At 36.4% G+C, this 576,716-nt stretch overlaps 2 protein-coding genes across 2 annotated transcripts; both read right to left on the minus strand.

The window, feature by feature from the left end:
- Positions 1-672: 672 nt before the first annotated feature.
- Positions 673-309,181, minus strand: PCLO (piccolo presynaptic cytomatrix protein). Its single transcript, XM_056516399.1, has 26 exons — positions 308,940-309,181; positions 301,533-302,784; positions 289,422-290,819; positions 174,817-176,037; positions 164,399-169,463; positions 162,014-164,025; positions 133,890-136,098; positions 128,689-128,825; positions 121,105-121,186; positions 108,431-108,556; positions 81,584-81,692; positions 80,896-80,963; positions 78,257-78,468; positions 73,365-73,415; positions 72,423-72,553; positions 71,941-71,967; positions 68,490-68,583; positions 62,379-62,450; positions 59,626-59,806; positions 58,234-58,428; positions 56,799-56,981; positions 45,589-45,730; positions 42,307-42,374; positions 10,863-10,997; positions 10,102-10,247; positions 673-5,672 (listed from the first exon to the last, which is right to left on the minus strand). Exons 1-26 carry the CDS (start codon positions 309,179-309,181, stop codon positions 5,532-5,534), a joined length of 15,699 nt encoding a protein of 5,232 aa, XP_056372374.1. The 3' UTR covers positions 673-5,531.
- Positions 309,182-392,161: 82,980 nt separating this feature from the next.
- Positions 392,162-520,439, minus strand: SEMA3E (semaphorin 3E). Its single transcript, XM_056482270.1, has 17 exons — positions 519,865-520,439; positions 453,203-453,363; positions 445,995-446,054; positions 441,279-441,398; positions 426,583-426,676; positions 420,289-420,408; positions 419,772-419,914; positions 417,938-418,052; positions 417,538-417,607; positions 415,992-416,136; positions 411,207-411,429; positions 408,510-408,601; positions 407,288-407,329; positions 404,005-404,171; positions 398,414-398,481; positions 396,812-396,951; positions 392,162-395,230 (listed from the first exon to the last, which is right to left on the minus strand). Exons 1-17 carry the CDS (start codon positions 519,977-519,979, stop codon positions 394,778-394,780), a joined length of 2,328 nt encoding a protein of 775 aa, XP_056338245.1. The 5' UTR covers positions 519,980-520,439; the 3' UTR covers positions 392,162-394,777.
- Between the last annotated feature and the right edge of the window lie 56,277 nt (positions 520,440-576,716).

Consider the following 576,716-nt stretch of genomic DNA (forward strand, 5'->3'; position numbering starts at 1 on the left):
CTATGCAAATATAGTGAATATAGATCTAAACATGGCTCAAAAATACAGTCTCAGTGGGAGAACATTGTTATACTAGTCAGGTAAAATTTGGTACCAAAAAATGATTGCTTAAAGAAAATTATTTCTCACTTATAATAAAGTCTAGAATATATTGTTCCTGGAAACCTTCTTTCTGCTGGAGGAAAGAGCCAGAGAAATTACTTCCAGGATTTATCAGATACTTTCTTATGATGTCTCCATCAGGAGCTTACAAGGATACAGAGTTAGGCTACATTTTTAATTCACCTTTTATTCACATTGAGGAGACAAACCCCTGGATATTCCTAAACTGTGCTGATGTATGCACATATATTTTTTGCCCATATAGGATGCCAGAGATGAAACTGTATGAAGATATCAACAAGCTGAATGTGATTCTGGTTCTGACTTGTTTGGAAGGAAGTTCTGATGAATGAACCATTCTTTATTTCAAAATGAATTGTGGGAAATGAGTTTTATCTGGGAGGTCTGCTAATGAAGAAATAGGACAGAAGAGTACAGGCTGTATGCACAGCAGCATCATAAAGCCACAATGGTCAAAAAATGGGAAATATTAACCAGGGAAATAAGTCTTCATGTTATTTAGGAAAAAAGAACCAAACCAGATATTTTAAATATTTATTTGTCAGACTGGGATAACAGCCTTTATAGAGCACAATTTGCATAAGTTCTCAAGATACATCCTGTATACAATCACAAAACCATGGCATGGATTTATACATAAAGTGAAAACCGGGACAGATTTACAAGCATTTTTATACAATCTCATACTGCTTTTGTTTCAGTTTTTACAACTTTTAGAACAAGTCTGTTTTGTTTTCATTTTCCTGATGATTCTGGAAGCAAAATGAAAATTAAAAGAAATTCAAAATGAAATGAATAACAACAAACCACCACCTATGCATGCAACATTCACTGTGGAAACATTACATTTGCCCAAGGACTATTCTTCTTTTTTTTGTTGTTTTGCAGGGTTTTTTGGTGTTTTTTGGATTTTTTTAAACATTGTGTCTGCTGTACACGTTGTCTGTAGCATGACAGCACACATGTTAGTCAGCCATTGTTGAGCACCTGAGCACATCACTGAACATCTATAAGATACAATCAAATAAGGACACACTCACATGCTTGGATGTCAAATGGGATTAATAATTTAAACTCAGTTTGTTTTACAAAAATGTATATTTATTTACAGGGTAACAAATTAATAAATTGACTCTCGTCAAATCATGTAGTTTTAATTATGGATATCTATATATGTTATAATTTTGAGCTCATCAATATATTTGCTTATCTTTTTATTTTTTTTCAAAATAATAAAACAGAACATATAGAAAACATTAAAATGTTTCTTATGGTTTAAAGAGAGAGTATCCGGTTTCACCTATTCTTCCTATTTCCTTCTAAAGGCAATATGTATTTATAAAGAGCAATTCATCCTGCATGCCAGGTGCACTGAAAATTCACAGGGCATGTAGGACTAGTGTTTAAATATAATGTAGGTGGATACTTATGCTAAATTTCCTCTCTGTTTAATTACCTTTATAAGTTACACTCACACAAATTTTCTCTGCTATTCACATAGATATGTACATATCTAGATATATACTCAAATAATGAATCTGGGACATTCAAAATTGTAGCAATGAAAATAAACTAGTTAAAAATAGTGTCAGTTATGATTCAAATAATAATTTAAAAAAATACTATTAACATCTTTATGATATCTTCATGAAACTAAATCCTAATTAAATAATCTCTATTGGGCTCACACTAGCTTACAATATAATAGATGTATTCTTTCTCTTCATCATCATTCTCTAAGTATGAATCAATATCAGCTGGTTACCAGCTACCATATCCCACAACGTAGCCATGCAAACATCCAGCATCCAGAAAAAGAACTTAAATATTTCCTAGGTCTTGATTAAAGCCAGTTCAAGACAGCAGATTGGTTGTTACTGACTTAAATTGGTTTTTGTTTCTTCCATACAGGATCCATGTGATGTAAAACTGTGAGTAATAATAAAGAATTAGCACTCATTGCCCCTGGATACTATCCCTTTAAAGTGTAATGATAAAGAACTAGCTTAACATTCATCATAGAAACTCTCATGTCTGCTTTTAAACTGGAAAAAAAAGTGGCTGTTTGCTGCTCATTTTATGTATACTAATAACAATGATAATGTTATAAATCCCTGTCATTTGTAAACACACACACACTGTGCTTTTGCTCATTTTTCAGTTTGTTTCCACTCTACAAGGCTTGAACTAAGAAGCAGCTTCAATTTCTGTTGTCTCAGTGGATTAATGAATTTAAAGAGTTAAAATGCCTCTGCTATTGCCTCCCTGCAATATGTATCTTCAAAGCGATCATAGAAATGTGTGAACTCATTAATAATCAATCACTCAGAAATGATAAAAGCTGTTGCCACGTCTAAGCACATTTGGCCAGATAAAAGAAACAAAACTTAATGAGAGAAAAGTAAAAAAAAAAAACCTGAGATATATACAAAAACTGTAAAAAAATACTAATAGTACTTGTTTGATTGGTTTTTTAAAAAAACCACTGTCACGAGAGTTTTTCCTGACTTCATCCATAAAACAAACAAACGAACAACAAAAAAAGAAACTATGCATTCAAACATGAATCTGTGTTGCATAGAGTGATTTCAGTACAACCTAGAAATTTGGTCAAACAGAGGAACTTGGCACACTTTGGTGGCGTTCTCTGGGCTCTGGACATCGCTGCCTCGGAACGCCGAGCGTGTGACACTGGCCCAGCCCGGGTGACACCCCAGAGCCCGTCCCTGCTGCAGCTGGCCAAGGCAGTGCCAGCTCCTCACTAACTCTGCTCTCTGATTCATGACAGGAGTCCAGAACTGCCATTTCTACATGCACAAACATTTTGAGTGTTGTTCAGAGAACCGAAGATGCTTGAATTAAACCAGTTGCCCACAGCTGATTAGCCTCAAAGGCAGCTGTTTCCCACCACTCAACAAAAGGATTCAATAAAATCTCAGCCACATCTGTGTGTGTGAGAGCAAAGCACACCTGTCCACTGTCTCAATTACAGATGATGCCAGTAAGGCAGCCAGAGACTGCCCTTCCTCTCAGAAATCTCCATAGCAACTACCAGTGCGACTTGCTGCCTTTGGAGCACATCTTAGCAAGAACAAAATCACCAGCAGTTTGCACAAAATTGCACACCTCATGGCTTGCACCTCACACAGACTTTTTTTTTTTTTTTTTTTTTTCTGGAGGTTCTTTTTCAAAGTACAAACACAGTATAGTCATCAGGATTGCAAGATAACCCACCAAGAGAGCAACACATATGCCAAATGTATCCACGGAGGATTTTTTGTTTCAGAAGGGGATTTTTTTCTTTGAAGTATTTTCTTATAAAAACATATACAACATCAAAACATAGAATTTTTACAATAACTCCAGAGGACTGTTCTTAAAATATATGAGAGGTAGGGTATACATATACTGGTGAAAGCATAAAATTCAACATTAAAGCACACATCCTACTTCCACTGTCAGTAATGTTGTGTTTTTAAGATAGCTAATAGAATTTTGGTAAAATTGCTCTGCTTGCAAGTTAAGCAGGCTACCAGCAGGTTATGAACAACAGGAGTTTCCTTGATGTGTGTAGCATTAATATAATTTTTATGTTTCTTCTCATATTCCTGTTCCACGCTGATATTGTAAGTTGATAAACATAAACCAAAAATTGTATGTGGGAAGTGTCACCAGATTAAACGGTGTAGCTTTTTCACAGTCAATTCAGTTGCCTAATAACCTAAGCTTTATTTTTCTTTTTTTTTTTGTTAAGCTTATAATATTTTCCAGAAGAATATTTTCAGTTGGTCTTGCACAACCTGTGGAAGTAAACTGCATATATTCAGAAAATATAAGACAATGCACATCAAATAATATAATGAAAATTGGAAAGTCTTTTCTGGGCCAGAAAAATAAATGTCTGACATGAAGAAATTTGGTCATTTTCTTTTTAAGTATGCAAAGATGGTGAGATCATATTTCCAGGGAAACTAATTTTTCTTGAAGCTGTGAAATATTAAATGACTTCTGAGTAACATGGGAGTTAGTACCATTGATTCTTGGGTTTTAATGAACGTGTTATACTTCTAGGAATGGGAGAAAAAGCTCTCCTTTCTTCAAACATGGTACAAGGGAAAATACAGCAACCAGCCTAAGCCACGCCAGGCAGTAGTTTCTTCCCAAGTGAGCTAACTGCTTGGCTTCAAAGCCCTGAAAGAGGGACTTTATGCTTGGAGGTGCTGACACAGACTTAAAAGTTGCAATTACCTTCTTATTTACTTCTTTCCTATCTGAGAAGCTGTTGAGTGGAGTATACTCAGACATTCACCTGAGATAGCAAGAGGATATTCTTCATTCTGATGCAGCAGCATCCAGTCAGGAGCTGCCCTGCTGTGCCCTCCCCTTGGATTCCAAGTGTGTCACTAGTGTTGATACAGAGCCCTGCATTGAGAGGGCCACTGGTGGCCTGGTCCAAAGTGCCCACAAAATAGCCTATAATTCATTGTCACTCTACAGTTTCAGAACAAGACTGGTTGCTGAAAACCATGAGGACTAGTTGGAATAACTGCATTAGTCCTAGTGCTTAAGTCTCTTCATTCTCAAACTGATTTAGGCCTTCAGACTCAAAGGGTGGGGTGAAATACAGTGTCACTGACGTTGAAACAGCATTTTATCTTTCTGATGTAGTGTGATTTAAAACCTGCCCTTTCTCTTTAAAACCACATCCCAAGTTATAGACCGTTTATATAATTTTATTCATCACATTCTAGGAGAGTGGTATTAACACACAGAAACAAATGAAACAATCAGATCTGATTCTCCACAGCATAGTTTTTGAAGGAAAAAGAAAGAAGGAAAAAAGTAATGTTAAATAACATTATCACTCTTGCAAACGCCTTGCCGTTTGTGTCAAGTGGCATAATCTCACTAAAGCAAATTATCAGAGATCCTAAGGTGCAGAGGAGCAAGTTTTGCACTTTTAATAAGTGAGATTTGGAAAGTCAGTCACCCTAGGTGCTTTTGCATAAAATGATCTCCTTCTGTTTGCACAGAATCCAGGCTGTGCTTCCCATCACAGCACCTGCAGCTGCAGCCGAGCTCGCGTCAGCACCTGCCTCCAGCCTCCGTCATTGCCTGCACAGTTACTCTCTTCACAGAGTCCAACAACGTGAGCCCTCCGTCAGTCTTCCTTTCAAACAGCCTCACTTTCACTTCTGGGCCCAGATTTTCTTCTCCTTTTGCTGTGTTCTGCAGCAAAAATAAGTGTACTAGCCCTCATTTAAGTGTGCTTTGTAGCCCAGAGACTGCTCCTTTCTACTTTGTATTCTGAAAGACTAGCTAAACACAATGATATCAAACTATATTCTTGAAGTGATGCTGTTTAGAGCAGACTCTGCATGTTTTGTGCCCTAAGCAGACAGCTCTGCTCAGTGTGTTTGTGTGGAGCTGACCAACAGTTTGTGCCAGTTTACTATTCTTTTCCTTAGATCCACTTTGTCAAGCCAGATATAAGCTTCCCCAATCAGTGTCTTTTTCATAAACTTCCCTCCATTGGAGACAAGCAGAATCTGCAAAAATAGGAATGATAATCATCATCATCATTATCATCATCATCAATGTGCACAGTCACATACAACTAGCAAAACATGAAGCATGTTGAGATGTTGAGAATGTTGAGCTCAAATATGCTACACAGAGGAAAAGAAACACTGATCATCACTTTTTATATAGAGTCACCTTTCCCTTCACAGAAAGCCCTGTGAAAATTGCATCTTCTCCTGCTTCTGTTTCCTGATCATGAGACATAACAATTAGAAGATGACAATCTTGAATGTTAATGAGCAATTTGTTCACCTGCTGGCTACCAAAGGTGAGCATAAGATCAAGTTTATGGTACAAGATAAATCTTTGTGCAAGTGAAGCAGCAGCTCTTGTTAAGACTCGGTAATTCTGATGCAGACTGGGTGTACAAGGGTCTCAGTGAAATGTTATCCAACCACATATTCCAGCTAAAGAGGCTTGTGCCATGCAAGCAATACACTTCTCTGAAGGACTTGTCTCATGCTGTGTATCTATGCATGTTTCTTACAAAATGCATTTGTTAATATGTATAATTCATGGCATGATTTTTAGTTACACATTCAGAAAAAAATTAGCCTTTCTTAATTTTTAAATAAGTGAATAAACAAGTACAATGTGGGGTGGATTTTTTAACTTATAAGTTTTTCAAAAACCAAGAAATGATCAAGATTTGTATTTCCATGGCAGGGTTAGCAGCAGGTTTGTAATATTCACAGTTACCTCAACAAGCAACAAGCAAAGGAAATAACTGATAATGGGAGGAGGGTGTCACTCTCCATGAACCAGCAGGAGAGAAAAAAGGGCATTTTGTTCTTTATTTTCAAAGATGTATGCTCGAAGAAAAATGACAGAACACAACAGTTTTGTTCTCTGCTGAAACCACATGGCAGTAGAAATGTAACAGATCTGTAGAAGAACTAGAATTTCCTGTAATCATGAATGACACCGTTTTTGAAAATTTTCCATTCTGATTTGAAAAGCAACATAAAAAATGCAAACATTGCAAATAAAATTTAAAATAAATTTAAAAAGGGAAGAAACTTGCAAATGTTTTCCTGAATAGGCTTCCTACTTTCTTGTCTGGTTTTGATATCAATTGCCAACCTGGACAGCTTAGATACCTGATGGCTACTAGTGAACGGGTTTGAGAAGGGAAAACTCTTAGGTACTGAACTAATAGGAAACTCCTTTCATCAGAAAACATGTCCTTGAGGAAAATAGGCAGCCTGCCTCCTCTGATGATGGCTTTTTAGGTCCCTAATTTCAGTTTTTTGCTGAAGAATGGACTGCCCAGAAGCTGGAAAGCCAAACCAGAACATCTGTGAAATTTGTTCTTCTGGGTTTTTCTGATTAGCCTCGCATAGGACATTTTGTATTTCTAACTGCAGTGAGCCAGGAGCCAGAAGCTTAGTGCTTTCCAGAAGGGTCCCAGGTGAGTTGCCAAGGAACAGAGACTTGATGAAAAAACTGCCAGGGGCTGAGGAACGTGCTTGTCTGAAAACTGTCAAAATGGTTTCCACAGAATGTTTTCATTCTGAAACAATCAACAGTTTTGGGACAGAAAAAAATTTATCCAATTTTTCATTAGTTCTGTCTTTCCCCCTTCTCCTACCAGATGGAACCCTAGGATCTATCTTCTTTAGCTTTTATGTCTCTGACCCTTGCTTTATCTGTGTTCCAGGCCTTAAATTCTAGTCTTGTTATCCTGGATCAGCCAGTCTTAGTTTCTAAGCCCCAGGGTTTGTTTTTCTTATTTATTCCCAATACTCTGTTTGGTAATCAGTACCAAACAATTCAAGCTTTTCTTAATTTTGGTTTGTTTTTGTTTTGTTGGGTTTTTTTTGTTTTTTTTTTTTTTTTTTTCACTCTCAACAGCCTATGGTCCCATTTTTATATTCACAGCTCTTGCCACTGATTTTTAGACTGCAGCCCCTTATCTTAATTTCTGCCTCTGGTTGGTTCTCATAGCTCTATACATGTACCTTTTATTATTATCATGTTTGATCTCATCTTACTAGCTCTCTCTGATATTATTTTCTCCCATCATCTTCCAGTTCCATTTTTGTTCTATAAATTCTGGGTTTGTTGCACTTCCCTCTCCCCTAAATCTCTTTGTCCATCTCTTTGGCCCTAAATGTTCATTACTCAAATTCAGCATTTAAATCTTCCAGGTTCATGCTTTTTCACAGGAGCAAATCGACTGTTGAGCTTGAAGAACACATAAAAACAGATGCACTGAGTCAGATTAAAGCTGTCTACAGACAAATATTTTGTTTCCAAAAGTGCAGAGGGCAGTGTATAAGGCAGAATATAAGAACAAAGCAATTAAGTAGTTACACTCTCTAAAAATACCTACTAAGATATGTGGACCATTGGCTTCCTGACTCACAGGCAGTAAATTTGTATTTAACAGAATTTGATGTCTTTCATCTGTAAATTTCTCCTGTAAAATATTTAGCACTCACAATACATGAAGACAATACATTTTACAGTTCAAACTCCAATTTTCATGAAGCAGAAAAGCTTTTTGTTTTAAACTTTTTCCTTGATACTTTTACAGGATACTTTTATGACCTTCATTCTCTTTCTTGGCTCTGGTTTGCAGCACCAGCATATATCATAGAATCATAGAATTGTAGAATATGCAGAGTTAAAGACATCAATCAGGATCATTGACTCAAATTCCTGGCCCTGTGCAGGGTACCCCACGAATCACACCATGTGCCTTACAGTGCTGTCCAAATGTTTTTTGAACTGTCAGGCTTGGTGTCATGATTACTTCCCTGGGGAACTTGTTCCAGTGCCCAACTACCCTCTGGGTAAAAACCTTTCTCCTGATGTACAACCTGAACCTTCCTGACTCTGCTTCAGGCTGTTCCCTTGAGTCCTGTCACTGGTGACAGCAGTGAACAGATCAGTGCCTGCCCTTCTGTTTCCCCTCAGGAGCATGATGAAGAACACAACGAGGTCTCCCCTCAGTCTCCTCTTGTCTTTATATCACAGAGTTCCAGAGGAAATATTGTCAAGTCTCATGTTCTTATGGATATGTCACTCACTATTTCTCTCCTTAAACAGATTATTTTTCCATAGGACTCTGTGAATTCTTCTTTACTGGTCTACCCCGTATGGTTTCCTTTTCAAACCACCACTGCATGCAAATTTTTTATGGGAGCTCTTAAACTTTATCAAGACTTTATTGATCATTTTGGCTCTTCCCAGAAAATGTCAATTATTAAATAGCCTTGTATTTAGTCTATTGAAACAATAAGATGTTAGGACATCTAAACACAGGAACAACAGTATCTGTTCTGGGGGCCTTGTTTTGTAAGTAACATCCATTATGACTGTATTGCTAGTGATACAAGCAATAACAGGCACTAAAATAATCCAGACTACCTTTAGTCACCACAATGTAGCTATATTATTCAGGTTGGTCTGACAGATTTAAAGGTTCCTTGAATGGATGCTGATCTGCCCAACAATGCTTTCCACTGGCTTTTAAGGCTGGCATGCAGATACCCCTTGAATTGCTTATCCCCTCCACTGACTGGAGAAAGCCTGAATATATAATGGCTTATACTTGTTATCTCCTAATGTGAAAATAAATGAAGGTAGATAAATTGAACCCAACCTGTCTGAAAAAAAGCAAGTCTGACCATATGACCAGATCTGCCTAAGCAACTAAAACACAGAAGAGGAACAATTCCTGAACCAGTTTCATGCATCATTTGATGTGCCACAGACTGACAAAATTCAACTCCATTACTCATGTACCAGAGAATATCTGGTTTGGCATAACCAGTAATTCTCAGCATCTGAGATTATGACTGCTGTGTCAAATTCTAGGCACCACAACTTTTAAAGAAGTTGGAGAAATTGAGAGAATGATAAAATGATTAGGCATTTAGGCAAAAGGAGATATCAAAGAAATTTGGTTGCCTTGGCCTGGATAAGCAGAGAGGACAGATAACAGCCTTTCAATGTAAACCCTATTTTTTAAATGAAAAAGAAGGCAAATCAGTTTTCCTCTGTACTTTGTGAGGATACTTAAGGATAAGTGAGCTTAATGTAAAAATATTACATATTTCATTTTGACATTGCACTAAACTTTCTAAATACATAGAAAATTATTCTTGGAAGGCATGTATAACTTCACTCTCTGGGGGATTTTAAGAACAGATCAAGTCTAAAATTTTCAGGCCTGATCTATAAATACCCTTCTTCAGTGTGGTGTGATGGAGTAATCCATCTTTTAGTATCTCCTCTAGCCTGATATTTCCATTATTATATAACTTTGTTACTTTCTTTGTAGTTTTCTCTTTTCAGAAAACAACTGGGGTAGAAGATTGAGCTCAAATGCCCCTAGCACAGCACAGACAACATCCAAAATTAGTATTTAATAAAATGCAGAATTACCTGAAGAGAATGCCCAGCAGGACTCAAGCTAAATCTAAATGTTTCATTGAACGAAGGCTCTCGGTCATGCCTGCATACCCTGGTTTTCTTCTTAATTACTCTCTTTTGGGTAGAGATATTGACAACATACAGCTTCACATACAGGTCTGGGGAAGAATAATTCAATGAGTTAAATACAGAAGCTTTTAAATAATCACTGTTGTTAATGATTTCAACAGAGGGGAATTTTTGTGAAAAAAATTATATTTTCCAAAGTCATATTCTGTTCTCATTCACATGGTGTAGAAATGAACCCATCCCACTAAACCCAAAGGAATTACTTTGTGTTTCTAATACTGGCATGAAAGGAAAAAAATACCTTGATATCTTTATCTATGTAAGAAAATGTAATTATGAACATGAGGTTTTTGTTTTTAAAAAGCTTTTTCACAAAAATATAATCCTCTACTAGTTATTACTGTTCTTTGAAAACCTAGGGATTTATAATTTTTACTAATATTAAAAATTGATTAATTTTTAAAAATAAAAAGTAAACTAAAAAGAGGATTAACTTCTGAGAGTTAATTTTCTTCTGCAAAATGTTTTTCTTTCATTAAAGTTGCTCATAGGAGAAAAGAAGCACTTCAAAAAGAATCCTGTAGGATATGTCATCCTGACTAAGAAGCAATTTTCTTTTCCATTTTAGTGATGATGTTAAATGACTTAAGATACAACCTACTTAATGTTTTCAAAGTATCATGAAGCTGTTTTCTTAATGATACCTGGAAGATGATCTGGAGATTTAAATTTGTATGTGATATTTCTGCACTGAAGGATTTCTACTATCAGTTGTTCTCCATCTGTCTTCATTTCCTTCTTTAATGCAATCTTGATTTCACCCATAACCTGTGTTTTACCTGCAAAAGCAGAAAAAGCAACCCTCATTAATGTAAAATGAAACTGAATGTATCTTTCTAACTTGGAGAGAAGTAAACTTTTATGGTTTGGGGTTTTTTAGCTGTTGTTTTGGTTTGGGTTTGGTTTGAGTTTTTTGTTGGTTTTTTTGTGTTTTGGTTTGTTTTTTTGTTTTTGTTTGTTTGTTTGTTTGCTTGCTTAATTTAATTTCGATTTTGTTTTTTTAGTTGTTTTTTCCCCCTTATAGTTTCTTTAGCTATACTTATAGCTCATAGTTTTAAGTAAGGATGATGTATAGCTTGGATGAGTAAATGGTAGGTACATGCCATACACCTGTATAACTAGATTATATGCTTCAGAATGTATTTGCCTCAGTGAAGCTTTTTTCCCAAGAACAGAAATTTCTCTAGGAATCATTACCAGTCACATAACGGTCACTGAAAATCACCTTTTCAGAAACATTTACTACAAAGCTCTGAAGTTATCTTGTTATAAAAAGAAAAAAAAAGTAAGAAAAGAAGAAAGAGAACTTTCAAGAGAGTGTTAAAAGTCAGATATTCAAAGGCAATGAAGTAAGACTGGTGAAGTCAGCATTTAATTTCACCTTCCTACATACATGGAGCAATATCATTCACACAGTTTCAAGGGAAGTGCTTAGACTGACCTTGAAAAGTAAAGGTAATTTCTCTGCTTATGTGGGTAGAAATACAGGCCCATTATTTCAACATTTTATGGATTTCTCTCCAAGTCAGTTCAGAGATGGAGAGAAGGCACAGAAGGAAATGCAGACAAAGCTATTTTGCCTTTTCTCTGCCTGTCCTCCCACAAGCCAGGCAGAGTGGAGCAGGGCTGTATCTTCTAAATGCGTAGGGGGGTGGGAGCAGAGCATCCTCAGCTCAATTCTCTCTATACTAACATCATGTCATAGTGGAGGTTGTGCTTCTGTATCTATTGTCCTGCTACTGAAAATATCATTTCACCTTTCTCTTCTCTTTTGACATTAGTTCAAAAGAAATGAAACCGTAAAGCCACTGGGATGTAGTTTTTGGTGCCAGCAGGATTTAACACTTCACTGGAAATTCCAGAAGCTTGTGCCAAGATGTTGTAAGGTGCAAAGTAGCTCTGCAGAAAGTAAACAATTATGATACATCTGGAGAAGGTTCTCAATTAAAGAGTGTTGAGTTGCCAAGTGGCATGTAAAGATTACTTCTTGTATCACAAATGTATAAACAAATTTTAATAACACCCTCTAAAAATGACAGCTTCTGTTTCACAGATATCAATTCTATTTTTTTCTACTTAAAATAGCTTGAGAGATCATGAGAAAAAGTGTAATAACAAAACTCTAATTTGCATTGGAGCTCTATTTGCATTGGTTGTTAGAAATTAATCTTAAATGCTTTAGTGCCTCCTTTTTCATTTAAGTGTGCATTAAACTTAGGATGAGATGAGGTGGTTTGCCTGCCATTTGTGATGCTGTGAGCCAGATAAAAGAATATATGCTTCCAGCAAATAATATTTGAATATTCCAACACTATTTCTCAGCATCTGGAAATTTTCCATGGTCTATTCTACAGCATCAGATACTTTTTAGGACAAGCAATCCTGCTTCACTATTTAAGCATCGTGAGGAAAACAATAGCCTACAGCTGCAAACACATGAAGGATCTGAGTTTTCTTGTGCTTCCATACTAATTTTCATTTCTCCCACAGCATGAGGGAAGGAGCCTTAACAGCAGCCTTATGAAACTTTGCACTAAAATGAATCACGACTTCCAAACCCACCAGAGTTTTGTAGACTCAGAGGGGATTCCTATTCCTCCTATTGTTTAGCTTTTCCCCCTTTCTCATATATATTCATTACATCTTTCCTTTGTTGGGTGTGCAAAAATAGAGCAGATGTGCCTTGTTTGGTAGAGTTGATTCTTTTAAGGAAAATGAGAGATATAGTGATGAAGGGAATGGTTAATAGTGAACCATCTAAGAGCTGGTGAGAGTTCACAGTGGGCTGAGCTAAATATGAATGTGTCACATGTTCAGTGTGACAGAAATAAACTTCCTCAGGGTGTCATGGGATTGGATAACCCCAAGAGTTGCTTTAGTATGAATAAATTAAAATACACAGCACCCAATAACAACCTTTTGCCTTCTTATACAAGTTTAGAAAGCATCAGTCATAAGTGATGTGAGAATGGGACTGATGCAGGTACTTTGGTACATTGGATGATGATAAATGCTACAATACAACTCTGAAAAGGCAATGTTGGATATCTTTTTAGGGAAGTTCTAATATGGTTTCCCAAGGAAGTGAAAATCAATTTTTAACTTGAGTAGTAACGTTTTCCTGAATAAAAATTATTTTCAGATGAAAGAGGTGCAAAGCAGGATTATCACGGTGGTAAGGAAGCATATAGAAAAGCACTAAAAAAATTACTGTCTAATTTAGCTCAGGAAACAAGGAGTGAAAAAGAGACGTTCTACAACCATACGCTAGAGTAAAAATTGAAAAGGGTAAGAGATATTTAAACTGAATTAGTGTGATATTTTACCTGTTTCATATGTATCAAATGCACATTTACTGATATACCACAAGAGGACCACAGCCATGCACAGCATTATTGTGCTCACTTTTGCAACATACCAACTGCATGCAACCAATTCTTAAATATCTATACATAGGATTAAAAAATCTGTGGTGTTGTTTTTTTTTAATGACTGCACACCTTTTTTAGGGGACCATATTTATTATTAATTCATTAACAATTAAAAAAGGTAATTATTAACAAAATTGCTGCAAGGCATTTGAGAAGTCAAGGACTTTAAATTTGCTGTGGTTATGGCAACACCAAAGCTGTTGTTCTAGTAGAACTGTCACATTCTGCATTGTGAAAGGTTAATTAGTTTTGCTATTAGTTTTAATTGACTGCTGTTGTAAATCACAGGATGTGTCATCTGCAGTGTTGTTGTCAGTTCCAGAGATTGATAAGTATGGATTGTGCTCCCATTCCTTTTTAATCAAATGCCTGCTGTCAAACAGAATTACCCAAGACAGAAGCAAGTAGTTGCCTTCCATCATTCTGTGTTATCAAGGCTAATTCAGCAATGCATTAAGCAAGCAAGTAAATCTCACTGCAGAATTGCAGGGATTTTATTCAGTTCAATTGTGCAAATGTAAAGTTCTGAGATAACTTGCACTTTTATCTTAGAATAAGTTGAATTGCTTTCTGATATTGACTGTATTTTCACATAGATGGATAATGTATGAGTAGGTTAAACGTGGAAATTTAAATATAAGATGCTTAAATGCTGCTACTTGATAAACATCATACTTGAGTAATTTCCTGAATGGATGCCAGATGGCCAGAAAACAGAACCAGGAAAATACATAAACTGACATTTTGTTTCATAATTGTGTATAAAATGGTATGGGCTCTCCTATTCCAGAAAAGTGACTGGGGGGTACTAGAGCAGTGGAATTAAACATAAAATACAAGGGGGAAAATATTATCAAGCAGATCAAATAACCCTATGTAGCTGTAGATCTTAAATAAAATCTTATATTCAGTTCTGTTAGGATATGTTTGTAATATTTAGACAGTTATATAATAGCATGTAATGAAATCTAAGTAATCCAAGATTCTAATCCAAGTCTTGATAACTTCAATTTAAAAAGGACAAAATAACAGTTTTAAAATATGGGACATGATTAAAGACAACACAAAAACACGGGTTCACCAGACCCATGTTCCTTAGTAGCTTTCTGTGATCTTAGCTCTAAATCTCAGAGATCTAACTCTCAGAGATGGAGTTAATAGCACCTCTTAGAGTTGTTTGGATCCAGTAACTGGGATTAGGTTTCCTGTGAAGAGAGACACTTTGATCGTGCAAACATAGACAGGACTTTGGAGTGTAGTCCCAGGAGAAAACACAAAGCCTTAGGAAGGCTGATGAGGACCTTGCCACTGTCAAGAATGTCTCCACAGTAACCCATGAAGCTTGTACAGATATATTTTTCTGTCTAACACAGTGCTGTTGTACCAAGAAATAGGTTTCTGCTGGATTCCTTAAATGCTATTTTAAGAAACAGAAATTCGTCCTCCAGCAGACAGCTGTGCTTCAGAAAAACAAGATAACATGATCTTATTGCAATAAATAATTCAGTATTACTGCAAATACTAGGCTATATATATATATATATATATATATATATTATATATAATTCAGTATTAGAGCTAAACAACTCCAACTGAAGGTAAAGCAAATGTATTTAGTACAATTTTAAACGTACATATATCAAGATTTTAAAATACCAGCCAAAACCTTTATAAGCAAATCTTTCTCTCTCTCTCTTTTTTTTTTTTTTTAACCATCACACAAGTTACTTGCAGTACCAGCTGCTTGTATTTTGCACACATATTTCTTTCTCTATGAAAATTGCCACAGTTTTCTCTTGTAGGCTGGTTTTATATTCAATTTTTTCCTGCGGTAAGAAAAATCAGGGTTCCTCCTGTCTCACCTACTACTTCCTCCTGTCACAGTGCTTTAAATATGTGTTGGGATTACTACCATGGGTCCATCTCAATAAATATGAGGTTGAATATGCTCTGAAATTTGTTGCTCCTCTTGCAATGCAGTCCTCAGTTTGCTCTTCACAGTGAAATCAACAGCTCATGAGAAAAAATGAATCTCAGGGAAAGGTTGTATTTATCTGCCTCTGCTCTGAAGAGGAGCCACAGGTTCTAAGGGTGCCTAATGTGTTCAGAGTCTTCTCTAATCTGCGCCTGGAAAGGCTATGTGGTGTTATAAAAGAAGGGCTCGGTGTTTGATTTATTCTGTCCCTTACCTGACACAGGAGGGACACTGCAGGCAGCCGTTCTTGAGGCTGCAAGCTCAGCTCCACTCCTCTGGGAACAGGGATGCTCTGTGGTGGGAGCAGACAGGAGCCCAAGGAGCTCCTCTCTTTTCTCCTTCCCTCTCCTTCCCTTGCATTGTGGATTGCTGAGGACAGGCTATCAGTTATGAGATGAGCAAAGGTCTTTCATTAATATCTCCCAGTGCCCTTGGATGTGATGCACATGCAATTGTATAATGGGGGAGAGGAGCAGAACTCAGGAACTTTGCTTGCAGCAAACACAATTTACAATTTACAATTTACAATTTTGAGGGTGGCTGTGTCTGGGGCTCAGGCACATGAAGCCAACAGCTTTATGTTGTGATTGTCAGACCTAGCAGGCTCACTGCCGAGAGAAATTTAAGTATACTTGTGCAGAAATTTAGCCTGTGTGTCCCAAATCCTTATTTTAGGTAAAAAAACATGTCATACAAAATATATTTTGAAAACAGAGAAAGTTCTTTGCCTATTGAAATGTGGAATGTTTTCCAGAAAAAAATATAAACTCTGTTCCATTTATTGGTCATTCTGTGTGTGCCTCCCTTTCATAGGTTTTATTTATCTTTTTTGAAAAAAAAAAAAAAAAAAAACCAAAACAAACAAACAAACAAGAAAAAAAAAAAAAGAAAATTTTTGAAAACTCAGTTTTGACTGTGCATTAATACCATATGTAAAACCTCTTGAACTAAAGTGATGTGATGTGTGGGAAAATAACACTGATAATAAAATACACTAAAATAAACTAACACTTCACAATATGCTCAAATATGAAAAATAAAGATATGTTCTTGTACCAATCCACTTTCAACCAGCTCTATTTCTGTTGTGTGACTGTCTAAAATGTTGTAGGAAAAGTGAGGCAGTGGGAAGAGTATGATGAAGGAATGATGTTGGAGGAGGTGAATCTGAGGAAAAAATTTCACTTGTATCAGAAGTTGCTCAAGCCAGTAAACTAAATTAGAGTATAGGGGATCAGAGGCTTCTCCAGTAAGATTTCCTTTCCAATAATCTGGCCAGACTTGTCCCTATACCATAGAGATATTTGGAATAAATGAGGGAAAATAATGAGATCTGTAAATATCAAATCTAGATGATCAGAAACTACTCCACAGGTTAATTTCAACAATGAAGATGAACACAGAATACCTGTATACATTTGACTTATAGTAGCTACACAGAGAAAGAAAATGAAATAAGGGAATTCAAGATATTTACACAACTAACTCATAGTACATCCTGCTAGATTATCTCTTATTTATATCTTCAACTCCCGTGGAAGGGAATTCTTGTGTTCTAAACTGATAATTCTATCAACACCCTCACTGCAATTCCATCAAATGCCAGATTTTCCCAAAATTTATTTCTGATTTAGAACAGGAAACTAATGACAGGGTAATCATAAGGAAGTATTTATGTCTAATGCAAACTCCCTGAATTTTGTAGGCAGTAGGGATAATAATTTTTTAAGCTTTTGATTTTTGGATGGATAAATGCCTTTGGAGGTGCCTGCATTTTTTTTAAAGTATTAGTTGAGAGGTGAGTTAATGGCTTTCATTTAGAAAACAGGTTTTTAGCCAATGAAACGAGACTAAAAGTATCAAAATTAAAATGTTAAGCTCCATAATTTTCCATAACTTTAGAACAAGCTAAAACTTGATGGAAAGCTAAAATGATGGTTGAAATTGTTCTTGTGGTTTTACTTGAACTTCAAAGATAGGTGCATTCTGTATCTGAAAGTGAAAACTGTGCCATCTCAGAAGGAAAAACTCTCTTCAGCCACCTTTGTTTCCTTTCATCCTCACCATAAATCACTGCCCAAGTCTAAATATCTATTCATAGTCCTCATAATTTTAGCATCTTACATAATGAGACATATCAGACGCTGCAGATTCAGCTGCATAAAAGATGGCTTACCACTGCACATCTGAAATTTTGATGATGAAAGGCACACTTTGCCCTGGCTTTTTGTATAAAAAAAGAGTTCATACAGGGAGAAGAAGAAAACTGATGTTGTACATACAGAGCAACCTAAACCTTGAATATTGAAACTTATTCTACTGCAGCTTTACCAAGGTAAAGAGAGAAAAAAATTGCAAACTGCCTGTAAAAGTCTGAATTTGGCTTACCCAGTTCAGTAAAGTATTTGCACAATGCTACAATAATCTTTGTATAGCACAGCATCAATATTTTGTTAAAGTAGGATGACTGAGTCTGCAGTTTTTTTCCATGTCAGTATGAGAACACAAAATGAGTCTCACCTATACAAAAACTGGGAGGATTTTGCTAGATTTGCTGAGGTTCTCATTTAAAAATGTCAGATTTTAAGCTACTTTCCCTCTCTCATGGTAAAGACATTTTTATCTTTTTCTAGTTTTATACACAACAATTTGAGAGTTCAATAACATAGGCTGAAATGACAAAATCCCTTCTGAGACAGCCTTCACTTTCTGTGTCAAAACAATGAAAAATTTTTTTTACACCTTCTCACTCTGAATATACATAGGAAGATGTGAATATCACAACAGATTTATTTATCCATTGTGTTCACTTTATTTTGAGAAATTAGATATTCTGGCTTGAAACAGTGGAAATCCTAGGAAATGGATTAAAGTCCATTTGTCTTATGTCACAATATGATGAAAGTGTAGTGGAAATAATATAAGAACTTTAAGGGGAGAAAAATTAGTCATATGGATGGTAGCAAGAGATAATGGAAAATGTCCTTAAAGAGATAATAAAGAGAATAAAATAATTATAAATATAATTCAAAATTCTTATGTAATATAATATCAGGAAAGGAAAAACTAGATTACCATGTAGGTTTTGCATTTATTGTATTTACTTTTGGGAATCCAAAGAGAGACAAATAATTTGAACAGAATGTTTTGTACTTGGGATGTAAGCAAATATTCACCAACCTGAATTAAAATACATGGAATGCCTGGAAAAAGTTTTAAGAACAATGTATTTCGTCAAAAAAAACCAGCTAAAAATGAAAGTAATGAAACTAAAGTGCTTGCAGGTTGCATTTGCAAAAAAAATTAGTTTTCTGTTAGGAAACTTTTTGACCAGTCAAAAGTGGGCAGAATGACATGAAAAGAAAGATTATTTATATAATGTCTGCTGAACTGGTGGGTCAGGTAGAAGCAAAAACAGTCATATTGCATTTGAGTGTAAACCAAGAACGTGTTGCATAACAGGAACACTCAGAAACTTCCCTATTTGCTTTGGCAGAGGGTTGTTTAAGTAGTGAGTTTACATTCCTTGTAGTGTTTTGGGCATATAGTCTAGTGAAAAAAAGAATCTTCAAAGGTGGATCAATAAAATTCGATGCATGTTTTAAAAGAATTTATTTCATTGGAAAAATTAATAGAAAACTAGTTCAAAGGTAAAACTCTAACTTCAGGAGTAGATGTTACCTAAGTGTCTAATACAGGCTTAGTTTTATTAGTCAGGCTGAAGTTTTTAAAAGTGATAATCAAATTGGAAAAAATACCACTGTTTTCTGACTTAAAAGTGCAAATACTAGTATATTTTGGTATTTTCCCTTTGTCATAAAGCTGTCCTATCACAAGGATGTGCACACAGTGAACAGGACTTTGTGTAAGAAGCACATATGATGTGGCTTCGTTTGGAGAGTGACTCATTGAACATTTACTGCACAGACAATAAGCACTGAGCCTGCACTGTTAGTGCAGTGGAACAAGCTGTTTCATTTCACAGCTTGGCCAAGTCATTTATAGCCCACAAAAAAAAATTACTTAACACATGGTGGCATATGTAACTCTATAAGGCTTTCTTTGAGAAGGAGGTGGAAGATGGCATTTGTGTACACAAATACATCCATACACACAGCCAAGATAACACAATATGTTAGCACTCTTTTGTGCTGTAAACCTAGTAGGCACATTATCATGATAGCTGCAGATGAAAATTTTTGGTAGGATCGTGCCTATTCACTCCTCACATCATGATTTCCAGATTCCCCCTCAGATTTATACTGCAGCTCTGAGGCAGTTTCAGTGAAATATGCTTAAAGTCTTGCTCATACCTCCCTGGAGCTACACACTGGAGAGCAGAGCCGTGTGTGCTGCACAGCTTGGGTACCAGAGCAAAAGCTTCTGCACTGACTGTTCATGTGGAAGACAGGTATGCTCTTATCTTAATAGATTTCCTTCTGTGTACTTGGGTTACCTGGTGCAGTGGTAGCAGCCCACTGTTGAGATGATCTTTCTCTCTCATTAAATAAGGATGATTACTGAAATTATTGTTGCTAATAGGAAGAATATGAGACGTTGCCTGTTCTCTGTGACAGCAAGAGCTGTAATAATTCTAACAAAGCTCATTGTGACTAATGCACAAAAGAAAACCAAATCTGTCTTCCAGGACCATCAGAGTATTTTGGGGCTGGCTGTAGAGAACCTAGGAAATTTTAGCATTGGAATGAATACTTGTAATCACTACTGGGATTCTACCACCTGCATAATCTGTCCAACAGAGGAATGGAATTTGATCCTTTCCATTAATCAGGATAAATACAGAATCAGCTCGTCAAAACTAAAAAAAAAAACAACTCTGTTAATCCAAATTTTGCTCAGGAGGGATGAACAGAAATGTTCTTCAGAGTATTCCATAGCATTATGCAGAATTCAGAGTTCTATAGTCTGTGGAGAACTGATGCCTGAAAGCACCTTACAGTAATGTGGACATAATTCCTAGAGTTGCCAGTCTGGAGAAATATCAATTTACCTTTTGGCTCCTGCCTGGAGTCTTCTATCAAATTCCCCCTTTTTTTTTCTTTTATTTTTTTTTTTTCTCCCTAGTTTTTGACCTTCCACCAGAAATCTTTAGACTAATGTACCTGTTTTTCATTGGAATGCATGCTTTACATTTTCCCTCTCATTCAGCACTCAGCAGTGCCATTATTCTTTATCTCATGCAATGCTGATTCCCTCAAGCTGCTATAACAGACATATCCTACAGTTGGTATTTCACTGCACTGTTGAACAGATGTGTATGGCTAAACTCCACAGAGATATGTTTGAATAAAAAATATTATATAAAAAGCTAGAGCAGAAGAAAAAGTACAGGGAGAGTACAGCACTTATGCAAATCCACTCAGAGATTTGTGATGAAGACTGAAATGGTGGAAAAAAAAAGAGAAAGGGAAAATGTGTTCCTATTTAGAGGGTTCATGAACTGGTAAGAAACCAGTTAATTATATGTAACACATATAATTATATGGAATTATATGTAATACAAAAAACAATGGCAAAGCTCAAAATTTTAAGACCATGTTCCAGGTGAACAAAATGATATTTCAGAAGAGGTCATAATCTTTTGTAGAGGTGAAAATGTCACAAATGTTTCTGAGTTTCTGAACCTTGGTGGGAAATGGGAGAGAGAGTAGAAGTCCTCTCACAAAGAAAGGTGAGCTGGAAATTATGGATTTTAGTAAAACAGAAGGACCTAATATTTAGTCATGGGAGAATATGACAAATTGGAGCAGAGATGCAAGGGGAAATGATTTATAGTGAAAGACTGAAAATTTTCAATATGATCACCTAAAATATTTTTCAAGACTTTTTAGTGAAAAAAAAGCCAGAGACTGATCCTTCTCAGATGCTGGGACCTCTCCCTGGCACCACACAGAAAAGAGGTAATGCCATTTTGGAATTAGGAGCCCCACATATGATTTCTTGGCCTTCACCTGGATTTTATATCAATTCCAACTGCAACTGGAAAACTTTTCTGATGAAAGTTTTCACAAAATTATGTGCACCAGAAAAGGTGAATAAGAAAGCACACATCTGTTGGTGTTTATATCTGTCTGGCTTAGAAATTTTCTGAAGTTGCTGAAGCATACCCCATTTATCTGTAGATTAAAAAAAAACCCAACTATTTTGTAACTAATTGAAAATCCTTTTCTGCTCTGGGCAGTATGCATACAATAGAACTTTTATAATCAGCTGATTTTTTAAAATTATGAATAGAAAGGAGTATCTCATAGTGAGCTAATGCTCTGACATCTCCTGTAGGTTTACTTTCTGGCAATTGAAAAAGTTGTTTTGAGAGTTAATGCTTCATAGACTTTAAAGCACTGAGGCCAATCCTCATGATTTTTTCAAGAACCTCCAAGATTTAATACTGCTCTTTTGAAGATGACTGTTGAAGTCTTTCCCATAATTTACATTTAAAAATCAAAGCTGTGCATATGGAAATTGAAAGTTGGGTGTTGCAAGACCTCACAAAAAGAAAGTGCAGCATTGATTCTTTGCATAATGTTATTTAAAACTAATCTGTTGAGTTTTGAAATGTGAACTACCTGGGATATGGGAAATAAACCAAGCTATTACTGTTGTATACTCATTATTAATTTATAACAAAGTATAGCATTGCATTTACAATCATCATCCATGAATATGATTCCAATACCTGAAGGAACTGCACAGGTTTTCTTTACAATTTCAAACAATTTAGAACAGAAAGTAAAGTAGGGGGGGAGAGGTGTTTTAAACTAAAAATGAAGACAGATTTTGGAAACAAGAACATATATTTTCCTTCATTTTTTACTTATTCAGAAATAATTTCATATTGTAAGAGAGAAGGTTGAATAAAAATGTGATACACAGATTTATTAAAACTCCAGGTTTACATGAACTAAAGAAAGATACTGAGGATTAACCACAAAAGGAGCCTTGATGAAGTAAAGAATATTTAAAAACTCTACAGCATTGCCATTTTAGAAACCCTAAAGAGACACAATATGACTGCTGAATATCTGCTTGGAATTGGCTCAAACCCAAGAAAAGACACTTTCCCTTGGGGTAATGCTCATGAAGAATGACTTGCCAAGCTGGTGCCTGCCTGTGGTCAGAGACCACATCAGCTGAGACACTCAGCATCACCAGAGAGAACCTGGCAAAGAACAGTGAAGGACCACATCAAACTCCTCCTTCCTCATCACATGGAAGGACCAGGGTCAGGTTGCAATTTCAGTGTTATTCATGAGCAGCATTATGTCCAACAAATTGTTTCTCCATCTGTCAGGAAAAATAGTGTGATGTATATTCTCTCACAGAGTGTAAGTCTCTTAATTCTAGGTCATACAAAATATAACAGCTGTATGAAATCCCAGAAATAATTTTAAATTATAAAAGGACGTGTAAAGTAACAAATGATTGAGGACTGAGAAAAAAAAGGGTTCAAAGAATGATTCAGTAGTTCTCATTAGCATTTGACATTATTTAGTGATTTGAACAGCTTTTTACTGAGTTTCCAATGAAAGTAAAAAATCACTGAGTAAATAAGCATAAAAATAAAGGCAGAAATATTTAAATATGCAAAGATTGAGTTAGAAATATAGACTAGCTCAGGAACATTAATAAAGTCACTAAAGATCAATTAAGATTTTGATCCACTGCTGGAAGGAAATGTTTTCCTAAAATTTATGTGCCAGCTTTCTCACATTCAAACTATGATATCTGGATTTATCATGTAAAATTGACCTGTGTTTTTTTCCCTGAGAGCAGGATCAAGTTGTCCATCTGATTTGTAAATTATGACATATTCATACTCATATGGATTTCAATGGACTTATGGATTGGTGGTAGTGCTAATTATTTCTGTGTTGTGATTATTGTTGTGAAATACAGGATTTCACGCCAAAGAAGTTGAAGACCTTGTTTTATCTTTGAAGCTGTTTCAGCCCAATTTTACCCTCTCCTGACAACACAAGTGTCCCCTTGAGGTTTCACAATGAAAACTTTGTGGATCCATTGCTGAGCCACAAGTCTCTGAGTTCTGTTATATTCATGTTCACTCAGTGTTGCAGTCACAAGGTCTCACCATTGGTAACTCTTCCAAAGAGAGGGAAGCTTTATTTATCAGTCAAATCTATACATCTGCTATCTTCACATCTGAAATTTGAGCATGTGTATTCATTGTAATTCAGCTGAGTGCCAATTTAACTTCTCTGCACATTTTCATTCCTCTTTCCCAACATAATTTGGCTGCAGGAAAGAATGCAGACGTGTAAGTCCATGATTCTGACCACGGACATCATCCTGATGTGGGAGACTGCCAGCTTGCTACTGAAAACGCTCACAAGACATTTAATTATTCTGTGCAAGGCACTCAACTTCCAATTTTTAAGTATAATCCTTACAATACAATTCAGTAGAACATTAACAACCTCCTACATTAAATAGAGTTTAGCCTAAGGTGTATGTCATGCTGTAAGCAAATGGGCACAATTTCCAACAAAAAAAATCAAAATTTCTATCTCTTACCTTTTATGATAAATACTTTCAGCATTGCACTATTTCTTCTTCTTATAATTTTTGGGTCTATCACTTATTTATAATAATGCTAGTGGTTCCTAAATCCTAATCATACTAAATTTTAGAAAGGATAGTGCTCTGTATTATATATTTATGCATTTACAATAATTATTTGCACAAAATATAATGAATTATTAATAATTCTTATTAATCAATTATAAGTAGTTCTAATCTGAAAGGTGAGGCAACTACAGTTAAAGAGAGTAATTGAAACTAAATGTACATTTGTAATCTTCATTACTTTTCTAAACTATCTCAGAGAAGCTTATATAGGCAACAAAATAAGGAGTTTTCAAGCTTCATGCTGAATTTACTTTCTTTTTCTGTGTGACATATAAACTCTAGCAAAGGAGTATTTTTTATCAAGAATACTTCAAGAAACATAAGGCAAGTCTGCTACCCTGCTGAGCAGTTGCTTTCTGATTTTGAAAGCTGTTTGTTATGCTTTGAAAACAGGGACTGGTAAAGGCAGAATTAACTCCTCTACTGTCAAAAGACAAAACTGGTGCAACTGGCACTGACAAAAAAAAAAAATTGCTGAGTTTTCCTCAGTGATTTACCATAATACCGTCATCCTTCCTCTCAGAAAAAGAATGTGAAAAATAAACAACCTGGATTGGGTTGTTTTGTTTTTTTAATAACTCCTTATTTACAAATCCTGTGAACAGATATTCCAGGTCTCATGGGCATTAGGGAAAGAAAAAAATACATTAATTGTAGGCAGTTGCAGAAGGGAACATCAAGCAATAGAACCTAATTACCTGGGAGGAATTCAACCAGCTCAGTGGTTATGAAAAATACTATGGAGTTTTTAATAAACAGTTGAAGCAGATTGCTGTTTTAAACTCTTCCTGATGAGATGTTCCCTTAAAGAAAATTATACCATCCTCAGCACCAGTCTAGCTGAAAACGTTGTTACCTGTAAGTAATCACTGATACTTAAAAAGTCATAAACAAGCCCTGGGGCTGAAAGGGCTCTCTCCACACCCCTGCTCACTGACTTTATCTCCTGTAGCTGTACTGAATCAGCCCTGTGATAGAGTGTTTGTACAGCTGCCTGGTGAGCTCGTTGGCAGAATGATCCTACTCACTGTAACCTCACCCCCTCCCTGCCCCACCCCAGCGTATTGATTTTGGGTTAGTCACCTAACCTGAACCAGCACACCCCTTGTGGCACCGTGAAGGGCCAGGTGAGGTTCAGGGAAAGGAAAAATGGCACTTTACAGCAGTAATTCTGGTTTAAAGTGTGCTTTATGAAGCAATTGTAAACTGATAGAATGATTCACAGAGGAAAGGACTGCTGGAGCACTCCAGCCCAACCTCTTACTCACAGTGTTAACTTCCACATTAGATAAGACTGAACAGAGCTTTTTTGGTAGAGTTTTGAAATTGCTTCTTATTTTCCCTTTATTCAGTTGGAATTTCCTTTACTTCAGTTTGTGAATGTTATCTATTTCCTATTTCTGACTGCTGATCTCTGAGAATCCTGGCTCCATGTTCATACTAACAAGCACCCAGTAGAAGGGAAGAATCCTTTCCTATGACCTGCTCATTGTTAATTTTGCAGCCCAGTATGCAAGCAATATTGATCACAAAGACATTTTCTAAATTAACATTATTTAAAGAAAAAATATTGCTTTCATTGTACAAATTACCTTCTTGGAAAAAAATCTGATTTGAAGAGTGTTTTAACCTCTGTTTTGTGCCGAATAGAGTGGACACTGCACATTTTGCCATGAGAACATGAAAAAAAATCTATTGCTTTGTGGGGAAAAGACATTGTCTTCAATGCTCAGAGTTTCAGCATGTTTAAATTGCTTTGGGCATCAATTGCGTATTTTTAGTTTTCCTCATTTTAAAGAAGTCTAGAGAATATTGAATCTGTTCTGTGGCCCTTGCATTATTTCCCAACTGTTTGAAAACAAAAATCTCTTTTCATAGCCCATCCATTTTACTGTCAACAGTAAAGAAAAGCTGCCTCAGGAAAAGAGCTTTAAATATATCTGTGATGCTATCAACAAGTTAGCACTGCTGCATGAAAGCAAGTCCAGTTCATCCCAGATTTTGCTGCAGGAGATAGAAGTCAGTAGTGCCTAGCATGAATGCAAGCTGAGTTCTTCATAGCTCATTTTTGCTGGAGGGAGCAGGAGAGCTCAGATGCATTGGATATATCTTTCTGTCTGATCATGTATGTCTCAGTGTGCTCTATATAAGCTGAAGGCTGGTTGTGAATCCCAAAGTTTTATAGTGCTGGGAATGAGTGTGCTGGACTCAGCTGAGTGTGGAGTTTGTCTAAAGACAGCTTGGCAATTCTTAGGAGTGAGAAGCCTGGGAACACCTGAGAGCTCAAGGATACTTCAATCCCTTGTTACTCCTCACTAGAAAAATCTAAATTAATGCTTTTCCTCATTCTTGTTTTGGCAGACATATGCCAGATTTCCTCACAGGCTGCCCACTCCCCCAAACTTTCAGTGTCTGTGCTGCCAAACAGGCCCATGGTGTGGAGCATTAGAATTATTTTATGCCCTCTGATAAGTTCCTACATCACCTTTGTCCCCTATTCTAGGGGGTCCCACAGTTTGTTATCTTCCACCTTCCAAGCTGGTGAAGGATCCTTTATTCCTTCCATTAAACAACAGTGATTTAAAAGTCTAAATGGTGGGTTTTGAGCCCTGAAGAAATCACTGAAGTATTAGAGAGTGAGCTTTCCTGAACTGTTGATATTATATAGATTGAACTCTCAGTGATGATAAATATTAGGGACACTGTCTAAAAAAAAGAGGAAGTTATTTATTCTATGTATTGTGTTTTAATATGATCTACTTGTTTTCTCTGTTGTGATTGTCCCCTCTAGATTATAACAGATTTTAAGTCTGCTATGATTCTTGGTGAATTGCAGTGAAGTGAACAGGGATAGACCCATTTTCTCTCCACAGAGGTACAGGATTCAGAGAGGAGCACATCTGGACTCTTTAGGCACCCAGAGCTTCTTGCCAGGCTTGCCACAGCTCAACAAGGGAAACTGCTGTCTGCTAATATCTTTTGTGGGTGAAATTATTTTAGCAAAAGCAATCAACTCCTCTGAGGGACAAAACCAGTTAGGAGACAATCATCTCTATAGTGCTGGATTCTTTTTTTTTTTTTTTTTTTTTTTTTGGCTTTTTCCAGAAAGATTTGAAAGGTGGAAAGAAGAGATGACTACTATGGGGATTTCCTCAAGAGGAACCAGAAGAGAAACCTATTTTATTGCTAAATTAATCTCTAATCTTGCAAAATTCCTTTTACCTTGTTCAAAAACCAACCAAGCAACACAAACTAACAAATAAAACCCAACAAACAAACAAAGAAAAGCCCCATCAGACTAGTTATAAACACTGAATTTGGATAACTGAAAATAATAAATTATATAAATACAGTTAAAATAGAATTAGTACTTGCTATCTAAAGATGCACAAAATTGGTAGATTTTTTTACCTGTTTCAGTGCTCAACTTTAAATAATCTTTATTCTCTATAAAAATTATATCTATGATTTCAAAATACTTATGTTGTATCTGAGTAAACTGTAAACTAAAAACTTCTCCCCTATTCTATTTTTCATGCCCTAATTAGAGCCTTTTCTAACAACTAAAACTAAAAAAACAAACTGACACCATCTTTTGCTTCTTGCTGGTTCAAGATAATTATGGAACCTAACACTCCAAATGGTAATTGAACTTAGTGTTGAGCACAGCTGGAGTTTTAGAATTTCAGACCAAATTCAATTAGCATTTTTGTCAAATAAAGTTAAATGTGCTTAAAAGTTACTTCTAGATGCATTTAGATGTTTTACAATGACTGTCACCTAACATCTGTTGGAGTTAGACATTGCTGCTAGGATTCATCTGTGTGAGAGTCAATTTCCTTATCTGAGGGATTGCTCTTCTAGAATTAGTTTGTCCTATTTGCAAATAGATCTCTAAAAAAGGTTAGATGAATTGTGCCTTCAGGATGGTTATTTAATTCAACTGATTATAAAATTTTTATTTAAGTGGCTGATCCTCCCATAACTCCCATGATTAAATTTCTCATTGCATTACCTATTTTGGAGGTCCCAGCTGTAAAAATATATTGAATTAGATTTTTTTCATATACAATAGACAAAACTCTAAGTTTTAAATTAGATAATTAACATAGAAACAGAATGAGTAAGAGACTGAAATAAAACTTTTACTGTTCAGAGAAATGCCCAAACTACTTAAGCAGATACTGTTTGCAAAATCTAAAAGATCAGATCATAATTTTCCTTATCCTATATTTAAGATTCAAAAGAAATTTGCAATGAAATCAATAATCCTCAAACTATTGTAAATTTTTATAATAAAGACCATTAAATTAATAGAATGTGAAATTCGATTGTAAAACTGAATATTAATAAGATTTGTTGCCTTTTTATATCAGAGTCCCTATGCAACACAAGTCTTATCTATTTTTATTATCCATTGCAGTTAAAAACAGTGATGTCATTCTCCAGATAATAAAAGCTAATGAAACAAATGCAGTATTGTGAATAATGAAGAACCCCACAGACACAGATGAAGCATTTAATTCAGAACCCAGGTTTGTTTTTTATTTCCAAACAGGTATGTAAAAAAACTATTATGTCATAATGTATGTGTGTCTATATGTAAGTATACATCTTTGTGAGATTCAGTAATTTATTCTGTGTACAAATACCTATATATACATGCACACATGTTGTCAGGACTTAAAGAAATATCTCAGGACTTAGTGAAATATCTCAAGACACTGTCAGGGAAGGAAGTTTCCATAAGATAAAGCACCACAAGAGGCAGAGATGGCAAACAGGAAGGCATTAATTCCAGGCCTAAACTGAGGTGAAGGTTTGGAATTAGCACACTGGACAAAACCCCACTGTGATTTGGGAACTTGCAGTAGGTGAAGAAGGCAACAACAGGAAGAGGCTGAGGCAGATCTGGGTGACCTAACTGGACAAAAACTCCCACCATGGGAAAGCATGAGGAAGGAAGCAAGTCCTTATACACCTGCCAGCCCAAGCTGTGGGAAGAGCACCTTGGTTCTGTGCATAGCTGGGAGTCAGACTGCACAAAAGTGATGCCTCCAGAAGAGCACTCCAGGGACCCCCCAGCAGGAACACCAGAGGAGGAAGGGCAGGAATGATGCCACAGCTCCCATGTGGTGGTGACTACATTTCTGCTTAATCTTTCTTCTCTCTCTGCCCTCTCTACCACACATCTACTCTTAAATAGAATTCATACTCCTGACACTGGCATACAGTCTGATTGGCACCTTAATTTGGGCAGAAGCATCTTTTGATAATCAGACCCTAACACATGTATGCACATATGTTAATTTGTCCAGATGTAAGCATATATACCATTGAAGGAGACTTAATCCTAGGAATCTACCTTGCCTCAGCACAAAGTATTGCTTGTTGAACCAATCAACTCTAAATATTTGGGCTCAAATTTCAGTTTATGAAGATAGAGTTATGTAAGTCAAACTGCTGATACCAGTTTTGACCCTAGCATGTAGCATTATACAAATTTTCTGCTTGAAATGGTACATAGATCCTACCTTCCCTTTCACAATTTCTTTCAATGAAAAAGGACAAAAAGAAACAAAAATACCACTAGCATCAGTACAGAAACCAACTAGAAGAGCAAAAAAAATTACATAGTTCGGATACTTCTCTGAAGACAAGATGTGCTATCTGACTTACAAAAAGTTTGTGTTACAAAGGATTCCTTACATTTATGTAAGCAACTTTTTGAGTTCTGTTTATTTAAAGTAAATACAGTACAGTGAATCAGCCCTGTGATAACCTGGGGAGTTAAAGAAAAATATGTTGCTACTCCAAATAACAGAGTAAAAGTTGTTGAGTCTTAGCTCAGCTTTGCTCAGAGGACAGATTTCCCACCTTCAGGAATCATTTGCAGAATTTTACTTGCTCAGTCATCTAAATGCTTCAACTGTAATTTTTCTGCACTCTCCAGAACCATTCCTGCATTTTCACTTTGTTTCTCACTGTGTGATCTCTCTTCTCTCATGCCAATATTAGGCAACTGAAATTTCAGTGACTTTCATGAAGTACACCTAGATCTAGACTATTAAACATTATTCATCCAGCCCACTACTTCTATTTGTCTGTGTATGTCATCTATGTCATGACCACTTAAAAATATTACATACTTCATACAGTAGTGAAGCAACATTACCTGTGCATTGCAATGAAATATATTAATTTATTTCAAACTTTATTACAGAACTCAAATGGGGCAATACTGAATTCCAATGGTAAAACTCCCTTAAACTCACTGAAGGCAGTCTCTCCTGCCACAAGTGTCACTTGAATTCCAAAACCTGTCTGGACATGTGAGGGGAGATCAATGGAATGTTGTTTACCAGACTTCAGTAAGGCTTTTGATGCTATCTCCCATGATATCCTCTTAGACAAAGTCAGAAGAGAAGGCTGGACCAGAATGGTGAGATGGATGGAGAACTGGCTGAACAGCAGAGCTCAGGGGGTTTTGGTCAGTGGCACAGAGACCTGGATGAAAAACCTGCAACAAGTGATATCCCACAGGGGTTTTGATACTGGGTCCAGTCTTGATCAACTTATTCATCAATGACTTAGATTAAGGGGTAGATGCTTCCCAGCAAGTTTGCTGGTGACACAAGGCTGGGAGGAGTGGCCAATACCCCAGAGGGCTGTGCAGCCCTTCAGAGGGACCTTGACAGGCTGGAGGATTGCAGAGAAAAACCTTCTGGAATTCAACAAAGGCAAATGCAGGGAGGAGAACAGATTAGACCTGCTGGAAGGCAGCTCTGCAGAGAAGGACCTGGGAGTGCTGGTGGACAATAAGCTCTGCATGTCCTTTCTGTGTGCCCTTGAGCCAAGGCCAGTGGAAGAGCATTGCCAGCAGGCTGAGGGAGGTGATCCTGCCCATCTACTCAGACCTAGTGAGGCCACATATGCTGTGCTGTCCAGCTCTGGGCCCCTCAGTGCAAGAGAGACATGGAGATCCTGGAGCAGGTCCATCAAAGGGCTATAAAAATATTTCCTCTTAGGAGGAAAAGCTGAGAGAATTTGGCTTATCCAGTTTTGAGAAGAGATGACTGAGAGAAGACCTTGCCAACATCTTTCAGTGTCTGAAGGGATGGTGATAAGAGGACCAAGCTCTGTTCAGGGTCCCAAGCAATAGGACAAGAGCAACGGGCAGAAACTCATCCACAGCAAGTTCCACCTGAATATGAGGAAGTATTTCTTTATTTTGTGGGTGACCAAGCAGTAGAACAGATTTCCCAGAGAGAGTGTGGAGTCTCTTTCACTAGAAATATTGAAAGGCCATCAGAACAAATGGAAGGACAGGATGAGCAGTGTGCATTATCTAAAGTTTTGAGATAGAAGCACCAACTTTTCCACCAATTTCAAAATTATGCAGAAACCTTGAAGTTCCTCTGCTAACCATCAAAGGTAACTTGGTACCAGAAAACAAGTGTTTATACAGGGCTTAAAGCACTTCAGTCAGCTGAGAATGTATTGGAAATGTAATTTTGCCATTAAAAGGGATTGCATTATAAAGATAGGTTATTCATTCAAATGATTCATTAGGAATCTCAATTTTATTCTTCCCTTTCTAAATTTTGTTGGGATTGTTTTAATTAAACCGTTAAAATGTCATCAAAACTTGCAATTTCTTCAGAAAATCTACTCAGATAATTTTTTTTTTTTACTTTCTTATGAAACAAATCTGCTATGGTGTAACTTGGATTATTAACATAAAAATAATCATGTAGATAAATCTTAAAAATGCATCAAAAATATCTGATTTATTTTTTTATTTTAATCTGTGATCATAAAAAACATAATATCCCTAAGAAAGAACTTTCTGCTCAAAATTACAGCAGAAATTGGAATAATTATTACCTTTTGTCAATGCTTTACATATATATCCACAGATTCAATTGATCCCAGAGAGGAGTAGGGAAAAAAAGGATGTGTTTGTTGATTGTATGTGTGTTCTTTCTCTCAGGATTTGCATCACTTCCTATTATATCCATTTTTCAAGCTGTCGTCAATTTAGAATCTTTAGCCAGTGGCAGAAAATTGTACTTGAAACAAATTACTCAGCTTTGTTCAACAAGAAAACTGCAATATTTAATTTTGGAATTTGATTCAGAACAACTAACCTGAGGGCAGTAGATGCTGCCAATAAAGAGGGAAATGATTTGTCATATTATAGCTGGATGTAGCTGTGATATCAGAGTGTTTTTTTCCCTTGTAATATAAGAAGGCACATATGCAAAATAATGAAGCATTTATGGAAAAATTATGTCCTTTGTTACCTTTCCTCCTTGATAGATCTGTATTTGCATACAAGAATGTAGATTCAACAAGACAATTTCAAGAGTCTAGGGGATAAAGCAGTGTACAATGACACATTAGTTGCTGGGTTTTTTTTCTGGAGAATGACAAATGTTAGAAAAACTGGCTTTGCCTCACTCATGCTGCCTTTCTGGTTGCTGGTGGGAAACAGTGTATTTTGGCATTGTCTCCACTACTGAAGACAAATTGTAAAAATCTATTTTTCATGCTGCAGGATTTTTCCAAGTATCGCCATTTTCTGAAGGTAAGCTGAGTGTCTTCAATATGTCATTTTCTTTCTATAATGTATATCTGGAATAGCTCCTTTAATCAGTGGAACAACATCTAGGTAAGGTGTGGTTGCTAGGAGAGGTGAAGAGCATCTCCTAGGATCTGCTTCCTAAATTCTGTTTAACTATTGATATGAAAGCTCTTTTTGTGTCCAAAATGTTCACCAACGGTAAAAAAAACAATCTCACGTTATTTTTCTTGTACTGTTTTTCTAACACTGTTTAGATTTCTTTCTTTGGAAATGGCAGCTTTCATGTATAGATTTATCACGAGCTTTAAAAACCTGTTGTTACACTGATAACTTCTGAATCATAACAATCTGTATGACAGTTTTATGGGAATTTAGATAACTTTGCTTTGTGGATGTGTTTGAAAAGGATACACCAAGTAGGAAGGAAGATATGTGGCATAGATATTGTGTAGGCTTCACTTCTTCAAACATAAAAATGACAGGGAAAATTTATCTCTATAAAATCAGAGACTTGCATACTGCTTTTTAATGTAAACAAAACCCAAAATAGTCTTAAAACCAACATATAAGCAATGAGATAAGGTGTCTTTTTTGATAGCCTCACAAATGTCCAGGGACAGGGTGGAAAGATCCCCTTTTATCTCTTTTGCTTGCCAAGAAAAAGGAATCCTTCAGACGATCAGACTAGTCAGAAGGGCATAGCTTATAGAAAAGGCAAATAATTGCACTCAGGTCAGTGAGAATCCAATTCCTTCAAGAACATAACAATGTGTTCCATGAATAGGAATGTGTTTCTAAAAAGCTAAACTCTCAGCTAAGCACAGCCAAGGCAATCAGGAGGCTGGTGAATAGTGCTGTAGATATTGGATGAGTAGCAGGAGGAAACAGCAAGGATCCAAAGCATACTCAGCAGGCATTGATGCAAGTTACACATGGGACTAGTAAATCACCCAAACTGACTAATTATCATAGGCAGCATGCTAGCAGGCTTCTGAAAACAATGTGGACTTCTAGGTCCTACAGCAGTGTGAACCATGAAGGCAGGTTTATGCATCAATATTTGACCCAGCTGATCTCCAGAAGATCTGTGCATTTTCCAAGGCATGCAAATTCAGTTATCACATGTTGTTATCACATCACAGTCAGAGTGAAAAGCCAATATGGCAGACAAAAAAAACCCAAAAAACCCTAAAGAAATATTTAAAAAGAAGGTATGACAGAAGAAAACATTCCAAAGGGTGTTTTCAAAAATGGATAGCATTAACACATATGCAAACCCAGAACCATTTAGCAACACTAATATTATCTGATATGAGCAACCTAAACATTAAGTAAGGAAACTAAAATAAATGCTTCAAATTTTCAGTATATTTTGGTTCTTAACCAAAGGAAAAGTACTTGCTGATTTGGAATGCCAGATTTGATTAAGAATCTGTGGGATACCCATAACTTTCTGGAACAGCAGCTGGATTGAGGCAGAAAAAGAGAGTATTTAAAACAGCAGAATGCACCTATGTTTGAAGACCATGAATCCTTTTGCAGATAAGGATAAAAAAGTCTTTCATCAACTTCTACACACAGAGTACATTACTTTGAGCCACTAGATTTGTCTAGTCTCCTGCCCATTTGATTCCCTCCCAGTCGTAGCCTAGTAACGTCAGAATAAATAATGCACAAAAGGGAAGACCAACATATAATAGACTAAAATAATTGCAAATGCCTTTACAGGACAAACTGTTAGGAATTCTTTATGAGAAATACACACACCAAAGCCTTCCCTTAACAGACAAGCCATTATTCACATACTGCAGCAATGGATAACATTGCAGTTCATTGCAACCCCAAGAAGTCACCAAAAGAAGCTTTCTGAAAGCTCCAAGAAGCTTTATGTTAACAGAAATGCATTTAAGAGCCAGGCCAATAAAAGTGATGAATAATATTAAGCAAACAAATTGGCTTTTCAGGTGATTACTGAAGTATCACTTCAAAGGGGTGATATTTTCGTTTTCAGAAGAAATACTTGTGCTTTTAAGCTTTTTTGTTGTTTCATTTGTCTTCTTAGTAATTTTTAAAAAATTTAAACATATCCCATGGGAAAAGCAGAATTTTTAAAAATAAAACTTAAAAAATAATTTTTTTTAGAATTATATTGAGACATAATTTAAGGGCTGATAGCCTTTTATTCAAAGTTCATACAGAACTCAAAACTACAGAAACTCTAGACCAGCTGTTAGTTAAGCACATCTCCCTGGATTATTTACTTTTAATTGATGATATTTTACAGTGACAGTTCAGGAAAAGGCTGATTTGTAACACTGTAAATCAATATTGTTTGTGATGTGTATAGAAGAATGCAGAACTTGTTTTTTTTTTTTTTCCTCTATATTTTTTTGTCTCTGGCTGCAAACTTTCTTCTTATTTAAATTCTCTCTGCTTCTTTTTAGGAAAACCAGCTGGATTATACTGGCAAATACCTCAGGAAGGCAGAACTAATTGCTCCAATTATTACTGGAGTGCCAGGTGGGAAATTAGAATATGGGGCCAATTGGGGATAGGTGAAAAATACTTCTTAGATTTTAGAGAGAAAGGTGATAATTCTTAGGTTTATAGGGCTGCTGTTGTTTATCTTGACTCAGTTTTTAAAGTGTGGGGTTTAGACATTAGTAGTAAGGCCTAGCTTAATGGAACAGGCATAAAATATAGACTTCATTTTAAGAAACAAGAGAGGATAAGGACTACTGTCAGTGCATAGGCCTGATTCATTGCTGAAGGATCCCTTATGACAGAAAAGTATATCTGATCTTGTAGATTTTTAAAATCAACATATGTCAGGCTATCTGCAAGTGCTTTCAGTACTTGCTTTCTATTCCCTTATGTTCTTTTTTTTCCTTTGCAATGTAGCAGCTGTTCATGTGAGAAATTACCCTTGCTGGTATTTTCTGCTTTAAATTTTGTTGGCATTGGTTAAAATCATGCAGTTGAGTAGTAGATGGCAGACCCTTGGTAGAAGGTAATGGCAGAAAGCAAGGTTTTGATTTTATATTAAAGACAGTTTAAACAAAGTCAGGTTGAATTTTAGCCTTTTTATTTATTGAGATAGCAGAGAAGTTTGGCAATTCTTCTTTCAATTAGATATCTTCCTGGGAAAGGATCACATTTTAATCAGTAATATTTTATTTCACAAAAAGACCTCTTCTACTTGTAAATCAGAAGGGCAATAGGACTATAAAAGCAGATATTACAGCCACTAAAAATGGGGTTTTAAAAAGAGATTAACAGGTTTATATTGCTCTTGAGGAAAGACAATGTGAATGTTCAGCAATTTCTTTTGCTATGTACATGACATGCACTCAAAACCAAAAAATGCAATTCAACCACTGTTCAAGTCAGTGCTGGTAATATTTCAATTGTCTGTATTTCTCTTTAAATCCATGGATCAATATCCACTACAATCAAGTCAACAGTCTCATACTGGTCAGTACAAGACTCTATTGTTTCAAAAAATACCTGCAAGTCCAGACTTTTTCCAGGTTCTCATATATTTTGGTATATGTTAGGATTAAATGCCCAAAACTCCAGAATTATTTGAGTTGTTGGGAAGACCACAAACATCAAAGATAGTATTTGACCTAAATGGACGATGCTTCCTTGGTTTTGAGATACCAGTCTAAAAAATATTAAAATAATTGGATCAAGCCTTGCTCCATAAACACAGAACTACTCTCTGCTATGGTGAAAGTGACTGCTTCTGACTTGGTCATTTATTGCTGATCTGTATAGTGTTAGTTATACTGCTTGGAGTCAGGAATCATGTTACAGAAGATAAAAAATTTCAGTCTAGTTCAGTTTTGCTAAATTTAACAAAAAATAAATCTGTGCTTTATGATTTGTTTATTATTTGTTGGTAAATTGAAGACTACTCCAGCATGTGAATTCACAATTCCTCTGTCTATTCAGTCACTTCCTGAAAGAAATATAGAAATGAGCATTTGTATGCTATGTAGTGATACTTGCAATTTCCTTGGAAATAGCAGTTCTCAGATTCTTGCTATCCAATACTGTACATGTGATATTCTGATGTTGCTTCAGTAGTTGAAACAATCCAAAGGTAAGAAACTAAAAGAAAGTGGAATTTTCCTGGCACAGAGTTACTGACTTATCTATTCAAAACAAAACACTGAATGAAGTGTGTGAAATGTGGGTGCCTGATGCTGCAATCAAAGGTACAGAAGAAATCACTGTTGGAGGATGGAAATGTTATTACTTCTGTAACTATCAAACACCTGAGTGGACAGCAGTTCCCAGAACACCACTCACAGCAAGCAGGCATGTTTGCAGTTTGTCTGTTGAACCTTCAAAAATCTTTGTCAACTCTTTCATAGCAATGAGTCAAAGAACAGTTTTGGTTTGAAGGGATCTTTAAAGATCACCTAGACCAGGTTGCTCAAACCCCAGCCAACCTGTCCTTGAACATTTCCAGGGTTGGGGCATTTGTCACTTCTCTGGGAAATCTGATCCAGTGCCTCTTATATTCAATCAAAATCTACTCTCAGTTTAAAAGCATTGTCACTGTAGACCCTGGTAAAATGTTTTTTTCCTTTTTAATAAGTCCCCTTTATCTATTTCAAGGCCACAGCAAGGTCTCCCCAGAGTCTTCCTTTCACCAGGCTGGACAGCCCCAGCTCTCTCAGCCTGTCACCATAGGAGAGGTGTTCTGTCTCTGATCATTCTAATCCAAGAAAGTTTCTCACCTGCAGTGAACCTCCAACTTTTGGCCTGGACAAACCAGACATCAAAGTATAGATTTATGCATATACAAAAGCATTTGGAAATCTCAGTAACTGTATCATAATTATCTGTTAATAACTTTTTTTCATCTGCCTTTTTTCTCCTCTTATAAATTTCTGGTTGAAGGTCCAATATTAGGGCATTTTTCTCTGAACATCCTCTAAGGACTAATTTTATATTTCTGATCTTTTGACCTTTGGATTTAAAAGAAATCGAACATTTACAAATTAAATAATTCCGAGTCAGAGGGTCATGCACCTTTCCAGAATCTTATTAGAATGTCTCCCTATAATGTTTAAAGGTTACTGTGGTATTTCAACCTTTTTTTTCTCATAAATAAAGATTAGACTGACTTAATTATTGAAATACAGAGATAAGAAATCAAACTATTTAAAACTGAATTTCTTAGTTTATAATTTTGGCTGATGAACCACAAAGCTCAAAAATCAAGGGAAAAAGGGTGTTTTTTGTCTTAGATTACTCTGAATAGATGAAATTAAACCCAGAGTTCTCAAAAATTTGCCCATTAAAGTATGATCACAGAGCATGTTTAGGGCTTGTTGTTGTGTTTTCTTTTTGGGTTTTTTTTCTCTTTAATCTATAACTTAGGCAAATTACTTGCATTAAAAAAAGAAAAAAAAAAAAAAAAAAAAAAAAAAAAAAAAAAAGGAAAAATCCTGCAAGAGTTCACTAAAGGTCATACTAAATGACAGCATATCTCTATCATATCATTTTTTAGAAATTCAGTAAGTATGTGTGCACCTTTAGATTTCAAAATAAAAATCTATTCCTTCTCTTGGCTTATGGAAGCATAACTACTGCAGCTTTTCTAGAACATTCTGAAAATTTCTGTTCAGGTTGAATCATCTGTAGAGGGAGTCAGTTTATTACTTAGAGAACTTTGTTTAATTACACTCAAAGTATGGGGCTCAAAGGACCGCTGGAATGGTCATAAAGTAAACCTTTGAGACATGGCTGAACAGTGAACAGAAATTTTTGATATTCATGGACTGGAGATTTATAAAAAAGAAAAAAAGATAAAAAGAAAACCACTCTTTTGGAAGATGTGAGTGAGGTGCTGCATTGCTCCTATAGAAATTTTACAATTTTCTGACTGAAAATCCTCACAACAATAAGGCCAGCCACAGAGGATGACAGAAGCACTGTGAGTACTCATTCACCCAAAAAACCCTGAAATACTCCTAAAAGAGTCTTTGCTTGAGGTGAACCTCCCTGCTTGAGGATTGAGGAATGATTGGGGAATGATACTTTTCATGCATACAGAATCTTCAAAAGGATAAGATACAACATTTCTATGACGCTGCTATTTATACCTATATATCCCTCTTCTACTAGAAATAATGGCAGCTTGGGATTACCTAGGAAATTCACAGTTCTAAAATATAAGGAAATAATTTACCCCATATATTTTTTAAATGGATAAATGGTTGGTAGGTGGAAAATACCATCTGGAGCCTATTGGCTGAGCAACTTCATAGACAGATATACCAATCATGATCTACAACTGAATCAATATATTAATCATGTGCTTTTAATTGTTAGCTTCAATCCTTACATGGATGCAATTGGGCTTTTTATAATGTCTGTAATACTCTAACCATGTCATAAAAATCTTTGAACAAGGTATATTGCACTTTCTGAAACAAATGCAGAAGTTGGCTTTCATAACTTAATGGATATCACAATATGTACAATAAGATTTACTGAAGCTTAAGAAGATGAAATATTTCATCTTCTCAGGGCAGAATGCCCAGAGTAAGATAGCATGCAACAATGCATATCATAAAAATAACTAATACAGTGTCCAAGAACAAAACTCTGATTTTTTTTATATATTATTAAGTAGTACAAAAATACAGAATATGAGAAGAAAATATGTTCAGAGGAACAAAGATTATCATAGACAAAATCACAGTTGTTTATATTGACCATTTGGTTATGTTAGCAAAGTAAAGACTACTGTTTTCCAGAATTTACCTATAGCTATACTGATATATGTCAATAGCACAAAAACTGTTCTCAATAAAGCATTAACACAATTAATGTTGGGCTAACAATCACAAAATGAGCATTTTTTTTCCCTGGAGATTTCACTTATGTAAATGCCCAAATTTTGCTGTCATACCCCATGAGCTCAACTCAAACCCTGTTGCTACAGTTTGGATTCACCTGTATAGAAACCAATTCTATTTTTCATTTGAGGGTCCTACCTTGCTTTGCCTGCAGCTACTGATCTTAAAGATCCTCTAAGTCCCTTGCCATATTTGTCAGCCCATGTAAATGACTTGGATGACTAAAACATTTCAGTAGATCTGCATGTTCAATCAACTAAATTTATTCTTCACCATTTTAAAGAGACTAACCCAAGGCTGCTTTTTACAGAAGTTATGTCCTAAGAATATGTGAAAATGTTAAAATAAGAGTACCAGTGTTAAAAAGTTTTAACTGTAACTCCAAGTCATTATTTGCAAATAAAAATCCAAATGCCAGCTGTGGGAGATCTCTACAGTTAATGAAAAGTGGGAATGCATGTTTGCTTCCTCTTAACTTCAGAGCTCATCTGGTCTACAACACAGGTAAGTGAACTACAGAAAAGGCCTGATTTTAAGATTTTGATTATCTTTTATTCTTCTATAAAAAGAATGCCACAATAAATCTGTAATACTGAAGTAATTCTCAGTTAATCTGGAGTTCCTCTAAATTCTGAACTCCTTCTCCAAAAGATAATTACATTTACATGCTGAAACTCAAATGCTCTTGAATTGTTTTCCAGCTTTAAGTTTAATTTATCCTTTGACACTGATTTTTCTCCTCTTAGTCCGCTAGAAATCAAACACTAAAATCCAGGCTGACTGCACCAGCCTCTCTCAGTGCCAAAAATCCCTCAATAAGAACCAGCCATTTTATCACACTTGGAGCTGTAACACTTAGAGTTCCCAAGGTAGCAGAGGTGAATTGCACTGTAAGTGAAAATAAGGGAATTGCAGCTCTTGAGTGATTTGTAAAGACAAGGAGAAAGATAACTTTGCAAAGGTAATTTCAGACCAAATGTTATATACATGTCTTTCAGAATATTTCAAAAGGTGTTTTGGGTATTGTTTGTTTGGTTTTTTTTTTTTTTTGTTTGTTTGTTTGTTTGTTTGTTTGGGTTTTGTGGTTAATTAATAATTCCAATAAGAAATGAAAATAATTTGTATTCATAGGCTCTGAAATTTAGGATCCAAGACATAACCTAAGGGGCAACTTATGATGAAGAAAACAGCGAAAAGTTATTACTTTACAATTATAAATCTGTATGAAACTCATCATGACAAAACAAAAATGAAAAATTCCCAACTTCCCATTTTCATCCCACCATGTTTCCTTAAATAAATCAGATTTTTTTTCAAAGGCTAAAATATACTATTGAGAAATTGAATTTTGATAGGAAGATCATCAAATTATTTGATATTTGATAAAGCAGATTATTAAGCTTTTTTTAATGCATACTGTGTATGGAAATATTTAGTAAAATGCATATACACTGGTAAGAATTCTTACTTTGGAAAAGAGAACTTTACAGGTCTACCTGTAAATTCTAATTTGATTTCTCCAGCTCTGTGGAACATTAGACTGTTTTACCCCAAATATGGAAACAGCAATTATTTCCCCATGTATATAGATTCTAGAAACCTGAAAAAATGTTGATTTTTTCAAATGACTAAACTTCAGATCAATTTATCAATTATATGTATAAATTTCAATTTATGAATTAATTGATACTCAAATCTGCATCTAAATGACAAAGGTTCTTATTTTAATAATAAAATGCAAGTCATGATAATGAAGTTTTATATTTGAGGTCAACATAAACATACACTTGAAAGAATATGCCTTATATGTAAAGGGAAATAGAATTTTCATATGTCCTTCAGTTCAAAACACTTCATTTCCACATGGTTTTCCATTATTATCCACATGGTTTTCCATTATTACACATGAAAAAGATAATCACATTCCCTATGAAATTTTGAAAGTCATTCTGTCACACGCTTTCCAGATTCAATATTATGTCTTCTTTCTCAGCACCACATTAATACCAAAACAGAATCACTCAGAATTTCCCAATCAAATAAAGTTTCATTATAGTGCATCTGCATTAAGTGCAGCAGTCAAGCTTTCTCAGCTAATATTTTTATTTAAAATTAAAGTTTTATGTAAACACTGATATCAATGATTGCTTTATGAAGTAAATATTCTGAAATGTTATAAAAATAGAGCCTGATAGGCATTAGACATACTCTTCGAATCCACTGTGTTGAGTCAGCTCCATACTTTGTATTTTTTATTTGAAAAACAATGAACATCAGAAGACAGATATTATTATATATTATGCATTGTAATCTAACTATTTAATTACTTTAAATAAACAGGCAAGACACCATTCTCATTTAAACTGAAGACTCATTACATTGGCCTTCTGTGTGAAGGGCCCCCAGAGAAAATGAAGGTCAGGATTTTAATCTACAATACAAAGAGAGCACAGACTAATTTTTCACAGCATAACAAGTAAAGGAGATAGGCACATCCCTCCTACAAACATGAGGTACCACTGTAGAGCTGTTTGTATTTCTTTTTACCTTCTGAATCGGTTACTCCTACTCCCGACTGCTTTACTGGTTCTTGTCCATTCTGGCTCATCTTCCCTCTGTTAAAAGATATGGGGGTGAATAAAACCATGTAAAGATGAGAGCTAAGACAATGATATACCTAAACCAACAAGGCTCAGTTCTTTCAAGGATATTATCTTTTTCCTTTTGAAGGCAGCTGCAATCACATCTTGCTGAGCCTGTGCATTCTTACAGAAAGGGTCCATCAGGTGCTATGACCTGCCCCACCCCAGTCTGGGGCTGCACATCTTCTCACTTTATCTTGTTACAGTCAACAGTGAAATATATAATAAACAGTCACAAAAGTTGGTATCTACAATGCCATTACTTCAAAGGTAAGGTATACTTGTGGTTGTTATCTTGTTAAATCATTTCTTTACTTTACAGTTTAGATTTAGCATAAGAAACAATTCTGAAAACTTAATGTTAATCTTGAAGTTGAGTGAGTGGAATGAATCATGCTCTAGAGTTCTCTATTTTCCTGCATTTTATGTAGAAAGAACATGCATTGGAATCTTAATGTCTATTTTTACACTATGAAAGTTTGGTAAAATATAAGCTATCTTTAAATATACTTGTTGCAAGCTCTAAGGCATGATTACAATCACTCTCAAACATTTGTGCTTCTAGGGTTTGTTTTTTTTTGCCTTAAGGACTGATTGCTGTGATGGGGACTATAAGGCATTATCTTTATTGCATGTGATTCCTTGGGGTTAAAGGGTCAGCACTGCTTTCTGCCTGTGAGCCAGCTTCATGTCTGACATTGTCTAAATTCATGGGGAGCTAAAAAATTAGTATAAAATCATATTTTTTCAAGTGATTTTATATTCAGTTTTAACTAAAAACTATTATTTTCTTCTTCTGTAGGCAATGATTCATAAATCATTACAAATATGATACAAAAATTAATTGTTCTGAGTGGTATATTCCTTATACATAATTCAATTATTTTTCACCTTTACGTTCAAAATTAATTTTATTTTATGGCCAATGTACTGCTATAAAGGGCTACACAACAGAAAGGTAGAGAGAATCTGGTCTTTATCAGAGATAAGAACATGAGTAGTTTTCAAGAATATTACAATTGGATAATAGAGTGTTTCAAAAAATCAAAATTGGAAAGAATTTACGAGATCTATTCAGATTTATGCAACTGCATAAAATCATTAATTTCTCCTGATAGTTACAGCTACTTAATATTGACAAGTATTCTAATTAGTTACCTCATCAAAAACTTCCCATGGTGTCACTATTTATGTATTTTATTTTGCTGCAAGATGAATTGTTCCTATAGTTAAAAGTACTTGGACTAAAACAAAAAGTTTAAAATTCTGCGTATCCAACAATTTCTTTTGATAGACCAGAAACTAATTCTAAGCAGAGAGCTTTAACCAAAAGGTTTTTAAATGCCAAGATCCTTAAAAATATTTAGCCTACTTAATACTTCACACCCAAATTTCAAGCTGATCTTCTGAATTTGCTGAATTAAAGGTCAAAGTCCCTGAAGTAATTATCAAGCCAGTGTGAATGCAAATGATGAGTAGAATTTCAATTATACATCTGTTCAGATAAATAAGAATTTTTATACAGAATTCAAAATGGAAACATTCTCTATTTTAAATTTTCTCTCCATGAATGATCTGATGGTAAACAGTTATTTTGTCATTCATTTTCCTTATATTGCTATGTAAAGCTCTGGAGACTGACATGAAAAATGAAGCAGGTCCTGTCTGTATAAATTTCTTATGTAATTTTAAAGATTCTTTCTAATATCAGCATATAAATAACAGTTTAAAATGCCATTATAAAAAAAGATAGTATAGCCTTACAAAAAATGAGATATGGATATATTTTATTTAATTAAGCATAATTCATGAAAACATATTTCTAAAAGAGAAAATCTGAAGCTGTGGAGAATTCCTCCTGCTTCTCAGTAGAAGTGGGGCTGATTTCAGGCTTAAGAGACCAATGAATCTGTCAGCCAAACAGCAATTAACTGTAGGTACTGTCATACTGCTAGTCAAAACACAGTAAATGATGTTATTTGGAATCAAATTTGGCAAATGTGAACTGAAAATTTCTAATGAGAGCTCCATCTTGTGTTATGCAGGAAGATTTTACACATCTTTGCTTTTCTCACTAGGAATAGCAAGCCAATATTTTTCTTTTTCTCTTGATCTTGTCAAAGACAATTTTTTTTTTCCCTTTTTAGCCTAGAAAAGTCCAAATACAAATCAAACAATTGGCACCCTATAACTAAACTCACAAAATCCTCCTAGATTCTGAAGGTGAGATTGAAGTCAAAGATTTATCTCTATTTTCCCTTTAGTTTCTAACAAGATGTAGACAAATACCATTGGGATTTGAAAATGATAAATGCTCAAAAATATCACAGTTCTAGATAATTTTCACTTCAAGTTTTTCTAGGAAGCTTATGTCTTTTGTGACTAATAGTTCACAACTTCAAGGGAAAAGCAAAATTTTTTTGTTCTAGAGAAAATATTGAACAAATATTGCAGACAGTGAATGAACAATGACTACCAACTAATATTTTGAGAACAGTGAATCTATACATTTTTTTACAGGTCAGAATCATTAATTTGATCAGAAGTTACTTTGTTCAATTAGGGAATATAAATTAAATTGCTAAATGATTGTGTATGATGACAGAGGAGGTGAAAAAATCCTGGCAAAACGCTTCTCTGTGGAATACTTAATTGGGTAAAAAATTTGAAAAATTAAATCATTTTATAGGATCATTACATTGATAGTAGCTTGATAATTCCTACTGGGACTTTGTGCCAAAAAGCTTTTTCCAGCCTGAGAAATTCTACTGAAACTCCTAAAACCATGGTAAAAGTTGGGCTGTATCCAGAATATAAATTCCCTTTACACTAGTAACACCTCTTTAGAGAGGGAGGAAAATCTGAAAACTTAAACTAAGCTTTCTCTATAGTTGTACTTTAAAAAAATAAGCCAAGCCCATCTCTACACACTTTCATCAAAGGCTGAGACCAGCACATCTCCTATACAACAGGAAGAAATTCATGAGGTTGAGGCAGAGGTTTGGTTGGTTATTAGCAATTCAATGCTCAACAAAGCAGAATAAGTGTGAACTCTGGGGAATTCTCCCCAGTTAGCTGCTATTCTACTGCATAAATCTGCAGAGGAAACTGCATACAAGATGACTGGCAAGTGAAAGTGCTATAAATTGTGCATGGAGGATAGAGAATATTAAGAGAAAAGCCTTACATTCTTGGGATGGGAAATAGGTTATTCTCTCCCGTGGCACTGCTGCTGCCGTCGCTGTCCATGCTGTATCCACTGCCAAAACTACTGGCAGATGAGCCAGTGGAGACAGAACTTTCTGCAGCTCGGTGATTAGCAGACCTTGCTGTACAGGGCAGGAACATGTGGTTAATAAAAACTTGTAAGACATCAGTACCACTGGCATTAAGAAAAAAATGTAATTTATCAAAATCACATGCTGCAAACACTTTCACTTTTATATTTTACCGTCAAATATTGCTTTATCATATTTTGCACACGGAATTTGTTTCCAGATAGAATAAAGTGTTCACTTTACACTGCCATTTTTTTTTTTTTTCTCCAGTCATGTTAATAGTTCAAATCAACAGCCTGAAGGGAAAAAAAAAGAATGGTATGGAATGATTAACACTGCTTTTCTGATTAAAGTGACAGAAAACCAGTTATTCACCTGGAACATTTCATATGATAATCTTCAAAAGCCCCCATGAGCCTTCCTCATATTCCTTGTGAAATGTTTTTTGCATTTGGTGATTTTGAGAAGAGTTTGCAAATATGTATAAGCAGTCTATAGTCCCAGAGAACATTCCCATCCCTCTTCAGACATAGCACAGCTATGCATTATATTTCTCAACTGCTCCTACCCATCTGGATCTCTCTTACTACATGCACAGAATTTTAATGAACAGATTTTGATGGGAGATGCCTTAATCTAATTTAATACCATGTGGTCTTAGTACAGCATATGTTAGTTTTGCTTCAGATTGACTTACTTTGTGTTTTGGACATTACTGCACTACATGAAAAAAATCATCCAGTATTTGGCATTTAGCAAGTTGAGAAATATAAAAGAAAAAGGACACAGTGACATTACATAGTAATTAATACAGGAACAATAGAGTAGCTATTCTCATATTGAATAACACAATTGTCTGGGAATGTTCATACAGATTTGGGGATTCTTTTTTTGCTAAATGTCCTCTAATACATCTGCTATTGTCATGTTTCATCTATTTCAACCTATTGAGCATATATAGAAAATAGAAAATACTGTTTTGCAAAGTTCTTTTTCTGTGAAGTCTTAATGAGGTTTTCTGTTATTTTGCTGAAGTGTGAAACTCCTATGTAAGTAGTTAAAAGTGATTATTCTTTAATAATAAATTAGTCAAGTATCTAACTGGAAATTTAATAGGAGCCAGAGCCCCAACAGTGTCTTTCTTTAAACTGGCAATCAATATTTTTTATGTCTGACTAACTGAATAATATTTTTGGGGAAGAATGCTGCATGCTGCCTGATGTGGAATCAGAAAGCTGAATGTAACTTCTCAAACATAATGCAAAAGCAGGTGAGTAATTTTAACTAGAAGTAATAAATGAAGCAATTCTCTTATCAATCCTTGGGCGAACTCTTTTTCTCCACAGGGAATCTTCACTGGTAAACCAAGTTGTCACATACCTTTTTTTTTCTTTTCTACTCTATTAATTTCCATTGTTCCACTATTGCCCACAGCCACAAGTGGAATTTATCAGTCTACATTTTTTTCAGATAAAATTATTCTGTAGCTCTATTCCATGATTTTATGCATTGATCATAGGCTGCCTTCTTGGATGTAAATACAAAGGAAAAAATTTACAATCGTAGTTTTATTAGCAGATATTCTCAATATCTCACCTGCAGGAGAATCACCCATGTTTTTCCAGAGAAACAGCCAGCTGGGGTGGCTGTGTGCAGTGGCTGCTCTACCACTTTCAGCTGGTGGTGCTGTGAGTGAGTTCCTGTGCCTGTGGTGACATGCCAGCAAAATGCTGCTGAGAAATGCTGGGCAAGAGTGATGTTTGAGAGAGACAAGAGGTCAAACACTCTCTTATGGTGTATTGCTGCCAGTTGCCTGTATTCAACAGCCTCACAACTGTGGATCTCTCATGTCTGTCCCAAACTAATTAATTACTTCAGTTCTTGTGTTTGCATGACCTGCATGTTTCCCAAAGTTTTCTGTTTGGAATTCTGAGGGCTCCTTTAGGTTGGGTTGTTTTGTTGCCTTTCTTTTATGCCATGGCATGACAAATGCCTCACAAGTGAGGACAAATGGGAGATCAACACATCTGCAAAACCCACAGAAGCCAAAGCAGTATTGTGCCAGCACAGAAGAGAATCATCAGTTCTTCCCTTGGGCGTGAATTTGCTTAGTGTAGCATGTATCTCCACCATAACATATGTGGCCTGAAAGGATCTTTCATATCTAGGCTCTATTTTTTATATTTTTTACTGACTTTGCTGCAAAAACCAGTGTCTGAAGTAATTTCCTGTGTCTTTGCTGGTGGGTTTCTAAAACCAGGAAGAACCTAGAATTTAGTTCAATCCAGAAAAACTTGAATTAAGCCTTAAGAAACGGATTAGAAGGTTTGCTTCATCTATTTATAATCAACCCAAAGCTGTTTCTTTTGAAACAGCTGTATCCTGATTGCACATTCAGTATGCTGTATTTTTAGATTTTCTACTGTTTTCACTAATTCATGTAATTTTCCATATCAATGTTTTTTTTTCCCCATAAGATCACTTCACTTGGTGAATGGTTATAATGGATCCAAGTTTAGATTCATGACTGGATTTTGAAAATTCTAAAGTTTAGTGCTATTCTTGTTTTTTTCCTGTCTGCTCTATGAAAGTAATGAATCACAGTGTCAGTTTGTGACAAGAAATGAAGTCCACAAATAGTTTTACAGCTGGTTTCGTGACAAATTCAGAATCTGGATACAGAGATCATCTCATAACTTGTGAGACACCCACATTTTCTACATGTCAGGATTTTTACAGATACATCTAGACCTTTAAGTTTCTGCTGGTTATATATGAAATTTTGGAGTTGAGATAGTGTGGCAATGCTTGCTGTCATGTAATATTTTCCCTAAGAGTTAGTATAACTATGGTTATATTTCTACTCTATATGACAGAACTTTTTCCATGCTTTTATGTTCAAGAAACCAGTCTGCACACTCACTTGCAGCCATACCCTTTCACTTTGAATACATGCAAACAGTCTTCAAAACTTTGACAGGAAAGTCAGAGTTCACTGCCTTGCTCCTCTAGAATTACCAGCCTACATAAGTTTTGTGAAGTTCTGAAAGTGTCAAAACAATTTCCACCTTACTTGGTCAATTGGATTTATATCCACATAAAGGACCGACAACTATTGCATTATATTTGGTTTTAATTTTACTTTTAATTATGGTATTAGGGCAGGTTAATTTTGAGTTACAGAGCTTCTGCTTACAGCTGCCTATGCTAGAAAATTATTTAGTCCTCAGGTTTTGACATCAAAGATCTGGCAGGAGGTGCTTTGGTCTGTATCATTTGAACAGTTTCATATGGATTCACTTAGGTCCAAAGGTTAGATATTGCCATCTGGTATCACACAGGTTCCTGAAGCTACAAGGTCTTGCTTTACTGAAATCTATATTTATCTGAATAGGAGCTCAGGTGAAGGCAATTTCCATCATTTGAATATTAACTATCCAGAGTGTGGAACAGCCATGTTTCATTGCTTCCTTGCCCTTTGTTGTCACAAATTATTCCCTGGGCTCTTGAGCAGCACCTCTAACTCTCCACCCCTCCCCAAAACAACCCCAAACACAACCAACCCAATAAGCCACTCTTAGAAACTCTTTGAAAGCTTAAAAAACTCCTAAAATACTTGTCATAGGCAAGGTCTTGCTGCCAATTACATATGATTCTTAAAGCCTTATATTTTTAGATAAATGACTCTTCAGGACTCAGCAGATGGAAGAGACAAAGCTTAACTGAAGGTCATTATGCACCTTCATTTGACCTCCCTCTGCAAAAAGGAGAGGAGATAGCCCTTCACCCCCTCCAGCCCTTTTTCTGTAAACTCTTTGCATAGTTTATCAGGTGCTTGGCACTTTCTATGGACTGCAATATTGTATTATCTGGGCTGCCCAGCCATTGAACTACGAAGAATAGAAATATGAAATTAAACTTTAAAACTCTAATATGAGCTGCTTTCTCTGAAATAGGGCACAGATTTTCCTATTATGCCAAGCTATTGTTGTGGTTTGATTTCATTTTCATCTGTTAATCCTATTTTGGCTGGTAGTTCCCTTGATGAGATGAAATGTTCTCTACTTGGAAAGGGTGTTAATGGGTACATATGTCACATTTAGTAGTTTGAAATGTGGTGTTAATGCTGCCTCTGAGTGATTCTGTTAAACTGCCTGTTTTACAGGCTCTGGCATGAGAAGAAGTTTCAGTTCAATGATTCTACTGAATAATATATAAATGAGTTTTTATATATAAATATATAAAAAGTCCTCAACTGCTTACAGTAAGTATTTCAGATTCCAAGAAAGTGGATGATAATTTTATACCTGGTGTAGGACCAGGGTTTCCCAAGAAAAAATTTAATGGTTAGATAGGTACCTTTGTGGTTACCTTAGTACTCTGTGTGGTTTACAGGCAGGAAAAATTCAACACGATGGTGCTTTGATATATATTCCCTTATGCCTTCTTGGAAAAGAATTGCTGATTCAATAACACTGTCACCACCTTTCAGCTCCATATTTTCATTTCTATATTTTTTTAAATTATTGGCATGGCAAAAAATGTGCATTTGTTTATGCTTTGGCTTATGGACCCAGATAGAAAATAAACTTTTAGAACCAAGGAAAATGTGTAAGTCATGCCTTAGTAGGAAGAAAATATCATATTAAAATCAGTAAGAGAGGAAAGTTTGGAAAGCATATGATTTCACTAAATCTCTCAGAAATGTCTGTATTCAACAGACAACAGAGAAGATGCTTTGTTAAAAACTAATATGGGGAAGATAGATCATTCACACAGGAACTATCAGTCAGCAGGAAAATGGAAACAATCCAGCACTCTCAGCCACTCCAGCCATTCTTCTACAGTGAATGGATTTTTTTTAAGACTTAAATTTTAAAAAGTTGACTATACAGTTATGTGTTTCATATGGAAAGAACAGATTCAACCAGCACTTTCTCCTCATGAATAGATTGTAGATGTTCCACTTTTCCAGTTTCTGTCTAGAAACAGAAATATTCAGACAAAATGAATTGGGAATGACGGTTCTGTTTGTGAACCAAACAGGAGGAGGGAAAAATGCCTTCAAGTATGGATTCAGGATTAAGTTGCAATTGGCCTTGAAGTAGTTGAAAAGAATTGTTCTTTCAACTATCCATCTTCTGAGAAACTCTGAGTGACAAAAACCCTGGAAGCATCATGCTGAGTCTTCTCAAAGAGATGCAAACCCATGGCAGAAGGTGAAAGCACTGATCTGCTGGGTGCAATTTTCTGATGAGCAACAGACTGAGCATCTCACACAGTGTCTGTTGGCTGAAGCTTAGCTGCCCTTCACTCCCAGTAGCCTTGTGTTTCAAGTGCTTCAACCTCAAAGTGCCCCAAATGCCAATTTTCCTGTTTTTATTAGGTGTTTGCTAGCATTAAAACCAAAAACTGCTCCAGCTTGCTCTGTTAGGCTCTACAGGGTAAAATTGTTGTTGGGACTGCTTGTTGCATCTTTTGTGAACTGGCAGAATGGGGAAACAACTGGTGAGCAAACACGTCTACCTCAGGTCATCCCAGATAGTTTATTTTCCTAATGCTTCATCTTACTGAACAGGACTTTGAGCCATGTCTCACCACAGCCACAGCTGAATATTAGACATGGATTCGACTGCACACTGAGCAGGGATATTTTGTGAAATGTCAAGACAACCCTTAACACAGAAATTTACCGTTTGAACTGAGTAACAGAAGAACAACACACTTCTTAAACTGTGCTGAAGTAATCTCTTTTCCCAGAAAAGCAATTCAGATGAAATAACTTTCCATGCACTCTGTAGGGTTAGTCTACCGTACAGAATTTTGGAAAATAACTTTTGAAATAAGAGTTATCAAATGAGGAATATGAGCAATTTTCTGAAATTACATGTCATCTTAAAATGGTGGAAGAGTAAATAGCAGGAATAACCAAAGCAAAGTGGGCCAGCTATTAGATTGAAGCAAGGTTGAAAAGACAGAATCAGATTACTGCTATCTGCAGAGAGTGGGGACAAACTGTTCTTGCTTTGATAATGATTCTTGGAAATGCAGTATTTGTAGCAATATGTATTTGTAGCAAAATTTGTAGCAATAGGGCCCATTTAACTTGGAAATTAAGAAACTAGTGACATGAGTCACTAAACAGCTTTGGGCTATAAATTATTTCAGTGTGAAGAAAATATCCTAAAATAATGTAGGAAATTAAAACATGGCACTGCCTATTAAATGTGTGAAAATGGATATAGACCAAAAGGCATCCCAAATAAGCAGGTATTTGAAATCACAATTATATCCAATTCAGAAGATTTATATAACCTAGGAATCAATTTCCTTTCACTCCATTGTTGCTAAAGTCAGTAAATAGAACTTGGGATAAGGAAAATTCATGTCAGTTTTAATTTCTTGCAGCTAAGTGGCTGGAAAATACACAGTGCTGGCTCAGACTTGTATCATGGGTTGTACAGTGAGGACAATGTCTTGATGCATTCATCACATCACATTTCTGTGTAGCTTTAACCTCTTATGTTGACACTTAAGTGACTGTGTGTCAAACTTATTGGTTCAAGGCAGTTTTAAGCAGGTGTGCTACCTTTTGAACTAAAGTGTTTTAAACTGGCATTCTTTGAGATGTATAAATTGATAGGCTTAATAGGGTACAATTCTAAAAATGCTGATGTAAAGTTTTGCTACTGCAGGTATTCTAGCTACCAGTATTAGCTCTGAGAGTAGATCACCCCCTGACCAGAAAAACCACTTGGCACACAGCTGTTTGGAAATGCTGTTGTGTCATGATGGAAAATGTATACATAAAAGATGAAATGTTCTCTATGGAATGCTATGGTGCTGCATTTTCTCCCTTCCTGCTCACCCCCACCTCCCCCCTGTCATTTTCAGGGACAAAAAAAAACCAAAACCAAGTACGTGTGTCAGAGGATGTTTTAAGGAAATATGATTTTTAGTTGCTAGAGGTTTGATCTTGAAAAAACTTTTCCATTATTGAAAATTAGACAGAAATTTCTGTAGAATTATTATGTTGGCATTACCTTAAATTACAGATATGTTTGGATCTTTGTCCAAAACACATGGCAATTTCTCTGGATCTTTAACATTTGCTAACTAATTCAGGTCAAAAATATAGCAGTGCTTTTATCTTGACAGGTTGCTTGTATATTTGGTTGGGTTAATGTGAGTCGAATGGAAGAGGATTTGCCTATGGCATCCATCAACAAATGATATACAAGCAATAGCATATTGACTTGTAGGTCCTCTTTCATTTATTTTTTCATTGGAAAGAATAAAAAATTTATAGGGCTACAATGATGTTGAGATTTAAATTTACTGAGCTATTTACTATTTAAATATTAATTCACTGTTCTTCAAAGATGCTAGGAAGATTCAGAATAAATTTCTAGAAATTCTCTTATTTGGTCATAAAATAATAGAGTTTTTGTTCACTGCTGGATATTATAATGTAATAAAGGAATTGATTTTTCATTGTACAATTATTGTCCTTTAGGGGAAAATGTGGCATCTTTTTCTGTGCAAATAAGGACAAACCCATCGAATTTTACCCATTAAACTACATCCCTTTATAGAGCACAGGTCCTTATAAAAGTGTATAATTTTAAAAAAAATTAGCAGTTATGTAGATAAATGCTGACTATATGATGCATAATATCTTTTGGATTTTTGCTCTGAACTTATTTCCCTGAAAGCTACAATTTCTACTGTGGTGAGGTAGAGGTGGTGCACCTCTCTTGTCTTTCTTATTCACTTTATTGTAAGGTATTAAAACTAAAGCATTTTACTCATTCCTTTAAATTTATAAGCTAGATTTGAAAATACTTTTTTTTTGTGCAAAATCAGTAAAAATTATATTCCAACTACTCTTTCATACCCATGTATCTAGGTAATCATCAGAACATCTCCAAGTCTTCAAGTATCTGAAGAACTCTAAAATAATTTATTCAAAACACAACTGATCTACCAAGAAAATTCCACACAATGAGAAAATCCTTCTGTGGGATAAATTACAGACTGAAAAGGTGGTGGAGTGATTCACACTGTGTCTAAAACTGACTCATCTGGTGGATAAACTCTAACACGCAGATTTATGTTGAAGGGATTGTACTTAATTTTATGTTAATGTATAATTGGAAATGATTCATATATTGCACAAAACCTAAATCTAATTAACTCAAGCCTAGGCACTGCTCTCTTCTTCTGACTTGGATCCCTTGCAACTTCTGGCTTCAAAGAGCTGGCTCTGAAATGTTATTGTTCCTCTCTGAGGGATGTGATTGGAAAGTGTAGCATGCAGTTGGATTTTTTGCAGATGACACTCTTATCTCTCATGGGCAATGACAAAATTATACTTCAGGGTTTATTTTTATTTAACTGCTGTAGCTGAATGTTGGATTTTACAAAGGTCCTGAACCAATGTTTTTTGTTGCATCTTCACATTGATTTAAAATCAGATTGATTTAAATACAGTTTTTACTCTATAAAAGGAATACAGAAACTATTCAGCTCAACAGAAAACTGATGAAAGACCTTTATATTCACAAAATTTGCTATTTATACTATAGGTGCTGGTTTTGTTTATAATTTCCTTTTTACTTCTCAACAGACACAGAATTAACTGACAAAATAAACCCAATAGAAAAAGAAGAAGAAGAAGAAAGATTTCTCTGAGACACTCTCAGAATGACTGAGGATTCTTGCTTTGTTTGGTTTGTTGTTTTTTCTAGAGCCAGTTCAATTCAAGAGAAAAAAATGAAGCTATTTAGAGAGTAGAAAAAAGGAGGATACTCTTTCTGAGGGTTATCTTAGGCATAGAAGGACTTCACAGCATAGAATCATTTCCATCACCATTGTAAACTTGTTCTGAAAAAACCCAAACAACTCTTCTGAAAGGTGTTGTTTAATATAAGCACAGAGAAATAGCTGTGGTTAAAGAATAATAATAATGTTGTGGATGTAGTGGCTTCCTTAGTAAAGGGATTTGAGGAACAGTAACAAAAAACTAACTTGCATAGGCTACTATTCTAGCCATTAAAACTGGTTCCTAATGTGTTCTTTTCTAGGTACCAATAAGTAGGCTATAATGGAGGTGGGTACCACAAACATGCAACATCCCTTTAGGAAAGGACTTAGAAACTGTTGATGCCCTAAAATTCATAGTTCACAATGCAGGGAAGGTCTTTCCTTCCTTTATCATCTCTTCATCCCACAGAGAAGTCCATAAGTTGGAAGCTGTTTTGAGTATCTTTGGTGCTTTTTCCATTTGAGGTTATAGACTCATCTCATTTTGCTTTCATACTCCACAAAACTGTGCAGTGAAATCATCCTGCTTTTCATTCCTGTTAAAAGTCATGAGAGTCATCAACCTCAAAATGGTAACTGCTAGCTCACCTTATATGAATAAATATGGACAAACTATCCTTGGTACAATAAAAAGAAGCCAAAACATCTCACAGGTCGGAAACCAGACTTGTAAACATTGTGTAGGTGACCACGCATTGTGTTCTGTGTTCACTTGTCAGAAGTAGAAAGACAAAAGTACTACATCTCTTCATAACAATTCTAACCTTTTTAATATATTATTGTGGACTCGGTATTATTATGTGGACATTTATTACTTATAATGTGGAATCTTATTCCCTTAACTCTATGATACTTCCAATATTGCTGAGCCATGTACATATCAGTACATAGTCTTTTTGCAATTTTAAAAGTAAGTAAGATGGAATAACAGTTTGCTAGCATGGGTACTTGAAGCCAACACACTCTCTATGTTTTTATTATAAAGTGTATCTGAACCTTAATTCAACCTTATATCACAAGCAAAATGTTTTGCAATACAGTCTATGTGAAAAGGCATCACCACAGGGCTACGAGCCTGCAATCAAACTCGACAGACACAACATCTCAAAAGATCATGAGAGTCATTTAGACTTCAATGGTCTGTCCCCAGGAGTGGTGTGCAGCTTTCAGACACGATGCCTGAGCTCATACCTTGACATTCTCTGGTTCTGCCTGAGCTGTAGAGTAATTGTGTGTGTGTGTGTGTGTGTGTGTGTGTGTGTGTGTGTTTGTGTAAATACATAGGTTTATGGAAGAATTCTAAAGGATCTCCTAGGAAAAGCTTGTCATTTCTAAATAGGTTTGAAAAGATCTGTTACTTTTGCCCTATTAATTAGTCATTTTAACATCACACTAGTTGTCTGAATGCCTTTAGAATATATTGTCTGAAGTACCAGTACCAGTACCTCTTTCTCTCCTGTACCCCTCTCAGCCAACTTGTATTGTCTAATGTGTGCAATGGTGTTGACAGAAAAACCTTCAATGAATCTTGAGAGCTTAGGAAGGGATTACAGCACAAGAGAACATCTGGGAGTTCAGTTAGAACATTTATTTAGATTATCCCTCAGATTCCATGGAAATAAACAAGATGCTCCAGAAGTCAAAAGAACAGTGGCAATTTGAACTGATTGAGATTTTGGCTCTTTATTTGTGATGAGGGAATAAATTGGTGGTATGTAATATTACAGGTGCCTACAAGTAGAAAATAATTTTTAAAGACGCTTAGAGGAAAATTATCAAGAGATTGAGCTATACATGGATTAAAACTCCTTTCCTTTCCACTGGTGGTTTGAAAAATTATCTATGCTAATTACTGTTGACATGATAATTGTGTTGGAAGAGGAAACAGGAATTGTTATTGTCCCAATTACATTTTCAGAAACAAAATGTGCAGTTAGGTTTTTGTCACAGTACAAGTAATGTCCAATCATGCTTAAGCAGACCAGCTTGGATGCATGCTTTTTATTAGGCAACAACATGAGCAAAGCTATACTACTTTTCAACAGAATTCCAAGTACTCCAGTGGAATGGAAGTGCACACATTAGTTGTTTCATAATGCTTCTTAGCACAGTTTTTCATTATGGATTTATGCGCTGATAGGTGGAAAAATCAAGCAGAGTTCTTGATTCATGTTAACATTTACAGCACTTAATGGAGGGGTAAAATAAAAAATTGAATATCGCAATGAATTAGTTGACATGGCAAGAAGAATTTGGGATGTAGTTGGTTTCTTAACCATGTCTTTCTGCTCACCTCCTTCAGGCTTGACAGGTCCATCAGACATCACTTTCCTGAGGGCTAGTTGGCTTTGGTCTTTGTTGTCATTGGCTGGTGGAGGCAGATTGTCAGACTGAGTTCTTTGAATAGGGAGGACTCCTGCTATGCTGTGTCTGTGCTGCTTCCTGGCATGATTAGACTGACCGCTTTTATGTGCTGCTGTGGCAGTGTGGGTGAAATGGAAACCCAGAGTATGTATCCTCAGATGGAACCAGCTTAAATGTTATTCATGCAAACAGAAGTGGGTTTTTTTTCTGTATTTAAGTAAGTAGTGTTTTCAAACACCAAAGAGACACCACATGCACAGCATTACAGAGTACCAAAACTGGCTGTTTCTGTATTAATGACAGTGAAGACAAGGGAAATAATTTTCCCCCAGTTTTGCATTATACCATGGTGAGTTTATGGCATATCAACAAATCCAAAAGACAAACACAATGACTTCACAGTCAGAGAGATTTAATTAACCATCAACTAAACCCTCAGCTAGCAATTGGATGATACTGGTCTGAATTATACTCTGGAGAGTAATCCTTTTGAATGGAATAGTTTTATTCATTAGCCTGTTTGAAGTTGTCAGATGAAATCTATCTTGACCCTTAATCAATCCATGGTAAAAATTACTTGAAAAATTGAACTGTGACACCTGACTTAGCTCTCAACTCCCTTTGAATTTGCTAACTTGACATAATTGTTGAAATCTGATGTTGCTACTGGCTCTGTGTGTTTAATGGTTTTGCACTTATTGTGTTTAATGTTTTTATTGTATTTCTGTCCTGCTCATCACTAACACAATCTTATCTAAGATATAAAGAAGGTCACCTTATATTTCCTTTCAAAAAAAAATAAAATAGATATTTACAGTCATGTTTCAAAAATAGAAATCTCAGCCATGTAGTTAAAAAAAAAGTTTCTTTAACTTCAAATCTTATTTTGTGTGTATAGTACTGTCCTTCATGATTACTACTTATAGATATGTCCTGTTATTAATGTGGTCTCAGTCTTATGTGCAATTTGAAGAGCTGGCAGTTGCATCTCTGCAGGTTTTGATTATTTCATTGGTAGGTATTTAGTGACATCAAAACACAATGGACTTTTCTGTGAGTCATGCACAACCATGGAACATCATGGACCATGTGTGAAGGGACTGATGGAGAAACAGCCAGTTTCACTGCAGTCTTTATAAAATAAATAAATAAATAAATAAAAGACTTCTAAATACAAGAGTATATTGTAATTATATGTATTCACACACAGGCACACAAAGAAAGACATTGAACAGAGTGAGCACAGTGTGCCAAGAACATAAAAAAAAAAAAAAAAATTAGCCGGAAAAGGGAAGGACAGCAGGGAAAAAGGCAACAGATGAACATTAAGCTGCCATGCTGAGGAATTTATTTGCGTCTTTTACTTGGTTGAAGGCGAAGCTGCTGCACAGCTGCCTCAGCCGCGGCGATGGCTGCCCCAGCGTCCTCAAGGTGGCTTTGGGTGACGCTGGTTTTGCTTTGGCTGCGAGATGGACCGTGCGAGCGGAGATGCCCTTCAGAAGAAGACTTGGAGCTCCCTGGGCTGCTGTGGGATTTCTCAATGGTGGGCACCTGCATGTCTACCAGGAAAATGAAGAAGTACAACTCTTGCATTTATTAAAAACAAGCAATTCCATTCTCTTTCTCTTGACTGGTCTTTCTAGATGAATTCCAGAACAATGAAGAAAGATTAAGCTGTGCCTTTCCATTTAAAGTATCAGGATATATCATGATTAGGAAACTCTTACAAAACATTGTTTTCTACTTCCCCGCTGTTACCTGGCCCAGAGACTAATTTATTTAGTATTAGTTTTTTGTCACCTGTGAATTAGACCTCCTGTGCTGGTTCAAACTGGTGGAATGATGGCATAGTGTTTTCTACTTTCTATTCCCTAGTATGTCAAGGCTAAGCAGCATCACCTGCACCAGTACCAAACACTTAATGAATGTAAGTAATTTTATCCTGAATAATGCCGTCAGGAAAATCACAGCCTAACTTACAATATCTTCTATACTTACCTCTAATTCAGACAGACATCTTGTATAGACAGTCCCTGGCAAAATGTTACATAGAGAAATAGAGAGGAGATGGAGCAGAGCCTTGTCCCTCTGGGACTCTCATCTGGTTTGTAGATGGAATGTTTTTTTGCTTTGATAGGACACATAATTTGTTTTAAGGGAGCACCTGTCCACTGACTACTTAGTATAAAAAAAAGAATTAGAGATAAATTTCTTGGAGCAGGAGACACTGAGATCAATTCTTCTTTTGTAAACATTAGTATATTTCTAATGTATCAGCTTCGCTGATTTCCAGTACAACTGAGATGTGCTGCAATCCATTTTCATTGACTGGAAATGTATATGCACTATTGCAGCTTAATTGTTGTTCTAAAAAACATTAACGTGGCATTTTCAGAAGAAAAAAATTCCATATTATATTTAAGGAACATGAAAAATAGAAAGCTAAATATGTACTGAGTTTGCTCAAAGCTACCAAGAAAATTAAAAGGGCACAGGATCTATAGCAGATGAGCAAAACACAGAGTCTGTATGCTGCTGTTTTAAGGGCATAATTACACAGTAAGCTGGCTGGCAAGATTGACACAATTCAAGCCTTGTTTCCAACTAATTAATCACAGAGATAAATGCATTTTTAATAAAAATGTATACAAATTTCATACCATTATCTTTATTTTTCTATTAGAACTTACACATAGCAAAAGTTTATACATCATCTGGGAAAATATTTCATATCAGGTGCACCAAGTCATTCCTACCCTTGGAGGGGTCCGGGAAGATTCCATGACTTCTGCTCTTGATGACAGATGGTTTTGGAGATTGCTGGCTACTCTTTTCAGAATGAGATTTCCCATGATCTATGTTTTCACTCTGTTCTTTAAGAGGATACCACCGAGGAGTGTTGTCAAGCTGAGAGATGCTGGATAACTCAATCAACACCTACAAATAAATCAAAGTATAATATGGCCTGTATCTGACCAGCATACAGCAGAAGAGACTGGAGTTGTGCTGCCAGAAGTTGCAATCAGGTGCAAGAGTGAAGGGTATAAGGCTGTGTGCTGACAGATTCGGGACTCTGAGCATGCTGGGACCCCAAACCCAGATCCAGTAGCATATTGATGTGTCTGAGCCAATGTGTCTTCTCACCAGGACCTCAGTAAGGACTATGAGCTGAGTCCTTTGACTATGGCATAGCTCCACACAAAAAGGACTGGGCAGTTTACAGGGCAGCTTGTGAGCACTAGCTTGGCAGCTACAGTAAAAAGACATTAAAAAGACATCCAGCCATTCTGCCTCTGTACATATTCTAATAGGATAACCAAGCAGTATAAATTTCTCCCTTTTATCAGTGCTTTTAAAAGGGGGGAAATTTCATATTTGCTTTTATTAAGGTCTTCAATATGAGACTCATGCTTCTTGAGTGCTTAAAGAATCCACATATGCAGAAGTAGCACCAAAAAGAGAAAAACAGGGTTACCCTTTCACTTCACTAAAATAATAGAATTCAACAGACCATTTAGGCATCTAAACATTACTGAGGAAAAAATAGGAAGAGCAATGATAATGTGGGAATGAATAAAACTGGCTAAAAAAAGCCACAACCACTGTAGATGAAATCTGCTCTAAGCCACCTTTATTGTTAGCAGGACTACTGTGAAATTTCTTTAAAAAAATAGAAGTAAAACAAAAAGAGCATTGACACCTATAAAGTCCTTTCTTTCCTTAATAAGCTTGCAGTTGAGAGGGACAAGGGATGCAAAGTACTGAAATTCATCACAGAGTCTTGAAGGAAGGAAGGTCAAATATAGCTTTATGTCTGGCTCTAAAGTGACAGGGTTAAAACTAATGTCAAGTAGGGAAGTTGTAAAATTGATAAACAAATAAACTGTGCAACTACTTCAGGGAACAATGTTTTGTCACTTTATTACAAGACCCTGAATTAAAGAAAGCCTCTTTGAGTTTAGAAATGGGGAAGTCTCCTAACAACTGATGATTTCTAGGTTAAAAACCTTTTTTCTTTCCTTTTTTCCTTTTAGTTTTATAGGCTGTCTATGGTCTAGCTTGGTCTTTCTGGTTAGACTTATAATTAATCTTAGCAGATGAACTATTTAGCATGCTTCTTGCTGTGGTTTTTAGTCAAGTTTTAAAAATGACTGGGAAAAGAGCATAGCTGAGGATTGCTGCCAATAGGCAGTGAAAGCTGGGGGCTCTTTGTAGAAGAAGAGTTTCACTTTCCATGGAAATGGACCATGATGTGCCACTTTTCTTGAGGGGCACACAAGTGCTGCTGGCTCTATTCAAACAATTCTGTAGAGCACAATTTGGATATCCCACATCTGATGTTATGGTGCAGGATTCCTCTGGACATCCTGATGCTGAGATATGCTGTCTTTTCTGTTGTTTGTTTCCCTGAATAACTGCTTTCACAATTAATTAAAAAAAAAAAAAAAAAAAAAAGGTAGTTCTAGAAGTTGGTGAAAATTTTAGGAGGAAGGGTTTAAATCTTCATGTAGAGCATCCCTTTTCTAAATGTCATAACAACAAGGATGTCAATATTCAGCAAAGCCCTGCATTTGGACAAACATGCTGAACTCAACAAGACTATGAGCACAGATTGCAGGAAATAAGTAATCATGTAGCAGCTTCCTATACATTTATTTTAGTAATTGTTCAAATAGTGACACTGATTGCTCAGTTTAATAGTTACACAAAGGAGAACTGGAGCTGAACTGTGTGGCTTTTTTGCAGAATTCAAATGTAGAATGAGCCTGGATACTCTCAGTTACTCTGCATGAGTGATTGATTTTCCTGTGCTTCTGTTTTAAATTAAAATCTTTATTTGTAATTACATCTTTAATTATTTTTATATCACAGTTATTGCTGGTAATTCTGTATTATATGTGCATCGTTTGTTTATTTGTTTTTTAAAGAGAAAGCTTTCTTCCCATGAGCACTCATCTTATTTATTATTAACTACCAGTTTTGATTTTGCCTTCAGTCATACTTTGGTAATGATATTACTATTTCAGAATGTTAAAAATTAGACTGATCAGCAAGACTAAATTGCTCATACTTGAACATACTTTTGCATGTGTTAAAAAATGTCTTGATGGAAGGATTAAATTTTTTAATCATTTACAAAGACTAATACCTCCTCAGGCTTCCTATGCTATGGTAAAATAAAGTCAGACAGCTCCCAGTCACAACAAGAATTTCCCCTGGAGTCACTGTGAAACTAGTTACTATCTCACACTCAAAAGAGTATTCACTTTCAGCAAATTAACAATTTATTGGGTCCTAAATTAGCTTGTCCCCAGTTAATCAAGATAAAAGGGATATATCTTTCACGTCTAAATTAAAGAAATCATGACCATTTGTTGTGAAGACAACAGTGAAACTGGGATGTAAAAAAAAATTTTACTCAACACATGTACCATACCTTGAAAAATCCCAGTCTCCAAATAACAGCCTGCAGTTATTACTAGCAGAGAGGAAGAAATAATATACTTACTTCACCAAGGAAGTCATTTGAGGAGAATCTATCATAATCCCAGACAGTCACTTCCAGTGTTTTCTTTTTCAGCTGCAATTCAAGTAAAAGGAAAATTAACCTCATAAACTTCAGATCAAGTCTTTATGGAGGTTTCTATACATTATTTTCTCAATATAACCTTTTTCATAGTGACAGGTAGGCAATTTTCACCCTCTCATCAACCTTGTTGTGAGAAAAACAATTTGGTGCTCTTATTTGTTATCAAGCTAGATGGACTTGTGCTTGGCCCTATTTTGGGAATTCCCACAAGTTGTTTTGGGTAGAATTTATGTCCACTACAAGAGTCAAACCGATTTTTAAAGCTCCATTTTTCTGCTCCTGCAGCTTTTCTCATCATCGGATCTGCTGAACTCAGACATCTGCCTGAAGTGCATTTGAGTGTGAATTTCAAATGTATTATATCAAACACCCTATTTACATAACCTCACATGTGAAGACCAGGCTTTAATGCCTGCAGAATTCAGTGTAGTCAGTGAGAGTCTGCAAGGGATACAGACATGTGGACAAGTTGTACTGCTGGGGATTAATGACAGATGTCAAAACCCATTATCTGCAGATCTTGTTAAGCATAAGAGCTGTGTCAAGCACTCTTCTATAGGCCACAGTAAGAAAAAAGTAATCTTTTTATATGACAAGAGAGCACAAGACAGAGAAACTGTTGACCAAAGAAGATGACCTTACTGTGAAGACTGACCTGAGTGTTTTTCCAGGGTCCTCTGAGGACATGTAGGGGCAGGATTGATTACTGATTTTGTGTGCTGGGGCAAAAGTCTATAAGGTGGCTGGAAAGGCAGTAATAAATTCACGTGGCTTGAAAGAGAGAAGGACAAAATCCTGCAGGTTGTAGGGTGTCTGCAAAGTCAGGCTGAGAAGTTATAAATGAAGAATGCAAGCATTACAGAGGAAAAGAGGACTCTTCACATACTTGAATAAAATAATTCAGAAGAAGAATTGTTATATAATAGTTGAGGTCATCATCCTAACAGACGCAACCTGTCACTCACTACTTTATTAATTGGCTGCTGGGCACAGAGGGACAGCAAAGGATCAAGTCATTGCTCAAAATGATAAGCTATACCAATTATTGTACATACTGCATATACTTGCAATGAAAGCACTCTTGGCTATTTACAGAGCCACAGAATATTCTGAGTTGGGAGTGACTCACAAGGATCATTGAGTGCAGCTCTTAAGTGGGTGGTCTGTACATCCATTGGAGGTATTAGCACCATAATCTCATCAATCTCCCTCCACTGCCCATTGATTTAATACAGCAACAGACTAAGACAGTTCCTAATAACCTGCAATTGCCTTTAAGTGATAATTTCATCTCATTATTATGTATTCAGAATATCATCTGCTCCCAGCCAACTTTAGAAGAATGCACAGCTATGCAAAGCCAATGTCTAGGAAAACAAAACTTAAATTATCCTATCCTGGAAAACCCACACAAAGGGGAATTAAACTATTTTTAGCATCAACAATGTACCCTATAAGCAGACAACAGCACGACTTAAAACCTAAGATTTTTTTTTAAATATTTGAGAGCAATTCTTTAATCTTTCTGTTTTATTCTTACATGATTATGCAATATTCTTCTTAAATATTCTTTTAAAAGGTAGAGTGCAAAAATGGAAGTAAAATTTGAACAAAAAGATCATTTTCTGGACATGGCTTACAGAATATTTCTAAAGCTGATTTCCTTGGCTGAACAAAATACCTTTTCTTTGCTGTTTCAAGACAGTATTGAAACTGCTACATGAAGAATAACCTGAAAAAGTGAGCTGAGCACCCATTGGTCCATGATGTTTTTGGCTTCCTAGATGATACCATTTTCTGCTAAGTCCTATATTAAATATATGTATTTTTACTATTTTAAAAAGGGATAGCACAAATACTTTTCAGAAATTTATTGTCACAGTTGTTGCTATTTTGAGAGGAGATTTCTTCTTTATGACTGTTCAAGGACAGAGAGAAGAATATATAAATCCAGGAAACGGGAAAATAAATCCCTAAGGTTTGAAGAATTTTTGGTAGAGAGGGGAAAATAGACAAGATTTTCAAGTAACTGCTCCCATACTTTTCTAGCTTCTTTGCAACAGTGTGATAATAAGACTATGATGAACACTTACAGTACTCTATACTTTGCAAAATCTATTTTAAGTTTTTTAATTTAATAAAGCTTTCATAAAATATTATGACAATGAAAAACCATGGAAAGACCTTTATTAGGCAGAGTGCACGAAATGAGTTTCAAAGCAGAGGAAAATTTGCTTATCTGAAGATATATCTATGTTCCACAATGGTGGCAAAGTGCACTAAATGGCTGCAGATTTTAAAAGCAGCCATTTCATCATCCAACCAAGGTAACTGCCTTACATCAGTCAGTTTTAGGTTGTGAATCCTGAAGCTCAGATGCTCACCAGGAGTACAACAGGCAGCAATACTGAAATGGGCTGGAGGAACCCTCTGTGTGCCTGACCATGGCTTTCTGCAAGGGGGGAATGTACCAACAGGAAAATGAGTGCCACTAAAAGAAGGAACACAGTTTCCACATATTGCAAACTTCATCTGAGTTCCAAACATACTCTGAAAGAAGTGTTACCAAACAATTACTAATTTCAGTCTTAGCATTGTGGGGGAAAAAAAAAAAAAAATAAAATAAATAAAAATCCACCTAGAAGCACATCACTGCATGGGAACTCCAGTTAGCTGTCCATAGACAGCCATATTTCAAAGAAACTGAAGGAATTTGTAGAAACAGCCAATGTGAAAAATATTGTCTCTTATGGAAGCCAGAACCAACCCCACAGGTACAGAAGGGCTGGTTTCTCATTTTAAGTGTCTGGCTGTTATGGATATTGTCTGCCTGTGCAGCTAAATATGCACAACTGAAAATATTTGCCATATATTCCTTGAAAATTTTGTACCAGGACTTGCATTAGGAAAGAAATAATTTAAATACAGCTTGTTTTCCCACTATGCTAAAATTATATTAATACAATTACATCAGGAATAATATAAAATTTTGTTATTTCAGTCAGGATGTTTGATGAGTAGAAATGAATGTATGAGGTAATCCATTACAGTTATTTTTGTTTACATTCCCATTTAACATTTTATTGTTCTCTTCTCTATATTGATGTAATTTGGAGGAGGACAAAATTACTTTTTATAGATCACTTAAGATTTTATTTTCTTTTGCTCTACATATTAAGTAAGACTTATATACCAACACATTACTGATTCATACAAAAGATTTCCATACTTTTGGAAATAAGACATAGGCTTCCACGTCACTCAAGGATCTTGAAAATACTACTCTTTCTAAATATATTACATCCAAATTGCAAACATAAGTTACAGCAAAACTATTTGTTTTATGGAGTTATTTCATATAAGTAAATATTTTTATTTGTTTTATGGCAAATAAGAAATTGAGGCAAAGAAAGCCACACCTAACAGTGTGGTCATAGAGTATGCTGATGGCCTCCCCAGCAACAGAACTCACATCTTTCATCATCTTCTCCTTAAATTATTCTAATGCTTTCTTTCTTGATCTGAGTAGGTATTGGGCTTGAGTTAGCAAATACTGCACAGCATTTGTAATATTTGTGCACTCAGTCTTCCTTCAAATTGTAATTATTTCCACTTTATTACTTAACAAAACCCTTAAATTACTAAATATTCACAGTTTAATTTATTTTTTCTCCAGCTGTCAAAGTAAAAATTGCTATAAATGTGATAAAACTAATCATTCTGACCTTGAAAAAGTCTGTTTCATTTCAAAGAGTGATCTATTTCCCATAATTATTTTCACTTTAAATTCTGCTAGTTTATGAAAGAGAAAAGAAAAATAAAAAATTGTACAAGCAGCTAAAGTCTAGACAGTGACGTTAAAAGAACTATATTAGGAAATATTTAATAATACTTATTTGCTGTCTGCAAGTAACACATGCTTTGATGGAGAGAAAAAAAGCATGGGGAGAAGGAAATGTTTCTTTGAAGAAATACTGGGTATAAAAATTCATGAATTTATGTTTGAATGTGACTGCTAACCCTGTGTAACAATGTGTGATGCAGTTTTACTTGTTGGGTGAATAGAACACACATTCTCAGTCTAATGCAATTATTGTCTTGTATTTCTATTTATATCTGTAACTATTTTGAAAGATAGATCTGTGAGGGTTATGAGTACAAATGATGGTCTCTTACATGGTGAGAGTTCTTCAGATTGTAGAGTATACTTATCATCAACATTGAATTATTTGGGATTTAAAAGTATGCTTCACTGTAGATTTTCTAACCCAGAGCATGGAATTTTGCAGGACAAAAGTCACACACAGGGTATCTTAGCAGTAGATACAAGCCATGGAAAGGTGTGGAAGGAAAGAGTGTTCTCTGCACACAGTTCTGTGTGCCAAGATGTCAAAATAGAAAAGATATGTGGTGCTCAAATTAAGTTTACACACTTGAAACCATAAACACTGCATGACAGTCTCAGAGGAAGGGAAAAGGAGGGGATTTGCAAATGGAAAGCAGAAATGCAGAGCATTAAACATGCAAACTAAAGGCAAATTTCATCAAATAATGGTCCAAAAACTGGCATCAAAGATATAAGATTTTTCTCTCATTAAAATCAGTGTCAGAGAAATCTTTGATTCATATCATTATCCATTTGCACAGCACCAAACAGCCATTGAATTTACAACACCCCAGGACTCAATAACAGCTCTGTGAAAAGTCACAGCAGAACCCCCAAGCAAATTATGAATCTTTCTGAGATGAGAAGCTGAGTTTGGAAATATTGTAAAGACTTACAAACCTTTTTGCCAAATCAAGAAGACTTAGGGTTTATATTGCAGCTAGCCAAACATCAGTGTTTTTTTTTCCTGATGTTTTAATTGTCAAATAGCTACCATTTATAAAAGCCTGCATGAAACAGTGAGAAAACCCCATCAAACCACTACCTACAGCTCTGAAGTAAATCTGAGCTACTGCCTATTGAGTTCACATGTGTTGATTACATGAGAAACAAGGCAAGTCCCTCTGTGGGAAGGATCTTGTCCCATGCAAAAATGAATATCTTAATCTACATTCATCTCAAGGAATGAGAAGAGATAAAAATGAAATTTTAAATTGGGAAGATTGTACTGAGGTCTTGGGGTTGTGATGGAGAAGAGTATTAAAAGCATTGGGAAATCTATTCACTGGAGAGCCTGGTTATTCTGGGATTTTTAAAGAGTACTGAAAGATTAAATGGCATTGTAAAGTGAAGTTGAAAGTACTAAGAACAAAACAGAAAGAAAGTCAAAAAGATTTAGGACTGCTTGTAAATCCAGTACTCAATAAAACATTTTCATAATTTAAAAAAAAATGAACGGATCATTATTTTTCCCATTTAATCTTTTTCAAGTTGGTAAAATGTCCTTTATGAGCAGAGACAGAGGAGTAGAGGACTCAATCACTTCACACTGCTTCAGAAGCACAGTTGGAGTTAGGAAGCCACCAAGAAAGAAAGGAGACTGCAGACATCCTTCCCAGATGTGAGTTAAATCTTTCTATGACAAGGAATTAAAACATCTCCTAATTTTTTATGTGATTCATATTTCAAGATATTGATATAAATTGCTGATAAATTAAAATGCATATCTATATTTTATAAATATTTTTTAAAAATTATAGAAAATTTGCATTGTGCCAGCTTGCATGGCTTTTGGAACAAAGAGCAACTGTGATTTCTGCATCTACTTCAGAAACTTATGTCTTAATTTATTCCCTTATTAATTTATTCCATGATAACTTTTTAAATTGTCACATCTGTACTTACACCGTGATTATGAGTGCAATCCCCACAAACTACCATTTTAGTGAGTAGAAGGGCAAGAAAGGAGCATTTCCTTAATAAACTATCAGAGTCAAGGAAATTCCGAATTTCTCCTAAATCTGGCAAGACCTTACAGGGGGTCAGAGAATTGCCAGCAGCACTGCTCCCTTCACAGTGAGCACTGCAGACCATGCAAACAATAAAGCAGCAAACAGCACAGAAGAGCAGCACCAGTCACGCACCTGCTCCATGGAGATATTTTTATAAATGACTGTCTGATTCCACTCAGGATTCAAGCTCTTCTGTATGTACTTAGTTCTCCTCTTGTACTCAGCACTGAGTTTGAACAAAAGAACAAAACATTACATTAGTAATCTTTTGTTTCTTTCAGCTCTAATACAAAAAACAACCAAAGCACCCACAAACCAAAAACTAGACAAAGAAAAGAGCTCTATCTTCCATTTCTGCAACAATTCAGGGTTATGAGAGGACAATGACAGCCTTTGGGATGTTTTCTTTGGTATGCTTTTATGAGACAGTCTTTTAAAACATCTCCTGACTCTTCAGCAGGCTTGCTCTGCCTAAAACCATTTCAAGATAAAGCATCAGTCAGCACATGCACATAGACTTTGTCCTATTATTGTAGGTATTGGGTGCTGATTCTAAACTGAGGTGATGCATTGATTCCTATTCCAAGACCATCCCATTAGCACTTTAAAGTAGCACAAATTGATGATATTTATAGTTGCAATCTTTAATTACAGGAATCCCATCTCACAAACACATTTAATGAATGCCATAAAGTAACTAGTATTCTGTTAATGATTGAAATGTTAATTTCTTATTGATCTTGTTCTCTGCCTATCCCTCTAACTGTACTGGAAATAAACATAAAAAGTGCATCAGGATCATGATTTGATTTTTTTTTTTTTTTTTTTTTTTGGTCAATAGCCTAGAACAAAGATTTGGCTGCATAATCTGTTTTTTAAAAGATTCACTAATGCTTTATATTGTACTTTACATTTCCTGAGTACAGAGAAAGCAATACACTAATCTTAAACAGAATATGGATTCATCTAGATCTATGAGCTTTGATGTTAGATTTGCTTTCATTCCAATTTTAATTTAACATAAATTTTAGTGGACAACTCAAAAAGGCTGAGTAGGAGAACATGAGAATCTTTTAATATCTTGAAAAACCCACAAGATTTAAAGTAAAGTAACTCTTTTTGTCAATCTGCAAGTCTATACCTGCTACATCTATTACTAAATGTTCCCAGGACTGTTCTCCTGTAGTAAGACAAAATGGCACAAAAAAATTTGCATATGTCATATTAGACTCTTTCATGGTTCCCCTACAATAACTTTTGGAAGCACTCTTCTCACTTGTGATTTAACTGTTTTGGTTCACACTGTGGCGTGGTCCCAGACCTAATGTGCAAATTCCTCTCATATGAGATTGACTGAGAAGGATCCCTCAGGAGCACATTTAATCAGCCAGTCACTAATGATGTCCCATACCTGGTACCAGGCTGGAGCAGTTCTGATTTATGGTCATAAGAAAGATAGAAATGCTTTATTGGAGCACATATGTCAATACTGGGACTTCAGCACCAGCAGTTTTACTCTTAAATTCTGCTTTGCAGTGATCCCATCTAATTAATCTGGATTGCACAGTGGCTTTATTCTCCAAAATGAGGTGGCTGCTTCCAAGCTGCCTACTACCCTGATATCTCAAAGTGAAAGGGATCTGTAGCTATTTTTCCTCTCATTTTTTTCTTTAGTCATTCTAGGTATTTCCACTTATTTTCTTGGAAATCTTGCTATCCCTCTCTTACAGTTTATCGAAAAATGTGAAGGTTTTTGGGACCTGTGAAACAAAGTATCTGTTCACTTCTCCTTTTGAGAAGAAAGCAGCAGCTCTTCAGAGCTCAGTGAGTTCTATCAGCCATAGCACAGAATGGCAAAGGTGATTTAAAATCTACAGTATATTAAAAAGAAACTCACACAAAGCTATTTCTTTACATATATTGGAAAGAAAACTGAAATACAAAATCTGAATCAATTTCAAAATGAGATTTTGATGGCAAATAGTATTAAGTAATGCACTTAAAATTTTAAAGCACCTCAGTAGCCTTCTTTTCCCACTCTCTGGTATGAGAAAAGCATTCTCTGCCTAGAACATCCTGTTTAGATGTCCTATGACCTACTGGTTTTAAGGAACTGATATACTTTCATTTCTTGAAGAAGAAGTGGGAAAGAATCCTTTGAGCCAAGAAAAAGACACCAACATTCCCTTTCCTTAGATCTACTTTTGCAACAGTAGAATTTCATCACCTTTTCAAAGTTTCTGATTCTTTTTTGAAGTGTGTGAGAAAGTGATGCATGTAATATTGAGTTCCAGAGTTTGAAAAAGATGCAATTGTTGTTAACATGGCAGCTCTGGAATATTTCCAGTAAAGTCCATGGAATATTTGGATGCAAATGAAAGGGTGAGCTGAGCCCACATCCATCTAATCTATGGTCTGTATCTGTTGCAGAGGCAAGCAGAAAACCTTGTCCTCTTCTAGGGAAGTGCAGAACCAGGCTAAGCTGGATGGCAGATGAAGCTTTCTAGGCCTCTGAAGAGAAGGATGCACCCCCAATGCACCTTCCCCTCAACAATTAACAGATAAACAGTTGAAGATGCTTTAATAAAATGCATTCATTAAACCACTCACTGTTAGGTCACTTAATATGAAATTAGTTTCATTTGAAATTCAAGGAGTCTATTGTGTGAAAATACACAAACTGCATATCTCTTTTATCTGTATTTTCTCTCTGAATCCTTAATTATAATTAATTATAATTTATTAATATATAATACAATATATTAAGTACAATGAAAAAAGCATAATAGAATAACTGTTTTTAAAAGTGCAATAGAATACACATATGAAATGTGTAATTTTAACACATTCATGAAACAATTTTAGTAATCAAAAAAGAGACAGATGATAGGAATCTCTTTATTGGAATTAATATGCTTACTTGTTTAGTCAGGCTATTACTTTTAAACAAACTTAAAATTAGTGTTGGAATATTTCCTGTGTGCTTGGCCTGGGCCGATATTAGCTTATCTTCAGAACTGAGCTTTTCCTTATGTTTCCAGAACAAACAGAGCACTCCTAATTTCAATAATAAAATTTTAAGTTTGTTTACCACAAATAACCACTTATGCAGTCAAGCAGATTTAATTGTCCATCTGGGCAGATATCTAGAATTATACCTGGCTTTAGTATCTATACACTGTGCAAGGTAAATAGAGAAAAATATTCTATTTCTTTACCAAACAGAGACTGTTCCTCTTGGCAGTATTACAGTTAAAAATCTTGATACAAGTTCACAGTTATTTTTCAACTTTCAGTGAGTGAGAATGAAGTCTTAGATATCTCTGAACTAAATTCTTCCAGACTTCAAAAGACATTTTGCTTGTCATCAGAGTTTGGCCTTAGAATAAGGCTGCACCAGAGAGCATTAACTACTTGTTTCCAGCTCCTGGAAATGACCTAATTAGTAAATGAAAAACAAAACCATACCACAGTTTCATGCCATCAGAACTCAGGAGAAATCTGTAGTTCCATGTACAGGCTCATTGTCTCTTTCATGCACACAGAAAATGAAAGAATAAAGTTGGAAGATAGTACACTCTACCTGGCATTTTGGACAACCATGACTTGTCTGAGCATCCAGAATTTACAGAGTTAGGAACACAGAGGAAGCAGTGTAAGAGAAAATGAGAACAGAGATAGAAGAAAACATGAATAATGGGTAGGTTCTAGTATCAGAATCTTAACATGCAGCTTTCTGTATTACAGAAAGTATTGCATCTATTTAGTATATTTCCATTAAGACTTTTGGGTTTTTAAGTATTTTTACATGTATTGTAATTTTAAAAAGGAAACACACAAAAAAATCCCCATATATCTACAGGAATGATCATACAGCTCCTATTGTCATTAGCAAAGTATGTAGAGTCTCCTGGGAATAGGATCTGACTCTGTATTAAAAATCCACCATTTTTCTGGTGTTGCACCTGGATTTTCTCTAGCAATAACTCTTAGTTCTGTTTATCAATGACATATAGCAAACCTAAACTGAAAGAAAGTTCAGGTTAAAATTTGTCCTACACTTACCCTCTCCCTGGAAGAAGATAAACTTTAACAAAGGGGTCCGAATAGCCATTGTTGTCTCTGGGTGCAAGGTTTCTTGCCTGAAGGATGTGGATGATAAGGTTGCCAAGGTGTTTGTCATAGTTGATTTGAAGCTAGTGAATGCATTAAAACACAGTAGGGTTATTTGTTACTTTTATTTTCTGAGTGATTCAATATCTCCTAAAGCCTTTAAATGAAACGAGTTTTAGACCTCTATGGTCCCTCCAAATAAACACATTTCAGAAGTTTCTGTCTCTGTCTCTGTCTCTCCTGACTAGAATGAGATGCTAGAGCATCACATTGGAGCTTGAAAAAAGGGAAACTCCCATATTCCAGTCAGGAAAAAGCAAAGGAAATTTGAACCCTTGATATTATTCTGATCAATAGCCAGTTTATTGAGTGTTAATTACACACATCCTATCTACCTGGAGGCCAAGTCTGACAAGGATGTTATAATACTGTGGAAAGACTCTTAGTATTAATAAAAAAGAAAGAGATTAATCAAGGGGGAAAATATTTCCCAGAAATCTATAAGAAGTTAGACTTCAGTTGCTCTGCTGTGCTCTTTTTGAGTGTTTTAAAAAGCTAAAGTCAATTTACATAAGGGATAACCATAAACTTAGTATGGCATGGAAATAAATACACTGAACTATAAGAAACCCACAGCATTAAGAATTAGATTGAATTTAACTATCCTTTTAGTCCCTTTGGGAACAGCAGCATTTTCCATTCTTCTGGTTGTATTTAATAATACAGTGTTAAAGATGGATGCAAAAATCAAGCACTGATTTACGTTAGTGACATTTTAAGGGATTGGAGTTGAATAAGATCTAAATTGATGGAGATAGTTTTCTGCAAAATTATTTCACAGCAAAAGATAGACAGTATAAACAGCAATTTACACAGCAAAACCTACATATTTACCTGTATTTCTCCAGTGATTGGATGGGAAGCAGACTTTGTAGTTTCTGTGGGCTGCCAGATTAAAAACACATAGAATTTCAAAGTTAACTTTTTAAACAGGTGTGGTTTATACTGCTGTATTGCTACAAATTTTTAAAAACATTTTCCAGTTGTTACAGTCAAAACTAATGGTTGTGTATTTCAACACCACTTAAAGTCAAGCCCAGCCATTTTGATCAGCCTTTATGCAGGTACAGAATAAAACAACTTCAACACCAAATCTTTACAGTCTGAGCAGATAAGGAGGCATGGGGAGAAAAAACACACAGCATTAACCCTGTCTAACAAACATGAATGCTGCCAAGAGAAAGGACCATGCTGTATATTTCTGTCAATATGAGAAAGGCAGAGAGAGGCAAAAGTTCCTCTAATTTAAATTGAGTTTAGGTGAAAGTGGGTAGAAAGAGTGGAAATGGTACTAAAACTAAGTGATGTATGTAAATGGATTACACAATTTGAAAACCACCTCATATAAAGTCCTTTACTTTTTTCTGTGTTTTCTTACAGCCAATTCAGCTACAACATTTAATCTTCAAATTCCTCCCCACACTTTTGGTGACTTGAAATTTGAATTTTCTGTCCTCACTTTCCTCTCTCCTTTATCATAAAACTTGTCTAGATTTTTGAAAAAATCAATAAATGTTTCTCTCTGCCTTTTCTTTTTCCTCCTGTTTGTTGGTAGAAAATAATATCACCACTTGATTAGAATCCTAAACTCACAAAAATATTTTGTTCTTTAAACATTGGTGGCCTTGAGCCACTCTGGAACAACCTCTAATCTGTAAGCCATCAGTCAAGCAAAAAAGCTTGTAGGATTTAAATATTTCTGCATTCTCTCCATATCTTCTTCCTTGGTGGCAGCAGAAAACAAAAGGTGCAAACAAGGACAAAATTACTCTTCTCTGGAGACTGATCTGGAAGCCATAATTTTCTATTCCTCCAGATGTGAGCAGCTGCCTGATGTTATTCCATATAATTTGTATTTCTATCACTTTCTGAGAAGGGTAAAACCCACCTGCCTCTTTTGTGCTGCCCTACACTCCAAGAAAGCCCTTCAAGGCTCTTTTATGATGTTGGACATCAACTGCTTTAAATTAGGCCAATGAAGTGCCCACATTTCCTGCACCACAGCATGAAGTTAAGGTGACTCACTACCCTTTGCAGGCTTGTATTGAAGAAACATTCTCTCTGTCAGTCAGATCCACAGATGAGAAATAACCAGAAAAATCCCAACTAAACACTAGCACAATGAAAACACAGGAGAAAACTAGCCCAAATCTGCCTGTTATATGGAGATATTCACTGTCTTGTGTTGCCTTATTCTTGTTTGGTTTACTGCTTTACCTTGCCTTTCAGATTGTGTTTCCTTGTGAACACAAGCTTTACCAGGAAAAAAAACAAAACAAAAAAATAAAAGCAAAAACAAAAACAAAAACAACAAAAAAAAACAAAACCCAAAAATTATTTGTATGTAAATGCATTTGCATCTGAAAAATAATTCTCATGAAAAATTTTATAATCAGCTTCTGTTGGCACCTTACAAAGCTTTAAGAGAAGTTTAATCCATCCTAAAATAAATCACCAGTATTCTATAAAATGTTCTGAATCTGAAATGAAATTTTAGATTGATAGCAAAATAATTCTAAAACTTGTTAGGTCCGTGACAAGCCTATTCAGAGAGTGAATTTCACTTCTTTTACCAAAGACAGGGAGATGCCTGAGCATCATGCAATCTTTCAAAATAGGGCATAAATGGCTTATATTTCTCCTACTTTACCTCTACAAATGGATTTTATTATACTTAGTAGTTCTGATCTCTGGCTATACTAGCACTGATAATACTGACAACATTAAAATTAACATGGAGCTACAAAATCACTACCAGATAGTCTAAATGCTTTCATTTTAGTTTGTTCACTCTCAATGTCGTGTAATATGGAATGCATGAGTATGGACAATGTAGCAGGAGGTCATAGAGAAGGGAATGGGCATGATGAATTTGCATTGAGACTTCCAAAGGTGGTTAAGATGTAGTTTGTAAAGTGGAGTCTTTAAAAATAAATGTGCACTTTGTGTTGAATCTTTGTATCATTTACAAGACTGTGATTCAATACATTAAATATTCTGTTTTCTCTGATGTCAGCAGATCTAAAACTGATCACTAAGAATTGTCTATGTATTTTAAAAAAACATTAATAATTTAGGCTGAAAGAGACCTCTCAAGGCTATCTGGTCTAACCCCCAGCTCAGAGCTGGGCCAGCTTTGAAGCTGGTTCTGTATTGAGAGGAAGAGATGCAAATAACTATCTTTCTTTATCATGGCCTCAGTGAGGATTAATTTATAAAGACAAAAAGTATTACACAGTTGACTTTTAGGAGCTAAAGGATCTTTGGATTTAGAAGAAAAAGCAACCCATTTATCATATTAAATGTTTCTATAGGTCATTTATATCTTGGATGTAATCTTCACCACAGAATGATTGTGCATTTACACTATGGAAGATACAGGTTCTGCACAAGATATTGTCAGCTCAAGGCTTCCAAGGGTTAAATCTCTCCTGTGATGGCTAATCTAATTTCAGTCTAATTGCTTTTTATACTCCTACATTCACTCACACAGCCTGTGTAAGGGATGGTGTTTTGCAAGGCCATCACACCTCAAGCAGGTTGTGATGACCATGAGTTGAAACTGGTTAATGCCAGGGTTTGATGCACTAAGCACTATCACCTTCTGTAGTAACATTAAATATGAGAAAATTGGCACTGCAGAATATGGGAGAGACTGCAACATTTCTAGAGTGTATATTCTATTCAAAAATCTTTTAAAAAGTACTTGCTAAAAATAAAAGCAGTTGCAACAACAAGATCTAGGCAGTTTGGATATTTAGTCTGTCATGATACTTTGGCATGGCTGCAGCCTGCCTAGAAATGCTGTCAGCCCAAGGCAAAGAGCAGCTCCAGAAAGAATAAGCTTTCTCTTCTAACAGAGCTCAACACCATTATAAATTTGGCCTGAAGTCAATGAACAGAAACTATGCAAGTCAACAAGAGCTGTGCTTGTTCTGAAAGAAATGCCTCTCAACATGATTTTCACAAATAAGCAAAGAATGTTTAAAATATTTACCTGACTAGTTCTGACTTTTGCATCTCCTACATAAAGACATTAGTTCTAATACTTTTTGTTTAATCTTCATAAGCCTACAGCTGAATTTTCATAAAAGAATCCTAAATCCTTTGTGAAGCAGGAAATTAAAGTTATGCATCTATCTTTAGGTGACTTGCTACAGTGTCAAAGCTGGGAACCCAATCTCCTCAAGTGGGCAGAATGGGGCACTTCTCCAGGATATACTACATAGCAAGGACTTATGGATCTCCACACACTGTGAATTTAGGAGTGTGATTCATGTCACCAAATGTGAGACCTTCATTTCAGTATAGATGGTGGCATGTGCACTAAGAGCCCTGCTCTCTGCATGCAGTGCCTGCACTTTGATGGCAGGTTTCACCCAGCCTTAGGAACTGTACTTCAGTACTATTCTCAGTGGCAAAAATCATGCACATGGCAAACTATTTCATATGTAAATGTATACAATATCCAGAGTATGCAGTAGTAAATCTAACTATTGACCTAAGGACTAAGCAACTCTGCCACATCCCTGAAGTTAGAGCCAGTAAATACTGGTATATGAATTTAGCTTTGCCATCACAGACCTGAATTAGTTTGCAGAAAGTCTGTGGGCATTGTGGCAACACAGAATTACTATCCAAACTAAACTGATCAATCAGTTTGTACTAAATTGCTGGATGAAAAAGATTTTTGTGTTTCCTCTCACGTGAAAGTTATGTTGGCTTATCGAAGAACAGTCTGAAATGAGCAGACACTATTTGCTGGTTCTGGTTTGTGCAGTACATAACTCATCTGTTCAAATTGGAGGCATAGGTCCATAAGCCAAAAATTACAAACACAACTATAATATAGTAGGAACCTGACAGTCTCAAAAAGGAATAAAGGTGCAGAGTAATAAATGTTTAGAAAGCACTTTGTTTTATAAAGTGAAGCATTGTAAGTGTGTCATAAGGTGGATATTCAGGATAGCAATCAGCACTCTTGCAAATTGCTTAAGCAAATGCAGTCTTCACAGAACTGAGTTTCACTTCAAGTCTTGACTTTTTTGACACAAAATGAAAAAATATGACAGATGACTTTATGATCTAGTTCTCAGTTTCGACTGTGAAAAAATGCTACTAAATTCCCACTCTTCCCTTTTTAGGTGTGTGATGCACAAGAAGAACTTCAGCTGAGGAATGGACAGGATGTGGCAAAGAAAATGAGAAATTATGCTTGGCAAGTTCACAGGAATTAGCTAGTGACAAAACACATTTTAATGCTAAATTTTGTTTTCAATCTTTCCCTGGATTTCAGAGACTTGCTATTGCTATGATTATTCATAGCTTGTAGTACTTTAAGAAACAGTTTAGTACAGAGAGGGAAATTATGGTCTTGGCACTATCAGCTTCTTTAGTGAAAATAGTACCTCACTACCATGTAGGATGCACTTAAAAAACAAGAGCAACAAAGACTGTAAAGGACAGCTATTTTGTTTAAATAATATTAAGTTAAAAAAAAAAAAAATTAAGAGAGGGCTAAATCTCCTGGATAAATCATGTAATATTTATTTACATCCAGATTTAATATCTTAACATTGTTATCCAGGAAATGAGTTTTCCAAGATGTGCTGGGATTTCGAGTTTTCCAAGATGTGCTGGGATTTCTTGCTACACTAAAGAAGGTAAACAGGCAGTCCCTTCCTGTCATCAAAATGTTTTTGCTCCATAACTTGGAAACTTCTTACCTTGCTGCTGTGCCGCTTTTTGCTCACTGAGGGAGAACCAGGCTGACCAGGGCTAGGAACAGCACTGGAGGTGGCAGAAGTGGTTCCAGAGTGGACATGAGATCCCTTTTCCACTCCTGAAGAAGCAACCAGAGGCGACTGCTGTAGAGAAACCTTCTGGAGCTCTGCAGCCAGCTGCTTGGGATCAACCCCTGGGGACTTCGCTTTATCTACTGGATTAAAACAAGAGAGCTTGGTTTTGATAATTGCCAGCACACCCAAATCCAGCTTGCCATGGTACAGGGACAGCATACAATCCTTACAAGTTTTCATGTCATCTGCTTGTATATTGAAGATGCAAAAGGCATGCTATGAAAAATAGACATTTCTCCTAAAGTACCAACATCCTAATTCCAATCTTTCTGTGCTAGTGTTACTTGCTAGTGCTCTTTACCTAGGAAGGTTTCTGAGGAGGTACTTCTAGGGGAAGAAGAACAGGTTTTGTTGATCCTGTTGAATCAAACTGGAGAAAATTACAGTTTTAAAGACTGGCCTGTGCTATCATTCATTTTTTAAAACTGGTCCAGTTTCACTAAGTATCTGGTCTTTCTTGTAAAAGGTTTAAATCTCATTTCAACTTCTTTAAAATCAACTCAACATTGAACAGAACTGTTCCTGAGATAATTTATACAAAAATAAAGAGGAAAAAGCCTCAAAAATTTACTACCACAAATTAATCAAAGAAGAAAAATGTAAACAAATGAAGGCTAGAAGCCCTGATTCATCTTTCCTTATTACTCACGCCTTTGTGAGGCGTCTGTAGTAGGAGTCTGATTGCCCTCCCTGCTGCCCAGGAATGAGTGGGAGGAATTTACCCTTTGGAGATAGCAATTTCTATTTAACACAGAAAAGTCAAGCAATATATATGCTTTGATATATGCTAGACTGAATAGAATTAAAAGGATGCTAGGCACATCTTGGTTCTCAGGTTCTCAGAAGTATGAGAGGTTTAAAACAAACTTTAGCCTTATCCTCCCTGCTTGGGTAATTCATTTTTCTTTCGAGAAAATGGAGATTGCTCCTTTCTAAAGCACAGTCTGCCAAACCTCAGAGGTAATGGCAAGAACTCTACAGAGCTCCAACTTAGAAACCACTAGAATACTGCCAGACTAGATGGAAGCATGCCTGCACGAATGGAACAATTTTCTTTTATTTCTGTTTCTTCTCATTTTGAGTTTTCTTTATTAATATAAAACTGTTTTAGTCTAGCTTTTGTCCATTCCAAAACTGACATCAGTGTGTTTCAAATGCTTTTGGGGTTTTGATCTCCCCACAAATCAAAAAAATATGGGTAGTTCTGCTTCAAAGCTCTGTCATACTTAGTCTTTGTTTTCAATGATTATCGATAACACCAATTTTCAACTAAAGGTAAGTTGATGGTATATTAATAGCTAGGAATGTTACATTATTAGAAAATGGAGGATTCAATATGGATAATTTAGGTGCTGATTGATAAAAGAGCAGCCACCAAAACACAGAACCCAGTGTAGATCCACAGAGGGAAGCAATCTTAATCTGCACTGAGCTTGTTGAGGGGCTGCATTACTAATAAGATTGTGGATGTTGATTCAAAGTTAGCTTAGATATGACTGATACAATGAATGAAGCCTGCAGTTGTGGTATTGATTGAACAGCAGTAAATCCCCCCAAAAGCATTGTCATCTTAAAACTCATAACAATACTGACTGCTTGCTATTGCATCTCTGTATCCAGTAAATATTGTTTTTCCATCACTTATAGCAGGCCACAAGCCTTGTATTAAGCTAACAGGTATTTTCATCGAGGTATTTTCCAACACTGACAATTGTATGGTTCTATGAACATAGGCCTTAGGACCTGTGTGCTATCTGGACTAATGACTGGATTGGTACGACCTAAATTTGTCTGAGTTACACTTCACCTTGTAAAGTGGTGTGGTATAGTGCCCATTCTTAATTATTTTGATACAGAAAGGCACAGCTGTAATTGCACTGTACAGACTGAAGTATTTACGACTCCAGATTAATAATGCAGTTTATAGGTGCAGAGGCCTGGGGTGACAGCAGAGCGCTGCAAAGTTTGGACACAGGATGGCAGATGAGGCCTTGGGGACACCAGCAACTCACTGGCCAGGTACTGACACAGGTGCAAACCCTGTAAAGTAAACTTTAGGGACAACAGAAGGAAAGAGGACAACAACATATCACATGTAAGGTTTACAGCACTCACAGGAACTTTCCCTCTGGGCAGCTGCTCTGCCCCCAGCCTGTAGGGCTGCCTGTGGTTGCTGTGACCCAGGTGCAGGACCTGACATTTTAAATTGATGAATCTCATGCAATTTGCCTCAGCCCAGCAATCCAGCCTGCCCAGATTCCTCTGCAGAGCCTTCCTATCCTCCAGCAGATCAACACTCCTGCCCCAGTGGGTGTCTGCAAACTCATTGGGGGTGCATTGAAATCCCCTCATCTTGCCTTTTCATATAAAGTGTGCCCCCCTTTCTATCCATGGCAGTATTTGGGATGCAACACCAGAGCTTACAGTACTAATGTTCTAGCTTATATCACATCCAATTTTCAGTTGCTTTCCAGCCCTCCAATATCAAAGCACTTCTTGTCTCTCACCTGCCCTCACTGGCTCATGCAGCTCCAGGTGCTGGGGATTCTCAGAGTCCGAGAGCATGTTCAGGTCCCTAAAGAGAGCAATTAGAAGCCTGAGACAAAAGAAACTCTTTCCTCATACCCTCATTATTGTATTAAGTAGATAAATGAATAGTGGTTCATGACAGAAAGCAGCTCCCAAGCATGGTCCCTTCTTAGCTGATATATATTTGCAATGCTGTTAAAGAGCTGGGAAGAAAAGCTTCTTTTAAGGTGAAATCTTTAATGGATTTAATGCAAGTGTATGCATTTCTCATGATGCTTAAATGACTTTCATCTAAAGGATACAGATTTCACTAAAAGTTATTACTAAATTACCTTATTTTTCTAACACCAGTAAATTCAGTGAACTGTATGTTTGTCATGAGAGGAGATTGTGGCCTGACAATGGAGTTATCATTGTTTATAAATGGATAATTACTAGCATCTAATTCAGTTTGTGTCTCCTTACTTTAAGAGAAAAACAGAACAAAAAGATCTCCCACAGTCACAGTGAACTCTTGCTGATCATTACATTGATGTTTTGTGCTAACAAAGGTTCCACCTTAACAATTGTAAATTAAAACAAAAACAAAAAAAAAAAATTAAAAGAAAACCAAAAGCCATGAAAAGCCAAAAAGAAATGGAAACAGAAAGATGGGGAAAAACTCACAGTCTTACACATATTTCTGCTTCCCCACTCTGTTGAATAATAATGCTCTGGACCTCTTCATAAGTTTTCCCAGTCAAGGGGATGCCATTCCATTCCAGCACCTGCATTCCTAAGAAAGCAAAACAGCAAGAGGTCAAGGGTTCAGATTTTGACAAAGGCATCAGTTAGATCCTTCTTGCCTTGCTTTGACAGGACAATTTGATGTGACATTCAGTGAATGTTGTTCAAATGGCACAAGACATTAGCAAAGCCTTTCACTTCACACACATTAGACTGTTGAATGTTATTGTCCCTTCAGCTATAACTTACCTGCTGAAACAAGACAGGAGATAAATTCTCTCTGATTCAAAGTATACATGCACTCTCCACAGTCTGGGTTGCATGACATGGAAAATTTTTTCCAATATCAAAAACATGCACACCTACCAGCATGGCAAGAAACCAAAACATTCTATGTATCAGACATTTCCTGCCCAGCCATGGTCTTGGAAGATAACTGTTTCCTACAGTGACAAATTGCTGCTAAGAAGCTGAGCCTCAAAATGGGATTAATTTGTGAATGTAATGAGATAATTCAAATACATTTTCTTTGTCACTTACAAAAAAATGAAAGCTCTTGGATTAACCAATTTTAATGAAAAAAATATGCCTCCACATTTCAAATATCAGCCTGGTAGTATTCAGGTTTAAATTTCTCTTCCATATCTTTTCTCATAAAAAATTGACAAAACAGATGAACATAATTCATTGTGGAGGATATAAACAGAATTATATTAATCAGGTTGAAAGATACTGAATACTGATCTAATCTGCTCTGTCTTCCAAGTGTCCCAGGACTGAGTCAGGAGACTCAGTATGGTTCAATGTATCTGTATAAGGAAGTTTTATGCCCAGTATTTGCAGAGTCGATCCCTCTACAAATCATGTGAGGTATATTCTGATGAGAAATCTTTTGGTTAAGGTGAAGTGCTACACAAAATAAACCCTAGATTCGTATCTGGGACTTAACAACTGATGTTCTGAGAATTCATATTTTGAATTAGACATAAGGATGACTCCAAGCAGATTAACTTCTCACCAATGCACAAGTGTCAAAATCCAAGCCTCTGTCTCTAGTGGGAAAAAATTGGTTAATGGTACAAGATGCTGAATTATTAATAGTCCACTAAAAGCAATGCATTAGAAAACATCTGAAAACCACACCACTCACACAGCAAAGAAAACCACACTTAGCTTGCTACCACTTACACAGATAAAACCAAGTCTTCACCTGGGTCATATTTTAATCTCAAAATCCTGTGCTGTTGCATATGACAAATGAGAAAAATAATGAAGTGAAGTGTGGAGATAAATTAATATAAAAAGCATGCTGTTGAATAAAATAAAATGAAAAATTTTCATGGAATAAAGCAGACCAAATTATTTGACAATGAAAGAATATGAGAAATAAATATAAATATTTATATTCCAAACTTTTTCATAGGATTCCATGAATTAGGAGTTGAAATATTAGAATTGCTCATAACTGTTTTCAGACAGAATTTATCATTTTTGTTTGTAGAAGTTTACAGAAAAACAAACTGTGAAGAATGAATAAAAAGTGATGCTCAGAAGGCAGTAAAGCCAGCTGCCTAATGTCAAAATAGTTTTGACTTTTCCTAAAATTTAGCCCCTTTCATTTACCAGCTATGATTCAAAAACACAATCTTGCTTGTTAAAGCAGATCTGATTTCAAACTCAGTTCCTCTGGAATAAAGCAACAGTAATTATGAGCAAATTCATTTCCCCCTGATTTTCAGTCACACAAATACAACATCTTGAGCTTGGCCTTTAGGCTTCTAGAAAGGAAGGAACTGGAGTTATCTTTGTATTTTTTTTAATGTGTGCCCTCATAATGGTATCGTGGCATAGGATGTAATGTATGACATTATGAACCTCATGATTAAGACAAGTGAAACCACCACTTCCATGTAGTGGCAAGGAACAACAACAAAAGTTGAAATATTTAGATATTTGAGAGAGCAGTTAACACCCTTTTATCAACAAAATACTATCAGCTTCTTGAGCTACTGTCCTGGGTTCATCACAGCCTGCTGGTGTAGCTTCAGAAAAAAATTTACCAAGGGAGCAGTAAGGCTATCATCAATAACCCACCTTAATTTAAAAGACTAGCAGGAAGAGCTTAGCTGAGTGCCACTGCAGTGCCAGGATTTTTCTAACCAAGTCTGATTTCCCCTGGTGAGGGTTTCAACAGTGTGAGCATCAGCACTGCAGTCACACACTTGGTCAGAAGGGCCACAAACACATGAACAAAGCAAAAAACTGGAAGGAAATGGAATTTCAACAGCCTTAGCTAACACAAAGATTCATTTAGGCTGTCAGAACAAGGATAATTTCTTTTTATTGTGTGCCTTGTGGATCCATTAATGTTTAAAATCAGGGAATTTAAACACAACTGAACTGATCAGACTGATAGCCCTGGGCTCTTAGACAAAAAAAATGTAGGCAAGAAGCTGATTTCTCTTTTCTCAACATGTAACTGCTACACGCATTTTGTTAAAAAAAAAAAAAAAAAAAAAAAAAGTAACACTACCAAAAAAAAAAAAAAAAACTTTAGAAGGAATGCAAGTCTAACAAAAACAGAAAAAAAAATATTAGAAGTCACAAGAGACTTGGGATAAATTTCTTTTTCCTAAAACCAATCACATTCTGTTGCTGGTCTTTTGCAGTCAGAATATGATAGCCACATTTTCAAAAAAAATTAGGAAAATGAAAATACTTGCATTGCTCCAGAAACTCTGCTGACTGAGGAAGTACTAGTAATTGCCCTGATAATCAAATACATAATTTCTTCTAGCATCTTTCTTTCATTATTATTTTATTGCATGAGCAACAACTTATTTTTAGCAATATCTGCTCCCCACACTCTCAATAAGTATATCTTTCATTCCATCACCTGGGTGATAAATCTGTACTGTTTAACTGAACATGGTTGTAGATGTAACATTTCTACTGATAAAACAGCACCAAAACAAATTATAAAATATGCAGATAGAATAGGTCTTTGTATCAGCATTTTTGTCAACTGGAAAGCACAATATTTATCTCAGTTTTCACCCATCATACATGATTTCTAATATTTTCTCTCCTCTTCAGACTCATCTTTCATAGATAAGCTAGCTGCATGATTAAAGTTGAAATTGAAAGGAATCTGAAAATCATCCAAGGATTTGATTTCTCTAAATATGAGTCTTGACATAGTTGATTCAAATACAGAAATATTAAACTAAACCACTGAACATCTCTTGAATCTTATTCCCCTGTGTTAAGTAATGTACACTACTATAAAGTTAATCTCAGTCATTTTGAATACACTATTATACTGCAGCCTCCCTTATTCAGTATACTCAAGGCACCCAAGAAGTGGAAAAACTGTTGTTTGCTGTGTCATTAAGAGCTTGTAATTATTTCCAACTCTACTTGTGTATAAAACCTATTAGTTTTCCATTCATTTTAAGTCTCAGAACTGCTGCCCTATTGGAATTTAAAAATATCTAAATGTTACAGTCTTAGAATACAACCTCTGATTTGGTTGCACCATAGTCATACCCACAGATTGCTGGGGTTAATTCTCTGCTTCTTCATAGTTTGCATTGTTTACTCTTATGCATAATAAACCTGTCAGTTTGAATTGCATTTTTCACAGATCTAATGCTCACAGAGGAAAATGAAATAGGGCTCTAGAGACTAGCAACTTCAATCAGTAAAATGTGAATATTAGTATCTTTCTATATCATGTAAGAATTAAAATTCAGAAACATTACTTTGAAATCCCAGAAAGTGCTATAAAAGTTAAATGTGCACTCAGAATACTAGAAACAATATAAACTTGCAGTCTGACATTCAACACAAAATTACTTTATGGCCTATACTCTCCAGTTATTTTTCTTTTATTTCTAAGCCTTTTTGATGGTTCCAGATAGGTTGATGAAAGTCAATGTATTAATGTGTTTACCCAAACTCCTGAGCATGAATCACACCAAAATCATTATTTTCTGTTGACACCTTAACTTCCTCTTCCATTTGTCATTCACACTCAGGATTAATACTTTCCACTTATTACAATAATTATTATATAGACAACACTCATGATTCTTAAAAATGGATATGTTGTTCATCTAGTAGAAATTATATAATGGACCCCCCTATGCCTCATGGCTGCTATACTTCTATAAAATTACATTTATAAAAGTATGGCCAGAGCAAATCAACCTTGTATTTGAGGTGTACTTGGAATTTTTTTGGCAGCTATACACACCACCACTGCCTTCAGATTTAGATATGTACTGCCCCATGATTCCATAGATCATTCTTCATTCTGAACTATGCTAGAGCAACAAGTGGTCTGCTTGTATTTGTGTGACCAAACTGAAGTTCTGGCAAGGTAAATGAAGCTTAGATTTACTGTTTATGAAAATGATATAAATTATAAGTTTATAGTGCTTTCACCATTACTATATACTCAAAGATTAGTTTACATTCGAGTTGCAGACAGATGATCAGTTATATCACGCTGAACAAACTGTTGTGCTGCACTGAAATTATTCAGTGTTTTAGACAAACAAGTGGTTTTTTTTGCAGCAGAGTATTCACTGAAGCTGCAGAGCAGAGTGCATTTACTTTGTTTTCAGTAACATTTTATAAAAGATTATAATGATTTTTGCCACAGAAACGAGTTTCCTGTAAAATGCTCTAACTGACTTGAAAGTCTTAAACATTTTGTTATTAGGCTGTGCTGAAAAAAAACCAGCAAACCTCTCTACTTTTAAAATAAGTTCACTATGAAATCAGATTTTTAAAAATTATGTAATAATATATGGTAGAATGAAAAAGTCTGTTAATTCCAACTCACCCTAAGATTCACCTAAAGGTCAGTGAACAACAAGGCTGCAGGAATTTATTTTTGCTGTCTCTTTAATTAATGGTAAATAGCTAAAACCATTATTTTCCTGGGAGTTTATAGCCAGATATGAATGTAGACTAGTATATTCCTGCCTGCATTATATATTTATATTTGTGGATTCTAAATTCAGGGAGGTTTATTTCATTTTCCATTTCTGAGGAATAATTTATTCTTCTTTACACAAATGCAGTTCTGTTACTCTTACTTCTCTCAGTTACATCTGTAAAGGGAGTGATAGCTGGGTTTGAAATTTTCCTTTGCAGAGGCAAGAATCACATCATGAGATGCAAACAAACAGTTCTTGTGGATGTTACAGTTAATGTCTAAAGAATCATTCTCTCTTTATTAGTTACTTTCTATTCTGCCTAAGAATATGAATCATGACAGTAAACATGTCAAACAAAGTCTATATAAAACACTGTTCTATTGCCATCATGAGACTTCTCTCAAAGATTTTTCAATGCTCTTGGGAGGCTGAGGTCACTTGGTTTGAGCTGCCTACAGAAGAGGTGACTGAGGGGAGACCCAGCCATGGTCTAAAGCTTCCTCACAAGGGGAAGTGGAGGGGCAGGTACTGGTCTCTCTGGTGACCAGTGATAGCAAATGGCATGAGGCTCTGTCAGAGGAGTTAGGCTGGATATTAGGAAAAGGAACAGGCTTCTCATGGAAGTGTTTAGAGCAGCAAGATTGCCAGGAGCACTTGGACAAGGCTCTGAGACACATGGTGTGAGACTTTGGACTGCCCTGGGCAGGGGCAGGAATTGGACTTGATCATCCTTTTGGGCCCTTCCAGCTCAGGATGTTCAGTGATTATATTCTATGATTCCATGAATGAAATATGAGTGGGAATTTAAGTATGTAGAACTTCCAGAAGAATTTTGCTGGAAGAAAAGAGTGATTCATGGCACAGAGGTTAGCATGTCATCAAGATCCTAACTCATTAAAATGCAGTTTCACAGGAGACTTTGCTCAGGTAAGGTAAAGCAGCTTTAAAAAGACAAGGCAGAACCAAACTTTAGCAAAGCACTGACTAAATCAAAGTGCAGCCTGAAACTATAAAAAGACTGGCAGGAAGATAAAGAACAGGGCAAGATAAGAGATAAGGAGGAAAGGACAAAGAGTAACCCAGAAATATTTTCCAGTTTCTCACAAGGGTATGAAGCAGAGAAACAAAAGATAACTATCAGCTTCTGGAAGTGTGCAAAAGGAACATCTCTGAGACCATCACACAGCTGTCAACTTACAAACCCAGAGGGTGAAAGGAGACTCTGTAGTTGGCATCCCTTACATCTACATCACCACTTACATCTACAGGTCCTGGTGCTTGGGAGAGAATGGGAATATTTGAAAAGTACAACAGAGAAAGAAGTAATGCCAAAGGAAAGTTGCTCTCAAATGAGGACCCCCAACATGCTGAGTCTCTGTTGGCTTCCTGAAGAGGGTCTCCTCTCACAGATCTGAGAGTCTAACCCCTGCTCAGTGAATTCCAGGCTGGTCTCCATCAATGTCACCACTTAGAGACTACAGAGGCCAATTCAGAAAATAATGGAATTAGTAGGATATAATTGATTTAAATACTGAAAATGTGCTAGGAATGAGCAAAGGCCATGGTTAGAAGAGAAAGTTTTTGTGACTCACAGTGAGCAAACACCACTGTTCAAGCAAAAAGTCAAGTCTTAATGAGAATGGCTGAAAACCTTAAAATGCCAGTCTGTCACATGGAATAGAGTGAGGTCTTCACTTGATGTGTTCTAATAGGAGTCACTCTGTTGATAATCATCCTCTGTACCCTGGGAAAATTTTACAGTTCTGACACTGTGTGATTATTCAAATATAAAGTAGAATTTACCCACTATTATCTCTTTTGTGAGAGTCATGTAACCTGAAAGCTAAAGAAAGAATACAAGTTTCTGACCAAAGCTATGCAGTTCTCAACTCCTGTATGTACCTATTTTTCATATAATGCATATGATTCTCCTTTAAAAAAAAACTTTTTTGGAAATTATGCTCTTCATAATACAAAATAAGGTAAATCCATGATATTATCTCTGAATCAACTTATTTGAGTTCTAAATCAAATTGAGCTAAATTTTTCTGTCATTGGAATGACTTTATTTAAATGAGTATGTTCTATGTTTCTCTTGTAGAAGCTAAATGTATGTTTGTACAAATTCCTGACACATACATGTCCATGGCTGTAGAGAGTATGCAGAAAAGATGTGCTTCATTATTGGCTGGTTTCAACAGACCACAAGTAAAAGCACAAGTGAAAACGCATTAAATTATCTTTTTTCATTCTTCATCTAATTTTGAACAGATTCAGAACAATAAAGAAAGGAGCATGGGAAGCAGTATGTATGTCTGCAGGGAACCACTGTCATGACACAGGCATACAGCTGCTTTGTTTTACCTTCTTTTGGGCTTAGAGTCAATGTACCAATTTTTGGCTGTACAAAGGTTCGTTTTGCCTCAGTAGCTGTCTAGGAATTTTGAGTAGTTAATGAATGAAGAGAGGCAGTTTCCTCTTAGGATGGCTCATCTCAGCTGGCACCTGTTTAGAGTGAGATGAATCACATCTCTACAGTATCCATAGAAAAAGAGCTCATAATACAAGGTGAGGTAAGATATTTACTTTTCAGACACCCAAAAATATGTGTATTGATTCCTTCCTTTGTCATCTAAAGTAATAAATCTGTCCTAGAAAACAAAAAAGAACTTTCTTTTTCTCAGTTAACAAACCGACAGCTGTACCTTATCAATGAGAAGAAGGAACTGAGAGAGGGTGAACCTCAGGTGAAGGGAATTAATGGGGCACCATCAGAGACTGAGCTGTTAGCTCTGCCTCTGCTTCAACCAGCCAGGTGAGCAGCACAAGCATCTTAGTCTCTTTGTGCCTCAGTTTCTTTATGTGTTAAAAGGCACAGATAATGTTATGATACATTAAAAGAAAATGTTATTGTGCATTAACTTTGAGATGTCCAAGTGACAGGTGCTATTAGTATAGCTAAGTGCATCAAAAATCTTACTAACAATAGAGTTGTATGAAGTAGTACTTGTGAAGCAGTAAGGGCTGAGTATTAACCCTTCAACTTTTGTATCCCCATAACTCATTCATATTTAGTGGTAAATGTTAGGATTATCCAACTTTAAGTACGGGTTCCATATGTGCTAGAAATAATGAGAGACACTAATAATTACCTGTTAGAATTATCATTTTAATAGAAAATTGAAAAACTGCAGGATTTCAGTTTTCAATAATTACTTGTTCTTCCAACTTTAATGATAAATGTAGGCACAAAGCTCATTTTTAGGAACATCTGATTAACAAAATTAATGATAGTCCAATTTTGGTGCTGGATTCAGAACAAAAAAGTCCCCTCATGATTTTTGGCTCAGCCAAGATTGGAAATCCCAGAGTAACCTTTCCTGGGAGCTCAAGCATTGTCTTGCACAATCTGAGTTAGGAGCTAAGAATCAAAAAAAAATCTGATTTGGTTAAATGTGGTTTGTGAGCAGATTTTATGAGTAGAATCAGAGAGATCTAATCAATCTAGGTGTGAAAACTTGTGCATGGTCATATTTAAGAGTGCAGTTCAGCTGGCTGTACTGGTTTTGATATGATAGAGTCATCTTGTCCCACCTCACTGCAGGGGAGTGAGAGAGAGGCTGCATGGGGTGTAGCTGCCTAGGAGGGTAAAACCCCACTTATAGAACTGCAACACAAATTAGAGAAAGGAAAATGAGCCCCTGAAATCACTGTCATACATCTCAGTGAGAATGGTCCATGATACACAACTAAAATTATCTTAAAAATAATAGTATAAAATAATTAAATTTAATTTCAAATTAAATAATTTAAAATAATTATTATTCTTCTCACTACCTTAGGATGTAATCCTGTTGATGTTTACACATCTTCAACATACTTGTTACTGTCAGATTAATTTTTTGTTAACATCTTTTTATACAAATTTGATCTGCAGTACTTGATCAAAGAAGTAGCATTATTCTTACAAATAAGTTCATTGTAATAAATGTAGAATTCATGCATGACGAATAAGCATTGCAAATAAACGATGTGGGATTACACCTATAGTTTTGTCATTCTCTGTGGGGTTCTTTAAAAGACATTTGAATGCACTATTACTGAAACTATTCTGTACATGCAAAATCAGATGGTGATTACCTGGCAGCTATATATCTAATCAACTTTTATGAATACTCACATGCATACTGATTAGCAGCAGCTGCTATTTCTCCTCATTATCTACAGTAAAACAAATGATCTCTTACCAGCCAATCCCTGGGTATTTATGTGTTTCTTACAATCACAATTAATGTACTGAATTCACTCTGTAAGCACCCAAAGACATGCAAAACAAACTCATGATACCACGTTCCTTGGCTGGTAGCTGTAGTTGTCGAAATTAAATTTATGCCACTCCAGGGAAAGCAGTTTCCTCACGGGAGAAGTCACTGTTACCCCAAGCACAGAAAACACAAGGATGCCCAGAAATCCTGGGCTTGCAGCTGGTGACAGCTGAAAGGAGGACAGGGCTGGCAGTTCAGGGCTCACTTTCTGCCTTCTGAAGGCACACAGGAGCTTTTCTGCTGAAGCAACAGCTTCAAAACTCATGAGGAATAAGACAGCCTATGAGATGTGACTTATGGTTTGGAAGTGGGTCGAAAGATGAGAGCTGGGCTTGGTGGAACTGTGGCAGGTGCAGGTAGGAAAGGTGCTGGAAGGATGTGTCCCCAGCCCAAGTGCTCTGTGACATTGGTGGGGTGCAGGTACTCGACCCACTGCTCCTGCTGCTGCACAGCAACCAGAAACTGCTGCCCAAGCCCCTTGTCCTGTAACAACAGCAGCAAAAAGCCTGTCTACTTTGATGCTTTCACAGTCTCCACTTAGCAATTAGCCCTAAGATAAACTTTTCCCCTATTTCTTCAAACACATTAAAACCACATTTAAACACCGAACTGTTACCAAATTCCCAGCACAGCATCCTCACATTGACTTCATTGGATATTGCAGCAGCTCATTCTCCTTCAAATATATGCTCAAATGAGATATCATGCATTATTTTTTAAATGGCCAGATATAAATATGTTAAACTGATATTTCATCTGTAGAGTCAAGCACAAATGGATATTATGGGTCAACAAGGACAAAGGAGTTTGATCACTTCACTGCTTAATCTTTTAAGGCTTCTTTTATTTCACCAAAGCTATCAAACATGTCCAAGTCTTTTTCCCAGGTGTCAAATATTAAAATTATTAGTGTCAAACAGTGTACAAGAGTAAAATCCTCTCTGGTTTTTTTTATACATAAAACCACTAAATATTCTTTCCCAGGCAAAAGGAGGAAAAATAGCTGCTGTGTTTAAGAGAATAAAAATTACATATTTTCTTTATTCTACAGAAAATTTAAGTAAAAGGAGCCTCCACTCAATGCTGAGCAACGGCATATGTGAAATATTGGGAATAATTTATGCAACAATAGGTAAAAATAAGGCAAAAATATATGCAAGAAGTAAAAAATGCCAACTGAAACAGAAGATCCCCCAAACACACTGAAGACAATAAAAGTGTGAGTCACAAATGATATAGTATCCTTTAGAGATTAAAGTCTTTGAGCAATTCTTCTTTAGTGAAAAGTATCCAAGGAAATGCTAAATTGCCTATGAACTCATCCATTTCAAAGATATTTCTTTATCTTCACCAAAAATAATAATTGCTTTCTCTAAAAGTAACAAAACAGATTTGTCTAATAATAAATACTGTATTGAGTTATTGAATCATAATATCATCAAGTGGTTTGGGTGGGAAGGGACCTTTAAGATAACTTAGCTCTCAACCCCCTGCCATGGGCATGGACACCTTCCACTGGGCAGGGTTGCTCCAAGCCCCATGCAAACTGACTTGGATATATATAAAATAAATTTTAAAGACAATAATAAAAGTCCATCCCTTTCCCCCAGTTCATTCCAGTGAATAGAAGCAATAGAAAAACAATTTCCAATTTTTTCCTTCTTTGTCCTTTTCATGGAGGACTCCTAATTGTACTATCTCTCTTCACAGGCAAAAGAAAATAACCAAACCCATAATGAATCCTGAAAATCCATAAATGTAAACTGCAGAGGAAAATTGGTTTCATTTAGAGATGCATCTTTTCAAAGTATGTAGTTTCAAAAATTGGAATTCATCAAACTGATCATGATTTTACTTGTACTACTGAATTCAGTGACAGCTGAGAACAAAGTATGATGTTTAAATTACAATTCTAACACTAATGCTCATGTTCCAGCTAGGGGTGGTGCTACTGGAGGAGATATTGCATCTTGCAGCATATATAAACATAATACATCTATACAGATATCACAGATAGATATGTTTAATTTATGATATTTGGGGCTCATCTGATCAAAGAGATATGCTCTTATGTTTTCTTACCTCTTTTGCTTCCTGAAGTACATGACATGCAAACAGGTCATCACCAATAGCTTTTCCAGGAATAACAATTGTTTGCAGCATTACTCATTATGGCAGTCATTGTAATGTCTATAGCTCAACTCCTTTTGGCTAATATACTCTGCAAGTGTATACATGCTGATATAAACCCCTTGGGCTAAATATTTTGTTGGCATGGCCATGATTTCTACTGAAAGAGGTAGCTATGTCCATGCAGCTGTAGCAGTAAACTTGCTTTAGGATGGTCTAGAATAATCTATGTGACTGACAGAATAGCTTGTTAAATTTCACTAATAAACAGATCAGAACACTTAGGTGCAGTAATTTAGTTTTATGTGTTGCTATATTGCTGCAATTGAGAAATGTGTGAGATGACCCCAGTTCATAAATTAAACAAGCAAATACAGAAATCTTTGTATTACCCATGGGGCTTATTAAGTCTTCACCTTTAAACAATGCATATTGCATCCAAAGATATGTGACTAAGGATACTGAATGAGAAATTCTTCATATGAAGCATTAACAAATATAGGTAGATCCCTTTCCAGAAGCCTTGCAAAAGCATTCCTGTAAAACACATTCAGAATTCAAGAGCTGGTGGTTGTCCATTAGGTGGCACCAAATTTTTCCATATCTATGGGCAATGTAGGCAACAGAGAAGTGTTTATCTGCTGTAGCTGTCAGGTGCTCTCCTAGCTTGTCTCCATTCAGGGGCAGAACCTCTGAGGCAGCATTGCAGCCCATCCATGTGCACCACTGAAGGGTGTTCATCCACACAGAGCAGTGTGTGCTTCCTGCTCATCTGCTGCAAAGCTTTTATCATATCTACCAGTCTGCCTGCATCATATTCATCAAGGATCACTGTCATGCTTGAGGTTATTTTCAGTTCCTTCTTTGGATCTTCACTCCTTCCGAAACAGTGGAAGTGTTTTTCTTGTCTCATGCTTTCTACAGCTATTTAATCAGAAGAAAGCCTTGCTTTGCAACTAATCAGTCAGCTTCTACTGGGAATTGCAGAGGTATTGCTATCACTGAGATAGGCTGATACTTCTAAGAATACTACAGTCATCTGCGAATAAGATGATGAAAGATTTATCTTTCCTTTAGTACTGTCTAAGACTAAAACTGTTTTTACTTCCTCGTTAGCACCAGTCATGAAAGTACTTTCCTAGAATTTTGATTCCTTTTATCCTTTCTTTCACACACTCAGGAACTCTCAGTTCTTTCTATTCAGTTACTTCAGACCCATCTGAAAAGTATAATCAGTTAATGTAATACATAACTGCTTTAGTTAGACATAAGCCAATGCTTATTTCTACTTAGCTGTTCCAAAACTGTCTGTATGAGCAGAAAATGTATGAATTACATGGATTGATTCCACTTCACCCACACTATGACAGAACTCATTTAGCAAGCATAGAGCTCACACCATGAGGAGCATTGCCTGGAATGACTCATTTCCTTTTACTGTCATCTTAAAGGTTAATTTCATGGGGTGCTGTTCAGCACATTATCTAGTAACTAAGAAATAATGAAACCTGTTCATTGGGGTGACTGGTCAGCACTTGCAAATGGCCCTGTCATTGCACATGGGCAGGTAAATGGCTCTCATCTTCCCCATGAAAATAGATTCTGATATTGAACACATATCATGAATATAAATGATGAACATGGGAGTTTGTTTTTCACCACACTGCTTTCCTGTTTTCACCTTTCCTTTCCTCTAAGCAGATCATCCTAATGCCCTTTTTTCCTCCTTCCTGCTCTTTTTCACCTTGTGCCTGCCATGAAGTGCAGCCTGTCCCATATTTACTGTGCATTTGTATAGCAGGCTGACTGCACATGGGCAGTACACAAGTTCACAGGCCTGGGTTAAAGCAACTTGGGTGCTGCTGTGCAGTACAGCAGCTGTTGGCAGTCTTCTGGCTTTGATGAGAAGTGCTTAGAAAGAGGAGTTGCCTCTGAAAGTTGAACCCTTTAGAACATAGAACAGAGCTTGTGGGCAGTACCAAAACTAACCCTGCTTGTCTGGGTATCTTAAAAGCTGTTCCAGACATTATTTCTCCTGACATGAGCTGTTTTGGAATGGGGAGGAAGTAGAAAGTTAACAGATGAGCAAGAAGAGATTCTGAGTCTTTTCCCTGTATCTCTAATTTCAGTTTCTTTTAGTAGATGTGTATCACTGCATCTCTACTCTGTCCTTTCTGGCCTCTTAGCAATAAATTTATTAAAAGAAAATAAAAACAAATCAAATCAACAGAAAATCTTTACTGTTCCAAAGACTAAGGATCCACTCTGGTACATGCACTACTACAGGATGATTGTTCTTTATCATCAAATTATCTGCATCTTCTTTAAGGCCTTATGGACTTTTAAAGATTTAATACTTCTTGGTTAATAGCACGCCCTTTTGGTTTGGCAGCAATGAGTCTCCAGGGAAAGGTCCCTTACAGTCAAAATTCATAAGTATATGCATAATATTACATAGCTAACTGGATTTTCAGTGGAATTCTTCTTGGCACTTAGAAACAGACTGTCCTGGTTCAGAGATGTAGCCTCATTATTCTGTATCTTTGTACAAACTTCACTAAAATTGCGAATAACATTTTTCTTTACTTCTATAGTATCAGAAGGCAGACATTTTTCTCCCATCTTTTCCATTTGAAGTCTTACTATTACTCAAAAAATCCAATTTAAGATCAGAATGAAAGTAATGAGTTATACACATTTTGTTTTGGCCGACATCCAAAGAGAAGAAATATTAACATGTTATAAACATAGGAATAAGGTATTTACTTGACATAAAAGGTTTGTGACATAGCAATACATTAATGAACAATCCCTTTTGTTAAAGTCCTTGTAATACAACAAAAAAAAAGAAAAATCAGTTGGAATGAGGATCACAGTGCTATGAGTGGAGAATTTCATGGTTTCATTGGAAATAACTCTTAAGAAAGCTCCTCTTTCAAAACTACATGGTTTGGCAATAATTCCAGGGGAAAATGAGATCAAGAAAAAGTAAATGTGTTGCAGTTCCGCATTCTATTAAGACAAAAAAAGTACAGTTTTCCCAGACAGTACCTAAATTACCACACTAAATACCAACTTTTTTAAAAATGGACTTCAATAGTAAGGACCACTTAAGATACAGCTCTGCTTAGAAGCAGAAGTATCTGAGCAACTCAACATCATCTGTGTTGGGGAAGGCCCAGAACTGAGTTTCTTGTTCCCTTGGCAGGTACTGAACCACTGCATTTTCACATAAAAACAGTCAGGATCAGGTACACCACATATATGATGACTTGGAAGTAGTCTACATGTTTCAAATGCAGTGTGAGCCACTCCATAGATGCTGTGTCCTTCCAGAGACTTCAGCAGAGCTCAGACCCAGGAGAACACAGCTGCTACCTGCCCATTTCTGCCAGACACCAAGGCTGGATACCTGAAAACTCTTTGCCTTCAAGTGTTTTACATTTTATATTCTAGTTTGATTCTGTGAAACAAAATGTCAGTACATGCTGACCTAAAAATGCTCATTCTACCAAATATCATTCATGAAATCTGATCTCCACTATGCAGAGGAAATAGCTATACAATAAGATTATTGTCATCTTACTGAATTGAATGTAACTGTCTGCAAAACCTTGCATTTTCTATTCAATTAGATCCACCACAGCCACCCAAATAATGACTAATTCAGTTTTTCCAGAAGTTATAATATTTAAGAACCTAAAAAAACAGTTTGAAAAGTTGCCTAGAATATAATGATGTACCTACTAAGGCAATTTCATAAGTTTTCAAATTGACCATAAAATCCAAAGATCTTAATAGAAGTCCACTTGTTGCTGTATTTAGAGAGACATCAATCAGTTCTATGTCTATTTTCTATCTGAATGACTTCATTACAATCAAGGAAAAATAATATAGATCCTAATGAGTTCTGGTTCAAACACTGTAGGGTCTGTACAGGAAAAAAAAGCCCCACAACACATCTTCTTAATTTTCAGGCAACAATTTTTTTTTTTTCAATTAGAAATAGTTCAAATGGGTCTTTTATCAGTTACTTTCACCAAGGCTTAAAGGAATCCCCAAAATTTTTTAATTTTTTAACAGAGGTTTTTTTTATTTTCAAAAAGGTTTTTATTTTGTTGGAATGTGGAGCAGAAATAAGAATTTAAAACTCAATTTCTGCTTGATGAAATGTTTTCAAGCTTTAGTCAATAATAAGTTAGATAATTTCCAATTCAAAATCTTCAACTTCAGTTGAATTTTAAGTTGAATTTTTAGAGTACAAGTACAGTTAATGTAGCTTTTTTCAGATTTTCATACAGAAATGTGGAGTCATATTTACTTAATTTTACATGGTAATCCTAAAACATTAGAATTATAAACCTGGATAAAGACTAATAATTTTTAATCAACAGTTTTCTCTGTTTAATGTCAAATTATACAATCACCTGGTTATTTTTTCTCAGAAAAACCTGAATATTTGCATCCAAGATTTTCCAAGTCATACCTTATGTATGATCTAATTAGATTTTTTGAATACAACATGCTACAAGAAACTTGAAATAAAGTCTTTATGCAATTTTTTGGGAGTGCTCATACTGTTTTCTCTTTCCTTAAGCTGACATCTAAAGCTTTTTCTGTATTAATTTACATATTTCTATTTTTTAATGTACTATATTGCAAAACTAATAGCATAAAATTATTGTTTTGTTCTTTGAGTTCCTTTAACCTTTCAATTGAATAAGAAATTAAAGTGTCAAATCAGATTAGGTCAGAGCAAAGTATAATGCAGTTCAGCATCTCCTCTGAGCACAGTTGATACCAGACGCTTCAGAAGTTGTTTAGAAAACCTTGGAAATCTGGGATAATTTGATTTCACAACTATATTTTTTACCTAACTATCTGAAGAGATTGGTTGATTTAATTTAAGTAATTTAGGAAATATTTTGTTTATCTATTTCCTCTTCCTGTGTACTCAATACTTGGAGAAAAGAGAGGCTTTGTCTAGGTGCCCATGTCACTTTTTAAACCACTGCAGTGAAGCTCTGTGACAAACCATTGATGTCCAAGCCATCTAAAAGACAGACAATGTTCTACTGTGAGAAAACCCACTTCTATCAGTTCATCTTTTTTAACAATAAATTATTAACCACTGTTCATAATGATTCTTATGGTCTTGGAAAAGTTTCCGCACACCAATCTAGGAAGTACTTTGAAATAACAAGTGACTTAAGAAATCCTGCTTGCTGCAGTACCCAGTTTCACAGGCAGAAAAATGTGCTGTGTGTAATCCTCGTGCTGCTGAGAACTGTGGCTTGCAAACAACCCAGAGCCCACCCCTGAGAGTCACTGCCAGGGGATATCTGTTCACCTGACTTTCAGCAAAACAAAGAAAAAAGTTGGGTCAATTCACCCTGGGCCCTGATTCTTTGCTCTGTTTTGCATCAATATAGCATTCCAGAGTGGCCAGACTGCCTAATATTCCTGGAGATCCAGATTTGAGGAATGGGCTTGAAGGTTAAAATTGCTACATGTAAACACAAAATGTTTTAATACACTTTGGAACCCAGTGTCAGGAAAAAATGTCCATAAGGACATGGCTTTATTTAACTTGTACTTCAAGATGACCCTCACTTTCATTTCACTAGATTTTTTTTCACTACAATCACATCAAACTGCTGGTCTGCAAGTTTGAGCCCACAGTAATCTGCACAATAGGAAATGGAATTGGAGTATTTTTAGCTTCCCAGTTCACTGGGAAGTCACTATCAAACCACACAGTTCAGTGGTTATGCAAAAGGCTTTTTCACACTGCAGTAAGATGTTTTTCTGGAATGCCTGTGTGTGTGAGCCCAAATAGATAATGTCCTTTAAAAATATCAGACGAAAATGTCATGATTTTGTTTCATGAGATGTGGCCCAGCATGCCAAAGGTAAGCCTGTAGCATCTGAATTTTAAGTTCTTAGTGAGACAGTTCACCTAAAAGAAATACCTAAGCTCTCTACACAGGGAATGGAGACAGGAGGGTGCGTTTGATGACTGCCACTGGTGAGACAAATTAGCCTCAGTTTAGGCACTGAAGGATTTACACTTGTCTGGTTTCTTTGTAAATCTGCTGTACAGAAACTCGTCCTTGAAAAAAGAAGACAAGAACCAAAGCAATAGAGGCACATATCTTTGATGCTCCAGGCTGAAATTCAAGTCCCTCTCATCAGTCTCAGCAGCATCTTTGCTATGCAGAGGGGGCAGGCACAGTGTTTGTGTGTCTCAGCTTGTGCTATAACATGATCTAGAGAATGCCTCTTACAATCCCAGACAGACTGCCTGTGTTTGACTAAAGATGCAGATTTTTTCCCTGAATATCTTTGAAGCAGTAACTAAACCCATCTTCTCTCCAGCATTGCCCAAACCAGAAAAGTCACAGACCTCCTGCCACCTCTGTCAGTGTGCATTGGGAGTACTGACACTGGAAACACACCTGCATTCTCTGAGAAAAACACATCCACTTGGTTTTAATATATTATCTTAAAAATAGTGAAAGAAGGAATTAAACTCTTCTTCAGAGACAAATGAGACTTAGAAGTACTCACAGTGTCAGAATATAGCAGAAGCAGAGTAAGTATTCAAGAGTAGGATGGAAAAACTGGGAGCACATGGATGGATGGTATCTGCCAATGTCAGAGGCAGAATCACAAAGCACCTGTGATGTGTGTGATCCCAGAGGACAGCAGAAAGTTGCACAGTGCCAGCAGGAGCCAAGAAAGCTTTGTGGGTAGCCAGATGACAATGCTGCCTGCTGCTGTACCTGCTGTGCTCAGAGGAGCAGGACTCCAGAAATATTCTCTGGAAGCATGGAGGGTTCTTTCCAAGAACTACCTAGATATTCTTTCTAACAGGAGTTGTTCATCAAGGTCCTGAAAAGTATCTTCTGCCAAAAGCTGTGCATCTGAAAATTGCTAATTGCATAGCTCCACACAAGTACTTTAAAATAGCTAGTAGTTGTTGCATAAAGGCAATATCTTATAAAAGAAAGGCTTTATAAAATCAGGTGTTACTCTGCTGGCCTGTAAGTTCCCCTAATAAACAATCAGAAGAATGAGAAGTAGTTAGCATAACAAACTATTCTTGTAATTGCAAAGAAAAACAGTTTGCACCTATAAAAAACAAGAAATCTGTCCTGTGGGAATCAGTGAACAAGATATATAAACTATCTAGGAATAGAAAGATTTGATGAACATGTAAAATGCCATTTACTAGCCAATGAATTGAGTGGCAAGAAAGTTATGAACCAAGTAGAATTATACAAGGTGTCTTGAAAACTGTATAAAAATGGGCTGTAACATGAAAGATTGGCTTTTCTTCAGGAAGAAAGTGAGTTCTGTCTGTTTACATTGGGACAAGTATTAGTTTCTAATATGATCTAAGTGGCATGTTATTGAAAGCTGCTTATGACAGCAAAGAAATTTACCAGTGATCTTCAACAATTTGTATTATAAACCACCTGACTAATGCTTTTCTCATGACTTTTGTGGTGGTTCTTCACTTCCTTAGCTCTGGAATAACTAGTGACTGTATTTGCCTCTTCCCTCTGATTGAAGCATCCAGGTTATTTTTCTTGTTTCCATAAATCAGACTTATTTGTTTAAGACTTTAAAAAAAACCCCTCTCTATAGGGATGTTTTGATAAAATTATTTCTTTGTCATTAAGGATCTAAGTCATTGTGTAATTTGTCTAATATGCCTTTTCTAGCAAAATTTATTTTTATCAATAGATTGTTCAAGTTATTTTCAGAGTTGTTGATCATAAAGAAGGCATAGTAGTTTAGGTGGTACATAACAAAACTAAATGCAGGAGTGAAAAAAACAGTAGCTGGTGTTATTCAAGGGGCCATATTTTTTACTGGTTATAATATGTTTACATTTAATGCTTCTTTCCCATAGCTTTACAAAATTTATAAGTATACATTAAGTTTTTCCTTCTGCTTTAGATTAAGTAAAAAAAAGACTTCCTAGATGCAAATTACTCTCTAATATCTCTTTTAAGTGATGACTTTTGTTGCAGAAAAATTAAATATACAGAAATTGCATTCTGGTCAGAAAAATTCATTTTACCTGGTTTATCTCATTGAAACTGATATTTTAAGTATACAGGATGTTTTCTAATCAATTATCCTTGTAAAACCCCAGTTATATCATTCTGACACCGTAAGATTAAACTAAAACTTGTGAACTACATGTTCTATATTTTCTGAAGCAGGGAAAAGTGCTATTTTCTAAGTGTGTTTCAACCACCACAACAGAGACTCAGTAAATAAAGTTGTGCAAAGTGTTACAGTAACCGGCTCAGTAAATTTCCAAGTCACTTCTATTGTACAATTATTTATCTTTCACTTCTTTCTGTAAGTGTCACACAAGTACTGAAACAATTCTCATTCCTTCTCATCATCCTTATTTCTTTCTCATATCTTAGCCAAAGGCCAAACAAAACTCTCAGAATAACTCATATTAAGAATGGAATTGAGACCACTGTCAGTGAGACAGCATAGGGAGCAGCTGAATCAGTGTGATGAAGATTTCTGCCTTTCTTTTTTTCATTCTAACAGACATTAGGTTAATTCCAACATGTTAAGCAATACACTTTGGCAGAGTGTTCCTTCTACTAATTTCATTTCCTTTAAAAAATTAATTTAAGCCCTTTTATTGTTATCTATGAAAAAGAAGTACAATGCAGAACAAAATACATGGTTGTATTTTGGAGCATAACTATGTAACATAAGATTTACAGCTGAAGTGGGGTATTTAGGGCTTTTTTTTTAGATTCAGGGCAATGCTTACAACCAAAGAATGGCACTGCCTGTTATTTTGTGCACATTATCTTTGATAAAGGCAGTTTCTGCTGGGACAGAGAAACCTGAGCCTGTAGCCCAGAGAATATGTTGAGAGCAAGATCTCCTCTTCTGACCCAGCAGAATAAGCATGGACAGCAAAATAAATCATGAAGGCTAACACTTAAAGAACAGGGTAAAGTTAATGTTTTTTTTCTCCAATGCAGTAATAAATTAAAGCAGCCAAACTGCACAATGGAAGTGCAGGATGGAAAGATTATTACTGTTCATTTAAGACTGATCCACAGTTCTTTTGAGAATGTTTCCTTTTCTTGTGTTCCTTTTAATTTTGTTTCATCATTTTCCAACTTCATCGTGCTATCTATTTTCTGGCAGAAGTGTAATTATCAGAGGGACACAAGAAGGGATGCTGGCTCTTCACTATCTTTTCTTCGTGGGGACTGGAAAATCTCTTTTCATTGTGATGTCCCAATCAGTGTTTCCAGTTTTAGCTGTCTAAACAGCAAGCAGTGCTAACTACAGTATTTTAAAACTCAGGAAGACCTGGTGCCTATTACACTTCCCACCAATAAATGACCAGCCAGTGACTGATGAAAGATCAGCCAGAGTTGCACTTGTGCCCATTTATAAGAGGGAAGTGTCACAAGAGTAGAAAGCAGGATAGTGACTTGCTGCTTCTGTTCTGCTTTTCCAGCTATTTAGGTGCCCATGACCATTCCAGTCACACTGCATTTTCCAAGCAAGATGCAAAGCACGTTGAGAAATGATGAGATAGCTGTGATAAGATGGACATCCATTATACCTGTACTGCCTTTGCAAGACACCTGAAACAGACTGGCCTTGTTTTTCAGCACTTGGTTCTATTCAAAGTAGCCCAAAAATCTGTCACACAACTGGTAGAAAAACTGTTAACATTTTCTTTATAATCCTTTCATGGACTGGTCAGTAATCCAGTTGCATCCTGCTGAAAGAAATCATGTGTTTCCAGTGCCACTAAATAACACACTTTAAGATGACAAGGACTTAAAAATTTTAAAAGCTATAATTGAAAATTTATGATCTGAAAACATATGAAGGGACATATTCCCAGGGCATGCTGAAGTGAAACATTCTGGAAGCCACCCAGTTGGCACCTTTAACTGAAGGAATGAGAAAGCTACCTGTATTCAAAGATATCAGTGACCAGAACTCAAGAAAATCTTTAAAGACTGTACAGTGATCCTAATATTCCAATAGCCTTTACCCAATATTGATTATGGCCACATTCATCTCATTTATACTAGACAGCCAAAGTGGAGTTAATCATCTCTCCACATTAGCCATCTCCTCCTTAGTTTGTTCATTATCCTTATTTACATTCTCCTCAGAGGAAGAACTGTAGACAGTATAAATACTCTTTTTCTCCATGTAATGCAGTCTTCTTTGTGCATGAGGGATTGCTTAAACACCATGAACATGTTGGCTGTCTTTCAGCTTTCGTTTGCAGCCTTCCACAGATTCAAAATTGATACCAAGGACTCTCATATTTCTTAGTCTCTCATATTTAATTCTTGTTTCTGAGTGGTCAACGTATTGATATTTTGTAGTGGATTTTCACCTAACAATGCAGCTGTTCTCTTTATCATCATACACAAGTCCTTATGCCTTTATCATAAATTTCTTTTGATTAACTGCCTGTTCTGGAAATAATGAAGAGCTGTGCTAACCATACTGGACACATACAGATAAGAGTGCCACTGGACACTGATTTTTTCTTCTCTGCCTTTGAAGAATCTCTCAGTATACATTCTTCCATTAAGAAGCCTGATGTTTGAGCTGAATTAGGGTCAGAAGCCAAAGATCACACCATGGGTGGGAGCTGTAGAGCATTCTGGTTAAGGCAGGCTTCTGACAGGGCTTCTGGGTCTGCCTCCTCCTTCTGTGAACTGAAGGTGAGGAGCTGGGCTGCTCTCTGATGGAGGGTATCCAAATAGTTCTTTTCTCCTTTTCCCTATCATACTTTGCTTTGGGTGGAAATCATTTCCCACTGGTCTAGATGAGGCCCTCTTTTGCCAATAACAACATGTTGTTTGGCACACCCTGTTCATCTCATACATCAGTTTGGTGTGGAAAGTGGCTTGGTGACAAGCAGTGAATATGTTCTCTCTACTGGCACCAGATTTGTGCCAAAGTATTCTTGTTGACACTCTGGTTGTTGGTGGAAGAGGTCATAATCTGTACCATCCCATGAAAGTCCAAAGGAAGTCTCCAAGTCTCAACCTGAGGAATGATTCCAGTGTTACTTGATCCCATACTAGGGCATTAGAGAGAGTGAATTCTGTATCAAGTGTCTTCTTACTGAAGAAAATTGTGACAATTGAATGTATAAGACTATAAAATTTTATTTGTGAGGGGAAAAGAAACATGAATAAAGAGAGATCAGAGGAAATAGGGAGACCTCAATTTCCTTTCCTGAAGGCATCTTAAAGTTCTGAGATTGCAGATTTCTAAAGATGAAAGAGATCTCTGGCATTCCCAAAGATCCATTAATTGAAAATACCGGGCCATGTGGTCTGGGAAACTTTCAGCACAATTAAAGGCAATCAATAAATTTAGAAATCTGACCATCTCATTCTAAGCAGGTGAAACAAAGTCTAAAAGTATTGAGTACATTTAAGAAGTTATTGTCAATATTTAGGCTTTGATACTGAAGACATTGGATGTGCTTTTACCTACTCTCGAAGGCAGGTGGCTCTGAGACGGTCTCACAGTGTTTTCATGACCAATGTTTCCTGCATCCTGAGAAGAGTAATTAATAATCTAGGTCAAAAAAAGTGCTAAAGGACTGGGCTGAGGGGAGGGCACCATTAACTAAGATCACATCTAAGATGGAGCTCTACAACAGCAGGGAAGTTTCTCTGCTCAGACCTACCTAACAGCTGTAACAACTGTCATTATACTTCACTATCTGTATGTCTATCAGGTAGTTTTCCTTTTAGGAAGTTCTGTTTCACTGTTTTTGATTATGAGAGTTTTTGTCTTCATTATATATGATTTTCCTGTTTTTAAGCTTGGGAAGATATAATTTAAATGATTCATACATATTAAAAATAGACATGCACACATAAGGGCCCAGGACAGGTTAACAGAAGTCTGAATAGTGTCAGGGTTGCTGAGTGAGACATAAGCAAAGGCAGTAAGATCACCACACATCAAGTTCACCATTAGTTTTTTTACCACGCTGGTTTACCAGAATTTCTAGGAGACTGGAAATTCAGGGAATATCTTCATCTCAGTGAACATCAGTTGACCTAACCATTGCAACACAGCTGATTGAAAACTTAGAGTAAAGACACCTGTTCATCAGTTCCCAGGCTCTCCTGGGACAGTCTATCAAAATGGTCCAATAAGAAAACTGGGATGCTGAGTGCATCCAGCAAATTTGTAAGAATAGGTAACACACACAAACATTTTATTTCTGCTCGTTCCTCTATGTTCTTCTGTTTCTGAAAAACTCTGGCTGAAATGCCACTCGTGGTGGATTCACCAGGTGGAATGTAACTGAACTGTTTCTATCAACACGAGGGGGAGCACAGACACATCTATCAAATTGACACAGTCCTTGCACTTGAAGAGCTCAGTGCAATGAGTCTTCCACCTCCAGCTTTTGCTACACCAATGAGTGATGAATCAGAGATATTTTTGACATTTGAAAGCAATTCAAGGTGAGAGAACTGAGAAAACTGGTATTTGCCAGTCAGAACTATAAATAAATTTTTCAGCACTAAGACTCCTCCAAAGCTTTTTAAATAGGCTAAAATTTTCTGTTATTCCCTAAGGATAGGAATGCTATCTCTGTGGCATTTCTTTATATGCAGTCATACAGAGAGCAGGTAGGAGTTTGTCTTCCTCCATAACCAAAATAAATCCATCCTTGTTTCTTATGCTATTGCTAGGATTTTCAGACCCAACCCAGTGTTTTAACAATTAGAGGAATTAATTAAGTTGATGGGATTTTTCACAGTAATTCATGTTCTTAGAAAGGCTAATAAGTCAAGACATTAACTTGTAATGACATTAGTATATGTTTACTTGATGACTCAGTTTACACTCTAACTTGTAGTCACACAGCATTTTATCAGGAAAAGTGACTCATGATTACTGGAAAAAAAAAAAAAAAGTAATTGCATTTACAGATAACGACATACAAAGTTTTCTTTATGTTTTCCCTCTGTGGTGTGAGAGACAGAATATAACTTGAAAAAGGAAAGAAGGCCAGCCTCTATTTTCAGATAGAAGTAGCTCATGTTGGTAAGATTAGCAGTCTGGCTGGATTTACACAGATCAATATGAAAATGATTGAAGACCTCAGTGGATTTTAGCTCTTCTGAAGGGCAGAGGTTAAATGGGCACCAGCCATATTTCCACTAAGCCAACCACAACTCACAGTGAAGTAGAAAATATTCTTTGTTGATCTCTGATAGGCATCTAAAATAACATAAAAAGTAAACTAGATATAAAGGCCAGACCTAAAGGTAAATGACAATGAGAGGAAATGTTTGTCTTGTATGTCATAGTCAAAGTGCATTCTGCAGGAAACATTTTTTCTCTCTGAGAGAACATTAAACATATCAATACTTAAACATATTCTGAGATATTGTGTGGACAAATTCTATAGATGAAATATAGAGATTTTGATGGAGTCGATTTATGCCAACTTATCCAAGTCTAGGATGCTCTTATAAAGGCTGAATCAGAAACAACTGAACATATGATGGGAGAATGAAACAAAGGAAAAAATATTAATCTGTCATATTAATCTTCCCATAAAATAAGAATAAACCTTCAAAATGCATTATGCGAACAGATTAAAAAGTAAATATCTATGTTAGATTTCTCCTGTAGTTATTGTAAATCCAAGATGTTCTTGATCACTGCTGAAATGAATCTATATGGTGAGTAAAGAGCTGTTTTGAACTTCAATTTCCAGAAAAATTCCTGGCAAAATAAACAAAAAGACCACAGAAAATTCCAATCTGTAACTGCTCATTCTCTTCCTTCAAATGTCCAGTCTTGGGGAAATGTTGAATAACCACATTTTCCTCTTTACTTGCTCAGTACTGAAACAATGCATGCGTGATCTAGCACAGTTATGAAAGACTTATTTATTTGTATGGAGGGAGCCAAAACAAATACTTGCTTCAAAACACATAAAATTTAGGTCAATTCCTTCATCATTCATGCACAAAAAAAACCCACTATTCTATCATTTGATGAGTGAGATACTACCCATTAAAAATTAATGTCAGAATCAACTCTATAGGTCAAAATTAAATATATTTAATTTTAATTTCCATATAATTTTCATTGACATTGGGGTTTTTGTGCCTTTTTTTTTTTTTGGTTGTATATCATTAAAATATTGGCAAAAAAAACACCAAGGATGTAAAAAGCTGTGGGGTGAATGCAGTTGACACTGTTTTGTAATATCTACAAAAAATTTCAACTATTCCTTCTAAGTATATTCTTTAATCAATTTACTCAGCTTTTATGCCTGAAAAGTGCTTTTAATAATGACTTTGTAATAATTACTTTTTTTGCTTGTTTACCATTCAGAAAACTTATGTGAATTGAATTCCACCTGGAAGAACTATTCTTCCTACTTATCTTATTTTGTTATTTTTTCCTGTGTACATGTTTTTATTTAAGAAAAAAAAATAATTAGTTGAATGAATTAGAAACAAATGTACTCTATTTTTGTCCATGGATGGATTGACACTTCAGGTGCATACAGATACAAAAAAGGGAACTAGAAAATAGCTATAAAAAGAGAAAGTTATAAAAGTAAGGTGGCATTCATGTCATCACAAAAATAAATTATTAGACAGAATGATCGCATTGCAATAATCCTAGAAAATGTATAGATAATGAAGTCAAATTCATTCCACCTAGATTTGGTAGCCTAAAGGATGATGTGAAGTTTAATGCAGCTTTCTTAAAGCTAATTAAAGGAGGAAGACACTTTCAGTTATTGAAACAGAGGTCTAAGTTAGATGAAACAGCTTCTTTTCTGTGGATACCTCTTTTTCTCTCTTGCCTGTTGGGGCAGGGTGGATGGTTACCTTAAATTGAACAATTAAAGTTAGGTATGACTTAAGAGAGCTAGGAAAAAAAGTTAGAGCATTTAACTGGGAGACAACTGGATCTGTTTTACCTATGCAACTAAGAAATATAAGTAATTTCAAACATGAATACTTAGATGATCAAGGCAGGTTCAAGATCTTCAAAAACCATGTCCATGGTACGTGCTGATGATATGTCACCATACAGACAGAATGCTGACACATATTACTGAAGACATGTCCTAATAGTGCTCATTGTGACACCTCTTTTTGGCCATAGAAGTCATAAAATCACTTTCTATCAGGTCTTTTCTGCTTTAAGCATCATGGAGGTTTAGCTCTCATTCCTTGCACAAGATTGCATCCATTGCACAAGAGAAAATTTATGTTATAAATAATTGTGACAAACTCCCAGCAGTCCCATGGCTCCATTTTTTAAGAATGCATTTATCTTACCTTCTATAAGCTTCCCTGTCTGCTCTGCATTGCCCCCAGGCAAGATCTTGGCAATGTAAGCTCCAATTTCCCCACTGCTGCCTGGAATTTCTTTCCCACCTACGACTCGGATTCCCAGTCCATTTCCTGTGATCAAAAGAAAGAGAAAACTTTAAACAGAAATGAAGTAATGAATAATTCACTGGAAAGAAAGGAAGAGAACAAGTCATCAAAGTTTGCAGAAAATGTCCCAAATAGCTTCTGTCTGTGGCTGGAAAATCAGGGTTAACTGCAGACACATCTGATGCTCTTCTAAAGACTTAACTTTGGGAAGATCTTCTTGAGCAGCTACTGCATGACTGACATAACACAAACTACTGAGTCAATAAAAATTCCAATGAAGCTAATTCTATCTTCTACTGACAATATTTTTCCAGTATTAATAAATTGAATCAAATTACTAGAAATCCATGTGAAGTGTGCATTCAAATGATATCTTATCGTATGCCTCTAACATGCATGCAATTTAGCCAAGAAATTATAATATCTGAGCTTTTAGAATCACATAATTATGGAGATATTGACAGAGATCCTTGAGCTTGATCTTCTGAGCAGCAAAGCACATACACTTACATACTCAGCAGAATCTATTATTTTTCTTAAATATTTGCTTTTAATTGACATCTTTCACATCAAAGGATGTGCAAATTAATGGTGGGAAAAGCATACAGTAATTATTTGTAAAGCATCATTAAATCACATATTTTCTTGCTTTTAAAAATGTACAGAGACAAAAACATTTTCATCACTCATTATTGTGGCTGGAGAGAAGCAGATCACTGACCTCCCTCATGTACAAAATAATGAGAGTGAAAACGAAAGGTTAAAGCATAAAGTAATAAAATAAAGTAATCTTATGCATTGCCAATTTTTAATGTTATTTTGCTTAAAAAAACAAACAAACAAACAAACAAAATTTCCTGTACTAGTTAATCAATTTTTTCACGTTGAAGGACATTCTATATGGGATGATTCACACCTTGGCCTAGGAATTAAAAGGCTGATTTACCCACCTTTATTTTAATGGCTAAATAATTATTCTTCAATTTATTGATTTCATAAGCCAAACCTGCTGAATGATTAGATTTACCAGCTGTAAAAAGGTCACCACACCACCTCTTTGCAAAGCTTTATCTTTTTAGATTAAAGCTTTTCCTCATAATGCTTTTAGTGTTTCGTAAATCAGCCCTGAGTTTGTTTCAGTGCAAGGATTGCCACATTGTGTTTCTGACCAAAAAGTTTCCACCAGTTTTTCTATCCCAGTTTAGCTAAACCTATATACTTTTTGACTCAGCTTTCCTCATAATTAGAAATTTTCCAATTTTTTTTTTTTTATTTTTTTTTTTTTTTTTTTTGAGGAGAGCGATTTTTCAGTGTAATTGGAACAAACTGCATTAATATTTGAAGATAATTTCCTTATTTCAGTGCAAATTTGAAATTTTGCTCTGGTAAGTAAAGTTTATGTTTCCTAACTTGATAGTGATAGCAAAACCACCACTCTGAGGATGAGTCTAAATGTCCTTTAAAAAATTAGACAATATAGTTTTTAAAAAATAAATACCTCATTGCATAAAATGAATGCATACACCTATAAAACCATTTAAGCATAAGTGCATCCTGAAAATTTAAAAATTCAGGGTGGGCTGCTGTGCACAGAGAACTGATCAAGCGGTATGGAAAGAGTCATTAATATGTTTATAGGTATGAAGCTCACAATTGGGACTATTAAGTTCAGCAAATCCAAGAAATAACTATTGTTCTTATACAGCACACACAATCAAGGACCCAGTATCTTAACTCACACAGTAACACATGGAATTTTCAATATATCTGTAGGACTGGCTGCTTTTCATCACAGAGGGGAGGAATTCCTAGGAGTCAGGATTTTACCATGATTCACAGGATTAGTATTTCTACCTCTCACAGCTTATTTGTGACAGAATGGTAGAGAAGTTTTTTGTCATAAAAATGAGTGTATACTTCATTTTGGAGGCATTCACATGGATACCTACCCTAGGGAACTGAAAATCTTGGCTGATATATTTATTTGGTTTTTGGAAGGTTTTGTCCATATTACTCCTAATAAAAGAGAGTACTTGCCATGCTAATATATGATGATATTTTATTCCTAGACACTTTGAAGGGAATTGTAGTTTTATGTTTGCAGGTTTTAGAATCAAATGCATGAGTGACATTGTGCATAAAGTAGAGGCATGCTTGCTAAGGGACAACCATGCGAGTTGGTGAGTGTGTGAATGTGTGTGTGTTTGTTGCAAAAACACTACTAGAAAAATATGCAAATTGAAATTTAAATTTAAATTAAGGTTGATTACAAAACCTTCATTCCTGGTAGTTAGAATGAATGGGCTGCTTTTCACCCAATGAGCTCTCAGTGCTCTGTTCTACCTGAAAAAGAAATATTGCTTGGGTCTTGCTGCGTTTTCTTGTGTAAAAATGGGATTTCAAGCCTATTTATATTTTATCAATTGAAAATACTGAGCTTACTACTTCTGTTTGAAATGACATTGCCCAGTTTGTAACCTTGAATGCAGATAGCTTAAAAATACCCATCATATGCTTTCTCAGATCTCTTTTCCTCTTGTTTTTGTTGGGAGTTTTTTTGGATTTTTTTTAATCTTAATTTCCATCTTTCAGGCTATTTTATTTCTCATTCAGATTTTCAGATTAATGAACTTCTGTTTTTTTTAGAAGACACAGGTCCAGCAAACCATCAGAAACCAAATCACTGTAATTTGAATAAGAGAAGGTACCTTTCTGAACTATGAGTATTGATTTCCATGGAAAATATATTCAGGGAAACATCTCTTCAAAGGGAATTTTCCACCTAGAAATCCCATCCTTTTTAGGATGCTTCAAAGTGAGAAGGCTGGTTATTAATTAAAATTGTTTTTACTGATCTCCCAAGGCTGTGATCCTACTCTCCCATCTAATCTCAACTAAAGCTTTAGGATAGAGCATGCTAAGCTAAATAAAAACACCCCAAAACCCTATTCCACCTAAACCAAAATACATAATGAAGTGTATAATAAAATATATAATGCTAAACTTTGACTAGGTTGATCATGCAAGTAAATTGCTTTAATATTTTGATAAACAATCAAAAAAATGAATACTAAATCACTACAGTTAGCTTGTAAGCCAGTGATTTAGACATCTGAATACATGAACAATCAGAATTTGAAGCTTTAGTCACCTGCCCAGTGGATGATGGGAAGTGCTGGATGTAGTTTTTCTGGATTTTAATATGCCTTTTGATGCTGGCTCTCACAGCATCCTTATGGATGAGCTGTCCAGCTGTGGGATGAGTGGGTTCACATTGTTCTTGGTGAAGAACTGGCTGAAGGGCAGAGGTGAAAGCATTGTAGTGAATGGAATGACATCTGGCTGGGGACTGGACACCAGAAGTGCTCCTCAGGGAACAATTCTACAGCCAGATTTGTTCAATATATGTGTCAAATATTTACTCCTGGATGCAGAAGTTGAATGCACCACTAGCACGTTTGCTCATGACAAAAACTGTGAGGTGCTGTTGGCTCCCTTGAAGAAGAAGAGGCCTTTCAGAGAAATCTAGATAGATTGGAGCATTGGGCTATGATTAATGGGATGAAATTTAGCGGGTGGAAATGTTGGATCCTGGACCTATGACACCTGGCACAAATATAAGTGGGGAGAGCAGTGGCTGTAGATCAGAGAGGGATCTGGGGGTGCTGCTCAGCACAGCTCCATGTGAGTCAGCAGTGCCAGCCACGGGGACAAACCCTGTCCTGGCACCAAACACAGCATCACCAGACAGTCAAAAGAGCTGACTGTGCCCAGCACTGGTTCAGCCTCACCTTGAGTACCATGTACAGGTCTGGGCCCCACAATTTGGAAAGGACTGTCAAGGTCCCTGAATATGTCTGAAGGAGAGCAACACGGCTGGTGAAAGGGCTGGAAGGAATGTTCTGTGAGGAGAGTCAGAGGGCTTTGGGTTTGTCCAGCTTGGGAAGAGGCTGTGAGAGTCAACCCCATTGCTCTCTAAAGCTTCCAGAGGAGGGGAAATGGAGAGGGAAGTGCTGAGCTCTTCTCCCTGGTCTCCAGTAACAGACCTTGTGGGAATAGTTCAAAGCTGTAGCAGTAGAGGTTTAGACTGAGAAGGTGGCCAAAGACTGGAACAGGCTTCTGTGAGAGGCCAATTCTCCATGCCTGTCAGGGTTTAAGAGGCTGCTGAACAATGCCTTTAACTTCTTTAACTTTTCTTTCACCCTCAATTGGTCAGTAGCTAATTATAAAGTTTTTGTAAGTACCTTCTGAGTGAATTATTTTTTACTGCATTGTGTTCTATTCTATTCTATTCTATTCTATTCTATTCTATTCTATTCTATTCTATTCTATTCATTCCATTCCATTCCATTCCATTCCATTCCATTCCATTCCATTCCATTCCATTCCATTCCATTCCATTCCATTCCATTCCATTCCATGCTAACAAAGACTTCAAGTACTTAATACCTGCAGAGTTATATTTGTGAGAAATCCATATTTGAAGGAAAAATATTGAATGGCCTTTTTTGCTTTTTGGCAATTAACCAACTCTGTGGCATTCAAAAGGACATTTCACTTGTCATTTCACATCCTTCCAGACATCATAAACTGTTTCAGTGATAGAGATTCATTAAATGTATACATACACACATACATACATATATAAGATGTATATACACTTATATATATATATATTTATAATATATAATCAGTAACCAACAACCTCACACTAATAAATTCTGTTGCTGGTGACCTGGTAAGCATTACTGTAAATGCATTTTCAAAATTCATCACTCTTTTTCCCTCATTTCCACCAGTCCAGAGGTACTTTCTATCCCTTTAGATACATTTATTCTGAACTTCTGTAGCTCAGTGTGTCTCAGACACAATGAAATCCTATCTCCTTGTATTCTTCATTGTGTCACAGTAGCAACATGGCAGAAAGACTGTAATTTACTTTGCTGGAATATGCTGACTATAACCTGAGATCTGCAATTACAATTTAGTCTTTTTTGTCCTTATGGAGATAATAAAGATCAGGCTGCTGCCAATTTGTTGCTGTTGCTCTCAGGTCACAGGGAAGACCATGAAATTTTACCATCTTTTCACTGGTCTTTTTTTTCTAGATTTCCTGGAACCATTTCAGCATACAAGCAATTATTAGACTTGCCTTTTCAAACAAATGCTGATAACCCCTTACATAAGTTAAAGGCTAAAGGAAAGAAAGAAAAAAAAGACCAGCGAAAAACTGAACAACCCAAAGCCCAGTAGGATTTGCTAATATTGATGGTCCTGATTGTACACAAAAGTGAAAATTAGTTTTCCAGAGATGTTTTCTCTCATGAAAGTAAATAGCATTCCAGCAGCAAATGCAAGGACTGATTATGTCTAATCATCATGTAGATCCTATGCAGTAGCAACAACTTCAACACATGCAGGAGAATGCTGGCAGAAGCTCTGTGCAAATATTGTTCATGTGTTAAGCAAATACTTCCTCTGGGATAATTTTTGAAAGTATGAAACCATTTGTCTGTCTGATTATATGAACAAGGAAAGTAATTAGAATGCACAACAGATTTTCAGTAATCACACGTGTGTGTGAGAATTGGCATAGGAAATTGTAAGTCAACAGCAATCTGACTTTTGTCACAGTTAGAAATAGAGCTACATGAATTGTAAGAGACTTTTAAGTGACTGAACTTTAAGAAAGATATTAAAAAAAGCTATTGATTTTGATTTCTAAAAGCCTTAAAGGGCCATCTTAAGCCTTCAAGATGGTAGCTGAACCTCACTATTTCTGTAAACCCATGGTAATTTTAACACTTGGATATTGTGTGCTTTGAAGTTGAAACTACACAGAAGAAAAATGGGAAAAATTGAAATGGACTTAAACTGCAAAATGCAGTGCTACAACACCTGTTCTGAGTAGGCTGAAATGGGAGATATGTTTAAATCTCAAAATAGAGATTAAGTGTTGTGCGTCAGATCCAGGAGCCATTGCACAGACTTATCCAAATATGTTTTTCATTACTTTCTAATAATATTAAAAATCCCCCAAACCAGAACAAAACCATAATGGTGGATTACAGCAAGGAAGCACAAGGGTGATCTTTTTTGGTTAAGGTCCAATGATAGCAAATGCATGAGAAGAAAACATGCAAATGAGACCTTAGGCATGAAAGAGTTTGTAATGTGCCAACGTACCATGTTATAGCAATGAGAACATATCCATCAAATTAAACAATATGAATCCTTTCAACACTATTTGGCTGTGAATGGAGACAGAACATACCTTCCTCCTGTGTTCATTTATCTCCTTATTCCTCCTCCAGCCTTATCTAGACCAGACATATGCTAGGGTACTGGATGGCCCTTATCTGCCAGAATAATTTTACACCCTGTTCCATTGTCTGTGTGGAACAGAAAGCTCAAACACCTTAAGAACATCAATGACTTCTCTTGGAGAGGTCACAGTTAAAAGTACCAAGAAATGCAAGCTATTTATTTAGACACTTTAGTTGTGATAAAGCAATCTCTAAAATTTGAAGAGACAGAGAGGGAAGAAACATGACAAGGCAAACCAAAACAAGTTAACACAGGAACTTAAAAACAGCAGGAAAAATTATGTGTATAATAAAACTGAGCCTAAATTTTTATTTGCATTGTTATTCTTATGCAATTCTCTGGAATACATAACATGATGACCCATATCAGAGGTTGGTTGTCTATATAGGTACATTTTTAAGAGTGTCTTCAGGAGAATTGTTTTGGTGCTTCTAACAAAATTAGCTTAAATGAAGTTGTTTCCTAGAAACATATCTACTCAGCTATTGCATTACTTGGCCATTGGCAATTAAGGCATAAAATACACATGAAGTCAAATCACGAGCTGATGAAATTCAAATATATTGCAGTTTTTTTAATAGCACAGCATTGATTTACATCAGCTGCAAATCTGCTTCATGCTGATGTGCACACTGGTTATCATCCTGAAGGATCATAAAGTGTTTCATGAATTAGCATCTTGAAGCATTTACCACATCTACTTGAAAACACGATAAAAGTCTCTTCTTTTTGGACAATCTGTCACATCATAATCTATGGTGCCATCTATGGTAGACTGCAGTTTTAAATCTTTAAAATCCCTTGTAGGTACTGAGTTTCATCTGTGTATACTGATAGACATCAATGGCTCAATAGATGCCACTGACAGCTGAACCTCCATGGAAATCTGGGGGCTTGACTGAACTCTAACGTTCAGAGTTGCAGTGATCTGTTTGTGCAGCCTTTTCTGTGTGACAGCTATGACAGCACATGGAACCTTTATAGCCAGCAGACACATTGCCCTCTCAATTACATCCACTCAGGATCTTCAACAAGTGTTGAAACTGAAAAATGCACGGACAACTCTGCTGCCAAAAAGATTTAATGGAAAGTATTTTAAATACACACGCTAGTGTTTTTCAAATTAAAATAATTTGGAGACGAGACATAAATATGGAATATTTAAATTAAAGTAATTTGGAGACAAGAGACATAGATATGGTCTGTATGGCTACAAAGTGTTTCTAACACACAAGAATTTGTTTGTTTTCATCTAGACAAGTTTAATGGTACTGAGTTCTTTCAAAAATTTATATTTAGATAAAACCACACATCTCTCCTTTTATTTCAAATCCTCTCATCATTTACTACCATGTGACTTCCCAGGAAAATCTCTAATGTAGCCTGACTGCATCAGCTCAGTTCCTTTCTGTTTATGGGTTTTACTTTCTGTGCCATGTCTCTGATGAGGAGTGAGTGTCTGAGCGAATGATGGCCATTAATTAGAGATTAAGCCCTTCCCCAGTGACAAGGGAATATTAGAGGAGGGCATTGCTTTTTTGTGCAAAGTATTATCTCAGTTCTTCACAACATTAAATGAAACAAGTTGGATAAGTAATCCTCTGAGAGTACAAGGACAGGAGGTGGGTTGCAGTTCTCACTCTGACTTCTCACATTGAACATAGACTGTGGCTATATTTAACATGTTTTAATTGATTACTAATCACATATTCATTGCACTTTAGCATTTTGCTGTAAGAACTAATTTTGCTAAACTTGCAGGTGAAAGTGTCCTAAAGGGGTTGCTTATTTAGAGACTGACTGTAGCAGTGTGGCCTCTATAGGAGAACCCTGAATTCCTGTCATCTCCATGTGGACAAGCACTGCAGAGCTGGCACACTCAGAAGTGTAGTACTGTTTGCAGGAATTAGCAATCCCCATGGAGAGTGTGAGGCATGTCTGATGTGTGTACAGCATTACAGCTATCCTGTAATTCTACCTGCAGTTTCACTGACATCACTGCTGAGGTGGAGATGAGGGATGAATCCTCTGCCCACCATCTAATTCACTTCTTTGCTCCACTATAAAGTTTGCAGAATTTTGTGAATCATTTCTCTGCCTTTTTTTTTTTTTTTTTTTTTTTTTACCAGTATTGAAGAGGATATTCCCCAACATGGACAGTCTTGCTTGTCAAAATTTTTTTCTTTATTTTTCCTGGAAACACAGAACATCTCTTCTTTGAAAAGAATTACTTCTGACTCAGCCTAGGTGAGGTAAAGGAGTAAAAATTACCTTTGACTGAGTGCACTCATTGTTCCTATAGACCTACTGAGATGTGTCTGCCTTGTTGGATTTCCTCCCCAAGTGTTCCTAAACAGTTTCCTGATCAGGAATAACACAATGTAAGTTATCTTTGTAACATTTCCAAAGGTATAGCCAGTGCTTTCATTACCTTCAGTGGTCATATTCTTAATTAACTTTTTCAAATATAATGATGGGGTAATAAAAAACAGAAGAGAAAATTCTGGCAGTATAAAACAGTGCTTATGCTGCTCTGCTAAAGGACCTAAAAGGAACAAGGGACTCTCAGACAAAACAAACAGTGAATTTCTGGAGCATTAGATACTGCTACATTATAATTCACTGATCACTGCTGTTATTGCTTTGGCGCCTTAGCATAACCACAATGTCAATTCTTCTTCTTTTGTTTTTCTTAATTGCAAATTATTAATCAGTCTTTGAAAAGTAAATTCTTGAAAATTCTTTCACACCACTCAGCACTGTCTGAGGACGGGACATTGCATATCTCAAACAGTAGATCTGTATGCTACAAATTATGGCATATAATGAAGAAACAAGAACCTTCAAGAGACCAGCCAGTGAGCACATATATATTTATTTTTCATTCAGCACTACTATTCTCTATCACAATTTTGGCTCAGGTCCTCAATCCTCAAACACCTCATTCACATGCCAAAATTCACATTATATGCTTCTGTATGCAAAATTATGCCAATTATGTAAGAGGCATCAAAGGCATCTGTTCCTCATAGTCAGTCTTCATTAATCAAGAAAGCAAATAAACATGTGCACATAATATGTACTAAAAAAGCCTGAATTTTAAAATATTTGAGACTAGTCTTATTATTGATATTCATAAAGTGACAATTTTTGGATTCATAATCAGGCAGTAACATACTCTGGGAAGATTATGGTGAGACCTGTGGAATTCAACTTATAATGGTGATGTCAGGATGAAATCTTGTCCTACAATTACAGCTGCTGTGGTAGAGTTGGTTATCTGGGCTAACCCAGCACAATGAATCATTAATGCCCAGGCTGGCCTAAGAACTCCAGTGAGACGAGATAATCAGCTGAAGCACTGGCCAGTTTCCCAGCAGAGCAGCTGGTCAACAGTTACAGGAACTCTCCAAGTGGGAATTTTGTACAGTTTTAGGACATTTCCCTATGTAACTCCTGCTGTGCACACTCAAGATGCACTAAATTTACACTGAAGGTGTGCTCATGAATCTCCTGAGGAGAATCTGTCAGTCTCAGGCATCTCCCCAGGCATCTTCTGCTTCAGAACTGACCAAACTGCAAATAGATAATTTAAAACATAAGTATAAACTGCTCTTGCATGGGCAGCAATGATCACATAGGAGAGGCTTTTGTGCATAGCCAAGACAGAGGATGTTTTGTACATTCTGTGAGGAAACCAGAGACAATGGATGATGCATCTGCTGTTGTGGTCACCCAGGATCACAGGCCAGCTTGTAAGAATGCAGCAACACAAAAAAAAAAGTTCAGCTGAAGATGCTACTGAGAGGGTGGTTTCATTATCTTTCTCTTGGAAAGATCTGACTCCCCATGTGAGCTTTACTGAGGATTGTGTTTTTGAACAGACACACTTCCTGTGTTTATGCAACAAATATAAATGCAGACAAAGTGAGTCAACACCTCATTTTGGTACTTTTGATAAGAAAGAAGGGCAGGGAGAAAGGGAGAGCAAAAAGAGACAAAGGGACAAAGAAAAGCAAACAAAGAAAAAGAAACCAGCTGAGGAAGAAATCAGATAAGGAGTCTATACGAATACCCAAAAGTCTTGTAGTGAGATAACTGTGATGATATAAAAGTATATATTTTTAAATTTTCCAATTTTTGCTGCATAATAGACTTCAGTGTCTTCCTTTGGTTCATAGTCATTGTCTGGTTAATAAATACAGAAGTTTAGTATTAGTTTGCAGATAATGTTCAATAAAATTTAATTATTTTTAAAGCCATGTGCCTGCCTCTGGTAAAAGTCATTTGGAAAGTTGAAGGCTAAGCATAATGTACTGCACATTTGAAGAGAGTTTTCATGTACTTAAGTCATTCAGACACTCGAGAGAAGGGAAGGCAAGGGAGGTGCATAGTCAAGGAGTTAAGGTACTTCAAAGATGTATAAGAGTGAAAACTACAATTAAAACATGTGGTCCTGTTTCAAGGCCACCCTATTCTACCTTTGGCTCTTTTCTGTACAATTTGCATTTGGGCCTTTTTATATTTGTAGGGAAATCTATGTATGCACCATACAGAAATGCATCTGTGCAGGTGTCCAGGCATGTATCTGGACCAGAGCACAGAAGTATGACTGCAGCTTGTGGACAGAGCCAAGCTTGCTTCCTCCAGTTAGAACTTAAGCACAATATTATACAGCTATAGCAGCAAGCAATCCCAGTGTGGGCTATATAGCCTTAGCAGGACCCTGAGTAAATTTTTGATCCTGTGTGACCTCATTTGTGCATAGGCATGAGATGTCAATATCTCCACCTTGGGTTTGCCCATCACTGCTCACAAGGCATTTTCCCTGAGGCACAATGTGTTGCTGTTATTGCCAGCAGGAGAGTCAGTCAAGAATTTGGAACAGTCATTTCCCACTGCATAAGGGTAATTAATTTTACATAGGAGAGCAGACTTCAGCAACACTAAATCACGAGCTTTACAGCTGTGTGGTTGTAATTCCTCTTATTTCTGAGTAAGAGAGCAGCTTGGATCACAGCATTACTCATCAGCCCGCAGGGCAAAGATCCCTGCAAGGATGCCAAGGAGTTCCTGTGCACTGGGAGGGCCTGGAGCAGCACAGGCTGACACACAGCAGAGCTGGCAGCTCCTTTCAGACTGGGCTGCGTGGGTGGAGGGTCTTTCTGCAGCCTGAAATCATCAGTGGGTGTTACACTGACTAACAAGAAAATACCTCATAATGCATACAGAACATTCATTTAACACCCTAAATATGAGGTGGGTACTGAGGATGGAAATTATCAAGACTTTACTGCCAGAAACCCTGTGAAAACAATATTTAGCAATTCAAGTAAGTTCATGCCACTTTCTGCTTAATGCTTGAGGGAGCACCAGGGTTGGCAGTCAGTAATTACTTCTGTGCAGAAACAGAGTTTGACACACACTGTTAGAATTTTTTAAGCAAGTTAAAAGAAAGTCTGATGGTTTCACAACAACACTGCTTAAAGTATCTAGCCCTGAAAGAATAAAACCAGTGTATTGAAATAACTTTGAGTTCCATATCAGTACTAGATATGAGAAAGGGTGTAATTCTAGAAGCTCAGACAGAGACCTTACCTGTGCCAGGACCTGTAGCTGGCAGCCTTTTACAGCTTGACACATGAAAATATCACACTGCCTTGCAGTTCTCAGCCTGGGAGGTGAATGAATATCACCTCTGCAACTTTCATCTCCTTGGCAAGCAGACTCTGACTTACATGAACATTTGTGTCAGTGTCAGGGAAAGAGAATGAATCTGAAGTCCTATGATAAATGTATCCATGTGAAGATATCACAGAAAAATGGGATCTGATTGTTCTGCTACCCCTCCCTGTGAGGGTAGTGGGGCAGGGGGCCAGGGTAGAGTTCCAGAACAGAAAGAATAAAATTCTCAGTTCTGTACATGTTGAACACCTACACAAGCTTATTTTATAAGGACACATGCAGAGAATATAGAGTTACATAAAAAGCAACAGCAAAACAGACTGTTCATATGGATAACACAACAGATTTTCCTCTGTTTTTAATGTCTGTACAGCTTATGTATCTTGAACAGATGTCGTGACCTTTTTTATGCACTGCTGCTTTCTGTTATAGCCAATGAGCAAGATTTAAAATGACCACTGAATTTCCTGCTGCATAGACATAGGAACTATTTTTAATACTGGAAATCTTTTGTATAATTAATGCTAATCAAATTAATTATGGTAGAGGGTTTTTTTTACCTGAAACAGTGTGATCCTTTGGGTCTCTGAGTAGTTTGAGCCTTGTATGAGGGAAAATGTACTGCAGGGGCTTCCCATTTATCTGAGGAAAACAAATATGCATGTCATAAAAAGATAAACCAACAACAATTGCATCAATATTTTCAGACAGTTGAAACAGAAACAAACAAACAAACTTATTTCATCCAGGGAAATATCACAAATTCTCAATTAAAAAACTCTCCCAAGTTTGAAGACATTTTTCAGACCGCAAATTCCTTCTGTGAGGTAATGAATATTTGCTACCATAACTCCAGATGTCAAATATCATATTAGTTCTGATTTTTCTGAGTGACTAGAAAATGGTCACTCTATTCTGTAGCTTCTTTTAACCTTAATCCTTTATTCAAGCAGTGTTTATGAGAAGAAAGAAACAAAACATGATTCCTGTATTTTTCATAACATTCTTTTCTTAGACAAGTAAACAAAATGTTAGTTTAATGTGTTACATCCACGAATTACTGCTTTAGTTTCAGCAAAACTACATGGTCCAATGTACCTCTTGTCTTCAAACTCCAAAATCCATTTGAAAGGCCCATACTAAAGCTCATAGGACTACATTCTGTATGAAAATGTGCAGCATTTCCCTGGGCTGATCCTAGACCACGTCACAGCTGAAAGCAATGCACCCTACAACACACTCCAAAGAGTCAGTTTGCTGTTGGAATGATCCCACCTGCCCATGGTTTGGGCACAGGAGGGGCCAAGCTGCAGGGGCTGACCCACCTTCCAGGGATGGTCACCACACCAAACACCTCTGCAGAGTGCTGGCTGCAACACTGCCCTCACAGCCATCACAGCCCTCCTTGGCTGCAGTTTTGGTCTTTTGTAGCAAAGATGAACCCATCACTTCCCTGCCTCAGCACGTGGGCTCCAAGCCTGGGCAATGCACCTGGACCAAGAGGAGGGAGCTCGACTGTGCCTGGCCCAGGTGGGACCCCAGGGAGCCAAGGGGACAACACTACTCAGCATGGCAATGCAGCAGCTTGAGCCTTTCAGCAGCCTGCTGCCAGGAGTTTATTACTGGTATTTATACTTAAGCAGCATTTAAAGGGATTAAGCTCCTCCTGAGCCAAGCACTTCAAGCCTAGTTCTGCCCTGGAGAGTTTATGAAGTTAATGGATAGCACACATAAATGATGGGAGGGGAAACAGAGAGGTCAAGGGACTTGCTTAGCTCAGTCCCACAGTAAGCAGAAGAGTTTATGCATCTGTTGTCATAAGTCAGTTACTTATCCAGTGAATGATGTTGCATCTAGAGGACTCAAATCCTCCCATATCACAGTGAGAGCAATATTGACTGTAATTAATGTCAGACATAAAGGACATCATGGACTTGGTAGTAGACAAGTACTCCAGAATAAATCAGAACATGAGATCAGGCAGACATTTGAATTTATCATGGGATTTTGTCAGAATATAGAGTCCAATATTACCAGGAGTCTTCCACACTCATTAATGGATAGGGAGAGTGTTCTGTTCACTGTCAGAAATTCAGCAAGTTTTATATAACAATAAAAGTGAAGCATTTGTCATAAAATTGTATAAAATCTGAAAGAATGCATCTAATTTTATTTTGAATTAAATAAAAAATATGAAATATTGCTGTTTACAAGAAGTATATTTGAATAGATCCTTAGCTGGGATCCATTTTGGTGGGAGCAATTCAATTTAACAGAGGAAAACTTCAATTCATATTGTTTTACTTGCTCTATCTTCTTTCATTTTTAAAATAATAAAAAAAAAAAAATCCAGAAATATTCAATGCCATATTGTACATGACTGCTAACAAATATATCAGAAAATATAGGCTGTCTCCTTCTTTAGCCTGTTGCTTCCTCATTACTTTCAGAATTTTATGAGAAGAATAAATCTCTGTGATTCACGTAGGTCTAAATAAAAGTATTGAATTTTATTAGTGTCCAGGGTAGTATATTATTATTTTATTGTTGGTGGGAATCAGTACTTAAATGGAACAAGTCATTAAACTTTTACTTTCACACCAGTACATTTCTGAAAGTGGCAGAACAAACAGGGAAAAACTGTGGTTGCTGTAAACCGATAATAGCGAGAACAATTACATTGTTCTTGATGTTTTGCTTTAATCATTAGTGAGCATGTTTATCTGCAAATTACTAGAATATCTGAAAACCTGTAATACACACATTATTCTGATATGTATCTGAAAATTTATCTGAAAATTTACTAGAATATTTCAAAACCTGTAGAATACAAATTGTTTTGTCTTTCCAGTTGTTCACATCTTGCTTCCACTAAAGTTGGTTTTCCTTCACCTGAATATATGCTAGGAATCCCTTCTAGCTGACTCTTCCCCCAGTTTCCTCAGGGAAGACACAAAAGTGTGACAGTGGAAATCTAAACTGGTGCAGAGGGGCCATCCTTCCACTGTACAGCTGCAAGAGTGGAGAACATGTAAATCCACAAGCCCAGATTTAGGTCACAGGGCAAATTTGACTTGATCCCACTTATCTTTTACAAACCCCAGAGATTTCTGCCATCTGTCCCTGTCATGAAGAACCTTCCTCATCTTTTGGGAGCATTCAGCACACTTGATTTGCAGTTCAGAATTGGCATATCATCCTCTTCCTCAGGAAATATAAGCCCTGGTCATGTGCTTCATGTTATTAGTCAGCTCAAAGGCCCTCCAAAAATGGAATGAATGGGAAGTAATTGTGCAGAGAATTTCTAAGACTAATACAGAAGATGGATTTAAAAATGCATTCAATTTCCTGTTGTCTTTAGGTGTTTTGTCTGATAATCAAACACTATGAAAGCCTCACAAAAGGCAATATTATAAGCTAAACATGATAATCAAGAAGAAAAATTTCCCCTTCCACTGGTGTTAGACAGGTCCTGATAAGGTGACTCTCAGCAGCTACAGTTGGTTGTTGTTCTCTGGGAAATACCATTTTCAAGGGAAACTTTACCTGAAGTAGTTATCCAGATGGAGGATGCTCAAGGTGGTGAATGAGGCAGTATCTATCCTAATTTTTGAATTCCACAGCACTTGCATGAGCACACACAGCCTGTGCAAGCTGGTACCAAGAATTTCTCCAGCTGTGATAATTCTGCCCCTTTGAACCTCTAAATTCCATCTGTGCAGAGCACAAATGTCGAGTTCTCTAGAAATCCTCAAGGTAGAAAGTTCTTTCTGCTGATAGATGCCCAATGATGGAGATAATTTGGAAAAGATGCACTGAATAAAAACTTAAAAAATACAATGTTCCTGCTCATTAATAAATTGCAAAGTCAGTTGCATATTCTTCTGCAATTAGGTAAATTCAACAGTGACCTTTGTTCCAGAAATCATTCTGGCATGCAGAGAGAAAAACATTTCTGAGTGACTAAGAAATGAGGCACTGCCAGAGAAATTCCTTTGTGAATACAGTGAGGAGGTGGCTAACAATCAACTCTTTAAATTAAATATTTTAACAATAACACTAAAGTTGGAAATGTCCCATTTCTCATCACATTTCCAGATAATTTCAATCACAAAATGCTCCCCTCCACCCAAGTTTTTAGCAGAAAACAGTTTACTACAATTGAAAAGAAATTCTCCTAGCTAGCTGGAAAACAATCAAAACTAAGTAGATGTACTTCAAAAATATGGAACAAAAGTTTTCAGGTAGCTTTATGCATCTGCATCACAAATGGCATTTTCTCATTTTAGCCCAAATGCTCACCTTACGACCAAGTTTTTCATAATTTCTAAATATCCAAGTGCCCCTAAAAAGGCTTGATTTAAATTTCAAAAGAATGGTAGTGAGCCATGAATGAAGAGAAAAGCATATAATTCTTTAGGGTGTTTAGAAATAGGGGATTGCATTCAAAAGGTTTCATGTCTAGGACCCTTGCCTTCTTTTTGTGATTAGAAAGCTGTTGCCTAAGTGAACTGACAGCAATATACTGGTATTATGATGAATTTAGGATTTTATTATTAGCTTAGGTCTTAAAAAGACCCACCTATGATGACTGGAAGTATTTAAAACCCCTCACTGAAAAACTACTTATAGCTTCTTAATATACTCTCATTATCATGAACTTTTACTGCTCTGGCTCCTCCTCCTACTGCTCTTTCCCAAACTATTTGTAAAAGCCAGTTTAGTTAGAATATGCAAATAATATTCACAGAAAATAATATGAAAAAAAACTTTTGATATCTGAAGGTTTAAAGAAGTTGCTGGTGAACTGGCAGTGACTAAGGACACTTTTGAGGTCGACAGTGATCAGTCGGGAATCTACAATAGATTATGTATTGATCAGGTTTTGCCCTCCTCAGGGAAGCAGTCCAGAATCAATACATTGGGAAATGGCTATTAAGATATTCAACTGAACTGCAATTTAATGTGATTTCAGAATACTAAATAGCACCACAGAAGTTGCTATAGAAACAAATGTATTTTAATATTTATAATACAGAGTGTGAGCTTAATCTGCTAGGTTATAAGAAATCCATGGAAGTGTGGAGGTTCAGGGTTGTCACTCTACTGCATTCTTGCTTCAAAAGGTCAGGGTTGTGCTTTATTTATTCCCTTTGGTTGTACAGACTCTGTGGGATGGAATCAAGCAGTTCTGATTTAATTTAGTAAGAAAATTGATTCACACGTGTGAATCAAAATCTTCTGGAATATACATGCTGTAGTGGTCATTAAAATATTTTAATTTTTTGACACAGAAGATTATAAAAATAGCAAATTTAGAGCCAATAAGTGTATTTGGAAACACTGATACATTACAAGCATTAATACAGTAATGTAGCAGTAGCAGTGTTATTGATGCAAATTATTCTTTCTGTGGTTAGTTTGAGCTCGTCAAGGGATATTAAGGAAGTTGTAATGGATTAATTCCTGTGCTAACCAGGAAACTTCCCTCATAACTGATTTCAGAAAATCACCTGCAGCAAAGGAAGCTCTGGGTGAGGGTGGATATGTTCTCTGGATGGAGAATGACTTGCCATTTTTGTCTCTAGAGTACATTATACTTGGACACTACGTGTTTCTGTGAAGGACTGAGGTGTGGATACAAGAGACAGACAGCATGGCACAATGAATTCAGTAACCCTTTTGTAACACTCAGGGCTAAAAAAGCCCTTATAGGGAGTGGTTACTTTGCCTCATCACTCTCATTGGGCTGATATGGTTTATTTGCCTTCATTGCTTGAAAATATAATGCTAAAAAAGAGAGATGCTAATACTGATTTACTTTCTTCTATTGCTAAGTATTTCACAACTCAGTGTGGAGCTAATGAAACTTTTAAAAAATATCTCTGGCCCTTTTTATCTTGTCACAAAGAAATTTAATTTCTAGATGTGTCTGAAAAGATATTTGTTTCTAAGTTGGCTTAAACAAATGTTCAGAGAATACACTTGATGTACACAAGCTCTGACTAACATTTTGGTTGGGTAGATGATGTGGAGTTGGTGAGACCTGGCATTTCTCCCTTCTGCAGAGTCATTGATACTATTTTTTACTGGTGTGTTATAGCTAACCTGGATGGAAACAGAAGAAGGAACTGTTGAGAAGTTTCTCCACACACATCACTTCTCTTCTACTGAAGCTTTATGTGGCATCAGACAGAATTATTTAGAACATGTTCACTCTCCAATTTACACCCCATATTTCACAAAACCTTAGAAAATGTGTTTGGCAAGATTTTAATGTTCTATCTATATTTCCATACAAGCATGGGGATATTGCAACAGCTCGAGGGAGAAAAAAAATACGTATTTTCTTCCTGGAAATATCCAGGAAAACAAGAACTCTTAGGCCTTTTAACCTTCCTGCTGAAACATTTTGAACAAAAATTTTTAACCAGTCCTAGTGTAGTGTTATTTATATGAGAGAAAGATGCAAATATCAGATCTCTGTGACTAAGACCTTGCCTTGGAACTGTTTTCCAGGAAAAAAGTTCTGGAGCTCTAGAAGCTAAGTATCTCTTACTAATCACCTCCTTATCACAAAGCTCAGGGTTAGCAGTAATTCTTTTGGAGAAACCTGATTTTCAAGGAATATTTTCAATTTTACCTCAGGAAGTTAGAGTGGCAAAATACAATTATGTATGCTTAGAATAATAAATTTTCCTCATGAGGATTAAAGTGCTCAGAGAAACAGTTTTTTAAACTATTGCCAGTGATATCAAGAGCTGTTAAAACTCAAAAACATCCTTTATCTTGCAATTCAGTTGATTCGTAGAATCATAGATCTATTTGAATAGATTGCTATAAGAATTATATCATGCAAAGCCCTTTTTCTCAACAAGAAATTAGTAGGCTCAGAACAACCTAGGATGTAGATCTCAGTATATGCTAGGGATAGAAAGGAGGGAAAAAATAAATCACAGCTTGTATTGTGAGACATTTCAACATTTACGTCGAAAAATCTACATTGTTACTTCATAAAACCTACATTTGATCGTCAAATGTCAGTGAAAATGATCACCAGCATAAAACTTCAAAGGCTGCATGACAGTGGGATATTCCTGTTTTGTATGTAAGTGAGCAATTAATGTGAGCAATATAAGCTATTAAGTATCACAAAGGGGCCATGCAATACCTTCTCTCAGAATCACAGGATTTTTAATGTTGGAAAAGACATCTGAGATGATCAAGTCCAGCTGTCAGCCCAGCACCACCACCATGTTCACCACAAACCGTGTCCTCAAGTGCCATATCCAGATGTTTCTTGGACACTCCCAGGGATGATAACTCTACCATTTCCCTGGGCAGCCTCATCCAATGCTTTCCTACCCTTTCCATGAAGATATTTTTCCTAATAGCTAAGCTAAACCTCCCCTGGAGCAATTTGAGGTTATTTCCTCTTGTCTTGAGCAAATGAACTCATTGTATTGGATCTCATGTAAAAATGTTATCTCAGTCAAAACATAAGAATATATACAGGTATAACCTAAATCAATCAGTAAAAATGACAACTGAAACAAGCAATTGAAGACCTTAGAGATTTGAAATACATAAAGTTTTTTAATAAATAGTGGAAATGGCATGGTACTCTAAGGTAAACTAGATTTCAAAGTTGGCAAACATGAAAAGCAGACTATGGTATTTTTCTTTCTCTCTCTAATAAATAAAATATTCTAAATATTAGATTGATAAAGTCTTGCTGATTTATTCAATAATTAATCACAAATTGCTGGAATTATACTTACCAACTGAAAGTAGAAAAAATGTCAACAGGATAAAGGAATAATTTCTACTAATAGAAGGGATTTGGATGTAGATGGAAGGGAAAATTAGACTAATTGTTTGCTTATTTTTTTTTTTTTTTTTCACCAATAGGAATACTTAAGGTAGAGATATTTTCAGTTATATTTCAAAAGCCAAAAGACAACCTGCAAAATTAATGCTGAATTGTAGAGGAAAGTTAATCAAATGTTGATGGTGAATACATGTTCAACAGCACTATAGCTGGATTTTGAGTAATCCCGTAGGTCCTATGGGAACCGCTGGACCCTATGATTAAATTATCAATCATTTATAAAACTAGAGGCACATCTTATTTGACAGCTTACTTGATCTTGGTGTTGACTTAGTGGTCGAGAGTGTGGCAACTTCTCTGGCAGCCTTCTGTCGAGGATGTGTCCATTCTCCAAACGAGGCTCTCTGGGCTTGTCAAACCAATCTGTTTCTTCCCGACGGAGGTGATAGGCTTTGAAAACCAAGGACAGGTCAAATGCTCTGGTCCAGTGCTGGGCAAGGGCAAGAATGTGCATTGTGCATAGCAAACATGCAGAGTGGTTACTAATTGGCCATGCAGCTAAAGCAAAGTTAGAGGTGAGACTTGAGACATTGAACTTGAGAATTATTTAGGTGTTAGACAGCAAAGAGAAGATTCTGTTTATGTCAGAACTGTGGATATCAACTACAGAAGAAATCCACCACGTGCTATAGCCACTTCTTCCTTCTGGCAGCTAAGAAATACACTGCAGATTTTGCATATCTCAAAATGTTTGTTGAGAAAAATTTAGTAATATTAGTTATTTTGAAGCAGACTAGGAAAAAAACCACAAACAAACTCAGAAAATCCAAATCAAAACCCAAAATAACCAACCCTCAAAGTGCAAAGTCCAGTAATTCCCAAATTTCTGAACTGAACATTGTTCAAAATATTTTGGAAATAATCTAGAACTACATATAAGAAAATTAAAATCTCTTTATGAAATTGATATCAAACCAAATCATAGAAGATAGAAAACCAATCTATCTAACTGAAATTCTAAGCAGAAATATTACAGGTGTTCTCATTTTTAATTCCATCCCCCGATTTTGCAGTATGAACCTTTGTGTATGGATTTTTAATGTTTATTCTGCAAAAATTTCTACAAGACTAATATTCTGTTTGCAAATGTATTAGGCATCATTTGGGTCAAATAGCATCATTTCACTGAAATCAGTCTTGCAAATGCTTATATTTATGCTTACTGATTATTGGGTCAACGGACATAGGTGTCACTCCATTTGGATCAGAATCATGTCCTGTTTTCTTCTATGTTGCCAATCACTGAAACCAATGCATTCAGGTAATGCAATGTAGAATGTAAGGCAAATTTGAATTTTATGCTTTATTAAGCAAGGTAAATTTGGAAATCAAAGGAAAGCAATCTTTGTTTCAGCAAAACAACAAGGAATTGCAAGCCTTAAATAAGATCAGTTTTTGCTATAGTAACAAGAGTGAATGCACATGATACAGAAAAGAATTTAAAAAGAAAAACGGTAGTAGTAATATCTTTCTTATTTAGTTGTGAAAGTAAACATTATCTATTTGATTTAAGAAATAATTTTTAAAAATAATGGGAAAAAAGGAATCTGTGGGTTTTTTCACTAATAATTTCTTTAAATCTTCCAAAAAGAGGAATAATATATATGCATGATTTTTTTAAAAAGAATATGGTGTATGTGGCAAAACCAACATTCTATATTGTACTAAGCCTTCAGAAAATTTTTAATCTTTATTCAGATATTATGCAGTCTCTTCCTTCATTACTGTGCACAAACTTATCTAACATCAAATGGTTTATTTAATCTTATTTAGATAAGCATATATGAATTACCAAAAACATTATTAGAAGTTGATGCTTATCTAGCTCCTGATTAGCTATTGATTAACTGCTGTCAATAAACTATTATGATCTAGCATGCCAATATTTAATGCTTTTATGCTGGTTGACCAGTACCTGCACAAAGAAGGGTCATTCATACTCATCCTGAGAGAAATTCTTTCTGAAGCTTGCATGAAGAACTTCATACATATTCCTGACCCCAGATGTTAATGCTGGCTATCATAAACTGTGTCATCATCTGAGCAGATGAAAGAATGATTTTTTTTTTTTCCTCCTGCCTCAGTTGAAATAACTTCTCCTGAAATACTTCAATACTTCTCTTGAAAATGCAGAATTCCATACATTCAGCCTTCTTTTTTTTTTTTCATACTGCGATGAATGTGTATTTTATTGAAGTTTAAGAAGTTATAAATGTACGTGCATACAGACACACACACACCACACTCATGTGCACACACACACACCACACTCACGTGTACATACACACCCCATTGGTCTTGGCTTGCACATCTGGGATTTGTCACAGCTGGAAACCTGACAACAGTCAAGATGAACCACTTGCAGTCTTAGAGAAGTGATCCTTTTATTCTAAGGCTAACAGAATGCAGCCAGATGATTCCACCCAAACAGATTCCAGGCTGTGGGATCCAAGAAACCCAAACAGAGAAGTAACAGTGATCACTCTAAATCCAACAGATGAAAAAAGGAATAGGCTGTGTTGCTATCTTGATGTCTTGATATTTCAATTTTAAACTTCTAAACTCTGTTGAAGAATTGCCAAATTAGCATATAAAAGAAAAATAACACTTGAGGTGAGAAAAGGTACATTTTTTTCCTTCTGAACAGCAAGAGCTATTAATATTAATGAAATTGAGTACTAGCTTCAGTGTTCTTGAAAATTAGTATCTTCAGCATACTTAATAATGTGTGGAAAGTGGCAGCTGTGGGATTGACAGAGATCTATTTTCTGGATCTGAGTTTTCATGATACTGGGAACCCCGAGAAAATTTCAGGTGTTTCAAGATCTCAAAATGCTGTTTATTTTCAATGGGCAGCTCTAGATGTTGTGCTCTTTTGACTAAGGCTACTTTTTAAACCTGTTTGAAGTTTGGAATTCCAGTGTAAGCACTACTTATGTCCTGAAGCATGGTTTTAAGATTTGTTACAGCATGTACTTAGTGAAAAATAGAAGGTTTGGACTCAAAGTCCTATTTTCATTCTCTTGTAGCATTTGTTATGGGATATCACTTATAGAAAATGAACAGAAAGTCAAGCATGTCTCTGAGTTTGAACCAAAGAAAAATAATTAAAATTTGACATTTTAACTTAATTTTTTTAATTCTCTTAAGATGATAAATCAAGCTGTAGCACAGGAAGAGTTTTCCTAAGACAGTGCTTAAGACTGATTTCTTTTAATGAAATCTTATCAAGACCATGCAGCAGTTGCTTAAAATAAAGAGAAGTTGCAAAGCAAATTGTGCTAAAAGTTTGGATGAACCATGCCAGAATAGCTGTCCACTGTCAGGGAATCAGATCACTACAGAGAAGAGTGTGGCTCTAAAAATGAAGGCCATAAATTTCTGTAGAAATGTAATTGCTTCTTTTGAACACTTTTTATCTTACATCCAAATTATATGAATTATTTTCAGTACAGTTACTTGCTATTAGATTGCATATTTGAAACTAATGTCATGAAGTGTTTTGGTTTCCCAAGAAATAGGCTATTTGTGAAGACAAAATTTGATAGAAATTAAAAAAAGACTGCTGAAAGGGGAAGCCCTGAGTGACATATCAATCTAATACAGAATATGTGAATTGAATTATAATACTGCTGAAAGGGTCTAACTCATCAGAGACTGAGTTAAAACTGAAATGTGTTCAACTTGAAGTGTTGCATGTGTGTGTTCTACAAATATATATGAGAAATATAAGGCATTGCAGGGCAGATATATAATTCCCTATGAGCTGTGCATGTGAGATAGAATTGCACCAAATTGGATTTTTTTGGTCCAGGTTGGTTCTCCTTAAGTTTTCAGGAGGAAAAGTCCTGTGTCTTTCTCAATGTGACTCTAGAATGACCTGTAAAGGTCACAAGCTGAGAGGAGACAAGATAGCATCTGCTTATTTAGGAAGAATGATACGAGTTGCAACTTGGGGAGTTCCTCTCAACTGCTTGCAGATTTAATTATAGGACTCAGTGTGCTAAGAATTGAAGGACAATAAAAAGAGTTAAACTTCTGATCAATATCAAAAAAGCTGATGACCCTGAGTCTCTCCTGAAACATGTAGTTCATGAGGGTGTTATAAATAAATATCTAAGAAATACGAAGAAAAGCTTACAGAACAAATCCCTTAGTAAGAAGTATGAGAAAGGCAAATAGATCATTTTTTCCTAATGCTTATGATAGATTCAGCATGTGTAAAAAACCAATAATGCAATAATGAACGGAGGTTAGTAGAAATGTGAAAAATAAACCATACTACTTCATAATCATGCAAATGTGTCTTTTGAGACAATCATTGCCATTTACAGACAATAGAGCGCATGCAAAGTCTCTTTTATTGTGCAGTAAATACACATAAGAAAAAGTTAAGGGAGTGCATACAATTTTGAACATAATCATTTCATTTGCCTTCAAACTGTCTTTATGATTTTTAAACAATTTTGAATATATTAAGTCTGAACTGACTCAAAACTGATACATAATTTGCAATTATTAAGTACTCAACATCAGCTTTAACATCCTGCTGTACTTATTCAGAAGCAGCATTTTTAATTGCACTATTTATAATACATCAGAAAGGTTCCTTTCATGAACTTCAGTGAGATGAACTCTTGTGCTTATTTGGCAGACGTGTATGGGGTGCATATAAAACCAGCTACACTGCATAACCCATCAACAGAAGTAAAATACTTTATGTAAGTTTATTGAAGGATGAGATTGTCTTGCACCATTCAAATGACAGATTATCTTACATAATCACAATTCTGAATGCACAGAAGTCCACATGACAGGATGCTTTCAACAAATCATATGTAGAATGTTATTTTGCTATCATGTTAAGCTCTATATGGTTCTAACATATAATATGTACTTCATGAACAGACTATTTCTATATAAACATGGATCTAAATTGGTGCATCGGGAGATGGAATTATCATTTTTCGAGTTCTATCATGAAATTTCATGCACATAAAATTACTGGAGATTTTTAGAGATTTGGGAGATTATTTCCAAATCCCAACAAAAACTATTGCAAATAAGTTCAATGATTCACAGTCACTGGAGAGAGCTGCACATAAAGACTGATGGCAGAGTCTGTATTGTACATGGAATGTTCTACACAGTATCATTGAAAAGTAGACATAAACAAGTAAAAAGGAAAATGCACAAGCAAACCAAAAGGAAAGCAAATCAACAACAATATAGTAGCATGCTATAGTAGCTTAACACCATCCAGAAACTGTTAGGGTAAAATGAAAAATATCAAATAAGACAAAACAAATCAACCCCCAAAAATGTACATACACAGAAGATGCACCAAGGAACAGAAAAGGAACAAGTCTTTGAAGTGTAACAAAAATCAGACACATGCATAGAAATGAGGATTTGCGTTGTGATAGTAAGATACCAGTCTGAGGCCTAATTTACCTTCACTGTCTGACATGGCATGCTGGAAGTCATCCATGATGAAGGCTATATCTCGATCATAGCCCCGAGTCCGTGACTCCTCCCTCATATGCTGCTGCACCTCAGGTAGTGAATGGCTCGATCCAAACTGGTCCCTGGTGTCTGCAGAGATTGGTGGCAAGGGTCCAGCTGCTGCTCTTGCCATTCCCATTGGCTGTCCAACAGGACTTAGTGGGCTCTCCTCCTCTGAGTTCTGCGCTACTATTGGGATCCTTCCCCTGCTTTGGCTAATAGGTAGACTGGTGGGTTTAGTTCTTCCAGAAGGTGCTGCATGGCTAAAGGAAACATCTAAAGGTTCAGCTTCTTGGGCTTTCAGTCTTAAAGAAGAGCTGGAAGAATCCCTTTTCAATGACAAATCGAGCCCATACACTGAGGAGGGCCTAGATGAGGGCCTAGACCTACTACCACTGCTATAAGACTTGTCTGCTTCATCTTGTAGTGCAGATCTCATTGCTGGACCCAGTGCAGTCCCAAGGCCCGCTCCAATGGATGACGTCAGTGGTGGCCCCATGTACTTCTGCTGGTCACTGATGTTTTTTCTAAGGCCATAAGTGATATCATCCTGAAGAAGCCTTGCCCTAGTAGTAATTCCCCCAAGTGTTGAAGTGCTAGAGGTCATATAGCTTGAATAGTCAGGCTCAAGGTCTCTGCTTTCTTGGATAGGTGAAAACTTTGTTAGTTTGGGGTCTATCAAGGCTTTCTTGTGTTTTGACTGCTTCTGGTAAAGGAGGGCTGCTGGGAGCTGCTTAGCAGCCTGTTTCTCAAGAGTAAGCCTACCTATGCTGTATTTCTCAGATTTTGGAAAATGCCTGTAGCTGCCCTCTCCATGGTAATATTGTGACAGGCCAGCCAGATGATCGAGACTTTCTGCACCTCTACGGAACTCTTGCTTTATCTGGTGTTTCAGCAGTTTGAGCTCATAAGGGTCCTCCATTGGGTCTTCATCAGCTTTAACATAGGAATGTAACCTAGAGGAAGTCTGCAGTGGTGCTAGGAAGTCTGACACTTCTTGTGCTCTCCTGGCCTCAGTTGTGTGAAGAAGCCGATCTGTTTTGGTCAGATCTTTCTCATGGAGGCTAAAACTGGAACCAAGAGCTCCTGTTCCTTTAGTAAGTTCTCCTATATCATCAATCAGTACATAATTTCGGGGTGTATGGTGGTGGTCTATATCTGCATAGAACGAGTCTGCAGATATGCTTGATATAGGGCTGCTTGCTATGCTGTTTCTCTCATCTAGTCCTATCCTTAAGTCCAAGGTAGAGTATTTACTGCCCAGCTGGGAAACTGCATAACTATTGTCAGTTGAAACTGGTGCTATCATGAGAGGCTGATTGCGAATTACATCGTAGTTTGTTGTTATCTTAGGCTCCAGATATAATGTGGTCTGTCTTGGCTTTGGCTGTATCACCATCATCTGTGATGGGAGTTGGTATGATGGTTGTTGAGATGGTGGAGGTTGAGCCTGGGGGGTATAGGACATAGTAGCTCCTGTTTGGAATGCTGTCTGGGTCTGATAAGGTGAAACCTGCTGGTGATACAAAGGCTGCTGTTGCTGGTAATGTGACTGTTGTGTGAACTGAGTTGGTGCTTGAGTTGGCAAGGCAGGAGATGAATATTGATATTGAGCATATGGGCTTGTAGCAGGGGCAAACTGTGTTTCTGGCTGGGTTTGTGGTGGCATAAACTGGTTAAATTCTGTCTGGGGTGCGGTACGTGGTCTTTCCAAGCCATGCTGAGTTTCTATTCTGCTTGACCTGGTATTATTAACTTCACTGTCTGACATATAATCACGTTCTTCTGCTACTCCTTGGAGATAGGCACGCTCTCTCTTTTCTCTTTCTTTCAGTAGGGCTTCTTTCCTCCTATTAATGCCCATTTCCAAGTATCTCAGCTTGGCATCTATTTCTTTTTCCTCCTCATCTAGCTCTGCTTGCTTCTTCCTAAGCTTGGCTGATTCACGTTCGACCAGATCCAATTCCCTGTCTATATCCTGAAGGATTTTGGCTCTGGCCATAGTGGTGGTCCTACAAATCCTCCTGCGTGAAACTGATCCCACAGAAGTATATGGGGACTGAGTTCCTGCTGTTGCTTCCTCTGGAGGTGGATTGGGCAGAGTCCTCTTCACCTTCTTTTGAGTGCTGGAGGGAGTCATGCTTGAAGAACCTTTTGACTGCAATAGAAGAAACAAGACTGAATCACTATTCTGGAGAGAAATGAATCACAAGTTATTTAAATTTTTTCAGGATATGGCTTTTTAACTTAACCACATGCTTTCCTTAAGACAGAGGAAATTTTTTATCTGTGATTAAGCAGCAGAATATAGAAAGGAAAGTCTGCAAAAAGTGAGCAATCTAACGCAAAAAAGAAGGGTGACACTCACTAGGACTTTATTTAGCCTAAGATTAAAAAATCTACCTTATATTCTTAAAATGGAATCAATGGTAATTTAAAAGTTTTTTATTTAAAAAAAAAAAATTAATGCTTATACATAAACATATTCAATGAATATGTGTGTATATATATATATATATACCTCCCTTTTATATAACAATTAATTTAATAAAAATCTGTATAATTATAAATGTACTTATATACACATTCCTATTTAAATTTATATATAATCTGTAAAGTCGAATAAATGAGTCTGAGCCAGACACTGAATGCATACTTATATGCTATAACTTGTAATGAAATCCAGACAATAAAGCAGAACTTTCTAGTGACAAGACAGTAAGTTCTTACATGATCTTGTAATTTTTGCCTCATATGATGCCATATATATTTATTAAGAGGATTTTTCTGTCCCTTAAAAAACTGGTATAAACTTTCTTCAGTTCACTTAAGACTTTCATAAATAAAATTTGTTCCAGTCAGAAAGCTACAGCTTAAAACTTTAAAAATTTCAGCCGTATAAAATTATAGCAATTTAATTCTGTCCAGATGTCCAGACTTCCCCACAGTTAATGGTTCTCCATCTTGATGTAGAGCTATCTACCTTAGGCTGATAAGCAATTTGTTTTGAGGTGTCAGTCTCTCTTCATCAGCTAGGAAATTAGACAGTGCAACTGGTTAGATGCAATTCAATTTACACCCTAAAGTACTAAGGTTTTTGATTTTTTTTTGTTTGAAGTTTAGGACCCCATGCAATATATACAGATTAAAAAACAGGACCTGAATGATTTTGAAATTTATCCTATCTCCTTAATAGCTTCTTACAAATTTTCCCTTAGCAAGGGAAAATAGATTGATCTATACACATACACTAAAACAAAAGAAAAATCAGCTCAGCTATTACAGAATGCAGACATGTTAAAACCAACATATGGAAACATTTTACCCCAGTTTAATAAGGGAAGAATAAAAACAATATTGATCAAGTTGACTCTCCTGCCTCTGCAGGCAAGGACAGAATTTTAATTAGGATTAACTGCTTTTAATTAAAAATGGCATTTCTTTTGAAATAGATGCTACTTCATTGAGATAAGATATAAATAATCTTATGTAGGAGTTTCTCAGTTTATTTTAATATGGCATCAACAAACTGTACAAGTTTTTAAGATGTGTTGACAATTCTCTTTTGCAGGTGCTCTGTTACCTAGCTTTAAAAAAATTATAATAACCAACACATCGTTTGTCATGAATCTTTAAGGAAACATTCACCACCTTTTCAAGTGCCATTTAAGCTCTTTTATTTTCATCATCTAAAGTCTATCAACTTTTTCATGTTTCAGATTTCAATAAAAGCAATTTAATATTTTCAGCTTCCCATGGCCATTTCACAAACCCATGTTGTGCCAACAAATCTAAGGAGCTAATATTTTCTTGCTCAGTGTGCACTTATAAGCAAAGACAAATTAATAATCTACAGTAGGTCTAGTTGGCTAATGTTTAATGTTGTAAAATCAGTGTAATACCACTGTTATTTCCCCCTCCTGAACTGAAATAGGAATCACAGATGGTGAAGCAGTCACAGATGGTCACTGGTATTGGGAAGTGCTATTAATAAAACAGTCATTAAAAGGTCTACAATACTTTATGGAATTAATATTTTCAGATAATAGGTTGTTGATGTATAAATCTAAGTGAGAGATTACTATGCATTTTAACAAAAAACATTTTTTTTTAGATATCTCAGTATATGAAGAATCTTAGACTAACAGATATTATAGGAAGATGTTATACTTGCTTTTGAAAAACTATTGATACCTCTTGTTTTTAGCTAATATTCTCACAAAAGGAAGACTTAATTACTTTTACTTGAGATTTATACTGGGACAAGAAAAAGAAAATTAGTATTGTGATAAGATGTGCTCCTGTTCTTGTTACTGGATATTTCCATCATCATGTTTTTCCATGCATCATGCTAGCAATGCTCCCTGGGGATTTTCTTAGTAGATTGAAGGGAAGTTCAACTGTAGTATTTTGACAGAGAACTTTAAAGCAGCTGTTATTAGTTTTTGCATTTCCTTTGAATTTGTTAAATAGCATGAAAAAAAAAAAAAAGCAAGCTAGGGCTGATCTTTGCCAAATTCTAATCTCTTTATCACAAAGAATTGGGAGTGGAAAGGAGTAATTGTGCTGTCTAGTCCTGTATTTTTGGTCACTGTCTCACATTTATAAGGTTATGCTCATTTTACATTTAAAGTACCCAAATGAAAGATGTGGCAGAAACCTTCATGAGATCACTCTGGAGCCACATAAATCTATCAAATACAAGCAGGCATTCTTAGACCTTACAATCACTGCTTAAAGGTTAAGTTAGATGTCAGACAGATGACCTTAGCAAGCTCTCTGACTGAATAAACAATTAAGTTTCTACTACATTTTACCATGTTTTCCATCTTAATTCTAGTGAGTTTACTTTTAGCTAACAATTAGCATCCTCCCTAATTTTTAAAAATATTTTTTTGTCTAGTAAATGATCACTCTAAATGTTGAGTGTAGCTTCTGAAAACTAGAAGTAAATTATTGTATTTTTATTTTACCTCGATGCTCATATAAATTTCATTACTTTATAGCTGACCCTTGTATAATTTTACACTAGTCTGGGATATCCCTTCAGGGCGGACTCAGTGGCAATCAGATCTGCTTCTGAGGCAAAGTTGTCCTTGTTAAAACAAGGCCAAAGCTCTTGCTTGAAATAAAGTTACAGAGATGTTCTCCCCAACATAACAAATTAAAGAACTGAGGAACAAACTATCTTCCCCTTCCACCACCCTCCTTAAGCCTAACAAAATTTGAAATAAACATAGGAGAAAGTCTTTTCAGTCTTGCAGTTCAGTGACAAGATAACATCACAGTAAGGAAGTCAAAAGAGCTGAAGGTTACATGCAAACAGATTTAGCAAAACCTTGCTTTTCTGCCTTGCCAATACATATTAGTCTTGACGTGAGTTATCGCCTGAGTTTGAATTTAGAGGTCATGCAGACAAAGGCTTGTGAACTCTGTTAAATTGTGTGGTGACTTTGGAATAACTCCTTTGCAATGACCATCCTGTTCCTTAGGAATCTTTCTAAAAATACCTTTTTCTACCTATTTTTGTCTCTTTTAATTTGGTGTCATTGTTGACAAAGCCAGTGAGACTCTGACCTGCTACAAGAATCAGTCAAGTACTAGGAAATACTAATCTGTTCTGCTGCTTTTTATCTGTTTTACAGAGATTGGTTACTCTGGGGACTGAATGGCTCAGGATACCTGTGATGAATTTCTACCTCTAAACACTGTGTTTGATTCTGGCTAAGCAATCTTTCTGGTCCTCTTCTCAAATGAGTTTTTGAACATTGTATGCTGCTCTCCATTCAGGTAGCCATGTTTGGATATTTGCTTATAAGCTCAGCTTTCACACTTGAGCATATAATTCTTGCATACCTCTTGCATGTTTTGAATTTTATTAGTAAAAATGTAATCCTTATTCATTCCTCTTTTAAATTTTTCTGTGATCACTTAACACCAACTTCTTCTTTGGTCCTCTTTAGAGCTGACAAAAGACACCTGCACTTATATAAATATTTTTTGTATAAATAGGGAAAATCATGAAAGAAATGCATATAATATGTATACATATATGTATACATATTCATACTTGTTCTACTTAGGCTGGGATGTGTTACTCAGTATTACAGCACATGCTCTTCATTGTCAGAAATTTATCAGAACAGTCAGAAATTTTGGCAATTCATTATTTTAAACATTTAATTTACTACAAAGAATCCACGAAAATCCATTATCACTCATTAAGGACTTCTCGGTAATTTAACAGTATCTTTAAAATTGCTTGCAAATGAGACCCAACTTCTAAAGATACTAACATAATAAAGTAGTATTAGATTACTTCATTTTAAGTATGGAATCCTTAACTACTTCTTATAGGTGCAGAAGTCCTGAACAATGTTTTGTAACTTGTCCTGTGCAAAGAAAGTTTCTCATGTAGGTTTTTTGGACACTTCTGGAGTTAGTATCTATTATGTGGTAAATGGTGATGAGAAAGGAACATCTTTTTAACCCCTGGTTAACAAACATTAGACCAAGAATATTGAGAAGCTTCTCTCCACTGGCTAAGGCTGACAAAGGGACACTTCTACAGCATGAAGAACCACAGAAGGTGGGAACCCTCCAGTGAAGCCATCAGGTTAGGGGAAGCAGGCGGGTTGTGTATGGTAAGGAAAATTTATAGAAACACGTATTTAATAAAAGCTGGTCTCATCAGCAATGCTGAGAATGGAGTAACACATGCTCTGAACAATTTCTAACCAATAGTAAAACCTTATCAACCAGCACTGCCTTGGCTTGTGTGCCATTGTTGGCAAGAATAGTAGAAGATTAATTTGATGAGCTGAATTTGGCCTTGTATTGGGGAGTGAAATTCTCTGCTTCATGAGTAATATACCAGAGTTTTCCTTCAATGTAACTCTTGTCTTTTTCTTTTCTGCAAGTATGTTGCTCTGGGGACTGAGCAGTCAGGCAGAAAACTAGTTTCTAAATCACTACACAGCAGCACAGAGATGCCAGTCAGTCTGATTTTTTTTTTTTTTTTTTTTTTTTTTTCCCTTTGGAGGCCTTTAAAGATAAATTTCTATTAACACCACTACACAATTTTTAGAAATAGTCTATTCCAAAACAATAAATATTTTTCAGTTTTTTTTGCTTTCCTTCATGTCAGTTAGAGTCATTCGTTCCTCAGATAAACACTTTTGTACTTTCCATCCTCTTACTCCTTTCATTTTCTCTGTGAAATTGTTTGAAATTGCCATTTTCACTTCAAATGCAAGGGGGACAGCAGAGTGCACTTCCTAACAGCTGATGTGATGTGAGATATCATCCTATCCTCAGTTAAACACATAAAAGCCCATATGCTTCTTTTGATCTTGAGGGGAGAAGGAGAAATTCAAAGGAAATTTGATATGCAAACTGCAGACAGATGTGGCCCTTACACTGTGATTTTCAAAGGGTTCTAAATCTACATTTCATCTACATTATGAGAGCAGATGTAATAGTTGTTCCTAGCTGTTTGCACAGAAGACTTTTACACATACTAACTGATTTGTGATTCAATTGGAACAGGACTGACAAATTTGCTAATAAAGGGTAATGGGGAAATTCCCTTCTCAATTCCTAAAAATTAGAAGTAACAGTTTAAATCAGCAGTAATACATCACTGAAAAATCAGTTTGTAAGAAAAAATGAAATCCATTGTTTAGAAAGTTTGATTTAAATAGTGTAATTGGAACAACATTCCATGTATGTGCATTCAAAGGATTTTAGAAAACATACACATTATTCACAAGCTTACATTTTAATTCCCTTACTTTACATCTATAGATCATATCTATATTGTTTGCTTTTTCTGCTCACTGAAGACAGTCTTTTTTCCCAGTTTCCAGAGTATAATTCTTTTGTTACACTACTTTTTGTAATTTTTTTTCTTTCATAGCTTAAGTCTTATGCAAAAGGGAAACATTTCTGGTTAACTCACAGTAACACTACCTTCAAAACTCATTATTTTCTTTTTTACTCCTAATTTCTTTTCCCCCTCTGCTATCCTTTGCTATTTATGTTTGCAACCATATCACTTGTCTTTGCAAGGTGTACTGGGTAACAGTTTATGTGAGAGTATTTTCCTCATCATTCAATTTCTGAGAAAGAAGAGAAGAAAAATAAGGAAAAGGAACAGAAAGGGGGGAAGGACAGAAGGGGGAAAGCCTGTCCTCAAACCAGAGGAACACGGTCAGAATTTATTTTCTAAATGACAAATACAGATTTCATTCTTTGCTATGAAAGGCTCGAAAACATTTCAGGAAATATAGAGCTGCTATGCAGGCAATACCCACTGATGCTTCCTAAATGCTTGTCCTTATATGCTTTGTACATATCTTTGTACTTTGTACTAAGATATGTTAAATATTCTCAAGTATTTTATTTATCTATCAGTATACTAAAATCTATTGATTTAAAATCTATTGCAACCCTTGTTGCAATACTGTGTTTTCAGTAGCAACTCCAGCTCATACTCTGAGAGCTAAAGTACTACAGCCCAACTCCAGGGCCAAAGCCTAATGAAGAATTTAAAACAACTCCCTCTGTCTATGAATTAAAATCTATCTTCACTTGCAAATTACTTTTAAAAATATATCCAATTTTTGTTTAAAATAGGAAAGGAACATAATTAATGGATTTTTCTATACACTGTCTTCCACATGACTCAGGAAAATATCTGAAAATAATTGTTAAGCATTTTTTACTTTGACAACCCAAAATATTATTATATAAATGGAAAAACAGAGGACAAAGAGTCTATGTAAGGGTCCATGTATTGAATAACAATAACTGGAACAAGAGAAAGATTCACTATATGATGAAATAAAAATAGCAAAACTAGAATTCCTCTGAGGTAGGTAATTAACATGATTAAGACAAAGCTGTAACTTCATGGTGACTATGTACTATACCATAACATTGTACATTATACTACAACATAATTAGTGGTTTTTTATCAGTCATCACTTCTTTTTCTCCCCTCAGTTTAAAAAGAATTTTACATAAATACAGAACCAAAAATATTCAGAACTTCTCTCCCTTATCAAAAGTTATCAAAATATAACTATCAAAAGTTATCCAAAGTTCTGTGACGTGGATGGACAATTTGGTGCCTATTATAGATTAAGATAAAAATATTGTTTGCACATGATAAGCCCTGTATCCAACACAACACATTTTTGGATTTAGCTAAGTAATAACAAAGAACTGTACCTTAGTAATGTGTTTCAATACAGAGGCAATGCAATTCTGCCACTGGTAATTGAAACAAGCTATATTAAAGGATATTGTACCAAAATATTAACTGTTAGCTTTGGGATTTGTTGAGTGCAAAGCTACTTGTGGCAGAAGAGATAGGCATCAGTCAACTTCACTTTCAAATAAAAAAATCCCTGGAATAAGTCATTCTGCATGTAATGCAATAGCCTTAGCATGGGTTCATTCACTAATAGTAATCAATAATACACCATTTCTCATCATGTAACACACAAATCATTATGTGTCATACCCTTCAGTCAGAATAATACATTTTATTTGAAACTCAGATCTCATCTATGGAAAATTTTACAGGATTATAGAGAATATTTTCCCAGTAAATGAGAATATACTTTAATTTCTTTTCCTTTGCAATTTAACTGGGAGTCCTGGCCAGAAAATACTCATGAGAAAAATTCAGAACAGTTTATACTTATCAGTATGATATGCATATGCTGAATTAGCACCATCTGTTTTCAACAGATATGAGGCTCCTTTGCAAATTTCCAGTGACAATTTCAAAAAAGAAAAAAAAAAAAGAAACAAAAAAACCACCCTAACAATCAACACTAAAGCCCCCTTTATCTTTGAAAGAAAGGCAATATCTACCTTGTTTCACAAGGAAAAAAAAACAGACAAAAATAGTGTGAGAAAATCTTGGCTTTTTCTGCCTCTCCTTCACTACAGACTTCCTCCACAGGATGGTAGCTGATGAGACACCACATGGTGTGCCACAGCCCTTGTTTGTTCACAAGAGTGAGGATCATCTGCCCAAGCACAGGAATCATGTGCAGAGAATCTGAGCTAGTTCTCCAGACTACTGAGCTGAAAGTGCAATTTTTCTTCAGCTCAGTCCATAATCACACCTGTTTCTTTTGACAGCTGTGGAAAGAGCTGCATGCAACACAGATCCCACCTGTAAATGTCTCAAGAGAGGAGGTCTTTACCACTCACAACTAGAGCAGTTTCAATTCCTGCTTTGGGCTCCTCATGCAATATTCACTTGAAGCAGAGTTTTAAACCTTTTGTTTTCTGCAGGAATCTCGCCACCTCCTTAATTCTTCAGAAATTACACTTCACAGCAATGAAAGGTTTTGTGTTAGGCTCAGTTTGATGATTCAGGCAATATTTGTTTTATTCTGTACTCATGATGCTTTACTTCCCCAGTCTAAGATTAAAGGTGGCAGAGTGAGCAGAGCCCTGATTAACCACCTTCTCTAAAATGAGGTTCATTTATATGAAATGTGGGGAACAATGGCCATGTAGCTGCTGCTGTAAAGCACAGATTAGACAAACCCACTGAGTGCCCACCTGCCTAATTCAGGCCTTTCTACAGCCATCACAGCTAAGCCTTCTTTTTGTCTTTTCTGCTCAGCCCTGGCTTCATCCATACTGCTGTGCACCTGCAGAATGGTCTGCATCAAATTTCCCCCCCTCCTTCCAAAAGCACCTTAAAATTATCAATACAACATATTCAGTTGGTGGAAAGCATATTTCTTACTCAGTTCTGGTACTATATACCATGGTCCCAATATTGCACACTGTTATACTAGAATAGAAGCTAAAAGAAGTTTGGGAAGCTCTCCTTGATTGCTGACACTTGTTTTCCAGGCTTCAATCCATTCCAAGAGCTCACCAGCTTTCAGGTCACGTAGTAGACTCTGCACTAACCCCTCTGCCTCAACTGGACAAGCTGATTTCTCCTTCAATTAATGTAGTGAGTATATTTCACTCTCTTCTCTGCAACTTCTCAGTGTCTCCCTTAAACTTGCTTCTGCCTGAAACTTTTCTTTCCTCTCTCCCTCCATCCCTCATTTGCTGAAGCATAAAAAATCCCCCTAAAATACACTCAGTTGATCCCAGGGCAGGTGTAATCCTCACACCTTTTAAAGAAATGTAGTTGAACCTGACAGCAAACACACAGAGTAGATCATCTGCCACAGATGGCTAAACTTAGGAGGTGTGAAAATCACTCACAGTATGTCCGGATTTTCCATTACACTTTTTCTACAGTGAGAACATGTACTAGCCAGACCACACAAAACTCCATATTCCCATTCTTATTCTCATATAAAAATGGCATTTCCAGTTGGATACAAATCTATTTCCAAGTGGCATAAATTAAACAAAACCAAACAAACCTCTCCTCCCAACTCACCTCTAACCATCAAAAAGACAATTTTTAAAGAAAGCATTAACACTTGAAGAAACACAAACAGAAATCTGCAATTATGCAAAACAGAGTATCTTTTAATGGAAGAAAAATCAGCTTTCACTGTGTTATATGTTTAAAGAGATACCAAAGTGAAACAGATTACCTGTCTTTTTTTTTTTATTCTTTTTTTAGTATATTGAAATATAGAAAACCATTTTTTCAGAGTTTAATTTTTTTGTTGTTTGTTTGTTTACTTCTACATGCATTCTACTCTCTATGGATACTGCACCAGATTTAATCCATGGAGCTGGGAAAGAGAAGTGTCAAATATTCATCATTTATATTTAAAACTAGATTTGACACCAACTCCATGGCTTTACCAAAGAAATCCCGACAAGGCACTCAGCTTGCTCTTGATTAGCTCAACTGAATAAAAATGAATTTTTAGAACAGCCTCTTTCTCCTTTTTAAAGGCATACATGGGGATAATATTTATATTTGATTATTTTACTAGTTATTAAATATAATTTCTATTACGAGCACTGTAATCTATATTCATTTTCAGAGGAGGAAGTATTCCACTCCTGGATAAATTGCATCAGATGACAACCTTGTATGCAATGTGATATTTAATGCAACTGTGTAGGGCAGAGGAAGAAGAAAGCAGTAACCTTTAATGAATTTTCTTCCTACTATTTTAATAGCAATTACATTATTTTAGAATCACGACCTTCCTGTTCCCATTTCTGCTTATTGTGACAAGCAGGACAGGAAGACAGAAAGTTAGCAAAGACTACTTTTAAACACTAATGAAGCTAAAAATAAAGATAAGGCAGCAGAAAAATCAGTAATGTGAAAGACATGCCATTTGCAGTTTCTAAACCTACATAATGTAACACAAAAAAAAAAAAAAAGCAGCAAAATGAGAGGCAGAATTTAATGCAACAGCAATATTTTGAGACACAAAATAAAAATGAAAAGTTTTACTTGGCCTGGAATCTAGGATATATTTTTCCTGCACATACAAAAGGAAAAAGGCTCTTTTCTTCCACCTCATTTTCAGATCTCCTATTATTATTCTTGTTCCAAACCATTCTTGGTCCACTGCTACCATAAATAATTTCAAAAAACCAGACAAAAAATAGCTCTGATTGATTATATGCATATGGACTGCACAAATCACCCTGAACATGCAATATAACTTTTATCATTACAGAAACACAGGAAATAATCATTAAAAGATGTCAATAGCATAACAACGGACTTGGGTTGGTTTTTTCTCTCTTTTTTATGTATTTTAGTCACTGTTTTAAAATTCCTAGCAAACCCAGAGTTTATAAACAAAAGAAAATTAATGAAACCCTGAAATGCATGTAATCATCCAAATGCATATTCTAGACCAGTGGAAGAGCAAGAGCTAAAAAATTAGTCCAAGCCATTGAAAACTAATGGCTGCTGAATATATTAGTGGTATCTTCACAAAGTATCAGGCTTTACACTCATGTAATTGATATTTTTTGGGACCAGAGATGTTAACAGAAAGTCAAATGATTGTTCTGAAGTCTCAAATAGTTTGATGCTCATGGAAACCTATAGCAGCCTGAGGCACAGAGTGATGATACATCCCCTTACAGATAAGAAATGACAGTATTTATGTTGAGAGCAGAACTGTTGTGTGTGAGTGTGATTTGTTTGTTTCTGTCTTGAAAAAGACAGAAATAACTAATGGTTTTTAGCTGGTGAGGATGTCAGAAGAAAATGTTTTTGGAGACACAGATCCAGCACTAAAATAATTTAAGAAAACAGTATTACTCAAAAACAAGAACAAGTGAGGGCTGTAGAGTATCAAGATAAACATGACAAGAACACTTATTAGTTAGTATTTAGTTAGAAAACAAGAAAAAATGTCTAACCACGAAAATGATTCTTCTAAACATTCATTGCCCAATGCAACCACAGATAATTTTAGCTAGGATGGAAAGACAAGAACACAAACTTCAAACAGCTTAATTCTGAAAGTCACCATCCAGTAACAGGCCATAAAGGCACGTTTAATAGCATCATTTTTACACATCAACACTAAGCACTGAATGAATGTTGAAACATTTTTTCTTTATCTGCTCTGCTCTCTTTCTGGAAAACACAAAATCACTTTATATCAGCTGACAATCTCATTTTTTACTGAAAATATATGACTTAGTCAGTGTTATGGGGGAAGGGCTGAATTAGATGGATTTTGATCTCAAAGTGTGTTACAGATTCAATCATCATGAAACTGTTGAACTGCATGTGAAGAAACCAAAACACTTGAAACGTTCAACTTGTCCTTAAGTCTATTCTTCCTTCAGGATAACCAGCTCAGGAGAAATTCTAAAGCACAAATTTCAATTTCTCATTCTCAGTTGCCCACTAGATTTCCAAACTGCGTTTAAACGTTGAATATTCTGAACTGCAGGAAAAGTATTTGTAACATGCTTTTTTAAAAATGCCTTGAAGTTTAATACTAAATTATTGGTAATCCTATACTTTCAGCAGAAAACTCACAACTGATGACAAAGACTTTCAGAAATAAAGATCAGAAATACACAAAATATTTGAAAGCATTTACATATTTCTCCCCATTACATAATTACAAAATGTTTAGGACATTGAAGTTAATTAAATGTTAGTTTATTGAAGTGTTAGTTTATTGAAGTGTTAGTTTATTGTGTTTAGTTAACTGAAGTTAAAACATACTTTATTTCAAATTTCTACTTTTTTGTGAGAAGGACACCTTCCTTGATTCACCTTACTTCTTAATTTATTACTAATTTTTCTGTGTAATATAGCATATCAACATGGTTAAGATACACAATAAGAACAAGAATAAAAAATTTCATGCAAAAATGAGATTTCCAGATTCTCAGCTACTATATTGATATCTCCAGCTCAGTGCACACATTCAGAACTTTTCTATATATTGAATTTCTGAGCTTTGAAGCAAATGGAGCTGATTATCACTGTCTGTCACTTTCCCCATTCTACCATTTACTTTATTGACTGTATTATCCATACTTCCAGAACAAGTCAGACAGAAAATCTTTCTCCATTAATAAAATCGTTTTTAGTTCTTGTTGTTTATAAAATATTTGCAGGAGGAATGGGTAGTAGAGGAAATAACAACCCATGGTTGTCTGGTTTGAGTTTTGATGGGGTATTGTTTTACTTGGTTTTTTTTGGTTTTTTTTTGTTTGTTTGTTTGTTTTTGGTTTTTTTTTTTTTTGGTTGTTGTTTTTTTCTAATCAATGAGATAGGAAAAAATGTGTTTCAAGAGAATCTTTATCTATTTTTTTAACTTAAAAATGACCAGGCTCTTTTTTTCTTTCTCTCCATAGGCAGCTGAAAAACTATCACTGTATTTTTTTTCTCTCCTATACAAAACCCTTTTCTTTCTTCCTGTGCAAACTTTAAACTTCTTCAACATAAAATTCAGATTCAAAGGTTAATTTCTACTAGAAAATTTCCAGCAGTAATATTTCAATAATTTAAATGAATAATTTCCTTCCTGCTCCCCACATTCTGTCAATTTAGGGGACATTTTTCAAAATAATCAGAACTGAGAAATTTTGTTTTAAAGAAAGTGCAAAAAGTTCCTCATATTTGAAACAGTGAAATTTCCAATTCAAGGAAGAAAAAAAGGAATATTTCCTCAGGGCACGATCCACAGCTGACTGAATTAATTGAGTGAATTGTTAACTTCAGAGAATTTCATATGAGCCATCAGATTAGAGATTCTACAACACAAACACAAGCTTCTGTGTTTTCAAAAGTCAGTGGAAATGCTCATATCTGAACATCATAGTAGATCCATCATAATAGATCACAAAGAATTCAGCAGTAATGATGTAAATATTGTTTTAATCTTCCCAAATATAGCAAAATATTACAACATTAAGATAGTAAAATTAATGTTCTAAGAAATATTTTAAAAATCACATTAATGAGTGCCAACTAGAATTTGGAATTCTGATGTAATTTACAAGTGTTTTGGCAGTGCTACATCACTTATCCTTCAATTTTAGCTTCTTATTATATTTGTATAAAACATAGAAATATTTTTATGTTATATTTTCTAAAGAAGTACTTCAGAGACAGGTTTTACAGAATACTATCATTGGACTTTGGGGAATTTTTTTTCAAGTCTAGTTACCCATAACATGGGGAAAAAGAGATGTTTTCCAGTCTATGAGTTAAGAATCTAAAATGCATTTATGGAAGACTTTCTATGTATAATGATGACACACATTGAGATATTAATATCTTAGAATGTATATATCACCTATGAACTACATGCACCCAAAAAACACCAGGTCTTTTTACGAAACAATGATTTCTTAAAGCTAAAGTGTATTTTTAAAAATCTAGGAAAAAAGGATGAAGTGCTAGCAGAAAAAACCCCCAACAATCCAAAACCCCAAACCCAGCAATTTCCCAAATTACTCTAACCTAATTACAGGGTTTGAGAGGTTAATGGGGGGGCATAGACTAGTGTTTCCTGAACTGTACTGTCTACTTCTTTATAAAGCTGCATAGGAAGTGCTTTAGGAAATGTAATTCTTTTTCACTGACTTTTGAAGTGAAGCAGCACAGAAGTTTGAGTGTGTCTGCTCTCGAGCTAATGAGAACAACAATGTTAACTGAATGAGAAGGACTCAGATAGGAGAGTCCCCCAACTCTTCCTACCCTGTTTTATATCCACAAAAAGCATTAAAAATATCATTTAGAGATTCCAGTGTAAGCCCAGTAAGTAAGACGGTCAGGGCTTGAGGGTGAGTGTCTATTCAAAGAACAGAGGTAAAGGGAACTGAGCTTGAAAAAAACACCTATTTGCTGTGTTCAACTCTGAAATGAAGCAGTACTGAGAGGACAGACTCTTCTAAGGGATGCACAATGAAGGACAACAGGCACAAGTTGCACAAGGGAAGTGCAGAACTCTTCAACAGGAGAGCAGTGAATTCTCAGAACAGAACATACTGAGGGGCAGTAAAATCTCCATCCTTAGAGATTTTCAACATTCAACTTGGCAAGTCCTGTAGACACCTGACCTAACTTAGAAATAAGCCTAGCTTTGAGGTCAAGGTGGGACTGTATGACCTCCACAGCACCTTTCCAACCTGATTTTTTGGTGATCTGTGTTGACTGAAGAGTTTAGATAGGAAATGTTTTCAAAATATTATACAGATACCAACATCTTGATGGATATACTGTTACAGTGGTGTGTGAGGAGTGTAAGATTAGGGACTTCAACATTTAATTAAATCAAAACTTTGATGTTCCATAACTGCAGATTGTCTGAGATAAAAATAACCTCCAGAAAAGCCATTTGCTTTTTGACATATATGCATGTGTGTCTGTGTGTGTGTCTCTTTTTGTACACATATGGTAAAAATGCTACTTCTGTAACATTGTCAAAACTTCTTGTTTTCCATGAGTTTTTGGGCCAAATGATGAATAAACAGGAAGAAAAGAGAAAATGTGTTCCTCTTCCTAGGTTATCATTCCTCAGACAAGCAATGCTCAAACAGGCTGTAAGAACATAAGGACTCAGAGCAGCCTACACCATCCCTGTCGCTTTTAAATGCCTAAAGAATCCTTTTACTGCCTAAAGAAATAGCTGAAGGCATTACAATGAAATTCTCTGTACTACAGTGTGCCTGATCAAATGGGCAAAGGACAAACTCACTCGTTCCATTCCATTCTTCCTAGAAGACCACAATATTTCTGCTGTTGGTTATAACTTAGGAATAATAAAATAAGCATCAATATGATGTATGTGATTAATCTAGACATAACTTTTCTAAAAAAAAGACAGCAATTGCTTCTAACACCAACTCAGACAAGAAGCATAATTTCATTTCACTGTTGCCTCCTTACATAGTATATATACAGCAAAAACACAGCTATGAAGGAATTGCAGAAAATATGTTCCACCAACTAATGAAGTAAATATTACCTTCAAACTCCATTATGACTTCCTGAGTCCTATGTCATCATGTTTTAATAATGTTATAATAATGTGTGTTTTAATAATGCTATACAGTAGATGAAAAAAACAAAGAGCCAGTCTTGAAATAATCTTCCCTACATTAAACTTAAATTTTAGGTGGGTATATCTCAATTTGATTCACTCCATCCATCACCCTTCCTGACTATCTTTTCACCTCTGGCAACTGCTGACTGTCTAAATCAAGGAATTATCCAGATTTAGAGAAATCAAACCTGTTAAACTTCTCATCCCACACACACACTAAAGAAATCCTCAGCATATAATCCTCCTTCAGACCTTTCTCCATACTAGTTATTAGATTTCAAACCCTGCCTTCACTCTTAGTTAAGGGCTGGCCCATTTAGCCTGTTTGGCCATAATGCCCCAGGGAAAAGCCTTGCCAGGCAGTATAAGAGCACCAGCACACTTGATGCCTGAGCTGGATTTGGCATCAGCAAACAGCTTGCAAAGTAAGTAAGGTGAGATAATCAAAGCTGTATTTTGATAGGAACCACTCAGATTGGATGAGAGAGAGAGTGTCAAAGGAAGACCAGCAGGGAAACAGAAGTAGGGTTTAGCAAGGAGATTAGTGGGAAGATATGGACAGATGGAGAATGTGAACAGAAATTGAACTAAGACCTGAATTCATGATGTACAAAATGCATGAAGTTCTGAAGGAGAGCCAAAAGGCAGGCTTCCTCTGCAGTCTCACACCAAGGGAGACATTTCAGGCTCTGCATCCAAATTTCACAGGGATTTCTAAGCCATATCTTGTGATAGACTAACCCCTGCATTTAGAGTTCCTAAAGAGTTGACTTAGGAGTGCAGCACTAACCACCCTGGCTACTGTTGATTCCTCTATCATATCTTCATTTTAAATGCAGGGACTGCAAGCACTTACCATGCCATTATGGATTCCACTCCCTGAGCTGAACATTGCAGCAAGTAAATCACTTTTTGACAGAGTTCAGCTCTTTCTTGGTAATAAAACTGAAAATTATTCTCAGAAATTGAACTGAAAAGATAAGCACAAATGAAAAACTTGCTCTCTCCAAATGAGCTTTGAGAACTGTTTACAGGATAGCTTCTGAAATTCTGAATTGGCATCAGCAGAGCCAACCTTGTCCTGTAAATAAGAAGTTTTTCTGAACTGTCATTCCCATCTGTCAGCAGCCATTCATCTTAAAAGCATGCTGAAGAGACCAGAAACTAGTGGAAAGACTTCTTATAAAGATGTTTCAGTGAATTAAATTAGTTTTTTTGATTAATTTTTAATTATTTTTCTTTAATTGAGCTTTAGCACCTTGAAAGCAATTTATAAACCTAAATTTAACTAATCATAACTTTTTCTGTGCAAAATTGATAACAGGAATCTAGTACATAATTAGGAAATTCACTGTTTTGAGAGGAAAAATAAGGAGGAAATAAGAACTCAGAAGACTCAGAAGACAAGCTTTTTGAGTGACCAGTTTCAGTCATCTAAAACCTTACTGTAGTCATTTGAGAAATCAGTGGGATTAATCTTATTTTAAAGTAAAACCATAAAATAAGTGGATTAACTACTGTTCCATTGGAATACTTCTACCTGCAGATTATAACAAGAAAATACAGTGACCAGATCAGGTGGGATTTTTCACCACCAATATCAAATGTTAAACATTTTATTTCTAGTCCTTCACACCTTAGCTATGTTGTGTCAAGAACAACGAAGCCAAGAGACTTCCTGGCTTCACAAGAGAAATGGAAAGAGAAAAGTAAAACAGGGAGTAAATGCCACTTCAGCTTAGGAAAGGAAGGAACAAAACAGGGAACATTTAGGCTATTTGATTATGGCTGTCTCATCTGCCCATCTTTTAAATGAAGACTGCATCACTGCAGGCACTCATATTATAGAAAGGGCCATAAATGTATCTGAGTGGTTTGTTTACTCAGCACTCTCTATGGATGCACAAATGCTGTATTGATACAAACTGAAAACAAAGATGTGCATGATATTGTGTAAGAAGAGCCAAGAACACTAAAAGAAAGTTGTGATTAAGTTTAGAATTTAATTTTTAAATATAATTCTATTACTCATAGTGCTCAAGATATTCTTGGCTTGGAAAGGAAATCAGTCATATAGGCTATATCCCTTTATGCTATTCCAAAATTCAGACGTAACACAGTTTCACTAAAATAAATCAGTTCTAAGGCATCTATGCTATTGCAGTTATAAAGTTCATATCTGCTAAATATCCCAGGCCACAGATTGAGATAATCCATCCTGTGCCTCTACTGGATGTGAAGAGTGATTTATATTTGTCCTATTTAAAATAATGTTTAACACAGTGAAAGACATCTTGTCCAGCTTTGGTCTTCTTCCTACATCCTCACAGCCAGATCCTTCAGACATCTAACCAACATTGTCTAAATATTTTATCCTTTCTCTTATGCTCAACTTTGAAACATCTCATCCTCTAACTCTTCAGTGGTGCTGAGCTAAACTGAAGTCTCACCAGCCAATGACCAGGGTAGAAAATCTGCAAAACATATCCTACACCACTTGCCAGTATTTTCCAAAAACACCACTAACTTTCACACAAGCACTTGGTATTTTTAACTCATATTAAGTCTGAACAGTTGCTACTACACTGGACTATTTTCACTGCTTCTATTGCCTAATCAGCAATATTCCTGTTTTGGTTTTGTTTTGTTTTGTTTTCTTCTGTACCTCTAGTGTCTGTATCATTATTGAAATTTTGGAACATTGCTCTGAATTGCAATTCTGCTTTCAAAAGTAATTGTGTTCCCTATATCAATCTAAAAACACTATATGAGTAATTTCTTCATACTTTAAATTGCAATTGAGTTATTAAAGAGTAAAATCTAGAATATGATCCTGTTTGATATACTTAAAACTGCTTTCTTGTTTGACAGTGACCATATTGACCTAAGATATTCACTTCCAGCTGGCAGATTCAAAGAAAATTTCCATTTAAAAATCTCCATTGAAAAAAAAAATAGCTTAGCAGTAATTTTGTGTTGGAGTAAGAAGTGCAGCAGAAGGGACAACATTTAAAATATTTAATAATTAAATTTGATCTTGAAGCAATAATATGCAAAACCATATGTCTACCTTAACAAATTATTTTTAATATGGAATCACTGTCTCAGAAAAGCAATGCCTGATTAGAAGGATACTGAGGATCAGAACCAAAGTAAAGTTAGTTCTAACACAGGCAAGCCTTATTAATTTAAAAAGTAAGAAACAAGCAAGCAAACAAACTTTTAGATACTATTAGCATACATTGCATTTTGAAACACTGATAGCACACAAGAGGATTTGGTCTAGCCAGTATTTCTACAGATAGGAAGAAAACGTTCAGAGATCTGGTATGAATTTATTAAGCTAATAATGCTGTGAAGAGTATTACAACACAAACACAGCTAGCTTAAAGATTACTGGGCTACCTTCACATCATCCTTTCCTTATTTTTATTTTTTGGGATAACTATATGGGGTATATCTAGCTCAGCAAATACTTTTCTTATTTTTCCTAAGAGAATAATGTAGAATTTTGAAATTTTTAGTATCTCATAAGCTAAAAATAAGTTAGGAATTATTATAAATAAGATAGCCTTCTTCAGTAGAAAACTCAGTAGAAAGCTCTGTCCTAAGTGTAAAAAAAGCCTCAAACAAGCTCAAATCCCAGTAGGGAAAACCAGTCCACACCAATGACTGGCTTCTTTTAGACAAAATCACAGAACAGCAGATAATTTACATCAGCTAATCTGATCTACTGGTCAGTTTTTACTGCACCAAACAACTTGCTAATGAAGCACAGACAGCACTTTCTTTCTAACAAAGATTTTATAGACACTGTTCTTCTGCTCTTTTAGAGAACATACATTTATTTTACCAGTATAACTTTCAGAGCTTCAGTCAAAGATGCTCATAAAACTGTAGACAGAATAAAATGTAGGAAGCCAGAATTATCAGGAGAACATGTGAAAGAAATTTTTATTTCACTCAGACAATTCCACTGGTAGAACTTTTACCCTCCTATTCATGTTAGCTACAGTAATCAGTGGCTTGAGAGGAGATGAAGATCTGAAGCAAAACAGAGCTAAAGTAGGTCAAAATTTGCTCCTGGGTACATGCCCCCCTGTTTATCTTCTGTGTCTGCTAGGTTCCACTGTAAAAATTTATACCCAGTATTTATTACTTTAAAACAAGGAACATGATATTTACCCATTTCCACACCAAATATTCCAAGTATTCTTAAAACAGATAACTATGGTAACTAAGTCAGGCAGAAATGAATATAAAGACAATGTTGTTCCTCTGTTTTTCTTTGTCATTATGGAGGATAAGAGACTGAGGGATGGGATTTGTGGCCAGGGATGGTTTCTTAATGTCTATATAAGAGCTGGCTTGAGAGGAAGATGGATAAGCTGAAAGCAGGTGAGAAAAGCCCAAGAGACATAAAACCAAGTCTCTTTGTCAACTTTGCCATAAATCTCATCCTTTATAAAAGATTGTTAAGGAAAAAGGGTGAACACTTTAATAATTTTCTATTATGCATGAATGTCCCTTGGTTGAATAGAGGAAGGTGTGAAACCAATGAATACAAATGTATCAGGCAGAAAAGACTGACCCAGTTAATGTGCTTTAGAAAGTAATGTTAATATGACATGTTGCCCAAATGTGGGGTATTCTGTCTCTTTGGAAGACCTGACACATGGAAAAAAGATGCTTCACTTCAGTCACATAAATGTTATTCCAAAGGATTTAAAATACTTTATGGGAAACAGTAACTTGAAATGTTAATGGTCTCTAAATTGTAAATAATTCAGACCACTGGTGGAAAAAAATAATCTTAAATCTAGCTAAAACCACATGGTTAAAGGAAAAGACAGATAAGTCCTATTTCATTAGGATAGGATTTTGAGAATTGTTTCTAAATGTGACAGAGATTTTCTTTGTAACTCAGTTCCCAGCAAATTTGTTTGAAGCACACAAAAAACTCCCATGTGACAATATTCAAGCACAAAAGGGAATTGGTAGGGAATATCTACACCTTCTCTGGAATGTTAACCTGAATTCAGTCTCAAGATTTCCCATCCATAAGCAATGAAGCAGCATTATTCAGCCTAGTGACTTGGCCTGTTGCTAAGTGCATTAACACACATCAGACATTCCTGCATGTTCAGTTCACAAAGTGCATGAAAGTCATATGAGTGATGCAAATTAGACTTCTCCTAGATCATTCTTTAGGACTGGTTTATGCACACTCAAAATGAAGAAACAGTTGCCACTGTCTGGAGAATTTTCATTAAACCCCAGACCAGCGATGTCACTTAGAAGCAAAGGTAAAAAACCTTTGCACTTTAAATTTAGATACTACCAAAGATGGCTCCTCACTCAACACCCATCTGTACTGAAACCCAAATAGAAGCTGTTTCTGAAGAATGTAATTCCTCCTTTATATGAAGTATAGTTTTTACAGAAATCAAAAGTTATTCCCTTTTTCTGGGCTGAATCACAGAACTAAAATGGAAAATTAAAGTCACTTTTGAAGTACAATGATGTGACCACCTATGTCTCAGACCAAAAATCACCTCTGAATATTTCAAAGTAACTAAAAAATTATAACAAAGTGCCTTTTAGCTGGAATTAAGCTCAGATAACAAGAAATCAAGGGAAACACCTGTGTCTTGTGCTTCAACTGTAGAAGAATTATGTTACCTGAAATTCTGACATGACATTGAGAAATAAACCTACTCCCTGCTTCTGAGGAACCTAAGCAAATAAAAATATCCACCTTCAAATTAGGTAATTATCCCTATCTTTTTCTCTCTATTCATTGTCCAGGAAGAACAATCCTTGCTAAACTACAATTCTGGTGATCAGCTTAGTCCTGAATAAACAAGCAAAACATCATGGATATGATTGATGGAATTCTACTGGGAACAGCTACCTTGTTTTCCCTTTTCAGTGGTCAGATGTACAGCATGTCTGACAGTGTAAAGGTCAGTTGTGGATGTCCCATCTCCCTGGAAACATTTAAGGCCAAGTGGGATGGGGATGGGAGCGACCTGGGGTAGTGAAAGGTGTCCCTGGTGGCAGGGGAAGTTGGAACTAGATGAATTTTAAAGTTCCTTCCAACACACACCATTCTTTGATTCTGTGAAATCAATCTACTTTTAAAGTTGAAAAATTCAGAATATCACAGAAGATGATATACATTATTGTGTTAATAAAGCCATCTAAAAGAAATTCCACCCTTAAAATCAGTATAATTCTGCTCTTAATATAGCAATGGAAGAAATCTTGCATTTCTTATGCAAATAAAGACACATTTTGGGGGGATTTTGCTTGAAATAATTACTTTCTTTTTTTACTGCATTATGAAGACTTGATTTTATTTTGCCTTTCAAGTATGGTATATCACACCAGATAAAAATGTCAAGAAAAGTCTCTCTTAATAAACATATTGATAGGATTTACTCTAAGTGTTAAAGCTGAAATGTACAGTTTCTACCCAAAAGCTGACAGGCTGTTGACAGATGTGTCTTTGCATTAGTTTCACGAATACAAACACTTCTGCTGAGTCCATGCATTGCTTAGCTGTAGATGTTTTATGTGTGTGACAGGCCATGTGCAAGATCCTCTGCAATTTGCCTCAGTTTAGCTGAGCAGACACTTTGCATCCAAAGGCAGAAGGAAGACAACTCCCACCCTTGATTACACACATGCAATCTGTACAAGTGCCAAAGAGGACTGTGACTGGCATTTGACTTCATTCTGTGGTGCACTGGTGTAAAGCTGATTCTTTATTATGTTAGACAGGTACTCACAATGTTTTTGTTGCTGCTGAATGGATGAATTGCAACCTTCACTTCCAGACTCTATTGACAGTTGCTGGTGCTCTTATGGAAACCACTCCTATGGCTGCTCACTCTACTGAACCCCACTGTGCTGGACTACCCGACAGTCTAATAAAATCAGAGCTGGGGATCTCACTGCCACAGGGAGAGCAGGGACACAAAGCTCACAGAACAGCAAAGCTGGGCATCTTTGCAAAATGTCAACTCCAATGGGTGGCTTTCACAACCTTTTCTTGTGCTGAAAAGATACAATTCCTAATTTTTTCTTGTCATGGCTATACTTGATTACTAATATGTATCACAAATGGACAGCACATAAGAACTACAAATGGGGATATAGTGGCAAGAAATACTTTGGATTAATAGGAAGTCACCATCTTTATTCTTTCTAGTGTTCACAATAGAGACAATGACTATGACAGAAAAGCAAGTGCCATTATAATGTAACCACACAGCTTGTTGTCAAAAAATTTAATGTGCCACCAATGAAAGTGATGTTGCCTGGATTTTCTCATTATGTGATTAGCTACCAGGTTACTTTTCAGCCTTTCACTTATACTAGATTAGATAAAATGTTACAACAATTTCCTTTACAAGCTGCATTAAAGAAGAAAATTATATTTAAAGCAACATTTCTAAGACATAGAGAGATAATTTAAACATCTTAGTCATAGTCTCCATAATATCTTTCCCTGAAATGTTGTTAAAAAAACATTTTCCATTGGAAGAAGTGCATGACTGATGAAAGGGCACTGTCTGAAGGACAAGTTATCATTTAATTGTAAACCTTAGACAGAAAAAAGTTTTATTCTTACTCTTCTAGTCCCATCAATTGTGTAAGGATCAATTTTTTTTCTCAATTGTCATGAAAAAAAGCACCAGTGAATCATATACATGAATACATGAACACCCTTTTCACCTGCAATGTTTATGAATGCAGACAAAGACATAACTCTGATTCATGAACTATTAAAAAAAGTGATGGGATATCCATTCATGCAAAAAGTATTCATATACATATTCCATTTCCTTAAGGTAGTGAAAGATCAATCTTTCATTTTCATTTTATTCTTTTATGTTCAGCTCTAGTAAATTCTCTTTTTCAGAGTGAGCAGTTTTATAAGTTCTTCTGTACTGAACTTCACTCTGTTGAATGACATAACTGTCCCCTTCTACCTTCCCATTTTTTTAACTAGAAAATTAGGAACTCTACAGTCAGGAGACAGAAAAGTGTACACAGAGAACTAACAAAGATTTTAGCTGTTGTAGCAATGTATATATACAGAATGAATAAAAAATAGTCCCAGAGCCAAAAATATTTCAAAGTTAAGGCAGCATCTTACTATCACACTTAGAAGGATAGTCCAAAAGTGATCCTGTATTTAAACTTAATTATAACAACACTGTGTGGCTCTAACCATCAAGATGTACAGTTGAAAAAATGTCAACAAGGTTTACACTTTGCTGATGACACTGTGTGCATGCTTTCATGGAACTTTTGAATGTGATAAAACGTACAAAACACATCACTGTCCAGTCTTTACTGTGCTTCAAGATGATACAGACCCACGGTATAACAAATGGACATGCTGGTGGGAATATTGTAAGTCTTGTGGAAATTAGGCAATTTAGATTTTGTACTGTAGAACTCTCCTTCATAACATAACTGGACTGATTAATTGAGAACTGAAACTGATATAGAAACTGCAAAACCAATTTATGCCCCTATTTCCAGATGCTGATTAAGTCAGTTAATTACATTCCTCAAGGATCACTGTAAATATTTTATTTCTTGTTGGGTATGTGCCTTTCCCTCCTTTAAATTTCATGTACCTGATCTCAGCATAAGCTAATTGAACCTCAGACACATAATGAAAATCCTATCAGAAAAATCCTATAAGAAATTTAATGCTTAACATAATACTGAAGCTGAAGTTAGCCATGATGGTCATGGGAAGTTTACAGAGAAGCTTCCTCACCCTCTGCTGCATGGCCAAGTTAGTGCAGTCCACTTTATATCAATGGAAGTTTTTAAAATTTCCTTGTGCTTGTCTATTGGCACCTTACCTTCCATAAAAACGCCCCACTCCTTTATTTAGGCTGCAGCTACTTTGAGACATGGGCTATTTGCTGCCTGATAGCTGCCCATTAGTGAAAACCATATAGCTTATTGCTGCTTTGGTTCAAGGCAAAACTGTAGGGAACAGGTTGGTACAAGAAGAAGCAATGGTGTACAAGCTCTTTGCTTTCATGTCTCATTAAAGAATAATGTGTTGCAACTCTACTGTAAAGACCCTTCAACAAGGATTTGCTTATAGAAATCATCATCCATCATAGAAGGATACAATTTATATCAAATATGTATATATGTACCTGTGAAATAAGTGAACTTAATATCTGTTCTCAGAAATAGTTTTACTATACTTTTGCAATTATATAATATTTTACAATATTACACCTACTCTCCAATATTAAATAGAACCTAACACTTTCTTACAATCCATGAGCACTTCAAGATGCTGTTCCTAATCCTCTACATGAAGCTTTAGTGTTCATGCTAGTTTCCCCCACTGTGCTTATCATTCATTAGTGAATGATGTTTATATGGAGTGCCAATGCCATAACTATAGCTTTCCCTTCAAAATTCCAAGTACTTTTTCCAAGCAGTGACAGCATGGGAAGCATTTAATACTGCACAAATACATGAAGCTGCAGGAACTACTTACAGTGGGAGCCTTGGAGGGTATAACCAGATAATGTTGCATTTCAAAGCCACCACAAATTATCAAACAGAGAGGACAAATCTTCTTTATCCTATCCAGTCTGTACTAATCACTTGTATTCGCAGATAACTGAACATGAAAGATAAATATTGCTGAATGGCAACTCTTCCAGACTTCAGAAAAGATACTGAAACATCAACTGACAGAAGGGAATGGTCTCAGATAAAAGGAAAGCCAAGAATATATCATATTATAGAGGTACTTTTTTTTGCCAAATATATAATATTTTAAAGATTGATATTCATAAATATCAATTGGATTCCCAAATATGAAAGCAAGTAAGCAATGAAATGAAAATTTTGATTCTACTGATGCCATCCTCTTCTGACCCCTATAAGAAACAGCCCTCAAAACTTGCATAACTTCCTGCTAATCCTCCTTATCCAAAACAAACAAATTAAAAATAGATTTTTGATATGAGACCTTTCGGTCTGGGAAAGATTAGAGATGTACACACTGGGACACAAGATTATCCCCAGAATCACACATGGCAAAGAAACCTCATGAGGTTCAAAAAGGACAGCTAACTAAGGCAATTATAAATCTGGTGTTATCTGCCTCAAAAAAGGTACATGCAGTAATTTCAGGGTAAATGCTTGAAACTGGAGACTGTGCCACAAGAGCTGGATGTTGTATGATTAGAAAGGAAATGCTTTCAGTATTCTGAAGCATTGTCAGTAACTCCCATACTGGCCATGAATTGCCATATAAAACACGAAGTGTTGTGTTCCTTCCTAAATATTCGTAGGATTGAAATATGTGCTTCTCTGTTTCCTGGCAAAGCAGTGAAGGAAATAACCATTGCTTTAGTCAGCAGATATTCCTCTGGACTTTTCAGCAAGGTGAGAAAAAGACTACATACACAAGTATTGGAAATGAGTGTGTCTGTCCTCATGCTGTACTGATAACTGTAGAATTGCATATTATATATTAAAAAAAAAAAAAAGCAAGCAAATACTTCTTACCATAAAACCCTCAGTGTACTGAAATTGAGCTCTGGAACTGTCTTCTGCTGTGGGACTCAGGGGCTTAGGATCAGACATAGAGCGTTGCATCATCTTTGCTGCCTTTGGGCTTGATGGAGGAACCTTGGCCATGTCAGCATGCAGCATCTTCTGAGGGCTGATGTCATCAGTCATGGGTTTTTCATAAGGTACAAATGCTGACTCTATAACTTTGCTTGGTGAAACGGGTGAAATGGGTGAATAGAGAACTTTGGGAGATTTGGGAGGGGAAGGGACTACCTGTAATGTGGAGTCTGGACGAAGGTGGGATGAGTATCCTATCTCTAATGGTGTTGGGCGTTTTTTATCTTTCTGAGGAGATGAAGCTGACAGATATTGGGGACTTTGAGTGTCTGATGCTGTCTCTGTTTGACATCCCAGACTTTCTCCTTTATATGTCTTTTCTGGAGCTGAAATATGTTTTATGATCTCAACCTTAGCATCCCATCGGGCCCTGATTGAAGGTGTTCTTATTGTTCCTACAGGTTCTGTTTGCACAGAAATCTCTGCCACTGTCTGAACTGCAATACTAGATACCTTGGAGAATGGTTTAGCTTTGTCTGCCTCAGTGGTGCTCTCGCTGTATTTGCCTAGCCGAGGCTTCCTTCTGGATCTGCTGGAAAGATCCCATTCATCTTGATCTTCATCATCTGTCTGAACACTTGTATCAACACTCTTCTTAGCTCTCCGTCTCCTGTTGGTGTAACCTCTGTCTGCTCCATCTTCATCATCAGTTTGCACTCCACTGTCCACTATTTTTTTGAAACACCGGGGCTCTTCTTCCAGGGTCTCCTCAAGCTCCTCGTAGGGACCACGTAATTTTGGCATAGAACTTCTCTTTTTCAATTGCTTCTCCTCTCTAACATCAATATCCTTAAGAGACATTTCTGAAACTGAGCTTAGGATACCAGACCTGGGTATGTATTGTGTAATGCCATCAGACTGAACTGTATACCATGCTTGACTTTGTGGAATTTCAATACCCAGCACTCCTGAAGCTGTAGTAGTTGTGTCATCAGTAGGCCAAAATTGGCCATTTTCTGTGCTTGCATACTGTCCTTCCAAAAGCGTTTGATCTGTGGTAGTTTGTGGTGAGCCATTTCCTGCAGGATCATAACCATACTGATATATTTGACGAAGTTTTTGCTCCTCTAACTGTTGGTGGAGCTGCTGTTGAAGTTGTTGGAATTGTTCAAGCTGCAACTGCTGCTGGGCTAATGTCTCTTGTCTCATCATAAACTGAGCTTGTCGTTCCTCCTCCTGCTGAAATAAGAGATGATGTTTCATGGATTGCAGCTCTTCAAGCTTTTTTTGCACCATAAACTTTTCTTGTTCCCTAAATCTTTGAATTTCCTGACGTTCCCATTCCAGCTCTTCTGCAAAGCGCTGCTGCTTAATTTTCTCAAGCTCAAGAAGTTCCCGTTCCAAATCAAGCTGCTGCTGCTTGCCTTCTTCAGGGGCAATGAGAAGGGCAACTTCATCATCAATTACATCTGTATAAACTTCAGATGCTGTAGTTAAAGCAGGTATCAAGCTGGTTGGCTCGGTGGTAATAGTTTCTATAGAATGAGGTGGTAACCCTGTCTCCATACCCGCGGCAGTAATTGCTTTATCTTTTTCAGCTGCCACAGTTGTCAAGAAACTATATGATCTTGGGAGTGGTTGACTCTGTTGCAATGTTGATAAAGAGGGCACTGAGTCAATTGTTTGGAGAGTAGGTAGATCTCTGACACTTGTACTGAAAATAGAACCGGGTTGTGTGGTGATGGCAAATGTGGATGGGATTGGAGTTGCTACTGAAGAATAAACAACACCATTGGATGATCTTAAAACACTTCCAACGCCAAACTGGGAACCCACAGAAGACACCATTCTTGCTTGGGAATACTGTGGTGCACTGAGCCCGAGGCCAGAAAGCTGCCGAGTCTCTGGATATGGACCTGTAGTCTTGCTTGAGTAATCCATAACCTCACCTGAAATTACAGGGCAAAGTTACAGTCCAGTCCCACAAAAGAATGCTGCTTTGCGGATTCTGAAAGTCATCCCATCTTGATGAAATAAATGGGAAGGGGGAACCGCATGCAAATCTTCAGGTTAATGATCTACTTTAGATGTGAAGGAAACAGCATTTCTGAACATGCAGGCACATGCAGGCACCTCTGTGCAAACACATACGTAAAATGAAGAAATGAAAAACACGTGTAATCCGGAATAATTTGTCACACTGTCCAAAAGAAAACAAAACAACAGAAGGAGGGGAAAAACAATAAAAAAATTATCCTGAAATGAGATGAGGAACATCAAAATTATATTTCAAAGAAAGATCTGCCGCTGTGTCATACTGACCTGTAGTTACTCTTCCAGAAGTAAGATCTACTGCTGTATCAGTTGCCCCAACTCGATAATCAAAACTATTCTTGCTTCTGTATGCAAACAGTCCAGCTTCTGATAAATTTGTGTCAGACATAGATGGTTTCATACCTCCAATTCCTCGGTAGCCATATGACCCTGAACGATCATACTGATAATGGTCATCTCTGTAGCCAAAGCGATCTTCAGGAAGAGTAGTGGAAGGTTGCTGTGCTGTACAGCTCCTACCAAACGGCAATTTATAAACCATATCACAGCAGACAGCTCTTCTCCCTGCAGTCAGATCTACAGGCTTTTCATCATCTTCTATTACTGTTGTTATCATACCTGAAGTAGTTTCATCCATTGTTACTACTGCTCTGTGGGATTTTGCAGTGCTAAGGTCAACTGCTCCACTCTCTGCTGGCTCCTGAGAAGTGGAGAGATCAGTCCAACCATTTGTAACACCAACAGGTGGCACAGTAACAGGCTTTGTAGTAGCCCATGTCACTGCCTGTGATGAAGTACCTAGTGATAAATTTATGGGCACTTCATCTCTACCTGCAGAAAAGGCCTGGCTGCCTGCTACTCTGAATGCAGGCTCAAAATGTTTTGCTGTTGTTAGTTGAAGCGGCGTTGTCATCGCATGTCCCAGATCCACAAGGCTGTCTGTGCTGGTGGTGTAGCTCACAGTGGCAGTGCAGGTCATCACAGTCACAGCCTCAGTGACTACAGGCAGAGAAGTCTCAGCAACACACGCAGTGCTAAGATTTATTATGGATGGCTGGACAGTGCTTACTGGCCGTCCACCTGTGTCACTAGCTGGCATTTGCCTTCTTACATCCATGGAAACAGCAGAGAGATCCATGCAGCTGTCTCTCATTTCAATGTCCATCTTAGTCAAAGTGCGAAGATCTATAACATCGCCCAAAGGATGGAATCTTCCATTCTCCCTGTATCTGGGCTGGTCTACAATATGTAGAGGCTCTGGGGGTATGGTAATAGCAACACTACCTAAACCATAACCAGGCACTGGACCCTTGATCACAGACATTGTGGTCTTGGTTATGTCTGTTGTTACTACTTCTGATTTTGAACTAGGTATTTTTTCAGAAGTTGCTTGTGTTGTCACAGGAATAGCTTGCAGTGTACCTGAAATATACATACTCTGACCTGCCATATTTTGAATATCCATAGTTTTCATGGATGTGGTAAAAACTGGTTGCATAAGTTGGGGAATTTGTTCTTTAGAAGGTGCTTCTAAAGGCCAGCTTGTAACAGCCTGGCTAGTTATAGCTTCAGTGGGAGTTCCAGGCTCAGATGGCAATGTGATGACAACATAGGTTTCCTGTGAGGGTTTTGTCAACCTTGGTGAAGATTTATTAGAGTGTGGAGACAAAGGGGATGTGGGAGATGGTATTTTGTATTCAGCTGTGGATACCAAATTCAGAGTCATACTTGAAGTCAATGCCAAGCTTACTGGTTTGGGCTGTGTTTCTGCTGGCTTATGAACAGCTATTGGGAGTGGAGGAACTGCTGGTTTAGGAGCAATTGGAGGTTTAGTTGCTTCAGGGGGCCTGTGACTGAAAACAAGCCCTGCTGGGATGGAGGATGGTTTGGGTGGTACAGGAGGTGGTGTTGGGGTATATGTTTTTGTGATAGGTACCACGTGATCCTTTAATACAGCAGTGGACTCTAGTGTTGGAACACTTGTGACTGACGGTACCACTGAGGGAGCTGCTGCTGCTGGAGCCTTAATCTGTGACTTCTTTTTGGGATAAATGGCTGGCTTGGGTAAAATAGGTGGTGGTGGTAATGGTGGTGGAGGAGGTGGTGGAGGAGGAGGAGGTGGGGGTGGAGAAGGATGTGCAGGAGAATCCAAAGAAGAGCTTCTAAAAACAGAGAATACTTTGGCTGAAACAGCAGGAGCTGAGGAAGGCACAGAGACCATGCTGGTCTTACTTACAACACTGGGAGGGAGTACAGAATATGTTTCAGATGCAGGCTCTGTAACTGGTACTGGTGCTATACATATAGGTGGTTGCTCAGACGCAGCGTTAGTCAAATCAATCCTTGTCATATCAACACCCAATTCTTTGTGTGACTCTTCATGATGAATTTTGACACTGCCAGCCTCTACTATGCTTATAATTTTTCTAGCTGCTTCCTTCTCTGCTTTAGAGGTATCAAAGGTAATGGTATCAGCTGCATATTCCTTGGTTTTTGTAACTGTAGTTGCCCCTACTAAAGGTACAGTTTCAGGCAAACAAACTGTAGTTTGCTCCACACTCTCTGCATCTGATTCAAGAGATGGTTTTTTAGTGGCTCCGGCAATAGATTCATAAGGCATGCTCACCTCAGAGTACTCTTTTGCAGATGTTAAGGGAACCTGTGTTACTACCCTGACACCTTCAGAATCCGCTGGCTTACTTACACCTTCTGCTGGACCTACAAAACCTGTGGTTGTGCTATCTATAGGTGAGGAACTATCTGTGGTACAGACTGAAGATGTAGATGATGTTAAGGAAGCTGTATCAGAAGGTAAAACTGATGCAGCACCTTCTGATGTTTCAGAGTATGTCAATATTGATGTTTCATGAGAAATTATTTCTTGAATTTCTCTGGCATAGTCTGTCAAGTATTCATCTTCAATTTCCTCTGCAGTGAAATGCTGTGTTATTTTAACATCTGGAATAGAAAGTGTTGTGCTACTGACAGGTGATACATCTGAGATTGCTGAAGTAGTGCTTGATGTTAAAGAAGTACTATCCACTATTTCTCCACCACCAGACACCTTTGTATCAGATGTGGGAATGAAATCTGAAGCTGGTTGTGTTGGACTAGACCCTGGAGTTAGCTGCATTTGCTGTCTTTTCATAAGCTCTTCATAAGCAGCTTCTGCATCTAACAAATGTTTTTCCTCAATGGTGGAAGTTACAGTGCTGTCTAATACAACTATTTCATGACTTTCTGGGATAATGTAAGAACTAGAAACAATATCTTCTTGAGGCACAAGAGTATGTAAAGTCTCAACACTATAGTAGTCTTTCTCTAGATCACTAATTTTCTGTGGTTCATCATAGACCTGTTCTGAAGCTCTTGTTTTTTTCTCTTTTCCTCTCTGTTGTATATATTCACTGCTCTCATCTTGTCTCATAACAAGATTAGTATCAATAGTTCCATTGTAAGTATCCTCTACTAAAGATTCATAAATGTAATCCTCTATTAGCATTCCACCATATAAAGACTCTTTTTCAAATACTTCATCTTTTTCATTTGACATTTGAAAAGATTTTGACTTATGCATCATCTCCTCATATACCTCTTCGGCACTTTTCAGTGTCTTTTGACCAGTCTCTTCTTTTGGGAGTCCAGTTGGTTGTTCATCTGTTGGTGAATATAGAGAGACAGCAGTAGGCAATTTGTAAACTTTTTGCACTTCTATTATTTTTTCTGGGCTGATTTCAAAACCTTCAGGTTCTGACTCAATGCTGGGTGAATATTCAGAACAAGACGATCTGTGCAGCTCTTCCATTTCTGCAGCCTGTCGTAATTCTTCTGTTGGAGAAGCATCTTCAATGGGAGAAAGATTACTTGGTGGAGTCTTTGGACGTTCCCTTCGTCTCTGGGCTCTCAGTTCATCCTTATCCTTTTTAGATTTTTTGCTCGAACTTTTTCTTTGTTGCTGTTCTAATTCACGTTGTTTCTCTTGTTCCTTTAGCAGTTCTTCCTCTTCCCGTAGTTCTTCTTCTTCTGAAGAATCTTCAATAGTGGGCAGAAGAGGACCATGTGTCCGATGCCTTGCTTTGCGCTGTTGTTTGCTCTCCCCTCCCAGTTTTTTGTGACTAGGACTACTGTCACTGTCTTCATCAAGTGATGACACTGAAGTAGGAGAGGTACCTGGTGTGAAACTAGAAGCATGTAAACTAGAAGATCCTTCTCCTCTAGATCTATCTTCTGGTGAATCTGTAAGACTCTCCATCTCTAGCTCAGGCTCTTCATCAAAATATAATATACCTTTCTGTTGTTCAGATACTTCAGAATATTTGTTTGTTATTGTACTGTTCAGTTCTATTGTTTTGAAACGTCGAAGGCCTCCTCCCCCAGAAACTGCAAGTTCTTCACTGTCTTGACTTTTACTTTCCCTGTATTTTGGCTCTGGGCTTTCATCAAAAGTCTCATCATCATCATCGTGCCATGAATGTCTTCTTCCTGCATCCTCATCATAGCCTGCACTACTTTTCCGTGCCATTCTTCTGTGCTTTCCAGCTGTTCCTTTGGCTTTGCTTTTCACTTCTTCTTTCTTTTGGCTTTCAGCTGCACTGATCTCTTTGAGTTGATTTCTAATGAATTCATCATCTTCAGAACCTGAAGCATCTTCATCAGCACTCATCTCTATAATCTGTTTTCTAATGAAGTCTTCCTCATCACCTGATCCCTGACTGTCATCTCGTTTGTACTCATCACTGCTTGAAGAACCAACACTAGTTCTTCTTTTTCTCCTTGGAACAGGTGAGTTTTCACTCTCACTGCTGTCTTCCACAGAGTCATAGCGTTGCTGTCTTCTTGCTGATATGTCATCTCCTTCACGTTCTTCCTTGTAGTCTGCCTGGGAGGAAGCAGTTCCTTTGCCCTCTTCTACAATGGTTCCTTCACCTTCTTTGCTAGCTTTTAAGTCTTCCTCATCTGAACTGTAAGATTCTGGAGTGACGGACAAAGGCTTTGGTTTAAGTTGATCCTTTGTCTGTTCACCGTATGTCTCAGAAAGCTCTTTGCCTTTTGAAGATTTTTCATCCGAAAGAGTGCTTGCCTGAGCTTCTAAAATTGAGAGTACAGTACTTTCCAATTTAGCTAGATCTGAGGGGCTTGGTGGACTTTCTTGTGAGATAGTGTCTTTTTTATTAGATTCCTTGAGTAAATCCTTTTCATCAGTGGGGATATGACTTGGAATTTCACCAAGTGAACTTGATATCCCGTCAGAAGAATACCCGGTGTCGCTCAGACCTTGTGGACTTTTCTGTTGCTGAGAGCTTGATGTGTCTGATTTTTCATCCTCCTTTTCCTAAAAAAATAAATACATAATGCGTGTGTATATATTTATATAGAAATTCTTAATGCCTCCTGGCAACTATAAAATGTGATTTTTTTTTTCCTAAAGGATGAGTTCACGCCTCAGATGAAGACTGAACACTAATTTTGCTATTCAAAGCTATTAGAAAAATACAAAACCGTTTCTCAAATTTTGTTTTTTTGCATTGACTCTAACTATGCTTTGCATGGCTGTCCACACTGGCAATTGATTTTACTAGTTTTAGGTTGAACTTCTATTTTTCAACAAAAAATTTAATTGTTTTAACACTTACTAATAATAACTTGCCATTTGATCACATATGTATGGGACAAGTTGCCTAAGGGTTTATTTATTTGAAGATTTTATTTGCAATGTTTCAAAGTTGTCTACATGGTTTTGATACAAAGTAATATAGCTTGACAAATGTCTGCAGAATTTCTAGAGCCTGCTCCTTTCTCTGCCCATTCAACATTTTATAATTGTCTATAAATATGTCACTCTTCTCAAATATTGCACTCATGGTTTAATTTTGTTGATTGAAGTACTACACACTGTGACATGCAACAGAATACGTAGAACACTGAAGCATGATTTAATGACATTTGGAATGTCCCCACATATTGGAATGTCCCCGACAGCTGGGCACTGTACAAATATTTTTTGAGTACCTCATAAAAAAGAAATATCTTGGTATATTGGTAGTGCAGAGTAAGCTGCTGGTGGGGCAGTGTAATTGCAGGGAGGAAAGCATGATGGTCAGCCATTGATCAAAGGAAGGAAACAAGGCAGGCATTCCTGAGTGTGTCAGAACCAACGCTTTCCTTCTCACCCCTTATTGAACATCCTCAGTCATCCTACCTTCCAGAACCTTCTACCTCATTCTGACTGACAAGCATTTTTATCTCCTTCTATAAATAACAAAAATACTAAAAATATCCTGCAGTAAGTAATTCTGCACCAGTTTCACTCCTGCTTCTTGCAGCTGTGAAATGCTCTGCACCTAGTGAAAGTACATTGTTCAGTTAAAACACAGTACACTCTCCAAAATACAGGTCACTTTAGCTCTACTCTGGGCTGACAATTTTAGGAAGCTGTCCCCACATCCACTGGCAATTTGAGAACAAGCATCCCAAAGTCTCACGATTTTAATAATGCAATGCGATCTTAATTTTTGTTAGGGCTATCAATAATAGAAGTAGGTAGTATCTAACAGCTTTGCTAATCTAAGTCAGTGATTTCTGAAGTATAGAAAACCACTTATTTAAATCAACTTCATTGGTAACATAATTATTTGAAACGTAGTTAAAAAAAAGCAGAATAAATCAACTAGGAAAATCATCATGAATGCTATTTATAATTTAAAGTTACATTTACACTCATGCTAAGTTTCTATCAACTACAAGTATTTTCAAAGTTTATTCACACTGAAGTTACATTTAGGGTCAAAATATAAAAACCCAAATATTTTTTTTAGTCAGTCATATTATGTTTTAAACCCAGCTAGATTTAGATTTAATTTATATTTAGATTATGTGTTCTTACTTTTTGATATATCACTTTGAAAACAATCCTACATTCAAACACTAATATTTATATTGGTATTAAAGTATTTATATTATTATTATAGCAATATACTAATTAACATTTTATTAATTAATCATTCACAGGAGTGATTTATTATATGGTTTGCAAAATCAGACTACATTGAATATAATCTACATTTGTTCTTACCAACATTATAACCAATATGGCAGATTCAAATATCTGATGTCATAGCAAAATCCATTGCAAATAAAAATCCAGTGTGAAAAAAACCCAAAACATTTCTAAGGACTTCTTGAATGATAAGGCTGTGATTAATACATAAACATGGAGAAACCTGCATTACTTAAAACAACTTTGGAAAGGCATCACCATTTGAAGGCCACAGCTCTCAATATTCTGAAAAATCGACTCTAGGATATTCTCCAGCCCTTAAGGACAGAATAATGTACGGTTTTTACAAAAAAGTCAGCTATGAATCATAATTAAACATTTCAGGTTTGGTATGTTAAATTTACATTTCTGTACCCTTTATTAAATAAAGAAATTGTTTAAGGGGAATTTATTTTGCTATGTTTAAAAAAAATATATATCATTAAAACCAAGTGATTTTTCCCTCTATAAATAGCACACCCGTCACTAAAACTTCACCTCTGACATTTGATTGTTATTTTTTCATTTATGACCAGTATGTTCATACTTATGAAGGCATACCCAACAAAACTCACTATGATCAATTTAGATGAGCTACTAAAAAATGCAAACACTGATCAAGCTCAAAAGGTTTCCCAGGAGCTGATGGACAGAATATATCCATGAGTGAACCTCTCAGGCCTTGGTTCCCCAAGATACAGTTGGTTGAAAAGCAGAGACAGAAGGCACAGAAAAAGGGAGAGAACGACTGGTCATGGAACAGTTTCAGCCATTCTCCTTGCAGCTGAGTCCAATGTCTAATACCTACTGTGAGCAAACCAGAGGAGATGGCAATGAATATTGCTGTTGCCCACCCTGATGTTAAACCTCAGTATATGACATAAATGACTGCTAAGAATAGCAGCAAACTGAATATGAGAAAGTCTGCTCTTTGTACAGCAAGGAGAAGAAAAAGATCTACAATAAGGGCAGAATTAGTTTCTAACTAGAAATAAAAGGCATGAGAAAAATCCAACTTTTTTTTTAAGGTTATCAACATATGAATATATTTTCTAAGATTTTTATTTTTAACATTGCCTGCACCATGGTACATGCAAACATTATCCTGCATATCATGTTTTGAGATCAATATGCATGTAACTTATAATAAGCAATACTTACAACAAAAGCCACTGGGTTTTTTTTCCTATTACATGGAATCTGAGATTTAGGATATTGTCACTAACTACATCTATTCTTAAAGGTGTGCTAACTTATTATCTGCAGTGTTAGTCATCACATCCACAAAGACAGCATCATTGTTAAACTTGAAAACATATCATAAACATAAGATTTTAGATTAATAACAAAATGTTGCAGAAACAATGTTGATAAGGATCATATGTATATTTCACAACTCTTTGAGAATGAAAAAAATGCACTTATATAAAAAAAATACACTTTTTTTTCCATTGTAAATTAGGAAGTACTGTGGTACATGTCAAATTGGTTTTTCTGAGTATTTCAATGGCATTTCCTCTGAGTTTGTCGTCTGTGTGTTTTTAATATTGAACGAATTTAGCTCTAATACAGACATTGATGAGAGAAAATTCTTGAGAAATGAGGAAGAAGATGACTTATAAAAGCAGCAGTCTGGATAAGACTTTAAAAAGAACAAATGCAACCCCTTTAACTAATGTCAAAAATTATCAAATGTCAATTGTCTGTGCTATGCTAATGACATTTCTGTGATGCCAGAGTCAATCCATTATACAACTACTTTGTATTAGAAGTTTTAACTTTACAAATATAATTTGTTCATAATCTTCTCACTTTTAATATTCTTATTTGAAAATATAAAACTTAGGGTTCAAAAAACGTCTGGCTGTGGTACTTGTGGAAATGTTTTGGTGTTGAAGGTTGTAGTGCTGAGCTAATAATCTTTAAGGTCCTTTCCAATGCAAACCATTCTATGATTCTATGATTTTTTTCATGGATTACTCTATTGTTTGTACTGAATCAGAACTTTAGCCTTTTCATGTCTTCAGGGACTTATTGGGGTATTGCTGCTTTTTTTATGGTTTTGTTTTCTCAGGCTTTTTTGGTTTTTTGTGGGTTTTTTTGTTTGTTTGTTTGGTTGGTTGGTTTTGGGTTTTTGTTTTGTTTTGTTTTGTTTTTTGGAGTGAAAATAGGGTAGAAATAATTGCTTATCTTTTATTGGAAAGCTAGAAGAGTCAGTAACCACCATTTCCACAGAATTAAATATAAAATGACAGCAGTCTGTCAAGTGCAGAAATGTTTTCAGTTGCATCCCTAATTAAAAATACACCTACCTGAAATCCTCCACATGATTCTACTCTGAAATACATGTAAATTATATTCTCCAATGTCTACATATTGTCTTTTACCTGGTGAAATGGAAGCAATGTGTGATATCTAAATTGGTATCACCACTTCCACTTTTATCAAATGCTGTCTTGGGAAGAGCTGTGTCTAGCAATGTTTGATGAGCAGTACAGACAACATTGAAGTACTTCAATAAAGAAAAATTAAAAATAAATCAGAGTTAATTTTACTAAGCATTAGCTAGGTGAGACACCTTCTTGATTTATAATGCTGAATAATTTGAAATAAGATTTTCCCAGATCTCCTTTTCATTTGGCCCAAAAGGTAGAATTTCTGGCTACATTACTCTAAGTATAATTCAAGGATTCCCTCAGTACAATCATACACCATAACTCTTGATATGATCAAGAGCAGTAAACAGAACATGTAATAGGAAGTTTATTTCAGAAAGGAAACTTGGTTTATAAAAATCCTATTTTCCAAAGCAAAATTTCTGAATTAGAATATATTTCTATCCAGATATCTTAATACATAAAACAAAAATCAACCAAACCCTTGACCATTTGACTTGGATTATTTGAAAACATAATTCTGGCAAATGTTAACCACTTATCCCTAAGTCTACTCCTACTTTCATAACATACTACTTTCAAAATGTAATAATCAGCATCTGATTGGTGGTGCTGATACAAAACCCCTAATTTTTCATTTCTCAACAAATTCTCCATGTTATTCTCTTCAGCTGATAAAGTGCCTTGAATAGAGACCTCTAGTACATGCTACCATAAACTCACCCACTCTTCTGACTTGAGAGCCCACAAGAACTGTATCTGAATGTACTTGTCTATATGAGATAAATCAATTAAATAGTAAAAAGAAGCAAAGATTGCATACTTTCATGTACCATGTTCAGGCATCACAAAATATTCCTGAAATTTATATTATATTTTGGTATTTCAAAGCATTGTACACCTTACTCTCTTAGATTATTCCCTTTTGGGACTGAGAACTATGAAAACACTCCAATTTCAATAATTAATCTTCAAAGTCAGAAGAGTCTAGAGAGCAAAGTAAATAAATCTGAATTATTGGAAAACTTATTAAACAGGAACTTTGCCTAAGTTTCAAATGTTTAATTGCTTGAGACTTAAAATTAGGCAAGTTTCAATCTTGAAATGTGCACGTAGAACTGGTGAAACTTTCACTCAATGGAAGTAATTGATTTTATAATTTAGAATCATAACAATAAAGTAGGAAGGAGAGGGTCTGTAAGGATCAGATTCCAAGCTGGAGAAAGGGAAGGGGAAGGGAGAAAAACACTTACTACTTTTTCTCGCACTGCTTCCACGTGGTCGGTTCCTGGCAAAGGTGCTGTTTGAGCAGGAATTTCTTCTTCCTGAGCTTTTTCAGCTTTCAAAACCTCTTGTGAAATCCCAGTTGTCAAATCCTCTTTCTTAACATCTTCTTGCTCCTTAACCTGCAGTTCCTTATAAGGTGCTTCAACTTCTGCTTTCTGTTCAGCAACATGGTCTTTAATCTCAGCTGTAATTTCTTCCTTTTTGTCTTCTGGATGTGATGCACCCTTTTCTGGGATCACAGTTTCTTTACCTTCTTCCAATGTACTTAGGGGTTTCTTTTGGTCTGCAGTTGTTGTTGCAGGAATTTTGTCTGCTGAAGGTGTCTTTGACAGTTTCCCTCGCAGAAATTTTGTTTCTTCTTTTTGACCTTCCTCTTGGATTTTATCCACTGATGAAGTTTTCTTAATTTTTTCATGTTGAAGTTTTATATCTTTCTGAATTCCATGTTGGATTTTATCAACTGAAGCTGCCTTTGGCAATTTTCCCTCCTGAAGTTTTGTATCTTCCCTCTGAGGTGCAGGTTGGATTTTGTCAGCTGACAGTGCCTTTGCCATTTTCATCTGTTGGAGTTTTGGGTCTTCTTTCTGAATTCCCTGTAGAATTTTGTCAGCTGAGGGCATCTTTGCCAATTTCGCCTCTTGAGGTTTTATGTCTTCCTTCTGAACTCTATGCAAAATTTTATCAGCTGAGGATGTTTTTGCCAGCTTTGCTTCTTGCAGTTTTTCATCCTCCTTCTGAACTTCATGCAAAACTCTGTCATAGGAGGCTGTCTTTGTCAGCTTTGTTTGCTGAATCCTTGGGTCTTCCTTCTGAGAAGCATGCTGGATTTTATCAGCTGAGGGTGCCTTGACAAGTTTTCCCTGCTTAGGTTTTGCATCTTCCTTTTGAATTCCTTGTTGGATTTTATCAGCTGACAGTGTTTTTTCCAGTCTCCCCTGCTGAAGTTTTGGAGCTTCCTTCTGGACGCCTGGCTCTTCCTTCGGCTTTGCTGCTGCAGGAGTGGGAGGTGTGGAAGTTTTCTGAGGGGAATGTGAGGCAGCAGGCAGAGGCCGTTTTTGAGGAGGAGCAGCTGCTTTGGATGTTGGCTGTGAAGGGCCTGTTTTTGGAAGTGGCACCTTGCCCATATCTCCAAGCTGTCCTGACATTGCCCTTTGGGTCTGGCAGTTTAAGCACAGCCATTCCTGCACCTGTGATACAACAAACACATGAAGTTACTTATTTGAAAAAAAAATAAAAAATAAAATCACACAGTGTTTCCAGCTGATACAGTTGAATTCTTTCAATCTGAATGCTATGCATACTGATAAGTTATTTCTTTTCTTTCCTGCTCTTGCAGGAAGATCCATAGCACCATTCCAGAAATGGAGTTTATCAGGTTCCAGAAAGCCAAGATGAAGAAATATAAGAAGACACTGGGAAAATTAACAGCAACAACCTTTTTCCAAAGTATTGATGACCTATATGTGCAAAGTTTGCTTACATATTTCTAACATATATTTCTTCCTAAAGCTTCTATCAATAGTTCCCTATAATTTTGCAAGCCTGAGAAAAAGGGGACCAACTGGAACTTATGACTCTGTACTTCTCTTAGGAAATCTCCTCTTGAGGTTTTGTATAGGTATCTGTGTAAATTTATTATGGCTGTAACTCAACAGGAAGATCACCTCTCTGCTCACTTTACTGCTAAATCCCTCCTGCACACTGGCTCCTTTTACTTTTCTTCCCAGAAAATCAGAAAAAGGACAAGTGCCTCTATCTGTGCAAAAGATCTCGTTGCAGTTGCCTAGCTACTATATGAGAGGAGTAATCACACTGTTTCCAGTGGGATTTAGTTTATAGTTCCTTTAAAACAGCAAAAGAAAATTTTAAGCTCAGAAAGGCACTGAAAGGAAAGAAAAAGCCAGACTTTTCTGAATACTAGAATAGCTAATGTAGGTTTATTTCACTAGTGCAAAATGAGCTTTGCTGCTAGATAAGTGGTGTACACTGTACAATAAAATCTACATTTAAAAATAGCTGATCAGCTATTTTTATAACTGTTATATAAATTACAAGAAATACAGATGATATGACAAAAATTTGAAGTAAGAACAGCTCACATGGGTTTGTTTTATGGGAATGCAACTAAGGAGAGGCTATTTAATGTATAAAATTGTCTGAGAAATTTTGTTTCAGGCATAAGCAAAGCAAGAATGCAAGCATTATTATTCAGGTCATCAAACCATTGTCTTGTGTATTTATTATTCTACTTTTATAGAAATGACCAAACAAGTGAGCATCCTAGTAATTCGCACAAAAATATTTAATAATAATACCTGATAATATTACCTCAATAAATGCAGTTTATCAGCTGAATCAACTGTCTCCCCTAACACTTCTATATCCCTTGCAAATCAAAACTGTATCAGACTATAAAATATCATTTAGGTTTAGTTTTTCTGCTGAAAAAAAGCATTTAAACTTATTCTCCAGGATCTATTATCCTCCTCCTTAGGACTTAAAGTGTTCCAACTACACATTATTTGTTTTGGAAGCACTAATTTAGAAATATAAATTATTTTTTTTTTTTATGAATGTGGAAAATAAAACTCATTTTTCCTGCAAATATTTTATTTAGATGGGATTATCTAGAATTCTTACTATAGTTTCCTCTCTTTTCATAGAAAATAGTATTGGAAACTATAAATATGTTGTGTACTGTCTTTTATAAACTCAAAATAAAAGCAATGCTCCAGGAAATCATGATATTATTATTAGAAGTCTGCTATGGACTAAACATACTAGATAACATTTAGCATAAAAAGACTACTGATGAAAAGATCCAATTTCATAATAGCTTTGATTGTTTTATCATATAGTTTGTAAGATCAATATTAAAATTTGGCAAAATAATTATCATAGTTATTTCTTTAAATTTTTTGGAGGGCCAGAAAGATTTTAAACCCACAAAAAGGGGGCAGATTTTGCTTTATGCATTAGGCCAATTCCTATACTCATTTCCCAATGAAATAATGCAGAAATAATGCCATTGTTATTTGTGCTAATATAGCTTCAGTCAGCACAGGGTATGAGAATAAGACAGTACTTAAACAAATTAATCTTCTCAGAATCTAGCCTTAGCCATCTTTAATTATATAAAAACAAAATTAAGTGTCTTCTGCCAAGAAATATACCATGGTTCAAAAAATTACTGCTATATAGATATTCTTTATGAGCATGTTAATTTATACTTTAAATTCACGCTTTTTTGGCAATACCATTGTTTCACCTATTTTATTTTTATTTCCTTATATCCATAGGGTCTCTATGTTTGTTTCTTTCCTGTCCACATTTGGTGGTGTATCTACACCTGGCTCTACTCCCAGCTCTGCTGATTATGCAGATTCCACCTAGTACCTCTCAGCAGCAGCCTACTCACTGCTCACACACTTGCTCCTTCCCAGGTTCATCATCACTTCCCTTTCCCTCATTTAAATCCTTCACAGACCCAGTTCTTTGAGTGCCTGCAAGAACTTTAGCAACTTTAGTAACAGCATTAAGTGTTTAAGACCCAAAACAGCCACCCAGGCACTGTTTCCACTACTTGCTGTCTCTATTTAGTGTCTTTTCCCTGGGGTAAATTTCTGCAACTCAGGGACAATGCTTTGTGCTGAGCATATAGTAAAACTCATGAAAATAATGACAATTAACATGAGGGAAGGAATTTGATGTTTGCATAAATTTTGTCAAAAGATGGAACTCCCAGACTTGCCCCTCTGCCGTAACAATGAATCTGATAGTAGGGAAATAACCTGGAATTGTCCAGATATTTAGTGATTTAAAGAACCTTGTCATTGTCCTCATGGACTTTTTCTATATCTGCATCTATTTACCACTTTATTTTTCAGTGCTGCTACATAAGCATTGTATATACTACTCCCAAAGCTATGTGTTTCATATAATGGTTTTTCATTATCATGCAGATATTTGGTCACAAAAGAGCCTAAAAAAATCATCTTATAGCAGCCTCTAGCTGCTGATTCTCTGTCAGAATGCTTTTCTGTAAAATCAAATTTTGTACCATGAAGTCATATGCCTCAGTCTTAGACTTGTCTTTTCCTCAGTTAACCTCATGTCCTGAATGCAAGATTTTCCCTAAGGCTATCTCTTCAGTTAGCCTGTCAACCCAAATTTATTAGGACTTGGGAAATGGACATCATCTTCTTTTAACAGTCTTCACTAGATAAATCTTCTTAGTTCTTTACCAAATTCTTCACACCCTTTGGTTCCTGAATTGGCTGTAGACATTATGATTGGCTCTACAAGTGATACAAGTGCTTTAATACCAAGGATCCACACCTCTCTCCCAATGTTTTACATCCCAGTATTGCTGGACAGAACAGAGTAGCTCTGTCACAGTGCTCTCCTCACTCAGTTTTGTAATTAAAACATGCCATTATGAAAAGGGCATACATCTAACATTCATTGTGAATGTCTTTTTTTCAGTGATCAGGCAAGAGCTCTGCCGTGCTTGTTACAGAATGGTCCTTTCTGCAAAAAAAAATCCATACAAACTGAGGACTTGGATCTTCTACCTCTAGAAGGACTATTCAAATTTCTAGACCTACATGCAAAAAAGTTCCCACCTATGCTGCATAGATTGATAGAGAAACAAAAATATTCAGAGCATAATCACAAAATTAGACTGTAGATCTGGAAGAAACAAAAAATACAAAAATAAAATACTAAAACCTCACATTTTCTCTATCCAAACAGTGTTAGGCAGGCAGGAGGTAACTGTCTAAATGAAGCCAATTTGGCAGTGACAGGGTCCACAGTGGAGCCTCTATGGCATCCAGAATTAGAAAAAATGCAGAGAGGTTTTCACAGATACAGTGTCTGTGGAGATCACAGGCAGTTTTCCAGGCTCATTCTCCTGAATTTACACATAAATTTTGTCTAAAATGTCACTTAGGAACTTAAACTTATTTTTGGATTCTACCCCAAGTGGAGAAATGATGTGCAAACAAATGCTTAGTCAGATGGCTGATTTTTGGAGAAAAGGTTAGAAAAACGTGGCTAATTTAACCAAGGGAAATGAATCTCACAAATATGACTTATATGGAAGGAAAGGTATATTGGCTGCAAACCAAATGGGTATTAGTTGTCCATGGACAAATTTAGCTTTAAAATTAGCTTTAAAATTCACCTTCCTTGCCAGTAGTGATTTGAAGTTTTGAATATGATACAATAGGAGTGTGGTACAGAGAAACACAGTTAACTTCAATACATGATGTGTTTGCCAACAAAATCACTCAATGATTCATGAAAGTCTACCAATTTTATAAACTGCATTTCTGTAATAATAATCAAAAGCAGAATACATTATATCATTAGCATTAAATAGATTCATAGAATTTAATTGACTTTAAATATCAAGGTGTCTTTCAGCCACAAAAGAGAGATAACAGAAATCTCCAAAAACTGGTTCAGATTAATTTAAAGCATCACATTAGAAAAAACAACTGTATAAATCCCTGCAGAATAATGTATTTTGTCAACAGGAGGAGGAAGGAATCACCTTTTCAGTTTAAGAATGTTTTTTTATTAAATTTGCTTAAGTTGCAACTAAGATGAGACTGTTTTCTGAACAATGCAAAACAAAATACCATCTTTTATCTTTTTCTCAGATAAAGAGTTTCAGTATGTGGTTGAGGAAAACTAAGTAATCTCAGCCTGTCATTATTGCTATTAATTTATATGTTTGCTTACAAGCTGTCACAACTATGAAATAAGTTATTTTCAATTATCTCTTTTTCTTACACAACAAGTGATAAAGAAAGAGAATAATGCAGCAGACTACCAGAAAAGTAGAGAGGAATTGGTGTTTCTCCCACGTGTCAAGAATTACCTGCTCCTTAATTTAATAGGATTGGGACTGCTGCATATTTCAGTCAATTATGTACAGATGAAATACAGAGTATGACAACACAAAGATGACCTACTTCTTCAAGTGATGACAATTCTGAAATGTGTACACCCTTACCTTACTTCAAGATGCATCTTAGCACCTACAGAAAAAGCTCAAGTTTTGTGTTTTTTCAGCAACTGCTCTGCTTTATGGGAATTTTTATTTTAGCAATTAAATTTAATAGACAATGGTATTTTTATGTGTATAGTATCTGTGTATACTTTAATTTCCCTTAGTTATTTTGCTGAAATCCGTTAGAGGCTTAAAATTATGCTGTCAATTCACAAAAATGTATCCCTAGTGAGTATATACACCATCAGAGATGCAAAAGAACCAAAAACTGTGGAAAAATTCCTGCATTTTTATTGAGGAGGGGTGAACATCACTGTATTTGTTTTTACTCTGCATCTAACTGCACTGTAATATGTTTGTTGCTTTTTTCATGCATCATTAGAACAAGATGACTGAATGTCCTCCTTTGTATTGGCAGGTTTAGCTGTAGGGGTGCTGGTGCAAAACAAAGGCATGATCCTTCCTCCTCAGTCTTACACAGAGAAATTCCCTTCGAGCAATTTAGTACTCCTGGTGACCACTTCTTCTGTTACCATGGCAAAAACAACCTCAGTGAAGGAAAAAGCAATAAAGTGGATATAGGCATCATTCAAATGCCAACTTTATTTAACATTTAAGTTTCTTTTTAATATTGACTTTTACAGTGGAGTACACATGGAAATCAGCTCTCTATCCTTAAATAACAATGACTATAAAATTGTCTGATTAAGTGGTCTTCTAATCTACTAAGTCCATGTCAGAGTGGTAACTGCATTATTTTGGTATCTTATTTCACTCAAAAAAGCCACTGCAGATAGAGAATTTGTGGGCAAGATAAGAAGATAATGGTTACATTCATAAACATATTTCAGTGCATATCTGACAACCAGTCAGATAAAAATTGTTGCAGTGACATTCTCTTTCACAGGTTCTTTTAAGAAAATTCCCAGTTAGATGACTAAATCAATTTCTGTTTGCTTGCATATGTGACAAATGACCACACTGTAGTGCATTAATGAATAGCAGCATGTGACCTCTATTAATGCTATTTTCAACTTGCTTTGAGAGAATTGTAGTTCTTAAAGATTTCTGTAGATCCTATAGACCAAAGAAATCCAAAGTTGTGTTAGTGTCTGAAGTAATAATTTTATGGTAAAAATACAGTTTTATTAAATAGTTATTAAATAGTTATTATATAAACCAGTTCAGTCACAGCTCTAAAATTGTCAGGCTATTGTAATCCTTCTTGGCTATATGTAGATGTTGAGAAGTCTCACTATGCTCCTTTGTAGCCTTTATCACAACAGTCTCAAAGAATAACTGTTTTCTGTGCCTCCTTGCAGCTGAACCACCATTCCCCACAATCTGGTCAGCAGAGCACGTGAGTATTCCCATCCCACCATTGCTATTATTTGTTCTGAACTGACAAAATGTCTAGTGTCACAGATGGCACCAAAACAACAAACACCACCATCCCCTGAAGAGTTTGTGGACTATTCAATTCTGTGTTCAATGCTGACCTTTTACAGACAGTCTAGAGAAAATTGTTTTTGTTCAAAAAATAGATCTTAGCAATGGAACTAGCTTCTGTAGCAAAAAAGGAGAACTGTTATTTTTATTACATCTCACAATATGTATTTAGCTATAAAGTACAAATGAAATCTTTCTATCTGAACCTTAGTGGATCATATATACAAACACCTTAACCATTTTTTGTAAAAACTTTTTATTTTAGTCATCCCCAATAGAAATACAGAGACAACTGATACACATTGCTTTGAAAATTCATTTTGCATTTTATTTGCTCTTGCAAATCAGATAATCCTAAAACTAACATGTGCAGTTCACCCAAAAAATATGCTGTGAAACACCAAAAATCTCTGCTAAGATAGATTGAAATGTGTCTTTTGTCCCCATTTTACCTATTAATGCATGAATTTTTTAATGAAGAGGGATCTGTAGGCTTCAAGTGAAATGCTATCAACAGAGATGTAAGTCCTGAAAGAATAAAAGGTGATTTTAAATTATTATTTTTTAAAACTCCTAGGTCTATCCAGTCTCATCTAACCTAAATTTTAAATATTTGACTGAGGAAATAAAGTTATGACCCTGGCTACTCAGATTCACTCAGCAGGCTATGGGATGTTCTCTCCAGGTATGAACAGTGTTGGTGGTCTGACTGTTGTATCTGTTCCTGATTAGGGAGAGAGCCTGCAGCAAACTGTGCTCCACACAGACCTCACTCCAAGGATGAAGGTGAGATTGGCTCCTTTAGGTGCCCAAAAATGAGGGGGGCAGACAAAGATACAAGCAGACAAATAAAATAGGGGATAATTCAGCGTCAAGGAAACACACTACTCTCGATGAAGAGAACACCAGTCCAGCAGAAAGGGAAGATTCCTTACCAGGCTTTGGAAAATTATATTAATTATTAGCTACAGATACAGTAAGAAGTTTGCATGTAACCATTTTCTGATACAGTGGCAGCTGTCATAGCAGTAAAGAGATAAAAGAAGTAAACAAAAGAAATGGATATGACATCTGTGCAGAATGACCATGGCTTTGTGTCTTATGGCACGTGCTGAGAAGCACACAAACCTTGCAGCACCTTCTTGAGCTCTTCCCAATGGACATTTCTCCTAAACACTCAAAATGAGGAGGTGAAAACCATACTGACCTCCCTGCTGTGGGCAGTATGCAGACTTTGCATGAGAACAGAAATTGTCACTGCCTGGATTCACAACACATGGGCAGAATAACACTTTATCACACTTTATTAGTGGCCATTGCCACTGATAAGAGGCAAATTCCCAAGACTTGTGGCAACACAGCACAAAGTCTAGGGAAAGGCAAGGGGAGAGTGAGGTGCAGGTGCAAAAGGGAAAAAACAAGGTTTTTAGTCTCTTGGCTTCATATTCCTTTGAGGTTGATCAGCTCTCAGGGAGACTGTGGTGACACGTTTTAAGTGGCAATAATCTTTTCTGTATGTCCTGCCCATTGTTTTGACCTTGCACTTTCCTGCCTACAATTTTGCCTTTGTGCCAGCCCATGATAGAAAATATTGGAAATATTTTCTTAAAAAGGAATATGCCGTTTAGCCAGGAAGAAAATCCTGTCAAAAACTGTAACTCAGAAAAAGGAGCTTGCTGTGCTCTCCCATAGTTTGGTAAATATGTACGAGAACTATAAACAAAATACTTTTCTTGGAAACTTCAGACCAATATTCATAAAAAATTCTTCTCAATATTTTGTACAGAAACATAAGTGCAATCTGTTTCAAAGTATAACATACTGTGATGCTACAGCATGACTTAAAGCAGATGTTTTCTTGGTGTTTAATGTGCAAATAAAACCTATATACTCCAGCAATCACACATAATAAGCTTGAGTTTACTTTCAAGAGAAACCATAAAATTATGCAAAGAAAATACCAAATAATCTAAACTCATGTAAATCTTCCCAAAACAAAAGTACTGCTAACTCAATATAACTATTAAATATAAGAGGAAAAGACAGTTCTTAACTGCTAAAGAAATGCTACAAAACTGGAAAAAAACAAAAGCAAAAACCAAACCAAACCAAAGCAACAACAACAACAAAACAAACAAACAAACAAAAAACAAAACCACAAAAAACTCAACCCTGTGAAATCTGGGGACTTTATTTTTCTGTCTCATTAGTGTTAATAAATTTTTCATAGTTCCTTGGAAGTAAGGGCAAGGCACCAAAATATTGAACTGTAGTAGGAATACTCAATTTCCCAGTGGACTTGCAATGCAAGTAATAGATACATTATGATTGAAAATTATTTATTTTGTCCTTCTAAAATGAAAATTTTCACATGTCTCAAAATACACACTGTACTACAAAGTGGGAAGGAAACCCCTACACATGCAGTAAAAAATAAAGTGGCTCCAAAATTACCTCCTTGCATTCCTTAGTTGCACTTTCACTTCTTTTTGCTATCTTCAGAAGGAAAAAAATTCTCTCAAATCAACTAGTCAGCTCAGGTCTAATACTAATTACATAATTACTTAGTTTAGCTTATTCAGAATTTCTCCTTGATAAGAAGACAGAGGATCCCTCCATACATCTTCAAAACTATTTCATGGAAAGGACAAATCTATAATTTTACACTCATGTATGAATGAATGATACATAGACATCCACACACATGTATGCAGTACACAGGAAGCCAAACAAACTTATATTCATAGAGTTTTATGTTCAGAAAGGGCAATTATTTTCAACAGATTTGATTCTTTAATGCCAAAATCGTTCTAGTTTCACAAAGTTTTCTATTCTCAACCTTTCAGCATTTTTAGAAAGATAACCAAATTTATGGGGGGAACTTCTCTAACTTCAAAGATTATTGTTCCAATAAATTGTCTATTTGTCTATCCGTTGAATTTTTTTTTTTTTTTTTTTGTTGGGTTTTAGATGGCATAAAAATACAAAAAGAAAAAACCAGATAAAATATGAATTTTAAATATATTTTTAAAGAACCATATTAAAACTTCAAAAATAAAATCTCTAAAGAAAGTAATGCAAGACCAAGATTCATGTGATACAGGCTTAGCACTTTCCCACACCATGTAGCTGAACTGTAAATGGGTGTTATACTCACAGTCCCTTTTGGCAAAAAATATCACAGTTACTTTGTCATGAAAATAGCTTTTGTTTTAAACTACATAACACTTTACAAAAATGATGCTAAAAATATCATAAATACAGATCTAATGGGAAATAACACATTTTCTGTTTGCATTGATTGTATTCTTCTTCTTCCTATACATAGTGTATTCATACTTAATAGTTTTGTACCTTATGTCAGGTTTGACAAACCTTATTCTTGTGGTAATATCTGTATCATTCTCACAATGATAGCAGAAACTGCATGGAAGCTTAACTTTTATCTTGAAAGCATGGCCTGTCTTGAACCATGTTTTAAAACAGGTATTTGATGCTAAAGTGTTCCTAGTAAATCTTTTAGATAAATTGAAAATTGTTAAAGAGTTTTAGAAATATTTGAAAATACTTTTAATACAAAGTGTTACTGGGTTCTAAAGTTAACTGTTCTTATTACACTGTCATTTCAGAAGCACACAGTTCTCTTACCTTACTTCAAAACCCAGAATATTAACATCTGTCACAAAAATAAACAAAAAATTTAATTCTCCAAACCTGGACTAAATTCTATATTTTTATCCCTTATTAAAAAACTCAAAATGGCAAAAATAACCCTTAACAAAAATAGCAAATAAAGAAATAAGATCAACATTCATCTGAAATTTTATGTTGACAAATGTGTTGCTGTTATTCAAAACAGAATGATCTTATTTTCTCATTAAAAGTCAATTATCAAGTCTTAATTAATTTTGAAGCATTTGCTCAATCCTTGAAACACTCTTTTAAAGAACCTGTTTATATCATAAATAACATGATCTAATCCTCATTCTTCCAGGATGAGTGACACCAATGTCAGCTTCTAATTAATTTAATTGTACGTTCTCTTATAAGTCAAGAACAAACATCTGGAAATAAAAATGACAAAGAGTTCAATAGCAGTCCCAGTGGTTTGATGAAAAGTGAAAAGTAAAAAACCCAAAAACACAAAATGAAAAAAACTCCCAAAAAACCCACCCCAAAGCCCAAAACTTCCTCCTTATCTTTCTAGGCTATGAAAGCCCCCACATGGCAATGGAACCCTGATGATTAAAATGAAGTAAGGCTCTCACCCAGGCAGCAGTTCCACTTTTCTGTGCAACAATCCTGAGAAAAATGTTACAACCACTTCTATTGTTATTTTATTCTTCTTCAGAGACAGACCCAGAGTTTTCTGCTACTTACAAGCTCACCACTCATGGCAGGATACTCCTATAAGGAATGGTCAAAAAACTAATGAAACAGCATTTTGCAGAAAAAAAAAGTCCCAAAACAAAACAGTGGAATGGATTTTGTTGGTGATCTCTAAATTTCCTTGTTTCCCTAAAATTATCACAATTTCCACAAGAAAACTCCCAAAAAGAATGAAGAAAACCCCAAAAAATAATTAAGAAAACCAAACAAACAAATTGAACAACCAAACCCATTAAAAAAAAAAAGAAATAATAAAAATCCCCAAACCAAAAGAAAAAAACCACAACAGCCTTTTGGTAAAATTATTCAAAATAATTTTTTAGTTCTTGGTTTTGTGGCACTTGAACAATTTAGCTACTTCATTCTCATCTTAATTCATAATTTATAAAGCCAGGATATAATTTTTTAATTATTCTAAAGATATATATCTTTAGAAAAGAAACTTACTCGTAGCTTTGTAAACTATATAGCTTAAATTAGGAATTTGCATTTACATTCTATTTTTTTAATAATATATATCATGTAAGCCAATTAAAAAAAAAACAAAACAAACTTTTAGTAAAATATGTATCTGCCTGAGTAAAAACAACAAAAAATCAATTATACTATAATTTGATATAAATTTTAAACAACCTCAGAAAGAAAGAGCCTTTGTCAATATGGGTTATGGAGAGCTGCAGATATAAAAGCCAGAAGAGTGTATTACAGAGATCATAACTCCAGATGTATGGCAAGAGAATTCAAATTGCATCCTAAAACATAACAGAAATTATCATATCTGTATTATAGTCCATGTAATCAATTCCCAAGCTTTTGACACCAGAATAATATGCAGTCTGCTTGTAAAATGAACCATTTATGGGGCTCTCTTCAAAAAAACATCTCTAGGCAATGAAGTGGAAAGTTCACATCTGTCTTCAAGGGCAGATCTAGAAGCAGTTTCCAGTGTGCAGAAGTGAATTTTTTTGTACATAAAAACAGTTAAAATTATGTCCTGCAATAATATACATTTAATATTAACCCAGTACTTCAGAAATAATTTTTTTTTCTTTAAAGATGGAACTTGGATGAAACCATTTTAATTATTCTGCAGAAAAGAACTAAGCGGACTTTTTTTTTTCCCCCACTGAAAAATCTTGAGTTTCTACTTCTATGTTTTCAGATATGATGTAGTTTAAATTTAGAATTGTGCAAGCCAATTAAAAAAATTTAATTGCAACAGAATAGTGTTTAGATTACTGGTATCTGAAAGCAAAAGTAAAAAAAAATGCAAATACTAATTCAGCTGACTGTTGATTCCATAGTGATTTCTGGGAAGTGAAATCATATCCAAAATGCCTATCTACATTAATAAAATTCATCATAAGATTTTTATAAGAGATCTTATTGTTGATTTAACATTTACCTCTGTAACCAATCTGACAGATTCATTTTATCTTGCTTCATTTATTTATTAAGATTTTCCTTCAATCTCCCTGATTATGCTACGTTGGCATTTAGAAAAAGCATTATCCTTTAATGCTTCATTAGCTACTTCTCCATTATAGTTAAAAATGTACATTACAACAGCAATATATTATAGTAAGTGTGCATCTCACTCAGATACCATCAGTTCTTTTCAGTTCTCTCTTTCAAATAGAGTTTTGCCCAATAAATTCTTCATGGGACATTGCCTTTTACAGAACTAATTTGCAGATTATGCATAATATTGCCAAAACATTCCTTAGAAATGACTTACAGGAATAGTATTGCTGCCAATAATAATTAATGAATTTAATTGACAATGTTGATCATGGAAGTAGGAAAACAAAGCCATAAATTGAGTATTTTATGACAAAAGTTTATCTAGGAAATTGTAGCATAAACTGTGCTGAACACATGAAGACAGAGAAGAAACAAGCCTGGCTTTGTTTGGTTTTATGTAAAGGCACTCCCTGAATTAAATCAACAAACCACATAAACTAATTTAAAAAGCAGACACACTAATAAAAGTAGGAAACAGTTTAAGAGTTTAACAAAAACTAAAAAAAAACCAGAAAAAGACAATAATTATAAAAGTTGTGGAAAACAGACTGTTCCACAGTGCAAGGCCTGACAGGATGAATGCATCATGAAAAGGAAACCCAGCTGGAGGAAGAAGCACAGCAAAACACAAAGGACTTGGGTGGCTACAAGTTTACAAAAAACACATTTTACTCTCATGCCATCAATAATGATCCTGCTCAGAAAAAATTATGACTTTACAAAGAGGAAATGAGTGCTGCTCTATTTAACATGGTTTGGTAACCACGTTATGTTATATAACAGCAGTAAGTATGGTAAAAGCACACTTATATAAAAATGCCTCTCTGTAGGACTGGCTAATTTGCCTTTAGTGCTTCCCCTGAAACCTGATGAAGTCTCTAGGAACTTGTATGTTTCCTAGTTTGATTTGAAAAACATGTCATTGTTGATCTAGTGTAAAAGGATTCTGTCTGCAAAAGCAGGGCTTGAAAAATTATCATGCAATCACAGGAGCCCATATACTTTTTAAGAGCTTATTTTTGATATTAATCTGTTTTAATCAATATGTCAGAAAATGAAACCTTTTTGTCAAAAGGGCTATCCAGAACATGAATGCTTGATAGAGTCTTTTGTGCCACCAATTAGAAAATTAACTCACCAAGTTTCCAGAATTTCTGGAGATAAGAAAAAATGTCATACTCAGTCTTAATAAAAAGACTATAAATAGATAAAAGACATAAAGGAAATTCTAGAAATTATTAAAAGTCATATTGCAGCATTTTACACTCAAGCTACTTTTCTTAAATCCCACTCAATAATGTGAATGAAGTTTATATTTGCTCTCTCAAACCACCTACAACTCTCCTCAAGCTGACCCAGACTGAGTCTACTTGGTTTCAACTCTCCATGCATAGCTGGAAAGTGTCATAATGTTACATTTTTTTCAAATTATGAAAGGTATAAAATATTTCTATAATGTCTTGTGAAAAAACTGCGCGGCCACATTACATTTTTATAATCTCCACATATTTTTAATGAGCCACTTAGAAACAGCTAAGGGAATAAAAAAATCACTGTAGAATGAGCAGACTAAAAGAACCTGGAAAATACCATTTGAGGGCAATAGAAAGATCACATTTTAGGAAGCTGAGAGAAGTGGCACATATTTCATGCTACTTTCTGTTCTCATTACAGCTTAACGATTTTCACAAAAAAATAGATTGTGTTATTTTTTGTTTTCATTACAATCTATGTGACAAGAAGGCATTATGAGTTTGCCATTTTCTACCCCTTTTACAATCATTTTTACAAGAATAAATTATACCAGTATTCATGGCTGACAGTTTATCACTCTGAGCACAGATCCACTAGGGAGGTAAGCAGTATCTGTTTTTAATTTCACATTTATCTGGTGAGATTTACAAGTGTCCTCAGTAAAACTGAGACCTTTGCCAATTTATGCATATGTCATGTCAGATAAAAGTAAACATGAGGCTAATATACAGATTTCAGATGACAAAAAAACCCAGTGAATCTGGTGCCACAACAGGTGAGGTACAAATAAATATTTTTATCTTTTCTCTAGCTTTTCTGTCTGATTTAGATTATTTACTATAAGATCAGTTTCAACAGACCTCTGTTATGTTTTCTAAACTATTATTCCTTTTCTAGACGCCACCATTCTTTCTTCTGTCCTACACAGATCATGACAAGGTGCATTTAGACAGTTTGCTCATTTCATTCAAAACATTAAAAAACTGTTAATTTGCTTCAATGCACATCAATATTTACCATTGAAAAAAAAAAAAATCCAATTAATCCCAACAAGTAACTTGAGATTATGTCTTTCCCATAAAACACTTCTGAACTGTTAAAGATTCATTGTGATTTAAGGTAGTCCTGTTGAAGTTCATCCTAAACAGATGACTTAAAATTAAGATATAAAATGTTTTCAAGGCAATCAAATTTTTCCTGTGCAAAACCTGTGAACAAAGAAAGATTATTTAAACTGCAGAAGGATTAACTATTCCTTGAATATAGCAGACTCCAACTAAAGTTAACCATATCTGTTTAGCCCACCGTGGCTGAAGAGAATATGTGACATGCTTTGTGTGGGTGTATGTATGTTTGTTTACCTGCAAATTTAAAGTTCCTAGGTGTGTAGTCTAGTAGTATTCACCACCTAACCTTGACAGAAAAATGAAATATTATAATTTAATACCTACACTCACCATAATTTAATTGGAATCAATTTAATTTTATAAATAGTTTATTTGGCAGATCACACTTTAGTACTTAATAAAAAAGATCATGGAAAAAAAAATAAAGTGCTAGAAGGACAACTTTTCTGGCTGCTCAGCATATCTCCTGGAAAATACAAAAAAGAACAAAGAAGCACAGAACTGTAAATCTATGTCCCTCTCTTCAAGTGTACAAATACCATCTGAGATAAAAGAGAATGGATGTCAGTGGGACATTAATCCTACCTGACTTGAAATACCTGACAATATACCTGAGCTAGGTACAACTAATTTAAAAAGGGTATGAAAGGATCATGTTTCTCACGAACACAAGTCATTGTCTTATTTATTCGCCTTAAAATTTAGTACAACACAGGCCTAAAACATTTTGAGAGAGAAAATTAGATGTTAAATATGTACCCTGCTTAGCCATTACAGCATTTCCTCCCAAGGTGTGAGTTGTGCTGTTTTGGGCCATCAGTCTCCCTAATGGGCAGGGCCCCATGGGCACCTCTTAAAACAAAACAAACGATGTTTGTTCTGTAAAACTGAGTTCAGGTGGCACAGCAGAGCCCCTGTCTGTAAGTCTTTGTGACCCCTTTCCCCTAAAAGCAATTTAGCCCAAACCAGAATGACTCCATCCAGACTGGCTGTGGTAGAATTTTGAAGCTATTATGCAAATTTTGACCATCAACTGACCTGTATTATTTTAAGTTGTGTGCTAAAAACATTCAAGGAAACATGCTGATCAAAAGTATAAGCAGTTTCAGTCTATAACTTGTTTCATAACTCATGATTAGTTTACTAATAGTTTATATTGCTCATGGTCTCATTATATCCATTGTGTTGAGCAAGAACATAATTTCAATACAGCAGTAACACTTTTTTTGCACTACTCCATTAAATATTTCAATGTATTCAGGACAAGTCTATGTTTTAGAAGAGACTAAAGGGAATTGTTATATCTGACCAGCTTAAGCACTGTAGCTGAAAATAAAAATGGACAGATTCTTCCTTCTAACTAAGAATAGAGTTTAATTCTGAATAAACACTATGAATGAATTCACTCATATTTAATTTGATACAAATTAATGATAACCTCTAAAATAGCATAGCATAGATTATTTGCATTGCAGATCAACTCTTAAAATGTAATTTGGCCATTACTACAATTTGCAAATTGGTACTTAATTTTAAATTCTTACACTTTTATGTTGTTCAATCTTGCTTAATTCTGCAATTTACTCTTAAGAACAACTTTTTGCAATGAATTACAATCTAATTTTATTTCTTTTCCATAATTCTCTGACTCCATTTTCATTGAAGAGCTGTGATAATCTTTATTAAGTTAATTATTTTAAACATCTGTACTGAAAAGGATCAGAATGTTGCAATTGGCTCTTACTGTAATAACCACTATTTGAAATCAGGATTCAGATTTTTTTTTACTCTGTCTCTAGCATTTGTAAATTTAAACCAAATTCAGGAATACAAAATTATGAGAGAAGTACCAAACATACAAGACAAACCATATTGCTTATTTGCTTAGTTTAGCTCTCTAATACCTGATAGTATAGAAGAAATTCTAGACTTAACTTACACAATTGGACTTTCTATCAGAAATTCTGCTGTTCAGGAAAAAAAACCCAAAACAATCCATACCAATCAGCCAATCTGCCCCTTCCCCAACAAAAAAACAAACAAAAAAACCCCAAAAAAATCCCAAAACCAACCCACAATGAAGAACAATAAAGGTGATAATCTTGGCTACCTGTTTGAATATATATACAATAGGTAGAGGAAATCTTCAGTAATATCTACATCTAATTTGGAAACTGTTGACTATAAACTGTGAAAAATCCAATAAAGAGCAATTAAACACTTGACAGTGGCAATTACTGTATATGAGAGCCTAAAAGCAAAGGGAGAATGAGGAACTGAATAAATAAATCAAAAGTTTCTTAATTTCCAACTACAGATAATTTTTTTTTCCATTTTCTATTGATTCATTTTACTACCTCAAATTTTCTTGAAAAAATTGAGGCAAACAATATTTTAGAATCTCTTTCTCAGAAGCATTCATATATTATTGCAAGCCCACAAGCCTTCAACCCAAGAACAGATTTGTAACATAAGCCACTTCTCTAGATGGAAATTTTTTTTTTTTTATTTTATTTTTATTCACTCTTCTAGTATAGTAGCCTTCTTGACAACATGCTGTTTGTCAGGTTAGTCATGGCTCATTGAGATGAAGTTCACTGAGAAGATCAGAGGTCACTGAAGAGCAAAGAGTCAAACGTATTTTTTAACAGAACTGATTCTGACTGAAGGTAAATTCAAATCAGCTTTACAAGTACACTCAGAGACACACAGGCATTAGCTTGTACTTTATGTGGCTTTAAAAGAGATATAGCTTTGGTCATAAACTTTAAAAATATGCTTAAAACTATAATAAAAATGGCCAAATGTGCTATTCTACATTATACTGTTCCCTTGTAGTGTATACCTTTAAGAGTATATCACTGTTTTTTTCTAAATAGAACAATACATGTAGAAAACATTGGAATATTTACCTTTGTTAATCTGTCTGCAAACAGCAGTGTGACTGTACAATTCCTACTACAAATCAGAGCTAAACTAGTATATTCTCATAGCACAAATCCTGCAGAATCCAGTAACACTCACAGCATCCATAATCAAAGGTGTATCAGGCTGAATAGAAAGTGTGATTAGGCATCTCTGAAAACAGTTTGCACAGTGCAGTGTCTTACTGAGAGAGTGCACTGAGTTTTTTATGTCTGATGTGATACAAAATGCAATTTCCCAGTAATTCATAGGAACAGAACACTTAGCTTCAACAGGAAACACTCCAGAGAAATAACTGGATTCTAGGGAGAGATTAAGGTTTAGCATCTCCTGTGTTATTGTTCAGACAAGTTAAGGTTTTGCAGGATTTCACTGTTTTAGCCATCTGCTGATATGCTTTTAATGAAGCCTGAAAGAGTCATTCAAACATATTTCTTGCTGTTGAGAGAGGGTCAGAGGAAATCTGTTCAGACTACAGAAATTTCTAATTCACTTCTGCAAGAGGTAAATTAAATCTAAGGTTTCTTTGAGGTACAGCAGGACTGGAATCACTGCCCTATTCATGGAGATGCACATGGCTTGAGCCACTCTGTCACACATTCCCACCTGAACCATTTAAATGTTATATCATAAAATGCTTACTCATTGACATGAACAGTATTCTAAATGGGTAAAAAAAGGAATATGATAAACATGTCTTTAGTTCTATGGTCTGAAAGAGACATACAGTCTGTGTGATACATTTTTAATAAATAGTTCTTTCACAACTTGCTCTAAATGATCAAGAAATGACTGCATATTAATGCAGCTTTCAGATATCAAAGAGCTAAATTTTTAGTTTTGAATGTAAATAGAATTTTTAAACTCATTTTTACCATGTTAATTACATATGAAAATTAGAATCCTGAAAAAAAATAAAATTAGTCTACCCCAGACTTTGTGGAAATTTGAAGAATAAACCTTTACTTGAATCAGGTAGAGATTAAATATGAAACTGTCTCTTCTAAAGCATTCCAGAATATCTAACCTGGGAATATTTTGCAAAAGTCTAGAGATTAAGGTAATAAAGGCTTCTTGCCCAGTTTCAAATGAATCTTTCTTCAATGTTTTTGTCATGTCTAAGATTTGAAATCTTTTTGTTCCCATGAAGTAATTTTTATAATTACTGCCAAACTGTAATCTTACTTTCTTCTTCTAACTTGCCAGCATTCAGAAAATATTAACTCACTTCCACTCTAGAGAATTTATTTGATGTTTATTTAAGCATTTAATTTAATTCAGCAGCATTTCCCTTAAAGTCTTCAAAGTTTCTCACTGACATGCACAGAACGAAGGAAGAAGAAAAAAGTGAGAGGAAAAGATAAGTGCACCAAGAACTTCCATTTCCAGAAGGGTGTTATGAAAGGCACGGATTAATCTTATGTGTCTGAAGTGACAGCCAATGTGCAAAGAAATGATTACTTAACACTGATAAAAACTGTCAACCAACAGGACATTTAAGAAATATTTTTGTGGTGCTCAGAGATTAACTGACAAACTGCTGCATAAGGATAGGAAATGTGTAGGTTTATGTAAAGAAACAGCTTTTTTTTTTTTTTTTTTTTTTTTTTTAAACACTGTTTTGAGTGATTCTTTTTGAGGAAAATTACTTTGAATTAAATAATGTTAATGTAATTTCTTCATATTGCCAGAATGTGAAAAAGCCACATATGTAGAAGTGCAAGACACCACCTTCTACTGAGAAGTCTTTTCACTTAAAAATGTGCACTAACATTCCAAAATACAAAAAGGAACTGGAAGATATGAGCCAGTATCTGACAGAAGACTAATGCAGTACAAGTTGAGACTTCAAATTATTTTTAAGATCTTAAATGAAAATCTTAATAATGTTGAATTAAAAGGTTCAAATATCACTCAAAACAAGAACAAACAGCCCACAGAAATGATCCTAGAAACAATGACATAAAGTAAGTGAATAGAAAATAAGATCTAAAATGCAGTCTCACAGATCTTATTATTCTTTGGTGCAAAACATAGTTACATGTCTACATCAACTTCTATTTATGAAGCTGTAGTGAAAAACTTGCTAGCAACATCCTGTTATAGAAGAAAACTCCTATAAGTATTTATATATAAGGATTCACACACATAAATGAACACAGTCATGATATGATGCTTAATGAAGAAGCTCTCATTACATAAGCTCATGTAACTACCAGCATGTGCACTTTCAGCCCACTGCAGTACAAGCTAAAACACAATAGTTCCTTGTGATTACACTACTCCTACCAATGTTTAGTCAAATACATTTTAATACGAAGTAAGGATAAGCTGAGAATATTGTTATAAGCAATGAAGCTACTGCTTGCTGAACTTAGCTTCCAATGTAGGCATACCACATGACTATATGTTCATTCCCACTCTGAGTGAATTTTAAAACATGTTACAGTCATATATTCAGTCAGATTTTTAACAAATTGCCTTATCATGAGTTTATGCTGTTATGATGACATAAGTGAACTCATTAAAATCTCATACTAATTTCTTTGCAGTCATTTAACAGCAGATATTCAATATAGAATCATAGAAATGTTCAAGTTGAAAAATACCTTTAAGGTCATGGAATCCAACTGTTAAACCAGCACTGCCAAGTCCACCACTAAATTATGTCCTCAAATGTCACATTTAAATGTCACATTTTAAATACCTCCAGGCATGGTGACTCCAACGCTTCCCTGGACAGCCTGTTCCAATGTGTGACATCCCTTTTGGTGAAGGAATTTTTGGTGACACCCAATCTAAGCCTTCCATACTGCAACTTGGGGCTGCTTCTTGTCATTTTATCACTTGTCACTTGGGAGGAGACCAACCCCATTACACTAAACCTCCTTTTCAAGGTGTCATAGAGAGTGACAAGGTTCCTTTTGAGCCTCCTTTTCTCCAGGTCAAACATGCCCAGATCCCTCAACTGCTCCTCATTAGACTTTTGTTCCAGAACATTCTCCAGCTCTGTTCCCTTCTCTGAACTCTCTGCAGCACCTCAATGTCTTTCTTGTAGTGAGGGGCCAAAACTGACCCCAGGATCTGAGATGTGACCTCACCAGAGCTGAGTACAGGAACACAATCACTGCCCTGGTCCTGCTGGCCACTCTGGTGCTGATACAGCCAGGATGTCACTGGCCTTCTTGGCCACCTGGGCACATGCTGGCTTGTGTTCAGATGGCTCTCAACCAGCATCCCCAGGTCTTTTTCCACAAGTCACTTCTCGGTCACTCATCCCCAAGCCTGGAATATTGCATGGAGTTCCTGTCACCCAAGGCCAGGACCTGGCACTTCACTGTGTTAAACCTCAATATCACTGATGCTAGCCCATCTATCCAGCTTTTCCAGATCCCTCCAGAGCCCTCCTACCCTCCAGCATACCAATATTCTCACCCATCTTGGTGTCATTTGTGAATTTACTGAGGATGCACTCATCAAATAGGGTGGGTACTTGAGTACATGGATAGGTGCCAGAGCTCAGCTGATGTTTGGCCTTTCAGGCTGCTACAATTCAACTCATGTGTTTGAGCGCATTTTAGAACTTACTCTAAAATAACTTTATCCTTTACCAAGCAATTAGTTTGAATAACTCTTCCTGTAAAGGAAATGGCCAAGAAAAAAATTAAAATCAAATATGAGAAATATGGTATAATGGATCAAAAACACTGTTCTGTGATGGAATTGTGACCAAAAAACTGCATGTTGATGATCAAGACTTAGTTATCAAGCTCCTTGAGGTACAAATGTCTTAATTAAGATAGCTACTGAGCCTAGGGGACTTAGGACCAATACAAACTTTCTTGAACCAACAGACTTACTGGCTGATATAATGAGTCATAAAACTGTTTCAAAAACAACAGCAAGGTGATCCTGTATTTGGAAAAGGATGTGATCTCATGAAACATATCTGTTGCAATTAAATTTTTCAACATATACAAGCAACAGAAAGGTCCATTTTGTACTAACATAGGGGTTTTTTTGGCATTTCAGTATCAACAGATGTCATGAGGTGAGGAAGCATGTGGCACCAATGTGGCAATCCTATCTCAGAGCAGAGATAGCCTGCAGAAGAGCTTTTGTAAATGTCTAAACCCACACTCCCTTGGCACCTCTTATCTAATGTAATGGCCTGACCAACTTCTAAGTAGGAATCGTGCCATGATAACAGATGGATAAAAGTGTAGGCAGCAATAGGAGCATGTACCAGCATCCAGTATATTTACTGAGACTTGGAAACCTATCCAGGAATGACTCAAGTGACTGAAATAAAAGTCTATGGTCAGAATGGTTTGCCAATGGCAATTCATCTCTTGCCTCAGTTAACATTTCAAAGTACATTCATTCTGCCCTTTCTAAGTTAGGGATAACATAGTAGGAAAATAGGCTTTCCAGTAAATATAAATCATATTTTCAGTCTTATCTGACTTGAGAGTGTTGCATTCTGCTGGCAGATCTGGGACTGTTGCTGTAGCTACCCCACATAAGGCTGGGACAGCCTTGGAGATCTTTATTTACAAGACTCCTTAGGGTGAGTAGTGCTGTTTTATCAGCACTTTAGTCATCATATTAATTGCTGAGCTGGCCCCTACTGTGCTGCAGATGAGGAAGGAAGGTTGCTATTTTCAGAATTCTCTGAAGAGGTATTTGTGCCCTGTGACAAAGTGGTTTTCCACCCCATTATGTAAAAGCTTTTCAGACTAGCAGGAGGAAGCCTCTAATAGCTCTTGAGAGACACAACTGGCTGGATTGTCAATAGTGTAAAGGGTTTTCTACTCAGTTTTTCACATTCTGGTTACAGGAAACTGCTGCAGGAAACCTTCCTGACTCTTGCATCCAAGCTTTCAACATTAAATCAAATAGGACTGTATCTAGAGAAAGATCAATCAATTAAACCAAAAAGGACCCATGCAAAAAAAAAAAAAAAAACTCCTCAGCAGTGTCTGCTCAGAGGGCAGGCAGCTGTGATGTTATCTCTGCACAAGGAAAGTGCTTGCTTTTTTCTGCCAAGTGCAGATCACTATTCCATTACATGAAGGAGACCAGGGAACTGGTCTCCTTCCATAGTGATCACACTGGCAGCAGTATATGAAAAAACAAAATGAACTCTCCCTCAAAATACGACTCACAGAAATTAAATTTGTGTGTACCTCAGCATACAGTGCAGCTGAAATTCAGTTTCTAACAAACCTGAACCAGAACCCTACGACAATATAAAAAGGAGCTGCATGGGACAGAGGAAGGAAGAGCAAGAGTTATGAAAACTCTTGTACCAAGTAGTGTTCTCAAGAAGTATATAGGACATTTATTAAACAAACTTGCCTTCCAGAAAGCTTTTAGGCTGCAGCACAGGCTCACTGATTCTTGTAACAATAAAGATATGACACATGGCATGATACAACCAAATAACACATTTTAGTGTCAAGTCTAAAATGCCCTCCTGCAAACTTGAAAAAAGCTCCTGTCTTCTAGTACTTGAGGGGGGGCGGGGGGGTGGGGAGGGCAAGAAAACAAAACAAAACAAAAAAGAACAAAAAACTCACAAAACAAAAACAAAAGCATTATAAGCTCCTGTCTGTTAGTACTTAAATGAGAGACTTCATTTAAATGAGACTGTAATACCTTTTATGATGTAAAGCTCATTTCTCTGACAAGGGGTAGTGCACACATAAAATAAATAGAATATATACATTGTATTTATTATCTATACATGGAAATCAGTTGTTTTCAAAATAATATTAGCATAATATTTTGGTGCTTTTCCAAGTGTTAGACTGATTTATTTTGAAGAATGTAATTTTGATGATGCATGTGTTAGGTTAACAGTTGTACTTGATCTTAAAGGTTTTTTCCAACCTAAATAATTCTGTGAGTCTATAATATTTTCCCATATAAAATTAGTCACCACATTAAGTGATATTATTTCAGAATATTTCAATTCAGAACCGTAAGGAGCACTACCACTACCTGTGAAGTATCATTATAAGTGAACACATCATTTTAGAGACACAGACACTTGACACCAGGTGATGAACCAGGTATCAAGCCTTACAACTTTCTAGAAAAGCTACATATTTACTACAGATTGGAAAAGAGGGAGACTAGGACCAGAGGGAGTACCTGTGTGAAAATTAGGAATGCCTCTGCTTTTCAGGGTGTTTCAAAGAATCACAGAATGTTCTGAGTCAGAAGAGATCAAGGATCATTGAGTCCAGCTCTTAAGTGATCCCATACTGGGATCAAAACCACGGCCTCACTTGGCAAATTCAGGCTGATTTAACAGAAATTCCTTTACTCTCTGGAAAGTTTTAGAGAATCCAGATTCACCAAGAGTGTCTGCCATGAACAGCAGTTTGCCATGTTTGTGCAGTTGATCTGTGTCTGCAGGACAATAGCCCCCACCAGGTGTTACAAGCCCATCTGTTAGCTGAAAGACTGCTGTGAGATCCAGTCCTGACATCAGGGTATGTACAAGGGGGATGTGGCAGGGAAGGACAGCAACAAGCTTGTGTGGCGTAAGGGGCTCTGGGTCCTGAGAGAGCTGCTAGTGCAGTGAAACACATGCAAAAAAAGTGAATTTGGAGTTCCTTATAACGCAGGACTATTTATGAAAAGGTATTCTGTTACTTGAATAAAGCAATATATTGGTAAAATCAACAAAGTCTTGAAATGCTCCTTTCTTTCTAGTGATTACATCATAAAGTAGAAAATTCAAAACCAAGCACATTTGTTTTGAGTACAGTATGTTGGTCTGATGCCAACAAGAAAAAACCTTTTCAAATCCTGGCATTGTTTCACTTTCCTGACTCCGGGGTTCTTCCCTAGATGTTTAATCTGATAGTGGCTCAGTGAATGCTTTCTTCCATTTACCTGATGACAGCTTCAGAAAACTAGTGCCTGTGTCCTGAAGGGATCTCAAATGATGCTCTGAGAACACAGAAAATTACTAATCTCTGTATTTAGGCTCAGGCAGTTTTTGAGACCTGCAAAGGCAAGCAGCCCAGCAAGCACCTTGATGTGTTCTGCAGTATGTCATAGAATACATGCTGTGAGCGATATTTAGTCATATGTGACATGGATAGTAAGCCCCCTCCTCATGAACTTTTTTTGCATTTGCCAGTTTCTGAAACACAGACAAGGTTGATGCATTAAAACCAAATTCATTTGACTCAAGATCCTGAGGAATAAGGCAGGCATAGGTTATGCCATCAGCAGGAAAAATCTTGAAAATTTTGATTCATATGCTCTAGACACTTGATCAGTCATTGACTACATTGTCACAGTCACAGGATTATGGCAGATGGAAGCTAATCTAGATCACCTAGTCTAGACAAGCTTTTCCAGACATTTATCATTCATATTCTTCACAGACCTTCGGCTCACACAAGGGTGAGACACCTGGCCATTAGACAATTGCTAAAACAAATATCATACTGGCCTTCACTGTCCCATGAGTCTGAAGCCTATAGCCTTTCCCTGGTTATGGCAAAACCACTATTTGCTGGGCAATCAAGCATAGCTCTCTCCTGCTTCCATTCTGAAATGACCAGAGATGTAATTATTTGGGAATTAAAAGAAAAATTGCTCTAACATTTATTCTATCCAGCTAAAATACTTTTAAAAGGTCTCTCATTTCACTGTTTTGTATTAACTCAGTCATTTCCCAAGGATGAAGAGGATGTTGCACATCTCCATGCTGGATCTCTGAAGAAATAGAGGGAGACACAGAGCTCTGGAGTCACCAAATATGGGTGTTCAATACTATCACAAATAGTGGGCTGTAAAAATTTCAGTTTTGAATGTAAAAATGGGCAGACCCAGATTGTAGTCTCTGTTCTTCCTAAATATGTCACGACTGGACGTAAAGAAAGGCATTATTAGGCAAAGAGAGAGGGTCTAGGTCTGGGCTCATATCCATATGCATTGAATGGAGATTATTGATGCAGCTGAAGCTGAGTCCTGTGTACTGAGTCCTTCTGCCCACATCACCTCTTTACAAGACATTGATCAGTACTGGAAGGCCAGCAGAGCTCTACCACGGGCCCTTAGGACCACAAGAGAATCTGCTGTGTGACACAATACCCATTTCCAGCTAGAGAGCAGGGACAGTACCTAATGCCCTTCATCACACATTCTCCTCCTGCTTTCCAATTTGTGAGGAACCAGCTCCACAGGGTCATCACAATTCCCTTTCACTGCCACACAACCCACTCTAGGAACTGAGTGCACGTGTCAAGCTCTAACCTCAATCATCCTTTCACAGATACTTCTCAGTCAGCTGGGGCTAAATGGTTGAGATACTTTAAAAATCAGAGCTAGGCTATAAATAAACTGAAGTATTAGCACAGGCTTCTCTAATTCATTTCCAGCATCAATAAACATATGCATAAACTCTGAAGACTTGTACTAAATGCCTCAGGATTGCAGCAATAATTACTTCTGGTTTAAATCAGGCATGTTGCAAACACAGGGTTTGGAGGGAAGAAAATGTGTCAAATTTAGGGAAAAGGGAGTGATTGGGATTGTTTCCACAAGAACTCCCTACTTAATTTTAAAACAAAGATTGCCATTAAATGTGAATACATGCTAACCCTTAGTGGAAGGAAAAAGGAAATAACTTTCATTATCTGTGATGGTACAAGATACTGATATTGATTTGGTCATATATTTATAAGCTATTTATTAGCTATTCAATTGCCTGCAGTGTTCCTACCAGAAAGGATATAGACATGAAGTTCAATGTTCCAGTGATAATTTTTCAAGAAGGAATACTTTCTACACATGGAAAAAAAAATAAGAAAATTGGATAAATTAAATAAAATGGTTATGAGACTGCAATTCACTGGATTAGGTCATTATATTCTTTTTTTCCATATTGGGAGAAAAAAAGAACCCACACGCAAAATAAGGAAACTATGAAGGAAAAGAAATAACAAATCCAACAACATACTGTATCAGATCATCTTATTAACTTGAAAAGCTAAATTTGAAGAAACTCAAACTGTGGTTGCACTGCCTACAAACCACTTGGCTACAGCTAACAATTGTAATAAAGCAAGAAACTACAGAATCGTAAAATAATAGAATAATTCATGTTGGGAAAGACCTTTTAAGTTCATGAAGTCCAAGTGGTAATCTAGCACCAGTGGCAAGTCATCAGGGAGACCTCTAAATTTTTGTTGGCTTATGTTTGGCTCTTTCCTGACAGCAGATGGGATTAAGATCACTTTGCTCCTGTGACTTTGATTTGCTTTTAAGAGGCCATTTCTGTACCCTTAAATTTAGCCCTCTGGATACTAAAGCATATGCTGCACTGCCCACAAGACATAATTAATCTAAAATACACCCAGCTCCTAATCAGTGTTCACTTAGTCTTTCACTAGACAGAAATTATTATTGGATATTACATACAATTTTGAGAAAAATACTGCTTCTGAAGAGGACCAGATGTTCTTTTCTACAGCTACTGCTTCAGTTTCACTGACTACAAATACCATACACTCCCAAGGAAACATTTTAAAACCTAGTATGAAAGGGCTAGAAAAATATATATGGTATATATGTCAGAGGTAAATGAAGAGAGTAAAAACTACCTTGTGACCTCCTCTGGACCTCTGCAATAAATTTACTTCTGTTTAACTTCAGATCAAGAAAAGGTAGAAGCATATCCTGACATACACATCCCTTTTCTTGTGCTTAGAATACAGGGTAAAATTCCTAGGAACCAGCACTGTTCTTCATGTTTTCCATATGTATGAGCATTATCTAGTATGGCAGAACAGCCATATGTGTTACTGCATGTAAACAGAATGGAAAAAAGAAAAGATGATAGTTTCTGATTATTTTTTCTAGGTTCTGTCAATAAAAACAAAAAAAAAAAACATTGTTTATATCAAATAAATAAATCTATGCATAAACAAAAAATACACATATATATTTACATATACAAGCATCAGCACCTACATATAGCTCTATCATTTCTTAACCACAATAGGGAATACAAATTAAGGATAACATTAAATATGCTTGTATTTATTTCTTGAATCACAACAGCATGAGGACAATTTGCCCCTGTAGCTAAGCAAATGTAAACTTAGAGAAGCACTTCTTGAACAATCAGCTTTCACAAAGAATTACCCCAAGTGTTTTCTACAATAAGAAGCCTTCCCAATTCTTTTGAGTCTTGTGTGGCTTTGTCAGTGATGAAATTGCCCCCACATTCAGAAGTTACTCAGGTCCAAGGTTTTCTTATTTTATTTTAAATAAGAAAGTGATAAAGCCCTGAATATCACTTGTACTATTTTCCACACCTGTGTGAATCTATTTGAGTTTTGCCTTTGATTCTACAATATCTAACATGACAGGGGAGCTGGGAACAAAGAAATTAGTTGGGTTTCTATCACAGACTAAACTGAAATACTTAACTGGATTGCAAACTAACTGTTCATATTCTAAAAATGTGATGCTTTGTGGTTTCCTGTTTATTTCAAATAATTTGCTGCAAAATTTATTAGCTCAAGTTAAATGTTATTTCAGTGCATTTATTAGATGTATTCAGCTAAAAGGCATTAGAATGTTACACTATTCAGTGCTTGCATCTTTTCATATTTTGGCTCAAAATTTGCAGACAGATGTGTAATCTACAGTGGATCCACTCATAATCTTTAGCAGAGAAGTGTTTTTCAGCAGTTCTGAAACCCCTGATTTTAACATTCTGCACTGGTTCTGCTATTTGCACTACCTTTTACTAGTCTATACCTTTCTTAAAGCAGATTTGCACAAAAGAGGCACACAAAATTCTAGCTGAGATCTTAATAGCAGTGAATGCAGATGAAATAACAGCCTTCTTATAAAATGTCTTTTAATCTAGTGAAGAGATTTGTCTCCTTTGAAACCATATCACACTGTTAATTTACATGGAACTTGTGTACATTGTAGCCTCTGCCTTACTGATGCAGGGGTTTTTTGTCATGTATTTGTGATATTTCCTCCTAAAATTAGAGTTTTGTTCTTGTCTTTCTAGATTTATCTGTATTAGGAATTTTAACTATAGTCTTCACATTATTTGCAATTCCTTTTAGCCTTACTCCACGTTCAGTTTCACACCTGTACCCTCTCTATCAACGTCAATAAGGAAAATACTGGGATCCATTGAAAGTATCCCTCCCAGGCTATGAATTATGCTGCTGCTGCTTCTTCAGTCCTGTGGAATTTTCCCTGTCCTCTGCAGAGTCTCACAATAGTCACATATAGGTAAAAACTGTTTTGGATGGATCTCTTACCAAATGTTTCACCATCACCCACTAAATGGAAATATTCATATTTTCTTAATTGTTTCTAACCTAGTCCAGGCTTATTCATACTGAAAATTAGTGTGTTTGTATTACTGCATGGTTTTTTGATGTTGTTGTCTGGGGGATTTTTGGGTGGTTTGTTTTTGTTTTTTTTTTTTTTTTTTTTTTAGGTAATGTGATTAAGCTTCTGTTCGCCACAGTTGTACAAAGAACAAAGAGAATTAATGTGCCACAGATTGCTCAATATACGTCAGGCAACAATGAAAGAACTTTTAAGCCATTAAAATAAAGCCATTAAATAAATTAATCACAAAGGTTTGCAATTCCATATTACTCCATTTCTGTGATTTCCATGAAGGCTGATGCTCTTTATTCCCCACTCCTTTCCCAAAAGAATGCATCATTAAAAGCCTCTTGATCACAGTCTCTGGTTTCACCTGGATTTATCTGGCAAAAATACCAGCACAAAAAGACTCTGCCTTCTCATATATTTACTCAAAATTTTCTGAAAACAGATGTGAACTTGACTAAGGAACTAATATGGCAAAAAATCAAGCATTTCTCAGGCTTAGCTTTTATAGGATTGAGGGAACTTTTATCTCATGGACACACAGATAGTTGGACATTACAATTCAAAGAGTGGATATGGGACAGAAATGAGCAAGAGGGAAGAAATGTCACTTAAATCACTGTAAATAACTCTGTCATTGAATACAAACCCCTTCCTTAGCTTAGCAGTTCAGTATTTAAAACATGGTATTTAAAAGAACTGGACTTGATTTTGCCAGATTCCCTTCAGAGTCAGGGGAGAAAACCAGGCATTTCTAGGTCACCAGATTTATCAGTGGAAAAAGGCACTTACATAGAGGGTTTAATGAATATACCTTTAAAAGTACCTTTTGCTTTCTATTTATATCATGATTCACCTGACAAAAAGTGGCTTTGCAGTATAACCTTAAATCAATGTGATATTTGTATGCATGTAGTTCTAGAACTTTCCTAAGCTTACACATTTTTCTTCATCATTTTGGGGTTTTAAAATTTTTTCTGAAGTATTGTATTATTAAAATGATCTTTGTTTTTTTTAATCACTGGCTAAATTATTTCAAAACCTCACCAATTTATTCCATTATTCAGTTATTAACAGTACTTTAACAGAACAATTTGCTATTTATGAAATCAAATTTGTGCCAAACTACTGCATATAAACTTAAGGCATTTAAGATAATTAAATTCCAAGCATTCAGCATGGTTCAGTTCACTGGCCTCAGTGACTATTCAAATAATAGATTTCAGTGTATATGAATTAAAAAAAAAAATCATGGCTAAATCAGAGAACAGAGCACTGATTTTCAAATCTGAAATTATTTCAAAAGCCTTTACCTAGCTACAGAACAAATTTCAAGTTTTCAGGATTGTACCCAAGCCCATAGACAGAATAAAATATTATGGCCTTCCCCCCCCACCCCCCCCCCAATCATTAGAAAATTATTATTCATGCTTTTTTCAATAAGAAAATCCTGTAGTTGCTATTCTTGGAAGTCTTAGAAAATAGAAAGGTAGCAACAAGCATAGCTGCTAAAAAAATAAAATCAGTTCATTACTGTCCTTTAAAAATCTAAATTTCCTACAAGGAAATTTTAAACTACACTGCTTTAACTAGGAATAGAAAAAAATTTTTTTTTTCCAAGTTAACTTATTTCTCTCTATTTAAGTGTATTTCACTTCATATTACTTTTTCAGTCAGAGCCTGCCTGACTTAGCAAGAGTTGAGCATGAGAATTTCAGTTTCATGATGCATGCATTTATATTCCATCTCTTTGGCCCATATTGTGGAAACTGATATAAGTGTAATTCTTCACGCAACATAGTTTTTAAATTTATTTTTATTCTGTTGTGTCAACAGCTTTATTTTTAGTTTAACTTGCCACCAAATAGTCACACTTGATCTAATGCAGTCTCTTGCATAAATTCTAATTAATTCAGATGACTCCTTCCTAACCTCGATGAGCTGGTCCCATGGGATGACCTTCCTTCATAATGCCAGTGCTTACCACAGCTTCTCCTGAAAATCCCATGTACCTTACAGGAGATACATTCCAAGAGGAGAGTATAATGCAGAGCTAATTTGCAAACTATTAGCAACTTCTTTGTCAAGGTTGAATGAAACCTGAGAATAAAAGGAAAGTGCTAATAATCTGAATACCAAAATGAGACAGGATTCAGGGACCAAGTCATCTTTGTCTCTAGTTTCTGGAGTTCATACTAATGATTGTGTGAATTCCAGGTTTTACAAGACATGTATTCTTTGATACTAATAGCACCCATATTACCTTCCCTTATCCAACACAGCATACCCCACTATAAAAAGTACCCAGGAAGTCTGAGATCCTCCTCTTTTTCCTCTAAGGATTTCAACCCAGTAGAATAACTGCAACATCATACAAAATTGATTAATTGTTGTCAGAGTTATTTTTGTACTACACACATATATTACTTCTCCATGTAATGCATATACTTTTCTATGTTCAGTACTTTATGTACCATTTTGTCACATGTAAGACATAGCACAGCATATTGTTTTGAGTAAAATGCACAGTAGAGGAGATTAATAAATGTTACGTAGATATCAAGGTTGTTGATGATCTTTTATTATAACTAACTGTTACAATGATGTAAACTTAATGTCCAAACCAACACTCACTTCCATAAGAAACAAGATTTTTCTGGTTATTCTTAATGCATCTAAGGAAAGAAGAGAAATTTTCCAAAATCTAATAAATATAAATAAATTATGTTCTTTTTCACTAATTCATCATGTTTTCCTATGAGGAGGGAAAGGGTGAACTTTATGAATCTGAGCCTTAGACTTTGAGTTTCTAGGTTTTGGAAAATGACATGTAAGTCACCTAGGTATCATTAATATATTTTATCTATCCTAGTCTCATTGACACACATCCATTCAATGCCTTAAATATTTTCAGAAACAGAAGCAGGAAAAAATTTGATTTCTCCTTGGGATAGGTAGCAGAAAAATATATGAAAGCAGCATGTATTAAAGTAGAGGGTTTGAGCTATATTGCAAAAATACATTATTGCCAGAAGAGGATTAAGGAAAACAAACAGGAACAAGAAAACACATTTAAATTTTGTGTTTATGTGCTTATGAACACTGCAGGGATTCACAGGTAGCAACTAATTGGAATGCAACATGATGTTTTCATAAACTGCAATCAGAATAAATAGAATTTATAAAGCAGCACCTTCCCTGTGCCATTCCTGACTCATGAGACTTATTAAAGATAATTTTCTGTTGGTGATGGAGCCTGGACCAAGAGTGATAGATCAAGGGTCCCTTTTCATTAAAGGAGCTTGCTGAATGTTTGTAAAGTTCATCTGTGTCATGATTTTTCTAAAGTTTATGAATGGAACCGATTTGTCAAATGCTAAACAGTCAAATGTTAAATCCCCCATAATGAAACAGACACAAGCTTTTCTGCCAACTCAAAGCACTTCCAGACCTCTGTGAGGTAAAGGCAAAAACAAAAATATCTATGAACAAGATCATGAGTAAATATAGATCAACAGGGTCCAATTAAAGAGAAAACAAAACATTAATACTCTAATCTGGATTTTAGGAAATCTTTTGCATTTGCATTCATAAAAACTACTGCAGAGAAACATAAACATATTTCTTAAATAACTAAAAAGATATGAAATAATATACAAATTTTGGAATCCAAGTTTAAAGTGATATAAATAAAAGCTGCTGGTCTGTGAATAACAAATCTCTTTTTTTGAAGACAACAATAAAGGAACATGAGAAAGTAAAAAAAATAGGGATCCATCTGTCTAACAGATTTTATATTTTGGATGAATTGAAATTACCAATCTTCAGATTTTATTCTGAGCTTACTCCTCATGTGCAGTTGGCAATTCATTTTGGCTGATGTATAGAAGAAGCTGAAGCAGATTTTAGAACATTTTTTTTCAGCTGTGGGAATGAACAACGCTGTGTTGTGTGTACCAATGGCTCTCAGATTTTTTTACACTGATACTTTAATCACTGAACATGTTCTGTCAATAACTAAATCTCTCTGTTGAATTTAAACACTGCAAGCAGTGCAAAGAGGGAAAAGATACAGATCCTCTCTGTCCACAATGTCTCCAATTGCAGGCTGGAAGCTTTGGTTCAGAGACATGGAGATGTGCAGGGCTCATCCTTCATGGACCAGACCAGCTGGGTGGAGGGAATCACTGCCTGCCTCTGTTCTGCACAAAACTGCACAAGCCACAGCACAGCTCCTGCCTGCCTGGGACTTGGAGATCTGAGCAGTGTGGTTTGTTTATATCTGTTTGCTCATAGCTTGCTTACTGTCATTTTCTGAGAAGGATGGTGCTAAGATCATATTGTTCCATATTATGAATCATAGACAAGCATATGACCATTTATTTTCCTGCTGTTCATATTTGTTTTGTTTCATGAGTAGGCAGAATAAGGACATTTACAGGCATACTTCAGCAGAGACTGGAGGACACATCAGGGAAAAATGCTGTGTTCACACATTAAAGCTCATCACCAGCTTATTGGGCACCATAGCACTCAGCTTTACATGTTTTTAATATTCTATATGGAACAATAAGACAGCAAGACATTTGGAGCAGAGAGAAGATAGTTACCTTTATTTGTCTAGCAAAATTACAATTATGTTCAGAAAATATTTATGTCCTCTAGGATGCAGAAGAGAAATTAATTGTCTCCCACACTTGGAAAACTTAGAAGTTTCCAATGTATTGTGGTGAAGCTTTGCTAGGTACCTGTAATATCTTACAGATAAAATATTTGCTGACACTTTGTTTGTGATTTTTTTTTTGCACTCTTTGCCCTATGGAGGTCATGAGAGACTAAAATGAGATTAAACCTCCATGGACTACTGGTAAACACTTCTGAAAGTCCTTAGCTGATAGTAAGAAGTACTGTGCATGTGTCAGCTGTACAGAAGTTTCTCTGACCACTCATGACTGCATGGCATTGCTAGAAGAAACACCAACACTGTGGGAGATAAAGAGAAACAAAGAGCTCTGGATTAATTAAGAAAATAAATTCAGGGTAAGATCACATGTACAGACTGCTGTGTTAATACATATTTGCAGATAATCTGTATCTCTAAAGAACATCAAAAATCACACAGGATTTTTGTTGGGAGATCCTCATCAATAGAGTCCAGAAAGAAAATCAGTTTTTATAGGATGGTAGTATCCATCCTAAAATGGGTTAAAGAGTTTCCCAAAGTTTTCTGACCCATGTCAACTAGATCTTTGGCTATACCATGAACTTAAGAGATCTTTCCCATGTGTGTATGAAACAGATCTATTTTTAGGTGAACATTCTAAACTGATATCTAAGATTGCATATCTGAATCTGGCCATTGAACTGACCTCATCCTATTCACCAATCTGGTAAGATCACAACAGGGAAATGATGCATCCAACAGGTTCTTTGTCTCTGCAGAAATTGGCTTGCTTCCTGCTGTTTTCACAGTACACAGGGACTCAGAAAGTATAAATAAATAAAAAATTAAAAAAAAAAAAACAAAAACACAAAACCAGAAAACAAACAAACAAACAACACTAAACCCCCCAAACAATTAAAAAAAAAAAAAAATCAGCAAAGCACTGCATTTTAATGCCTAATGAGAATTGACCAATTTCAGCAATAAAGCCAACAAAAAGTTTGCAAAATAAAAAAGCTCTCTGAAGCAAATTTTCCAGGGTAGCCAGTTGGAAGAATGCTTTCAGTTTATTTCTTCCTTATTAATATTACTAGTCACAAGATGGATGAAAAGGAGAAATGGTTTGTAACCATGAATCCATGAACAGAATAAATGTCAAGGTTTTATAGAACATCTGTCTCAGATCAGCATCTCATGATAAAGAACAGCATCAGTGACCACTGCTCAGATTTCAAATAGGATGGGCAGGGCACTGGCCTGGGTTAACTGACCTAGCTAAGGACATGGCATAAATTAATGGCCAAAGTGGAATAAAACCATTCCACCTTTGGTTTAGCACTCCAATGAACAAAGCTACTATCCAGGATCCTCTGACTGAATTCAATACTGACCCTTCCTGAAGCAAGACCTCAGCTGGGAAAAATAACTGAAAAAAGGAGAAAATGCTAAATGCATGAAGGTCAATGGAAGGCTGAACAGCACCTTTTGCTTTTGCCTGGGAAACACAGAACAGAAGTCAAAAACATAATTAAATTTTCTTCTTAATACTTGCCTAACAATGACAAATTTAGTCCCTTTCATTTTCAAATTCCTTTTCAAGCATTAACTAACTAGTAAAACATGAAGATCAGTGTTCTAAGTAACAACCATGGGATGAAAATAAAAAAAAAAAAATAAAAAAAAAAGACACCTTTTCCTGCAGTCATCACATCTGACAAATAGAGGTTAATTTTAAGCACAAAACTGCCTAAGGATTACAAATTACCAGGTACCAGTGATCAAACACTTTGCTCTACTGGATCATAGCAATTACTGGGAAAATATGGAGAGAAGACTTTTCACAGACAGTTCATATGCATTCTAAATGGTGTTTGTCCCTACTTGTTCCCTACCTCCTCAGTAACATTTAGTCACAATAATTTATCATGTAATTGGTTTAGTACAGATTGTCAGCTACTTAGAGGAAAAAGGCATTTTACAGGTGACTGATACAGTATTAAAAATTTCATAAAATCATAAGGTCTAGAAGACTGTAAAAACAATTACATGAACATAATCTATTGAAATTTATATTTTAATGTATATTCACAAAGTCCAAAGACAGAACACACCCACAAGGAAGCAAGGGGTTTTTAGCCTTGTTTTACATATAGCAAAGAAAATTTTAGAAATAAGAATTAAGTCACACATTATAGCAAAACAGATATTAAAATTTATTTGAAATGTATTTTTAAAATAAATCCTTTAGTGAAAAGGCTACAGAAACAAGTTCTATAATTTCTTTTTCTCAGTAAAAAAATAACGACTTATTGTTACATTTTATTGATAAAATCTTTCAGTGCCCTCCAATATCAATTACATATTTCTTTGCTAATTAAAATTTGAAATGCAACATAGTTTACAACAATTGAAGACCAGAATTGTTACTACCATCATGCTTTCATCACATAACACAAGCATTTAAAAGTAGTTTCAAATTAATTATTCACGTTTGTTCTTCTGGTTTGATCTTCGTGCTCCAGTACAAGATGTATTAAAATATACATTATGTTCACACAGTGAGTAATTCTTTTGTATTATCATCTGTGCCACTTCACTAAAATTCTAAAAACTTATCAGTTTTCTGACATGGTTTAATTTGATTGCTTTCCCATTTTAGCAACTGATTAGAACATTGTGGATACAGAACTGTGGATCAGAATTTATTGTGCCAAAATTATATTGAAAATGCTCATTAAGAAATGGACTGCTTTTCTGACTCGCCCCTAAAATTATTTCAACTCCACTCTACTTTTAGCAATAATTTTGGTGCCTACTTTAAGCACATGAAACCTGAGGTTCACATCCAATACACATTGCAATTTGGCACTGTCTCACTTGGCTGACCTGTTAGCTTCTTATGACCACCCAGCTCTATCTTCTGAAAATGCTTTGTAAGAAAATGCAAGTAAATTTAATAGCAACCACTTCAAAAACGCTGCCATACTAAGATGAAGCTTTAAAGTGTTGTAATTCTGGGAGTTTAAGAGAGAGACAAAGGACTCAAGTGGTGAGAAATAAATAATCAGACTTTACTGGCACTTCTTTTTAGGTCATTAAAATCAGTCCTAGCTCCATAAACGCCATGTCCTTCAGCTGCAGATATTACACAGCCAAAATGTGGGCAGTAACTCATAAAGCACAAAAACATTTGAGTTATTGCCTGTATAATCCTGCATTTATGACTTCATAGAATTCTACAAAGTAAATGGACGCCTGTTGATATTCCAGGATGAGTCCAAAGAAAAGAATGGACAAGAGGCAATGGCCAAAGTTTAAGTGCAGGAATTTCAATTTAATTATAAGCAAAAATCTTTTCACTGTGAGTTTTGTTGAACACTGGCACAAGTTGCCCAGAGAAGTTGTGGAGGCTCATTCCTTGGAGCTATTCAAAACTTTAATGGACATGGCCCAGAGCAACCTGCTTTAGTGATGCTGCTTCAGCAGAAGGATTGGGCACAATGACCTCCAGAGAGCTCTTCCAGCCTCAGCATCTCTCAGATTCTGTGTGAGAAAGTGTCTAACATCCAAAAAAAACCACAAACAAACAAAAAAACCCCCACTGAATCTAGCAGTCTCTTCTGCAATAAATGTTGGGTGTTTTTCAAACATAGGTTCATAAGGGGAATTAAAGGGAAGCACTCACAAAAAATTAATTACTTACAGGAATTAATTCTTGGCAGGATGAAGATAGGTTTGGGATTTCTAGAAGGATATTGAAAATGGGATATTAACTTATAAAATAACTTCTCTCAAGACAACCTGCAATGCCAAAAATGGAACAAATTAATAAGAAAACCATTCTGCAAAAAGGAATTGGTCCCTTGTAACAGTGTAAATAAAAAATAACTTCAGACAGGTCAGGTAAGATATACAAATGTGAAACTGGGTTAGTGTCAAGGATCTTTCGGCACTGCACAAAGCTTCTTATTGCCACCCAATTCAGGGCCCAATCTACTATGTGGATCCATCAAAACTCTGAAGAATGACTTCTCTCTAAGAAAATGACACTGAGACAGTGGGATCAGCTCAGGCAGTTGGTTTCCAGCTGGTGGATTGAAACACATGTGCAATAAAAGGGAGAAGGCCAAATGCATGCCCCTAAAGACAGGATGCTCCCAGAAGAACCAGCCTTCCAGCATCCCTCTGCAGAAACAGCTAAGGGATCACTGATGCTGAGTGACAGGAAGATAAAGTTTTTCTGTTGTTGTAGTTTACTGCTTAGAGGTGTCTGTCCCTTTTGCTAGATGGGAAATGAGAATTGACTGGAGATTCCCCATTACATGACTGATTCAGTCCACCACGTTAGTAATTTGGATTAAAGAAAGAATACTTGAATTGATAAAGCACTGAAAGAAAAGTAGAGAACTCAGTTGTGTACTCTACAAGATATGCTTCATGTTTCTATGCAGATTTCAGTTTAGCTCTCAGTTATTTAGCAAATGGAAGTCTTGAAAAAACCCATGATGTAAGTAACAGCTATGAGAACACTGAAAAGCTGAGGGCTAAATTATATAAAAGTTGGCTATACCAGGAAACAGTAGGTCTTTATGTCACTCAAGTACTTTTTATGACTTATATCTTGAGATTTGAGATACGTGGACACCTTCTCTGCTTGTGGAATTGTAACTGATGCAAGGCATATACAGTGTGTGCCTCTCTTGACAAGGGCCAAAATTTCCAACTGCGAGGCATTCATAGGAAAATGTCAGGTTATTCATGACTGAGTAAATGCATGCTCCAAGAGGAAGGTTATGTATTGTTACTTTTTCTGGTGTCTCACATACCACCTCCCCAACCTCCCCAATTCTTTGTCAGAAATATATCATGATTAAGAAGCAAATTAATTTTCTTAGATCACAGGATTAACCAAAACACATTGTATCAGATAGCCTCACCAAACACAGCAGGTTGGACTAAATTAAAATTTAATTTTAAAAGGTCTTGCCAATATAAGTGGATTGAGGTTTACACCTAACACATGAAGCCACTGTTTCTCACACACAATTTTCAGGTGAGATGTGAGAGTATGACAAGTAACTTTGCAGTACTAAAAATACAACATCTTGGCAGAAGTGACAGATTCCATCCTGGAATCCATGATTTAATAAAATAGCTTGCACTTCCTTGTATTAATGTTCCAAGGGGGATAGAGTGCCATAACATAAATCCATTTCTCATATAGTCAACATCACTCCCTACCAAGAACATTTCTTCTTTCAAGCTGACATCTTCTGTATTTGGGAACATCAAAAGCGACAGCAGAAAGCATTTGCAAGACTGCATTTCCTCAATAAGCTTTCTACAGACTTTATTCTGAAGCACAACAAGTCTGCATAAATCTCTTGTTCGATTCAACTCAACAACCTATTTTGCAGTTCTGCTGGTTTAAATGTGTGACTCATTCAGCAGCAACAGAACAGTTCAGATCCTACCAAAATGAGAATCAGCAGAATCAAGATTTTTATTTTATTTTATTTTATTTTATTTTATTTTATTTTATTTTATTTTATTTTATTTTATTTTATTTTATTTTATTTTATTTTATTTTATTTTATTTTTATTTTTTCCACTTCAAAACTAAAAGGCACCCTTACTGTCAAATCTATCTTTACATTCCACATCTCCCCACCCTGCCAAAAAGTAATATTTCTCTGAGGCTGAGATCAACTTTAGACATCACAGTTAATCAAGACAGCAATAAAGAGGATTAATATAATTTCTGTCATAGAGGTGAAGTTATCTCGGATCATGGACATCTGGGTAAACTTCAACTCATGCACATACTTTCTAAACACTTTATCAAAGCTCCAGAGGCTTTGACCATATCAAATTAAGGAGAGCTAAAAGTGTCTTCAGGCACAATAATTCAACACTTGATATCATTTAAATGTTAGACAGACCACTAGTCTTGGTTCCCTATCAAGTAAATAGCACCATCCCAAGAAATCTCCAATGAGTGGGAATTTGCCTGGGCCAGGTATGGATGTGACCACTTAACTTTATTGGGTGAAACAGTTCAGTTCTAGGGGAGTGTATCATTTTCTGCAAGCAGGTCTCAGCACCCTCTGGAGATACTCAAATCACCTGTATAAATGTAGCTGAAGAACTGACTCTTAATTTATTCTTAACCTTGATGAAGTTGTGAGGACTTCTGCCCCAGAAGATAAGAGGCTATGATTTTAGGTAGAGGCTTGCCAGGTTGGGTAGCTCCATCCTACACCGCTGTGCTGAGACCCCATCATCCTCAGCCCAGTCTGCTGCCACTGCTCCTGTGCACTCTTGGTGTCCCCTCATACTTCTGGATCAGCTGTGGCTCATCTCCTGCAGCACAGAGCATGAAACAGGTAGTGGTGGTCCACTGTAGCAAAAGGAATGTCCCATAAAAATGAACATTCCATCCCCCACCCACCCCAGAGGCAAACACTAAGGATGTCCAAGTCTCATCTGAGGATGTGCACTCCACGTGCCTGGACTGAGCCCTGGTGATTTGGCTTCAATAGTAGAGACATGGGTCAGCCTTCACCCCTGTCCTGTGGCCAGATGAGAAACATTCAGGCACCAGATTACTCAAAGCCTGAAGGCTCCACACACAGCAGCTTTCTGCTCAGCAAAACCAGATCACTCACAGCTCCCCACCCTGATAATGCACTGTGAAACCAACTCAGACTCTTCCAAGACACTCAGATACTGTGTTCAGCACTGTGTAGAGTTTTTACATCAATAAAATTAATTTAGTCAATAACATAGAATGAAGCCACTTGACACCAATGTCAAGGAAACTTCTTACGAATGACTAGATTTTGCAAATTAGAAAGGAAGAAACTCATTAAAACATGGATATCACAAGTTGTGCTGCATTTATTTGACAAGTCATAGCTCAGTAATCTAGCAGATTACTAAATGCAATCAAGCTTTAGTAGTGTGAGACCTCACTAAAGTATCTGCTATTAAGTCCTTACTGAGGTCTTTAAAAGACAGACAAGATTTTTTCTTTCCCTCGTCTCTTTTTTTGGGGAGATCATAAATTAAGCTGCTTAATGAAGTGCAGAGAATCACTGTTTTACTGAACATAACTGTAACACAATATTTACATATAATTAATTTATCTCTGACTTTCCCATCCATAAGGAAGCTCAAAATGCAGGTGAAAAGGATGAAGACAAAGAAAAACAGAAAGAAAATTTTGATTTCTTTTCTATTTTTTATGGTAAAATGGAGGGAATACTTTGGAAAAATACCCAAAAGTTGTTTGCTGGCTGCACAGTGATCACAGTGTTGCTAAATATGGTTCCCAACAGCAGGCAGAGAAGTTAAAACTGTGCAACAAATCTGTACAACAGTGCACAGGGGGAGCCCAGCTGACAAAGAAGCAATGTAGCCAGGCCTGGATCAAGCCAGCATGTTCAGCTGGCCAATTCCTTTGTCATTCTAGTCACTCATCCCTATTTAGAAAATTAGTAGGAGAAGAATGTTTTTTGTCATTTCAGTATCTTCTATGCCATCTGATCCACCTGATAATCAGAATCAAAAAAAGTACCTCATGAGCATCCCCAACTCCAATTATTAATGAAGAAAAGCAGAAGTTGAATTAAAACTTCTGAATATCAATAATGAATACTAAAACAAATACTTCTCTTATTTACATTCTTGTTTTCCCATCATTAAACTGTGATTAGAAATCACATGAATAATACAAATAAGAAGGTTGCATTGAGTCTCTTGACCTTGGAAGCCAGATTCTCCTGAAGCTTCCCAGAACTTGCAAAATATCTTTAGGAACCCCCAGAAATGTTGTTGTCCCAAATGTTTTTAGTGACTATCGTTCCTGATTCTCTATTGAAAGCTAGTAGTAAATTAAAGTTCTTTTTCCCCTTTACACCATAAATACAGAAAACAAATCAAAATCTATATGTTTAAAGAGCTTGATATTAAGGCATAAAACTCATCCCATCAGACCTTGTAAGAATTTTCTTTCACAGCAGGCCATGCAAAATTCTAATTAATTTAATAAAATGTGTGTTAGGCATTGAATTTTCTTTTCCTAAAGAGGTTGTTCCACATCTGTATAAAATCTCATTAAAAACTAAGTTTTCTTGTCAGTAAGTTAAAAACATATCTCATGATTCAATGACACATTTATGATCTACAGGTCAGAATTATGGGAAGGGTGGATGTCTCATTGAATTTTCAGGGACTTAAAAGGAAAATAAAACCATATTTGCTCTTAAATGAGCATCGCTTCTCAGGGTGGAGGCAACATCAAGAGGAGATTCTTTGATCTCTGAGACATTCATTGATCTCTGTCTCTGACACTGGGAGAGTTTTTAACAGAATGAAACAGAAGAAAAATTACATGAACCTAAACTTGAGAATAATCAGTAGTCAGATATATTTGAGCATGTCTCTAAGCACAGTAGCTATCCTACTAGTGTTATATTTTCAATAGAACATATTGTTTCTATTTGCCATAAGTGGTGTCAGTGCTGTTGGAAGTCAGTAGTCCATTCCTCAGTCAATCAATTGTAAGCAGGGGAACTGATCCACTCATTAGTATCTCAATAACCCAGCCATAGGAATAAAGACCTCCAAAATGCTTCAATGTATTTCTCCATTCATCTGCAAGGCATAGTTTAAAAGTCAGTAAATAGGATATTAGTTTTGAAGCTATGCATCTGAGTAGCAAGTATTAAACACTCTTCATTGCATTTGCCATGATGGCAGGAAGGCCATCTGTGTAGATGAAGAAAATGCCTTCACAGCAACTATTCCTGTGCTTCATCTTCCTGTCAAATCTCTCTTCCAGGATGCTCCATTACCTTTCCTTGCCCTTCTTTTTGCTTCTCCTGGCCAGTTCTTTGTCCTTCCTTTAGCTTGTGAGAAGGGGAGCACCCAACAGCAGCAATGCTGTTCTGCAGCTGGGCAGAGAAGGGCAGCTCCTGCACTCCTTGGTCCATGTCCAAATATACATCATGGAGAAGGGAGAAGGAATCAGAGAGAAGAAAACTCTCTCAAAGAGAGAGAGAAGTGAGTGGAGCTGCCACTGAGCTATTTTACATCTGCTCCCCCTGGCCTAGCGTTGGGAAAGGTGCAGGCTCACGACAAGAAAAGCAAACCACAACTCCTCCACCTCCCAAAGCAACACTGATCCATTGCTGCAGGCAATAGGCTGCCCAAAAAAGAAAAATTTAAGGCCTGTACTTCCCTGAATTAACTTGTAATTGCTTTTATCCTAATAAAAAAAGAAATGTAAACAAGAGAAATATCTGGCACAATAAAGACTTTCTGCAAAAGATGAACACTAACTCTCCATCTGTTGATGTTTAGCTTAACAGGAATATGAAGGCTTTTTGTGGTGCTAGTTTTGTTTTTGTGCACATGTGCACAGAGATTTATTTCTAGCCCTACACAGCTGAAGGTAGAATATTCACTACATGAATTCCCAAGATAGTTCCAGAAACACAGAAGAACAGGTCAGCACACTATTGTTGTACAGAATACTTCATAGAGCACAAATTAAAATATGGTTGGAAAAAATAAACTTTTTTTAGAAAGGTTCTCCCATCTAAAGGCATGAAGATTGAATAGGAGGCTATGAACTGGTTATTTCTAGTTTCCATCTGATTCTTGAATTTTGCAGACATAAGCAGTATAATAAAGGAGAGGATGAGACAATAGTGTAAGCTTCTAAAAACACATTGTTTTTTCTTGTCTTAAATTATCCAGAAATCTAAATATAATAATGTATGGATTCCCTTAATTGTAATTAACAGGGCAGAGGTTGTGATTCACAAGGATATAATTACTGCATTTTACCAGAACACAAATGAGAACAACTTGGAAAGAACAGAAGAAAAGAAATATCACAAACAAATCGGATTTAAAAGAATGTAGAGTACTATTGCAGCTCAACAAAAAATGAGATTGCTATTTATAAATCACTCAATTGCTTGGGAAAGTCCAGTTCACACTCACACTAATTAAATTATGTCTTAGTGAAAAAATGCAAAAAGTCATCTGAAATTAAATTATCTTAAAAGATTAAAGTTACAAAAGCAATGACAGTACTTAGACCACAACTGCAAACTGCCAAAGGCACATAATGTTCCAAAGCAATGCAGAAAAGAGAAACATGTCAGAAGCATTTATTTTTTAATTCTGTACAAGCAAGCCAAATTGGAAGTCAAGATATCTTCAGTTTACCCTAGCACACGGTGTTCATAACCCTCTATTTTCACTCAAATACTATAAAAGACTACTACTCAGTGAATTAGGCTGTTTCAGATAAATTAGCAAAGAAATCAAGTATTAAAATTAGACTCACTTTTCAGCTGGAAGGCTGCAACTGGACACCATAATGTGTTCTGTAAGCACTATTCCACTTTTCAATAATTAAATATTCATTGGACTACAGATATAGACTGACTGTTTTGGCAAGCTTAAGGGTGCAGAGATAGGAGATGAAAGCTCATACCTTTGCTTCAAATAAAGCTTAAGAGATACTGGAAGGTGGGATTCCCTCTGTCCTGGGGAATGGCTAAGTGCTTGCTATTTGGAACTATAAAGTGAGGCAACACTGTTATTTCAGCTCCTGAGAGCAAATCAGCTCTTTCTCCTGAGGATATGGATCTTTCAACAGTCAGATTTCCTACATATATATAATTTACTGACTAATATTATTGACATGCTTCTAGTCCAGTAAAACTAACAGGTTCATGGAACAGATTCAAGCCCATCCTGTTTTGCTGTTGGCATGCATCCTGGTTTGATATTACCTCTGTCAAAAATTGGTCAGTCTGGGGGACAGTGTCAGACAGACCCCATCACTACAAGGCTCCTTCCTTCAGGAATGTGAGCAATTTTAGGTGTAGAGATGCAGCTTGTGCCATGCAAGGCCAGCCAACAGGCTTCAGTGGAGATACTTCAGAGGCCACAGCATCAGGCAGACTTTTTTTGGAAGCACCAAAATCAGCAATGGGATTCTACCCCACAATTGGTATATTCACAAAAAAAGTGTCAAAGAACACTGGAAGGATTTTGCTGCTAAAAGTTTGCTCCAGAACTAAAACTTAGGGAATTTGGAAGACAACAGTAACACAGATTTGACCAAAACAGTCTATTTAGGAGACTTTAGGGGCTGTCCTGTGCAGGGCCAGGAGCTGGACTTCCATGGTCCTAGCTTGCCCCCTCCAACTCAGGATATTCTTGATTCTGTAATTAGTCATCCTCAGAAAAAAGAGAGGACATAAGGAGAGCCTGATGTCCCATAACTGCTGGTTCTGAGAAACAAAGAAGGCCAAAGAAGAATTTGCAGCTGATGTGGCATATGATACCACACATGGAATCTCATCTGAGTTTAAAAAACACAGAATTGCAATTTGCAAATACTAGAGAAATTCCTAATAAAAAAGGAGGTTATGATTTGGATGAGTAAGAATAAAAAGAGCAGTTTGAATTCTTAGAATCAACTCTTGAAAAAGCAAACTAAATTTTTCCAAGCAAAAGAAATTCTCTAATAAAATGAGGCTTATAACAAATGACAAAAGAATTGCACGAGATAGTATCCAAAATACTAAAGGAATACAAAACAAAAAACCTGCGGCAGTAAGGAGAGAGAGTTCAAAACAGTAGCACAGCAAAAACAAAACACACAGTTGCATACATTGTCAAAATGAAAATAAGCTAAGAAAATGCCCAGGAGATAGAAAACTTTTGCAAATGCAGCCAGCATATACATGGCAGAGATAGGAAAAAAAAGTATTTTTTGATCAGTATTTTTGGAAGAGTAATACATGATGTTGTGAAGAAAAATAGACAAAAAGAGGATCTCAGCTGATATTGCAGGCATTTGTATCTGCCATGGTTTCATAAATATTTGATAGTGTATGTCTGTAATTTGGGAAGATGCAGCAAACTTAGGTGTTGACAAATTGGACAAAATGGCAACACTCATCTTTCTAACCTCAGAGGAAGAGGAGGCCCATTCACCTACAGCTTTCATTTGGGAGATCTCACTAACCACAGCAAAGAAAATGGAGGTGCCACGATAAGAGGATTCTCCAGCTCTTAATATTTAATTTTCTAGAAAAGCCAGCACACAAGCAAGACTGCTTTAAAAATTTATCAAGCAGCATTTGTAAGCTGAAGTCAGGGAGATACTTGTATGCTCTTGTACTTGGATGTTGGATTTATTTGATCTTTTAATTTAGTTTTGTACTTTTATGGATTGACCTCACCAGACACAACCTATGAGAGGCATTTTGAGGCTCCTGTGGGCACTGAAATGAAAAACAAATATGTGGGGGTTTTTTGGGGTTTTTTTGTTTGTTTGTTTTTGGTTTTTGTTTTGTTTGGTTTTTTTTTTTAAGGAAAAAAGGAAACCTAAGAGCACTTAGGTAAAAACAGCTTTAGGAGTTTCAGTAGCTCATACTCTGACTAAACAGGGTGTGGGGCTTTCAAGGGTCACCTACTAACTCATTCCCTGCACTAGCAGTGTGAAAGACCCTTACTGCAAGAATGTTCTAAGGAAGCATTTTCCTTTATCGAAAATAATTCTTAAAAAATTAACAACAATACTAAAAAAGACCCTTGCAAATATTGTGCACCCACTTTAATGTAGTTTAGCAATTACTGAAAAGCAATTATAACAAGGTGAATATCACTTGTGGAGCAAACAGGTTTTGAGTTTCACCAGAAATGCATATGAATAACAGGTCTTACTTGGCTTTCAGCACCCTTCAATTCAGAAATCAAGGCTAAATTCATAGCAACCATGTTCCAGGGAGTAATGAATGTCTGATCTGAGACATTCAGATCTATAATCACACAGATATTGCCTTCTGTTCACTTCATTAGCATCTACCACATTTTTCAAACTACCATTAAGAAAAGAGAAGCAGAAGAAATGTCACATGCATGAAATCCAGACACTTACATTCCAAAAAGTTCCAGTAAGAGGAAGAGTCTTGGCTCTTCTGACTTTAGAAACATAAGAATTGGAATAAATAGTTGTGGCTCCTATTAATAGACTATGAATAGGTTCCTATTCAAGAAAAATACTTACTGAACCAGAATTCACTCAGTTATGATTAATAATAAAGGTAAACCCAGAATTTTTCAGTCTTTGTAAGTAATTCTTTAGTTTCTTTATTTACATGAGAAAGTAGTCTGTAATTGTAAAATCTCATTGTTCTTTCCTGATTATGGAAGTAATTCCTGAATCAGGTTACAATGGATTAATTTCACTTTATTTTTATAGCATATGACAGGCTGCAATGGATTAATTTCACTTTATTTTTATAGCATATGAGTGCTTTATATAATGTTACACAATATGACACTTAGTATTTGTTTCTTCATCTTCTGCCCTGGAGTGCAGTGGTGTGCTGTATGGCACACACCATGTATGTAAGTGTGGTTGCATAAATTTTCTAGAAAAGGTGGTACAATAGCAGGCAAGTATTTAATCCCTGTGGACAATATTTCCCTGGCTTCCACTCATGGCTTTAAAAAAGCAAGATTTTTCAGGCAATATATAACTAATTATAGAAATAACTGTTATATCACAGGGGAAAAAAAAAAAAAGAGAGATGTTGCTATCAATCATCTCTGTCCTTTACTGCTTACCAAAATATCCTTAAGCACCGCACATACAAGAATTTTCTCATGGAAGCATTTCACCTTGCATGGTTTTATTGGTTCTTCAAGTATACTTAGAGCTGGGCTCATGAACAAAGCATACATGACATTGAATTTTCACCTTTTGCAGAATTTTAACATAATACAGTCTGAATTCTACTAGCACTGATGTGAGGAAATTATTGCCAAAATAAGTCTTTAGTAGCACTCTGACATTCCACTTGTATGCAAGCAAATTTCAAAACAAATTTTCCTTTGTCACAAGAGAAACTTATACTAATATTACTGTAAAATTTGTTATTAAACTATCACACATTTCAGTCCAGGAGATTATTAAAACAAAACTACTGAATCATAATTTGCATTTTGAGCCCTCTTAAATTTTTCATTTTGGCTTAAAGTTACTAACTTTTTATTTAAGATAAGAATCAATTCCTTATTAGTAGTAAGAACAATGAACTGTCTGTTGCTCTGTATATACTATTATCAATATAGACCAAATTCTGGCTTCATTAGCTTTCCTTTATCCCCCAATTTTCATCATCAAATCTAGTGCCCTACCATCATGGTGACACTCCACTCTTCCTGGACATAAGACTTCATTTTGGCAGTGGCCTTATCCCCTGCAAAGAAAAAAATTCCTAAAAAAAACCAACCAAACAAACAAACAAAAAAAAATTCCTGTAGTGGCTTTATCTGCCCAGATGTTTAGCATCAGAGCTACATTTGATGCCCCTAGAGTCCCTGGAGAGGTGTAATTAACTCATTTTAGATGGCTGCCTCAGGGTGAGTGAATATTTCACCTCCTTAATGACAAACACACGACTTCCAAAAGTTCTGGTTTATGTTGGCCTGTGAAAGCTGATTAAAGGTATCAAACCAATAATCGTTTTACAGCAGTCCACCTGTGAAACAGGAGCATTTAATATTAGAGTTCACAGTGGAAAGGAAAATCCCAACCAAACAGGGATAACCCGTGCTATGGAAGGTGAAGAGTTTGACCTTTTTATTTATATTGACACTAGTAAGACCACAGAAACAAGTTTTGACATAAGAGCTTATTCTGAACAAGATTTTTGTAGACCACAGCAACCTTTAACAGCATTTTGTGAAAAATAAATCTCATGCCATTCTAAAAAATATTTTTGATGATGAAATGAAGGAATGGCTTTTCTATTATCCATAATTATTGACTAGTCTTTATCTCCCTATAGGAGCCATTTTCAATGATAAAAAGGAGGTTTTATTTCTGGAAGAAAGCACAGAGGCTCTATAATGATTTCTATTTGATGTCAATTGCCATTGACTAGTGCAGTCAATGACAATTCCATACACAGGGCTCTGACATCATTAAAGGAATGAAAAAAAATAGGATTATGTTTTTTCTGCTTTTCTATTTGCAAACACAGTTTTGTAAATCTTTGACTGGAAAATACACTACTCACACTGCTTTATGTATTTTGCACCATTAAAAGCAATCAGATTCTTAAAGTGCATAATTAAAAGATGTGTACATCTTTGCCAAGTAAGGGCATACACTAATTTATAATGAAAGAATGGGGAGTCTTCATCCCAGTGAAAATAATTTTGCTTCTGGATGAAAGAACTATTCAAACCATGAGGGAGACACTAAAAAAAAATCAACTATTCAGAATGAGAAAGCACTGCCAAACTTTTGCAGAAGGTTGTAAGACTTCACAGAATTTGGGCTCAAAAGTACAATACTTCTAAGAGTGGAACAGAAGTGGGTCAGGACCTGGGAAGCTGGACTAGAGTGGTTGCACCATCAGGAAAGAATAAAAAGATGCCCACTTTGTCATCTGGGAAGTGAAAGACTGAAAGATATTCTAAGATTAGAAATAATATTTCAGGAATAAATGTATGTAAATGTATGTATATATTTGGGGGAAAAGAAAAAGGAGAAAAAATACACTGAAATTTATGTATCAAAACAATATGCATCAAAACAATATGCATCTCCTTTTTTTGGAATGACCAGGAATACAACTTCATAAGCTTTTTATGATTTTTTTTTTCCTAAAATAATAATGGAAGTCAGAGAACTGAAGCTTTGGAAATAGTTTATATTTTCTTATCTGTTCTTGTATCACAGACTCTGCTGCAGCACAATAAAAAGTAACATCTTTGTTTACATAAACAGGCTTATTAAACCAGCAGGCCTAACAATTTTCACACAACAACATATTCTTTTGTGTTAAATGTGAACTGCATGCTATTAAAATTCTAATTTCCATAAATCCAAATAGAAATAGATTGGGATTTTCTTCAATCTTCAAGTCAAAACAATAAACCTTTCCAAAATGCTGTGAAAAATTACAAAGTGATTTCAAAGCAGAATTCAATCATGAAGTTCATTTTGAACTCTCTTCATTAAGGCTGAACAAGTCATGATTGTAACATCCACCTGCAAATATTTATTTCAGTGATATACTACAAGCTAAAAACCATCATTAGTATTTTTGTACCCTCTAGGTAGACATCTTTAACTACAGACATTGTACCCAATCTGTAGAACAGACCATGAGAGTAAGGAGAATTACCAAGAAGAAGAGAACCACTGGAATAATTGAGTGTTCTTTGAGACATTAATATAACAACAGACAATTAAAGTATTCCTGTGTGGTTCCACACTGAAAGCACAGCTTTGCACATTAGCTGTGTAAGGAACCCCATTGGCTTTGGTGGCACAGAGCTGACTGAAGACAGCATACAGTTCATGAAACTCTACCTCATTTTCTTCATTTCTATGAAAATTTCTCATTTTCATTTGCAAATTTAAAAGCAAAACACTGCTGCATGAAGTATGAGATACTATTTTCAGTAGGCTTTGAAATAACTCTAAATTATTCTCAAAATATTATCTCTAAAATATTCTCAAGTCTTTAATGGACAGTCAATTAAAATTATAGTGTGCTGCTCCAGGGAGGTAGTGTGACTTTCTCTGATTTTTCTTTGGAATGAAAGGAAATTATAATATTTTTTTGTCATTGTATATGCAACAAAATGCCTATGGATCTCTATATCTGATATAAAAGAAGCAACAAACTCAATAAATTACCTTTGACAACTTTGAGATTTGCCCATAGAACTTCTCTTCCCCCACGGGATAAACACTAGCTGATCTAAAATGTCTTGAAAGCTAAAATGCGAATTTATTCACAAAATGGCAATTCAGGCTTTCACACTGTTTTCTGAATGGTTCATCACCTTGATTGCTTAAGGGGAACATGGTATCTAGAATAGTTTGGTGACAGGCTCTTCATTTCATCACAGCAAGAAAAGTGCCAAACAATTAAAATTTAGGCCTTGAAGGAACTCCTTTGGATACACACGTGCCTCACTAATAAAAATTGCTAGTGATCATGGCCTGATGCTGTGCAATGCCAGAATGCTGTGCCTAAGATGATGGAAGTGCAGAGGGAGAGGAAAGAAAAAAGAAACTCTTTGGATAGATATTTTCTCACTTTCTTTTTTCACTTGTCTTTGATCTTTCCACTACTGGCCTTTCCATGGGTCTTTCTTTGTGTTGCCCACATTCCCTACTCTGTATTTTTCTCATTTAGTATGCTCATGCTCATGTGTGACACTTTCCTTAACAACTTTTTTTTTTCTTTTTTAAAATTATTTTTAAATTTCTTAAGAACCTTTATCCTCTATGGCTTTGCCTCACTTAAAATAAAATTATGCAATTATTTATTATTTTTGCATTGGTTTAAGAGTTTTTAATTTCATTTCTCTGGAGCCTTTTGTTTTCTGTATGCCTCTTTAAACACCATCTGCTCAACTAATTTGATTGAGCATATAAGGCTTTAGCCTCCTCTTGTACCTTTACCACTCTTTTAGATCTCTCAGATTCAATGGAGATACTTTCATTTGCAGTGGAATTATTGAGAGCACAATCCTAACAGATGAAACACTGATGTATTAATCCATCTAGTCTGAAGATCTTCCACTTATGTATTCATGGGACTAGAGAATGACTCTCTAGCCTAGAAAAGCTCATACTATATCACACCACAAGAGAGAACATCTACCTTCACTTTTCTGCCAGAGAACCACCAACACAGTCCTCACACTATATCAGGTACTTGGAAATGAACAGGAAGATGAGGATCTTAGTTTTGAAACAAAACTTTGAATGAGATAAAATGGTAGAAATTATTGAAACAAAGGGTACAACTTTACACAGCAGAGAAAAAGAGATTTCCTGAAAAAAGGTTTAATTTCTCTTTCACGATAAGGTGTCAAGGTAGCAGTAAAAGACACTAAATAGTAATGGATCATTATTCTATTTTCTGAAAGTAAAAAGCATCAAGAATGTCTTGACAAAAGAATCTCTTGGCTTATTTGGTTGAGCTTTTTTTTTTAAATAGTTTCTGAGTAGTCCTTTAAGAAAGAGTATTTTTTTAGATTTTATTTTTAGAAAGAAACAGGTTAAATTTCACCAAGTAGCCAGAAATCAAATAATCAGGTTTTGCAAAACTGATTCAGTGTTACTTATTTTAAAATAGTTTGATTTTCACTTTATAAAAAAGACTTTATGAAGCATTTTACTATGTAAAAATTGAAGTTTTTACTTCAACAAACCACATAAATTCAATACAACAAAACAGAGAATTGTATGTATATTCAATAATTTACTTTCATTATGTCATAAAATGGGAAGTTAAAGAGTAGAAAAATATTTTCCTTAAGGAAATCACTTAGTGTTTTGGCATTTCTAAAATGGGACAAAACAGAGAGTAATACCATAGAAAAAATTCTCACACAAATAATAATCAAATCAGAGGGGAAATGAGGTGATGGTCTCTATTCCATTATTTGTTTAATTACATTTTTATGGTGTCTTTTCTGCTCTGCCAGGCTGTGTAATTTCTTCATTGAATTTTGCACATCAAACTGAGTTTTCATGTTAGATTGGTCCTAACAGCTTCCATGTAATAATGTTTGTTTTGGCCCTCTTTCTGACAATTCTGAATTATCATGACTAAGGAATAATAGAAGAGAATTCAGGAGTAGAAAGAAAGATGAATGAAAGATGGGAAGAGAAGGAAAGAAATTGAGGATATTGAGGAAACAGGGGGCAAAAGCCCAGATAGATGGATGGACAGAGATCATTTGAAGGGGGTGCCAGATAACTTGCACAGTGGCTCCAACAAATGAGCATTTATTGCTGTGTTTCACCTTTAATTTTGGAAGCTTACAAATGCAGGAGAATTGTACAAATGTGCCACCAGCAGGTTTTAATTACAGTTCATTCCATCCTAGCCTACACTTGCTAGATCTTTCTGTCTGAGTGATCTGATGGATATACACTCATCACAAGTGCTTCTGGAGAAATTAGCTATTTGAGAAGTACCATATGCAATATTTCAGCAACAATACTGATTCCTAAAGCATCTTCATCTTCATTGAGGATTTATTGACAATGGGAAAAGAGGGTGGCTAGCCACAAAGGGATTACATAGGTTCAGAAAATATATTTCACATATTGTGCATACTGTTGAAAGTAAGATATGAAACACCATAATTAGAAAAGCTATGACATTCAAGGAAAAATGAAGGAGGAAGAACAAAACAAATCTTGAAGCTGAAATTAAATACACTACCAGCAGTTGGTTGAATTTCAGTGATGAAAGCTATCACATAATGTATGATATGACCATGAGGCAGCATCTGCAAATTTGCAGGGTATTTTGTAATGATTTAACACTCTTTCATGGAGGCACTTATGAATATTGTGCTGTTTCTAGCTAAACCCTTTATAAGATCCTCAAATAACTGCATGCAAATAGAAAGGCTCTGAGAACTTAGTTTGTCAAGATTTACACTCCCTTGAACAACCAACTGTATGCTTAAGAATTTTAATCAGAAATGCCACAGCACAAACCCTAGAAAAAGTTAAGGAGGGCCATATCCAGTTTCAGCTTCAGGACCTTATTCAGGAAGAACTGGATAAATTCTCAAAGTCAAGATTTACTCCAATTTCATAGGCATAGATACAATTCCAATAGTTTTCTTCATGGATTAGTTTTCAGGTTCATAGTTCTGTTTAACACAATCTGAACTTCTTTTGCATCTGTTTCTTCCCTTACTTCTTTGTTTTAGTTTAATTTCTCTGATGTTGTTTCTGGAAAACTAGCATATTATGGGCAGGTATCAGTTCTAAGCAGATTATTTTATAATGGGCCAAGCAGAATAACAATGCCATGGATTTTGCTTCCTGGGAGATCCAGTTCTCATTAGCTTTTCCATAATCTTGGGCAAACTTCCTGTATTCTAAGCACTGGTTGAATTCATAAATAGCAAGTGCTCATGTAATATCTTTGCAATTTCCGAGAAAAAAAAAAAAAGCCAATAAAGTAGAGTTAAATACATTGCCTAAAGCAGGCCCAAGTTCTGTTTGCTTGTTTGAACCAGCTATGATGATTAAGGAGAAGAGCCAATTAGGTTCAGAATAGCTGACTCAATTTACCTTGACTAGATACAAGGAATGAATTAAAAAAAAAAATTAAAAAGGCAGTTTAACAAGATACATGTTGTCAGGACACCAATTAACAGAAATAATATAATAGTGTCTAAATACAAATACAATATTATGTATGGAGAACTTGGAGCCACACATGACAATAAGGGATGCAAAAAGAATGGAGAACATGACTTGCATATAAACATATCAAGAAAACATTAGAATTAACTATCTACTTATTTCCAATAACAAGCATACATTTGTTACATTTAAATACATTATGTACTATAACAAAAGCTTTATATGTTTGCCAAAGTTTATACAGATACTACATCTAGATACTAGATACTTTACAGACCTAGTAAAGGCAAATAATTGTGAAGAACATAATTGAAATGAGAGGCAATAGCAGTTGCTTACAGATCTGCAGTTAAGTTTCATTCTCTAAAGACAATCAAGGTTTTCATGTACACATCAATTAGATTTTGATTATGATGATAAATATTCAAAGACCTCCTGAAAGAAGGAACACCTTAATGTAAATATTACAGAAAAATTCCATAACATAAAGTGAGGCTAAGACAAACTATCAAGTATTCAACACCTAAACAAAAGCCTTTGCTTTTCTGAAGAGTTTTAAAAAATCTTCTTGATTTGAAGATTAAAGAAGTCGAAACAATTATTTGAAATCAAATAAAGATGGACAATCTACAAATGGACTTGTCTGAAATTCTACCAGGAGTTACTTTGCAGAGAAGTACTTGGATATTCATCTATCCCTTTAGAATTAAATAATTTTGGTTTATTTTGGTTTTGCTTTTATCCATCTTCATCTTACCCTTTTACTGCTAACACTCTAAATGATGCACTATTACTTTACCTGATCATACCCTCACACCTCTTTTCTGTAAGAAAACCTACTGATTTCTCTTGACCTTCTTGCCTGTCTGAAAGTTCAGTTAAATTGTCATTTTAAATTTGATAGATCTATGTTTTCCTATAGAAAAGAGATCTTTTTCTCCAAAACATTTCTAAGGAAAACAAAGAGAAAAATACTGATCAGCTATGGGAAAGTATCTCCACATTGGGTCTCCAATGTAAAGAAAAACTCTACCATGAAATTCATGTCTGAAAAGCTCTAATACATGCTATACCATTAGTTTTAAATATTGTATATTAGTACTGATATCACATGTAAATCCTGTAATTGTTTGACCCTATACCTATCATTGAGTGTTCCAGAAAAAAATTCCATGTTTCTTTCTTTTAATATATTTTTGAAAACTAAGAAAGCAGTAATCTCTAAATATAGAAGTTATTAGAAAATAATAAATTAGAACCATAAATTAGAAGACCAAATTTCCATTGGCTAAACTACAGGAAGGATAAACTGTTTTATATCATCAAATTCACTGACAAATTTTCAGGCAGTGATTATAGCCTGTACTTATCACCTAGACACTCTGATCAAGAAAAAGTTGTCACCTGTGTTCCAAGGTAAAAGTATTTCATGCCCAGACCTATGTTGTAGTGGCATGTCATTTGTATGAAAGCCACACAAACTTTTACGTGCTTCCAATAACAGTGAATCATTTGAGGACTCAGTGACATGTGAGATAAACTTTAATTCAATTTTCACCAATTTTTTCCCTGCTTTAGTTTAGCCAATGGAAGTTTTACAAATATAAAAAAATACTATTCTGGGTATTTCCAAGCAAATTGCTACATAGAGAATAACAAAAAAAAACCATACTCAATTAATCTTTTGCCTATAAAATAATGCTCATATTTTTATTTTTTGGGGGGATGGGCTAATCACAATAGAATTTAGGCAGGGTTTTTTGCCTTCAGTTATATATTTATAATGTGAATATAATGTAAATATCTAGATTGGCATCCTGATGGAAATTAATGATACATTCTTTGTGTTGCTCCTTAAATTTATGTCTAAGGCAATTAGAAACAAGATTTGCTTTCTATATTATCAGGAATCTGGGGAAGTGCAGTTGTACCAAAATTTTGTTTCATAAGATAAGAAATATGAACAGCCAGGTGAGGTGGTTCAGAGAAAACCACAGAGTTCTTGAAAACAAATTCCTTGTTTTGCTTTGCTTGAGTGTGTGGCTTTTGCTTTATCTATTCAACTGTTTTTACCTCAACCTATGAATTTTCCCACTTGTACTTTTCAGACTCTCCCCAGTCCTGTTGGTGGGGGAGTGAGCAAGCAGTTATGTGGGATTGAGTTGCCAGCTGGGAACTCACACAACAGCCACCCTGATTTACAACCTGTTAGTGAAAATACTATAAACTTTAATTCTTATCCTTTAAATCTTTGAGTCCAGAAGAAATCAAAGTTTTCATGCTAGAACCACAGCATCTATCAATACTGTACTCCTCCCTATTGTTAATGTATCAGTTTAAAGGTCAGTAGCACAAAGGACTCACCAGCCTAAAAGGAAGTGCATATCTTACAGAATAAGCATGGAAATACTCAGTCTCTATATTCTGCTACAAGCAGGAATCTTTCCTTGCTGTTTTGTTTTTCCCTAAAAGTTGGTCAGTTTTCTATCGAGTTGATGAGCTTCAACTATTTCTCTCAGAGGAAAATCAAATTTCCTCTAATTTACTGTATTCCATCAGGCCCTACCTCTGCTTTGTGTGTAAATCCAAGAAGAATGAGGCCCACTACTTTAAACAGCATTCCATGCATAACTTATCATGACAGCCTATTTTACCCAGAAGTGTAATTACAGAATCTCAGAGATGCTAACTAAGAGGAAAAAAGTTGCATAGCTAAACAGATGCTTGTGCATCTTGCTAAAAAATTTCCTCACGTTTGCAGAATCAAACAGGAGGGAGAGAAAGACAAATCAAAGGAAAGCAGGTCATGCACATGCATGTATGTGCATCCTTTGTACCCCAGAACTTTATTGTGCTGCTAAGGCAGTGCCCTGAGCCAAACAAAAACCTGCTGAGTATCACAAGGCCTTTTGCCTCCAGTAAGCAATGCCCTAAAATCTTCCCAGTGCTCTGTCTTGAAAGGCTCCAGTGTCCTCCAGTGCACAAACCTCATTTGTCCATGCTTTAGAATGTCCATGCAGTTAATGCTACACTGTGTTTCCTCTATTTAGAGCAGGATGGTGGTACAGCATCTGTCAGGACAGGATAAAGTGCCACACTTTCTATCATCTAACCAAACTTGCCTCCTGACCAAGCCAAACCACAAGTGTAAACCTAAAATTAAAACACAAATGGAGATAACACATCAGTCAATTACTAATTTACACCAATTGTGTATTGGTGTATACATACCCTGCAGTTCTGAAGGACCCAAGTAAAAATCATGATCCAAACTCCCCTCACTGAGCCTGTGATCCAGATTCTATGAAAATGTTAATTAAATACCTGGTATTGTTACCATGGCATCCACCTCACCCACAGGTCTGAGTACTGTGTTACTTAGTGATGTTGTCTGGTGGGGAAAGGAATTTGAAAAATGTCTCTGGGGAAGGCTGAGAGGCACTCTTAAATTTGCATAAAGCAGTTTATCTTCTTGCTCTCCTCAATCTTAATCTTAAACTGAAGGACTATCCCCTTATTCCAAATCATATTTTTTCCCAGAGGTGATGGATATTATTAGCCTCATTTTGACAGCATAGGTAGCTACTCTTCAATTTCTTGTGAAGGAAAAGGAAAGGTATTAGCAACTCTACAGGGTGGCACAGAGAAGAGCTTATATTTGGTACTCTGAATCTTCCTGTATTAGAAGTCTGGAGTTGAGTAGTCGTAATATCCTGAAAATTGGTGTTCTGGATACTCCATTTGAGCTCTAATTTCATGAGATGATGCAGGGGTATGTGAGAAAGCAGGTACCTACAATACACCACCCTTAAACTGTGATGCTCAGGATGCCAGCAGGACATGTCACTGTGGTACAGAACTGACCAATGTTCTGCACATAAACCTAAAAGCACTGAATATACTCCTCACCTTTGGAGAAAAAAATGTATTTGGAAATATATAACTTTTTCCTCAAAATTTTCATCATGTTTATTTTGGGCAAGGCTCAAACACAAAATGTGGACAAATTTTCAGTTTCAAAATGTTTTTTTTCAATTTTTTTTTCAGATTTTTCCTTTCCTCACTACTGTTTAAAGTAAAGACACATAACAATAGTTAGAGAAAAAAGGACCAAGAGTATCTCTGATAGGAGTCCTCAAAACTGTTACTAACCTTTGGTAAGCCTTAAAAATGGAAAAAGGCTGCAGCATGTAAATCTGTCTATGGGAGCAGGATCTGAGTGTGTAAACACCACATCATAAAACTCTGCAATACAAAACTGACAGCTCATGTAAACAGTGAGCCATCTAAGGTTTCTTCTCAGTAAAACTTTGGCTGCATGCACAAATCATTGCAATATCCTTAACATATGAATGCTTCAGAAAGAACTGAGAAATATTAGAGAAATCTAAGAAGTCCCTTACAGTAACAGGGAGAAAAAAAGCTGCACAATCACATCTTAAAAATAACTTTTCATCAGCAATGCTGGCATTTATTTGTGTCTCTGTGGCTTCATTTTTCTCAGTGAATGTGAACTCATTTCATACTTTGCAGATCTAAGGTTGTAAGACCATTCTGAATCCAGAGATTTGCACTTTATGCAGACTCTTTATCAAGCAGCAGTTCTGCTGAGAGCAAAATACTTAATGCAGACTAATAGCATCTATGAAGCAACAGAACAATTCCTATACCACCTGGATTTCTCTAAGGGCTTTGTTAGAGTCCCCCCATAACATCCTTCCTAAATGAAAGAGAGATGAATTTGATGGGTGGATTCCTTGGTGGACAAGGAATTTTTTGGATGGTTGCAGTGGCTCAATGTCCCAGTGACAAATGGTGTCCCTCAGGGGTCTTTGCTGGAGCCAGTGTTCTTTAACTTATTTGTCAATGACAAGAGGGATCAAGTGCACCTTTAATCCATTTCCCAAAACCACCGACCTGAGTGATGCAGCTGACACACTGGAAGGATGGGATGCCATCCAGTGGACCTGGACAAGCCCAAGGAGTGGGTCCATGTGAACCTCATGATGTTCAACAAGGTCAGAGTGAATCTCTGATACCAATACATGTTGGGGGATGAAGGGCTGAGAGCAGCCCTGCTGAGAAGGAACTTGGAGGTGCTGGTGGCAGATGAAAGGCTGGATGTGAGCCAGTAAGGTGTGATTCCATCCAGCTGTATCCTAGGCTGCATCACAGGAAGCTTGGCCAGTCAGTCAAGACAGGTGATTCTGCTCCTCTGCTCTTTTGATACCACACCTGCAAGACAACTCTGAAATCTTCAGCACAGGAAATACATGAACCTACTGCAGTCAGTCCAGGGTAGGACTGCAAAAATTATCAGAGGGTTTGAGCTGCTCTTCTGTGAAGAAAGGCTGAGAGAGCTGGTGCTGCTCAGCCTGGAGATAAAGGCTCCAGAGACACCTTATAGCAGACTAGATGACCTTTGAAGGTGCTTTCCAGCCCACACTATTCTATGATTCTATGATTATGAACACTTCCACCTACTGTCAAATGGCACAGCTTTCCAGATGGCTACAACATCAGGGTTAGGTCATATCTATGTCATAAAGACAAACACCAGCTGACTCCTCAGGAAGCAACCTGCAAACTGATACCTGAGTGAGCATCATGTGAACTATCCCAAGAGTTAGGATCAGTCATATCAGGATAATAATCCAATACTGTTGTTTACCACTGCACCTTGTGATAGGTGGTCATTCAGGGGTGTCCAGTGCATTGCCCTTTACTGTGCTGTTGTCATGCCCTGAAGTGTCCACTCATGCTAAACACACTGCAGGATTACATTTTTTGCCTCAGTTTTCAAGGTGATAATTTGGCCTGGTAAATCAGCTTACTCATAGGCCTCTGACAATTAGTAAATATCTTTTCATTCAGAGTTCTGCTTAAACAGAGGCCTTTTCTCTCTTAAAATATTGTGTTTAGCCATGGCAATTAACTTAAGCTTCTCTGAAGATTTTACTATTTGAGAGCTAGTGCTATTCTAATATTGCATGGGAATTTTGTAAACATTTCACAGCTCCTGAAAATACTCAACTCCATGTTGAGTATTTTCCTATATTTCAGTGGATTGAATATGTATTGCTTCCTTTTAAAAGTGTTTCTGGTTCCATTGTTCTGCACTACAGATGCTGCAACAATATGAATAAGAACATTTTCTTGTCTTTAACAACATTACAGTTTTTAGTTATATCTTCTGGTGTGCATTAAGAAGCTTCTCACAGTGACCTAGCAGTCACAGCTTCTCTTCATCCCAGAGAGGAATGTGAACAGAAGGACTTTGAGCTCCATGGTCACTAAACCTCAGCAATACAGCCAAATGGAGCAGTTCAAGTTCAACTGGCTTCACAGCATGAGTCCTAACCCACAGCAGTGACTGTGGACAATCCATCCACGACAAAGACAGTGGCAGAGCAGTGGGGAAAGCAATTCAACCCTCATCTCACTCAGTGGTCATCTCTGGCAGGGCTTAGACTTTTTCATATCATAACTGGTTGCCTGGAAGTTCCCTCAGTGGTTTTCCTTTGTTATGAGGAATTTTCAGAAGCTTGTCCTTGGGCAGCCAATCTTCTGTTCACCACCCAGAGCACTGCAGTGCCTGTGGCTGGTGGATAACCATTCACCTCCCAGAGGAGGAAGCAGGAGTAAATGCAGTGGTATTTTGCACATCAAAGGGATTAAAGCACTTAGCAGAGGATTAGAAACCTGATTCTAGACTCTCCTGAGCCTACTGTCTCCAAATCCAGCAGAATGTACCAGCCACAGCCATAAAAGAGGAGGAAACCCTCTGATTTCTCCAGGCATTTCAGCCTGCCTTTGTTAGTGGTTTACTGGGATTTTCCCAGATGATTTCTCTGCAACTATTTACCACATTACTGTACCCTGCCCTTTGCTCAAAGTCATAAAAATGGAACATAGCATTTTACTCCAAATCTTATTACAGAAAACCAAAAACACTATATATAAAAATATAAGAACTTACTGTTCAAACAGTCACATCATCCAAATTACCTGATTAACACAACAAAACCCATTAACCATAGCTACACCAAACTCTTGCAGTATATACTAATTTCATTTGACGTATTTATCTATTCAGTATTCCTATTTTTCCTAGGGTCAAGACCTACAGTCTTCCTCAAACAGAAAGAGGGGTAAGTAGAACATACTGTGAGCAACCTGCGATCCTTGCTGGGAGTATGATGCTCACAGTTGTGGGAGTTTCTTCCTTTTCTATCCTGTGGTATACTTGGAGCTCTATTTATACGTCTTTTTATCACACTCTGCCTCCTTCTAGCTGGCTCCCTGCTGAAGTCTGATCATTTCCCTCCCTGGCCTCAGTTGACACCAAGGGCTGTTACTTGCACAGCAGATCAGTGCTTTACCTTATTCATGGTGTTCACAGAGCTTCTGCTCACACAAAGGGGAGGCAAAAGTCACTTGGCCTCACTTACAGCAATCTGAAACCGTGCCAAGACAAACCCACACGTGCTGACACCCAGCACTGCCAACTCAGTCCAGCACCTTTAGCCTTTTATTATGGGAAATTCACGTTCCCAGAGTTACAGCAGCAAACATTCTGACCTTCAGACCTTCCTCCTGCTTTTTCTATTTAAATATAACCTCCATTTATTAAATAAACTTGTCTCCATATGTGCATATCAGTTCTGGAAACAAGATCCATTTATTCTATGCTGCTCCTCCTCACAATTTGTTCATTCAAGTTTGGAGAAGACAGCCAGGATTCTATCAGGGAAGCTTTGTATATGTCAAGGAAATAAATAGGATTTAAAAAAAACAAAAAACAAAAAAACTCACCAGAGCTTTACCCCATCTTCCTTTAGTCCTTCAGCTGGACAGATGGGGTAGAAAAGTGTGCAGACCATTTTAATTACAGTGGTACATAAAATTTATTTCTCTTGTTGCAATTCTGAGCTTGACAGAAAAAAAAAAAATTATCAGAGGGAACTGGCTATCTATACTGTGTTGAAGGTTAGTTCTGTGTATTTATAACAATCCTCTGTGACTTAAATATTTAAATTTGGAAGTATATCTAATATTTCCAATTGTCTTTCTTTTCTCCTATTGAGATCGTTGATGAAAGAGAATGTAGAAATAATCTCTTTTATAGCACATGTTTTTTGATAATGCATTACCAGATTGCTCTCTTTATGTAGAGTAGATAAGAATGATACTTTCAAGTAGGTTACAAATGTCTTACTAAGACTTTTCTACAAGGTGATAAGTACTCAGTAATGCAAACAGAATTGTCCTTGGATAGAAAATAAATCACAGAATTCTTAGACTGCTATTCCTTTGTCCTCACCATTCTTTTCAAAAGCTGCAGTTTGTGCAGTATTTTGATGCACAATAATCTCAAATTTTAAATTTATTCTAAATTTGTAAGTAGGGAATGCATCTTTCCCTGGAGATATCTACAACTACCATCTACCCTCATCAAAAATGGTTCCATTAAGAGAAAAATATGACAAAGGGTTTCACTGATTTCACAAAATTGGTTTTATTACCCTTAAAGTAAAAGGCTGAAGGAAATATAAATTTAAAAACAGGATATAAAAGTATTTTTTGTAGTCTAAATGACCAGTTTAGAGCTCTGTTCATTTTTTGAAAACTAACTGGAGTTTATAAAATGTGTGTGCTCCAGAAGTCCTGGATATTTTATTAGGAATCACAGAAGAGCTCAGGTAAATGTTAATCTTGTAATAGATACATGAGGATCCCATAAAATTAAAGGGGTTTGAAACAATTAACCAGCTAGCTAGCTTTTATTTCCAGGGAAAAAAAAGACTTGTAGATATTTTCATTAAATATGATAGGAAGTGAGATAATTGACCACACTCGTATCTTAAAAATATTAACTGCACTTTGAAGAAAGGGAAACAAACTGAAAATCAGCACTAAAGGAACAACACAACTCCAGTGTTCCTAAAAGAGACATTTGTCAGCTGTTGCCACTTTTCTTTGCTTAATTTAGCATGAATTGTTATTTCAGGATGTCATGATTACTGTAGAGCGGTTTATTATTTAAATCACTATGGTATTTGAAGGAAATACTCAAAATCAGAAGACCATATATTCACTGAGTGCATACATGGTGTCAGATGTTTGTGAATCACAAGCAAGCATCAGAGACTGACACTGACTTGTGAACAGATCCTGAATCCCTAATTGAACTGCTGAACATCTTCAAAACTCGAATGAAACACATACTCATCAATTTTTTTTCAATATTCTGTGCAATCACCCAGTAAAATAGCTCATCAAGGGTAAACTAAAATTGTGCTTCCAGGGCAAGAGTGGGGAAAAGGACTCTGACACCCCCTTGAAACACATCTGTAGGAGCAAACATGCCCTGTTGCTGTTGATTTATATGTACAAAACTTAATGGTAAAAAACTTTACAGTAAAAAAACTCTACATTTAAATTAGCAATTAATAATACTCAAGGAAAGCTTGGAAATTATTTTGATTTTGGACAGTGAAAGATTAAACACAGGAACCTGTGCTATTTCAAAATAGTAATATATGTAATAGTTTGATAGTTTGTGGGTTTTTTTCCTTTTATTAATTGTCAAGACAAGCTCATATTCAATTTGTCTTCCCTGGAGTTGCATTATAAAAGTGTAATTGGCTCTTCATCCTACCCCCAAGAAACAAATAAATTTTAATCACTATTTAAAGAATACATCCAATACTCCATATCTTAAGACTTTACATATATAATATTATATATATATATATATATATATATATATGTATGTATAATGTTTAGTGGTCTAAATCAGATCCCAGCAGAGGACCATCAGTGTTAAACCACTGTCCAAGCCAGAATGTAGGGAAAACATACACAGACACCTAGTACTGGGTGTCAATACAGCCAATAAAATGTAAATCATTATCCATCTCACCAAGTACAGGTGTCTACTCGAGGAAGCCCTGCTTGTTAAATTCCACAGAGTGCACTGAACAGCTCTACATTAACTGCAAAAGCCCCTTGCAGACACAGTCACTAAACAGCTCAGTTCACCAGAATCCCACTTCATTTGAAAAATATGCATACATTTATTAAAGACAGTACCTATGGCAATATTAAAATGAAAAAATAGCCTGGTTCTGATTGCAAATGGTGCACAGGAAAGAATTATTTTTAAGATATAAGCTCTTTCTACCAGCCTTATAAAATCCAGAAATAATGCAGATCAAGTTAAATAGCACTAATGACAGGAGAACTAAGCTTGAGAGGGAGAAACAAAGGAAATAATGTGAAAGGACAATATAATAAAAAAAGGTTGGTTTGTTTTTTTTTTGTTTGCTTTTTATTATTTTGTGGCAATTTATAGTATTATGAGCTATTTTAAATAGCTATTTTAAATAGTAGCTGTGAGCTTTTTCTTCCCTTCATCTTTTACACAGTGTTTTCTTAGATCTGATGGATAACTCTTCATTTCAAGTGAGAAACAGAAATTCCCATTTATTTGTGTTTTATACCAACACTGGGAAATGGTTTTATTGTACTTCATCAGATAAAAAACCCCAAATCCTGAAACCATATGACTGCAAACAAAACAATACAAACTTACAATTCTCAAGTGTTGCCTACTTATACACTCCCTAATATAAATCCTTATAAACCAATTCTTTTTTGACATTAAAAGCTTTGTTCCAGAATTAGACACAGCTATTCTGTTTGTTCTTTTATATATTTTTCATTTTATATTGTTTCATTTGGCTTTTGCAGCAGGATGGATTTTCCTTTTTTTTTTCCTACAACATGCTTATATTTCTATACAGCTAGGGAAACTCTCTGCTGTTAAATTATGAACAAAACCAAGTGCATTTTTATATTTACATTTTAAAAAACTGGGGATTACCATTTCCATAATTTATAACACATAAACTGCCATCCATTAATACTTGAGTGTTAGACTGCTTGTTTGGGGCTAACTATTACACCAAATATTTTCTGAAGTTACTTCTCTAAATCCAAAAGGATAAGGCTATCCATGGATCACAGTGAGGAATCAAAATTTTGCCTTTTGCCATCATCATCTGTTCTAAATTCTGGCCTGTGAGTCAATTTGAAAGTGGTTTTCAGAAAGTGAGTGCAGCAAGCACTTTACCATTGTTGTTGTGTTAAGAATTGACAGAGAAATACACTGGCTTGAACTATTTACAGTGTGGACAGAGTCCAACATCTGATTTTCTCCATTCCCCATGATGTAAATTTAATTTCTGCTACTTTCAGTTTTATCTAATTCCCAAAAGGAAGGAGTTGTATTGAAGAAACTCTCTGAACAAAGGGAATGGCTGTGGTTGACTGTACTCTGCCTCAAAAAAGATTATCTTTACTTCTGAGAAAAGAAAAAAACCAAAAAGCACAAATCTTTCTGTCTGTTACCTAATGCCTACTTATCCAATTTCTTATGGAAAAGTAAAGTTCATGTTCAAAGAAATAAAGAAAATGAGGACCTGACAAGATGCATTAGAACTGTCCTCTATTCCACCAGAACAAAGGAGGAGTGCCATGAATGATGAGTGCTTTAGTTTGCAAAGGATAAATCCATTGATCACTTGGAACATGATTTAGGAAGTTTTCAGAGCTTGATAATAATACAATGCAGAAATGTCACATCGTGTTAATGTTATACAGTAAAAAGAAATGGAGCATTTTGCTTAGACTATTATCTTTCAGTGAAGAACTACTTTTGGGCAGCAGAAGCCAGGAGATTTTAAAAACAGATATAATTAGTTCTGAAGATAATTTTCTGGAGGATCTCTCAGCAGAGGATTTGCTATTAAAAAAAAAAAAATATGAAGCGACTTAAGGCAAAAAAAAACAAAAAAAAATCAGAAAAAAAAGGTAAAGACTAAGAAGACTATGCAACAGCTATTCTGAAAATATTTTCAAAACAGTAAGACAGAAAATTAATAAACTAGAGCTGACAGCACTTTTATCAAAATGAACAGGCAAAAATACAACTTAAATTTTAAGTGAAATTTCATAAAAGTATTACCTTTCCTTCAAAATACTCCAATCATAAAAGTATATCTTTCATTATTAATATCAATGGGCTTTTAAAGGCTAGATATTTGTGCTTTGGTGGGGATATTTTGTGGGAAATTTTGCAAATTTCTACTGAAGCTTATGAACCAAACTTCTGCTACAGGTAGTACAACAACCAGAAAAGAGGTTGCAGAAAGGTGGGGACGGATCCTACCTTCCCTTTGAGAAGTGCCAGGACAAGAGGAAATGGCCTCAAGTTATGCAAGGGTACTGGATATTACAAGAAGTTTCTTCAGCAAAAGGGTTGACAAGCATTAGAACAGGTTGTTCAGAGAAGTGGCTGAGTTGCTATCCCTGCTAATTATTTAAAATTAGTAGATGTGGCAACTGGGGACATGGGTTAGTGGAGAACTTGGCAGTGATGAGGTAACAGTTGGCTTCAATGAGCTCAGAGGTCTTTTCCAGCCTAAATGGTTCTGTGTTTCTGTGATTCTGCATGGGAAGCCCAGCCCAAATTCTACTGTACCTCAGTCACTAATAGCCCTTTCTTCATGCTGAAGCAAGATCCTCACTCATTTCTATTCATTTCCATTCTGATGAGGTTCATCACCTATGCATTCACTAATACACAGTTTAGAATTTTCTGCCTTCCTTTCAGTAGGGTCCACAAGCAAATCAGTTCTGACCAGTGAGAGGCAGCTGAGGGACAGGGCTTGTTCCACCTGGAGCAGAGGCTGATTCTGGGGAAGCAAACAGCAATCCCCCAATTCCTATAGGGAGATTATTGGGAAGATGCTTCCAGGCTCCTCACAGCAAGGCCTGGTAGACAGTGAGGTGCACAAGCTGAAATGGGAGAGGTTCAGAATGGATGTCGGGAGAGACTTTTTCCTTTAGACTGCCAGGGAGTGGCTCAGATTGCCCAGAAAGGTTGTTTATGAAGGTGTTTCAGCCTGACTGGATAAAGCCTTTAATAGCCTGGTCTGACTTTGAGACTGACCCTGCTTTAAGCAAGAGTTTGGACCGGGTGAAAATCTGAGGTTCCATTCAATAAAATTTATCTGTCGATTTTAAGTGGTGAGTTCCATTGTGACGTGTTTAACACATATATTTCTGAATCCATACAGCTGAGGAAAACAGCCATCTCATAAAAAAAGTCAGTGAAGTCTTATTTAGGATGTGTGTTTCTGAAGCAGATATTTCTGATATAAATTTGGACATGTTAGTCCAGAAATAGATGACCTATCATCATGTGGTTTTGCAATGCATTATTACAGGACCACACACTTAAATACATAGGGGGAAAAAAATAAAAAGAAAGGAATCATACCCCACCAGTTCTGGCTTTTTTCTTGATAGATATGCAGAGAATGAAAATCTCCCAAAGAATGAATAATTTTTGTTTTTTTATTTTAGAAAGGTTTATGATGGCATATGGATTGCAAGACCAACTGGGTCCTTATATATTAGGAACTGTTCCAGAGCCCCTGATCTTTCTTAAAATTACACAAAAACAAAACAAACAAAAGTACAAACAAACAAACAAAAAACCAAACAACAACAACAACAAACAAAACAGAAAAAAAAACCCAAAGAAACAAACAAAAACTCAAAAAAAACCCCAAACATCCCCAACACTTCAATTTTCACATATTGCAGATCGCTCACAGTAATTCTAAGAGCCTGGAAGTATCATCAGTCTAGACCATGGAGTTGCTCAGTGGATTACAACATATTCAGAACTTAGAGATTCTCTTGTAGCAAGTCCTCCTTCTTGATGCAAGGATGAGAGATTAGCCCATTAATTACAACCTTAAAAATAATGTCTTCCTGAACCTCTTCTCTTGCAAATATCTATAATTATGTATTGCAAACTTAATCAGGTAAGTATTCTGAAAGCTCCTGAATGATGAAAGCTAAATGAATGCCCCATGCAAGACCAAAATAAGATACTCTGTGGAGGAATCAGTGTTTTCAGCAAGCAGACACAAGAACTCATAAGTAAAAGATGTTGAGAAAAATAAAAGAATTGAGCAAAATTTATTAGACCAGACTATTTATTGCTTTATGCCACATAAAAAAATAGAAACATATTTGGAAAAATCCACTGATTTGGTGGCACTTGGCATCTACTCTGCATTCCTGTCATACAGGTATAACTGATTAAACAGAGAGCAAGTGAAAAGGCTCTAGCAGAAGTCAATTTTTCACTTCACAGTGTATCTAGACAACATGCAAGAGGACTAACTTTCCAGAAAGCAATGCTAACAACTCCAGAGGTTTGAAAGACTTTAATTTTTTAATTTTAGTATCAGCTTGAAAGACTAACATTAAATTGACATAATAAAGATTTAATAGCCCAAGTAGGATTCAACTGCTTAATATATAAACTAATTCAGAAATGTTTTAGTTTCTTAAACTGAGTTTATATTGTTGTGGAACTGCTTATTTTCCAAAGTTGCTTCCAAGGCTTCCAAAGTTGTTACAAACATCACCAAATTCAAAACTTCTACATCCAAACTTTCACAGCCAATATCCCCACAAGAAATTACATGCAATTTTGTTTCATTCTATAACCAAGACATTTCTATTTACAGCTGGTAAGAAGGTACATTGGCAAGTAATTTCAGTGAGACCACCTGCAAGTAAATAATTTGAAATCCAGTATTTTGTGGTGGCCAAATCATTTCCATTTTAAGTGTCACTTATTTTTTCAGTCATGGCATCTTTAAGGAGTACAGTTTCACAATAAATACAGTTTAACTATATCTACCTTTACATACTCTTCCCCCAAAAACCAAAAACTCCAAGTGTATCATTGCTTCTCTCAAATTGTTTAGTCTTCCATAAGGATAAATTTAAAATTTGAAAATTATCAATTCCTAATTTTAATCCCATTTCATCTAAGTGTTTGAAAAGTTAGATGTGATTTTAAAAAAAAGGGTCTTGACTACAAACCTTGATTAATACTTAAATCTGCTTTTTTGACTAGAATTATGGAAGGTAATAAACAATTTGTGTTATATACAAAAGCATGTATACTGAAAAGAGTCATATACAAAAGCATTTACAAAAGTCACTTTCCCATAGGATTTTTTTCCTGCTATCTGGTTTCCCAGACATGCACTTAAATTTTTCATAGTCAAGGATGCTTCTACTGCTCCTAAATACTGTGACTGTGGCTTTTCTAAGACTGACACTCATCAGGAACAGTAAAGCCAACTCTGCTTCTCTCTCACCACTGACAGTGGAAGAATTGAACTGTTTCCATGAGGAGAGGCTGACCAGCCAGCATGGCAGATCCCTTATTTAAACTAATCACATTCCTATGGCACCTGCTCCAGGAGTTGATTTTGCTTCCTTTACTCCTGCTACCAAAAAAATTGTCACAAATTCCTAGCTAGATTTTTTATCTGAAATTAATAAAATGAAGATGCTTTAGGGCCATATTTTGCATGTTTGAATGCATAAAAATACAGTGAAAGAGAAACTTCCATTTATTCAGGTCTTTCCCATGCAATCATAGCTCTGAGGACATTTTAACAGGTTGTTTGCAATGCTCTAAACAAGAAACTTAACTAATACCTATTTTGAAGTGAATATCAAAAGATTTAATCAATCTTATATGGTTCAGCATAGTACAAAGCCTCAACATGAGTTTAAATCTGATGCCATCTGGTAAATTTCAAAAAGGAATTACAAGACCAAGAAGCACATCTTGAAAGATATAAAATGTTCCCTTTCTATACACCCCTAAAATATCTTTTTATGCATCTCTGATATTTCTGGTATAGATAATGCCAGCAAGAAAAGCTGATTAATGACAGAATTCATTAATTTCTTTGTAATGCAAGCACTATACTGCCAAATCACTGTTTTGCCAGACCAGCCCCAGTGATAGATGACCCTTAAATTATTGGTTTTTTACAATTTTTCCTGGGGTTATATAAGAAAGGGATCATAAGAACATGAGGAAGGGAGGAAGGGAGGAAGGAAGGGAGGAAGGGAGGAAGGAAGGGAGGAAGGGAGGAAGGGAGGAAGGGAGGAAGGAAGGGAGGAAGGGAGGAAGGAAGGGAGGAAGGGAGGAAGGGAGGAAGGAAGGGAGGAAGGGAGGAAGGGAGGAAGGGAGGAAGGGAGGAATCAACTATTAGTTTCCAAATTTTATGAAGTTAGCTGAGCATAATTTTCATTATGATCCCTCAGTTTAATTCACACACAGTAATACTGTCTTTCATGCTAAGATAAGCAAATAAACTGCAGAGACTTTTGTCCTTGATCATGTCTCAAAGAAGCATCTCTGTTGCTCCAAAATAAATTAAAACAAGCTTTCTGACATTTTAGCTTTTAGGATGGGCAATTTATATTTGCAATTATGATCAAAGACTCCATTTCCTTCCCCGTGAAGAGCAGACAATTGCTGTCTTACGACTCAAGCTCATTAACACTTCCTCAGAACTCAGAGCCAGACTGTGGAATTGATGCATAGATAATAGTGCAGCTCAACAGGAAAGTGCTCCTCTGAAGGGTGTATATGGCTTATTGGTATGACTTCCAAGCATCTCACACTCTCTATTCTGAGTAAGAGAAGTGTCAATTTCCCCATTTTCTTTGGACAGTACTTGAGCAGACAGAGGTTATACAAGAATGCATCGATAAAGACTGGTGTAAGAGAAAAGCTGGGATGAGACCAAGTCTAGCCAAACTGCACAAAATAACACTGGCAGCTGATTAAACTCCACCCTCTCATCAGACAAGCACAAAATGGAAGTCTTCACCGATTTTCAGATTCTCAAGGCCAGGAAACAGGCAATTAATTTAACCCAATGCAGTTTTACCTTCGGTGCTTCCTAACATCTCCTTAGAATATAAGCTGTGCCAGTTAGTGTACACAAAACATGTAAATACTCAAATAGCCAAGAACTTAAGTGATCATAAAGAAATGTGTAGAAAGACATCTAATTTACAACATCTGCTTTACCAAGACTCTCCTTTTAAAAATTTATTTTAATTCCTTTTTTCAATCTGATATTTCTCTTTATAAGAGGCAATCAGCTGCAGCCAAAGGTTCTGCAGGCCTTGGCAATTTTCCTGAAAAGGCTGGATAAAGCCATAAATAACCTGGTCTGACCTGAGAATTGATCCTGCTCTAAGCAGGACGGTGGACAGCAAAATTTTTTGAAGTACCTTCCAACCTTATGCATTCACATACAGAAATTTATATGAGGTATTATTTCTGCCTTTACTGAGAAAAAGTCATGAAATCAAATATTCATTACTGTTGTGTGGGTCAGACAGCTATTCACTGAGTCAAGTTTATCAGCTAAAATAAAGTGTGATTAGTAAGAAGGCAGTGCTTTAATCACACTTTCAAAGAAATCATTATTCACTTACAGCACAAGTGAAAATGTTTATCACTAGAGGAAAAGTGATAGCAGTGTTCAAAACAAGTTATCTATTTGCTGAATGGAAGATATTAATAACAAAGAAGTGTTAATCGCTGAAAATGTCTTTTTAAAAATGTAGTTTCATGGTGCAGAATAAAGGCTAGTGCCACACAGGACTGCATGCAAATGACAGCAGTATCTCAGGAGTAAGGTTCACAGCAGCCCACAGGAAAAGATAAAGCTGCTTAAAGAAGGCACCTGATCAAGCTAGGTTTTCCAAAAATCCCTCAGTCAAATACCTAATTCTAACCTTTAGAAAGCAGGAACAGTTTGCCATAAGCAGCTGAAAAACAAGAGTAATATATGTTAGGTCTAAATAAACACAGCAGAAATTGAGATAGCATGACAAGGGGCTAACAGATTGTGCTGCCTGTGCAGTGAGCATGAGATGGCTTTAGTTCAGATGTCCAGAGCCATGCCATTATCCCAGTGTGTTCCAGCAGGGAAAGAAGTCAGACTTTCTCAGGCTTGGACAGCACTTGAAATGAATACTTGGCTTCAAGTCTGGAGGTGTCTAATCTCTGGACAGCTCAGGAAATGAGACAGCACAGCTGGTAGCTATTTGTACATGTTCCTGGAGCTGTGTCCTCTGTGGTCTAGTGATTAGGAATATATTGCTCCTACAACACAGGGAAATTCCAGAAGTTTGGTTGTCATGCAGTATTTTTTGGCAAGTTATTGGAAAATCTCAGGTACCTTTTTTAAAGTGGCTAGCAATATCTATCACCAAGTACTTCTATCTCCATATACATAGAAAAACATTGAGTATAACTGCTTTATGTGACTGTAAGCAAATAACTTTGTGACACTGTCTTCTAAATTTTGAGGCAAAGGTCCCTTGCAACCTGTAACATCCTGTGGTATGAGGTATGCAGCTCTCCCCACACAAGGCAAAAACAATTTCCTTGATTGTCTTGAGAGTTATGTCCATCCACAGCTACACAGACTGACACACCAAATGTTTTCTCTCATTTTGCTATGATATAAAAGGTCTCTGTTGTGACACAGAACAGCACAATCTAAATACTTTCCCTTCTTTGCAGAGAAGCTAATTTTTCATGGACACTGTCAAAGCTGCTTAAAAATTTAGTATTAAACATTTCAAAAAGGATTCCTGAGATCTTGATGTAAAATAGAAAAGAATAGCATATGAAAAGAAACTGACTCCAGAATACTAGGTGGGATCATCCTCTGGGAACATTTTCTGTTTAATTAAGATGACATAGTGAATTTCTATGCTCCTATTGTCAAGTCAAAAATAGGCAGTGTGCTGATTTACTTCAGAATGTACTGACATGACAGCCAAAACACAACATGCTATAACTAACAGCCATTACTTCCCTCTGGAACATAATTACCAGGCATAATTTACAGCAAAACCCATAATCTGAGCCAGAACATCAGTGTGAGAAGATGTATTGAGACAACCAGGACCCTTCAATTCCTTTAATATGCAGAATTCGAATCAAGTGCAATGGAGGTTTTAGCTCTCCTTTCCAACCAGAACAACAAACTCTCTCCTCTGTAGTCCTTTCCAGCCTCTGAAGTGCTATGCCTCCTTCTCACTAGCCCCATTCCTGCACAACTCCTATCACATTCTTTATCAGCTCTCCTTGGCAGCAGTGACACCTTTTCACCTCATCTATTCTCACCATTTTATACCTGTACTCTGTAACCTATTCTGGGCACTTTGCCAAAGTGCTATGAACTGCTATGAATCCAAATTCTTTATGTATTCAGTTAGAAATCAGAGGTATGGGTCTGCTTTACCACTACCTATTGACATTCAACTGGCTTCATCCTCTTTCCAAGAGGAAAACATGCATCTTGCCCTATTCTAATTCTTTTTTAGTCAGCTACACATACATTGCTTTTAAAGCTTTCACAACACTGACTAATTGTTAAGGGAAATAAACAGAGTGCACAGAACACGAAGTGTAGAAGTAGCTAATTATAGCACTATGTTTGACAAAATAGGATGTGTTCATTTATGAGGTGACCTGTACAGATTTCCTCTGTGAGCTGCCCACAGTGCTTCCTGCATACAACCACGTAACAGGTGAGCAAAGAATGAAGACACCCTCTCAATAAATCAGTGGAGCTGAGTCACTATCAAGTATTTACTATTTAGCAGAAAGCAGCTGTTTCACACTTTTGTTTTCACTTTTAGAAAGCAAAGAGAAAGCATCAGCAGAGGTGATACAGCCTAAGACAGCAAATGTAGCATGGGTAGCACAAAGTTGCTGGACTCATTTATTATGTGCATGAATTCAGACCAACTAAAAGCAGGTACCTTTACATAGAACCACAGAATGGCTTGGCTTGGAAGGGACCTTTGAAGATCATCTCATCCAACACTCTCTGCAATGAGCAGGGACACCTTGAACATTTCTCAGTGCCCCATCCAACCTGATCCTAAATGGATCCAGAGCTGGGGTCCTTCTCTGAGCAATCTGTTCCAGTGTTTCACTGCCCCATTATAAAAACTTACCTCCTTATACCTAGTTGAAAGCCATGCTCTTTTATTTTAAAAGAGCTTAGATTTAGTTTAAATCCACCTTTTAGTTTAAAACCCTTTTATAGCATAAAACTATTATTGTATCCTATCACAACAGACCCTATTAAAAAGCCTGTGCCCATATTCCTTATAACCCCTCCCCATTTTAAGTACTGAAAATCCACCTTGTAAGAATCACATATAAGAGCTTTCTCTTCTCCAGGCTGAATAACCCCAACTCTCTCAGCCTGTCTTCACTGGAGAGTTGTTCTATCCCTCTGATCATTTTTGTGGCTTTCCTCTGGACTTGCTCCAATAGGTGCAGGTCCTTTCTGTGCTGCAGCCCCCAGAGCTGGATTCAGTGCCCAAGGTAGGCTCTCACAAGAACAGAATAGAGGGGCAGTATCCCCTTCCTCACCTGCTGGCCATGCTGCTGGTGATGTGGCTCAGGATGGGGCTGGCTTTCTGGGATGTGAGCACATGCCCAGCCAGGCAGTGAGTCATTGGCCACCCTGGTGACAGATCTAAACAAAATGGGTTCCTAATTCCATACCCCTGATTTGCTGCCTGTTTTTATTCATAGGGTGCTGTGTTTATTTTATGTGCTTTGTTATTTTGTTTGCTTTTTTTAAAATATCTGTCTTTGCCCCCTTGTTTGACATGCTTCACTGTAAGTAAGGAGCATCCACTTTTCACCTACAGCAGGGCTCCTGGGCTCTTCAGTTCAAACAATCTGTCACAGGTTATTGTATTAAAGTCATGAGATGCCTGGCAAGAAAATAAAGGTCACACTTCACCATGAAAAATTTATACAAACCATACCTTGCAGCATAATCCTTGCACTGAACATGCAGCCTAGAACTGGGACATGCCTTCCCCTGATAGGGTGCAGTGCAATCATTACAGGCCACCCCTCTCAGGATACTTGTTTATAACTAACATAAAACCACCTCAGGATGGATATTCAGGGACTCCTCACAGCCACCACCACTGATGGGGACCATTGCCTAAATTAAATCTGGTCCAGAGCAAAGTCCCTGGCCTGCACTTGTGCACCTTGTGAGGTTGGTTGAACAGTTTTTGGTGTAGGTTTGACCTGGGTCACCCACAAACCCATTCCAAGGCAAAGCAGGGGATCAGTCTCTGAACATACTGCAAACCACCACTGCATTTTAGAGGGTAAAAGATTTTTAATGGCAAGGACAGAAGGTCCCTATAGATGAGCTCTGTTGCACAGCACAGGTACAGGCACAGTTAATTACAGCACAGTTAATTACAGCACAGCGTAAGACCTAACAGTCCTAGACCATGCTTCTCCTCACATAAAATATTTTGAACTTCTCTTGTCAGCTGAAGGAATCCCAGTTCACAGACCTTTGAAGGCTATTGAGGGATGGGGTCTAAAACTCTGAGACAAGAATGTCCTTACAGCCCTTTACCCATTTGGGAGCTCTGAAGTGCCATCTTACAATAAATACACGGAACACTGAAGGTCTGATGTTTTGCTATTCAGTCTAGCAGACGTTTTTGCTTTAATCTTTATGTCATACTGTGAAAAAAAGTTGATAGCTTTGAGTTCACTCCATGATTTTCTATATAGAGTAAATAATGAATTGGGTCAAATATCCAAAATTAAAAAAAAAAAAAATATAACTACTCCTGTGGGGTAGAAAAAAAGAACCAAACAAAAAGTGGTTATATAATTAAACAACCTTTACTTGGGAAGGAAGGAAAGGGTAAATAAAGATCACACTTGCCACCTAAAGTCCTACATATCCAATTTTTAAGTGTTTGAGTTTGCAGCTTGCAACAGTCTTTTAATATACTCTTTTTCTTTTTTAATTTCAAAAATAAACAAAAATCCTATTGACAATTCTGTTGGGGGGAAAAAAAAGCATTTCATAACAGTAATTTCTGAATGAGTACCTCATCAAATGGGAAACAAAAATCAGAAAAAATTAGATTTTAGGAAAATTCTGACTATAAAAATGAGGATTTAGCTGAAAAGACTGAAAACAGTCCTTTACAAAATACAAAACAAAAGAAGCCACATGGTAAAAATAAACGGAATAGATGAAGAAAAGAAACAGACCATGAAGACTGGCAACATGGGCAGAAAGCAGGTACAAAAGCAAAGGCCAGAGAAACCTCAAGGGAATTTGAGAAAGAGAGCTTCAATCTGGACTCAAGGGAAGCTGGCAGAGCCTACATATATATTATTAAGGGACCACTGCCTACAGAAGTAGAAGCTAGGAGAGTATCAGGGAAAAGTATAAAATGTTTCCTCTGTTCTCACTCTTCCTTTGATACCTGTTGCTGATGGAAACAGAACTTTCTGCTCTGTGTGCCTTAGTGTGGTTCAATACCATCACCCCTATGTTCACATAATCCCACTGGACACAGGCTAAAAAAAAAAAAAAAAAAAAAAAAAAAAAAAAAAAAAAGGAGCATTTTCTACAGAATAAGACTGTGTCCTATTCTGAAATCATAAACAAAGCAGCCAGACATTGCCTTAGCCAATTCTTCAGGGAATTAATTACTAATACCTTGAGAACTATGAAATACACTACAAAGAATATTCTCTCCCACAAGCATGCATAGATAGGATAGATAAGTAGAAAAGTTTCCTGCCCTTAAAATGAAGACTATTGCTTGAAAAAAATAATTTTCATGCTTACAACTTTCATGATTTTCTAAGGTTACTTCACTCTATTTTTCTTCATCCGTATGTGTGTGTGCAGATACACATAGATAAAATCACATATTTAAAATGCTTGTTTAAAATTATTCTCAAAAGTTAGATAAAATCCTATGAACATGTCTTTGGGATTTCTAGCAAGGTGACCTGATGCCCACTCTTGCTGAAGTAGGAGGCTCAACAGCAAAGAAGCTGGTGTTGCTGCACTTTTCCAGCTGACTGCTAGAAAACTCTTACAGTCTTTTAGTTTGTCTCAGAAAAGGCTGGGCACTGTTCTGACAAGCAAATTCTGTCATCCTGTTCATAACAGATGACAGAAAAATTTTCTGTTCTCATCAAGAAAGAGTCAAAGTACTACCTTTTTGCCACTCAGAAAGGTTTTCTGTTACTATTTTATTTTCAATCCATTTTTATTTATTTTCTACTAGAGGATCATTCAGTGACTGAGAGACAATGTGTTCAAAATACTCATCAAAGGGCTCTGCTCTGTTTTTGGCTGCATTCTTGGCTGAAACAGCTGTTCCTTCTACCTTCCTACCTCTGAAGACATGAGCATTTTTAGCATTATAACACATCAGTTATGCTGATTACTGGAGTCAACAGGGGAATTTCCTACCATGGACAAAAACTGACATTCTTTGCAGGTGGATTAAATTCCTGCAAAAATGACATCTCTCCATTAAATTCACACAGAGAGCCCACATTAATAATTTCAGCATCATGTCTAATTTTTTAATGCCTAGAGGCAGAAAAGATTAATCTGAGCATCAGGGAGTAGGAGTGACCAGAGTTTCATGTGGAATTAAGTAATTTACAAATGGCTGCTATCCCCAAGGGTAAAGGTTCCTCTGTAATGCCTTGTATGAGAGCCTTACCTTGCAGGCTCTGTTTCATGTACTACACTTAATTTTTGCCTGCTTAATAAATTATGAAGCTTTATTACAATAACTTAAAATTCTAATAAGTAATTCTACCACCTGGACAGATGACCTTGTACATTTCCTTGAGTAAGCATAAAGCTAAATGTGGGAAACACACAGGTTCCTTCCCTGATCTGAAATGGACATATTTCAGTTCTAATAGCACAGTACAGGTAGGACAACCAGATCAAGGTTTAATTCAAGGAGCCTGTGGCTAGTGAACATCCTCATCTCTAACATCATCTATCTAGTTTATAATATCCTCTATTAGCCTGTTATTCATTGCTGTTACATTAAATGGCTTTTTGTCACTGCTGTAGCAGAACAAGAAAGGCTCTGTTTCCTTCCAGAATAGCCACTGTACACAATTTTGACACTGGGTTTGCTTGAGCTAAACAACCAAGAGGAAGGACACCTGCAGGTGGAAGTGGCTGCCAGAATGTCACGCAGAGAAATGACATTCAAAAGGCAACTTGTCAACAGCTCTGATGCTTTAGGGCATCCACAGCACTGCCTATCTCCTATGAAGGCATCACTGCCAGAATGTTACCTAATTTTAAAACAAGGAAAATCACCTCAGATGCATGACAAACTACAAAATCTCTGAATCTATTTTATATAATTTCCATGATATAAAGACCCAAATCAATATAAAATTCACAATTCTTTAGGGAGATGAAAAAAATGTGTGAATATTCTCACAATTTAATAATTACTTGTCTTATTTAATTTTTCATTATTTAGAAACCAAAAAAATCACCTTGTTTATGAAAGAAGAAGAAAAGCTCTGCCTAGTTCCCAAATGTATGTCTTTCTCCCCAGTGTGTGTTTGCATGTCTGTAGAACAGGAAATTCTTAGACTAATAATTTGCTATTGCACCAAGAATCTACTGAGTTACAATATCACACTGATGCCAAGATGATGAACACAGTGGGCAAGGTACCTCAGCAGGCCTGAGTGTCTTATATATCAGACCAATATTGAAATTACAGAGAGAGAATTAAGTAACAAGACCACATAACAAAAACAAAACATAAAATGCATACGTTCATGTGGATAAAAAATTGCTTATATAGTACAAGTGTGGGTTTTTTAAAGGATATTGCTCAGGATAAAATGAACATTTTTTCCCTTTCAAGAGGGAAAGATTTTCAATTTACCCATCCCTAATAAGGTGCACATTTAAAATGAAATTATCAAGCCTTCCATGTCTGGGAAATGTCCATATGTAGCAAATATATTAATTAATTAATATATTTATTAATTTTCCTTTTTTTTTTTTTTTGCCTGATATCAGTTTGTGTTCTGGGAGAGCTAGTAGGGACAACTATGATAAAGCAACACTGCTTCACTCCTGCTTGGTGGCTCCTATGCTCTTATAAAACTATCATCTGTGATTATCAGTCTCTTTATAATCTACTGAGGGTAGGATGTGATTTGCAATATTAAATGGGATCAGTGCAATCATGTAGCTCAATTCCCATGTGCCCCTTTGAAAATCTGCTCATTTTTGTACTTAAACTCCTCTTCCCCTACAGAACAGAGCATTGATTCCTCTTCTTCAGTGAGATGAATCCCTTCCCACGTGATTTCACATGTCAGTCTATTCTAATCTCATCCAGCTGCTCTGCTCATCCAAGCACAGCACAGGAATGCAGAAGGGCTATGAGATGCCTGCCTTAGGAATTCCACTGGATAGGAAACAGATTACTTTGATGACTCTGAGATGCAGATAAGGACAAAATATTTCTGATATATTAACCTCCTGTTGCCAGAAGTAATACCAAAAACCTAAATGCTGGTAGTATTGTATGACCTTCTATATGTTGGTGCTTTCCAAATGCTCTTTCCTTTGACTGATTTACTGCTGTCATGCAGAAAGCCAGTGTTGTTTCCCAATTCTGAACTCGGTCAGGACTCAAATAAACATGGAAAAAATAATCCCTTGGATTACATGGGAGCATAAAGACCCTGGTGTTGTGTCTGTGTGCACATGGTCTGTTTCCCCAGATGCAATAATTAATTTGATTTTTCTGAAGGTTTTTGCCAGACATACACTTGTAGAGGGCACAAAAATTGTTTGCATGTTGCATATATATACATATACCTAAACACCCAGAGAACCCTTCTCTGACCTCAGCCAGGTGACATTTGTGAATGTTACTTATTTTGATATTACTACTTGCAAGTTACATTCACATGCTCTATTGCAACATTAATTGGGAAGAACGTAAATTAATATCTAAAATTAAATCTCACTCATAATTCCCATTTCTGAGAATTAACTATAAAACATCTGTTTCAGGATTGTATCCTACCAGTTTATTAATAATGTTGCTGATTCTACTTTCTTCTGTGATTTAAGATCTAATTTTTCTTTTTCTTCTATCTCCCAAAGGGATAAATAACTATATTATGGGTTTGCTGCCTCCATGAAGATTGTATCTTTATTTATACTTTAGTTCTTTTTCACTAGCACACAAAACAGACTATGAATGTATATATATGCTGTGGACACATTGCCATATCTTATGTAAAATGATATATTACATAATATGTTGTACATATTGCATGCATGTGCATGTACATGAGTTTGTGTGCATATATAAATATGCATACATACACAAAGAGTAGCAGTACACGGTAGTTAATTTTTTGTCTTCATGGCTTTTCCTCAGACAAGAAGAGAACCTCACTACAGTGTTTCCCTAACTTTAAATGCACAGATGAGGAAAGAGAACACAGCAGGGAAACTTCATCTTGGATGAGCACAGGTTTTGAACATGAAGGGAAAAAGAGATCCTCCTTTGATGTAACAGATTCAGCTCCAAGAAAATCATGGACTGATGCCAACTGAGGATCTAAGTCATTAGCATTGATAGAAGGGAAAATGCTTTAGCTCTGATATTCTTTAACAGAAATAATAAAGATTAATGAATAGAGATTAAATTTAACTACTACCAAAAATTAGGTCAAAAGCACTAATTCCATTTAAGACAGTTTTTTTTAACATATATCTGGTTATATGGTAGCTTGTACCCTAAATTTAAATATTTTGTGTCCCAACTTCTTATTTCCCAAAAGCAAAAGAACTACCTGCACAGCTATCATTTGAGAATTACATAAACTTAGATATTCAGCTTAGAAACTCCCAGCCTGGAAAACAGTGACTTTTTATCAAGCTATCTAAATATGTCTAAGTCCATAACAGATGCTGAAGCCTTACTACTGAAAGCCATGCCATAATCCCCATTTTAGGGAGCAATATCCAGGCACCATGAGTCATGGTTATAACAGTACTGAATATGAATCTGCACAGCTAATCTCTATTGAAGCCAAGTAAGGAACCAGAAAGTAGTCAATCCTCTATTTCAACCAATGAAGGGCTTGAGCCAGTGTGCCTTTCAGAGGAAAGTTGAAAAACTCAGTGCAAATTGCAGTGGCATTTCTTACATAAGAGCACAAGAGAGGGAAAAAAAAATCTGTAGTCTCCAGTTTTATGTAATAACTACTGGTTAAAACACTTGTACACTTGATATGGATGGCCCAGATTCAATTCTGTTGTCTGTACAAGCAGATTCAAACTAACAGAAACCCTCAAACCACCAATTGAGTGACTGTATGGGGTTACATAGCCTAGAGTTTATTGCAGAGAAAAACAATTTCAGGAGTCAGAGTCCAGTCATAACATGGCTCCAGTGACATTCAGCTAAGAGGAATTGCATGGGTTTGTCTCATTTTCCTACTATTCATGTCAGATTCTTATTTAAATCTTAAATGACCTGCCCAAGACCACACCTCAAGACTATGGAAAGTATTTTTTTTACTTAAGTGCTACTGCAGTAACCTGTGGTACCATAAATGAGTTAAAACCTTTCTTCAGCCTCACATATTGATTCTCACATCAGAACATATTAATGAGGGAAATACTTATAACTTATATGTTTAAACACATGTAACAACAGATAATACACATCTGACCTGTTCATCTAAATATCACAAATAAATAAATAAATATATGTCACTCATATACTCATCTACATAATATTTACAGCAATAATGTAATAAATTCTTAATAAATCAACACTGACAGCAAATAATTAGTGGATGCAAAGAACCAATGATTTTCTCTTGCCCTGCAAATAATGCAGCAATTTCTTTGAAGAAATATGCATTTTCCAAATAAAAATGCTAGCAGGCCAGTCATGTAATATCTTTACTAGGCATCTGATCTGGATATAGAAGTTCCCTTAAATGTTTAAATCCTACTCATCCCAGTGTATAGTGCCCAAACACAAACTCACATTCATGAAAACTCTTCAACCATGGAACTCTAGAAGAATCTGATTGTTTATGAAAAGTCTCTGGAGAGACAAGGTTTTAAATCCCCCAAGACAGACAAAGGTATAAGCTGGATTTTGGTGTTCTCCAAACCTGAGCATATGTCACAAGGGGCAGGCAGCATGATTTACCACACCAAGAGGAGAGAAGATAGAGAGGGGAGGGGGAAAGGCTGAGGCAGAGCAGAGGAGGAGGGGAAGAATTAAAAAAAAAAAAAAAGTGAAGATTTCCTGCCAACTGCAGATTTTCTTACTCTGTCCGTTTAGACAACACACACACACACACACACACTAAGGACCATTGATTAATGGTTCTACTGTAAGGGTTGAAAACCAAGGTACACATTTTACATTGAAGTATCTCTTCATTTGACAAGACAGTTGTGCTGGTTAATATTTAGCTAGGATCCAAACTCTCTACTGTCATTTAGGTTGTGGTCTTTTTTTTTATTTAAAAAGATGCCAATTTTCTAACTCAGTCATTTGTTTTCCTTCAGCAGGAGTTCTTTGTTTGCAGTAACTCTTGGTAAATTATTATTAAGCACATCCACTAATGTATTGGAACTGTGGTGCAAATGCAAAAGCAGAAGTGATTTCTAAGTGGGTGTAATTATGGTTAAGCAACCCTTAATTGGTTTCATCTTCATTGCATCCATGTGTAATGGAAAAGAGGTACACCTTGTGCAAGCTAACATAAAACCTCAGAATGAGCTGGTACACCCTGAAGCTATTTGCTTTTCTCCCTTTTCCAGCTGACATGCACGTTTTGCCACTTTGATCTCTTTTCTGATGATGGACAATTAGGATGAGTAACTCCCTGCTGGCAACAACTACTCTCAAGCAGGGATTTACTGAAAGGGCAGCAGAGCAGAGTCTAGCTATCCATTAGGTGTTACATTATGGTGTGGTCTCTATGTTAGGCATTCTTCGGGGCTGGGACTAAGTCCCAAATAATTTCCTTTGATCCTAAAAAATTAACTGTGGCTTCCCAGTTTTGACAGCCAAGAGTATCACTAAATCAAAAGCTTTGTTTTATACAGTACTACTTCTTGTTCATCAAAAGAAAGTGACTGCTTGGGATAATCTTTCACTTGCAATAAATCTAAATCAAGAAAAAAAAACAACTTTAAATTGAACTCTGGAACATCATTTATGTTAAAAACACAGCTTCTTCTTCTGAATGTCACATTAGATATACTGTTACATTCACCCTAAGAGATTTTACCACTCTTTATGTAACTACCTGCCAGTTAACTAGATATTTCATCAACAATACTGACAATCAAAAAAAAGAAAAAAAAATTGAAGAATGCCTTAACAAAATCCTCAAAAATTTGTGTTATGATCTGAGGTACTGCTACAAAGGCTACAACACACTATTGTAAATGCTGTGGGGAATTTCAAAACAAAATAAGTCACATTGAATTTAATGTGACAACAATCTTTCAAAAATGTCAGTATTCTCTGGGTAAGAACTTAAATTACCTAAAATTCTTTCATGTCCCAAACTCTCAAATGACATGAAACAATCCCTTGTTTATTCCTTTGCCTGAATATCTCCAATCAGTAAAGCAGTGTCTCAGTGATCAGGCTGAATAAAGTTTAGGAATTTTCACATTATACTTACATTGCAATTCTTTTTAAGAAAAATTCTTCTTGTTAAAAGTAGCTTTTGAAATACAAAGAGAAAAAAAATAGATTTTTCCAAAAAGAACCAAAAAAACACAAAAAACCCCAAACAAAAAACAAATAAAAGGCAACAACAAAAAATTTGAGGAAAGACCAAATTTTTTTTACCATTTTCATCACAATGACACTTATAAACCCTCTTCACAAAGACTGGGCTATTCAGAGAATCAAAAGCCACCTGTAATGATGAATACCATTGAAAATCTGACCTTTTACTATTACACCTGAACTCCAAGACAACTATTCTGCTACAAAACATCTGTTTCTGTGTTTATTTGCTGTTAAGAGGGAGGTTTGAATATGCTGATTTGTACTAAAGCAGGGCTTATCAGGTAGTTATATCAGTTTTGTCCTGGACTTTCATTAAATTATGTGATAAAAGATGACAATTCTAAGTTAGTTGCTATCTTTTTATACATTATAGTTACACTTTAACTAAAATTAAGCAATTCATTTTATTCTTAATTCACAAATTTAACACAAATTTTTGTCTTTCCTCTGCACCTACATACATTCCTATCACATCTTTCTCAATAAGCACAATCACCTATTAGAGTATACTTACTTTAATAACAATGTATCACTACAAACTCATTGCTATAAGTATTCCAAACTATTTTACTTGATAATTGTGATTGTTTTCTACATTTTTTTCATCTTCTGTATAAAAGAGAATATTGGTTGAAGAACTCAGTACCTATACACTGAAGAAAAACTAATACTAAATAAAAAGAACCCAAAACTCTGTGTCATCACATTAAGAACCTGAGTCTATATTCAGTATCCTGTATACTGTTACAAGTGACATGTATTTCTTTGTAAAGTAATTTCAACTTCAAACATTTAAATTTCAGAATATTTTCTTTCTTGACTTTAAAACAAATTCATCTCAGAACTGTGAGGTCACAATGAATAGCTATGCCTGCTGGCCATTAAAAATAAAATTAACTAATCCTTTCAGAAATATATCTATAAATTCCTACTGGATGCCAGGCAATGCAATAGCTCTGCTTGCTGGGGAGGATTACTATAGCTCTTTCTGGGTGGAGTGACACTCCCTAAACTGTGTTTGGACATAATTGTGATGAAGATATTGATTGGATCTTCCTTGTTAAATTGCTGAAGAATCTTCTCTTAGAATGGGGTCCTAATCTGTTTTCAGTGTTATCATACTCATTGTCAGATACAGAATTAAATAACCTCATTAGTACTTCATACATTGAATAGAGGGAATGATACTGATCAGCTTCTGTCTAGTATTTTCCCTTTTCCTCAGTCTTAAAGAGCCCAGCTCACAGATTTGGCAGTAACCGTCCTGAGAGAAAAAACAAGTTTTTCTGAGCCAGAACAAATACTCCTAGAGCTGGGAGTGGTAAGGAAAAGAGAGGAAGAAGGGACTAAATAAGTACAACTGCAACAGCTTTATACACCCTGCTGAATTTCAGCAAATACTGTACTTGACACAAGAAAACATGCAGCATTCTCTACTACAACCTTCCCAAGTCTTTTCATAAAGAGGTGTTAATTTCATTTAATTTCATCTATTTATAACAATTTTATGCTAATGATAACAGTTTAGGGGTTTGATATTTGCCTGATGCAAATTCTGTAAATAAGGTAGCTCTTATAACATACAAGGAAATTATTAATAGAGCCAGTTTTTACAACTGGAACCGTTACTTCTCTGCAAGTAGGAGTCTATGGAAATATTCAGTTTTGTTTTTTCTGTTTTTAAGTTGTATTCCTTAAAAAAACAGAAAAAAAAAAGAATTAACACTATTTCACACTATTCTTCCACTTAATCTTCTGGGTTGGGGTGATTTTGAGGAAGCCTCTGAACTACACCAGTTGCCTATTAGGCTCAATGTGAAAACTGAGCAAAAAGCATGTAACTGTTTCCTTAGCTCACTGTGTATTACCATTATCGCTTTTCCAGTTAAGAAGCACAGTCAGGATGTTGTTTGCCATAAACTTTTACAGCAATGATTAGATATTTAACAGAAAATGACAACTTATCTTAATTGCAGCAGCAACATTGCTGGAATTGCTCACAACTGCCTCATCCCAAAAAACTCTGCAAAATATCCCCTCATCCTGTCTAGGAGACTGGACTGGACCATATCATAAACTTCCTTAGACTAAATCTGATCACCAGTACAGAAACATGAAAATCATGGAATCAGAGTATTATCTAACAGATCCATAATCTCATTTGCCACAAGCTTATGGAGAAAAGTTATGTCATTAACGTTCTGAGATGTTTTACTTCTCTTTGGGATTAGGCAAGAAGTAGTACCTCTTCAACCTAAAACATCTCAATAAATTCAAAAGTATAACTTTTTTTTGGGAACAGACTGTGCAAAAGGAATTAATTGTAATAAAAAACTATAGAAATAAGTTTATGAATAAAACAGCAGATTATGGCATAAAATAGCTTGGCAAAAAATAATATTTAAATAAAATTTGAATAAAATGTATTATTTGGATTTCAAGTCATTAAATATTCATTATTCCAGAACCTTGAGACCTGTTGATTCCCAAGCATACCAAATTTTAATCTGCCAGCTACAATTCTAGTTAGATGTGAAGCATCTCACTTTCCTGATCTATTATGCAAATATTAATAATTATTTACTTGATAAATGCTTCAAATTTAAAATCACAGCATCTATTTTATTAATTTAATAGAAAAACTTCTATCTCCAGTTACATAGTTCAGATTGAGAGAAATCAAAGAAAGGAAAATATAGCAGCATGGCACCTTGGCTATTTTCTTGCCAAGAGAAATATCTCTGTGCAGTATAAATCACTATACTCAGCTGTTACAGCCAATAGCAGATAATGTTATTTAATAATCAATCACTCCACAGTTGATCATTTAAAATTCACCTATTTATAAACATCCACATATTATTAAATGTCAAGTCAGAAATACTACACTTACACACAGTCAAACTTTAACTCCTGAAGACAATTATAATTATATTATATAATTATTAATTATAATTAAAAATAAATGTTTTTTTTGGCAGTCCACCATCTAATTACCTACATTAAATAAATAAATAAATAAATAAATAAATAAATAAAGAACATCCAGTAGTTTTCAAGGAATATAAAACTGCACATTTTTGTGCTCACTTATACTGCTTTGTTCACGTTTGCAAATACAAAATATATAGTCAAATGAAATTTGAGATTTCAAAATATCCTAATTAAACACTACTTTACTTCCATTCTAATCATATCTTAGAAAGGCTGCCAGGCATTGCAGAAAGACTTAGTAAAATGGAGAATGCAAAATAAAAGTAAGTTCATAGCACATGCAAGGACAAATCTGCTCTTTTCATGTCAAATGAAAACTGCATCACCCAAAATTGGGAGCTTAAATATCAAAACTATTCAAAAGAGAAAGGGCAGTGCTTGCAAGGTGCAAGTCAAGATAAGCAAATTACAGATTTCTAAATCTGTTCCAGAGTATCCCTGAAGACGGTGCAGAACAAAATAATCAAACATTACCAGGTTTTAACTTAATTTAAAAACACCCAGAAAATAAAGCTGAAAATTAGAAAGGGCATCTGACTGATAGATCTCTCCCCACCAGTGTATAGTTTAAAGGAGCAAAATATTGATGCCAAAGCCGTTACAAAGCTACAGATAACACAGTTTTAGGTATTAAAGGCAAGGAAGCACCTGAAAACTCCTGACAGCATTCTGGGTTTCAAAACAAGGATATACCAGACAAAATAGCTTAGAAACAGGCAATTAAAAATAAATAAGTTTCAGTGATTGTAAAGACTCCAAAAGACAGAGTCTTTGATAGGGCTGGGATTGGTTAAAAAAGGAGCTGGGTAACCCCATATACACTACTCATACAAAATGATCAGCACAACAGTCAGACCCAGCAAAACAAACAGTTGTCATTAGCAAGAGCTGCCAGGAGCTGCAGTGTGGACATGGAGCCCATCACAACTCAGGGAAGTCACAGCTACTGCTGGTGCCCCTCTCTCCATCCCCCTGGGATGCAGCACAAGGTGCTCTCACCCTTCCCTCCTTCTTTTCCTCTGGCCTCACTTTCTCAGTGTGGCAAAAATCATTTTACCCATACTACATCCTACAAAGCTGCCTGCAGCTTAATTTGGAAAAAAAGGAAAAAAAGAAGTGCTATGCACACTAATTTACACTTAATCAAAAGAACAGAAATAAAGGGTCACCTCCTGAAATGCAGAGCACAGTGTCACCCTGGTACTCAGTAAATTTCAAAAAGATAGTCTAGTTAATGCACTAGCAGAGGACACTATCAAGATTTAAAGATTTTTACAGGCACAAAGTATTAATGTTTCTTTTCTGTTCATTACAAAAGCAAAGTGCACAGTGTGATACAAACTCTGCTAGCACAGCCACTGCCTCTCAGTAGCACATGCAATCAAGAAATTCATCTGTCCCTGATGCACAGGGAATTCTGCAGCCATCATCTCTGTTTCTCAGACCCCCTTCTGAAATACCTGATAGTAGCCAAGATGAGAGGTTAGTCACAAGCAGGGCTGTTTTGTTTGTTTTACTCCATGATACACACACAGAAATCACATCACATTTTTCCCTTCTGCTGCTTCTTATTCCAGATTCTCTCCCACTTTACTGCTTCTGTTAACCACCATTTGTACTGTCTCTCTCCCATCTGAGCACACTTCAGGTTCTTTCATGCTGTTCCATTGGAAAGACTTGGTTGCACAATGAAGGAGTTAGAGACCAAAGGCCTGGGGCACACAAATTAATTTTCAGTGCAATCTGCATATGGTATTTCCATCTGCATATCATCCTTACCAAAGATGATAAGTGTCTCTAGGAGATCGTTTGGTTCTCAAACCAAACTCTAGTCAGTGTCAGGAACTGTAAAGATATTAAACGAAATAAAGGAGGTTCTCAGCAGGAGAACAGGATGTTTTGGGTTTGCATGGCAAGGTCTCCTGTAGGAAGCTACCAGAAGCTTCCCCCATGTCTGATAGAACCAATGCCAGCCAGTTCCAAGGTGGCCAAGGCTGAGCCCATCAGTGACAGTGGTAGATCCTCTGGGGCAGCGTACTTAAGAATGGAAAAAATTACTGAGGCAGAGCCTCTGCAGCCAGAGAAAGAAGTGGGAATATGTGGGAGCAGTCTAGGGAGGACTTCTGTGGGAGAGTCTCCATGCTGAAGCAGGAGAAGGGTGAAAGAAGTTCTCCCCATGAGGAGAGAGTAGAGACAGACCATATGTGATGAACTGAGCACAACTCCCATTCTGCATCCCTCTGTGTCACTAGGCAGAAGAGGCAGAGAATTCCAGAGTGAAATTGAGCCTAGGAAGAAGGGAGCCATGGGAAAAAGGGAATTTTTAACATTTGGGGTTTGTTCTCATTACCCTACTCTGACTGGCTACTAAAATTAGACAGAGCTGGTTCAAACTACACTACTTTTGCTAGGAACTTAGGTTGCTTGGCTGGATCTCCCGAAGAATGATAGAGTTTCAGATACAGACATCATATGCACAAGTACAAAACAGAATTTCTGTTATCAAAATAGGATTTCATGTGTTTAATTATCAAAGAATTGAGTTTTATTGTTCATTTGGCCTCAAGTGTCATCCCATTTTTTTTAATTGAAACACTGTACATTGTAGTCTGTATGCATCAGAAGACTAAGCATACAATTTTTCTTTCATGGGGTTTTTTGAGTCATTATATATGCATACAAATTAAAAATATGTTAGGAAGAATACTGTCCCCTCCATTATGCACATGTATACATAAACATACAATAGCCAATCTGTATCTGCACAATTGATTTTTTTGTTAATCAAAAAATCAATCCCAGGTGGCATTAGTTATTTAATTGCCATTGACAGCTCCATGAGAAATTGTGCTCACAGTGAAGGGAGGCTCAGTGTGAGTCAGATAATGCCTGAATTTTGGACAGTTGCTATTAGACATACCTTTTTAATCAGGGATTACTACATCAGATAGGGAGCTTCTCCTGCAATGTTTTACCTCCAGGAAAATAAGGCAGATTGTTTTCTACTATGAAAAGACAAATCCGGTGAGAAAATTTAAAACCTGACCTTAGGGAAATAGATAAACAAAATTAAAATAGCATTGAAGGTTTCTTTGACCACACAAGGTTCCTATCTAAAATTTCATAATGCAAGGAACTTTTACACTTATGTCCTTCAAGCCTATAGTAAAGCACGTATTACTTATTTCACAATTATATTAAATTTATGTATTAAGGTATGTATTAAGGTTATCTATAACAACTCAATCAGCCTAGAATTACTGAATACATCTGGATGGATTTTACAGACATTAGCAACTACAGTTCCAGGTAAAACAATAAATTGAAGCTCTAATTTCAAGCCTATGTTCTTCACACATCTTCCAAAGCAACACACAATATTTCAGCTATTTGGCCTTTGTAAACTCAATGATTTATAGAATGTATTTAATCCAGCAATGGTGAGGTACTGTTGTTAGCACCAAATAAGAAAAAAGACACATGGTACTTACTGTGTTCTGAGTTGGAGACAAAGGATAATAGGCAGGAGAATAGGCACTATCCCACAGCCCTAGGCAGGCTCATGAAAGTTTTATTTTCACACATAAGACCCATACATTTGAATAGTACAAAGAAAAATTCTCCCCAGAATGACCTCTTTGATGCCTTCCAATATCAAAACTCAAGACTGGTGTGACACAGATAAAGAAAACAGAGATGGGATATGGGGATGAACCAGGTATCACATCCTTACTTCTACAAGCTGCAAGAAGCCACAATATTACAGGAACTGGGAAATAGAGGGAAGAAGCACTGACCTTGTTCAGGCACTCAAAGCTCTCAGCAGTGCTGGCTTAGCTCAGATGCCTACTGTCACAGCAGAAACCTGCAGAAACTGGTAACAGAAGCTGAATCTCTGTCTTGACTTCAATATCACAGATAATGTGATACTGAAGAGATACTGCAAGTGGGAAAGACCCTGATATGGAACTTCAGGACATCTTTGATTTCCTTTACTCTTCCCTTAATCCAAACCAAAATGGCTTTTATAGTTTTGTGTTTGTCTGTGACTTATTCCCATATTGATAAATTATAATTATCACTGAAACAGCTGGATACAGCAGTAAGAACAGGTGGGGAATTTACCCACCTGCTACAAGTTAATTACTATAAATAGGATAGTGCAAAACCAATTACCTTTAAGCTCATACCACTTCTTAGCTAAAAGTGTACAAAATGCTGTGTAAAAGCTGGCAGCAGCAGAAGTAACCAGCCCTCCCTATATGCAATCCAGAAGAACAATGCAATTTGATTCACAGAAACAGAGCACAGAAAAATTCAGGTACAGTAAGAATTAAGACGTTACTAGATTTAAAAACAAGACCAGTCAAAGGCTAAATAACATGAAAATGTTCATGAAGAGACAAAAACAGATTGAAAGAAACTAGGACAAATTATAGAACACTATTTTTAAGGTGTTAACACTTGCCACATTTGAAGTGAGAATGAAGCAAAAAATGAAACATCCCAAAATAAGCTTACATTGAAAATTTCATGTGAAGACTACTTTTCTGAGAGATATGCTATCTTCTTATTTTTCTAGATGTTTCATGTACACAGAAGATAGGCTGTGGTCAGTGTGTTCCAGATGATTAAAGCAAGGGGAGGGAAGACAGGGAAGCAAACACAGATGACCCTCAGGATCTCTGAAATTGCCATGAACCACACAGTTCCCCTGAGTAAAATGACAACTAATATTCCACTTGTCAGAATTTCATCTGCATGGAAAATATACAAAATGCATTTAGGTGGGTTCACTTCTCTCTAAATATAAGTCTTGCTTCATTTTCACAATTATATAATCATTAGTGGAAATTGGCATAAGGCTAAGTTTAAACAAAGATTAGTCACTCTGACTATGCTGAAGCATCTGTCAAGGATATAATTTCATAGCATTTTTCTTGGACCAAAGCCACACTTGCCACATTTGCCACATTGGCTAAAGAGATGGCTAAATTTAAAGATCATATTTCCTTGCAATTCAGTTGCAAAAAAAGAGATCATTTTTATAACTACACTGGTAAAACAAGGTATAAATTGTTATGGTCCCATCCCACCACACATCAGAAGTATCACAAAATAAGAGATGTTTTGCAAAGGCTGTTTGTTAATCTGAAGTAAAACTCTGGTCCTAGAGCCAGGAACATGGTCAAAGGCACAGGCAGTTCATATGGTTTAGGAGTCTCTTCAGCAAACAAAAGAAATGAGAAAAGTATCCACTCCCACACTGAACTTTACTGGAGTTAAGACACATTGGCAGAACAGCAAGCAGGGACTAAACTACAACTACACCTGATCCTGAGATATGCAGTTTAGCCCCATTCACATATGCAGGCAAAACCAAGCACTTGCATAAAAGAATATTCCTGTGACGAATCAGCAGTTTTAATTAAGAAAAAAAAAAAAAAAAAAAAAAAAAAAAAAAAAAAAAAAAAGAAATTAAAAAATTAAAACATCCATAAAAACTCAGAAAATTGCTAGCATGAAACCAAGATCTGAAAGTATGCAGCAGTAGCTACAAGAAATGTGATAAAACAGATTGAATATATCCTATGCTGGAATACAGTGCAGTGACAGACATAGCACAGACAGAGCAGAGGAAGAGTTATTTCAAGAAATTTCTTCTGAGACTTGGGTTTGTTGCTGATCTAGAAGTTAAAAGATCCTTAGCTAGATACATAATTTGGCAACCAAAAACAGCAGTACAACACACTGAAGTAAGTTTTAAAGTGGGTAGGTGATTATCAAAAGTGCGGTTTATACATTAGCATAAATGAAATTAGACACATAAGAACAGATGTTGTCTTGGGGCGATTATTTACCATTGCTAATGCATAAAAGTGCAATAAATGTAGCTATTAGCATAGCAATGCTTTCATCCAGCTGTAATCCCAACATTAGCTAAATTAGAGGAGAAAGTAATAAACCTGAAGATACCTTATCCTTCTCCACATTAGAAAAACAACATGCAAAGTGAAAGCAGAAGACTAGAGAAAGAATCCTTTGTGATGTCTCCACAACCACATAAAAGGAAGAAGCAGGGCCAAGCACAAAGCTTACATCTCGCTCCACAGGTGAACTTTAAAACAAAAAGACAGAAGGGTTCAGATCCAATGATCTGACTAAAGACCTTCTCTGCAAGTGATTCATTATTTGACCTTAACACCTGGAGTGCAAGTTTCCTTCTTCTACAGACTAGTCTTGTCATATTTTGTTGCGAGAAAAGGCAATGACAAGACTTTGCAACCTATGGAAGAGGTAATATTAAGAAATGGGGTTTTTTCCAAGTAATTCTTGATTTGCTGATTCAATGAAAACCCGTTCTCTTTTCCAAGATGTTTTAGTTCATATGGTACCAGGATGAGTGCTATACACAGTGTTGAAAATGGTCAGTGGTCAGCTGCAGAAACCCTGAGTTCTGGTTTTTGGTTGCCATTTTTTCTTAATTTCCCAGATCACTTTGAAGCTAGGCTAAATCTTAAACAAAAGAGATTTAAATAAGAATCTTTTTCTTTGACTATGTGGTGATTAGTAAGTAAAACAATGGAAATAAATTAAGACTTTTCCTACTATTAATGAGAAAAAGAAAAAAAAGCCAACAAACCCAAAGAACAGTGTCACCAATCAAAATTTGGTGGCACATGAGTCTTCAGAACAGTAAACGAGAAAGGGGTTTGCTCATGAATCTGACAGTCCTGACTCTACAGGTGATGGCATTTTTCTGCTCTTTGTTCAGCCATGTGTTAGAGAAGATTTAAAAAGATATCATCCTCATTTACACTGTTCACAGGCAGGAGAAATTACTTTTTTCAATTAGTCTAACGCAGCATTTAACACAAACCAGTCTTACCCAACCTAAGATAACCTCTATTACATAAACTGCATCTATTTTTTCTTTGATTTCCATGGCACTTCTGACAGTAGTTCCTCATGTCATACAACTGATAAATAGCTTATTATCACCAATTCTCAGTACTTTGTTGCAATAACCAGCTGTGCTCAATCCTGCTCTTCTTTTGATTGTCTAAAATTGACTGTGTTCACTTTGCAATGTTGTTTACCTCAACATACTCTGTGCTATTTACGTTCAATGGATACTCACAGAATCTTACAAAAGCTGATCTTAAACTCTTCCTCATGAAAACAGACAGAAAATAACTTTTTCCTGAATTTCTGGAGGTCTTCTGTTTGTTTACACATAAAGCAGTTTTTAAAACTTCTCGGAAGCCCTTCCAACATATCAGCCTATTTTTGAAGCACAGTCACAGTAACATATTTTTTGTGTAAAACAAGAATAAATTGCCAAAGACTTCCTGGCCTTTCAGTCCATCACTATGGCATTACAGCACACCAGAATTCTGGCTAATTTAGGATTCATATGCCCACTACTTCCTATCCCAGGGTGTGCTAGAATTCATGTTTACAGCACAGTAATTTTTAACTAATCTAAACTCCTCTTTTTGACCATAAGATCATGCTTTTTCTTTGCCAGCAAGCTGTTTTTTCTACAGCACTTTTTTATACAAAAGCATTATAGTATCCAACAATGGGAATAAACAAACAAAATTGATCTGCATATTCATTTTAGATAAACACACGCAACAAAATTCCAAAATGAACCTTTCTGAAAATCTACAGAGATCTTGGCTCTACAAAATAGAAGTACTAATCTCCCAAAGACAGATGCCTAATAACTTCTGCTGATTTACATTCCTAGTTGGGTCAGAGCAGGATGTATGGAAACAATCAAAAATGTTCTCTCTACTGAACACAAGGCACTGGATAGCAAATATTCTGTACACTGATATACAAGCAGATGGAGACTTTCTAGATTTTTAAAATTACTATTTTAAAAGCTGTTGTCATCATTTATATATCAGTATAATTTAAAAACCATATCTAGTATTGTGCTGAGCAAAATGGAAAACAAACAGATCTGTCAGTGACTGGAAAGAGAAAATTAAAAACATTGCCCATGGATGGTCAGTTTTAGAATCAAGAGTTCCAAACACCCAGTTAAGTCCACCTACAGCTATAATGAGTTATTTTGGCTGCAGACATCCACTTGGATGAAAAAAATGGCTTGCCTTAATTTAATGATTTAAAGTCAAATTCCATTTTCAGATACACTGGTGCATATGAGGGAAATTCTACTGTGTCAGTGCAGCTATTTCAGATTCCTACTGATTTAAATGAGAGCAAATGATGGGCTGTAATCTGTTAACAGCTCAGAAATTCACATAGAAATGTTACATATATTTTCTATGATAATTGTAATAACCCTCTTCTTGCATAAGGAAAAAGTATCTGATGACATAACAGGGAAACTTGCTGGGTGGACGCAGATTTGGGCTACCTGGTCATACCTGCTGACTCACTTCTCAGTGTCTGGTGCTCCTAAGAGTTCAGGGAGGTCTTACCTTTTATCAGTGAAGGATGATCAACAGCTGCCAAGGCAATTTGCAAATCTAATCCTGGGAGCAGACTTGGTGGGAAATATCCTTTAGCTCCTGCCCTTCCTGCAGCTGAGCTGTAGCAAAAGTGGCATTATGGTGCTTGGCAGTGCCCTGGTGCAGGGGAAGACACCCAACTTTTGAGCCTAACCAAACATTTCATTCCTACTCTGAGCCAGTAGCTTCAGCAATGCAGAGCTGGAATGGTCACAGACTATTATGGAAAAGACATAGATATCACTGCTTCTGGCTGTTACACACAATCCAGCCTCCAAAACTGATTCTACTCTGGGATTTAAATCTCAAAATAAAAATATACACTCAATCCACAAAGAAATAGCAATTTCTATTCAACCTATTCTGTCAGACCAGTAATGCTTCCTTCTTCACCTTACACAACAATTAAATCTTCACTAAACATCAAGGTATTAGGGTTTAAAGAAGATTTTTTTTTCCCCTTTTCTAAAAATGAGCTAGAGAGCCACTTTGGCTTGTCAAGATAATTTTGTGTTTACCACATTAAAATTCTCTTTCACAACATTGGTTTAACATAATTTTTCCCCCCACTATGCTATGTCATCATCTATTAGGGATAATGAAAGAACAAATGCAAATAAGCAGTCATTTAAAATAGTAACAGGCAATAACACCTTTGTCAGGCAACCTTGGAACATCTTTCAGAATTTTAATCATATATTATAATGGGAAAATAAGTATTGTTATGAGTAGTGATAAACACAACTCACACTAACTATTTTTAATATTGAAGGACAAACTCTTTGCTATGGTAAACCAACCCAATCTCATAGCAATGATACAATGTGATGTGTTGATACGCTAAGTCTGGCATTTCCTATTTGAAATAAAGTTGAAGATGAATATATCTTTATTAAATGTGACAGATACAATGGTGCCAAGTAGCTCAGTGCAGAAGAACAAGACATTATCAAAAAGTTTAGATGGACAAATGCATTAACTTTCAAGTAAATTTGACTCACATTGGCAGAGCTTTATAATCTCTGAGAAGCTGAGATGGTTTCTTATGGCTACCAGAAGTATAAGCTGTCATAACAGGCACAGTCCATGCCTGAACCAGGAGACTTTGAAAAAAGGTTTGCATTAATATATGTAAACATAAACCACGATCAGCACTGTAAAGGGCATATTTCTGTAGTTCTTTGCACTTGTCTTCCAAAATACTCCTGCATATAGTGTTTGCAGTAAGATTATGTCATTCAAGCAACCAGCTACTCAAGGGACAGGATGCCTTGACCTCTGAACCCTGCCTCTACTCCAGAACAAGAATTTTAATTAGATTACAAAGAAGGAATTTAGAAACACTGCACAGCCATCTGTCTAGGAAAAGCAAAGCTCAGCTAGGATTGAAACAGCCAAGGGACATCAAGGGCAACAAGAATAGTTTCTATGCTAAATATGCAAGAAAAGTCCTGGACAATAAAAACATGTGCCCACTGCCAAACCCAGTGGATATGGCACCCTTGCTGCAAGGAATATCTGGGCACCTTGGGCTGTTTTAACAGGGCCACAGCCAGTAAATGTAAGTGAGCTCAGTAGACTGTATCTAACACACTGCATCCTGTATCATTCTCCCAGTACCAGAAAAAGAGTGACAAATTGCAGAAAGTTCAGTAAAGGGGTTTCACAGAGGGTTAGAGGCTAGAAAAACTCCCTTGTAAGGAGAATTTGAGGGAGAGACTTGTTCAGCATGCACAAGTCTACTTCAGGAAACTAACAGAAACCTAGGGAGGAGACCATTGAGAAGACAGGCCTTTCAAAGTGATGCCCAGGAGAGGATAAGAAAGTGCAGATCAAGGTTTAAAAGGAATATATGGAGAACTTTTTTCAGCCCGAGAACTTTGAAAGATTGAAACAAGTTGTCCACAGATTTTATGCAGTCTTTTTTCATGGAGGGTTTCAAAACTACATGTAAAAGTCCTGAGGAGCCTGGTGTGGTTTGTGGACCCTAGTTTGGACAGGAGGTTGGACTAGATAACCTTCTGATGTACCTTCTAACCTCAGTCATTCTGTGCCTGCAATTTAAATGTTTGTGTTTGTTGTCTAACATCCCATGTCCCACCTGTTCTTATTGTCCTGTTCAGATGTTGTTCAATGAGGTCTTGCTGTTGCCCTCAACACCCTTATTTACAGAGCCTGGTCATGTTGGCTGCTGACAGAATTGACACCAAAGGATTCCCTAGCATCACCACTAATGCAAATGGAAGTATAAATGATAAATGTATATTAGCACTGACTCAGGCTCTTGGTCATCTTGTTGATCTATTCAGGTTCAGCAATCTATAGGGACACAGATACTCTTCAAAGTGCAACTTCAAAATTTATGCCTTCAGTATGTGCTTTAAATGTTGCATTGCTTCAAGATGAGATTCCTTCAAATTTATCCTAAATTCTAATCTTTTCTCTTCCTTATAACAATATTAATAAACTAAAACCACTTTTAATATAGTTGCTTATATGAAACATGCTCTGTTGTCTTAAAAACAACTCCCCCTCTCCTCAAATAAAATCATTGCCCATTTAGAAATGTCTGAGACAAGACTTAAAAAGCACTGAGAAATAATCTAGAACTGCCTGGGATACATTTTCTGGATAGCAATTATGGGGATGTCACTAAAGTTTCTAATCACAAACCAATTACATGTTTTCAAAACTTCTACATCTACAGACATAGAAACAGAGCAGTACCATGAAAAATCAGCATGCATCACTTTAAGTGATTGCACATTTGTCACCTTCTTAAAAGATTTCATACATCATCATGGTCTTTACTCAGGAAGAATGAAATTTGTCACCTACTTTCTTAATAAGCTTTCTCTTTCTTTTTGAAAAGTTCAATCAAATAAACAGAGCTCTTTATAGAATAAATCACTCTTTCAAAGGAGGGGGACACAGCAGCACTCTACCCATAACCAGAAGGCTGAAGTACATCAGATTACTCATGTGAAAGCTTTTCAGTTGCAAGATTAAGGTTTGAACTGTAAGTTTCTGATATTTCCTGAAAATCCTTCTAAGCCTGTTGTAGCAATATTTAGGGTTCTAGTGCCGTATCTTTGAATTTATCTGGAAATAACTACTAATGAGAGCCAAAGTTTCTCACTTAGCTAGTCAATTTAGAAGATGAAGCTCTAAATGCCACTATGAAAGTATATCCCTGCAGAAAGAAAGCAAGCACTGAAATTGGTATTTAGTTTGACTTATTTCAGTCACATCCTGTCACACAACACTATTTGGTAAAACCAACAAACATACTTCTATTGATTTGAACAGTTGCTACATGATGCTGAATGCCAGACTCTCTGAAGTCAAAGTCATTTCCCTCAAGTCTTGAGAAATAAATCAAGGACAATTACATTTATATTACCTATTTGATTAATTTTGAGACTCCTTTCTTCTAAAAGACATCACTGTCTTGTAACTCCTTCCTTATTGTCACATCCCGAGGTGTCTCCTCAGACCTGAGATCACCTCTGGAGGACATGCAGGTGGTCTGGAACCCAGCTCTTTCCAATGCCCGCCGATGAGAGACTGCAGGAGGCTGTTCTTAGAGGATTTCATGGTTGTTTATTGTTTCTTATCTCAGGAATGCTTTGCCCAGTGAACAGCAGTCTGCTCGCTGGACGTCCAGGGCAGAATCTGCCTGGCAGAGGCAGGACTTATATTTTATACTCTAAATTACATACTAGGTATTTACAAATGACCCCCAATACAATACAATCTTGTTACATGGTCCAGATTTGTTCTCATCCAATCTAAAAGTGCCAGCGTGTCATCCAGCATGGATGACACGGAGAAGAAGGAGGAAGAGGTATCCACATCCTCAATTCTCCATCTTGGCCACGTGTCCCTTATCACAAACATTCTAGAAATCTGCTAATTCTACATTCTAACAGTCTAATTTACACTCTATTTATTTTTGTGGCTTGCATTTCTTCTCTCAATGTTGGTAAATTGTTCCAAGGAGCTAAATCCAGCCCCTGAGACACCTGGGTCTCATTCAAGGGTCTTTGGGGACCCCGCCAGGGGGGTCTTAAACCTTCCAGGGAAGCCAGAGGAATACTCTGGACTCCCACACTTATCTCACGTTCCACATTACTTCAGTCAGCTTGACAGGACTATGCTGACAGGCAGCTTGTCACAAGAATAGGTGCTGTGGGCAAAGGGCATCTCCTTCTCATGAAACAACAAATGGAGAAGAAATTACTTCTGCTGTGCTTTCACTTTCCATTCATACACATTCCATAATAGCTAAACACTTCTGTCTAGATTGCAAGCTGCTGGTTCTGTACACTTTCCACTGATGAAGAAGGAAAGCCACTGCAAAAGACAATTCTGCTGGTGAGCACTCTCCATACTGTACTTACAGACTCATCTTTCCTTTTTAGTAGTTTCCTGTATGAAGAAATTTTAAAAACTGGATAGTGTGAGGAAAGCCTGTCCTCAATAACTGATTCTAGGAATTTCATAGCTTTTAAACTCCTCAAGCCCAGGGAAAAAAACCAAAAAAAACTGATTAATTGAATTGATCAACTTGTAACTGATCATTGAAATCCATTCCTGTGACTGAATCTCCATGACTTTGTCTTTATATTTGCTGATTGTGAATAATTCAAACATACACTGCTTTCACTTGCCTCAATTAGAATTACATAAGAGTGTTCATATGGAGTCTGAATCAAAATCTTTAGAAAAATGGTCCTCCTGCATTCTCTTTTTATGCACTACAAGTTCTTACTTGGTTTTATTGTGGTCATATATAGATAAATCCTTCAACATCAAACATCCAAGCATTTAATAGATCAGACTCCCAGCCTTTTTGACTGAACAAGGAAAAAAGTTTCATCAAAGTTCAAAAAAAGTAAGAAGTGATAAACTAAGATAATGATTCAGAGTCTTCATTGGAAACCAAATGGCTTACAAAAAATACATATAAGTCTCTGAATGAATCACTTGCAATGAATCTTTGCACTTCCCTACATTTACCCCATCAAATGTTTCTAACCACCATAAAATCCAATATGCAAAAATATACACACCATCTGCAGATACATAAGGAAGTGAAATCCATCATGAATCTATGCATTTGAATCTCTAAATACTTCCATTATGTTTTATGATGCTAATAATAGACAGCATAGGGACTGGAGCCCAAAACTAAATCATGACAGAGATAATGTAGAGCCCTTCTCTTTAATACTTGCATAAAAATAATTCCATCTGCTATATTGTTCCATGCTGAAGCACTGGTTTCTGGTTTGCTACATTCAGGAGATATAAAGAATATAACTGCAAGGAAATATGCTTTTGTTAACTGGACTTATTAGTTTTTATTGCACTAACTTCCAAATCACTGTCTTTCTGTCACCACCTTCCTTCCACTTGCCTTGTTTCATTTCTCTTAATGTTTAAAAAGATGGATCTTACTTTTTGGTAGTTAAATATGACATTCACACGTTTAACTTCACTATCAAGAGAAAAACAGGCAATAACTGCTTTAAATGGCTGAAAATAAAAAGTGGAGAGGAAGAATGATACTATAGCAGTGATATTTTTACAAACACAAAATTCAAGATGTATCTCTTCTCAGACAGTTTTAATACAGACTTGAAGTCAAGTGCAGAGAAATAAGTGATGCCAAGGAAACAGCAGATGAGACCTGTCAGCAGAAATAAATATTTTTATGTGAATGGAAACTGCACACATAAGGTACATTCAAAAATCTGAAAGGGCTTAGAAGGTGTGCCAGGGGAATGACTAGTTTCTGACTAGTACCTGACTCTAGTTTATCAGCAAGTCCATATTTTGTACTTAAAAATTCAAAGTATGACCTTCATCAAACAGTGTCAATCTACTGGCATTCCTTTTCCTGAGTTGCATAAATAAGATTCCAATGCATAATGACAGGAACCTGTGCATAGGAAACTGAATTGCCATTGCAAGGACACCTTGATTTCCTGTTTTCTACTACAGATATACAAACTAATACTGAAAGGAACTAAATCCTTTTCAATGCATTGTTCAACGATTTCTCAGGGACTATGAAGCCACTTTTTATACAGTCTATGTAAGCAATAAGAAACTAATTTAAAGGGATATTAATACCCTGCCATGCACAAAGAATTAATCCAAGTCATAAAGACAGAACATGTGGATTGGAATAAAGCAAACTGAGGGGGAAAAGCCATCCAAGAAATGCAATCACTATCATAGTTTCAGACTCAGAAACAAAATTAGAGTAAATTTTTCTTGACATGCTCTGGAAATTATATCCTGTGTGCTGATGAAGACCCAAACATTTCACCCTGATTCCTGTTATAATTATAATGTATCAATAATTGTTTGCTACTAATTATGAATTTATAATATCTGCTCCTGCAGAATTTCATTCTAGTGAGAGCACATCATTTCTGATGTCATATCCCTGGATCTAAAAGGAAAATGACTAACTTTTAAATAGTGAGTTAAAATCAAGAAATATAGATAATGTGCTTTAGAGAATTAATAATACTATATGGATAATTCATCCAAACAAAATTTAGAGAGCTTGAAACACCTCATAAATCCTATTGGAACATAGAGATTAACTGTTTTCACATGCACAGAGGTTCAGAAAATAGATAATTACTGAACAACTTTTCACTGCAGCATGCTTCAAAGCTCTGTAAATTACAGAGTGTTTTAAAAACCTTACAGTTTACAAAATGCATATACTGATTCAAGATGCAACAACAGAAGTTCTTCACCTGGAAAACCAGTTACTAAATATTGAAGTTACTCCATTAACCCTGCATGTTTTTCCTCCTCCAATGCTTGGAGCAAAAAAGAGACACTTAAAAAATGAAAATCATTAGTGTAAAAGATGACAAGACAAAGGAGACCCATAGTTAATAGAAGAAAATAATTTGAAATACAAACAACTCTTTCAGCATGTAAGGAAAGGAAGTTGATTTAGGAAGAGGAGAATGTAGAAAGTGACATTTATCTAAACTGATTCCAATACAAATATTCCAGACATACAGCTCAGGTTCAAAGTTCAACTCTTGGAGCATGGTATGAAATTTTATTTTGGATTCTGTCTTAACCATTCCTTTCCTCCAAAACAGTATCTATAACTTTTACTGTTGAACCCATCAATATAACTCAGAGAAGTCAATATACACATGCCATGGAGAAGACCTGCTAGAACATATTTTGTAGGTACATCATAGTAATCCAAAATTTGCACTTTATGGAACCACTCTCTGTGTGAAGTTCAGTGATGTGACTAATGGCCAGTTTAGAGTTTGTATTCTTTAGCACGGACTGGTCATGGACTGACTCCTTCCTCTGTAAATTGTGCTTGCAGCAAAGTGCTTCACTTCACCCTTCTGCCACGGTGCTGGAAGACATCACACCTGTATTCTGTGCCCTTGGGCATGGTATGAAAATAAGGGGAGGCACTGAGCAAATGCCATGCTGAAACACTTGCAACATCCTGGGCAGTCTAAGTGTCCCTATGTCTAAGGAGCATAGCTAGCAGATGTAGGGAGGTGATTATTCATTCCCCTGTACTCTGTACTGGTGAGAGACTTCTTTGTCTAGTTCTTGGCTTCCCAGTAAAATAGAGACATGGAAATACTCAAACAAGTCCAGTACAGGGTCATGAAGAATCTGGAGTATCAATCATATAAGGAGAAGCTGAGAGAGCTGGAAATGAAGAAAAAAAAAAATGGAGGTGAAGAGAAGGTTCAGGAAGGTTGCCTCAACGTCTGCAAATAACTGAGGGGAGAGTGAAAAAAGGATAAAGACAGTCTCCTGAATGATATCCAATGAACATAAAAAAATTCAGATTAGCATAAATTCAAATACAAAGCATTTAATTTACTCATTTAAGTTCATCTGAGTCCAATTCCTTCAAATAAATATTAATTTAAGAAAATACTTAAAAAGAAAAAAAGGAAGGTGGCCAATGGTTGTCTACAGAGGTTGTGGAGTGTCCAAGTCTGGAACCAACCAAACCCTAACTGCCTCCAAGAAACCTGCTTCAACTGACCCTGCTTTGGGCAGGATGATCAACTCTGACTTGTAGGTAGAGGGAGTTTCACCTTGCCCTTTACAGGTACTAAAACATACCAATCCTTACAGCATCAAATACATCTTCATTTTATCCTGGAAAGACAACAAGGACCAAACTCAAATGTGCTTAAGGAACTTATTAGGGAAGTGCATCACACCTTAGACCAACACCTGGACCAGGCCAATTCGCCATATTGAAGCTGAACTTTTCTTGATTCCAGTTACCAATAGCATAGAGAAGAAAGCAAGGGGTGGGACAAGTATGAATTTTACTGAAGTCTCTAATTATGTCTGTAACTAAATGTAAAGCATTATGGATTCAAACACAATTTCCTTTAGCTTCAATGTGCATTCATTTCACCTCACAAATAAAACATTGACCACATTTGTCATTTGAAGGGTGACAGAGCAGTAACACAATTCTTACAGGTCTGGAGAAGAAGCAGCAGAGCTAAAGTATTTTAAAGGATGCCAAATCCAATGAGAGATCATTTTGATCAGGAGATCCTTCTGCTGATAGGTGATATAGAAGAAAAATGGCAGCACTCTTCCTCTTTAGAAGTCTGGCATAACAGTGTAATTGAGTCCCAGATATACTGGGCTCATGACTTGATAAATTCACTGCACAGCACAGGTATTCTCAGCTATGACTGTCAGGAAAAACAGAAGTGTGTTGTAGGACACAAAGGTGCACCTACAGAAACCCATGAAAGAGGTACTCCTGTTTAACTTGTTCTGTAATGAGTACAAACCCCACTTTCTCATTTTCACAAATGCCATACCATGACATCAACCTTGAGCCATATGAAGGAGAAAACACATCACACTTAAAAAAAAATCTAAGCAGAGTTTGATTTTATTCTGAGTTTTTCCCTTTCTATTATTAAACTTTACAAAAATCCAAACACTTTTAGAGATAGTGCTGAAATTTTAATCCAATGTCCACTTCTGACTTTCAAAGAAAAATAGAAAACTCTTCTATGAAACACCAAAAAACAAGAGCCAGAAGGTAGAACACATGTAAACTTTACTGTTTTATCCAATGTTCAGTGTCAGATTGCCTTTTGAGCAAAAAAAATATTTAATGCATATTTAAAATGAAAAATATTTAAGAAATAATAGGTATTTCAAACATTGCAGTCTTTTTCCTACTGTAATTCAAAAGCAAGAAGAGAGCATCTGAAGTTGGGTATATGCCCAGGCTGGTTCTCTTGTACTGTGTCAGAGTTCAATGTTTCAGTGAAAATTCCCATTGAATAGCTGTGGGAGAATAGTATTTATGTACACAGTTAAGAGCTGGTGTGTTGGTTTGGGGGAGGGTGAGGAACAGACTTATCTGACAGCTTATCTAGAGAGTAAAGGATCTAATATCATGCTCTAAATGTATAAAAATATAGTTGCTAACTAGTATCCTGAATACAATAGCTAGGAGTTTGTCAGCAAGCAGAAATGCATCTTTTTTTTTCTCCTATAAAAGGGAAGATACAAAGCTTAAGATCAATTACAGAAGTGACACATCAAAAAAAATCAGATATTTGCATTGACAAATAATGATGAGGATCAGAGTTATGTCAACATCTTCAGCAATTAGGAGAATGCCATTGCAAAACCAAACAAAAAATCACAACAATATACTCCTTTTGGACATCAGGAAAGTGGTCAGAAATCCCTCCAAAGTATTAAAATATTATAAATGCATCTGGAGTCTTTAGAACAATTATGAAGGTAACTACAAAAAGTAAATATATGCATTATAAAAGTACACATAAGGACAAGATTTCATATGTTCAGTTTCTAATCTCTGTACACGACAGGTGGACCATTTCCAATGTGAAGGCTGTTTGCTAAGGAAAAAATGAAGAAAAACAAAAATAAAATCCAACAACAACAAAGAAAATTACTAACCTACTAAAAACAGAAGACCACCAGATGGTCTTTCAGTCTTGTCCTTAGAAGCCTAAGTTACCTCACTGAGTAATTTCATTAACCTCCAAAACACAGATGGAAAACTAATGCACCTTATCATTTTTCTCACTGAGTATCCTAGACTGATACAGCCTACTGGCTTTTATTTATTTTTTTTTTCCTAGTGATGCAAAAATACATATTGGCCTCCTTCTCCCCCAGTTAACAGCATTTTGTGCAAAATTCAGCCAGAATAGTTCAGCAGCAGCTAATCCCCCAATTCAACATCAGACTGTGACCTCCTGTTTCAAAAGCTGCTAGACAGCATCTCCAGCAGCTTACTGGCATGAGTCTAATCGCCTTTCCACTACTGTATAATGGTTTATGCTCCCCTCAGCCTGCATCCTTGCTCTTAGTAATACTGCAGAAATCAATTTAATATTTAAATAACATCACATCTAAAGTCACATTTGTTCTCATTCTGGTCCACTGAACTATATGCATTTCAGCAAAACTAAAAATAACTCCTGACCACTCTTTAAATGACACCATCTTTTCATTAGTCAGGGAGAAATATTAACGTGTAGAATTCAAACAGAAATTAGGTAAATACTATCTCTTGCTCATTTCATCTTTTCCTTTACATCTGAACTTTTATTTTTACAGCTGGCCACACTTCTTGCAAACAAAATTAGTTGCAAAACTACTTTGATTACTTTCATGCTATCCCATTAAGTTTAACATCACCCCACAGTAGTGACAAACAGGGGATTTTATAGGATTTCTTTGTGTGAAATGTTGACCTCTCTTTACTAATATGTTGTGGTGGGACAACATTTGGCAGAAACATAACATGAAATTTTTAAGATATGCAGGAATTGGAACTTAACTTCTTTAACATAAATAGCCTAGTTCTTCAAGAAATGAGACCACAGAATATACGGAAATATTTAAATTGACAGTATACTCTCTTCTCAGAATTTTATTAAATACAATATCTATTGGTCCTACTACAGTCAATCATAGTGAAAATTATTCAGGAAAAAATATCCTGGTTTCAGATATATAAAATCCTCAGATACTTTTCAAAATGCTATTATAGCATTTGTTCTGTGGAAGAGCATCAGCTCATCACATTCCTAGAATATTAAAAAAAAATTTCATTTGAAGCTCCCCCCTATTGGGGAATCTATCAGAACACCAAAACTATGTGAGGGTTCTTACAAAAAGCTAAATGCTTTATATTTTTATGGTCACACAACTTATGATGTCTCCACATATTAATGTGATCAGATAGCATGTAATGTCTCACCTGGTCACCAAAAAAAACCTAAAAATTAAGGCACTTAACATACAGTAGATTTTGTCTGTTTGCTTAAGAAAATCTGGAGATGGATCACTGGTACTTGTATCAACATTAACTAAAATTCACAGCAATATTAAAAGTCTCTAAAGGAAGCATTTTTGTTTCTCAATAATGCCTGAACAAAAATGTATTATACTGTAATGGAAAAGAAAAACATTAAATACCTTTATCTCAATAAATAAATCCTCTTTAAATTAATATTATAAAGTTGAGTAGAAAAATTCAAACAGTTAATACCAGGTTAGATTTCAAAAATTTCTTCCTCGTTCAATAATGGGACACCAACCAAATTTCTAATGAAGTAACAGAGAAGAAAATCACCTGGCTCAAGGCCAGGTCAGTAATTTTCCTGATAATCTGTTTCAGATTTGTGACTCCAGCTTGACTGTGTCTAATACACTAGTCTATAAACTATCTGTAGAGGAGAAAAATAAGCTACACACAAAAATCAACACTGAAAGCTCTGCATTAATTGCTCACCTAAGCATTTTATCTTTCAAAATTCAAAGGCATCTAAGATGGAATAAGTGTATGCAAATAAAAAACTCATTGCAAATGAATTCCAAGTAGATGAAAAATAGCCAGATAGACAGGAGCTGTGTGTGCCAGCAACAATGCTGCTGTAGACATCCCTTTGGATTTCACACCATCAGTGGCCATTACAACATTAATAAAAGCCATCTGGCCTTACACAGCTTTATGTCTATATCTCATTGTTGGTTTCAATGGAGTTCTTTGTTCAGAGAGGTAATTTGGAAACTTTTAGGGACTAGAATAAAGGAAACAAATAGCAGGCAATTAATCATGGTAATAGTCCTTCCAAAGGTCACAGTATTACTTTGAGCAATGAGACCAATCTTCACTCCTTTAATTTAATTTCAGGGGGAAAAAACAAAACCTAATTTTATGGTCATAAATACTGAAAAGGAAAATCAACAAGAATGCAATCTTGTAACTCATGTCTTGACTAATAATCACAGAGAGTTAAGATGCCTTGCTTTCAAATATCATCCCAAGATCACATTCAGAAATAACCATCAAAACTTGACTGCTAAAAAATGAGACTGCATAAGTGTATAATCTGATCTGGACCAAGCAGCCCCACTGAACTGCAATACATCTGTTCAGAAAAAGTTGTGACACAGTAAGCATACTTTCATTTCCCTCTACAGTGATGGGGAATTCAAACAAAACCATCACAGGACATCTACTCCAGGTGATCTGAATGCAGTGGTTCACTTTGTTGAAACTTGAGTGCAGACTCAAGATCTTGGAGGAAATTGGGAGACAGAAAGCTTGGCAGCAACAGACCTGAGCTAAGAAAGTCACATCTATTTGCAAATCTGTATTTTGCATATAATACCATTGAAAAAGAAATAAATTTAGCAAACAACCACCACATCACACTTGACCATGAGCAGCTTTATTATTATTATTAATTATTAAAGTAGCCATAGCTGGTATGCTTAGTGCCAAGCAGTACTTCCTCTGGTTGAACTATTCTCAAAAACACACCAAAATCAGGCCCCACAAGAGGTTTCCATGTATGGACTTCAAAAAGGTTTAAACAGAAGCTTGACACTTCTCAAAAGGAACAGCTCAAGCCACCTGCAGAAACCAGAAGTTCAGGCCTCTGATTTTTTGGAACAGGATTAGCTCAGGTATCAGAAAAGAACACAAGCTCCTAACATCCTTACAAGTATCAGTCTGTCTTTAAGCATTTAAATACCTCTGCAAATGTGAAACACAGAAATCTAACTTTGTTGATGAAGCTTAAGTTCTTCAACCTTATTTAAAAACTGAACTCAGACATTACATTTTTAAAAAATATTTATCTGTGTTCAATTTTGACTAAGTCATCAAAGAGTCATTCCATATTAGCCCTTCTATTCTGTATACACACAATATATGCACTTAATGGGAAAATTGGAAGAGGTGAGTCATTCTGCTATGAAAAATATTTCCACTTTAATATTTTTGTCTGTAATGCATATTGAATAGGTTAAATAGGAAATTAAGATACCTAATTTGGAGTGAGATTAATTTCATTCTGACATTTAAGAAATATACTGGGATTTAACCATCTAACATGAACTCGGTTTTTCAATGACAGATTTTGTCTTTCAAAGTAATAATTAGCAATAGTTTTAATATTTTCTCAATTATAAAGAATTAACATTTAATGGATAAAATTTTCAAAAATGTTAGGGAGTACATTATGTTAGCTCTGTATTATTTAGTTACTTTACTAAACAGTAATAGCATTCAGTTTCTTACAATCAAAATTTTAAAAGGTTCTTTAAAGGAAGAGGGAAGAAGTAGAGAAGATAAATTATGCAACTGAAAGGAGTGATTGTTTTTTCTCTTTGTCTCTTTAGTGCAAATTCTTCTTCACTGTGTTTCCCAGACACCATCTGTTTCAAAAACAACACATCACCAAACATAAGAGAGAAGAGAGGAGTTTCCTACAGGAGCTAAACCTGCCAGTTTGCAGAGCAGTCTGAGCTTTCTCAAGTAGGAAATACTTGACAGTACTGAGCTGTTAATTGATTAAAGATAGGCAATGGGTGTCACCTCAGATGGTGCAGTACACTATTTTAGGGATTTTTATTAGAATAATACATGATTATTACTTTGTAATGTTGCTGCACACTTGTTTTAAGAAGTCCAAGGCACATTTAAACTTTCAAAATTATTTTTAAAGCCTACTTTTGAAGTATAAGGGCACACTTGCTCAGGATGTCACTCCATTTCACATATCAGTGAAGTCTTGGAAAAACAGAATCTAGCAGAATTATTTACACTGGGTGCTGACTCACCCATGCCAGTACCCTTTCTGCAGGATTTTGGGAGGAGGTAGAAAAACCCAAGATGTATCCAGGTATTATGGTATAAGATACCATGCCATCACAAAATCACTCCCTTTATCTGCAGAGAGGCTTATATCAGTTCCAAAATGTTATTTACTGCTACTTCTAGAGGTTCATACTGGAAAAGCAAGGTACCAATTTTTCACCTGGCTATAATATGGAGTTTAACAATAGCACTGGACTTACTTTAAAAAATATATTCTGCTTTTCCTTCTCTCCACAGTCTGTGGGGACAAGAATTTATTATTTATTTAGTTAAGTCTAATAAGTACGAGTGGTAAAATGAGTTATCAGAAAAACATGTACATTCTTTTGGCAAGTTATAAATCAACTTAAAAAAAAATATATATATATAAGAAGTTAGATTGGACAGAAACCATGAAGCTTTATTGATTCCTGTCATCATATCCATCAAAGCAATACAATTTCATACAGGCTACATGTGCCATAATAAACATATCAAGAAATACTACTAAAATTGTTTATATTATGTATTCTGATCATATCCCTAACAGATTACATCTTTTTCAAACAACAAATCCTTACCAAGTCAGAGATATGATGTCTCTTCTGCCCTTCCCCAGTTCTCCCTGTTCTCCATCATTCAAAATGCTTCTTTCCCTTCTGTAGCCCCAGTAATTTATTTCACACATGGAGCATTCTTTACTTCCCAGTGCCTCTCCAGGTAATTTTCAGTAGACTAAAAAGTGCTTCTATTGTTCTCCTGGCAGTTCTATTAGATTAAATCCATCAGTGCAGTCACACATACACACATTTTCAGCTCTTTCTGTTTATAACATGATTCTGTTAGGATGTTCTCCTTCATATTGCCCATATAGAATCTAAAAATCTGGATTATTTTATTTTTCCTTAGTTTAGCTTTGAACCATTTTTTAAACATTTTATTATTGCATTAATTTATCACAGGTTCTACATTCCTGACCTCAACATACTTAATTACATTATAGACAACCATCTCTGCTCCTGCTCAACATTCTGAACAGTTCACTGAGTTTTAAAAGCACAAAATGGTTGTTGCCACACATTTCATTTCTGGCTTCAGCAGTTGTAATCTTGTGCTTTGTTACTAAAAATAGAGCTGCTTCCAACTACCTGAGCTGGAAAGCTAATTACAGAGCCAGTAAACAGTTCTCCTCCCCATTGAGCAAATGGCAGAATAAGGAGTCTGCTAATGCACTAGGGCTCCCATGGTCCTGTGGGTCTCTGAAGTCTATCAAGTGTCATTTATTTAATCATTTGTGGCTGTTTGCATCATGGATAAATTACCTTTTAAGTAAATAACTGTTTGACTGTTGTATCAACAAATCAGGGAGAAAAAGAACAATCAGCTCATTTTAAGAAAAAGTATTCTAGCCTAATTCTCTGCTTGTACAAATCAAAACAATTTCACTGAAGTAAATAATGTATTGTTGATTTTGACTAGGTAAGAGTCTAGCTATATTTTCTGCAGTAGAGGGGTTATTAGAGGACTGACTGCAGCAGCTTAAAGACTTTTTTTGAAAGTTATTTCTGTCACATACAGGCAAAAACAAGTAACTGTCACTGTATGAAAGTACTTTCTTCCCCTTAAAGTACTCTCAGCCTTTCCAGCAGCACATTGGCTGGAAAAAATTCCCTGCTGAGAATCTTAAGTTAGAAGTGCCCATGGGGTTTAGATGCTCTTCTGCATTTGACAATGAAACACTGGTTTCCCTGTTCCATTGGACTGATCCTTATTATGTAGCCTAATACAAGCTTTGTTGGCAACAGGGGTTCAGCCATCACCCAGTCAATAAAACTCCACTCATTTGCAGCCATTACTGAGGGAACAAAATGTAGACAACACATAAGCAACTCTCAGAATACAGCTGGGATCCCCAAAGAAAAACTAAGATAATGTTTAAGATGCAATATGTTTGTTCATACAAAATCATTTCTAGGGCCAAAAAGGCATATAGATTCTGGAATTACATTTTTTATCTGAATGCACAGTATAGAAGTAAAAGAATTAGGTACAAAACCACAAGAAAGACTAATATAAAAAATGTCTCCTTCCTAACTCCCAAAGAAAGAAATAAGCAAATAAAACCTCCAAGACAACACTGAAAACATTAGAACAATTTGGTGGACAAAAAGAGTATGCAAGTGAGCATAAACTATTTGCTCACCATCATGTTCTGCCATGTAAAAAGGTATATACTATACACTGTGCATCCAGGGACAGAATTGCTATCTGATTATAAATACAATATTTACACAATACATTTGGGAGATGAAGCTATGAGCTCCCTGTTCTGTCAGTCCAATCTTTATGAAAAGGAAGGTCAGGATGCTCTCAGCCAAGAAAACCACCTCCTATGGTGAAGGAAAAGTACATTGCCACTTTCTAGTAAAACTGAGTAGGAAAAAGAAGGCAAGACAGAAAATGTGGACAGAGGTGAAAATGTGTAGTACAAGGAAGAAGAATGTGCAAGCAGGAGCCAAAAGAGTAACAAAGAAAGGCTTGAGAAAGTCAGACTAAAGAAAATCATTCATATTTAAAGCTCTGGATATTCTAAAGAGCAGAAAGAGAAGGAATCTTCTAAAATAAAAAAAAAGAAAAAAGGAAAAAAAAAGTGATGGAATAACAGAAACAGAGCACAAGCCTTCTCATCTTAACCAGAAGAAATCAAGGTAACATATCTGCACACCACAAGGCAGTCCCACACCATCACAACCAAGTCAACTCTGCAGAAGCCAAGGCATGCACCTGGGCTTGCACTGCATTTGAGCACTGTGTCACCAGAACTGACACATCTTTTTTCCATGGTTCTCTGTGTGTGCATACTGGAGTGTCCCTGGAGAAAGTCATATGCATTTTTCACAATCAAACTCATATAAGTGTGTGTGTGTACCCAGAGTTGGACAATGATGGAGTATGTGTGTGTTGGATGGTATTCAGTGCATAACCAATGTTAAAAATCAATTTAATCCAAATTTTCAATAGCTAATTAATCTTTCTGCATTTTCATACTTTTCTTTCTGACTTAAATGACCACAAATACATTAGAAAACATATTCATGTGTTAGATAAAATTTGCTTATTATTTTAGGAAAAAGACCTCTTAAATGACAGTATATTTCAGAAAATGATACACAAAGGCATATGCAAACATCATAAGCAATATTTTCCCTGCAATAGGCTATTTCTTCCCACATTTATTCTCACCTTAAGACAGAAATGTGATATCCTTTTACCCTGGCAGTCATTTATTTATTTTATTCATTCAGATTAAAAAGGCAGAACACAACTTCCACAGTCCTCATTTGCTGCACAGACCAATTTAAACATTTCAACTGCTCACAAGTATTTTTAGATGGTCTCCTTCTGTTGAATTAAACTTGTTAAATTCATAGGGCAAATAAGACGTGTCTCCACCTTTCCATTAAGCTAGTATAAAGTTACAAATCCCATTGCCAAAAAAATTACATGGAGAAAGGAAGCAGATAAAAACACGCAATGTGAGGAAACCGTTGAAAATAAGTTGTGTATTTCTTTTAAATATGAGTAGCTGTCTCAGGCAATCACTGATAAAGCACTTTCCATGTGACAGTCCTTAATGAATGAAGTAACTTTGTGAGCTTTATATTGTTCATGCCAAAAAATTACATCTTTCACCACACAGGTATCATTCAAACTTCAACCTTCCTAATGAATGCATCAGCACATGCAAAGACTCCAGAGCCAGAAGGAGATTAATAGAATAAATTTAGGGATGTATTAAACAGGAGGGAAGGGCAATAACTAAGCATTACAACATTTCTTCATTCAATAGTTTTTTGAATCAGAGACACTGGTCAAAGAAGCACACATTAGGAGACAATGCTGAAGTATAAGAAAAAGCTTATAACAGACTCAATACAGTAGCTTGCTGTGTCATAGTAGCACAAGTTTCAAAGGAGTTCAAAACTGTATCTGCTTCTGTCTCAAGGCCCTAGCAACCACCTCTACCAGACCTCCTTAATATGCCAAAAATTCATCAGAAGTACTATGACAAGTGACTAGGTTTCCTACGACACATACCTAATTTTAAAAGACTTCAGATGATTAAATGCTCAAGAAAATTTCTTAACAGTTCAATAGTTAAAAACCAGCTACTCATGTCTCCACATATTAGGAATACAGGCTAAACACAGACTCCACCACCTTACCTCAGCTATGTGCGGCATTGGGTTAAATCCACAGAGGTTGCACACAACTTGCTTGCACTCGGTACAGGTATTGAAGTTGGGGGGATCCTTAGAACCAATATTTAGTCCAGTTTTACAAAGGGGACAAGACGTCTCAGGCTGTCCAGCTTTCTCTGGTTCCGGCAGCCCATCAGGTTTCTTAGCTTCAGCAGCCTGAGGCTTGCTATCTTTAGCCAAACCAGGTTTCTTTTCTAAATCAGATCCTTTAGTTAAAACACTATCCACTTTTGATGGCTCTGGTTTGTCAGCCGTAACAGGCTTGGCTTCTTTCTTTACAGGAACAGCTTTTGGAGGAGGCTGAGCCTGTCCAGCCTCTTTGGGGGCTGCTTGAGGGGCTGCAGGCTGTGCTGGAGGCTGGGGCTGCTTTGCTGCCGGACCAGGAGGGGGGCCCGATGTCTGAGACCCTGTCTGACCCGCTGTGGAAATTAAATTTGAGGCCTGGCTGAAGAATGAAGCTCCAAATCCAAAGAGTTTCCCAGTAACTGTCTCTTGTGGTGTTGTAGGCTGAGGCTTAGGGGCATCAGTGATGCCTCCCAGGTTAAGGCTGAAACGCCTTGACTGCTCCGGAGTTTTCTGTGGGGGCTGGGGCTGAGGTGCTGGCTGTGCTGGCACTGGCTTGGCTCCTGGCCCTGCCTGTGGGCCCTTGGGAGCTGGTTTTGTGTCAGGCTTTGGGGCTGGTTTTGTTGGTAACTTTTTAGGATCATCCTTTGTTTGGGCTGGCTCAACAGGCTTTTGAGCTTTAGGGTCTGGTCTAGCCCCAGGCTGAGAGGCAAGTTTGGGATCTGACTTCTGCCGGGACACTTGTGGAATAGGTTTGGAATCTGGTTTATCCCCGGCTGGATGTGTGTCCTGCGGTGGCTTTGCGAGCTCAGGCTTTGGAGAGTCTGTCGCTTTCTGTTGAGTTGGAGGCCTGGGGCCTGCCAAATCCTGCTTCTGCTCTGGTGCTGTAGAAGTAGATACGGCGTCTGCTGCAGACTTCTGTACACTGGGTTGTTTTTGCTTTTCTTCAGCCTGTGTTGGCTTGACCTGATCAGATTTTGGTGTGCTATCTGTTTGCTGGGAGATCTCGGTGGGCTCTGCACGGGGTTGTTTTGATTTTACAGGGGGAGACCCAGGCAAAGGTGTTTGCTTTTTCTGTGGTGGAGGTTTTTTCGAATCTGGTAACTGTGAAGGATCAGGTTTTGGGGTTACATCTTTCTTTTGAACAGGCTGTGGCTGGGGAGATGGTTTAGCTATTGAAGGTGGAATGGGTGTCTTCTGTTTGGGTGCAGGTGGCTGTGGCCCAGGACCATGACCAAGTGCTAGGTCACCTCCTAATGTTCTTTGCACCTGGCAGTTTAAACAGAGCCATTCGCTGATCTGAAAAAAATAAAGGCGATAATAATAAAGGTAAGACAAAGTTAATTAAAAAAACATAATATTAAGTTATTCTATTATAGGACTTGCTCCAATATTTTAAACTTCCATGTAAAAAGGGAGAAATATCATTAATAGTGTTTTGCAATTAACATGCACAGCTGCATATTTTCATTCTTCTCCACATTGCTGTGAATCAAGCTATCACTGAGCCCATGATTCTAATGGCTTCACATTCAGTTTGCACACAGCTGAATATTGGAGGATAAAAACCCAACAGAATGAAAAAAGTGCATTGGAATTTCATGGGACCCAGTGATTCATTTACAGAAATGATTTGCCAGAATAATGACAAATACTGCTAAAATAGTTTAACACATCAAGTGTCCTGAAAGAAAACAATAATCAGAATTAAAACACAGTAAATGCATAATTATCTTTAAGCATACATCTATCAAGCTCTTAATACAGCTTATGCTTTTGGTAATGGTTTAAATTACAGAGCACAGGTATTGCCAGGACATATCTATCCAACGAATACAATTACAATACACACACAGAGGTGTGTAAATGGGCATCAGGTATAACACAGACTTATGAATTACCACCAATTTCAGGGGGAAGTATTCATCCAAAATCAGTGAGGAGCTTTGCCTGAGCCTTGATGGTATTTCAAGAGCCATAATTAAGTTTCCCAAATCTCCTTTGTCATTAGAATTTTCCAGGGTAATTACTGTACCTCTCTATACAATGGGCCCCTCTTTTCACACAGAGAAGGAATAATGCAAATAATGTATTTACTCATGTTTCTCATCAATTATAGTGAACCTTAAAACATTTTTAACATTCCCAAGCAGTATTACAAGAGAGAGAAACCATACTTCTGATGGCAGAAAAGCAGAGCTTCACCACCTGAGAAAGAATCGAATTGCCTAAAACATGTGGTCACGTGCCACTTTCCCCACTTTCCATCACTAGCAGAAACATTATAGGCAGCAAAAATGCCATTCAATATGGTAGAGAGTCCCATGGGCCTCCACCTGCTAGCAGATATTTAAGCAGCTCACCTGTAGCTCTTCTCCTATTCTTTAGTCTTTGTGTGAAACACAGGATGCAGCTACAGCATTTGCAGAGAGGAACCGCAAGTAGAAGAAAACACACCAGTCTCTTTTCCCTGAAGGGTGGATGCTGTTTCTCACCCAGCTCTCAATGGTCTTAGAGATCTTTTACAACATAAATGACTCTGTGTTGCTATGAAATCTCTACTATACTATGGAAATCTAGAGGCACTACATGCAAAGAAAGATTTTGTCTGCGTAATGTTGGAGCTCACTGGAAGGAAAGAACTCTGATGTCATGGACTGAGCCAAGGAATTCATTACTTTGGGGTGCCTTGCCAGCCTTGTATTTTTGCAGCAGCAAAAATTAGGAGTTAAATGCAGTTCCCTAAAACACAGTTATTTCCATTATTCTGATAAACATGGCATAAACACACTCTGGAATATAAGTTCACTATTACTAACAGCTTCATAAAGCAATGACAGTTTCTGGCCTCAGCTGTAAAGATCCATTCATAATAAGGCTGCTCTTATCTTCCATTTTCAGTGCAATGTTTTCAGATTGTTTAAACAATTCTCTGTTCTACTTGCAAACCATATAGCAAATGACTGTTAAAAAGGGAAAACAACTGAAAAAAAACCTGGAACACATGTTTAATCTCTCCTTTGAATTATGAAAGGAATTAAGTTCAGACCTGTACAGAGGACTTGAGCAAGGATTACATTTAGCTGAACTCCCATTTTGTTTGCTTAATGATCACTCCCCTTACCTGATTTTAGATACTACTAATATAATTTAATTAGATACATACTAATACCATTTCTGGATTAATCCTTAAGGGTTTTCTAGGGCTTAACTGTAATCAAGGACCAGGCTGTCACAGCTGTCTGGCTTTGGCAAAGTAACTAGGATTCCTTATATGAGGGAGGTAGGCTCTGCTCTACAGTGGAGAAAGACAAGATCCTGTGAGGGCTGAACTTTAAAATACAAAATGTACAAAGTTTCACTTCACTATATTTTTTTAAAAATCTTTCTGGTTTAAACATAAAATTCCTCCCATGTATTTTAGTAGGAGGAATTAAGTACCAAAATGCTCAAGTCATTATAGGTTACACACATCTTCAAATAAATACAAAACTGCATAAACTATAGTCCTGTGATTGGAACAGCAGGAGTTCAAAATGAAATGTGCTATGTGATACAGTTTTCTATCAAATTCTTTCCTGTTTGTTCTACCAGAATTACAGAGATTTTCCATAAGTTTTAACAGGTACGGGTTTCCATTAAATACAGATTCTCTTACACATTTTTACAGATGATTACTGCTGGTGCAGATACCTAAAATACAAATGTTCCTCTATCCTTAAAAGTGTTCCTGGGCCGCAGTTCTATGACTGCCTAGTTTCTTTCTCCACATTTCTAATACCTTTATGTGGGATTAAAAAACAAGTTTCCAGAGGAACTTGTGAGCTTTAGCAATTCCTGTCTGGGAGGGAGATTCTTCTTTGATGCTGAGAAACCCAAGCTATCTTGGGATGGGAGCTGGGTCTTAGTTCTACAAGAAATCTGTAAGTGATTTTCTTCATTCTGAGACTCATGCTAACAAGTGTCATAATTAGGACAGTAAACTTGACAAATTTCATGCAGGATTTTTGTTCAGATTTCAACTCCTGAGCAAAGAAAATTGCTGCACTGTTTTCTAAGTGTTGCAGAAACTAAATGCCCTCAAAAAAACAGAAAAGTACTTAAACTGTGTTTTATGTACTCATCAACCACAGCATCAATTTTTCTAGCTTGACACATCAAATTAATTCCTTTGGTATTTTACTAACCACATCAATGGAGAATTAGTTTGAAGAAAACTATAACACTACATTCCATAGATTATTAATGCATAAAGGCAAGCTAAGAGTTGACACTAATAACAAAAAGCAACTATAGATCATTATTTCTCCCTATCCCAAAGAAAGCCAACACAGTTGAAGGCAATCCAGTGTCTATTCATTTTTTCAAAAATGGTTGAGAGTTGTTCTAACCACACATACCCATCAAAAGCAAGAGCAAAGCTGTCAGCAAGTGCATTGCCTGGCATGCTTAATTTCTATCCCTACAGATGATGTAGGGGAGGAAGGGAATCTATCTTGATTCTGTGATTCCAGAAGTATATGAGAAATAAATTTTGACTTGCAGATTGAACATATTTCATATAATAACTACTGGCAAACAATATGAATGTGGCTCTCAGAAGCCATGTTAACAGTCCTTTTGCAGAGCAGAGCTGCACTCCAAGTGGATGGATCTCATTCTCATTTAGAAAAGCCATTTGCTGCTATAAAAAGAAACTTAAAACATATATAAAATATTAACATCCCTTTACATTACCAGAGATATGTAAACGGACTTTGCTGACACTGCTCAGCTCCAAAGCTTTATTGACACAATAACATATTTGTTCCATGATAATTTCAAAGAGCAGTGACGAATCCAGATTTGGTTCTTAGCAGACATTTTTGCCAAGATGATGAAAGAAACATGAAAAATAAAGTGCTCAATCATATGGTTTTATGCAGGTTCATGCAATGTGGTAGAATACTCTGAGACAAGAAACTAAACCAGAAAATCCTGTTATAAAAAACATAAAAAAACAACTATCACAAACCAAATTAAATTGGTACATCAGCATATAAAATATCTTCTAAAGAAGCTTGTGCAATACTGGAGCAAAGTTTTTTCTTCTACCTCACCCTTCCATGAATAAGTCCTCAGCTGTTCAAAGTAATTGTACCGAACCAAACATTTAACAATTGTACACAGTATGCAACTGATCCTCATTTCAGGCAAACACATCATCACTACAAAATACATATTTACCCTCCTTTCAGGAATATGCTGAGTTTGCCAGGAAATACTGACTCAAGATGCTCACAAACACAACACTAGGTCCTAGTCAGCAGCATGGTCCATGGGTATCCATTCCACAAACCACAGCAATGGTTACAAGCTCTGTAGCTTGGTACTAAACCAATGCTAGTGCAAACTTTTTAAATAGACATACTGCAAAACTACTTTTTAATGTTACTTAGCTGTTTTAAGCCACTAAACACTACTGAATGAATTATATTATGCAGTTATCACAATCTTAAAACATACTCCACTACTCTGCTTAAATTACCAACACAAAAATCTATAGTTTGCATATGAAATATGAATGTTTGGGGAGCTGTTACTTTATAGCTTACATAATTAGAATCATAAAGCAAAATAGTGAACATAATCTTTTGAACTTTTATTCAGTATTTCAGGATATCTAAAAACTAGATTTTTACAGCCAAGGATATGAGCCTCATGCACATAGTAAGGAAAAAGGACTTTTAAACAGAGCTCAGTGCACTGCATCATGCAGTAATGCAACAAATGCTCATTGCTTTCATCAACTGCACTGCGATTTAATATGCCAGAAACACGTGAATGAGTAACAAAAAAAATCTAACTGCAAATCGAGAGAGTGGCCAAGAAAAGGTTAACAAAGTTCATCTGTGCTGCACTGAGCGAATCATGAAAAGGATTAAGCTGTCTGGTGAGAGCAGGGCTGGGCTGTGCTGCCCAGTGGCTGCCCAGCAAACACCATCCCACATCACATGGCCTCACATAGTAGTAAATTACAGTTGCTGAGCAACAGCAATACTGGCGCAGATGGCTGACTGCAGTTGACATCTTTAGCTATGCAGATTAATTTATTATTTACTTGTGTTAAAAACTGGACGGGCCAGCTTTCTGGACTAATGAGAAAACACTCCAACATATTGTAGAATATTGCTCAATTAAATTGTTGGGACAGTGTTCCCCATGCAGAGGGGTTTTGCCTCTATGTTCTGCCCCTTATGTAAAAGAAAAAAAAAAAAAAGAAAAAAAAAAAAAAAAAAAAAAAAAAAAAAAAAGAAAAAAAAAAGGAGGGAAAAAGCCACAGGCCATCACTGTTATTTCTAGACCTAATCCTTAAAGTAAAGCAGAACTGTAGGCACACAGTCTTCCTCTAAGCATAAACCATGTGGGAGTTTGTTTAAGAATATTCCATGGAGAGAAACAATATCTGTACTTCCATAACCTTTCTACTTGAGGACCTTTACAATTTTCCCAAATGTCTTTGTGGCAGCTGTGGCTAGGAGCAGAACTATAGGAACTATACTAACTTCATTTCATCACAAAAATTGTGAATAATCTCCATTTGCATAGAAATTGCAGTGTTAATAACTCTGGAACACCCCAAGTACTCTTTGTACTAAAGCAAATATTTCAGACTTTTATGGCTTTAAATGACAACTAAACAAGTCTTGTTTGCATCTGCTCTCTGATCAATTTGAACCTGGATTAAAGTCCATCAGTTTTACAGAACTCTTCTCCCTTTACTGTAGCACAGTTAAGAGCTGGTAGTTAAATTAATACTTTGAAAAAATTTTAAAAGTCTTGGGTTTTGTTGGAGCTTTTTAAAGACTCATTTCTATACAACTTATGATGATTATAACGGCTGATAATCAGATTTAGGTCCTTGATTATTTTTTCTAGTTTTTTCTGCTTTACTTATATAACCCTTATATCACTCCCCACCCCCACCAAATTCACATAGGGTGTACAGATTCAAAGCTATGTTCCCTGATATTAAAAAACTTAAGATTTTGTTGCATGTCACTACCCACAGTGATGGCAGTTTTATCTTTGTTCATATATAATTTCCAGTCTAAGTTGCATTCTGGTTCCTATGTACTACTACAACACTGCAGGTTCTAGACTGCAAACCACAGTGAATACTTCAATCAACAGCTTCCTTTACTGTCATGAAATGAACAAAGATTTAATAGAGAAATTTCTATTCCTTTTATTGTGAGTATAAGTAAAATGTACCTGGATTCGCCACAAGAATTACAGTCACCTTCCTTATTTTAAACTATTATATATTGTTCTCCCTGTACAACTTAAAAATAATGAAAATAACAGAAGAAAATTAATGCGTTTCTGACTTTAAATTCTGTATAGCTACTGATCCTACTTCATGCCCAAGTCTGTTTAGGACATTTAGAGCTTCAGGATTTTAATTTAAAAAAAAATACAAATACTAAGAATAATTATAAATATTTGAAATATTATATTTTAAAAGCAAGTGTTCTGATATGATTGCAAATAAAAAGAGAGGCAGAAACAAAGCAAAAAAAATCAAAGCAATAGTATGTAGTACAGTTGATACGGAAAATTTCTAGCCTACCAAAAAAGGTGAAAAAATAGACATCTCCTCCCTCACAAAAGTTTACAATAACAACTGAGTTACAACAACAGACTGAGTTAAAATTTTTCATGTTGAATTAAAAAATAAACGTGCAATCCAGTAAAAAGTTCTACTTAATCAGAAACCATACACTCCACTTTGAGATATTCAGCTGTTTGGGGTTTGTTATCCCTGCTCTTGGAATTTTTATCCCTCCTCTTTTTTCCACTAGGATTAAGTCAGCTTTGGTACACACACATTCTTTGAAAAAAAAATCAGAAACAATAAAATATTTTTAAGAATTCACTTTATCTCCACTTAGGAGAACTTTCAGCAAATAAACAAATGCTATATCTATACACAGCTTCATGTTATTTGAATGTACAATTTTCATTAAGTATCTATGTATAAAATTATACCTGGTGAATTATACCTCAAGGTGAATTTCAAATGGTTATTTAAAGGAACAGCAAAATAATAATGAAATATGATCTAATGTAGATTAAATTCATGTAGAATAGTCCCTCCTCAAAAACCATCCAGCAGACAGGAACCCACATATGCACAGGTGGGCTCCAGGAGCAGAGCCCACACAGCCAAGTGTCCACCATTAACACTCTACTTGATCATCATCTTTACAGATCACCATCATAAAGAATGTAATGACTTTGTCATTGCACTTTAAACCCTTGCTCAGTCTGTGTTGCATGAGTCTTCCAATAAATAGTTCACAGGGAATGAAAATTTACTCCAGCTCTTGAGCATATGCACTCCTCATTTAGATTTAACTAGAGGAGTTCATACTTTTTGCCTTTTTTCCTCAAGAGGTATGTGTTCATTTTCAGAAAGCTTACTCCTATTTGAATGTTCTAATGGGATTAATCTTTTTTGAGGAAGTGCTGGTTTCTGTTGCTAATGGCTCACAGGATTGGGTTTGGGAAAATAAAATGGCAAAAAAAAATAGAAAAAATAAGCCACCACGTACTAAAATACACACTTCCTACAAGGTTCTGATATACATGAAAGGCAAATGGAACAGAGTATCAGTCCTCAAACCTGCTTATATAATTTTTCCATTACTTTATGCAACTGTTGCTAGGCAGTCATGTGCCATGGTGATGAGTGGAGTATGAATACCTAGACAGATTAGACAGACATATGTTACTGAACACTTATGTACGATGAATTTTCTCTCCAGACTGCTTTACAAGAGCAAGACACCACCCATCCTTCTTTCCAAAAGGACTGCAATGTCAGATGGTTCAGAGAAACTGTTCAAGGGGTCTGACCTTGTGGCCATACAGGTATCACTTTCTGCTCTAAGTTACAGAGTTCTCTCTAGTGAGTTAAAACAGATACAGTGCATGTACTACTGAATTTTAAATAGAGGTTTAAATGAATAAAATGAATTATTTTTTAAATATACATTTTATAATGGCTTTACACTGTATGCAATCTACTTCCTAAGTCAGTTTTTAAAGCCTGTTAAATTCTTTCCAGGATCAGCCAGAAATTTACAAAGATCTACATTGGAAAAATTATTCACTCGAAAAAAAAAATATTCACTTAGTTTTGGAGACTGAGCTACCTTGTAAGAAACTTGTAAGGAGACTGTCTTAGGAAAGCAATTCCAGCAACTGCACAAAGGGAATTTTAGAGAAAAAAGTCAATTTCTTTTCCTTAATAAATGCCTTCCATTCCCCACATCCAATTTGAAATTATTGTTTCCTCATAAGTAATGTTTAACATAAGCAATAAATCAGTAGTTATAAAGGACATGGGAAAAGCACAATGCAAGATTCCAGAATAATGAAACATGGCAAAAAAAAGTCAGTACAACAGTAAAGTCAGTAAGTGCATCGGTAACACAGATTTTTGTGGTTCAATAATACTTCAGGAGAAGTTAAAATAAAAGAAGCAAAAAGAAAAAAGTTGCACCATAAGCAAGAAAACTGTTAATCAAGTCACAAACCACGGTCTTCCTGATAGATGGGAGAAATTGTTAAAGTACTGCAAAAAAGGAATCTGAAACTTTTGTTAATAAGCTAAATAATTAAAGGAAACAAAGTAGAAGTAAAATTTGATTATAACTCAAGTAAGAACCTTGATAGCTGAAATAAGTGAACTTTTTGTATGTGCTAGGGGATGTTTTATTAACTTTGATTCCAACATTCAGTAATAAAGTTAGATGTGATTTTTGTCACACTTCAATGGCAGACTGGAGATGGAAACCCACAATGAAGTTCCAGCAAGACAGCTGGTGGTGCAAAGCTGAGCAAATGAGAAAAGTCTGAGTGGGAGTAGGGAGATTGGAACTAATAGCTGAATAAATTAGATGTCCAATACCTTCATTTTCTGAAATGATTTCATCATGAAATAAATGCATATCCTGTGTTTATTTCAATGTGTAATATGAAATTCAAATCTGCTTTTACATATGTATGCAATCAGTTAGTCTTAAATGCAGCTGTATTTATTGTCTGAAAGTCCTGAATTTCACACTTACAGAGTACCCACTTCAAAAACTAGTAGTTATTCACAGAATTTCCAAATACTTGGAAATCTTCTTACATAAACTCTCTCCCAAAACCTTTTCATTTGAGCACACCAAAGTTGTTGACCAATTCCATAGGAAATCTGAAGCTTTTAAAGGAAAACAAACGGAGGCTTCGAGAAACTCCAAGAGCACACTACAGACATGAACAACTCAGCACTCACAAATAAGTGTAAGAAGTTCTAGCCTAAAAGCATTGGCAGAATTTGAAGGCAAAGGTTTGCAACACAACTTTCTCATTGACTTTTGTATTTATACATCACATTTCTTGCCTGTTAAGTATCTTTTTTACACTAACAGTCCAGAATGACCTTTCCTCATGTAGACCCTGAAAAATATATGGCCACTTGGTTAGTTGCAGATGCTCTGAAGTTTCTGCACAGAGATGTTCAAGTCACTCCTTTTCCAGTCCAGGCTTCAATGCCAGATATCTCAATCCTCAATTTCCCTAAACTCAAAGAAGACATTAAACTCCTAAACCAAGCAAAGTGCTACCAATGGTTACTGCATTTAGTCTTTCAGGCTTAAATTTGCAATTTTAACAAAAAAAAAAAAAAAAAAAAAAAAAAAAATCAAAACATCATATTGCTGGATGAAAGAAGTCTGCTGTTTGTTACCAGGTAGCTACAAATAAATATGTGCTGGAAAGAAAACAAGCAGCTAGCAGGGTCCTTAAACCATTGTGGTACTGAGTACACAGGTTGCCCAAAAATGCTGTCAAGCCTCCATTCTTAGAGATATTCAACACTGGCCCAAACCTGCTTTAGGTGTCACTATTTTGAGTAGAAGTTTAGACTACATCATATCCAGAGCACCTTTCCAATTTCAGAAATTATTTGATTCAATTTTAAATATACAGGTACATAAATTTATCAGGTTCAAAATAGAGTAGTAATCTATATTTCTTCCTATGAGCATCTCAGATCAGCTAAATTAATACCAAAGCAAGAAAAGAAAAGTTTTTAAAATATTCCTTCTGATTATCATAAGTTAGCCTTTGGTGCCAGGTCTACTATGTTTGAATTTTCATTAATTGATGGAAGTGTTGGTACTGAAAACAAACCTCCAATTACTATGCAAATTTATAAGTAGCATATCAGGATGTACAAGAAGCTGATCAAACAGTCACATGAAGCTTTATTCCCATGCAGAGCAATAAAGGATATATATAAGCAATAAATCAACCTACCACAAAAATCAGATTAAAATAAATTCATTTGAAGTCCTAATATTGCTTTCTATTCAATTTTTATGTTATAGAATTACAGCAAGAACAGTAATCAAGAAATAGTCCACAGAGATCTTAACATCCCACAAAAATGAAATAAACCACACACTACCAAGTCAGACTCATGACTCAGGCTTTCAACTAACACAACTGAACACTCATACAGTTGTAAAGCAGATCCACTCCACATCCTTTCTTAAGCCACACACTGGAGTAATGAAGACTGATTTTTTTTTTTCTTCTTAGTTAGTTCTTAAAGCAGAAAAGATTGTTTATCTATAAATATATTTCCACATGAGTATTGTGGTCAGATTATATACATAGACAGCAGGTGATTAAAAACAATCAAAATGAGATGAAAGTCACACTGGGATTTCTCCTCTTGTTATATGAAGAGATGAGAATACATTTCTAAATCTATACAAGCAGAGAACCATTACCTTCTTTTCTTTCCCTCCAGTTTCACTGTTTTACTCATAAGCAGTTTTCTGAAACAGTATTAATTTTTTACTGAACTTGTTAAATTATCATGATGATATACTGTAGTACATCTGATGTTTCAACATAACAAAGGTAAACTTTGCTCTGGTAGTGAACATTAGTTTGAAAATTACTCACCTCTGTGATATGAGGATTAGGATTGAATCCACACAGGCTGCAGACCACAGTGTGACACTGGGTGCACGTGTTGTAGTTGGCCTTTTCGGGAGTGTGCAGCAGCAGCTCGGTGGTTGTACAAAGAGGGCAGAAGGTTTTCTTTGGAGCAGACTCGGTGGGTTGGCTTGCACCAGCTTGTTTTTGCTGCGGGGGTTTTTCAGGCCCTGGTTGCTGGCCGGGTGGTTTTGTAGGTCCTGCTTGTTGTGCCGGGGCTTTTGTGGGCCCTGCAGTCTGAGAAGGTGGTTTCGTAGACCCTGCCTGGGGTGGCACTTGTTTTACAAGCCCTGTTTGCTGCGCAGGTGGCTTCCCAGATCCAGGCTGAGGCGGTTGCTTCGCAGGTCCTGTTTGCTGAGCAGATGGCTTTTCAGGTCCAGGTTGCTGAGAAGGCTGTTTTGGAGGCCCTGCCTGCTGGGAAGATGGTTTTACAGGACCTCCTTGCCGTGCAGGCTGTTGTGATGGTTGTTTGGCAGGTCCTGGCTGCTGTGATGATGGTTTGGTGGGAGGTGGTGCTTGGGACGTCACTTTAGTGCTGTCTGGTTGCTGTGGGGATGGTTTTGCAGGGCCTGATGAAGGTTTTGCAGAAGTTTGTTGTTGAACAGGTTTCGTTGGTTCTGACGGTTGCGGCTGAGATTTTTGTGGTCCTCTCAGCTGGGGTGGTTGTTTCGCTTGCTCTTGCTTAGCATCTGCTGGTTGGCCATGGCCTGGTCTCTGAACTTGCTTTGGTTCCCCAGGCTGCTGCTGCTGAGGCACTGGCTTGGAAGACTCAGTTTGTTGGACAGTGGGTCTGACAGGTCCTTGTTGAACAGCTGGCTTTGGACTCTGTGGTTGAGTTGGATGTTTTGCCGGGCTCCTCTGCTCCTCAGGTCTTCCTTGCTCTTTTGGGGCAACTTTTTGTTTCCTACCGGCTTCTTCATGAGTTGTATCTGAATCCGATATCAAATCAAAAGGATTGAATTTGTTCACAACTGAAGTGACTGCACTCAATGGATTGGCTTCTGAGAGAAAACTGGGCATCATACTTGGCTTCTGATCTTCTTTAAAATCAGTCCTGGACTTTGATTCCCGTAGACTAAGAGTAGAAGGACTCCGTCCAGGTGCCCGTTGTTCTGTCTTCAATGCATCTACTGTTCTGCTTTTACTTAAACCTGATGGTCCTGGATCTGGAGGCTTACCTGGTTGTCTGGGATGGCGGCTTGTATCAAGTTCAGGACGTCTGCAGAGAGAAAATGTAATAAAATTAAAATAATGCATAACACAAATAACGTGTACCAGTAACCCTGGAAGTGCAGTGGTAGTGCTGTGAAGTTTCTCAGTGCTTAAGCGTTTTCAAGACCAAGGTTTATAACAAGGTGCATGTAAAAAGTATTTAAATAATCATTATTCTTTAAAGGTTTATACAAGTATTCCGTCATAGATTGTTTTATTCTTTAGAAAATAACCAAATATAACATTTAACCAGATACATTTTTTTTTCCAGAATTCTGAGGAGATCAAAGCTAGAACTTCCTATTATACTTATATCCAAATTATTAACTCTCCACCCTAATCATCAGGATATAAAAACAGGGAGACAGAAGACTAAAAGAAACAGAGGTGTCAAAATTTGCAGATCAAAGTACAGCCATACAAAAAAAAAAAAAAAAAAAAAAAAAAAAAAAGCAACCAGAAAAAACCACAATGCTTATGTACTTGTGTTTTGGATACTTGTACAAAATTTAGATATATTTACAATTCAATATGCAGCAGGGATTTAAACTCCTAAAATTCATGTATGCTAAGAAGTAGATGCTTCTTTGTAAAATATCTATTTTGGCACCCATCCACTCACAAATCAGTGGAGTTCTCCATCAAATAAAACAGATTTCAGTTCACAGTTAGCCCTGAAACTTTTTTTTCTTCTTTGCAAATAGCTACCATGCTGCTTCTCAGCACCATTTCAACGATTCGCTCTGAGCAGCATTTAAAAAAAAAAAAAAAAAAAAAACAGAACAAAAAAAACCACCACATCACAATTGGGGAAAATCCATGCAACAATATTTTGCTATATGTTGATACAGAAGAAAATGAAACTAAGACTGTAGGAACCCAAATCAAGACCATGGCTTCATATGTGGCACAATATTTTACTTGTTGCTATACTTGGTTGTAGCAGGGGAAATAATATTGTATTTGCTGCTGATGCTCAGGGATGTAATAAAATATTCTATTCAGTGCTATCACTGAGCTTCTGCTGGAAGATAGGGTGTTCTTTTCAGTGTCACAGAAATGTGGCTAATATAAAATTTTCACTTTTCACTTTGAGAGAACCAATCAGCTGTGATCTTTGTTTGCCAGACATTATATTTCTTCTTGGGCATTCATGAGCAAAATAAACAATGACTTATTAGATTTAACCACATTCCTTGACTAATGAATATATAAAGAAATGCACAATTTTAAGAGTTTTTTCAGAAGTCTACAGGACCATCTACAGTAACCACATTAAAAAATGCATTTTACATTGTTAATGTCACCATGAGTTTAGCAGTATTTCTGACTAGCTTTTAGTTTCCATTACATGGCTAGAAAAGGCAATACAAAAGGACAAAGCTAAGTGGGAGACATTTCTGTGTGTGCAATTCCCACAATACAGGATTTCTTGTAATCTTGTATCTGATTTTTCTGTTAATTAAAAATTTCCTCAAGTAATACTTAAGGCCAAACTATTTCCAAACTATTAGCCTTCCACAATTCTATTTACCCTTTCTCATTTTTCTGTATGTATTGACTGCAAAATTTGGAAGTTTATAATCTTAATGTGCAAACCACTGTGGTGAATAGGTATTTTTCCACTGGCATCAGTGAACATTGATTAACTCATAAAGAGGATAGTTCAGAAAAGCCCAATGATAATCTAATTTTTTCAAATATTTGGCATTTTTGCTTATTAAAAGAGCAATCTTATACTCTGATTAGCAACTATGTAGTTGTACCTGCAGTTCTGTTTCTCGTTTTTTAGATAAGTGCTCTAGGTTTATCTGAAGAGGCACTGCTTACCATATGAAAACATCTCAACTAGTCTATTACCAGCAGCGTGGTACACTTCCAGCATTCATATTTGTAAATGTTCAAACTCTTGGAAGTCTTCATTCAACAATGATAAGAGCGAAAAGGGGGATGGGGGGGGGAGGGGTGGGAATCAACAATGCTACTGAAATTCAGGTCCAGAAATAGGGTACCATGCCCATGTCCAAACCTTAAAATGTGAATGCAGAATAGACGGGGGGGAAGGGGGGGAAGGGGGAAAGGGGGAAACCCAAACAAAAACCCAAGCAATAAACCCCAACCATTGTCAAAAATGCTTCTTGGAAATTAGCAAGAAAAATAACTGTGGATTGGAGCAGAATTCTGCTCCAGCTTGCATTTTCATCAAATAATTTGTTCCATAAATTTATACCTGATCAGATATCAGGCTCTGAAATGAGATTAATCTAGGAAATTAACTCAGGTGATTCTTTTCAAGGCTACTGGTATATTCTGAAGACCTGACTTGTCTTGCCTTTGTACATAACAATGTTTCTAAGCAATGGAGACAGAGCGTGGTTAACTAGTGGAAGAAAAAGCCTTGAAAACACAAGCTTCTTGAGAAATGTTACTTCTGTCAAAAGCCAGGGCTTGCTCCATTTAGTTTGAGGTATCTGAGAGTTGAAGTCTTCTTTTCTACAACCATTTTAAAACCAGCTACACACTGGTACTGAAAAATCTTAATTGAACTGGAGAATTGGAATCCTCAAACTAAATCTTATATTTATTTGACAAGAATTTTCTAGCTTTCAAATCTGTTGAATCTCGAAAAACCCACAATTGTTTTAAAGCCTTCAAACCAGACCCTATATATGAAATAATTTAGACCATTGGTCTAGTTCTTCAATTCCATAACAAACATCTGTTAAGAAGGCATGCCTTTTCTGCATTCATCAGTATTAATAGTTCCAAAGACAAATGCAGTAACAGTGCAACTCAAAGGTAGTTAGATCTTTTCATATCTACAGACAAGACATGTATGAACCGATGCATATTCCAGTAGCTAACTTATTAAAAAATATATATTTCTTCTGGAAAATACACCATACATATACTTCAGAAGTGCAACACTCAGCAAGATTTCTTAGCATTTCTTATCAAAATGCAGCACAATTTTTTTATTGATATCTGTTATGACCAGCTGATTGAACTGGGAAAAAAATAACAAACAAAAAACCCAAGCAGCTATATTAGATGTTCATATATCCAGCTGGCCATCTAATCCTTTCAGATATAGAATAATTTCTCAGGAAGTGAACACTGGCACAGTTACAGAGTCCTTTGATGAAGCTAGAACAAATAGAACTTGCTTACAAATTGACTGTGTTTGCTTCAGATAAATTTCCCAACCATGAATTTTCTGAAGCCAGGTAATTGAAATAGAATAGAAAGATTTCCACAGATCCTAAACATCTCACTGGAACCTTGAGAATGAAGCTTTCTTTTCTTTTTTAATTATTATTATTAGTAGGGACATATTAATTAGACAGTTCACTTTAGGTGCTCTAGATCTAAATGCTTATATTAAAATTCACAAGACCTAAAAGCTCAAAGCCTACAGAAGTTCTAGAACACACAGCATTCATTTTAAGGTGGAAAAGGTTAAACTATGTTACCCGGCACATACATTACTTACTATTAAAAAGTCTGTATTTGCAAAAATTGTTACCTCAGGATACCATCAATTATATGGAATTAATACACTTTAGGGTTATTTTGGAAATCACACAGGAAAAATACATTTAATATGTTAAAAACTACCAGACACTACAATAAGGATGCTGCCAAAACACTAAGCTATATTGACTGAAAGCCAGAATTTCTCTTCTGATAACACTTTGTTGCTTAACATTTGGACTGGAAAGAAAAAGGAAAAAAAAAAACCCCAAAACAACCTAGTTCCTAGCTTTAGTCTGGAAGAGGGTGATCCATAATCGTTAGAAGAGTCTTACTCCAAGGGTTTTGTTTGGATCAGGTTCTTGATAATTACCACTACCATTCTTGGTAGCTCTCAACAGTGAAGAAAGCGAACGGCAAGAGGAGCAAATAAAGCCACAAACCAAGAGACAAGACAAGTAGTAACTTCCTTACAGTGGAAATGGCATGAAGATACTATGATGGGAACCGCTATAATAGTCAAAGCTGGCATTCTGACGCAAGGTAAAAGGCTGTAATTCACAAATTTAGAGTCCCTTTACTTTAAATAGAGGGTGGAAGTGTGGTATGCTAACAAGATCAAAGTAGTTTCTGATATAAATATGTTTGTATGAAAGCAGCCATTTATAAATGCAGATCTATTCAAATTGCATTGAGTTCAGCCTATTCTAAAGACTTCCAAGAACATTTAGCTTTATTTTTTTCATTATATGTTCCTGTAAAGAGTAAGTTTCAAAGTACTCATGTCTTTGTTCATAGACAGTTATACAAAAGGGAATTTTGAGCTTAGTTTCATGGAAGTAAAGAATATTTCTTTTCCTTATTAACATCTGTAGAAGCTGTGCAGAGACCTGAATTGAATGGAAAATTTTACTTTACACAGTGCTAATATCTGATCAATAATTAAGCAAGATATTAAATAGGAAGATCTGACTTCCAGTTTTAAAAAATGGAGACCATCATCTCAGGTACAATCTCAGTGACTCCAGTAATTTGCCCAAGAATTAATTTAGCCTCACCCTCCTTGCCTTTTTTCTAGAATTCACTTGTATAAACCTGATATTATATAAACTGAATATGCATTTATGTGGGGTAAGGTCAAGGCACTGTGAAACCTTCGAGGAGGATCCTTTCAGCTTCCTCCTTCAAAACAAACAACACACCCAGCCCCGGAGCCGGAGAGCAACAGAGGCGCCGGCCTGGGATGACAGGCCAGGGCGGGATGGGGGTTCAGGAACGAGGACAGCAGCACGGGGCCGGATCGGGGCCGGGGCTCAGCACCACAGAAAGCGGCACGGGGCCGGAGCGGGGCCGGGGCTCAGCACCACAGACAGCGGCACGGGGCCGGAGGGGGCCGGGGGCTGAGCACCACGGACAGGGACACGGGGCAGGGGCTCAGCACCACGGACAGGGACACAGGGCCGGAGGGGGCCGGGGGCTGAGCACCACGGACAGGGACACGGGGCAGGGGCTCAGCACCACGGACAGGGACACGGGGCCGGATCGGGGCCGGGGGCTGAGCACCACGGACAGGGACACGGGGCCGGGGGCTCAGCACCACGGACAGGGACACGGGGCCGGATCGGGGCCGGGGGCTCAGCACCACGGACAGGGACACGGGGCCGGGGCACGGATAGGGACACGGGGCAGGGGCTCAGCACCACGGACAGGGACACGGGGCCAGGGGAAGGGCCGGGGGCTCAGCACCACGGACAGGGACACGGGGCCGGGGGCTCAGCACCACGGACAGGGACACGGGGCAGGGGCTCAGCACCACGGACAGCGGCACGGGGCCGGGGGCTCAGCACCACGGACAGCGGCAGTCCCGAGGAGCCGGGCGGGGAGCGGGCTTGTTGCACGTCGGGCGGTGAATCCGCTGAGGGGCAGGGAACGAGCGGGGATGGAAATTACCCCAGCCTTCGCAGAACCACAATGAGAGGTAAAGTCACGACTCTCCAGAACACTGAATGCCGTGGCAATCAATTTAATCTATAATTTGGCCTCTCCTTTTCCAATAATAAAAGAAAAAAAAAAAAGACGAAAAAAAAAACCTAGAAGAAAAAAAAAGGTGAAAAAATAGGCTGAAACAGACCTCCCCAATCCATGACTATTTAATGAAGCCAAATGATAGTTGTAGAGGTTCAGAACCGGCAGAGCAAGGGCCAGCAAATGTATTATGCCCGAAAGCTGTGGAAGATTCAACAAGATTCTCTCTCCAGACGCTTGCAAAACCCATCCGCCCCGAGTAGAGCTTCCCTGGCTACTGCCAGAGCTGTGGGGCATCCAACCCCTAAAGCACACACCCGCACACGGAAAACCAGAACGGTGTCTGCACATCTCTCCCCGCCCGACACAGAACCTGCCCGTGCTCCAGATCAGTGCAAGGGAGGAAACGAGGGCGCAGCCCACGGAAACGGGAACCGCCGCTGTGAGCAGAGACCGCTGTAGTGGGAAAAGCCAGAGGGTGCAGGCTCCGTCCTGGTGCCCGCACCCGTGCAGCCACCCCGTCCCTCCCTCTGCCAGCAAAATGGAACGCCGGCTCCGAGTGCAGCGGGCCCAGATCGTATTGCGACTCGCCCCCCGCCCCACCGCGAGGAGACGGAGAAGGGGGAAGGGAGGAGCGGGAGAAGGGAGATTTTCCGTGCATGCCTTTGCATGGGAGGCGGCTCCGCGCCGGCGAGGTTCCCTCTGGGCAGCCCCTGCGCCCTTGACATGACAGCGGCGATCTGCCTCCTCTCCTCCTCGCTCAGCTGGCTCAGGTCCGCCTCCACCCCGGCCGGGACCAGGCTCTGCAAGGGGGCCGCGGGGCCGCCGCCATCCCCGGCTGCCGCCGCCCCTTCGGGGAAGGCGCCCAGCCCTTCGCCTCCTTCCAGGCTCGCCTCGTTGCCCATGGCCGCCGCGGCTCGCCGCCTCTCCCGCTGGGCGCAGACCGGGCCGGCGGGCGGCTCGCAGCCCCGCTCCCCCGCGGGCGCTCAGGGGTCCGCGGCCGCCACGGCGGCCCCGCGCGGCGGCAGCGCCGGGGCCGGGCCGGGCCGGGCCGGGCTGGGCTCGCTGGCTCCGCCGCGGCTGCCGGGAGTGCGGCGGTGCCGCCCGGCGCGCTCCGCCGCCCCGCGCGCCGCAGCGCATGCTCCGGGCGGGCGGCTCCCCCCGCGCCGCCGGCCCGCCCCGCGCCCCGGCGTTAAAGGCACCGCCGCCCCCGCCCCGAGCGCCCGCCGCGTCCCCGGCACCGCGCGGGGACCCAGCGGCGACCGCGGCCATCCCCGCGGTGCTGCCCCCCGCTCTCCTTCCCTCTGCCAAGGACGGGCTCGCGGGCTTGAAGAAGCCTAGCTCGCCTGAAGCAAGAAGAGGGACTGAAGACGCGTGTGGAGGACGCCCCCTCCATCAACCCCTTCGGAGTTGAGTCAATGAGGTCGGATTGCTCCGTGCCCTAAACAGCAGAGTTTTGAATGGCTCTGTGGGTGGAGATTTTACAGCTCCTCTGAGTCTGTGTTTCAGTACCGGACTACCATCGTGATGTCTATCACCACCATATCAGTGCCACTCCAGGACCAGTCAATCCCAAACTGAACACTGTACTCCTAATGCAGTTTCACAACTCCTGACTATATTGAGAATCTCCTTCTCCAACCTTCCAGCCACATTTGATGTAGCAGAGGTCAGTCTGCCTTTGGCATTCTTCATCACAGCCACACACTTCAGGAAGATGTTTCACCTGGGTGTTTGCTGCAAAACTGCTTTTGGGACAGCCTATCCTGGTGCACAGAGTTACTCCTTCCCAGATACAGGACTCTCCACTTGCTATTCTTCAATTTCAATACGTTCCTGCCAGCTCATCCTCCAACCTGGATGGAGCAGAGTGGCCCTGCTCTTTAGTGTATCTAGTGTTCTCCAAGCTGAGGTTTGCAGAGGTTGTATTCCATACCTTGCTCACATCAGTAGCAGAGACATTGCCTACTGTTAGTCAGAAAGATACAAATAGTAACACGCCAGCAGTTGGACGTGATGCAAATAACCACAACTGCTTTGAGCCTCATAGTTCCATCTATTTTTCATCCTCTGTACAGGTCTCCCTAATTTGGATATAAGGATGTTATAGTTAATCATGCTGAAAGCCTGATGGAGTGATTTGCCTGGGGTTAAACACATGCTGTCTGTTTTTAATAACCTTCCTGTCTCTTGGCTATTTGGACATGGCTTCTAAGAGGAGTTGCTCTGTACCTTTCTCAGGAAGGGTAGTGGCCACATTTGTCGAACTGCCTGGTAGTTCTCTTTTTGGATGTCCTTTTTGAAGATGGGCACAGTGCTTGTTTTTTTGGGTTGGTTTTTTTTTTTTTTTTTCTGGTCATTAGGAAACTTTCTGAAGATATCTGACTTTGCAGTAGCATCAGCTCCCTCATTGCTTTTTGATCCATCCCATTTAGTGCCATAAGCTCCTGCATATCCAACTGGTTTAAGTACTTTCTACGTCTTTGTCTTTCTACTACAGCTCATGCTTTCACTCAGAGACCTGGGAGACTACAGGACAAACCCAATCCATAAAAGCCACTAAGTGCCTTGGCCTTTCTATGTCTTTGCTACCAGTTTTCCTGTCTCATTGATCAGACCAAGTTTTTACCAAATCCTTCCTAGCAATCTTACTGAATTGTGGCTGCATTTTTCATATTCAGATGTGAACATTAAGAAACTAGATCTTCACAAATATCAAGGAGGATGTCAGCATTTGGTACTCGTTTGTGTCTTTCTTTAGCTCCATTAGTACTTTGCTTCAGACACAGCTGTATGCAGATGAGCTCCCAAAATGACCTACATAAGGATACTGTACAAATATTTATAGTGCTCTTGTAGTGTAGCAATCAGAGATAATTTTTCCAGTACCGGTTCACAGTAAGTGATGAAACTAGCAGCAGTTGGGCCTTTCTACATTTCTCTTGAGTTGTTACAGGTTACACATCAAAGGAACAGCTCAGCAGAGAACATGATAAAGCACAGAGGGAAAACTGTCTTAGTGGAGTACATGACTTGAATGTAAGTTTCTGCCTCTTCACATGGTGTTCTAGGTAAAGACATCAGTTGGGGTGTGGAAGAGGTAGCACACAACCCAGTCACACCTGAAGGAGGGTGGATTGCCTTGACATGTGAAGGAAAGACAAAGTTCAGGGGGCTAGAAGGAAACAAATACACATCCCCACATCATTTTGCACAAGTGAGCACCATATATGTAATTATGAATAGATGTGCAAAGTGCTACTGCATGGAAGAAGACAAGTGCAAAAAAGAAGATCGGGAAAGGGGAATTTAAGCAGTGAAAACATTTGGTTTTCTGACACTTACTAATGTAAGCATTCATAATACTCTTAAATATTGAATATTTTGTGGAGGGTGGTATTTCTGTCCTTCAGTTGGGTAGTATGAAAGTTTAAAATATTCCAAAATGAAAGTTATCTAAACAAACAACCTCCCTATGTTTCTTTATTCAAAGCCAAATAAGTGACTAGTGCTTCTGACTCAGACTGAGAAGTTGTCTTATGTTTAAAATCAGATGGAATATGTTGAGTATAGAAAACAAGCAAAATCAAAACACAATCAATTCACTCAATAGCACAATTAAAAGTGGGGAAACAAGAGTTCTGCTGATGCTTATTTTATGAAACTATACACGCTGTTTCTGTTTTGTTGTTAACCTGTCCTGAAATAGAAAATAGGAGGAAGAGACATTAAGGCATAAGAAAGTAAGATGAGCTGAAAACGAGGCAAAGGATGAGAAATGGCCTTCAGTGGGAAGTTCATTATTGGCTTCACTGGAGCCAAGGGTTTCACCTTAAAAACTATTATGATTAGGGATTTTTGTGGAAACTGTCTCTTTTCACAGTTCTGTGACATTTACCTTTTCTTATGAAGCAGCATGAAATCAATAGTTATCTGTTCCAGAAGTCCTGCTGCAGGCCTGTTTTCCCTACATCCTGTCATTTCCACATCTTTCTCCCTATATACTTTATGGTCTGTCCAAAAGTAACAAGAACTCTCTCATTTTGATGTTACCAATGAAGATCACGAACCAATGAAACTCACAAACTAATAAGTCATAAGATTCTGTTGAAGGAAGGAAAGAAAAGTTATCAAATGAATCATCCCATTTCTCAAAAATTGTAATATCTAACTTGCAAGAAACAACTCATTGGTGCCAGGATAAAAACCGCTTATTAAAAAAAAATTGCTTAATCTCTAGCACAGAAAAATATGATTAAAACCCTTTCAGAGATGAAACAGTCTTTTTTAAAGTGCATGCAAATTAGAGTTCTTTCTGCAAATTTAGAGGCAGAGATACAGAAACAAGTTGCCTTTTCTTTGATACTAGGTAATATAAAAAGGATAATCATGAATAGCAGCAAATCAAACTACCCTTTGAGGACAGTTTTTGTAGAATTTCATTGCATCTGTTTGAATCCAAAATAGACCAGCACGATCACAAACATTTATATATTTTACATTGAGACCATACATGGCATCTTTATCCCTGCAAAACAAAGGAACCATATATTTGAAGTGATGTCACTTCATTCAGACAAAACACTGTGCTTTATCAGTAATGCAGGACTTTAATCAGGGCCTGACCAGTTTGGTATGCAAATTAGATGCATCAAATCTCCAGAGGAGCCAGTCCAAGTTAGATGTCAGTATGCAGAAGCAGCACAAGGGCACTAGTTCATCTTTTGCCAGTGCTGAATCTGATCTGGGGCAAGGGAATCTCAGTTAAGAGCATACCTGCAGCACTAAAATGAGTGCTTGAAGTTAATTTACTGATTAACAACATTGAAGACATCCAATTTTCTCATCAGCAGTCTACTTAGTATAGACGTGCTCTTTACATTTTCATTGAGAAAAAGACATTTAGTGCATACAAGTTGGAGAAGTAATGCTAAGATCATCAGAAGAAAGGAAGAGGTCAGTAACACCTTGGCATGAACTAGCAAAATGGGAGAAAGTTTTATATCTTAATAATATTCCTGGCACTGTGCCCAGACAAAAGTGAAGAAGGTAGAGTTGAGTTAATTATTAGCTATTACCAGAGTCTGTGCTCATCAGTACCACAAAAGAAGATAGAAGAAGCCAGAAGAGAAGCTAGAATTTAAATAAACATATTTATAAAACTCCTCACACTAATGGTTTCATATTTTAACTTGTACAAATACCTAGCTAAATGTTGCAGTGCCCTTATCACATTTCAGAGATACAGAGACTGTGGAATTTAAAAGAGACCACTGAGATGCATCCAGCAGTTAAGTCCATCTGCCATACAGAATGAGCAATGCCTTGTAATGATAGTTCTCACCAGCAAGGCTTGTCTCACAAGTTCTAATTCTGTGTCAAAACTGCACTCATCTACATAGCAACCAAAGTTTGGCTAAATACTTGCATGGCAAATGTTCTTCAAGATCATGACTACTCTCCAGTCTCACCTGAATTACTAGTCATCAAAACAACCAGTAAATGATAACAAGTTACCTTGCAAAGCATTGTGTGTTTTTGCTCTTCTATTCAAATATATAAAATTCTTCTCTTTCTGCATAGAATTCTCTATTCCATTATTTTGTAAATGCAGGTTGAGAAACTAGTGGAATAACGATCTACCTTGTTTCAAAACTTGTTCAAAACTCGCCTATTTAAGGAAAAACAATCCACCTAATCCAAAACTGAATACAGCATAAAAACTCCCAAGTGTTATAAAACATCCTGGGCAGAATTATTTGCAGTATTCCAGAGTACCTGAATGTCTGGGATTTTGGGGTACCAAGCACTCTGATATAATAGCGTTAGTGTTATAACATCCTTTTTAAGATTAAACAAATCACTTCTGAGAAACCTCTGTATATATTTAGCCTCATTATCTTTAGTCTAAGTGAAACAGGATCACTACATGAACTTTACCCTACTGAGTAGCCAGTGATTGGACACCTGGCTAAGTTTTCCCAGCAATCTCACAACCGGATTTTCTTAATTCAACAAAACAAGGTCTGGCAACTTGAGTACAGCACAGGAATGCTGATATGCTCACAATATGTGCACAGTATAGATTAGTCACAATGTTAAACATTATTTGCAATCAGTATTTCTACTACACAAATAGTGATTTGCATCTTAAAGTGAAGAACGGGAAAAAATAGCCACTAATCTCAAAGGCTGTGTCCTAAACAAAATGCAACAACAATATTGTTGTTCTGTTCTTTTCCTGTTGCTTTCTTTGAGTTTATTCACCTGCAGCTGAGTCCAACTAATAGCTGTACAGATACCACCACAAAGAGTTCAATTTTAATTTTCTTATATGGTGAAAGAGTCATATCTGTAATTATTACAATTCAAGAGCAGACCCAAGGAAGAACCTAGGGAAAAATTTGAGCTACCATTAGCAGCCTGTTCTGTAAATCACATTAAAATAGAGAATTTGGTTTGCACCAGCAAGCATAACAGTGAGACCCTCAGGATCTTTCTCTTAGGATTTTATTTGGTAATATAAGAGTGTTGAAAGTTCTAATTCCCCTAGCAGTTACCTTTCATGCTGAGAACACAGTAGGAAAAATTTCATAGCTAAACAGAGGAAAGTTTTGCTAGTGAAGTATATATTTAGATTATATATGCTCAGGTCCTGCTTATGCCACAGACAGAAGGTTCATTTAAAAAATAATGTTATGTAATTTTCTTTCTAAATGTGTCCAGAGGGGTGGGGAGGGAGGTGGTAGGTGGTAGAGGGGAGTGAATATTGAGATTCATTAGAGCTATCAAATGTAACTAATTCATATTACATGATTTTAACGAAACCCCCTAAATATTAGTCAAGGTTACAATTTCCGAGGATAAAAGATTGAAGTTAAGCACCTGCGTCCTTTAGGAGCTCACAAGTAGAATGATAGCAAGAATGCAGGGCACCCAATTCCAGTGGGTACAGGTCATTATTTTCCACGTATTGAGTTACATGTTTTAGACAATTTTAAACATGCTAACTAGGGTTTCTGGCATGGGCTACCAACTTTTTCTGTGATGGAATTAAGGAGAAAAACGTAGAAGATTTATCTTCGATCTATAGTCCTTAGAATGGGCTTTGAATACTGCTCACTTCAGGTAAAGTAAACAACAGTCTTTATCCCAGAAAGTATATCTATTCAGGACTAAGAAAGTTTACCCTTCTCTTCAGTTATATACTCAGAGGTTTATACTCTTGACACTAGAAATCGCTCCTCGCTCATAATGGCACAAAACCAGTCGTATATCCCAAAGGCGTAGTTTTTAATTTTAGTCCAAAACCAATTTTACAATGCATAAGAAATAACCTTTGAAAGTGACCCGGACCAACCAGTTTTTCAAAACAAGGCCAACATATATAAGGTTGCTCAGAGCAACTTTCAGTCAAATTTAGTATTTCCAAGGTCAGAGATCCAAGGACAACTCTCTCTGGGCAACCTTAAGTCTAATCAGAATTTCATTTGTTGCAACTTGCCTCAATTACCTCTCATCCTTTCACTGTGCACCTTGGGGTGGAGTAAGGCTCTATTTTCTCTATCTCCTCCCACTAGGAACTCGAAGATGGTGATAGAATTCATCAGGGGCCTTCTCTACATAAAGCTGAACAAACCTTTCTCTCAGCCTCTCCTCAGAGGACAGTTACTCCAATTTCCTAACAGTGTGGGCAACCCTTCACTGGACTTATTCCAGTTTGCCAATCTCTTTCTTATGCAGAGGAACCCAAACCTGGCTGCCGCACTCCAGATGCAATATTGCAAATGCTGAGTACAGAGGAATAATCAGTTCCTTCAAGTTCTTGGCTACAATATAGCCCAATATACTGTTGACTATCTAAAGTAAAGGTCTTTGCACAAATCCCTTCTGAATTTCAATGGGTTCATGTCTGCCCATTCCTCCAGTCTGTCTGCATCTCCTTGGATGCCAGCCCTACCACAGAGCACATTGACCTCATCTGCCAGTTTGGAGTCATGCACAAACTTGAGTGTACTCCTCCTCCAGATCACTGATAAACAGGATAAGGGCAATCCAATTGGCCAAAGCATGACCTACATATTTTACATCTATATTGGATATTTTCATTCACTACCTTCCTCTTCATTTGTCTAGAAATGGTTTACAACACGACTCATTCCGTAATTTTTTCAGGAATGAAGGTGAGTTGACCTGCCCTATGTTTACTGGCATCATTTTTGGTTCTTTCTGAACCAAATTTCTGAATTTTCCTTTCCCCAGTCATCAGGGAACTCCCCCAATCTCTACAACCTTTCAAGGACACCAAAGATTTACCTCATATGACATAGGCCAAACCTCTGAGTACTCACAGATGCATCCCTTATAGTCCTGTGGATCTGTGTATATTGAGATTACTCAGATCACTGACTTTATCATCTTCCACTGTTTGACCTACCTAACACCATCTGTACCTACCCAAGCAATCTTTCTAAATTCCTCCTTAGCCTGCTCTCACTTCTATAAATGTTCTTTGTGCACTGGACACCAGCCAGGTCCTTGTTTAACCAAGACAGACTCCTGATATATATACTAATTTTTGTGAGTACTAGGATGGATCATTGCTTTGTTTCAAGGAGACTGATCTTAAAGATCTGCTAACTTTCATATGCTCCTTTGCCCTCCAATACTGCTTCCCACCAGATTTATTTCCCAGTTCTCTGACTAAGCTGGAGTCAACATTCTTGAAATTCAGGTCTTGAGTTCTGTTTCTTGCCTTCCTGGGGAATCCCCTCAGGATCTTGAGCTCTGCAATTTCATGGTCACTGACCAAGCCTGCCTGTTATTGACTGTCACATCCCCAACAAGAGGCCATGAATGCCCAGGTAAATATTACCTCTGCTTGTCACGCACAACATTTGTATTATGAAGTTGTATATGACAACCTCCAGAATTTTCTGGGGATATGTCCTGCTGTACTGCCCTTTTGGCAGGTGTCAGGGAGGTTTAAATACCCTATGAGAGGCAGAGTCTGTAATACAAAGGTTTTAGTCAACTGTATAAGGAAGCCTGTCTACTTCTTCACTCACATTCAGAGTGTCTGTAACACGCTCTTGGCACAATGTCAGGCTTACTGGCCTCTCCTCTGACCCTGACATGCAAGCTCTCAACTACACTGTTGCCCATACCACAGAAGAGCTGCTCCTTTATATCAGCAGCAACTCCCTTTCTCTTTACTTTTGTCTTTCTTAAAGACATTCTTTCCATCCTTCTCAGCACACCAGGCACACGCAGAGCACCACTAAACCTCAGACATACCTGGGATCTCATAAAATGCACATCTAGTTCTGCCCAAGCTGTTCCTCTTCTCCAGGAGGGTTGAGAATAAAACCTGGACTCCCATGTTGTTCACCATTGACCCCAGAGCCTTCTAGTTGCTCTTGCTAGCCTCAGGGTCTCTCCTGGCAGTGTCAATGGTGCCCATGTGCATAAGCCCAGGAATGCATAATATCTTTCTCTCATTTATCATAGTTCTAATACCACACAAGATGTCCTTCATAGTATCCAGTACCTGGAAATATAAATTACCATTCATTATGTGATATTTATCACTGCCATGGGCAGCTTTCATTAGCCTCTTACAATTTCTGCAGCAGTACAATTCCACATGGAGTAATCTCCATTTCAGAAAGAGAGCTTCTCTTATTAAACATCTAGTGCCTTTGCTAAAAAAAAATATTTTTATAATTTGTTGCCTATATGCCAAAGTTTTACTATAACGAAATAAACAGAGATGAAACTCAGTATAGTCCAAAACCCCCAAGTTTACTATATTCATTACATTTTTCTAACCCTTATAATACCAATTTCTTAATACCACTTTCTTTAGATAATTAGGCACATTGCAGTGGCTTGTCTCATCAGGCAATACAACAGTATCTTTTTCCTCAACAAGTTGCTAAACCTAAAAGATAATCCACAGCTAAGAAATCTAGACTTCCTGCTGTCAAAGAGATTTTTTTATACTTGTAGGTAGCCACTGGAAGTTAATCACTTCTAGTGATTAACTGTATACCACTGTGTAGGAATCTTTCTTATCTATTATATGGGAACAGTGACACATCTTACTTTAACAGTGGTAATTAATGGTTTTAAGAATTTAAAAAACTCACATACCCTAGTTGTAAGGTGCAAAAAAGTCTCTCATGATTTCCTATGATTTGCAATTCACAACTTCATCTGCTCACTGTGGCTTTACTCAGCGAACAATTGAGTGTGCGTTTGTGCATTTACTGATGACACATGGTTGACCTTGCTGCTGGGTAGACCTCAAACAGGTAACCACAGCAGTTTTAGCTCAAGTGACATGGCAGGAAAGCTCCCCTGGATCCCAAGGTCCACTGCTCTTAACAGCTTTTGCACTCTGTAAATAAGCATTAAAATTTTCAGAGACCTTGCCAACATTTTCACACTAAGAAATTGGATTCTAGAGCAGGATTTAACTAAGTTAAAAGGATCCCTACATTTAAGTACCCACAAACAAACTGTATGTGTGAGCTGAGTATTCAGACTCTCATTGCAGTTGGATGAGAGCCAGTTCATAAACCATTAGGAGGGAATCAGGTGAATAACAGATGGAATGCAATTGCATAAACATGTTACATGCTACTTAAGACTTCAGCTGCCAGTGCAGAGTGAAAGAGATCTTTTATAAAAGCTGTAATTTATTTTATAAATTCTCAGTCATATCTGGCATCTCTACCATAAGACACATTATATGGCATTACATACCTACCTGTGGGCACATACAGCTTTGTGGGAAGCCACAGAGCCAGATTTCATGAAATTTAGATGTCCCTGTGTCTTCAGATGAATCTCAGTTTTAGTATACTGGAAAGGTAAAGTTTATAAGCCTTTCCTAAGTCTTCTCTTCCTTTAGAGTACAAGCCCCTGACTGACAAATCCAGTGCAAATAACATTTGCAGTTAGGTTCAAGAACTGTTTCTAAGCCTCATAGAAAAGTCTTTGTAACATCTTGAGGCATGGAAGGAGTAGGAGAACTGTTTCAGATGCTATTTCTTTAAAATGATCAATCCTTTTGTAGGCCTGAAGTAAGTTTTTACAGATTTGGTGGAATGTTTTCATGATCACAGAATGACAGACTGGCTGAGGAAGGAAGGAACTTCTGGACAATCCCATTTAAGTCCTCCACTCATATAGGGCCACATACAGCTGATTGCCCAGGAACATGTACAGGCAGCTTTTGAATACATCTAAGGGTGGAGACTCCACTTCATTTCTCTAATTCAGTAGAATACTGATAAAAACCTTGCTGTTTTGCAATAATATAGCTCCAAAGTTACAAATATGCCTGTGATCTAATTCAGCTACAGGGTTTCCCAAAGCAGCACAACTAACAAAATACTGTCAGAGATTGTAGAACAGCAGCAAGTACACTGTGAGTGTAAATACCCAACCCATTTCTCTTACCAGCTTTACTGTTATACAAAGTATAGTAACTAACTAAAAAATAACTCATAGAGAGTTTTAAATTATTATTATGAACTCATTCAGCTTAACTCACCTATTTAAGCTTGGATTTTTTTTGGTTTTTTTTTCTATTGCATACATTGATTTTAACATCTCAGATGAACTCTTTCCAGCTGAAAGAGAATTTCCACTTTAACAAAGTTCATTTATATAGCACAGAGATACTTGGAGTTGTGGCAGATTTAATGAAGTTTCTTAACAGTTCCTGAAGTCCTTTGGACTAATTCACACAAAGAAATTCTGAGGCTATGAGAAGAGATGAATCTACAATTTCAGCTAAAACAAGCAAATATTTCCTCCCACATGGATCCTCTCCCTTCTTTCATCTCATCTTTCTTCTTCCTCTGCCCTGAAGTATCTTTAAGTCATCATTTTGTCTATCTATAATTCCCTTAACACCTGTACTACATTTACAAAAATAAAAGTAAAAATAATCAGCTCTAACTCAGAAGGCACACAAAGAGAATCAAAGAGCAGCTGAGCACTCCCAATGGGTTCTGGTGGGAGTGGTGGGGTATGACCTAACTGAGTTCTCAACTTTGCCCATTACCAGTGTCTTATGACTGTAGAGGAGAAAAAAACAACACATTTTGTCATTAAAAGAATAGATTTATGCAAAGATTAAGAGGAAATATGCAGCTACAGTTCTATGTTAAATAAATGGATGTTCTCTTTTCTCCTTTATATTCTTTCTGTTGACCTAGAAAAGTGACTTTGAAATCTAAGATTCATCTTTGTAAAGTATGATCTGGGTGCTTTTTAGGTCTTTCTCTGGTTTACTTTCTGATTTTGCCTGCAGCAAAATATTAAAGAGTTCTATATATTGAAATGTTTTCCTCTGTGTTAAAGAGATAAATCTTCCAATATCATTCTGGACCTAAAAATCCACAAAATAAAATTAAATTAAGGAACTCTACAACACAGCTAAAATTCCCACTCACTGAAGATGTCTTCTTCCAGAAACAACTCAAGAGCAACAAATCAAAGCTTTTAAAAGGCCAGGTTTTAATAACTGCCAACAGTTTCAGTTCTGAACCTATAGCTCTTTCTGTATTCTTTTCTCCATAATCTTGACTCAGTTCCTCCCTGAGGACTAACTCCATTTTCAAATTTTATTTTATTTTTTCAAATCCCTTCCCAGTTAAGTCCCTTCCTAACTTCTCACCAGAAGTTTCTGACTCACTTACTTACCTTTGGAAAATCTATGAAGTACTGAATTATTTAGCTAGTAGAAATGTTTTTTCTGCTACCATGAAGATCAAACAAATACCAGAGGTCTACCACCTTGCCTTGTTTGTTGCATTTTTGCCCTAAATTGCCTAGGACATAATTTGAGAAGTTATTTATTCTCATAAAAAGAAGGAAATATTTCAACACAAAAGCCCAGTTACTAAATATCAGTATTTTTGGACAAAACCCTGTAGGCCCTGTAGGCATAGGCATAAAATTTCCCTTGCAGCATGAACAGGCTTATGTACAACATTAAAATAAGAATTTCCAAGACCTGCTCAATTTTAAACTTGCACTATTGTCATTTGGCTTCTATAGATCTCTATTTGAGAATTCTTATTTTAAGAACACATTTAAGCAATTTTTCTATAAATTGTATATAAGTAGTATAAGGCTTCATGCCTTTAATAAATTTTTGTCAAAACTGTATTTTTGACTCACATTTACTACTTAAAAAATTAATAAATGGCAAGTGGAGTACCTCTTCACCAGATAGTTTTAAGACCTAGAAATTTCTAGAATTGGTAAATATCTTCAGCAATAATGCTCACAGTACTTTCCAAAAAGATCAAAATAATTTGGAACTATTTTTAGGACCATTTTTCCTACATACATAGAAGTTTAGCAATGCAAAAGAGGAGCATTTAGCAATATGAGTAATGTGATTGTTCCCTTCTCTGTACACTTACACAGAGTATTACACAACAGTTAAGACTGCAATAGTTGGATTGAAGCTGTTATTTTTCTTCAAGTTTTACTCTTATTATTTTATTTTCTTCAGGGTTTTGAAGTTTTGTTTTTTGTTTTTTGTTTTTGTTTTGTTTTTTTTTTTAATTATTTTTCCCCTCTTTCTCTTTTCCCTTCCTCAAGTAGACATTTGAAATACAATTATTTCACTGTTCGTGAACACCTCGAGGAAACACCTCTCTCTCCATAGAGTGGAATTTATGTTTGACTGTTTATAGATTGTATTCATGATGTTCTAAAGCTCTTCACAGGACTCCTGATACCACTAATTGAGAACACAGCCAGAAAAGGTTAATCCACACAAGAATCAGAAATTTTAGCATAACTCTAACAGTTTAGTATGTGTTTCTAAAATATTAAGAAAATAAACTAGATTATCTCTCCCAATGGGACAAGGGAGAAAGCCATACAAGTGTTGTTTAATTAGAACTTTTTATCCACTATTAACCTATTTTATAAAAAATTAATTATGATAAAATATTATGTTATATAAGACTACATTTCCCTTTAACATAGTATGAAATAAAAATTATTTCTGTGGCTTATCTGTTTTCTAGGATGTTATTTTTATGTATCAATAGAGAAACTTTTGATATTTTTCAGGGAATAAACAACACCTAATAATACTCTATATTTTGCCACTTAGCTGGAAGTACATTTATTATCACAATTCAAAAAAAGTTGAGATCAACAGTACTATCATTCAGAAATTCTACTAAGGAAGTATAAAACAAAAGGTGAGTTAGTTGCTGATAGTAACTATTTTTATTTTTCTAAAATATTAGAGCTTGTATTAAATCCACAATTCAGTGTGGAAAATCAGCTCAACATGTAAAATTGCAACTAATAAAAGAGTTGCTTACCTTGAACTTCAGCTTTCCTTATAATCTTGATTTCTTTTTATTTGTTTTGAAAGCTAGTGGCTCCAGAAAGCAGCAGAATGAGAATTGCCTGTGTCCCTGCGAATGTCCAGAGCAAAGAGGTTAGTCTGTGATATATTAGTCTCTCTAATCTCTTCATATCCTCCCTGGCGCAGCTGAGTATTTCGTGTAGCCCTTAATACTGAACACAGGCTGCAAAATCAGTGATTCCAACTCATCATAGCAGGACAGTAATTCAATTCCACATACTGTTTTATAACATAACCATTTTATATAAGGTTCAGCTTATCCAAGATATTTTTATTTAGAAACCCTATACTTACTGGGCAGGAATATATCAGTGTTATACCTTACTTCATTATGCATTTTTTCAAGTAGTCCTTTTTAATATAAAAAAACGGTAGTAATTAATTAAATTATAGGCAGCAGTGAGCAAAAAAAAAAAAAAATACAAAGCCTAGCCAGTCCTGAGGCAAAACCCATTTGCCACGTGCCCCACTGTCACACACACAAACCCAGCTGCCAGTTCACACTTACTTTGTCTGAGCTGTGGTCTTATAACTGACAACCATCATTCCTCATGCAAACTAATGGGCAAGATGGGATTTCTTATTTAGCTAGCAACATATTTGTGCAGAATATATTATAAATATTGTCATATTATAAAAAAAAGTTTTATTGGCTATACAGCTAGTAAAATCTGTTTGTTTTCTTCAAAGTAATTTACTAATTTCTGCAAACCCTTAAATATATCAATGCAGAAAAGATTTTTTTATATCCACTGTCTAATATTTCTTACCCACTTCATTTTTCCCCCTTAATTCTCAGTTAGTAGAATTGAAAAGAACAAACCCAAAGCATAACTGGAATGAGCTGACCTAGCATGATTTCTGCCCATAGACCAAAGCAGGTTACATCACACAAGGATTATAGATTAAGATTACTTGCTGATTCTGTGAATGAAGTGCTCAGATTTTTTTTCTTTACTGTAATTTTAACATTTAGGTCGGCTCATTCAGCATCTCTTCACATGTGTAGCTTCATCTGTGCATTTGCTATGTCATGTTTTAGGTGGAATGAAAATTGATGTGACAGCTGTTTGCTTACTTCTACCAGCTGCCCTCGTGCATGTCTGTAACAGACATGACCTGTTCTAGATGGGTCTTAAAAAGCTCCTGTAGACAGAACAGCACTGGAATGAAGGTCTCCAAGATAAGATTCAAATGAGGTATCTTCTGTTTCCATTATGGCACAAAACTGTCTACATGACCAGTTCCTATTCCTTTAGACACAGCTATCCTATAATATACCATGTATGTGTATATATATATATATATATATGCACCTGTAGAAAATAAAAACTTGCACTGCACACATGTGCAAGTAAACTGTCCATTAATATATTAAAAATCCCATTTAAATATTGTGAAAATTCCTATTAAAATTTGTAGTATTTCTCTTGATCTCATAATCATGTGGTTGAAGTTTATCTTAGACCACCACAATGTTGGACTATATATTATCATGTTGTACTTCTACTTTGCTTTAACTCCATAGTGACCTGTGTATTCCATAGTGACATGAAAAATGAATTATGCTTAAATTTATGTATATTGGACAAGGGAAATGTCCTTGCTGTCTGCAAGCAACAGTTCTTCCAAATCATGACACGGCATTCATTATCAGTGTTGTGTTTTAACACAGTTCAGGAGCTGAGTAATAGTTTGAAGCAAGTTTCTGATAGTCCATCATTATTCACACCAAGTAATTGATTAGTTGTCTCCACTGACTGAAGCTATCAACTGTGGATTGAAAAGCTGGAACTTCAAGTGACATTTTCACTCCAACAGTCTGCTGGCCAGATTCTGAGGTTTGTGTTGAAACAAGTAACTTTGAATTGGTTTTCAGGATCTGCTGATTGCCTGTCACTGGAGTTTTTTTAAGGGAGTTTTTGCATTTTACTTGACTCAGGTCTGGATCAATAGTAGAGTTCAGCATGAGGGAACTGCCACCTTGACACTTTCTGATTTGCTGTGGTAGTGACCAAGTCTGTCACACTTTGCAATTTTCTTCAAGTCACTCTTTTACCTATAACGTCTGTAAGAGACCCCCAAGAAAAAGAAACTCCTGAAGTAGGAAACCAGGAACTGAAAAATTAAGTTTCTGTCCTCAGCTCAGAACTTTTGTTTATAATTTTCAATCCTCATGTGCTTCTATTATACAATAGCAGTAGAAAGGCACAATTCAGAAATGTTAATTGTGCAAGAACAAAAAACCAGTATCTTTAAATTTCTGAAGATTTTGTGTTAGCAAAATATTTCAGAATCAACATAGAGTCTGTGTAATTTTATACAAGAACTTGAACTTCAAAATTAACATATCTGCTCATTTAAATATAGAAGAAAGCAGGACTAAACAGAAAATGCTGAATTCTATTACTATGAAGCTCCCTGTGACATAGAGTACATGATATTTAGATCTGTACCTTCACTTTTTAGACTATTTCCATCAGTTCTAAAAGGCCAGTTTCTTCCCCCACACCTTATAGACCTTTATTTTCTTTTAAAAATATAACCGTAACTGTGCTAAATATAAATATAAATATAAATATAAATATAAATATAAATATAAATATAAATAGAAATAGAAATAGAAATAGAAATAGAAATAGAAATAGAAATAGAAATAAATGTAAATATAAATAATATAAATATAAATATAAACAACATATTAGAAATATAAATATAATTTTTTTAAGGGATTGCTTAGTTTATTTTCAATGCCATACACACGTGTGTGAGATGAGCAGCAGAAGTGCAAATAGATCAGCGGTCAGGGAAAGGGCACTCCAGCCACCAGAGCAGGCCTTCCTAGCAGCCCAAGGAGGGAATGGTGCCCGAGCAGATATCCACCCTGCAGCCCATGGAAGACCCAACAATGGAGCCAGTGAATATTCCCTGAAGGAAGGACCTACACCAGAACAGGCTCCTGACAAGAATTTGGCTGGTGCTGTCATTCCTGCTCCCATACTGGTTTCTTTTTCCTGAAGGACCTATGAGGTTACCAGACTGTTCGTTTTATAATTACATAAATTATAATTTATAGATGTATATCTATATAAAATTATACATTTCAGCTCAAATATCACTGATGAAAGCAAACAGGAAAATCTGTCAGGGTCTGGTATCTAAATACAAGTTTTCTGTTACTGATAGAAATATGAGCAGAAATTCTCTGTATTCAAATGTTGTTCCACATTATCTCAGTGTTTGTCTTAACCTTTCTGCAAAGTAATGTCTCTGGATATGGATGGAGGGAGCATACAAGGTTAGGGGCAATTGCTACTTTCCTGCCTCAACATTTAAAATCATCCTTTCCAATCCAAGGTAACTATTGCTTCACCTTCATAAGAGCAGGTTTATTCTTGCACATGAACTAAAGAAAATCTCAGTAACCACCTTTGTTTCCATCTCATGTATGTTCCGTCAGATGACATTTTCCTAGTCTTCTGTGCTAGAGTGATGTTGCAAGGAGGTGTTTTTTTCCTGAAAAGTAGGGGGTCATTTGGCTGAAACAGCCTTCTAGAATAACCTTTAGTGTTTTAAGGTTAGCTGTGATAAAATTGTTATATTACTTCTGCAGAAAACTGCAGAAAACAGATATAAGATCTCTTACAGATCTCTGAGGTACAGAAGTTATTGTTTCTCTTAGTTCTATGCATAAAGGCAAAGGTCTCTTTCCACTGATGACTATCTCTCCTGACCAATGCTGCTTCTTCGTGCTGTTCCAAAGCATATTAAAAATATAGTATTCATTGATAATCTCTTCCAAAGATATCTCAGTTAAGAATAGAGCTTAACATTTCAAGTGTGGTATCTCCTTGCCAACATATGAAGCAATAAAGCTGGTTGAAACCCTTCAGAATTTTGATAATCAGAACACGTGAAATAAAATTTCATGCTTCAACCACCATAATGTCTTTAAGTGTCATATATTTTTAATCTAAATACCAATTTTCCATTTTTAATATTAATTCAGCAAGACACTAATATACATCCATTGAAGCCATAAAACATAGAGAATTAAATTATTATCTTGTAAAAATTAGTCTTTTTTATCACTAACTTATGAGCATGCAGTATTTTTCTATTGCCTCCTCATTCTGCTTATTTAGGGCAGGAAGTAATTATATAAGTATAATATAAATGTGATTAATCTAAATTTTGAATAACTTTTGAATAAAAGTATTGTAATTCATATCTTTCTAACTGGTTAGTTCTATATTTCAAGCATCCATTCAGGATAGACATGTCTTTTGCAAATAATTCAGAATTTTAAAGACATTAGTATTTATCTTTAAACATCCATCTGTAGTTTTATTCATATAATATGTCTCAATACTTGAGCTTAAAATCAGAAAAATGCCAACAGACATAGCTGCAAATTTGAATGGTGCATACCCTGTATAACCAAATGCTTCCTAATTAATGGCAAAAATAGAAAACACAGACACTGTATGTGCTAGCAAAATAAGGCTGATTAAACACATTCATTTCTTGTGTGCTGAACCTCTTAACAGTTAATTGGATTGACATCTTCCCCAAAGAGACACACCAGGAGGTGGCTTTTGAGTTCAATAGAAGTCTACAACTGCAAATCATTGATCAGTGAAAGATCCCACTGACTGCCTTTAGTCTTGCATGAAGGCTTACACTGTCTGAACGTGACCATGATTTGTGAGCCCTGTACAGAGCCCAGCAACCATGGACTACCCCCATGCACTCAGTCTGTGGAAGGAGTTATAATTTATGGGGTGATAAAACATCAGATAATTCTGGTACAGAAAAAAAATATTATTTTTTCCTCTGAAGCACACAGGGATCTGTTCAGCAACCTTACAACCTCAGCCCTAAATGAAATCACACAATTTGCAGGAATTAGTTATGAGGTAACTTCCACCATAGACTCCCACACATTGATGCCATGGGACTGCACCAGAAGAAATGAAGCTGGAATTGTGAAGCACATTTATGCTCAGCCACAATCCTATTTCCTGCCCTCAAGCTTGAAGGTGGAACTTTGCCTTTTATATCTATTATAAATCTTGTTTCCTTCCATTGCCTGCAAGCTTGCTAGACATTTCCAGAGGCATAAACAGAAGCAAGCCAAAACAACTGGTTATGCTGTTAGTACAAATATTTCTCCTCACTTCAAATATTTTAGCTCCTAATTAACAAACTTTTTAAAAAGATTCCATTCTCTCTTCCCAAAAGTAAGAACATATTTATGCCTTTTTGTAATATAGCTTTGATGGAAGTTTTCTTATAGTGGAAAAATTTTCTGTAAATGCAGTTTATTACCTTGTTCCTACTACTTTGGGCAAGTTCTTTTACCTGTGACTGTCCAATTCAGTATGCCTTCTGTAAAATTATATCCTGAGTTAATCTCAGACAGGATTGCCTCAATTTCTTGCACAGTTCTCCTAATTTTATTATACTATTAGAAGCAAGAAATTAAAGGTTTTATTTGTCCCAAAATGTGGTAAAATACACTGAATATTCCTAGACAGGATTCAGAGATTTTTTCCAGCAAGTTCTGGAGAAAATGTATTAATTCCTTCAGTGTGGAGGTAGAATGTTCCCAAACTCATTACTGTTAATTGTCTTGTAGTTAAAAGTGACAAGAAAAGTAATGCTATTTCTAGGGCTGTGTGGTCATCTGTGAGAACAGCAGGTTCAGTTCCATAACGTTGATGAGAGAAATAATGACAAATGTTGAAAAAAGAGTCCTTTGGAGCTCTACACTTTAGAAAAGCATAGTTTTGACTGGGTCTCAAAAGTTCACTGTATTCAAAAGATATTTTTGTCTGCTTGATTGTTGTTACATCCCTTTCTGTATACACTTTGCCATGTTTTTCAACCTTTCCTCCAATTGAACTGTAATTCCTGGAAATAATGCTTATAGTTACACAGATTTCTAAAAAGAATACCAAATGTACTACTGTTTTTATAAGAACATCAATCTGCTATATAATAAACACTGCTAGTGTGAAGAGGGAAAATTAAGTCTTCAGTGAGCATCAGGATGAGAAAAAAGTATTTTAAAAGCACGTTTAAGTTGTCTTTTCCAAACTCCACTTAAAGGTCACAAGTATTTACTTCAATAATCTAATTATAAGTGTAAAATGCAGACAGAAGGAAAAATTCACAAAGAAGAGGACTTTTTTTTTTTACCATAATAGTTTTCTTGCATGTACTTTAATTATTTACCTTGTCCTTTACAGTGCAGGACAAACAACCCCTTGCAATTTTCATTATCTAAAGAAATTACTGGGATTACAGCCACCTTGTGCCAGGGCTTCTCCTTCTCTGGTATTGCCATGCTTTTCCCTTGAGCTGTGCTCCATTGCAGGGCACAGAAGTGCTAACTGCTGACAGAGGTCACAACAGCTGCATTAGATATTTTGTGCAGTTTTCACTGCAGCACAACCATGCACATAACTATTTCTTTATTTAGTTTTACAGAGTTAAGGCATTGCATATGGTAAATGGGCAGTCATGCAAAGTTTCTTGAGAAAATTCTCTAAATGCTACTTACTGTTGCTTATGCACGGGCAGACTAATGTCTTAAGTAGTCAGAGGAAAGTCCATAAGCACAGATGTCAACATCAGTGAAAAAAACAATTTTAGCATGGCTTACAAATTTTACACCACTCACAGCTCTAACAATAATTAATACCATCTTTAAAAAATCTAATATAGGAGTTGACTTCTTCCTACATGTGTTCCTGTTATTTGTAGTAACTCACAGAACAAGCATGACATCCAACACTGTTCTTATTGTTGAGAGGTTAGTTAAAAGATGATTTTTAATAATTTTAATAATGCAAGTTGGGGAGGGAGGAAGGAAAAGGTCAGGTATTCAGAAAGACATGCAAAGTATATTATGAGACTTTGCACAGAAAAAATGATGTGGTATGCAAAGAGCAGAGTCAAAACCAGCAAATTACATGACTGGTTGAAATGTCTTGCCTTTGGGTTGAAGGCATTGCCTTTTCTTTTTGGTCTGCAATGTGCCTTTCAAGTCTAGTTTCCATGTATATAATATTGCAGAATAAAAGTTTGCAATGGTAATGATTTATTGCTTCTAGTAAGAAGCAGTCAAAGGTTCATGAAAGGTCAGAGCTAAGCTAAACTTAATGCTAATGCCTCAGCAGAACAAAACATGATTTTTGAGAAAGGTTTGAAGTTTTGTCTCTTGCTTGCTTTTTCCTTTCCTTTTTGTTTTCCAGTCAAGCATATGGGAGAAAATGGATAAAGTGTATTTAGCAAAAGAATCAAAGGAATGACCCTTTGCATGTGTTTAGCTGGCTATGACTAGGTATTTCTTTTATCCATAAATTATCAGGGGCCACATCTTTTACATTATATGAGCATCTGTACATGTCAGTAGGCAAGAATTACATTCTCTAAGAGGCAGAAACTACTAATGATTTCAGCATGCTTCTCAAGCTAGCCACTACAGAGCAGGGGCAAAAAAAGGGTGTTGTGGAAAGGGGAAAGGATGGAAATGTATCAAAGATTTTTCTCTAAACCTGTGATTAAAAAGAGAAGGTGAACACCAGTATAATGGACACAGAAAGATACTGTGGTTGTCATATTTTAGGTTAAGAGAAGTTCTTTCTTGCAGGTCATTAGTTTTTACCTGTGTGTACACAGAAGTGCACAAGCATTCCCTTTTACATGTATCCCGTACACTCACTGTCAAGTGAACACTCCAAATTTGCCTTTCATCTATCAAACTGCTTTACCATTCCAGAACCCCTTTGCTCCTATAAATGTTCATACTGAAAAAAAAAAAAAAACAGGAGGTGTTTATCTTGGTATATTGATGTAAAAGTATATGAGAAAGAATGAGTTTACCAGTCTAGATTAACTTAAATTTTCTACTGATAAGAGACTGAACTTTCATTTTCCTTAGAGGCTGGATGCATCTTACATATCTGGGCATCAGTGAAATATCTGAAATAGTGCCACACTGGTGAAAATTGGATGAGATTGAGGTATTTGGGTTTGTGGAGTGCTGAAAAGCAAAAAATATAGAAAATCACAGTAAAGTGTAGAACAAGCTTGGAGAAGGCTTACAAGTAGATCTTTTTGAAAACTGGTCATGAGGTTAATCTTTTTAATATGCTATCTGATGTCCTTGGCACAAAGTGGAAGAGTGGGTTAATGAGATTGTCTGATTAAAAAGAATTGGAGTCATCATCTGTACAGAAAAAAATAGAAAATTCTCTTCCATATAGGAAAAATTGGATGACCTTGAGGATTGTAATAATAGAAATGAAGTGAAATTCAATAGCTTGTGAACTTAAGGCTAAACAACAGGAATTGATGCCACAATGCAGAGGGTGAGTCTGAAAGAGAAGAAAAGAACATGGGTAAATATATCTGTTACAGGATGACTAGAAGTCATTGATGCGAGAAAGTTCTGAAAAAGAGCAAAGACAATTTAAATCTGTTTCAGACTCTGTATTTTCAGTAAAGAAAGAAGATTTTTAATGTCACTATGAAAGACCTTAAGGTCTTAGTCCCATCTGCAATACTGGTTATATCAAGTATGGCAATTCTGGTTCAAGAGAAAATGACCTGAAATCCAGCAGATAAAAAAATTCAAAGAAGAGCAGCACAAAGCCTGTTCTAAGAGTTGGTATTAAATGAGTGCAGTTCTTTAAACCCTGGTAAAATGGAGGCTGAAAAAGTGATATGATTGTATGTTCTTACAGAAAACCAGCATCCTGAAGTCAAGGATCTACAGGATAGTGTTGACACAGGAGCAAATTATTTGCAGTCCTTCAAGTCACAAGCCTTGCCAGCAGAACTGCTCCAGCATGGGCTACTTTCTTCAGGAGTCCCCAGGTCCTGCCAGGACTTTCCTGCAGTGTGGCATTCCCAAAGGACACAGCCTCCTTGGCCTCCACCTGCTCCAGGAGGAGGCTCAGCTGTCCCACCACTGTTTCCCCATGGGCTGCAGGGGAATCTGCTGCTGGAGCACCCCTGCCCTTCCTTCTGCTGGCTCTTGTGTCTGCAGGGCTGCTTCCCACATATTCTCACCACTGTCTCCAGCTTCAGTTTCTCCTGCACAGGAGTTTTCCCACTGCCCCCATCACAGATGGGCTCAGCCTGGCCAGCAGCAGGTCCAGCTTGGAGCTGGGTGTCTCTGGCTCTGCCAGCATGGGAGAAGCTTCTGTCAGCTTCTCACAAAACCCTGTAACTCCTGTCTACCAAAATCTTGCCATGCACAACAAATACAGACCTAACATTAAAAATTAATTAAAACTAATTAATACTCAAATGCTTATGAAACATAAACATGAACATTTTTTTACCTGAATGTACATTTGAAGGTTGCTACATTTCCATGGAAATAGCATGAATTTCTGCTTGAACAGGAACAACTGCTTATGTCATGACATTCAAAGTAGGTATGCCACACATTAAATTGCATAAAGACAGAGCAGCCAGCTTTAGAGAAAGCTTTCACTGGAGTAGCCTACATACATAACCAGGAGGATATCAAACAGCAAGATATGCAGCACCTTCAAATTTGCACAGGAATAACTACTATCTAGGAGGTGTATTTAATCATCTGTGACAAACAGTACATTTTGCATTAATAATTAAATTGATATTTAAGTGTTCACAGTTAGCTTTTAAGTTAATCTTCTCTGAGACCTATACATTTATCTCTGTTGTAATTATAGCACATTTACTTTATTTAATTGATGCTTTTTATCTAAAATGTTATGTTTTAAAACACTTTCCCCTAAAACACATACTAGGAATGAATTATTGGCAAGACAGAAAAATTGTTCTGAGGATCATAAATCAACAGAACATTAGAGATACTGGGCAACTGATATTTATTTTTAAGACAAAGTAACAAAAAAAGTTATCATGCTTCTGAGCATTCTAATAATAAGTGATCTGTTTTCAAAAGGTACATGAATGGAGGGACTACAACTATTAAGGAAATCAGCATTTTTTAAAAAAAAAAATTAATTTGCCAGATATTTATTTTACTCAAATAGAATTTAACCTAACTGTAATCAAAGTCAGCTGTAAAAATATTTTAGTGTTATTTCAATCTTACTTAGTTTAGATGCTGAGAATAGCAGGTTGATTTTCATCATATTTTTAAAAGTTCTGTTCAAATTCAGTGGGATATAATTCCCAAACCAAGATCCAGTTGAAGAAGAAATTTCAGAAATGTTGTAACAATAAATAGTAATTCACAGAAGCACAGTCTGACAAGGTTGGAAGAGGCCTCTGGCATAATTTAGTCTAATCTCTGCTGTTGCAAGGTCAGCTAGAGCTGATCAGGATCATATCAGTTCATTAACATCTCCAGGTAGTAAACTTCACAACTCAAGGCAACTTGTTCCAGTCTTTGGCCACCCTCACAGTGAGAAATTGTTTCCTGATGTTCAGATGGAGCATTCAGCATCTCTGTTTGTGCCCACTGCCTCTTGTCCTGTCCCTGGCACCAGGGAAAGGAGCCTGACTCCACCTTTTTTGTACTGTCCCTGCAGGCATTTCTATACATTAATAAGATCCACCCTGAGCCTTTTTTTCTGAACAGTTCTAGCTCACTCAGTTTTTTCATAGAAGTTATGCTCTTAAACATATTTTTGTTGCCCTTCACTGAACCCTGTCCAACATGTTCCTGTGTCTCTAGTACTGGGGAACCCAGAACTGGGCACAGGACTCCAGCTGTGACCTCACCAGCAATGAATAAAGGGGAAGGATCATCCCCTCAAACTGATGATAGTGCATTAGTCACTTTTTCTACAAGGATATATGCTGGTTTATGTTCAACTAGACACCCACCAGCATCCCCAGATCCATTTTCTTCAAAGCTGTGTCCCCTCTGATTGGCCCCAGCAATCACCAGTGCCTAAGGTGGGTGTTCCTCCCCAGGTGTAGAACTTTGCCCTTCCCCTTGTTAAACTGCATGATTGATTCTACTAATGCACCAGGGTTGTGTGTTGGGTAGATTATAGATGAGATCAATTCAGGGTAAAGGTATGACTATGTCTCTGGGGTCAGAGTAAGGGACAAATTCCATTTCCTCTCCTAGAATAAAGAATAGGATACTTACACTGCCAGCATTGAAATGAAGACTTTCAAAATCAAATATTATATTAATAAAGAGAGAAAGATTATAGAGATTTGAAAGACCTTTCACATGCAGAGGAAGTGGCAGATGAATCTCACTCCCCACTGTGCTTGGCTGAATTTGTAACTTCAGTTCAGCAGTAAGATTTTTTATCTCCCATTGGGCATTTCTAACATTTGACAATTAAGATGAATACTTACTGATCAGATAATAAAATGTGAATTAAAGAAAATAATTCTGTTTTGTCTGTCTAAGCTGTACTATCCTCTAAATGATATTAATGCTACACTTTTTTTCCTCTACAAATATTTATCAGTGCTCATAAGCAATCCTTCCTGTAGCTTACCAGCCTAGCAGATCTATATACTTTTCACTTTTAAACACATCCTAGGTCTTCCATATTCTTCACTGGATAGTTTCAGCAATAATGGGATACTGAAGTACAAAATGCCTTAGCAGATGTTTAATTAAGATTTTAAGAAAAGGATAAACTTTATGAAAGCAACACAGAAAAATAAAAAGAACTGTTTTTCAAAGAGTATTGAACACTATTACATTATTATTACAAAACAAAACTTATAGAATATTTAAGTTATAGCATTGTGCTAAGTAAATTGTTGATTGTTTTTCTGAAAAGGGTCAGATGGTTAAATGGGAACCTGAATGTATAGGCATAAAGATTTAGACAGTTAAGTTTTAGAAAGAAAATTGAAGAAAATTAATGAACATTCTATATTTAACTGTGCTGTCAGAGCCAGACGCTCAAAAATCACAGTCCAGGCAAAATAAGTCATGAGATTCTCAAAAAAAAAATCAAAAAACAAACCAACAACCAAGAGAACTCATGAACTCATTAATTTTAAGACATTGTATGGACTGAATTATTTTTATTTCCCATCTGATATGAATGTGTAAGAATTATGATCTTGGGTTTTCTCCAGAACCTGAAGGGCAAAGAACTGATAAAATATTGAGAACTAATGACATTATGAATCTCTTTACATGCAATATTTTATTTGAAACTTTAGTTCCCATGAACAATCTAAGAATTTGATCCAACAAATTTCTCACAAGGTATAGAGCTTCACATGCAATATTGAAAAGTATGAGAAACAAGAGCAAATATTAATAGACAACACTAATTTAAAAAACCCCAAACATTTGACTTTTTTTTTTTTCACCACACCAGCATTAGAGTATTTAAAGGTTCTACTGAAATACTGAGAAAAATTTTCAGATAATTTTTTATTTTTGGCTATTTATGTCACATGAAAACAAGGAGGATTTTTTTGAAAAACAACACTGTTTTCAAGCAATCTGACAAGTAACTTACAGGCAGCTTTTATTGTCCTTTAGTGGGCTTAAGACAAAAGGCGTAAGGCTTCTTCTTGCAAAACAATATTCAAAAAGAGTCTGTGAAAACTGTGCTAAAAAAACCCTCAAAACAAACAAAAAAACCCCAGGCTCTTTAACAAATCTCTTTGCATCCTATCTTTTTTTTTTTTTTTTTTTTTTTTTTTTTTTTTAAGTAACCTAGTTATTAAAGGTTCTGAACTCCTTTCTGGAAATAAAACACCTGGAGTCAAATATGACTTTTTTTTGTCTTCTCTAGGGAGAGGAAACCCCATGGGTGTTTTTCTATTCCTTCTCTGTGAGGATTTCATTTTATTAATTAGATGAGACTGCAATGGAGATAATTTATTTATTGAATATCATAATTCTTGGGAAATGAGAAACGGTTGACATTTAAAAATAAATAAGCAGAACTCTGCTATGTGGAAGATAAATGGCCTTTCCTTGCTAATTGTGATGATAATTTAATTTTTTTTTGCTAGGTGATTGTTCAGAATAACCTCAAGATAAGCAAGTGCCAAAGAAACCAGTTTACATGCAGATCATTGACAAGTGAAGGAAATTGCTATAAACTCAGGAGGTGTTTTTTCAACTATCTTGGAGAAGACTCTGTGGACACTGCTGCTCTCTTCTGAAACCAGTAATAGCCAGTAATTTATTACTCTGAAAAGCAAATGTGCTCTCCTAGAGTCACAGGTTGTCCCTTCACTACCTGTTTCTTGGCAGAACCACTCATAAATAAAGGAGTAGGCTGCACATACTATGAGGGTCAGGCACCAGCCTGGCTTCTAAAGATGAATTGGAAATATATGAGACCTGAGATTTCACAACTGCTTGAATTTAGACATTGTAATGACTTATTTGCTAACAATTATTAATTATTGATACAATTATTTAGATATTTTTCCTTTAGGAGAAATAGGAGCAATATACAAATGTGTTGTTACCTAAATCAGCTTTATATGTTAGCCAAGGTTAAAATGAAAATAAGAGCTTTATTTTAGCAAAGTTATGTCAGCTTCTTTTTTGCCCTTGCCCAGCTGCACAGGTTGTTACAGAAGAAAAGTATGATGGAAGAAAATATGTCCAGTCATTTAATCCTAGTATCCAGTATCTTGGTTTAGATGGTATTTATGATTTCTTGTAGTTTACTATCAGCTGTAGAACCAAAAGTAATTACTGAGGTTCACCCTATCCCTAGGCAATGCTTTTCAGAAACAAACTTCAGGTTTCAAGGTTAGAAGATCTCCCCACCTCCTTTGATGAGACTGCCTATGAGAAGTCTGGATTCCCTCTGTTTGTTCCAAATTTGTGCTTTCCCTTTCTGTCCCATGTTTTTAGTCCCCATCTGAGGAGGTGCTGCCATACACAGATGCAGACACTTCTATTCATCTTTCCCAAATCTCTCCATTTACAAGCCTAATTTGTTCTTTACTTGGAATATCTTCATTGATTAAATGGTTTTCCAGCTAGTCCTGATCTTTTCAGGAGCATTTGCTAAATTTCAAAATGTATTATTGAAAAAGCAGTCATTCCACTATTCATTTTATCAAATTTGCAATCTCTGGTGAGCTCACCTTAGAAACATCAACTAATTATGTTAATTTTCAAGGTACAAAGGAAGGGGAAAAGTCAGAAGACATGGAAAGATAAAAATGGCATTAAAAAACCCATCTGTAGTTCCTTTATGTACCAATTATCCATTACTGGATAGCTGTGAGGGATTTTATTTAGGAGAGGCTACCAGTCAGCAGAAAAATAACAAAAGAAATGAGACACTGTGAGAAGATGAAAAGGCTACAAAACAAAGCTGATTTGTAGAGTCTAAATAAGGAGGAAAAGTGAATTTGCAGTAAACCACATGTGGCAGGAACTGTTCAATCATTGCTGCAGGAGGTTTTCAGAACACTGAAGCTGCTTTACTGTTCAGGTTTGGGCTATAACTACAGTGCTTTTTATGGTTGTTTTGTCAGATTTTTTTTAATTGGTTTTTTTTTCTTTAAATTTAGTTTGGTTAGTATTTGTTTGTTTGGGGATTTATATATTTTTTTTGTTGGTTTTGGGTTTTTTTGTAATTTTGGTTTTTGGTTTTGTTTTCCCCTGGAAGAAATATCTGAGAGATGGGAAGGAAAAGAGAAAATACCATCTGTCACCTGGTTCCTATATTTCCATGAACAGTAGAGTCAATTTTCCCTATTTTCCATATTATGCCTTATGATATTTGATATATAATAATTTTAAAACTTGAATTAGATATTCATAATATGACACATGTTATGACAAATATATTGATACACAACATTGCAAAACTTTAATGTTAAATAATTTGTGCTAAGTAGGACTTATTAATTTTAGTGTGCTTCTACAATATTAGAAAATTAATTAGTCATTTCTTCCTTGAAAATATTGAGTTAATACTGCCAGGAATTATCAGCCCTTAAAAAAATTAGAGAATATTTGTAAGTACGTATTGCTAATTTAGAACATCTACCAGTGAAGCATCTCAAAAGCTTTATGAGCACCACTAAATTTAGAATCTCAGAATCCTTCCAGATTACAGAAATATAATTATTCCTGATTTAAAACAAATTAAAACAAAGAGATTAATTGACAGACCAAAGTGTCAAGCTGGCATGGGGAAATATAGGTCTCTTTTTTCTCTTTTCTTTGTCTTAGCTCTTGACTCTCTTAAAAGTATGTAGTTCCCACATTCACATTTCTTATCTGCCCAAATAAATTAAATGCTTCCAATTAGTGACGGGAAATGATCTAAGAATTTTCTAAATTGCCCATCAGTAGAATATAAGTGTTTCACAGAAAATGAGACTTGCATAACTAAGAAAATAAATGAGCTTTACAATTTTCAGCTCTTCTTCCTGCTATGCTCATAAGTGTCTTGATTTGAGATTTTGTTTTCAGTAATTTTAATCTACATGACAAAATAGACATCAGAGCATAAGAGCACAAAGAAAAAATCCTGGTATTGCTACCAATCTTCATCTGGTTTTTCCTCCCAACTACAGGCAATTGTGATTGCTGTTCCACAAAAATTCTCTTAAAGATGGTGAATGATTATTTATGATATGGTATATTTAATACCTTAGCTGATTATTTAATGTGTAAACCTGTGTACTTAAAAGTTTACTGAACTTTGGAACTATTGGAACCAGAGGAGCTGCATGGGCAATTAAAGATTTTCTGGCGACTGATTCAGAAATCGGGAAAAAATAATAAATTAATAAAAAGCCATATGCAAACCAAATATTATCTTATATAAGTTATGGCCAGCTCTAATTAGGATTAATATTTTTTTTCAAACTATCTGATTCTAATTTCATTTTAGTAGCTGTTTTTATATTCTTACTTAGCTTTATTCGTATAGTCATTCATAATCAACCTTTTGCACTTACTCAGCACATTTTGAGAATGATACACTTTGAAATTTTGTTTAAAATATTTTGAATTACATTATTTTGAAGAAATATGCCTTTAATTGCACCTGACACTGCTGCTTTTCTGCAATGGAGCAAGAGTTCACAGGAAAGTGTATGTGTTCATACCAGTGAACCCTTAATTCAATTTTGTAAATAAGCTAAGATAATTTGGAACTACAGAATTTCAAGATTGTTGTCAGGGTGACAAAGGCCTGACAGGGTGGTTTTTTTTGTTGGTTTTTTTTTTACTGACAGCCTATAGTTCAATAGTTTCCTTTCCAATTTGTATTTAATCAGAAATGTTTTCTTCCTGGTAGTTTCCCACTGGAGGAGATGAAGAGTAGGAATTCAATTATTCAAAAGACTTCAGATCCCTAAGGACTAGAACCTGAATGCACACGTCAAGAATTGTTGACCCAAATCTTCCAATTCTCGATAAGAAGAGGTCAGGAAGACTTTCTAAAATGACATTGAGTTTTCTATATGGTATCTGAAAGATTTGCATGCTCAGATATTCCCACAAGAATAACAAAAAATAACACACTGAATTTGCTTTTAGAGGAGAAGAAATCCTTGGCTGTACAAAAAAAAAAAAAAAAAAAAAAAAAAAAAAAAAAATCATGGCTGTATGTTTTAATACGTTAGTAGAGCATATTAATCAATCAAAATAGTGCAGGGAATGCTTCCAAAACTTTTTTGATACCCAAGACACATGATTTTGTTTGTTAGAATGGATGGCATGAGTCAGATCTCCCTGAGCAGCCCTGCTCCTGCCCAGTACAGCTATCACCAGCTGCTGGGCTTGCCATGCATGATATTCCACTCCCCAGGCTCCCTCACTCTTTCCAGGCTATTTAGAGTGATTTCAGGGCAGAATGCACTGGCCATCACACTATACCTGCAGGGAATTTTTACCATAAGGCATCAGAAATATAAATAGGAAAACAAATTGATAAAGACTGTAACTTTTTTATTTTATTCACAAGCACAGAGAGAAATCCTGGCTAGACTGAAAAGGAAAGGAACATATCTTTTGATCTCTATTCCCAACTTCAGTGATTGTTCTTACACAAAATGAGAAAAAAAATATAGCTCAAGGCTTAGAAGCTCTGAAGTTCAAAAAATTTCCTCATGTGATTTCATATTCTTTAAATTTCAAGTTTCAGGTAGGAAGACCACAATATCCAGTCCTGCCAATGTATTATAATCAAAGAACATCTATTTATTTACATCATAAAGATTATCAGGTAGGGTCTTGTGTGTGTGTGTTTGTGTTTTGGTTCGGATTTTTTAAGGAGAAAATTATTTTCCTCTTCACATCTGTGCTTGTATGTTGTTACTGTCTGGCTTTTTATATTAATTTATTTATGTTGCTCTTTTATATATCTCTGATCAAGTCAAACCACAGTGCATTACTTCTCTTTGTTTGTGGGAAAATATTAACTGAACCCCATTTTTTAAATTCACAGATAACCTGGCCAACAGAGTGTAGTACAGTCACTGCACAGGAGGCTCCTCACTCATGATATCCAGAATTAAATTGCTAAAGAGAACGACAGATACAATAGTGAGGCAAGGAGATTGCCTTCTTCCATGCTGAATACACCCACTGCAAAAAATCTCTGCACACAAGCCTTGTAAGGATGGTGATGGAGAACATTTTCAAAACAGGTCCAAGATTAATATGACATTCTTAGTAGGAGGATTCCTGTAACTCCAAAGTGAGTAGTGTAGAACTATGCATGCAGGAAAAGGGAAAGAAGAACAGCTAAATATGCAGCATGCCAAAAATAATCAGAACCTTTAGTTGCCCAGGAATGTCTCTGCAAAACTGATATGAAAATTTTGAATTATAGTCATTATCTGAGAATTTATCAGAGTGTTAGGATTCACTTTAACAGAAAATCAAATGTCAGTTTGAAATGACAGCCAGCCAGTCTTCTGGGATAGCAGCTTAAATAGAAAACAAGAAAAAGCAGCCAACCAGTTTAATAAGACTTTCCTTGCTTTGCTGTTTGTGTAGAAGGAAGCTCAGGAAGCAATGCCATGGGTCAGCCCTTCTCCCAGCCATCCAGCACCCTCTCTCTGAAAAGCAGGGCTAGAGTTAAGATGCAAGTGAAGAAATCAAAAGATGTCTCCGGGACATATCCCTCTTCAAGAGGTATTTGCTGTTAATTTTCTGCTAATAATTCTTATTGCAGAAATGTAAACTACCTTTTTGCTGACAGTAGCAATAAATATAAGTGACAGAGAATGGAAATAAGGTTAAAAAATAGAGAGATTAGTAGAAAGGGTAACATTTACAAAGATCATGAGGGAAAAAAAAATTAAAACCATAAAAAAGATCCCAAACAAACAAAAAACCCACCAATCCCCTGCTTCACCATTATCAACAAAACACAAAAACCCTACAGAAACACCCCCCTACACACAAAAAGAACCCTCCAACAATCACAACACAAATGCATAATAATATGATAACACAAATTCAGTTTACTTGCAAATACTGACTTGGAATGAGTGTTAAAGATCTACAACCACCCCATTTCCTTGTTCTTCCTTCTAAAAAATTATTTAAAACCCGAATTCTTTTCTACTCTCTGGACCCAGGGTGCCTTCTTTCTATTACAGAAACTGAAGAGAAAATTTGAATTACTAACAGCAAAAATAAACCAGGATTTGTTCAGATACATTTAAGAATTTCTGTTCAGCTTTTGGATCAGACCTCAGATTTTAAACCCAGTGTTTTCTGCTCTACAAAATCCTCTGGACTTTGAAGACGTTTTTACTTAGGATGGAAAGCCTTCAAAATATAACCTGACATTTAGATTTAAAGTTCAGTGTAAAGCAATTGTGAATTTTTTTTTTTTTCTATATCATTTAATCCAGGAATATACGTTCTTTTACATTTTTTGTAATGTGAACACATTGTACTGTATGAAGATGGAGAAGGACATGAGTAAACTAAGTGGAGAATTTTTTGCCATCTCATTCCTCTTCAGACAGTTTTTTGGCAATGAGTTTTTGGCTGTTTCTTGTCAAGGCACTGACAAAGAGATTCTGAATATAAATTGGTGGCAGTAGTTTAGTTAAATTATACTAAATATATTGATTGAAGCTTCTATCTGAGATTCTTGGGACTTTCTGGACCTCCTTTTGAAAGCTCAGCTCTACAGTATGTGTTTTTTTGGAAAAGTCAAATATATTTTCTTGGGCATCTAAATGGAGTGAAAAATTAAACAGATTACATTTTGGTCTTTCAAAATCAATTCAATTTACAGAGAAGCTTGATTTTCCCTACAGGTGCTAGAAATCAGGAGGACAATGTGTAGCTACATAGATATGCAATATGAGTACCACTCATTTTAGAATCAATTTCTCTTGACTTACAAGCATACTTATAAACTGATTTCTAAATTCCACAGATATTTCCCTGACTGTAGCTGTGGCAATGTACCTCAAGGTTAAGATTAAAGCTTTAATTGGTGAAAAAAAAAACAAAAACCAAGCATATGTCTCAAAATACTTCTAATTTTCTTGACAGTGATTAATATCTGCCACTTTTTTTAACCTCCTCCCTTCCTTTCCAATGTTTCTACAGTTTCTCTTAAAGCATTTGTATTTTCATCTTTGGTTCATCTTCATGGACTATTCTCAAGATCATATTTCAGTCCTTCCACATTCCATGTTCACATGGGACATACCTTCAGTCTTGAGAGTGAACATGTCTTTCCAAATGTTTGCTAGGTCAAGGCTTTAAGCATATTTAAACAGTCACTGTAAACTGCATGATGTTTTTTTCTGGAAAAGGAAGCAAGACAACTTTTCTGGTCAAAGTTATGAATGCCTCATCCCTGGAAGTGTTCAAAGTCAGGTTGAATGGTGCTTGGAGCAGTCAGGTTTGGTGGAAAGTGTCTCTGCCCATGGAAAGGGAGTTGGAACTAGATGATCTTAAAGTCACTCCCAACCCAAACCATTCAATGATTCTTTAATTATATAACTGCCAGGATTAGTATTCTGGCCCCCTGATGTCAACTCCATATGGTAAGGCCTGACCCTTTTCCTTCCTTTGACACCCACAGTTGCCTCTGCCCATGGAGGCTTTGCTTGGGCATTGATGAGGAATGGGAAGAGGCCTCTTCTTCCTCCCTTGCTTTAAAGAAGTGCCCCAGGAGTGTTCATGTTCACATTAGATTGAATGAAAGCCCCACAATGGAGGCTGTGCTGCAGCACATGGGACAAAGGGGTTTTTTTTTTCCCAAAACTCCAGTATCACCTTATCCAAGATTTAATGGCATTGCATTAATAGCTAATACTGCACTGATAGTTTACATGGGTGTATTTGGAACATTTTAAGAAGCACATAAATAATTTGTGCATTTAATTCCTACATAAGTTCACATGTAATTTCCATCAAAGTCTGTTACAACTTGTTGCCTAGATGACTCCTTGCTAAATAGTCAATAGCTCATGATTTCTAATCTTCTTGTGTTATTTTTCATCAGTTTTGCACTTTTTAAATTTTTTGTCACGTGGCTTGGCTTCCATATTGCCTTTCCCCTCTCTTCTCACAGCACTTTGTATGGTTAATTTTGGATGCTATTTTTCTGTAGATATAGTGTTATTTGCATGTCTCTCTGGTTTAACAATTAGCCTAAGCAATCCAGTCCAAATACCACTGAAAATGTTCTTATTATCTCCACCAGTATCTCAGAGAGAAGTAAAAATTAACTAAGAAAATATTATTTTGGTTATTGGCAAGGACCACTGTAAACACAATATTTTTTATCAATATATGAATACTTCCTACACTGTCTTCTTATTTGCTTCCATGCATAATATTATCTAACAATTTTTTAATACAGTCTCTCTAGAACCACATGGATTTTTTGTTGTAAATAAAAAATGTTCAGATGGTAATTTTGCCATATAAAGATCAAGAAATATTTTAATATATATTACCTTTTTTAAAAAAGTACCCTTAACAATTAATTTATTTAGACAAAATTAACTTAAATATGAAGTACAGACAGAGAACTGTTAATATTTAAGTTTTTGGGTTTCCAAGTGTTTTGGAAACATTTTTGCTTCCAAAGTGTTTGGTTCATTTTTGTGGCCCTGGAAACAACATTTAGCTTTTCCATGACTTCACAACATCATCTGTATAACGAAGATAATACTCATCAGGCTGGAGCAAAAAGCATTAAAAGCTTCTTAAATGCTTGCTCTAAAGACTTGTTAAATGAATGGATGTTTCCATCTATTTTAATGACTTTTATATCAAGCTGTTAGTTCAGTGGATTACATTTTCATTAAATTTTACAAGAAAAAATGCCAATACATGGAAAACTTTTGTTTGATCCACAGTTCCACATAACATTTATATTCTAAAGAATGCATCATTGTGGTAATGCCTGAAAGTTAAGTGGTACTGCTTAAAAATCAGACTCTATCCACTTTGCTTCCTCCTTTTAGCCTAGGAACTGAAAACATCTACAGAATAAATAGATTAAAAATTATAAATTACAAGTTCGTCTTCAATGTAGAATGTACAGTAACTTCTGTGAATATCCACACGTTAGAGAGAAAATGTCAATGTCCTTGTTGCATTTAATTTTATCAATTATTAAAAAGAAAATCTCTATGTTCTCAACTCACTACATTTTTTTACTTTAGTGATCAGTTTCACATGTCAAAAATACTAAAAGTTAAAATGCATTGAAATCAAGACAGCATGCAGCTCACCACTAGTGCTCAAGTAAGCAGAAGTCAGTCTCAACTATCCCAGTGTCCTAAGGGAAGCTAAAATAGCTTAAACAATCAGTATGTTTGATAACAAAAATAATCTTCACTGTGATATTTAATGTTGTGTCTCAGGACATGAGTCCATTCAAAATATGACTGTGTTTCATATATCAGAGGAAAAACTAGATGAGACAGAGAAAAGAAGGGTTATTAATTTTGCAGTTCACAATTCTTCTCAGTTTACTGAATTTGGTTGAAATAAGTCACCATCTTATAGAAAATGGAATAAAAATGAGTCAGGAGATGCACAGGTATGAGGCTGTGGCGCTGACCAAACCTCCAATCACACTGAATGATGCCTAAATGTCTTTTGAATTATTATTTAATAACTTTCACATCCTTTTCTCTTTCCAAACAATAACTTATTTTATCTTTAATAAAACTGTATGGAATTAAAAAAAAATAAAAAAAATCAGAGTCCAAACTAACAGTTGCTTTTAAAACTGAAAAAAAACCCAACAAACAACATGCTAACACCATTTTCTTAAGAATTTTTTTCTGAAAGGTATCTTATTTAAATTTCTCTCAAAAATTGACTGTTATAAAATCATGGTTTAACACAAGCAGCAGAAGAAAATTGCTGTTTTGTAAGCAGACTGCTCAGCTCGTTTATTTTGCATATTGAGGAACTGTGATCAACGATGTCTCTTAACAGAAAAAGGCCTTTGTAAAAAGACATTTCCAGCAGAAAAATGAATATCTTGTTAAGCTTTCAGACATTTCACCATTTGGTAGTGAGTCACAGAAGCATCTGGCATGAATTTCAGCACCTTTGAACCATTTATGCACTGATAATGTTGAAACACACTTCTTTGTTTATGGAAAAGAAGATATGAATACATTCATTATGGCTTATGACGGAGAAGAAGGAAGGTAGCTATCAGAAGTAAATAAAAAACATTTAAAATTTAAAAAAGCAAACCAAGAGCAACAGGCAAAATGAATGTAAATGCTACATTCATTTTTGGGAACACAGCATCTGAAATCTTTGCCAAGGTGATGATACATCATTTTTCAGATAGGATGAAGTTGAGGCAGCCAAGAGAAGCCTGAAGGAATTACTGCAGCAAGATATTGTCGCCTGATTGTTAATTTCCAAACTACACTGTTTTGACAATAATGGCTTAGAATCAAAGTTGAATGCATTGTTTGAGCTTAGCATAGCCAAAGAACAGGGAGAATAATCTCCTTATTAAAAGCTACCCTGCTTCAACAGGGAAGTTAAAATCTCAGTTGAATTTTCACATGCTAAAAGCATCGTGAGCATTTGGGAAGATACGATTATCACAATTAATAACAAAGCAACATTTTGTCTACAGCTGCTCCACCCCCACAAGATCTCTCACCCCTTCTCCAAAACAATCTAAGTACCATCATCTGTACCTGTGGAGAATAATACATATTTATAAAAAATGTAAATTATTTATGAAAAATAAAAAATCCATTCAAAATGTAACTCCAGGAGATCACCAATAAATTTTTAGAAAACACTGACCTTCATTATGTTATTTTACAATTATTTTCAAAAGGAGTATACTTGCAGATGTACAAGACAAAAGAAAATTTCATGGTGCTTAATAATGACAGCCCAGACCCCATTTTTATATGCTTTTCTCTGTTTACTTCACTGAAGTACTGATGTAAATGAAACCAGAATCAAACCTTTTTTTTTTTTTGGCACTAACAACGCTCTGAGGAAAATCTTTTTCACATGCAAATGCCTCAGCTTCAGTCTGTCTACTTAGACAATTTAGATGGCTGAACAATTGGAGTTCTTGACCATCTCAGAATTTCTCTACAATCAAGTTTATTCAGTAAATCTTCTGCAAGTCACACCAATTTTTACCTGCTTTCCTATTATTCTAGTTCTTGAATCTTCTTTTTGCTAATCAGAAAAACACTGGAGTGATAATCAATGTATTTTAATGACCTGGGAAATAATGAAATAAGAACAAGTAGAATCTGGCACATATCAGGCCATTTTAATTGTCTTCTATAACAGCTGTGGGCCTCACAGTTGGGGGAAAGAAGTAGATCTTCTATTTTGAATCCATTAAAGCTCATAAAGTAGGAAGGAAAACAACACAAATAAAAGTGCTACAGTTGAATGCAAAACTAGATAGATAGCCATGGCTGCAGAACAGTTATATGTAATTCATTGGCAAATAATGAAAAAGCATATCAAGCCATACTATGGGAACCTGTCTTGAGACTATGGGAAAAAAAATTATCTTATTGTTTTTGCATTAAAATTTAGATTACTTTGGTTCTGGGGGAGCCTATGAATATACTGCAGGAAAACATAGAAGTCTAAATTTATTACATCGAAAGCAAAAAAAAAAAAAAATGTCTTGCTAGCTATGGAATTCTGTAGGTAAATAATGCAGTTTACTTATTTGAGCAAGCCAATCCAGTTAAAGAAACACGGACCATTAAAAATAAAAGAATGTTTCTGGAAGTTTGTTGAATACCCTAACTGTGAAATGTTATCACATGATGGTTTTTCTGTGCTAAGTTCAGCCACCCTGGAAGATCCTAAGTAAATGTTTTTGTTTAGCAGGAATTTCTCCACAACACAATAAATGTTTTATTGAAGGAAAGACAAAGGACAATACAGTATTGCAGGTAAACTGTCACAAGCATTACTGAGTGAACAGCACTACCAAGTAATGTACAGACCAGTTCTGTGACTGAGTTCTTATTGGACATCCCACCTCAGGAGCTTCAAAGGTATTAAATCATACATATTTTAGTCATTTAAATACTGATTTATGCTAACAAAATTGACATAGCAAGCCAATTTTTAGATTAAGCATATTCAAAGAATTAAATTTGAAAGAGTAAATCAATCTTTGGAAAGGTTTTTACACTATCAAAGGAAAATAACACCTTATTAATCAAATCTATCCTCTAGAAAAGGAATGGGAATATCTCAGCATTCCTTTTTCAGAGAAAAAACAGCCTCCATCTTTCTGTCTTCTTTTAGGAGCGAAGACTGGTAATGCTGCAGGAGAGAATATGCAACTTCTGTCACCCTTGTATTTGTAGCTATACTGAGAATAATACAGGATAATGTTAGTCAAGAACTTACATTATTGCTGGAATCAGCAACTCTGATCAGCTGGCAAGTAGCCACAAAGAACATAATCTATCAAAAGCCTACTGCTGCCCCTGAGGCTTTTATAACCCATATAAACACACTTAGGTGTATTAAAAATTAAGGAATCATAATATTATATTATTTCTTTGAATTGATGAAAAAATACACTAAGAGGAACTATAAGTAGTGCTAGTATAATGAGTAAATAAACTTAATTTCACAGTAGGAACAAGCAGCTTGTGATGTAAATGTTATTGTCATGTCTTACAGCTTTTGTTCATTTATGCTTTAATATTTTTGGGAAGGAAAAAATAACTAGAAAAAAGTCAGGCTTCAAGTAGCATGTAAATTACATCCTGAGAAATGTTCATATTGAAGCACTTAATCTTTCAGAGAAGTTCTTAGCCATCTGTTTGCCTTAAGTTCAGAGAGATGGCTGAAAAGAAGTAGAGGATACACCTCAGATCAATTTATAGTGCTCCTGTTTGCTGTCAGATCCTCTCATAAAATGGAAGGTTTGTGACAAACACTAACACACAGTCCAAATGCTTACACTTCTTTTAGTACCCTAAAAAACATGTCCCTAAACAGGAAAACAGTGAAATTTCCTCTAAAAAAACCCCAAACCATGATGTCTGTGTTCACAGAATCAGAACACTAGATGAGAATGTTTATTCTCTCAACACACATCTTTTATGCAGCACATTTTTCCTCCACTCTCACTTATGTTTTTCTTGAAGACTGCAGGAGAGTACTAAGTGATATGTCTAACACCAAACTTAGCATCATGATTGCCTTCACTAGAAGCCATTTCATAATATTTTCATAAAGCAGTTTCTGTAGTTCTGGCTCCTGTGCAACTTCAGACTTTATTTTCTTCTCCTCTGAGAGGGAAGCCAATAGTTCATGGGAGCACTAAGAAAGTCTAAATAAACAGGTGAATCTAAGAAATATGGCACTGTACATGGGCATAGACTATCCTTATATTCCACTGAAGATTGTATACAGTTATATTTTTGTTCAAATGTTTGTCAATGAGATTTTTCTTATATTGAAAAAAACATTCAGCCAAATATATAAAAGAATTGCAGTGTTAGATCTGATTTATGCTTCCAAGTAGGTGTGAGGCATCTACAATTAAAATATTAATACTGTCAGCACTTAAGTCCATTAAAACAAAAAAGATAAAAAAATAAAAGAATATATATATACACACACATATTATCACCTTACAGGTGGAGGAAATGCTAGATGGTTTTTACAGTTTTATTTATTATTTTTATTGTCAAAGAATGAATTACCTAAAGTCTTTTTGATGACAGAGGGAATTTATAAAGAGCCTAACTACACTTGACCCCAAGTCTGATTTTTCACTTATAGAAGGCGCCTGTCAACATTTTTGTGGATAACTATTTTTATTAAAACATTCTATTTATTTTTGTCAAACTATTCCTATATTATTCTATTCAATAGAAGCAGATAAATATATTTAAGAAATTGAAGGATCAATATGATCATCTAGGTTTTTCCTTTTTTTTGTGCCTCCCAAATCAATGAAACTTTTTGAATTCTAAATTGAACACAGAAGCATCTACTTAATGTGCAACAAATGTTTTAGATGACAAATGTTTTTTACCTAATGATAAAAGTAACCTGTGATAATGATCTCAAATTGTTTAATTGTTCTTATATTTAAAATATAAGTGTTTAAATGGTATTTAAATTAAAGATAGAAACTCTAGAATGCCTTATGAAATAGCTTTGACCTTTATGTTAAGCTGCCACTCAAGTTACTATCAACCTGAGCTTAATCAGAAATGACTCCTACTCTGGTGGCTAAACAAAGGCTTCTATGAAATTAATAAAAGTACTTACCTATTTCTTCACAGAAAAAGTCTTTATTTTTTTTTTATTTTTTTATTTTAATTTGTTTTATTTTTATGAAACTGAACTCTGACAAGTACCCTTTTCTGAGGCAAACAGAAGAAAATGCAGGTTTAAGTAGGGCAATCTCAGAGAACAAGGTCCTGTGGTTCCACACTGTTTCTCACAACCTAAAGCAATGCTTAGCTACCTCGAGTTGCAGTATCATCAGGCAACATTTATTCTCTTCACCTAGCTTCATTTTTATATTAATAAAATAAAGATTACTTCCATACTCTTATAGTGTTTCATTTGAACTATAGAACAATTTTATATGACCTGAAAGAAGACTCCAAAAATTTATGAGCTATATTATATATTAATTAACTATATTAACTATTAGCTATAAACATTATCTTTCATAAATCTTGAGTATTGTATTGTTTGTATAAGACTTTATATCCATGCAAATATATCTTGAGGTAATAATCATGACTAAAAATATACTTATGAGAATCCTTCATTCCCTGAGAAGAGTAATTTATGAGAGGAAAGATGATACTCAAGGTTACGTTGAATGCAGAAAATTAATACATTTATATTTCAATACAATTAAAAATATGGAATAGCATTGTCTTTAAATCACTCTATCAAAAAGGGCTCATTAACAAAAAATTGTGAAAGATAAAGATAACATTTATTTTATTATAGTTAATAGAAAATTCAGTGTTGCAAATTGTCTTCAGAAGTCCCCTATTATTTATTTTACATAGATAGTACTCCAAACATACACTACAACAAAAAGAAACTTACAGAAATTTATGCAGTCAGTTTAGAAATGACACTGAAAATTGACAAAAGTTGAGTCGCCTTCAAATTCTCCTTCTAAGTTGCATCAAAAACCCAGAACCAAACGTGTAAAAAAGTGAAACTAGGATGGGTGCTAGAACATTGTGACTTCAACATACCATGAGATATTTGACTTTGTCAAACAGTTAATCAAAACAGTTTGAGAATGATACCTCATTTCAGTTGTACTAGGCTGGTAGATACATGAATATCAGTATTACATCATTTATTTGAGAAGACAATTGTGAACATCTGTATTTTAAGTAATCCTTCGCCTTAAATATAAATTCAGTAAAAACAATAATAGTAATGATGATGAAGAAGATGATGATAAAACAATAATAACAATAATAACAACAATAACAACAACACCAACACCAACACCAACACCACCACCACCACCACCAACAATAATAATAATAATAATAATAATAATAATAATAATAATAATAATAATAATAATAATAATAATAACAACAACTATTATTTTCATGTTTAAATCAGGGGGTTAAGGATTTATCAGACCAAATTCAGTAACCCACAGCATAATGATCTTCCCATGGGTTAGTTGTTTAATCCATCTCTATATTCAGTGGAGAGCACAAATGTTCTCAGGCATGTGATCCTGAAGTAGCTGTCTGAAATAGGTTAGATGAAACATGCCCCAGATGTTTGTTTTTCTTAGCCAGTTCTAAAGGGCTCTGGGTTACTGGCTCAAAGGTACCCAGATGACATCAAACTCTGATCTATGTCTCTTTTAGCAAGTGTGCCCTGTAAAAAAGAATAATTCTGGTCCATAGATGCTGAAGTAAATCATCAGCATAGAATATTTCTAAAAAGAGAGACACTGCCCATAAAGTAGTTGGAGAGGCAGAAAAAAAGTAGCACACCACTTTGTTGTTGACATAGGTATGAAAATTATGCTGGTAATACTGGAAATAATGACATAGTATGTATCTACTTTTCAACCCTGTTGAAAAACTTTCCATAAATGACATCATTAAAGAATGTAATTACTAAATGTGTAACCCTACACCAACAGTTCTATGATGTACCCACTGCAGTAGTGATATGACTTAGAGGTTGACTATTATGAGTTTAAGTCCTTTTCAAATGACTATGATTTAACCATATTGCTTTAGATTTCTGATATTCACCCTCTATGGTTTTGTGTGAAATGACATTAAAAGCATTGAAAGGACATTTCAAAAACCTGAAAAGTCAGATCTCTACTTGGTACTGCTACATAATGGATCAGCTCTCTAAAAACTGACATAGAAATTGCTGAAATATTGCTTGATTAAAAACCTATAAACAAGTTACCTGATTACATATAAGTAAATGGTAAAAGTGGCTTGTTAAAAAATCATATTGGAAAAACATAAAAGCATCTAATTAAGTGTACTATGGCAAGGATTCATCAGAGATAAACTGTTTACAGTGATCAAACATACAAGATACTGGTGGCTAAAAAACTGCACTTAAATTTATTCCTGATGCTGTGGAGATGACATCAGATTGAGACAGCCATACAGACAAAACATAAGGAGGTTCCAGTTCATAAACAAACAAGTGAAGAAGCAAACAAATAAACAAACAGCAAAAGCTGAAATCTGCATCATTAAGACCTAAAATATTAGAAGTTGTGAAGGAGCCAATAAATCTGACAGCACAACAAGCAAAATCATTAAAGGAAAATATTAAAATGCATGGGATGCCTCTAAATTCTACAAAGTAAAGATCAAGCCAGAAACTCCAGGAGTTCTTGATGCATATAATGTCTTTCCTAGAGAGGGAAAACGTGCTGATAATGGAAAGATGATACCATCTAAGTTTAGCTCAAAATAATATTCTCTAAACCTTCCTCAGCTGAATGAGACTGCCCATTACTACGAGCCTAGGAAAGCTGCACAGACAATTCTTTTCCATTTTGCCTTTGAATTTCACATGTAGAAACCAACTCATAGCCCAAATACCACATTTAAAGAACTTCTGATGTCACTCCCTTTAAGTCCCATGTATCCAGGGAAATTAAATCAATCACATTTAGTAAGTGCAGAAAACCAATTACCTTTTTTAAGAAAGATCACAGAATTAGAGATTAATTTAAATTGAAACAAACCTTTGGAGGTCATCTATACCAGATCCAAGTCAAAGCACAGCTAAGTTCAAAATAAGAGATTGCTGAGGGCTTTGTCCAGTAGAGTTTAGTGTATCTTCATGGATTAAAATTATGAAATCTTTATAGAGGAACTGGTCCAATTTCTGACCACTCATTAAAAAAAACATCAGCTTCATAATCTTCTGGTGCACATGCCTGCTGTAGCATGTGTATTTTCTCTTGCCCTTTTCATATGTGCCTAAAAGAACTGCTCCTTTATTGTTATTCCTGTTATCCTATCATGTATACCTTTGAACTGAATTAATTCATTCTGGTGACAGCTGACCCAAGTATTTTATTCTCTTTAATGTCTTCTTATATAAAAGTGACAGTTCTTATTATATTTTTATTATGTGCCTAGGTGTTTTATTTTTTTCCATTTTCCATTGAAAATTAAAAACTAATGTTTTTTTAAACATTAAACATTAAAGTGTTTTTAAGAAGTTTACTTCATCTCTACATTTACTTCATCTGACAGGACTTGGTTGTTGAGCATTCCTACTTTCTACAGATAATATTTATTATTTTCTGATATTTCTCTAGATGAAGCTATTTACTCCGCTTGTTTGGGAGTGGATTTTTATTTTTTACTCTCTTTTTTAAAACAAAAAACTTCATGTAGAGTTAGCTGCTTTAATTTAACTTCAGAGATTTCTCCAAACTGAAACCCACAGCTCCTAAATTGGGGAAAATTCCTTAAAAACCCAAATACATCATCAGAATTTACACTTTTTTAAACTGTGGAATGTAAAGATCTCCTCTTCTAGGCTGTGTTAACCAAAAATCCACTTCCATCTGCCACAAGCTAGAAGCTAAAAACTCATCTTAATATCAGACTGTTACTTCTTTATTTACCCAATGCAAGAAATTATATTACTCTGGTATATCAGTAGACAAAAATACCCATGTGGTGTGGCCATGAAGCAGTCAGGAATCCAAAGTGGCTTCATTAATATAAAAGTCAAACACAAACTACCACTATCCTGATAATCAATAATGTTATGTCATATTATGCAGCTTTTGTAACTAATAATTATTTTTAAAAAATAAAAATTATCTAAACTAGTATCCTAATCTGTAATGCTGAGAATTTACTTCTTTCAGCTAATACCAGAAACAATGTCACATATCAAATGTGTCCTTGCTCTGATTCAATGATTTTAATCAGCTAACTTAGAGATTTATTTATATGGCGAATCCAAATTTAATTTTTTTTTTTTTTACTTAAATTCATATTGAATAACTGGAAAAATCTGATAAAAGTCTATTTCTGACTATTTCTGAGAAGCAGACCTTGAAAGGAAACTTCATTTTTTACCAGAATCAACTCCAATCCAGTGCTGCCTCAGGTTTGTTAACAACTATTTATTAAGAAATGAGAGCAATTACATCGAGGGATAGCTGTGCCCTACAGCATTAGCAGCCTTTCATTCCAATCAGTATCTCAGATTTTAAATCCCCTTTATGACAGAATTTCTCATATCATTTTTTTCTCTAACACCAGAAGAAATTATTTGACCAACCAAATCTCAGTCTGACCATGGGAGGTCTCCTGTAGATTTCTGAGCACAAACTCAGAACAATTTGTTATAACAATCCTTTTTCAAAGCAATTTTACTCAAAGCCAATTTGTTTAATGCTGAAAGGTGCAGACAGCCTACCAGCCCCAAAAATGGGACATTTTTCATGACAGTCAGGTTCACTTAGCTAAGTAAAAACATTTCAAAATGTGGATGTTTTTCTTTTTCTTTTTACTTTATTTGTGTGTGTGCCAAGATTTTTGTATATACTTTTAGTTTTTGCTAGTTTCATTTTTAACTGGAAGCCATTAAGAAGACTACAGTGCTGAAATTGGCAAGATTTTCCTATGGAGTGCACATGTTCTACCTGCCTAAATTTACCCTCTGTTTCAAATTAATAAAAAATGAACTGTATTGTCTATGTCTTTTTTTTTTTATTTTATTTTATTTTATTTTATTTTATTTTATTTTATTTTATTTTATTTTATTTTATTTTATTTTATTTTTACCCCTGTGATATGTTTTATAAAATAGGAGAAATTTCAGACAGTGAGAGTACAGGAAGAGGTAGTTTGTTGCTTTAGTGTGACTTTGGTAGCAATTAACCCTCACAGGCTGATGCATTACATCAGCTCAACTACTAAGAAATAAATATGCAAAATAGAAGGAAGACTTGGATACAAGATCTAAAAAAACCCTAGGAGTATGGTGGCATTTATTTATTTTTTTAGCTGTGTGGGGTAGAATGCATCTTGCATACTTAAAGACATACTTACAATCTCAGAATTAGTTCCAAGTAATAAGTGACATCAAAGGCTTTGTCATCCTTTAGAAGTACTCATGCATCTGGATAATATTTCCTGAGGCCTTGTAAGTCTACCACTAAAGGAAAATTCTATGCAGATCAGGGCCCTGTTTTTAAACCAGGCTTCCTATTCTTTTTTTATTTATTCAAACTTAGGAGAAAGTCATCATGGGAGTCTTGCTTGGAAAGAACTATGAAGTTAAAAGTTACAGATCTGATTCTGTGTACCAGTCTGTGTTCACTTGCCTTTCCCCACCAGGTGACCTTCAGATGGAGCTGCTGTCTGTCTTGTCCTAAAACCATCAAGTTAAAGACCTGCTGAAGTACAGAGTAATAAATACTAACATTACAATATTTACCTGCTGTCCAGCAGCAAGTATCTGTAGCACTGTTTTCAGCAGTTAAGAGGCTGAAACAAACTTCTACTTAAAAACACACGTGGCATTGTGTGCTTTGAAAAGTAAAACCCAACATTTTCTCTATGATTTACTCAGCCTCATCAGATTAATGTGAGGTGCTGGGGCTGGCTGACACCACAGCATTTCTACAAGGAGCTACCTGTATAAATACTGTTAGAATGTGTGCTGTCTGCACCCAAAAGTTCAGCCAGAAAAGAGTTGTTGGGGTGGGGCTGAGGTGCTGGGGGTGCATGGGACTCTAAGTCACACAAGGCAGGGCAGGTGTGGCTGCAGGGCAGTTCCAGGTGTCTCCCAAAGCAGAGAAACAGGCTCAGGGGCAGGGACAGACACACACCTGAGGGACATGGGTGGCACAGACAGGGCAGGGACCCTCTGATGGGCCAGGGCAGCCTGGGTGTGAACACTTCACCATCTCTGGCATGGGGAAGGATGCAGCTCAGCATAAATCAGGCTGACAGGGGGCTCAGCTACAGCTACTGATGGGCTGGAAGTGAGAAACAGGAGACTGGCCCCAAGGGAAGCTGGAAGGGTGAAGAGTAAATTTGGCAGGGTCAAAACTACACACAGGAACCAAAACTGAGGAAAGCAACCTGCTGACAAGATGATAGGCTCACCACTCACTGAAAACAAGCAATAATGAATTAATGAAAATGTAAGTGAAGTAAAATGGAACAGCAAAAGACAGTGTTAGAGTAAGATAAAAAGGAGAATACTGATGCAACACAACAAGTTATTTATTGTGGGACAGAAAAGCTGCTTTAAGCAGGGATGATCTGAAATGCAACCACGGGTTCTTTTTCACACGAGTCACTTTCCCAGAGCTCTTTCCCCTTTCCAGCCCGGCTGCCGTGGTGCAGGATGCTCTGGTGGTGCCGTGGGATGCAGGCTGTGCTGCAGCCTGTGCCTAGCACCATCTAGTGAGCCTCGCTCCTCCTTCCTCAAGGAAACCACTAAAAGAGATATTCCCTGCCTTTCAGCCCGCAGAAATTTGGGGAACTATGCAGATTCCTCTGACACTTGAATTTAGATGCTTGTTCCGGGTGACTTTTGAGGATGCAGATCAAAAGGACCTGTTTCCCTCCACTCCCTGCCCAGAGACAAAGGAATTTGAAAAAAATACTGCATCCTATATTTCTAAAAGTATTCCTAATTTTTACAGCTTCTCATCTTCCTTCTCAAGAATAGAGCTGGTGGGAATCTGTCACCTTCATGAATCTTGCTAACAAGAAAGGCAATTTCAAGAGGCATTGAAATAATCTAAACACAAACTTTGAAGATGGCTTTGATTTATATCTCTGAGTTAAATACCTAATGTTCCTTAATCAGTGCCTGGAGGGAATTAAGTACCACAAAATAGAATTTACTGTCATTTCCTACATGAAGCCTAAAACAGGGAAATCTGGGAAATGTGAAGCAAGGACAGTCTCTTTGTGGTGTTGCAGCAACTAACTGAGGATTAGAGGGGAATTCCTGCCTTGGATCAAAATCAGCTATAGCTATTCTCTCAGGAGTCAATATCACCACTTTTCAAAATGGAGCAAGAATTATTTTGCTTAGTAGACAGAGAAGTATTAGTTTAGAGATCTTGAACAAGAAAAAACAAATGTTAAGCTGGCCATGTTTACCAAAAAGGCATAATTTTTTTAACTACATTCAGAAGAAAAGCTTTAGAAATTTAGTAGAGAAAATAAGTTAAATTTACAGTATTAAAGTTGTAAACACTGAAAAATTCCCTGTAGGGTGGCTGGAGAGTTTAGCATGTTATGTTCTTTGAAGGACCAATATTCTTCTAAATATTCTTCTTGGGTTGGAAGGAACCTTAAAGACATGGCATGATCTCTGAAGGCTTGATCTTGCAAGATGTTACACCTCCTCTGGTCTGAGTAATATCACTTAAAATGTTGTATTACTGTCTCCATGACAATAAAGAATTCTAAAGAAAGACCTTTATCTTGAACAATAAAATGAGTGCCTAGAGCTTCCAAGAGTTGGACTTACAAAAGGACAAGAGAACATCTAGCTAAAATAAATATGGCAGAGAAATATAATCCCTGTGTTACAACAGAAGACCTGCAAAATAAAGACAGATGGGTAAATTGCCTAACCCACTCAGTCATCCCACTCTATGTGCTGTCCTGAGAATAAATAAAAGGACAAGTGCTACCATATCACTTCCTCATTCCTCATGATATTGTATTTATCAAGTGCACTTTATATGTAGCTGCAGGTGTTCTCTACATATGTTAGGGACAAGAAAAATGAATGAGTAATAGGCCAACCAAGCAGCAATATGCTAGTTAAAAGCATTGCCATTTCAAAATATATTTATGGGAGCTGAAATTCAATATCATATAAATAAGCACAGCAATGTTCTACAGCCATATCTCAGCTTGGTTCTAAGACTGGATTTCATGGTATGGCTTGTGTTAGATAAAATCTTACTAGCAAGAGAAATACACTGCATATATGGAATTAAAACATGAAGAATAATAATGAAAAATAATAACAAGAATATAAGAAGAAGAATAATGTTTAACTTATATAATTTAAACTATTTTTTTAACAGTCCAATCCTCCAAATTATCTAATTGAAATAGCAATTCATATTCACCATACATGTAAATTCATTACACAGAACACATCTTCCTGTACCCTAAAGTCCTTTTTCTCTCACATTATGATCCAATGCTCCTCTTCTCTTGAAGAGACAGTTGTAGTTTTCTTCAAGCAGGAAGCTTTCCTTCAAGCATAGCTATACTGAGTTATGAGCCTTTGTTTTTCATTTATGGTGAATTGAAGTAGGAATCAAAGTGGGTCAAACAGAATAGAATATTTGCATTGGAAGGGATGTGCAATGATCATCCAGTCCAGCTGCCTCACTATTTCAGGGCTGGCCAAAAGCTAATCATATTATTAAGGGCATTGCCTCTTGGACACAGACAGGCTTCTGGCATTGCCCACCACTCCAGGAATCTTGTCCCAGTGTTTGACCACCTTTCCATTAGAAATGCTTCCTAATTTTAATTCTGAAACTCACACCCTCTCCCTTTGTCAGCGTGATGTTCACAGTGGGTGAGAGTTTCTTCCTCATTCTTCTTGGGGTCCACTTAGAGTTATATTTAAATATTTTCTTATTGTATCTTTCCTCTTCATCACTTATTCCCTTGAAGTCAGAAAGTTTTCTCCCCCAGCCCAGCTGTATCAAGGACTGCTTCTTGAAAGGCAGTGCCCCTCTAGGTTTGCCTTCTTGGTGTTCACAAAGCTTCAGCTCATACAGATATGAAGCAATAGTTACTTTGCCATCAGGTGAATACAAAGGTCAGCTAAAACAAAGACAGACATGTTCTGACACCCTGCAATACCAAATCATTTCAACTCTTCTGCTGGCTATAGCAAAAATCATATTTCCTGAGTTACACAGCATTTTTGACAATTCCTGACAATTGACTTTCCTAACAACTTTCATGATCAGCATTTTATTTACTCATCAAAGTAAAATATCTGATTAGGAATTTATTATGAAATGTAGTCTTCAGGTTGGGAAAATTTCCTCTCCTTCTCAATATGCACATTTCCTAATTATTTTATCTCCAGCCCTCAGCTGAAGGTCACTGGGTATAATAACATGGATGTGCAAAAATTAGTGAGTGTGGATGTTGAGTGTCAGTAACGAATATCCAAGATTGGAAATCAGTAGTACATGTACACAAAATTGCTGTTTGCAAACTGAAAATGCTTTTCAGTTTTTAAGCTCTTTGAGAAGAGTTTCTAATCAGCAGCAAGGGAGAAGATGTACTTGCTTATAAGTGAACAAGAGTATAAGGTCTGTTCCCCCTGGGACTAAACCAAATTCTACTACCGTATGAAAGAGCCTAAAAATAGCTCAGATTTTCTGTGGCTGACTCAGGTAATCTGGTACATTAGCCCAGACAGTGCTGCATGTATTGTCATAGACCCTGTTCATCAGGCTGGAAGATGGATATGTTCATATATATTGATTTCTCAACCAGTATTCTCATCCTGAATAACGGTTATCAAAACAAATAGCTACATGGATCTTATTTCTTCAAATTTCTAGTTCTACTGTATTTATAGTAATGAAGTTATTAAGAAGTGAATATTTGTACTTTTCACTGAGTTGTCTCTTACCTACTTGAATAAAAAATTGCATTTTAATTCCATCTGAATATTATGATCACTACACTTGAAGTTTCAAAGACAAAGACAAAATTTCCAATGAATCTACTGGGATGCTGGGGAAAGAGCAGGTCCCTGGGCTGGGGCCAGGGATTTCAGGGGCTCCCAGGTGAGCAGGCTCAGCAGCCTGGGTAGGGCAGGGCATGGGGGGTCAGCCACAGCCTCTGGCACCAGGCTGCTCCCTGGGGATGCTGCTTGTCTGGGACATCAGCCAGAGGGGGGTCAGATGCAGGCTCTGAGACACAGGAGCCTGCACTCCCATGGCTGTGGCACTGCAGGACCTGAAACTCGGTGGCAGGCAAGGAGTAGAGGCTGTGCTGGCCCAGAGACACACCCTGACAGTCTCTCTCTCAGTAGCCATCCCTCTTTAGAGTCTCCACACCAGTATTTTCCTCACAAGTGGTATGGGAGGTAGTGAGAGAGGAGAGAGAAGACAGTAAAACTCCCAGCTGTTTGAAACATCTGTCTGGCAGAGCCCCACTGCTGAGGTGAGCCCCCCAGCAAAGCAAACCTCTACAGAGATGGTATTTGGTCACTGGTATTTGCAGCTCACTTAAATGTACTCCCAGGCTGCTGAGCTCTGAACAGCCTCTTTTACTGACATCACTACACTACTCAAATGAACTTAAAGCAACTAATCTGTCCATATGTATCCAAGTAAGCACTTGCAGAACTCCAGTCAGCCCATGGCAACAATTCTCATCCCGAAATTGGAATTGTTACAAGTAGCTGTTCATAAAAAATGTTCCAATTTTCAAGCTGTTTCAATTGGACACAAACCACGAGGCATATCTTTCTTTTGCCCATTTTGTTGCCAAATGGGCTGTGGCTATTTGTAGATATAGAGTGCACATTTCACACACCCACTAATACACAATAAAGTAGGATAATTGCACAACTTACCTGCTAGCAGAGTCAAAATGTAAACACATTGAGGAGGAGAATTGAGTCATGTAAAACCAGCATTGAAAGATTATTTGTATTAGCCAACATACTTTTCCTCTCCATTTCTAAGAATGTATTAGTAAGCTCTTTTGTTGTTGCTGCTCATGATCAAGTCCTGTACCCTCACTATCTAATAAAATTAATGAGGCAATTATTTGGCAAGTAAAGGTAACTCAATAGCTTATCCATTAAGAGTAGTGCAATAAATAGTCACAGCTTGGACTTTGTTCAGCTTAAATTCAGACTGTATTTATTGTAAAGAAATTTAAGAAACCCAGAAAAGACAATGCCTTGAAGAAATTAACTCCAATATATTACTCCTAAGCCCCACCACAAAACTCTAAGACAGCTTCAAAGATAAAGTTTTGAAACTGGACTTCCAATGTGTGAGTGTAAAGTGATCTAATTTTCAATGACCACATTATGAACATGGTAAGGATAATAAGAAATTGTAACAGGGTTAGTCAAAGGCTTTGGAAAAGGGTGTCAAGCAGAAATGAAGGTAAAAATGGAAGATCAGGTGTTCAAATGGTGCTACCTCTGTTCTTGCACTCTTTCCATTGACATCTACTTGTGGCCAGTAGAGGAATCAGGATACCAGAACAGTCATTGTTATGAAAAATCTACTGAAAAATTATTCTAAAAGAATTTTTAGTTTAACATTAAGGTATTTGATCTAACAAGTGTGAGCATAAGGAAGCACAGTTTTATACAGCAGAAATTAAGAGAAAAAATAAGATGGACATGCACTCGACTCCTAAGCAGATTTCTGTGTCAGTATTCATGAGCTGGCATAGTTCACCTGACCAGAGTTTCCTTCTATCTTTGTTTCAGAACAAGAAACAGTTCCTTGGATACTGACCTCTAGTTTTAAACAGTTGTGAGAGAGTTGAAATTAATATAACCTATATTTTATTTGTCCCCTTACTTTACACAGTTTACGTCTCTTAATTCTTATTACTACTTTTCTTTAAATTTCTTTAGACTTAGCACAACAAATTTTTCTCTTTCATATCCATGATGTCCTAATTGCAGTCATTGAAAGTGAGGAATCTCAGCTGGTTGCAGCAATTCCTTGTCATCATCAAATATTCCTCTTCTTCACCAGTGTGTAGTTCATAGCTAAAAATAACTCCCAAAAAATCATTAAATCATTCCTGTGATTATCTTCCAGTCTGTGTTTATAAAACTGAATATCACTGGGTTAATAATTTTAGCTACTCAGTACCAACGAACAAATTAACTATTTTGGGACTATAAAATAAGTAAGAGAGAAATGGTGCAAAATAGACACTGTAAGTCTGAGTGCCTTAACTTACAGTCTTGGAGCCCAAGGAAGCCAATTCAGGCTGAAAATGTCCTTAAGTCATCTGGCTCTTTTTTTTCCCAATGACTTAAGAACAGATGGCCAGCCTCAACCCAAAATTTCTTCTGACTGATTCAGCCCCACAGTACAAATTGAAAGTCATGTTTCCTGATTAATTTTAAATATTTTTCAGTGGAAGAATGAGCTTTGATCTGCTTTCAGGACATTTACATCTTATATAGGGTTGCTCTTAGACAAAATGTAAATTGATGCTATGCAGGATAGGCTATGGTAATTATGATTATTGTAATTGGTTACAAAATGTGAAAGGTGGAAAGTGAGAGTAGGAATTAAAAACTAGAGCAAGATGGAGAATCTCATCTTCTTATGTTATAGATACGGAATGTGCACTTGGCTGGCAAAAATTTCCAGATGCTTGTCCAAGAAAAGTGAAACAGGAAACAGAAAATTTGGGAGATTTAAACATAGATGTAAAAAGACTGAAATTTGAAGATTAAAAGGATAAAAACTATGCAATCCTGAAAATTTTGGACATCATGTCCCAAGTTCCTGAACAGAACATGAGAGACATATATTCTATAAATAAAAGTAAAAGTTTCCAGAACCTCTAAGGACTGATTTGACTCAGGTCTGAAAATCCAATCAAAATGCAAGGAGTAGCTTCTCTTTACTCCAGTCATCTTTCATACAGACACATTTCCAGATTGGAGAAGATTATTAAATCATGCTGCTTTACATAGTTTCACAGACTAAATCATGAACTTTCAAGTACAAAACTAAAGCCAGGCTTTAAACCAGTGTGCTTTAAGAGCAGTCCTAAAGTACTTTATAATTGAAGCAAACAAGTATATTTTCTGTATCAGGGAAAAGGGAGGAAGCCATTCTCATCCTTTTATTTAAAAAACAGCTTTTGGTTTTAGATAAGGAACTTGGTCATCTTCCATCTTCCATGTAACTGCTGGAGAGAAAAGAGTTCACCACCAACTGGGCTGGAGCTTAAGGAAATAAGCTGTCTAATTTAACTACCTTTAGACTGAGGGTCTTCTTATGGACTGCATTTTTTAAACTAATCTAATCACTGACAATGTAACAAGAATTAGATTAACTGCAAACAGGAACACTTTGCTAAGTCTTTTTTCGCTTTTCCAATTTTCCTAATGTGGATTAATAATGAAAATTGAAATATCAGAAAGCCTAGAATGACTCTCTTTTGTGCATTTAGACAACTTTGGCACATGGAGTTTGATTATTGGTCAGGCAATGGATCTATGGGGAGTAGAACAGTAACATGCACAGCTCAAGCCATAAATGTATTGAAAACAATAAAAATCCTTCAGAGTTTATATGAATACTGCAATTTGGGAGACACAGTAAAAGTAAATGGTGTTCATTGTCAACCAAAATGTGAGGGTTTTTTTGTTAGATAAACTTAAAGGGAATTTTATTTCTTTTATAAAAAACTATTACTTAATTAATCTTCCAATACGAGGAGGTAGAATGCTAAAATATATGAAGATCCACACTATGATTTCTAACCAAGGATATTAAGGAGCAGATTTGCCAGATTTTCTCAAATGTATCTTTGGGGTTCAGAAAACTCAGTTTATTTGTATCTTGCAGATAAAATTTGCTTGATCTACAGCAGATATTCCTTGGGTGTAGTCAATCACTTAGAATATCGCTATTGAATTTAATCGTGCTTATGGGGGAGGAAGCAGAACCCTCTTGCACTTCTTTGAAAATGGAGTCTGTTAGAAGAGACCCTAAATCAAAGTGTCTGACACATCCTGCCATGCATGTGAAATAATTCTCTGCCAGAATGCATTAGTAGAGTGATGAATTATGTACCAGTGCCTTCACTACATCTAACATTAGAGTGTGACTCTTATTCTAGTTTCATATATGTTTTGTTACTTCAGGAACAAAACCAATTTTTTTTCTCTCCTCCACAAAACTCCACAAAGCCAAACAAATAAGACGATTTTATATCTGAGTCTGTTTTTTTTTATTTCTTTCAGGAGTTCTCATTTCAATCCTAGATTGGTGTTTTATATACTAGACATATATAGGGTGATTTTATATGCTAAAACAACTTTTAATTGTAGCTGTTATCTGCACTGAAAGCACTCATTAGTGAGAAAAGTATAAGGAAATGTGTGAAGGCAGTCAAAGTACCTTTATTTTTAAAATAAATTCAGATGAACACACTTGTATGTCATCTGGTTTCCATCTCTAAAAGCCCTGGGGTTTCACTGAGGTAATTGTGAAACAATTCCATCAAATGTACTTCACAAAAGGCATCTCAATGGAGAGGCCAGTAAATATATTTATTACAGGTCTTTGTTCTATGGCAGAACTTAAAGGCTGAAGCTGAGGGCAGGACCCCGTTTAGACTATTCACTGTATAGAAAGGGAAAGTGCTGTCCTGAAGAGATAATGAAACAAATTGTGGAAGAAGACAGAAATGCCCAAAGCCACATGGAAAACTGGTAGCAGACTAACAGACTGGAAACCCATTTTTATTGCTCTCTCTGTCAGATTCTTTCTAGTCTCATGCACAGAATGTCATACAGCCATAAAGATGATGTCAAGGGCCTGAGTTTGGCACCTGCAGGGTCTGTGGTTTCCTTGATGGAAATGAGCACCCCTCAAAATAACCCTGTGGTCTGGGCAAAGCATTTACACCTCACACAGACTCACACAGACACAGGCACACACACACTGATAGTCTCAACATAGAGCAGTTTTGTCACATTAAATTATAAGAAATGGATGCAAATGTGTGCAGAAATACTTCAGTATAAATTGGAGTTCCAGCTCCCACCACCCTAGTGACAAAAATAATGTGTCTTTCTCTCTGCTGTTACTCCACAGACACCCATCTTGTAGACATGTAAAAAAAGGGAATAATCTCCCTATTGCTGCTGAGTCACTCTCAGTGTAGCACTTGCCTAGTTTGTAATGAATCACAATAACGTGACAGGAGGGCAGAGCACGGGGGAGCAAAACCTGCTGGGATAACTGGAGGGGTGTGAATGGAAATAATGCTGCTGGGCATCTTCCTAAAGGGAATATTTCGACTCTGACATACCTAGAAAAGAGGAGCTTACCAGACCAAAGAAAAGCCATTCATCTGGTTAGATCCCATGGACAGAAATGCAGCAGCAAATTAGGGCTAAATTAGTCTGATCCAAACCGCGGGACACACCTGTCTTTTGCAGCGTGGAAAAAGGAGGGTTTGAGAGCAAAACCAGGAAACCCATCCTCCTGAGTTAGGCATTGATGGAGAATATGCCCCAGGGGACAGTGATGTGTTTCTGAGTGAGGATGAGTGGCCTGGCTATTCTTTGAAGTCTTTCATTCTTGCTAGAAATATATTACATAAATGTTTGCGACTTCTTTAACAAAAACAGGAGAAGGACAGGCTGGGATGGCTAGTTTTCAACCTGGCATATTGCAGTGAACTGGTTATTTCTGTCAGGTAGTACCAAGCCTGTTTGAAAGGGCTTGCATTTGCTTCTTGGGCAAGAAGTTCCTGTCAATATCATGCACTGCGGCTTGGGTTTTTGCCCTTCAAAAGAGATTCTTTTTTACTGCAACTCTTAAGCTGTATCAGTTTGGAAATGCAGAAGAAAATATTAAATAAGTAGTAAACAGAAAAGTATCTTCATATCCTGTTTTTGCTCATCTCACTGGGAATATTATGTTTTAAAAATCAGCTGGACAGGTTTATAAGCTCCCCACAAAATGAAGGGTTTTTTTCAATATCTTTCTTTATTTCCAAACATCAAGAGTGAAAAACCAGACATTTGTTGAAAGAGTGGCTTGAGTTCAAGTTAACCAGAATAACTTGAAAATCTCAAAGTGAAAAATGTATTAATTTTAAAATTTCCATTATGTCATTGTTTTCAGATAATTGGGTGTGATAATAGCCCAGTGTGCAAACAGGACCACTTTGCAATATATATTTGGCCCAAAACTCAGATAAAGTCAAAGCATAGCTATGTTCTTCTGGGAGCTCACTATGATCCTGGATTCTGCATTCACAACTCTGTCCTTTATTTGACACTAACACTGTCATTTTAAAATTTAGAACAATGAGGAAAGTGCTCAGCTGAACTGTGTTTCCAATGGGACCATCCATCTAGTGGAATTTTTCCCAGGTGGTCTTGTAAACTTTTTTGGCTAAGCTGCATTAATATGTAAATTGGGAAATAGCCACAGGAAATGAAATATGGGGATGTGTGAATGTGTCATTTTTTTGTGAAGCAAAGTGTTTTTTATTGTAGTTATAAAGCCTTAGAATGCTAAAATAGTCCTTATATTTTCCTCTGACAGTCTTGGATTACACAAATGACATTCACAACCAGGGTATTTTAACTGCTGGTCAAAATTCATGGACTTGGTTGTTTGCAGTACAGCTGTTTTAACAAAACCAAACAGCACACGAGGTGTAACCTGGATGCTGTACCTATCAGAGGTACACTGGATAGGAAATAACCAACCAGGTAGAATGTAGGGGAAAGTTAATCCTTTAAGACAGTTAACCTGTATTAAAGGAGCTTGCTTAGAATTAGTACTAATGAGATGGGGGAACTTGGAAAATTTTCCTTTACATTATATTTCTTTACTTAACTGATATTCACATCCCAGATGTTGTTTCCTACCACTATGTGAACAGCTTATTAGCAATGGAAGCTTTGGAAAGCCTTGCTCCATTGAAATAACTAGAAAAAGTTCCTGAATACCACCTCTAATAATTCTAAATTAATAGCTTGGTAATAATTCTGTTTCTGAATTTTTATATATTTATGTAGCTGTTCTTGGATTTTCAACTCAATTTCCCCAAGCTTAACCCTTTCTTTTCAGGAGAGTTTTTTAATACTATCACTCACAAATGCCTTGAATTTATGAGGCAGCAGAAGAGCACCATGTGCAAATACAAGTTTTGCCCAACCCTGTATAAAATGATGTTTCAGAGCTGTCCTCAGCTCAGGTCATCAGGCTCCCTCTCTTCAGACACCAGATGTTGCAGAGCTCAGACCCCTGTGGGCTGCATGTGCAGCCAGACAGGGACTGACAACAGGACAGTACATAATATCTGCACCACAGAGAGCTAAAAATTAACATCAACAGCAGTTCCAGCCAGAGGTGACAAGCATAAGTTTCCTGAGCCTACCCATATGCATTATAAACTGAATGTTACTTTTGGAGTTAGGACAGCCAAGGATTTATCTGGCTTCAAGATCCAACACTTCCACCTGAGTTTGGCCCCCACTGATCAGGATTGTCACATCAAACTGATTTTATATGCCTTGCCTTTCTGACAGTCACTCAGTCATAGAATTGTTTAGTTTGGAGCAGACCTCTAAGAACATGGAAACCAACCCCTAACCCAGCACTGCCAAGTCCACCACTAAACCATGTCCCAACTACTACACATCTATTAAGTAATTCCATAGATGTCAGCCTTGGGCAGCCTGATCCAATGCTTGACAACCCATTTGGTGAAGAAATTATTTTTCTAATGTTCAGTCTAAACCCCAGCCTGATGCAACTTGGGGTCATTTCCTCTTCTATTACTTGGAAGCAAGGCTGACCCTCACTGGCTACAACCTCCTCCCAGGTAGTTGTAGAGAGGAGAGGTCCCTCTGGCCCTCCTTTTTTTTCAGGCTAAACAATTCCATTTATTAAATATGTTGAAAATATAAAAGCATATTTCTTCTTAATCACATTCATGTAAATATGAAAAAGACAGATTAAAAAAACATTAAGGGAAGAGAAAATCTCACATCTAGCTCTAGTGAAGGAAATAAAAGTTAATTAATAATTCACAGAAGAACCTGGAAACACAGCTATTTTAAATGGGTTTTTATTTTAAATGGTAGTTTGTAATGCTTTCTCTGTGGTTCATTTTTTGACTCTTGTGTGTTTGGCATTGCTTTTTCACATCTTACCTAATCAAGAAATACTGAATAACTTTGTGCAGTTACAATACCTGAAGGATTAAATAAGGCCTTCTTCTTCAAATTTAAATAAGCAGACAGTGAAATTAATATGAATTATTTAGCAGTTAGAAACTAGTGGGACTAGTTAGTGGGACTGACCTACTATCAGAAGAAAGGTAGATATTTTACAAAATTATAGAGTATGTGCTTGCAAGGGGTTTATCTGAGCATGTCACTAACTGCTTGTATTGCTGCTTGAAGGAAAATCTGCCATAAACCTCTGACCATGGATTTAGACTAAACAGCATATGCTGGATCCTAATTCTTCACCTGTGTTTGGAAATCTCAACCACAGCTTTGCCAATGTAAAAAAAACTAGTCAAGGATGCTTCAAGGTTAGCTGAAATTATTGAAAGAAGAACCAGCAGCTTCATGAGATTTGATTTCAAGTGACTGTGTTCAAATATTGGATATATTGGATTCAATAGTTAAAATTATAAATCATCACAATATGATATTTAGTCGTTGTATGATTATTTCATTGTCAAGCCTATGGTGGTCAAGGCTAACCTATGTCCATTTGTCCAGTGCTGTTTTTCATTTAAAAATTCATGACTATCTGTACTTTATACCAAAAAATCCAGTCAATCCAGGAGTGCCTTGCAGCCCTGTAAAATATGAAACCTCATAGTTGGGTAAAAATTCATCTAAATACACCCAGCAAAGCTTGTGTTTGCTCTCAGTCATCCAAGTGACACAAAATTGTGTTTGAAATACAGTGTTCTAGCCCACCACCAAGGTTAATGTGTACACTCATGCCTTGCCTGATTTCTATCAGATTTCAGATGTGACTGCCTCTACATACTAAATGATAGGTCCTCTGCATTTCCCAGACATTACAATCAATCACTTCCAGCTCTGCAGCTCACCTTTCTTTTGCAAGCCTAATCCTTCTTGAATCTTAGCTGTGCTGTGTCTTTATTAAACACACCAGCTATCAACTCCTTAGGTGAAAATAACAAAAACAGCCCATTGATAACTGTGGTAAAAACAAACAAACAAACAAACAAACAAACAAATACAAAAACAAAAACCAAACCAAACAAAAAAACACACAAAAAAACCCCCACATAAAAGAAGATTATTTCAGAGAACCAAGAGAGAAAAATCTATCTCAGAAAGATTGAGATTGTAAGCTAAATATTAGTGGTCATTATATACAGTTGTCATCATTTAATGATTTGGGAACAGATCCTGGCTCTTTTGCACAATTTCTGCTACTCCCACATGCTTCAACCTTTATGTTTTGTTCCACTTTCCAGAATGCAAGACCACCATAATTCCTTCATTACAAGTTTTTTGGGGTTTTTTTGTTTTGGGGTTTTTTTTTGTGGTTTTTTGTTTTGCATTTTTTTTTTTTTCTTTGCTGACCCATACTATTTGTCTTTAGTAGAGAGGAAGGATTACTGGTTTTAAAGAATCCCATTGAAATCACTGCAGCTTTTTCCCAATCCCAGGTTAAGACTTTGCCTATAATTTGTTCATAGTAGCTCCGAATCATTTCCTGCCTCTTCCAAGTGCAGAGAAATCATGAGTGTTTATCTGCATTGATTTTGATCTGGCACTACTACTTGAATGGAGAAAAGTTCTTGCCTGTGAACAGAAGCATGTAGAAAATAATTTAATGCTCTGAATTATAATCATACCTGAATACAGCCTTCCACAAACAAGTCACAACCAAGTGAAATACTCTACTTAAGAAAATCAAGAAAGAATATAGCTGGATTGCACTGTATAACTTGGAAATAAAAGTATCACTGAATATATGGGATATTGTGGACATGGAAAATGTTGGGACAAAATCAGTCTATCAGTTTCTATTTAGCTAAACTTTATTTAACAGATCAGAAGTAGATGCAAAGCCAGCAATCAGAAATTTCTGTGTCAGTCCTTATTTTGGCAGGTAAATTGCCTGTGACTGAGATAAAAGCCACTAATTCAAAAAGGTGTTTCCCCACTTCCCTGGGGTAAGTTTGTTATGTATAGAGAAGAGCAATTCGCTTGCATTTTATGTGAGGAGGGTTGGACTATAAAAATATTCTGTAGGTGATGCTTAATATAAAAGAACTCAAAAGCAGATTTGAAGAAATCAGATCCTATGTATAACCAAACACTTGGTGTCTAAGAAATATAAATATTTGGATATATGAAAAAAAGGTGTTTCTGTGGTTTGGCAAGACATATAAATGGAATACTGAGAGAAAAAAAATGGTGAGTCAGGAGAAAGTTGAGAAGGAAAAAATGTATGAAAGAGACTGCATTAATTAGATGGCATTAAAACCCCAGGAAGTTATCAGAAACATAGGATTGCAGATCCTTTATATTTCAGAACAGCTTTCTTTAATATTTATGTGGTATAAAAGCTTTTCAGATGCTTTTGATAGTTGGTTCATAGCATTTGATAGCATAGGGTCAGGCTGGGATGGAGTTAATTTTCCCCACAGCATCTCTCCCACTGCTGTGCTTTGCATTGGTAGCCAGAAAAGTGTTGGTAACAGAGCAGTGTTGAGCTGTGCTGAGCAGGGTGGGCACAGCATCAGCACCATCACTCAGCATTCCCCCATCACCCCTGGGCTGGGTGAGATCTCAGGAGGGGACACAGGCAGGACAGCTGGGCCAGGCTGGCCAGAGGCACAGTCCACACTAAGGTGTGGTGCAGCAGAATGTGGAGGATGTTGGAGCAGGATGCACAAAGGCAGCAGTGGCCCTGTGGAAAAGCCAAGCTGGCTCAGGCTCCCAGCTGGAGAGAAGAGAGGAGCCCACACTGGGACAGGTTGGCTGGCAGGACTTGTGCCCCACATGGAACCCAGCCTGGAGCAGTTTGTGGAGAGCTGCAGCCCATGGGAAGCAGTCAGGTTGGAGAAGATTGTGAAAGACTGTGTCCTGAGGGAGGGACCCCACGCTGGAACAGGGCAAGAGTGTGGCAGAACTTCCCTATGGAGGAAGGAGAGGCAGAGACAACGTGATGGACTGAGCACAACCCCCAGCTCCCCCTGCACTGCAGAGCAATTGAGAGTGAAATTAAGCCTGTGGAGAAGGGTCAGGTAGGTGTAAGGTGTTTTTAAGATTTTCTTTTAATGTCTTAGTCTCCTGTTCCAATTTGATAAATAATAAATTCAGTGAATCTCCCCAAGTCATGTCTGTGTTGCCTGTGACCATAACTGCTGAGTGATCTCTCCCTGCTTTTACCTCAGCCCACAAGCCTTTTGTCATATTTTCTGTCCTGAGAAAGGTACTGACAGAATGGCTTTGGTGGGAACCTGGCATCAAGCCAGGGTCAAACCACCTCAACAGTGGGGTCATTGCCAAAGTCACCCTGGAGTCAGTTTAGGGGAAACAGTAGGTTCAGGAGGTTTTATTTTTCCAGCTAAGTGTGATTTTTGCATTTCTTAGCCAAAAAGATTCTGATCAGTTCCCAGGTAATTTCACTCTCCATTTCCCCTGCACCAATCACATTGACATGGTTCTACATTGACAAATACTGCAATGAAACATCAATTTTTTTAGCTATTATTTCAGAATATTCACAGAAAGCACATTTTCAATTTATAGGCAATAGCATTTATTTTAAAAATGTGATTCTTGAAGTTACATTATAATATACCATCAAGGAAAATTAAATCAGGCATTCAAATATTATAAAGTACTGAGAAATCGTGGGTTTATCCTTAAAATAATAAATTGTTTGAAATACAGAAAGATCTAAATATTTTCTGAATAAATATTTTCATTTATTTTCTGAAAAAATATCTTTGAATCCCGCATTTACATATTGTTTCAGTTTTATAATCCAAATCTTCATTTGCAAAAGCATATTAAAAAGTTACAGCCTAAAATAATTCAATTCCATGATCTTACATTTTAAAATGGCAGATGTGGTCCCTGGAACACTTATCAGAGGGTCTCTGAGTTTCTCACAAACATAACAAATCAAGAGGTATTATATAAGTAATTTGCTGAAATGTATTTTCATTTATTTTTAGAAACAGACCAAAAGGTTCTCAAGACTTTTCTTACTGCTAAACTGAGTATGAGAAATGGACTCTAATTCCCTCATGACTTATGAATTATTGGAGACTCTCTCCCCATAGCAGCATTAATACATCTCAATTTGTGTCGCTACCTACCATCCATGGAGCCAGGTCTGTAGCTTTTTTTAAAAATTACAGAACTTGTAACTCAGTTGTAATAAAAACTGAAGAAAACTAGAAGATTACAAAGTATACCCAACTCACTACTTTAGATAAAATCTACCATTATTCTGCTTCAGTCTAGTGCTTTCTTTGTAGTCATATTTTAACCAACACTGTCCATTGCTTTCCTTGAAAAAAATTTAAAAGCCAAGGACTGTTAGAAAAAAAGGAGCCATTAAGATATAAGGACAAAAGGAAAGCTTTCCAAAGCCTTTTCTTAGGGAAGTAAAAGCACAGTTAGAAAACGTATAGCCTCATCCTTTTTTCTTATTCTTGCACCTCATTAAATCTGCAGGGTACCAAATCCTGTATCCACCCTTCCTAAAAGCAAGATGAGTGCTATGAACCAACTTGGGAGATGAGTTTCAAACACCAAACTTTTCTAATGCAAAAGGTCTCGTTAAGGAGAGTGCCCAGCTTTACAATTCATGAGACTCTGGCAATCACACTCCTAAGGAGAGATTGCCACTCTTGGGACCAAACCTCTTCACAGCGGTGGCTCCAGTGACCCAACAGGTCCCTGCTTGGCTCCCCACACACCCCACTCCCAGTCAGACCAGTTTCCTTACTGGTTCAACCCCAGGGTTCCCAGAACAGTCTGAGATGATTTGCTCAATAAAGGAGTTTATTAACAGTGCTGCAATGCAGAAACAACTCAAGGTGGTGCCTCCAAGGAGGGACCCTAAACAAAGGAAGCCCAGGGCTGCTCCTTGCAGTCCAAGCAAGCCAAGGAAAGCAGCCCTGGGGATGGAAAGGGCCCTGGGGATCCTGGTTGATGGCGAGTTGAACAGAGTCAGAGGTGCCCTGGCAGCCAGGAGGGCCAGCCCTGGGGCCATCAGCACAGCATCACAGCCAGGCAAGGGGGATTGTCCTGCTCTGCTCTGCTCTGCTCTGCACAGGGGTGGCCTCACATCAAGGGCTGGGGACAGTTCTGGGCCTCACAATAAATGGCACTAAGCTGTTGGAGCCCGTGCAAGGAAGGCCATGAGGATGGTGAAGGGTGTAAAGGTGAAGCCATAGGAAGAGTGGCTGAGGTGACTTGGCTTGTTCAGGCTGCAGAAGAGGAGACTGAAAGGAGAAATCATTGCAGCCTGCAGCTTCCTTGAGAGGTGAAGCAGAGGTGCAGGCACTGACCTCTTCTCTCAGTGACAGGACCAGAGGGAATGGCCTGAAGTTGTGTCAGGGGAGGTTTAGGTTGGGTTTTAGGAGAAGATTCTTCACCCAGAGGGTGGTTGGGCACCACAATAGGTTTCTCAGAGAAGTGGTCACAGCACCAAGGCTGGCAGAGTTCAACAAGTGTTTGGACAGTGCTCTCAGGCACAGGGTGTGAATCCTGGGGCTCTCCTGTGCAGGACCAGAAGCTGGACTTAATGATCCCTGTGGGTTCCTTACAGATCAGGACATGCTATAATTCTATAATATGAACAAAGCCAACTTCTTTGTGTCAAGCTGTCTGGCAGTGTGGGAATAACTGAGTGACAGACCATAACTGGTGTAAATAAAGTAAGCAGGAGGTAAATACAGCACAATTTCTCTATGTTTTTCATTTGGTTGATGAATTTTGCTCCTCCTTCTTTTAATTATCCAGTCTTTATTAAGCAAGGCCTAATTTTAATTGTACTTCTGTTTTCCTTCTAATCTTTACTTTTAATTTTGAAAGAAATAAGCAAAGCTAAAATACATTGTTATCCTGCTGGAATGCAATTTTCTGTTGCTATGGGTAACAAAGCTCTGTTTACCTAATGAGTTGTTTTGCTACAAAGGGGAAAAATATCCCCTGGGGAGCAATAGAGATTGTGTCCTCTACTGTCACATCTTATGACTAACAGAGGCAGAGAAGCTTCCAGAGGTTTATAAGCTTCAGTTATGAGAAGGGGTTAATTTGTTCTCCATTGTCTTCTTTCCATCTTCCATTTCCTCACAATGAGCATATACAAGTTTCTTCTTGCACTGCAGCATGTTTTATCACAATGCTGAGTTGTCACTGAAAGGCTTTACAGACTGGTGTATTTTCCTATTATACTGTTTCTCTAAGAAGGTTATAAATGAGAACAGAGGATGGCACAATATTAATTCATTATAACAAAGGGAATGAGACACAGCACGTTGTCTTCCCATTGTCTTGAAAGTGTGATGGGTAGGAGGAGGCCAAAAATAGCTCGAAATGTCCCATGACAATGTGCTGAGCAGAATGAGCAACAAGAAATCATACATTACACTTCATACTGCTCTTAAAGCCAGCAGTGTTGAGAAGAGGTGACACACCAACCATTTGCTTTTAGGCTCTGGTATGTGACTGAGTGTGACTTACAGCAGCTCAGCAACTCATTTCTCTTCACAGCTGTGCTACATTGCTGGCCTTTTTGACATGCTTTTAACTCTCTCATTTATGAAATAGGATGTGTTTAGGCTCTCTGACAGCTGCACAAACCAGCCTATTTTCCCCACAGATAGAAGGAATAAGGAGCAAGAACTGAGTCTGACCTGGAACTTGAGCTGATAATGGGAAACAGCTTCAACCATTGAGATTTTCTTTGCTTGGCTATCAGCAAAATAACAGCTAGTATCAACAATTAGATTTGATTTATCTTTTGCCATCACTGAAATAGCAGCAGAACTATATCTACAAAGGGGCTTGCTGATATTTTAGTCACCCAGTATGTAAATCTAGGTCTTCACAGTAACATGGCTTTGTAGCTCCAGTCTGCAGTTTCCAGCTACACAGCTTGAGTGCAGAGCAAGAATGAAAAGGTATAGAAGCAGAAGTTTCCTGACATGCCTGAGGGCTCTTTTAAACCAGGAATTAGGTCACACTGTCTCATACCTTAAGCAGAAGCATGGAATTCTGGTGTTTTATTTGATCTACAGTCTGTAGACTGTAACCCAGTAAAATAGGCTGGAGTTTTCTATAAACTGCTATACAATTTTAAAATTTGCTTTTTTTGGTATAGAAAAGTGATTTTTCTTATTATTGTACATTCAATAAATTTTTTTAAGGATTCTCACTTTTTAACACCACTACTCCTTTGCTTTGGATTTTGCAGTGCCTTGTTTTCTGAAGACTATTAAAACTATCATCTGTTTATTTTTCACAGTAGTTGCATGATAGAATTCTCATTATTTTTATTATAATTATAACTGTTCATACTTCTCACATAGAGTTAATGATTAACTGGCTAGTACAGAGAACAGAATGGAGGAAATCAATACTAAATCAGAGGAATAAAATAACCTGGGTAGCTCAGAAAACCTACAAAGGAAAGCAAACACTGAGATGACATGATGATTAATGCAGTTTAATAGCAAGAAAAAAGGCATGGCTTATAGCTCCTTGCCCCACACTCCAGTTTGCAGTGTTAGTATACTGTGGCTTTGCCTCCTGAAACTGGAGCACACTGCTGCTGCAGAGGATGTTCTCAGTGCTAGTCTGAAAGAAACGCTTGGCTGTTGTTACTGAGCTGAAAAACAACAGCTCCTCTAACCTCCTCTAACCCCATAAAAGGAATGTTAATTTCTGCCCTGTGTGTGTCCTCAGACCAGACCAGCTCCTAGAACACATCCAAGCTGTTCTGATTATGTTGATGTTATACTTGACCTCACACTCAAGAAACTGAAAGCACAAATCATCCAGGTTTACACAAGAAAAATCACTTCTCTCTGTCTTACTACCTGGTCCCAAAATGAAGGACTAAATTGTTTAGTACCCCTATCAGCAAGGTACAGGAATACTGAATCATCTTAATATTTTCCCACTATTAGAAGAATTACAAACTAGATAGATATATGTAGGAAAAAAGTAGAATATGTCATCAATTAAAAATGCCCTCCTGTTCTATAACCAAAAATACAGCAATTCACACTTAGACATATCTCACTGTCCCAAAAACTGAAACACAAAAATATGCTTCCATAATAAAATTTAAACTATTTTAAAATATTTAAAATGCTCAAGTGTTAGCAGTGTCAGGGTGCATGAAAAGAAATTATTTTTGAAAAGCTTATCAGATATTCATGGTGGAAGAAAGTAATCAGAGAAGGATAAAAGTTTTCAACAATATTAGTATGCATGGCCAAGCCCTTCCCATAGAGTTATCACCTGTGTCAAATTTTGCATCACAGGTTTCAAGCTACTTTTTAGCAACTTTGTGACTATTTTAGTAACTTTTGTGACTAGTGATAAAATGAGAAAGATCACAGCCCTTCAGATTTTCAAGACTACCTCTTAGGGGTTGTCATTACTGCTTAAAATGCAGTGTTGTAAGCGTGGATATTCCAGTAATAGAAGTGGATTCCTCTTACAGAAAATTGTTCTCCTTCATTTTCAAGATTGGATTGAAAAGGGCCTCTTTTGAGAAGGAAACTTCTCCTCAAAAGAAAAGGAAATTGTTTAATTGCTTGGATCTTTTGAAACTTAGACAAAGGAAAGTTTTGGGGGTTTTTCCCTTTACATTTAACACTACATATGGGCCTCTACAGTGGTGAAACAGAAGATTGTCCATAAATATTGCTAGGCATTTTGGGCATCTGTTTTGGTGTCATGGTATCAGCAACACATAACTATTCTAACAAATATTGCTCTTAAACTGTTTAGATGCCACAGAACAAGAAAAGATAGTCCCACATGTCAAATAATAACTATCAGGAATGATGTGGTGGCTTATGTTTGCTCTTTTCCAAAATATGAATTGTATTATCTCCTCTTATCTCAGCAGTATCAAAATGACTTAGTCTAGATCTGTTCACTCTCAGTGAGTCTCTGAAGTGTGTGCACTCAGGACACTGCTGCCCACTGCCAAGTGCAGCAGATACAGACTTTGGCTCCCCGAGGGCTTTTTGCCAACACAGAGAGGAGCTGTATTTTTCTCTTAGCCCTACCTCACAGTCCTCCATGTGTTGTATGGATGGAGGAACTTTTTTATATAAGTCCTCACTGTAGAGCACGATTCTTCAGTATGTGACACTTTTATCCTAAGGCTTTTGCATAGAAGGAATTTTAAGTTATTTCCCTTCATGCATTAAATATGAGACTTGTGATTCTTGCTTCACGAAAATCGAGACACTCACGGAAGTTTTGACAATTCAGCTGTGTAATGTCTGTTCCTTATGTTTCTGTGAGTGCTGCTTACACCTTTAGCACTGAGGATGAGTCACCTCCCGAACACAGCTGGAGTGAGAAAAACAGTTACAGCCAGGGGACAAAAAAAGAATTAAAAATCAGCTTTCCACCCTGCCCAGCTGCAGGGCTGTTCTGTGCTCACATGGCATGCACAGATACTTGACAGGGTTTTTAATGTGGCATGTGGCTGTGGAGGACATAGCAGATCGTGACAGGCTGCCACATTAAAGCTGGTGACCTGTATAGCAAGGAAAGTGGCAGGGATCTGAGAGCAGACACTGCCTCTCAGAAGTTTGGTTGGTGATGCTGAGATCAGGGAAAGTGGCAGGGATCTGAGAGCAGACACTGCCTCTCCAGAAGTTTGGGTGGTGATGCTGAGATCAGGGAAAGTGGCAGGGATCTGAGAGCAGACACTGCCTCTCAGAAGTTTGGGTGGTGATGCTGAGATCAGGGAAAGTGGCAGGGATCTGAGTGCAGACACTGCCTCTCAGAAGTTTGGGTGGTGATGCTGAGATCAGCTCTGCTGTGGAGCAGCCATGTGAACTTACTGGCTTGTTTGGAAGAGAGGTCCATTGGCCCTTTTCTCAGGAACTGCATTTAAGTTCAGAACCTTTCCTAATCCTTGACTGATACTCCAAACATGCCTTGGATTTGCTGAGCTTGACCCTGACCCTCAGAGCTGACCCCCCAGGCAAATCTTGGCCTTGCTTCATTGCCATGGACCCCTCTGGTCACCTGGACCCTGGGCTGAGCACTGCTGCCCTGCCCAGCTGTGCCACTCACCCCACTGAGGTGCAGTGGGGTCTTGCTTGGTGAGGCCACTGCAGACAGAGGCAGCACAGCCCCAACCTGCTGCTGCCTGTCAGCCTGCTCCTTTCCACATGCTGCTCAAAGCTGCCAGAAAAAAAAAAAATAGGAAAGAGAAAAAAGAAAAAAAAAGAAAAATCTTTTAAAATTAAATCCTGAACCATCTGTATTGGAGATAACAGGGACCTGAAATAAGGACTTAGATCCCACAGTTCAATACTATTTAATTAAGGTGGCAAATAACTGCATAAAAATTTAAAATACTATCCCATGCTGACGTCTTAGCTAATGCTTAGAGGTCATGGAGCATGTTTGAGGTAAAGTGATGCTTTCTGGAAAATGTCTCCAAATTATCAGGAACAGCTAAAATGTTACATATATATATTTAAGCTTATTATTAAATCTTTTTTTTTTCAGGAAGAGTGACTTTGACTTTTCCTCTGTATCTTTAAAGTATTAATGACGTATCAGAAGTCTTGCAATGAAGTGATAAAATGAATACTTTGAAGCTTTTCCAAATCAAAACTGACTTAGAAGGTGAACACTGAATTTGTCTTTGAAATCTGATCCAACATTTCTCCCCACAAAATATCAGAAGGAAGGTTAAGATGACCAGTGTACATATGCAAATATTAAATTTTCCTCAATAACAAGCACTCATATATTTTATATATTCATTTGTGCTATTTTTAATATAAAATTTAGCATTTGTATATAAAAGTCAGGAATTGTAAAACTGATTTTATTATAACTATTTGTCCCACCCTGAACTTGATTCTGAGGATGAGAAACTGTTTGCCAAGATCAAAGAGAGGACTTGTCCTCTCCTCTGACTACAGAAGAAAATTATGTAAAATAAATCTCTGGCTGTCAGATGGTTATTTCAGGTTCATCTAGATTCTCCACAAACTCTTTAAATTATTCTCATAGTTTTTGTGTTAACATTTATATTATATTTTTGTTGTTATTATTTCACTAGTGTTATTATTATTAGCAATTGAATGCAACTCAAATTGGAAAAAAATGCAGTCACATCAATCTGAAAAATCAGTGGTTTCCAATCTGTTCTGAAAGGCTCCTCAGCAGACATAGACAGTTGTACAAGATCGTGTATTATACACAAACAAATTTAAAAATTAATTTAAAATAGTAAAATCCAACAAATCATTCCAAAGAAAAGAAACATCAGAATTAGTTATATTTGTGGCTTTAATTTGATCCTCTCATGTATAAACACTCTTTATATGTGAAACAAAAATCACAGCTCTTCCAATAGGATTCTTCCCATATTCAGGGTCCCAAATAATAAGTTATACAATATTTTGCTTGTGCTGTTTATGCCTTAAGACAGTGTTATTGTTATATTATTTTAATGTGTCCAAAACCAAAATTTTTCATTTCTTTGGCAATATGGTATCTGAGTGCATAATTAATACTAAATTATTCATTTCACAAAGACCTGCCTCAAAGGTAGATGGATTGTTACACTAGTCAAGAAATCCCTGTTGATTCAATTTTTATGATTGTGAGAAAATGTCCCAAACACTGGGGAGTTGATGAGCTGGCATGTACACCTAGTTCAAGGGCCAGGTAAGGCATCTGTAAAGCACAGAATAGCTTCCCCTATTTACTAGATATCAGACTGCTCTTCTTCTCCATCACTCACCCTGGAAATTACTATCTCATAGCAAAAGGGACCAATCTGCTCATTAGTATAATGAGAAATGCCAGCACAGCTTCTTAACTTGTCTTTTACCATCATTATTTTTTATTTTTGTCTACCTTGACCTGGATTGAGAAGCTTCAAATACTTGTTTGGCAAAAATGATCTGGCCCAGTTAAACTCATCCAGGCACAGAAATAAGTGAAGTGAGAAATAAGTTTGTCACTATGACCATGGTGCAGTGACTTCCAGTTCCAGGATTAAGTATGCCTCTCTGCAGTTTGTGTGGAGGGAATCTGTCTGTCTGACAAGGAGCTTGGCATTTTCAGGAACTCATACTAAGATGGATTCACTTCTAATTGCTGAGAGAGGTTGAAATGAATATTTATGCTTTATTACAGCGTTAGTGGAGGATTTGAAAAGGAATTCTCCTTTCTCTGAACCCAAGATCTGCTAGGACAAGAGCCCTGAACAGAGCATTATATACCAAAAAGGTGCACCTCTATGCCTCAGACAGGCATTCTCTTCCAATTCTTGTTTTTTTCTCTTTGTAACAGATGGATTTAACTTTTTGCCTTCCCACAAGAGTACCTTCATTTGGATACTTGAATCTGGACAACTTCCAGGCCTGAGATTCAGATACTCATCTCTTTCAAAGGCAAAAAGAAAAAGGAGGAAGAGGCATGGTAAAGGCAGTGTCTTTTTATGACCCACAGGCTGAGAGATGATCAGAGGGCAGTCAGATGTTCTGCAGAACATGTGTGCCACAGCTCCTCACCCACATGGAGGGAAGGGTTTTTCTCATTCAAGGCATCTGTGGTCTTCATATCAAGTGACATCCTTCGAATGGATCTCATCATTCCCACCCATGAATAATGACTGCAGGCAGCTGTGCCTCAGCAGCAGCACACTATGGATCAGCACACCTGCAGCCCCCAGCCAGGCTTGGAACAGGTATCCTGCCTTCCACCTTAATCCTGAGCAAAGCAACACTACTCTGCTGCTTTTCACTAGTTTATTACCAAGCTTCTAGGGCTCTTGCTAGCTTTTGGTGTTCGATAGCACATCTAAATAAATTTTTGAGGCTGCCAGGACATTGATCATGGTGGAGCTTCCTTCAGTAGCTTTCAAGATATTTTGAAAAAAATGGAATGGAGTATAGAATAACCCAATATATTACATCCAATTTATAACTTTCAATGTACAGGGTGCTGGGATTTTTTAATTAAAAAGAAAATTATATCACCATTAATCACAGTCTCCTCCACACAGCAGATACAACAGAATGTATATTTTTCACAGATTAATTAAAACTACTGACAGTTCTGTTCATTGGTTTGCTTTTTGTTTAATGGTAGATAAGAGTAATATGTATTTTGGAGTTATCCATAAGAATGAATGTCTTTTTTCAGACATACTTTAGAAATTTATTATGATCCCTCTCTACAAATATATATATATATTCAAATATTTAATTTAACTGTATATAAAACTACATTTATACATTTATTTATATATTTATACATACATATATATATATATATATATATATATGTTTCTATAGATATAATATTTTCCTTGAATAATCTTCCTCAAGTGGTTACTTACATATAATGTCTGTGTTGCAATACTTACAATGGGAGAAAGGAATAAAGCCTAATAAAAGCAATTGCTGCAAAATACAAGTGCTCACCCTGCACTAAGCAGTGCCCAGCCTGTCCCCAAGCAGCTCCTGACCAACTGTCCCCAGTTTCTGTGCTGGCCATGACACTCCATGTGTGGAACATCCCTCTGGTCAGCTCAGCTCAGCTGTCCTGGCCATGTTCCCCCCACAGCTTCTTGTGCACCTGCTCACTGGCAGAGCCTGGGAAACTGAAAAGACTTGCATTTAGAATAAATGCTTCTGAGCAACAGCTAAAACATCCCTGTTAGCAACATCAGTTAGCAACAATTTTCTCTGTCTGAATCCACAGCACTGTACCAGTTAGCAGCCAGAAAATAAACTCTATCCAAGCCAAACCCAGAGCAGAATGAAAGTCCCTCCCCTCTCTTCTTTCATAGTTCTGGCTGCTTCAGAGCTAATAGCTCAAGAGCAGTCTTTTAAATTAAGGCAAATACTTAGTTTTAAAGCCCTCAAATTACAATAAAAAATGTTAGAGTACAGACTTCATTTTGTTGACTACATCTTCCCAGCATCTGTTTGCTTGGAGTACTGTACTGAAAGGCAAAAGATTCTTCTTTGTCTAGTACATGAAATTTGGTCTTCTGGTAACTTTGGAGTTTGAAACAAGGGATAAATTTCAATGTCTCAGAGGTTTAAATATTTTTTAACTTACAGAAGATGAGAAGGAAAAATGGAGATTTTTGTACCTCTCTTCTCTTTTTTACCAAGCAGTACCTGCTGCAAGTGAGCTTATCAATTATATGATTGGTAGACAGGTACTTCCTACTTGCATGACCATTGTTACTTCCCATGAAAATTCTTGGTCCAGCATTCTGTTTACAACACTGTTAAATTTAAGAAGTGACAATTCTGAAAACTCTAATTGTGAAATGTAGAAATTAAATCAGATTCTTTCCTTTTTTATTTTTTTTTAATTATTCACATAATGATTCACAATAATATTTGGCATGTTTTGTTATGCCAAATATAAATTGCTTTCAAAAGGACTGTGCAGAATACTACATCCCTTCTGGTAAATCAGGTTGGTTTCATTAGTATTGGTTAGCTCATTGCTTTTGTAAAATAAACAAAAAATGGAATTAATCAGTTTCATTTACACAATTCTTGTTCAACTTCACAATTATTATAACATTTTTCATCATTTTCAGAACATATTTCTCCTTTTACGATATGGTCCTTGAATAACTCCACTATTATATTTTTTCTAATTCAAACAGCAATTTAAATCTATGAAGATGACAGGACACAATGTGACAGCAAAGGCATGTTTGAGTATTATTTTGCAATATAACCCCTCTACTTTTCACAAATACAGTGCACTCTCTCATTCTGATATTATTGGACTACAATAACTGAGAGCATAATGATTATTTTCTTTCTATCAAGTTTCCAACTGGCATATTAAATAAATATTTGTCTTATAAATGTATATTATTCATCATAAATATGTGTTACTCATAACTGAGTATTTTAATCATCCAGGATTTTGCAAAAATATAATTACACAGTAGCGTTATATGAAAAGTAATTTAATGTAAAACTACTAGTACAGACAGTCTAAATGCAGCTGCTTATTTTTATTTCCCCATTTAACTGAATTTTATTCTTTTACCATTTATTTTGCTGCTTGCTTCCATTTTTTTACTGTTGTTACAGCCTTTTCTTTATAACAATTCTCACAAGGAATTAATTATCTCAAACTCTTTTTTCTTTATTCTCTTTTCTTTATTTATTTTTACCTTTATCAATGCTTAGTTCTAAAACTTCTTTAAAAGATTAAGTGCCAGACAACTGAACATATTTTTCTTCAGATTCCATATTTCTTGAAGATCTTTCACTTGTTTTTTGTTAAATTTAAATTTCTCTTTATGTGAGGAGACTCTGTCTTTCTGCCTGCCTGCCTCTTGTTTGTCTATATATCCCTGTGCTTAGAATTAGAAATATTTCAAAGAACACTGTCCAAGAAATTCTGATTCAAAGCCTCCAGACAAAAGTCTACATCTGCCATAAAGAACCTCTCTGGTATCTGCAAGAGCTGCCAATCACCAGCCCCTCTACTGCACTTTTTAAAAGGCTGCTTCACTTCCTTGTGTCTATTTTGCATTAAATGGACTGTAGAATCAGAATCCCCCTGTATACAGGTTTTTTAACTTATGCACCAGCTCTCCATCCTGTCTTCTGTTAATCTTGAGCCTCTCAAGCACAGATCTCATAGAGGCAGCAGGAACACAGCTATGGCTTGTTCTTTGACACCTTTATTTCACAGTTCTCCATCTTCATATGAATGCCAGCTGGGGCCTTGTGTCCCTTCCCACAGTTCATGCTTCACATTTTATGCACTGCAAAACTCATCTTCATGTACACTTTTGGGATGGTTGTGAGAGTAGAGAGCAAACAGTACTTAATATGAAATCACCTGTGGATTCCAGCTGTTCCTGGAGTTTTTCAGCTGCAAGTACCATTATCCATGCCCTAGGAACAGACTGTAAATAACTGTAAGACAATAAATTATTTCACTGTGGAGGTGAAATGTCTGCAGGTCACTTGTCAGAGGTAGAAGGTTTAGGAGCAGGCTGTGTAAGAACCAGAGCAGAGGACCTTGCATTTTGGTAAGAGAAGATGAAAACAGGCAGATAAAGTTCCCCATTTTGTGGATTTCCTGTTGGGGTAAAGGCAGACTTGTATCCTGTTATTAAGCCTAGAATGGTGGTAATTTGCATTTGAAATATATAAAGTTCTATTCCTGAACATTTCAGTTCTGTGTCTTCCTGTACTTCCAGTCCAAGTTGGAGAAACATTTCTTTGTGTTTAATTGCTTGTAAATTTTGACACTTCCTGACAGATACAAATATGGGTTTTCAGTATTTTTATGAAAAAAAATATTTGAAAGCTGTTCACTCTGATTCTTATTCAGGTTTGTTATGTGTCAGCTGTACCAACAGAGTCTAAAAGGGCCATATGTCAGAAGGTTTTCTGAATTCTCAATTTCTAGACTCACTTTACCCAGGCTTTGGAGCTTTTCCATCTATTAATGAAGGTATTTATGGTGCTCACTCAGTGCAGCAGTGAGAGCAGCCAGACCAGCTCATGCACGTGTTAGATAATTTTAATTTAGAGAAGTTATAACTTCTTAGGCTTAGCTGATAAACATATATATTCTACAGCTTAAGAAGTGTATTTTGTACACACATTGCACATATTTACATGATTGCAAATCCTCAATATGTCCCTAACTCATACATGGAGGGCAACACAAGAAAATAATTGAAAGAGTTCTGGAAATCAAATAGCTCTCAAACATATGTGTGAGATTTATGTAAAATAATTTTTTCTAATGAAAATGAATATGTAAAATGGTCATAGATCATTTTTGCAATAGGAAATTCAGCTTACAAATAATTTAATCCTGTTTTTGGTTTCTGTTCCTACTGTCCTTTGACCATCCTGTGCCTCTTGCACAATTGTACTAATTTGTAAATTCTTGTCTCTGGTCCCCCTAGGGAGCCCCACAAGCCCCTGTTCAGACACAGCTCAGAATGGTACTCAGGGGAAGCAATGAGGGCTAGTGTGCTTGAAAGGCAAAAATTACTCAAGAACTGAGAGTATGATTATGGAATGTAATGGAGTCAAAATTCAATTCTCGTATAAGAGGCAGAGTTGGTAAATTTTGCCATTTCTTTGCCCCCTCTGTCTGATGTGTGTGGTTGGTACAAGTGTATTATTTATTACATCTGTCCTGGTCTGCAATGTCAAAAAATGGCATTTTTTGTTCTTTTCAAGAAGTAGGATATATGTTACTTATCTGCTGAGCAGCAAAATTGCATATTTGCCATTATCTCAGCTATGTGCAAAGGAATTGAATTGTGCTTTGGGAATGAGAATTTGGAAAAAATATAGAGTAAACAAATTATCTGAATGTGTTTGTCCAGATCTCTCTGCTGTACATTTCTACAGATATTTAAATGTTGGGGTTTTTTTTTTTTTTTAACCCTGCAATCTATCTAAATACCAAATGTAGGCACACAATCTATTAGCATGCAGCACAACTTAATAAAGATGTATTAGGCATATGATGTAGCTTTCAGAATGCCCAATGAGTTTTTCCCAAAGTGGTTCACAATTTGTGTTTGTCCATGACCAGACACATTACTGTATAAATCTAATCCACTGCTGATATTCCTCTTTTAATAATATTAACCATGCTAAGTGTATTAATAGATCAGTTTCAAGTTCCTCAAGTTGAATCCCTGATCTGAAGAAGAATTTCTCCCTGCTTAGAAGAAAGTATGTAGCTGGTATCCATGAAGTGCCTAGCATGGTGTTTGCTTCTAATTGACACCCTAGTAAAAAGTCCTTCCCCATTGTTCTTATAAGCCCCCTTTGTATATTGTCCAAAATACTGTCTCCCCAGAGCCTTCTCTTCTCCAGGCTGAACTCCAGCTCTCTGAGCCTCTCTGCATATAAGAGGTGCTCTATTGCTCTGATCATTTTTGTGCCCTCTTCTCAACCTGCTCCAACAGCTCTTTGCTGTGCTGGGGACACCAGGGCGGGTTGCAGTGGTCCAGGTTGGGACACACAAGGTCAGAGTAGGAAGGGATAATCCTTGACCTTCTGGCCATCCTTCTTGTGAGGTAGCCCAGGACAGGGTTGGCTTTCTGAGCTGCAAGTCATCATGGCTGTGTCTCATTGAATTGTCTTCTCCTGGTATCCCCAAGGACTTCTCTCAACACAATCATGTCCCACTGTCCTGACACTGGGTTTGCCCTGACCCCAACGCAGGGCCTTGGACTTGGTCTTGTTGAACTACATGAGTTTCACTCCAGGTCCCTCTGGATGGCATCCCTGCCCTCTAGCAAATTAGTTAACTAATTTAACTCACTCAGTTAACTGTCCTCCACATACTGAGGGTGTGTTCAGTCTCACTGTCTGTCATTAATAAAGATTTTGAGAGGTACCAGAATCAGTCCCCCAAGAGAGGCTATTTTTTACTGATCTCCATTTGGACACTGAGCCATCGACTGGAATTCATTGGATGCAACCATCCATCCTTTAGGATCTTCCCCAGGAGAAGAGAGTGTGTATGTGGGTTTACAATTGAAGGGGAGGGCCATTGGCATGATAAAAACACCATCCCACCTTTCAATATCTGTTATCAGCCTCAAAGCCCGGCTTGTCCTATGCAGACCAGAGTCTTGCCATTACACACCCAAAAAAATCACCTCCTCCCCCTCAGAGGGTGCAAACCTGGCCTCAGAAAAGCACCCTGTGGTTTGTTTGGTTTTTTTTTTTTTTTTTTTTTGAGTCATTAACATTTCAGTCTCTTGCAATAACCAGCTCTTGCTGAAAGAAACAAAATAGGTTGTCTCCAAAGAAACTAAGAAACTTCTTTAATTCTATTCCAAAGTAGCTACTGATTTCAAATTCATCAGGTTGGTTTTACTTATTTCAGGTAAAAGTCTTGTACACATTAAAGAAAGACATACCATCTGTGCTGCATAAATCACTGCCTTGACTGTGCTCTTAATTATTCAGACCTTGGTCTCTTTGCCTGCCTAGACCTTGTGTGCTGGAACAGCCTTTGTTATGCTGATGACAGGAAGGTTCAGTTTCAGGTAAGAAGAGATTTCCCACAGCATGGCTTTTGTTTATGGCTACAGAAATAGACTAATTTCTTCATTTGATACATTGCTTTAATGTGGCTTAAACCCACCAATTCTTATGTAGGAGATGGACTGAATATGAGACAAGAAAGAGATCAGTCTCTTTTTCATCTCTCCTTCCTTTTAAGTCTTTTATGTCCTTATGTCTAGTGAAAGGGAAGCATGCCCACTTCCTCTATAGCCTGAATAGAATGGGGACCTACATAAATATTCTGCAGCCTTTGAAAGTGTAGCTCATGTTCATATTCAGCTCCCAACAAGCTAATAGATTGATATATTCTCTTTTCCTGTGGCCTTTGTGAATTGCAGTGTTGATGACCCTCTCTGGAGCTGCTTTGCAGCTGAAAGCTCTGTGGAGCATGGGCATCTGCTGACCAAAGATGCTATTCACTTAATTATAATTCTGTGAATCCAGCTTTCCAAGAGGGAAAATTCAAACTATAGAAGTTGCTAACAATTATTTCTTTTTTCTGCCTCCTTCCCCTGCAGAGCACAGTATCAAATGCAATGAATTGTGAGTGAGAAAGGTTTCCCCACCCACCATTCCTCCCACAGCACCCTTTGCTCCTGCCATGTGGCTTTTGAAATGTTCCCCCAAGGCTTCTCAGCCCCTGTCCTGTCCAATGGCTGGACCAGACCAGAGCTGCAAGGAGCACACTGAGAACAACCAGTGGCTAGAATTATCTCTTTGGGATGTGCTCCCTGGCACAAGCTCTGGATGTGGCAATTCTCTCAGCAGCTTTAGCTCCACTGGCAGCTGCTGAAAAGGATGGAGGGGGCTTCAGTTCATACTGACCCTACATTCACCACCAAGGACACAGACCAAAGTCAGGGGAACCCAGAAAGGCCACGAGTGCAACTCCTTGTCCTCCATGGTTTCCCAATTTGTGCATTTTTGAAAAGGCTTTTCTTTTTTCCCCCCTCCCCTTTAAGCAACAAAAATACGTTTCTGCTTTTCTGGAGCATATTCTCTTTCCAATTAAAAAAAACTCCACATTTCATAATCCATGCAGGTGCAGGAACTATGATTGTAAAAAATCACAGCTCAAGGTCTTTTATAAAGGTTTCTGTGGGTGAGCAGTTCTTATATCATTATAGACACTAACCCCACACCAATATAAATAACTCATAGCCAAATATTCATCTGTTAGCTCATAATTCCCTGTGACAAGTGCAACATATAATGAAATTCAGAAAACAATGCCACAAAAGTGTGGAAAACAGTCAAAAAGCAAGAGCACACAACAGACAGATTAATATTCTAGGCTGTAGGAGCCATAATTTTATATATTGGCAGTTAAATGAATTTTTTTTTCATGTACACACTCTAAAAAGGTTAGTGCACATTAAAAAAAAGAATAGAATAGTTTTCAGAAGACAAAAAAAATCCCATTTCTGATCTTTTCCAAGATGATTAAGTGGCCAAATGTAGAAAGGCAGATACTCTTTGAAAGTTGCATTTCAGTTTCTTGAATATCGCTTTTTTACAGAAATGTGGTGTAAAAGTGTGTTAAAATTCAATTCCCCAGATTCTAAGCAAATCTAAATAATAATGATTACTTAAAAATAGTCTCTAATGAAATATGACCTTTAAGAGATGAAAGTATATTTTAAAAACATCCCTCTCAACAAAACTGGTCTGCAATATATGTTTTCTTGTTTAATGCTGTCAATGTCACCTTCCCCAGTTACTTTGTTTAGTAGATCTCTAAGGCAAAATTGGTGAGAAGTAGTTACCATATCTTAATATATATTGATTGCTCTAATATTTTGGAGTATTTATTTTGAGACAAAAATCAGCTTGAAATATTTTTCTGATTACCTGAAAACATCATGGTGGAGTTAATCTGATGAATCCTCTCATTGTAATGAACATCTCTTAAAGGATAGATTGCAGTTTAAAAATTCATATTTTTTTTATCAGCTATTATAATAGAAAAGGAATTAAAAATACAAATCCCCAAACATACAATCAAAATCCAATACCTTCCCCCTTCTCCCCTCAAACACACACACACAAAAACCAAAAAAACCCAAAAAAACCCAAAAAAAAAACCGAATCGAAGAAGCCTGAACAACTGCTGTTCTTGTGCTTTGAATATTAATATGGTTTGTACTCTGGACTCTGTCTGACAAGACCATGAATGGACATCACTGTAAAAAGAACTTATATTCCTTGACAGACTTACTAACCTCTGATTTTTCACTGACCCTCTTCCAGAAGCTTCCACTCTATAACAGGAATGACTGAGGAGGTTATGTTATACTATAGCACCAGAAACCAAAGCTGCCTGTGAAAAAAATATTGATCAGTGCAAAGATTCCCTCACTCCCTGATTTTGGAGCACAAGCTGGGGTCTCCCTGATGATTTAACTTGCCCACTCACCTGGCACTTCTCTTCATTGCTGCAGCACAAGACTGCACTGTGAATGGGGAGCTTTGGCCACAGGGCTTTTCTGCTCCTGTAAAAAAGAGCATAAGGGATGCAAAAATGCATTTTCATCCCTCTGCTGGCTATTGTGAAGCTAAGCCAATTTCAAACATAAAAAGCTCTATGAAATGTTATTTTTTTTTTTTTTAAGTGATTGAAGAGTAATATTATATCAAGTAAAATGTTTAAGCAGAAGAAAATGTAGTAAATTAAATAGTAATGATTTGTATGCCTAAATTAAAGCTACTGGTGGAATATTTCCATTTCCTGGATTATCATAAGGTCCATAGTACATTCTTCAAGTTCTGATTAATAGCACTTTTTAATACACCTAGTAAATTAAAATGCAGAAAATGCTCCTAGTGCATTAATCATGCCCACTAGTCTGCAAATTTCATCTCTTATTATTGGGAAAAGGACAAGAGAGTGAATTACTGCTGTTGTTTATGATGATAATGATGGTCATTGACATTATTGTGTGCCTTCACAGACATGCTTGAAATCCAGGTTGAGGGGACTTGGCAAATTGATTCTTCAGAGTGAGAAAAAATCATCCTGAGCTATCTGCATGGATGTTGGAAATGCTGAAACACAAATTGACTAGAGATATTCTGAGAGCTCATAATTTATAAGCAACAAAGGCAGCCACATTAAATTTAACCCTATATGTTCTTCTTAAAACATAGCTTTCCAAAGACGTGTAAAAACATTTTCAAAGACATGAAACTCTGCTATTGAATTAACTGACATTGCAAGTAAAGAGGGGTTTTGTTTCAATGGCGTTTCCTGTGTGTTGCTATTGGGGAAATCTAGAGAAACAAATTTACAAAGGCTCCTCAGCCACAGGCATCCTGAAACAGGACTTGTTGCACCAAACCATTCATTGATCCAGGCTTCTCGTCCTGCAACTACATGTGCTCTTTCTAGATAGTCATAAGAACCTCAGGAAATCTAGGAATTAGGCAGATAAGGCTTCCATGCTTCAAGTTTGTTCAACTATGCTCTGTCCTGCTGCTATCACTTCAGCAAATTATGAGCATAAATGCTTAACAAAGTATTTCCTGGTTCAACATTACATGAGAGCCATATCTCAAAGGAGCAAACCTCTTTTGTGAAATGCAATTACAGTAATGGATTAGGTTGATGTTTGGCAAATGTGTTCTTCAATATGTACATCACAGTAGAATGCTGATTAACTCATAGTGATAAGAGGTTTACTTGACACTGCTAACTCTGCCATCTTTCTGCTTATAGTGCTAGTCAGATAACTTATTTCCTAAAAAAAATTAATTATATAAAAAAAAATCTCTCGTTGTTAGTATAAAAAAAAATCATCAAAAGGGAAAACTTGCCAATCATGGCTTCATTTACAAAAATACTCATGTCAGCTGGACATGAATTCTCTATTAAAAACAGTAATTTGGTGAAGTGAACAGGATTCCAGGAATGATAGGAATTGCAGGCATCCTGCTTGGTTGCAGCTGTAGAAAATCTCACTTTCAGTGCCTCTTATCTGGACACTGCAGCTTTCAGAGGCATTTGTGCCTTCTGGACTCAGAGATATAAAGTTGCATAAATAAGCCCAGCCCCTGTGCTCCAAGGTAGAATAAGGAGATTACTGTTCTTTTTTTTGAAAAGAGAAATGACTGATGGACATTTTGGAGAAAATTGATTTTTTTTCCCCCTCCCCTGTCAGGGTTAAGACCTAGCCAGCAAACAAGCCCCAGTGCAGAAACTCACTTGCTCCCCAGCCAGGGATCAGGGAGAGACTGAAATGGTAAAAGAGAGAAAGCTTGTGAGTTGAGATAAAGTTTAATAGGGAAAGCAAAAGCCATGTACACAAGCAAAGTAAAGCAAGGAATAAATTCACTGCTTCCCATGGCAGGTAGGTGTTCAGCCATCCCCAGGAGAGCAGAGCCTCATCACACGTAACAGTGACTTGGGAAGACAAACATCATTACTCCAGATTTCCCCCCAGCCTCCTTCTTCTGCTCACTTTATAAACTGACCATGATGTCATATGGTTTGGAATATTTGTTTGATCACCTGTCCCAGCTGCATCTCCTCTCACACCTCTCCAGGTCCCTCACCAGTGTGGCAGTATGAAAAGCAAAGAAAGGCCTTGGCTCAATGTAAGCCCTGCTCAGCAATAACAAAAACCCCTCTCTCTATTATCAACCCTGTTTTCAGTATGAATCCAAAACATTTCCTCACTGGAGCCACTGTGAAGAGAATTAACTCTACACCAGCCAAAACAAGCATACCCTCAAAATTTAAGAGAAAATAAAAGAACAAGAGAAACTCTATAACTATGCAAATTATGTTGATTCAAGCACATCTTCAAATATGACTGTTACTTGTGCTTTCAGGTACCTGAATAATTCACCTTCAGGGCAATTTTTTTTCTCAACTGCCTACAGAAGGAGATCTGTTTCATGCTACAGAACAGCAATGAATATCCTAAAAGCCTATTTTGAGATATAAAAGCCAGGAATTGTACATCAGGTTAACACTCTCCTTGCCCTGATGTCACAAGAGAATCTGAGAGCCACAGTAGTTTGTACAAGGTGACAGTAATCTCACTGACAGCACAAGAACTAGAGCAACAAAAAGGCAGCTTTAATACAAGTGCTCTGGATTTTCCTTCATCACAAAACAGGGTAGAGTCCAAAGCTTTATCCAAATTGCGGATTCTTAGTGAGTTTCCATCAGTTAGCATCTTCTGGGCTTAAGTGACCATGTTCCACTCTCAACATACATTCATGCATCAGATAGACTATATCTTCTCATTACCCTGTGTCACATTTCCCATTTGGCAGCTCTGTAAATACATCTTTCTGTCCTTATCTGTGGTCTCTGCTCATAAAACTCATGGTGAAGGACATCTGTATTTAACAATGTGTGACTACTGAGCTGCAGATAATCATGCTGTCTGGAGAAAATAAATTATAAGAAATAATACAGATTATTTCAGCCAAATATGGTTCTTAATTATATTTATAATTTGACCACTTCATGCACATACAAAATACATCAAACTCATAATGATAAGAAGCAGACAATGGCCCCCAAATATACAAAGAAGCATTTTAAATAACATTGTGGTAAATGCACATTTGTGCACATCCTTCCAAAATACATTGTCACTCTTTCTCTTCTTCATAGATGTCAAAGCACTCTTTGAACAAGACCTTGTAGTTCTGAATTCTCACAGGCATTGCAACCATGAAAGGAGCAAAGTATAAGCTAAAAATTTAGGTTTTAAAAGGCAAATAAAGAGGTAATGCAATTTTCCACATGTAAACACCAAAGAGATGGGTAGCTAAAAATATACACTCTCAAATCAAGAATCCTTATTTCCATATAACATGATTTTCACCTGAAATCTCAAAGAATGAGACACAACTTTATATTTGTTCCATGAGGCTGAGTTGCTATAATTCCTTTCTAACAGTTCATTAATGATACACTTATCATTAGATACTTGAAAATTAATCAAAAAGTAAAAATAACTCCAATTTTTCTTTAAAAGAAGAGCACTCCATAATTCAGTAGAAAAGGATTTTAGTAGTGTTTTAAACTGTCCCAGAAACATGAGTTTAACCAGTCTCCCCTCTCAGATCAAAGCTAACAACTGCAGGAAATCATGCAAGGATCTGCAGTATCTGGTCCCATCTCTTAGAGAGATGCTCTCACTAAATAAAGTGCAAACCCTCAGATACTCTGATTCCCTTAGCAGGCTGATGGACACTCATCTGCTGCTACACCCACACCAGGTGAAACTCTGTTTTCTTCACTGTGGTTGCTGACAGTGTGCCATGTGCTCCTTCCAAACACGGGCTCAGCCTCTGCTCCCAGAGGGGCACAGCAAATCCCACTGGTCCTGCCAGCAGCTGAGTTCCTCCCTCTCACAAACAGCCTGTTTGGAAAACACTGGGCTAGCCCTGATTGCTGCATTTGGTAACACAGAAAACCACAAATCTGTTACCCAGGCTGTAATTCCCACTCTTCCTGGATTAGAATTTAAACTCTACCTACTCTTTGTAAGTGATGAATGCCTTGTGTATTTTCTTCATGGCATAAAAATTTGGATCAGCTTGGCTATTTTCCCTATTGGCATCATGTTCTTATTTTGGAAATTAACTTATTTGTGACTCATTTTTGTTTAAATTTAACTTGTATTGATGCTTATCTCATGTTTAACTTCCCTTTCTTATTTTAAATTTTCAACTTAAAAATATCCCAAACGCATTCATATTGTAATATTAAATTTCTCGGGTATTGAAATGCCAGGTTTTCTGCATTTTCTGGATCTGGTTTCTTAAAGTAAGCTTTTCTTAAAGCAAGATATATACATATAATTTTTTTAATTTTTTTTAAGTCAGTCTTGAAAGACCTAGATTGTAACTTAGTTCTTTTGATCTCATTTCCTGGTATCACTTACAAGAGGAGCAAAGCAGCCTTTTTGAACAGAGATCACGCATTAGAAAAAGGTTTATGTGGACCAGATCCTGAAACTATAGAAACACAGCTGCATAATGCTGGCTTTGTTTTTAACCTGCATCCTAACTTTTTATGACTGCACTTTACCCCAAAAGCACTTTAACAACATAAAGCATCACTTATTTAAAATGCTGCCTTCCCAGTATAAATCACTTCCAACACTGCCTTCTGAATCTGTGGCTTTAGCACATGGACACCAAAAGTGTCTGCTGAAAGCAAACCAGCTGGGCATCTCGGTGATACTTCTTTGCTTATACATATTTCTTCTAAAAAGTGATTTAAACACTTTTTCGCTTTCTTTTGCCACAAGAGGGCGATCCCTTAATTCGTGTCACCACTAAGGCAATGCGCACACACACACAAGATGGACTCGTTTTCTATTTAAACCATTATTTCAACTTCTTATGTAGACAAGTTGACGAATTTCATTCTGTCTGTGTTCTCAGCATGCATGTGGCTTACATGAAGTTACTAGGCAATATTATTTGGCTGTGGGGACACACTGTGCTTCATAAATGGCTGATACTGAAAAAAAAAAGTGGGAACTAAATAGGATTTCCCTTCATTATCTTTAGAAGTAGCAGTACACTGTATTAACACAACTCATTGTTCTCACTGATGAACTCAGACAGGTCACAATCAAAAGGAATAAGATCTTAAGACGTGCTGCTTTCAGAAGCATGAGAAATTAGTCAAACAAAGAAAAGATTTGTGCTATACTTTTTATCCACTTGTGAATGTTTAGCTATTTGAATTTGTTAAATATGCCATCATGTGCAACAACATACAGCTCAAGCACGATCCACACAGGAAACTGATTCAAGCACTCAAAATCTGAAGATTGTCGTGTCCTCCCTAATGCAAAACTCTGATTGCTTTTACTTACTTAGAACCAGATAGTTGGGAAGATCTTGTTTAAAATGCTTCTAAACAGTCATCATGAGTGTACAATATAACTTACCATAGCATTTTTGTTTTCAGTCCCAATATTTTACATATATAAACCTGTGAAATTTACTCAAACCAAGACTGATTTCTCCCTCTTAAGTCCAAATATAATTTTGCTCAGAAACAGTGGGTGGATTTTGTCCATCAAGAGTCAGCTATGTTCCTGGGCAACCTGTAATGCTCTGGCCTGATCTTTGCCTTCTTCTCCTGAGGGCTGGCATATTTCCACTTGGATGGAGACATTTTCAGCTTTTTTCTCTTCTTATCTGTACACCACACCTTTTCACAGTATTCTTCCACCCTCTGGAAGTTGCTGTAACCTATCAGTTGAAGAAATTCCTTATACCATGGCCTGGAAGCCTGAGGTATACTGCTCTGCATTGGGCATGGCATTTTGTGAGGGATCTCCTCCTCATAGTCTTTATTGAACATTTCGTCTACACGTTCTTCCTCAACTATTTCCAGGGTGATTTTCCTGACAGTGTGAACAATGCTGTGTTCCACTGTCTGACAAAAATAAGTTCCTGCATCCAGTCGATGCAGCTTCAGGAATAAAAGGCCAAGGTCCATTTTTATTATCCTATCATCAGTCTTCACCTGAAAAAAAAAACAAACCATAAAATGCAGTTATAGAACACAGGCCTTTGCTATTACATTAAACCAATGCAATTATTTCTGAACTGTACTTTCGTGACTGTAATATTAAATTTTGAGAGAAAGATTAGAGATCTACAAGTTTTTAATTCACAGTGTTTTTGTAATAACAAAAATATTTAACTCGAAGTAAAGAAGACATTGAGTTGTAAATGGAGAACTAAATCTAAAGAATCTGGGAAGCATGGAAGAACATATAGTGGAGTAGACAGACCTGTGTTTTTTATTGCAGAGGGAAATAAGCTAGAAACATGCCAATAATCTACTGGACTGAAAACAAAAGGGCATTTGCCAGCTGAGCTGTGATAAGGATCCCTGTGAATTCTCATATAGACTAGTATGCCTTTGAGGAGACATTCATAAAAGTATTTGCATATCTAATTGCAGGACCATTGTGATCTTAAAGCCTCAGTTCTGAGTCTGCTGCTTGAGCTCCTCCTGCAGCTCCTGAGGGCTGCACTATTGACTAGGAAACATTCACAGGTGGTGGCAAGCAGGGAGCACTGAGCTGCCAGCCCAGCAGCAGGAGTGGCCAGGAAAATGGCATCCTCAGCTTTTCATATGAGAGCAAGGAGATGAATTTAAGCAGAAGTACTGAGTGATGAAGGGATCAAAAGCAGCCCTGAAGAGAAGGACTTGAGGGTACTGAGGGACAAGGAACTGGATGAGAGCCACGTCCACCTGTAGAAACCAACTGAATCCTTTCTGTGTAACAAGAAGTGTGGCCAACAGTCAAGGGAGGTGATTCTCTCCCTCTACCCTGCACTGGTAAGCCCCAGCTGGAGTGCTGCATCCAGCACTGGGATCCTCAGAACCAGGCAGACATGGACTTGTTAGAGTGGCCTGGAGGAGGGTCACAAAAATGAAGAGAGGAATGGGGCACTTCTCCTATGAAGAAAGAGAGAGCTGGGGTTGCTCAGCCTAGAGGAGAAGAGGTTCCAGGAAGACTTTATTTTGACCTTTCAGTACTTCAAGGGGGCTTGTAAAAAAGATGGGGACTTTTTTACCAGGCCCTCTAGTAACATATCTGCACTGTAGTGATAGCTACATTGATGTGTATCAGGGAGGTATTGAGGAATAAACACAATAGCACTTATGAAGCTATTTCATAATGGTAAAATACATGTAAAAGAGGTAGAGAATCCACCAATTCTCATTTGCAAAAAATTCTGTAATAAATGGGTGAGGAAGCAAGAATGAATAGAATTTAAGCTAGACTAACACTGGAAATAATACATACACACTCCACCCCTACAAAAACATACTAAAAGAAGTGATGGATTTTCCTTTGTTTTGAGATCTAAAATCAGCTCTAGTACATGCCGAACATCTGCAATCAAGATGTTGAATGCAAACACCAGGTGAAATTCTCAGGTCTATTCATTCAAGAGACCAGATGAACATAGTGATTTTCCCTGACACCCATAGGCATTTCAGCAACTGCTGGCAGAAATTCAGTGAAGATGTCACGTTCCTAACAAGGGTCTCTTTTATTGAAAAAAGTTATTCTGTAAGAATAATTACCTCTTCCTTCTTAGTTTCATGTGCTCTCTGGACAAACCAGATCACTTTAGCCTGTAAGGTCCGAGGGGTGCACTCCAGGAGGGTGCTGTTGTACTCTATTCCATAAACAAGGCGCTCCTCAGTCTTCTCCAGAACCTCACCTGGAAGGGAAAGAAATGTTTCAAAAATGTGTTATTGCAAGCGCTTGTTACACTCCATGTTCAGGGGATATTTACTTTTAAGAGAGAAGTTTAATTAAGATCCAACCAGACAGTGACTAAAAATTTATGTCTAATGAAGATCTGACCTGCTAAATGAATTCTGCAGGCTTTCACTGCATCTGACCAAATTGTGCAGTGACTCACCTAAGGTTATAGAGAAAAAGATCTCAGCCTTTCACACTGCTAATTGCTTGTGCCTGGTTCTTGTGAATAGTCAATTTCATTTTCACTCAGTGAAACAGGAGGATTCAAACCATGTTCAAATATAATAAAAAATTAAATTCTTTTAGGGATAATTACAGCACATAACTGTTTGCAGCATGATACTATAAGTACTCTAACTGATATTATACATATCCATGCTATACATGTGTATAGTTTGGGCCCAATGCTGCTAATAAAAACAAGGTGAATGAATTTAATTAAAATTTAATCCTGTTTTTCAATCCAACAAAACATCTGGAGGAGAATAAACTAGTTGTTACATTGGGCAAAACCAACTGTCTCATTAATAAAATCATCTTATTCCATAATAATGAAAAAAGATTCTTGAGCCCAAATAGCTTTATATCTTAAAAAAAAAATAAAATACAGTGTTTTATACAATTTTGATTCCTCTGTTGTATTTCAAACTTGTGGAAAAATTAGCACTTAATATTGGAATATACTTTTCCAAAATGTACATAATCCTCCAATGAACTTAAATTTTAATGAAGCTTTCACTTGTTTTATATATATATATATATATATATATATATATATATATATGTATAATATTTAAAATAGTTTTTCTCTGTATATCATATTCCAGAAGAACCTTTTATGTCTTTTTTTTCTTCTATAAATGTATTGTGTATTATCCTGCAAAATACAGAGTATTTCCAGGCAATTATTTTCTTTCTGTTTTGCCATTCCAAATATCCATGTTTTAAATTCTTACTTTCCAAGGCTTGGATACCAGCATTAGACACAACACTCTTTCAAGAGAAAACTTGATCGTGAATACACATTTTTGTTCTTTCATGTCACTGCTCATGCTTGTGCTTAAATTCTAAGTGTCTTGACTGTTCCATACACATTTCAGGATGCAGCTCCATTGTTTCTTATCCCTGCCTCATCTTTCTGCATTTTTTTTTTTTTCTGTTGGAAGCCATTGGGATGCATTCTCCACATCTTTATTCTGAATGTCAGTGCTGCAGGACCACATGACCTTTTTGGGATGCACCTGACCTGCCACGGAGACCGTCACCCTTAGACCTGCATGGCCGGGGCTCAGCCCCATGGCTCTTACACCATTATAGGAACACACCAGTGAAAAACAGCAGGTGAGATCGTGGTTTTGGCAAACTGTGCTGGCTGTTGCAGGCCTTTCCCAGCAATCTGTTCGTGTGTAAGGGCTTACCAATGAACTGCTGGCCAAAGCACTGCTGCGCTGCGTTTCCGTGCCGAACGTCTTGTCTGCGGAAACGTCTGGAGGGGAGAAGTGGGGTTATTTGAGAGAGCATGGTCAGCTTACATGTTGTTTGGTTTATGCTAAACTAGCATTCATTAAAAACTTAAGGAGTTAAACCTTGATTGCTTACAATTTACCATTGCTGTGAGAATACTCTTTTATAAATCAGTATTTTGCCTCTAACTGGGACTCAAATGCCTGAAAAAAGAAACACGCTTGTAAGGAAAGCAGACACAATTATGTGTCCATTTTATATATAACTGTACTGATGTTATAAATACTAAAACAAGATTCTTTGAACTGACTGGGTAACATTCAGTCATAGGGACCTTTAGCCTGTCTTTGGGCTCGCTCTCTCTCTCTCTCTCCCTCTCTCTCTCTCCAGAAAGGAAGGAAATTTTCCTTTTTTAATTTCAAACAGTTTCCCATGTGTGTGAATGGTACTTCTTTTATCTTTCATGGCTTGCTTTTTTCACTTGAGAATCTCAACGGGTGGAGGAAGCACTTTATTTTATTTCACCTTTGTAACAGAGAGTTACTGAGCTCAACAGGGAAACAGAAACATTCACGAATGCCCATGCCTAGAAAGTGAACTGGTGGCAGAACTGTGGTCAGAACCTGTAAGCCCTGTTTTTGACTGGAAATAATGCAAGTGTTTTTGAAAGAAAAATTATTCTGACTTTTGGGGATTGAGTTTTTTGTTGCATTTACAGGAAAAAAACCCTAAACCATGATTATATGGTGCATTCCCAGAAGAATTGTGCCTTCATATTGCATTGTTTTTCTTTGAGTGTCTGGATAAATAAAATTAAGATTGTTTACTTGAGAAATAAGAGTGCCTATTGGAATTCTATATCTTGCTAGATTAGTATGTCCAACAACCTCAAATTTAGTTTTTCTAAGGATACCTTCCCTGTATTTGCATAAAGAGTAATTCTACACAGTATTTCTAATGCCATATATAACAGATTAACAGAAGAAATATACAGTGCAGCAAATCTTACATAGTAGGTAAGTGTACAGTATAAATTATGTTAGAAACAAAGCCAAAGAGTTCTGTTATTCTTTGCATTTACTAGTGAAATAACATTATTCTCCAGTTCTATGTGAACCCAAAAGAAAATTTTATTTTATCACAAATAGAATTTACTGAAACTATTTAGATTTATACCATCTAAAGGTCCTGTCCATGGATATTAATAATTTAATTTTTAATCTGGCTGCAGACAGTGATTTTCTGAGTTCTGTCACCCATATGAAGTCTTGATCCAGTGCCCTTGGTGGACAAAGATCACAGCTTTAACCTCCATTTGTATTCAGAGAAGAGCCAGTGTTTTTCCATCGTTTCAGGAGAAACTAGAAATTCAGTGGAGACTGCATTGGGCTTTTAGTGAGAAATGCTAACATTAATTGCATCCTATTAAAGAAAAACAGATTCTGAGGTAGCAACTGGGCCTTATTCAGCCCTGGGTGTTGTCATTGCAATGTGTAGTGTCATTGCTGATAAATGCTGTCACCAGGTTTGCAAGTCTGTGTATGTAGATTACTCATGAAAGACACTCTCCTGCACAAATAATAAACTCTATAGGATATGCCTTAGCCTTTAAAAGTAGAAACAAGCCAATCCTGCTGCTGTCAGGTCCAACAACCCTATCTAGCAGGAACAGGACAGGTAGCAGGCATGTTCTATTTACTCATCAGTTCCTTAAGATCATTGCAAAGCTAAAAAGATCCAAGTTCTGTAAGACAGGGTTATTTCTCCAGTTGTCAGAATCATTAAGAAAAAGAAATGTTTCTTTGATGGAATTTTACTGTTGTGACTGGGAAGACTGGGGAAGACACAATTATCAGTGCCTTCACTTGCTATTTTCTCAAATGGAAGGAAAAAATGGAGAGAGGTGCTGAAAGAGAGGGAGATGCTTGGAGAAAAACTCATTTCAAAAATACTGACATAAGCCTGGTATTATTTTATTTTTTTTTGGAAATGAATTTACTCAGTATTCTGAATAACAGAGTATCAGACAATCCCTGACATAAATTACTGTAAGGAGCAATTTTCAAATTGTGATTAACAAATGTACTGAATGTAGAGAAGTATCTTTTGCAATCTATAATTTCATTAATTTAGATTTCAACCTTTAACTGTGCTTCCAGTAACTTAGTAAAAATGATCTGCAAGAAAGCAATACAGTCATCATCATCATCACCATCACCATAATTTTCATTGTTCTTTATTATTTCTCAGGAATCTATGAGGCAAAATCAAAAAGTCTTGGGAAGAAAAGGCACCACTGTGGTTTGCCTAAATAAATCAGTAAACTGGGTGCTTGCTGGTGGAGTGGGTGATGGAGAAAAAAGCCAGAGAGGCAGAGGAGGCAGGGGAGAGACTTTTGGCTTCTAAAAATTAGCTAAAGAATTATACCCAAGTTCAAAGACATTCTTAAAATACTTCAGACCTTTTTCAGCCTGGACGGTGAGCTGGTATAGCAAAGAATCTCACTTGCAGAATTTAGTGCTTGTTTAGATAAAAATTGAACCTGCCCAAATCAGATTGCAGAGCTAATAGTGAACTAAAGCATTTAAGTCCTGGAACTCTGCTTTCTCAAGTGCACTTCATGGAATTTGAATGCAACAGAAATTCATTCTGCCATCTGAGGTATTTGCAGTATGCAGGAGCCACACACCTGTAATTACCACAGAATTGTGGTGTGCTGTGCTGCCAGCATCAAGACATGGGATTTTGGATTTAGTTTTATTTTTCCTTAATTAAATCCTACATTTAATTAGTTATCCAGTATATACATGTACAAGGAATAATGGACTTTAACAATTTAAAAAATTAGTACCAGATGCCAAGCATAGGGTTTTTTATTTATGCTTCACTTCTCTCTACATCTGTTACATGCCTAAGTTTACAGATTTCTATTTAATGTTTCTCTAAACACTTGTTGTACCTTGGAGGCATCAGAATCTGAAGCAGACAGAATTTGGATCAAAGTGGGGAGGACACATTGTACATCCCTGCCCCAATTAAACTCTTCACCAGCAGGATTGGAATTAAAAAGAGAGCTCTGAGCAGAGCCCTTACCCACTAGCAGCACTGCTCTTACAAATCACAAGTTCACCTAAATTACAGAATGAAGACCACACATGAGCAAAGACAGGTGGTATTAAGGTCAGCTTAAGTGTGTTACAATGTAAGGCACAACTCCATGACTCCAATGAAGGGACAGATGTCAGGAACAGGAGAAACAAGTGCTCTCCAATGCCCCTTACATTACTTGTATTACCATGTACAGATTGAACAGAAATCTGGAGACAAAGCCAGGCTAGGACATGAATGTTCTGGGATGTGGCATTAATTCTGGAGTCCAACAAAGCCATGGCATGGTTACCAACCAGTCAGTGCCACTTGGTGACAGAAACCTCCAGGCTGTCTGCCTGGACCTGCTGTTCCCATAGTACTCTTCACATGGTACCTGATGGGAAACAACCTAGAACAACTTCTGAACACATGTCCCTAGTACCTCTCCCTGCCTCTCCATGTACTACACAATTAGTCCTAAATTTGAAATGCCCTGAGCTTCAGCTGTGACCTAAAGTGAACAAAGCAAATGCCATTCGTGCCTTTCAACAGTGTGTCTTGCTGGCTGTTCCCCAAACTCTGATATGCAAAACAAGTTTTGCAGACTTCAAGAACATTCAATTGAGTGCAAATCCCTTCTCCACTGCTACAGTGCTTATCTCAAGAGAAGGAGTGAGATAGAAGCAGTATTTTCTTCTTTTAGTGGCTGACCTGCTAATGTTGGGAAGGTGCCTGGGGTGCTGCCCATATCACTCCACTTTGGATAAATGTGTTTTTAGGGAACTTAAAGGCTGCTGCTCTGGAAATTGTCTTAGGTGAGAAACATGCACAACAGAGCCCAGGCCTCAGTGAGTTTCTCTTATCTTTTCTTAGACAGCAAGTAGCCTGCACAACATAAATGGTGATACTGCTAGCAACCTAAAAGGCTGCCGGGAAATTTTTAACCCGCACTTCCTTTCCAAATGACTTTTACATCATTAGAAGAGTAATCCATATGCTTTACCATTATGATAATCCAATTTCTTCTTATACTGGAGGACATTAATCTCCCTGGCCCACTATATAGCTGCTCATCTTTCTTAATCTGGGGCCTGAAAATTTTAAGCAGACTCACCTCACCCTGAGCAGACAACCAGAGCCCCCTTCTTCCTTTCAGGTCTATTCACAAAAGGCACGAGAAAACTACACAATCATGCTTGAAAATGAGTTTCAAGTTACAAGCTTGTGTAGGTTTCCTGCTTGGTTTAACCTATGCCTTAGTGCAGTAAATCCAAGAGATTCTTAATTATGCTGAGTCACACACTGTGTTTCTCATTTGCACTTCTAAATGTGCCTTATACAAAAAGTGATGATACCAAAGATAATGTGGCTGTCTTAATTATATTTTAAAAAAATTATTGAAATGTCTCTTATGCCTGACAATAACGTGCTTTTAAATGCATCCAGGTTTATGGAAGGATAAAATATGCCAGATGAAAAATTAATAAATACAAAGCCCCATATTCCTGATTTTACTTAAGAAACAATAATACATTTGGGATACTATGACTTGGTTTGGACTTAACCATCTCTACCAGTTTTCAAAACTCTCTCTGGAATTTATTCAATTCATTCTTATAGTCCTTGTAGGTCTAATATAAATAAGTATATATTTTTAAAATCAGTGGTTGCAAAAAAAGCCACATAAATTATTTTAATTATGCAATACCAACATTTTGCTGATTCAGGTAAGAAATTGCTCTGTCTAGGTGGCAAAGCTGGCTAATTTTTGTGAACAGGTCTGGATTAAAACATCCATGTTCTAGATACTTGATCTGTGCAGCTGAATTGCAGAGCCTGGTTTTGAGAGGGAAGGGAGGACAACAGATCCCAGGGAAATCACTTAATGAAAGAGTGAAGGTCAAGAACCATGAATAAAGTGAAGTGTGATAGAAAGAGTGCCACAAGGAAGAATTAAAGCACCAAAATCATGTTTGTGCCTTGAACTTGCCTCTAGAGTAACTTGCCTTTCAACCCACTGTAGAAAACTTAAACCAAACCTCAGCTTTTGCAGCAACTCTGGTTTGATTTTGGCTGGTGAAGATATATTACTAATAACAAAGCATCTTCTCTGCTGGTTTTTAGAAATTCTGTTGTATTAGTTACTGCAGGGTGATATACTTGCTATATAGTGTTATCAAACTAAATCTTTGATGTTGCAAAGACATTAAAATATGTTTAAGGAAATTAGGGTTTACAGTGACTTAGCAAAGTGACTTAGCTCTTGCCATAAAAATATTCCAGTTTATGCCATCCTGTGGGTTTGGTTCCTTGCAATCCCCTAAGGTCATGGTGAGAAATCAGCAGCTGACATCTGTCCGGTTGTGTTTGAGGGGTGACACAAAGCGCTGCGGCTGAAACTGTCGATGCAGACATTTGGCAAGAGCTGCTTCAGAAGCAGGCAGAGCTGTCTCACCTCTTGGCCGGCACTGCTGAGGGGTAGTAGCGGGAGCAGGAGACGCCGTCCCAGGCGCAGTAGGGATCCCTGGCCAGGCAGCAGTCGGCACAGGCCGTGCCGTACATGTCGCACTGGTGGAACTTCACCTGGGCTATCACCGACTCCGAGCCCACGTAGAGCTGTTGCTGCGAAAAAATACACCAGACAGGATTGGTACAATGTCCACTCTAACTCCTCTTCCCAATGCAGCTATTGGCATTGTCAGATTAATTGTTGATTGCCAGCTGTACATCCAGCCTGTGACCTGAGGGAGGCAGGGTTACTCTGCAGGAAAATATCTGATTACAGATTAAACTCCTGCTGAGGGCAGAGAAACAGAAAGAAGGTAAAATGAACAAGTTTATTTTGGCATTTCCTTGCTTCTGAAGTTTCAGCTTTGTGTTTGAAATATGCAAGGGTTCATATTCCTTTTCTTCACCAAGATACTTTCCAATGCCTCCCTCTTTACACTTGTCACCTAACTGATCTGCAAAAAAATCCCAATTTGAAAGACTGTAAGCAAAGTTCAAATATGCAAGGGTTACAAGCAAACTCAATTTAAAACTGGAAGTTTTCAAGTAAATTTAACTCTTGGTGGCTACTTAGAATATGGTCACATATTTACATGCAGAGTAATGTTATGATTTGTATAATACCTCAGTGCACAGGAGATAGACAGGTAGATAGATAGACAGATATTTAATTGTTTTCCTGTTGCTATGCAGTATTTCCTTGCAAGTCACCTGGTCACTATCTACTTCTTTCGTATCTATTTGCAGGGTGGGATGAGGTTTTTTTCAGCATAACCATTAATTGTTTGAAATTTTTGAGTTCACATGGATGTCCTTTTCAAATCAAATAAAAGATAATCAATTTAATTCTTCAGATGCTAGCACAATAAATTCAGAGGAGAATAGCTTGAATTTGAGAAAAAGTCTTGTTGCTGATGAATACCAATTTTCTGAACACTGAAATATGCATTGTGCACTGCAATAGAAACTGCTTGTGCACAGCTCACTTCTACAGTTTTATCAGTCAGAAAAGGGATTCCTAAGTTGTGCACATCCTAGTGGCCAAACTTAGTCCATAATTCCTACTATTCGATCAAACTGTCAAAATCCGGTATTTTAAAATTACTTAAAGCTGGAAAATACTGACACTTCATTTAGTCTATCACAAAATATAAATTTTAATCTAAACAGGCTGTTCTTTCTCCTTAATATACCTCTTATATCTCTTTAGATCATAGAAATTTAACTTTCAGAGATGCCAGGGGAACACTCTAGGAGAGGCTGGTAACAGCAATGCTTGAAGAATTTTTCTGGTGAGATAAACCAGATGATAGTAGCAGGAACTCAATCTGCCAACTGGAATGAAGAGCAAGCCTAAGATATTTGTTGAGGGGAATTATTTGTCTGCAAGTGTTGCAGTGTGATTCTCCCAGAAGACATGAACAGCATTTTCAATGAGACATACGAGATGAAATTTTCTCTTTTATCTTTTAGCAGGGGTAAAGACTTCTTTAAGTCTTGGTAAATCACAGAAGGGAAAAGAAGCATCTGATATCTAGCCAACAGAACATCAAAGAACATTCTTCCCCAGTCTCTGCAGATAACAAGCTCAGCCCTGAAATGTGATATTTTATTGTACCATGATTTGGTGAAGACTGGTCAGTGTTATAAGGATATGGAGATGAAGGTGGCAAGGAGATGTCCACAGGCTTAGTAACTCCAAGTTCAAAAGAGATCAGCAAAAATGCTTGAGGTACAAAACTTTTTCATCTATGGTCAACTAAGTTATATTCCTGCTGATTTTAAAGACAAAATTACTTGGTGCCAACTCTGTCTCTAACACATATTCCAACATTTAATTTTACTCAGTGTCAGAAAACTGTATCTTCTTTCAAGAACAAGTTTATCTACATTCAACAAGCTAATCTTGGCTTTTCAATCTGATATTGCTTTGCCATCAATGTTTAAGAATCCTCATACACACAATAGGAAGTCACTTCACACAGTAAAATATATATTTATGACTCTCTTTTTCTCTTTCAGTCTTCTCTTTGATCTCTTGAAAAAGTAAAGCTACTTTTACTTCTCACAAGAAGTTTTTTCTTCAATTACTGGGTTGCTCTGGCGGCTTTTTTACTGGAAAAATCTGGGGTTCTCTCCAGATTTTCCAAATATGCCTTGAATTAGTTGAGTTAGCACACCTCTTGGGAGATGAATATAATGGAGGAATGCTACTTCAAATTTTATGATATCTCCTTTTTACTCTTCCAACACAACTGTTTAACAATGACAATTCATTGAGAGTTAAAGGTAAGGCAAACATCTAAAAAGACACTGAGTCTTTCTTCAAATAATCACTTAGGTGCTCTGTTAGACAATCTGGCCTCCAGAGCTGCTTTCACAGTCTGTGGGAAAAGATTGAGGCAGGAAATAATTCAAAATACTTAGACCCAAATCCTCCTCTGAATTACCATGACAGGATTTTGACTTTCTGCATTACCTACAGGAAGAATGCCAGTTGATTAGACACCAAGACTCAAATAACCCTTTGGGGCACAGCCACAGCTCCTAACAATGCAGTTTTCATTCTTTGTTGCTCGTGTTTCACTGTGTTTATGTGCACCTACATTGCACCGGATGCCTGATGTCACTGCTGGACATGTTTAACATTAGGATAAAACTATCCTCAGATGTTTACAATGGCTCCATGCTGAGATGATATGGTGATATGATATGGATGAGAATCTGCCCACAAGAATAATAAATTTGGTGTTTGTATCAGCAGAAACATTTAGAAACTCCAAAATAGCTCAGATCCAAACAGCCCTACAGGGCAACTGAATATGTGGGAGAGCCACCAAGGCTCTTTTTGCACTGATATCCCCATGGGGCTGAAGTCTGTCTGCATTTATCAGCAAAGAACCTCTCTGTGAATTGCCATATCCACCAAACTAATCCCTGCTGTGATTAGTATGACAGTAACTTATGAAACAGATTGGTTTTTACTTGCTTTGACATGCATGGTATTGTGAACTAAGGATATTTAACACTAGAATTGAAAAACATAAATACATTATAAAGGAACAGGGCCTATAACCATAGGTTTATACTACAGAATGATTAAATGTATCCAATCAGATCTCATTATAGATGATGTACATCTGTCTATCCATGAATCTAGCTCTGTGCAGTTTACAGCTTCCTTACATTGGAGTCACAATTGTTGTATTTCAAACTTGTAAAATACTTACCCTTTTTGAAGAGATTTCCATAGAAATAATAGGAACTGGCATCTAAAAAACAGGAAATATTTGTTTGCTTAGAAAAAAAGTATCATTTTATGAAAATAAATCAGGTAAAATAGGATTGGTATTTACTTATTACATTCAGCTTTGCTAGATACTTTGACTTTCTTTAAGAAAGATGTTGGGAAATTGTGACTTTCAGAAGAACTGCTTTAAAATAGTTTATTTAGAAACAAGCAGCCAGCACTTAATTCAGGATTATCAGAGCTACAGGAACATTACAATTTCCCTGTCAAACATGACATTAGCTCTTGCCACCACTGGATGTCTTTTGTCCTGCTTGAGAGTGATAAGTGGAGTGTTCTTTATAACAAAACATTCATTGAAGATAAGACAAAAATAGCAGGAATTCCTTCTTTTACCATTGTCCTCTCTGCCCTCTACTCAGATTTCTTGGAGCAATACACAGCCCCTCATAGTTCTATTGAAAACTAGCTTTATCAAGAAGGGCAAATACTGTGATTTTGCCTCCAGGCAACAAGTCAATAGTTACACTGCCTAAATTCAGGTACCAGATTTAAATGTCTAACTTTTGATATTAGATTTTCATTATGGTTTGAAGCAGGTTAGCCTCCTGCTTTATTTGGCTAATGTGACATGATGAGAATACTCACTAAGGGAATTTCATTATGTTAGCTTTGTCACATGCCAAGCACTGAGGTTATTGGTTATTATGGTTATTATAGCCACAGGTTATTCTTAGGAGAATGGAGTTCTGCCTCACTAAGATCCATGTTTTCCCACTGCAGAGACAGGTTAACTGATTCACTCTTTATAAGTGGACTTCTATCTGGATCTCATTTAAGTTTCCAAGATTGCAGTAGGCACATTTTTATATATGCAGTCATACTTTTTTAATTACTTAATTGGATATGAGTGAAAAATAAACAAAATACAGTAAGTTTCTAATTAAAAGTCGCACTACAATGTCCAAGCATATAAATAGAAAGGCAGTAGTTGTGATTTGCCTCAACATGCTTTGGTACTAGGGACATTAGAAAAACTTCATTTGAAAATGAAGGTTTCCTGTCATAAAATTGCTAGACAATTAGAAAATTTCTTGCACACAAGTATTACACATTTGACTATCCTCAGATTTTTTTTTTATATTTTAATTCTGCAGAAAATTCAAGACTTTTGTATATGCTTTGTATACATCACAGCTCACCTTGAATACTTGTAGCTCTTCAAGAATCACTTCTTCCATTGATTCTGTCTCTTGATTGTAAATTGTTATGACTTTCAGCACAATACCATTATCTGGACACAAATTTAAAACAAAACAAAATAAAAGTAAAGGTTATGAGTGATTGAAACATTTATATAGCCTTCAAATACCTGAAATGACTTCTTCAAATTAATAATGGCTTGAAATTAATAAATATGAAAAGTTTGTTGCATTGTGCTGTCATTAATGAGGATTCTTACTCTTAGAAAATGAGATAAATGACAAATTTTTCCTTGGCAAATAAGAGTCAACTTAGACATTTGTAAGATACAAAATTAATTGTATTTTTCAAACATTGGGTTGTAACCTATTGTGAATAGCAAAAGGATCACAGAGAGCAACCATATTTCAGAAAAAGAAATGGGAGTAGGTGGAAGCCTAGTGCATTGAGACAAGCAAGTGTAAAGTAGCTTTAATTATAGGATCTGAGTGTTTACACTAGATAGGAAACTACTAATATCCTTAATTGCTGACAGCAGCTCCATTCCCCCAGGCAAGATACAAAAAACCTTCAGGGGTTCAATTCCTACCCTTTTCTAAGGAAACACTGAGCTGCTGTTGAGCTGAAGGTGTTACTCAAAGGGAGAAGAATCAAAATAAAAGATGCACATTCAAAAAGATTAAGGCACATTAGACTTAGATTCATCAAGCTCTCCATCTCTGCAACTCTCTCAGGAAAATAAAACACACAAATAACATCTGGTCTTCTACCACTTTAGTTTTGCCTGGCTGGCAAAAAAGTCCCCCGCTCTCCTGATCTGAAAATCTGTCATCAACAATGGTAAATATCACTTCCTTTCTTCTGTTACTTTCAGTCACCTTTGATTTACAGGGACATATTACGCAGGGAAGCACTGGGGAAAATGTTCAGCAAAAGATCAAAGGGTGAAACAGAAATAGGAACCATTAAACTGGGGTCATACACCATTTTTCAAAGAGAATATGCAATCAAAGACAGCCATTTTGTAGCAGAACAGTGAAAAGAATTTGTATTCTGAGCTCTGATTTTCATAAGTAAGTCCCTCTTCAAATCCTGCTGACACACATGTGAAAGCTCTGATGTTCAGACTTCGCCTTTGATGAACCTTTCTAACCTGCACTGCTCCCCTACGGAAACCTGCTCAGCTGTAAGATGCTGCTTACTTATATTACACAGCAGGTGTTGGACTGGGACTAAAAAAAAATACATCAACCCTTTCTAACTTTATAATGCCCAAAGAAGCAGTGAGTTTTCTAATGGCTTTGCTGGAGTAGTGATTGCAGGTTTCATTTCGGAGTTTCTGAAACCCAAATTCTTTTGCTGGAATTTCATGTCACCTGAGATCAGACAGCTTGAGAACACTAGGCAGCTGTTGGGGACCAATCCAGCACAGGTCTAAACCACACACTTAAGCCACTTTGGATTCAACTTTGCTGAATAAAAGACTTGTGTACAAGAATGTTTGACCCAGTCTCATTAGAAATGAAAGGAGAAAATACGAAGGATGTAGGACCCACTGTAAAACCTGCTGTTTAGGAATAAGTGACACATGATACAATGTTTTACAGACCATGATTAAGTCCATTACCAAGACCACACCAAGGCTGTTTAAAACTTTAGAAAACAGCACTAATATAAGTTGGACTTTGCTATTCTATGAACATGCTTTTTTTGAATTCAGTTCTCAACACCGAAATGTACTTATCAGAGGAATTTCATTAGTAAAAAATAATTCACTGGAACTGCTTTCCTAAACAAAATGGTCAAAATGATTTGCGATACCATTCCTGTTGTTAAATTGATTAAATGTGAATGTAAGAATCCTTGGTTTTATTCCAGACAGATTAGATGTGACTAAAGTCTTGTGTAATTCCAGCTTTTCCTCTTGTTTTCTTAAGTTTTTCTGTTTTTCAAATACCATTAGGGTATTTAATTTTTCTCTGCTTTATTTGACTTAGTGCAGGTATATGTTATATTTTGTCTTTATTGTGTTTGTTAGGAAGATGCTTAAAATTATTCTCAAACAAGCTCTCTATATTTTAATAAAATGGCACAGAAGAAAGACAAGAAAACTTGGCAGGAAACCTAACACTTTTGATTTTTTTAAAATCGGGCATTTCCTCCTTCCTTCCTTGAGCTGTGTTGAAACCCAAGCCTGGAAGATGGCATCAGCTAGACTTGTTGTCTCCAGAACTGGGCAAAAGAAACTGTGGAATAAAGCCAATAACTTGAATTGATATTTTTGGAAAACATATCACCTCTGTTTCTCTCAGGTCTCCAAGTCTCAGCTCAGATGTATGACAGTGTTCTGAAGTTTAAAAAATAAGGTTGGCTGTTCTGCAATTTTTTATATGTTCTTTTCTGAAAAGAAAAGAAATTAAAATGGAATCCTATACTTGTTTCTCTTGCTAGTCTTTAAATGTTTTCTTACCATTACTTTCCTTTATAATGTTAGCATCACAGTGAAGCACATGTCTAGAATGACTAATATCCTCTGTAAGGTAAAGACTGGCACAGAAAAAAAAAGTTGCTAACAAGAAACATTGTATTGATTTTCTTCATCCTGGAGGAAAAAAAAAAAACAAAACAAACCCAACAAAACAACCAAAACAACTTACTAAATTGCAAATACAAAAATTCTCTCTTGCTTGCTTTACCTGTGCCAATGAACAAAACATCATATTGCCCATCTTCAGCTTCCACTCTGTCCACTGCTATTTGTTTAAGATTGTACTTTCCATCTGTTTTAACTAGTATTGGTCTCTTATGAACAGGCCTGATGGGCTGATACATCAGTGGATGACTCCTGGCAAAATGGACAGCTTCATCAGGGTAGTCTTTAGTGGTAGTGTACAGCCCGCCGTTCACCTTGCTGGCACACTGCAAAAACACAGAGCAGATCATCCTGAAGGTTTGCCCAACAAATTGTCAGAAAAGGGTTTTGTTGTCAGGGATAAAGACAAGGCTACAGAAACTAGGCACAGCAGACCACTTTGGGAATTAGGACAGCGAACTCCATACTTTATGCATGTGTGGATTATTAACCATGAGAAGAAAGGAAATGCTGAACAGTGCCTTGGCATTGTCATGTTTAGAAAGAAGGAGTTTGTCCCTCTTTGGCACACTAAGACAGAATAAAGAGTAACACTTTTAGATTTTGACAAAAGTCATAGTGCTTATGTCTTCCCCAAACTCATATTGAAGATGTAATTGAAATGGCCATGGACAGAGTAAAAAGAAAACATTTTTCTCTCCCAGTAGAGAAACAGCCATGCAAAGTCAGCAGAACACTAATACTTGAAATCAATCTCTATCTTATTATTTTTTTATTTCAAAATGTATTACAATAAGAAGCTAAGCACACTTAAAAATTATGCCATCAGCAACAGTAATTCTTGATTTCAGGCATTCTAACAGTATTATATTTGATTCTAATTCCTGACTCTTGATGACAGTATTATATATCACAGTTTAGCTTCAAATACAAATGTTTGCACTGATCAATCTACCAGTTTGCAAAGCAAATAAACTTTATGTCAGTGACTGATTAAGAGAGGCTTAGTCCTTCAGTCAAATGTGCAATTAGAGATAATTTAATGCGTTAAAGAGAGAAGTTAATTTTAGGATGCTTTGTGAACGAGATAGTGTTTCCCAACTGAACATAGATCCAACAGTTCCAATTTGCTTCATGATGTGTAATTGAAACCATTTATGATCAAACTGGAAATATCTCAGTTACCATTTGCTTTCTCCAAATATTCATAAGACAGTGTGGTTTTAAGAAGAATTTCAAGCAAAGCCACAGTAGCAGCCTTTCTCTATTTAAATTGAATTTTTCAATCAATAAAATGAAATAAAATACTCCTTGTGATTACTGGAAACAGTAATTTTAAACTTGTGGTCAGCTGTAATCGACAATAACAAACTCCTGCACTTGTCAAGCAGGGCAATGTTTGTTTCCACTTTTTGGGTTTAGCTACAGGAATGTATTTGTTCAGTGTTGACTTAAAAGTAATTGTCTAATCAACCTAGTGATGGAATTTTACCAGCTGTTTGCAATAAAGAGACAGAGCTGGAGCATGAAGACAGGCTAAGTCTGGGTTTGCCATGCACTGCACAGCATACTAAGTGAATAGGCATTGCCAGGTTCCCTTTACAAAGTTCTAGTCCTGGAGAGATTTAATAAAAATAATCATTTACAGGCTTTTCATTTTAATTAAATAAAATCAAGTAGTCTAGAAAGGAAACTGTAGATGCAGCTGTCTCTGAAGTCTATCAACACCACTTTTGATGTAACTGATGTCATTTCCAGAAGCAACACAGCCTAAATGAACTAAAAACCAGCAGAGATAATAGCAGAGGTTTGCAGTCTGTCAGAAGCTGTGTGACTCTTAGCAGTGGCTTTCTGTTTATTTAGCTTTAAACTCTACTCTCATTCCTCATAGTCTTAATTCTTTACTCATTCAATACCTCAGATCAATGAGTGCTGACTCTCAGAGATGCCCATCAGTAGATTATTTTTTGCTTCTTGTCACTGTCACTCCTCTAATAGGAAAGTTAATGGGATTTAGTTTACCAACGTGCTGCACATTGTTTGTAGTGTGAAGCCTAACACTTCACTACAGCCTGCTACACACTTTCTCTTTATGCTAATGGATAAACAATGCAAAGATCTCTAAGCTGCGCCCTAAATGAGAAGCTAAAAACGTATCAATTAATCTCTGTTAGCAGGCAGAGCCATCTACTTTAGCTCTGATGTGTTCTGCAGCATATAAAGAAAACCACAATTAAGTCTATTAGCACCCAGGAGAGACCTGCTTCCTCAGCTAATTTCCCCCTGATACTGGGAAATTACTTGCACTCTTCTGCTCCTTTTTCTGTTCCTGTGCCTTGTGGTTTTGGGGAGGTGACACTAGTCTGACCCAAACATGGCCAAGGAAGAGAAGCATTGAAAGCAAGTGGAACGTAGGGCAGCCTTCCTATAAATCATTGTCAGCCTTGCTGAAGTGCTGGCTCTGTGTCCTCTCCTTCTTGCCAAAAAGACTCCATTTAATCGTCAGTGCTAGGAGATATCAATGGAATAACTGCAGTCACTATTACTGAATTCATGCCTGTGTTTAATGCTAGTCCAAATAACATATGTGAGGCGTTCTACTGCCCAGAAAAAAATTAATAACACTTAAAGAACTTGGATTGTATCATCTTTGCAAAATATACAGCTATTCTGAAATCCATGTACAGTACATACTCATTATTTGGTAAAACTGCAAAACCCCTATATTTGCTATACAAAATATCAAATAGGAAACTAATAATTCCTTTGAAATCAACCATTTTTCCTAAAACGTGATAATTTATTTACCTGTTTTTCTATCCTGACTCAATACTAGTGACTTCAGTTGATATCAAACAAACAAAAAAATATTTGCTATTGATGTCAGCACAAGTTCAGGGATTTTTCATTTGCCAAGATGATCAAATCATATTCATAATGTTTAAAGCTTAGAGAATCTCTTTTTTGGAATATCTGCTTCTAAATTTTGACTTATGTCTGTAACCCCAAGACAACTAGAGAAAAATATAAATTTTAAATTATTAATCTAAAATGAGGAAGGATATGCATTTAAAGTCATACTACAGGGAGAAAGGTGTCACTGGAATGCAGTAGATAAGCTAATAGACATTTCCACCTCTCATTCATGAGATTCTCTGATAAATGCATTGTATCCAATGCTTATTTCTGGAAATGATTGCTTTTAGTACAAAAGGGAATATCGATTCAATTAGCAAAGAGAAAGCAGCACTGAAAGGAATTTTCAGCAACTGTTTATTCCACCTTTAAAATCAAGAGAGTGAGCCCTCAGCCTGAGAGGAGATTAAGAGGAGAATGAAAACTGGGAAGGGATTTATCCAAACAGCTGTTAGAAATGTCTTTGCTCAGAGTTAGAAATCTGCCCAGTGCTGACATGACAAGGGGTAGATCTTCAGGAGTGCAAACAAAAGCAGCTTTGCAGCACATGACAGCTGCCATGGGTGGGCAGGTAGCTGTAATTCCAAAAGGTACAGGGCAAAAAAGAAATCCTGGATGTTGTGCTTCCCTGAGTTAGGCTGGCATTGCCTGCCTCCTCCTGGAGGCTGTGGTTGTGCCTGCCCTGGGATGGTGACAGGTCCTGCAAAGGGCACCTTTGACCTGCACCTCGAGTGGGGATGTGAGCACCTGGCACAGAAATTGCAGAAAAAAGGGCCTGAGGTGAAGATTCCTTGTGATGTCCTTGAGAAAACAACAAAGGAATTCCTTGTGGAAGTTAATTACTTGTCTCTTAAGTCACGAGTTTGTGATTTCCTCCAGAAATCTGAGTACAGATAGGAACAACTATCTACCTGACAACACCTCTATAGCTGCTGAATGCTCCCTACAGTAATTCCATTTAATTGCATTTTCAAAATATGTCTTGTTTTTTTCCTTCAGTTAATAGCCATTGGGAAAAAAGTAAGTTTATAAATAAACTTGTGTGAAAATTAACAAAAAGTATGAGTGATTTTTCTGAGATTGGTTTTTTACAGTATTGTTTTAATATTTTTGTATCCTTTGTAAAAGGTACAGAACAAGAATGTTGATAAGCTCAGGAACCTGACTGAACAGCAGTAAAATCTCACTGTGATGTCTGAAAGGCAATCTATGAACTGTGAGGGTGCCAGACCATTGCTTCAGAAAGAACCAATCTTGAGCAAAGGACTTTGAATGATGGAGAATTTGCTCCTTATCTACAAATGCATTTATTCTGATTAGTTACTTTTATTAAAATATGTCTAATTTCTAACCTGCTCATTGATCTAAATTACAGAAGTATTTAAATTTGATCCTTTTGGAAAATGAGGTGGAAAAAGGAACAAGAATCACCTGACATTGAAATAGTGGATTCTCTTGGGGTTTCTTTGTTTTGGTTTTTTTGGGTTTTTTTTTTGTTTCTTTGGGTTTTTGTTTGTTTGTTTCTTCTTCCTTTAACAATTGTTAAATGTCCTGGTTTCAGCAAGCTAAAAAAAAGAAAGAGAGGTTCCTTCACAGGTAATGCACTTAATGTTTCTGAATGAAACTGAATGCCTCTGACCACCTGCTGGATCTGCCTCTTTCTATCCCCTTTGCCTGGAGTCCTAATTTTGGGACCTTAGGACCTTTACACAATGTTGAGAAAATCATGTCCCAACAGGATTTTGAAAAACCTTAAATACTTAATCCCACTATTTTCCTTTGGAAAATGTATGGTTCTAGTACTTATTGCTGAGCCATTCCACACTTTTCCAGGAATACCTGGAGCATGTAAACAAGCAAAGGAGTATATCCTGGACTGTGAAGTCAAGAAGATATGTACATTAGCAGCAGTCTGCTTTTCCTTTCCAAAATCATTTTCACAGCAAAGCAGTGGAAAATAGACTGTACTTACTGAACCAGGTCTAGGATAAGGTACTTTTCTTTCATAGAGAGCCCAGTGGTATTCAGGTCCTTCTTTATGAGCATATGGTCCATTGAAAGCAGCTCGGACACTTGCCATGTGGTAAACACATATGGCATATCCTCTAAATATATTGCTGTGGAGCAAAATTTAAAGACATTATTAAAGCAATATGTCACATTCTGTCCAGATAATACTGGCATTATTATGTAATTAAAAACAAGTCACATTTCAACAGCATTCAGAGGGAAAACACTACTTATATTTTCCTATATGCTTTTCTTCTAAATACTGCATCCAATGCTCTTGAAAGGTCTTTAATGTGCTTATATTCATAACATTTCTCCAAGGAAGCTCTGTGTTGTACTGCCAAAATTTGATGCTAGTGTATAAAAACTCTAAATTACTTGTTTAGAAGTACAGAGAAAGCAAAACCAGCTGAACTTAGGTCCTGTATGTCTCGGATTAGGAACTTAAATAGTTGACCATTTTTCCTCTTTAACTTTTTCCTACTGTTTGTTGCTTGGAAAGATGGGAACCAACCAATGCTGACTAAAAAAAAACAGTGCTAAAATGAGTCCATTTTGTATTGAGTGGGAATGTTGGTTGGTTTTTATTAGATAGATCAGATCATTTTATGTAGAAAAAATGCAGATAAAAGTTTTTATTTTATTTTTAAATTTTATTTTAAAATGTTATTTTACTTTGCCCCAGAAGAGCAATTGTTTTTAGTTTTTTAGTTGTTTTGTTTCATTTTTTTTTTATAGAAACATTGGTGCTCTCTACAAAGAATATATTTCTCAAGACTGCAGAAGGTGATCCAGAAAATTTCATTTTGGTGCCCAACTTTCTTTATTGGCATTGAGTCAGCAGGAAATACCATGTGTCTGCAACCCTAGAGGAGCAGATCTGCCTTTTGTTATTAAAAAAGAAAAATAAAACCAAAACCAAATCAAAAACAAAATTAAAAAAAACCCCAAAACATCTGGAGAAAGTGGCAAAAGAGTAGGTGCTCTTTTCTACCTGTTACTATAAGTAACAGTCAGATTTCCAAGCTGGGAGTACTGTGTGCTTGCACCTGAGCTAGGCTGCAGTGGAAAAGGAAAAGGAGGCCACCAGCAACATTGCAGCTCTTGCTTTAGGCTTCACTAAGAAGTTTGTAGGAATTTAAGCTGCTATCTACTTAACCTTGAATTACAGTGGAATTACAATGGAGCTCATAAGGAAGACAGGTGGCTCTGAGATGCTGTTCTTACAAGCATGCAGGTGTGCATATACTTTGATAAAGGAAATTGTCAATCTGAGAAACACTTAATTAATTTGTGATCCAGATATACTGAATCACAGAATGAGACTTCAAGCCCCTGAGTATTATAGAGAAATTTTTACATTAGCAAGGAAGCCCACTGTGAATAGAATTGAGATTAAGCTGTTTACTGTATATTTGCTAAGGGATATGTATTATCCAGCTTCTATCTCTTTAATAGACTGTTCCAACATTCCTCTATGGCTGCTATTATTTCTTCTAGTTGTTTACCTTGTCGTGTTGAAGAGGCCAAATATCACTGGATTTTTGTTATCACGAGTTTGCAGCAAAAACACATCCTCTGTAAAATTTAAATGCAATAATATTGTTAAAAACCTACTTTTCTCAGCCCACCAAAAGAAAATTCATTGATTCTTAAAAGCATGATCCTATTTTACTCATTTATTCCATTCAATTTTATGCAGATTTTAAAAGCAATCTTTAAAAACAGTGCACTACATAAAGGAATAATTTGTGATAGTGAACACCACATGTGCAGAACTTCACATACATTGGAAACACCATTTCCTGACAATGAATACAAGTGCAGCATTTGACAGTAAGATGTGTATTCATGAAGGTATAGTCTTTTTTCCATGGTTTCATGTTTGTTGCTGTCTAAGATATTTACCTAATTCATCAAAATGTGTATCAATTCCATTTCTCCCAGGCACAGAACAAACTAGTCTGGTTTTGAGGAAAGTGGTCCATTTATTGACGAGTACTCTCTGGCCTCCCATGTCATTCTGTGTAGAGAGAAACAAATGCCAGTGGTAACATGAATGAGTAAGTCTAGAAGCACAAACATCACTGATGAATTAGCTGCTCGTTATATCTTCTAATGTCAAAAGCATCCATTTTCAAACCACATGTCTATTACTAGAATTATTCTTCTGGAGTCAGTTTTCAAGTAGGATTGCACTGATCAAGTCCAGGTCTCATTAAGCTCTGTGGTTTCATAAGAATTTTTTAATTCTCTACCACATCCCTGGATAGTTTTAGCTATACAGCTGTTGTAAAGCTTTCTTTTTTTATTGCTCATTTTTGCAAAGTGAAGTTTAGTTTTGCTTTAAGAGCTCAGTGCAGGGTTAGTTCTATGTATCTGGAAACTGAAGTCCTGAATCTATCTATAGACCTGGTGCAGCTGGGGCAAGTCTGAGGCAATTATTTACATAGTTTTCTAACAATTTCAACAACCTTAAATAACAACTGTCTCACTATGTCTGTCACTTTTTTCTTGCTCTTGCAACAGTTGGCACTTTCAAGAAAAGGGAACATTTAGTACTACTTGCTTTAGGCAGCATCCTCAATCTATGGCCTTATATTCAAGACCTGTGTAACTGGCTTTTGAAGGCTCTGCAACAGGCTTGCAAAACTCCTTTCACAAACAGAGATCTGCTTCCCTCAGAAAAGTAGAAATATGCAGAGTACATGCTTCTGTATCACAAAACCTGTTACAGTTCACATAAAAATGTAAAAGCTGGTGGGGGGGGAGAAAGCCAGTTCTTGAATTACCAGCTAGCAATTTTTTTCTATTCATTAAACCAAATATGAATTGTGATATACAGCTGTGAAGTTAATGGCCAGATAAGTTTTGGAGATGTGGAAGAGAAAAGTGGGATTTTGGTTTAACCCATGGCTAGAGATAAGACCTCCAGGTGGATATATTGCAGAGCAGAGGGAATTATTAAAATAATCTATCCAGGCATATATTCAGATCAAAAGCCAAACAATTCCAGTTTGGATCTTGATGCAGGTTGGAATCCAGAAATCCAAGTGGCTTTGTGAACATTAATGTCTGAGGCTGCAGTTTGGTACTTTGCATACATCAGATGTTTTTAAGTTATAAACGTGTACCTAGGAAAGAGGCAGCATGCTGGTGAATATACATGACAAATACCATTTATTGAGGTGACATAAAATAATTAACTTGCATCTTGTTCTTTGCTGAGTAGTTTTAGGAATCCCCTAAACTGTATCCTCTACAGTTAGAAGGGGGAATACAAATTCTTTTTTGAAACAAAAGCGGATGTTAAGAAATAACCTTCACTTTCTTTCCTTTAATCAAGCTGATGTAGTCCCAGACTCCCACCAGCCTTACAGTAGTTGGCTATTGGTAGTAGTTGGTTATTAGAAGAGGAAGGCACCTAAAATTCATCAGTGTTTAGAGAGCACCAATATGAGCAACTGGGAAATCATATTAAGAGTGCTCCTCTCCAGCAACTGCCCAAGATCTTATTTCTGTGTGGAGCCAGGGAGCCAAAAAGAGATAAGATCAACACACCAGGAGGATGGCCTGAGTGGGAAATGGATAATCCAACAGAACAGTACAGGGAACCCAAGACTTTCCTCATGATCTTTCTGCTCCTTCTGGTAAAACTTAAGCCTGTTTGTGATAATAATTTGTTGGATAATTCGTCATTTGTTCTAGTTTGCCATCTGCACAATCAGAGAAAGGATCTTACCGCACATACACGTCCCACTCTGGTATATATGGCATGAGTGTTTGTCTCAGCTTCCAAAGCTTTTTCAGTAAAGAAGAAATATACTTTGTTATCATCGTGGTCTTCATTGTCAGGAATCATGTATGAGCCAACAAATTTTGGTTCTTCAGAAAAAAACAAAAAGGAATTGAGTCCAGTTATTAAAATATAACCTTATTTTTTCAAGCCTTAAAACCAGTCAATAGCAACCAAAAAATAAAACTAGAGGTAAAAGAAATTCTTTTGGTGGGTATCTATAGAACAAGTGGAATAGATTAATGTTGAAACATTTTTACACCTCCAATTGACAAATTAATATTTCTTTGCATTTTTGAAAAAGACGGTTTTCCACTCCCATTCTCTGTGTTTCACGTACTTTAATTTGAACTGGGCTAAAACCCGACACAGATACTAGCATAGCTATCTCTGATCCCATGCAAACCAGAAATTGTCTAGTCATCTGAAACACCTCTGGTTTAGCTCCTTCTCCTGCCCACACCTTTCAGCAGGCGCTCATTGTCAGGCTCAGTGCGCAGATGGGCCGTGCGGCTGGTGGAGCGAAACAGAGCAGAATCTCTTCCCCAGTAGTCGCTGTAGAGACCAGTAAAAAGCTCACCACCTGCAGAACAGACATTAAAAAAAACTAAAATGAAAAAAACTGGTCATACTCTACATATTAATTTCATTTCATGTCATTGGAACCACATTATAAATATGGTGTATACCATTACATTACCTAATTATTACACTGAGGAATTTTCCAGTCAGCCTACTGGAACTGTTCCACTTCACCTGGAATAATTACTGTTTGGGAATATATTCCTGGCTGAGAGGATTCCATGTTCAGTGGACACATAAAAAGGGACTTTTTTCCTCTGGTACACAATAATGTGTTTTCATAGCACTGAAATATTTAACCAGCATAAGGACAGAACCTGAGATTTCATCCATCCTCCACAACTGGTCATTAATAGTTCTTGAAAAATTTATGAAAAAAAATTTGGCCTCATTTCCCAAGGATTTAGATGGTATTCACAAATTAAGCAAGCATCAGAAAATTTAGAAATAATACACTGAATAACAGACACTGCTGAAAAATCAATATAAGTACAATTTAATATATTCAAAAATCAAACCTATCACTGACCCATTTAGATTTGTGATATTGGATATATTTTACCTCGGTAAAATGCCATCCATAATTCTACCTTTTTTTGTATCGACACTATTCCCCTTAACTGACCAAGCATTAATGATAACTTATTTCAAATCCTTGTAGACTTGGATTAAAAATCTTGTAGGCACTATTTAAGAAGCAGACAGCTGTTGTCACTAGGTGGCATCCTTATGCTAGAAAATAACACAAAGGAATTAAACTGCTCAAGGAAAGGGAAATAAATTATTTCCAGGTGAAGGCTAATCTGAGTGGAGGCTTCAGTGACACATCTTCCTGCACCTTAATCAAAATACACATGATTGATACATCCAAATAATGTTGCTGGCTTTTATAAAAGATTATAGCAGAAATCAAGAATTTTGTTTTCAGGTCTACCTGAAAGTGTAAATTTGTTTCTTTTAAGAGAGACATATAAATTGAATGGCAGCATAATTGTGAATGATTATTCTGAAAAGTTAATAGTTTGGCAGCTGGGGCTGGTTCCAACTGTTGAATTGGAGCTGACCACAGTTTTGCCCTAGGCTTCATCATAGACAGAATGGTTATTGCCCTGCAAAATACATGGTCAAGATGTAGTGTAACATATTGGCAAGTGAAGTAAAATTTAAGTGTAAATTATAGCAGCTGTAGAAGTTAATATTGTTCAAAACTAATAGAGACCTTTATTATTTAAACAGCACAGAGCTGTTTAAACTGTAGAATTTGCCAGTGTATTTATAACTATTTGCTTCAAAAAAACTTCACAATCCTAATTAATGAGTTACATTACTCAGATATCCCCTTTTGGAAGTTCTGTTGGAAAACTATATCAGACTGGCTGGTATTCTTCTCAGTTTAGGTGATGTGTATGCAAAACAGGACATTTTATCTTTTCAGAACTATAATGAATCTTGGAGAATGTATCAGTGCAGGGTAAATGATTCATCACATGTTGCCAATGATCAGGATTGACATCTGTGAGTCCAGATGTTCTGAAGTTTGAATATTAAGTCTATTCCTTCTATTTGACATAGTTGTAAAATGTTATTATAAATAACTAACCTGCTGGTATGGCATTCTACCATATACTGAAGAAAGAATGAGTGATTGTACCTGTGAGATCCTGAGTGGGGAAAATGGAATTTTCAGTCCTGGATAGATATTGTTCCATGAAGGATATTTTACAGATAGAGAAATTCAATATGATTTTTGCACTGTGCTGTTACAAAACTAAATATAAGTACCATGTATGAGTAGACAGGTCACTTCACCTAAAAACAACAATGGGACAGTACTGACAAATGTGACTGCTAAATATATCAGCACAAAAGCATTCAAGATAATTCCAAGATATTTTGCACTCTTGACACTAAGAGGATCTTTGTCCTTTTCAAAAGCCTTTGCTATAAATGTAGGTTACAAATTTTGAACACTGCTAGGTTTTTACAGGTGCTGACAAATTCCAGATTTAGAGATAACCTAAGACTGAGGCTTGAAGAGTTCTGGAAAGATTTTTACTTTTTTCTCCTCCCTTGAAAAACTACCATCACATATCAATTCAATCCTGTCTTGGTTGCAGGGTGTCATACTGCTGCACATCACACTGATTTACCTCTACATTCCAGTGAAAATCAGCTGAGTAACTTCAGAGACCTTCACTACTCCTCTCTTCTTCCAGTCTCACATCAACTTCATGTTAAATGGCTAAAATTTAAGTGTTTTTTTTTTTTATCAGGTTAATAGCCTAGTTAATAATTTTCTAAAAAGAACAAAAAGTTTCTTCTTTCCTTCTTTAAGCAAACAAAAAACTCAAAGACCAGTTCTAGCTCAAGTGATACACATATTTTTTAGCTAGCATTTTTTCATCTTTTAGCCAGCATCTTTTCAAGCTAACAAATACATCAAAATTTAATGGCGACTATTTAAAAAAAAAATCTTTATTTTGCCTTTTTATTCAAAGCAAAATATTAACAAATTAAAATACAAACTTTTTCTTCTAAAACCTTCAAAATTCCTAGGCGGCAATCCCAAAGAAAAACAGAATGAAGCATTTAAATTAAATTACTCATACAAAAGATTTCTATAAATAGGCTGCTACCACCTTAATGGTGGCATGTTTTGTGTACCTGCATCAAATTGGGAGGTCATAATTCAAGCTGGAAGCTATTATTCATCAACTATTGGAAGCTATTATTCATCAGTAGTCTTTTTTGTGTAATGTGGAAAATTTAGTTTATGAATAAAGTGTTAGAAGGTAATGAGCAGAACATAAACTGCACCTTTCATGCATTTCTTTGACTGTCAGTCAGTTACTCACATGACAACTAAAATCAGAAGACTAATTCACATTTTAGAAAATTATTATTTTGGTAGCATGAAAACCACAAATTAAAAAGCCCCTATTGTTTAACTAATATCTCTGTATATTTGTATTTTCCATCTATCACTCAAATATTTTATCTTTTGTTTTGAGAAAAAAATGCATTTTTGTCTAGCCTAAAAGAAAAGACACAGATACCTAACTTTTAAAACTGTAAAAGCAGAAAATAATTTTGTAATGGATTCCCTGGATATTTACTTATTCAGATTTAATTTAGGTTTTTCCACACTTGCTTTTGATATATTTCAGGTAAGAATACATGGACATAAACTAATTTCTCAGCTAATGTGGTCTAAGTTAATCAGAGTACAAGATCTGGTATCAAAAATAGTTTTGGCTATTGAAAGCAGATGGGGGAGTTCATTAGGAATAAAAGTCCAAAAGTTTTATATACTGTTGAGCTAAACATAAACGTTTTATTCAGCCTGTCTGCCATCCAACTTCCATTCTGTTTCCTGGTGCTGGCAATAAATTAATTGGCTGTACATATACTGAGGAATTCATCACAAGCTACTTCACTAGTGGGTCAGATAACCTACAATAATGCTGACAAAAGCACAGATACTTAATTTTAAAGCCAAATCACGAACTGATTTGTTTTCTTGGAGTGGGTGTTTTAACTCTTGTGTTGAAATACATAGAGATGCTGAACAAGGGATTATCTCTCTTCCTAAGTTCATCCAGTTAAATCTGGTCTGAATTAGTTATGGTGCAAATGATCTTTCAATATCAAGATTTTAAAAGCTTTTAAAGCTTTATGAGAAGTGTGTAAAATTTTCTTAGCCTAATCCTCACTGTTAGTCAATGGCCATGCTGGTGTAGGTGCTGTGTTAATGTGAGGGGCAGAGGAGGGAGCAGGCTTTGAGTATTTTCCTTAGGAGGAAGAAGGTGCTGGGTGTGCTTTGCTAACAGGTTTGCATAAAACCTTTCCAAGGACATGCACATGGCTGAACCTGCATCAGCTCTGGGGTGCAGCCTCCAGGACCATGCTGACTTCATACCAGGAGCAGATGTCACTTTCTAAGAAAACTGAAGTGCATGAAGAAGAACTAAACTCCCAAGCACTGGAGGAAGGACTGGAAGACCCGTCCTGGAGGGTGCATTGTCTGAATGAAGGAGCATCCCTTCCTTCCCAGTGCATTTGGCATTAGAAGTCTGTCTCATTCTCAAATTTCAATTAAAAGATTATTATTCACTGTGTTTGTATCTAGGTCTTCCAAACTTTTCAATTGGCTACCTGCAGAGATAAAGGACATGCATACTGGAGTCTAAGGTGCAGCATTTTATTCTGAGAACTGTGTGTCTCTGGTAGAAGTTGGTAGAATAAAATAGAATAAATAGAAATTCAAACTTCCTTAAGATACTTAACACTTCCTTCTTAAGTGTTGGAAGCACTTAATTCTAGTAGTTAAAAATATGAAATAATAAATTAAATAATAAAATCTTGGAAGAACTTTCTTATGCTTAAAAATATCATTTCATGATAACTTGAAATTTCCTAATGGATGGCTAGAAATCAGCCTCTAAATACTTTGCTAGTTTTGATGAAGAGGTGAAAGTCTGTATTTTGATGCATCAGTGATCTGATAAAAATATTATTTTCTCCTGTTAATCTTGCTACATTACAGAATTTTTAGCTTTGTCAGATTTATTTTATAAGTCTTTGTCAATGGACCTCCAAGACTCTAATCAGCAATTATCAGGGAAGGGCTTATTTAATTTTTTTCTCCTTCAGATAAAATATGAGGATCTATAGGACCTCCCATATTTCAGGCAAACTCGTAAAGTTCAGTGAGACAATCTGGCTTCCATTTAAGCAAATAAAATTCACATTGATCTCACAGTAGGAACATGATCAGGTTAATTTATTTACTTAGTTCTGTCTGAGGAAAGCTTGAGAAGGACTTCAAGATTAGACTGTGAGGTTTCAGGCCTACAGCAATTCCATGAGTCTTTGTTCCCAGGCTAAGCTGAGACTGGAATCTGTCAAAAACTGTAGAAACAATTTAGAAATTAAAGTGGGATAAGAGCGTGACAATCTGTGCTTCATGGATTTTGGAGGGTCAGGTATGTTTTTCTTCTTCTTCTACAGCTTCTTTACCCACTAACTCAAGAATTAGAGCTCAACTTTACCTTTTTTAATTGAAAATTAAGAATATTTTTATTAATCACTGCAATGGGAAAAATGTATCATTACTGCTGAAGATTCTTCTTTTAATTAATTTGGTAATGTAAAGGAACAAATAAACCTAGTGTATTAAAATACAAATGTCACTCATGACCAATACTTCATCACCACCATGGATGAGCCATACCATTGTAGTTAATCATCAGAGAATTTAGTTGTCTGATTTTAAGATGCAGAGACAAATGCAAATATCAAAAGGGCCCTAAAATCCTATTTTTTCATCCCTGAAAGATAGAAAATGTATTTAATCTTTAGCTTCTTTTCCTAGCTTTCCTTTAATCTATATCCCTTTTGAATGCTCAGTTTTTGTTTATGTTTTCTAAACCCAGAAATCACTGTGCTACTCCCTAACTCCATCTAGCTTTTACCATTTACCTGCTGTTCCAGGGTATTTTTAGTCAATGTACAGTTGGTCAATAGTGCCAAGACTGTCTTTGCTTCATCTCACAAAATGTTTTAAGAAAACATTTTTGAGGAAAGCCCATATGGTTTGCTATATCACAACTTCAAAGATCCCAGTCCAGCACAGCTTCCTGGCATGGCAGGACTTAGGCTGAATTCTATTTTTATATCTTTTGAGTATAGGATCAACTCTTCTAACTCAGAACCACCAGGGTACAATAGTTTTGTTAAAACACAGAATTGAAATAAAGAAAATTTCATCTCAAAAATAGTAATTTATATAATCAATAAAGCTTGATATAAAACTGTTACATTCACATTTTTACAGGGTGCTTGTTGCTCAGATTCATCTCAGTACATGAAAGTGGTGTAAATGACTAAGCTAATCATGCTTCTTTGCTTTTAAGGAAAGCAGGAAATTATTATTTCCATAATTACACAACAATCAATTCCCTTCAGGATGGCACATGTCATTCAACATTTCACTTCAGTGAGACACCCTTGCTGTGGTTAATGCTGCCTGGAATGTAATATTAATGTGGGCAGCACCACGAGGATTAAGCCTGACAAGTGGAAGATTGCAGTGGAAGGCTGACAACACTTTGGTGTGCTGAAGAAAGAGACCCAGAATGAAAGATTGACAGGATTGTGACATAAAGATCATTACCAATTAAGATGGAGGTGAAGGAAGAACTGGGGTCAAAAGGGCACCTGCCTCGTCCTCTCTCAAATTTGTGCGATTCCAGTTGAAACAGATGATCCTTAGGAAAAAAAAAAAAAAGACAGAGAACACCATAAACCCTACAGGCAAAGAAACACAGTCCTTAGACACAAACTTTAACTTTGTTATAGCTTTGTAGAGGATTGACTTCATTAGGAAGAAAACACAATTATGGTTGCTCACTGATGTACTAGTAAAAATTCTCTGGGTTTCTACAAATAACCTTTGTGTGTGCTCTGCCCAAAAAGAATAAAAAAAATTGCACTAAATTTCACTTTTTCATTTCTGTGGGAGTAGGGAGGAAAGATTCCTCTATCTTTTCTACACGTTATCTAAACATTAAATAGATTTCTCACCATGGAATGTGTTTTCCCCTTTCAAACAATTTTTTTCCCCTGGTAGATATTAAATATATCAGACTGTGTTATCTTCTCTTCATAGCTTTGAGATGTTTATATATCTTCTTCATAGAAGTATGTTTAGGAACGAATCCCCAGTTATGGTTTTCATAGCAGATGTGATTTCTTCAGTGGATTTAACAGAATATCAGTATTAAAAAATATTGGCAACTTGGTTGAATTTGCCTGTATAAGGCTGTAAAGACTGAGAAAGAATTTACAATTTAAATTTTCATTTGCAATGGTACGTTTGTCTCAGCTTTCACAGAAAAGCCCATTAATGTCTGATTAAAATATCAAGTGATAGCACAATATTTTTAATATAGACATTAACAGAAGAGCATGCCACAAAACACAGAGATGGGGGAGAATAAAAGGGCAAATAGTTAGAAAGCTATGAAAGCTTGATAAAAAATATGCCACATAGCCATCAAGTGTGTGACTAGCAAATATTTTGACAATTTAGTAGTTCCTGTTCTGTGTAAATAACTTACTCAAAAGTCCACTGAAATGCAGATTAGATCAATATATGGGATAAAAGTAACCTATCTGTTCATTAAAGTTTCATGTTCCTAATATATGAGGCAAATATTTTGTGAGGCATAAAATTACATGCAACAGGAACCCAAATCCCACATAATTTTAAGAAATACTTGCCTCAGTCTCTCCCTTACAGAACACAGAAAAATGTCCAAGGGACTTTTTGGTCATAAAAATCAGATTTTATTAGACTTTTCACATATATAATAGACTAAATGCTCACACAGAAAAAAGCTTGATAACCTATAACATACAAAATTCTCAAGTGAGTGCAATTGCCTTAGAAACCATATTAATATTTTCTTCAGGTAGCTTCATGATAGTTATGGTCTCCTGCAAAAAAACCCAGCCTAAAAAGACAAGGACCAAAGATGCAGAAGGTGGAAAACCGGAAAGATAAAAATAAGAATGTCAAAAATATAATATTTTTAAACAACAGAAAGAAAAAAAGATAGAAGAAAAGTAAAAAGTGGTAGAGCTCTTAGTTCCCACTGACAAATAATTGAACCTTTATGTGCATTTAATTTAAAACAGTTAATCTTGAATTTGTCATAAGCTCCTTGGCTTCAAAGAATTATTCACATCTTAATCCCCAGATCAGACAAGCTGATGTACCTGTCTTCCATTCTCAACTGTCTAAATCATACTTGTCATTTTGCTGCAAGTTCTGGTGAAAAAGAAATATTCCCAGTTAGAGAGCTTCTATAAAAAATGGGATGCACCTCAAAGTGCAGTTCTGCAAAAAGAGGACATCTGTTTCATGAGTAATAGCAGTGAAAAAGTATAAAATAAAATAAAATAAAATAAAATAAAATAAAATAAAATAAAATAAAATAAAATAAAATAAAATAAAATAAAATAAAATAAAATAAAATAAAATATGGAAAAACCATAAAAATTTTAGGTAATGGACCTAAAACTCATGAGGTAACAAAGTGTTCATCTCACCTCTCCAGAAGCTCCTTTGTGGGCCTAATCCTGGTATATTAGTGCCTGGTTGTTAAAGCTGATGTAGCAGAAAATAACTGTCTTGGGTGGAGACTGATGGTGCAGGAATATTGTTTTATGCTGTATCAGCAACAGTTTCACATCAGTGGTAATTATTCCCCCTCTGCTGTTGGGTAAATGTCAAACAATGAAGAAATATTTCCCTGTGTGTGGAAATCTCAGCCCCATTCCATACTTTTCAAATATCACATACCATGTATTTTTCAAATCCAAATACTGTAACATTTTGAGTCAACAGTGGATAAAAAAAGAGTGAGGTGTACTCAGGAAGGAAAAGAAAAACTCTCTGAAATAATGAAAAAGTACTTGGGAGTCATAATGGCATAAAATTTGATGCAAAGGAAATATTTCTAAAAACCATCTGAAGTTATGTATTCTCTAGCTGAGTATTCAAAATAAAGTTACTCATGAAAAATTTTCTCCTCTGGGACCTCAACTAAACTATTTGTCAGTGAATTGGTTCAATAAAGATTTAGAAGTAAGTGGAGAGACAAACAAAGAGTTAAAAACTGATAGATTGTTCTGGTCTCTGTGCTTTCTCTTTACTTTTCCACACCAAGGGGGGAAAAAAAAAAAAAAGATGAGCCCATGCAAAGAAGAAGTAATTAATTAAAGTAATAGATTAAAACTGATTACAGAAAAAAACATGCTCAGGTGAAGTGATTGTGTTTTTGAAACCACACTTGAAGAAGTTGTATTATCCATACTTGCAAGTTTATCGTTTGTGGCTTGCATTCTGTCCTTCATAGGGAACAGAAACTGAAAGTTTTTCTGCTGTTGGAGGAGACATGATCCCACCAGGTCATCATAAAACACATTTCATATTTTGGTCTTCCCCTGAAAAAATGCCACTGGCACTCACAGCAGGGAGGTGTGGCCAGTAGGAGAGTCTTCTGGATGATGTGGAAGAACTTTCCATCACTGTCCACAAGACTGCACCAGCACAATGAAAAATGTACTAATAATTTCCCTGAGAACCAGAATTAAATCAGTGGTAAAGATAAATCCATCTCTTTTAACATTCATAACATCAATGTGTTTAAAACAGCTAACTGTATAACTGTGGAATGAAAATGCTAAACAATATGCTTAGTGTCCATTCATTGTCTGGAATTCATGAATAAGGATTGCAGCTTAAAGATATGATCTAGTGTTAACTCTGGGGGTAGACAACAAATCGGATTTCATTGCAGTTTGGTGGAATTTTTAAGAGGAGGTCATTAGTTTTGATACAAAGCAGGATGTGTATCTCATAAATGCTTGCAGACACATGTAACTGCCCGAAAAGTTGCTGAAAATGTAAGCAATGACTCCTCCAAGAGAGATTTTCCACCTTCAGCTTTTAGGACAGCATGCCAAATTCCATGGTTGCAATAAGTTATTCCTATCACTGGGACAAGTAACTGAAGTTCAGGTGTAAGATGTGTCAGCTTCCATGGAGTGCCAGTTTAAATGAAATAAGCGTTACACATTAATAATCAGCTTTGAAGGCTAATTCCATAATTCTAACCCTCCTTGCAGTTTTTGACATTGAAATCCCTTGAGAAATGTCAGAGTAAAACTGACAGTTTCCTCACAGATTATACAGCCCATCAATTCAACATCACAATTTATTTTATGGGCATTTTTCAGTGGTTAGGGTAAAAACTATGCAAAAGCACATATGGAGGGTTGGGAGTGGAATTACGTGTTTCTACATGTAGCTTGGGAAAAGAAATGTGCTTCTGGGTTTGATTTATGATACCAGTGACTCAGGAAACATAATACACTTTCAACTATTATTAAAATAATAACGTTCTTTCAAAGAAATATAAGATATTTTCAAAGCATCAAGCATTTTGCCATTAACTTGATATGAATTGATAATTTTAGACAATAAAGAATAATGTAGGCTATAAACAATAATGAAAGAAAAGGTCAATCAGAGGCATTAAAATTTAAAGTCTGAATTTAACTTTTGTTGCAGAAAATTACTTTCACTAATGCCAAGTGCTGCTTTGCTCTGGGTCAAGACAACACTTATGCATGTGATTAATTTAAAACATATGCTTACTTCCATTCCTGTTCAGCAAAGTACCTAAGCCTATTCTGAACATTAATACAATAGCTCTATCTTTTCACTAAACCAGGGACTTAAAAACACAGAGGTTTTACTTGTGTTTTACCAGGATATTATTTTTATGAGGAAAGAATAATTTTATTTTCTGTAAGAATTTGTGATGTTTTGGTTATTTCAATTTAAATTGTATTATTTTCCACACAACAAAAGAAGTAAAACATATCATACTGCAATTTTTTAAAGGAGATTGAAGCCATATCATAACCTTTAATTACACCCTAAACTATGTATGCTTTTGTTGCAACAGTACTGACATGGTCTGCTCTCAAGGAGGCCTGTGCATTTTTGTGGTTGGTAGATTTGTGTTTTTTTTTTTTTTTTTCTAGTGTGTGATATGCTTTGATTTGTTTTTTTGCTTTTTTTTTTCCTAACAAGTCCATATTTTTTATCTTGTAAAATTTTTGTAAGTATATTTTTAAACACTGGCTATACTATTCACTACTTCTCCAAAGCACTGGACAAAATTCTTTCTCAGCTTTAATGACCTCATAGTTTTTCAACTGAGAGTAAGAAAGATATAAGCTCTTGTTGAATTCCATTTCTAGGGGTCATGTAATTTATACTTTTTTAAAGAGAACTAGAAAAAGGAGGGTTCATATGCAGAGTGAATTGAGAGGGAAAGCATAAAATAGAGATGCATTGCTTGTGCTAAGCCATGAGAATTGTTTTTTTAAAATTCTTAATAAAGCCACATGGTTCTAGTGTCATATGTTGCATTCTTTTTTATATTCAAGTTTTTCTTAAACCATCAAAAATGGGAGTGTACATTGCACTGTTTGTCATGATCAAAACATTTCTATGCCTTCATTCAGTATTCAATCACTAACATGAGAAAAAAATCCAGTTACAACAGTGAATGCTTTAAAAACCTCATCCTGATTTCCATTCTCTTTCATACTATAATGGTTTTATACAAACTTACATATAAATTTACTGTTTCTGCAAATATTTGTTTGTTCTTTATATTCTCAAAATAGTATTTTTTCACTTCTTTTCTCTTTCATACATATCTTTACATTTTTATTTCAGCATAGAAAGACACACTGAGTACACTGTGCAGAGGTTTCTTTTAAGAAGGATGATTCTTGGCTTCCCCATGAAAAAAAAAAAAAAGTTGAAAAATCACAGAACATGTCTGTAAATCAGCAGAAAATATAATTCAAATATAAGTCTCCAAAATGAACATTCAACTCCATGACCTGTCTTAATCTGTACACTTGCCTCATCAAGAAGGCACGTGGTAAAAGAGATCAACAGGAAAATAATTTCTCCTGCTATAACAGCAGTAAATAACTTACTGGGTCAGGCCTGAAATAGTGTCTCATATTATTTAGCCCTTCGTATTTAAGCAGACTAAATTCTGTTAGTAAGAAAAATGTGCATTAGCATTATCTGATAAATATAGTCCCAAACATTAGCTAGGTGTCTAATTGCTGCAAAGCCAATTAAGTAATTGAAAAAATAAAACCTAGAGCAAGTGGAATATAATTGAGTTTATATAAAGGAACCTGTGGTCCAAACACAATAATATTAACGAGTTCCTATTGTAACACACTGCCCTATTTAAGTCATCATAAAACAGGCATGTCAGTATATAAGTGAGCAAGACAAGGGTGCTCCAACAAGAAAATAACTTTTCATCTAATACCTTCTTTAAATAATCCATATATTAATTTTCAGAAGTATCTAAGCACTGGCAAAAAATCTCTGCTTGTTGTCAGAGGATTACTAACTTAAAATTATACCTTCAGCATTCACTCAACTTTATTTTCCAAGCCAAATGGGGATACAATATTAGGAACAGAATCCTCAAAAACTGTCTGCAATAGTCAGGTCTCTGCTATTTGACATAATTAAGATTATTTGGGAGGTAGTATTTCTTCTGAGGATCTGTTTTCAATCCTCTTTACTATCCACTGACATACTGAAAAGATCAATCGCCCTATGGGATGAGAGTGCATAAAATATTATAGACATTAAATCCTCCCTCAAAATTCAGATGCATTTTTCAGGCCTGTGCATTTTATTCCACAGTTAAATGATTAAGACACATTGGGCTCCAATCTGAGAATGTGTTTAAAATCTGGAGCTATGTCAGACTGCTGTTTGAGTTTGCAAAAGGATTAGCAATTTGCGACTTGTGTCAAAATATCTGGCCTACAGTGACAGAAATAATATATTTTCCTGACTTAATGAATGTGAAAAAATCTGGCAAAAGGAAAAAAAAAAGACCCCACCACACTGCACACAGAAATCAGATGCATTTATCCTTAGCAGCTCACAGTATTTCAGTAGCAGTGATTGCACTGGTCAGAATTTTAGAAGGGACACCTTTGTGCCACCTTGAACTGGTCATATAAACTCATTAGAGGTCTTATGGCAAAGAATAGAGCCAGTAGAAATTTTGATTACATTGCACTAATGTGATAGTTAGCATGTATGGAAGTTCCAGGGACCACACAAAGGCTCTCTAGAATTAAAATGTATGAGTAGCTGTGTGTGGTGATATAGTCTTATAACCAAGAGGAAGAGAAGGTAAATACAGTCCACAAATGTGGCACAGAAGTGAAGGGATTTCTGTGGGGAGGTCTTTACACAGAGCCTCACTGACCAAGGCTTTTCCTCTTCCAGGATTTTGACAGGCTAAACTTGTGCTGAGATTGTGAGGGTTATATCAGAGCAAGTACCAAATAAAACCCTCTCTGTGATCTAATGATTGCATGATCATAACAACTGGGAACAAATTTTTTAAAAGGAAGGATGCAGGTCTAAAGTTTGAGTTTCTATCTAGGCTTTGATGATGAAAGGAAGAGATGCACTGGGCATGGAAAGAACAGCAACATTAAACTGGGAATGGATTTCAGAAGGACTCAGATCTGGCTGTCTCCATGGTGTGGAGCCTTAGACAGCCAACTGCCCTTTTGCAGAGCTTCAGCTGGGGATGCCTAAATTGGCCATTCTGGAAAAAAAGGGCAGAAGAGTGGATCCATTGGCTCCTGATGACACAGATGAACTGCTAGCAACACTTTTTTATCTAATATAATTTTTCTATATAGATATTAGTCAAATTAGAAAAATATCAGTCATATATCATAGCAGGCTTATACAATATTAAAAGTGCATTTGCATACAATGCAAAAATATTAGCTAAACATTTTTTCCTGGTTTTAATTATGTTGACTAACACCTCATTGAGTATTAAGTCTATTTTTCAAACAATGATATAGACTTCTCCAGGTGCTATCACTTAGAAAAATACTTTCTCTCATAAGTAAATGTGGCAGAATCTAAAAATCATTATAATGAGAGCTGGAATATTTCAGTTACCTCCATCAAATTACCACACAGGTGGAGGATTTCTTTCTCTATGGGATAACACTATTATTCCTCTGTATGGACTCATTCTCCCTGGACCATCTGTGTTTAATCTTGCAAAGGGCAGGTCTAATACGATGGAAAATGCATTTCATATGGCTGATCAATTCACACACTCTACCAATCTCCCAAATTGAACTTACGCTTCACGTAAGACAGATTTAGACAATATTCAAAAGTAATGAATGCCATTCACCTCATTTTATGGATGGAGAGCACTGTCAAAAAAACCTGTTGTCTGTTATAAATGTAAGAATGACTGGTAAGAGCAATTGTGCTGTTACAGAATACTTGACTTTCTCCAGAGCATTTCACTAAGTACATAGGTATAAGCAATGTGCATTGTAGAATTGTTAAGAAATACAAACAGTTGACATATATCAAAGTACAGTTCTTATGAGGTATCATTGATGAAATCTCTTTTATTGAAGTTTTCCCTAAATTTTATTTTTGCTAGAGAGATGCTTTTTAAACTTAGCAGTGATTTAAACAATCATATGATTTCTTTCCTAGTAAAGTTTACAAAAGTACTGAGGAGGCAAAAATAAGGAAGAGAAAAGATTAATGAGAGCTCAGGTTATGGAATGCTTGGAATACTGAGTTAAAGGTCAGAAGCTTGCTAACTAGATTTTAATATAACCATATCCAAAGTGTTGCATCTTGGAATAGGGAACAGAGTTTGTATCTGAACTACATCAGAACACCCTGGAAGATGGAAGTTCAGATCCTTCTTCAGACTGCTTTCATGGCTCATTTAGGACCTTGGATATCCCAGATGCCTTGTTAAAGCTGACACTGTCAGGCAACACCAGCAATATCTTCATTTACCTTGTTACACAAGACTGATAATTAGGTGCCTCAGCAAAGCATGTAAACTGGGATAACTTTGTGCTCCAAATGAAGAACTTTGGGTCAAGTGCAAACCACTAAAAAGAGATTTCTCATTGAGATGCCACGCCAAGAAATCAGCACTTGAGTCCATGAAAGAGGAATCTCAAACAGAGGCGGGGCAGTGACCTTGCCTCTACACACACCATGGAAAGCATGTGTGATTCTAGTGTCTGCACTTCCAGAAGATGTGAAAATACTGCAGAGAGTTCACAGGAAGGACACAAATAAGATTGAGGAATCCTGGTGATAGGAGGTTTAAGGAGTTATATTTATTCAGCTTATCAAAAAAAGTGAAGAGGTGGCTTGATCTTTGTTCATAGGTACTTACATGAGGTAAAGATGTGGAAAAGATAGTGGGAGACTTTTCAACTTTGCTATCAAAGGCATATTAAGGTTAAATGACAGGAAGCTGAAGTTAGAAAAATTTAACCTTGAATAAGTGGCTATTTCCTAACACTAAAAGTAATTAAATATTAGAACAGCTAATATTTAGGTCAGAAAAATAGTGGTGTTACCCCTTTTTCACTTTTGCAGCACAGCACCTTTGTTGTTTACTGTGAGCATACATGTTGTCTTCACTTAATTAACTTTAGGTATCATTTTAACATCTCTTGAAATGTATGCATATTCAACTTCCACAACATGAAATGCTTTAATCTAAATGAAGTGTGGGGTCTGTGGATGTTTTGGAGCAATTTGGCAGTCAGTGGTGTGGGCATGCTGACCAGAGGATGTAAATGAACCACTCTGGTAAAAGATTTTATGACACATGTTGCCCACTTGGCAGAACTTCATATATATTTAGTGGATGCTGCTTCAAATGGCAGCTTTTCACCCAGGCAGGAGGACACTGTGTCTCCAAGAAAATATTTTCAGGGCAAGAATTTGTCACACATTCTATCTAATGAAAAACTGACCAACACCCACTTCTATTTGGTCAGTGAAACCAGATGTTACTCCTCCTTAATCCTCTGAAAACAGTGTGGAGATGAGGTAATAGGAGCAAGCATGGAGACAGAGCAACTTGGCAGGTCATTGTTTGTTTTGATTATAAAAATACGTCAGAAGCAACTTTATTATCGTAATATAATAGACAGGGATATGTCTACACCTTTTCTTCTCCACAAAGCTGTAAGAATGATGACATTACCACATGTTGGTCAAGAGCTGAAGAATTATGTCAAGTCAAAGTTAAGCTGAGATGACTGGCACATTCTCTCAAGACTTGCATGTGAATTCACTCTAGTTTGTTAAAGCAAGAGCTGAGGAGCTCATGTTGCCTACATTTGGTTGGTGTAGAGGGGTAAACAGAAAACTTATTGCACAATTGAACCTTGTCTTGGTTTTGCATTGAATCACAGAACGTATAGAAAAAGAATTGTCCTTCCCACTCTCAGCAAAATATTAAAGGCAATATAGATTAGAAAGTTACAACTTGACTGAACTCTTTTCCAAGCAAAAAAACCCACACCTGCTGCAAGTCCTCTCTAACTGGACTAAAGACAGAATTTAGAGCTGGTCTTCCCTGATAAGCAGAATCTCAGTTGGCTAATTGAGGAACAAATAACATAATACAAAATACATCAGATTAGGAACACCTAGAGGAGAATACAAAAAACCACCCATGCATTTTGTGGAAAGGGTGACTTAGTCCATCAGCCCTCTGAAGTGAAGAAATACAGCTGTAGGCAGTTTACTGAGTTAAATGAGGCACTGAAAATGGCACTCTGCCAGCTCCATGTACATATTAAAAATTTACAGTGTGTTCTGGAGGAAAAATTCTTCATGCACTGTTCTTTCCCATAAATTTAATTCCTTCAACAGGTTTTGTCATGCAGAGATGCCTTCCTCTCCAGGAATCAGCTCTATCTTGTCCCCATGTAGCTTGCAAAAACTTGGGATACTTTTTCTGCATATTGTTTTCTTTTGGAATTTCTACTAATTTTGCAGGACCTATGGAGGCAGAGTAATTTTTTAGCTGTACTTGGTGAAACTCCCACGTGGACTTGTTAAAGGTGCTTTGTGAGTTAGTGAATAAGGCACTCTGGATCATTGGAAGGCCTCCAGAGCACCCCTACAACCTGTTACTCTACCAATAGATAACTCATTAAGATGAAATCATTACCTGACTGCAGATAGATCCTTTGATTTATCTAAGGTTCATTAAAACTCACCCAGGGTATTTTGAGCTATACAGAACAGTGTCAGAGTACTCTTCTACTGGCAGCTAAATGTGGCAAAACACAGACTGAGACAGAACAGTTCTTTCAGCACTTGTCACCTGCTGCCAAAACTGAGAAGTTTATAAAAATGCAAAAGGAAGATACTAAATGCAGGTGCTTCCTTCCTTCTCTGCCCCATCCTGCCTTGTTGGCATCAAAGTCAACAAGAAAGAAAAATGTCAATTTGGTGAGAATCAAAGCAAAATAATATTTTTTTTCTGAATTTTTCTTCATCTTCTATATCAGGTTTGAAGACTTATCTCAGATTTTCTCTCACAGAGTACATGGGAAGGATGCATATGTATTTCCTTATGAGAAATTTGGGATGCAGGGTCTCTGACTCGGCTTCTTCAGGAAAAATAATGTTTATTTTACTGAATTTGCCTTCATTTCTGGATGAAATACAAAAAACCCATGCAAGAACCCAATCTTTTCTGACCTGCACTGATTTTTGCCATTTGGAAGCATTTCAATGAACCCACTTACTGGCTGGCTTTTAACTTGCTAATGTTTTCTTGGACAAGACTTTATAATATGTTCTGTTGTAAACACCAGTAGTTGTTCTATCTGCAAAGTCAGAATTGCTGTTTTTCCTAATTTGTAACTTATTTCTAAATGGCAGAAAAACATTGGTTATTTTGCTGAAATGTTTAAATTTGGAAAAGCAACACTGATCAGAGTCAATGTAATTAGAAACAGAGAAAAAGATTAAAAGCTGTTATCAGTGACTATACTTATATATTTTTAGAATTCTTATAACTGACAACAGCTTTATGAAACTGAACAGCCTGGAATTCCAAAGTGACATCCACCAATAACCAAACCAATATTAGAATAGAATGAAGTAAACCATTTTATATTGAATCTTTCAAATTGATATACAGTGTATAATAGAATTTATAAGTAATTTGATTTAGAAAATATATTTGGTTATACTCTGGTGGTACAGCACAAGTTTGATGTAGAATTAAATAAAACTAATATTTATTTCTTGTCGGTTTATATGATCAACATATTAAGACAAAATGCATGGTGTAATCAAATATCTATAACCATGGAAAGCAAAAAAGAAGCTGTAATGTATCATACCACAACGTGCATGTGAAAGATTTCAAAGCACATTTCAATCACTACATAGTAGGATTAATACCTTCTACAGAGGCTGGTTGGGGAATGGACATTACTGCTGTGTTTTTCAAGAACATTAGACATTCTGTTTTAAGGCAGTTCCCAGGTATAATGATCTGCTAATGAGGCAATCAAATTCTGACTATTTTTGGAAATCTCCTTTTGGCTTCATGATTTGTAGATAAGAGCTCAGTGTTCTGCAAGACACGGCTCAAACCTGGTTTTGATATGAAAAGATGAATTTGTGGTTGTATAAGTATGTAAGATTTTATACAGGAGGCAGAATGCTCCTTTTCACAAACTGTACTGCACCTCACAAACCCCTGATAAATCAGGATGCCATACAGTCTGCTTGTGGTCAGGGCTTTGGGGAATTTTCACTGTTCCAAGAAAAACAGCAATGCTTCATTTTCTTACCAAAAGGCTATTCAGAAATGGATGACTATGCAAACTTTTGTTGGAAGCCAACAACAAAATAAATGTTCCTGCAACATGGGACTACTGATCACCAAGATCCAGAGCCTTACCTGGATGTTAGATTCCAACAGGTTCCTCTTTGTCCTACTGAGTAAATGGGAAGAGGCAATGTTGCAGAAAATGAAGTGATGTGCTTAAATGCCTCTCTAAAATCATCTCTAGTTTACCTTTATACACCATTAATAACTTAAGAACCCTGCAGTTTTTACTGAGAAGGTCACAGCCTCCATACTCCGCCAGCTCAGGGAGCACTATTGAAACTTTTAGTTAAGGTCCCTGACCAGAGAGCAAGTATTTTTCTATGCTGATACAGCTGATTCATAGTTCCATATGGAAGTGTGCATCTACCTTCATATGCTGCATTAGTTATGTACAGAAGTTTGTGATAAAGGGCTCCCTCCTTTCCTACATCCTATCCCTTACACCTGAACATGTCTGAGAAGTGCCATTGCTCAAATACATCTGATCCTCAAATGTACCTTGTGCTATTGAGACATGAGTAGGTGTAAAGAAGCATGTAGTTATATTTGAAATATTTTAAATACTGTTTCATTTTTCCATGACAGTCAGACAATGAGAAAATGGCCAGAGAGATGAGATGGAAAAAACAAGGGACAGGAATTGGATGTTTTTGGAAGAGGATATAGATAGATCAGCAGAGACTGAACTGCAGTTTTCTGCAGAGGGATCTTGTCCTTTCACTTCCTGCAGTTACACCATGTCCTTATCACTCAAAGAAAGCAAGATTACAATTTGCCCACTCAACCACACATCATATGTTATTTTTAGCCTACCATATAAATGGCAACTGTCTTTTTTAATCCTGATGGTTAGCTTTTCAGATAACAGAAAATAGTATAGCTACTTATTAGTGTAGAAAATATATTTCTTGTTGGTCTACACAACCAAAAAAAAGGGAAATTTTCCCATGATTTCAGTGTGGGTAAAATTTTAGAACTTCAGTGTGACAAGGGAGAATAATAAACAAAAATAAGGGAAGGAAGGACAGTGACAGATACGGGGATGGTTGTGGGCCACAGTCTTATAAATATCTTGCTTCTCATTTTTTGTTTGATTGGCTTCTATTTTTACTATTCTGTTGTTTATGCTTTCTAAAATAGTATTCCTACATATACAGCCATTGCTTCCTTTAAACTCTGCTGGGAAGCCTGAAAGGAGGTTTGTGAGAGGAGCAAAGAAGATATGCAAATTTGCCTTATTTTAACATTGCTTATTTTCTGGCTCCTTCCTTAATTTCAGAAGACAGTGTGATTCTGCAGTTCATACAACTCTGAATCTAAGTGCTCATTTTGACAGCACCTGGAGGTGCACAGCATGGACTGGATCCTTGGAGATTGCTTCTGGTGATGTAGTTTTTGTTTGTTTTGTGAAAAGGATGCATCATTACTCAAAAAAGATTAATCAAAAACATTTGCCTGCAGTAAATCCCTTAACTGATTTCTATGGGTATACTTTAAAAACTTCATATGAAATTAATATTTATTCAAGCCCAGAGCTCCTGGCCACAGGGGAGAGCAACAATTCTCTGGGATGGTGCTGTAGCATCAGCTCCATGACAAGTGCTTAGCTCCACCAGGAGACATCATGTGAACCAGCTAAACAAAACCATTGACCAGCAACCCTTCCTGACCCCTGCCAGTCAAAAACAATCCTATCTTTGGGTTATAGGTCATCTCCATCTATTAAGTCCCACCTGACCAAGAATGCCTGGTTCAGTTCCTAAAGCTGTCATCACATGTGCCTTCAGCAGCCTAGATTTGATGCCCAAGGAGTTTTACATGCTAATTTAAAATGAGAGGTTGGTACTTCTGCTGAGTCTTTAAACCTGTCCTAATATAGCTGAGAAAGAAACTATCCCAATTTCTGAGATGTCCAGAAAATTTCTATTTTTGCATAAGCAATATATTCAAAATATTGATGATATGCTTTTCTTATTGATCTCTGCAGTATTGTTTCACTCAGCTGTAAACATCATTAAGGAGCTTAATGATGCACTTGCTGAACAAGATGAATATAAAAAGCTGATTTTACCAAAGATTTGTTAAGAAATTCAATCTCCCATCAAACTAATATGTTTTGATATGTGATGTATTATTTAATTTCTTGAAAAATAAACAATACCAAAAAACCAAACCCTGACAGATTTAGCTAAAACTCCCCACTCAAATTTAATATTTTTTCTTAAAAATTACTATATCAGCTTATCTAGTAAAAAACACACCAAAAAACCTAAGATGAAAAAGTCTTTTAATTCTTTGCATAATTCTCCAGAATATGCTTTTAAATATTAGTGAATTCCTCAGATCACTAACTAAATTATAGTCCAGCATAACATTTCATCAGGGAAAATATTTGTCATATGAGAACTGTGAACAACTGAACTTATTCTTTTTTTTTTTTAACCTCAGAGGATTTGCTGGAATCTAGACTGAAAGAATCACTACTGAAAACCAAATTTCTTACCTCTGATGGATGTCCAGCTCTTATGAAAGTACAGAGTGGATCAAAAGCTCCTGTTCCACAGGCCAGAAGATGGGTCCTGTTGTACCGGTGAAGGACACGGATGTAATTTGCACATTCATCCTAGTTTACATAAAAAATAAACATGGGGAAATATTAGCTTTTAATTTATTTTTTTTTTAATCTTATGTGCCTGTAGCTGATGCTCTAATATTTAATATTTCTATTCTATTTCACTTTGTATTACTAACTCTGTGCCATCATTTTCACAGGTGGGAATTTTTACATTAAAAAGGAAGTTTAGAGCACTGATTGATCATGCTTTATTTTAGATACATAACTAGTCAGGAGTTACTGAATTATAGAAGCACTTTTATGCTTCTTTAGTCTTGGAGATAGTCTGCAAATCTGAATAGATCTTTACTATGTATTATTGAATGCATAAGACATAGAAATAAGATTCAGAGCATAAGTTGTGAATGGTCAGCAAACAGCTTCTTTCTAGAGTCAAATAAACTTTATCTCAAGAAAAAATTAACTTTTTTAATTGCACCATTAATTTCTTGTACAAATAATTGTTAATCAATATTTTTATACTGTATAGACACATTCTTTGTTTGTTTCCACTGTTTAAACCCCTTTGAAGAAAAGCTATTCATTTCCCCCAGGGAAACACTTTGGGACTCATTAGTGTATTTGCAGCTTCATAAATATTACAATTAAAACATTTTCAAACATCCCTTTGAGATGTGGGGTCATTATTCCTGTGCTCAACTAGAAATGGAGACAGTGAGATAAAAGTATCCCTTGATTTTGGGACTCCTGGGATTCCTGGGATTTGACTTTAGATTTGTTTTTTGGTATTTTGCAATGGCTTCTATGAGTGAAGCAAAATTACTGCTCATTTCAATTCATTGCTAAACATTTCTGCAACTTAGAACCCTGAGCTTTAAGAGTCACATCAATTTGAAGACATTTAAAATGGAATTAATCTGAGCTAACTTTAGCTGCTCTGGCATTTAGACATGTAATTTATGCAATTCTCCCAGGCTTTTTCAATAGTTACTGAAGTAGGCCAGACATCTCCAAATGACAATTAATACAATCTTGAAATGAACATGTGAAACAGAGTGGAGGAATTTCCTTTTTTGAAAATTTCCAGTGCTTCACTGATGACTACTCTCATTTTTGGCTTGTTGTATTTATGTGAGAACAATCCTGGATCTTATTAACCAACTACAAGAACTTAATGTCAAAAAGGAGGAGTCTGAATGGGATTCATGGGCAGAATTCAACTTGCAAATACACAATAAGTTCTAAACTAAGACACCCTCTTTCTTCTTTCTTCAAATCCTTGAATTATTCAGTGTAAGTCTCTCAAATGCTTCAGCAAATAAAAAAGGAAAGAAATCTCCCCTGCTACCTGATTCTCCTTAACTCATCCTCAAGATATATCATGCTAATTCTAGAAGTAACCTACACAAGATGCAACCTGTTTTGTAATTAAATATTAGGCATATACAAAGGGCAAATCAATCTTTTAAAATCTTGCTTTTGGAATTTCTTGATTTGTAGCTAATTTGTTCCTTTTCTTTTTTCAAGGAAATAAAAACAGACAAATTGAGAGAACAATGGGTTGAAATCAATAGCATGTGATCCTCCTTGTATGGATCAGCACTCATTTACAGAGGCGTCCCCTTTTTATGTTCATTTCCTAAATGTTTGCTGGCTGGTTGCAGCAAAATGCTATTCCATAGGTATTTTATGATGCCAGGAATTTTTTTTAATAGATGCTTTACTGGGTGTTGTTGTTCTTCCTGATTCTCCCTCTCCTCCTCCTGACTTATTCCCTCAGTGGTGGTCTGTTCTTTACTCCAAGGTTTCCTTTTTTATTCATATACACCTTCAGATTTTGATCTTTGTGCCAAAATCATTTTAGGGACTTCAGATTTATTTTTAAATGGGAAAATGCTACACATCTTTTTTTTTCTCCTGTGTGCCTTTGTAGGAATGCCTGAAAAATTCTGCAAAAAAAGCCTCAGGATGCAAAAATACCAAAAATAGAAGAAAAATAATTCCAAATGGCTAGACTTGATCATTTATAAACAGGGGACAAAAGGTGCTGTTCTGGGAAGTGTCAGGCAAAAAGGAATTGCTGATAACCCTACCAATAAAGTACTATACACAGAGCAGGGAGAGATGCATCATGCAAGGGGACATTGAAAGAAGATTTATTTATATTACATCAATTAATTATATACTAGTGTCGTCTTTAGGCTGCTCCACAGATATACTAATAGATTTGTGGAATTTCATTCATCCAAAACTTCTCAGTGTGGAGGAGTGAGGCATCTCTACAGAATTTCATTTCCATATCTGAATGATTTCCAATTCTGATAAAGTAACACAGAGTAATTGAAAACTCTGATACCACAGGCTAACAGGTGTGATTCCTGGCACACTGGATGACAGCTGAAGGACTTTTTTTCCTTACCTTCACTCCAATCAGAAAAGCATTTTAAGAGCATGCATGTGTTGTTAAGACAAGCCTTTTTTAACTGTTCTATTAAGTCTGTTACAATCTCTGATCTGTTTATGACTACAACACTTGCCATTTTACTGCTACAACACAAACTGATAACTTTTTAAGGTTATACAAGCTTGTAAAAGTGGCCTATTCTGTTATACAGAAAGAGGCAGCAAAATACATGTGAAGTGTTTCAATGCTGAAAAGCTTATTGCAATATAATCAGTTCTACTTAATAATTATGCCTTGAGTAACAGATCTTTTGCAATGGAAAATAAAAAGAAGAAAGAGCGAGGAAATAAACAAAAAAGCTGGAAATAGAGTAATATTTTTCTAGAGTTTGTAGTGTGAAAATAGCATTAAGAAATTAAAATTGACAAAGGTTTGATTTTAAAACATTATGATGTTGAGTCAATACTGACTACAAAAAATGAATGTGATAAGAAAAATAGTAGGAAGGTTTTTAATTCTAATTTAGATTCCTTTCAGGTTGAGTAATTTGTCTTTCTGAATACTGAGCATGCTGATGAAAATTACTAAGGTTTCCCTGATATTAATTAGTGTTACTCATTCACATAGTCCATACATAATTAAGTCTCATGTGAGGATCACAATATTGTTTGGTATTACAATACTTCCAGCTTTTAAAATTTTTAATGTATTTTTCTTGAGACTCTGCTTCTAGAATCTTGTGATTATTTAAAAGTTCTGTTTTTTTCTGTAAAAGGAGTAGTCACACCAAACCTTCATGGAAATGTGGGAAACACATTAATCTCTTTAAATGACCACATTCATACAATGCAAATTTGAGGTTTTATAATAACAAACTGGATTGTAAAAAGGTTTTAGTTTTAGCAAAGCATGAGACTGAAGGAGCTATCTTTGCTTTCAAACAACTGTACCTATTTCTGCATTTATTTAACAAAACAAATATTGTCAGAGTATCAGAAAATATGTAGTGTTGAAAGAAGGATGGTAGGGCTTTAACTAATAACAGCCTATCCTGAGAAGTAGTATCAAATAAAGGCCAAATAATTTAGGTTTGGGATTCATTTAATATGACCATACAGTTCAGCCATTGTTGAAAACCACCATTTTCAACCAAAGTCATCTAAAATTATCAAGGATATAAAAGTAACCTGAAAAACTACAATGAACTCCTAAGAATCTTCAAAAAGGATCAATTCTAGGCCAGGTGAATGGGAAGAGTTGGGATGGTATTATTATTATTATTATTATTACTATTATTATTATTACTACTACTACTACTACTACTTTCCAATCTGGTTCTAGTGCCTTAATGTGGATAGTTCTCAAGCTTTTGCTTCAGAAGAAATCTTTATAGCTTCCTAATTTACTGGGAATATATGGTGTTTATTGTCGAGGCTGTTTGCTGTTTCTGGGCAAACTTTGTATGTTCCCTTCCACGTCCTAAATTCCTTCACTGTTGCTGCAAAACTACCATAATTTTCAGATTCCTTGGTTCAGTGGGAGCTCTCTCAGCTGTGGGATTTATTAGGTGTACTCCCTGTGTGTTTATGAGGTGCAGATAATGAGCTTGGTGCACTGCAAAATTAAAGAGAGCTCCCCTCCAGAAGAACTTTCATCCTGTGCTGCCAATATCAGCTGCTGTGTGTCAGTGAGCTCTCAGCTCTTTTCCCAGGAACTGATTACAGTCAGGGCACTGAATCACAAGACCAGAACAGTTCTGAGGTTCATTAAAACAGAATATTTTTAATAATAGAACACAAAACCTATAGCATAATATAAATTACTGTGTATTTTATACTTATTAGTTACTTAACAGCTTTTTTGAATGTATTCTAGAGAGTGTGAATTTCAAATATAAACTGGAACGTGAATATGGAGAAGATAATCTGTGTGTATGAAAAGAAAAGGACATAGAAATGGAAAAGAAGAATTATTAAGGCATCTCCATTGAAAGCACCAGAATAAGAATTAGAAGAAAGTTCAGATGATCAAAAGAGTTCATTGTCTGTTTACGAGCTGGTTTGAAGAGCAATTAAACTAATAATTTACTGTGTGCACAGCAGTTTCATGTTTTTAACCTGCAACACTTAACTTTATATCTGTGCTTTAATCTCTCTTAAGTTAGGAATGCCTGAATCCTTGTTTTGGACCAGCCACTGGTATAATTAAAGTATATTTAATCTGTAATTAGTGATACTTACAGCATCTCTTCCTTTAATTATGCATTCTTCTGCCTGCAGAGGTGTACTAGGCCAATGGATCTGAGAAAAAAAAAAAATTAAAATAATTTAATTGTCAGTCTAATCATGGCAATCAAGCTTTTCCACTATTTCTCACGTGACAGATTCTCAGATCAGAAGTACAAAATCATAGAACAGCCCAGGTTAGAAGGTACCCCAAAAGATGATCTGCTCCAGCCTTTGGTGGGAGTGGCAGCCTAGAAGAGATTATCTATCACCCTGTCCTAGACATCTTGGAACACCCCACTGACAGAAACCCCATCATGTTCCTGGCTCCTTGTGAAGGGAGAGCCTCCTTCCTCTTTGAGATGCCATTTAAATTCTTAAACACTGGAACACTGTGATGAGCTCCCCCTGAGCCTTGCTTCCCCTGAGAGAAAAGACCTTCAGTCTCTCCTTTGTTGGAACATAACTGTCTTTATTAGGATAGCACTGCAAACTTAGTAGTCAACAGAATTTAAAGGAAGTTAATGTATGGAACATTTTTTATAAATTCAGTAGAAGCATCTATGCTAACTCTCAGTGATTTTCAACATATTTATTAATTTTGGACTACTGATTTCCTGATTGAAGTGACACTTAGAAAAGAAAATGGTTTACTGTGAAGTTAATAAGGGTCAGCAATTAACCTTATGGGAATAGAATCAGCTCTTCACTGTCAATTACTAGAAGTAATTGTTCACAAGTGAACTTTTTTTCAGCTACCTACTGTACAAAATTTATGTTTCATCCCAGATGCATTATTTGTTTGGATGAAAAAAAATATTAAACAATGACTGATCACACTGGAATGATTACTTAATTTCTTACAACATTTAAAAATTAAAACAAAAACATGTTCACATCAGTGATATCAGACTTGGCTGAAACCAAGTAAATATCAGAAAACTGATGTCATTATTAAGACATTTTTGTCAATAATCCAATCACAATTTGTTTTTTCTGTCTGGAAAACATTTTAAAATTAAATTCTTATGCTAGGCTTTTTTCTTCCTTTTTTTTTTTTTCTTCTGTTTCTTTTGTTTTTTTTTTTTTCCCTTCTTCTTTGGTAATTGAACTATCTTAGTTTTCGTAAAATAATTCCAATCTGAGAAAATGATAAATGATAAATGATTGATAAATGATAAATGATAAATGATAAATAAATGATAAATGATAAATGATAAATGATAAATGATAAATGATAAATGATAATTTCTACATTGCTGCTGTATAGTCTGGAAAGGTACCTGGACTCTGCTGAACTCCCATGGAGGCACTCATCCAGTCATCCTGGTCAGGCCATTCCTGGTTCATTCATTGCAAAACTCAGGGTCTACAGTCATTTATTTTAGTCACAGGTCAGGTATTGAATGAAGCTTGGGTTAAGCTTTCCTTAACCCAGAAAACCTAGAAGTTATGTGATGTCTAAGATCTCTCAAGGCTAAAAGTATGAAGCCACAGTTTTCACCTCCCAAAGACATGTTCTGACTAGCAAGCTAAAATGAGAGCTTTTGCCCACACCAGGTGTAGGTGGCTGTTAGGAGCAGAGAAACCACAGAGGGAATAAAACACTTGACTCTGTAACCTGATATTAAATATGCTGTGTGAAGGTGATTATTTTTGTATTTGGAGACTGTTTCAATGCTGTTGAAAATACTTCGTATGTACATTTTCCACTTAAGATATACTGAATTAAATATATATACAGCATTAAGACAAAAAAGCCAAAGAGGCAACCTAATGATCCTGCTTTGTCTGGAATGTCAAAAAGCAGCTGCAGTGTAGCTACATAAATTTGATCCTTGGCACAGAAAAATGGAATAAACCATGGAGCTGCAGAATGGTTTGGGTTGGAAGGGACCCTTAAAGACCAACCAGTGTAACCTCCTGCTCCAGCCAGGGACATCTTTCACTAGATTGTTTCTCAAAACCCCATCCAGCCTTACCTTGAACAGTTCCAGGGATGGAGCATTTACAACCCTGTGCAAATTGTTCCAGGGTCTCATCACTTTAATAGTTAAGAAGTTCTTAATATCTAATCCAAATCTATAGTCTTTTATTTTAAAACCTCTGTCTCTTGTCCTGTCACTACAGGCCCTGAGAAAACTCTCTGTCTTTCCCATAAGGCCCTTTTACAAAGTGAAACTCCAACATAAGGTTTCCCTAGAACTTTTCTTCAGGCTGAACCTCCATTCTCTCAGGCTGAATTTATAGGAGAGATGTTCCAGCCCCTTTGATCACTTTTGTGACCCTCCTCTGGACCTGCTCTGTCAGGTTCACATCTTTCTTAAGGGGGGAACCCTAATCTGGGGTCTCAAAAGAGAGGAGTAGAAGGGCAGACTCAGAGGTTGTACAGCAGTGCAGGAATCAACCTTAGAAGCTCATAGCAAATTACTGACTTCTAAGGCAAGTCCATGTTCATTGCCTGAAGTACATGGCTCTGAATTATAACTCTAGGAATAGATAAATGTCGCCTGAAGAAGTTTTACTATCCAGAAATAATTTTTAAAACTCATAACTCTTGCAAGGCTGTTGAGTTTTAACATAAGTAAGTATTAAGATTTTAATCTCTACAAGAGTATTTTAGAATTGAGACTAAAAAAATCTCTGCATGTCAGATTTTGTTATCATACCAAATCCAAATTAGCATAACATAGGGTGTGTTTGCACTGCGTGAAAATCCAGATATTAATCAGCTGCAATGGTAGTCTTTAACCTGCCATGTATTAATTTTCCTGTTAATGTTTATACTTTAGAGATGTGACAATTTTTATTTGGTTCTCTGCTGGGATTACAGTTATTTGGCAAGCTATCAATAAGTATTTTGGGAAATCTCCCTGGGTATATAGACTGCACTAGCATCACACTGGCATACATCCCACTGGGCTGCAGTCTTGACATAACTATTGGCTTGAACATAATTTTTCAAAATTTTTCACCATTTCAGATTACTGTGAATTAAAAATTTAAATTGCTTCTTTAGTGATGTTTTCTCATATTGTGACACAGTATTCTTATCTTTGAGACCTGGATGATGTAATTTTGGCACTGTAAAGGGTAAATCACTGTAGGGAAAAGGTATTTTAAATATACTCATCATGGGAAAAAAATGGAATTGTAAGGCAGTACAGATATTGGGGAAACTTTAATTGGAGCTGGAATGCTAATTAGTGTCTCCAAACATTCTCTCCATTCAGCCACTAGCCTTAAAAAACAGGATGGTATCTATACTGAAAAATAATTTAAAGAAATTATATGAGCTTTATAGCACCTCAGGCCAAAACAGACTACTGTATGTTCTAGGCTGAACTTTAATGTGTGACAGGGCAATTAAGCAATTCAACCAGCCTGTCCCCAGTTTAAGTCAATAAATAGTGTTTAATTAACAGCTAACTTGTGCTTGGCTGAAGCACAAATTCTTTAAAAATATCTGCTGATGACTGGATATTATATATATTTATCAACAAATACATGGCCATCTTCCCTCTTGGAAGATTGTTCCAAGGGATAATTAAACTCACTAAATTTTGTGCTTCTCGTTTCAGTTTACATTTGTGCACATTCCTACACAGTACTCAAAGAAGACACAAGCAAGTTCTGCTCTTGCAGACTTGGGTTCAGCCAGCTCTGGAGTGGAAGTAGAGCTCCACTGGAGGCAAGATGAGGTCACTATAATTTATTACTGCAGAGATATAAAACTGAATCTGGAGCCATCTCACACTAGGTGAGAAACAGCAGGTTGAAATCTGCCTGCACAAGCCCATTTACAGAAGTGGGAAGGTTTCTATTCAGACTCAGATCTTCCTTAGGCCCTTGAAGAAGCCAACTGTAAGGAATTTGTGGGCAAATAGGAAAAGCAGTTTATTTTCACTCCAACATGAGACAAAAAGTGGGAACAAAGGTTCCCCTTGTCTATGAGCTGTTTGGCCAGTGGTGATGAGCTACTGGCACTGGCTCAAGTTTGCTGTTAACAAAGACCCTCTCTGGCACCATTACATTGAACTGCAATGTTTTAAAAACAAATTTGGCACCAGATACCAAAGAAAGTTCTCTATCAGTCTGTTAGATCGCTACAAGCCTTTAAGGCTTTGGACCAAATCTCAATATGAGTTAGGTTTTCTTCCAAAGATGGTGTCAAAGGGAATGAGCTCTTAGGGAAAGCAAAGGTTAAGTGGAATGTGCCTGAAAAGCTTTGGCTTTACACAAGGATTTGATTGCTTATATGGCTCTGATTCTCTGTAAACACTGATACTCACATTTCATATTCTCCCTCATTCTTGCTACTTCTTAGTGTTAGGGCACTCTTCACATAGAAACAGGACATCTAATTAACTGTTCCAAAAAGTTGTAACATTATGTGTTAAATACTCTAAGCAAAAATATAATACATTCTGCATGTATTAAATGAGAGATACAAAGAGCAAAGTAGGCAAAATAAACACTATTTTACAAATAGAGAAGGGAGAGATTTTCCCTGTCCAAGGTGACAAGGAAGGTTTTTGCCACAGTTGAGAACTCAGCCCAAATGTTGGATTTCCCCACCAGTGCAAGAATGACAGTAGTAGTATTTTTCCCTGAACATTATTTCCCCTAATTTTAGATATTTTTTTAGTGTATATGAAAAATTGGTGAGAATAAAATGTATTTAAAACAATTTGATTGAGATTTATATAAATAGAGAGATTTATATATTTACATAAAAAGCTAATATCTACCCTTCAGAGCGTTGCAGTGTGTTTGGAAGCTGAAGAGAATTGAACCTGAAGAAAACATGTAGTCTATTAAATACAGATTTATAGGAGGCATACCTCATATGCACCACAAGTTAAGTTTTTTGGAAATGTTGGATTACTTTGGCAGTCAACAGGTCTCAATGCAAAAGCATTTTATGTACACTCAGCATTTGTTGTTTTTCTTCGGGATAACTTCTAGCTAGAACGGAATTATTTGGCCATTTTACAGCAAAAGGCATAAATCTCCAGTTGGGAATGGATTTCAGTTTGGTTTTTAGAAAACATGTTCATATTCTAAATTGTTGAGAAAGGGATGACTATGAATTAAAAGACATAAACTGTTTTCTGAATCGCAGAAGATGAAGATCAATATGAATCTGCCCAGAATTTCATGAAACCTTACTTTTGCAGATAGTGAATCATCCTGGTTACCAGAGAGAGAATAAAACCCAAGAACTTGCCTGCACTAATATACTTTCAATGGATTATAACTTCTAGTTTAGATTAATTAAGTTAAACTCCTCAGTCTAAAAGAGAAGGTCAAAGACTAACCAACACACAGTTAAAGATAGATTAATTAAGAACTCTGGTAATAATTAATCAACCAGTCTCTCAACTCCAGGAACTTTCTCTAATGTATCTCAGCAATTAAGATTTCCTGTAACAGAAATGCCTCATTCCACACTTTTGCTGATAGAGCTGTAGGATGATCATACTTCCCCTAACAATCCCTGAATGAGATCTGCACTGAGTGAACACTGAGAAAAAGAGAAAAAGCTCATGACATTTGTATTCAAGGGAGCTAGGTCCCAGTGAGATCATGATTCTAAACATGCCAGCTCAAGCTTCGTTTATTTCATTTTCTCATCTTTTGCATTAAAAAAAGGCAAGAAGAGTTTTCATCAAATGTGTCATACTCTACATGGTTTCAGAGTAAATGGCTGATATTCTACTTAAAAACAAGAAGGGGAGCAATGAACTTAGAGTGTGTCCAGATGGGATGATGGTGGTTGGACAGAAGCATGAAGTGCTCTATCCTTCATCTTTCCTCACAGATTTACTGCCAAATGTGGAAGAAGAGTGTGGGGGGAAAATTTTATTTTATAGAAACAAATACTATCAAAATGTTTTCATATCCCTGAGCTCTAATATCTTGTCACAGGATATTAATAATTTGTGTGAAAGCGAAAAGGAATTAACTTACATCTCACTCTTGAGGAACAAAGCTCAGCGTGTAACTCTGCTCCCTGAGAAGTTAAATTCTGTTTTGTTCTTTAAATATAGATAAATTCTCAAATAGCTTCTCTGAATAGATTCATAACCCATATCAAGGATTGGCAATCCCAAATGTCTATAAAAAGAATAAAGCATATTATATCTGTTCACAGTAGTGGAACATGCTAATTATGTCTGGAGATAAGCAAAGATACTTATGGTGAAGTTGGCCAGAGTGTTGACATAAAAATAGTGATACTCACTTTTAGCAAAGGGGAAAAAAGTAAAAAATTTGAAACATCAGTGATCAGTGCAGCATAAACATCAACAAAAATATTTCTCCCAAGGGACTTGATTTCATTTTACTCACTTTTTTATTCCACTTATTAATTTTCAAATAAATGACAATGCATCAAAACACATTGGGAAAATTTAAAGAAGTAGATAAGGTAAACACTGAAATATTTCAAGAGATCATTTATCTGTATTCAAAATGACTGAACAATGGAACAATATTCCTGCCAGCTTCCCTTGCTACTGTATATTTCCAATTCTAGCTTCCAAGGGCAGAAGTGAGTAAGGAATCCAAGGCTCACATCAGCTCAGACTCCAGCCTCTCCACTTCATTTGTCAGTTTGCCAATCACTTGTGGTTTCTACAATGCACTGAGTTTTTTGATGGGATTATGACTTAACCCACCTTTTTCCCACAGACCACTGAGTAGCCCTCAAATGCCACTTTCAGTCATTACAGAATAGCAGCTCTGGCTCAAACCAGTGCAAAATCCAGTTTCAAAGCAGGCTAAAAAATAGCTGCAAGGGCTGCTATTGAAAATTTCGTATAGTTTACAGGATATTTTTTCCCTTAACATTTTCTCTTCTGAAACTCCCCAAAAATACCAGGGAGATTTTATTCCTCAGTAATATAGTGGAGATAAAGAAATCTGATGTCTACAAATGTGAGGTGCTCTAAACATCTGTAGCCATGCTGAAATTCAGTGAAAAATAGCTTTATGACCCCAAGTCTCTTCATCCAGAGCGAGCCTTATGGGTGAAGAGGGGGGAAAAAATGTTAATTAGTGGATTTTTCTTAAATATAAATATGGCCTTAGAGTTCGTGCACAAAACACCTGCAAAAGCTCCATTACCTCAGTCATGCAAGTTCTAATATCCTGTGCTACATGTTGCAACATGAGATAACCAATATATAGAAATATATATATCTGTCTTTTTACTCCACCTCTCGGTAGTTGTCGCTGATTCGATCCAAACTGAGGGAATACAAGAGGTCTCTTCCTCCCACGAACAGTCGCTCCTGATACTCATCCAGCAGCATTACATGAAGTCCAAGATATCCAAAGGGGCTGCGAAACACTGACGTCCTGTTTAAATCCCAGAGCTCTGAAACACAATCAGAGTGCTCGTGATAAATACCAAACAGCTTAGCTTTCATGGCTTCATTCTCATATCCTCCTAGGGAACTGGGCGAGAAGTTGTGGGACATTAAAATGCTAATCATATAATCTTTGAGTAAAAGAGACACGGAACGCCTGGGAACAATTTTCAAACTAAGCCAGGAGGTTTGTCTCTGAGTCTTTGCACCATAATCTTTATGCTTAAAATCTGAGATGGGGAGGGATGAAAATTAGTTTTCTCATGGACATTTTTCTGAAAAGGAAAAGTTACTTAGAATAATAACTGCAAATGGAGAAAAAAAAAAAAAAAAAAAAAAAATTAATTAATGGAAATTAAAAAAAAAATATTGGAAATTGTGTCCTTGTCTTACAGGTATGTCAAACTCCAGTTTTTCAGTGTACACACTATTTTTACCAGGGTTTGTATTTTTAGGAGGACTGTGCCATGGGTTTTAAGCCTAGCACTGTCTTCACTCACTTCACTGAATGCATTGCCTCTAAATTCAGTGAAAACAGTATGAAATCTGTGAAATGCATATGAATAATTTTCCAACACTGATTTTGTTAAGAAATGCACTGACCTGATATGGGAATCTGAGGTTTAGCTAAAGCCAGTTCCACTGAGAAAGGGAAATTCATTCTGGGTAATGTTGCAGAAACTTGGATTCAGGCCTCAGGAAGCAAGAGGCAAAATATGGGAATTTTTCTGCACTGTGGTGCAGAGCACAACCTGGCTTGCAGCAGGTCAGAGAGGCTGAAAATCATTTTGCTGTTGAGAAGCCTCAAAAAGAGTCATTTGAGAGAGTACCCTTGGACTCCTCCAAGAGGACAGAGCTTGGACTGGGGGAAAGCAATTATCTTCTTATTCCTGTATTGTAGCAAATTATTTTATTTTTAAGAAATCACTCTTAGTAAAAATAATTAAATATGCTCATCCTCACAGCTTTCCATAAGAATAATTTTTTCAATTGTTTGGATGTGATCCTGAAGCTGAAGAAAACTGTTGGAAGAAGTGTGATTGTCCCTGAGCTAGAGAAGACAAATGAGCCCCCATCCAGTTTGGAGGCTCCTGCTCCACCACAGTCATGTTCATTTGTCCATGCTGCACCTTGACAGCAACATAGAAACCACAGCTGATGTTCTGTATGCAAGAAATTTAATGTTTGAAATGGCTATTAATTTAATCAACAAATTTGCACAGTTTTTATTAATTTTAAATTATTAAGTATATTGTGTGTGTTATTGTGTAAGTGATTTTGTGATATGTAAGTGATATTGTGTAAGTGATTTTAGTAATAGGATAAATATGTATTGCTCCATTTACTAGGTAGGCTGAGTTCAGGTCAACAGAGGCTAAAAGTAACTAGTTTCTGAAAGCTGTTTCCTTAGGTGATAAAATTTACATCAAAGGAGTTGTAGTAAAAATTCAGCCTCACATATGATGTCTTTCTCAAGTGCTCTTCAAGCAGAATCTATTAAATAGTTGTACCAGTGTGTGACTGGCCTTACTCAAGAAATGAAAAACTAAGTCACAGAGAATAATAAAGGCAACAAGAGACTTTTTTTTTAAGCATTGCATACTAACCAGTGGATAAATTCACATTTTTTGACAGTGATACACTCAGCACACAGCTGCACTGCAATGTGGAAATTACACTTCCAAAGCTTGCTCTCGCCAAGCAAATGAGCAGATTGCTGTTTTGGAAGAACATCTCTTGTTTCTGAACAGATTAGAAATGAAATGAAAGCAGAGCTAGAAATACACTTTTGGTCCTAAATAAAGCCACTTTTTATTTGCAAGAATATAAATCATTAAATATATTTTAATTTTTAATCAGTCTTGGAGTGAAAAGAATTGCATTTTAAATTCTAGTTATATACAAGCATCAAAAGGTTACTGTGGTAGATTCCCCTGATTTATTGTCACGTTGTCCTGAAGGCAAATTATTTAAAAATGAGACAATATTTCTTTACATAGATCAGAGATATGACTCATGTGTTCTCATAATGATGAACAATTCTCTGCATAAACTGATAACTGCTCATATAAGACTCAGTCCTGCAAAGCACACCTGTGAATCTTATTGTCTTGAATGGAAGCTGAGAATACAAAATATCAAGATTGAACTTGTAAAAAGAGACGTTTCTAAGACTCTGCCCTGCAAACTACATAGATAGGGGGTTGCTGTGGGGGTGGAGACAAGAATAGAAGTGAACCTGACACCTGAAAGGGCTGGAAAACAAGAAGCAATTGGGTTTGGAGAGTGATTTTGTACTGAATCACAAATGACCTTTAAGATCATCTGGTTCCAACCCTCTTGCCATGGTTTCTCTTAAGACCAGGTTTCTCCAAGCCCTGCCCAACCTGGCCTTGAGCACTTCCAGGGATGGGGCACCCACATCTTCTCTGGACACCTTGTGCCAGTGTCTCAACACCCTCACAGTAAAAGATTTCTAACATCTAATCTCAGCCTGTGCTCTTAGTTTAGAGCCATTACCCCTTGTTCTATCACCACCTGCCCTTGTGAAGGGCTCCTCTGCAGCTCTCCTGTATCCCCTTTAGATGCTGAAAGCTGCTTTAAGGACTTCCTAAGGTTTTCTCTTCTCCAGGCTGAACAGTCCCAGCTCTCTCAGCCTGTCTTTATGCTAGAGGTGCTGCAGCCCTCTGATCATCTTTGAGGCTCCAAACAGGTCCAAGCCCTTCCTGTGTGGGGTCCCCCAGAGCTGGACACATATATCACTGCACTTTGCTGAGTCACATTTGCTCATTGAAATCACAACACCATTGGGGGTAAGGCACTTGGATTCAAAGTTTTAAACAAATTTCCCCAAAATTGACCTTCAGTTACCTTGAAGAAGCTTATGCTCACAAGAGTTAGAAATACAGATGCCTTGAGGTGTCAAGAGTGTGCTCCTGGTCATGCTGATACCCTTTAATTAAAAAAAAAATAAACTTCTAGACAACCTAGACAAACAACCTAAACAAACTAGTCTAATCTTAAGCATAACCAAAAAGAGGTTGTTCCTCTATCTAATACTAGGATTTAATGTCCACATTTATGCTGGCTACATCTTGCACATTTGCAAGATCAGGTGCAAGTGCAATTTTCTTCAACAACTTGGCCAGAGAAAATATAGTGCTACCTAACATTTTTTAAATATTCTAATGGCTAAATCAGTCACCTGAGGAATAACAGACACGATGTCAATTTCCTTTTCTACATGGATTGAAACCCAGATTTTTCTCCTTCTGTAAAGAAGTCTAATCAAAAGTGATTACTACTGGATTGGTAGGGAAGGATGGATGCTTTCTCCATTTTCTGTTGAAGCTGTGCAACAAAATATTTTAATATTTAATAAACTATACAAACTGTTCCAGCACATGAGCTAGAAACCCTTGGCTTCTCCCTCACATGGGAGTGACTAAGGGCTTCACTTGAGCAGAACTCTTCCTTTTACTGTAAAGATCTTGCATAAAGATGCAAAAAGCCAGAGACACAGAGGATGAATTGATGAATTATTCAGGGTGTATATATTGCTAGTATTCAGCACACAGAAAAAAAAAGAGAAAAGGTCTTTCCTACTCTTATCTTTTGGTAAAAACAAATCTTCTGGAGTACTGATCCATAAATTTGAGAAAATGTTATCTTTTGATCTATAATGCTTTGGCGTTTTAATCTAAATTCTCAAGACCATAACTATACACCACTGCAGTACAAACAGCTTTTTACTCAACAAAGGAAAGACTGCTTCAATATTTACATACTCCTATATGGCACTTCACTGTACCTGTGAAAGCTTTAAAGCAAGTCTGGACTGATGAATTACATTTCATAAGAGAACAAATCTTACTTCTTTCTGTTTTAAAAGCTGGGAACAAACCTGATGGTTTGCTATCTGTCTGACAGAGCTTGCTGGCAAATTCACACTGATCTTGCTTAACACATTATCTCTTATAGCAAATCTGCTTTGGTGAACATATTTATCCTGTTTGACAAAATGGATTCTATTAAACATTGGTCTAACAATGTTAATTATGCTCCTAATAGGCAATTTCTTGGATATTTTAATGAGCAGCATATAATTCCAACTTCTAAGATTATTTTAGAACAGTAATACCTTCCATTAGAATAAAAAAAAAAAGGTCACTCTATTTTTATCTCAATGTTTTTTAAATATAATGATTGATAAATTAAATATACTTAGAAAATTAAATGCAAAAATCTCAGTGCTGGTCCACAGCAACAAGAGTATAGGACATTTCATTTACAATATATCCTCAGAATTTAAGAACATTTTGAGTAATATACAACTTTGGACCTTGAATATAGACAAATATCACTGCAAATTTTTAATTTTTTTCTTTTTCTCAGGAAGTGACAAAGTTGCTGTTGCTCTGTCTGTTCTTCATAGCATTACATCATGACAACTGCACAAGTCTATTGCCTTTGCCCTTTTTTGCCCTCATAAAAATCTTTAGCTCCCCTTTTAAATTCTTCAGAAATATACTCTCACCTCCCACACTACCTCATGCTGCAGATCATTCTTCTGGCAAAGATGTTTTCCAGATGCAGGGCACTGACAAATGAGCCCACATAAGGTGGATGTTTAGTGCTGCTTTACAGGGAGAGTTAATGACTGGGGTTACCTTCTGTCCCCATCAATAATGTGAAAGCCACTGATATAAAGTCTAGGTAATGTGAGCACCTGAATGACATCTTGGCATAGCCCTGGAATATAGATACTAGAGTGGAACAAGTTTTACAAGAACTTTGTAAACCTTATGTGGTTTTAATTAATTTAGCTTTTTGCTATATTTCTGACAAGTGATAACAAAATTTGCTTACATGTGACAAGAAAGGGACAAAAACAAAAAATGCGGAAAAATAAAATGAGTTATAGAGGAGAGCCTAAAATATCTGTGACACAGTTTATGAACTACAGGTCAATTTAAGACCAGGCAGGATATGTACCTTCTGTTTTAACACACTGGTACTTTAAGGGAAATGTTTGTTTGAGGGTACTCTAAAGACTCATCCATCACAAGGACAAAAATATAAACTTACAAGTGGTTGAATCTTTTTGACAAGGTTAAGACCTCTAGCTGGCAATATTCTATATAAGATTAGTAACAGGAGGCAGAAGATTTCTTCCCAGGGGAAAAAAATAGAGAGTAAAATTCACCTAAAAACCCCAATTCTGCTGAATATGAGATTAACATTTTTTACTTTTCTTTGCTTACAGTCCCCAGTCAAATATAACCCTATAAAAATAATTATAGAGTCATGATAGTGATTGTCAGGTAATGGAAAGTTACATTAACTCAGGTCAAACAGCAAGAAACTGAATTGGTTGGGAAGTAGAAATGGGGACAGTGTTAACTGGCCAGAGGTGGCTAAAGTAAATCCTCCTGCATGAGATTTGGTAGCAAAATCTGAGCTAAGAACTGTAATAGCAGAATTAATTGCAAATAGTATGCTAATTAAAAAATCCAGAGTAGTTTTAATGCTGAAAGTTATCACTATAATTTTAAACACTTTTCTTAAGGTACTTTATTGTTTTATTGGGAGAAGATGAATCAGTAGGAAATAGGTTCAAAAGTCTGTGAGGGAGACTGAAGTATGAGCTTTTGCTGCTTGAGTTGAGGTTTTATCTGTGTGGCTGCCAGGCAGATGCCTCAGAAACTTGGCAGGGTAGGAGACAGAAAGCAAACTCCAGTAAAAACATGCAAAAACCCATTAGTCCATAACTACTTTCATATGATTCAACCTCTGCTCTTAACAGCAGGTGAGTTTGGCTGTCAAGCTTTATTTGGAGAATGTAATTGGCTTCATGAAGGGAGCTGGTGCAGTAAAGCCCATGAATAATTTTGCTTATTTGGTTCTCTTCCTCTAAATATTCTGGATTTAGTGATGAAGCTTAAATTATAGTCAAAACTTCAAACAAAATCTTTCCCTGTCAGTCTGTCCAAATTACAGAGGCAGAAGTTTCTGAAATTAAAAGGTACAGTTTGGGGAGACAAGAATAGTTTCAATCTGTAGGCAAGACAAAACACTCTTCTGGCTTTTTCAACCCTTAAAAATATTGGAAAAACCTAAAACTGGAACATACAATAAATCTTAGGAAACATTTTTCTTTCTTCTGATTCTACTCAGATAATGATGGAAAATAGTCTATGTAGCTTCAAAGTCCTTAACAGGTCTAATCATGATAGCTCATGTTGTAACCCCTAATATTTCCATTTCAAACTATTATATGTCACATATATACTGTTATATATGTACATTCAGCCACATCTAGCAAATACTTAGTTTTTCTTCCCTGATGGCAAAATAGTATATTGAGTTATTAGCACTGTAGCTGGTTTGGTTTTAGTCACTAAACAACATTACAAAAAGACCAGGGTTTATAGTGTTAGTATATTGCATAACAGTAAAAACATGTATACTTACACAGTATTTTATAATATTTTTAGTTCTTGCTGGAAATTTCTATGGTGTGCATCAGTTTAAGGGTAATCACACACCATCTTCATACAAGCTGGGTATACAGCAATTTTAAGATACATTTCTAGAATTACATGCTGGCCCAATTAAAAAAAAATCTGATATTCAATTTAATGTTACTGATACTTAAAAATAAATTAAATGCACTGTAATAAAAACTTGTTATTTTGTGTTTTAATCATACCTACCTAGAATGATGGACAATTTACAGACTGTTTTAGAGAAAAACCTCTTTGTAAGTCAAATGAAAGCAGTTACAGAACCTGCTAATCATTTGTGTATGTTGAAGTGATATTTGTTTTCTTACACTAAGAAAACTTCTTACATTTCTGGATCTTACTGGTTTTTATTACAGCAGTAAGATAGTATGGTTTCTCATAGAAGGCCTAATCCAGAGCTCATCTGCCATTTCTCCCAATTAAGTTCATTAATTCTGACCTAGGTAATCACACCACCAATACAGATTAAATAGATGTAGAACAGTATAGGGAAAATAGTTTTCCTTCTGAATTATATCTGAACCTGAGAAACGACAGAGAAATAACTCAGAATGAAATTTTCATCTTTTCAATATTAAACTACATTACATATAAATGATGTCTACCATTCATTATGCTTTTAATGATAGTATTAAGTTTTCAAGAATAATAACAATTTCAAATATTTTAAATTAAGCTCATTATATTTTTTCCATATCTATTTCCATTTAGAGGGATATTGCTTGCAGAGTGGTGAAGAATTTTTGTTTTCTAATCCATTTCAGTATTAAATAGCAAATTTTGGCACTCATTCAAACAAATTTGCTATGGTAAATTGATGTAGTCATTATACCATTATACTCTATTATCAAAAATTATTTAGCTTACCAGTGGGATTTTTCTTTGAAAAGGTACATGCATCCACAAAATTCTATCTGACAACACAGATCAGAAGCATGGTTGTGATAGAAAATATCAAATAATTGCTTATGCAAAATGACATAACACTGTGGCTGTTATGGACTCCCAGGTCTCAGTGACCTGCATAATGTGGCTGCCTTAAATTTTCTAGTGACTTCAAATCCAAATGATCCTTTATTTTTCGTAAAGCATTTTAGGAGGTGATAATACATGATAATGTTCTTGATAATAAATATCTTCATCAATATTATAAATTTCTTTCTGAATGGTAGACTGTATGATAGAAAGCTTCAGAAATGTGTTTTTCTATTAAAGCATTCCAGCAGAAATATAAATTGGAATTTTTTACTGTGCAATTATTCTAGTCTATGGAAGAAACAAGCATCCATGAAATAGTCTTTGTGAACTTTATGCACTTCATCCAATGTACCTCCAAAGAAGGAAGAAATGTCCTTTCAAAATTATACTCACAGAAGATGTTTTACATTATACTTAATATCTTAATAGTGTTAACAAGTGAAATAATCGATTTCTAAGACTTGAGTTTTGGAAGGTACATATGGTTCAAATAATCACAGACCTCTGCTGATGAAACACAGACAGTCCAGTCTCTTGAGGACCTGATTTATTAAGGTGTACCATTTACTACATGCTTGTTACCACACCAGTATGGGAAGAGTAGAATTCTTCCTATGGAGAGATCCTGTGTTTTGACAGAAAGAGAATCTGGTGCTTTCATTTAAAATGAAGATGCCAAGAGTCAGGGGTTTATGCTATTCGAAATGACTGTTAAATTGAATTTCCCCTGCAAAAGATGGATTAAAAGGAGCTATCTCATGTGATTTTCAGCAGCATATGCTCTTGGGCAGGATGGCATGTGATTGACAGTGTATGTAAGGCTATCTGGAGTCATCAGCAGGAGAAAAAACAGAATTGAGGAGAAAGGAGGCATTGTAAGAAAAAGCAAAAAGCAGAGGGAAAATTGAAATGGAAATAACTAAAAAGATGAAAGGAAATTTTCAAAGTATTTTTTTTTTCCTGTGAAATAAATTACTCACAGCACATGCAGAGTTCGAGATATTCCATAGGTGAGTTTACAAAGACTTACTACACTTCATGCACTGAAATAAATTCATTTTTCCTTGAGCATAGAAACTCTATAAGCAGCGGTGAATAGACTTATCTAGAAGTAAACTCTTTTTTAGTCCAATGTTTGTTCTTTTAATTGACCAGAATATTTTCTCTGGAACGATTTAATTCACAGAAAGGAGATGTATTCAGCTGCTACATCAGTGTCTTTGGAAGGTCTACCTCATGTGAGTTAACTGGCACTAATACATCCATGATTTGACCCTGCTTTTCCTGATACAACTCAAATACTTTTAAATATTAATGAAAACTGAATACATCAAAGGTCTTTTTCTTGCCTTCATTTTAATTTTTTTTTCAATTTTTTTTTTATTATGACACAGAGCTTTATGAAAGAATTCAAGCTCTTATATTACAGGGTGGGATATGTCATATTCAGTTTTTGTTTTGTTCAGTCAGGTGTCTAGTTTAAGGTATTTATCCAGCTGTCTTTTAAATCAGAACAAAAGAAAGAGGCATTCCCAAATCTTAAAATTACTTTGTAAGAGCATCCAATCAAATATAATCCAAAAATAGTAATCTCTATAATCCAAATTTTAAGAATGTAATCTAAGTTTTAGATACATAATGAACTATAGATGAATTCCACTCCAGCATGCATTCTATAAATAAACCAAAGTTGTATTTTATCAATGTTTGCAATTTTAATACTGCAGTGATGTGCAACACGTAGATATAGCTATCTTTGTTGTCTTTTCTGTTTCTCCCTCAGTATGCCAAATTATCTGTAAAATGCTGGTTAAGTAAATGCCTTGGAAGAAAGAGAGAGAAAAAAAGCTTTATTTTAATAACTTAGAACATGTTTGAAACCTTTTAGAATCAGTAATGCTTTGCAAATATTAACAGTCAAAACATTCCTCTGCCATCAGACTTTGAGCTGGTAGAACTCAACACAGTTGATCTGAAACAGTGTAACTGGAGAATAAAATCAATTATAGGCAGCTATTAATGGTCATGTAACTATTATGAATTGCATTATGGACTGTTGCATATTATCCTCAAACCTTCATGGGTAAGTCCACCCATCCTCCCTTTCCTTTTTCTTCCCCCACACTATTCCTTTGCTTCTGACAGATTTTGCCAGACAGAAAAATAATAGTGCTTGTTTAGAAGTTTATTGTACTTTGATATAAACATTATCTTTTCTTATGTCACATTTGATTATCCAAGAATCATACAATAGACTGTATTGAATTTCAGCTGTCATTTGTGCTCCTAAGCCTTTCAGATGCTTTTAGAAAATACCCAATGATAACAAAAGCCCCTCTTACATTGAAGAGAATTCTACATTAGAACAGAAAACAGTCTCCTGAAATTACAAGTAAAATCTCTATAGCCTCAATTGATCTAACAGTAATCATAAAAAAATCTCCCATAAATCTCTCCCATTTCAAAATGGAACGTTGTCTCAGTATGACTCTGTCCTAAATCATTATGCACAGGATGTCAAAACACCATACACTTATGGGTATTCCTTCATTAGTTCTTCACTATAATTAGAAATTCACCTTCATCTTTAGGCTTGGTTTAACACTGGAGCTTAATTTCAGATGTTTTGGCGTTAATCTGTCTTTTCTACTTATAGCTGGCTTTACAGAAGGTAGAACATGAGTCAATTTCATTAATGGCCTTTATTTCTCACCAGGGCTACTGATGTTTAGAATTATAGACATACTATGAAAATGAAGGATTGATGCAAGAGCATCCTTTTTGTATACTGAAGAGTTGTGCAGAAATCCAGAGAGATCTAGGGATTAAATCAAACACATATAGACAGTTTTGGGTGGGAAAGAACCTTCAAAGATCATCTACCATAAGCCCCTGCCAGAGCCAGGACTGTCACTGCTTCCACCAGCTTGGTGACATCCACAAACTTCCTGAGGGTGCTTTCAATCCCACAATCTACATTGCCTTTAAAGATATTAAATAGTTCCAGTCCCAGTACAGCTCCCTGAGGAACACCACTCATTAATAGATTATGTACTGCTCAGGACTGAAAAAATACACAGCCCCAGACAACTGTTTTCTTCAGGAATTTCCTAGCTAACTGGAAGGCACAGCCAAAACAAAATAAAAAAATGGAACCAAAATTAAAGAATTTCCATTATGAAGACAGGGTAAAAAGGAAATAATAATTTCATTATTCACAAAATTCTCCAGGATTTGAATTTAGCTCTACTTAATTTGCACTGATTAGTCAGCAAGTCTGCATAAAGCTGCTGGACAGTTCATATTTTGAATGCAAGTAGAATGGGTGACCCAAAGGCTACTGTCCTGAGATTTTGCCCTCAGGAGAAAAGGGAGCAGAGCACACAAAAGATATTGGAACTGGGAGAGAACATTTTTCTGACTCTGAAAGAAGTTGCAAATATTATGGAAAATTTTCCCATCCCAAACTGGAATAAAAACTTCAAATATAGAGCATTTTCAAAAATCAAAAAATTCAGGTTTTTTCCCATGGATCAAATTATCTGATAAATTTAACAATTTTATTTTGATTAATGCAGTCCTCTGTTTTTATAGTAAGTCAACTAAAATTTCAAAATTACATGTTCTTAAAACAAAATATAAGTCTTAATTTAAAATATATAACTATCCTTTTTTTTTTGCCAAAATATTAACCAACAGAAAAAAAAAATAAATTTCCATAGTTTCATAATGCTTCACAGAGGAAAAAAACCACCAAAATCAAAAACCAAAAATAGAATCTTTACAGCTAGCAAAGAACTTCTGCATGCCTTTCACTCATCTATTATTATGCCTTCTCTAAATAGATGTAGCTTTAAAAAAAAACAAAACAATAGAATTTCTGAAAAATCTGCTGTGGATTTTTCATAGTAGTGTGTAGAGATGGAAAGATGTAGAGAAAAATTAATATAGAAGACAAAATTCAGAATCCTTTTACAAAGTTATGAGACAATTTCTAAATATCAACCTTTGAAATATGCTGGTTACATCCAAAATTATTGTCAATATAAATATGAAAAATATGAAGATATTTTATTAGAACTATAGATCCCAAGTACTATATACTTAATCTGAAAGCAATATTTTTTTTCTTAGAATAGAATAGAAACAGAGAATTATATTCTGCACATTATTCACAGGCATGGGACTATTTGAGGACAAATGAATTTTGTAATATCTGCTGCATATTGCACTACTATTTGTACATCAGGATACAATTCTCTATGCCTGACTCTAGGAAAAACATGTAAAAAGAACATAATGAACTGTATGAAATAACTTGTCACAGAATAATATATTTATCAAACTGTCAGAAGTAAGCACATTTAGGAATGAATAGGTCCAAAACATATATTATTTAACTAAAAGCTATTTAACTGTTTATATTATATTTCATAAATACTTTAGAGGAAAATGTTACACTTAAGTAGTTCTGTCACTTATTATATAAGCTTAACTATTATAAGCTTAACTAAAGTTCAAGGGAACTTTCTCTCTTTAAGAATTAAGGAATTGGGTCCTTCTCTGACCCTTTTATGACACTATAAAATAGGCACACATTTCTTTACAAAAAAAAGATGCAAAGCATTAGAAAATACTCATACATGTAAATGAAAATGTGTATCTGGTTTGTGTTATTTACATAAATATCCATCTACTCTGTTTCTGATTTCAACAGGCTCTCTTGCAGAAGGACAGACATGTTTCTCAATATAAACATCTCATCTGGCAGCCACTGAGAGACCATGCAGGCCATGATATTTGTTATATGTATATCAAGAGAAACCCCCCCAAAAAATCGTTTTCATTCCATCTCTTGTAATCTCATTCACTTATGTGAACTGAGTGTATGATAAGCATCAAATAATCTCTATCCATTTTCCACTGTTGGAATCAATGGAAGATAAAGTTGTTAAACCACAGCACATTAAGTTATATTTGTTTACAAAAAAAAAAAAAAAAAAAGAAAAGGAAAAGTAAACAGCAAATACTGCAAGGACAAGACATGGCATTGTGGTGGGTAATTCAGCAATAAGGATACAAATAAAAGTCAGATCTATTAGTTTCAGAATAATCTTCAAAGGCAAGCAGTGGAACTGCTAGTAGATGAGCCAATTAAGAAAAGAGAGGAGAAAACATCTGACAATCTGTTCTAGTTAGTAGCCACACACTAGTGGGGAAAGGATTTGCTGTCTTCCAGGTTATTTCCCATCTTTATTTTTCATAATATAATTTAAACTAAAGAACAAAGTTTGCTAAAAGCACAGGATGTTGATACCAGATCAGTAGTTGGATGTGTCACATTTCCAAGTAAAATATTTCTATGCAACAGTAAAATAAAAAAGAATATTTACATCCATCTCCTCAGAAAATATTCATCCAAGGAAAATATTCTGTGACCCACAGAATGTGTATTTTTGTGCATGTGTGCAGGTGTGTTTATATGTATATACAGAATGTTATTTCACACAGAGCTCTCATTTTTTAAGGAAGATTGCTCAGCATCTGAATGTATTCTAATAAAGGTTCCAAAAATGATAGCTATAATGAGAATCAATATTTCCAAAAGCAACCTTGGCTTCTTCTTTTTCCTGTTTCAACTTAATTTTTTTTTTAATTTTAAATTAATCTCAGTGATACCAGTACAAATATAAATCTGTACTCTAAAATTGTTAAAGTGCTTATTTATTCCTACACATTCTACATGTCTAGCCTGGTGCTGCTATTAATGCCATTTGACAGTAAAAATTTTTTTCTGTGTTTTTCAGTTCTTTTGTCTGTGTCCATCATCATTATCTGAATAGCTTTATAAATGCTAAAGAGCTATTGGAAACAATTACTTTTTCTTCCCTGTAGAATTTAGCACTTAGGTGATTCACAGGTCAAACAATCAGTGGAATTTGCACTGCTTTCCTCTTTGCTCTATTCAGAAGGTTTATAAAGATCAGAAGACAGGTCCTTTAGGATTTATTTTCACTGTGTATCTGTTAGTGGTTTACTGATAAGGATTCACATGTCCTGCTCTAGTAAAGCAGCAATATGGATGCTGCCTGTGTTGAAAACTGGAGCTGTGGTGTTTGCATAGTGGTGTTTGACTTTGTCAAGGCAGCTGTGGCTTCCACCAAGTCAGCTGCCCCCCTTCTTGCATTTATACCAAAAATATAACCATCAGCACCCTAACACAAATTACATGTCTTGAAATGACATCCTCTGCTTCAAGTAAGTTGTAGTAAAGACATCTAAGGAATCTCTTCATGTTAAATATTTACCTCCTTTCCACATTCTTTTGTTGGAGAGCTTCAAATGAAAAAAACAAGTGGGGCAAGTCTACAGAATAATAATGTAAATGGTCAGAAGTTTTATTACACAAGAGTTCTAGGAAATGTGGACTCATTTTTGCTTAACAAGCTTCATTTGTTTTTCAATACAACCCAGTTTGGGCTTTTAGTCACAGAACCTTATACACTAGATTTCACATAAGCTACAAACTCTATGAAGATATATGCAATTTTTCTTGACTGAGTCTTTTCTGGGGAAAAAATTAAAAAAATAGAAATATATGTGTTTAGAAAATAGTGTGGAAAATCATGTAATGGACTCAACATAGGTAATGATTCAATTTCAAATGTGCTCTAGTGTCTCCAGGCAAAAGACCATAGCAGCCAAATAAGATGGAATGACCACTGTGCAAAAGGTAGCACTGTAAATTGCTCAGTGACATTTCACTTATTTATACCTGTGTAGAATCCTGTCCTTGATGCCCCCTATTGCTGTTTCTGAATTATTTACACAGTCTGCTGATCTAAATTACAGAAGGAAATATCCAGCATTAGGAACAAGAAGATATGATGCCTACTATTTAAATCCAAAATACTTTTGATTTATAGAACAAATTGAAGATGCTTTTAAAAATGTGCATCCAAACCTACTAGTAATGTTTGCAGCCCTTTCTTTTATGACTGCAGAGAGCTGTAATTGTATTCCACCAATAGTGTAATTTTCAGATCAGACTGTCCAGATTCTCATGTTTAAACTAAAGACTGCATGTTCAGTCTCCACAGAATTTGGCCTCTCCTTACACATTAATCTTGTGTAATAAGTGACAGAAGCCTTCAAAATGCATTAACACAGGTGGACCTTTGGTGCTTATTTGCAGCCCTGTGGAATAAGTGTGCTTCAGGCTGTTTGTACAGGTCCAGTAGCAGGGTTAGAGCTTGGGAGTGATAAGGTTACCTAAACTGTAGCACAACTAAAGAAAGTCCAGCCATCCAAGAAAATCAAGGTAGATTTCTACATGTCACATTTAAAAACTAAATATGTGTATTGCCTGAGGAATGCATTTGAGACAGCCAAGCCTGGTAGGAAAGAATGTTTTCAGAGCACTGTTTCAACAGGAGTATTTCTACTGGGAATAAATAAACTGCTGAACGTGCCTCATTTTTTAATGCTCCACAGATGTAAACTGTATTTGATTCTATTGTCTATAATTTAATTTAATGCTTGGAATGTTGCAGCAATATACAGTAACTGATATGCCCTTTGATTGAGAAACAGCTAGACCAAAAAACTTTATATTATTTTTCTGCTCTATAGAGCCTTCTTATAAAGAAAAGGTTCATTTTAGCACGCATTTCTATTATCCAATCTTTATTAGAAAAGACATACAGAACTGAGAGCATGACAATGCCTGCTTTATGTCTTATTAATTGGAAAGCTCTTCTGTTCTATTTGAATGGAATTTTTCATTCTGCTGTTAATTGTGAACAGCATCTCAAACTAGTGGTTCAATAGGAGAACTACCTGACTAGCACCATCATCTTTACTGTGAAATTCTTTTTGTGAAATGTTTTTCTCCAATTGTTTTTCATGTATCTTTATCCCCAGTCCTGTTAAGCACCTCTAATTTAATATACAACTTAGTGGTCCATGCAAAAAAGATTCAAGGCAATGAAGAAATATTCAAAAGTATTTTTCACTTTGAAGTATTTCTAATCAGAGAATTAACAAATATTTCTGTTAATTCATGGCACTACATTTTGACTCATGATACAACAGAATTTAAGTGTTTTTCTCCATATTATTTCCACACTTTTCTAATGCACATAAATTAGATGGTTTATATTGTTTATATAATTTATACTATATTACATACCAATACTTTGGTTTCTTTTCAAATCACAATATTTCTGTTGTTTCTCAGCTGTTCTTCAGACGCCAAGCAAACAGAATATCTACATTTTAACTTCTAGAAGGGGCTAGTGGAACAGTTATAATGCAAAAGTTCTTAAAATAAACAAAAAGCACCTTTAAACATGTTTTTAACTGGTTATATAAGTCACTAAGTCTCTTTTTTTTTTTTTTTTTATAACCACAGCCTAGTCATAGACTGTTAAGACACCTGAAGGATATCTTAATTTTTCCATAAAACGAGACCTTGACTATCTAGGTTAGCTAGTGCTTAGTTACACTGTGCATTAGATTTTGTTCTCCTTGTGAATTAATTTTGACATAAGCAACAGACCTTCTAAAATTATGATGAGTTATGTGCAAAGTTTGCTTCTGACAGAAGCAACTCTCATATGGGGTTGCATACATCTGGAAGCTGGTTGAAAGAAAGTACATTTGGTGGTTGTTTCCACCATTGCTAGAAAGGGTGAAAAGTAGGACTTACATTTTTGTCCTGTTTATCACTATTTAAAGTTGTAAATAGTGAACAAACTCATCTATACACATCACATGGTTTTTATCATGAATCAGCTAATAGGAAATCCATGTCAAGGTCTAGGATTTGTATCAGTTTAATGGTGCAATAATATATTATAAAGAAGGAAAGATGGTGGTGCTAGAATGCTTATTTATTTGCTCATGCATAAAAATCATTAGAAATAGTACACTGATCATTTATTAACATTATAAAATAATCTACTTCCTTTTGAAGAATTTGAGATTGTTGAAGGCTGAGTCACTTGCTGATAAGAATACCTTCCAAATATAAATATTTGCATTCCTTGGGGGTTATTCTTCTCCAGAGGAACGAGGAGCACTTTGCTTTGGCTTTATGCCTAACTACACACCTTTAATGTGTGACAATCTCAAAACTCTTGTACAGCACATTGTACCTAGAGGTTAAGTGTGGCATGTTAAGGGGAGACCAATTTCAATTAAAAATGCAACAATGGCATTAAAATATGTGCTGCAATAGTCTCAGTAAGATCACTTTGCTGTTACTGTCAATAGGAGCTTATTGAGGTTTGCTTGGTTCTGTGTGTTCAGGGAATGATATAGTTGCTAAAGGTGTGGACAGTGGCTACTCAGCTGAATCTCAGAGAAGGAAAAACCCAGCAATTTAAAATTTTTCTTCACATTATGGCACTTCAGCCTGCATTTGGGAGAGTGCCAGGTTTTACCTTCACGACTACTGAGATTCTCCTGTTCTTTGCTGACTTACTTGAACAAAGAACTTTAAAAAACCCAAGATATATATTTAGCAATCCTTATTTATGACAAATTAAATAGCAGAAATATGTTTAAATGAACAGAAGAAGCATTGCCTTGAAAACCAATTAATTATAAAGCAACAAATGCATTGCTGTGCTCAATAATTACACAGGCCTACACTGTGCTCAGCACAGAAGAGTCTGACATTTAGACTTCGTGAGCTAACAAATTCTGGAAAGTATTCCAGCTTATTTAAAAGTGTATCTTCAAAATGGAAACTGATCCTGCAGTTGGCAGGTTACTTGCCAGGTATTTTATTCACCTACAAGTTCAAAAGATATGAGCCTCTGAGCTTCAAGGCAGAGAGAGGCAAGTTGCCTTTGAAAAAGCAAGGGGAATAATAAGGCAAGAAGAAGACTAAGACTTTTTATATCTAAAAAAGAACATGCACCAACTACTGGGAAAGCATCAATTATTAGTGCTGTGAGCAATAATTGCTATTACTAATGAGCACCCTCACTTATAGATATGATAACATGTTTTAAGAGACAGATTTGGGGGCAGATTTTTAATGAGCTCTCCTTAAACTTACAAACACTTTGTTGCTCCCCCACAACACAGAAGGGTTTAATGTCTTTTATCATGAAACTTTAAGCTAATTTTCTTACCCTTTCTTTAAAGATCTCCTCTTTTCCTCTAAGATTCTTGGTGAGCTGTATTAATTTTTCAATAAAGTTCTATGACAGATTTTGGAAAACTCCTAGGCCTTCCTTTCACTGTACACCACACAGCAAATTCAGTGTCTCGGTGTCCAGTGAAGACCAGTGATGAGTGATGTTCCTCAAGGGCTGGCACTGGGACTGGCAGGGTTCAACACATTTACCAGTGACATGGTAAATTTACTATAAAACACAGTTACCAGTGACATGGCCAGTGGGTTTGAACACCCTCAGCAAGTTTGCTGACAACACCAATCTGAGTGTGGTCGACACACTGGAGGGAACAGATGTCATCCAGAGGGACCTTGACAGGTCTGAGAGCTGGGACTGTGCAAACACCATCAGGCTCAACAAGTGCAAGGTGTTGCACATGTGTCAGGGCAATATTGAGCACAGGAACAGGCTGGGTGGGGAATGGATTGAGAACAGCCCTGGGGAGAAGACTTGGGGAATTTGGTGAATGCAAAGCTTGCTGTGACCTGTCAATGTGTGCCCACACACCAGAAAAACACCTCTACCCTGGGCTGCACCCAAAGTAGCACAGGCAGCAGGACTGCAACATCTCTCCTTTGAGAGACGAAATAAAATAATGGTTTAAGATGACCATTTTTCTTCTGCTTAAGTGGATACTGACTGTACTTCAACTGATTTATTTTCACTCTTTTTGGTTTTTTCCAGCATATTCTCAGGCCATACACTCTAGTGCTGGACACTGAGGTTGTTTTTCAAATACAAGTGTAGGATTCCACCACTGCTGTTGTCTGTCATTATTTATTGTTTCCCTTGAACGAACACTATTAGTGCTTGTATGTCAGCTCAAATTCAAATCAATTTTCATTACATGTGAAATGGAAAATATATCAGCAATGTATTTTTCTGTTCAAATACCTTGCTAACATCACACTCCATATAAGCTGTAGAATGAAAAATAGGTTTGCCAAGGGAGATGAAAACTGAGTGTGTGGTGAAGAAACCAAATACTATGGCAAGAGTGTTTAGTGGAAACACTCTCTGAATAGCCAAGTCTTTTTCGTGGATAAGTGACAAAAAAGGTGACTAAATGGAAGGATGATTAATTCCCTTTTGTATAAAAATGTAAGAAAAATTCTTGTAAAAGAAGCAACTGTCTACAAAAATCAAGTGAGAGACACCATGAATGCACAGATTAATCAAACTAGGCTATATCCCATTAATCATATATCTTGAAATGGAATAAAAGAGCTCTACTTTACAACTTTTTATGCACTGTTGATGAACTTTATGTATTTTTGTGAAGTAGCCAAACTGTCAGCTTGACAAATGCTTTCACGTGATGAAAAACCTCAAGGCTGTGTTAATTCTCTTGTGTGCTGATGACTGCAGGAAAATCTCAGTGTCTGGTCTCAAGGATGACTTTGATTGTCTTGGCAACAAATTTTATGATATTTAACAAAAAAGTGTGGAGGAGAGTCACTCTGAATAGTGTCTTCTCTATTCTTCATTCCATTCAATTATGAAACATAAATGAATAAGAGACAGATTTCAGAGACGGAATTAAAGTTTATTTGTACTGAAAAGTGAACAACAGTGTATTAGCAGATCTATTAATAAAACTAAGGAATTTTAGTTCGTACTTGTCAGCATTATTTAAATTGCATCCATCCACTTTTATCCTCATATAATATAGCAAATAACATCAATACCAAAGAGCTGCAGCTGATGCAACTACAACACAACCAAGGAGAGGTGTGAAACTGCAACCCCCTCTTCTTTTGAAAGTAGCAATTCTTTAATAGGCCCTTCTAGTGTGAAAGAATATGGCTTCCCTGGCTGCAGAAGTCTTACTAAATAAAACTTATGTCTCAGAGGCCACATGGCATGCATCCATAAAGCTGAAATGTTCCACTGTCTTCATCTCCAAGTTTCATAACGTCATCCAAGCCCCCTATGTAGAATAGTCCTTGTATTGTTTCCTGAACCATGCCCAAATATTATTTGGAAGAGTACTATTTTTCAAAGTTGCCAAGAAGAACATCAAAAATTTAAATACTAGGCATTATTCCAGGTCAATGCTTCAGTGATGCTTGTGCTCTGGATTTACCTTTTAAAATGATACGTAATCTTTTCTAAATCTACACTGATGGGTTTGTTTCCATTTGGGTAATTTTTTTGTTTTATGGCATGTCTATTCTGTTCCAAAATGCATTAATTATTATTTACCTGATATATTAGAGCAGAACTGGGAGAATTGAGAAGAATTTCTGTTGTACCAGATATCTCACATGTGTACAATAAAGACCCAGTCTTTGCCTATGAGTTAGACAAAGCAGTAGGGAAATATTCACATGCTGCCTCAAAGCCAAGGAGCAAAAATGGGCATAAGTCATGTCACCACAGCAATGCTAATGAGCAGTGGTAACTTTAGTTACCACCACCAACAGCTGAAGAAAAACATATCTGTAATCTGTTAATCAAAATCTAGTAAGAAGCTGCTTTGACATACTTTGACATATAACATAGCTCAATATTAATAATCTTATTTAATCTAAGAAGAATTTGAGGATGGAATGCAAAATTAAGACATTTCTTTCATTTGAAATAATCCAACAATTTTTGGGAAAAAAAAATAGGTTAGGGATATATCCAGCCCCCAGGAAATCTGTACCACGGGAAATGTTCTAGGATCTAACACACCAGTCTATTTCACAGTGGATGATATGTGAAATAATTACTTCAAATTATGAAAATTGTAATCACATTGAAGACAGTGACAGATCACTTTTCCCCAGCATGGTCTCCTCATCAGATAAAACACATGCTCTACACTAGATATATATTGATAAATCATATTACATTGTGCTTAGGCACAAACTCTGCTCCCTAGGGAAAACAGTGAAGTTGCATGAACAGTATGTTATTTTTTACAAGTAACTTAGCAACTGCCACTTGTTCTAGTGCCAAGAACAGAATCTAAGGGTTGTAGTCAGAATTTTGCTTCAGTGCTTTTTCTTTCTATCATCAGGATCCCCATATCCAGAACTGTAAGGATTAGGTATTCCTGATATGGGATTCCTCCTTAGAGTAGAGCTTCAGCTGCACTACTCAGCATAGGCAGGGAGCTGCCTACTATGTCTCCTTAAGAAGTAATCTACAAATGACTGCTATGATTATAAATATATTATTTAGAATTTCACTCTTTCCCTTTTTAAATGTGTATATATGAATATAATCTATATTATAAACCATAATATTATAACTCTGCCAGCTCCTTACTCAAGTAAAGCATGAAAGAGTTTCATTTTCATATGCCTCTACTAACCTCTGGCTTCTCACTTCACTTCTCACTATGTGATAAATCACCATCTTGTTTGCAAAAGCCAGCTTTTCTCATTTAAGAGATGAATAATAAGCTTGAGTGCACTACAGGATCAACCTTCCTGTGCCAATATTTCCTCACTCACATTTTGCTGTAGGCACAGTGCTACATTTTCCACTCTATAATGTAGGCATGCTGAATTGCATAATCCAAAATTAAACTATCTAAACTAAAAATCCACATCAAAGTAATACAAAACAAGGAGTTGATTAGCCCCACAATAAGATTACAGATATATTTTCCGCTGCCTCAAGTCCATTTAGATTAATTGTTTTGAAATATTTTTCTGATACTGAAAAGAGAATGCAAGATTAGTTCTAAATTACATAATTTGCTAATATTGACTGGCAATATTCTGCTGGCAAAAATCTGATGCCTCTGGAATAATTCTAATACTGACCAGGTGCCACAGTACATGTGTTGCCCCACTCAGAGTCTTCTGATATAATGCACATGTAGAAGACTGAAAATGGATTGCTGTTATCATTTGTGTATGTCAATAGCATTAAAAGTTCATAGCTAATTTAATCAATAAATTCAGTTGTATAAGTAAAACAATCCATTCTCTAGACTGCTGAAAGAATATAATATTTTTAATGTGCTTCCACATCATGATGTTAATATTATTTAAATAATATTTTATATATATATCTTCGTATTCAGTTGCTTATAGTATTTGAGACTTCAAAATCTTCCTCAGCTCTGTTGTATTACATTTAATTTTGTCTTATTTTTTCCTTATCAAATACTTTTATTACCTAGGTCTATAATACATTTGCATGGACAAAGCATATTAATATAGCATTTAAGATATTTATGAATGCTGAATTTTATTTTTTTTAATTGTTCAACATTCTTGGATTAGAATTTTATAAAAAAATAAGTATAATTGAAAAAATTGAACAAATAAAATTATCTCCATGTGTTTTAATAGTTTCATGGCCCATAAGATTGTTAAAAGGCTGAAAAATTGTTATTCCTCTCAAGGAAAGGTATAAATAATCTACAAATCTTAAACCTTGTGTTTCTCCATTTACTTTAGCACTTATTATTTAGCACAATATTAAGAATATAAATGAGGTAGTATTCTGTAGGCGTCTGATGTTTAATTTTTCTTATCTTCACTTACCCTTCATTGTTTTAAAATTTGTTGCCTTGTTTGAAGCATAAAGGAAACAAAAATACAGATCTAAGATTGCTAGATACTTTCCTTTACTTTACACTAATATTTTCCATTGAGAATGGATTCAAGCAATTCCATGAAGTAGAGGAGAAATTGCAGATATTTAGGACAGAGTATGTTAAGATACTTAAAAATTATTACACTTACAACCAGGTAAAATAGACAGGAAAATTCTGTCTAGAAGCCAAAGACACTAAATACAAACCCAGAGAACAGCAATAGCAACAACAAAAAGAATAAAAGGTAAAAAAACCCCAAAAAACAAAACAAAAACAAAGAAACAAAGAAAGAAACAAACAAACAAAAACAAACAAACAAACAAACAAACAAACAAAAAAACCCACAAAAAAAAAAACCACCCAAAAAACCCAACAAAACAAAAAAACCCAAAAAATAGAATAATGGGGAGTGGAGAAAGGCAAACAATGACTACAAAGAATCCATCTCATCCTCTGCTCATTAGTGCACAGTAACTCACAGATTAGATAAGCATATAATAGGACTCCCTGCTGTTTATATCTCATCATTGTTGGATGAAGTATGTTCTATCAGCATAAATGTAGACTGCATTTGAACCTGGTCACACTTTAGTGGCATGTTCATTCTGTATCTTTTATAAGACCTGCTGATGTCACATGGAAAAGTTTGAAACTGTCAATTTAGGGAAAACACAGTTGTAATAGAATATATTTGCTGCATAACTCCATTCTTAGCCTTGTCCCTGGACACATTTATACAAAAGTAGTTTATTTGTCCACCAAAATTCACTTTCTTCTTCTTATTAGATGAGATCATATTTCTAAATTTACAGCTTTTCAGCTACTTATTACTGTCTTACTACTACAGAACTCAAAATAGGGTTTTCCTATGGCATGAGCTATGATGAGTGGGAGATCATCTGTGTGGAAGGAAAAGGAAAGGACACCCCACCACACACTCATGCTGAGTTCCATGAGCCATCTGCACCACTAACCTGAAACTTCTCTCAGATCATGCTGCTTCAGCTTTTTTCCAGAGTAAAAGTCAGAAACTCTGTCACCTGAGCTGCAGCAGACACCATGTGTTCACAGAGTTTTGCTGTGGATTCTGCCATCAGAACTGGGGGGGTTTACAGAGCTGTGCAGAGTTTCTACCTTCTCTCTTGAGAGCCCCAGTCCCTGGTCCTGGTAGGTGACAATGAAATTTGTTTTCAGAGGAAGTGGTGCTCAGCATCCTCACTGACAGCTGGGCTGACAGATTCTGAATCTTCACCATGCCTTTCCAAAAGTGTTTCCCACTTCACAGAACTGTTGAATCTATGATTTTATGACTGTCTCACCTGTGCCTCATACAGTATTTCCTAATTCCACTGGAACCACTTTGCTGAATAGATTTTAGGAGCCCCTCTTTCTTTTCATGGCCAATCCTATTGTTTAGCTGCTAATCTCTCTGGGATCAGCTCTTACACTTCTTTTTTCTTCCCCCTTCTGGGTCCCAAAAATCTTGGCTGCAGCTTTTAACAGAGTAATTTGTTATGGACCCTTATGTTCACATCCAAACATTCAATATTATTAAAATTTCATTTAGTTTATTTCAGTCTAACACTTCTTTCTTAAGGTCATCTATTTTGTTCATTATCTGCTAATTTCTTTAGCAAATTGCTTGGTTTTTTGCCAAGCCTATAAATGAGTCTATTAAAGATGATGCATTCCATGAATAACCCTTGTGGAATTCCGAAAAAAGCCATCTTCAAATCCAGCTACTATCCCTTTTTTTTTTCTTAGTTTTATAAGGTGTGTGCAACTACCTGTCAACCCTAACCCTTTGGCTGACTAATAACATCTTACAGCACTATATTAAACGTTTTACTGTAGTCTAAAAACATTTTCTCTACCACATTTCATGTCTGAAGGAATGAATCCTATATTAAATAGTAATTGCATTTATCTTTGATGAACCTGTCTTCAGTTTAATTGCTTGCTTTCAGTTTAATTCTGTTTAAAGGACTGGTTTCTTCCATTAAATTGAAGGATTATTCCACCTAAATTTAGCAAAACATAATGAAGGCATCTGGTGTAAAGCAGCTTTTAGGGTCTAAATGAAAGATCTAAGCATATGTGAAGAGTAAATCACTTCATACATTAGCACCTGTACATATACACAGACATATTTGGAATTAAATGAGATACCTATTTTCTCTCTTGAATGAACTAGGATCCATACCTTTAGATAGCTCAATCAGCCTATAGCTGGGGCTGAAGAAGGTTGTTTTCTGCCTTAAAGTTGTGAAAACCCTCAGCTTTTTTTCTAAATCAAATAAAGACACTTCCCTTTTATAAATCTATTATTTTCAATTTTTATATTATTTCCCTCATTGAAAGCAATTTTTTATTCAGTTTTGGCTCATGCTTAGAACATCTCTAAGCTCTGCCCTTACTGAAGAGTGATCTAATTGTCTCCCCCTTCCTATTATCTCTTTCAGATACCTAAAGTTCTTGCAAATGCAGTCACTGTGGGGGACTAAGATTTCTAGATGTTTTTAAAAATACATTACATAAGCATATTGAATATGGTGTCAGGGAAAAAAAATTAAAAACCAGATTTTATTCTGCTTTTTAAAGAAAAAACCTCTTTAATTGGCATGACTTAATGGACCCTAAGAAAAAAGCACTGATGCAGGCAGCAGACTTGTATTGTACCTGTTTTCTCAAAGCTTGTCTGGAAAAGCCTGGCTCCCAGTTCCAGCCCTGCAGCCTCCCACAGTGGGTACAATGGAGCAATGAGACTGTTCTTGACTAAGAACAGTAGCAGGACTGACAGCTCCTCATTCCATAGGCTTTGCTGCTGCATTTTAACATGACCACCACAGACAGTTTTTTCTGAAATCCAGTTGAGGGTGCCAACTCTAAGGATACTTCTCTGAAAAAAAAAAATATACTTCTGTGCTATAAACATAACTATATCCTTATGTCTATGTTATTTTTTGTGCTTTTCAGTGTCAAATTGGACAGCAGTCACACAAAGCCTGTAATATGAAGTAAAATGAATTCCAGATGGATTGCCCCAGTTTGTTATTTCAGTAGCATTCAGAACAATTTTAATTTATTTTTACTAAAAATTGTAGCTTACAAAGATGCCTTTGATGGTTTAGCTCAAGGGTGTAAATATATAAATACATACTTGTGCTTTAAAATGAAGACCACAAAGTCCTTAAATATCAGTAACTCTCACAGCTAGTCAGATGCTGCAGCATATGGGATTTGGAACCTTTGGCAGTGGTCTTCATCAAAACTACCCTATAATTTTAGATTTTTATTAGTTTTTAATATATATATATAAAATGAGACACACCCCTAAATATATAGCTCTGAACTTACTTTACTTAGATTCAAACATCATATTTATCATTAACCATCCATCAGAAGACTTTACTGAAGTCAATTTTGAGGCAGGTGCAACTTGGTTTAAAAGGCTACATCAAGAGGGACAGGGCTTGTTCAGACAAATGAGCAAACATGCATTTCACCCTTGCCTAGCATTTAATTCATTGTCTTGAAGGAAAGACTCTAAGGTTGTGATTCCTGTTTCCCAGGAAGATTATGCATGCCTTTCAGGGTATGAGATACAGGATGCAATGACATTTCTTGATCAAACGAATACATTCATCTCAAATTTTCTGTTTGAAATTTAAATTATTTACAGGTCTCCAAAGGCCAACGTATGTCTAGTTGAGATATACTGAACCTCATTCTGAAAGGTGAAACTGCAATGGATAAACATTATTGCCTGACTTGTTACATGCAGTGAGATTTCTTTTGCATCAAATGAGAAGACAATGAAGGTAAGTTGAATATTGATTGAACCTGGTTGTTTCTAAAAATTAGAACCTATGCATTATTTCACATGTGACTTCCCATATGAGAAAACTGGTTGTTTAATGGTAAAACTCAAGAATTTAGTTACCAGGAGAAATCAAGTGCTTCAGTTTAAACATGGCAGTGTTAACTGGGTGAAGTTTGCTGTACCCAGCACTAATATTGGATTGAATATCAGAGAAACACTAAGAACAAACAAACAAACAAACAAACAAACAAAAAATCGGTCCTCCAGATACTGTATGTATCATTTCCTTTACACTATCCTCAATAATATTTTTATTCATATGGATTTCGACTCATTCCACCCCAAGTAAGAGCTTAGGGGCACACAAGGTACATATCCAGTAACTGAATTTCCTAATAGTTAATGGAGACAAGTATGATCCTTCAAGGAATAATTTAGCTTACTGCAGATCAGCCTTGTCTTCTGGAAAGGCCCATCTTTTTCCACTGACTGCATGAGCTGCTTAGTAAGACCAAAATATTAATTAAAGCATTATAGGTGCCTGAATTTAGATAAGATGAACATATGCTTTGACTCCTACGATGAATACAGTGACACAGATGTGGTTATGATGTTATAAATGCTGGCATTTCCATGCTGTTTCATTTGCAAACATCTTGGATTATTGATGTAGTATGTGATAGTTTGATAGTCTTTGAGCCAGGAAAGTTATTCTCAGTCACAATGCTGGTACATGATGTATGGTGGCAGTATGTGTAGTGGGTAGTGGCAGTAAATATTTCCCTGCCTTTGCTAGCTATTTGTCTTAGCTCTGAACTGCAGAGAACCACCTACTCAACTGCAAGAATAGTTCAGTCTCTACACCATTGAGTCTTCACTGCAGTCTCTGGGACCACCAGGAAAGTCCAAATATCTGAGCTCCAGATTGTCTACACAGTTTGCCAGCTACTATTTACTTGCTAGCCAAGTAATTGCATGCTTCATGGCTTGTAATAATAAAGACATTTAATCCTATTTACTTCATTTAAAAAGAAAAAAAAGTTGCAGCTAGCATTCATGACAATGTTATTAGAATATATGTCAATCAGGGTTTGATTTCAGGCCAAAGGAAATTACAGATAAATCATTATTTCTATTAATTGCAACTTAAGTACTTTTCAAAACCTCACTAAATGCCAAGGAAATTGTCATCTAAAATCGCAGTGATAACTCAAGGCTTTGTAGCAATTTCAATTCACTTGCAATTTCAATTGTGTTCACTCAAGTGCATTAGAAATTGCCAGGGCTGCTGTTAAGGCTTCCAGGGAAACAGGCATATTGCAGTTCTTGCACAGTCCAAGTCAGAAAACTGGGCTCTGCTTTTGCTTTTATATCTATGAATTAATTCCTAGCACTCTCAAATAAGATCTCAGGACCACATTAAGAGGACAGGTTAATGGCATTGTCCTTGCATAAGCTTAGAAATTTCTTTTTCGTAAACATGCAGATATATGGTTAACATCTTACAAAACATTAAAGGTAGAATATCTAACTCCAGAAATCTGATATTTTGATATTTTCTAATCTACAACAGGGAAGTGAGTCTTTCTAGGAAGAAAGCTGTTCAGGTCTCCATTGTACAAGTACAACATTGCTGGCATAAATTGTGCTGTAGAGGTAGTTATTTCTCTCACTGGTTTTAAAGGATGCTCACAAGACAAACTCAAGTGGAGCTGTTTGTATAAGAATTTTCTATTTATAGGCATATTATTGATCAAATAGATTGCATTGCTACCAATCCACTAGCTCACATGCAGTTACAAAGTTATAAATTGACTTTTAAAGACTGTTTGTTTAATAATGATGGTCCATCTGTCTTTAAGATATGTAGATTTCAGAATCTGCTCACAGCCTATTGATAGGATCATTGCCATTCTGGTACACAGACTATGTTTTTGATGTTTTTTTCTCCTTAGCACTCTCTGTTAACCACCTTGGTTTTCCTCTCCTGTTCTCTCAGATGGCTTTCATTACCAAGCCAGCACTTAGAGAAGCTATAAAACATCTGAATCATTTCCAGTATGATTCTGGGATAAGTAAACAGAAGCATGCTGTCTGCCACATATAGATTATATTTCAGGTTTTACCCAAATGCCCATTGTCACCTATTCATGCATAGCTGAGCTGCAGTACCATCTCCTGTGCAACACCTAAAGAAATATAAACCATATCCCTTTCAGTTACTTTGTTAAAACATTTTGCACGGTATGTCTAACAATAATGTTTTACTTTCACGTTTTTCCTAGTAGTTATCTTAATTGGTTATCTGTAGATCAAAAGATCTGAAAACATGGAGATTGAAATTAAATAATAAATATCAGTCTACTTGAACTAGAACCAGAGTTTTAGGAGGCAACTTTAACATTCATGCTTCAGTTTTCAGTATTGTTTGAAGTTTTAAATCCAATAAAATAATACGAAGGGCAGCCCCCTGGTTAAATCTGGACTGAAAGCTTTTTTTTCATATTTCTTAGCTCTTACTCTGGTTGTAGGATAATCTTCCAAGGAAGAATTTGAAAGGCTCTTACAGACCATCTTTGAAAAAGTGTATTTCATAATTCCCTTGACAGAATATTTAGATTAGCAATGCATTAGTGAACATAATTTGCATACATGGTAACTTTATATTGTCATCTTAAAAGTCCAATTGATGATGATTCTTCAGATCACCTTTAACATATCAAATCTCATTAGAGTAAAAAGAATAATATTCTCTTGGTCCAGCAGTCACTAGGGGTAAAAGAAATCACTGAGGCTAAAGCTAAGCATGTCACAGTGAATAGTGAAATTCCTCTGGCAGCCACAGCTCCTGCTGAAATCACCTAGTGCCTTGAGGTCTGCCCATGGCTGGTCCACAGACTGCAAAGGAGATGCTATTAAAACTGTTAGAAGTTTGGAAGATAATGGAAAATAATTGGTTAAAACCCAGTCTCCCTCAGTGCCTGTGGATAATCTAATATCAATGAAGAACAGATCACACAAATTCATGCAGCCCTTTAGATCTTGGATTACAATTTGCCAAGGCTTCAGAAACCAGGCAACCTATGAAAGTGCTCTTAGGAAAGTGAGAATGAGAACCATCACTTCTGAAGCAGCTGGATGATTTCACTGGGCTTCCCTTTCACCTGGCCTGATTAAACCCTCTGAACTGGCCTGTCAGACATTTCCAGATCAAACTGTATTTTCTATACTGATGCAGTCTACATGTCCATGTGAATTTTTAAAATAAGAAAATCTGCATGGGAAAAAATAAACTAATGAATCTTAAGAAAAAAAAGAAGCATCAACCCCAACAACACAAACTCTCACCTAAAATGTTGTTGCCTCCTATGTAGAATATTTACAATTATTACATAAGAAAAGTTAAAGTATCAATTCCAACCATTCCCGTTAATGAACTATCTATCTCTGAAATGAACTGATTTTATTTTTTTTCCAATCAAAGTAAATCTATATTTATGGTATCATGGTAATTCTTGTTGGATTTGTAGCCAAGGTCATTTTACTCTGCAAGAACTCACTTCAATGTAGTAGTTGAACCAAGCACCATAAGAGATTCTTCTGATCATAAAATATATTCAGCCATCAATTTACTTTTGAGAAGGATTTTTTTAGTGGACTTAATTCCTTTTTAATTTTGTAGGTCTGACCAAGAAATTAATAATTATAAATTGTCTAAATAAGTTTATCATTAAGATTTAAATTGATATTTTCTTCTTCTTGTCAGAATGCATTTATATCAGAAAGAAAGATTTTTGAGACTGCTCCAGAGTTGTTCTTTTATATCACATTAATCTCAAAACTAGAATCACTAAGGGAGTGGATTCCACTAATTACTGGTATATTCATACTCATGGAAATAAACTTATATAATTTTAATAGTGCAAAGCCTGTGCAGAAATCTCAAGTTTCAGTGCATTTTATTTAGTCAAGACCAATAATCTCATAATCCTTAGGAGACTCTGCAAGCACAAACAGAAGCAGCCAGCTGTGAAGGAGCTGTGCTGAAGTAGCAGTGAGGAAACCTGTCACTGAAATACCATAATGCTTTCTCCAAAGCCTTCAGGCAATTTCTCCCCTTTCAGGCAACCACTTAGTTTTGAAATGCTTGCTTTGTGCTAAAGCTGCCATATCATTAAATCAATCTCTTTTCTGGTCTCAACTATTCCAGTTATTAAAAGATATAATCAACATCTTTGATGGATTAAGTAATGATCCCATAAAACTGCACTCAGCCAAAAGATAGATTTTAACCATGTAACTTCTATGTTGAAGAGTTCCTTTATGAGAAAATGGAATGCAAAAAATTACCAATTGATTCTAATTAGTCTATACCTGTTGCAAAATGCAGTGAGATAATCTCTTTTATTAACAGATGGTGAATACTTAAGATTTAAACCCTTCAAAATGCAGGCTAATGCAGGTATCACTGTAATCAGAAGCACGTGATGATATCCCTAAACTTAATTAAGTGTAGACATAACAAAGAAACATTTATAAAAATCCTTTTTTTTTCTGCTTGAGGCACTAAAATTACAATAGCAATTACAACATACACCTAGCAACTGTCTGCTATTTAAAGTGGATATTGCAAAATAACCCTGAAAGATCTGTACCAAATGCTTGCCTTCATGTCTGTAGAGCAAGCTGCCTATTGGACTGCAAATGGGTCCTTAATAAATGAGAGTTTCCTCAAAGGAATGAAACATATTGATTCCTTTCTAAACGGATAAACCACTCTGCATGTTTAATTAGCATTCTCAAAGTTGAGAAACTGAAAAAAAAATTAATTAAAATGAAGCAGTGTGTAAAGCAAATGTGATTAAAATTACAAAAATACATTTTCAGTATACCAATGGAGGTTTAAATTTCATACAAGCATAGTTCTTTCTCTAAATTTTCCTTAATAACTTTTAATCTTTAAATCTCTTTTTAGATTTAACTTGAAGATAACTGAAATTCTACTATAGAAAAAAAAATAAAAGTGTGTGCATTGACTAATATTAACTATATAACGTGACTTAAATAGATCTTTTCAAATCCATAGGCTATCTTGAGTGTTCACTGCTGCATTTTGTAAGGTATTTAAACCAGTATTCCATCCTATGTGAAGGCAGGAGCATAGCAACTCAACTTCATCCCTGCCTTTCAAGACTTGGAACATGCATGAGCTTCTCATTATTCCTTGAGGTGGGACAAGAAGTCAACACAAAGACCTTGGTTGCCAGAAGAAACTGTTCATTTCTCCCCCACAGAAAGGTGAAGGATGAACAGAACAGGAAATCTTCTGAAAACCATGAAATGCTGTTTCTCAGGAGTCAGACCTCCTGCTCCTGCAGCTGGCTGCACATATCTTCATATCTTCAGCCAAGACATATCTTCAGTAAAGAAAGTCCTCACCACTGGTTGATAGGCAGAACACTAAATATTGCTATTCTAGCTGACCAGCATAAAGACACCAAATTAAAAATTGAAATAAAGGAAAAATAATTATGTACTTGTCCGTAACACTAAAGCATATCTTTTGTTTCGATCATTACTTGTCTTCATGTTTTTCAAAAATGTTCTTCTATCCTTGACTTTTCCTTCATATTATATCTTGTTAAGAATTTTAAATATGAATTCAATATGTGGCTATTACCTTTTCTACTAATTTTTAATACAGGTTTCAAGCACTTGTATGCAAATTCCATTATGGGATTAAGTAATTGATTTACCACAGTGGAATTTGCACCCTTCCTACTTTCACCTCTGCTCTTACTCATTTTTAAGTGGTAAAATCCTGCTAATATCATCAGATGATGAGTTAATAGAGGCTTATTCCTCTTACTGTTAGTTGTCTAAAAATTAAATGTTAAGTCTAAACATGTACAGAGGGATCCTCCATCTCTGTACTTTTGAGAACAGGAAGCCACTTGGAGATAGAACTTCAGCTCACATCTCACATGAATTAGCTTTAAGAGCATTTCTTTTATTTCCACAGGCCATAGAGAAAAACTGAGCTAAACAGACACTTAAAGTCAGGTGTGATGATTATGAGCCTTAGTTAAACATATTTTAAAATAGGACATTTTTTCCTCCATGTGTTTTATAATTGCTTTTGGCAAGTTTTATTTTTTAAATTACTTTCCTATTATGCTATTGGCAATTTTTTTACTATTATCATTAAATAACATTTTAAAAAATAATGGGTTAAATTTGGGAAGTTATTTTCTCCAACATGCAGGCAATTAAACTTTTCAAATAAGCTTTCATTTTTCCCATTTTCTTGTTTATATGAAATGCACAGACCACAGTTTTCTGATAATAGTATTACTGCAGATGTAAATCTGAAAAAAAATAATCTACAGTATTTAAAGAACAACAGTTATGATTTATGCTCACAAGTGCATTAAATTCTTGTCTCTTACTGAAACAGACCCTGACAGGTCTGTGATTTGACTGAGAATGTTATCTCACAAATTGGTCACTAATTGCTGTTGAAGATCAATTCACTAAAATAATGGCTTGGGAGTATTGCTGAATGGTTTGTCATGAAGGATATATAAGAGTGAAGATAAAATGCTTTCATTTCAGCTGCAATTTATAAGTTATGTCTGAGCTGCCAATCACATCTCACAGTCAGGGCACCTCTTCCAGTGGTCGGAAATCCTGTCAGCATTTTCACAAGTGGGAAGTAATTGAATTAACTGCAAAATGCTAACATTATCCCTTTTCATGTGCACTGGAAAGAAAAAGAAATTACATGTTGTAAAAAGACTGAAATGTTTTAAGACAGAAGCAATTAGAGGCCACAACAGCAGACTGACCTGCTTTCTATTCTAGATTGCTTGGGTCTCTCTGCTGCATTATATGAAGGAGCTAAAAATACAGGCATTAACTTGCAAAAGGAAAAAAACCAGCAGGGACTTAAACATGTGTCTCAGGGAAGTTAAAAGGTTCTCTAATTGACTATAAAAGGATTAAGATCTGCTACTCAGTGCACAACACATACAATGTATACATATTTTTACATACATCTATATATATACACTATCATAACATTCAATATAGTAAATACTATAGTCCAGAATTAAGTAAAATCTTAGCAGGTTCATTGGCAGCAGTGTTAGTCATAATGAGCTAAGGAAAGTCAGATGAACAGATGCTAAATTTCCATAGGGACATTCAGCTGTTTTCTCAGCATGATAAAGGAGGCACTTTTATATTTTCTTTCCCTTAGTAAATGCACACAAGAATAAAAAAAAAATTCAGTTACCATAGCAAAAACATAAATAGGTGTGTCCCATTGTATCCATATTACACTCTCCTTCATAACCCTTGATTACACTACACATTTTTAATATATTAAAAATAAATTACCTAAAATATCTATTTTCTGTCTTGAGCTAACATAAGCAAAAGGTTGGTTTGTAAGTTTATTGATTTCAATGAAATAACATTTTATTGAAATCAATAGGACTTAGGTTCTATTAGGATTTACTTGACCACAATTTCACCTGCAATTGAGGACCAAAATGTTTATTATGACTATTTATTTTGACCTCTTTCATTACACAGGGTGCAAAATTTAATGAAGTAATTTCTGCATCAAGACTAATTATTTCCTGATGAGCTTAAGTACATGATTCAGAGAAACACTCAACTATAGCTGCTCCATCACTTTGCTTAGAAAATTTTCCTAACAATTAATTATTCTCATTATTTAAAAAAAAAAAAAAAGACTCCATAATTTCTCATCCAAATCTGTCTCATTATGCCTTTGTCTGTTACACTGACTGTGTATAAAAAGATAAATTACTCTGTGGTGGCAGTTTTGGAAGTATTTCATATGAATTTAAGAGAAACAGTACTGCTTTTTTTTTACTTTAACTTTATGTGGCCATTCAGGCATGGTGATGGGCAAGCTGCCATTAGATATTTTCCTAATTAACACAATTTACTCTCAGTTGAAGACATAAATGTTCTCTGAAGCAAAGATGACAAAAGCAGGTTAAAAGAGCAAATTACAAAAATGAGCCAAATTGATTCTTAAGGCAGAAGTCAAGTTGTGTATGTCAAATAAAGTGAGAGGCAGACAAGCCAGAATGGCTTGTTTCAAGAAAAGAAAGAAAGGAGAACTATGCCTTTTTAAGTAAAAATGCACTATAAAACAGTACTGCAGCATGGACTAAACAAATTCAACACAGATATGTCTTAAAATATAAAGGATAGACTAAACAACAGAATCATCACTATGAGTCACACAGATTATTAATTTCCAAAGGGGGAATCTGGATTAAAGATTTATATACTTTGTCTAAGGCCCTTAAGAGATGGTAGCAGTCAACTTTTTCCTCATTCAAGGTGCCAAAAACATTAAGGAGTTAACAAATTGATGACAAAGGAATTTGATTTAGTACCTTCAACTCAAGGCTAGCATATAAAAAGCATGTCTTCATGGAGAAATAGGGGGAAGAGAAGAAAACAGATGCTGAGAATGAAAATGGAAGTTATCCTGTGTTTTGCTGAAGCCAAGGACTTGTTCCTTGACAACAAAACTGTGACATGACCTGACTGTGCTCCATACAGTCTAAAGAGATCTGATATTTCTGATTATAATCTCCTTTTCATCAGAAAGCAGAGGTTTGACTTTCTTGCACAGTCTTCAGAACAATTTGTCCTTGTCACCTGTTCTTATTTTTCTAAAAAGTAAACTTCTTATAAAGCTGTTTCAGACAGGAGAGATGTGAGGGATTTGTTTACAAGCTTATAATCAGCAGCATATGAACTCTATGGTGAGGATAAAGTTACACATGCTAACCTCTTGCCTTGCTCAAGAAGATCTGAAGTTTGGCTGTGATATAAAGTCTCAACATGAATGACCTTGTGAGCCATAATTAAAATTCCTTGAAACAAAGGTTTTTCAAAAGTTTTAATAGCTTGCAGCCCTGGCATGTGTAGCCCACACTACTGGGACACTGATTTAAGTGAAGTGACCACAGCAAAACGTGGGGATGAGATATGAAGATTTTATGGAATATCTGATGTTTTTCACCTATTAATGTCAGTGTGGGTTGGCTTTTTTTTTACATTAAAAAAAGAAGTGCAATTACAGTTTCCTTTTATTTCTTGAAGGCTAATGAAAGTTAATCTTTACACAAATCTAAATGAAAAATGTGAACTTGGTGATTCTGTCCTAGTAAATCATAATACAGAAGACTTTCAGAAACTGTATCTAAATAAAGAGGACTAAATCTGATCTGATTTCAGGAAGGGTGGAAAACCTTCTCTTTTGGAAACATTTCATGTGTATTAATACCACAAACAGAAGCTTCTTTCTACTTTCTTAAGGAAGCTGAATGTTACACTTGAAGCATACTACACAGAATTTAGTCTATGAATGCATGTATTATCCTTTCCATTTCTCCAAGAGAGGAATTTTTTCCCTTGGAGGAGTATGGGCAGTCAAAGCAAAGCTGGCTGAAACCTCAGTGCTGTTGAACAGAACCACGTTTTAATGGAAAACTTCCTTATAGAAATGTCAGTTTCTTGCTATGAACTTTTGATATTTTAGAGACATATTACTTTAAATAATGTCCATAAATAAATAACTGACACTGAACTTCTGTTCTTTGTGTGAATATTTTCACCACTTTAGTTTTTTGTTTTTCAGTTAAGTACAGATATGTGAATGATAAAAAAAGGTTACTAAATACAGAATACCTCTTGTGCACTAACTAGTGAATGAAAATCTCTGCACAGCTTGGGCAAAGGATTATAACTGAGCAAATGGTACAGTGTTAACCTACAGCACAGGAACAATTACTGAAAGGGTTTTATGAACATGTATTTACAGAAGAATGAAACTTTATAAACCAAAAGTGTGGAGATGTGTGTATGCATATACACATGTATATCTGTGTATAAAGACAGATCAAAGAAACCTGTGTCTATATACACTCTACATCATTATACATAAAATATGTAAACACATTCATACACTGTTCTCCTCATCTTAATGTTTATTTTCATCTTACTGTATCAGAAGAATATATGACCAAAAGAAAATGAGGCTACCAATTAGTTCACCTTTTTCAAATGCCCAGCTGTCTTAAAATTGTGCACCTGCAGCCCAGTGCCTTGATAATGCTGGCAAAGTTCTCACTGAATTTCAAGAGCATGAACTTATTACCTGATGCTGGATTGTACCAGTTCAAGTACACACTTTCCTACTCTTTTAGTAAAACCACCACTGAATCTTTAAGGATCTTCTTTCAAACCACTGAAGTTTTAATGCTACATCCAGTAGTTCTTAGAGTTTTGGCTGTCCAGAATATGATTACAGTGAGACAGAGCAAAGCTAAAACACTTTTTCCCTTGATGCAAAGCAGTAGACCAGGTACACGCAAAGAATAAGCTGTTTTTCAGATTATAAGAAAAAAGCATTGGAATGGAGAGGCACAAACTCTTACATATCTTGCTTCTTTCACCAAGGGAATTATTGAGTAAGGCAAATAAAAAGATTGCCACTGGTCTTTTGTAGATGTATACTCTGATTTGTACAAACAGTCTTATTCAGAACCCTAATTAAGCATAATTACCATCTTAATAAGAATGGATTAATATTGACCTGAAGGGATTTATCATGGATAACTGTGAGACAAAAAAATATTTCCTCTGCAGATACATTCACAGGAATGTTAATATTTTAGGTTTATTAGACCATTAGAATATGAAAGCATTTCAACAGACCCTGACATACAGGGACACATGAAATTCTTCACTGTAGAAAGAAGCATTTCTGCTACTTGGAAGCTTCCAGCTGCACAGCCATTAAATGAGTGTTTAAAAGAGTTTCACCTGACAAGTATCCAAGAGTGAAGTTGTAAAATCTGCAAGCATTCTAGAGTAAGGAACTACATCTTTATATTTCTATTGCAATGCATACAGTTTCTGCTGTATTTCTAACTGTGAGATTCATGACAAAAACAATGGAAGGAATGAAGCAGAATCATGATCTCAGATTTTCTAATGACCTCATCAGAGTTATTTTACATGCCCTCAATTCAAGCTGAAAGGATATGAAAATACAAACATCATTAAGAAGGTGCTCTTTGCAAACACATACATGTAATCTCTAAACCTCAGTGCTCACTTTGCTGTTGAAATAGATTATTCCTTTATTTTAACTCCAAGTAGGAGGCTGCATGCAACTCCTGGGGAACCCAGGGAAACACTGGGAGGCACAGACAACCATTCCTCTGAGTCATAATTCCTCCCTGGCTTCCTCCTTTCACCCTCAGCCTTTCCATTGCTTGTGGTCTTTTCCAGAAATAAATTCCTGTGCCACCTCCATGCCAGCTCAGCTGTGGCAGAAAGTGGAAGAGCTGAGCCAAAGGCAATGTTAACTGCTGGTTCCCAGGTGTTGCCCAGAGCTCCAGGCAGCCCTGCCAGTCTGGGAGGCTCAGGAAGGATGACAAAGCAGCTCTGGCTTGTCCTGTGTTTACTCTTTTATGTGGGCAGTTCACTCTTATGCTTATCCTAACCATTCTCATTAAGACCAGAGATCCAGAGTCCCGAAGAAACCCCAAACTGCACGTGGGTTTCAGTGACTCAAGAAGTAAAAACATTACTGATATATAAATAAACAAGTGCAGCTAGCTACTGGCAGCAAGTCTCCCTGGGACTGATACTGGCTAATAGGCTTCCAGATGGAAGAAAAATTTAGTGCTCAGGCATTGTCTGATTTAATACATTTATCTGCTGTGTTTTCTCATTTGTCAGCAAAAGCAAACTTTCTTTTACAGAGCAAGCCTGCAAAAGCTGAAAATCTTCAAAGCAATTAAAACTGAACTTCTAAATCACCAAATCCAGTCTGCAGAGTTACAGAGAAGTAGGATCTGTCTCTCCCAGACTCATATTTTCACTGCAAATGCTGATTTTTATGACTCTGAGAATAACCTATTAGAGCCACTTATAATACATTAACTTTCTCACATACTTTTAGATTACTTGGCTCCTGTTCAGAGTTTAAAATAGAAATTCATGTGAGAAGCAAGGCATGGTTGCAGCAGTCTCAAAGAAAGCTAAATTCAGTGCTACAGTGCAGATGATACATGCAGTTTTTATTAGCTGAGTAGTAAAATTCAGCAATGAAGATAACTTTAAAGCAATAATTAGAAATTCAGTTTGAAATACTCAAAGTTAGTATGCTGACAACTGCCTAAATATATGGAGGATTTTGGGAGGTCCAGAATTTCCTTAGCCAGGACACTGCTGTAGCTTTCAGGTTGCCACATGCTAGCCTTACTTTCACCTGTATCCTCTCCTTAATGACTTAAATGTTTTTACAAAAGTGATAGCTGCAGTGTGAGGACAGACAATGAATCTCAATATAATATCAAAATACTCCACTGAAGGTGAAGGATAAAACGTTCTATTGCCACCAGCCAAAGAAAGAAGTTGAATTCAGGCCTCTTCCATCTCAAAGAAAAAATGTTCTACATAAATATACATTTAAGTGGGAATGAAGTTATATCAAGAAACAAAAATTGGTACCTCATCTCCTGTTTCAAAAGCAGATAATTACCTTTAAAAAGTAAAAAAAAAAAAAAAAAAAAAAAAAAAAAAAATTATAGCTCTGTCTTGTAGATATCTGAAACTCTCTGTTGCATGGGAGCTGCCACTATAACATTGCCACTTTTCCCTGCTGACCGACAGTGCAGCTCCTCAGTTTGTTTCTGACTTTAAAGATTATACCTTGCAGTGTGTTGTCAGTTCTCTCTCTGCTGAGATACATAACTTTCACATATAGGGGACACTGAAGGGGATACAGGGCCTTAGTGCTCATTACAGAGGACAAAGCTATCAATTAAGTATTGGAGCACCTGAATTTTTACTGAATCAGCCAGTATCTTGAGATGCCTTCTTCTGGTCTATTCTCTCATATTTCACCTTGGGGAGATAGCAGCAGACATGGTTTATTACAGTTTTATTTAATTTAGATTGTGACCAAGATGCAGGATTTGACTTCCTTGTTTTTCTGATATCTCCTGCTTGCCTTAAAACCATCTGAAATCAAGGGCCTAGTTGTTGTTGATCCTAATGAGACCTCTGCTCTTCAAAGAAAGGATTGATTGGACATAAGAAAATTCAGTCTAAACAGTTATTTAATGATACTGCTCCTTACTGTATGATATTTGCAATTTATTTCTTTATAGCCAATAATATATAGCAAATTTATTTACTTTCCAAGATTATTCTCAGTATGATAAAAATTTTTCACATTTCATCTCTCCTCAAGTACAAATTGCTCCTGATTATTATGCAAAGTTGATAGGGAGGTAAGGTAAATAAACAAACACAAAAAGTCACCAAATGGAATATAACCCTATCAAATATTTTCCATGTCCAATTTTATGTAAAACTGTTGACCGGATAATTTGCAAAGAAAACAGGATGCATTTGGACTTTTTTTAAAATGACACTTTTTGACATAAAAATAAAATTAACTATGAAGGCCATCAAGAAAGGAGAATCTTTAAGTTGTAACTTTTGAAACTGGGCTGAAACACTATGAAACATCTCTCCAATATTTTTAATGCATTTCTTAAAGATGCCTTCCTTGGCAAAACCTGTGTATTTTTCAAACTGGAAATAACTCTGTCTCAATGAATGTAGATGCTCTGCTAGAAAATATTTCTGTCATAAGAAACATACAAGCTTAACTCATTGTGTCTGAAAGTTACTGGAGCTTGGGGAGATCCATGGAGTTGAGGCAATATGGGAGAAGAATTCCATGGGCTGCAAAAGTTGTTTAGTTAGGAAGGGAAAGGGACAGAGACAGAAGGTTCTCAAGATCTTGTCACTTGTCTATATAAGTTAAACAAGCAGATAATAATAATATATTTGAGATATGCCACCAGCATGAGTAGTTTAAACAGGCTGACTTTTCACAGGTACAACCATGCTGTACTTAACCTCTGCCTTGAAGAGGGCACTAAAATTATATAAATATAATAAATATTAAAAATGCAGCAGACACATGTTGGCTTTCCAAATGAGTAAACTGGGCAGATGGTTTATTTAATGAGAATCATTTAATGAGTGTTGTACATCTTCTAAAGTGCTCTGAGATCTCCAAGGGAAAAGCAAAGTCTTTATACAAATAATTGATACAGAAATTAATAGCTATAATAGTGAAGCATAATTTAAATCAATTTAATCTCCACTGTCACTCAAATAATGACCACAGTATATTGCTATGAAATACTGGATTTTACTTCTGATCATAAGCACCCCTGTCATACTAACATCCAATTTTTAAATCTTTCTCTTGCTTAAGGCTACTTATGTATAATTTTGCACTTTCATTTTATAAATTAACTTTTAATATGAAATGTATTTTCATTCTAGCTAGATTTTAACCACAGTAAATATTTTTTAAAAAAATCTTTTTTCTCTCATGTTGCTATTTTAATAGGTTGTTTCTTTCAGATATGAGCAATAGAATCTGAGATATTTTCCAATTAGTAAAAAGCCTTATTCCATTCTCTATTTTCCATGTTCCTAACTGTTATTTCTGTCAAACAGAAAGAGCAACTTTCAGATCTGATTATGAACGTAAAGAAAGAACATGATATTATGTTAAAAATGAATGACTCAAAAGTCAGTGTGGGTGATGTCAAATGGCTGTCTCCAAGACATTTCAGACAACAATACATGTGATTTTGTTTGGCCTTCTGTGCTGTGTAATTGCAAATACAGAAACTAGATTTTAAACCCTATTTTATCTGTATAAATCATACAGCAGCACTCATGTCTGTGCAGTAGTATGTGCTGCAGACAACTCAATTGTTTTTCAGAATGATTAAACCAATATGAATAAGGAATTTGACTTTATATAAAAACTGAATTAAATTCTCAAAAGAATAACATTATAAACTTATGTTTCCCTAGATTACAAGATCAGAAAAACTAGACACATCTCATTAAATCCTATGGATGATGCCAGAATAGTAGTAAATTTCTCTAATGCTTATTTTTCCAGTAAGAAGGAATAGTATAAAGATATACAACCAAAACTAAGTTTAATACTACAGACATTTTCAGACAAAAGGCAATCTGTGCTCCCTGGAAACAGAAGAATCTTCCTACAGATTTACACAAATGTCACCCTAATCTCACTCATATTCATACTAGATAAAGGCAATAATATCTTCAAAAATACTAATAACTAAAGACATATAGATATGCCAGACTGTTGTAATTAAAGTGATATTAGTAAAGCATTGTGTTGTGCTTGAAATTGGTATGTTTATGAATATTTGATGCAAAATTTATATATAATTTAATACACAAAGCACTTTAAGGAGAAGGAGAAATAGAAGCTGTGCTAGAATATATTGCCAGACATAAATGCAGTCATTTTATAGCTGCCTTTTAGTAATTCATATTTTTTACAAGGATATTTTTATAGTTTTCTCAAAAGAAGATAATTAAATATGTTGTTAAACAGCTCACATGTATCACAAAATTAGAATTATATTTAATTAAAAAAATAAATAGCTTTATTTGAAGAGTTAAGAAATATCACCTGAAAATCACCAGTTGTTCTCCTTCTCAAAGACAAGGGTATGTCAAAGTGCTACCTTATGTATCATTTGATAGGTACATGGGTACTTTCAGAAATAACTCATAAGGAAAAATCAATAGTTAATAATATGATTTCAAAGGGTTTAAAGAGGGTTGTATAAGCACCTGGTTACTGAAATCCCAACCCCTTCATTGAAAATGTCAGATAACATGAACCTTTCAGTGATAAAGTCAAAACCAGACTCATTTATGGTTATATGGTATTTAGTTATAATTTACTTGAGCCAAACTCTAATCTGAGCATTGAAACAGAAACTTCTTTAAAAATTCAAGCCACCAACAGGAGGAGCAGATTATTGTTTAACTAAAACTAAAATGGCAGAGTTAAAGAAAAGTTTATTTAGCTTTGCCTGAAAAGAAACAAGTTCCTTTAGTGGCTTTGTGAAAAATACATTTATTAGTTTCCATTAAATAAAAAATTTCCATGAAAAATTCCACTTCTCAGGCATTTCCTTAAAAAAAAGCTTTTCAAAAATAATTGCAAAATCAATTCACATTAGTCTTTACTTTTTATGAAGCTTTAGATCAGAAGGGATGACCCCACTAGCAGAGTTACCAGTAGTCTAAATGGATTGAGTGGAATTGCTAATTAAAATTCTGTGATATTCCAGACATGGCATCTTAAACACTGAATTTGCAATTATGCCTCTGTTTATGTAAGACTTTAATTTAGAACATAATTGGGAATGGTGCTAAAAATGTTAAAGCATAATGGGATAGATCACAGAAAGTTCTTCAGTTGTTACATCAAATATCAAGTCACACTTCATGAAAACTGAGTGTCTGCAGAGTTCCTACATATAAAAGAACTATTAAAAATAGTTGCTTTTCTGAATTTAAAACCAATTGCTCATTATTAAATATCTCTAAGTATCTTAATTAGGTATACTTACATATGTTTCTAAAGAAAATATATCCTGGAAATCTCTTTCTTTTAAAGAAAGGAATACTGCTGAATCCATGCTTCTCTCGTCTCTTTTCTAAAGGCTTTTTGATTTAACAAAACTAATGTGATGTGATTTTTGTTGTTTTTGTGTGATTTTTTTCCATTTCCAATGCTTTCTAAAACAGTGAAATCCATTGAAGTCAGAGAAAACATTATTCTATACATAATAGAGTACCCTTTTTAACCAGAATTACTTTCTTTTTCCCTGAGGATGGAAAAAAATATTCGATGGTTGAACAGGATAAAACTTCCTAAATTTTTTCCTTCTTTTTAATTTCAGGCATGCAGTAGCAACTAAAATGATATATTTCATATGTTAGCCTAAAGTCAAATAAAAAAAAGTGCATCAGATCAAAACTGAACATTAATGATGAAAGAGTATCAGAGACGCCTTCATAAATTAGGAGTCTATTGACAGTGAAATTGTATTAAGCCTGTACATGTCTTTGCATTCAAGAGAGCTGGACTGAATTATGCCAAATAAGAAATGTCCCAGAAATTTGAAGGATTGAAGAGAACATAACAAAAATCTATCCTAACCCTATGTGCACTATTTCAAAAGTCATATGAAAAGACCCTTTCTTGTACCAGAGATATTCTCATAGGAAATGCCACATTATAGGCATTGCTAAATAAATATTGGTATTTATGCATGTATGCCTGTTGAGAAACCTTTATATTTATTTAAAAAATAAATATATATAATATGCATGTTATAATATTATTTAACCAAATATACATAATGAGAGACCAAAGACAGATTCCTCATATCAGCTAACAGAAACTAACTCTAATTTCTTTAGGCTCTTTATGAGAAGAGCAACTGGGATGTATTGAGTTCTGCCTGGGGGGATGAAGAAGCAGTTGAGTTTATGGGTAAGAATTAAGGGCAGGAGACCATGGGTGACTGCTGTGGGTGTTTACTAAAGGCCACCTGAACTGACCATCCTGATATCTGCTCAAAAGCCAACACAGCCAGGCACACACAGGCCAGGAGGTGCAATGCAGAGCACTGATTTTTAGTAAATGTAGTGAATGAATCATATCCCTTTGGATTAATTGGGAATTAATATAGGAATTGTTCCCTGCTGGATGAAGGAGAAAGGCCAAAGATTGAGTGGAAATGACCAGCACAACACTGAACTAGGTAGCCAGGCCTGCTGATTGCTTTGGTACAAGATAGTTTGGATACCTCCCAAGAGGTTGTTACTGGTGAGACACCACATCCCAGGCAGAGCAAAGGCTCCTCTGGCTCCTGAAAAACCTCATTTGAGCTTTGTTAGCTAATCCAGAGCAGCAGTCCTGTTTGCCTTCCACTCCCACCTAACTCTCATCCAGCACTACACATCTGGGCCAGCCCAGCACATCTCCACAAGCCTAAGAAAGCTGTAGATAAACTGAACCTGTACTGATGTAGAGCAGTGAAATCAGTGTACATCACTGCAGTGTTGGGTGATACATCAATTTACACTGAGCTGCAATGTAAACTACAATCAATTTGGAATATGAATGCAATCTGATTTGCACTGAGTGGCAAAGAATGTGAGTCTGAATATATTAAAACTGGACACTGGGAAACTCCAGTATTTAGCATAAGCAGAGAAAGTAGAAACTTATGCACGTGTAGCATATATGACAATGAAAACTTTAATTCCTGGATTATTCGGTATCTCAAAATGAAAACCTACTCCTTCATAGAGGAGATTTTGCTGGTGTTGAAATATTTGCTTCATGAATATGTGTGCAGTCACTCAGGAAAAAAAGATGTTTGAAGTATGATGATTGAAATGCCAGGTGTAGACTAGACTCATTTTACATAATAGCATTCATTAAGGAATAAAACTATCATCATTGTCATCATCAGTCCTAATTCCTACTCTGCTGCTATGAGCTTTACACTGATTTATCACAAAGAAGTTGTGAAACTATTTGCACCAACATTTAATATTTAAGCCAGATCACCCAATTTGCCTCAGACTCTTCAGGTTTCTATTTGGAAACAGCACAGAAATGGCCAGGTGTGGACAAAATTTGCTCAGGGATTATTATTGCTCACTTGCCCAAACATCTTTTTACAATCTATCACTTCAAGGTGTACAGGTTGAGGCAAGACATCCTCTTATTGAAACAATTGCTTCTGCAAACCAGGTTTTGCAATCATTGACGCAAACTCCAAATATTGATGTTTTCTTCTCTAATGATCCCACTTTTGGATGGCTGTGCTAGAGACTGCAGGAGTTGGAATTATTATTGTAAGAATTCATCTAGTCGACTGAATAGGCTGACTCTAGGAGAAAAGTAAACTGAATAGCCTTTTTTAACAGTGAACAATATGTTCTCTCTGAATATATTCAGCTACTGATCACTGCAGGTGAATAACAAGAATTCCTGCTGGTCAAAGGTGTATGTTATTGAAATATATAGAGTGAAAAAATATTGTTCCACAAGATGTGGACAAATGTGGGTTTTTGGACCTGTGAGAATGATATACTGTCTAACTGATCCATAGTGAAGTAGAAAACTCTATCCTTTCCTTAATTAATAGTCCAGGAAACTGGCTGTACTCTGTGGATCTACTCTAGTAAGATGAAGCACCAGGGATCACTGCTTTTCCATTACATGTAGCAAACAGAAATTGCTGCACTATGTGCAAGATTTTAGTGTCCTGCAGGCTATTCAAAAATCAAGTCTTGAAGAAAAAATTGTTGCTTAAGTTACAGAGCCTCCAGCATCTTTTTAAAGTCTGAAATTACTGATGGGACAGGAAAATAGCTTGTGGCTGGGGTTACTACAAAGGTTACTCAGCCAAGATATGTTAACCTTCATATTGTAATAGTTCATCTATTTTTCAGACAGTCCCACAGGATAAGGGAACCTGGCTTTAGAAATTCAAGAGGTATTCAAATGACAAGGAAGCCTTTTTGAACACTGAAATACAGTACTGAAATTCTGTATTTAGCTATGTAAGTATTACCTATAGTAGAGTTTTACATCTCTTAATATGGGCCTAAAATCAATAAGCAATTTATAAAGCTACTTACTCAGAAGAGCAGGAAAATAGCTATCATGCTTTAGATGTAGCAAAATAGCAAATTTCAAAATATAATATATAACAGAAAACATAAGCCAATATATTTAAATAATTAAATCCAAAACACTGCAAGAGCCAAGTAATAAATAACAAGGTACTCAGGACCTGTGCAATATATATATAGACTTTACCTATAAAAGTCACTCACATAAAGTGAAAAGTGAGAATAATTTCTACAACATCTTGCATCTTTATTTATCCTTATTATTTCTTTGAGAAAGAAGAAGTATTAACTTACAACAAAATGTGTATTTTCATATGAGCAAGTGTAGAGCTTTTTCAAGACTATGTAAAATGTTTATGCAATCTACTTTGTTGTTGTTATTTTCCATAGGCTGAGCTATGCGTTCACAAGGAAAAAAAATGCAGAGATACATAAAGACACCATCTTTTTCATCTATCTGGGATCAGATTGAAAAATTTCTGCAACTATTTATATTGTTTTAAATACTACTACTACTACTAATAATTAGGACAGTGCAAGTTGAACTTGGATCAGTAGTGCCCCGGCACCAGGAGGACCCAGCCATGTCCTGGGGCCATCAGGAGGATGAGGGAGTGGATTGTCTTTCTCTGCTCTGCATTAGTCCAGCCTCGAGTCTGCGTGCAGTTTTGGGCTCCACAATGTGAAAGGTGTTGTAGGGAGGGCTATGAGGATGGTGATAGGTCTAGAGGGAAAGCTGTACAAGGAGTGGTTGGAGTCACTTTTTCAGCCTGGAGGACACTGAACAGAGACCTCACTGACATACAACTTCCTCACGAGGGAAGTGCAGGGGCAGACACTGATCTCTTCCCTGGTGCCCAGTGACAGGACACAAGGAAATGACATGGAGATGAGTCAGGGGAGATTTAGACTGGATATCAGAAAAAAGGTTTTTCCCCCAGAGGATAGCTGGAAACTGGAACTGGCTCCCCAGGGAAGTCATCACAGCACCAACCCTGGCACAGTTCAAGAAGTGCTTGGACAATGCTCTCAGCACAGGGTGTGACTCTGGAGGTGTCCTGTGCAGGGCCAGGAGTTGGACTCAATGGTCCTCCTGGGTCCTTCCAATTCAGGATGTAATATGGTGATATTCAAGTAAAGAGAAACCCATATCTCCTTTACAAATGTAAGGCAGCTTTAAAAAAAAGAAAAAAAGACATTTTGAAAACTTGCATTAATCATGGCAAGTGAGAACTTGGCATTTAAAGTTGTGTCAAATTCTATCAAACCATAATACAAATTAATGCAACATAATTCCTCAGTTCAAATCTGTTTTCAATGTGCTTATGTAAGTCAGTCTGAGATCACCAACTGTAGATGTGGAAAGGCAGCATTGGATTCCATTCCAGCAGTTTCAAATAATCAATTTGTCCTAAAATTGCTTACCTCAAACTCTATTGCCAAGTACAGAGCTAGCAATGTTAGAAATTCAGAGTTCTTATTTAAGATGAAATGAATATACAAAGAAAATCATATCTGGGGGATTTTTTGGTAATTCTGTACCTTCCTTAAGAATATTGTTACACTTCCATTTCTGATCCTAGTTATAAACACAGGGGTAAAAACAAGGCACAAGGGAAATAGCAGAGATATTTCATATCCTACAACACTGCTGTTCTTTGTTTTGGTTTTCATTTCAACAAAGCAATAATTTTGGAGTATGGCTTATATGAATCTTTTCTAACAACTGGCTTTAAAATAAGTCAGTCACTTCCCACAATTTATTTGTGGAGTCTGGTTGTGGTTTTCCCAAAATGTAGGTAAGGAAAACAGAGGCTACAACTTCTAATGCCAAAATATTTGAAAAAAGCAAAATTTTTAGGTATAAGATCTTTTCTGCAGATATCTCAGATTTTACATGTCCACCTCAAATGTAGGCTTGTGATCTCATAGCATGACAATTAGCATTTCAGTTAGACTGTGTCCTAATGAGGAAAATAACCCAACTGTTCCACTGACTGAAGATCTGAAAGAATAGGAAGACCACAAATCTATTCAGTGAATATGTGTCTGTAACTGCAACATGGGACAGCATTCAAAAATTCAGCATACACAGGTCAAGATTAGGCAGATACTGGTTTATCAATTTAGACGAAACTTTTAGTTTAGTTTCTGCTCTCTGACTTTCTACTGTGTTGACTTGGACCCTGTAAATAACAAGAATACTGCAGATTCTCACAAGGGTAGAACTTTTTCCATAAATACAACGTGAATAAGATGCCCATCCTCATTCTGGCTGCAGCATGTGGGTGATGCAGTAAGGGCAGGCCCTGGGAGGCAATATTATAAAATTGTGCCAGAGGAAATGTGTCACAGTGGCACAGCCTTACCCAACTTCAGCACATCAATCTGTGCCATCCAGTGGTTTTTTTAGAGATGATTGCTCTGGTTTGCAGCTTTTTTAGGGGGATAGAAAAGAGACATGATGGAATTATTTTCTCCTTTTCTTTTCATCCTGCTTCACTGAATTTTTTTCAGAGAGTGCTCCCAGAATATTCCTTTTCTCTTACTGGTCCAGCAATAATCCTAAGAGCAAATCACTACAGGAACAGTTCAAATGAACTGAAGAATCATAACCAAAAACTGAGTGTGGATGCATAAAAACCTGGAAAAATTACATAATCATACTATTTTATGCATTCATATGGAATAGTCTACATGAATATTATTAATAAACACCAGAGCCTAAAATTAACTTAAGTTCTCAAACAATACAAATTCACCAGCATGTCTCTAACACCTCCAAGATAAGTAATTAACTATGAACAGAAAGAAAGAAGTAACATTTGAAAGGATCACACTTCATGCTTCTTCACTAGTGTTAATGTGGACTTTTCCTAGGTTCTCATTCACACAACAACCTTTGGGCTAAGTCTAGGAGAATTGCAAATTAAGTGAAAAGCCCAGTTTGGGCTGTGGTATATGAACTAGTCCTGTCCTGATTTTGCAGTGGGGATGCAGTGAAAAACTAATTCAGCTTCCAAACCCACAAGCTGCCTCAAAATTTGGAAAAGATCACAAGAGACTCAGCCAGCTGAAGCACTAAAACATCAGAGGATATGTTCACAAGTCCCAAACACATGTTCTGAGGATATGCTGAACTTGAGCTTCCTCATGTGATATACAGCTCAAATCTTGTTCAAGACTGACCTTCTTGAATACAATAATTAATACAAATGGGATGTATATTTAAGTAGGAAGGTCTTGTCCTTTCTCTTCCCCTTTTTCTATAGAATATTGTTCTAGAACTATTTGATCAACATCCAAGAGACAAGTTAAACTTAAAATTACATAAAATAGAATGCATTATTCATTAGATATTTCTGAATTCATTATGCACTGATTTTAACAACTCAGAACAAATTCCACATATTCTTATATCATCAGTTATCATTAAAATATCTTTAACCAAGAGAATCTATGCTTTTAACATAGAAAACAAACACAAAATATTCAATTTACAAATCCTCAGCTTGGGAAAACAAAAACACACCACTTATTCAATAGTCATGAATGATCTATTGTTCTGTTCAGTTATGTCTCTCTCTTTCCAGATTATCCAAGGAAAGAAGAAAGTTTCATCTGTTATTAAACTCTGGATAGCCTGAACAGTACATCAGAAATATAGCCTAGTAACTTAGTCATATACTTTTTACCCAAGAATTCATTGCAGATTGACACATTTTTCTTATATCAAAAGTTGAATCATTTCAACTACGAATTCAGTCATTGGTTGTCCATGTCTCAGAGTTAACATAAAAATTACTGCTACAAAAACTCTTTAAACTTTTTCGAGGCTGTAGCCGAAGTCTAAAGGAGCAAATAAAAAAAAAAAAAAAAAAATCCATCTCTGAAAAGCTTTGGAAGCCAAAAGTTTTACAGTTCCACTGCCAACAAACGCGTTGTAATCTCAGATTAAATGTTTTAAATAATAGGCAATTTTCCAGAAAATTTGTAGAGGTTTCTCCTTATCTAATTAGGTTAACAGCCTTACAACATTCAGTTGTAATGCACACCAGTGTAAGTTTTTGATCTCTTCTGCAGCTGACTGACAATTTGATTCCTCTGTTCTCACTGTCATTGTCAATTCTTATTGAAATCCAGTTCCAAAAAACCAAAAGTTACCCTAAAACCAGTGTGTGGTTTAGGAGGACTATCAGGAGTTACTAATATTCCAAACATCAGTACAGGCTACAGAGCACAACAGTTTCCAACTTCCTATAACAACATGAGCACACAGAAAAAGTTGTAAATAAAAAATGTCAAAGAAAGCAGTTAAAGCCCAATGCCAGTCATTACCTTAGCAGGACTTTGTTAGACTGAAGTTATAGTGTCAGCCTCAGAAAGGAGAATAAGAAAAACTGGGAATAAAGGAATACTTATTTTGATACCAAACATGGATGTCATTTTAATTCTGGGTGTTTTTTTCATATAATAGAAGGATAGAGGAAGAATATAATAAACAGGAATCTGACCATTGTATGCCAAGAGGAGCATGAAGTCTGCCTCTAGTTTCTGCCATTCTCCAGTGCTTTTTTTTAAAAAAAGAAAAAACTCACAAAAACAAACAAAAGAGAGGAAAAACAAACATAAAACCTGCTTCCAAATTTTCTTCAAGAGAAAAAATACATCTTTTCTCTCCTTCAGAAAATGCATTCTTTCCTGAATGGGATTAGGACCAGATTGACAGAGTTGAAAGAAATGGTGGGCCAGTGTCTTTTCAAACATCACAAAACACAGAATCATAGAATAATCTAGGTTGGAAAAGGCCCCTGTGATCCTTGAGTCCAACCACAAACCCAGCACTGCCAACCCACCACTAAAACTAAACACTCTATCTGTACACTTCTCTAGGCAGCCTAATTCAATGCTTGACAACCCTTTCAGTGTAGAAACAGAACTGAGAAGTGCATTTATTTCTTAAACTGATGTAGAGTACACAGAGAGGGCCATAAAGATATGGTACAACTTTTCCTGGAGATAATGTTAAAGGCATGGTCTTGGCTATGATTAATGATGCTACAAAAAAGATTAATATTACATTGAAACATATCTTGGACATCTCTTTTGTGAATAAATTATCTGGCATAATAAAGAAAACCTCTAAAGAAATTCTATTTTGCATGTTAAATGACTCCTTGAAATGGCTTTTTTTGGAACATATAAAAGGAAGTTTTAGTCAAAAATAGAAAAAATGTATACTTAAGATATTAAGTAATAGCAATCAAACCAGAATTAAATTTAGTTCTCTTAGAGCAGGAATAATATCTACAAAATAAAATAAAATTTTTATAAAAAATTAACCTTAGATATGACATTTCAGAAGGCAGTTAAAACCAAAACGAAACTTATACCAAAAATTAAAGGACTGACATAATATAAAGTTAATTTAAATCCTTGTATTACTAGCTAGAAGCTACATAAACACATGATACTAATCACAATTATTTCTGGATCTTGAAGAATCAGGAAAATGAGTTTGAAAAACTCCACTAGCAAAGCAGAAAGAATCTGGGACTTTTTTTCTTTATTTTGCATTAAGCAGAAACCTTTTCAAAATAAACAAATATCCCATTGAGGCCAACAGGACAGAATCAGTTATGAAAATGAGCTGGATTTGGTACATGACCAAGCTGTGATGAGGTAACAAGTTAGCATGAATGCCTCTGAATCAGATAATTTTAGCCTCAAATTAACAACGAAGTTAGTTTAATTTATATTTTCAGCAGGCTGTAAATGTGCACTTAGTGATTTGTTAAACTACTGGAAACTGCTCCTGAGCCCTGCAATGTGTGAATTGCAAAGTTAATGTCAAAGCTGAAGAATCTGTAGACAAATCCCAAATTAGGGAAGTTGTCTACAGAAGGATCCATGTCACCAAAGCTACTTTAGAATAAATGAGCAAATGAACATTTGCTTTGTTCTTCACCACATTAATTTAATGAAATATCATTTCAAGACTACTTGTTTCAAGAAATGATGATAAACCTCTGTCCTAGAGAAAAAGTATGATTTAAGTTCACTGATAATGTTTAAAATTTTACTACTTATTGACCTTCATCAAAAAAAAGGAATTTTGCCCATATGGAAGCTCTTATAAATGGCAGATGAGATTTTCCAAAAATAGCATGCAATATTCCCAGAAATAAGTGCAAAGCTCTTTCAATTTACTGTCATTTTTTTTTTTCAAATATTTGAAACATTGAAAATACATTTTTCCGAGAATTTTATGCAATGCTGCACACTATAAATTTCAAAAACTATGACGTTCTTAAAAATCTCTAATTTTAAAACATGGGACGTCAAAGAAAAATGTTGTATCTCAGTTTATTAAAATGGCAGTCACCACTAAATCAGTTCATATGGAATTCCCGAATTAAATGCTTACCTGTGAACAAAAATAAGCGTTATTGTGGAGACTAAAATTGAAAGACAACAGCCATTTACTTTTTCAAAGCATTGCTACTGTTTCTGACAATTGAGATAGGACAAGGCTCATTTTAACATTCCTAAACTATCTGTAAAATTGAAGTTAATTAACAGTATCTAGATAAACATTACAAAAGAACAAGCAGAAGCTTAAGGAAAAATTTGGTTTCATCAGCACACTAGAATTTTTGGAATGCATTTAGAGCACAATCAATAAAAGGAAAAAGGTTAATTTATCTAACTTAGTATCTCAAAGCACTTTAAATAAAATGCTGCACTTAAAAAAATTTAGAGCTTTCAGATAAAAAACCTGCTTGTTGGCAAAACATGTAACAATTTATTACTAGTTTATCAGTCTGAGCTGAGAATGACACCATCTAAGATAATTCAAAGTAAATAGAGAATGCTTTTTTGTTATTAATCCTAAATTAGAATCTTCTCAGATACCTATAGATGGAATTTTTAGCTTGCTTTTCTATTTACTTTTCAACTGCCAGCCTGAATAATTTTTTCTTGCAATTTTCATATTAACAAGTCTTTTGACAAAAGATTGCCCATACTGATTTAGTGGGTTTGATTGAGGGTAGATGAAGCCCCATCTCACTACCTCAGCTATATGGTCTTCTCTAAAACATCCAGTACAAATTTTATCTAGAGAGGATTCTTTCATCTTCCAGTCATATAGAACTTGTGTGGTCTTTTTTTTCTTCAGTACTATATTGATCTGGGACACTTCCATCATTCTTTGGCTTCTTGCTTTAATATTCATGCTCCAGAAATCTCCACATGTATGTACATCTCCAAGAATCCACTGGAATAAAAGCATGTCAAAATCCTAGAGGAAAGGGCTAGGCTAATAATTCTAACACATATGAAAGCAAGGAATAGCACAGAAAAGAGCTTCCAAGTACTCATTTATTGCACTGTCTTCAATTACTGTTACAGGCCAAAAAACTTCAAAACAAAACCCCATGTTTTTATTAATTTTAATTATCTTAATCCTTGAGAATCCAGATTTAGTGTCTTTAATTAATTAAATAAGAAAATATCTTCAGGCTAAATCATGATTGGCTATTTCACAGGAATAGCTACCTGCAACACAGGAGACTGGAATTTCCACACAAAATATTGGAAAAGATAATTATGTTGCCACTGAAATGACAGTAGTTATCTGACTTCTTTACAGAATTATCAGTTTGGAATGACCAAGAGAGAGGAATGATTTATCACAGTAAAAATTATTTGCCTTGTGATGCAAAAAAGTCTAATTTCTTTATAAAATCAGGTGTTCTGGAGCACTCTGCTAATTGGTGACACAATCCATGTTCCCAATGACACCTGAGATCCCATTGACCAATTTTAAATTTTGTGGGAAAAGAGTGAGGAGTAGGGACAGTCTAAAAACCATGAAGTTTTTCCAAATTTCCTGAAAGTCAGCAACTAAGGAATAGAAATACTCCATTAGCCCCTTAGAAGAGGATAACAAAATCATTAGACAACTAATACAATTAGCAGGGCATTTAACTATCAATTAGCACATGCAAAGTAACTGGTCAACAAGCCCATGCAGAAACAATCATACTTCTGCTATTTTTTGCCAACCTAGAGAGCCAAATAAGCGTTTAATGAATAAAGAGTTGAAGAAATGCTAATGAAAGGCTACATGAGAGGGATATAAATGCTGTAAGGGAGACCTTAGTCCCTGGGATACCCTTATATGTGCAGTAGGAAAACATTGGGAATGAGGAAAAGTGAGTATGACTTTGGAAGAATTGATTTAATTAAAAAAGTGAAGATCTTAAAAAAGCTAGTAATAAAGAAAATAACATCTCAGACTACTTCAGTAGAGGAAAGAAAAGAAAAAACCCAAGGGACATGTGATACAAGGTTATGGGAGTGTAGAATACATCTTTCATTTTCCAAATTTATCTTCTTTAATGATAGCCTGCTATTGAGGCATGTCTTTGTTCTTCTGCCTTACTGCCAGTGTCACACTACTCAAAGGTATTTCAGTCTCATGAGGTAAAACAATAGGTAGTTGGAAGGAAGTTTTATTCTCCATGTAGGTTGTATAATTATACTGGGAAGCAAATTATGAGATTTAGCAAGACTTAAGTACTAGAGCATCCCAGGAGCTTGCTGAAAGTTTTCTGTAAAATTTCAATTGAATCCAATTCAATTTGATTTCTCAAATCCAATTATTAGCACATTATTAGTGATCCAATAAACTCAATAAAAAACCTATCAGTAAAATAAAAGGCTTTTACTTTCCAAAAAAGCCCCAGTTTAATTATAAAAATATTTGGTTCAAAGACAAGTTTCATGGGTACTCTAACTTCTATAAGCATCATATAAGATCTCTAGATTTCACCATCCAAGACATAGACCAGCCATCAGTTTTGAGGTCTTTATTTGGGTTCATCTTCTACATTTTCAGCAGGTGTGAGGTCTTTTTAAGAATTAAAAATCAGTTTATGTTTAGGTTTTTTAAGGATTAAAAATCAGTATATGTTTAGGTTAGGAACTGATGGGTCAAAAGCAAGTTTCAGCCAATCAACAGCATTAAGATCAGGAGGGCTTTAATATCCAATTATGGAACCTGCTCCCAGGATTTACCTCCACACTCTAGTGCTCTCAAATGCATTTTTTAAGGTCAGTAAACAATCCTGTAGTGAGTAAGCACTATCAGCACTGTCACAATTCCTGTGAAACCAACTGCAGGACTCTGAGATGCCAACAGAAACACGTTCTCTCCCTGTGCTACTGAAATGTGTTTGCAGCCATAATTATGGTGCTTGGCTGGCTGCTGTAGTATCTAACCTCTGGCACCTAAATTAAATTGTCTGGCAAGAGCAGACCTTATGTGGTCATCCCTGCATCTCTGAAGGATGAAACACTTATAAAGCAAAACCACTGAGAAAAAATTCACACAGAAATCAACACCTATAGAAACTTTACCACCGTGTTGTGAGCAGCTGAGTGCAGAGGCCAAACAGGCAACAAGGCTGAAGTAGGGCTACAGTCCTGCATACAATGTATGACTAATTCAGAAAAGCTCTGGAGTGCCTTTTCATCATAGGTTAGAAACCTACTTTCTGCATGTTAATTTACAGTATACACCATTTAAAATCTAAAACATGCTAAGACATGGCAAGTTTAACTCTCAGATATTCCTCCTGGGTCCTGCAACATTCCCAGGCACTGGTATCAGATATCAGGACATGTCAATATTTCTGTTACCTTTCAACAATCCCAAAGTAAAGCATTTCTATGCTGCTATCAAATTCACAGCACACTTCAGGAACTGTTTCAAAAGAATGTATAAACACCAGTTATTATTATTTTCAAATATCCATGCTGTAAGTATTTTGTTTTGTTTTACTCTTAAATTAAAAGTACAAGGAGTTTTCAACAGCCTAGACATCTAATTTTACAGCTCAAAGATTTTAGTGCTATTACATATTAAAGCAGTAGCTGTGAAACCACAAAAAAAAAATCCATTAACCTGATATTATGAAGTAATTTGTTTCATTTCCTAAGAAAGTGAGAGATTGTTCCATGCCAAGAAAATAACAGAGACCACATATAAGACTTGTAGAATGTATTTCACAATTCTAAATTATATATACCCACACATATTACAGTGCTCTATAAAAGCGTCAAAGAAGCATCTTCTGGAAATACCATTTTCCTTATGACAAAGGAGGACAGTAAGTTGTAAGTCTCAAAATTTTCCATAAGTGTGTAACCATAGAAGAAAATGGAAAGTGAAATTATAAATATAAATAAAAATTTTCAAAGTTTCAAGTTGTAATGCCTGAGGTATGGGCAAGATAAAATAACTTTTGTCACAATTTATTTTAATCAATCATACTACAGGGATGGCCTCAAAGAATTTGTGAATTAGATTTTGATCTTGTAAACAACCCCCAAAGTAACTTTTAATCAAATAAGCAATCTGTATAATTAAAATTACACATATAAGATCAAATACTTTGGAACCAAAGTTTTAAGATACTGTCTTTAAGGCCACTTTGTGTGCAGTGGAAATAACTTACACAGCTGGTATCTAATCTCTAGCAATTTTTACTGCTTCTTTCCTAAGGAGTAGCTGAGCTATGGCAGACAGCTGTGAGTGGCTCACCTATTTCAATACAGAAGTACATCAATTTAGTTTAAACTGTTCTGAAAGCTGCTTAACCTAAGCATGTCATGCTTAATCTAAATCAGCAGAGTGTGCATGGAGGCAGGTGCAGAGCACATCAGTCATTGCTGTGGTCCTGTGGTCACTGCTCAAATGACTACACCTCCATCCTCTTCTTCCAGACCATAATTAGATCAAAGATACACTACTTAGGAATAATATTTTCACTTATACTTTATCAAGGCAATAGTGCTGTAGCTTGTAAACGCTGCAATAAGTCATTCTCAGCCAAAGAGTTTTATCCTTGCATGTATAACATGCTAGACCTATCATCAGACATTCTTCCCAAATCCATCTTTTATTGAAATGTAAGGACTCTGGTTTAAGCTGACCACTATTCTCCCTCTAAACTCAAGAGCAACAGAAATACACCTCCAGGTGAAATGCAATGACCAAATGGACTGTCTCTTTCAGAGAGTAATGTCAGGAGCAAGGAAAATCCTGTCAACTTTGTAGCCACAAAAGTTTATGGGAGGTTTGTTATTGTAATTAGTGAAATAAGACCTCTGCTATATTTTTTCATTAATTATTCTGTTTTTGTAAGAAGGTTTCATATACTTAGCAGCAGCATTTAAGGGCAATATACTGTATTCAGAGCTGTTGTTGGAGGAATACTCTTTACTCTTTGACTTCTAAACATGAAGCATTTTAATAACAAGAATTCAATTCTTCTAGAAATGAAATAACCCATTGCAGAGCTTGAGTGTTAAACCACAGAAGCTGCAGTCCCTCAACAAGGAATACGATGGAATCAGTAAAGTGCTTGGGACTGTTTACAGCCCAGTTATGAGCTATAATAAGTACTGAACCTGCTGAATACTTTAACACCTTCTCAGGAGTGTGTTTAGAAATGACTGCTATCCCAGATGCTTGTGTAACCCAAAAATATGCAGGAGGACATGGCCATGCCTAAGATAAGCAGAGAATAATGACTTACTGCATGTAAACACAGGCACGTAAAGACATTTTCTCAGCAACATTAATAAGAACAAGATCTCCAAGACAGCTTATGTCTTTCTGGGCTCTCAGACAGCACATATTTTCAAGCTTTGCATCATACCATTCTCAATCAACTAAGATGAAATATTTAATATATAAAGGAATGGGTTTATTTTCCTTTACTCTTGGCTTTTACCACACACCCACAGGACAGCACTTAGCTTAATCATAAATAAAGAGTTGCAGGAGCTCATGGAATTGAGCAACACTTGCTAACCTTTAGCTTTCAGGATGAAAAATGACCTTCAGCAATGACCCCAGTGAATAGTGCTATCTGGAATAGTTCCCTCACATCAAGAAACCTATTATTTTGCTATTATTAAGTTTTAGTAACACTGCTGGGAGAAACAATCTGTTAAAGGAGAAACAAGGTACTAACCCTTAGGTATGTGGGGACTGTTGTTTTCTGCAATCAGTTTAAGGCACTTTTCATTCATTCTGTACAATTTCCTTTCACCAGTGTCAGGAAGATCAGAATAAGAAAAGACCGACATCCTTGTGATGTGTTTATTGCACATCAGCAAATAAAAGATATATTTACAGCTGCATTCAACACTTTACTGGGCCTATTAAACAAATGTGTTGTAAGAAAAAGCTTATAAAGCAAACTTAGCAACAGTAAAAAACCCATTGTTTGACTCCCCACCGAAGCTTCAATTGCTTCACAGTATGAAGTCAGGAATCCTTTAGATGAAAATAAACACAGAAGAAGTAGAGAACAGATACATTAAGGATGTGAAGAGGAGTTAAATCTTCTTTCACTGAATGCCTATCTTCCAAGAACCGGTTCCTTGGCTTAGTGAATTATTTTTTGGGGGGAGGGGGGAGAAGACCCATCATCATGTTAGAGGGGACTAACATGGGTTGAGAATATATATTTGTATGTAAATTTAATTTTGGGGGTTTTGGGGAGTTTTAAAAAAATGTAGAAAGAGAAGGTAAACTGCAAATGCTGAACAAGCAAATCTCCTAAAACCTGAAATTCTTCATTACTGATGAAATAAAAATGCTAGCAACATGATTTCACAAGGATCATAAACAACTTTTTTCATATCTGTTCCTGCCAAATCACAGTCTGAAGAGTACTGTATATTGCCTGTCATCAAATTCTTATAAATAATGAACATCTTTTGCTCAGGCCAAAGAGACAGACAAAACTATCACTGACAGCTTCTCCTTTCTCCCATTTTTAGCTACTAGACATTTTTTGGTCGAGTTCGGGGGTTATTTTAAGTTTTCATTAATGAAATTTTTAGCCTTTATTTTTTTCTCTATTTTGACATTAAATATTCATAAAGATCCTTTGAACTGATAGATTCCACAAAGCAGGCAAGTCTCATGTTTCTCATATGATCTTCCTCAGCTGGAAAGTTTCCTTCACAATTAGGAATTTCTGATATGAAAATTCAACCATGAATGATAATATAATTTTTGAATGTTACATGTCTCTGTCAAAGTGGCCTTTGCCATTTGAGCATTAGAAGGTTTCTTTTGCAATGACTTTGGAATTTTCAAAAGTTTACAAAACCAGCTTTTAATCCATGCCTTGATACTGGAGGTCTAAGTACCAGGAACCCATCAGTAGCAGGCAGGTGAGTTTCAGAAAGTGCTATGGCACTGTGTTTCTCCATGGAAAAGCAAAGACAAGAGGATGGAGTGTTGCTGCTTCCTGGTACACAGAATTGATTCTGTTCTTGTAGAGCTTATAAGGGAAAAGGTTGGCACTTCCACAGGGCAAATGAATTTTCAGTCTGAAACACAACACTGCTTTCAGGAACAAATCTGAGATCATTACATGGAACTGGAAGACTCTTGTTAACTTTTAATAAGAGTTGAGCAGATTCTGATTGACAGAACAGGCAATAAAGTACACCAATACTCTAGTGAGACAGGGCAGAAAGACATGACATAAACAACTGCCAGTCCTCTGCTTTCACCTGAGACTAATAAAAAGTAATTTAAAGATGAGATTCAACTTTTATTTAACCAAAAATTATTTTGCAGCTACACGGGCGATTCAAGTTTTGCAGCTATTGGCTGCACACACAGGCTGGGTGTCATGCCAGGGCCAAGATGTTTGGCAGGAATCCCTTTGACAATTTTGTGGTTGCAGACCTCCTGTACATACTTGCACAGGAACTGTAAAAGGAACTTTTGACATGCCATTACATTCTGGAGGTTCTCTAAGTTTCAGGTAAAATGACTAGACTAGAAGAGGAACAAAGATTTGTCACTAACCTTATATATTCACCAAGAGCAGTGCAGCTAAACAGGGCATTTGGATGCTTGATTGTAATGTGCTGCAATTTACAAATCCTTTGAAGAGGTCTAGCATCAAAATACCACAAAGAAACCCTGAGAGAAACCAGAGAAACCACTCCTTGTGTTTGTAATATTGTATTTTAAAAGATTTTTTTTAAAAAACACCAAACAAAATTTATCTTAAAATACTTTTGCTTGGATGATTTTTATAGGTAGGAAAATCATCACAGGGTAAGAAAAAAAAAATTACATAATGGTACATTCCTGCTTTACATTGTTTTGAAAGGGGAAAAAAAATGTTTAGGCTGCTATAAAACAGCTTGCCAAAGGGATGCAGCATGAATGAAAGCATGTCAATTTATACCTTAAACTATGAAAATGAGGAAAAGCACACTGAAGTCAGCTTTCAATTGAAGTTGTTAACAAGGAGAAATCTCTCTCTCCCAAAATAAGAATTTGTAGCCTTGAGGGTGATCAGAAGAACCAAGATCAAGGAAAAAATGGAATATGTCCAGGTGAGATAAACATATTGGCTTTAAAACAGTGCTCAGAGGGAATCATGATGGTTTCCTTTGTTTTAATGTATACAACATGCTCAGTAGATTCAGTTCCTCAAACTGAATCTTGATGATGACAATTTAAATTTTTCACCAATTTAAATATGGAATTTATTTTTAAAACTTCTTAAATAATTTTGAAGAAACAATATGTGAGTCCTTTCTTAACAGGAGTTTGAAATTACAGCTAAAGTATACTATAAATATTTTTATAATGTAATATTTTCATTCTTTTTCAACATGATCTTTCATGTTTTATTCTGAATCCCTAACTGATTTAAATAAATGCCAAACATTAACTAAGACAAAATATTTTAAATAGTATACTCAAGAGGGCTTTTTTCCCCTGTAAAACACAGATTCCTATCTTTATCCCTATAGGCTACAAATTTCTTGAGAAATTATGATTTTTGTAATTAACACTGTCTGCATGCTATAACTTCATCATATTTTCCTAGCTACATGAAGAAACCAGGGTAGCAGTTTTAATAATACACAATATTTCCATTGCACACTTTTAGTACATTTATTGATCAGAAGTTTCTCAAAAGGCCTGACACAGATGCTCACCCTTGCACACCATCCAGTAAATCATGTAAACAGCATTAATCCTGTTTTCATTTAAGTAAAATGTAACGCCTGGTTTCAGTGGAATAATGATGAGTACAATATCTGATGAAGAGTTTAAAATAGCAGATGGTGTTATCACTTTGAAAGCAGGGAGTTAGCTGCAGAGAAGCAGCAGCATGCAGGATATTCTGGCCTTGCACCTTCAGCTAGTGCAGAGCTCTTTAAGGCAGGAACAGAAAGTGATTGATGTTAGGCTGCAAACATTCTGCTCCGTGCATCCCCGGCGGTGGCGCTTATCGCTTCAGCTCTGCCACAGCCACACTTACAGCAGCCTCTGTCAACAAAGTGCACTTATGAAAGGAACTAGCATGAATCCTCTGCCAAAAAATTCCTGTCTCAGTGAGCATGTCACTCTAGGATTACTTGTGAGAACTCCTGAACTTCCTAGCAGCCACCCTTTGTGATATGGGTAGATAATGGACCTAAATCTTGTCCTAGATGTTGGTAGACAAGCAGTTGTTATCCAGTGGGAGGTGCAAAAGCTCTCCTCTCTGCCTCATAAGTGGCCTAGAGATGCTTGTGCATCTTTGCCTAAGATATTTCTAAGCTGACATTGAGTTCTATGTGGCCTAGAGAATTATAAAACATAACTAGTCATGTGTTTTTTCCAAACACTCATAATTCTGGTTATCAGTCCTTATACCCAAGTACATTCAGACATGGAGCCATAATAAAGGCCATTAGTTTCTAAATCCTTGGAATTTTACTGCTCTTTATTTCAATGTAAGAAATAAAAAAAAATAAAAAAAAAAAAAACCAACTTCAATCTGTTATATACACACACATTTTACAGATACATATATATACATATTTATATATGTGTGTGTGTATGTACATATATTATATCCTCTTATTTTTTTGTACATAGACTTCTCTGGACTATATAAAAGCAAAGACCACAAGCCAATTCCTTATCTTGGTACAAAGTCAAGGTGATTTATATCTAGCATGAATTAACATCTTTATTGAATTGGAATTTGCTTCGGTAGTCATTCAAAACCAGTGAAAGCTGTTTAAAAAACGTAGAAAACATTTTCATGCATGAAATTGAATCAGTCATGATTCAGTTGTGTGGCTAGTCATTAATTACCCATGATTTATGTGGCCAGGTGATTACTAATTGAAAATACTGGACTTTAATAAAAGATATTTGTCTACTTTAGAATTTGAAAATGGTGGTCAAAATATTCCCTACATTTTTATTACTCAATATATTTGTTAGCCCCTGAGTAAATTTTACTGCCCTCTAGCTAGAGAGCAGAGTAAGGTATCATGGATAAGTATGGTGAAACTCAGTTTTAATCACAATAAATTCTAAATTGCAAGTATCAGATAAGTTAAGTAGGTGTGCTGAAACTGTGGATCCTGCAAATGGCAATTAAACATTTTTTCTGCTGTAACAGACCTCCAAGATGATTAGTCATCTAAGAACCCTAAATTCTTTTACATTAAATATACTGCATATTTTACATATTAAAATCTTACTATGAACACGAAGAATATGAGGTTTTGTCTGCAACATTTCATCTCTCCCTTCTTTAGCAGTATGTTACTATTTGAAATATTTGTGCTTGAATAATACATTTTTTAACCCAGAGGATTTCCTTCAAAGTTCAGTCAGCCCCTTCTGACTGCTGAAGCTTGCCTCTACTGTAGAAAGTTGCAAGCAATTTCAATAACAGGTAAAAAAGACATATTTCAATGGGTGAGGCAGGCACAAAAACTTCTTAACCACACTTTTTTCAGACAATAACAGTGTCCAGTGCATAGAGACACAATCTGAGGTCAGGTAATGCCAAAATCCCTCAAGTCACTCAAGAGAATGTAGTGGATAAAACAGAAACAGATCCCTCAAGATGTGCACATTGCTGCACATAGCTGCACCAGACCCCACTGCAGCAACAGAATTGTACAGACCACTCTAAATGCTCTAAATCTCATTTTCATACTCTATTACCTTTGTTCTTTACCATATTTATGAACTAGGAAAAGAACAAAAATCCCAAACCGATTAGAAATACAAAGAAAACCATGTATAATGCTTGAATTATACAATTACATCCTTCATGGGCCTTTCAGGCTCACATGCTTCCAGTGTAGCTCTGTTAGGCTTATAAAAATATATTCCTCCTGTCCTCTGGAAACCCAATCCATTTCAATCTGTAATGTAAATAGTTTCTTTTTAACACACAGTGTATGCTGATTTCACCTTAATTATATATTTCCCATTGCGAGAACTCAAACTGTGGGATACTGGGAAAGAATTTAACCAGCAGCCCATAAAGAACAGGGGCTGAAGCTTGGCTTCCATTAACACCTCATTAGCCAGAGTCTGTACTGTATGTAAAATGAGCTAATGAATTTAAATGAAGTTGTCAACCTATAACTTAATAGTCCAGAAATCTATTTCTCTGTAATATTAACAAGCTATAGCACATTTTTTATCTCTAAAAATCAACATGAAGCTATAGGAGTACACATATCTTGGTTGATCATCTTCAAACACTGACCATTTGTGAAATCATAACACTAACACCACAATTGCACTAATTGCAGTGTAAGTTTTCTACAAAATGATGGTTTGAGGAAAAAATATACATTTATCTGAACTTACTGAAAATGAAGTTTGAACCAGGTGGTTATGGGATCAATTCTCATCTGATAAAGAAATGGCAATATTCATATTTGAGTTTACTGTGACTAAAGACCATCATCTACCTTAGCAAAAATCTCCATTACAGTTTGCATTGACTTGACAGGTTTAACAGTAGTTCATGAATGCAGGACTTTCATTAACTCCCACTGAAGCAGAGCAAATGGCCATGGAGTCAAACAGGGGTTGCACAATACATCCCTTAATTGGCAGGGGGATTGTGGTATTCCCATCCATCAGGTGACCCCTCTGCAAGGGTTAGGACCTGATCTTGTTGCTGTGGGTTTGGAGACATGTGTGCACTGCAGGTGAAGGTCTGGGTTGCTATGAGAGCAAAAGGCTCCCATTCACTGTCAGACCACTTACTCACTTTCGTTGAACACCCCTTTAAAAGTGATTTAAAGAGATAATTTGTGAATTTATAAAAAAAAAAAATAAAGTAGAATCTCTTTCTAACTTGTGCAATTCTTTGACTCTAAGGAAACAAGTCTTTAAAACATGGACTGGTTTTCAATATCCTTCCATAACAAAAAATCTGAAGTCCATAACTCACATTCATCACAAAGCTTTTAACTTTCCAGCCAGCACTAGCCTGTCTTGCAAGAGCCTGAACCCCAATTAGCCACCAACATCTGCAGTTCCCAAGGCAGGCAGTTAGCAGGCCATGTTTCAGGATCTTTGCAGTGAAATTTTTATCTGAGGATGCAGCTACTCCACACTGAAAATTTACACATATGGGCTTCATCCTCTGCACCACAACAGCAACTCAGGACAGGCTGAAGCACCTTCACACAGAGGGGGCATGACCACCCCACATCTCCCTGGTACCCACAGCAGCCTTTCTCTGGAACAAATGCAATTAAGATGAGGGTCCCTCCTGCTGTTCCTGTTTAATTAGTGAGGACAGCAGCGACATTTGCTCATTGTCTTCCTGCTTGGTCGCTACATTCTTCTGGCTGGGAGGGCTGCAGTAGCTGTTCCCAGGGTGGCAGGCAGGTATGCCATTCCCAACCCTTGGCTGGGGATGTGTGCTCAGGCACTCCCTGACTGCAACACTGCTCCTAAAATCAGTCACATTTCCTAAGTGTGAAAAATGTGATAGGGTATGTTGTACAAGGTGAAATACAAGATGGTGATGCGTGTGACCACGGTAGGGGATTTACGAGGACAGATCTTTCTGGATCTGAGGAAATTGCCATCAGGTAAGGTGGCCCTCTGTGAGAAACTGAGGACTTAAGATCTCTTTGAAGATATCAGAGTTACGATGTGTTATGGCCAAATTGTTGGCTCACTGCTGAAAAGAGAAGTAGTATGTAGTGAAATGTACACTAGTTCCAACCATCAGAAAGCAAATACCACTATAAGTGAGCAGAGAAGTAGTTAGTAATCACAGCATCATAGTGGGGAGCTTGCCACTCCTGTCAATTGTCAGCTAAGCCAAAGTCCTGAACCAACATAACACCAGGTCTATTTGTCTCATTTACTGTGCTTGTCTCCTCTCCCTCACCCCACCAGAAGCAAACAAATATCAATAATAATTATAGCCCTAGCAGTTAGATCTAGAAATAAATCAATATTCAAATGCAAATTTTCAACATTAAGAGAAAAGATTATACAATTAGCATTTGGCACTCATTCCTACTTACTCTGAAACCATAGGTTAAAAGAAAAGTTATTTGTATGTCAAAAAAGGTAATATAATTTATTTTTTTCAGAGCAAGGAATTGTTTACTTACAAGATAGCTTTTCATGAAAAATACTTTTCTCTAAAACATTTCACTGCCCTATAAAAGCAAACCCCATTTCTTATAGCTTCCTACAAGACTTTCAGACCAATTACCCTATTCAGCTTCTTCCTTATAATTGGTAATTTAGCATGCTATATATAACACAATTAAACCTTGTTTAGAGTAAAGCTGTACACACATGGAGCTCTAGATGCTGCTAATTCTTAAATCTTAACCATTCTCAAAATAAGTATTCTAATGTACTCCACATTGATGCAGTTTAGTTATCACTTGTATAGCCATTGAAATGTTGAGTAAATTGGAATTTGCTCATTCCCAACTATGTCAGCAAAAAATCATTTTCTTTTCATCTGTGCCTAAGAGGCAATACCCAAACATTATTGATTGGCCAATCATCAGTTTATCTTGCACAATTACATTTTTTTCTCCTATTACAATGATCGTCTATCATACCTGTCTATGTATATAATATATAAATGTACGTCCAGAGAACTGAAATGCCATGGCTGTGCACAGGTATTTATATATATATATATATATATAAAATCATAGGGAAGAGTTTAAATCACATGCAATCCAGGACAGAACAGGGATACTGAAGGAGCTAAGGAAGAATGGTTCAGCCTTCAGGTAACTGGCACTTAAATAATTTTAAGCAAAAATAAAAGTTACAAGTATTCTGCATAAATATGTCAGAAAAAATAAAATTTTCCTTTGGGTAACTCAGTTAAACAGCAAACAGACTTACATTGGCAGGTACTCATTTTAGTTATAGTGTGATGACACTTGTTAGTTTAGAAAATGAATCATATGGTTGCACAGGAATTCAGTCCTTTTGCCTTAGCTACATTTGTAGACAGATAGAATTCTAAAAGTGAAACAGACATTTAACTGCTCAATTGTACATGATGTACATTTATCCAGCAATAGTTTCAGGTTATCTTCTCCATTTCTTTCCCTCTTATTAAGAGATCTGACAGCTTTCTTACAGAATGGAGTGTAAGACAGAATGACATGCAAATCTAACACTCTTTCAGGTAGAAGAATATTTCAGTGGTCTAAAACTATCACTACAAGTACCTTACACCTTCCAAAATTCAGTAAACTTAACCTAGGATGCAGTTTAGTACAAGGAAACAATCCACAAGATTTCTGAACAGGAACATTCTACTCTATCAAAGGACCACAATTTAATCCTGATGCAATCCATTCAGTGAAGTCAGTGAACTTGCAGAGTTTAAAGTCTTTAAAAACCTGACACACTGACCTACCTTTATGTGACAGACGTAACCTTGGCTGCCTCGTATCTGCTGCGTGACATCCAGCCGGTAACTCTAGTAACAAGCCACACAGTGCCAGGATTACAAGGTCCTGAGCAGATGCCATCCTGCCCAAGAGAAATTTCTTGTTGTCTTCACTGAGCTGCTGCTGTTTGTTTGTTGTTTTGGTGGGGCGTTTTTAAGGCTCCAACTTCCACTTCTAGTTCGCCAGTGCAGTTAATTCTCTCTCTTTGGTCAGTTTGTGGGGTGTCTCTGTGGGAAATTCAGCGTTCATCAGAGCAGCACACAGCCTCAGCTAGCCATTTGTCAAGCTGTGCAAATGTCATGTAAAAATATTCCCTCCCTAGGACAATTGTTTATAAAGTGCAAGGACATTCCAAGGCGTTACTCTGCAGTGTTGTGTCTTGAGCTGTCTTTAGTAACTCTGCCAGTGGATTCAGGAAGAAGCTGTATTTTCAGTCCCTCCTGCAAGGCAATTCATTCAGAGAAGGAGGGAGGGAAGAAAAAAAAAAAAAAAAAAAAAAAAACCACACGGAAAAAAGGAGAAAGCACCCTCCTCCTTGGTGCTCCTCAGAACTGAGCCCCTTGCTCTGACTTGCCAAACAGCTAGTTTTAATTCACCTTTCACCTCCGCTAATTAAAAACAAGAAGTGCCATTCCCTCCTGGAGTTGCGGATCCACCCAGCGGGAAGCCGGGCTGTCAGGCTGCTGTATCCACCGGGAAAGTTCAGGGAGGTTCCGGCGATTACAGCCCCGGCTGCTTCCAGGGAGGGTTTTAACCCACGTGCCGGGCACCGAGTCCTCAATTGCTTTGTGGTTTCGCGTTGGAAAGCGCCAGGAAAAGGGTCAGAATTCCTCCTGCCCCTCCCTTCCAAAAAGTCATTTCAGCTTCGGTTCCCAGCTCAGTTTTAGAGGAGGATCAACCCTTGCATTAACCATTTAAGTACATTATTGCTTAGTATCGTTAAACAGCATGCTCCTAAGTGGATGGGGGTAAAAAGATTCTAGTTGTATACACTTTGTCACTTTAAAGAAAAAAGGATCTGCTTTTTGCATTTTTCCCACTTACAGCTTTTGCAGTGTAGCTTCTCCCCTTTACATTTTAAATGTCTCTGAATCTGGAACCTTAGATCATCTATATATTAAAAATTAGTTATCTGACTAGATGCCTGTAGGATTGGGGCAGTATCAAAAGCCTGGTGAAAGCACTGTGACAGTTAACAGCATCAGATTTAAAAGTGCCAAGCACCTACCCCTTAAACTGCTAACAAGTACCAGAAAACTTCCTTTCTTTTTTTGCATGTGTGACTTAAAAATATACCCATGGCAAGAACTAGGTTTTTATACATGAAAACTACAGATGTCTGGAATACATTAATTAAGAAATGAAGTTCTCTCTAATTAAGATCTCATGCATATAATCATTCAGGATTATGCAAGGTGCATTTTAGACATTAACAATTGCACTTATTAAATAGGATGAAGCATTAAAGTCATGTTAAGTCTTTATACTTCTCATTGTTTTTTACAGAAAAAAGAATCACAAAGAAAGGAAAATGAAAACTAATATATGCATTTGACAATAATGCACTAAAAAAAAATTGGTAGGCAACCAGGGATAATAATATCTGGAGAGAAAGATTTAATAAGACATGTCTGTATGCCAGCAAATTGAAAAGTACACAGAACAATAATATAATGAAATGCTAATAAATGTAACAGCAGGATACATGGATGGGAGAGGACTGATCTGTTCAAGAAGAATAAAATATATGAACTACTAAGCCAGAAAAAGAACACCACAGCTTTGGTGAAAGGACAGAAGTAAATCATCAGAGTGCCCAAGGACTCCTGGAGGCTGCTGTATGATCAGGAGCAGGGAGCAGGTCATGTCTACCTGTTAGTTCTCCAAGAGCAGGTCACATCCACATACCTGGGCTTGCTTTGAATCAGCTGCAAGCTGTGCCAGCAGCAGCTGAACCACAGGAGCACAAGCTAAATCACACAGCTATTTGCTCCAATTCTTGCACACAATTGCAGGTTGCAGAGGATTTTATGCTGATGTGCCAGCTGTCTGGCAGTAGCTCAGCATGAGTACTTGAGATATTGTCAGTGGAGAAGGTAATGCAGGCTCTGCCTCCAAGCACAGACCTCAGCAGAGATGAGTTTGCATCCACCTGATGGGATTTTATTACTGACACCTTTCTGTATTACTGAGACATACAGGTGTTCTGCCTTTGGCCATTAAGATCTGCTGTAAACCAGCATGATCTGGTGCCTGTTAAGGTTAGTGAAGACCCCTTTGATTGTGATATGTGAGTTCTTATTGAAATATTTGCATTTTTCCTAAAAAAAGAAAACCACAACTGCCCCACTAACATACAATTAAGAAATTTCTCAAAGACTCATTCTCTGTCATCATATGCCTACAAAATATAAACATTTCTAATTCCAAGGCAGTCCGAATGGAATTTTTCCTTTGAATGATGTCATTGTGGAAAATTTAATACTTCTTCTTATTTATGATATATAGTATCAAAAAGGATACAAAAATCCAAATGTAAACTCACACTATGAAAGCTAAAACCATATTCAGTGAGTAAAGTATTAGTGCAAAATCTCAAATCTCACCTCACTCTAGAACTCCTGCTGCTATTTAGTGTTTTTTATTAATTTTCCTGGGCTTCAGCTGGCATCTGAGATGCTCAACAGACTGAATAGGTACACTTTGTTATCCTGAGATGGTACCAAAAAAGTTAGCATGGCAAAATCAAAACAATTTCCCCAACATTCAAGTTCTGTTCTCATTTTCCAGCTGGGGAATGGGAGCTGCTGGAAGCCATGGGCCTTGTTTTGTAATTAGATAAGGAGCAGGGTGCAGCAGGTCTATTCTAACAAATACCCACATACAAATTAGGGCAATTCCCCACCAAGCTGAGCTCACATGCACTCACATTTCCTACCCCACATATCCCAGCCATTACACAACTCCTTGGCTCTCACAAGCACAACGTGACCCAGGGCTGGAGCTACAGAGGAGTCAGAAATACCCAAACAAGCTGATTTCCATATTTGTGCCCAAGGACAAAGCTTTTTTGTCTGAAATCTGATTCTCAAGCAGGGTGGGCTGTGTGGGTGCCTCAGGCTCCCTCCCTGCCTGCAGAGGGAAGGGCTGGGGCAAAGGCACAGAGGCAGAAGCTGGAGATGCTGCTCAGTGCTCAGGCTTTGGCTGTCAGCAAGAAATCTGGGAATGGCTGCTGGGCATGGAGAAAGATGCCTGCACTGGAAAGTAACCTAACAATAGAAAAGGAAAATTCACATATCAGTACATGCAGGAGATAGATTTTTTTCCCCTAAGTTTGTGTTCTCACTAGGTAAATCCTCTCTTTGTAATTAGCAAATTGCTGTGTGAGGATTGCAAGCCTCTACACCCTTACACAACAAGTTTTGTAGCAAAGCAAGTGATGGAAAGGTACACACAATTCAACCCAAGAGAAATGTGTGGCCTCAGGCAAGGCAGTCAAGCTCTATACCTCAGCATCTTTTCAATTTAATAGGTACACAGTCTTGCCCCAAGGGGTTAGACTTTTTTCTATTCAGTTTTAAAGAGTAGGTAGAAGGATGGCAACACAGATGTTCAAATATTAGGATTCAGTCTTAGATCAGTACAAACACAAAGCCCCAGGGCTGTAGAGCCCTCATGTAGTACAGTACAAGGGTCTCTGAAGAGTAAACAAGGTGGGTTTACTCCTTATTTTCTGTTTAATAAGTAAAATACTACAGATCTGTGTCAAACCTGAGTTTGTTTCAGTAGTATAATTGCCACTTAAGTAAATGCTGACAGATAAGGGGAAAAAATGCATGAAAACATGCCTGTAAGTAAAGAGTATTTGAAAATTCAAATGGAAACTCTATATTTGATTGACAGGGTAGAATCCCTGTAATTACACTATCTTAAAGAGGAAGATGATAAGTTTTTTTAAAGGAGGGGAAAGGTTTCTGTGTTCACATGCAGTCTTCATGACAGTAAAGAAGTCCATTACGAGAACTAAAAATTAATTGTGAGTTGCTATGTGAAATCTGTGAACCATAGTTTGATTTGCTACAACTGCTGTAAATCCAGAGCAATTGTAATGAAATTTTTGAGCCTGTAAATCTAAGAACTCTAACACAAAGTACTTCTGACATACTGTGCAAACTGGTTTACTGATAGTGAAATGTAGACACAGGAGCACGACATAAATAAGTAGATCTGCAGCTACTAGTACTACTAACAAATTCTAAACATTATAACCATAAAGCAAAATGAAATGTTTAGAAAATCTAAAGCTGGGGTGGTCCAAGATTCGCCATAACCATAACTAGAAACCAGGTTTAAAATTTACAAAACTGCTTCCTTCTTCTGATGACAATATACTGAACCAAAGCAGAAATTCTCTCTTTCTGTCTCTGCCTGACTATGATTGCAGATCTAAAGAAGGTGAGCAATCCCAAAAGGAGCTGTGTGGCCTTCACCAAAGTTAATGGAACCTGTATTTGCATTAGTACAGAACCTGCAGTAGATGGAGCACACAGGTAATGATCATTTCAATTATTTACAGCAAAAAGATTTAAAAGGCACTTAAATAACAACTTATTTTGCAGTGCTTCATCTGTAAATCTTTTTTATGTCACTGTTTGTCCGCTGGGTATTGCAATTTATATTGACACATTAACTTCCAAATTCTGTCATACAAAAGTTCTTACAACAGATGTGGGATTTGAAGGAGAGATCTATAGATCTATAATACATCATGTAAGTGTTACCTCTGCTTTATCTCTCCCTTTGAGGTGGGAATTCATGTCTGCTCCAGTCTCTGTTACAGACTGGCCACTGACTCCCTTATGTGAGCTGCACTGGGAGAAATGGTCACACCAAACTGGGAGTCAGGTACTGCAGCATCCCAGCTCCCAGTCATCCCATAAAAATTCCGTGGACACATTTGTTAAGAGTGATGACAAGACACAACAAGAAAGCAAAAAATCTAATCCTACAGGTGAGTAATCACTCAATAACATATTCTGGAATCTCTATGAGAAAGGAGCAAAACCACCACTTCAATGACCCCACTGACCAGTGGCCCCAGGAGGATATGCTAACTGATAGCAGAAGAATGCTGCCAGATCTTGCTTGTTGCAAGGAAATAACAGTAAATAATAATAAGACTTGGTCCTTTGTGGAATTTTCAGACTAGAAGTATTTTAGGTCTTTGCTTTTGTCATCAGGAATTGGACCCTAAACCTGGGTGAAACCAGAAGAGTTTGTATGAGATGTGTCCAGGACAGGGAAGTGTTATTTCTCTTCTTTTATACACAGTGCATTCTCTTTGATCCAAGACCAAATTTAGGCAATATTCATAAAGAAAAAGAGTTTGACTGAACATGAGCCTGTACTTCAAACTAGCCACAAAAATACATGATAAATTAATGCTCTGGAAGAAGAAAAAGAGTCTCAATTATATTCAATTCCTCAGCTCCAGAGGACAAGGTTTTGAAAGGTAAATAAATATAGAAACATGCTGTCCTTGGAACATTATTGTTTGCAGTAACATCGTTTCTATGTGTAATTACAGGTGAATGTCAATACTGCTTGGGACATAGATACATAGATACATAGATACATAGATTGGGTGTTTTGGCTAACCTATAAAAAACAGGAATAAATATTTCTTTCTTAAAATTCAGGCTTCTTAACAGATTTCTTTATATGTTGGACTAAAAATCCAGGCATATCAATGTATCTTATTCCTGAAATCAACTCCATGTGCCTGACTTACAATTAGTACATGGGTCACAGCAATCTGTACAGTTAGTTATGGATGAAAATCAAATTACTGATTTCTTTGGAGGAATGTGGTTCTGATGATATTTTTGCTACTAAATAATTACTGGAGTTTCTCAAAAGAAAAAAAATAAATGAAACAGTTAGCTGTTTGTCAAAGATGAACATGAAATATGGCATGACATATTTCCTATCCTGATCACGAGCAGGAAATAAAAATGTAATGGTCAAAAGTCTAATATTAAGTAATTATATCTATCAGATATTTCCTATTTACTCAGAATGGGGGATTTTATTAAAAATTATTGATGCCCCTTTCTATCCCAAATTATCAATATGAATACTGACTATTTAGTCAGTATGGTTTTGCTTCTGGTTGATTTCTTCTTGGTTCTTCATTATTTAAAATGGAGGCAAAACAACAAAAAAATAACTAGCTAAGAAAGGATGATATTTTATGGCTTAAAAGGTGCCATTTAGTGGCCTCAGTTCTTAGCTATTAATTTCTCTACAGAAGAATAAGTGATTAGGCCATCGTTGGAGACAGTTGTAGACAATATCTTTCCACAATCAGATGTGCAAAATTATAACCAACACATTTCTGTCTGAAGCCTATGACCATCATTTAATGCAATTATCATTTTAAGGTGAAATGAAAACTATTTGTTAAAAAATTAACCATTTTGACTATAAATGAATTGCAGGTTTCAGAGCTACAAATGCATTTTGATGCAGAATATTTAAAAATCAATGCCAGTTTTATTGCCCACTAAAAGATTCCACATTCCTATTTGAGCAAGGAGATGACATCACCAGTTCTGGACACAAGTTTTGGGCTGCACTTAGTTTGCATTTTTACTCCTATGTATGCCAGATCCCAAACACAGAGAGCTGGTATAGGCTTTGGCATTTGCAGCAGTGGGACATAATCTGCTTTCAGGAATGTATTAGATTTCTTGTGACAGCAACATGAGTCCAAAACTTGGAAGTAAATCTAAAGAAATTCTTTTGGCATCTAAGAGAGACTGTGCTTGGGAGTGGGCTGTCCTTATTCAAGTTCAGTGCACAAAGAAGCTTAGCAGATACACTTCTGTGTCACAGTGGTTAAAGCATTAATTCCCCCCTTGGCTTAAAGATGTTCCTAGGTGTATGTATCGTGCTTTGAATCCCTGTACATCTGTCAGGCAGCTAACACCCAGGTGCTGAGCACTGGAGCACACAAATCCCCAGTGTTTGCAGCAGTGGCTGATCTCACTGCAGCCATGGGGAGCTTTGAGTTCTCAAACCTTTCAGACTGTACAAAACCTCTCCAAGAAAAGAACCCCCAGTGTGGTGAGAACTGAAAAATCTATTTCTCTTGAGGTCTTCAGAAATCCCAGCATTAGCCAGATGATAACTTTCAAGGGAGAAAACCACAAAATCCATGGCTGTGTTTCTAACCACTTAACTATAGGCACACACCCTCCCAGCACCCACGCTCTGTGTAAGGGAATTTCTGGTCTGACTGACTGCACTTTGCTGTGTGGTAGCTGAAACAAAAAGATCTGGCTCTACAGTCAGAACTTGGGTGTTCTTTACACCACAAATTATTTTTTTAATCTGCTTTATTATTATTATTATCATGAAGTCTTCATCATTGGATTTCATTATTGACATCTGTCTAGACAGATATTTATTTGAACCACCAACACATTCACTTAAAGAAAAAGAGAAAAAAGGAAACAAAAAAACCCCGAAACCAAGGGCTTTAATGAATTTTCTTTATTGAAGAGCCAACAACTTCAGCTTTCAAGAAGTCTCTGGACAGGGTATCAAACAGAATTAAGTAAATCCTTTAAATTACAACCTTGAGGAAGTGAAGGAGGAGTTTCAGTCTATTTTACAACTAGATAATGAATCATTTATCTCAGGGAAATATGTTGTCTGCCTGTTAAGGTTCATTTATATCATTATTAAGGCTGTACAAGTATTACCCTCATCTGCTGAGATGCCCTCTTCATAATCATATTACATTGTTCCAGTAGCAAAACATATGGTTTCAGTCATTAGAACAAATACTCAGAAATCCAGTGCTATAGTTGTGTAGTGAAAATGCAATAGTATTGCAAGATGTGAGAAAAACATCAAAAATTGAATCCTGAGGCTCTGTTGGCTGATACAGAAATTTCATCTAAACAAATTTTCCTAGTTCAAAAGAGCAGTAATGAGATAGGAGCATAAACAGGAGGTGAGCAATTGTCTGTGTGGAAAGGCTGTCCTCAGGCAAGGGAGGTTTGCTCCTTTTCCATAGCAGAGCTGAATTCAAAGTCAGAGGCTGGAGCTGTGAAACAAGCTACCAGGAAAATCAAGGACAGCTTCACAGCAGCAGGATGGATGAGGCAGTGGACTGGCTGGCTGGGATGTGGTCAAAGCTGTGTTATTTGAGGCATTTTTAACGAGGCCACCCTGCCCTGCTGGGGAGGTGTACCGGATGATGTATTAGTTGTTTTCCATCCCTGGGTGCCATGATCTTATAAATGTTGTGGCTCAGAACCATGTCTCCTTTGAATTTACAAAACCACTTTGTATGTAGTGGGCAAGGCAAGGTTTAGAGAGCCAATTAATTAGACCAGAACAAGACTATTTTTACAGGGACATAGTACACTGGGTGAAGGCACAGTGAAAACCACATTTCTCTGGTTAATGTCTCTGCAGGGATTCTCTGAATCATAATTTGTTTTTATATGTGACCATCTTCCTCCAAGACCAAGGAAGGGCACGACCTAAAAGGCAAAGTCACCATAGACTGTAGTTTAGTCTGCTATGACTTCCCTACTCTAACACAAAGCACATGTGTAGTCCTTAAAATAGAAAAGTTAAAGTAGACAAAACCAGAAGGACAGACAAATTATGGCTGCCTGGGGGAATCCCTGATTTACAATATAGCAATTTGTATAGTCTGGTGTTGCTGGGCTAGTTAATGCTCAGCATAACTACCATAGTAGTTGCTATGCTAAAGTTTTAAAAATAACAATAATTAAAATATTATTTGTTGAATCATCTAGAATATGGAAGTGCTCTGTAAAACGTGGAACCCTCTCATTTTGGTTCCTATGTATCACTCCTGCAATCTGTGGAGCTCTTTTTCCTTCAGTTAAATTTTCCTATGGATTCAGAGCCAAATTATTGCATCATCAGAAAGGCCAGAAACAGGATGGCCTCATTCTCTGGTGGTGTAAAATGACTTGATTCAATTTCTATTAATAGGGACAGCTAAGAACACCAAATATCCTGAAATTATTACTGTTGATGAGAAGTGTGAATATGCTATTAACATTCATTCAAAAAACACTATTTTATGCCTTAAATTCACCAAACAGAGGTTTTGGGATTGCATCAAGTTAGTTGCAGCATTATTTGTAAAAAAATGAAAACACTATAAATAAAATAAATTTCTTCTGTTCCAATAATCCAAGGCAACAGATTTACCCTTCTGACTACAACCAGTTCTACTGATTTTAACAGTGGCTTTCATGTACTTTAAGTTAATGTTCAGTGATTTGCTGGGTTTGGCTTCAAAATCCTGAATTTTTTTTAGTAATGGAAAGAAAGGAAATGAAACAGAGAAATTTTGTTCCCAAGGTTAGAAAAGAACAATGAATTTCTTAGTTTAAAACCTGTTTATCCTGTTTTGGTGATTTCCTCAAATGAGATGATAATTTTGCATGTGTACAGTAAAAAAATTTTCCAAGGTGAAAAATTGAGGTGTTAGTTGGGCAGAACCAGTTCCAGAGATGTGAGGGCGAGCAAAGGGAGGCCAGGGGTGGAAGTGGGAATGGGAATTATGTCTTCAGTGCTAAGGAAACTGGGGGATGTTTTCTGGATACAAGAACCTGTGTCCATACAGTTTAAGGATAACCTACCATAAAAGAGATTGATCACATCCACTTACATAAAGTGTGGGCCAAAATTTTCCTAGAATCCTGATATCCTGAGGTGTGATTATCATCCTCTTTGTTTTACTAGTTTCAAACTGTCTAATAATGCCTTGAGGGCTGTGCTACAGTTCACTGGTTTGGCAATGTTATGAAGCAAAATAAAGTTTCTGTGGTTGCATGTCATGAGGTGAGTGAGTTAGTGACTAATCAATACTATAGGTGATTTCTGGTCTCAAGGTCAAAGCATGCTCAAGTTTGAGAAGGTTCACCTGTGGCCTGTATGAAAGTGATGGTTATAAATAAAAATAATTTTGGTAGAGGGAAAGGAACTAATCAGTATAACCTCTGGAATTTTTACCCTGAATTGACTGCACTAACAATTTACCTGGGGAAAAAGAGGTTAGTAGTGTGCATCTGTCCACATGAACACTTTTGCTCTGATTGAGCCTATGATTTTGGAGTGAATTTTCTGATTCATGCACCACACCCTGGTTTACATTACACAGAGGTGGGAGATGATACAAAGTGGATTCCTTTGGGATTAATCCAAATTGAAAGATACGTCTGAGTACTGCACCCAATATGCTCCTGCTGGGCACCAGGCCGTGGTACCAAACTACAGCTCTTCCAAAATTAAGCTCCTGGAATTCATACAGTGTAGATGTCAGGGCTTGTTAATGTTATAAAACCTGATCCCAGTGACTGCTGTCTGCTGACTTCTGGCAAATTCATATTGAATTCATTGAATGATTTCAGATACAACTCTTTTCATGGAAAAAGCTAGGAAGCATTAGGGTCATAAAACTTTTAAATCAAGAGGATGTATCTTACCTATCCTTATCCAATACATCAGTGATTAGATGTCCACAGGTAAGAGATCCAACTGTAAACTATGTCAACATTTTATTTAAATTCAAAATCGGAACTCTTCTTGGTTTTTTGTTTGTTATTTTTCTTTAATGTTCCAGTGCATAAAGTTGATCTGCGGTCCAGTATTTCTGCATTCCCACCTCAAACAAGAGGATTATCTGGCACAGATCTGCTTGGACCCTTCCTCTGAGGTTCACTATGGATGTAATCTTTCATTAAGCAAAAACTTTTTTTTTTTCTTTTTTTTTTTTTTTCTTGTGAAGACAGAAAAAAAGAATTTTGCATTCTATTCCAGTTGAAACTTAATTTTCATTTTTAAAGTACTGAAACCTCATTTTCACTTTTCCAGTACTGAAGTACAATTATTCACATAGCACTATTCACAGGACCTCCCCAGATCTGGCACACAGTTCCCATGTTCAGACCCTCAGACTAAAACACTCAGCAAAATGGAAGCCTGTCTGAGAAAGATTACTATTACTTGTCACTTTTATGGAAATGTGCCATTTTCTTCTAAAAGAGGGGTGTGCTTGATCAAGAAAGCCTGCCAACTAAAATTATATATTTATATACACATAAATCTTGATCAGCCATAGCTGGGAGCTTATTTCTCTGTGGGCTGAACACCCAACAAATGACCAATTGACTTCTATGTTTGAATAGCTGTAAGATGGGAGGAATTATTTGGTACTAGAGGTCATATTTTATTTATTTCAGTTCAAGGGCCAGTAATTTTCCACAGCTAATATCCTGTTTTTAAAATATCTTTAAATTATCTCCCTAAAAATAAAATTGCATACTCACAGATGTCTTTCACTGGCACTTAACTTTTGGAAAGTATTCATTCGAAGATTGTGTCATTGAACTGGTTCTTTCCAGAGATATTCTCAGGAATTTTTCTTAGGGTAAAGGTTTCTCCCAGATTTTAATGTCTCAGGATCTTATGATTATTTTCTTATAATTTCTGTAGAAGCCCCACAACCTGGACTCCCAAACCCCATGATCTGAAAAATATCTTTCACTGATCAATGATTCACCATCATCATCTTTCCCAGTCTTTTTTTTTTTTTTTTTTTTTTTGTCTTCTTTCCATCCCCCCGCCCCTATTTTTTGATGGAAAATTAATAGTTATGAAGAGGACTGCCCTGTTTGAAAGAAAAAAAGAAATACATCTAGAATTCATTAGAAAGTGGCCTACATTCCTTTGGAAAAGAAAAGAAATAGAGTGTCATGGTGCCAAAAACAATTTGCAAGCTTTGTGTCAGAGAGGAGCCAACACAGGGCCATAGAGTTGGTGCACAGTGAAATTGAGAAATGCCATTTCAGGCAACTGTGGTTTTAGGATAGGATGTGAAAACATCCTAAATAAAAGGTGAAACTACAAGAGAAGATTTAAAAGGAAAGAGAAGTAGAAGGTATGAAATGTTTAGATGATATTAAGGTCCCAATGAGAGGATGGACACGGGTGGTTCATGTCTGTGGACCACTTCAATTTTGCTACAGCAGTGGAAGAAGTGATCAGTTCTGTTGGCCATTTAATTTTAGAAGCAATAGCATACAGAGAAAGAGAGAGAGAGAGAGAGCATACATTTTGGTGCTCAAGGGTATGTCAGTGCTGATGAAAGAAAAAACCAAACACCATCAGCCTTGTACACAAGAACCACATGACTCTGTGCAATTAATTCTATATTTATCCTTTTTTTCACTGCAGCTATGACACAATGACACATTCATTTTAGAGTATTAAATGTTGCTGAAAATGAGGCACAGCCCAGACATGTCACACTAACCACTGGTCAATAAAACTAGAAATTAGCCTACTGTAGCTGCTAATGTGCTGGGCAGGATTTGGCCTGGAACAAATCCCTACAACTGCTGGTGCTCTGAAAGTTGTGAATTCAAATCAGAAATTATGTTCTGTAAACTATTAATTTTGGAACTATATTCTCCTTAATTTTTAAAATTGATTCTGTGTTACTTGGAAGGTAGACAATGCAAAGCATTTAGAAAGAATAAAAAAAAAACAATCAGTAGCAGTTTTGAAAACAGCTTTTAATTTGGATCTCCTGCTTAACTCGAGCTGCCTTTCATCCCTGTGGGGTTTTCACAGTCCTACACATTTAATTGACTCATTGGTTGCAAGAGCTCATTTAAATTTCCTGATCTTTAGTCTACTCTAAAGGCTCATAGCAACATTTGGAATGCTGATCATTGACCAAATTGCTTGAAAATGCAACTTTTTTGGGGTTGGAATTCCTCACTTCTTTCCACCTTATAAATAGCACTTAACATTTGGTGTCTGAGTTCCTTCTATTAATAGTAATATTTTTAATATCACTAAATAGCAAAATGGAATTCCAAATCTCACTGAATATTTTAGATTAATTTCCTGCATCATAAAAACATAATAAAAAGTAAAATGTAAAATGTTCAAAGTAATTAATAATTATTTGCCTGTGTGATCCACAACTTGCTTTTAGGCATGCATTTCAGGCTCCCTCAGATCCCAGTCATCAATTTCTTCCTTTCCTGTAATTTTTCTTTTTATGGAAAATTTCTACAGTTAAATAATTTAAAATTTAAAAGCAAAAATTGGAAAAATTATTTTATTTGTAAATTTTGTTTCTATATTGGAGAACAAGAAAATAACACGTGTAAACAGGTAGACAGACAGAATATAATTCTCAGAAGATAAATATAACTGCTTATCAGTCTTTTTCTCCAGAGATCAAGTTTTTAAAATAACTACCTCTTAAATGGAACTAACACATACAAGATCTCTCTATTTGTCCTTTGAATTTTTTTTGCCTCTTTTCTACATTCAAGTGACAAGGTATCTCTTTCTCACATAGCTTCTTATTTATTATTTCTACCTTGTAGACTGTAGTGAACTTTTGGGTATCAATGCTCTATAGAACTTCTGACTGTCTGAACTTATTTATGCAGTGTTCTGGGTTGGTGTTATGTCTGCTCCTCTCCCGCTCCCACACCTCGCTGTCTGCATGGAGCTGCCGCCGGTGCCCTTTCTCCCCCCTGGGGGGGTGGTGCCCCGGGCTGGGCTTGCTTGGCTTGCCCTGCTGCTGCGGCTGCTGCTGCTGCTGCTGCTGCTTGCTGCTGCTTGCTGCTGCTTGCTGCTACCCCAGCCCAGCTGCTTTTGCCCTATTGCTTCTGCCCCGCTGCTGCTGCTGCTGCCCCGGCTCTGCCCTGGCTGCTGCTGCCTTCCCCTCCCCCTTCTCTCCTTCAGCTCCAAGATCTGTACTGGCTCCGGACGGGACCTGAGCATCAGAGACTGCCTCCGGAGCCTGCCCAAGAAGCTTCTCGCCCTTCCCAGCAGCGACCGTCTCTCACTTCGGTGAAAACAGTTCTTTTGTCATCTGGGATTGTACTTTCCTGTTGCTGGGAAGTGTTTTTTTCTTGTGTTTGTTAATAAACAAGTTTTTTCCACTTTTCCCCCCGAGTAAAATTCTCTCCGAGCCCAGTGGGGGGAGGAATTGTGAGGGGGGTTTAGTCTGGGGGGCTCCTTTGGAGGTTTTTCCCCAGTTTTGTCCTAAACTTGGACAAATAATTTGGTGGCCCGTACGGGGAACCGAAGAAAGTGGAAAAAACTGTGTAACTATATATAATGGTGTTTGGAATGGATTTCAGTATGTGGTTCTGGATACTGGGTTTTTTTGAGGTTTTAATGCCTCTTTGGTCTCTGGGGTTATTTTCCTGCCCGGAAATAGCTCCAGTACTGTCTCTTATGTGTAGTTTTTATACTAGAGGGATAATGACCAAAATATTGATTGGACTGGGCTTGGTTGCAATGGCTTGTAAGAGGTTTATGAAAATGCTGGAATCAGTTCCAGGGATATCTTCTGGATCCTGGTTATGGATATGTATCCAGTTTATTAGAGGAGAAGCAGGGGAGGAGGCTTTTCAGCCTTTGCTTCCCTTTGTCTCCTCTGAATTTTTTACCTCGTTATTAGGATATGTGCAGTTCTCCTTTAGTATTAAAGAGATCATCTTCCTGACGTTTAATGTTGTAAGCTTCCTCTACACAGTTTACAGTTTATATAAAATCAGGGCTGAGATTTCTAGAGGTGCTGGTGCGACTCCTGATTTAGCAGCAGGACAAAGTGTGAGGAGTCCTGAGTGGTGTGGGAAATGGCAGGAGCTGGGCCAGATGTTAAAGGAATTTTCTGATCCTATGGTTTGGGATTTTTCACATGAGCAAATTCAGAACCCGGCTGAGGTGGTAAAATATGTGAAAGAGAAATGCCACAATAGCTCCAGGAAAAAAAAGATTACGGCAGTGAGCTGGGCACTGGCGTATGCTTATCGTACCCTGTTAGATAGTGGAGAACAACAAACAAAGGAAAGGGAACAGGGAGATAACACAGCTACTATGCCAGCTACTCAAGCTGTAGTTAGCACCCCAGGCCCGAGGACAGGGATGAAATTAGAAAGCAAGCTTCAACCAATGGCTGTGGCTACCAGTACAAGGAGTGGGAAGTGCACCAAGAAGACCGATCGGCCAGTGGAGGATGATGATGAGGATGCAGGAGAAGGACCTTCAACACCTCCTGATGTAAAATCAAGAGTTAAAACCACTGGTGTGAGATCAGAAACTAATAATGAGTCTCTGTCCTTAAAAGATCTTCGGGGTTTAAGAAAGGATTATACAAGACAGCCCGATGAATCCATAATTAGTTGGCTGGTTCGGCTTTGGGATGCCGCAGGCGAGGCTACCATCCTAGATGGCACTGAAGTGAGACACCTGGGATCCCTGTCTCATGATCCGGTCATCGATCAAGGTATGATGAGGGAGGCTAACCCTCAAAGCCTCTGGGCACGTGTTTTAGACAGCGTAGCACAAAGATATCTGTGTGCCGATGACCTGTATATGCAGCAGACCAAGTGGAAAACCATAGAGCAAGGGATCCAACGTCTGAGGGAGATGGCAGTGGCGGAGATTATTTTTTCAGATGATGTAACAACTAGGAACCCAGACCTGGTACCATGCACCCCTGTAATGTGGAGGAAGCTGGTGCGACTCGGGCCATCTGAATATGCGTCTGCTCTGGCAATAATGAAGCGGGAAGAGGTCTATGAAACGGTGCTGGACATGGCAAAGAAGCTCCGGGCATACGCGGATGCTGTGCATGGCCCAACCCATGCCAGAATCGCCGCCGTGGAAACACGCTTGCAGAACTTAGAGGACAAGATAGAGGAAAATCATAAGAGGCTCAGGGAGGAAATTAAGGAGGACCTCCTCCAAATTTCAGCCGTGCAAGTTGGACGTCCTGGCAACCAACGTAGACGTTCTCCCGATGGGGAGAGGAGGTACACTCCCCGGGCCGAGCTATGGTTTTTCCTGCAGGATTCTGGAGAGAACATGAGGAGATGGGATGGAAAGCCTACGGCTGCTCTGGCACGACGGGTGAGGGAGTTGAAGGAAGGCAAGATTGAAAGCGGAAGTTCCATCCGAAGGAGAGCCGCTCCTGTTGCCCGTACCCAAAATGCCAAATATGACAGTGATAATGACATGTCTGACCCTCTCGAAGGAACTTCTAAGATGCATGCCCCAGGGAAGAAAGATAAACAGGCTTAGAGGGGCCCTGCCTCTAGCCAGGGTGAGGCGAGGGAAAATCGTGTCTTTTGGACTGTGTGGATTCGGTGGCCTGGCACATCGAAACCACAGAAGTACCGAGCTTTAGTGGACACAGGTGCCCAATGTACGATAATTCCATCAAGATATGTGGGGGAAGAATCCGTTTCCATCGCTGGTGTAACAGGCGGCTCGCAGGACTTCACCCTGGTGGAAGCTGAAGTGAGTTTAACTGGAAGGGAATGGAAGAAACATCTTGTTGTGACTGGTCCAGAGGCCCCATGCATTTTGGGCATAGATTACCTTCGGAGCGGGTATTTTAAGGATCCAAAAGGCCTGAAGTGGGCATTCGGGATAGCGGCTGTAATGGCAGAACACATCCGCCAATTGAACACCCTGCCTGGACTGGCTGAGAATCCCATTACAGTAGGACTTTTGAAAGGAGAAGACCAACGAGTACCGATTGCCACTTCAATAGTACATCGCCGGCAATATAGAACAACTCGAGATGCTGTGATTCCCATTCACAAGATGATCCGTGAGCTGGAGAGCCAAGGGGTGGTTAGCAAAGCCCACTCACCCTTCAACAGCCCCATCTGGCCTGTGCGAAAATCTAATGGAGAATGGAGACTAACTGTGGACTATCGTGCCTTGAATGAAGTGACTCCACCGCTGAGCGCTGCCGTGCCGGACATGCTGGAGCTGCAGTACGAGCTGGAGTCCAAGGCAGCAAGGTGGTATGCCACCATTGACATCGCCAATGCGTTTTTCTCCATTCCTCTGGCCGCAGAGTGCAGACCTCAGTTTGCTTTCACCTGGAGGGGCGTGCAGTACACCTGGAATCGACTGCCCCAGGGGTGGAAACACAGTCCTACCATCTGTCATGGACTGATCCAGGCTGCACTGGAAAAGGGTGAGGCTCCGGAACATCTACAATATATTGATGACATCATCGTATGGGGGAACACAGCAGCAGAAGTGTTTGAGAAAGGAGAGAAAATTATCCAAATCCTCCTGGAAGCCGGCTTCGCCATCAAGAAGAGTAAGGTTAAGGGACCTGCACGTGAGATCCAGTTCCTGGGAGTGAAGTGGCAAGATGGACGGCGTCAGATTCCTACTGATGTCATTAACAAAATTACAGCTATGTCCCCACCTACCAACAAGAAAGAGACCCAAGCTTTCCTAGGTGCCATAGGCTTTTGGAGAATGCACATCCCTGAGTACAGCCAAATTGTAAGCCCTCTTTACCAGGTCACTCGCAAGAAGAACGATTTCCACTGGGGCCCTGAACAACAGCAAGCTTTTGCCCAGATCAAGCAGGAGATCGCTCATGCAGTGGCCCTTGGCCCAGTCAGGACGGGACCAGAGGTAAAGAATGTGCTCTACTCTGCAGCCGGGAACCATGGTCTGTCCTGGAGCCTGTGGCAGAAGGTGCCTGGTGAGACCCGAGGCCGACCCCTGGGATTTTGGAGCAGAAGTTACAGAGGGTCTGAAGGCAATTACACCCCAACGGAGAAGGAAATTTTGGCCGCCTATGAGGGAGTCCAAGCCGCTTCAGAAGTCATTGGTACGGAAGCACAGCTTCTCCTGGCACCCCGACTACCGGTGCTGGGGTGGATGTTCAGCGGAAAGGTTCCCTCAACCCACCATGCCACCAGTGCCACGTGGAGCAAGTGGATAGCCCTCATCACTCAGCGTGCCAGAATCGGGAAACTAAATCGTCCTGGGATTCTGGAAATAATTACAAACTGGCCCGAAGGTGAAAGTTTCGGTGTCGCGGATGAAGAAGAAGAACCAGTGACACGGGCTGAAGAAGCTCCACCATACAACGAGCTACCGGCAGAGGAAACACGCTATGCTCTATTCACTGACGGTTCCTGTCGCGTCGTGGGAATGAACCGGAGATGGAAAGCAGCTGTATGGAGCCCCACACGACGGGTTGCAGAGGCCACTGAAGGAGAGGGTGGATCCAGTCAATTCGCCGAACTCAAAGCTGTCCAACTGGCCCTTAACATTGCAGAGAGAGAGAAATGGCCGAAACTCTATTTATACACTGATTCCTGGGTGGTAGCCAATGCTCTGTGGGGATGGTTGAAGAAATGGAAAAAGGCGAACTGGCAGCGCAGAGGAAAACCAATTTGGGCTGCTGAAGAGTGGAAAGACATCGCTACTCGATTAGAGAAACTACCTGTAAAAGTTCGCCATGTAGATGCCCATGTCCCCAGAAAGAGAGCCAATGAGGAGCAGCAACATAATCAGCAAGTAGATCAAGCTGCAAGAATAGGGGTGTCGAAGATAGACTTAGATTGGGAACACAAGGGAGAATTGTTCCTAGCTCGATGGGCCCATGATGCCTCGGGTCATCAGGGCAGAGATGCCACCTACAAGTGGGCACGAGACCGAGGGGTGGATCTAACCATGGACAGCATCTCCCAGGTTATCCACGACTGTGAGACGTGCGCTGCCATCAAGCAGGCCAAGCGGGTGAAGCCCCTCTGGTATGGGGGGCGGTGGTCCAAGTATAAGTACGGAGAGGCCTGGCAGATTGACTACATCACACTGCCTCAGACCCGCCAAGGCAAGCGCTATGTCCTGACTATGGTGGAAGCCACAACTGGATGGTTAGAGACGTACCCAGTGTCTCATGCTACAGCCCGCAACACCATCCTGGGCCTGGAAAAGCAGGTCCTGTGGAGGCATGGCACCCCTGAGAGAATTGAGTCAGACAATGGGACTCATTTTAAGAACAATCTCATTAACACCTGGGCTAGAGAACATGGCATTGAGTGGGTGTACCACATCCCTTACCATGCACCAGCTGCAGGTAAAGTGGAAAGGTACAATGGATTACTGAAAACCACCTTGAAAGCATTAGGTGGGGGGTCTTTTAAGAACTGGGAACAACATCTAGCAAAGGCTACTTGGTTAGTTAACACCAGAGGTTCCATCAACCGAGCAGGTCCTGCCCAGTCTGACTCCCTTAATACAGTGGATGGAGATAAAGTCCCAGTGGCCCATGTCAGAGGTCTGTTAGGAAAGGCAGTATGGGTTAATCCTGCCTCGGGTACAGGCAAACCCATTCGTGGGATTGTCTTTGCTCAAGGACCAGGATGCACGTGGTGGATAATGCAGGAAGATGGAACAACACGGTGTGTACCACAGGGAGAACTGATTGTAGGATGAGACAGAAAGACATATGTAAGTGTTGAAGGTCTGAGTAAGTGAAATGAGAGGAAATGTGTAAGTGATGAAGGTTTGCGGAAGTCGGATGAAAGCTTGTACGTTGTAGTGAGTGGGTGTATATCCCAATCGTGTGTAACATTCACGATGTGGGATAAGGGGTGGAATGTTCTGGGTTGGTGTTATGTCTGCTCCTCTCCCGCTCCCACACCTCGCTGTCTGCATGGAGCTGCCGCCGGTGCCCTTTCTCCCCCCTGGGGGGGTGGTGCCCCGGGCTGGGCTTGCTTGGCTTGCCCTGCTGCTGCGGCTGCTGCTGCTGCTGCTGCTGCTTGCTGCTGCTTGCTGCTGCTTGCTGCTACCCCAGCCCAGCTGCTTTTGCCCTATTGCTTCTGCCCCGCTGCTGCTGCTGCTGCCCCGGCTCTGCCCTGGCTGCTGCTGCCTTCCCCTCCCCCTTCTCTCCTTCAGCTCCAAGATCTGTACTGGCTCCGGACGGGACCTGAGCATCAGAGACTGCCTCCGGAGCCTGCCCAAGAAGCTTCTCGCCCTTCCCAGCAGCGACCGTCTCTCACTTCGGTGAAAACAGTTCTTTTGTCATCTGGGATTGTACTTTCCTGTTGCTGGGAAGTGTTTTTTTCTTGTGTTTGTTAATAAACAAGTTTTTTCCACTTTTCCCCCCGAGTAAAATTCTCTCCGAGCCCAGTGGGGGGAGGAATTGTGAGGGGGGTTTAGTCTGGGGGGCTCCTTTGGAGGTTTTTCCCCAGTTTTGTCCTAAACTTGGACATGCAGCTAAATTTAGCTGAGATAAAATCCACCTGGATTGCTTAGGTTTATGAAGAATGCAATAAATATTATATCCCTAAAATACTGACTATATGTACTGTGTTTTCCAACAGAAAATGTGATTCCTAATTGCAAGCCCATTTCTTCCAATCAGCAGCCATGACATATCACCATGGTTCATGGACATCTATTTTGTTAATTCATTTTCTGGTTAAAAAAATAAGTTCCAAGGTCTAGAAAGATGGAATTTACTGGAGTAATAGCAAGTCTGCTGCTTCCTTTTGCAATTGCTGAAATGAATATACAGCTTCTTTCTGCTTTCTGAACCTGCTCTATTTGGAGAATGTCAAATGGAAGATACTGAACAGCAGCACATTAAATGATTAATTCTGCAAATGAAACCAAATAACTAACATTCAGGAGATCCAAGTTAAATTCCTGTCAATTCTCTGTTTTTGTGGTGTTTGTTGAGGTAATTTAATTTCTTCATGTCTGAGGTTCCCTGTGATTAAAAATGGAGATGTTACTTTACATGTTAAAAGTATACAGCAAAGATATTTATTTGAATGTTTATAGAGTCTAAATATATCAAGTCTGGAATGCATACACCTTTTGGACAATCAATCATTTTATAAAAATGCATACATTTTATACTTCAAGATACTTTACATGTCATAATGTAAGACTAATCCTTCTTATTCATATATTCACTGCTTAAGAAGGTACAAGAGAAGGAGGTTTATTTTAAATAAACCATATTCTTTCAGATTCAAAAGCTAAGATAACCTGCTCTTTATATGTTTGAAACTTTAAAAAATTGCACAAAACTAAGAATTTGAAAACTTTCCTAAAAATTCATGCAAAACTTGTAGAAATGAAAAAACTTCCATTTAAGAAACATCATTTGTCATGTAAAGGAGGTGGATGTTATTAATTATCAAATAGAGACTATGCTCATACTGTGCAAAAACATAAAAAGTGCAGTAGCATTGTAAGTGAACCAGAAAATTACAATGTGTTGTTTTTGCTAGAGGTGGTAAACCTGACATCATATTCAGTAAGAAGGAATATTGCTTTCCCTTTAAAAAAAAGGGGTTACAGGACAAATCTCTGTAAGTTATGTCTCTCAGTACTCTTTATCTAAAAGACTTTTTCTGTTGCATCGATTTCTGGTTTTACAACAAATGGGTGAAGTTTGCACTAGAAGAGAGTGATAAATTGTGACAGAGTGCAACAAGTGTGATGTGGTTCTGCTTCACTGGCTTCCTGTGTGAGTCTGAAAAACCTAAAAAGGTCATTTTTCTCCTCCCTTCCTCACCTTTTTCAGCTGCTTGACAGAAAATATTTTATGGCACACCTGAGTGTGAACTAATATTGTAGACACGAACCTCAAATGCTGAACTATCAGGAGATAGAAGGGTTTGGTTTTTTTCCTTATTTGCACTCAGTTATATCCAGAATGCCCAAGATATTAAATGCATTGACATAAAACTGTCAGCCCTTCTTCTCTCAACATCTTCTATAAGCCAAGGAAGGTTATGGTCCCAAGGTTTGATCCCAGCCTCCCACTCCTTCATATTTTCAGTTCTTTACAAATCATATGACAAGTTTGATTTTGAGCCAGTTTTATATTGAATTTTGACCCTTATTACAGTGATGTTACAAATTTAAAATTGTGTATATATATCAAAATAATAATTGGAATAAAACCACATAAAATGATGGAATAACTAATGGAAAAAGACCATTTAATACATCATAAGACTTGTGTGTCTTCCTTTAAATTCATTTCCACAGAAAACTAAACCACTTTCTGGTAAACACAGAGTAAAAAATGAAAGCAAATAAATGCTAGAGTCAAACTAATCCAACTTTTTTATTGATGATATTGCTTTTGATTTTTCACGGAATTCGCTTTCCAAAATTGGAATCTCTCACTCTTTGTCTGAGAATTACTTATATTTAGATTAAATATTTATTCAACTTAAGCTAGACATTGATAGAAATTGTAAAGCCTTTAAACAGTGAGGAGACAAAATACAGACCCTTTAAACAATAATCCATCAAAGTTTAAAGACTTGAACATAAAATTTCATGTTTCAAATGCCTGATTTGTAATTAAAAAGAAAAAAAAAAGAAAATGTTTTCACAATCTATTATTTCTTCTGCAGATGGGAAGCACACTTTTTTCTAAATACATGGATAGGCCATTTAAAAATTGAAAGTAATTAACAAATTTAAAAATCTGTACCTGAGTTAACATTATATTTACAATTTTCTTTATACAGGAAACTGCCACATCTTTTATATAAAGAGCACAATAACCAGGTGGGGCCTAAATTCTCCAAATTACCTGGTGCTGGGCTATTTTCTAAGGACTGCCTGCCAGCCCCAGTGGCTGAGTTGGTAGGAGCTTTGAAAGCTCCTTTGCTGTGGGTAGTGGGATTTCACAGCACAAGAGCTCTGCTTGGCAGAGTTGTGTCCTTTCCACACAGTCTGTAGTCAGCAGCTGCATGTGCTGCATGTGGTTTTGTGATAATCCTGTACATGCTCTTATTTTATGCCATGCCAAAGTAGGTGCATTCCACCCTGGAATTAAGCTCAACATTAATAAATAAAGTCTGAAAAACAGGCTATGAAAAAAAAGTTCAAAAATAGGGGGTTTTCTTGGTTTTGGAACAGAGCTGCTTGCAGTAAAATATACAGCTCTCCTTTATTTCTGATAATTTCCATGCATAGAAAGTTGAAAACATGAGTCTCCAAACAGGCAGAAATTTTCCACATGACTCTTCAAGATTTCTCAACTTTCATGTTGAAGACCCTTGGAAACAGAATACTTAGTTTCATTTCTTTCTGGACCATGACGTTTAGCTTAGATTTTTGGTCTGCATGTGTTCTATCTTGACTTTTATATGAAATCATAGTCCAATATTTTATTAATTTAAAAAAACATATTTAGAGTGATATGGAATATGTTACTGCTTTTTTAATATACAAATGTTACTGTGCTATATATTTAGTCACAACATTTCCTGTTTCTTCTTCATTTCATTCTTCTTCATTCTGTCATTTAACTTTAATCTGTTCTTTGCTTATTAGGCTGTATCAAATACTGATAGCAATACCCTGCTGCCTCCCCTCTCTCTGCTTGAGCAGTTATTTTAATCTGCACCAGAAAAGCAGGGTGGTTTCAAGCAGATCTTGCCAATTGAGAGGTCATTTCCTCTGTAATGTAGATTCCCTTCCCACCTTCTGAACCAGCCTCTCAGGAACTTTGCACTGTTGCTAAACGGAACAGGGAGAAGCTATGTTTATTTAGAGGAGTCTTGATTTGTCAAGATATTTCTTCCTCTCTTGGTGAATAAGCTCTGCTTGCCTTAGAAGCAACAGCCTGATGGTCTCACTTCTATGCATAGATGTTATAGGGGGCTGCTCTGAAAACAGGAAAATGTTTTGTGTGGGGTGAACATAGGTACCAGTGTAGTGGATGGAAATGGAAAGTAATAGGATCTGCATACTCTATAATGACACTTGTTAGACTTTTTGAACATAAAAATTTAGCTCTTTAAATTACTCACAGTGAAGCAGAATGTGCTCAGGGTATGGCTGAACTGCTCGGGTCTACCAGATCGTTTGTTTCAGGCACAGAAGTGAAAAGTGAACTTTTAATTAAATAGATAGGCAAAGGCAAAATCACATTAGTGCCCCTTGAGGATGTAGTGATGTGATTCTGGCCCATCTACTAACAGAAATATCCTAAAAAATGATTGAGCAGCATGCTGAGATTACGTAGGCTTAATGTACTTCTAGAGAAGGAAAGAACGTGGCTGCAAAAAATCATTGCGTTTTTTTCAATGACTAATATGTTTCCCAAAGTACAATGGTGAATCACAGTTGCCAAGCCCAGAATTTTTCCCTCTGTGGTGGAGGGAACCAGGTAATTCAGAGGAAGATTCAAGAAAACTCTTGGGAAATATGGAGTAGCTTTTCACAGAATATTATCACTTGTGCCTTGTTTGATGAGAATTACCAACTATGATAACAACAACAACAACAACCAACAAAACTTGATACCTATATTCTCATAAAAAGAAGGAAAAATCAACCAGAAACTAGTAATCCTATTTATGTTACTTATATCCAAAAGATTAAAATTGTTTTTGCTTTATAATGTGTTCTCTGATAGCTCAAATGCACTGATACTTTCATATTCAATCAGGATTAGGAAAGAGATGTTTCAGAGAGCAGAAGAAGATAAAAGATCAATTGAGTGCTGGAAAAAACGATCTTTATATTTATTTTGATTATATTGATGATTTTACTTGACTATCAGATCTCAGGCAATTCTGGTTTGTTGATCATTGTTAGAGAAGACTGATTTTTTTTAGTCGTCACAGAATTTTTTAAACTTTAAAAAAATAGCAGTCCAAAAATACATTGCCTACTAAAACTGGCCAAGTATCAAACTATGACACCTCGCCCTGACCTAAATTAGATCCTTAGTTCATAAGTAGGCCCATTAATTTCTCTGAGAGTATTCCTGGATACAGGTGATACTCAGTCTGCCTAAAGTCATTCATCTGTTTTTAACAAAATCCAAATAAAGAGAGCCTGAAGTGGCATTCATTGATCACACATAGTCTATGTTAAATACCACAGATATTGAAAAATTGTCTCATTGGCTGCATGATTCCTTCAGTTCTTCAATCTATACTGTGAATGTTGAATCAAGTGCTACTCATGCAAGGAGAGATAATCACAGTGTTTGTTCTGTCTCCAAAGTTAAGATTTCAGTAATGCTTGTGTATTTGTTTAATATCATCATAGGCAATGACTGAAAACAAGACAAAAATAAATACACATAAATGTGCATGATACTGTTTATTACTATTTTTTTCTGGAGCTGTTATTAAGCCTTTATAAAATCAGAACTAAAAACTAGAAAGTATCAAGAACTAAAGGTATCAAGAATACTTTAATCTTGCTGTGAAATATAAAGTGAGGATCCAAACAAATTAATGAAACTAAGATTCCTTTTCCTTCTTAATATAATCATGTTACAAACTAGGAGGGGGAATTGGTTTCCCGTTTTTAAATACTCAAAACTAATAAAATTTTGAAAATTGGTCTGTAGTGACATGGAATGATTAGCTTTCCTGCAGGAAAACCTAGATAATTTTATACTGAGTTTCACTTAAATTAGGTGAATTTTTCCCTCTGAATTTTTCAGAAGGTTAGACTATATGAGTTAATGACACTTAAGGTATTTATGAACGACATTCTCATCGGAGACCTGTAACAGGGTCTGGCATATCTTAAATTTGTCCTTTCCTAGGAACATGCCCATACCTATCAAGCTGGATGCAGAGATTTATGCACAGTTTGATGTCAGGCCTTCTATTCTCCAGGTATTTTCCAGGATGCTACATCCACGTGATGATGCCCATGAGATATGATTTATTTTCCCTTCATCACCACAGAGGATTTCAGCTAAATCTCTGTTTTGTCTAACAGTGACCATTATGCAGTGCAACATTCCTAATGTTTGCAATGACAGTTGACTTTTGCTTATCTGACATAATCTCTCATTGCTATAGCTACTTTTCAGGAGATTTGGTGCACTTGGCAAGCATCATGCATTATAACTATCAAATCCCCTAGAAACAGTTGTGGAGGCATTGAGGACAGGCTGGCACTTCCTTGCATGGGGCTGGAATAAACTTTGTTTCCAAATGGATAGCATGCCCCCAAACAGAGCACAGTTATAGTGGTCCTTTTATTTAGACTGACTTATGTAAAATCTGATTTATGTAACAGCCAGACAACCTTCTGAGTAGCTTAACTTCCAAAGGGACTGTAGAATAGAAAGCCATTCTTTGGCTTTAAGGTTGCTACCAGCAACATGTAATAATAGACTGTAAGTCAATGGAAAACAGGAAAAAAAATGTTACATACTCAAGGCACATCTCTACTCCACACAATTTCTTCTTTTAATTTTCATTTTATTCATAGTATGGATCTTAACTGCTTTTACTGATGTTAATCCTAATGACTTCAAAGCTATAAATCCCATAATAATTGTAAAATCAGAACAAAGATTCATTATCAGGATTTAAAAAGCAGAACACTGTACAAGGATGTGTAACAAACAGACAGCATTCAAAATGTGCATTGATTTATTTTTAGGGCTGTGCTTACTGAATATCAATCACAAAGTTACCAGTGTTGTGGCAGTTGAAAGACAGCAGATTTTTTCCGCTTGTAAGTACATGGGTATTTCAGATTTTTCTTATTTCCTTTCTCAAGCAGCTATGCTACTCTTTTCTTTCTAAAAGCTCCCTCAAAATCTGGGAATAAAAACCTTTGTGACACTTGCTATTTGCTCTAAATCCCATCAAACCAGTGTACAACCACTCTCTGTGGAAGGCTCCCCAACATCCTGTTCAGCATCAGTTAGATTACTTTTGACATGAAAAAGGGATTCACAAGGAAAGCATTACAGCAACACACTATGCAGGGCCATGCAGCCACCTTCTTCTTTTATTTAGATGTCTGGGATTTGTCCCATTTAAATTCTCTGCTGGAAGCATTAGGTAAAATCTTTATGTGACACTGCTATATAGAGCCAAAGAAGTTATTAAAGTGTTGGCATAAGAGTGTGGCAATCATAGTCAAGGTTACTTGTGCTATTAGATAATTGAAAATATTTTACTCAGTATTTAAGAAACTGAAAGTTTGTTTTAAGAGCATTATTTAGATTTACTGACTGAGTTAACTCAAGATTTGTTCTTCACTAATAAACAAGGTAGTAACTGGCTAAAGTTCTTGGTGCATGAAGATATAAACTGTGTTCTGGTATAATCGTTCAATGACAAAAAGGGAAATGAAAGTAACTAGACAGTCAAGATCCATAACTATTGTATAATAACACCTGTTCATTTATTCTTTGTAAAACTATTTACAAAGAAAACTGAATGCTGTATCTGGGAAGGAGGTGGTTTTTGCATTGCATCGGACAAAAATGTGCAACCCAGTCTGGACTCTCTTCTTGGTTTGGGCCCTGATTCCTGCTTGCCAGTGTTAGTCCCCCATTGTTGCTACCTTAAAAGCTATCTGATTGAATTCTTCTTGAATAATTCTCTAACAATTGGATTGATTCAACACATTCATTCATTCCCAGAGGAGACAGGACACGAGAGAAATAACAAGTGTGTTTTCTTCCTGTATTTTAGTGAGACCCAGCAAGTCTTTTGAGATATTCAGTGCAATATGAATATCTCTTGGGCAAAACATGTAACATTAACTTTTCTACACTGAAATACGTGGACTTGCAAAACATTTCCTACCTTCCTGCCATCATTTCCATTTGACGGCTTCAGATGCAATCACATTTCTGCAGGGAACTGGGAACAGGTGAGGAGGTCAAGAGACATTATTGTGCTGTGAAAAAAGGCAGAACTTATGATAGAGACAGTCTGACCACACTGTGTCCATTAATGCAAAGGAAAACTTTATACCATATCTTGCTAGTGCAAAATGTGTGTTTCATTTTATTGAAAGATATTCTTTTTGATTTGTGCAAGAGGGAAAGAAAATACACTAAAGTTCCTGCAATAACCCTTCTTGCTCTTGGTAGGTTACTACTCCTATTAAAGGCTTCTAGAAATTGGATGGTATTGATCCTCATCTTTTGCTGATTCCACAGAGTACAAGAGGGTGACCATCCAAATAATCTGTGTTGTAGTGCTCTTCCCAACTGCCAGAACTGAGGATTTTTATAGAAAGAGTTAAATGGTAATTGCAAAAAAAAACATGACCACTTTTATTATAAAACTATGGCCAGACATAGTTTTAAGTTTTTCAAGTATTGACAAACAAGGTCATCACTAGGAGAATTTGTCTATTTTATCTGCTGTGGGAATGTGCAAAATGCAATGTGCATTTATTGCTCTAAAGGGGGTGGAATGGGGAGGAGAGAGAAGCAAGAGGGAAAGAGGGCAGAACAGAGTAAAGTATTTTCTCTTTTGAAGTCATGGCATCTTTTTTATCTGCTCATGTAAGTGATCGTGACTGTGCTGCAAAAGCTCAATTAGGCATGAACTATGATCCTTTGGGGTGCTGTACTGATGTTAAACTGAGATTAAGTTCTCTCCCACACAAATCTATTTCACTTTAGAATTTAATATGGATGAAGCAGCTTTTATAAACCTTCCAACTGCAGAAACATAAGATTTTGACAACTTTACAAGCAAGTGTCACTTTGCAAATATATAAAGCTAGCAATTGATTTTCTTTCTCTGGTCTTCTAGAACCAAGGTTTAGCTAAGAATTCTATGGATCAGATCCATAATGGCATAAGAAATGAAGGATAAAAGCTCTTTTCTTGATATCAGTATCCAAGATGCAGTTCTTCTCAACATGTTCTACAAATATGAAATACTCTCCCTGTAATTACTGGAATTTGCAAAAGAACTGAATGAAGGAAAAGGTCACCTTTCAAATTTACATCTATTATCTTATTTATGGCTTGAACTTACATGGAGAAAGATAAGCATAAGTCAGGAAAGGATTTTGTAAGGGCAGAGGAGTAGTATCATTGCTGGAAATAGAAACTAAAGATAAATTTTTTCTCCTCTCTGTTTTTCCATGTGAGAGATGGACTTCTAACTTGAAATCCCAAGGTGTCTGATGAACACTGATAAGCAAAAAGGATCATGTAAAAATCACATACAATCAGCTCTCAAAATGTCACTATTACTTTTTAAATTCTAAAATATTTTTATTTGCTTTAGTATTCAGCAGTAATAACTATTCTATAAATACATAAAATATAAATAAATATGGTTTTGTTGTCTAACATCTTCAGAAAGTCATGCTATGAATTTTCAGCACATTATAATGCTCTTTTTGAAACTAATTTTTTAAAGGATTTTAAAATTCATTTTTAAAATTCATTCCAGGATTCATGCTAAAATGGGTCAGATTAGCTTGCAAGTTAGACAAAATACACATATTTCAAAATACTTGTGACTTTTGAATAAAACCAAATGAAGTAGTTTCTGAAATACAAATAAAGAATATTCAAATTTGTCAACTTGCAAAATTAGAACTTTTCCTTCAAACTATCTTATAACTTCATACTGAGAAAACCAAAAAACTGTATCTATTAAGTCAGAACCATATCAAGTGAATGAGATTCTGCCAGTTGCTCCCTACCCTAGGTAGGTTTAATGGATACAGAGTATTAATTTCAAATCTGGGGTGAGAAATGTGCTATTGAGTACATACATTGTGCAATTCACATACAAAATGTACAAAGTAGCATTGTGATTTTCGCTTTCCTGTATGCTCTTAAACCTTGATATTTGAGACACTTCCCATTAAATCAGGGCATCCTGTAAAGGTGTAGAGTACACCCAAGATTCTGTTCTCTGTAACATAATTCTGCTTGTAGGAAAACAAACACCAAAACTGTTCCTTTGGGGCAGCAGTTGTTAAAAAAAAGTTTATGTTAATGGTTGCAACTGTGCCACAACTTAAATTCTTCTTCCTTTGCTATAAAGCTGCTCAGGCAGTCAGGCCAGTATGCTCCTAACATTGGTAAAGAACTAAGCATTTAAAACTCAAAAAAGCTCTATTTGTTAAAAATTCTGTAAAGTTCAAAGAAATTTCTTTTTCTGTCAAACAGGGCTGGCTACACTGGGCTGAGCATTTATTACCACCACTTTTCACCACTGCCAATTAGCACCTACCAGTGAACACAAAGCCAGATGGTCATTGCCACTGAGGGCTTGCTGTCAAGAATTTCCCTTTCCTAAATATGGGTGTATGGAGGAGAGGGAGGGGGGAAGTTGCATGTAAGGAAGAGAAGTTGTATAAAACCTGCTTTGTGTTTTTACAGAAAGGAACTCAGCAAGAAATTTTATGATGTTATCACAGCAGCTACTTCTAAAAAAAGAATTCTATTTAAACAGAATAAGAGTTCCATTCTTCATCTTATTTTTGAAGCTCTGTATAATATGAGCTGAAATGGATTTAGCTCAGGTACCTTGGAAAACAAGATTGACAGCATTGCTTCGGACTGCTTTAGTAGGAAAAGCAGTTCATAAAAATCCTATTTTTTTCAATTAAGAAATGAAACTATTAACCCTTCAAAAAACATCACACATCATTGCACTGCAAGGAAAACTCTGCCCCACTCATCAGGGAATTTTTCTGCAGTAATTAGTTGCTATTAATAATAGTTTTGTATAAGAATACAAAATATGTTATATTAAAGAGATGCATAAGATTGTATTATTGCAGAAATTCTGAGAGATATTATCCTTTGAGTAAGATTCAAATGTACTAAAGCTAGATTCAAGTGGCACAGAGCCATAATTTTTTTGGATCTTGATGAAATTTCACTTGACTAATTGCTCCTATATTTCTTACACTGATGTGAAGATTCCTAATTATACAACTATTTTCTGTGTCATCTTGATGTACATTCACAAAGGATGCTGGATTTTTTTCTTCGGCCATAGCTGAATTTCATTAATGGATACAGAGAGCTAACATGTTGGCTATAAAATTTGAGTGCTCTTGGGTCTTTGGATAAGAATTGTTATATGCAAGACTGTCAGCTAAATGAAACACCTCTCACTGTGCTCTCCAGCTCAGCATTTTTTCTTCCTAATATCATGTCTTGCTATTTTTGCCTTATCTGCCATCACAGATAGTTGATCAGAAAGCAGTTGTATAAATTAGAAATTAAACCCTTGCCTGGTGGTGGAGGTTAATGGGGCACAAAATACAGATCATATTGATGGAGGAAATTAATAAGTAACATGTGTACCATTTTAATATATCCCTATTTATTACAGTTTAGAAAACCTTCATTATAAAGGAGTCAATGTTGCAATGTTGCTGAGCTCATCAAAATGTAGGAAAAAAAAGCTGGTTTCTGTCTGTATTTGATAAGTCATATCTGAGAAGCGTAAATTATTAATTGTTTAGAAGGCACAGACTTGTACTGTTTACATTTGAGTGTGTTTTTTTTTTTCTTAGTGTCAGCAAATAAGTATTTAAAATTAAAATTGTAGAACAGTATTTTTAATGTATAATCTCTTTATTAAATAAGTCAGTTACAAAGCCTAGAAGGATGCTTCAAGAGCATGTATCCCTTTTGTTTAGAGTGACCCTCATTGAAATTTCCTCTGAACACTGAATTTCCTTCTGAGATTAGAGCATGAACTCCAGAAATGAAAATCTTGTTCAGTATGTATTTCAGTCTTGGGACAGTATGGGAGGGTGGATGCTAATACTAGAGTGTGGTAATGTCATTTTGTAGTTAGTAGCTATTTTGATCCAGGAATTTGTCACTGTAACTCTTTAATTATGCTTATATATTTACATGGGGTGACACGTACACATTCAAATCACAAAATAGAATTCCTCTTAGTGGGGAATTTCAGCATCTAGTTGGGTGAGAGATTATGATTATTAGGAGAGAGTCATCCATAAGCAGACCAACTTAAGCTGTGTGATGTAGTCGTTCACTGACACATAAGTACTTCTGGAAGCACATGGCATACTCTGATATTTAACATTTTAATCCCATTTGTAGGTTGAGGACAGAAATTCCTCAGTTTAGTTTATTTTGTGTTCCTTCTCTTGTCCTTATTTTATGTCTTTTCTACCCCTTTTATTATTTTAAAGACATCTTAGAGAGCTTCTGGTCCTTCAGTGAAATATTCCAGTCTTGGAAATTTGACCTTTGATGTGAACATTGCAGAAAAGGAGCAGATTCATAGCTTCTAAGTCCAGAAGGGACCATTCGATCATTAAACCTGACCTGTGTAACACAAGCAAAAGAATTTCCCCTCTATTGAGTCCAATAATTTGTCTGTAAACCATCCAGTAACAGGATGTTATATTTTAAGAGTAGTTTAAAACTGTACAGGTCTCACTTTAATTTTTCAGTGGTTTCAGTATATAATTCAAGTAATACTTATAGAATATGTCTATGAATATTTTTAGGATTTTATATAGATCTTTGGCTAAGCCTTAATTTAGTTTATTAATCTACTAGTGAAACATATGTTGCTTTGCATTTAAATGGTTTCAAATTTGAGTCTTAAAATTCTCCAAATCAGACTGTGCTGCCAGTAGACCAAATTATTTCTCCCTCAGAGGCATCCACTTACACCCACATAAATTACCAAGCTTAAATTCAAGACTTACTTGTTAGTTGTGAACACTGCACAACTTCTCCCAGATTCAGCTTGCTCTATCCTATACAACAAAGAAAAATGCAAGGGCACTATTAAATTGGCAGTTCATATCTATGTACATCATATATAACAGCATTTATCTGACCTTTATTTAGCTCTGACTCCTCAGCTGCCCACAAGTTGATGGCAAAAGTTACATTATGCAAGAACAGAGATGCATGTTGTGGAAACAGGATAAAAGACCAGTAATGAGAATCAAGTCCAAGCTATACAACAATTTTGTTTTAAAAAGGATGAATGCACACCAAATGCTCAACAAATGCTTTGTTGAGTCACTGTGAAATGGGTCCTGTGAAAACAGGAGTAAATGGCTGTCACAGAGATTTCTGGATAAGTCACACCCAACTCAATCCTCCTAACCAGTAAAAATAATTATGAAGGAAGAGTGCAATTCTTCATCACAGCTATTGTTGAGTGGAAGATCTTTTAATTTTCACTGAAATGAGTAACACTCAGGCTCACCTACTGGTAAATTACTTCTACAGTATATGGAGATACAGAGAGACACTAATTTTTAGCAACTCACCACAGTTAGAAGAGAGATCAATAGCCACAGTCACATTGAATATAATGTAAGAGATGTAATAAATGTTATGAGAAAGGCACAAATCACACTCCTCAAAGCTGACACATAGTTAACTACTGCTAACACTGTGGTTGTCTGAATGTGGTACAAACCAGGGAAAGTCATCCTTGGACACACTTGAAGCCTTAAGCAAAGAAGCCACAATTTACTGTTTTGTCAGAGCTGATTAAGAGACTTTCTATTTGTTGAGAAATAGCACATAGTGTGCAATTAAGCTTCTGGAGAATGAGTGGACATTGCCTGGGAGTTTACCAGTTTACCAGGGGTGGTGAAATGCATTGGAGTCAAAGTCTCCAAAGTGTGAACATGTTATACAGGTCACTGTTAAGAGCTATCTTCCTGATGGATTAGAGGGGTGATGCCTAGAGGAGCTGGAACAGAGGCTAGACAGAGTTAAGAGGAATAAAGTGGATATTTATTGAGAGGCCTTCAAAGGCCACACCTGGCAGCAGCACCACAGTTGTGGCCCTGCCCAAATGGCTCCAAGATGGAAGCAAAAGAGGGCTTGGTCATGAGATCTCACATTTTTATAGGTTTTAGTCCATTTGCATGCAGGAGTCAACTGTCCAAGTAATAGCCTCAAGTCATTAAGTTTCCTCCTCCTTGCTTGCCTGCCTGCCTGCCCTCCTCTTTTCGTGTTGTTTATGCTTAGGGCCTGAAGTTTGAAGAGATTGTCCTTGAGTCCCCAGCTAGAAGAGGACTGTTTTGTCTTCAACACCCTGTGAAAAGATCCTGGTAACCATTAATATAAAACTAAAACCTGCACACCCAAGCAGAACAGAAAAAAAGGCATCAGGGGCATCCACATTTTTAATGGGAATCACCATGTTTCATTGCCAATTAACAGTCTGTAGTGTTGGCATATCACACCACAAGCTCGTGAGCAGGGAGGCAGGACAGGAACCAGGGTCACAAAGAATCTGTTGATATTGCCTTTTGTAAACTGACAGAGAGGCCTGCTCACACACACAGTCAAAGAGAAGACATGGGAGTGTAGTCACATTCTCCCCAGTCTGAGCTCCTGCCTTTTGTCCTGCTGGATTTTGCATGTCTGTGAGCTGGCTCAGGGCACAGGGAGGGACAGCTCCAGAGGCAGAGCTTGCTTGCCCCTGCTATTTAGAGGTAAATGCCATCTAGACATGTAGAGCAAATACCATCTAATCATGCTCATTGTGGCCTCTGAAGCCACTGATGAGATATTTTAGAAGCCAAACAGAATCCAGACATGAAAAGAGAACATTTTTGGAAACTGCATGATCAAAAGATCATCTGAAAACTGCTAAAAAGCCTCTGCAAACCACATAAAACTCTGGGAGATAAAGAAACAGAAGGTGTCAAAATCCTCTCACTATGATTCACTGATTAGGTCACAACTGGGAGAAAATTCTTCATTTTGCAGCTTACAAACAAGGGAGAAAGAAAACAGGTATTTTAACTCAGCAGAGTAATACTCAAGTTATGAAAATATACTGTTCTGTACTTCTTTTTCTCCTCACAAAGTTTTTTTTCAGATCATGATTATAATTAGAAAGAGTTGAGTGGGGAAAAGAATCCACATGGACAGCAAGCAACTAATATTTGAGTGAATTTTATATTTCCTTGAACTTCATTAATTTTCCTGGTGCCAAATGTTTATCAATATCCAAAGTAAAAAATAGTTCTGTAATGCTTTATTTCTGAATGGCAAATGTCAAGAGATAGAGTTAGGGAAAAACATTATAGAGGCTACTGAAATAGAAGGATGACTCTTAGGCATTATTTATATTTTAAAATAACAGAAGAGATAAGCAAGACACTGAAAACAAGTGAGAAAGGATTCAAGGAGTCTTTGAAAAAAATTATTTTGGGAAAGTGTGTTTGTAGAGGAAGCCCAAAGTATTTCTTCTAAAAATATATGAAGAAACAAAGCAGAAGTTTGAATAACAGCTATGCTATTAATATTTAGTGAATAGTAAACATGAAATGTTTATGAAAAGTGAACAGGAAATGAATGCAGAAAATACTTTCCAGGATATAAATATTTGTGACTTGTACCTGCTGCCTGTCAAAGACACACTGTTTCTACAAGAGTTGTAAACTCAATAGAGCTGAGAGCATCTGGGAGACAAAGCCTGGGAGCTGTGGCCTTATGGAGGGCAAGGTGCAGCAGAACACATGTCAGAGGTGCTTTGCCCATGTGAGAAGAAACAATTCCCCAGTTCCTCCTCTCTGTAGTATTTACAGGAGCACAATGGGGACAGGAGTAGATGCCTTACATGGGGCAGGTAGTCAGATCATAGAATAGCCTGAGTTGGAAGAGTCCCATCAGGATCATCAAATCCAACTCCTGGCCCTGCACAGTGCATGTCAAGAATCACACAGTATGTCTGAGAGCATTGTCCAAAAACTTGAACTCTTGGTGCTATGACCCCTTCCCTGGGGAGCCAGCCCCAGCAACCAATCACCCCCCAGGTGAAGATCCTTTTCCTAATATCCAGATTAAACCTCCCCTGGCTCAACTTCATGCCATTCATGTGGGTCATCTCACTGGTCACCAGAGAGGAGATCAGTGCCTGCCCCTCCACATCCCCTCATGAGGAAGCTGCAGACTGCAATGAGGTATGAATTTGGCCTCTGAATTTTAATATGTGTTTTTTGTACCCAAGGAGATGGAGAATTCCTTGCCTGAGCTGAGACATATAGAATGGCAATTCTAACTAGGCAGTTCATGTGCAGTGACTCAGGCTGTAATACACAACATGCAGTATGACCCTTTTTTCTGCTTCCCTATGTACTGGGAACATTCAAGAAAAAAGAAACAATTAAGAAATGTGATTAAGTTACACAGAATTTTAGGAGTTTTGAGGCTGAGAGACACAAGGTCAAATGAGAAGATATAGCACAATGGCAATCAGCAGAATACAAAGGAATGATTAACATGGAGAATGGATCATCTGAGATGGCACCAGAAATCACAGCTCTGATCATTCAACAAAGTGTTAGACAAGCACTTTGAAGCACTGCAAACATTAGCAATGTGTTACTGGGAACAACTGCAGTGGCCTCCTTCTGTCCTGAAGCATTACTGTAAAGACTTGCAGTTCACTGCTGAAATAAAAGTGAAGAAAGGTTTGCAATGCTGTGGTGTTAACCACACAGACTAGAAAGATGCTGTGATATTCATTAAAGCTTTCTTACAATTGCTCCAGTAAATTGAGTTTGTAGCACACATGCATTAAAAATGTTGAAGTAAAGTCATTCACAGAAGCACAGAATCTTGGTGTGGTTTGGGTTGAAAGGGGTCTAGAAGATGATTGAGGTCCACAGCCTCACACCCCTCCTCCACAGACAGGGACAGCTTCCACTAGACCTGCCCTGTTTCACCTGGCCTTGAACACTTTCAGGGATGGGGTTCCAGAGCTTCTCTGGGCAACCTGTGCTGGTGCCTCACCAACCCACACAGGAGAGTTTCTTCCTTCTCTTCGATCTAAATCTACTCTCTTTCAGTTTAAAAACACGACCCCTTGTCCTATCACTATAGTACACTCTGTGATTCTTTTAAACATCTTTTAAGTATTGGAAGGCTGTTCTAAGGTGGCCCTGCAGCCTTCACTTCTACAGGCTGAAAATCCCTGACTTTCTCAGCTTTTCTTCTTTGGAGAGGAAATCTATTTCCTTACACTCATCAAATTGAACAAATAAGCTAAAAAAATACTTGGGGGTAAAAGACATCCAAGACATGAGGCAATTGAGACCTTTTGTTTAAATCACCTCTGTTCAGGTAAAATGAGCATTCTGTTGATTTTACAGGCTTTGCTTTCATCCCCTCTTCAGAGCAACAGGAAAATCTGTCTTCTCATGTGTGCTTTACTATAAGTATATTTAGAGGTTTTATTGCAAATAAAGTTTGTTGTATGTAACCCAAATTTGGCTCCATGCATTCATTTTTCATTGTTATTAAGTCCACTGTACCTAGTTTTAACAGAAGAAGAACTCACACCTATTTCTTTCAATTTTTTAGGCTTTGCAAATTGTTATTCAGGTCGCAGTAATCAAAGACTAAAAATTGGCCTCTTCCTCAAATACAGTATGAGTCATTGGCCAATGCAGATGTGAGCAAAAGCATCTTTGCCTCTCTGTTTCCATACAGACAAAAGTATAGTTTTATTGACACTAAAATGGGAACTGTGATCAAGACTTACATAATCCTTTACCGGGCAATAGGCACCATATTTGTTCCTAAAAACAATTAGCACATACTTCCTGTAGGATTTGTCACTGTGTGATTTGAACTGTATATATTGTCCATGAATATTTGTCTTGCTAAGTCATGTACACTTCCCTGGCAATGTGGAGTGAAACACAGAAGCCCATTCCTTTCTAATTCACACAAATGTCAATGATATCCCAACATATGCAACATACTTGATGCTGTTCAAATTCAACCAACTACTGCAGCAAAACCCCCAAAACAGCAAAAGTTATGACAGAAGAACAATTGTCATACCATATACTGAAATTATTCTTTTTACAGCTCATCCCAGATCCAGCTGCTTGTGCTCCAGATCTACCAAGTCATGGCACAAATTCCTAACACAGCTCATGCTGGGTTGCCCTCTGGCTGTGGTTTGGAAGGAGCTGAATCTTTCCATAGGATAGGAAACTTCTGCTTATGGTAGAATTGCTCCTACTAAAACTCTACCAGAAGCAGAATTAGTAGTACTTTCCAATTTCTTTTTTCATTATACTGCATAGAATTATCTTAAGAATGTTAATATTTTTTCAACATTTAATTAGACTTTTTGTAGTCCTATAAAAGCTAATCAGAATGAATATAAGGCAACTCTAGGACAATTAAAAAATCAAAGGCTGGTTCTCTAAAAACAGATCAGAAGTGTATAGCTTAGTTAAGGAAAAAACAAATGAAACTTATTTTAATGGAATAAAAAATAGTCTTTGAACCTAAAAACTATATTCCTATCCAGAATTAAGATGTTCAGCTTCATGTGTGAATGAGTTTTACACTCAAGGTAATTTAGAATTTTGCAATATGATTAGGACAAATATATTAAAACATTTTCATTTTGATACAGTAATTTGGCAATATACTAATATTAGCATTATTTTTCCCCATGGCATTTTTAGCTTGAGAAATGTTATCTACTTTCTCAGACACTGACATTTTCAGGTACTGACTGTTATATTCTATATTTTATATTAAAGACACTATTCCAGAAATATCCAGCTGACACACAGAAAAAATAAATAGGGGTCATTTGAAAAAGGACCACTTCCCAGTAGGAGTTCTTATAAATCCCTTGTGAAATGAGATTTATATTGTCTTGCCTGATACTAATAAGACATAATGAGTAGAATTTCTGAAAGAGCTATTGTAGTCTATCTGCCAAGTGGAAAACTGTACGTCCAAACCACTAATTAGTCTGTTATCATAACTTACACAAATTGTGACTCTAAACAGGAGGAATCCACTGGGGCTAGTAGAATGGTTTTGGTCTGTCCAAATAAATTTAAACCTAATGATTGTGCTACAAGAACTCATTTGCTGAAATACAAATCTACTCCACATGCACAATTTTAACTTCAGAAAGTATTTCCAAAAGCAAAAGTGAAATGGAGGGAGAGAAATTCTATTTATAGCAACTGGGATCAATTACCTGAATTTGTTTTTGCCAAATCAGTATGATATGCCTTTAGCCATGAAATGTATTTTGCAAATAAAAATTAATCAAAATGAGACTTCCTTAGGGAAGCTTCTGTTTATTGAGTTATCAGATGTACTTAGGAATATATATCTCTCTTCATGTGTATTTACAGATATATATGGATTTATATACACATGCATGCAAACATATAATTGCACTTTATGAATATGTATATGCTTGCACAGACACATAAATACAGAAAGAAAGAGAAAGAAAGAGAAAAGTCAAAGTGCACAGACCTCAGGTGACTTTTCTCGGAAAACTAATGATGGGAAACCAACTTAACTCTTACTAGAAACAGAATTATCTAGACCTTTCCTCTATAATTAGCTCCCTGAAGAAGACCACGTGTTATTAAAATCCATAAAAGTTACTTTTTCATAAGAAAGAAAACTAGGTTTCTTTTTTATCCAGAGGAATATTTGAGAACACTCCTTATCCAAGGAGTACAAGAAAGGTGAAAAATATTTTTGCAGCAGCCTCCCCTTTCCCCAAACACCCTTGCAAGTAGAATTTTGTTTTCATATGATGTTGCAATTAACTCAATGATCTTTGAAATGCTGTAAACTTTTCATGCCACCTAATCCCTAGGCAGTTTCTCATTTGTTTCATGTAATCCCTGGCTGATCAGTCCATGTGTTTCACACACCTTCATCATCTCTGAGCTGCATTCCCCCAGTCCCACATTTAAAAACTTTTCCTGCCACCCCCTGAAGTCTCCAATACTTTCTGTTTTTCTGCCATGGGATTCCATCTCACCTAATCTTGAAAGAGAAAAATACATGACCAAGAAAAAATATGGAACACATCTCACTCATCAGAAAGAATAAAATGCATGAAAGACTGATGTTTGGAGGATAAAGTTTGGGAAAGAGAAGAAAGGGCTTCAAGTAAGTCTAGAATGTTCAGAATAACAGCTAATCAATTTCTGAAATAAATCATTGTATCCATCCAAAAGAAAATATTCTCTCTTGCACATTAAAATACAAATCTCCTTTCAGGCTTTTTTTTTTTTTTTTTTTTTTTTTTTTAAGTTTAGCTTAAATTAGATAATGTGATGAATAGACTTCACAATAAACCTTCTGTAGTCATTGATCTGTCTGTGTGACTATTCCTCCTGTTACTGCTGATAGATGTAATTCCAGAGCTTATTTCAGCAGAATATGGACCACAGATTTGTTCAGAAGTCATGGACCTTGTGGATTTTATCTCTTCTCTATTTTTGTAAGGAAGTAATACACTCACTTTCATCAAAGTCAAGTTTTTACATATTTTTTTTTTAAACTCATCCTTTTTTCTGAAATACAAAATTTATGTATATACTGCCCAGAGAAGTGTTGGATGCCCCACACGTGGAGCATTAAAGGCCAGGCTGGGGCTTTGAACAACCCAGGCTGGGTCCAGCAGAAGGTGTCCTTGCCAATGGCAGGAGTGTTGGAACAAGATGATCTTTAAGGTCCCTTCCAACCCAAACCATTCTATATTTCTATGATAATACCATCAAAATGCTACAGAACTTAACAGCTGATGACCTCTTTCTCCTGAGCCTAAATAACTTGCCAACTGCTGGAAGAAAAACTCTAGCTGATTAGGCTGGTGTTCTGAACAAGCCCTAATATTCCCAGTTTCTCTTCCCAGTGTCAAACTCTATTCTGAAATCTTATAATAGGAAAAAAAAAAACCAAACCACAAAAACAATTAAAGTTCAAAACTCTTTATTCCTTACAAATAAAAAAAAAATTAAAAAAAACCAAACAAAACAAAACAACCACAAGGCATATGTGTGGGAGAAATTAATTAAAAATCACAGCAGCAGTATTAAAACTCAGAAGCTGCTGCAAATGCATTGCAATAATTTTTCTTTTGTCTCAAGATTAATTGTTAAATACAATTATAACCCATAACCTCATCAACTAAGGGATTGCTGTTTGGAATAACAACATGTTAATAAAGAATAGGGATGGAGAACTGGCTAACCTCCAAAAGTTTCAAATTTATTTTCACTGAACAAATATTCTAAATGCTCCTTGCTTATCAGAATATGCAAGATTTTGAATCTGTGAATGCTAATTGGAAATCTAGCTCCTTCAATATGTTTTATTTCTTTTCCACTTTGCCAGGCCACCTATACTTGTGGGCTAGGCTTTCCTGGGTTACTCTTGTCCTCATGGCTGGCAATGACAAACCATTAAAACAGGAGTCATTTTGTCTTTAGTTTAGACATGGGGGTGAGGCTCAGAGTGTGGGTTCAGTTTGACACAGAAAGTCAATCTGGGTCTCGAGTCACAGACACGTGGAAAGTCACAGTGCCATAATGAGTTACCCAAGATAGCTGAGCTGCAGCAACGTTTATCTTCCATCTCTTAGCCTGTGACAAGTGCGAAGTGATTTACATCTCTGTGGTCCTCAACGAAATATGTGATGAAAGAGGATGAGGATTATTTGAATTACTTCACATTTGCCACAAACCAAGGGAACACAAAGGGACAGTTAAAACAAGTTGGTTGCTCCTCAGTAGCTTGTTATCTCTGTGGGAACTTGTCCCTGTGCCTAAGCCCATAACTCTACTTCTTGAAAAGAGATAACACTACTTCTTTCTCTTCCCTTTCTATCTCAGAGGATTGTAAATTCATCAGGCCTAAGGGGGTCTCATAATAAGTCACTTTTTTGTAGAAACTTCTTTATATTAATAAAGGAAATTCAGTAAATAATACCACTTTTCTTGGCTCATTCACACAGATAAAAAGATATGGCTAAAGATATTTCCATTTGCAAATATTATCATGTGATAAATCACACACTAAACATGGGATACAACATCTCCAGCACTTAAATCTTACAATTATATCATTCTATATTATCAATTTTTTAAAAACCTCTAACTTCTTAATGATTAGAAATTTAAAGACAGAAATGGAAAATTTATTCTCTGAAATTATCTAGCAACCCTAAGGTAGAATAAGAGCTAGGTAAAATTTTCAGTCCATCTCTCTACATAGCAGATAATGCTACTCTGTTATAGGTTAAGCATGTGGAAACAGAGCAACAGCAATTTTTGTGACAAGAACCTATTTGTTCTCTGAATATTTTTAAACGCATAACAATTTCACATTTTACGATAACAAATTAAAGTTTCATAACTTTTTATTCACTTCTGAAGTATCAAGAGCACAGTGGGAGCATAAGGGTACTTTCCTTAGAGTGTGGTAATATAACATTTAGAAAGGAACATTTTTTTTCAGACTGAAGTTTGTCAAAGGAAAATACCATTAGGAAAAATGACAACTCAAGGGCAGAACCTTTCTGCAGTGGCCTCTTATGCCAGTCCAAAATGGCAAAAGCAGTAAGATTGCACAGGAAGTTTGCCCCATACTGTGTGTTATTCTTGGTGGAAAACCACCTTCTTGGCCTTAGCATCAAAATCCCACAGCAGTAAATCTCCACTCAAGTGTGGCCAGAGAGTCCTGGCTGCAAGATTAGCATGTTTTGGGAAGTGAGGTGAAAGGAAACATGGATGTTGGAAACCTGTCAGAGCAATTTCAGAACCAAAGAAAGCAGAGAAGGGCTGGATGACCTGAGAACAAATTTGTTTCACATTTCACAGCTACTTCAGGAAGTGTATTGCAAAGTACAAGTGTGGCTCACCTACTTTTGTTTTCACATCTTGTTAACAAGAGCACCCAGTAATTTCCATCATGAAACCTTGCATTTAGTTATATTCAGTTCTGAACAAAGCCAGTATTTTAGAGTAAACTTGCAGGTCTGCCATAGGTTACATTTTTCCTCTGAAGGTTCCAGTTGCACAAAAATGTTCAAATTATTGAAATGAAAGAAAATGTGTAAGCAAGAATAACACTATGAAAATAACACTGTGTGACTGTTTAAATTCTTATCTTCCCTATCTTTAAGAAGGTTTTGCCTTAAGTATTCAAAATGGTGTAAATGAAACTGGAATATGACCTTTGTGTTTGGTGCAGAAGCAGCTGAGGCAGCAAAGCCACCAAATTTCATACAGGGGAAATCTGACTGAAACAGAGAGAGACAAGGAGCTCTACAGTCAGAATTAAAACTGGGAGAAGATAAAGTGGCATTAGCAAGATCTGAAATGAGCCATGTGAATCTTGAAAGAGATAAAAAAGTTGGAGAGGAAACAAAGAGAATGGTTTGAACTCTTGGTTTGGCTTCACAATTTCTTGCAGTGAAACCCAGTGGCAAAATGTATGAGTATTCATTTATCTCACCCACAGAAACAATAACAGCCTGTGATAACAGAGAGTTAATAAGTGGTTACCTGTGCTGGTCAACATGTCTGAACCATGAATCTACATTTCACACTTGTTAGGGGCTGAGAGAGGGATACTGTAGCAGAGTTTCTATTTTAACCTGTCTTGTTTTCAAAACATTCACATCAGTTACCTAAAACTCACTTTAAATCATGTACTCTAAAAATAAGGAAATATAAGACTATTTTTTTTTTCATTTGAAATATGATGTAGTCTTTAAATATATGGCTAATTTTACTTCTGTCAGAGGGTAAATCACAACAGGATGGTTATTTATCTTTGCACAAGTAAACCTAACCTTCCTAATTCCTTAATTGTCAGAGGCTTTTTTAACAATCGTGTTTTAACATAGACACATATTCAATAATATAATAACATATAACATAACAACATATAATGCTGAAACAACCATTATTTTAATCTCTTATGAATTTGTTTCCATTTACTGCTCCTCATTGGTTCACACTGGTGAAAAGAGAGAAGTACCATGTTACAGTTTTGCAGATACAGGGCTCAAACATGGTGCTGATGAAAAACAATTCAAAATCTTTCATAAATATGAGGTGAGGTACTTTAATTTAAATATTTATAACATGCTGAGGCCCAAGTTCACCATGAGTATACAGCATATGAAGAGTCAGTAGCTCGAGTTTGTGACAGACATTGATTCAGGAAAGATTTAATATTTGGCTGAGTTTAGAACTCATTCATAGTCTGCTACGTAGACATAATCAAAGTACTAAAAGCTTATAAGTCTAAAACTCAACAGCTTTTTTTGAACAGTTGTTCTTGTGTTGAATTTCTCATTCAACCAAAATTCTTCTCTGTAACAGTAATTCTCATACCTGTGCTTTCCCAAGTTTTTTCTTTGCTGTCTCCTTTTCTCTCCTTTTCTTGAGGAAATGTTGGCAACAAAAGATCACCACAGGAAATGTTAATGCTTTAATTTAAATATTTTTTATGCATAATTTCCCTGATGTTTGTCACTAAGAATGGGAGAAAACACACAGAAACATTAAAAACCTATCCTCTCTAAATCTCTGTTTTCTCCACAGAGAAAACATTCTAACTATTCTCAATATTGGGTGGGTCCCAATAATTTTTTTCTTTTAAACCCTGTGCAATTTTGGTTCTTCCTTTAATTTTTACAACTTTTGCTGGAACTATTCAACTAGCAGTATCAATATTTCTACACACCTCTCTGCAGCTCTCTAATGAAGTCTGGGCAAGCCTGTTTCTGTCAAGAATTTGGCCAACAAAGGTAATTAGGAAGGCTGTTCTTGCCAGCTTTCCAGGGGGAATATTAAAAAAATATAACAAAGAATGGAAAAGTAAATATTTTTTCTTGCTGCAAAAATTCCACTGAAGGCACCTGCACAATAATTCATCTTTTTCCAAATTTCAGATCACTGGCTTCAAAGTTTTGAGAATGTTCAGTGTCAATTGGAGAAAGGGCATTTCTGCATCACTCAGATATAAACTAATCTCACTCTTCTCAGAGGCAATAAGAATATTAAGCTCAGAAGCTTCATAATTTCCAAACTGTTCCTCTACTGTAGAATATTTGAAAATCATGTGGATTCATACATTTACTCCAAGGTTATTTCTTGCTTAGATATTAGCTTATTCTTTGATCCTTTGTACAGGTATAGTTTAATTTTAGCATTTAATTAATTTTGTTTTCTACATTTACCTACTCTTCTAACTTGTCTGTAGCCTCCCAAGCCCTTCCATTGGTAGTTGTTTGCTCTCTCTCTTTTGTTTTATACATTTATTTGCTTCAGAAGTTCCTTCAGTTCTTCGAAGATTACAAAAAAATTTACTGTTTCCTCTCTTGCTCTGAGGACATTCCCATTCTCCTTATATTCTTAATTATCTACTGTCTTACTCAGAAATTATTACTGATATTCTTTACTCATATTTTAGACCAACACCTTATAGTTGTTTTGTTTGTTTTTTTTTTCAGCTTTATTAGGATACACTACATTGTGTCAATGTAGAATCTCGTTGAGTAGGAAAATTCTCATTTTAGCAGGCCTTTCCAGATTTTGTCACTTAGGCCTCTTTACTGGAAGAAAAAAGGAACACAATTACAAAAGAGACAAACGAGAACCACTGTGTCTTCTTATTTGTATTAAGGACAAAAGGAATTTCTGTAATGAAGTTCCTACATACTCCCCAAATAGCATCTGGCTTCCATAATGTTTTCTGTTTCTCCAGCTTATGAGGTGATACTTGGTTTATAATTCATGTTCTGGCCCTAAGTGCACTGAAATCATAAACATTTTAAATGACACGTTTATGATATGCAGCATTACATAGACTGAATGTTACACAATAAAAAATAATATTTTTTTAAAGTAGCATATAATTATCCATTATTTCTGTATTAAAAAAAGGGAAAAGCTATATCCTCCTCTAAATAATATGTTATATTCTTCATTCTTACACAAAGTGAGATCAAGTCCTCTGCCATGTATTTTAGCCATACTGGCTGCATAGCAGTTTGCAAAGCTTCAGTGTATGGGTGAAAGAGAGATGTTTCTCTAAGTTAACTCATTTCTGAGGGCTGTATGGTTTAGTATCTTAAGACTTTGTTGCACTTCAAAATAAGTCTCTAGGATTAATAAATTCCCAGTTACCTTGTTGCCAAATTCTATTTTGTCCTGGACCAGAAGGAAAATTATTCAAAACCAAATTCAGATAATTATTCTGCAGTATCCAAATAAGACAAAAACTTTCAATATTTTTTCGTAAAACTCAAGATTCAGAATTAGTGTAATCCTTTCTAAAATAAAAAGTCTGTATGCTGCACAAATGAAGAGTATAAAAACATAACTCCATGTTCAAATTCTTATACTAAACTTTTCCCTGCCTCTCTCAATGGATATCAATCTCCTAACAAAGGTAGATGAGAGTCTCATAATGATGAAGTTCATCACCCCAAATTCAGAAAGAGATGCTATCAGCAGTGATCAGCAGAAAATTAACAGGACATGAAACCAGCACATAAGAGCAGTCAGAATAGTTTTAAAAGTTGAAACATATTTCCTGAGTAACAGACTATCAGGAGTATGTTAAGCCTTCACTTTTTAAGCTGCCATCCTAACAGACTATCAAATAATATTGTTGGGCCTGGGTATTATTTTTGTCATTCAACTGTCACTCAAATTAGTCTAAAAGATCTTGTAGTGGCAGATGATTAATCTGTTGGCAAAAATTCTGTTACCCAAGCACAAAAGTAAGGATTTTCTCCTTAGAACATTGGGGTTGATCAAAGGATAAATCAGAAATTATGAGGAAAACCATACATCCTCATAATAGGTCAAATCTGAAGGAAAAAAATATCTCTAACAAAAATGTATTGCAGCATGACTATGTGTAAGAGGATTAAATAAACCTTACTATTCATAAGTGGAAGCACAGAAATAAAAATATTGGAATAGACAAGAGCAATGTATTTTTATTATAAAGAATATGGTCACACATAATAGGAACAGCTCATACTGCCCTATAAAGCAGGCCCTCAAAATGTCTATGAAGAAATCTGCATTTGTATTCTGCTCTTGACCATGAAGGGTAATTATTACTTTGTAAATTCAATTACCCATAATATGAGCAGAAAAATGCTTGCAAAATGTGTGCTAGATTCCATGATTAAAAACTAATCACTCTAAGCACAGAAGCCCAGCAGCACTCAGAGGAGCATTGCCAGGCTGAGAATGCTCAGTGGATCTGTGTGAAGGGGGCACAAAGAACCATGTCCTGGAGGATATTCAAGGAGAAGGTTGGGACCTTTGTCCTGGTGAGAAACCACCAAGGACAGTTGTTCATGCTCAGTCTTGAACCTTGAACATGGAGTCACAACAGCCCCACCTTCATTGAACTAATGGATACAGCAGCCCTTAATTCAAAATATTCAATTCCTAAATCCTTAGGGCTTGAAATGGTGATCCATTAGCACACCCACAGTCAGAATTGTGTACCCTGTTTTGTTTTAACAGGCCCCACTCTCCCTCTCCATCCACAAAATATAAATATTCCATGGAAATCCTCTCAGCAACATTATCACACATCTTCTACCATAATAATACAATTTATCTCGCAGATGTGTTCTAAAAAGGATGCAAAATTTTAATACTAAACAGAAATTTTATGTGGGATTGAGAGTTAGTGTTTCTACTAGCAGAAAAGCAAGTTGTGTTACCAGTGATCCAAAGAGATTACTGAAAGGAGAAAGGATGCCTGAAAATAAAAAACATGAATGGAAAAAATGAATAAATATCTTAATTTTTTATTTTTTTTTTAATGTTATGTTGCTGTGATAGTCTCTCAACTGTTGGCCATTCCTACCAGCCTGACACAAATGATCTGGTGCATTACTTTAGGCATGTCCTAGATGAAACTCCTTGGCTGCCTCAGAAACTGCTCCTACATGCACACTGCATAACTGATTTCTTATTTATATCAGATTCCTGAGGCTTACATCAGAGCTGCAAAATTTTACCTGGAGATGATAACACATTCACTGTCTTATGACACTTCCAGCAGAGAAGTGGGAAAATCCCTAATTGTAGACATTAGGCAGCTCCACAGTTTCCTACCAAATTAGGATGGATACAGTGCTGGATATATGCAAGCTGTGGTTTCTTTTCCTGTGTTCATGTTGAACAGAGTTAGGCAAAGCAAATGCCCAGTTACCCAAAAAAATCTCATGAAACTTATGCTGTCTGACAGTGGGTCAGTCAAGTTAGGAACTTCCAGAAGGTTATACCCATACCTCATCACACAGCCTGGAGAAGGATGAGTCCACCAGCTTTTTCTGCTCATGTATTTTCCAAGACAGACCATTCTTCAGCTCCTTAGACACTATAAAAGATGTGAATTTGTTTTTGAAGCTTCATTGATAGAGCTGTGACCCCCTAATCAAAGGCTCTGTAAAGAAAAATAAGTAAGTATAGATTGTGGTATGAATTTAGAATATCATTCTGGAATGTTTCAGATTCAATATCTTGAAAGTTACTGGAAAATGAATCATAAAAATTTAACAATAAAATATTAAGGTAGAAAAATTTGAGCTGAAATTGCAATAAATTCTCTTTGATATGCAGCTTTTACTTTGTATGAGCATAGAGATTTAATAAGATTATCCAATAAACTATGAAATATATATTTAAGGCCAAGCTACATTTGTAGTGGGAACAATCTTTATGAATTTCCTGATTTTGGTGAAAGAAAAACCTATATGAGAATATAATGTCTGCATTTTTAATCAACTCACAAAAAATTGAAAGGCAAAAAACATTACTAATTATTAATTTCTTAATTATAGCCACAGAAAAGAGATCTCCAAAAGATTCTTGAAAGCAGCTTTTCAAAATAATGAATTATCCTTGATCAACAAGAAAAAGATCTATCACATTTAATGAGCAATATTTAAGTACATATAGTTTAAAAATAATTATTAACATCTAAAAGGGGATATTGAAAATAAAAAAATTATAAATTTTAATTTAGTCTAACATCAAAGGCCTAAACCCAAATATATTTACCTACCTAGCATGGAACAAGATAATGAATTATAACAAAATCCAGATCCTATTTTCACTTCTAAGCTTCAGAACTTGAGTATCCTTTCACTTTGGACCTAAGCTGGGGTAGTTGTCAAAAAGAAGATACATTCAGGAGGCAGTGGAAAATTGTCATAAGGGGGAAAACTGCCACAGCAAGCAATAACTTACATGAAAACACCCTACAATAATTCTGCTTTGGAAAGAATTATGTACAGTCTGCACGTAAAGGAAATTTTTTTTACTCTTATAGTAACAGTTCAAGACTGACTTAAAGCAGGAACTAATTGAGGAACAGATTCACCATAAAATGCATAAGGAAAATTCCATTCTTAGGTACTCAACCAATAGCAAAGCTTTCTTTTCCTTCATATTCCATTTTAGTTTATGCAATTCTCTTTACATTAACCTCTCTGTTTTCACTATGTTCAATAATAGCACTAGAAACACTGTCATTATTTTAAGTCCACTACTATATCAAAACATTTATTACATTAAATATAGCAAGCCAAATACTTTTTAAAAACTTCTCAGACAATAACTGCATAATCTGTAAATCTGGAAATAGCATAAGTGAAAGTGTAAGAGTGATGACAGCCACACTTCCTGGCTCCTCTGAAAATAAAGAACTCAGAGTGAGGTAGTTTAATCCAGTAAGTATGTAAACTAAACAAAATATTACTAGAGTAAGATTTAATCCTGAGATCTTTCACTATCTTAAATTGTTTGCTTCCCACAGCAGAAGAAGTGAACAGTGAATACTGAGTTCATATGCCACTCACTGTGAATTGCTTCAGCTCAGATCCTCAGGATCAAGAAAAATCTAGAAGACACCTGGAGCAAATCTCACTGATCTCAAACCATTGTCAGCTTTCCAAAAGAAAAAAAAAAAATCCTGCAATTCTTTAGTTTAAATATTTTATGCTTCTTTAAAGGCCTTTTATTGAAGTGATTTTTCAAATATATAATGCTCAGCTTCAAAAAAAATCCCTTTATCACCAAAACTATGTACCAATTTGTCAGAATATCTCAACTTCTGTTAAACAGTGTCTTCCATGAAACAATTATCAATTATAACAATAGACTGAAGCCCCAGCTGTAAATGTACTTGTAAATTTTGGCAGTGACTTGAAACAGTACAGGATTTAGACCAAACTATTTTATGGACAGGAATGTGAAAGACCTGGAAAGTTAAATATAATTACTCTTTTAGGAAACCTTCAGATATCCAAAGTAGTCTGTGTATTTGGGGTATATATTAACAAAAGAAAATGGAGTTCATTTAATGAGCATGAGGGAATATTCTTCTAAGGGTGGAAAATGAGAGCATTCTTCCTTAAAGAGTGGAAACTAAGGGAGAGATTCAAGGTTTGGGGAAATGGGATTACCTTATGTGTAATGCTTCCATTTTCATCTGTGACAATCTGGTCAGGACCTGCACCCTGACACGCTGGCAGACACAGACAGGGATCTGTCTTGCTGTCTCTTGAATAACACAAAGCTGTTGTGCCTGGATCCACAGTGCTGGAAGAACATGTGAAAGAATGCTGTGGGGCTCTTACAACAAAGGATCTGTAGATTTTCAGGTTAGAAACAAGAATTAAAGAAAGCAAATATGAAAGTTTACTGAGTGATTTAATTATTTTATAAAGTGAAAAAAAGGATGAATTTTATTATTTGAGGAAACAGAGAGCATTTAGATTTCCTATACTGGGGGTAAAAGTAATACTAGCTTTCAAACACTGTTTGTTTTTTTATTACTTCTTACATATTTTTAAAGACTAATGACTATTATTGGAAGGAATTGACATGATCTTTCCATATTTGTAAAGGCAAGCTCCCTACTGGCTTTGGCACAGGACATTTACACAGAAAGGATGCTGGGTTGTGTCCTCAACAGCTTGGGTTTATTTAAGCTATGATTTTCCTTACTGCAGCTCATATTTGTCATCTTCCAGGGAGTAGTTTGTTCTCTAATCTTTTTCTACAGGATATACTCAGGCTCTTCTGTAGCTTGAATGTAGGGATATGTAAAATTACCTCGGATTGATTTTATCAGACACGTAGGATGTGAAATACTGTGCCCTTAGACCTGCAGTATTTTTTCAACCATGAAATTATTTTGACATTTTGTGCTGCTTACAAAGTCATGGTTATTGCTACATGGGGCAGCTGGTCTATACCAGTCCAGTATTTCTTTATGTCTTAAAATTATATATTTGACTGCAAGGTAGACAGGCCAAAAGGAACGTGCTGAGAGTTGGCTCAACCTGATGGTTAAAGAGGTAGAGATCATTTAGATGAAGAGGAAGGTGAAGGTGTAAGGAAGACCTGGGACAAAGCAGAAAGTGTTGGTTATCTCTGTATCTATGGAAGCCTAGAAAATGAGGTGGCTCATGTGTCCATCTGAAACATGGCTGTGGAGCCAGCCAAGGATTGCTGCTACTAACAAATAAGGTTTTTTTTAATAACACATTGTGAGAAAGAGCATGGTGTGACTTGAGCAGGGGACCATGCAGAGCTAGGGCAGCATTGTTCTGGGACAAATGTTCTTGATAAATGCTCCTGGAAATAAGCACAACATAGACCAGCACAAGGGCACAAATGAGATTAAGAAATGGATATGGGATGTAGGAGAGGGACAAGACCACCCAAGGCCCTCCAAACCCATTTCCAGAAAAGCTTAAAAATGGACTGTGCATGAGAACTAATTGGCAAAGAAAGCAAGAGGGTAATTTCCAGGGCAGGGAAAACTTATGTATGAAAAGGTTCACCCACAAAGCCCAGATGGATCAACACTGGAGCCAGGACTGGTGATCTCCCTTCCTTCCTTCCTTCCTCACTTTCTCTCTCCCCCTCTTTAATACACCTCTCTCTCTTCCCTTTCTTCAAAACTGGCTGCTCTGTGCTTATACTAGGAGAGCAGGGACTGGATTATACCAATTTTCACACCAAGTGTGTGATTACTAATAAAACTTTGTAAGCTTTTGTGGATCCTCTGACTTTCATCTTCCCTTTTGATCACAAACGTTTTGAATCTTGAGTGCTCCCTTCCCCTTTTGGGTGGGGTATCACACCATCTCTGGGCACTTTGGCTGCTTGCACAGCTGTTCAACACCACTGCAGCAAAGGCACAGGTGTCTCATGCTCTGTGCCCTGACTGCAGGATGATGATGCATCACTTCATGCCACCTGATAATCCATTTCCAATTTGACAAAGCACAATGGCAAGCTGGCTTACTTTGAAACATCTGCTTAACAGTGTTATGCTTATAGTTAGGGCTTTGATTAAGTGCTTTGATGACTTAAAGCCTAGCTAGAGATTAAAGAGAAGTGACAAAGTGTTAAAGTCAAAACCACCTCATTAATCCTTTTTTTTTTCTGATTTATTGACAGATAAGAATTTCTCAAGACCTCACAATACAAAGTTATACAGTAGAAAGTCAAAGGTGTACTTTCCAGATCATGCATCATCCTTACATTGATTTTCATTAGCTTTTTAATGTTGAATCAGCCATTACCTACTATGTCAACATGCATTAAGAGCTACCATTAACTAGCTTTTTATTTATTTAACTTCAGCTTGAAAGGTAGAGAGGCCTGCTTTATTGAAGACTTTCTTACCAAGAATGTTAAAGAAAAATTTAAAATGTTACACCTGCTGCAGTCAAAAATCTCTGCTCAGAGCTTATACAGAGTTTAAACTTTCTTTCTTTTTAATAGCTTTGGTTTGTTTGTACAAGGAAGCAGTGTTTTTTGTCAGTGTTGATTTGCACACTGAAGTCCTTTTTTTCCCTTTGTTCCACAATCCTGGCTGTAATACCTGAGATTTCTTCTTTTTTCTTTTCAGAATGACATTAAATGTGGTCAGAAAATGTAAAAGAACTCAAGACAATAGGCTAGGTGAATACTAAGTGAAAACATATTAGAATATTTGGAATCTTACAGAACAGAAGCACCATCACTATGTTCTATTTATATCATCCTTTCATCCACAGTTAGCTGTGAATGATTTTGCTTGGAATATCTTCCTGAGAACACTTATGACAAGATAGGAAGATAAGCTTTGTAGCTCTGCTTCCTTTTAGTCAAGTAAATAGCTGTAGGCTTAACTGACAAAAGATACACTAAACACAGACAGCTTCCATTTGGGATATTTTTTTTTCAACCTTCCACCTTCATAGTTTCTTTTTATTGTTTGGAGTTTCTTTTTATTGTTTAGAAGATTTGGACAGAATTTTGGGGTTTTTTCAGAGTGTAGAGAAGAAGAATCTTGTGGGAAGATTAATTTATTGTTTACTCATTTTCTCTGCTGTTTGCAAGGTATTCAGAAGTATTTCAGCACTTTAAAGCAACACACAAAAGACAGATTCACAGAGGAGCCCAGTGGTCTCGTCCTGAGAGTTATTTACATTCTTCATCTTCACTTTTGGAGATTTCAGATTCCAAGTCTGTAACAAGTGAGTTCTACTTGACATAATGATAAAAATAAATCTCTTTTGGCAAAAGAAACAGAAGAGAGAGATGAACTCAGTTATCAAGAAAATCATTCTTTAATTTTAGTTCATAGTTTTAACAAAGAATAGTGGTACATTTATATATTTGGTACAATGGGATATTAGATTTCATGTCACATCTAGGTCGAGTGATGACAAAATAAGTTCTTTTGCTTAGAAAAAAATGGAAAATATTGAAGCAATTAAATATTAATAAACTGATGACAGTAATTTGGGATATTTCAGTTATTATAAGTACAACTACATTATTTGCTGAAGTATCCTTTGAGTATTTCAGCGCAGTATTGTTAGCAAAGAAATGCTACTTATTTACTAATTCCACAAAGACAGCAAATTAATTGAATAATTATGTACAGTAGTTGGATTTGTAATAGGCTACCTAGTCCAAATAAACAACCAAATAGGAATATCAGTGAAGGGAAAAAATATTAAAAATAGCTTAATTCTCTTTTAGAGGTCTAAAAATTACACTTGGCTATTTTTGTCAGGGATCTCAAAGGGGTGAGACATGGGGCTCTTCCAAGGGCTGTCCCTTGCCCTGGAAGTCAGGGGGACTGCACTGTTTGCTTTAAGCTACAGAGGTATTTAAGTACTCAGCTGTAGTGCCTGCCATTCCACTGGACAGGACTTGTATTCCTCAATCCCTCCATCAAGCAACTGCATTTCAAGGATCACTTGTCCCCAGACTTGGCTCAATAAGTTGTCCTGTTTGGAGATACAGGCATGTGGCAGCTTTAATCCACTGCAAGATTGTGTGTTTCAGGATGGGACTGACTTCAGTGACAAATGATTGCACCAAAGGCTCAGTTCTTCTCTATTAAACTCACATTAATATGCACAAGTTACTTTGAAAATAACTGTCCTCAGCCATGTGTACTGAACATCACAATTTTATTTGACTTACCTCATAGATTAAATTAATTCATGAGTTTTGTGTAAATTCAGCCAAAGAAAGTGGAACCACGTATGCAGTCAAGTAAATATGTAACTACACTAAAGATACCTTGCTAAAATTGCAACAGATTCTTGAAGAAAGTTTTACTAGCTCATAAAAATCTTTTCATTCATGGATTCATAGGTATTTATACAATTTATGTCTGCACAAAATCTCCACTGAATCCTTTATCCGTATTTTTCACTCTTTGAACTTTGGCATGACAAAGGGAAAAAAGTCCATTTGTACTCAAGAATCCTTGAGAGAAACTTCATCTCTCTATCAGCACTGGCATGTGCATTGCACTATATACATCATGCCTACTCTGAAGCAGCTTTCTCATTCCTGCAGGATAATTCCTTTATGATCATCAGAGTACTGAATAGAACACATATATATAAACCATCTGGCAGATGTGCTTAGTAAATCATTGAGAGGCTCACATTAAAAGTTAGCCACCTGTGTATTTATCTGTTCCATTCTAAGTATCAGTAAATTATTTAAAATGCTGAAATGTCTGCTTGAATTTATCAGACTAATTTTTAATTGCATTCTTGTTCATTGGTATTTATATTGCAGTTTCCCAAGAATTAAAAGCTAGGAGAACATTTTCGATATAATTGTTAGTTTATAGCAAACAGCAAAATCACTGGGTGCAGTAACTCAATTTCTGGCAAAAAAAAAAAAAAACACCCCAACAAACCAAATCCAAAACTTTAAAGGACACAAGGTGTTCATGTTTCATCAGTTTTTCTATTTGCTTGTTGCTTCAAAATAGCACATGTCACCTGTAAAAGATGTGATTCCAAAGCAGACATAGCATAGAGCTTCTTGGGCCAGCATGAAATTTGCTACCTGCAAATTCATTCCAATAAGCTCTGTTTTCCTTTTCAAAGTGGTTCATTGATAATAGCACCACAAAAGCTTCTCTTTCATATTTGTGCTTAGGTGAGAGAATTATGTAAACAGTTTCTGCTGTTGAGCATGTTTTCTTTAACAATTGAAATTCAGTGACATTTAAATCTATTGTCTTTTTTTTCTTTTGTTCTCCTGATTCTTGTCACCATGGTATAGTTAAGCTAACTGAAAATTATAGGGATTTTAGTCCCCTCCCATGTTTGAGAGATCTTTAGTTAGAAACTGTGAAATTAACAGTTTCTGAATGTGGGCACATCTGGATATCAAACAAATGATCAGAGCCCCGGCACTTACTTGAAATCTGGCATTAGGTATCACCATTATATATGGTGATAGTTGTTAAAGTTCTTAAAATTTAAACCAGTTGCATCTGCAACTAATCAGCTTCTTCCTGATTATATATGTAAGACAGGGATCAAATAATACCTTGAAGATCACCTGGACCTCATAAAAGCCTGCTAGAAGCTCAGTTGAGGGGGAGATGTGAATATCCAGGCTGGTTCTGGTGAGAGGATTTGAGTTGATGGAAAGATCATGATTGATAGCTTTAGCTTCTGCTGAACTATTTTGTTCTGAAACAGTTGTATTATGTGTCTGAGGAAAAAGCACTAATTTTTTTTTACTATGGAGTATTTCACCTGATTGTGGTTTGATAGGGGACTTACAGTTAGGGACCTTTCCTTTCAAGAGCTTGATTTTTCTCATAAGCACATTACAAAATTGCTACAAATAACTAGGTCAATATGTAACTATGTTTTTGCTCTGTTTCATCCTGTCTCTTTTTCAAAGCAAAAGCTGCTTGGGGATGTTAGTGAATTTGGGTGATAAAAATACTACGCATGGTAACATTTTCCCTTTTTATAAAGGTTTCAGCTTCACTATCATAAGGTTCTCTAAATACTCACTATAAGAAGAAAATCTTGTCAAAGATATGATCTTCACTTTTTCCTCTTGGAGGAAAGAGAGCTTTGAGAGATTTTGTAGTTTTGAATTCTAAGCTGAAGCAGGTACCTGCCAAATTGTCAGAAGGGTAAATGTTAAACCACCATATGCTTCTTTATAATTTCTGACTGTTCAGCTTCTTGAGGATGGAGCTACACAGAAATTCCCCTTTGTAGCAGCCTCATGCACTGGTTAATGAGACCTGATGCCTACCCTTAGTACATAGATTTCCAGGGAGTGGGAAATCAAATAATTTGGCTGAGACTTTGTTATTATCATGTTATATGTCTTAATGCTCATACATAACTTGAAAGCTCTGTCCACTGCTAAGGTGAGGAGAGGATAATAATGTATTGACATAAAAAGGAAATGGAAAATGGAAATAAAATGCATTTATAAAGTCAACTTATTCTTGATTGATGTTACAGAAGTTACACAAGAGTGTTGTAAAGAGTGAAATGAAGATGTTGAGGTTTGGATGTAAAATAAACCAATTAAACCATGTTGTTTGATATCAGATGAAGTCACATGTGATGACCTGGTCAGACGAACAGCATTAGTGAATAAAAGCAGAAATGCCATCAAAACCAGATGCTACATCAGGATTTAACTATCATAAGCAAAATACATTTGGAAGTCAGTGCAGTGAACTGTAAATTCATCCTCTATTATGAATATAAGCACAATACCCAGAAGAAAGCATACAACTTAAACCATAGCCTTAAAAAAAGATAAATAGAGCTATAGAAATAAGGGAAAAAGAAGAAAAAAATCCAACCCTTGTTGCTATGCTACTAGTCCTTGGAGCAAGATCATGCACACATGGAAATCAAAGTCAGTTCTGTTTTTCAGTTTTCCTCCTGTGTCATAACTTCATAGTTCCTGGCTGGGAAACACATGGTAACAGAGCCAAGTCTTAATAAACTCTGAGTGGGGTACTCCAGCTGAACAGAGCATA

The sequence above is a fragment of the Oenanthe melanoleuca genome, chromosome 1A (genome assembly GCF_029582105.1).
Source record: "Oenanthe melanoleuca isolate GR-GAL-2019-014 chromosome 1A, OMel1.0, whole genome shotgun sequence".
In the NCBI taxonomy this organism is placed as follows: domain Eukaryota; kingdom Metazoa; phylum Chordata; class Aves; order Passeriformes; family Muscicapidae; genus Oenanthe; species Oenanthe melanoleuca.

Coding starts and splice junctions, on each gene's coding strand:
- SEMA3E (XM_056482270.1), bottom strand. CDS start 519,979: ATGGCATCTGCTCAGGACCTTGTAATCCTGGCACTGTGTGGCTTGTTA. Junction 441,399..445,994: donor TAATTAAAGGAAGAGATGCT/GTAAGTATCACT, acceptor TATGTAAACTAG/GATGAATGTGCAAATTACAT. Junction 417,608..417,937: donor TACACATTTTGATGAATTAG/GTAAATATCTTA, acceptor TAAATTTTACAG/AGGATGTGTTTTTGCTGCAA.
- PCLO (XM_056516399.1), bottom strand. CDS start 309,181: ATGGGCAACGAGGCGAGCCTGGAAGGAGGCGAAGGGCTGGGCGCCTTC. Junction 176,038..289,421: donor CAATGCCGCACATAGCTGAG/GTAAGGTGGTGG, acceptor GTTGTATCACAG/GTGCAGGAATGGCTGTGCTT. Junction 78,469..80,895: donor GCATGAGCCAGTGAGGGCAG/GTGAGAGACAAG, acceptor GTTTTAATCCAG/TAGATAAAGCGAAGTCCCCA.